This window comes from Protopterus annectens, chromosome 8.part0 (genome assembly GCF_019279795.1).
Source record: "Protopterus annectens isolate FY-2018-M chromosome 8.part0, PAN1.0, whole genome shotgun sequence".
In the NCBI taxonomy this organism is placed as follows: domain Eukaryota; kingdom Metazoa; phylum Chordata; order Ceratodontiformes; family Protopteridae; genus Protopterus; species Protopterus annectens.
This window is the reverse complement of record NC_056741.1, coordinates 649,829,383-650,406,098: the sequence shown is the minus strand read 5'-3', so window position 1 is coordinate 650,406,098 and position 576,716 is coordinate 649,829,383.

The window sequence follows — 576,716 nt, the reverse complement described above, 5'->3', positions numbered from 1 at the left end:
GAAAAATTGGAATGGTTTGTGCTTAATAACTCTTGCCAAACTTGAATGTCAAGGTAATCTGCTAATAGCCTGCTGAGTAGCCAACTTGACAGGGGAGTACACACAGCTACTTGCTTTGGTAGGCTCAAAAGTAATGACTTCCTCTGACATACCCAAAAAGGATCACTCTTTCTGTATTAGGGCTCCAGAATGAAAGCAGATTGACTGATATCACTTACATGTGTAGCTTTACCTGTGGCCTGGCCCTCCTTAGCCCAGTTATTGATCAATGGGTGATTTACCACAATGCAAGCACACATGCAAAAAGTGACATGACAGCCTTTTACATGCATCACTGTTGAAGGCCCAACATGCCTTAACTCTGCCCTTGACCTCCTCTGTGCTTGACACAACTGAGATCCTGAGCTTGTCAATCATCACCTCCAGTCAGGTGTCATATGCTTCTTGTCCCATCTCAAAGTCCAACCTACTGCTTCCAATTTCCTGAACTTATGAGCATACCATAGCCATAATATCCTACTCCTAAACCATTGGGCTTCCTGATGGTGAGAAAGTAGGTAAGCAATTGCAGAGTCTGTTGTGGTCCTTTTCCTGTATAACACTAGGAAATCAATCCTCCTACCCAGTTGTCCCAGCTACGAATGTGAACCTTCCCCAGCTGTTTCTTGTCTATGGCCAAAGTAGATGCAAGATCCCTGAACCCTGCCCCATCTGCATCCATGATACTTTGAATATCTTCACTGTCAGCTAACATAAAAATGGCAATAAATTTGCCTGTAATCATTTTTTTCCTTAATTGTTGTGAGGATATGAGCTATAACAGCTGCCCCTGAAATCACAGAAATTATGTTAAGCCCAGAACTCAGACCAGAAATGACATTAATGTGCTAGTTCAGTGGAGCAACTGAGCAAAGGACAAAGAAGCAGGTGCCCCTTTCAATAGCGAATCTGACACCCCGCCTTGAGGAAGACATTTGCTGAGGAGAACTCAAACCCTTCTTAATAATCAAGTCAAGCAGTTTGGATCTACTTCGATCTGACAATGAGTCAAAAAAACTTTCAAAACACTATTCTGCAGACTGACCTGGGACTGTGAACTCAGCCACATACTGGATCTGAGTGACCTTACCTGCACACTGTGCTGGTTGCTTAATAAGGTTAGCCATTCCAAATGATTCCCATTGCACCAGGTCACCCTTAATTATTTATTTATTTATTTGACATTTGTTTACCAGAAAAATATGAATGGGTATGTGCCCATTTTCAGTAGAGAGCCAGGGAGAAAATCTCCAGAAGCACATTAGCAAAATTACAAATTTACACTGATTACAGAGACTTTCACCACAACAAAAAGTACAACATATGGGCACATGAAAAATAAACAATAAACAGCAAAGTTAGATTACAAATGTATATTGATTATAGCAGTTATTGCCTCTAAAAAAACAGTACAGTACAGTAAACTCTCAGTTAACCGGAACTCACAAGCAACCAGAAAAAAAAAATCAAAGAAATACAGTACAATTTTCATGTGTTGCACTTTCTGTCCCCCCTGCAAAAATATACCTTACGTTTTTAGAGTTTTAAAAAGGAAAATAGGAATAAATTCCCACTCTCCCCAACCTAACAACAAGTCAAACCAAACAAATAGTATAGGGTACAGTATTAGCCAGTCCTATTTTTAATTGTAAATCTCAAGCAACCAGAAACTACAGTTATCCGGCATCTACCAGTCCCCATGGATGCTGGTTAACTGAGAGTTTACTGTATATATGGATACATGAAAAAATAAACAATAAAGTTATAACACACTATATACAAATGTGTTGAAACATTTTTTTCAGTACATATAGCCAAGATTTCTTGAAAGAGAAAGGGGAGAGTAAGAAAGGAAAAATGCAGGAATACTTTGAAGATGACGTTTACTGATGTAAAGGCTAGCAAGAAAAAGGGAAAGCACGAGGGGTAGTAGGAAAGGTCCAGAGTAATTACTAGAATATAAGTTCAAAAATAAGAAAAAATAATAAGCCAGAGGGGAAGTTAGAAGATCAACAGTAAGTTCAAGATATACAATGAGAAATGGGGGCTAAGTTGGCATGGAGCACTGGCAGATCCATTTGTTGTACAGATGCTCTTTTAGTTGAGATATGAAGGAACAGTAGTGAAGTATTAGTCTGATTGAGTCTGGAATACTATTCCAAGTTTTTGCAACACAGTGTGAATACATACTAACTCCACTTGATCTTTGAGGTTTGTAAATAGGTAGTAAATGCTTGTGAGAAGAATGTAAGTTGCAAGACGGAATATATTGCTGAAATAATGTTGAGGCTGTTTGTGAGATTGAGGAGATGTACAGTATTTTGTGTAAGATTAGTTGATTAAAAGTCAGCAGGTGGGGTAGTTTGAGCAAATTTAAGGTTTTGAGAGGAGAACAGTTGTGAGAACTGAGATGGTGACCTGTAGCAAATTTAGCTATTTTATTACTTTACTTTTAGGGAAGAGTGAAGATTTGTTAGAATAGGGGAGGCATATAAAAGGGATGGTAAGAGATGAGTGGAGGCAAAATCCACTTTTGTGGAGTTGATGATGATTTTTTTTAACTCTATACAGCATGCCTAATTTTTGATTGGTCTTTTTTATGTTATGGTATGTTATGATATGCAGGTCAAACTTAGGATTGTTGTCTGTTGTTACACCTAACAACTTAGTATGTGAAACATTGTAGTATTGTTAAGAAAAGTAACTGTAAAGTTAGCGTAATCAAGGGAGAGTTGTTTGGGTAAGAATAGCAGGAGTTTGGTTTTATTGGGATTTAACTGGAGATGGATGTTGGTGAGCCAGGACTCAATGGAATTGAATACATCCTGAGCTGTGTTTTGAAGATGGGTAAGGTTGTTAGAGGAGCAGATTAAAATACAGTCATTGTCATAATGAATAAGGGTTGCTTGTTTAGAGATGGTATGAAGATGATTAATAAAAATGTTTAACAGGAGTGAACCCAGAATTGAGCCTTGAGGTACACCAGTGCTAACTGTTAGATAGCAAGAGAAACTGATTAATATCTGTCAGAGAGATAACTGGTGAACCACTGTAAGGTAGTTTCTGTTAATCGAAGTAGGGATAGCTGGGACAAGAGTTTGGGGTGTGAGACAGTGTTGAAAGCTTTTGATAGATCAAAAAATAGAGATGAGACCATGTTACCGGAATCCCAAGCTTTATTTACTGTGTCAGTGAAGGAGAGAAAAGCAGTGGTAGTACTGTGTGCAGGTCTGAATACGTGTTATGTAGGGGAAAAATTATTGTCAAGTAGATTGAAGAAATTGTTTGTGGATACATTTCTCAAGAATTTTGGATAAAGCAGAAAGGATGACAATAGGCCCATAGTTGGATATGTCTGTGGAGGTGTCATCTTTGTGAAGAGGAAGGATAAAGAACTTTTTCCATAAGGTGGGGACATAGGCTTCCCTGACAGATCTGTTAATAAGTATGGAAACTACTGGGTATGCTACAGAGTCAGCTGCCATTCTTAGGTACTCATTAGGAAGATTGTCAGCAGAAGGGGAGCAAGATTTGAGTTTGCTTATCAGGGAAATAATAAAGAAAGTGGGTACTGGTTTTATGAAGAAAATGGATATGCAGCTAGTTGGAGGCTGAGATAAATCAGAAGGTGATGTTAGGAAGTGTTGGGAAGTTGTTGGTAGTGGAAGCTATGCTACTGATGAAATAAGTGTTACAGTGAGATGCTATATCAGAAGAAGTACTGTTGCTGGAGAGTTTAGGGGCAGAATTATTTCCAGGATGTAAAATTTTTTGATTGCTTGCCAGAAAATTATACATCCTGGACCTTTCTGGCCCCTGCACTGGGAGATCTTTATTGCTGAACCTACTTGGAGCACCTCCATTTGTATGCCATCTGATCTTGACCTCTTGCCTTGTCTAGGCTTGGGATTGCTTTGCTGTTGTTGAGTTTCACCTGCAAAATCTTCAAAAAAAGGGCTTTTGCCTGGGATGCAATAGCTTCCAATCTTGCTGTCAGCTCCTCCACTGCTAACATGAGCAAAATCTAAGCAAAAGAAAAAAAAAAAAAAATATATATATATATATATATATATATATATATATATATATATATATATATATATACTGTTGTTGTTGTTACTATTATTATTATTCACCAAACTTGTGTTCTTACTGAGTGTGCTTCTCACCAAACTTGTGTTCTGACTGAGTGTGCTTCTCAAACAATCTGGAAATATAGAGCTGATAAGTATGTTTTTTGGCACTTTTTAACTGTTCAGAGTTCTCCACTGTCTTAATTTTTGCTTGACTGAATTATTTATATATTTGCTGGCATTGTTTTCTGATACTCTAAGTGCCTCCATCTTGATTTTGTCCTAATTTACTGCCTTCTGCACTTGTTTTAATCATTTATTAATTTAATTGCATTTATTTAAACTGTATTTGCTTTAATATTGCTACACACTCAAGTATGCTAGCTTGCATTGCATTTGAATTGTTTTGCTGCTGTTTTAACTGCTTTTCTGTAAAGTTCTAAGCTTGTTTCCTGCCTTTCCTGTAACTAGTCTAGTTCAGATACATATTTGCTGTATCTAGGACTGTTTGTAATCTTCTGAGCCCCCCACAAAGCCTTTCTGTGTTGGAGGGAAGCCTTCTAGCTTGTCAGTGGGAGTGCTAAGCACTAGGTAGCCTATCTACCACAAAATGAATGGTTTCTGGCCCAGAACTTGTAGTTTATTGGCCTTTTGGGCAGGTTTTCCATCCCTTTCAAGTTTCTGGTTTAAAAGCCTACATTTGCGCTTGTTTCCCGCCTTTCCTGTAACTAGTCTAGTCCAGACACAGATTTGCTGTATCCAGGACTGTTTGTAATCTTCTGAGCCCCCCAAGCCTTTCTGTGTTGGAGGGAAGCCTTCTAGCTTATCAGTGAGAGTGGTTAGCACTAGATATCCTATCCACCACAACAGGAGTGGTTTCTGGCCCAGAAATTGTAGTTTATTGGCCGTTTGGGCAGTTTTTCCATCCCTTTCAACTTTCTGGTTTAAAAGCCCACATTTGCATTTGTTTCCATGCTTTCCTGTAACTAGTCTAGTCCAGATGCAGATTTGCTATATCCAGGACTGTTTGTAAGCTTCTGAGCCCCCAAGCCTTTTTGTTTTGTAGGGAAGTCTTCTAGCTTATCAGTGGGAGTGGTAAGCACTAGGTAGCCTATCTACCGCAACAGGAGTGGTTTCTGGCCCAGAAATTGTAGTTTATTGGCCGTTTGGGCAGTTTTTCCATCCCTTTCAACTTTCTGGTTTAAAAGCCTGCATTTGTGTGGGTCTGCACTTGTTTAAGCTCCACACTGCGGTGCCGAGCTGAGGCAAACTATTACTGGTGCCAGAAAGTCTGCTCTTCAGTTTTTCCCTTAGATCTTGCTAGTTCTTTCTCTCTTGCACTTCAAATAGCCCAATCACTTTGCACTTCAACAGTTTTTTGCAGCAATTATTGTAGCACACTTAAGTGCCATCAGCACTAGTTGTTCTTCATGGAAATAGCTCCAGTACGTGGTAGTTATGACCACCCCACCTGGTATGATTAAAGGGCAGTTCCCTGTGCTTTCTTCTATTAACTGGTGCACTTGGGCATTCTGAGGCAGTGCAGCAACTGCCTCATGTACACAGAAATCCCGCTCCTCTTATCTCCCAACACTCAGACTTGTGAGAGATGCACTTATATCACCAAATTGGAAGCTATGCACTCTCCAGCCTAGACCGGACTAGCTGATCAACAGGAGAAGGTCAACACCTGCACCACACCACATGGAACACATAGCCTTCCAGAACACCCACTATCACAGCTCTCACATAAAAACACAAACCACACACCCACATTCGCAGTGGCTCTCAATAGAAATTTACTCAAACAGCAGAGACTTCCAAGATGAAATGCACTTGACCACCACAACACAGCACAAATCACAGGACACATAGCTCACCTCCACAGTGTGCCCCTTAACCTAAGCCCCTAAGGCTAAACACCTTGCCCAATACACTAATCATAGGTGACTCAATAGTGAGACACACAGATGTCCCACTCACTAGGTTGAATAAGAAGAAGGTAACAGTCAGCTATCAGGTGCCAGAATCCGACACATATCACATGCACTCAGGTCACTCCACAATAAGTACGACTCTGTCATTGTCCAATAGGGTGTGAATGGCCTGAGATCACCTCCCTGGACTACATGAAAACAGACATGGTGGAGCTCTCAGATTATATGGCCCAGGCAGATATGACACTAGCCCTGAGCGGTATCCTACCATCACCCAGAATTATACCGCAGTACAAACAAAAAATGATTGACTTCAACAATTGGCTAAGTTTCTGGTGTAATTCTAAGGGGATCCAGTATTTGTCTGCTTGGGATGACAAGATTGGCAGTCCTTGATGCTTTGCCAGAGATGGCCTGCATCTGTCACTCCTGGGTTTCCAGATACTGGCTAAGGCTCTTGCCACCCCTATAGTGCCTTTTTAGGTGGTGTTCCAAAGACCAAATTACCACTGTAACAACTATAAATAAATGCAATCTGAGGGATATGCTGCTCAACTCTAGAAGTCTAAATCTCAAGATGCATTTGCTCGAAGCACTCCTCAAAATGGAGAACATCGACATTTGTGCTGTATCAAAGACCTGGTTTAAAGCAGCAGAAAGCACCCTGTGGTACAAGGTTATAACTCATTCCACACCTTTCGGCCCTGAAACATGGACCAAAGCTCCAAAGTCGGTGGTGTCTCCATATTCATAAAGAATATGCACACCTCCAGGCTAGTAGCCCAGCATAACGCATCTGAGATACTTTAGGTACAACTAACATTGGGTAAGATGGCGATCCAGGTCATAACCTGATACAGGTCCCCAACCATGTCCCCAGACTCTCACTCCACGTTCCTAAGCACCCTGGAATCTATCAAGGTCCAACCCAATGCTCTCTTACTAGGAGACTTCAACTACCTCTCCATCAACTGGGAAAACTACTCAACCACCAATAGACTGACCCAAGGCTTCGTGGAATTCATCAATTCCAATGCCCTGGACCAGCTGATTCTGACCCCCAAAAGAGGAAGCAACATCACTGACCTGGGTATTACTACCATGGGCGACCATTGCTCTATATCGATAGTCAATCTCTCCGTGGTCAGATCTGACCATAAACTAATCACCATGGAAATCCACATCTCACCCCCCCCCCCCCACAAAGGTAACCACCTTGAAAAACTTCTCCAAAGCTGACTTTGGACTCCTAAAAACAGAGTTGGCTAACTTCACGACACCCATGCCAATGGAAAATAGCTGCATGACTGCCGAATCATACACCAATGCACTGTACGAACGTGTACACAAATGCATGAAACTAGCCATACCCAACAGAACCAAGACACTCTCCTCCAAAAAAAGGAAGACAATCTAGTGGTTCCCTGCCATTAATAAACTCTACAACAGGAGGAAGAAACTGTTGCAGAAAAAGGTGAAGCCTCAAGACTGGAAAAACTCCCTTACTAGCCTCAACAAAAAGTTGAGACCCCTCATCAAATCCTATAGTACTGGCTATGAAGGGAGAATTTCGGCAGACACTAAAAACAATCACAAAGCCTTTTATAGCTATATCAAGAACTTCCATGGCAATATTCAGATTTTCTCTGAGATACTGCACAATGGTACCTCCTATACTCAGCCAACAGATACTGCCAACATACTGGCCGACAGATTCAGTGCCAACTTTACCCCTCTCTCAACCCCTAAAAGACCAATCACAATACCAGACGAATTCCAGGCACACAGCCTTACTGCAGCACAGGTTGAAACTGCATTGCCCAAGGCCAAGAATACAGCTTCCATGGGACCCAATAATATCCCCGGCTGTGTTCTACATGAACTACAAAGCAAACTGGCACCACATCTGTGTGCCCTGTTCAGTCACAACTTCACCTCAGGCTTTGTTCCTACTGAATGGCACACTGCTACAGTCATCCTTCTTCATAAAGGGGGAGTAACTACATACCCTGGGAATTATTGCCCCATTAGCCTGATGAGTCTGATATGTAAAGCTATGGAGCGCATCATCATGGACCTGATTAACAAAAATATAGGAAATCTCCAAATTCTAGATCCCATGCAATTTGGCTTTGTGAAAGGGAGATCATGCCTGCTCAACCTGGTTGACTTCTTTGAGTCCTCATAAGGACTGTGGATGAAGGTAAAGCAGTCCATACAGCCTACCTTGTTCTGACCAAGGCCTTTGATACCATTCCTCACTCAGGAATTATTGATAAACTCACCAAACTAGGCATCAACCCCTATATCACTAGGTGGGTTGCAAACTGGCTCACCGATAGAACACACAGTGTGAAAGTAGCGGACTCCAAGTCAGACTGCCGACCAGTCAAGAGTGGAGTCTCACAGAGATCGGTCCTGGGTCCTCTTCTGTTTGGCATCTACTTCTCAGATGTCCATGCCAACAAAAAGGGACTCTGGCTGACCAAGTTTGCAGATGACTGCAAGCTGGGAATCATTATTAACTCCCCAAATGATGCAGACATCCTAAAGAAAAGCCTCACTGAGACCAACGAATGGCGTCAAAACCATGGCCTTAAGCTTAATGCCAAAAAATGCGTTGGCATCCCCTTTGGTAAAAACTCAGTTCCCACTAATTACCACATTGATGGGATTCCACTGAACACTGAAGGTGTTATAAGAAATCTGGGGATGCAGGTTGATAGCAACCTCTCCTTCGACACATTGCCACTGTTGTCAGAAATTCCTTCTATGTAGCACATCTCATTACCAAGGAATTTGCATCCAGGAAAAAAGAGGTCATCATCTCTCTTTCTACTCTTCCCTCATTAGACCAATCATCGAGTATAATGCCCCATTTGGCATGTACCTCACTAGACACCTGCAACAGCTGGAGAGGCCACAAAAGTACCTCACAAAGAGGATCATAGATATTAAACACGTACTACATGGACAGACTCAAAAGACTCCAGCTATTCTCTGTCTCATATTGCCTACTTAGAGGTGATCTCTGCTTGACTAACAAAGCCATGTCTGACCCGGCTCTGTTAGAAATGCTATATCTAAAGAAATCCCAAACCCTCCGCACCACAAGCTCCAGAGACCTCAACCTTATTACCACAATCAACAGAATGTGCTGGAGGGACAGGTTCTCCACCCAGAGACTGCCCATGCTCTAGAATATACTTCCCATACATGCCATGCAGAGCACGCCTCTGACCCTCTTCAAGAGAAATCTTGATGAGTGGATGGGTAATAGAAAGTTCACCCAAGGGATCACTCCAGTGGCCCTACTTGATAGAGGCACTGGGAACTAACATCGGGCAGCATGATGCCAGGGCACTTCTATTGGCTAGGCTTGTAAAGGCTTTAGGGCCATTACCCTAGTACACACCTATGAACCTATAACTTAAATAGCCTACAACTACCCCTTACTGAAATCCTAGCACACAGGAAGCAGCACAATTAAAGAGACTGGGAACATTGTTAACTGTTGAAAGCCATGAAGGGTTAACAGCATAACATAGCTTAAACTGAGGAAAAACAAGTGGTGAGGTCGGAACCCTTGACCTGCTGAAGCTCAACACTGTAGTAAAATCTCAAGACCAGCCACAACTGAAGTACTTATTATTAAGGAAATACCTGTGTTAAAGTCATAAATAAATAACATTAAGAATTTACCTTATATGCCTTTAGTCAGGAACAACACTTCAGGATGTGCACACAGAGATTTTATTTTTAACAGCGCTGGGAGTCACTCTTCACAGCTCTTGATGAAGCATTCTCCCTTTACATACAAAAAACATAATTTTACACATTTTCTTATCAAACTGCTCTTTCAATTTCATCATGTTATAATGACTGTGTCCTATAGAAAACTTTGCAAATGTCCTCATCCCTTGTGATTTTCACCTCAGACTTCACGTGAACACCTTCCTATACATGATTCACCTCCTTCCAAGGGGTCTTGTTTCTGACCTTGGATCTCTCAAACCTGCCCTAGCAACAACGCACTCCTAGCCTGGAGGAGTCAGGCTAACAAATTCCTTTTTGTAATAACTACATGCTTCACTTCATGCAACACGTACTATTCTCTCTTATTACATACTAAAAAATGCAGTTTGAAATGAACAGTAATACTGTGGCTTATTAAGCTGTATTTTTCCCAACCTTGCAGACACATTTTAGTTGCTTTTTTTAACAATCATATTATAGCATCATTAATAAACTGAAATTAATATACACTTTTAATAGGCTGGTCTTGTCCCATAACAGTTTCCTCCCTCTGACACTATCAGTGTCATACCATACATATGATTATATTTTTATTTTTCTTAACTTGATAAAACACGCCTCAGCATCATAATATTCTTCATTAATTTCTGTCAAAATAGAACTGTCATTGATTTGTGCATGCAGTGGCATTTCATGTACAGGTGAGATTAAGCATCTTGTAATCACTGCCTTTAGAATAGAAAATACAAAAATGATCAGAAATATAATAAAAAGTACAATGACAATACCCTGTTTATGCTAGTTCCCAAGTTACCAAAAAATACTGCCCAACCATTCAACAAATGTCCCGGTTTTGGATGTGCTGTCCAACTCTTTGGCCCTTTGTTTCATGAAATTTGCCAGTTTTTCTTGTTCATCATGATAGTCACTAATATACGAACAGCAATAACTCCCTATGAGGGCACATGACCCCCCCCCTTTTTGCAGCAAGCATTATATCAAGTGCCATTTGATTCTGTAACACCACAATTCACATTTCAGTCATTTCTCAGTGTGCCATCCTGATGTGATGTGAAGTTTCATTGGCCACCTCCTGTAGAATTTGAGCAAGCATAGTGATTTCAAGCATTGTCCTTTGCACTCCATACCCAGGATTAAAGACTTAAAATACTTGCTCTGCCCAGTGGATTGCTCGCTTATTTTTCAGTCTACCTGCTGGTGGGTTTTTGAAATGTTGAATAGCAGGAGTAATATAGCCTACAAAGCAACATCCAGAACAGTTTGTAGGCAGCCAGGGGTAGGCACGATTACCACAGATGTAGTAACAGTCATTTATCATGCCCATGCCATGCCCCCAGTCATAGCTTTTTAAGTGCAAAGAGTCTAACACACTTTCATGCCTGGTGTCATTACACTTGCTTTTTTTTTACTGGTACAGTCCCATTTCTGGCATAACGTGTCTTCATAATGTGTGGTTGCAAGTTGAAGAGACACAACCTTTGAAAACTCAGTTACATTACGCCAGGTTAAGCTAATGTCATTAATCAGATATGGTCCTTTTTAAGTGACACCTATGATACAGGGATAGGAATCATATGAATCTCTGCCTTAGAATAATGAGGTATATGCAAACATATTCAGCAGTTTGTTTTGTTTAGATTTTTGGCATATTGCCGAAGGACCAGCAAGAAACTGTTTTTTCTCGACTAGTTTATAGAAGGGAACAGCAGCAGAAACAAAGCAAAAGTACCTGTTGTCACTGAATTCATTATGGACTGCTACTGAAGCTGATCTTCTCACTGGGCAGATGATTTATCTGTCACACCTCAATCTCCCACTGTTGGCTGTGATGATTCATCTGGGGTCCCCACATGACAGGTCTTCCTGGAATGAGATGAATGGATCCATGTTGGTAGTCCTGCACAGCGAACTGCATTCAAAGTCAATAGCAGAACCTGAAAAGGCCCTTTCCACCTCGGACTGAGGCAGTTTTTCCTCTGGAAATTTTTTTATGTAGACCCAATCAGCTGGTTGTAGTTAATGACAGGGTTGGTCAGGAGGCTTTGGTAATGCTGCTTTTACTGTTTGATGATACTGCTGCAAAATTTTGAGGAGTCTTCTACAATAACAAATCAGAGCATTATCTGACAAAGTTAAATCAGCATTTTCCACTGGAGGGGTAGCTGGAAGGGCCTTTGCATTAATATCTCATATAGACTCAATTTCCTGGTGGCATTCAGTGAGGCCCTCATCCTCATTAATGCTAAGGGAAGGGTTTCTGGTCACTTTAAGTTGGTTTCAGCACAGATCTTCAAAATGTTATTTTTAAGGGTCCTGTTTACCCTTTCCACTAATCCATATGACTGGGGATGGTTGGGACAGTGAAGACTCAACTTAGTATTAAAAGCTTTACATAACTCTTTAAACAGATTATTATTAAAATAAGTTCCCTGGTCACTGTTAACACTGCTGCGTATACCAAATCTCGGTATATAATTAGATAATTTTTTTTTTAATAACTGTGACTGCATCAGCTTTGCGACATGGGTAAGCTTCCACCCATGCTGAGAACACATACACTGTCACCAAAATAAATTGTAAATTATTAGTCTTAGACATCTGGATGAAATCCAGCTATATATTAACAAAAGGTCCCCAGGGTGAAGGTAAACATGCAGATTTGCTGTTGGCATGTTTGCTTATGTTATATTCCAAACAAATACTACAATTTTGTAAATACTGAAGTAACAAAGAGGAGACAGGAGGGGCATACCAACTTTGGGTAATTTAATTAAATAAAGCTGTCTTACCTGTATGGGCCGGTAGATGATATGCCCTTACTAGGTAAGGTAGCAAACAGGCAGGCACCAACAGTCGGCCCTCTGGATGTCGCTATATGCCATCAGAGTATTTTCTACATCCATCCTTGAGCCACTTCAGAACTTCTCCCTGTGATGCTTCAACTTGAAAGGCTGACAACTTTGCAAAATCAAACACATTATTACTGTTGTAGTTTGTTGCTGTCAACATGCAAAGATGTTTACAATTTACTACTGCTTATTTAGCAGCTTGGTCTGCTAAGTTGTTACCTTTTGTAACAACATTTAACCCCCTTTGATGTGCACAACATTTGATTACAGACAGCTTTTTAGGTAACAAAAGTGCATCAACAATGATTTTATGTACCCTGAATTTTTTATTTGATTTCCTGAAGAGGTCAAAAACCCTCTCTTTCTCCAAAGTTGCCCAAAATCATGTACCACTCCAAAAGCATATCAGCTGTCTGCAAAAATATTGGCCACTTTGTCTTTGGCTAACTCACAGGCTTTTTGAAAAGCCACTAGCTCATTTATTTGAGCAGAGAGAGCACCCTCTAATCTTTGTTGCAACAATATTATTTCCTCGGTGCAGACTGCTATTCCTGACATCAACTTTTCTGTTTGATCTCTTCCACAGGAGCCATCCAAAAACAGATGCATGTCATCATTGGGTATAGGAGTGTTCTTTAAGTCCTCCATAGGAGAAAGCAAATAGTTAGTTACACACACACAATCATGCTCTTCGCCATCCTCAGCAGTAGGCAACAGAGATGCAGGATTTAGAACAAGACAGCGGATCAGAGAAATATATCAGAAAGAAGTGTAAATTCATATCTAGTTAGACATGCAGTCAAGAAGGGATTAGTTTCATTTTAAGTAATAAAGATGATTCAGAGTGAGGGATAACTACTGTAAGATCCTACTCTGAGATATTAAATGACCAAGATAACGTACCTGAGGGATAACTACAGCTGTAAGTTTTTTTGTTGACATTTTGTGTCCTTTTTCTGCAAGGATAGTCAGAAGATGCAAGGTATTCTGTTAACATTGCTGAAAGGAATTTGGTGCTATCAGTAAACCATTTACATATTGTACTAAGACAAACCCACCCGGAAATGTCACATCCTCCAAATCTTTTGTAGAATTTGAGAAAATGAAGGAGATTCAGTATATCCTTGTGGCAACCGTGTCCAGGTATATTGCTGTCCCTGATATGTGAAAGCAAATAGAAACTGACTGTCAGGGTGAATAGTTATAGAACAAGAATGCTGAACACAAATCTATCACAGAAAAGTAACTAGCTGCAGGTGGTATGCAACTCAGTATTGTTGATGGATTTGGAACAACAGGAAAAGTAGGTAGTACTGTATTATTTACAGCCCTTAAGTCTTGGACAAATTTATAAGTATCCTTTTCTGGCTTTTTCACTGGAAAAATAGGAGTATTACAAGGGCTTTTATTTGGTATTATTATTCCTTGCTGTATTAGAGACTGAATTACAGGTTTGATTTCTTGTTGCGCTTTTGATTTCAGTGGATACTGTGGAATTTTATGGAGGGGTTTTGATAGATTCAATTTTATTTTTACAGGTTTTGCAGATTTTAATATACCTACTTTATTAGCATGTTTAACCCAGTTAGCAGGTACCTGCTGTTGCAGTTTTTAGTTGTCTATATGCCTTCAAATAGCTTTTCTTAGCTTTTGCTAAGAATTGTAATACTTTCCCCATTATTCTGCTGGAATATCTAGATACACCCCTTCTGGTGTACAGTAAATGGTACAACCTAGCTTACATATATTTTTTTTTCTAGTAGATTTACTGGTGCAGTAGTACTTAAAGGAACAAATGTTTTCCTTCAATTGGACCTAAAGAAATGGTTATAGGTTTTAAAACAGGATATGTAACAGTAGCATTTGTTACACCAACTGCCTTTACTTTGTTTTTTTACTGGTATTTAACTGTCTGAAGTAACTTTTAAAACAGACCTAGTGTTGCCAGTTTTACCAAGAATAGAATTGACTTTGCATTTATTTTTACTTTAACATCCGATCTTTGTTTTTTTTTTTTTTTTTTTTGGTGGCAGCAAAGGGATTAAGATTTATTTTTGTCTGTACAAAGTTTACAAACCCTGCACAAAGGCAGCTGCAGTAGCTGGTTTAGCTTGTTCATTTGGGTCTGTTATTTCTAAATGTTTAGCAAACACTGCTTTAAGATGACTCAAATAATCTGCAAGGGCTTTCTCTTTATTTCCTTATATGCCTGACACCCTTCTGTAATTTAACAATGCTAACCTTTATCTATTAGTGCATTTCCTGGGGGAGTGAAATTTATTTTAGCCTTTTTAAGTAAATGTGTTCTTATTTCATTTGAAGCAACTTTCTGAAGCAGCTGGTTTAAATCTGTCAAAGTAGGGTTGTAATAGTTTTTTCAAACTCCTTAAACCTTCATGGATGTTTTTTTTTTCTCTTCTTTCAGTTAGACAATATTTAGACATAGTATGCAAATCAGCATTAGCCCCCCCCCCCATTTTTTTAAAGGTGCCAAAAAATCTTTTGCAGAGGCAATAGCCTCTTGTCCTACCCTATCATGTGAGCACTTGTGATGAGCCACAGGACTGTCAACCACTAGTGCTTCTGTTGGAAAGGTAGAAGCTTGTTGAGAATGAGAGGAAGAAGAAAGAAAAAACACAAAACTTTTTTTTTAACTGCAGATGCCTGTTCTAGGGATGAGAGTTGAACAGGAGAACTAAGTTCAGATGTAACAGTACCATGCTGACCTTATGTTTAAAAATGCAGAGGTCTGAGAAACAGCAGAATCTTGTACAGGGGCCACACATACCAGTGCGTATTGGGATGGGGTGCAGTAGCTACTGTAGGATTATCATCCTCTTTAAAAGTCTCTGCTTTTTGGTCAACCTCAGTTTGTTCCAAACCTGCTAAGACAGGATAAAGGGATCCCTTTTTACTGGTCTGTACTGCCTTTTTAACCTCTTTTACATCTTGAAACAATTTCTTAACATCCTGCAACCCTCTTAATGCTGACTCCTTTTCCCTTTTGAGTGCTTCACTGTACCAGGAATAAAATGCTGTCATTTGTTCCCCACTTACTTTGCTTTTTTTTTTTTCAAAATACCTTTCATTGTCAGCAATTTAGTCTTATCATAAGTTCCATTTAATGGAAATACCCCACCAGCACAATTCTTAGTAAGCTAAAGCCAGTCATGCAAAAATATACAACTTTCCTTCCCATAGTTAAAATACACAAAATATGCAGGGGTTTCCATTTCAGGGATCTGATCTTTTTTGCTTATCTTTGCTCCCATTTTTCTTTTATAAATCAGCAATAATAAAAATGTTAGGCTTACCTTACAGCTCCTGGATCCTGTCAATTCCGAACACAGAAAATAACTGTAGTACTTCACACACCATACAGGGAGGGAAGGGTAGGAAGTCTGTCACCATGCAGCAACAGAGGAGAGGTTTTGATCAGCCTTTTCCCACAGCAAAGCCTTGCTTTCATCCCTGTGCAAGCTCAAAAGTTACAGCTCCAGCATTGCAGTCAAGATAACGGGGCAGATAGGTACTGTGTCCAGAACTGACCACTCTTTTGGACCTTCTGAGGGTATTTTACGCAATCACACTGTTAGGTCCTAGCATGCTTTTGGGCTCATAGATTTATTTTAACAACGCATACCTCTACGTCCTATCATGCGGTATGCTCATGAATTTGTTTTAACAGTATATAGTCTACGTCCCAATCATGCTATGGGCGCATGAACTTGTTTTAACTTTACAGTCTACGTCCCAATCATGTGGTTGGCTCATGACTTTGTTTTAACTTTACAGTCTACGCCCCAATCATGCGGTGGACTCATGACCTTGTTTTAACTTTATTTTTAACTTTTTTTTCTTTCTTTCATACATTCATACATTGACAGAATAAAAACATATGTCATGCTTCTTACCTTTCGATCCTGAGGGTACCGCCCTCAACACAATGCACCTCCTTGTGTTGATTTGTCCTTTACTGTATGTGCACATACATTTACTAAACTCATTTGCTGTGGGGGTCCTCCCACTATTACTTGTATACCTTACAAACAACTCAGTCAAACAAAAACACAGTCAAGCACTTATACTACCGCCACAGTCATGCACTTATGTTTTTGCTAAAATTGTCTAAAAAAAGAAAGAAAAAACCCACAAACCAACCCTTTCCCCTCACAAAACAATTTTCCTGCCAAGGCTAGTATGTTTGCACACCCTGAATAGCTGCACATCTGAGTCTCTGACTATTCCATACAAAGCATTGTGGAATTCACAGAAAATCTGTGATAGGCCCTATTCCAGAACTGCCCTGCAGCAATACCAAAGTTCAGATCTGAGTCACGGCACCAAACTGTTAATAACCATAAATAAACAACATTAAGAATTTACCTTATATGCCTTTAGTCAGGAACAACACTTCAGGATGAGCACACAGAAATTTAATTTTTAACAGCGAATCAGTCTTCACAGCTCTTGATGAAGCATTTTCCCTTTACAGGGAGACAGTCTTCACAGCGCTTGATAAAGCATTTTCCCTTTACATACAAAAACTGTAATTTTATTCATTTTCGTATCAAACTGCACATCCAATTTCATCACATTATAATGACTATGTCCTACAGAAAACTTTGCAAATGTCCCCATCCCTCGTGATTTTCGCCTCAGACTTCACATGAACACCTTCCTACACATGATTCACCTGCTTCCAAGGGGTCATATTTCTGGCCTTGGATGTTTCAAACCTACCCTAGCAACAATGCTTTCCTAGCCTGGAGAAGTCAGGCTAACAAATTCCTTTTTGTAATAACTACATGCCTCACTTCATGCAACACGTACTATTCTCTCTTATTACATACTAAAAGAATGCAGTTTGAAATGAACAGTAATACTGTGGCTTATGAAGCTGTATTTTTCCCAGCCCTGCAGACAAATTTTATTTGCTTTTTTTAACAATCATATTATAGCATCCTTAATAAACTGAAATTAATATACATTTTAATAAGCTGGTCTTGTCCCATAACACCTGATTAAGAGATAAATGGGAGAGGTGACTAAGGATGAGTGAGAAGCTAAATAAAAGCTGCCATATTGCTCCATCACATCTTCTTCTGACTTTCTTTTTTTTCTTCAGTCCTTGCAGAATCCTGTTCTGCTTGTGGGAATACATTCTCATCTATAATAATTAAGATGTTATTAAATATGTATAAATGTCATTTAACATGTACAATTAAGCCACTTCCATTGATGAATACTTTTCAAATGTCCCTGATTTGGCCCAATCTTTTCTTCTGTCTCTCTTAATCCATCATAAAACTGAAAATGTGAAGAAAAATGGTGGATTACTTTTAATAAATAATGACAATTACAGTTATAGACTTGTTTTATTTCAGAAAATGCATGTTAATTAACATTATATCATTCTACCTACTTCTCAGAGCAATAAAACTAATATTTTAAAAAGTGTCTCTGATTCTCCTAGATTACCTCTGGATCTGTACCGGATTCTGAAGGCAAGAGGTTGAGAGCTATGCATAAATGTGAGAGCCTCTTACAACCGGGGAATACATAAGATACGTTTCTTTTTACTTTTTTCCTTCATTTTTCTTCATTTTTATATCTGTCTATCTATCTATCTATCTATCTATCTATGTATTTACTGTTTCTGAGTGAGTAATGTATTGAAAGCATTGAGATGTATGAGCCAACTTGAGAAGAAAGGAATTTTGTGCAAGTAAAATGTGAGGGCATAACTGAATGGGAGGAATGTAGACTATGAGCAACAAATCTGATGAGAAATTCATCAGGCAGGATACCACAGAGACCTATGCTCTAAAGCTGACTGGGAAGGGAGCAGGAGGCATGCACTGAGGCAACAAATGAAAGAACATAATCCACATCTGACTCTGCAAAGGAACAATAACTGAAAATTGACAGCAAATGTGGGGATAACTATGAAGTGTGACATGTCCCTCAAGTGTGACCAATAAAATCTGTGGCACTGCCCGAGGAAGTAGAATACTGTCAATTTGGACCATTCCCTTTTTTTTTTTTTTTGCACAAGGAAATACCTGACAATACAGCACAAACCTTCACTGACTGAAATAATATCAACAATGAAAAAAATCATAATTAAGAAACTGCAGTGAGAAAACAGAAACTAAATGAAAGGACAGTGTGTTAAATAATCCAATCACCAAACCTGATCTGACAAATGTTGCAATGAAATCTGAGACCCTCTTGATCCCAGTCAAGAAAACTACTGCAACACCAAACCTTCTGGGTGTAACATGTTAGTAACTACTTAAGTGGCAATGAGGAAATTATTCACATATACATTAAGACTGCATTTCTACTAGAATTAGCACTGGAAAACATATCTGTGTCCATTTCAAACAATTTGAAGTATACACATGAGCTGTGAATGACAGACGAAACCTTACAGGTAAATATCTGTGAAGTAAAGATCTTAATCAGTATGCCAAACCAGTATCAAAAGTCCTATTTGTTAACCAGGTAGGACCTGGTCACACACTCCCTTTTCAGGGGTGACCCAGGAGCATTGCCTAGTTAAATAACTTGCTTAAGGTCACACAAGGCAATGACTGTTGAGAGAATCAAACCTTGTACCACAGGAATGAGAGCTCACAACCTTAACCCTCAGCACCAACTGCCAGAAGGAACAAATGCCTAACACTGTTTTTAAAATTTGCAAAACAAACATTATCATCGATCAGTTCAGCTGTGACAAGAAGAACTGAGAATAACTGTCAAATCTTAACCAACCAGCCTAGCACATTTACCCCTTGCAATAATTTAACTCATCTTTCTTTCCCCTATAATTTTACAGGGAAACAATATCCTCTTACCTAAAGGTTACTGGGTGAGCAGCTGATCAGTGATTAATAAATACCACAAAGAAGTGGCACACCCCCTTATCCCACATGACCCCAGAGACAAATTTCTCCATGAGACAAGGATATGTATCTTAGACAGTATACATTTAGTTCAAAAACTACTTCAGTAGAATAGTTTTTGTGAACAGTCAAAATAAAAAACATTCTCCTTTCAAAATTATATAAACAAAGTAGTTCCTCCAGGATCAGTCCTTCAACTGCTTATCTTCTTGGTACTTATTTTTATTTTATCTGTATTTGTTAACTGGAGGAGAACACTGTTCTCTATAGGCCTTTTTTTCAGATTCATCCCAGGAGCACTGTCTGGTTAAGTAATTTGTTCAGAGTGACACAGTTAGGCAATGTAGATTGAGGGAATCAAACCCTGGATCACTGGACCTCCATTTATTGGAAACCTAGCTAACAGTCTGATGACCATAAATGTAACCCTATTCAACAATAAGGCAGTCACTGAAGTTATTTCCTCTGGAAACTTTCCAGGATGAGTACTGAAATACACTGATATATAACCTAGGTATGCAAGAAATAATTAACAGCTCTAACAAACTAAAATGCATACTATTTGACATACCCCAAAGGCCTAAAAAGTACAGTTTTGTACCTACCATAAATGTAGATGTTCGAGTGTATTCACTGCTGCAGTCATTACACTTGGGTTATTCTGCCATCAGGCAGTCCTGCAGTCGGCCAGAGTTCCAAAGTCTTGGTCCGGCGTTAGTTGCTGTCGCTTCTTCCCTGACGTCAGTGCGCCAGGGGGTATATAAGATGCAGCCAACGCCATTTTCTTCAGTTTTTCTTGAACCAGATGTCAGGTGCCCCCAAATAGGTAGGCAATACATATTGCTAATAAAACATACATAAAAGGCAAAACCAAAACCTTCAGTTACCAGCAAATACACCATATAGGTAGTATAGGGTAGAAAGGTATAGAAAAGTCCTAGCTAAGAAAGAGGGAATGGAGGGAGGGTAACCTGGACTGCAGCAGTGAATACACTCGAACATCTACATTTATGGTAGGTACAAAACTGTACTATGTTCATCGTGTTTCACTGCTGCAGTCATTACACTTGGGTTGAATCCCAAAGCTGAGGTAGGGTGGCTGGTTCTATATAGGATTTGGGGTAGCTATGAGGCCCTGCAGCACTGCAGTGGCAAAGCCAGCTCTGGATTTAGAATAAAGAGGCAAGTGATAATGTTTGGTAAAGGTGTGCACTGAACTCCAAGTTGCAGCCTCCAGGATATCTTTGGTAGGTACTCCTCTAAGGTAGGCCGCTGAAGTGGCTGTTTCCCTGGTGGAATGTGGCCTAATGTTGCTAGGTACAGTTTTCCCATGCTGTGTGTAGCAGAAACAGAAACAGTGTCCTATCCACTTAGAAATGGTTTGCTTTGAAATAACCTTTCCCTGTGATCCTGCAGCATATGCTACGAACAATTGCTCAGTTTTCCTGAAAGCTTTTGTTTTGTCCAAGTAGAAACGTAGCTGTCTGTGTATGTCCAATGAATGCAGAAGTCTCTCCCCTTTATTCTGGGGATTTGGATAAAAGGTTGGCAAGTGAATAGTTTGGTTAAGAGCCACACTGGAGACCACCTTTGGCATAAATGAAGGGTTTGTTCTTAAAGAAACCCTGTCTTGGTGAAAAATGATGAATGGCTCCACTGCCATTAGTGCCTGTAACTCTGAGACTCTTTGTGCTGAGGTTATTGCCAGAAGTAGAGCAGTTTTCCATGACACATATTTTAATTCTGCTGAATTGGCTGGCTCAAAAGGAGGTAAAGTTAGTTTTTCCAAGACAAAATTGAGGTCCCAAGTTGGTGTTGGTGCTCTCCAGGGCGGTCTAATGTTTTTAGCCCCTCTGAGGTATTGTTTTAGCAATGGATGAGAGATAATAGGAGGATCTGTGTTGTAATGAGCCGAGATGGCAGAGGCATGGATCTTAATGGATGAAAAGGATAGGCCTATGTCCAGCATCTCAGTTAAGTATTGTAATAACTAAGGAATATTTGGGACAAGAGGGTCAAAGCTTTGAGCCTGGTTCCAGGCACAGAATCTCTTCCACTTTTCTGAATAGGATTTCCTGGTGCTAAGCCTCCTGGCCACCAAAATGACATCCATAACAGCTTTATAGAGAGGTGTTGCCTGCTTGACTAAGGAATCTGCCATGCAGCTAGGTTTAAGGTTTTGAGCTGGCTGTGCAGGATCTGATTGTTTTGTTGAGTCAGAAGATGCAGAATTTGAGGTAAAATCCATGGTGGGCCTTGAGCTAAGTTCTTTAAGATTGGGTACCAGTGCTGGCGTGGCCAGTCTGGGGCAATCAGGATCATTGTTGGCTTCTCTTGTCTGGCTTTTAGGAGTACCTTTGAAAGGAGAGGCAGTGGTGGGAAGACATAAACTTTTATGCTTTTCCAGCTGAAAGAGAGAGCATCCACTTTCCATGCTTGTGTGTGGTAAGTCCTTGTGCAGAATTTCTGTAGCTGGCAATTTGTTGGGGAGGCAAAAAGATTTATGTCTGGGCTCCCCCATTTTTGTGTTATCATGCTGAATACTTGTGGATTTAATTTACACTCGTGAGGATCCATGATGTTTCTGCTTAAGTCGTCTGCCAGAGTAGTTTTCTTTCCTGGCAGGAATTGTGCTTGCAGATGAACTTGATAGGTTAGAGCTGTGTTCCACAAGGTCATAGTTTGCCTGCAGAGGGGATAAGAATGAGTGCCCCCCCTGCTTGTTTATGTACCACATAACTGTGGTGTTGTCTGTTTTTAGTAATAGTTTTCCTGGATGCAGAAGGTCCTTGAAAGCTGTTAGGGCATTTTGTACTGCTAGCATCTCTTTTTGATTGATGTGAAGATGCATTTGGTCTGTGGCCCACTTGCCCTGAATACATTTTCCTGCCATGTGTGCTCCCCAGGCGTAATCCGAAGCATCTGTTGTTAGTGTTTGCCTGGCAGTGGGTAGAGTGAACGGCTGTCCCTTGTTGAGGTGACATCCCTGTGCCCACCATTGAAACTCCTGTTGTAGGCAGGGAATAAGTGGTATTACTGCTTCCAAACTGTGACAGTGTTGAGTCCAAACACTTTTTAGGTACCATTGTAATTTCCTCATATGCAGTCTGGTATATGGTATTAGTAGTATGCAGGATGCCATGAACCCCAAGGCCTGCAGAATTTTTCTTGCAGGGAGTTGGGTTTTTGTTGCCATCAATTGAAAGTACTGAGTCAGTTGTCTTTGCTTGTCTGGCGTGAGATAAGCCATCTGGGCTGTTGTATTTAAGCTGGCACCCAGGAATACTATCTCTCGTGAGGGCACTAGTTTTGACTTCTTTTCGTTTACTGTGTACCCTAGGCAAATTAGCAATCTTTTTACAAACGCCACATGCTTTAGAAGAATATCCTTGCTCTCTACTTGAATAAGGCAGTCGTCCAAGTAGGGATATATTTGAATTCCTTTTTGTCTGCAAAATGCAATTACTGGTGCCAGGCATTTTGTGAAGACCCTGGGTGCAGTAGATAAGCCAAAGGGCAGTGCAGAGAATCGGTAATGCATTGAACCAGCTATGAATCTGAGGTATCTTCTGCAATTTTGTCTGATAGGGACATGCAGGTATGCCTCTTTGAGGTCCAAAGTAACAAGCCAAGCCTTCTTGCCCAGCATGGGAAGAAGCAGCAGAAGAGTCAACATTTTGAATTTTGGAACATCCAGGTAAGTATTTAGAGTAGAAAGGTCCAATATGGGTCTCCAGGCTTTGTCCTTTCTGGGGACCAGGAAAAGTCTTGAGTAAAATCCTTGTCCTTATTCCTGTTGTGGCACTTTTTGAATAGCTCTCATGTCCATGAGGGCTGTAATTTGGTTTTGTGCCTCTGCCCATTGATTTGGTGGCAGGTCTGGCATTTCTTTTAGCCTTGGTAGAGTGTGAAAGTGGAACCTGTAACCTTGAGACACAATATTCAGAACCCATTTGTCTTGGGTGATTATATGCCAATTTTGTGAAAAAAGTGCTACTTTTCCCCCTAAGGGAGCTTCCAAAAGGTAAGTGCTTGGCATTTGAAGGGGGAAGTCATTGAGACTGTTTCCTATGAGGTTGTGACTTGTCTTCCCCTCCTTTTGGGGTTGAAGCACCCCACTGTTGTGGTCTGTAAGAGCCTTGGGGCTGAGATCTGCCTCTTGGGCGTCTGTATCTGCCTCTTTGCGGTCTGTCTGACACTGGAAAGGACCAATTTTTGGAAGGCCAATTTCTGCTAAATCGAGGTGGCTGTGCCTGTAAGAAATCCTTCACTGTTTGCATAGATTTTGCCTTATCCTCCATTTTCTTTAATACCTCTTCTGCCTTAACACCAAATAAAATATCCTGCTGTAAAGGAGCATCCAATAATTTTGCCTTAACATGATCAGGTAAACTTTGTTCTTTTAACCAAGCATGCCTTCATATCACAGATCCTGTAACTGCTGCTCTACAAGAAGCCTCTGATGAATCAAAACCACATTGCAGAGTATGTTTTCCCACTTGTTCAGCTGCATGCAATAAATCCTGCATTTCCTTATTGTCAGGATGTTCTGAACTTGTAAGCATTTTCTGTTTTAACAGAGACATTAAATATTTTTGGTATTTAAGCATGTGAAACTGGCAATTTAAGGCCCTCACTGCTAAAGTTGCAGAAGTGTAAACTTTCTTCCCCCATCTGTCTAATGCTCTAGAATCCCTGTCAGAGGGAACTGGATTTTTAGCTGTGGAAGCCTTTACCCCTTTGGGACCCTGGGAAATAGTTTCTGGGTCAGCAACAGGGTTTTTATAAAGAAATTTGTGAGAGTCAGGGACTCTGTAGTACCTGTCTGGCTTGACTGGAGCAGGGGGCAAAGAATCAGGATTTAAACTGGATTCAGAGAACACATCATCCACAATATCTAACACTGGCGGAATAGCAAGGGGCCTGTGCTGAGGCAATAAAATAAAGTCTCTGAGTCTTTTCTTGGATTCTGAGTAATCCTGGCCCTCCCACTGGAAATGCTCCCTCATGGTATGTAAAGTTTCCCCAAAAGAGAAATCCTCAGGAGGAGAGGCTGAAGGAATTGATTCTTCAGCATCAGAGTCATCATAGGGGGGTAAAGAGTATCCCTGGTTTGAAGAGGATTCAGAAGAAATGGAAACCTGGTCAGAGGAATCATAGTCTATATCCTGCCTAGGCCTTTTATCTGGAGGGGGATGGGAACCCCTGATCAGAGTAATTAAGTCTTCGGCCATTTTAAGCATCTGTTTTTTAGGCAAGGAGGCCTGTCCAGGTGAATGCTGTACTTATTTCTTTGTCTTTAATGGAGTTTTAGACTTGGCTGTAGATTTAATGGTAAGTTGTGAAGGTCTGAAAGCACCCTCAGAAGCCGATGCCTGCTCAGCGGCTCTGGACCCATCTGAGGGGTTAGTTTCCGTAGGCCCAATACCTTGAGTTTCCAGAGGCCTAGACATCTCCACATGGGAGTCGGAGGCAGCCTGTGGCTCTGAGGTAGCGGGTGTCAGGGGCTGCGAAAGCGCCTCACTGAGAACCGATGAACCGGCGACTGGCCTAGAAGAGGCTTCATTGTCAGTTTTGGGCCTCGGATGCCTGTCCTTGTCTTTGCATTTTTTGTGTATTCCAGTCATCGGTTGTTCCGACGGCATGGTATAATTGAACCTTCGGCCAAAATAATGGTGAGCAAAGTCAAACCGACATTTTATAGTGCGTTTGTTAAATCTAGCACAAAACCGACAACTAGTGACGTCGTGGTCTGGGCCTAGGCATGGAATACAGTAAGAATGAAAATCCTTATGAGGTATTTGCTTCCCACAAGAAATACAATTATTAACTTTTACTGACATCGGTCTGAGGCAAGAAAATGTTTCCCCAATGGGGTACTTAGCTTTATTGAAGACTTTGGTTCTGAAATTTGAATTGAAAATCTCAGGAGTCAGCCGACTGGCACTTGCGAACTGCTTTTGCTTCGAGCATCACGCGGCAAGAAAGACTGAAGAAAATGGCATCAGCTGCATCTTATATACCCCTGGCGCACTAAAGTCAGGGAAGAAGCGACAGCAACCGACGCTGGACCAAGAATTTGGAACTCTGGCCGACTGCGGGACCGCCTGACGGCAGGATAACCCAAGTGTAATGACTGCAGCAGTGAAACACGATGAACATCTGCATGAAATCAATTATCAAAAACATGCAAAACACACAGATTCAGCAGTTCCATTATAAATCCATACTTGTAGATTGCACACACTATTTTCCTGCTTAGATGATCAATACAGTAATCAGTGACACTTAGGAACTGAAAATAATTTATAAATATGTCATGTTTCTCCCCAAAAAAGGATCAATATGGCATAGCTAATAACATAGTTGTAGCACAAAGCAATTACTCCAACATTATTTGTAATGAATCCACCCTTAAACATCAAGAAACTGTAGCTTTCTTTCTTTCACTGAATTAAGGCAACACCGGTGTATCTCTCTTGAGAAGGCTCACTGGTTGCCAGTCAGCCTTAGAGTAATATAGCCACTCTGTCCCCTGTCCATAAGCTGCTTTTGCTGCAACACTGGATAGGATTTAAACATATATTCACTACATTTCCCATTGGATTACTCAACAAGCCATTACTACACTTTAGAAAATGGGTGGGTCACACATATAATGCCCAACTACAGAACAGACATTTTCCAACAGGGTATTAATGGACAAGGACAGCTCAGTATTAAGTCCACAGCTTCAAGCATATAGCACCTTTTTGTATACTTCCAGTTAACATTCACAACTCTTTATGATGTCCAGACCTTACTTTGGTCTGATTTCTTTAACTATGTGATTTACCATCTTATAATAGTCAGGATTAGAAGGAGCAAGAGGATAATAATAAAATGACACAAAGACTATTAATCTAGAAAGTCCCACGGTAAAAGAGCTTGGATTATTTTATGCCTTTTAAGTTGATTTTTAAGAAACTGTTCTGGGACTCAAGAATGTGTAGGCTGTAAGAGGTGCAACATTCCACATTACATACATGTTAATGAGTTAAGCTGCTGTGAAACCCAGACAAAATAAAAACAAAAAAAGCTCCTGCCATGTTGTTTATGCTTGCTAAACAAGCATAAACAAAGTACATCTGAGTAAGCTGCATATAGTCATAACAATAGATGTTTGAATTTCTCACAGCTGCAGTAACCTTTAGGCTACATGTGTTGTTTCCCTGTCCAGGGAACAGCAGCCACCTTCACAAAGCTCTGCACTGCTCATCACATTCACACACACCTTCACTCTGACTACTAACTGGCTAGCTCCAAGGAGGAAAACCCACAGCCAGTGAAGATTTCTTCAAGACCTTCTTGCCCACAGAGAGAAAGAGAGAGATAGAGACAGAGAGAATAGTCCTATCAATTAATCAATCTAACAATCTAAATAATAACAAAGAAACATATAAAGCAGAAACATAAATCATCTTACTTCATATCCCAATTACAACTATACACAAGAGTAGGGAAATGGAGGGTGGGTGCAGCTTCTGCACAAGTGAGGAATTCAAACATCTACTGTTATGTGGGAAAGTGCAACTTCCACAGCTGCGGTATGGTCAGCACTTCCACTGCTACAGTAGCATTTAGGCTATATGGTTGATTACGACAGTCTATCCAACCTGGAAGGAGGAAGGATAGGGATCCAGGAGCCCCTGGAGAATTGTCCCAGTAAAGTTTGCCCTGGACCTAGAAAAAGAATCCAGTTTGTAATGCTGTGTAAAAGTATGTACGGGGATCATGTAGCTGCCTCTATAATGCTTCTAGAGTACACCTTTTTCCAGTATTCTATTGAAAGAGACGACACTAGTAGAATGTGCATTTATATTGCCTGGAATGGATTTGCCGTGGTGGTAATAACAAAAAGCAATAGCTGAGGACAACCACATGGAAAATGAGAAGTTATGTACCTACCATAACGTTCCATGTTAGATGTCTTCTTCTCGCCTTCTTTCTTGCTGGATGGGTTCGGAGCTGACCCTCGGCTCCGACTCGGCCTACCGGCTCGAGGCTACCCTATATCCCACAATGCTAGGCGCTAACTACCCAGATCTCGTTTGATAGCTGAAACCATAGCAGTTCTGATCTCCAAAATAAGGAGAAGAGGAAACCTCACTCGTAAGTAACCTAGACCTATAGCTACTAATAAGGATAGCCAAAGGGGGTTAATACTGAGGCAGGAAGAAGATCCCCAAGGATCCTTAGGTCTGTCCAGGCTAGGGGGATGGAGGGTGGGACGCAGGAAAGAAGGTGAGAAGAAGACAACTAACATGGAATGAAGTACATAACTTCTCAATGTTAAGTTGTCAATCTCGCCTTCATTCTTGCTGGATGGGACCGCGTCCCTAGCACCTTCATCCTGGGTGGCTCATCGGAACAGACTCTTGAGAACGGTGGAACCAAAATTAGCCCGGCTTCAGGAGGCCATGTCTAATTTGTAATGAGAGATAAAGGTATGAGGAGAGGCCCATGTGGCTGCCGCACAAATGGAATCTATTGGTAATCTAGCCTGAAAAGCTATTGACGTGGCTAATGCTCTAGTTGAGTGAGCCCTGGGCCTTGACGGCAGCTTTTGGCGTTTGAGGTCATAGATGAAAGTAATCACAGAGGCCAGCCATCTAGAAAGGGTTACTTTGGAAACTGAAAGGCCTTTCTTCCCTGCCGCATAAGATAGGAAGAGCTGTTCAGATTTCCTAGCTTGCTTGGTTCTATCCAGATAGTAACGGAGCTGACGATGAACGTCCAGAAAATGCAGCTTTTGTTCCGCTCTGTTGGAGTAATTGGGGAAGAAAACTGGGAGATCAATAGTCTGGTTTAGGTTTGCCTCAGAAGAAACCTTGGGTAAAATGGACGGGTTAGTCCTGAGGGACACTCTGTCTTTATGGAAAACTAGATAAGGTGGACGAATGCAAAGGGCATGAAGTTCTGATACTCTTCACGCAGATGTTATGGCGACTAGAAAAAGAGTCTTCCAAGAGAGCAATTTCAAGGAGCAGGAAGCCGCAGGTTCAAAGGGGGGAAGAATCAAGGAAGTTAGAACCAAATTTAAGTCCCACTGAGGTGGGGGGTCTCTGATTGGGGGCTTAAGCAAAAAGATACCTTTAAGAAAGGTTTTACAAAGCTTATGGGACATGATGCTGGAGTCCGAAAAGCCTACATGAAAGTTTGAAATAGCCGCTAGCTGTACTCTGATGGTGGAGGAAGAAGACCCTGAGTGAAAAAGTTTGGCTAGAAAGTCTAGGACTGATTGGATAGGGGCAGTAAAAGGATCCATATTTCTAGCTCCTGCCCAGAAGGAAAAACGCTTCCACTTGCTGGCATAAATCCTTCTGGTAGATGACTTTAGGGAAGCTATAAGTATGTCAAGCACAGAATGGGAAATAAGGGGAAGCCTGGCTAGGGTTGGAATTGGAGCAACCAAGCTGTGAGGTTGAGAGATTGGAGGGAGTGGTGCAGCTGTCCCGACTGATGGGTCAAGAGATCTGGCTTTGGGTCCAGATGCCAGGGCTGCCCCAAGAGGTAACGATGCAGGAACGGAAACCATATCTGTCGAGGCCAGTAAGGAGCAATGAGGATCATGGTGGCTCTCACGGCGGTAGCTTTCTGAATCAATTGAGTGATTAATGGAAAGGGGGGAAAGGCATACAGAAGTCCCAGGGGCCAATCGTGGACTAGACCGTCTCTGGGGGGGTGGCTGGGAAGAGGGAAGAGAGTGAAGAAGTCGTGGCACTTGCTGTTTTGAGGTGTTGCAAAAAGATCGCAGCAAGGTCGACCCCATTTCTGAAAAATTTCTTCCACTACTGCTTGTTTGAGAGACCACTCGTGTGGCATGAGAATGGCTCTGCCTAACCTGTCTGCTATGATGTTGGACTTCCCGGGGATGTGCGTTGCTATCAGAAACCGCTGAGAGGAGATCACCCACTGCCATAGTCTGAGTGCCTCTCGACATAAGGGATAGGACTTGGTTCCGCCCTGCTTGTTGATGTACCATACTACGGACATATTGTCTGTCTGAACTGCAATAGTCCCGATGGGAAGAGAGTCCTGAAGGGCTTGCAACGCTAAAAGTACTGCTCTCATCTCCAAGACATTTATGTGCAGGTGGCACTCGAAAAGTTGCCATGTGCCCTGGACCGTCCTGTCCTGAAAATGCTCCCCCACCCACCCGATCAGGGAGGCATCCATTGTCACCGTGGCGACCGGGGGAGAAGGTACAAATGGTCTGCCCTGAAGGACTTGAGGGGAGACCATCCACCAAGAAAGGTGTTTCTTGCAAGACAGGGTTATTAAAATGTTGTGTGACATTGGAAGATGTTGAAAGGACCACTGGGAAAAAAGCATCCACTGAAGGATGCGCATATGAAAGCGAGCTAGGGGAAGTAGAGTAATGGCTGCCGCCATGAGACCTAATACCTTCAGGACAAACCTGGCCTGGATTTTGTTGTTCTGAAGAAGGATGTGAACATGCCTGCGAATATCTAGAACTCTTTGATCGGTTAGTTTTGCAGAGAGCCGAACTGTGTCCAATGTGGCACCTATGAAGGTAATAGACTGACAAGGCGACAAGGCAGACTTTTCGAAATTTATGGAGATACCTAGCCCTTTGCAAGTATGAATGGTGTAATCTCTGGAGAGGAGAAGCTGACACCTGGTGGTGGCAGTGAGAAGCCAGTCGTCTAGGTATGGAAACACCTGGAATCCTTGATGCTTCAGATGAGCCATAACCACTGCCATGCATTTGGTGAACACTCGGGGGGCTGTAGTGAGACCAAAGGGCAGGGCTCTGAACTGATAGTGACTGGCTCCCAGCCGGAAGCGGAGAAACCTCCTGGAGCGCCTGTGCATCTTGATGTGGTAGTATGCATCCTGAATATCTACTGAGCACATCCAATCGTCCTGACCCAGAAAGGGTAGAATGGACTGTAGCGTGACCATCCGGAACTTCGTTCTTCTTACAGGCTTGTTTAGTCTGCTGAGATCCAATATTGGTCTCCAGTCCCCTGTCTTTTTTGGTACCAAAAAGAACTTGGAGTAGATTCCGGATCCTTGTTGGTCTGCTGGGACTGGCTGGATGGCTCTTTTTGTTAGCAGTTCTGATATTTCTAGTACTGCTTGTTCCCTTAGACTGGGTGGAACGTCTGGGAGGGGTCCTTTTGGCTGAGTTGGGGTGTGGATAAAAGGGATTTTGTAACCCTCGGATATAATCGACTGTACCCATTTGTCTTGGGTGAGTGAAAGCCAGGCTTCTGGGTACAGTGATAACCTTCCCCCGACTGCCTCCGAAGGCGGACAGTCAGGCAGCTTCTCAGGGATGCTGGAAGGGTTTGTCAGAAAGAGACTCTCTGCTACCCTGATTTTGCGGACCTCCTCTGCCCCTAGGGCGGCGTCTATTATTGTTCCCCCCCTGCCTCTAGAGGGGAACTGACCTCTTGCGTCAGGCGCGACTTCTTGTGGTTTGCGGAACCACATTTTCCCACCCTTCTGACCCTTAGGGTATGGTCTAGACGGGGTGGAAAAACGGACTCCCATGGCAGAGAGAGTCTTGCCTTCTTGCTCGTATCAGGTCAAAGTATCCTTCACCTGAGGTCCAAACAAAGCTGAACCGTCAAAGGGGGAATTAGTGAAGGATGCCTTAAAGGGGTCTGCAAAGTTACAAAGCCGCATCCAGGTGTAACGCCGTAAGGCCACGCCTGTGCCTGCAGCCCTACTCGCCCCATCAGCTGCATAGGAAATAAGCCGCATGGAGGAGTTGACAATGGAATTCAGGGTTGCCAGCTGGGAGTTTATTTTGTCCTGAGACCCCGCAGCTGTTGGATCCTGTAAGACCTCACCCACTTCTTTGAGCATGTCTCTTTGAAGGCGGGTGAAGTGGCACAGATAATTCAGTGACCGCATGACAAAGGTCACTGAAGAAAACATTCACTTGCCGTACCTATCCATAGTCCTAGACTCCTTGTTAGGGGGATGGACAGGTACTGAAGGATCAGCCAGTTCCTTCTTAGTGGCTGCAGCCACCACCATGGCATCAACCGGGACACCCTTGGCTAAAAACTGTTTGTCCGAAGGGGCTGTTATGAATTTTGAAGGCCTCTGTGGGGTAGGTTCCATCGTATCAGGGGCCATCCATGCCTTTCACGCCACCACTTGCATGAGGGGGTCAAAGGGCGGAGACACCCAGGAGGTGGAAGGGCGAGAGCCAAACGCCTCTAGGTAAACCGACTCATCCTCGGAAGGATTAAGGGTAGACCAGTTCCCACTCTGCTTCAGGATCTCAAGGATATCTGAAAAGGAGACATCCTCAGAGGGGGACCGTGGGGACCCTTCCGACTCATCCAAGTTGGTATCCGATGTAATGGACTCAGTGGAGTCCACATGCTTCCTCTTACATTTCCTCTTCCGAGGGGGTTCCCCTGATGGATCAGGGGAAACCTCGGAAGAGGAGGATATTCCCAATGGGGAAACCTGAGGCGTTGGATCTCTATGGTCAGGAATGAGAGGGTGGGTAGAGACCGCAGCAGGCACTACAAAGGGAGGAGCTGAGGGAGCAGACCATGGAGCAGACACAGGGGCCAGCATGCTCCTCATGACTTCGAAGGTGCCCCTATCAGGCAGGGTAGAAGGTCCCCGCTCCAAAGAGATAAGGACCCCTCCCGGCACCAAGAGGGACGGCTCCGAAGCCGATGTCGGGGCCGAACTTACCAGCGCCGAAGCTCCGAGAGGGAGAACGGGGTCGGACAAGGGTCTGATGCCACTCGCCCCCTCGGAGCTGATGAGGAAGTCCATGCACCCGGATCCCTCCAAGGATGGGACCATGGAAGAGACTGGAGCCGAAAGGTGAGGTATCAGCTCCGACGTGTCGACGGCCACGGCTCCCACAAGCTCTGGCTCTGAACTCAGAGGAAGAGTCGGAGGAGGAATCGAAGATGGGGTGGGAATAGCCACTGTCTGTTGAGAAGGGCTATGGAGCATCTGGGCTAGTGCCTGAGACTTAAGAAGTCTACTAACCACCCTCTCGAGGTCATGGTCCGAGAGCCTGGAAGGCCTGGAGGAATGGGTTTGATGGCTCCACTCTGAGAGTAAGGGAGACCTCGGAGCCGAGTGAACAGATTCCAAGGACAGAGACCTGAACCGTTTATGGCTGGCAGATGGTGCCGTCACCACTATCGGTGCCGACTGAGTCCTAGAATCATTGGGTCCGGCTCGAGCCGATGTAGAAGATTGAGTTTGAGAAACGTCGACTCCAGCCGGAGCCAATGAGGAAGACTGTGTCTTGGAAACATCGGCTCCAGCCGGAGCCGATGTAGCAGCAGTCAGAGCACCACCAGTCGAAGGCTCTGAACACAGAGCCAACGGCTTAGATGGCTCTGAAGGCTTCCCCGACGATTACTTGGTCGGGGAACCTTCAGGCTTTAATAAGCCCCTCAAAATTAACTTATTTCTGCGTTCCTGCAGGACTCTTGGACTGAACGCATGCCAGACAGAACAAGAGTCCTGCAGGTGCAGGGGGCCCAGGCAATAAACACAAGAAGTGTGACCGTCTGTCAGCGACATTTTCTGACAGCACGAGTCACACTTCTTGAAGCCTGAGACCCTGGTGTCTTTAGACATCCTAAAAAGTACAAAAAAAATACACACACACACAGACACCCTTTAACACAAGCTAAGTCAGTCACACAACAATTTAAACTGACAATTTAAAGAAGGGGAATAGGCCCAAAGGCCTAACTTTCTAACCAAAGAAGGGGTTAGGATTAAGGGATTAAAAGGGACTGGAAGGGAGATTAGCTATGAAGGGAAGCTAATGGGATGGTCGCTAACAAAAATCTAACTGAAAGTCTGACTAAAAGGGTGAAATTCAAGAATTATAAATTCTAACCTGCAGAGCCGGTAAAAAAGCACCTCGCAGCTGTAAGCGGCAAACGAGATCTGGGTAGTTAGCGCCTAGCATTGTGGGATATAGGGTAGCCTCGAGCCAGTATAAATAGCTCTCGAGCTTTAGTATAGGCCGAGTCCGAGCCGAGGGTCAGCTCCGAACCCATCCAGCAAGAATGAAGGCGAGATTGACAACTTAACATTGTCTGTTTACTCACAGGATGTCTTTTTTTTACCCCTGAAAAAAAAAATAGCTAAACAGCTTTTCTAAAGGTGCCTATGCACCTCTGGAGTATGCAGAATCCTTTCTCCCTGTATTTTAGGTTCAGGGCAGAAAATTAGGAAACTGATGGCTTGATTCAAAGTAAACTCTGAAACCACTCTGGGCATAAAAGAGGGGTTTGTTCTTAATGTGATCCTATCTCTGTGGTTTATGAGGTAAGGTTCAGCCACTGTGAGAGCTTGCAATTCCAATACTCTTTTTGCAGATGTCAAAGCAATGATGAGTACAATTTTCCATGTCAGAAAACTTAAATCAGCCTGATGAGCAAGTTCAAAAGGTGACATAGTCAACTCTTCTAGACAAAGTTGAGATCCCAAGGAAGAGCAATTTGTTTACAAGAAGGTCTCAGATGTAAAATTCCTTTCAGAAACTGTTTTACCATAAAAAGAGAAGAAAGAGGAGGATCCATGTATAGACATGAGATTGCTGCAAGATTAATCTTTAAAGAGGAATAAGAGAGGCCAGAGGAACTCACACTTCCTGATAGGCCCTTGGTTATCAGTTAGGCACCAACTAGAAAATTGCTTCCACCTACCAATGTGGATTATCTAGTACCAGGTTTCCTTACATCCTTCAGTACCTCTTGCACGTCTTCAAGAAATAAGTACCTAAATGGTATTAGAATTTAATCATCCAGGCAGTAAGGTGAAGTTGATTGAGACTGGGGTTTATCTAACTTCCCCTATCTTGTATTAGTAGATCCAGTCCTTGGCCAATTCCACAGAAAGGAGGACCAATGCTGCCAGTGCCAAACGTGAGTGTATATATATATATATATATATATATATATATATATATATATATATATATATATATATATATATATATATATATATATATATATATATATATATATATATATTTTTTTTTTTGGGGGGGGGGTATTCTTATTCTTTAGAAATATCCTGGATATCAGTGGAAAACATGAAAATTCATAACGGAACATTCCCATCTGTTTTTCCAGGCTTGCTCGCAAGGAGCCCTGGTGGTGTAGAATTTGTTTAGTTGTCTGTTTTTAAAGAAGGTGAACATAATTCTATTTGAGGTGTTTTCCACAAACTGATCAGTTCCTGGAAGATCTCTTCATTTAATTGCCATTCATGAGAGACTGTCCTGGTCCTGCTCAGCTTGTCAGCCTCTGTCCTTTACTGTAACAGAATGTAAGATGCTTGGGGGGGTTAAGGAATGCTGTAGAACCATCTCCAAAGCCATCACAGCCAACTTGCAGGAGGGGCATGATTTTGTAACTCCCTGCTTCTTTATATACCCCCATGACTGTAGTATTGCCTGTAATCACTTGTAAAGGTCCTGGTGACCATAGGTAATGGAAATATTTCAAGACATGGATGACAGCCAATATCTCATTTATACTAATATGATTTGACCTGTCTGAATGACTCCACAGCCCTTCTCCTTTACTCTTGTGGAAAATGCTCCCCAAGCAAAATATAGAACATCTGTGGTGAGAGATTGGCTTGTGTTCTGAGGAGAAAAAGGGATACCTGGGTTCAGCTGAATCTGTCATCTCCCACAATGCAATTCCTTTTTTTTTTTTTTTAGAAAGTTCAAAACTGGAATTTGATGTGTCAGAAAATATAAATGCTGGGTCCAAGTGTTTTTTGATAGCATTATGCCTTTCTTATGTATAACATGGCTTGAGGAATCATAAGAATCACAGAAACCATAAACCCTATGATCCTGAGAAATTGTCTTACAGATGTATGAAACTGAATGGAGAAGCTCAAGAAAGTTTCCAGTTAAAAATGCACCTTCTATTGTGTCAGAAAGGCCTTTTGAGTCAAGGAGGATTTTGTAACATTTGTCTGAAAGCCCAGACTGGTCAGAAGAAACGTAACCCATGTTAATGACTCTTGACAGCTGGAGAAAGATAAGTAAGTTGTTTAAATAAGGAAATATGTGAATGACATTCAGCCTGCGATGAACTATGACTAGTGATAGGCATTTTGTAAACACCTTTGGAGTTGCAGATAATCTGCCCCAGGTACAGAGAACCTCAGAATTTCCCTGAAATCTGTGGCTATGGGAATGTGATAAATAAGTCTAATGTTACCCAGTTACACATGTGAGAAATAAGTTATAACATGTTCTGTATGGTCAACATTTTGAATTTCAGTGTTTTCACATGCAAGCTTAGAAATGAAAGATCTAGTACTGGTATCAAATAGGCCTCTTTCTTTGGTACCAGAAACATTCTGGAGAAGAAGCATTTGCCCCTTTGATTAACAGGCACTGTTAATATCACTCCTTGGGTATGTAAAGACTAAAGAATCTGTGGAAAATATATTGTTTGGTTCAGAGGGTGAGAAGAAATTTCCCTGAAAGGAGGTTTTGTATCCAGTGTAATCTGTAACCCTCCTGCTTCATTTTCAACACCCAAGAGTCTGACACAATCTTTTGCCAAAGGGAGATGTTGAGGACCAGTTTCTGAGACAGGTTTCTGGAGATAATGGCTGGAGAAGAGTGGGGAGGAGAGTGTTGGCATTGTCATTCTGTACTATTGGTATGTCCTTTTTCTTGAAAGGAACCCTGTTTGTGATTATTTCCCTCTGGACATTTCTTCTTCTTATCTCCATGTATTCCAGGACATAACTGGTTTTGCTTATCTGGCTTTTCAGTGAAAGGTTTTGTATTTGGGGACATGGAAAATTTTAGATACTTCCTGAATCGATTTCCCTCTTTCATCAAATTGTTTGAGAGCCAAACAATGCCTTCTTGTCTAAAGTAGAATCCAAGATTTTCAGACTTAACCTCATCAGCAAACTTTTAGTTACATACCTCAGCATATCTTCTCAACACTGCAGCAGTACCAATGGCCTTTGCACAGTATCTGCACAATTATACACATTCTCTCTTCAAATCATGTTTGGATACCTAGGACAAGATAAAAACAGTTTGCATCAGAAAAAGAGCTAAATTATTTAGGAAGCAGAGTAGCTAATTCCTTCAGACTGTCCATTTAGCAAACCATAAGGTTCAGCATGTTTGCCTGATAATTAAGAATTCTGAAAGTTAAAATGGAAGAAGAAAACATTCTCTTACCCTGCCTTCCATGTAGAGCCATATTATGGTCAAATTGGACCCTAGCTATTACTTGTCCTTCTCTCCCCAAGTACCATAAACACTGTTCAAAAATGTCAGCGTGCATACTATTTTATTATTTACTTTTACAATGATTACAGGGATTTGGATTTACTTCAAAAACTTTTATTTCAAATTTTATAGCACAAACAATGATGGCCATTTGCTAAACAAAACAGTCACACACTTGAAACAGACTTAGCATGAGCAACAGTAAACTTCTCTTTCCTTGAAACTTACTTAAATTAAAATGCACTGAAACTCACATTCATTGAAGGGGTATCTGGCCAGTGGTAGATTGTGTATGTTGGGCCCCAGGCTGTTTTAGACCCATGCCCCCTACATACATATTTAGGACCATGCATAAATGAATGTGCTCTTTGATTCACCATCATAACACAGCAACATTTGTGAGACTGTGTTTTAAATTTCTGGTCTTGAACATATTTCCAGTAAGCAGTGAAACAAAATGCATGAACCAATAATGACAAAGGTATCCATTTCATAACATTTTGACCATAAAAGACCACTCAGACTACTGTCATTATAATCCACCAGTATCCATACTGAACAGGTAGAGACACTTTATCGACTGTGTTCACGTCAAGGGTATAGCCAGGCGTACTCTTTGTACTCTACAGAGTACATTTTTTTCTTGTATCACTTAGAAACATTGCAGTCTTTTCAGGCTATTTTAAGTCTGTAAGTATCTAAAGTAATGCCTCTAACAAAAGCTACATCATTTGCTTAAAGAGAGGATTGCTAAACTAAAAATAATATATTTAGTACTTTTACAGGGAACTGCTGAAAATGACGTGTACATTCATAAACTGCTGGAAGCAATATTTTGAAAGATGTGTCAAGTTTTTCAAATATCATGTGGGTTGAGGGGACAGTATAAAATTTGTGAGTACAAAATGGAATTTTCTGGCTACACCCCTGGTACATATCACAATATTCCAAACAGCTGTATGCAAATGCACACTAGTCCTGCAAAGACATACTGATTTTTTTAACTTTACCAGCTTAGCAGGGTCAGTCATTTTTAACATCCCCCAAACCAGGCAATTATAGTGACATTGCTGACTGTATCCTTCTCAGATGTCTATGTCAAAATGTATAACAATTATAAAGACCAAAGTCGCATATTTCAGATTTGTATCAAATACCACAATAGCCAAAGTATTCCAGATTAAGTGGGGCTAACCGGTCAAAAAAAAAATAAGATAATCAACACATGCTTGCACACTAGTCCTGCAAAACCAGATTAAAGACTGTTTAAAAATTACCAGATGAATAGAAGAGCATAAAGTACTTTCATCCACAGAGAGACTTCAACCCCACCCCCGACAGCAGATATAGTTACTCTGATGACTGTCTATACCTATTATTGTTAAGAAAATAGTCACATGTATTTTATTGTTAGCTTTGGATAAACACATGAATTTGTACAAAGATCACTAGCATCATATCATAAGATCCAGCCATGTGTAGCAGTTTAAATAGGTGAGTACTTATGGGAGCATAAGAAATATTAACCACCTGACAATGCATGCCATGTCAATACGCACAATCTCTGCAGAAGTAAAAGTCACCTGAATAATTCCACATTAAAGAGACTATTACAAATGCAGAGGTCGATGCTGGCAAACAACGTTGCATTTCAGTGCTTCATTTACAAATGCAGTACCTGCCGCCCTTGAAGAATGAATTGTCTATGTTACATTAAAGAAATGGTGTGCTGATGATAACATTTCCTGAACTAGATAATCTATGCAATAGGTAATTGCTTGCAAACAATGACAACAGTTTATAGTTACTAGGCATGCTGTCCAAGACACCATTAAGGAGCCTAGCCCAAATTCCCAATTGCTTCAAGCACCTTCTGACTTGCTCAATGTCACACAGTAGGCAAATGAGTATGGAAAGATTTGAACTTTGTGCCTTTGCTTTCCTCCAACACTGCTTAGCATTATCAGGGCCTTCCATGAAGGCATGAAGGAGACTGTCATGTACAATGGATCCACATCTGAACCTTCTGGGATTCTTAGAGGAGAAAAGCAAGGGTGTGTACTGGCTCCTACATTTTTTGGTATCTTCTTTTCAGTTCTGTTAAAATTAGCTTCTGGAACTGCTACAGAGGGTATCTTTCTCTGAACAAGAATGGATGGCAACCTCTTCAAACTGTCGAGCCTTAGACCGAAGACCAGGGTGCTTAGGAACCATCTAAGGGAATTCCTGTTCACTGATGATGCAGCTATTGTGGCTCATACTCAGCAAGAACTTCAGTCACTCATGACTCATTTTGCGGATCCATGTTTGGACTTTGGCCTCATGATCAGCTTAAAGGAGACCCAGGTGAAGGGCCACAATGTAGGCAGTGAGCCATCAACCATGGTGAGTGACTATGAGCTGGAGTTTGTCCATGAGTTCATGTACCGAGACTCTACAATCTCTGATAACTTGTTGTTTGACAACGATTTCAACAAGCACATTGGAAAAACCGCCACAATGTTTTCCAGGCTGACAAAGAGAGTATAAGCTAATAATAACCTCACTGTGCATACTAAGTTGCAGATTAACACAACCTATGTTTTCAGTGCAATACTGTATGCCAGTGAAACATGGACTCTGTTCTCAAAACAGGAGCAGTGGCTCAATGTATTCCATATCCGCTGCCTTAGGTGCATACTTGGTATCTCATGGCAGGACAAGATCCCCAATAGCACAAGTACTTGAGAGGACGGGCACCACCTCCATGTTCACCTTCCTGAAACAGACACATATGCATCGGTTTGGTCATGCCTCATGCAAGAAGGATGGCAAAATACCAAAAGACCTTATTTTTGGAGAGCTGAAGTCTGGAAAGAGGCCAAAAGGGCAAACCAAACTGGTCTAAAAGGACATATGTAAGCATGATCTCAGTGCTCTCTCCATCAGCATGAACAACTGGTATTCTCTCGCCTCAGACAAGATTGCCTGGAAACAGGAAGTGAAGGAAGCTCTCACTATATATGAAACCATCTTGACAAGGAGAGCAAAGGATAACAGAGCCGTCAGAAAGATCCATGCCCATGATACCAGACTGACATCAACAGCCTACTGCTGCCCATTCCTGGACTGGACTACACAGCCACAGAAGACACTGCTCAAATCAGTCCAACAGAGGTGCAAAGACATGATTCTTTGGGATCAAAGGATGCCTACTACTTACCTTTGCCATTAAAAGCAGCGTGTTCAGAAGTTAAAGCTTCAGTCCTCTGCACTATTTACCAGAGTAATAGTTTTTAACTAAATGCAGAAATCCTCTACAATCCAATCTTTGCAGCCAGGACTGTATCACAGTAATACACAACAATGACTACATAATGGATGCTGAAGATCAGATGGTTCTGATTATCATTCCAAACAATGCAGACTATATGACCTGACAAATTTCAACCTTTTTGCAGTTAATGAAGGCTGTAAAGAAGGTATTACAAAATATATTATAAAATGCAATATGTTTAGATTACTAAAATATGACATTCAGACAATTACTAAAATGCAATCTGGGCTTATTAATGAATTTTATTTATTTATTTATTTATTTATCTATCTATCTATTGACATTTGATTACTGGAAAAGTAAGACTGCGTAGATGCCCATTTTTAGTAGACAGAGAAAAGTCTCAAAGTATAACAAAAACATTTTAAAAACAATAATACCTTCAAAAATAATACAAAACATCTACAGTTTAAGTAATTATACCAAATTAGACACAATATGAAAACATTGGTTAAGAATATGTACAACATATATGACAATGATTTAATATGTATACAAATTTTAGCCAGTTTATAGATAAATTAAAGGTAAGTTATTATAATACAAACAGGAATTGGAACGTGAAGTGTGAAAAAACAGGGTTGCGGCATATTTAGAAAAAAAGTCAGGGGAAAGGAACTGATGAAAGTAAGGAAGTGAGTGAACAAGGGAGAGTAAGGGGGTATAATGTATGAAAAGGTACTTGTTCACATTTAGGGATATAGTTTATCCTGGGACTGAGCAAGAACAGAGCCAGATTTTGGATACAAATGGTTTTAAAGGACCGCATGGAGGGTACTGATCTGATGGATATAAGTGAGGAGTTCCAGGCCTTAGCAACATGGTATGAGTACAGACTATGCCCAGCAGATTTGATTGGTTTGTGGGCAGAGAGGAGTTTTTGGTCACTGGATCATAATGATCAGCTGGGAACATAAGTTGTGTAGAATAGTATTTAGTGTTGGACAAGCAGATGGATGCTGGCTGGTTGTGTATATAATGTAAATGCTGAAACAGCTTTTGTTAAACCATCCACAAGTTATGCAAAAATCAGAACTATTGCAGCATACAATATACTATTTTTGGGGGGGGTGGGGGCTTAAATGCTTATAAGACAACTACATCTCATTGTTGACCTCCCTGTGTCTTCTCTGTCATCAAGAATAGCTATCTCCACTTACATCACTCAATAAAGTTCTGACCTGCTTGAATGTCTAATAATGGTCTATTGCTACAGTATATACCTCCAGAGTCTGCACAGCCAGACTGTGGACAAATGAAGCCCTACGTAGGGTAATGAATCAAGTCCAGTAGCCATCACATACAGTTCTAGCTCACTTAGCAAATAACAGCATAAAAACAGCCTTAGACTGATATAATTCATTTAACAGTACATAAATAAAAAAACGAAAACTCCATAAACAACATATCGGTTTTGAAGTAACCACACCTTCTTCAGTTGACATGATATAATTAAAAATGTGACCATCTTAAATAGACTCAAGTATAAACATTTTTAAAGGAGCACAACATCAAAAATATTAAAGTACACATTAACGTTCATTTAAACCAGAGTTAAATAATGCTCCCAGTTTAAAATTGAGGGCATAATTTATCCCTGGTTTAAATGAACATTAATGGTTAATGAAGATTTGGTGCTTAACAAAGAGAACATTGCCTTGTTTTATCATCGTGGAGGGACAATGTCTCTGTCAGATACAGGTACTGTTTTAAAATGTTTCAAATTCACATTTGCTGATTTGTGCACATATTTTGGAGGATTCATGCGTAATTTGTGTTTTCTAAAGAATCAAGCCCCCATCAGCCATAGCAATATTCCAGTACTTACCTGTCTCTTCCCAGTTACCATAAATCTTGCTCAAACTTGTCAGTGTGCATACTATTTTCTTGGTTACTTTACGATTATCACAGAAATTTGGATCTCATTTAAAACTTTAATTTCAAATTTTATACAGAAAACAGTGACCTTCTGTAAACAAAACTAAACACTCTCACATTGAAAATGGACTTAGCATGAGAAACAATAAACATATCCTCCCTTGTAGGTCACATTTAGTGAAAAAGCATCTGGCAACTCATTAAACTACAAAAGACGTGCTGGAATTTACATTCATATATCATACAGGGAAGTACTATTTAGTGTCTATGTGAAGGATGAAAGAATTCAAAAAGACAAATGTGTAACACATTTACTAACAGCCTGGGATCGCCCATAGGACACAAGTGTCCCTTTTCAGGAGCAGTCTAGAACTATTGTCTGGTGAAGTAACTTGGTAGAGTCACACAGAAGACAAATGAAGGCTAAGGGAATCAGTACATTTACTATAGGAAGAATCTCTTTAACAGCTTATTGCCTTACCCATCTGCATTAAGTGCTAGACAAACTGTTGTAGCTCAAACACAGAGCAGTTCAATTAAAAATATAGTCATAGTTAAAATATTAACATTAAACTCGTAGACTTTATGCTATCCTGTTTATTCACAACCAAATAATAAAACTTGCTGTCAATATTCAACAGAACAAGAAAACCAAGGTTCATATCCAAAGAACATGGCACTCTTGTTTGCTACACACAACTACCTTCCTTTACACCATAAATACTCTGGTTGATAGGTAGTTACTAGGCTTTTAGCTGAGGAGATCATTGAGGAGCCTAGCCCAAATTTCCAGTTGCCCCAAAACACTGTCTGGTTAAGTGACTTGCAAAAGAATAGGGCATACATCTGAGGCAAAATCAGAGATATTCTTCAAAACTGGAAGCAGATAACAGCAGACAATTCTAAATCACTTAATTTAACAGAACTACAGGTTTTGCATCTACATGTAAATTGTGAACCAAATAAACTACAAAACTCTAATAATTGACTGTAATCCTCAATGATTAACCAAAGGAAAAGTTAATGAGGTCTGGTATTTGTTGCTGCCTGTGGTAGCTAATGTACAGGGTTTAACTCTGACCAGTCACTTAAATAGACAGTGCACTTCTAACTGGGGCATTGCTCACACACACACACACACACACACACACACACACACACACACACACACACACACACACACACACACACACACACACACACACACACTCTTTGAAGAGCAAAAAAAGGTCCACTCCTTATACTGGCAACAAAAGCCAGATACATGACCCCTCCCTCCCATCATGCCCAGCAAAAAAAAAAAAAAAAACATCCACAATCTGGTGGCTGGTGCTCTTGAAATGCAGGATCCAATTAGCCATATCTCTTAACCTCTTAGTGCATGAAATCCAGACAAAGCCTAAAATAGAGACATATTTTAAAATACTACTCTAATAAACTTAGAAAGTTACTGCAATAACAAGACTTTTGTTAGTATGCATTTTCTGAAGGATATGAAATCTGTAACTCAAATGTATGTCATTATTTAGTGATTTCAATCCTCAATGATTTGCCACAAAATCATACATTTTATGAGGAACAGAATAAAGGCAAACATCTGGGCAGGAGAGGTATGCATGTCCCTCCTCAGTTGAGGGACAATGAAAAAAAGTCTGCGATTGGTACCTGGAGCTCTTGAAATGCATGAGCCAATCAGATAATGTTTATGCACCCTGCCCCTGCCACTCCTTCCTCAGCTGAAAAAGAAAAAAAACCAAAAAAACAAAACAAAACTGTTTTATGTTAAACTGTAGCAAAAAAAATTTAATTGCACATTTAAGCTACGAAAGAGATCCCAGCTGCATCTTTTGTGAATCACACAGAAATTAGAACAGGTCAATTAAAATGAATTATCATTGAACTGTGGGTGCAGCTAGGAACTAAACAAAAAAGTTATGTACTACACCATAACGTTACATCTGTGCTGTCCATTTTCATTCTTCCTCAACAATTGGGGTATGGATCCAATCCTCAGATCTAACTCAGCTGCTTATTCCAGACTGTAGATCACTTGAACTCTCGAATTCCTCCCTTTACCCATAATGCCCCAGCAACCTAACATACATCAGATCTAGTTTGCTGCCCACAGATATATAGAGCAGTGGAAATTAATAAAATAACAGAAGCTGGAGCTCAGACAATGAACAGAAGTTGCTCCAAAACTCTGTGATCTCCCAGGAATTAAACAAGGAGGGGCTAGGTAGGTGGGAAGTTGATGAAGAATGAAAATAACTTTATTATCTGATGTTGTAATTTTTTTCATTCCTCAACAATTGGGACACAGTCCCCAGCTACCTAAATCCAGGGAGGGGTCTAAGGAAGGATATTGTAGAGCACAGCTGAGACAAAGGTTGCTCTTTTCCTAGAGACCAGATCATACAAGCAATAAAGGTATGAGGAAAAGCCCAAGTTGCAGCTGCACAAACATCATATGAGGAAGTTCTAGATGAAAAGGCAGAGGAAGTCACCACAGACCTCATGGAATGGGCTCTTGGTGGCTTTGGTAAAGGCAAATCCACTTTTTCATAAACAAAGGTAATACAATCAGTCAACCATTTGGCCAGAGTCACTTTAGATACTGGTTTGCCTAGTTTTGAATCAGAAAAGAAAATAAATTATTTTTCAGATTTTCTCAAATCTTTGGTTCTATGAAGATAGAAATTTAACTGTCTGTGGACATCCCAGTCTTCTTTGCTTGAAAGGTTAAGAAAAAAGACTGTAGATTGATGACCTGATTAATATTAGATTCTGATACCACCTTTGGTAAAAAGGAAGGATTGGTCTTTAAAGAAACCGTATCCTTGTGAAAAATTAAATAAGGAGGTTTACAGGGCAGTGCTTGAAGCTCAGACACTCTTCTGGCAAAAGTGATAACAACTAGAAAAAGAGTTCTTCAGGTCATACATTTCAGATCCGACCTAGCTAATGGTTCAAAGGGGGTTCAGTCAAGGTCTGAAGAACAATATTTAGATCCCATGGAGGGGTAGGATCTTTTAAAGGAGATCTAAGTAAGTAGGTTTCTCTGAGAAAGGTTTCACAAAGCTTGGAGGAAGCTAAAGTAGAATTATTTAATCCTATATGAAAGTTGGAATGGCTGCTAATTGTACTCTGATAGCTGAGGATATGACACCTTCATCGGAAATTGTAGCTAAATCACCAAGAACCCTTGATATTAGTGCTGAAAAGGGGTTTAAATTCTTTTTATGGGCCCAAAAAAACAAACCTTTTCCATTTATTTTTATAAATTTTCCTAGTGGAAGCTTTATGGGAAGATAGTGAGATATGACAGACAGCGGAAGACAGGGCTGTCTAGCAATCAACTGGAGAAACCATGCAGTCAACTTGAGGTCTGAAATGTCCAGATGAGTCATGCTTGTCAGGTGAGACAGGAGGTCTGGAGTTGGATCCAGAATCCATGGAGGATGTAGAAGATGAAGCCAAATGAAGGGAAACCAGATCTGGTGAAACCAATAAGGGACAATGAGGATAACTGTGCTCTTCAATTGAGATGCTTTCTGGAGAAATTTCAGAATGAGGGGTAATGGGGGGAGCATAAAGAAGACCAGAGGTTCAAATATGAAGTAGAGCATCACTTGGTGACTCCCCCATTGAAGGGATCAGGGCAAAGAACCTGCTGCACTTGTTGTTGAGGGGAAGTGTGAAAAGGTCGCTGCATGGTTGACCCCACGGATGCACAATCATCTCTGCCACATTGATATGACAGAACATGCATGAGGCATCAGAATGGACCTGCTTAACTTGTCTGCAATCATGTTGAACTTCCCCAGGATGTACACTGCTATCAGGAAGTGATAGGAGAAGATCACCCATTGCCATACTCTCACAGCTTCTAGACAAACAGGGTAAGATCTGGTTCCCCCTTGCTTGTTCATGTACCAGACCACCGACATATTGTCCATCTGAATCATGGTAGTCCTGGACAAGAGAGTGTCTTGAAAGGCCTGCAATACTAGGAGGACAGCTCTCATTTCCGGGACACTGATATGCATGTGGTGCTCTTCAGGGGACCGGGTGCCTTGGACTGTCCTTCCCAAGAATTTCCCCCCCACCCGATATGACAGTGGTCTGTGGTCACTGTGGCCTTGGGTTGAGGTAGAACAAAGGGATATCCTTCTTCTATTTGATTGGAATGAATCCACCAGAGAAGGTAATTCTTGCAAGCTTGAGTTATCTTGACTGGCCTGGATAATAGCTATTGGAGAATAGATCACTGAGTTGCAAGTGTCCAATGGGGGATTCTCATATGGAACCTGGCTAATGTTACAAGAATGACTGCTGCTGGCTTGGAGTATCAAACGCACTGGAAGAGAACAATTCTGAATAATCTTTTGAGATGGAATTGAATGGTTTGAATAAGAGATAGAGGAAGAGAAGCTATCTGGCTGTATTGAAATGAGCACCAATGAATTCCAAAGTTTGAGTTGGACTGAGTTGAGGTTTGCTGTAATTGTCAGATACTCCCAAGATGACATCACAGCTGGAGTAAGTAGTCCTTTGCTTGAATTAGTCGATGCCTGGTTGGAGCGGTCAGAAGACAGTCGTCCATGTATGGAAACACACAAAATTCCAGCAGTCTCAAATGAGCTGCTATGACTACCATACACTTGGTGAGCACCTTGGGGGCTGTGGTGAGACCAAAGAGCAGTGGTTTGAATTGGTAATGACTGGCTCCCAGATGAAAGCATAGATATCATCTGGATCACCTGTTCATTTTGATATGACAGTACACATCCAGAAGATCTATCCAGCAAATCCATTCATCCTTGTGCAGAAATAGCAGAATGGACTGAACATTGCCCATCTGGAACTTTGTATACTGAACCGATTTATTTAGTTTGCTGAGATCCAAAATCGGTCTCATGTCCCCTGTCTTTTTTGGCACTAACAAGAATCTTAAATAAGTTCTGGACTCTCTCTGGTCGGGGGACCTTTTGGATGACTCTTTTCTTTCTAGCAGCTTTTTATTTCTAGTGCTGCTGCTTTCCTCTGACTGAGTGGAACATTTAGGATTTTCTTTGAAACTGGCAGAGGGGGTAGGAAAATGGTGTTACATAACCTCTGGATATTATCTTCCGCATCCATGAATCTTTTGTGATTTCTAGCCAGGCTCTCTGGTACAGGGATAGATGACCCCTGACTGCCTCCAGATATGGACAGTTAGGCCTCCATTCAGGAGTGCTTGTACCACCTCTGCCACAGGAGTGGTGTCTTCCACTTGAATTACTCCCCTCTGCCCCTGGGGAACTCCCTCCATATGTATCTTGAAAAGGACCCTGGGATTTTTTGACCATATTTTTCTACCACCTTGTTGGGTTCTATTGAAAAGGACTGTAGAAGAGTAGAAAAGGATATGCCCACAGCAGACAGGGTTTTCCCTTCCTGTTCACACCTACAGAGTGCGCCTTTCACTTTGGGCGAAACAATGAGGTTGAGTCAAAGGGTGCATTGACATAAGAAGATTTGAAGGGTTCAGCAAAATCACAGAAGAACATCCAGGCATGTCTCCAAATGGAAATGCCTGAACCTGCCGCCCGTGAGGTACCTTCAGCAGCATGAGAGATAAGCCTCATGGACAAATTAGAAACAGACTGAAGGGTAGCCAACTGTGAGTAAATGGTTTATTAAGCTCCTTGATCAAATCACTCTGAAGCCTTCTGAAATGTGTCAAATAATTCAGTGACCTAAGTGCGAAGGTCCCTTGAAGCATAGACACACTTCCCAAATCTGTCCAATTCCCTAGACTCCTTGTTAGGGGGATGAACATAGGACTGTCCTGCCCTGATAATGCCCCCCCACCCTATCAGTGAGGCATCTGTGGTCACTGTGGCAACCGGAGGGGGCTTAATGAATGGTCTGCCCTGAGAGACTAGTGGGGAGACCATCCACCAGGAAAGGTGTCTTTTGCATGTATCTGTTATCATGATCATGTGAGACATGGGCAGTTATTGAAAAGATCACTGTTTGAACAGAAGCCACTGAAGAATTCTCATGTTAAAGCGGGCCAGAGGGACTAAAGGAATTGCCGCTGCCATGGAACCCAGAGTTTGAAGAACCAGCCTTGCAGACATACTCCTTGTGTCTAGGTCTGCTCCTATATAGGTAATAGATTGACAGGTAAACAAGGCAGATTTTTTGAAGTTTATTGTAATGCCTAACTGGGAACAAAATGTGATTGTGTAGTCCCTGACTTGTAGAAAGTGATGCCTGGTAGTAGCAGTAAGGAGCCTGTCATCTAGATATGGAAACACCTGGAATCCTCGACGTCTCAGGTGAGCCGTGACCACTGCCATACATTTGGTGAACACCCTGGGGGCTGTGGTGAGACCAAAGGGCAGAGCTCTGAGCTGGTAATGACTGGCTCCCAGCCAGAAGCGAAGGAATCTCCTGGAGTGCCTGTCCATTTTGATGTGGTAGTACGCATCCTGAAAATCTATGGAGCACATCCAATTGTCCTGACCCAGAAAGGGTAGAATGGACTGTAGCGTGACCATCCAAAACTTTGTTCTTTGAACAGACTTGTTTAGTCTGCTGAGATCCAGAATCCGTCTCCAGTCCCCTGTCTTTTTTGGCACCAAAAAGAACCATGAGTAAGTTCTGGATCCATGTTGGTCTGCCGGGACTTCCTGGATGACTCTTTTTTCCAGCAGTCTTGAAACTTCTGTGACTGCTTGGTCCCTCAGACTGGGTGGAACAACTGGAAGGGATTTGCTTGATGGTAAGAGGGGTTGACAGAAGGGGATTTTGTAACCTCCGGATATCATTGACTGTACCCATTTGTCTTGCGTAATATTTTGCCAGGCTTTTGGGTACAGTGAAAGTCTTCCCCCGACTGCCTCCAGAAGCGGGCAGCCAGGCAAACCTTCAGGGATGCTGGAAGGGCTTCTCAGAGAAGGATTCTCTGCTGCCCTGATTCTGCGGACCCCCTCTGCCACGAGGGCGGCGTCTGTTGTTGTTGTTTCCTCCTCTGCCCCTGGAGGAAAAATCACTACATGTGTCAGGTGAGGCTCCCTGGGATTTTCAAAACCACATTTTACCACTCTTCTGACCCTTGGGGTATGGTCTGGAAGGAGTGCAAAAATGGACTCCCACGGCAGAGAGAGTCATCCCTTCTTGTTCACACCTAGTGAGAGTGTCTTTCACCTGTGGTCCAAAGAGAAAGGAACCATCAAAGGGGATGTTGGTGAATGACACTCTAAAAGGTTCTGCAAAATTACACAGCTGCATCCATGCATGTCTCCTAAGGGCCACGCCTGTACCTGCGGCTCTGCTCGCACCATCGGCTGCATAGGAAATGAGCCTCATGGAGGAGTTGACTACAGAATTAAGGGTCACCAGCTGAGAAGCCACTTTAGCTTGAGCCCCTTCAGCTGATGGATCCTGAAGGGTATCTCCGAACTCTTTAAGGAGATCCCTCTGAAGCCAGGTAAAATGGCATAAGTAATTCAGTGACCTCATAGAAAAGGTCGTTGAAGCAAACATTCGCTTCCCATATCTATCCATAGTCCTGGACTCCTTGTTAGGAGGATGGACAGATGCAGAAGTTTCCGCTAACTCTTTCTTAGTGGCTGCTGCTACCACCATGGCATCCACAGGAACACCTTTAGTAAGGAACTGCTTATCCACAGGAGCAGTGATAAACTTGCCGGGTCTCCTCGGGGTTGGTTCCACTGTATCTGGAGCTGACCAAGCCTTTTGAGCCACCACTGACATGAGTGGATCGAAAGGCGGAGAAACCCAGGAGGTGTAAGGTCGGGAACTGAAGGCATCCAGGAATACAGACTCATCCTCGGTAGAGGCTAGGGGAGTCCAGTTCCCCCTCTGCTTAAGCATTTCTAGGATGTTTGAGATGGAAACATCTTCAGAGGAGGATCTCGGGGACCCTTCCGATTCATCTAAGTCTGTATCAGAAGTGACAGACTCAGGGGAGTCAATGTGCTTCCTCTTGCACTTCTTCTTCCGAGGGGTTTCCTCTGAAAAATCAGGGGAGGCTGCGGAAGAAGAGGAAGCACCCAATGGGGTGCCCTGGAGCACCGGTTCCCCATGCTTGGGGTCTGGAGGAGGAGCAGTGGTTAACATAGGCACTAGAGGGGATGGAGCCGATGGGGTCGAATGTGGAGCTGACTCAGTGGCCAGAACACTCCTCATGACATCGAAGGCATCCCTGCCACGATGCAGAGAAGGCTCCGGTTCTGAGGGAATCGGAATCCTTCTCCGCACTGAGGGAGACGACTCCGAGGCCGATGTAGAAGCTGAGCTCACCTGCGCTGAAGCTCCGAGAGGGAGAACGGGGTCGGACAAGGGTCTGATGTCACTCACCCCCTCTGAGCCAACGAGGGAGCCTCGGCACCCAGATCCCTCGACGGATGGCACCATCAAGGGAATCGGAGCCGACGTCAGAACCGAAGGAGGGATAGTTATCAGAACCGATGGTTCCACGACTCAAACCCCAATGAACTCTGGCTCCAAGCTCAATGGAGTCAGAGGAGGAATATCGATAGCAGTGGATGGAGCCAACACCTATTGAGGAAGGCTGGACAACATCTTGCCAAGTGACTGCGACTTCAGTAACCTACTGACCACTCTCTCCACGTCGTGATCTGAGAGCCTAGAGGACCGAGAGGAGTGGGAGGATCTACGACTGCGCTCAATTTGCAGCATGGGAGACCGAGGAGCCGAATGTATAGATTCTAATGAAGGGGACCTCAGCCTCTTGTGGCTCCATGATGGCTCCGAGGACACTGATGGAGCCGACGGGGAGATAGTCTCCTCAGTTCCAGCCGGAACTGAAGTAGTCGGTAAAGTTTGAACCAATGACGGCTCCGAGCTTGGAGCTATTTGGTCAGTTTTGGGGATTTCAGAGGCTGAGCCTTGGCCGGTGAATCCTGGGGCTTGAGAAGACCCCTCAGAATAAGTTTATTCTTATGCTCCTGAAGAACTCTTGGACTGAATGCATGGCATATAGAACAAGAGTCCTGCAGGTGCACTGCGCCTAAGCAATAGATGCAAGAAGTGTGACCATCTGTCAGAGACATTTTTTGACAGCATGAGTCACACTTCTTGAATCCAGACACTTTGGATTCTTTAGACATACCCTACAAAATAACCGCAAGACACTACACAGAATTTTTGGCCAAAAGGCCGAACGGTGATAACAGAATACCACAACACTAATAACAAAAGTAAAAAAAAAAAACACACAGTAAACTACAGCTAAAGATGTTTAACTAGGAAGCCTCTAACTTAAACAGCTACCTAACAATAAGAAAGAAAGGACTAAACTAACTGTAACCTACAGGAAGGGATAGGAGGGTGGGGGAGGGGGGAACTCTCTAACTAAAACGAGTTCTAAGGGAAGGACTACCAATAGACTAAACTAACACAAAGTTATAGAAGTTAAATAAGAAACTTATATGAGCCTAAGCCAGTAAGACCCCTGACTGCCTCCAGATATGGACAGTTGGGCCTCCATTCAGGAGTGCTTGTACCACCTCTGCCACAGGGGTGGTGTCTTCCACTTGAATTACTCCCCTCTGCCCCTGGGGAACTCCCTCCATATGTATCTTGAAAAGGACCCTGGGATTTTTTGACCATATTTTTCTACCACCTTGTTGGGTTCTATTAAAAAGGACTGTAGAAGAGTAGAAAAGGACATGCCCACAGCAGACAGGGTTTTCCTTTCCTGTTCACACTTAGGGAGTGCGCCTTTCACTTTGGGCGAAACAATGAGGTTGAGTCAAAGGCTGCATTGACATAAGAAGATTTGAAGGGTTCAGCAAAATCAAAGAAGAACATCCAGGCATGTCTCCTAATGGAAATGCCTGAACCTGCCGCCCGTGAGGTACCTTCAGCAGCATGAGAGATAAGCCTCATGGACAAATTAGAAACAGACTGAAGGGTAGCCAACTGTGAGTAAATGGTTTATTAAGCTCCTTGATCAAATCACTCTGAAGCCTTGTGAAATGTGTCAAATAACTCAGTGACCTAAGAGCGAAGGTCCCTTGAAGCATAGACACACTTCCCAAATCTGTCCAATTCCCTAGACTCCTTGTTAGGGGGATGAACAGAGGAATTCTGTTCTGCAAGTTTTTTTCTATTGGCTGCCGCTACAGCCATGGCATTAAGTACTCCTTTACTCCAGTGTGGTTGAGCTTTAGGTGGTGCAAGGATACTGTCTGGTCTGTTGGGGATAGGCTCAGCAGTGTGTGTTTCCTTCTACACCGATCATGAGACTAAATCTACAAGCTCATCAGTGGGTGGAGTCACCCATGTGGTACACTGGCCAGACCCATAGGTCTCCAGAAACACTGATTCCTCTTGGGAAGAGTTATCGGGGGACAAAATGCTTATTTGTTTGGGGATCTCTAAGATGTCTCCAAATAAGACATTATAAGGTGGTGATCTGGGGGACCCTTCCCCTCATCAAAATCAGTGTCCTCAGTGACAGACTCTTCTGTAGAGTCCAAGTGCCTCCTTCTGCACTTTCTCTTCTGAGGGACCTCCTTGTAGGATGCTCCAGGGAGGTACTGGAAGAGATAACAATACCCTGTTGGGTGGCCTGGTGACTGGTTCGGGCAGACTGTCCTTGTGAAATGGATGCAAAACCGAATGAGACAGGGAAGTGGACAGAATTGTCTGAATTCCAGGTAGAGAGAATACTCTCTCCACTATGTTGAATACTTGTTAAACAATCTGAATTACAGAGGTACATAAGTATATTTTTCGCACTTTAATTGTTCAGTGTCTCTTATCAGCACTGCACTGGCTGTATTTATTTTGCTTATCAGTACTGCATTGTTTTGTATTTATTTGTGTAACAGGTCTACACTAGTTTACAGCATTGTTTTTATTTATTTGTTTGACTGAATTATTTACTTTTTTGTGTCTCCATTAATATAACTGCTGATCAGTGGTATTTTTGTATAGTTTGTGGCTTTTCCTGTTGCCCACCCTACTGGGAGTTTGTGGTGTACTTAGTCCAGCAAGCTAAAACTGGTCAAACAGCTTCTGTGTTATCTCTTTGTCTCTGGGTGTGACCTTGGAAGGGTCTTTTATCTGTTGGTATAAAAAATATTACATTTGAGTTGAATCACTGCTTATCTTGCTGAGCTCCATTTGTTGCTTTTGCTGATGCCCGCCCCTACTGTAAATTTGATAATGGGCACTCCCAGTCCTATCTCATTAGCTCATTCTACCCACTACAGAGATCACTTGGGAAGGTCAACCCCCTCAATTCCTTAACTTTGAATTTTCTTCTGTCCTCCTCTCTCCCTTTCCACTTTACTAAAAAAAAAAAAAAAAAAAACCTCTATCACTTCTTTTTCTGTATTTGTGTTTCCTCCTCCTGCTCCATTACTTCATCTTGCTTTTTCTGCTACTTGCTGTGGCTTGTTCTCCAAAGTGTTCAGTTGCATCCTTTATGTTGCATTTGTTACTGCTTGTTTATAGCCTGTTTAAATTGTAGGTGTTATTTTAAGCCACTTAGTTTTGGTTTAAGCACTTGGGCTTTAAGCTAACCCCTTAGCTCTCCCTGGCCTTTTCTCTCAGATTCTGAGAAATATGGATGGACAATTTCCTACAGTTTCTCCTGCCAGTCTGGTTGATATGGGCATCCTGAGGCAGTGTCGCAACTGCCTTATGTACACAGATAGCCACCTACTACTACCACCTAGGAACATAATTTGCAAGAGATGCAATTACATTAGGAACCTAGAGTCCAAGCTCTCTCTCTCTCTCTCTCAGAAGCCAGCATTTCTGGCACTGAGTAGGCTGTCAACACAAACACCACCCACACCTACACAACACACACCCAACAAAGGAAGGAGAATTGGGGGGTTGGGAACTGAGGAGTGATTCTGTATTGGCAGTGACTAACATTGAGCAGCTTCCCTGCCCCCGGAGGTGGTTACTGACTTAGGACGTGCTGGAGGACATCACCCATGCTGTACTACAAATCTTTGTGGGATGTGTCAGTGCATAAAGGCAGAGCACCTCGCTGGCCTTGTTCAAGAAATCTTATGGATGAGATCTAGATAGCCCTAGATTACCTTAGTGTCACTGCACTGCTTCGACAGGCAAAATACCATGGGTATAGTCCATACTACAAAGCAGATAGCCTAGTATGAACCTATGAACCTATGAACCTATGAACATATGTGGAGGTCCTCAACAAATAAACAAAGGAGACCTCCGAGGCAAAACCTCCAAGGAAAATACACACGTAATCTCCAAAGCCCACCACGCCACATACCACTTATAGTTCACACACCTCTGTCTCACAACCACTATGGCTTAACCATAAATCCAACATATTAGTCATAGATGATTCCATTGTGAGACACACAGATATGCCTCTCACCAGGCTGGATAAGGAGAAAGTCATGGTTAGTTGTCTGTCAGGGGCCAGAATCCGCCATATCACACATGCACTCAAGTCTTTCAATAACAGGTACTGTTATGACTCTGTTATAGTCCATGCTGGTGTGAATGATTTGAGATGTACCTCCCTGGAATATATGAAGAGAGACATGATTAAACTCACTGAATATGTGTCCCAGGCAGGTATGTCCCTAGCCTTAAGCAGCATTCTACTGTCACCCCGAATGATGCCTGAATACAAACAGAAAATTAGTGACTTTGACAATTGGCTTAGTTTCTGGTGTCATTCCAGGGGGATCCAGTGCCTGACAGCCTGGGAAGATATGATCGACAGACCACAATGCTTTGCCAGAGATGACCTGCATCTGTCTCACCTGGGCTTCAGGATTCTGGCAAAGGCTCTCGCCTCCCCTATAGTGCCATTTTTAGGAAAAGTGATGAGGTTAAAACTACCAACATAAAAATTTCAACAACGCACAAATTAAAGGTCATGCTTCTAAATGCTAGGAGTCTAAACACGAAACTGCACTCATTGCAAGCATTCCTAACCCTGTAAAATACAGACATCTGTGTTTTCACAGAAACCTGGTTCAAAGCTGTGGAGAGCTTCCCAGCCTTACCTGGTTACTCATCCTATCATACATTCAGACCCCAAACTGTGGGTAGTAAAGCCAAAGGAGGTGGAGTTTCAATATATATTAAAGACATACACACCTCCAGGCTGGTAAAACAGTATGACACACAGGAGACACTGCAGGTGCAGTTAACTATTGACAAGACCCCTATACAAATAACAGCTAGCTACTGGCCCCCAAATCTGACCTAAGATGCCCAAACTGCCTATCTAGACCTCTTCAAATCTATCAAGATTCAATCCTTTAGCCTGATCCTGGGTGACTTTAACTACACAAACATATACTGGAAGAACTACTCTTGCCAGAACACAAATACCCAGAGATTCCTCGATTTTGTAAATGCAAATGCTTTGGAACAGCTAGTCGATACCCCCACAAGAAGTGATAATATCTTGGACTCAGTATTAACCAACATCATTAGCCACTGCAGCATCCCTTGTAAGATCCGACCATAAAGCGGTCACGTTTGAAGTCACCATCTCCCCCGACGCCCCTCTAGCTAGGGTCAATCAAAAAAACTTCTCCAAAGCTGATTACAGCCTCCTGAGGAATGGTATAAACCGCTTCACAGCCCCTTCCCCCTCTCTAGGAACTGGCACCAGTATCCAAAACGATACCAAATTACTATATGAACATTTTTATAGATGCATGGAATCAGGAATACCTGACAGAACTAAATCATCCTCTGCAAGGAAGAATAAACCTGTTTGGTGGACATCTGCAATAAATAAACTCTATAACAGAAGAAAAAAACTGCTGACCAGGACCAAGAAGGAGCAGGTGCCCAACTGGAAGCAATCTCTCCTTAGCCTAAACAAGCAAATAAGAGCACTCGTGAAATCCTCCACCGCAAACTTCGAGTCCAAATTGGCCACATCTACTAGAGACAATCATAAGGCCTTCTTCACATATGTCCATAATCTCAAAGGTAGCACCCAAATCTGTTCAGAACTGATGGTCAAGGACAACACATATACAACTGCCGTAGATATAGCAAACTTGATGGCTAAGAGATTCAACAAAAATTTCGCCCCTCTGCCCCCCATCAGTAAATCAGGGCATTCCCAGTACCTTCCCCCTTCCTCTAACATCTAGGGATCAGGTCATCACTGATGTCTCAAAGGCAAAAAAATACAGCCTCCATGGGACCCGATAACATCCCAGGCTACATCTTACATGACCTCAGGCAGGAACTTGCAGCACCATTAGGCATCCTATTCAATCAAAGCCTGAGTATCGGTTTTGTCATAGGTGAGTGGAGGACAGCCACTGTCAATCCTTTACACAAAGGTGGAGCGTCCACTGATCTGGGAAATTATAGACCCATAAGCCTAACTAGCCTGATCTGCAAGGCCATGGAATGGATTATCATGGACCTCATAAACAAGGACATTGGCAACCTCCAAACACTCGATCCCACACAGTTTGGTTTTGTCAAGGGGAGGTCATGTATGTTAAATCTGATCAACTTTTTTGAGACAGTCATCAAAGCCATGGATGAGGGGAAGACAGTGCACAATGCCTACCTTGACCTGGCCGAAGCCTTTGACACTATTCCCCACTCGGGCATAACAGATAAACTCTCTCAACTAGGCATCAATCCATATATTACCAGATGGGTAGCCAACTGGCTCACTGATAGAACCCACCTAGTCAAAATATGGGAAGCTACCTCAAGCAGTAGACCCATATCGAGTGGCATACTCCAGGGTTTGGTCTTGGGGCCTCTGTTATTTGGCATATACTTTTCTGAGGTACAGGCTAAAACCAGTGGGCTATGGCTGACCAAGTTTCCAGATGACTGCAAGTTGGGAGCTGTCATCAATTCCCCTAGTGACGTGGACATCCTCCAAGAGGGTCTCACCCAAACAAATGACTGGTGCCAGAAACATGGCCTCAAGCTAAATATAAAAAAAATTATGTCCCCACAAATTAGCACATTAATAATGTTCTAAGCATGCAGTCAGTCGTGAGGGATTTGGGCACCATGATTGATAGCAGCCTGACATTTGACCACCATGTTGCTTCCATTGTACAGAAAGCTTTCTACATGACCCACCTCATATAAGTAAGGGTATCTCAGTCAGGGACAAGGAGGTCATAACATCCCTGTATTCATCCCTTATAAGGCCCATTATTGAGTAAAATGCCCCATTTGGTATATACCTCACAAAGCACATGCAGCAGTTGGAGAGACCACAGGGGTTCCTCACCAGGAGAATCCAGGGCCTCAAAAATCTACCATACACAGATAGGCTAAAAGCCCTATGCATCTACTCTGTTTCATACAGACTACCCAGAGGTGACCTCTGTCTGGCATACAAGGCAATCTCGGACCCCGCCTTGATGGGACTGCTGCATATCCACAAGTCAAGCTCCACTCGAGTAACCCACAGACGTGTCCTCAACCTAGTCTGTGACATCAATAGGACTTGATGGCGGGACAGATTTATGCCCCAGAGACTCCCCATTCTATGGAAAAAACTCCCTATCCATGTCAAGCGGAGTACCTCTTTACCCCTTTTTAAGCGAAATCTGGATAACTGGATGGGAAATAGAAAATACATCCCTGGGATTCCACCCGTGTCCCTGCTGGACAGGGGCATCGGGTGCTGATTTGTCTATGCATGGGATAAACTCTTGGCTAGGCTTATAAGGGCCTTAGGGCCAATAGCCTAGTAACTTCCTATGATCCTATGAAAATGGAGTTCCTGAGCAAAGCAGAAACCGATGCATCTGACAAAGCAGGCTTGCAGATCACCGGCTCCCAGTGTCCCACAGGCAAACCACATGAGGAGGGAGTCAGAACCAAGCTATCTAATACAGATGCTCTTAGGGAATGTCATGGCTCCAATAACTTCAGAGTCAAATCCAACATCTCACAGTCAGCGCTTCACCTCTGAGAGGGCTGGAGAGCTCAGAGAAACCATCGGAGTCAAAGAAGCCAATATCATTGGATCCGAGGAAGCTGAATCCAAGGCTTTTAAATCTGACAGCTCCGAAACTGAAGTTCAGATTGGAGAAGGAGCTATAATAGGTAGTGTGGTTCTATGGAGGGTCTCTGAACCCAATGGTGTCAGAGCCAAAACAACTCCCATTTGAATTTGCATCCTGAGGAGCTTCCTCATCATGATATCCACATCTGTCTTGGATAGGGTCCTGGAAGACTGAAGATAGAAAACAGTAGAAGAAGGTCTCAAATGACGTCTTGGAGACTGACTGTTCAAGAAAAGATGAAGGGAGCCTGGATGTGATCAGCTTCAAGATTAAAGGTGAAGAATGGATCCATGGGGATCCAATACAACTGGATCTAATTTCTGTACAAGTTTAGTCGGAGGCTCTGAAGATGGAGCTAAAGTTGATGTTGAAGCAGAAGGAAGATCTGAAGATCTCTTATGAGACTCTTTGGCAAGAGAGGTGCCCTCCTTATCTTGTCTCTTGGGGGTTTCAGCCCCAGAAGCCGTAAAGGAATGCTTACAGTGAAGTAAGCCCCTAGGAATCAATTTGTTCTTCCTGTCTATAAGGGCATAGGAGTTGAACTTCTTGCATATGTCACACTCGATGTCTAGGTCTTTAGGGCTTAGACAATATATGCAGTCTGTGTGGGCATCTGAATTTGGGATTTTATGCCTACATGCCATGCATTTCTTAGAGCCAGATGGCTTATCAGACCTGTTGAACTGGAAGAGCCCAATGGAAATCAGAAAAGAAAATAGAAAATTGCTTTTTTTTTTAAACTAAAGAAAAGAAAGAATTACCAGCAATGATAAAATAAGTAGTACTATAACAGTATTAGAAGCAGAACAGGGATAAGACTATCAGCAATGGTATTAATAGTACTCAAAAGTACAAGAAAAAAAATATATACAGGGCTAAAGTAAGGAAAGAGTAGTACTTGATAATAGTATGGATAGTAAAAGAAAAAAATTGACAAGTTTAAACTTACGGACCAATAAGAACTGTTAGAAAGTTATACCCAAAGCTCAAGAGCTCACAATCTATGTCTGAATGCAATGGCGGCAAACAAGATCTGAGGTATCTTAGGTGGCTGAGGCATTGTGGGTAAAGGGAGGAGTTCAAGTGTTATGGAAGAAGCAGCCGAGTCGGTTCCAAGGATCGGATCCGAACCCCAAGTCTTGAGGAATCAATGAAAATTACATCAGATCTGTTTAAGGGGTAAAATAAAACATTTGAAGGCTTTACTATAAAAGCTTACTCAGACTCTACCATAAACTGCTGTGAGGGAAAGGTTAGCTTGTTTTTCTTCTTTGTACTCTGTATTGCTTATTGCCTTCTACTGTTTTGCATATTGTGGTTTATTTTCTTTACACTGTGTTCTACTCGTATTCTGTTTTTAATTGCATACTTAAACTAGGAAACAGACCACAGCTGTGACTCTTTTGAATCACACAGAAATTAAAATTTCCCCCACCCTCCCATCCTGGTGCCGTTGTGTTTTTAAACTCAACTGTCTAGCTGCCTGCCCCTTATGTTAATTTGACAACACATTTCTTTCACTCTCCTCTTCAACTGGATATTGTGAGTAAGCACAAAATTATCCTTTTGTGAAATCACTCCCCTTCAGCTATTTAAATCCTATTGTATTCCATCGAGTCAGAATACAATGTGCCTACCCTCTTCAAATCTGTTTTGCTCTTTTAAAATTAGTGACTTTCCACTTAGATTGTTAAAGCTTAAGTTACCCCCTCTTTCATATCTAGCTGCCTAGTGCACAGTGTAACTCTTAGGATATTAACCCATTTTTTCCATCTTATCATTAAAATCTGCAACATGTAGTCCAAGACAACTAAATATTAGAGAGCCCATATTCTGCCTCTCAGTAGTCATCTTTGGTTTAATGCTTCTCTGTTTGCTCCTGGAGAGAAAAGGAGCATAGGGATGTTATGTCCTGGAGACAGTTAAACACCAGAAAGCCTGATAACTGTTTCACAGGTGCCAGCTTGGAATTTGTACATATATTTTGTTCCTGGTAAGATAAGGAGCAGAGTATAATGATTCCTACATGTTTCTGATAGGGCAATGAGGGTCTGTGTTGGACCTTCCTGACTGGTCTGGTTGCTATTCAAGGCATCTGCCGGGAAAAGACTTGCATCATCTGGGACAACACTTAATTACCAAAGAGCCTGTGGCCCGCTTCTCATATTGGGACTAGTGCTACTGTTTTGCTTCTGGTAAGAGAAAAGCAAAGAAGCACTGTATCCCAGACGCAAAGCTGTGGTGAGACAATAGCTACTAGTAACGAGCCAGTAGCCAATTAGGTGAATCATCCTGTTTTCATCATTCTTTCTCTTCAGTAAGTATTGCTTAATTAGCTGCTATCTAGCCTAACTTCAGAATATCTTCCTAAATACTTCATCCACGAATCATCAGGGTCTACTTATTAGTTTCCCCTCAAGTGTTTGGCAGTACCCTGCATAGATGCGTATAGCTTATGTTGACATTTTTCCTGTACAAGCATCCTTGAAATTTCATCAATACATAATTGCACACAGGGCGACTAACTAGTCTGCAGTGACAAGCGCTGCCCCAAGAGTTGTAAACCAGATACTCACAACATAACTTTATATTCTCACTGCAGCTATCTAATCAATAAAAAAATGGCCTGTTGCCATGGATATGACCTTTCCCACTATCTCCATTACCAACTTGGCGGATATGGGCTTCCTGAGGCAATGAAGAAATTACCTCATGTTTACTGACAACCAGCTAATTCTCAAAAGAAATGGATATGGTATCTGAGAGATATATTTACAGCAATATCACTGGATGCAAAGCTCTCTCATAAAAGCACTCCTAATGTCAATCATATTATCAGTAGTACACACACTGAACCCATCACACACAGTTCAAACCAGACACATAGGCCCATATGTGCTGAGGCATTTAAATGTAACCTTCCCAAACCCAAAGACCTCCAAGATGAAATACACATAACAAACACTGTCAGCAGCCCTGAATGCTTTCTTTCAAAATGACATCCACATCAACACACATAGCCACATTCTATTCCTAAGCCCATAAGACAAGCCACCATACAATCCAAAATTCTCGTTGGAGACTCCATTGCGGGACACACAGATGTCCCTCTCATCAGGCTGAGTAAGGAGAAAGTCACAGTCACTTGTTTATCAGGTCCAGGATCCACCACATTATGCATATACTCAGGTCATTCAATGACAAGTACCAGTATGAATCAGCCATAGTCCATGTGGGTGTAAATGACCTAAGCTGTATCCTCCTAGCCTATATGAAGAGAGACGTCATGGAGTTCTTGGAACGTGTTCCAGGTTGCTTTCAAATATGAATGGGTGTGCCTTCTTTAAAGGTTGGGCATCGGGCTGGCACCTCAGCATGTAAAAATCCACTGCCAATCATAAGCAGACCGGAGTCCCACTGTGGCGACCCCCTAACTGTGAAAAGCTGAAAGACATTAGTTTATTGTCTTCCTACATAGTGCCTTTTTAGGAAATGCAAAACAGAAAGTACTTCTGACATAGCAAATCAAAACCAAGAAAATCTAAAGGTGTTACTGCTCAATGCTAGGCATCTAAACAAAAAAACTCCACTCCCTACAAGCTCTACTCACCCTAGAGAATGTTGATATATGTATGGTCTCTAAGACATGGTTTCAAGCCGCAGACAGCTATAATGTCTTCCACACTTTTAGATTAGCTACTACACAGACAGGGACTAAAAGTAGAGGCATCTCAATTTACATCAAAAATAAATATACCTCAAGGCTGGTCAAACAGGACAATGGAGTTAAGCTTCTCCAAGTTCAAATCACCATAGCCAAAATCCCATGCCACATCCTTGCAAGCTACAGGTCCCCCTCTGTGACCCAGGAAACCCATAGCGTACAGTTGTGAACACCATAAATGTAGATGTTTGAGTGTATTCACTGTTGCAGTCATCACACTTGGGTTATCTGCCTGCAGGTAGCCCTCAGCTGGCCTGAATACCAGAGTCTTTGGATTTCTGCGTCAGATGCTGTCACTTCTTCGATGATGTCAGGTCGTTGGGGGTATAAAACATGCAGCTGACGCCATTACGTCAGTTTTTCTTGCCCCAGATGTCAGGTGCCCCCAAAATAGGAAGCAATTATATGGTATGGAACATCTCCCATCAAAAAGCAAATACACATGATATAATATGTGCCAAACACGGAGGAAAGGTAAAAGTCAAGAGAAGTCAGGGGGCTGGAGGGAAGGTAACCAGGACTGCAACAGTGAATACACTCGAACATCTACATTTATGGTAAGTGTACACAACTGTACTATATTCTTCGTGTTTCACTGTTGCAGTCATCACATTTGGGTTGATTCCCAAAGCTAAGGAAGGGTGGAGGTAGTTAAAGAGCATTAGGGCTAGCAATAAGGCCCTGTAAGTCTGCTGTGGCAAATCCCTCTCTGGATTTAGAAAAGATAGGCAGGTGGTAATGCTTGGTGAAAGTATGTACAGAACTCCAGGTTGCAGCTTCCAGGATGTCCCTGGTAGAGACTCCTCTGAGAAATGTTCTTATCCCGTGGGGTAGGTTTTCCATGGTGTTTGTAGCAGAAATGAATGCAATGTGCTTTCCATTTGGAAATGGTTTGCTTTGAAATGGCCTTCCCCTTTGCTCCTGCAGCAAAGCTAACTAGCAGCTGGTCAGATTTTCTGAGAGGCTTAGTTCTGCCCAAATAAAATCTAAGCTGTCTGTGTATGTCCAGAGAATGCAGTATCCATTCCCCTTTATTCTGAGGATTAGGGAAAAAAGTAGGCAAATAAATGGAATGGTCTAGAGCCACACTAGACACCACCTTGGGCATAAAGGATGGATTAGTCCTGAGGGAAACGCTGTCCGCATGGAAGATAATGGAGGGTTCCACTGCCATGAGGGCCTGCAGTTCAGACACTCTTCTTGCTGAAGCGATGGCTAGAAGTAAAGCTGTTTTCCAAGAAAGGAATTTCAACTCTGCTGTAGCAGCTGGTTCAAGGGGGGAAGAGTGAGTCTTTCCAATACAAAGTTAAGGTCCCAGGCTGGAGTGGGAGCTCTCCTGGGGGCTTTTAAATTTTTGGCCCCTCTAAGGAATTATTTTAGCAGGGGATGAGAGAAGAGGGGTGGCTCAGTATTATAATGTGCTGATATGGCAGAGGCATGAATCTTAATTGAAGAGAAACATAGGCCCTTGTGAAGCATTTCTGTTAAATAATCTAGAATATGAGGTAAGCTGGGCACCATTGTGCCCATCCCCTGAGCCTGGCTCCAGGAACAGTATCTTTTCCAGTTTTCTGACTAGGATTTTCTAGTACTAGGCCTTCTTGACTCAAGAATGACATCCAGCACCTGCTTACTGAGGGTTGCTGGAGGTGAGGTCAGGGAATTAGCCAGGCTGCCAGGTTCAGGGTTTGAAGCTGAGGGTGCAGAATCTAGCCCACCTGCTGGGACAGCAGGGAAGGGGTCTGAGGCAGGTGCCAAGGTTGTAGCACTGTCAAACTGTGCAAGAGGGGGTACCAGTGCTGGCGTGGCCAGTCTGGTGCAATTAGTATTGTCCTTGGCTTGTCCTGTTGATCTTTAGTAGAGCCTTCGAGAGGAGAGGCAGAGGGGGAAAGGCATAAACTGAGAGGGTTTCCCAGGTAAAGGACAGGGCATCCACTTTCCAAGCTTGACTGTGGGGAGATCTGGTGCAGAATTTGTTCAGCTGGTAGTTCTGAGGGGAGGCAAACATGTCTACCTCTGGTGTCCACCATTTGTTCCTCAAGAGCTTGAAAATTTTGGGTTCTAGTTTCCATTCGTGTGGGTCCATGAGATTTCTGCTTAAGTCATCTGCCAGTGAATTTAGTTTGCCTGGCAGGAATTGAGCTTGTAGGTTCACTTGGTAGCTCAAGGCTGTGTTCCACAGAGCCATGGCTAGTCTGCAGAGTGGGTAGGAATGGGTTCCCCCCTGGTTGTTTATGTACCACATAACTGTGGTGTTGTTTGTCTTTACCAATAGTTGTCCTGGAAGAATAAGGTCTCTGAAGGCTGTCAGAGCATTCTGTACAGCTAACATTTATTTTTGATTGATATGCAGGTGCATCTGATTTGGGTTCCATTTGGCCTGAATGCAATACCCTGCCATGTGAGCCCCCCATGCATAGTCTGATGAGTCTGTTGTTAGGGTTTGGGCAGCAGGGGATAGAGTGAAAGGGAGTCCCTTGTTGTGGTAGCATGCCTCTGCCCACCAAAGGAACTCTGCCCTTAGACAAGGAATAATAGAAATCATTGTTTCCAGGTCCTAAGAATGTTGACAACATAGACTTTTTAGATACCACTTAAGTTTCCTCATATGCAGTCTTGCATATGGAATTAACAGAATGCAAGAGGCCATGAACCCCAGGGCTTGCAGGATTTTCCTTGCAGATAGCTGGGTTTTTGTAGCCAGTAGTTTGAAGTAGGTTCTCAAATGAACTTGTTTCTCTGGAGTGAAGAATGCCATCTGGGAAGTTGTGTTCAAGCTTGCTCCCAGGAATACAATCTGTTGGCAGGGTAATAGCTGTGATTTCGTCTTGTTGATGGTGTACCCCAGTGAAGTTAGAAGTCTCTTTACAAATGCCAGGTGCTGTAATAGCAAGTACTCGCTCTCTGCCTGAATCAGGCAATCGTCCAAGTATGGGTAAATCTGAATATTTCTCTGCCTGCAAAATGCAATGGCAGGATCTAGGCACTTTGTGAATACCCTGGGTGCAGTAGATAAGCCAAAGGGAAGTGCAGAGAACTGATAGTGCATGGAGCCTGCCCTGAAGCGTAGGAATTTTCTGCAGGATTCCCTTATTGGGATGTACAGATAAGCTTCTTTTAAGTCTAGAGTTGCCGGCCAGGCACCTTGGCTAGCATAGGAAGACACTGCTGAAGAGTTAGCATTCTGAAGTTTGGGTTGGGAGGGTGGCCTAATGGTTAAGGTGTTTGCCTTACAGTTTTGAGTCTCACAAGGGATAATTGGCTAGGCTTAAAATGACTCGCAAGGGCAGTTAGCCTAGTACTAACCTATGAAAATGAATTTGGAACCACCAGAAAGGTGTTGAGAATAGAAAGGTCCAGGATAGGATGCCAGGAGTTTTCTTTTCTGGGAACCAGGAACAGTCTTGAATAAAAACCTTGTCTCCTTTGTTCTGATGGGACAGGTTGAATAGCCATGATACTGAGGAGAGAGAGGACTTGTTTTTGGGCCTCTGCCCACTGGCTTGGGGGGTGGTCTGGCCATCCACTTGGGGTTGGGAGTGAGTGGAAGTGGAATTTGTATCCTAGGGAAACTATGTTTAAAACTCATTTGTCTTGGGTAATGAGTTCCCAGTTTTTGCATGCAGGGCGAGCTTTCCTCCTAAGGGAGTAAGTAGATGAGCAAGGCTTGGTAGAGTTAAGGATAAGTCATTGTGCCATTTTTCCATAAGGGGCAGCTTACTACTCCCTGCTTTGGAAGTGGGGACCCCCCACTGCTTAGATCTTTGCATGAAGTCTTGGTGGTCTGCTGCTCCTGGGTTTGGACTGAGAAGGCCTGGAAGGGACTGGAAAGGACCAGTTCTTTGAAGGCCAATGCCTACTGAATCTAGGTGGCTGTACTTGTAAGAAATCTTTAACAGTTTGCATAGATTTAGCTTTTTCCTCCATCCTTTTGAGGACTACTTCTGCTTTGTTGCCAAAAAGGTGCTCTAGGTGCAAGGGTGTATCCAGTAATTTAGCTTTAACATAATCTGGCAAGTTTTGTTCCTTAAGCCAAGCATGCCTTCTAAGTACAGACCCAGTGACAGCAGCCCTGCAAGATGCTTCTAAAGTATCAAAACCACATTGCAAAGTATGTTTACCTACTTGGTCAGCAGAATGCATTAACTCTTGTAAATCTTTATGTTCAGCACAGTCAAGAATCAACATCATTTTCTGTTTAATTAATCCCATAATATGCCGCTGATACTTTAACATATGAAACTAGCAATTTAAAGCCATAATGGCCAAAGTAGCAGAAGTATACACCTCTTTACCCCATCTGTCTAAAGCTCTAGAATTCCTATCAGAAGGGGTAGGATTTTTGGCAGTAGTAGCCTTAATGCCTTTTGGTCCTTGGGAAATGGTCTCTGGATCCGCAGTAGGATTCTTAAAAAGGAATTTGTGAGAGTCAGGTACTCTGTAGTACCTGTCAGGTTTCCTGGGAGCTGGAGGCAAAGTGTCTGGGGTAAGGCTGGATTCCAAGAAAACATCATCTACAATCTCCAGAACAGGAGGGATAGCTAGACGCCTGTGTTGAGGCAGGTTTAAAAATTCCCTAAGTCTCTTTTTGGACTGAGAATATTCCTGGCTTTCCCAGCAGAAATGGTCCCTAAGGGTATGCAAGGTTTCACCAAAAGAAAAATCTTCTGGAGGGGAAGCAGAGGGAATGGAATCCTCTGGATCAGAATCCTCATAAGTAGGTAAGGGTAAATCCTGGTAGTCAGAAGGAACAGAGATATCAGATTCTTGATCAAAAGAATCAAAAAGAAAATCAGTTCTAGGTCTCTTAGAGGGGGAAGGATGGCTTCCCCTAATTAAGGTAATAAAGTCTTCAGCCATTCTAATCATTTGTTTTTGAGGCATATGGGCCTGAGAATGCGCTTTGGTCGTCGGTTTTCTAGGCTTAGTGCGAGATTTAGGCCTGAGGAATTTGGTATTCTTACCTTGAAACGAAGTTGTTGGTTTGATATGAAAATCGGTAGGCCTGAATACACCCTCAGAAGCCAATGCCTGCACAGCGGCTCCAGACCCATCCAAGGTAGACATCCGCAGGTTCTATAGTCGAAGAAGCATCTCGCGGCATACCGGACTCCAAATGGGTCTCAGTAGAGGTCTGCGAATCTGTAGCAGCATGTATCAGGGGCTGCAAAAGTGCCTCAGTGAGTACCGGTGGACTGGCAATTAGCTTATCGGAAGCATCATCAGCAGTTTTGGACCTACGTGGTCTGTCTCTGTCTTTATCCTTACGCTTTTTCAGAAGATAAGTAGTCGGATGGCTTAACTAAGCCATTTCGGAGTACAAAGATCGAGAATGAAAGTATTTAGTTACAAAAATAGACATGTCCCTGTTGTTCTATTCTTTGTTGTTATTCCTAATGAATGTAAAGGTTTTGTGAATTGCTTTGTGCTATCACAGTGTGGGGATCTGGTGCTGGTAAAGCTCTCACTGGCAGGTTCTGTAAGATATGATTCATCAAACATATTTTATGAAACTGCACATAGCTGAAAACTTTATGAGACAGACTGGGAGAGACAATCCCTTGACGTTCAGGTAGAAGACCCATTTCTGTTGCTAACAACAAACTCCAATTCTGCTCCAATCAAAAATTTTCAGGGAGAGTTTTTTTCAGCCATCAGCTGATTAGGTGAAACTGATGTAGTGTATTGTTTTTCATAGAACAACCCACTGACCATTCATGATGCTTCTACAGAGACAAAGGAAATAAAGTTTATATGAGAAAAACGTTACGCTCTCCAGTTCAGTAACTTAAGGAAATGCAAACACTCACTGATTCACACAGGAATTTTACAGATACTCTCATGCTAAGAAAGGCACTGACAGCTATTATTTGTGTGTAGAGTACCTTCCTCATCCTGAGAAAGGTACTGTACACTCAAATGATAGCTGACAGTAAAGTCCTACCTACCCCTGTAGTCTGCAGCAGACTCTGTTTTGTGTGGCTATTACTATTTTATGTATATTTTATTGTACATATTGTTTATTCTTAATGTTGCTTTTATTTTAAGTTAATTGACTACAGTGATCTTACGGTAAACAGGCTAAGGATGACAAGCATTCAAGATGCATAAGAAAATGGCAAACCTATTCTATAATATAACAAAAGTAAGAGCACTGACAGTACCACAGCTGGGAAATTTATTACAAAAATAATGAAAAAATCAAAACAGAGTAACAAAGAATAAATCCTTACAAAACAGTGGTAAGCGCTTTCAGGGATCTACCCCTTCATCAGACAACAGTTAAAAATCCCATAATTCATTAAATACTGGAGGTTAGTCACATGACGTTTCAAATTTTCAGTTATACCCAATAAGGACATGACAATTAGTGCATCAGTACATATTAACACAGTTATGCAAATAAAAAGACCATACACTGAAGGAATTATAGGTAAGATAAATGAGAAATGTATATAACCTTGTATGGTGTATAGCTATATATAATAAGAACCTGATGAGTCTAGTGACAACACTATAAATAAATAAATAAATATATATATATATATATATATATATATATATATATATATATATATATATATATATACAATACTAGTGCATTCAGCTTATATAGATACATTAAAAATGTTTATATAAAATATATATATATATATATATATATATATATATATATATATATATATATATATGTATAGAAAGAGCTAATCAGACAATCTAAAATTCAATGTAAAAAATATATATAGAAAATGTAACATATTAAAAATCTAAAAATTCAAGAGAATCAATGTTTCAAAGGTCGAGCTTTTAAAAAAGGTTTAAGTGACATCATTTGATTCAACCCTGGGGCTTGTCTGCATTAAATCTAATAATCCATCAATGCTCAGCAGCTTCTATGTCATTAGATAAATTACCCCATCTTAATTTCTCAGACAATATTTGTAAAACCAGAAATTTAAAAATATGAGATTGTCTGATTATTTATTTTTATATATATATTAGCATTTTATATAAAAATGTTAATGTATCTATATAAGCTGGATGCACTAGTATTGTATTTATATATATATATATATATATATATATATATATATATATATATATAGTGTTGTCGCTAGAATGATCAGGTTTTTATTATATATAGCTATACACCATACAAGGTTATATACATTTCTCATTTATCTAAGCTATAATTCCTTCAGTGTATGGTCTTTATATTTGCATAACTGTGCTAATATGTACTGATGCACTAATTGTCATGTCGTTATTGGGTACAACTTAACATTTGAGACATCATGTTTCTAACCTCCAGTATTTAATGAATTATGGGATTTTTAACTGTTGTCTGATGAAGGGGTAGATCCCTGAAAGCACTTACCACTGTTTTGTAAGGATTTATTCTTTGTTACTTTGTTTTGATTTTTTCTTTATTTTTGTAATAAATTTCCCAGTTGTGGTACTGTCAGTGCTCTTACTTTTGTTGCTTTTCACTTTTCACTGACAGTTTTGTGCTTAGAGAGAGGATTTTTACTTTTACTTCTATTCTATAATATAGTCCAGAATCATCCAAACTTCAAAACTTCCACTTGCTTATTCTGTTTATTTGTAGACTAGATTCAGTCTAGCAGTGCTTGTTTGCTGACTGTGGTAATTACAATGCATGAAGAAAAATAATATATTAGAACAGTAAGTGTCATACTCATGTTTTACTGCAACAAATGACTCTGACATGACACACACTAACTGGATATAACACTACTGAACACCAAGCGTATTAGAAGTAGGAAAACATAAAGTAAGGAAGGCAATCTGAGGTGAATGTTGGTTTATGTGGTTTATGTATGCAAATTAAGGTACACAGGATGAGATATGGGCACATCTTAAAGTGAAATAACCAAAATAATGAACTTATATAACGCCAAATCAGTCACCTTTTTTATCCTCTGTTCAATGAGCCACACAAATCTAAAGTGCATCATAAAAGCATTTTTTTCAGATTTATGGTATTGTACTTTGGAATGAGATCACTTTAATGTACACCAATGACTTTCTGAATGTTATTCTTGTTCATTACTGAAGTCATTTTTGCTTGACTTTTCTTAGGTTATTTGACTTTCAGTGGCTCTTTATTTTGGTTATGATGTATAAAACAGAATGTATAAAACAGTATGTCTATTTTAGCACTATTTAAACTTGTTTGTGAAGAGTCTTCTGACAACATATAAGAAGACTTTTTGTGAATGTCATCTGGCTTTATATTTACTTGTCAATACTTTGTTTTAATTAACATTAGTTTCTTTTTCTCTCAGACTGATTGCTTTCCCTAGCTTAGTACTGCATTTATAAGAGGTGATATCCTAAATGGAGTGGACTGCCTAGACAATAAATGCTCTTTAAAAAACACTGGCTTAATAATGGGGAAGTCTGATGCAGTATTCCTCTTACTAATGGTTTCTTTACCCTACACCAGGATAGGATATGGGCTCTTGCAGAAATCTGGAACTGCTGCTGCCATGAAACATTCAAGTCACTTACGTCCCCTATTTCACTCCTGTTGATAACCTGACTTTAAATATTCCATTAACTCTACAAGTAAACACTCTTTGACCCTGGTGTCTTAACCTGTACTAAACAGGTGACTCCTCCCTTTACTTATAGAATTTGCTGTGATATTTTGGACAGCCTCCCATGGACTATAATTTATTGAGCTGACTGCTTTAAGTATTACTATTCAGAGGATGAGACATATACTTCAGAGAAATGAGGTATTACAGACCTCTTTTGACAAAAAATAAACAGGATCAGAATAGTGATATGTTAGGTTTAATAGAAGCCATCTAGTAATGGGAAAATTATGTCTCAATCAAAGAACATAAGGAAACTACAAAGTGAATGCAAACATGGCTATTTACAGCTGCATAATGCATTCTGTTCATTATGTATACTACTCTGCCTGTCTACCATGATTCATAGACAAGGATGACAGTAATGACATGAGGTGCGTGATAATGTCTTTAAACTGCAAGCCGATACAAATAGGACACCAAATACTATGAGCCCCAATGTCAACATTAAATTACTATACAGTATGAGAGGGTAGTTGGGAATAGCTACAAAGGGAGGAATGACTTGTCTGACATACTTTACTCAGTAACATGTCCATGTTGTTCTATTCTTTGTTGTTATGCCTAATGAATGTAAAAGTTTTGTGAATTGCTGTGTGCTATCACAGTGTGGGGATCTGGTGCTGGTAAAGCTCTCACTGCCAGGAGTTTGGCAGCATCACTGTGAGACAGTATTGGCAAGAATAGTGTATCTGTGCACAAGCTTTGCTTGCACCATAGGAAATTCCATTACTGGTACAGTTTTTCTACCATACAAATGAAATTGTTTTATCATGTATCCTGACATTGCTGCATAGCTCTGTATGCTAAGTATTAGTTTGACAAGGAAGGGGGATCAGTGTAGTCAGATTTACTACATCAACTATAGCTATATATCTCAGGAGGTATAACATATGTAATTGGGACCAACCTATGCGCAGCTGTTTTAGAGTTTCTTAATCATTCACAGTCCTGGGGAGGGGTTATATAACTTGCATGTATGCTCTGTGCACTGTGCACCATACAGCACTGTGGCAATACAGTATAATACTTCATACAATCTCTTATCCCACTCTATGTTTATTTATAAAACAAAGAAACCTGTGGTACATCATACCACAGTACACCAGCCATCCTCCATGCATAGCTCTCAACCTCTGACCTCCAAAATCAGGGACAAATCCAGAAATAACCAGCGACAATCAGTGACACTAAATATTAGTGTTATTGCCTTGAAAAGCTAAAAGTAAGTGGATGTGGATTAACATTCATTTTCTAAAGTAAAATAAGTCTCTAGCTATAGTAATTGTCATTATTTAAGTGTGATCCGCCATCTTTTCTTCCAAAATTGCCAGCTTTAGGAGGGATTAGGAGACATGGAGCAAAATTTTGAGACAAAATCTGGGATATTTCTGAAAATTAGGGACAACTAAGAGGATGGGGCACTATGTTCACGAATACTGCACAGAATGTGTAAATGTTAAAGAGTGACTAACAGAACGTACAGGAGAAACACCACATAGGAGCTAAGAAGGCAGTGTGCTGAGTATAATGAATGGTGAAAATGTATGAAAACATATGTACTTGTACTTGATACATATTTATTCTGTATCACCTTAGTCAATGTGCACCATTCAATGTCTGGCATCCTCCCTGAGAGAGGTCACTGTTTCAGACTCTTGTATGTCATAAACATTAGATGGGAGCCAACTTAAAGTGTGTAACACCAACTATTCATTCTTTCTTCAACTACCTGCTTAATTCAATTCATGCCGAAGGAAGAAAAGCTAATCTCAGATGGGGCACTAGCCCATCAGAGAATGTCACCCCCATATACATACACACTGACATGTTTTGGTTTGGTTTGGTTTGAAGGATCACCCATTTATCTACAGCTTATCTTTGGAATGTTTGGGATGTGGAAGGAAACTGAAGCACAGAGGAAAAACTCTTGTGGATTTAGATAAGATATGCAGACGCTGTACAGAAGGCACTCCAGTTGACAGATGAACTTAAGATTCATATGCAGTAAGATGAAAATATAAATCATGGACAATTCTGCCAACTGGGAACTCAATAAAAAAAAAGTTGCAACTCTATGTACACTTGTGTCAAGTAGGTAAGAGATAAGTACTGGGAGATAACTTGGCAGAAGAGACCTACAATTTGTAGACTGAAGACTTACTTGAAGATCTAAGACCAATCCCATGGAAAGAGAAAATCTCAGGTGTTACATGCAAGCATACTAAGACCAACAATCATACTCCTACTTGGATACTCAAATCACACTATCAAAATAAGATGCTGAAGTTACACCTTGAACTCCCAAATCAAAAAGCTAGTACTGGCAAAAGATAAGCCTGCTTACGGATCAGTGATTGGGATGATTTCACAATGGAGACTGGTTTCCCCTCAATCTGTCTAAAATAGAGGCATTGTGAAAATTCTGGTGCACATCACGGCTCTCAGGGTGATCACTCCTGAAGGGATGTCTTAAAAAGGATCACTAACTAAATCCCCCCAACATTATTCAGCATGTCAGTGGGGGTTTCAGTTTGTGAACCAGTGGGAATGATCTCTGAATATGCATAATCCAAAAGTGGGGGCTAACAATTACATTTTTCAAGTAATATGACATAAAGTAAACACAATTTAATTTTCTCAATGCGATATCACCCATGGTGTCTTCTGTCAAAACAATGTTCCTTTCCATTGTGTTCATACAACAGAAAGCAAGATTATGCCTTTTTATTTAAAAAATGATCATTAACATTTTCAGGAATGTAACTGATAAAAAACATTAACAGCTATTTACATCTAAATACAAAAACACACCCTTAAATACACATTTCAATTAGATGAACAATTAATTAATTAAAAACTTAAAATTATACTACACAATATATTACAATAAGTCAATTTTAAGACAATAATAGTTCATTGTGTTTATCAATGTGTAATTTCCTATACTTTAAAAAGCACTTTACATTAATGGTTTCATTAAGACCTGGTGGTTGGTCTGCTTTTAATTTTATCTGCCACAAGGTCTCTCTTTGTTCAAGATAATTTTTGAAATCACCAGCCCTTAAATCCTGTGTACAAGCTTCCAAAATTGTGAAAACAAATTTCTTAAAGTTTGTGCAGACAATAGAATGTTTGAATAATGCACTTTTGAGGTCTTTAATTAAATGCTCTTTAATTAACTGTCATGCCCACATAAAATGCGGACAGACATAGAGCAATATATACAACACCAGAGGCATTACAAGTAAAATATCCTGGAACCTCCATTATTCTATCTGTAGTAGTGATAGAAATAAATGAACCTGTAGAGATGTACCTACATATTTTGCAATTGTGACAGCAAAACATTCCTTTTTTCACAGTATTAGTTTTACTAGTTGACACCTTGTTATATTCAAGCATTTTCTTTATATTATAATTATTTCGATAAACAAAATTTGGTTTATTACCAACCACCTTATAGATGTCACTGTATTACTCTCCAGTTTTTTTCCATAACTGACTTAATGTTATTAATATTGGTGTTCATTCCCAAAGAACAAATTAATCCTGGATCTATAGGACTACATTTTTCTTTCTGATTTATCTTGGGATTGTTTAAGATGGCCGGATAGTATGTCTCATGTTTATCAAATATCTCATTACCACTGTCAATTACCAACTTTTCATCATATCCTCTGTTAACAAAGAGAGATGCAATAAAAATAAATTCTTGTATTAAATCTTCACTTCTACTGGTCATTCGACAGGCTCTAATATATTGGCCCCTTGGAATGTTTTTAATAATATGCTTTGGATGATTACTCTGGTAATGTAAGTAGCTATTTGTGAAAGTCTGTTTCCGAAAGATTTTACTATGGAACCTCTTGTTAGCGTCATCCCACCACAAACAAATATCCAAAAAATTAATTTTTGAACCAATGTCACCTTTAGTGAATTTTAAAAAATGACATAATAAATTGACATCCTTAAAGAATTCATTTACTGTATCATTATTTCCCTCTATAATAAAAATTAAATCATCTATAAACCTTGAATAAAAAATAATTTTAAATTTACTGTTTAATGCTAACAAATGTTCAACCTCCCACCATGCCATTACCATATTAAGCCCATGGCTACCCCTCTAATCTGTTGGAAATAATGATTTTTAAATAAAAAATAATTGTTTTCTAATATTATTTCCATGAGGTTACATATAGTTGAAATTTTATTATTAGAAAAAACAGTGTTATTAGTTAGAAAACATCGTATAGCTTCTACCCCATCATCATGGGGTATACAGGTATACAATGACACTACATCTAACGTAAAAATAATGTGTCTTGGGATTGAAAATTCCCTTTTCTTGAAACTCTCGTAGTTTTTCTAAGAAATGCCAAGAGTCCTTAACATAAGACTTACATTTAGTTAATAAAGGCCCCAAACAAGCATCCAAAACTAATGAAATTCCTTCAGTGATGGAATGAGGGGCAGATACTATGGGACGAAATGGAGGAACACTAAGTTGTTTGTGTGTCTTAGGTATTCCAAACAACACCCCTATTTTGGGGTATTCAACTGTACAGAAATCGTATAGTTCAGTACTCATGTCACCTGACATCAATGCTTCATAGAGATGGGAATTAATGAAACGATATGACCTTTGTATGTCTACCATAGTAACTTCCTTATATTCATTTTCATTTCCTAATATTTTTAACATATTAGTTTCATAGACTTCCTGTTCCATTATTACAATATTGGAGCCTTTATCACTTTTCATGTATCTGTAATGCTCGGTTGAACCCCTAAGGTTCTCTAATGCTGTCCTTTCAGCTTTTGTAAGGTTGTCAACAAAATAGTTCTTAGTGTTGAACACCTTATTGATGTCAGCTATACACATTTCTTCAAACACTTTTATCGTGTTGTGTAATTTTGGAGTGTAACTCGAAGGTTTGAAAAAAACACTTTCAGTAGGCCTTAAACCATGCATAACATATGTTAAATTGATTTTTCTAGTGAATTTTTTTATATCAACTACTGTCCTACTATAACTTCCCCTATTACAAGGTACAAAATTCAAACCATATTTTAGCACATTGATTTCAATTTCACTGAAAGTATGTCCAGATAAATTAATAACATTAAAACAATCATTGCATTTATGCGAGTTTGACCCCAAAAAAGTTTTACTGCGTGTTAATACAGTACTCTTGTTGATGTTACTGTTACTATGACTGTTAATAGATGTTTTTCTGTTTTGTACCCCCTCCTTATTAGTCCCCTTAGGTTTTAAAATACCGTTGTTTTCCCTCCTTTTGTTCTGAACATTTTCTTCACTACTACAACCAGCTAGTTCATCCTCTACAATTATGTCAGTTGCTTCATTTTCAAAAACAGCATTATTTCTATGACTATCTTGTGTTAAACATTCAGTATATACATTTACTTCTATTGTAGTTTCCTTTGTCCAAAGAAAACATTGTCGCTTTTTATACTTATTTTCACTTCCATTGGAACCTCTATTAATAGCAAAGTTATCATATCTGTTTTTATGGTCTAATTTATTAGTTACTTCAAGGGAATGCTGTTGCACTTCAAAAAAAAAAAAAAATGTCCGGTAGATTTCTTCACTACTGTTACTACTCAGCCGTTTTTCAAATTCAGTAATTTCATTTTTCAGAAGCTCCATTTTGTGTTTGTTATTTTCAATTAGCAGCTTTAAGAAATTTAAACCAGCTTCATTGAAAAAAGCTACTAGAGTATTAAACATTGTACTACCCAAACTAACTCCGTTTGGGCATTTAAAGAACCTTAAACCTTTCGGTACTTTCTGTTTTCACAATTTTGGAAGCTTGTACACAGGATTTAAGGGCTGGTGATTTCAAAAATTATCTTGAACAAAGAGAGACCTTGTGGCAGATAAAATTAAAAGCAGACCAACCACCAGGTCTTAATGAAACCATTAATGTAAAGTGCTTTTTAAAGTATAGGAAATTACACATTGATAAACACAATGAACTATTATTGTCTTCTTTTTAAAATTGACTTATTGTAATATATATTTTGGTTGTAGTATAATTTTAAGTTTTTAATTAATTAATTGTTCATCTAATTGAAATGTGTATTTAAGGGTGTGTTCTTTTTGTATCAAGTATTCTGTGAAACGGTAATTAAAGATTCTGTACGCTATTTTTTGGAGTATTTGGAGTTCATTGCTGGAAGCCACTGTTTCTGCTATTGTTCATTTATTTGTTTTGTTTGGCTATTGTACTTTTAGCTATTTACATCTATTCATATAAGTGTTCAAAAGAATTTTCAAAATTTTCAAAATTAATGCAAAAGTAAGACTAATTACAGTATTTATATGGTTAAATCCCATTTAGTTTTGTCAATATTATTTTTTTTAATCAGGATTGTAGTATTTTAAGGTTTCTGTCTAGTCTCATGACAGCTATTTTTTGCCCTTTCATCTTGTATGCTTTAATGATTCTTTTCATTTAACTTAATTCTGTCAATCTCAAAGTTAATTTGTGTGTACAGTTGTGTTGTATTTCAGTGTTCAGCTGTACTCGCTTTAAACACATGTGAAAGCTACAACCTGTTTAGTTACAGTCTATTATTCTTGCCCCATTTCTTATCCACAATATTTAGCATAAAAACTACCAACAAACGTGTTTTATTCTAAAACGTCATTCTCTTTGTGCTGCATACCAATTCCCAAATCTATTTTAAGTTAATATTATCAATAGCATGTGTACATTTTCTGCCTTAGGAGAATTATTCTTCCTCAACTTTGTATATATGTTCTTCTTTCCTTTAAACATTCTTTAAGGGATTAAAACTCACATATGTAATAATCGAATATGATCCTAAATGTGTCTGCATTCTTGTAGGGAATAAAATAACTCCCATACTTTTTTACTAAACTGTAGCAATCACAGTTTAGCAATACTAAAACATATAGGTGTTGCTCTCCCCATTTGTTGAATTCAATAGAAACCCCATCTCATTACTTGTATTTATTTATTTATTTGCTTTTTACAGACCATGTGTACATATTTTCACATAGACAACAAAAATAAAACAATTGAAAGTAGACCTCATCTTATTTTTGTGTTCACACATTCTTAATAAAATTACATTTTCTTTTTTACGGACTTGCATCTAAATGCTAATTTTAAACAGTCCACAAATAACTGGAACTGAAGCCTGAACACCTGCCACTATCCTGGATCTATTAGTGCAACCAAGTAGGACATACTGACTTCATTGCTGGGGCAAGACTTCATTTTTTAACTGGTTAATTGCTAAACAACTGCAAGTAATTAGATATCTACTGAAACCACTGGCCAAATTAACAGATGGCAGAAAACGAACTACTTTACAATTGTTTAGTAATCTGTATTCCCTCTCTTCCTTTAACACCTTCTGAAAATAAATAAATAAATAAACAGGGACTTCTGTCCTTTCATAAAAAACAAATATTAATGTGAACCGCATAAGCCCCTCATTAGAATGTGACAACTGATAGTCAAACTTTAGGTATGAGATTAATTTTCATATGCAAGACCAGAAAAAAGCAATTCCTTTTATAATGAACAACAGATTGTAACAAGAGAGATGGACTGTGTAACATTATTTGCACATAAATCTTAATTGCTTATTTTGAGAATAAAATCCACTTGCAGACCTAGCATACAATGTTGATAAACACCTTTTCCTTTCCTTATATCTCCATGATATCTGGAATCCTTGTCTCATTCTATCCACCAATTATCACTTTTCGCTAATGCAATTACTTCTATCTCTGTTACCATCAGCTTATATAAGATCTGATTACTTGTTTTTTTTTAAATATGTTGTCAGTTATGTGTACAGCATCATCTAACTTTCTTTGTATCTTTATAATTTAAGATCTAGTTCTTTTACTTTCTTTTTCTCATTTTTATATTTCCTTCTTCAGCCATTATGTTCTTTTATCACTCTTTTAGCATCACAAGTAAAAGCTGAGTTTAGAAAGTTCCTAATATTCTCTTTTACAGTTTGAAAAAATTCTGAATCATTTTTTCCTAATTTTTTATTTGAAATGAGACCACTCCAATATATGTTATCTGATTAGTTATAGTTTACCACTAACTTCTAAAATAGCTCTAACCTTCATTGCAATATCAAAGAATGGGCCTTTCATACCAACTTTATTAAACAGTATGTATTAACTTTAATGAACAATATGTATAATCTACTAACCTAAGCGGTGATATTTTTTGTAAATGTAAAGTGTTTGATGTCGCTATTCCACTCCCTCCATAGACATAACCATTAATCTTTGTTATCTCTTCTTTGTGCACTTCCACATGTTTTTATGGCATTCTTGTTTACCAAACTGATTACATGACTTGGATTTATGGTATGAAAATGTTCCTAAATAAAACAACGACTCCTTTCTTACACCATCTAACTATACTATTTCATCTTATAGAAAATTATTTTTTCACCAACTTATCTTTATTCTGTTTTTCAAAGTTTTGCCTTTTATGATAAAACAACTTGGACATGTTCTCTCTTAAGCATTTTCCCATTTTAATGGGATTTGAAATGTCTCATAAGTTCAAAGAAATAAAACAATTCTGTTCATATTATTTCTTCAACTGCCTAATAGATTTTTCACTAGTGTCCCCTACAACAGGAAATGACCATGCCACTGTGAGCTAAAATATTTTTCTTGCCAGAAAGCCTACACTCCCCCCTCACCTGTGGTCCAGTTGGCCTAGGAAGTTATTTTAATTTCCCTTAACAAACATTTAGAACATTCAAAACTAGTATAGTTTAATACATTTAACCATGAAAGGTAAAACTATATGAACACAATCTTTTATACCTACAAAATAACATAGTTCACCATTTGTTAAATGTATAAAATTAATACTCTGCACAGAATATGGAATATTTCTTATCAGCAAATTACTGCAGTCAACATATCATTATAATATTATAAGATTTATAAAATGCAATAAAAACTCTTTATAGTGTTTCATAGTGACAATACTAAACTGCATCAACAATACTGTTTATATATTCAGTATTATAAGCAATAAATAAAAATTATAAAAGCTAAGAAAGGATAATTTACTAAATAATATAAAAAATGAATTTAATGCTGATATTCACGATTTACTAACTGTATGTGATTAAAACTTTGAACAGAATAATGAATACCACTTATCAGTGAAAGGCTGCGGTAGATATTTATATATTATAAGATGTATAAATGTGCAATAGATAACAGTATTAAACTGCACCTGTAATACTGTTTAACATTCCATATTATAAACAAGTAATGTATCATGAAAATCTTATCATAAAATAAATTAAAATAGTCAAGTAATGTTAACTTGATACATATTATAAGAAATACCCGCTCTTTCTCATTAAATAAAGATTTCTGTTTAAAATACATTGCAAAATGAACCCTAACTGCTTATCACAAACCATACTTTAAAAAGATAATAACACAGAGCTAAGAGTCTGACATGTTTTATAACAATAATAAACTTAAAACATTAAAATTCTTAAAATAAAGTAAGTTAATGTAATCATGGCCTGGATTCCAAAAGCTATTTGCAGATAGCGTAGCACGCCAAAGGAAGACTTCAGCACACAAGCTCCAGACGCGATTTCAGAGCACACAGTGAAAGCAGTCCAGGATAATTATGGATTCCGCACAGGATTGTCAGATTCCAAAGGACATTATGCATGCTCAACACAACTTAAATGTGACAAACTGCAATGCTGACTCTGTATTCGAAATCCTTGGCCTACACTATACTGCATCACAAGGAATGGAAGCTATTACTATGGAATATGACAGAATCCATATTAATAATGTCAAAAATACAAAATAAAAAAAATGCTACCTGCAGGGAATGAACTGCAACAGGCTACATTACTACAAGCCATGGAGGAGGATGTAGCTATGCATCCTAGATGGCAGCGAGCTACAGTAATAGAAAGGCTACAACTAAACCAACTGTCATATCAACAAATAATTGACAGGTACCACCTAGGCAGACAGCTGGTGAAGGCCACTGCAAGGCAGCCCCATCCATCTTGTCCCAAAGTGGGTCACAGCCTTGGTGTACTTGTATCTGGGTCATTCCAAAGACAAATGGGGAATGTTCTAAGAGTGTCACAGACATCTGCCAGCCGTATCCTGTCAAAATACCTGGCAGCAATGTACAACAGGGTTGATGACTGTATAAACTTTCCATCTACTCCCAAGGAGCAGAGAACTGTTATGCACCGGCGTGTAACCTTGCAAACTTCTCACATGTACGCGGGGCAATAGAATGTACTCACAGCCCTATCAAGACCCCAGGTCATCCAGAAGCAGATAGATACATTAACAGAACGGGTTGTCAATCCCTGAACTGCCAACTGACAATGGTAAGCATACATACTCATACTGACATACCTGTGTATGGCAGACAATAAGGGACACACATCTGTGCAACACATTCCTATCTGTCCACTATAAAAAGATAAGACGTAGAAAAACAAGCAAAGTACCTGGATAAATCTGGTGTAGAGCACAACAGTAGTAGATAAAATCCAGAAATCACAGCAAAACACTAGAACACACAGCCACAGCCTAAAAATATTTAATTGGAAGTAGTAAAACAGTAGTAAGCGCTTTCACAATAAAATTGCAGCAATTTGATTGTGAAAGGGCGTACTACTGTTTTACTACTTCCGATTAAATATTTTTAGCTTGTGGCTGTGTGTTCTAGTGTTTTGCATTATAAAAACATGCAAACAGACAAACAGAAAGACAACTCGGGACATAATGCAGAACTGCAGTTAATATCACAATCAAAATATATCACTGTAATGTATAAATGAAATAATATGATAAATGGAGTCAGCTATGGTTAGTAAAACTGTCAGTCTCCCATGAAATCAGGAATATAGCCAGATGACATTGTCAGTGTTATGCACAGCAGACATCATTGACACAGGGTGAGACTAACACTACCACACAGAGTGGTTCAACTGTTAGTGTTACTCTAATGTAGTCTAGGGCGCCTGATGGGGTGATGCGAGAATGTGAAGATACACTGTAGTAAAGAGCATGACTGTGACTTGACTGTCTGGTTGTGACTGGTGGGCCCATATCAGATGGGCCAGCAGTGGAAGTGTGTGCACACTGGAGCACAGACACTGATGTCTGAGGGGCAAGATTTGCTTTGCTGAGAGGGGGCTTGCCTCTCCCATGTGCCAAATGGCTAAGCACAGTCAGGGCACAAAGAACCCTGACTGTATTACAGCACTGCTATAGTACTTGTAATGGCCAGGGATTCTATGGACCAGGCCACAAATAACATAATTTCATTCTGTGCAGCCAATGATGCCATTACCTCACCATGTCTCTGCTCCTGTCTCTCATGCAGCACACCCAACTGGTAAGCAACATGATCTGTGGCACGAGCAAGTGCACAGATGACAGATCCATGACATTATTGGGACAGTTCATTTGCCTGTAGATGCAGGCCAACACACACTGACACATGCCCATGCACACCAGCTGCATGTCTTTATCTACTGTGATGGGCAGTAATAATGTGCTGTGGGGAACTGTCAACATCAGCAGCAGTCTCAACATGGGTCTGTTGTTCACAGGCCTCATCCTGTTCACCATCCAATGTCTCTTCATTGTCAGAATGGCTGGAGAAGCTTTCCTCCACATCTGAGGCTACAGCCACATCCACATGACTGTCACCATCTGGGCTGGACATGGTGAGGTAATGGCATCACTGGCTGCACAGAATGAAATTCTGTAGGATAAAGGCAATTAATGAGCTAAAAGAAGAGACAGACAACACAGATCAGAACAGCATGCTTACATCACATACTGTATATCATGAAAGACATATGACACATATACCTCACTGCAATGTTACAGATAGTAAAGACTTAGCATGAGGTCTTGACTGTCGGTCATGGAATCTACATAACAGGGAGCTAGAAATTATGTTACATATCCAATATACCAGACATATGTGAGAAATACAAACATAACACACACTAGATAAGTCCTCATGGGAAGAGTCGCTGGAGGGGAGGGATAATCTTCAAATGTTGTAGGGAAACACAGTCAGCATTCTTAATCACATCATTGCCAGCACGAACCATTCCAACAGTGTTAAAATACAGTAGGTATTACATAGACACACCACTTGTTGATGATGCAGTCTGTCTTACTAATGGGTAGAAGGACACAGTATTAATGCAGGACAGCAACAGGAATAACAGCAATGACGTGTTTGAAAGATAGGTAATAGCATACTACTGACAGACTCCCAATGCTGTGAGTTCATGTATTGTACTGTATATTCTGCAGTGGTAAAGTAAAGAGAAAGACAATACAGTCCTGTATGCAGGCCATGGCATGATGACATACAGGGCACAGTAATAAAGCCTGTTAATACTTACGTGATGTACAGGGCACCTGTTGGCCAGATGTCCCCGTGTAGAAAAACAATGACATTAATATCATGTAACAGAGGTCTGATGCACATTGCTGCAACCTCTGAAACTGTTGTGGTAATATACCTGGTCTGTCTGTACTTGCATCTGCATGTCTTGCACCCTCAGCAGATGTACCTGTAGTGTACAATGTTAGGAAAATATCAATATGACAGTACACAGCAGTACCATGACATGAGACTGAGGCAGGAACAGGTAGTGCTAATTCTGGGCCTCAGATCTAATTGAAAATAAAAGTATGAGGATTTGGCCAATACATAGCTGTACATATATTATCCATAGAGATTCTGGACTGGAAATACAGCAAATGAAGTCGCAGATCTGGCTGAATAATCATTTTGTGATTTTGGCAAGGAAAGATAGTCCTTTGCTACAGATAAATGAAATGCAATCTGTCAAACTATCTGGCTAGGAACATGTTTATAATATATTTGCCAACTTGTTCAGTTTAAAGGAAAAGACCGGTTGAACAAACTTCCTAACATGTTTTATATAGTGTAGTTCAGAATATAACTGTCTATGAGCAACTAGTTTGTTTGTGTCTTTCGGCTTTTCCCGGTTAGGGGTCGCCACAGCGGAACTCCGGTCCGCTAATGATTGGTAGTGGATTTTTACGTACCGGGTTATCAGCCCTGATGCACAACCTTCAACGAAGGTACACCCCATTCACGTATGCCTCCACACAGAAGACGCTCTAGCTCAGAATCGAACGGGACAACGTAGTAAACTCAACATATAATTATCCTTATTTATAAACTCATGCACCATCTTAGGAAGGAGAGAAGGGTTTGTATTCAACTTGATACTACCCCACTTTTTATCTAGATGCAGGTTTACAGGGAAATATTTCAAGGTGTATAGTATGAAATTTAATTTGCATGGTGCAATGGGATATGTATAGTAAGATTGTCAGCAGATGATACCTGCTAAAAATAATTTTCACAGCATTGTGAACATTTGGGAAGAATCCTCTAATCCTGCATAAACTTAGAGATAACTGTGAGTTTGAGAGTTACAGTTTGAAAAACTGGCTCTGTGCTGAAATAATCTTCCTCACTGTTTCCCCACATCTTCTTCTGTGCGGCTTCTGAAAAAAAAACAAAAAAAAAAAAAAATAAGTGGAATATATTGATGGAGATCCATGTATTTCTAGAAAGGGGAAGATACTTTGGAGGGGACTGGATCAACTGACAGATCTAGCCTGGCTAGCATCAGATCCGACAAAGTCAGTTCAGATAATTCTGTCTTTCTCGGATCCAAAGAGGTAGCCAGATCATGTAACTCAGTCTTCTTTATATTCAACATTGAGATCAGATTTTTATGAGATGTCCTTATGAAGAATCCAAAGTCAAGGAAGGAGAATATAGCTTAGGAGATGAGGTATTAGAAAATTTAACTTTTAAAATTAACTTATTCAAAAATTTGATGAACTAGTACCCTCATAAAAGGGGTCAACAAAAATTCAAGAATTGAATGAGTTGGAGGTGGAGAGGAATTTATCTAATCCTGGTCTACCCCAAAAAGCAACCTTCATCATTCACTTCTGAAGAGTTTCCTAGTGAAGAATCAACAGAAAGATAAAATATGAGAAGAACTGACGAACAGGAGAAACCAGATTGTCAGTTTTAGATTAGAAGTATCCAGGAGACCCATGTCCGAAGGTCTGGATCTAGAATCCAAGAAGGTTATTTAAACTAAGGCCAGAGTAAAGGAAAATATATTTGCAATGATCAGTAGGGTGTAATAAGAATGAGTTTGTCCACTGACTAAAAAGGGGAAACAGTTTGACGAGGATATTAGGATTCAAAGAGGATTACCCTATTGCTCTACTTAGCTGATTGCTAAATGACATTTGAAATCAACGGAGACCTATGAAAGCATATAGAAGACTGGGGAAGGTAAAAAATAGAGCTGAATTTGTCAGTCAGTAGGTTGCTCTATCTTCTGGCTCAGTATAGGTGGTTGCCTTTACAATGAGCTGCTAATGTGTTTAGTTTTGAAGAGGAGGAGTTTCAGTTATTTATCTGGTGGGGGCATCAGTGTGAAGTGGTTACTGATCTTGTTGTACTAATGAGATGCAAGAATGGTCATAGCCAAGTTAGTGTTTTCGATCAATCATTTCCATTACATAATTGTAGGGATACAACCTGTGAGGTAGTAAAAAGGAACCTGCTCTGTTAATTTGCTATGACAGGAATTTGTGATACCACTAGAAGGCAGACATCAGAAGTCATCTACTGTAATGTACTCCCTTAGGGTTCTTGATACCCAAGATAAGTTTGGTTCCCTCTAGTTTGTTGATGTACCGAGCTACTGATGCGTCGTGGATTTAGGTTGTGGAAGGCTAAGGGGTCTACCTCATAAAATTATTTATAATCGCATCTGTGACAAAGGGAGATACTGCTAGCACACCTATATGGAATTTTATAAATAATTATATGTCATTTGGGAATATCAACATGATTCATATAAAGCACTTTTGTTACAAATGTATTAGAACTGTATGTCAGGTGTATATGAAACTGCTGGTACAGAAGTGTGTTGAAAAGGTTTTTGCAAAGTGCTTAAAATGTAACCACAGCATGCCCTACTGGAACAGAACAAAAATGTACCTGCACTACTGTAATTGTTTGAATGTATATATTTTAACAGGGGAAACTGGAATACAGAAGGTTAACTTGCAAAACTTCAGGAAAATTGCTGAAATTAAATTACTTTTTTTTATTACTTTTAGTTTCAGTGCAGCAGGAGACATAATGTCTGTACTAGAGAGGTTTTCTGTATTGTCTTGGAAATGTTTTATTGGTTTATGACTTCCAGGATCTGAGGAAAGGCCCTTGTGTATGTATTTCCACAGCTGGATGCTAAATACTGCTCACTTTCAGCAGTGGGGATCCTACATGGGATAGAATCAGATGACAGGAAATTATGTCATTCTGCAAGCTATCCCAGCAGTAATATTGAGATATTAATTTAAGAACTCTCTGAGAGAGACAGCATTCTGTATTTTGTCTTTGACTTGACACCATTAAGATCCACTCACCACATCTGCCTTGCCGCTCTAATTATGTAAGTGTACTAGGGTATAGTAAATCTCTTAGATATTATCTAATCAGAAATATAGCAAAGCTTAACTTAGATATTTTTCTTTATTTGAAACTGTCCTGAAATGTTGTTTTAAATATTTCCTGTGATTTTGAACTCTGCTGTCACTGTAAATATATACTGAATATGTTCTAGTTCTTTTAATATTTACTATTAAATATATTTAAATATTTCATTGTGGCTGATCTGTGTAGAGACATATTTAGGTTTTTGAGAGTACTTGCATATTTATTTGGTGACACTGTGTAGGCCACTCCTAAAAGCCTTGCTCTTGGTCAAACTACCATTTGTATTGACAGTAACACTACATATTAAGATTGGGCACCCTTTGTTAAGGGCCTTAAAGTAGTTGATAAAGAGTTGGTTGGTGGCAGTAATAACCACCTTATAGTCTGGGCAGAAGGGGGCACAGCTAGTAAACCTGTGCCAGCCTTTCCCAGGTGTGTGTGTGTGTGTGTGTGTGTGTGTGTGTGTGTGTGTGTGTGTGTGTGTGTGTGTGTGTGTGTGTGTGAGTGCCTGTGTGTATAAATCAAACCTCAAAGTGTGTGTGTGTGTGTCAGCTACTTGGGCAGGGACACGAAGCACTGGTTGGACAGAGAGATTGTTGGAGGTCTTGGCTTGGCCACTCAGCTAAGATCTCATCTCTATAGCGGTGCCAGTGGAGACTCCTATTGGGGACCTGGAGAAAGAAGGAGAAACTAGCCCCGGACTGACTGTGGTCTCTGTGTGCTCTTAAAGGAAATTGCACTTGATGCAAAGAGCTGCATCTCGAAATACTGTGGGTGTACCTGTCATCCTCCCACTGTACATCCCCCACTGGTGCCAGTGGTGAGGATTGAGGCTCCTTAATTACTGTTGCCAGTGGTGGGGCATCACAGCATCCACCAGGGAATAAACTGTGTACATACTTGGGTTATTCTAATAAATCTTAAAAAGGGTGAGGAAGGACTAAGTGTGGGGTGAAGATATGGAAATAGTGTGATGAACTGACTTTTACAACACTATGAGATCCATAGTGGTCTCCTGTCCTTATTACAAATGGTCTGGTGAGACCTTTTCAGTGAATTCCTTTCTTAGCATCCATTGTAATTTTCAGTGTTGCCTCTTCCAATTAATCTGGTAGAACAACAAAGATTTTTCTTAGAGAAGGAGGAGTTAGGAAAAAAAGAAAGGGAATTATACAACCTGTGATAACAACTCTCTGAACTTCACAGACTTTTCTAATATAGCTTGCAGGAAAGTTAGATTGAAAAAAAAAACTACTGATGGTAGGACCTTAGCAGGGGTCAATAGCAGACAGAGATCTAGACAGCTTCAAACTGAACCTCCCTGCAGTGCTGTAAATGTGTCAGATAATTCAGCAATCTGAAATGAAACACTGTTGAAATATAAACAAACCTCACAAAACATTCCTCCATTCCACACTGGGCACCAGAAGGACAGCCAGTGGAACTCTGTTCTGTTAGTTGTCCTTCAATTTTTTTTCCTTTGAAACCACTCATATTATGCACCTTTCCTGTCTACCAGTGTCCATTTGCATCCTAGTCCTGTGCAGTGTTGATTATCCCATCCTTATCCATCCAAAGGAATTGAGTGAGAGAAAAGGGGGAGTGAAGTTCTTAAAACATAACTTACTGTGCGACTGAAGTGCATCGGATCCAAAATTTTAGGATCCGAGAAAGGTGACCAGGATAGGGGACAAATCACATCATGATCCAAGCTGTCAAATGGGAAGGGAAAATCCACGGATCCAAAGAAAGCCTCAGTAAGTTTCAGATCTGAAGTAGTCAAATTCAAAACATATATATCTATATCTATATATTTATATATATATATATATATATATATATATATATATTTATTTATTTATATATATATTTATATTGTCCTTGTCAACTCTACTCGATGGATCCAAAGATCAAAGTGTAACTGTAAAAAATCTTTGAACCAGCACCAGTCAAATTCAGATTCAAGGGCAAGCTGGGATCCAATCCAAAGTGACCAAAAGAAAAACTGTAGACATCACCCAAAGTAAAGACTTCATTAGTCAAGGTCAAAGGTCCTGGATCTGATGGAGGAACAACAGCCAAATCTCTCAGATCGAACAACAGCCATTTCTGCCTAACCTAAGGGGAAGTCTGCACACAACAGTGTATTGCATTATAGGTTGAGGTGATTCAGTAAGTGTAGGATCAAAAGGCTGTCCCAAATCTCAGGATCCAAAGCTATAGGATCTAAAGTCTTACCAGCACCTCTCAAGTCTACCCACGAGAAAAGATGGACAAATTCTGAAAAACGGATACTTCCAAAAAAATTCTCTTTTATAGGCTTCTCAGTCCTCTCCTCAATATATCTCTCAGTCTCTTATCACTAGAAATCTGGACAAAGCGTAAAATAATGGGGGGACAAAGGCCCAAAAATAGGGACATATTTTAAATAATGTTCTTATAAATTTAGAAAGTTGCTAAAATAACAAGATTTGTGTTAGCATGCATTTTCTGAAGGAGATGAAGTCTGAAACACAAACAATATGTCATTATCTGGTGACTTCAGTCCTCTGTGATTTCCCAGAAAAATACAGATTTTATGAGCAACAGACCAATATTTGAGGCAAAAAAATGGGCATTCTGTGAAAATCTGTACAGTCGAGAGGTATGGAACCAGTTATACCCATTTGTCAGATCTAAAGACTTAGGATCTAACCAAAAGTAACAGGCATGCATGACAGGCATGGATTCAACAAAAACCTGCAATGGATCTGAAGAGGGTCAGGCTAATGCAGACCTTGGTCCTGACACTGTAGCTCTCCATCTGTTAGCATAAGAAACTGACCTTTTTTAAAATATTACAGAACTAGAAGAAGAGAAAATAACAAGCTTTTGCCTTTCATCAGTTCAGTCTTTAATGATGTGTCAGTCCTTACAAATGTAGACAGTTAACAGAATAGCACATTTTGACTAGGATGAACCCTCCGAAGGATAGGAAGTCTGAAAATCAAATGTCTGCTACCACTTTCTGACTTCAGTCCTCAATGATCTGCCAGTGGTTTGCCAGAAACCACAAATCTGAGTCACACTACACAATATATATATATATATATATATATATATATATATATATATATATATATATATATATTTTTTTTTTTTTAAGAACAGACACTTTGCAAGAATCTTGACAGCAGGGAGGCATGATCCAACAAAGAGATCCGAAAGCTTAGATTCACCAGGACAGATCTAAAAGATGAACCAAGACAAGAGTACACTGGATCCCACAAAGCATCCATCAGATCCAAAGCTCAAGTCTCCCAGAGAAAGAAAGAAGAACCTGACAACCCTTTGCATTTTCTTCTTCTCTCTTTATTTTTTAATTTTTTTTAAATATTGCTCCTGCAATGCCAGAATTAGACAGAGCAACGGGACTGCTCAACATACATTTTAAAAAGGATTTGAAATCTGAATCTCAAGCGTAAGTTATTGTATGTTATCTTCAATCATCTGGTCACCCGACTGATTGCCAGATAAGGAACAGATTAAAATAATAAAAAACAAAATCTGGATAGTTAATAGGTATGACTAGAAGAGGGTCAGATTGCAACAACCTTGGATCGGACACCTCTATGGCTGAGCACGGGTCCATATGACTACATCGACAAGTCATAACATCGACATGCAGTACACCGACACGAAATCACCGACAGATTAAATAACCGAAATCCCACTTCACTGACATTCAGAAGTTCGACAACCCGACAGCGGAAAGACCGACTAGGGTAATGTGTGATCGCGATCCGGTAAGTGTGCGACAGTGACGGAGGTAGGAGTGGTCAGGTAAGTGAGTTAGGGTTAGGGTGCAGGTAGGTGAAGTGTGCGTTAGTGTCGGAGCTTGGGCTTGGGGTGGGTAAGTGAGTTAGGGTTAGGGTGCAGGTAGGTGAAGTGTGCGTTAGTGTCGGAGCTTGGGCTAGGGGTGGGTAAGTGAGTTAGGGTTAGGGTGCAGGTAGGTGAAGTGTGCGATAGTGTCGGAGCTTGGGCTAGGGGTGGGTAAGTGAGTTAGGGTTAGGGTGCAGGTAGGTGAAGTGTGCGATAGTGTCGGACCTTAGGGTTAGGGTTTGGGTCAGGGCTAGTGTGCATGCTATGTAGTGTAGTGTGTTGAAGTAGACCTGGTTTAGTACGTGTAGGAGTTTTGTGCAGTGGTTAGGGGCATTTACTTAGTGACTGCTTCGTTGTCGAACTTGTGAATGTCGGTGAAGTGGGATTTCGGTTATTTAATCTGTCGGTGATTTTGTGTCGGAGTACTGAATGTCGATGTTATGACTTGTCGATGTAGTGATATGGACCCCTGAGCACAGATTAATGTAAAAAATTAATCATTCTCTCTATCTCTTCCTTAGTCAAAACACCAAAAATTTAGACCTTTTGAAGGATCTTAGTATTTGGGGGACTTAAGCCCCAGTGATACTTCATACCAAAGAGTTAATACAATGTATTTCAAGTTTCTGCGTGTTAGAGTGTGGAGGGTGAGTCTGCCACAGAAACAGCAGCTTACTGGAGAAACTTAGTAACTAGGGGTACAGCGGGAAGGAGTAGGTATTTTAAAAAGGATAATTCTACGGAAGGAATAAGTTAAATTTCCATTGACTGCATTAAGAAGATTAAGATAATTTAAAGAAACATGTTCTTAGAATTAACAGCTACAAGGGAGGGAAAGAGATAAGAATATATTTCTGTCAAAGAGAAGACAAGGAAAATTATAAAGGAAACACTTATCTCCCACTGTGAAGCTCGAGAGCTGATGACAGCCACATCTACATACTACAGCAGCAAATGAGATCTGAGGGATACTAGGGTGGTGCACTATGGGTAAGGAAGGAGCTCAAGAGTTTATTAGAGGTCATAAGCTAGTGTAATGGCCAAGTGAGATCTGAGAATCGGATCCACACCCATAGGTTGAAGATGAATGAAAACTGACAATGTCAGATTATACGTGTATAATGAGCTGATATTCTCCAAAACTGTAACGCTAGCAGGTGCTAAATTACCTTTTTAGCTACCTATGACTTAGGCATAACTGAAAGCAAAAGCAGCTATGTGCAAACATCTTTTAAGTACCATTTGCGCCATACATAATTAATGAGGTTCACTAAGATTCAAGGTTTTGGAATCCCTTTTGTGCATGTTCTTGTAAGTTCTCAAAATTTGGTGCATTAACAAGTAGTAACACGAAGGTGTTCCACGCAAGTCCCCAATAGGTATCCTTAAATGGTACCATGTACAGCATGTACCATTATCTTCTAATGATCTGATAAAATTTCATAAGTGCCACTTTTAAATATTAATTTTGATACATTTACAGATCAGAACATTGCTACCTGCAAACTCAGTGGTACCTCAGTGAGCAATTTTCAGATTTGAGTATTATTCCACAGGACTATTGACATTATTGAGATGGCTACTTCCAGGAGGCTTTGACTTGCCCAAGTGCCCAACTGTACCATGCAGGAGACCACCAAGATACTGACTGTTTACTCTGGAATGCAGCATCGCATAAAAACCAGACCATGGAACATTGCGACAGTTGACATTTGGGACTAGATTAGAAGGCAGCATTGATGACATACAGGGATCTACCAGACTAAAGTGCAGGCTTAACACCACTAAGGTGACCTGCAGAGGAGCTTCATTGGAGGGTTAACAAATGCATCAACAGCTGGTGGATGCCTACAGTAAGTATCACAATCCTATGTATACCCGAGCATTACTACAAAATTTAGAGATATACCTGCATCCCAAACATATCAGATACATGTCTTTTATAACCATTAAGTAGATGTTATGGCAAATAGCTCAGATGGCTAATTAATAAGACATACTGACTGTTCTCCATATAAATATGTTTAATTTTCCTCTAGGTTTTATTTACTTAATAATGTTAATAACATTGTACATATATATCTGTCTTCCAACATATAACGACATCAGTTCACATGTCCAATATACTCATGTATCACTGATGCCCTTAGCACCTAGGACACTACTAATTATGCATTTTGTAGTTATCTGTAATGTTACGACATTATCTCCTAGTCTACTTATACATGTGTATTTTCAATCCATTCCTCTTAACAAACTGGACATTCTTATTACAGTGTCATTTGTTTAAGCCAAGAGAAATGCCTCTCTGACTGCCTGCGCATTTCTTTTCATTTGTAAAATGTGATGATAGCTGTTATTTGTATAGATCATGATGGCCAATAACAGTTACGTGTCTGATGTTTCTGTATTCTTCTGTTAACTGCAGGAATATGGATACGCACATGCTCAGTAACTGTTTAAGAAGAAAGCTGTGCTGGCTGGTAGCTCAGCCTGTAAAGAAACAGGCCAGCATTCATATATGTCGGCATGATGTGGGTTCAACTTCACATACAAGAAACATATCATTATATAGTCTTATTGTTGTGTCTTTCACACATTGTCATAGATTCTGCTCTACATACCTGTGTATTGAAAGTAATAGTCATTTTGTGCAAGTTTATAAATAACTCCATTATTTGCCAAATTTCTATGAATATCTTCGTAATCCATTATTCTGTGAACAGCTCCTCTTTAGGTACAGTGTTATGCATAAAGCTTGGAAATGTTATATTTCTGCCAAATTTATTTTTATTTTATTTATTTTACATTTGTTGACCGGGATAGTCCGACTGGATGCATGTCCATTTTCAGCGGAGGCCCGGGGAGAAAAGCTCCAAGGGTAAGCAGATACAGCATTACATAATACCAGCATCACATATTACAAACAGACTATTTACAGAGATTACATAAGTAAGCAAGATAAACAAGTTCCACAGGTTAGAGTTAATCTTGAGAGTAAGTCGGGATTAAATTAAATTACATAGTAAGATGGTTAATAGATTTTTACACATTCTAGAGAGACTGTTAGCCAGGCTTGATACAGTGACATAGCCAGTTAAGTCACAAATGTTGTTTGAGTCTAGTTTTAAATTGACCTAAGGTGGAAAGTAAGGTAATATTAGCTGGAAGAAAGTTCCAGGATCTATTTACAGAGTTTGCAGAGAGAGAGTCACCGGCTGTGTTATTAATTTTGCTAGTCTGAATTAGTAGTTTGTTAGACAATCAAAGCGGTCTAGAATTGTTATAGGGGCTGATAATATTTTTAAGTGCAGGAGTATTGTCCGGATTATAGAGGATTTTATAGGTCATAATCAGTTGGTTATACTGGATTAGGCTGGGTAGTTCAAGCCACCCAAACTGGTTTAGATTGATGCAATGATGAGTCCTAAATGGCAGCCCAGTGGCAAACCTGGCAATGTGGTTGTAGCAAATTGAGAGTTTAAGGACAGTCTTGTTTAAATTCGAGTAGAGGGGATGCATACAGAAGGGTTGAAAGAAGGTGAGAGTGAGCTATGGCAATTTTATCTGGAGGGGTTAAGAAGGCTTTTATTCTGTAAAGTGACCCTAGTTTTTTATTGATGGTTTTGATAGTTTGGTTAACGTGTAGGTTGAATTTTAGATTATTATGTATGATGACACCTAATAGTTTTGTAGAGGGGTCAGGAGAGATTATTGTGCCATCATTTGAATTTATGGTAAAGGTAAAAGTGGTAGACCTCCGTGTTGGTGAAAATAACAGCATTTTAGTTTTTTTGGGATTTAGGATCAGACGACGTTCAGAAAGCCAGTTTTCTATTGTATTAAAGGTGGTCTGGGTAGCTGACCATAACTCTATTGGAGATGTGGCCGAGCAAATCAGAGTAGAGTCATCAGCATATTGGATACAGCTGACTTTTGGGATGACAGTATAAAGGTTGTTAATGAAGATGGAGAACAGCAAGGGCCCTAGTATAGAGCCTTGTGGTACTCCAAGGGTGTTAGGTAGAAGGTTAGAGAGTTTGTTCTGCCAGAGGGCAGCCTGCTGTCGACCATTCAGGTAGGATTAAAACCATTGAAGGGCTCCATAATCTAGACAGAATGTTTGCAGGGTGTGGATTAAAAGTTGGTGATCAACCATATCGAATGCCTTGGAAAAATCCAAGAAGACGGCTGAGGATATATAATTATTGTTGCGATTATGGTTTATGGTGTTGGTAAAGGCTAGGAGGGCTGAAGTAGTGCTGTGATGAGGACGGAAGCCATGCTGAGTGTCTGCCATAAGGTGATTCTGGATTAGGTGGTGCATGAGTTGTCTATGAATACATTTTTCCATAATCTTTGCAAGTGGAGAGAGTATAGCTATTGGCCTATAATTGGAGAATTCGGGAGTATTGCAGTTTACAAGGTTTCCTAAGGTGTCCTAAAGCTATAAGGTAAGTATTATAGTTCTTAATGTAAGAGTCAGTTTACTTAAGTTACAGGGGAAGGAGGCAAACACTCAAGTAGAAAAAGAGCCCTATGGCTGAACAAAATGGTAACCTGCTTTATTACACAGCACTGTAAGTGAAAGCTTAACAAATGCTTTTTGTGTGCAACCTACTCTGCTTAAATGCTGAGAGAAACTGACTGCAGTCCTGTAGACTCTGTTTTGTAGGGAACTGTAGAGTTCAACTAGTAAAAGAGAAAAGCAGAGATTCTAGTGTAAGCATGAAGGCAACAACAGGCAGTTATTTTATAATAATACATTCAGAAAGGTTTGATGGTGGGGGGGGTAAAGTAGCATACTTCAGAATGAACTAATATTTATAGCTAAGAAACCTAAGCAAGAGAGCAATGCAGTAAATAAACGCTTGCCAGATTTTAAAGATATACCAGAAAAACTAAGGGCAGGATTCACGAAGGCTTGCACGGAGTCTAAGAGTAGTGTAAGACTCCATGCAGCCTTCGCGATCCAGGAACAGCCCTAAAGTCCGTGTAAGAGACCAGCTAAAACGTCTCTTACATGGAGTGGGCGTGGATATGCTAATCACCTCACTTGCAGCCCAAAGGCATGCAAATGAGGTAGATTAGCGATCCACGAAGCCCAAAGCAGCCCGTGTAAAAGCCGTTTTAGCTGCAGAAATGTACTCAGTTGACAACTGAGTACGTTTCTGCAAAAACCACAATGGAGCCATGTCAGCTCCAAATAAATGGTGCATATGTGTCAGGCAGCATGCCAATGGCCAAATATGTGGCCATTGGCAAGGTACCCCGATGCAAATATGAAAAATAAATATATATTTTTTTCGGTGATGGTTAAACGCAGCGCAGCCCCGCGCAAATGGGCTGCGCTGTATAAAACATAAAAATGAAGGTTATAAACCCACAAATGTGGGTTTTATGCAATACATGGATTTACAATGCAGGGACCAGCAGACCAAAAACAACATGACCACCGTTTAGTGGTTGCTAAGGGGGGAAGCTGAGTCTAAGACATGTAACTAAGCATTAGTAGGCAATCTGATGTAAATGAGTGTTAGGATACTGAATTCCACTGTCACATAGCAAATGAGCACATTCTGAGTAGTGTAAGAGATACATAAGGGGGAGGAATAGAGTAGAAGATAGGTGACATCACAGGGGGGAATGGTAGAAAGAAATGCAGTTCATTGGAGGTCAGTGTTACATGACAGATGTCAGACACATATCATGGAAAGAGAAGTGTCACAACATAAGCATGGGAAAGTCAAGAAATGGAAGGTGTACACTGTTGCTTACACCAAAGTTTCTTGCTGGGCGTGCATGCGCACGTGTGCGCGCCATGAAGCGCGAGTAGGGCAGTGTGCGCACGTGTAAGGCAGACTGAGCATGTGGGAGCCTGTTGGCAGACTTGTAACACTGTTTGCACTGGTGTGCGTGCGTTTTAACCCGAATAAGTAGATTCTGAACCGTGTAAGCATGTGTGCGCGCGTGTAAGCCACTGTGAGCGTGTTTCTGCTGGTATGCACATTGCTCCCCCCTGAGGAAACAGAGAGGAAAAAGGAAGCAACAGAATTAGTAGGAAGCTAGCAGGGAATACTGCTGGAGCTAGCAGGTGAAAACAATTAGAAGCAGGCAATTACACAGGCAGAATAGTAGCTCAGCCAAGCACTTAAAACTCTGCAAACAGCAGTACAGGATGTTTCTCTCAAGAGACAGTGCAAGACAGGAGTAAGCTATTAGAAGTGAAAACTGAAAAAGCTGAACTCAGAGCAGAAATGCTAGGGGCTGCCATAGCTGTCATAAGGAGACATAGGCTACTTGCTGAGGGTGGTGACAATGCAGATGGTGCCAGACAACCCACAGTGAGGAGACGAAGAAGAGTGTACAGGCCCAGGGTCACCTACCACGGGTTACATGAGCTGGAGATAGTAGAGCGCTACAGAGTGGACAGAGACCTCCTGCAGCAAATTGTCGAGCTGTGCAGGCCACGCCTCACACACAGAACCAACAGAGGGGAACCCATCCCAGTGGAAACCAAGGTATGTGTTGGCATAAGAATACTAGCAACAGGTACCTTCCAGAGACCAACTGGTGATATGATGGGGATATCACAGGCATCAGCCTCCAGGGTACTGCACCAGTTCCTGGATGCCATGTCAGCACATGTCGGTGATCATGTTTATTTCCCCAATGCCCGTGAGGTATTGGCCAGCAATATGCATCTCTTCCAGCAAATAGCAGAATACCCTGAGGTAGTGGGTGCAATAGACTGCACGCACATACGCATCAAAGCACCAGCCGGTGAGTGGGGTAGGGCCTACATTAACCGCAAGGGCTTCCCCTCCATCAACTGCCAGGTCGTGTGTGATGCCCAGGGCATAATAATGAATGTGTGTGCTGGCTGCCCTGGGAGCTACCATGATTCCCATATCTGGCATTTGACGCAGCTGTACCAGACATTTGCCAATGGGGACATCCCACATGGACACCTATTGGGGGATGCAGGTTATGCACTGGAGCCATGGCTGATGACACCCATCAGAAACGCACACACACCTGAACAAGAACGCCATAATGAGGCACATGCACAAACACGTAATGTAATAGAGCATGTGTTTGGGCTGCTCAAGTCACGGTTCTGGTATCTGGACACATCTGGTGGAGCCTTGCAGTACTCACCAACTACATGTACCCAAATTGTCATGGTATGTGCTCTGCTACATAATATGATCTTGCGAAAACAGCTGCAGCAGGACCAGCATAGGGCCGGGCCAAACAGCCCCCCACCATTGCCAAGGCCATCACAGGCAGAGCGTGACTTGGAGGAGGAACAACCTGAGCCTGCCCCAGTAGGCAGAAGGAGGCGTGCCCAGTATGCCCTGGCCTTGGCAAAGAGGCAACGCATAGCACATACACTGGCTCAGTAGGAACCCTGGGAATGATACCCCTCTCTGACTCACTCATATAATAACAGGGATGCTTAAAATGACATAACCTGCTCTCAAACATGTACAGGGAGTGTAGTATGTGCATCCGACAGAGGCAGCCCTGCAGCACCACCTGAGGCATGAATGCCATGTGTTAAGCAATGTAACACCATGTAATATATGCACACTTGATGACCCTGACTAACATCCTACCCTCACCAAGCATGATGCCACAATATGACGATGAGATGATCAATTGCAATAATTGGCTGAAGTATTGCAGTTAGTCAAAGGGGATCCAATGTGTGCCAGCCTGGGATGACATGCTGAGCATGACATGCTGCTCCACCTGCTAGGGGTGGCGTGCACCTATCAGTCCAGGCCTTATGGATACTGGTAAAGGCTGTTGTTACCCACAGCATGCCCTGAATAGGTAAGGCTCAAAACACAAACCCACCTCCATAGGTATCACAAGGGATAAGAACCTAGATGTAATGCTACCCAATGCCAGAAGTCTAAACAGCAAGATGCATGCAGTCTAAACTCCCCCAGTATGGAGAATGTTGATATCTGTCCTGTAACAGAAAACTGGGTCAAGGCTCACAACAGCACCCTAACACTACCAGGTTACACCTCATACTGTGCTGTACAGCCTCAAAACATGGAACAAGCTACAAAAGGAGGGTGACTAGCAATAATTGTCAAGGATAACCACACCACCATGTTGGTACCACAACAAGAAGCAGCATGGACTAGCCATGGTCAAGTAACAGTGGCTAAAACTGCCTCCCAGTTTATAGCCTGCTACAGACTACCATCCTAACACCAGGAACTGCACCTGGCCTATGTTGGAATACATGAATATATCAAGCCCTCCAAACCACATTATATTGGGTGACTGAAAATACCCAGACATAGACTGGGAGCATTATACTAGCTCCAACACTGTAGGACAAAAGTTCCTAGAATCCATAAACCAAAATGCCCAGGAACAACGTACCACTCCCACAAGAGGGGTAAGCATACTGGATGTGATAATCAGCAACATGGGTACTGGATGGCAAGATGAGAAGTGCATCCCTCACTGGTAAGACCAGACCATAGAGTAATCACACTGGATATACACATCCTGACCACAGTCCCTGGCCAGAAAACCACAGTGAAAACATGTAAAGCAAAAGTTGCACTCCTCCAAACTGATGTGGAATCCATTAAAGGCCCTGTGCAGGTGCAAAATATGGGCCACACCTCAGAACCTGTTATACAGGCATTCCATGAACACTGCCAGGAATGCTTGGATTATGCAATCCCAAATAAAACCAAGACACAATGCCATACACACAGGCATCTGGCATGGTGGACTCCAGGCATTACCAAACCATGCAAGAGAATGAGGAAGCTACTACATGATAGAGCAAACATAAAAAGGGAAGTAATCACTGATCAGTAGTATGGCAATAAAATATGTCCACAAATACAATCCACTAAGGCCAGCTACAACAAGTTGAATCTGTGAATCTTGAGGCAATGTTACACCTGCCCCAAGTACACAGACAACCCTCAACTCGCCCCAAGAAATACAAATATATGTGAGAGATGCAACCATTTATCCAAACCGGAGGCTGAGCTCCCTCAACTCAGTACTGTCAAAACTAGTCAGGAGGAGAAGGTAACCACACACACCACAAACCCAGTCCCACATAGACCTATCACAACTGCAAACCAAAGACATAAACACAGAAAAACATTCCCGGAGGCCCTAATTACAAACACACCACACCAACAGAGGCCTCCAAAGCAGACACCCAAGCAACCACAACCTCCAAACATAGCACATGCAACACATAGTACACAAAGCTGGTGTGCCAAACAGTCACAGGCCAGAAGGAGAAACAACATGCCTGATACAGTTGTAATAGGTGACTCCATAGTCAGACACACTGCTGTCCCACTCACCAGACTGAACAAGGGAAAGGGTACAGTAAGCTGCCTGTAGGCTGCTACAATACCCCACATAACACAAGTACGCAGGTCACCCCAAAGCAAGTAGAAATATGATGCAGTCATTGTCCATGCTGGCGTGAATGACCTGAGATATACCTCCCCGGACTACATGAAAAGAGACATAGATGAGCTCTCCGATTATGTAGTCCAGGCCGGTATGACACTGACCATTTGCAGCATCCTACCCTCACCAAGAATGATGCCACAGTGCAAACACAGAATGATCAGCTTTAACAAGTGGCACAATTACTGGTGTCATTTCAAGGGGATCCAATGTCTGTCTGCTTGGGATGTCATGCTTGACAAGCCACGCTGCTGTTCCAGGGATGGCTTGCACCTGTTACCCCTGGGCATCTGGATATTGGATAAAGCTTTTGCCACCTCCATAGAGCCTTTCGTAGGCAAGGCTGAAAAGACTAACCCACCACCCTAGAAAACATAAGTGGAAAGAAACATAAGGGTAATGCTGACCAATGCCAGACGTGTAAACCTCAATATGCATGCTCGAGGCCCTCCCAGTATGGAGAACATCGATGTCCGTGCAGTGACAGAAACCTGCTGCAAGCCTCCTGACAGCACACCAGCACTACCAGGTTATACCTCATATCATGCATTATGGCCCCAAAACCTGGACCAAAACATAAAAGGAGGGGGAGTATCCATATTCAGCACAGACACCCATACGTCCAGGTAACTGACAATGCACAAAGCATTGGAGACCACCCATGTGCAACTAACCGTAGGCAAAACTGCTGTACAGTCTGTAGCATGCTACAGACCACACTCTCACACACAGGAACCCCACCCAGCCATCCTGAAGACACTGGACAGTATGAATGTCCCACCAAATACCAAACAAGGTACTCACAAATTACCACATAGGTGGTAAACCATTATGTATGGAAGGAGTAATCAGGGACCTAGGGACACAAGTGGACAGTAACCTGTTATGTGACACTCACATTGCCAATGTGGCTAGGAAGACTGTCTATATTGGACACCGTATCATGAAATGATTCACATCTACGTCAACAGAGGTCATTCTGCCCCTATACTGTTCTCTTATCAGACCCATAATCTAGTACAATGCCTCATTTGGGATGTACCTTACCTGACACCTGCAGCAGTTAGAAAGACCTCAAAGGTACCTCACCAAGAGGATAAAGGGTCTCAAATATATGTCATATGCTGCCTGGCTGTAGACACCCCAGCTGAATGCAGTCACATATTGCCTACACAGAGGCGTTGTATGCCTGTTGTACAAGGCCATGTCCAACACAGGAGTAATGGACATGCTCCACCCCAGAAAACCCAAAGCCATCGGAGCTATGAGAGTGAGAGATGTCAACCTCAAAACGTAATGAAATAGGATGTGCTGGAGGGACACATACATAACCCAGAGGCTCCCTACACCCTGGAACAGAATCCCACTCCATGTTAGGCAGAGCCCCTCACCGAAACTCTTCAACAAGAATCTTGCCAAGTGGATGGATGATCGTAGATGTACACTGGGGGTCTTCACTGTGTCACGTCCAGACAGAGGCACAGTAAAGTAAATCATAAATGGCCATAATATTCACATAGCAAGGGGTGGCAAAAGCCACACACACTCTGGCTAGGCTTATAAATGCCCTAGGGTGGATAGCCTAGTATGAACCTATGAACCTATGAAGATACAAATTGTACAGGACACTAAGCATAATCACAAGGCTTTCTTAGCTGATGGTAGGAACCTTGTTGGGAATTCACAGATAAGCTCTGAATCACTCAAATATTACAAACAACATACCAAACACACACACATATTGCCAACATCCAACCTGACAGGTGCAGTGCAAACCCCCCCCCAGAATGCAAAATATCTATCCCAGCAGACTGCTGGCCCCCTGACATTGCAGATGCTGAGGTAACAGCCAGCATCTACAAAGCAAAACACACAGCAGCAATGGTATGAGTGTCCTGGACTGAGTCCAACGTGGACTCCAAGAAGAATGGAATGCCAAATCACACTACTGCTCAATGTCAGCCTTACCACAGGATATGTACCCAAAGAGAAGTGTACAACAACAGTGGTCCTTCTCAACAAAGGTGTTGCCTGAATGGATACTGCAAACTACCACCCCAGAATCCTGACAAGCTTGGTCTGCACAGCTATGGAAAGAATCAGCATGTACCGCAGACATAAAGATATTGGGGACCTACTGACACTGGACCCTACCCAGTGTGGCTTTCTTAAGTGCAGATCCTGCCCCTTAAACATGTTTGACTCATTTGAAACAGTCATTAAGGTCATTGATGAGGGCAATGTGGTCCACACAGCGTAGCTGGACCTTGCAAAGGCTTCCATACAATACCCCAAGTGTTCATTATAGATAGGCTCACCAGCTTAAATATAAACCCCTATGTCAGTAGAGGGGTTGCAAACCAGACCAAGGGCAGAACTGACATGGTCAGACATGCTGCAGCCATGTCAGACTACAAACCAGATATAACTGGCATCCCACAAGGCTTGGTCCTGGGACCTCCCTCGTTTGGTATATATGTCCCATAGATACAGGCCAACATGGAAGGACTGTGTCTGAACATGTTTGCAGAGGACTACAAACTGGCCACCATATCTGACCCTCCAGCTGACACAAGCATCCCACAAAAGGGCCACATAGAAACAGACAACTGGTGCCATAGCCATGTTAGCAAGCTAATTGCAGAAAAGTGTATAGTCAACCCCTGTGGATATACAGTAAGTGCCCACCAATTACCACATAGGTGTTAACCCATTAAGTACTTAACATGTAATGAGAGACCTGGGGACACAAGTTGATAGATATCCTGCATTGGACAAGCATGTGGCTGTAGTGGTTACAGAAACATACCATATACCCACCTAATCATGAAGGTTGTCAGATCTAGATAAGGAAAGGTCATTGTGGCTTTGCAGTCATCCTTCATCAGCGTTACAATTCACTACAATAGCCCCTGTGGGATGTACCTCAGCAGACACCTCCATCAACTGTAAAGTCCCCAAAAGTACCTCACCAGGAGTATCAAAGAGCTTGAACAGATGCCATGTGTTGCCTGATTAAACAAACTGCAGCTCCACACACTGCCATACTGCCCACCCAGAGGCAAGCTGTGCCTGATGTATAAAGCCATGTCCAAGCTGGAATCAATGAACATGCTGCACCTTGTACAATCTGAATGGCAGTGAGCTATGCACATGAGAGACCTGAACCCAAGCACTGACATACATAGGACAAGCTGTACTGAATGATCCATAACACAGAAGCCACCCCCACTCATGAGTAAACTCCCAGTACAAGTTAGCCAGAGAGTCACTCATCAACTCTCCTCAAGAGGAATCTTGATGAGTGGATGGGAGACGGTAGGTTTACCCTGGGTATCACTGTTATGTCACGGGTAGACGGTGGCACAGTATACTAACCATGACATATGTCATGGCAAACTCCACTTACAATGTGTGTCGAAGGACAAACACACTCTCCGACTAGCATTAGAAATGGCTTAGGGCACATCGCTAGTGTTTGCCAATGTACACCTATGTTGTGGAATACACTACCAATGTTGGACAAGCCTGGTTTAAGTAGTTCATATCTGAACATAATGCAACATGGTCAGATGTGCACAACTGGCCCCTAACCAGGTTGTTGTGCTCACTATGAAAATGTAAAGCAGTGATAGGACTAAAGCCCAGGATACTGTCCACCACAGTGAAAGTACTGAACCAGTACACTATACGGTACTACAGTGTTAGGTCAGTATGAAAGGATGTTGACAACTGTATGCAAAGTATCCCATGCAAACCCTGCAGGCACAGTATAATCCCTGTTGTGTTCAGACACAAAGCAGTTGGACAGTAACTACACAACATGACACACAACACACAACCATAAACGTGAGATATTGTTGAAGTTCACACTCATCCACAAATGTGGTGGGCTGCAGAGTTCAACATATGGAAAGCTCACACTGGGCATGCTCGCACACTTTGATAAATGAGACATATGTCAGACAACATGCCATGGAAAGCCTGAACTGGGCATGCTCACACACTTAGGCCAAATCTCAGTTTAGCAGTTGGCCACACATATCTGGTATTTATGCGTGTCATTCCATGAACCAACCACATTACAGCAATCTGCCCAGTGCACACAGTTAAATGACTAAAGAGACATACGTGATATAGTGAATCCTATTCAAACATCTTCCACAGATACACAAGTTGTTCATAGAAACAGGGAATGCTATGGCAATAAAGACCTGCAAACAGTCTATCAGCAACAAATATTGTGCATCTGACAATTAAACATATGGGTGTAGAGGTCAACACTAGGCTGTTTGCCATAGGGAATGACAGCTTAGCCAGAGTGTGCTTGGTGTCTGCCTCCCCAGTACAGTAGGCTACTGTGCCACTGTAAAGTAGGTCACATAAGGCACCGTGTGAGGCTAGTGTGCTGTGCCTCTGTCAAGCAGGGACACAGTGGAGATCCCAGGGGTTGAATTTGCTAAGCCACATCCATGTTGTTGGTGTGTGATGGAAGAGGGTTGCTGAGGACCTCTAACAGTAAGTGGACGTCAATAACAGACTGAGAGGAGCCTTATCTGCATTGTCTGGACAATTTCACTGTCAACACTTTGTCGTGATGATTATGAGGGATTGAAGTGTCATGCCAGTACTGTTCAGAGATGTCCTCCCTCTGTGGGCTACTGCTCTGCAATGTATTAGCTCACTCTGTCTGTTGGACAGCTCATATATGGCTGGTGTACACCTGACAGGTGTCCTGTTGTGGAGCAGTCATGGGTATATTTGGGATAGCATGATCAATGCAAACCTTCCACATGCTCATAGAATGCAATTGTCAAGGATTATGCAGAGTGGCCTGTATACTCCCCCAGCATGGGTCCTTTGAAGTCTTCCACCCCACTCTTCACAAGTGTAAAGTCTGCTTTTGATAAATACACTTTGTTTGCAGTGCCAACCCTGCCTGGGGGTGGGGATGGGATATGGATGTCCAGGGAAAGGTGGGTATGGTCAGATATCAACAATGGTGGTCTACCTCTGGTGTGGAACAGTGAGTACCCATGTTGCAGATGGTCAGGTGCAATATGTATTCCCCCTTGTGGCTGTGGTGAGTGGTTCTGCCATAGCACATGGACTCACAAATTGTAGTGGCTGTAGGGTAATGTTGTAGAGGCCTGAGTAGTTTCCACACACAATATACCTGTACCTGACGTTAACAACTGGAATGGTGTATGTGAACAGCTGCATATCTTGGCACTGTTCCCAGGGAAGCAAAGTGTGTGTCCTGGATGTGGGAGGGGTGGTCCGAACTGGTTGTGTTCTGTGTTACAGGTCCTGTGGTCACGAAGCATGGTATAGAACATAACCTGCCAGTGCGATGTGCATATCTGACCCTGAAGTAGGTGGCTGCAAATGCATATATACGCTATCCCCCACCTGACAGGTAGTACTAGATGTACATACCTCTGTAGAAATAATGATGTCAGCACCCTATAAATACTGCAGGTGTAGAGCAGATGCCCAATAATTCGGATAGTGCGCTCTGCTAATGCGTCTCTCTCAAGTGTCATAATATAGTTAGGTAGGGGTTTGAATCCTGCAAATGCTCAGTGTGTGTGTGGGTGAGCGGGGTTGGTGTGTGTGCAAGTCTGTGTGAGGGAAATGTCCCTTTTGGCAACTGGGAAAACACACTACAGGATGCACATTCCCCTTTCTTAACACTGATGATGTCAGCACCCTATAAGTACAGCAGGAGAAGGGAAACCTCCCAGTAATGCGAATAGCGTGCTCTGCTAATGCGTCCATCTCGAGTGTCATAACATAGTTAGGTAGGGGTTTGAATCCTGCAAATGCTCAGTGTGTGTGGAGGGGGGTTAGTGTGTGTGCAATCCTGTGTGAAAGAAATGTCCCTTTTGGCAACTAGGAGAACACACTACAGGATGCACATTCCTCTTTCTAAACACTGATGATGTCAGCACCCTATAAGTACAGCAGGAGAAGGGAAACCTCCAAGTAATGTGAATAGCACGCTCTGCTAATGCATCCATGGGGGGGGGTGGAAGTAGGGTGTGTGCAATTACATGGGGGGTGGAAGTAGGGTGTGTGCAATTACATGTGTGAAAGAACTGACCCTTTTGCCAACCAGTACAACACACCAGCTGCTGCATATTCCAATATCTACACAGAGATGACATCAGCACCCTATAAGTACAGCGGAAGGCAAATCTCCCAGTCATGCAAATAGCACGCTCTGGTACTGCATCTCTCACTACTGTCATAGCACAGTTAGTTATGGCTTTGAATTCCACACATGCCACATGTGTTTCTGTCACACAGAATGCCCATGTGTGTGGGTTGTTGTTCACAATAATGCAAGACATTGATTAAACCAGTAATGGCAATGGACACAGATGATGTATGTGTGTGCCAAATACACATATGTACCTGTGACCTTCAATAGTTCCCATGTCTGACACCTGCCACATGTGAATACATGGTATTTGCACTGGATAACATTATGACTGTGGTCTTCTGTGCGGGTGCTGCATGTGGTATGTGTATATACAGTGTGAGATGTATATGGTATCATCCTAGCAGCGAGGGATACACATCTGGTTTGGGGCATATAGTCTACATGTTGTTGATGAACAGGTGCTGCATGTTTTCACCTGTTGTGGGAGTGGTAACAAGTTGTTCCATAGCAATGCAGTGACTACATGCTAGAAACCTTTCAGCTAGGATGTTGTAGCTACAGTAATTCATCAGCATTCAGTAATACATCAGCATTCCTGGTGAGGGTATGATGCCAACCAAGGTCAGGGTCATACCAGCCTGTGTCACATGCTCAGAGAGCCCTTCCATGTTCCCTATCATGTAGTCCAGGGAGGTACATCACAGGTCAGCCATAGTGGCATGGACAATGACTGAGTCATATGTGTCCATGCCTCTGACTGACCTGTATGCTTGTGTTATGTGGTGGACCATAGTGCCCCACGGGCATATCACTGTGACCTTCACCTTGTCCAGCCTGGTGAGCGGGACCTCACTGTACCGGACAATAAAAGTACCTAACCTAACTGTAGCAGGTGTGTTGTCTAGCCGTACAGGCTGTGACTGTTTGGCACACAGGATTTGTGTGCTATGTGTTGCACGTGCTGTGTTCTGGCTTAACGTATGCCTGTGTGCCAGCTGCAGAGGTGTCTGCTGCTCAGGCAGGATGCTATTCTGAGGCTCCACGAATGGCCCAGTGTGTTCACGTGTTTGGATTGCTGTCAGTGTAGGTCTACATCAGACTGGTATTGTAGTCACTGTAGTATTTCATGCCACCTGACAGGTTATGCCAGTACTGGGTTCAGAGTGCTTAGTCCCCAGTTTGGCTATGTGGTTGCATCTCATACATGTGTTGTACGTCCATGTGTAGGGGAGAGGGTTGACTGTGTACATGTGGCAGCTGTGACATTGCCACATGACCCACATATTCCACAACTGTACCATAGAGGTGACTGACAAGCAACCTTTGCACATGCTACCATAGTATTGTGATTGCCATGGTGATTAACAGCACATAGGGCCAATGGTAACAAGGTTCATAGGGTCATACTAGACTATCTGCCCTAGGGCATTTATAAGCCTAGCCAGAATGTGTTTGGCTTTCGCCACCCATTTTAAATTTATTTTGCTATGCCCTTTTTCGAGGTTAGTATACTGTGCCTCTGTCTAACAGTGACACAGAAGTGATACCCGGGGTAAACCTACGATCTCCCATCCACTCATCAAGATTCCTCTTGAAGAGAGTCAATGAGGGACTCTGCCTAACCTGGACTGGGATTTTATTCCAGAGTGAAGGGAGCCTCTGGGTTATGAATCTGTCCCTCCAGCATGTCCTATTTATTTCAGTGCTGAGGTTCAAGTCTCTCGAGCGTAGCTCGATGGGATTTGGATTTTCTGAGGTGCAGCATGTCCATTAATTCTGGGTTGGACATGGCTTTATATGTCAGGCACAGATCGCCTCTGAACAGGCGGTATGCCACTGAGTAGAGCTGGAGTTTCTTTAACCGGGCAGCATATGGCATCTGTTTGAGCCCTTTGATCCTCTTGGTGAGGTACTTTTGGGGTCTTTCCAGTTGCTGCAGGTGTCTGGTAAGGTACATTCCAAAGGGGCATTGTACTCAATTATGGGCCTGATGAGGGATGAGTAAAGAGGCACGATGACCTCCCCTGATCTAGATGTGAATCCCTTCATGATTAAGTGGGCTATATAAAATGTTTTTCTAACCACTTTGGCCACATGGTTGTCAAATGAGAGATTGCTATCAACTTGGGTCCCCAGGTCCCTAATTACTTCTTCTGTACTTAATGGATTACCACCTATGTGGTAATTTGTGGACACTTTGTTTTTGCCAAAGGGGATGACTATACACTTTTTGGCATTTAGCTTGAGGCCATGGCTCTGGCACCAGTTGTCTGTTTCTATGAGGCCCTTTTGGAGGATGCTTGTGTCAGCTGCAGAGTCAATTATGGCGGCCAGTTTGCAGTCATCTGCGAACTTGGTCAGCCACAGTCCTTCCGTGTTGGCCTGTACCTCCGAGAAATATATACAGAACAAGAGAGGTCCCAGGACTGAGCCTTGTGGGACACCACTTGTAACTGGTTTGGAGTCTGACATGGCTCCAGCAATTCTAACCATGTGGGTTCTGTCCTTGAGCCAGTTTGCAATCCATCTAGTGACATAGGGGTTTATATTTAAGCTGGTGAGCTTATCTATAATGCCAGTGGGGTATTGTATCAAAGGCTTTTGCGAGGTCCAGGTAGGCTGTGTGGACCACCTTCCCTCGTCAATGGCCTTGGTGACTGTTTCAAAGAAATCAACCAGGTTTAAGAGGCAGGATCTGCCCTTAACAAAGCCGAACTGGGTAGGATCCAGTGTCTTTAGGTCCCCAATATCTTTATTTATGAGGTCCATGATGATCCTTTCCATAGCTTTGCAGACCAAGCTAGTCAGGCTTATGGGGCGATAGTTTCCAGGATCCGTTGAGGCACCACCTTTATGGAGAGGGACCACTGTTGCTGTACGCCACTCTTTGGGCACATATCCTGTAGTAAGCCTGAGATTGAACAGTAGTTTTATGTTTGGGTTTAGCTCTTCTTGGAGTTCATGTAGGACACAGCCCGGGACACTGTCTGGTCCCATTGATGCTGAGTTTTTTGCTTTGGAGAGGGCGGCTCTTACCTGAGCATCTGAGATGTCAGGGGGGCAGCTCTCTGCTGGGATAGATATTTGCCCTTTTGGTGTGGAGGGGGGGAGAAGTTTGCGCTGAACCTGTCAGCTAGGATGTTGGCAATGTCTGTGGGTTCGGTGTTTTTTTTGTCATTTTGGACTAATTCTGAGCATATCTGGGAATTACCACCCAGGTTCCTAACATAACTAAAGAAAGCCTTGTGATTATCCTTAGTGTCCTGTGCAATTTTCTCTCGAAGCTGGCCTTAGACAATTTTATGAGTGCCCGTAGTTTTTTGCTAATACTGATCAGTGATGCCTTCCCTTTTTGGGATTTTGCTCTATCATTTATTAGCTTCCTCCTTCTATTGTATAGTTTGTTTATGGCTGGGGTCCACCAGACAGGATGTCTGCCTTTGGAGGATTGGGTCTTGGTTTTATTTGGGATCGCATGATCCATGCATTCCTGAAGGTGTTCATAGAATGTGTTTATAGAGGATTCTGCGGTCTGGGCCGTATTTTCCACAGGCCCGGGGGCTTTGAAGGATTCCACCTCGGTTTTGAGGAGTGTGAAATTTGCTTTAGAGAAGTTTTTCACTGTGGTTTTCTGGGCAGGGGGTGGGGTCGGGATGTGAATATCCAGTGAGATTAGTTTATGGTCTGATCTTACTAGTGAGGGATACACTTCTGGTCTGGAGCATAGAGTCCCCATGTTGGTGATGATCAGGTCCAGTATGTTTTCCCCTCTTGTGGGAGTGGTAACAAGTTGTTCCATAGCATTTGAGTTTATAAATTCTAGGAACCTTTGGGCTAGGGTTTTGGAGCTACAGTAATGCTCCCAGTCTATGTTTGGGTAGTTGAAGTCGCCCAATATAATGGTGTTTGGAGAGACCTTCATATTTTCCAGTGTTCTCAGGAAGGCCGAGTGGGGTTCCTGGGTTTGGGAAGGTGGTCTGTAGCAGGCTATAAACTGGAAGGCAGTTTTACCCACTGTTAGTTGCACATGGATAGTCTCTGATGCTTCGTGCTTTGCCACCAACCTGGAGGTGTGGGTATCTTTGATGAATATCGATACTCCCCCTCCTTTTGTGGTTCAGTCCAAGTTTTGGGGCCGAAAAGCATGGTATGAGGTATAACCTGGTAGTGCTAGGGTGCTCTCGGTAGCCCTGAACCAGGTTTCTGTTACTGCACAGATATCGATGTTCTCCATGCTAAGGAGATTTTGAGTGCGTGCATCTTGAGGTTTAGACTTCTGGCATTGAGTAGCATTACTCTTAGTTTCTTATCCCTTGTGATACCTATGGAGGTGGGTTTGTCCTTTGAGCCTTGCCTAAAAAAGGTACTATGGGGGTAGCAAGAGCCTTTGCCAATATCCAAAAGCCCAGGGGTGACAGGTGCAAGCCGTCCCTAGCGAAGCAGGTGGTTCAACAGAAGGTGAGTATGTGAGGGTGTAGTGCCTGTGATTAGTTAGCACTGGCATATATGACTGCTCATGTGGACAAATGCCAGGTAAGTCATATGCAATGTGTCACAGGCAACGTACATGTAAACAGGACAAACAGTGACGTTCTGTCAAGTGAGACATGGACATACATATAGTAAGCTATGCAGATGTCACTAGGAGTCCACAGAAGCTCTGTAACTCTGCATTGCAGGTGGGATCAGTGTTCCAGGGTAACTGCAAGCAAACATGCATGCAAACAAAGCTACAGTAAGCAGGGCTGCATATAGTCAGTTGTACAACAAACAAGCTGTACCACTTCCAGTAGGTAACAGTGCAAATATGCAGGCACTATACACATGTACATGGAAATACACAGGTCAGATGGCTAGGGTCCAGTCTCAGCACACACAAGTGTACAGACCATGTACCATCAGGATGTACAATAACTGGATGGAAACCCAGGTGCTCATACCTGCAGTAATACACATGTCAAATAACAGACACTGAGCCTTCACTCAGTGGTTCCATACTTAGTAGGATGTATGCTACCTGGCCTGCCACCACAGTATCCCTGACATGTATGGGGACTCTCCCTCCTGTGACAGTTAGTTTTGTGTGTTGGGGCTGTCTAGCATGTTATGAGATGTGAGCTTGCAGTGCTAGGGTGCTCCTGTGTGTCCTGTACCAGTCGTGTAGTACTGCACACATATCAACATCCTCAAACATCCGCATTGCAGAGTCCAGTGTGGGCAACATGCCACTTGCAGTTTACATGTCCATCATTGCGTATCAATACTTTCATTACCTTATCCCCTGTGCTACCTATGTATGTAGCCTTCTGTTGACATCCTTACCACCAGTCTGCCAACATGTGCAGATTATACACTATGGTACTTACCATGGGTGTAGACAACAGTACATGACAATCATACCCTTACTGCATCAGGCATGCTGGGATATACCCACAATTATATCAGCACACAGTACTGTTAACAACATGATACTATTACTACACGTCTATGTAGTCACCCTGTGCATCAGCAACATGTTAACCTGTACCTGCTCTGATGTTACAGATTGCAGGAGGTGGCACAGTTTCATCATATGCACAGGGTGTGAACTTGGTATGCCTGAGTCAGCCACCGATACCACCAATTGACATGTATGTGTATGTGTGTTGGTGAGGGACAGCAGTACAAGGTGGGGCAATGTTGATGCAGTGTGTGCGTGTATGTGGTAGCCCTAGGTGTTGTCGATTCGCATGTGTGTATGGATGCACACAGTTCCACCTCATGGCTGCCATATACTGGTGTTTGTGGACAGCCACAGACTGTACCTGCCAGGTCATACAGATCAGTGTCTGTGGCCACGGACACGGTACCTGTGCCTTGCAGGGGTGCTATGGACCATATCCGGTACCAACCCAAACTGGGTACTGTCATCAGAAGCAGGTGTTCATTGACTGGACACAGATCCCTGTCGGGCCTGTCCAGAGCCACGTGCACGTGGTCTCCTGGGGTGGTCTGATGACAGCTGCTGCTGTTGCTGGCATACGTCCACGTCAACGCCTCAACCATCCACCATCGCCCTGGCTCATGGACATGTAGTTGTGGAACCGGTCTAATATGTCCCCACAACGTCTGTCTATGACATCGGTGAAATTACGGATGACAGCCGCAATGTCACGCATACTGTCAGTCATGGCTGTGCGACATGCTGTCAGCTCCCTCAGACCCTGTCTGGTGTACCGTTCCATACGTGACTGTGCCTGCATGACAGCCCGAAACATAGCTGAGGTTGTAAGACCTCTGTGGGCATGTCTGACAGCGGCAGTACGCCCAGGGATACTCCCACAAGAACCCCTGGACATTTGTCTGTGTGGTACCATCTCATGGCCATGCCCATGGCTGCTGTGTGGGGAAGCATGTGCCACAGATACCACATTACCTTGGTCAATGCCCACTGTATCCTGTCCATCACCTAGGGACATTGGTGACAAAGGGTGTATTGGCAGGATAACTGTGCGCATTGATGGGGTTGACAGCTGTGTACTGTCAATTGGCTGACCAATGACAGACCCTGGCATACCTTCCTGCGCTATTACACAGATGTCATCATTATCAGTACCCATGGCACCTGATTCAGGTTCCCTGCTGCATGACACCAGAGCAGCACCAGAACCTGTGGGAGGGAAACAGGAAACACAGTTTACAATGTCTACACAATATTACCAGTGATGCACACATGCACACATGCACAGGTCCACATATCCACACATGCACAGGTGCACACGTGCACACATGCACACAGTTGCACACTTGCACACTACTCAGTATACGTACGTGAAGAGATATCGCTACTGATCCCAAAGTATCCTACCAGCAAAAAGTTCTGACCAAACGTGAAGATAAATAGACTGTAGGATACACCACGAGAACTTCAGCTACGAACATATCACGAAATCTCCAGCTGTAGAACAAATATTGCTTTTATTCCAATAACATACACAAAAATAAAAAAGTAAAAGAGATGAGCGCTTTCGCGTGCACTATGCACAATATTGCTTCATGAATGCAAAGAGATGCGCATAGTGCACTATGCACTTCATCACTGTATGTGTATGTTATTGGAATAAAAGCAATATTTGTTCTACAACTGGAGATTTCGTGATATGTTCGTAGCTGAAGTTCTCGTGGTGTATCCTACAGTCTATTTATCTTCACACTACTCAGTATGCGAGATATCAACACACAGACACACCTGCATGCATACACAGAGCACTACTCAGTGAGCCTAATATTACTATTACTATCAAGACTATTAAAGGTATTGTTAATACACACTCACCAGCATGGATAGGCTGCATTGCTGTTACACCGGAGGGACCTGCAGAAGTGAGGAAATTGATGTCAGTGGGCACAACTGTGCCATTGTTACTGAGTATGATACAGGTCAGTAGTACAACAGTCGCCTTTCACAGGTCAGCTGCTGATATTGAGAATATCACACTTGCACATTAAATACTATGATGACAGCTACAAACCAAGGACACACCTCACACATGCATTAACTACCAGTGTACACAACAGTCAACTATACATATGGCATATTACCTGCACGCTCGTAGTCTTGCTGCTGCGTGGCTCCAGCCTCCATCATAATGCATGTCTGCTGCTGTTGTTGTTGTTGTTGGCGGGCTGGAGCCACAACACTTATGAGTAGTCCCTCCAGTCTGGTGAGTGGGGGATGTGTAGCCACCCCACCACCTGTGGCAACCTGTTGCCTGTGGATATCCGACGCACGCTGACGGACATTTCTGATTAAATCACTGCAGTGATGTCGTACCTGCTCATATGTCCTATTATGCATGCCTATGTCATTTACCCGACGGACCAGGTCTTGCCACAGTGCAGCCCTCTCCTGCTGATTCTGGCTGGTGCGGGAAAAGTGTATTGCATAATCCCGCACCAGGCTCTGGTGTATCTCTTCATCCTCAGCTGCAGAGTAAGCTGGATCGTGCTGGTGAGCCATGGTCCTGAAAAAGGAAATAACATGATATCAGCAAGATATGTCAGCAGAATTTGGCACACATACTACACATGCTACTCAACTGTTGTGATACAACACATCTCACATATATAGCATCTGTCTGTCTATTGGTGGATACACATGTAAATGGCCAGGTATCAGTGCTCAGCCAACAACTGTGCAACAGTACATGGCACACTCCATACGACATACTACCAAACCCCAGCAGTCAGAACACTGATTCAGGTCCAAAGCACCTCATCACTCTGGGAGTTTGTATCGAGGTACTGTATGGGGTACATCATCAACTACTGTGAGCTGACCACAAACTAATTGCCCTGGATATACATATCCCACCTCCTCCACCAGCACAAATGACTACAGTGAATAACATTTCAAATGCAAACTTTACACTTTGTAACAGTGACATGGTATCCTTTCAGCCCACTGGGCCAGTGGAAGACACAACCCACAATGCTGACCCCTTCAAAATTATTTCTATGGACATCTCCGAGAATGCATGGATCATGCAATCCCATATAAGACCAAGACACTCTCCACAAAGGGACAGCATCCTGTCTGGTGGACCCCAGCCATAGACAGATTGTATAACAAAAGATGGAAGCTACTGCAAGACAGAGCATAATTCCATAAAGGGAAGACATGTCTGATCAGCACTAGTAAGGAGCTATTTTCTCTCATACAAACATCCATGGGCAACTTTGAGAGGGAAATCAACAGGGACACTACAGATAACCACAAGGCCTTCTTCAGTTATGTTAGCAACCTGGTCAGAAACCCTCCAATATGCTCATAGTTAGTACACAACAACGAATAATTCACTGAACCCACAGATATTGGCAACATTGTGGCAGACAGGTTCAGTGCAGGTTTCCCCCCTCCCTCTCCCCGATAATAAGACATACTTATCCCAGCTGACTGTAACCTCCCTGTCATCACAGATGTCCAGGTGAGAGCTGTCCTCAGAAAAGCAGAATACACAACATGAATGGGACCTGATGGTATCCCTGGTTGCATGCTACATGAACTCCAAGAGGAGCTAAACACATATATAGAAGTGCTATGTAACACTAGCCTGACTACAGGATATGTACCTGTACACTGGCGCACAGCAGCAGTGGTTCCACTCCACGAAGGAGGCACCTCTACATACCAATACAATACAATACAACACAATACATTACAATACAATACAATACAATATGCTATTGCCCCTGGGACTACAGCAGCATACTGTTCTGCTACCCTGACCATTGTGACACATGTGATGTGATGGTACCTGCTGCTATCAAACAGTTACACAGGGTGACTCATATGGCATATTACCTATCTGACTAACATTCAGCAGGGGTATGTGTGACATGTACTCATGGGGAGTCTTGCTTCTTAACGCTGTGTGGTTTATTGCAGGGTATGTCTTATCTGTGGGTAGGAACCTGTACCTCCACCATGTGCTCTCTATTGCAGTGTCACAGACGACACACAGCAGTCATTTAGGTTATGGATGGTGTGAGGTGTTACTATGGTTGTTGGACATCTGTCATGGGTGTGACTTAAGTATGTAAATCCAGGAGTGGTGACCTCTATGTGGGTAGTATGTGTGTACTCTGTGGTGTTGTCAGTCACTGTGCATTGGTAATGTGTTTGAGTGCATTGTCACAGTGTTGTACATGTCACTGTGTCCTTCTCCATATCTGTAGCTGTCATGTGAGGTACATACCATGGCAGCCATTGTGTGGTGTGGAGGGGTACACTGACCTACATGTCCATAGCTGACACACCTTGTCTGCTGACACATACCATGTGCAGGTATTCCAGGAATAGTGTGCCACTGTGAATATCATTGGGGGGACTATTGTACACATTTATGACCCTGTTCACCCGTGACACATGCAGTGGTGGGCAGCCAATCACATATCTGGTGGTTACTGGTGTAGGTGATTTGAAATGGGGTATGGTACTCCAGTTTTGACACTGGTGTTCACTCCATGCCTTTGTCACCAGGCACCTGTTGCAATACATCTGTACACATGTGCCTCACTCAGAATATATATACATCTCTCTCTCTCTCTATATATATATATATATATATGTATATAGATATATCTATATGTATATATATATATATATATATATATATATATATATATATATATATATATGTCTATGTCTGTATACATATACACATATATATATTCATGCACATATATTGCTATAGATATGGAGGGGTGTGTGACAGAGAGGGGTGAGAGTGACAGAGGGGTGGGACAGGGGAGTGTGAGATCGTCATATACAGTCATACCTGTAGATAGTCAGATCTGTCTGTCTATGTATATGTATCTTCATATATCTATATCTGTATGTATGTATTACATATATATGTTTGTACATATTCTATCTATCTACATCTGTCTATGTATTCCTACATCTTTCTCTATGTATGTATATATATATATATATATATATATATATATATATATATATATATATATATATATATATATATATATACATACATACATATATTGACATACATATGTATCCATATGATAGCTAGGTATATCAACGTGTTTGTTTACAAAACTGTATACACACACTAACATACTGCTACACATACATAACTGTGAACCCTACTTTGTACATTGCACTACAACCTACATTCAACCTACATTGATATGTGCACATAGATGCTCTCACATACATATGTATGTACAGCCTTCACTGATAGTTGCTGTATGTCCCCTGCCCTTTGCACATCTTCATATACATATGGATACAGACCAATGACACATATGGAGGGTTCACAGTATGTTGACTTTTATAGTATTACTTTACATTACCTGTGTTTGTCACAGCTGCTTGTGTTGCCATCTGGTTTCGTGTCCTGCTGCTCCACTTGCCAGTTGTCAGCTTTCAAGTGGTTGTTGCTGACCGGTTTTGTTTGTGTATGTTTAATTTTTTTTTTCTCTCTGTCTCTCTCTCCCTACCTCCACAGGGTGCAATGAAAGTATTGCATGTGTAGACTGGGAGTACAGCATGCTTTTGTAGGTATCTGCATATGTCCATGTGATGGCCTCTTCACCAATTGTTAGCCAGCATTTGCTAATTGCATGCAGCCAGTTGTGTACTGATTGCAGTTCTCACTGTGATTTCAGGACAGTTCTATAAAAAGGTATGTGAGATAGGCGTAGCCCTTTCAGATTTTAAGAGCAGGGACCCTGCTGGTATGCTGTGGACACTGTTCTGTGAGTGTAAAGGTAAGTATCTCTCTCATATTTCCGGCTGTGTTGTAGATTAACATTTCTCCATTCATTTCTCCAGGTTCCTGTACTAAGTGTGTATGTACACTGACACCTAAGACTACTACTACTGTTAATGTGGGTGTGTGTGCTTTCCTGTGGGACATGTGGTGTAACTGGTGTATAGCAGTGGCTCTTGCACTTTGTTGCTATGGCTTCAGTATTTGCCCTTTACATTCACTACTTGTATGCCTGCTAGGTGTCTTGACTGTAGTGTGTTGCTGTGGCTTTCCTATTTTCCATTTACATTCACACCTTGGAATGCTTGCTATATCTGCTAGGGTGTTACTGCATGCAGTGTGGTCTGGCCATGGTGTGGGCCTTGACATCTATTAGGGTATTTGAGTATGCTGCTGAGCAGGCCCCAGAGACTCTCAGGTGCATCTTTTATCTGCCTCATGGAATGGTACATATCATTGGGGTACACCCATTAAATTGTCTGGTATTCTGCAGTTGTGACTGTGGGATAGCATGAGCATATGTATTACTACACTATTTCTGCCGTGCAAGTGGTGCATACTTTCAGTACTTCATAGTTACCATTGCATGTGTTGTAACACCTTTCTGCCTACTGTTTGTACATTTCACAGGGAGTCTGTGGGGCATCCCTGTAACTCAGTCACTGTTGCTATGTCTAGGCTCTTAACTATTCAAATATGGCAGTGTCAGACCTCTCAAGTGTACAGATATTTGCAGGTTGTCCACATTTCTGCCTCATATTTTGGTCAATATCTCATGAACAGCTCTTTCTGGCAAATCACTCTGGGCTCAAGTCAGACTATAGTGACAAACATTTAAGTTTCAGACTTCATACCCTTCCAAACATCCAACAAAATGCAGAACCTGTTACTCTCTGAACTAAGTTTGTTGTAGCATTATTTGGAATGTGTCCCTGTTTTTGGCCCTTTGCTCCACATATTTTATTACTTGGTCTGGATGTGTTCCTGTAAGAGGTTGTGGGGTATGGGCAGTGATTATCCTGCTGTGAGTATGTGTGTGGCTTGCAAGGTGCTACAGTGACATTATTACCTACTAGCTACCAACTAGCATGGCTGTTTCTGTTCCCACACTACTATTATAGAAATCCACTAGATTTGACAGTAAATATACATGACATGCTTTGTGTACTACACATCCTATATTCCCTTTACATTCATTCCTACTATTACATGATATATTTATTGTAGCACAATGTTCTTATAGAACAGTCATGGCTTAGTGGTAAGTCATGCAGACTACTGTTTCCAAGGTCCTGGGTTCGGGACTGACAGTGGGATTTTATTTTGCTTTTGAGCAGACTACAGGACCTGTCATTCAGAGTGACTAAGGCACTTTTAAGCAGTTGTAACCGGGTTAAAGCTGGTTTGCGCGGAGCTCCCGCATGAGCACTGGCGTTCAGCTCCGCGCACACCCGCTTACAACCGCTTAAAAGTGCTTATTCTTGCGCACACCCGCGCTATTTTCTTTGAAAGAAATGAAAATGGGGAGACAGGAAAGTGGTGAAAAATGGGTCACAAAGAGGGTAAGACAGTAGGGAAACAAGCTTGGGTTTTGCAGGAGGGATGTAGGTAAGGCCCATAGCTGTCCATTTCTTCATCAGCAACAGCTGTGCATATGTTTGTAATTTGGTGTGACATTTGAAACCTTCCACCCCTGAGAGAGGTGTGAGGACAACAATAATACTTGTTGTACAGCCAATTGTAATTGACAGTTTCCATGTCCAGCAGACATGTGTGCGAAATGGGCAGCTATGTATGGGGTGTAATTTTTTTGTGGGTACAGAGTGCCATTTTTTTTTCAGGTGAGAGTGGTATGTCAGGTAAAGGAAGTCGGTATAGCTGGGGAGGTAGGTTGGGTAGGTCAACAGACAAGACAAATAAGACACATACAGGGGCGGTGTATGACACGTGTGTGGGGGTTACACAATTGACGGGGACGGATGTTTGGATATCTAGAGCCCATGAGCCCACAGATGGCAACAGTGGAACTGATATCCCCACTCATGGGCAGTTGCCACTGTGCCTTCACTGCCCAGAAAGGGGCTGTGCTGGGGGATGTGTAGGCCAGGCAGCAGGCACGCCCATTAGTTGTGCCACCTGTGCCTCAAGCTGGCGTAGGGGCCCAAGAACAGCTTCCTGGATCTCCCTATGCACCACAGTCCGGATGCTACGGAGGGTGAGTGGTTGTTCTCCTCCAGCCACACTTGCAGAGGGGGGACGAGCCCCATCCCCTGCAGCGCTTCCACCCGCAGGTGGCACAGGGCCACCGGAGGAGGGTCCGAACTGGGCACTACTGCCAGGTGCACTCGCCAGCTGAGGTGGGAGAGGTGGGTCTGCTGGAACCCACCTTCCCTGTCATCCTATGTTTTGCATTATGTCATGACAGTTTGGGTTAGTAACATACAATACCATTCACAATTAGTTGTAACAGCATGCATTAGTATTCCCATTAACCAAACACCCAGATATTCAAACCACTGAACAGCAAGCATAAGACATGCATAATTTGAACAGCAATACACAGTCCAACAACATGCAGGGTTGATTGATGGCAACAGGCCATCAGGTTTGGATGTATGAACAGGGCAGATGCATCAACATACATGCAAATATGTATGACCCAATAGGACAAATGTCCAGGGGTGTTAATTGTGATTGCACATACCAATTTCACGTGGAATGGATTATATGTGGTTATAGGGTAGGGTGAAGAAAATGTAATTAACACCTTGAAATACCAATACATATGCTCTACATTTCTAATAGCTGCAGATATATACACACTACAGTTCTACCTACAGTTTCCTATGTGATAACTACTTCAAGTTGGTGATAGGAATGTTACTGCTACATCAATATAAATTTTCATTTTTATTCATATACATTCATATCTGGCTCTGTTCGGCTACATCATCCTGCTACATTTGCTTTATATAGCTATAGACAACTGTGGATGTTTGGTATTTCAGACAACCATACTATCTGCATATTGCAGACTGAGAGCAACATATCCAGATTTTGGGATACACATTCCAGCTGCATGAACATTTTGAACACATTTCGCAGTTTGGTTCTGCTTGTCACATTCATTTCATTCTGTACTGACTGCAGTATACTTTATTCAGGAGTTATTACTATTTTATTGGTGGATTCATAACTCTTTCTCACACTCTCTCACTTGTTTTATTTTTACAATTCAGGATGGTACTTACTTCTAGGCTTTATTGACATGTTTTACCTGTAGTTATTACAATCCTTTCCAACAGTCTCACTTCTGTCATGTTTCTGTATTTCAACAGGGATATATTTCACACATGTTTTACTCAGCTTCTGCAGCTGTACTTTTTAGCCTGGTGCAGGTTTTGTACTATTATATTACAGGTGGGACATCTTTATTTCAGACTTTTTCATTTCTCTGTTTGGATTACAGACTGCATCACACTTTTGTAATCAAGCAATACTTGCAAACCCTCTTACACTGTTACTTGCATATTTTATTACTTAGTGACTACACTGCACTCTTTTGCTAACTGTCATACTTTTATATTTATTTACAGTTACAGGGAGAGGATTACTGACCTGCCTGGTGGCGCAACCGCACCAGCCTATCGCCATAGGCTCTACGGTTTGCAGAATGGACACCTGCAGCTGTAATATAAATAAAGTAATATTGGAATACACATCTCCATAATATCAGCTAGGTTCATTTCTTACATAAATAATTAGATGTAACTTACTCAGTAGTGGGGCGTTGGGCATTTGCCGGGCCTCCTGGATCCAACGGTTCAGTTGGTCCTGCTTCCGTCTCTTCAGGTCCGCATGGTGGTGACGGACCTGCTCACCAGTCCTTGGTATCCCTGTGGCACTGGTAAGATCATGACCCAACTGGTCCCACGCCTCAGCCCTATATGCTCCCCACAGGACCTGGCCCTGCATGAGTTGGGCCTCATGATTGTGGACAAGGAGCCAAAACATATATTTTGACTCCTCAACGCCCCACCTCTGTGCTCGAAAGCAACTACCCTCACCTACACCTGACATTCTGGCTGCAAGTTGGTTCTACAATCGGTTATGCTGTGTATTCCCGCCTATGGGGCTTATATATGCTGTTTTTCCTGCACTTATCTGTGATTGGCCATTTTGGAATTGTATCAGCTTCACAAAACCTGCTTTGTCATGCTCCTCTTTCTATTCATTCCTATATATTTGCTATTACTGCATTTCTAAGTACAGCTGTCATGGCTTAGTGGTTCAGTACCTTGACTGTGGTGCATGGTATCCTGGGTTCGAACCTGGCCACTGCTTTTTATATTTTATGACTGTCTACACAGGCTAGGAGGTGTGTCTGTGTAAAGGCAGTTTTGTTACAGCTTGCTCAACGTTGCCCGTCGGTTAGCTTGTTGGCGCGGTGCGCAGCTCCGCGCAAATGGGTTACGCTGGTTTATGCTTCATTTGGCTGTCAGCACGCATATTACACTCAGCTCAGCTAGGGGCACACAGTTTCAGCGTGTTAAACCACTGCTCACCTACGGGCACTCATTTTGCACCTGTTGAACCACTGTTCACCTATGGGCACTCATTTTGCACCTGGTAAACCACTGCTCACCTTTGGGCACTCATTTTACACCTGTTAAACCACTGCTCACCTACGGGCAGATGCACTCAACTTGTTAAACTGTAGCTCAGCTATAGGCACATCTGGCATTTTTTATTATTTTGTTATCTCACATTTCTTCAAAATAAATGGCCCATTTCATTACATTTTACATAAAATATAATTTTATATGTGTAAATATATGTCAGGGACTTGTTTCGTGCTTATTTCACTAAAAATAAAAATTGATGTTGTGGGGGCTCGAACCATGACTGCCTGCTCTTCAGCTGACGTCTCATCCGCTACGCTATTGCTTTTTGGCTTACTTTGCATATTTAGTTCTTATATGCTTTTCCACTGACTGCTAACTGTGGCTTAGCTACGGGCGCCAGCGCGCAAATGAGCGCACTCACGGGCAAACATCTTTACAATTTAAAAAAAATATAACATGTTCATTTATATATTTTATGTTCATAGTCTGTGGGGGCATGTGTTGTGTTGTGTTTATTCACATTTCCATGGACTCTGTCGTGGGGGTTTACTTTCGGGACTTTTACTCTTCTGGGGGTGTGTCCGTTTGCAGGGCTCGGCCTATGGACACACCCCCTACTGTCTTCCATGGACCGTGTAAGCCTTAGGTGTGATTCAGCATGCCCTCATGCATATGCATGACATGCTGACGTCACACCGTTTAACTGCAGCCTCAGTGTAAGCCTTGTAACTCTTACACAGAGGCTTTGTGAATCCTGCCCTAAATCAATTGTTCACAATTGTACAACTGGAAAATTGCCAGTAAAAGCACTTCAGGTATAGCTAGCCCAAGTTATTCAAGTCATAAAAGCACTTCTTCAATGTGTGTGTGCAATTTAAACATTAAAAACACATGCAGCAAGTAGGAGCTCTGATTATACACTTTCTCTAGGTACAGTTTCAGTTTAAACACAAATATTACCACAGAAATTCAGTAAAGTCACTAGCTACTTATACAGCCTTTGCAATAAAATAGGGCAGTCTGTGCAGAATCAAAATTTAGCAGCAGGTCATTCAGTTCAAATTAAAATTTTGTGGAACATGCTAAGATTTGCAAAAATGCTATCAGGTGTAATTTTGTCATTCATTATTTAATGCACTTCAGCAACCACTTCATCCTTATCTCTGGAGGAAGCCATATGGTAAGACATACAATTGAAATGCAGAACAGGGAGATACAGTGATGTATACATATGATTTCTGATGTGTACTTTGCCAAGGAATATCTTTACATGCAGTTCCCCCCCCATACATTACTGTGTTCCTGGTGTACAGCACCTTGTATTTCTTTGTTAAGAGAAGCTATGTGATACATCACACTGCCCCACTGTGTCAGGGATGAAGGTTTTCACTTGCTGTTACTGGTCGTGACCACTGTGCTGACATGAATTCATTCTTGCAAATTATTTGCCTAAATGCCCAGAACATTGTCATCATTGTAAATCTTAAGCTGTGATCCATATTAGTAAGCCATCCCTGTACATTCATAATCCCAAGTATTTTCATTGAATTCATAACACACACTCTTTTAGGCAAGTAGGTGTCAGGGTTAGAGTGTGGTTACAGCTTAAAGATGCAGGTTTGAATCTCAAGACCTCAACTCTGTTCAAAGATATAAAGGAGTATGTGCATGTGTGTTTGTAACACTGCAGTAATGTATATCTCTTTTATTTGAGGACTACATTATTCATAGTTGCTCTTTTCTTTCTGCAGGTGATGAGGCCAGAACCAGTAATTATGACATGTGCATCGAGTAGATGCACAGTCTGGAGGAGCAGCAGAATGGGAGAGGTATGTTGCTTATTTTGTCTGTTTGTTAAATAAACTTTATGTGATCTTTGTTACAGGCCCATATGTTTAACATTACATTGTATATTGCTTATAATGCAGGAATACCCATTATACCTCAGTAAGGTAAGTGCAACAACAATCATACTATTCTTATTGAAAAGCAAATATGTTTAAATATCATTTAGCAGCAAGCCATGCTCTCTGAAAATAGTTTCTGAAATGTAAGCTACAACCTAAATGACAGTCGGGTATGTGTAACTGTCACAGGGATTTTGAGAAGGGTGTTTACATACAATTCAACAGTGTTTTGCCTGCTGTTTATAATGCAGGTGTTGGCACACGTGTATGTGGTTGTGTTTCCCAGTAACTGATCTGTTGCACACAGTCTGCTGTATCAGTGTTCACACTGTCATTGGCAGATTGTGTGGCATGCCCTTCATTTCAACATTTATATTGCATCTGCCTACAACACCTTGATGGTTTTGTTAAAACATACCTGAATTCAGTTTTGGGGTATACTTGTGCACATAGCCATTTCTTTGCACCACTTCATAATCATCAAGCATCATTAGGATGTTTGCATTTTGCAGGGTAGTAATTGATAATAAATGTAGGTAGGTCATGCATACAGTTCCAAACAGACAATACTGTTTGTACAACATATACTAGATTCTCATGTATCACAGGCTGTGTTTCATTGAACATTATTACTATTTGGTATATATGCTGCCTGGCTCAGCTATTTGTTATATGGCTTGCATATTTTCCATGTTACTGTTATCTCACCTTGTCTCCATTTTAACATTGTTAATTGTTGACTGTCCTCATTTTGTTTTCATTTTAACAATGTAACTTTGTAGTTGTTCACATGACTCAATACATGCACAGACTACAATTTACATTCACTCACACACATAACTGCTAAGGGAACACATGCAAGGAAAAAAGAATGGAAATGCTGATATCCTGTCAGACAGTCGGCTGGACAGTTTGCTGAGGCATAAATCATTATTAAACAGTCTAGGTCCCAATACTAATGTTATGCTGTCATTTACAAGCTTTTCTTTTGTCAAATTACAGGTATGGAAATGTTGCATGAGGCAGTGTCAGGGCATGCGTCCATTCAAATTTCAGGATATATTACATGTGTTTGCTTTGTATATGCTTGTCATGCTTAATGCTAGCCAATAAACAACTGTTCAGGTTATGTCATGATTTCCACTGGTAAGATGTGCTATGCATGCCATTGCATGGCCTTGATTAAGCTTCTCACATTGTGTAATAGACAGTGTCCCTGACATGTACATAAGTAAAGATAATGTGACATAGGGAAGGGGTTGTGTGGAAGAGGAGCCATTCGATAGGACCAAACCTGTTGATTATAATTGTGTTACTTGCTAATGCTTGTGCCATTTCATCTTGAACTGTGTTTAAATGAGACCTTCAATGTCTGCTAATACACTTTCATTCTCATATTCTTATATGCAGAATTCACACTTGGACAGGATGTTAATTAATGTATCTTTGATTGCAAATGTGTACATCAGTTTCAGTTTAATGTGCTATGATCTACATCAGAATGTGCAGCCTGATAGATATTTACTTTTCATTGTTATGGTTTTGATTACTAACATACATCACATATGGTGGTACAGTGGACTATGGTCATAATGCATTTTAATGTTTCATGAGGACTGTTTCCTATCTGTTTATTGTGCCACAGTGGGTATGTTATGCAGACAGGCAGTGTCAAGTATGCTTATCTAATTTCTGTCCTGTGATGTGATTCATCTTGACAGAGTATGGGACCCATAGACGATCACCAATCAGATGCAGATGATGAGTGCATGCCAGACCTTTGCCGGAGGCTTAAGAAGATGATAATGACCACGATGAGTATGACAATGAGGAAGCTGGACCAGCATGCACCATCATCCCTGCTGCACCTGGAGGAAATGATGCCAGAGGCAACAGAGACAATTATCAGGAGCAGATCCAGGAGGTAGTGACCAATGTGTTTCAAACACAGATAGGGACATGATGCACTCTTGTGCATGCATAACATTTATTTGCCATGCTTAAGTGTTACATGGGAAAACATATAATGCAGATATCGCCGTGCATCATTTAGTTATGTTGTAGCATGTGCAAGATACGCATTAACACATTACACTTTCCTTCCACATTCAGTTGTCCATGCATTGTGGTAGTTAACATACAGCTACCGCTGCAACAATTACCCTGTAAATGTGTTTTGCAGGCAACATATGTGGTTCAGAGTCCAGCACTACCACAGTGGTATGATTACGATTTGTGTATTGCCATATCATGTATGTAGGGTGGCGCAGTGGTGTAGTGGTTAGAGTTGTCACCTCACAGCAAGAAGTTCTCCGGTTCAACTCTTGGCTGGAGTGCCTTCTGTGCAGAGTCTGCATGTCCTCCCTGCATTTGCGTGGGTTTCCTCTCACATTCCAAAGACATGCAGTAGGTGGACTGGACGCTCTAAATTGGCCCTAGGTGTGAGCGTGTGCATGCGAATGTGTGTGGTGCACCCTCCAATGAGGGTTGGGCCTTGGGCCTGCAACCTGAGGCCATAAAACCAATAACTGCTACAGAAACAATCAGTGCTGAAAGGTGTTCATTGCCCAATGTGCCACATGGTGCATAAATGGGAAAGAGAGAGATCATGTATGTACACAGAAGGACATGTCATTGTCCATGTGTTTGGGATGACAGCTCTCATACTGTCCCACTGACATATGTTGTGTGGCATGTGCTGGCAATGCTGGTGCCATGTTGGGTCATATAACAGTGCTTCATACACATGGGTAGTCCTCTTCTGACTGCAGAGAGCACTAATTTAACACTCAAGTACAGATCATGGAAATTATACTTTATTCATTGACAGTGCAGTATGTCATGTTTGGTTTAAGTAATATTTCTAAAACAAACAGGATATAGGGAAAAAGCTTTATTCCGCACCGCCCCCTGGCACTGGCCTTCAAAAACTGACACAACACTAAACTAGGCACCACATATACTAGTGCATAGAGTCATTACAAAATTATCAGATTATAATTAATTAAAATACTTAAGTAAGAGAAAATCAGTAACAGGACATGAAATAAGTGAACCAAGTGATTTTTGCTAACATAACTAATTAAATGCTATGATTATAAAATATTTTAAATTTATATTAAATTAAAACCTCGAGGTTTAAAGTATTATAAACAAATATAAATCTAAATCTAATTATAATAAACTTCTTAAAAAAACTCCCTCCTGCCTGAAACCTTTGCCTTTAGTTAAGGCACAGAGAAAAAAATGATTCAACAATAATGCATCATATGTATAAATAGGATCAAATCAATTGTTATCTGTTCTATATATATCACCATCACCAATATGTATCTAATATGTTTTACTTTAAGACTAGTCTAGATCCTGGCCAATATAATACTGAAATAGGGGCAATCCTAATATATAAACAACAGCACCAACACAACAACAATTTCAGCAATTAAAAAATTATTCCCCACCCCATTGATTCATTGATTGATTTAAATTTTTTAAACATATTTTACATTTTATTTTTTGAAACATTCCAGAAACATTCCAGGTTCTTGAACTGGATCAGATATAGACATAATGCTCAGGTTTGAGTATTTCTTTCAGATTTCTTTTACAGATTAAAAAAAACACAAACCAAAAAGAAACAAACCCAAATTAATCATGCCCAAATTCTTCATATTTACAATAACTTAACATAGAAACTTAACAATATTACACAGAATCTGAAAAAATAAAAAAAAACTTGTGACAAAAACATCCTATTGTCTAGATGATGATGAATTATTTACCTTTTTTCTATTTCTATTTCTATTTTCTATCATAACCCTTAATTTCTGATCAAACTTTTTGATTCTTTTTTTTGAAGCTTCTTCTGAATAACCTCTATCAATAATCTCTTACAGACAACATCAAATTCCAAACTTAAACCATTGTTGATGAAATGTTCAAAAAGTGGTTTAAAACCCCCATGGGGAGTGACTCTATCAAGTGCATGGGATGTATATTTCCACAGACATTCGTTAGTCACATAAGATCACATCTTTTGCTAATAGTTGTACACACTAACTGATGTATGTACATGTTTCTGCACACAGTCCAATCCATACTGAAACAATGTTGTACCTTTGACATGTGAGCCTTCACTGGCATATCGTTGATGTGTTGTAATATGCTCACAGGGCCATCCTCTGCTCAGTAAGGAGCCGGGTCTGTGACATATAACTGCAGTTGTTTATTTCACATTGACATGGCAGTATATGAGTATCAGATAGAAAGTTTTAGCTTGCTTACCTATGCCTGTTAATGTTACAAGATTGCACATTACTGTGTATGTGTGATTTATACAGCCCATTTTTACTGACATCAGTAATGCAGTCTACCCACGTGACATACATTTGCCATTTGCTTTAATGTATTTTGAGCTGGCTTCAAAAACACTATGTGTGGTGTACCCATGCATTTGCAATGTGCAACCTTACCTTGTTGACCTGCTTTATTGTTGTCTCCCTTGATGAGGGCCCAAGTTGTCCAACTACATTCCACCTTAGTAGTTATGTACTATATTTTGTAGCTATGTTCGCCTTCATTATTATTCTCCATTGTCATGTACTACTTTGTTTACAAACTCAACATCTGCCAACCCTATGGCCAGTATACAGATGCAGGACATATGCACACAAATTGCTGGCTGCTGATTAAAATACACCCTTGTTCTTGTTATACTTGTGTATTAATCATTGTACATTGTTGAAATTCATGTGCACAACCTATTTATTTTGAGCTGTAGTGTTAGATTTGTGAACATATTCTTACATGTCATTGGTGTATGCGTGTATACCGACATTGCTTTCATGCATGTTTCATTTAGGCAACTGACAGCTATACATATACGCCTACATGTGTGTGTGTTGCCTTTGACATGGCATATGCGTGTGTCATATATGCAGTCAGTTTGTTTGGGTTGTGTATGTAGCAGCCAGATTGCTGCTTTGTAGCAAGTACAGCTGTTTGTTTGTCACATACATGGCTGGAGGTTCTGTTCTGTCCTCTGGTAGAATTATCTAGCATTCCTAGATCTGCATTTACTCATCTATGATGTTGCATGGCTTACACTTGCACTGCTGACAGATTCCTTGGATGTGGGTTTATTTACCCAATGTATACTGTGATCCTTATTTATATCCTACAACACATATCTATCATTGGTCATACACATACAGGTATGACTGACACATAATTTGCAACATGTCATAGCGTATTGGCAGATATGTTTTTCTGCATTTCACAATGGCTGATATGCATTCCTATGTTTCTCAACTTTCCATTGTCTGTGAGTACATTATGCTGTCTGTGTAACTTATCTGTCCTTACTGTTTTTTCCCCAAAGTTTGTCTGCCATGTATTGTGATATTTGTTCTATGTGTATATCTGCGATGATGGTCTTCTCCTCCTCTTCTTTCCCTATCATTACCTTTCCATTAAAAAAAAAAAAAAAGAATGGGGCCTAGTCCAACCAAAAATGTTAAAAAAAAAAAACACTGCCCATGCCCCTCTGACTTACCCTCAGATTTTTTTCCCCAATATACCTCTTGTGTGCCCCTTTTTCACCCATACCACATGCCTGCTTTTCTGTCTCTCAATTCCCTTGGGTGTATGAGTAGCCTGTGTTCAACATACTTGTCCCATACCCATTATTAGTAGCTGTGGTGATATTCCCGTGATTGCCCTTCGCCTTCATTAATTTTTGTATTAGAAAATTTATGGATTCTGTTGGAATCTGTAAGTGATAGCTAGCATATTTTCATAATAATGGACTTACAGTGATATTCTGTAGCTGTCTGTAAGCTTACTAACAGTTTCAGTTACAGATATGACTGTCAGGCTGCTCAGATAGTAAAATACTTTCCATAACTTTGTTAATGTACATCATGCTTTGACAGTTGTTTTTCATTACTTAAGTATTACCTGTGAGTGATATACAGTGTGCCATTAATACTGAGATATTTCTTTGTGCGTTGAGATATTCTACGTTCACTAAGGCATAGTTACATATTAGAGGCTTATCCACAACTTTTCCACTGATATCAGCATAATGTGTGGATTCCGTGAACTTTATGGAATCCAGCCACAGCTTTATAAGTTTCTCAGTATCCAAGTAAAGTATGTGATATCATAGTTATGTGATACAAACTTTTACTTACAGTTTTACATGGTTGTAATTAATAATAGTTGCCATCATGAGATCTGGCTCAAAGGATCTACAATTCTCCTTAGAAAATGTCTTGAAATACTACTGGATTTAAAATATTAATAATCATTTTGTGAAAACACTGGCATCTCTGATAACTAAATGAGTGAGAAAATGAAAAGAGACTCTACAGCAGCTTTACGAGTAATCTTAACTCATTACATCAGAAAGATGCCCCAGGTGCATCTGCAATTAATTCCTACTGATGCCTCTAGACATCAAATATTGCTTGCTCATATTTGCATCAGTAATTCCAAAACCATGCTATGTACAAGGTTTTAAAATATTTAATCTTAAAGCTTATACAATGGTAAACTCAACTGCATTAATACTTGAACTCTGTCTAGTGCAGTTAAATAGATAACTGTTGTTTTTATGATATCAATGTATATAGATATAACTTTCACATTTTTCTAAATATTTCAACAACCATGTAACACAAACAGAACTCCTTAGACCCACATGAAAACTCTCAGCTAGATGAATAAAATACTGCTGACAGTATGTGTGTAACTTGAGCGCTTGTTGACATATTGCAAGCTATTTACAAATATTACAAATGTAATAGTTACTCCCCTGGATTCATTATACTTCTGTGCAGGACTAGCCCACCTCATCTGGCTGTGGCACCGGGCAACAGCACGTCTGCGGCCCATGCTGGGACCTCCTCGTACGCTGGTCCTGCACCCCTGGGGAGTGGGCATGGACAGGACACTGTCACCCGTCGCCAGGTCCGGGGCGTGGTGCGCAGCGAGCTCCACAGGGAGTTTGGAGATCTGCTACACCAGCTTGAGGGCCACATGTTGCAACTAGAGGGGTCGGCCTGGCCCTCCTACTCAGCCCCCAGCACAGCCACCTTCGGGGCTGTGAAGGTGCAGTGGTGACTGCCCATGGGTGGGGACCTCAGTCCCACTGTATCCACTAGGGGGCTCATGGGCATCCGATTTCCAAACACCCCTCCTCATCAAAGTGTTTACCCCCCAAATGTCATATAATGCCCCTGTATGCTGTTTTGTCTGTTATTCTACCCAACCTACCTCCTCAAATACACCTACTATCCCTGCTCAACATCCCACTCTCACCTGAAAAGAACAAGGGCAATCTGTTTCCAAAAAATATCTCGCCCCATACACTGCTGTCCATTTCACACGTGTCAACTAGACACATGTAATCTGGTCTAATTGGCTTTACAACATATTATTGTTGTCCTCACCCCTCTCTCAGGGGTTTGAGTGTCCAAATCTATCTCCAAATTCAGTGTATATGCACAGCTGTTGCTGTAGAAGAAATGGGCAGCTAAGGACCTTCCCTACACCCGTCCTGCACATCCCTAGCTATTTTCAGTACTGTCTTTCCTTCTTTGTGTCACTTTTTCACCACTTTCCTATCAACCCTTTTTCATTTCTTTTAAAGAAATTAGCAAGGGGTTAAGCGGGAGTAAGCACTTTTAAGCAGCAGTAAGCAGGTTTAACCTTGTTTGCACAGAGGTAAGCAATGCCTATACAGGTTAAGCAACTGAAAAGTTAATCAGTATAAGAAACTGTATACAGAAGTTAGCAGTGCTTACCTGCATGCAAATCTGTAAACCCACTTAGAATTGCTTAAAAGTGCCTTAATCACTCGGTATCCAATGACACTTGTTCTGCCCAGCAACAATATAAACAGCCTCTGCAAGTCTCAAACCCAGGACCCTGCACACTATAGTCAAAGTGATTTACCACTAAGCCATGTCAAAAATATGTAATCTTGATGTTTTCACAAACATATCATCCAGCACACTCATTCAACTGTACAGGAAATGTATTTATACATGTAGATGTATGTGTGTGTGTGTGTATATATTTATATATCTATATATATATATATATACATATATATATATATATATATATATATATATATATACACATATGCATACATCTATAGATATACGTCTACATATATGTATGTGTATATGTATATATATATATATATATATATATATATATGTATATATATATATATATATATATATATATATATATATATACACACACACACACACACACACATCTATATATATATATATATATATATATATATATATATATATATATATATATATACACATATATAGGTATATATAGATATATATATCTATAGATATAAATGAGAACATAAGAAATACATATATGACCAAAGGCACCGTTAATGGGGGTGAGGGGGCCCAAGCTAAATACGTCCTGTAGGTATTCATATCACCCCCTCCCTCATAGCAAAACAGATCTGCCCTGCAATACAGTACCAACTGTTGCACGTCCCATACCCAGGACCCGACACAACATGGGCACAAGACGTTAACAGTAATCCACGCCAACTGTATGATGTCAGGATGATATCAATAACATATCACACAGTACACTCTGGCTACTATAGGGAATGTACAATGTGGAAGCAATAAACATTCCAAAGATACATACACACACACACACACACACATACATATATGCAGAAATGTATATATATATATATATATATATATATATATATATATATATATATATATATATATATATATATATATATATATATGTAACTACACATACACACACAGATATATATATAAAGGAAGATACATATCTAGAGGGTGCACAGCATACTGAGCAGCCAGTATTCCTACAGTTGCCACCTTATCAAATGGACAGTGTATGAGTCACCCATACAAAAGACAATTGTTGCCTGAAACATATCCCCACACAGAAGTCAAAGGATATGACACCACACACAGGTTTGCATATTTCATAGTTTCATAGTACAGTACTAGGCTATATGCCTGGGGCATCTGTAAGCCTAGCCATAGTGATGTGGCTTTTGCCACCCCATGAAATGGTACAAAAATGTACAGAATAAATCTAGAATACTGTGCCTCTGTCTAGTAGTGACACAATGAAGGTCCCCTTATATAACAGAATCAGTTTACTGTGCCCCTGTCTAGCAGTGACACAGCTGTGACCCCTGGGGTAAACTTATGATCTCCCATCCACTCATCAAGATTTCTCTTGAAGAGAGTCAGTGAGGGGCTCTGCCTAATACGAACTGGGATCCTGTTCCAAAGCATGGGAAGCCTCTGGGTTATGAATCTATCCCTCCAGCATGTCTTATTCATACTTGTGCCGAGGTTTAAGTCTTTAGCTCTCGTGGTCCTGATGGATTTGGATTTTTTGAGGTGGAGCATGTCCATCAGATCCTGATTGGACATGGCCTTGTACGTCAGGCAGAGATCACCTCTGAGCAGCCGGTATGCTACTGAATAGAGCTGAAGTTTCTTTAGCCTGGCAGAATAAGACATATGTAGGAGACCCTTGATCCTTTTGGTGAGGTACTTTTGTGGTCTCTCCAGCCGTTGCAAATGCCGGGTGAGGTACATACCAAATGGGGCACTGTACTCAATCATGGGTCTGATGAGGGAGGAATATAGGGGTACAATGACATCCTTGGATCTGGATGTAAATCCCTTCATGATGAGGTGTGTGAGGTAGAATGTTTTTCTAACCACTTTGGCAACGTGGGTGTCAAATGAGAGGTTGCTATCTACTTGGGTCCCTAGGTCTCTGATTACTTTTTCCGTACTCAGTGGGTTGCTGTCTATGTGATAATTTGTGGGTACTTTGTTTTTTCCAAAAGGGATGACTATACATTTTTTGGCATTTAGTTTAAGGCCGTGACTACGGCACCAGATGTCCGTTTCAGTGAGGCCTTTTTGTAGGATGTGTGTGTCTGCTGGTGTATCAACTATGGCGCCTAGTTTGCAGTCATCTGCGAACTTTGTCAGCCACAGCCCTCCCATGTTTGCTTTAACATCTGAGAAATAAATGCCGAACAAGAGGGGTCCCAGGACAGATCCCTGTGGGACACCACTTGTGACTGGCTTTGAGTCTGACATTGCTCCAGCGATTTTAACTTTATGGGTTCTGTCCTTTAGCCAGTTTGCAACCCATCTAGTGACATAAGGGTTTACTTTTAAGATGTTTAGCTTATCTATGATGCCTGAGTGGGGTATTGTGTCGAAGGCCTTACCCAAGTCCAGGTATGCTGTGTGGACTGCTTTGCCCTCATCAATGGCTCTAGTGACTGTTTCAGAAAAGTCAACCAGGTTTAAAAGGCAGGATCTGCCCTTTACAAAGCCGAACTTGGTGGGGTCAAGTGTCTGTAGGTCCCCTATGTCTCTGTTTATGATTTCCATAATGATTCTTTCCATAGCTTTGCAGACCAGGCTAGTTAAGCTTATGGGGCGGTAGTTTCCAGGGTCTGTAGAGGCACCCCCCTTGTGGAGTGGGACCACTGTTGCTGTACGCCAGTGTTCAGGTACATATCCCGAAGTAAGGCTAAGGTTAAATAGCATTTTTATGTGTGGGTTTAGCTCCTCTTGGAGTTCACGTAACACGCACCCCGGGATACCGTCAGGTCCCACTGATGCTGTGTTTTTTGCTTTGTTTAGGGCGGTTCTCACTTGGACATCTGAGATGACAGGGAGATTACATTCAGCTGGGATAAGTATTTGTTCTTTTGGGGGTGAAGGAGGCGAGAAATTTGCACTGAACCTGTCAGCCAGAATGTTAGCAATATCTGTGGGTTCAGTGTATTTTTTGTTGTTGTGAACCAACTCTGTGCATATCTGAGGGTTTCCGCCCAGGTTTCTAACATAGCTGAAGAAGGCTTTGTGGTTATCTTTAGTGTCCTTAGCGATTTTCTCTCAAAGTTTGCCTTGGATGTTTTTATGAGAGAACGTAGTTTTCTGCTAATGTTGATCAGAGACGTCTTCCCTTCATGGGATTTCGCTCTGACGTGCAGTAGCTTCCTTCTTTTGTTATACAATTTGTTTATGGCTGAGGTCCACCAGACAGGACGCTTACATTTGGTGGAGAGGGACTTGGATTTGTTTGGGATTGCATGATCCATGCATTCTTGGAGATGTCCATAGAAAGCATTTGTGAAGGATTCAGCATTGTGGGATGTGGTATCCACTGGCACAGTGGGCTTAAAGGATACCATCTCAGTCTTAAGAAGAGTGAAGTCTGCTTTTGAGAAGTTTTTCACTGTGGTCTTTTGTGCTTGGGGTGGAGGTGGGATATGTATATCCAGGGTGATTAGTTTGTGGTCAGATCTCACTAGTGAGGGGTATACTTCCAGTGTGGAGCATTTTGTCCCCATGTTTGTGATGATCAGGTCTAGTATATTATCTCCCCTAGTGGGAGAGGTGACTAGTTGTTCCAGTGCATTTGAATTTATGAATTCCAGGAACCTTTGGGCTAGGGTATTAGGGCTAGAATAATGTACCCAATCTATGTTTGGGTAGTTGAAGTCTCCCAGTATGATGGTATTTAGTGATACATTCATATCCTCCAATGTCTTCAGGAAGGCTGAGTGGGGTTCTTGAGATTGGGAGGGTGGTCTGTAACATGCTACCAGTTGTATAGCAGTTTTGCCTATAGTTAGTTGCACCTGTATGATCTCTGATGCTTCATGTGTTGCTGCTAACCTGGAGGTGTGGGTGTCCTTTATGAATATGGACACTCCCCTCCTTTGTGGTTCGGCCCAGGTTTTGGGGCGAAAAGCATGATACGAGGTATAGCCTGGTAGCGCTGGGGTGCTCTCAGGAGCCTTGAACCAGGTTTCAGTTACTGCACAGACGTCAATGTTCTCCATGCTGAGGAGTGCATCAAGTGCCTGCATCTTGAGATTTAGACTTCTGGTGTTGAGCAGCATTACCCTTAGTTTTTTTCCATTTTTGTTTTCTAAGGAGGTGGGTTTGTCTTTTGAGCCTTGCCTAAAAAGGCACTATGGGGGTGGCAAGAGCCTTAGCCAATATCCGGAAGCCCAGTGGTGACATGTGTAAGCCATCCCTTGCGAAGCAGTGTGGCTTGTCCAACATATCATCCCAGGCGGACAGACATTGGATCCCCTTTGAATGACACCAGTACTTGAGTCAATTGTTAAAGCTGATCATCTTGTCTTTGTATTGTGGTATCATTCTTGGTGAGGGCAAGATGCTGCTCAGGGTCAGGGTCATACCAGCCTGGGCTACATAATCGGAGAGCTCCTCTATGTCTCTTTTCATGTAGTCCAGGGAGGTACGTCTCAGGTCATTCACACCAGCATGGACAATGACGGAGTCATATTTGTACTTGCTTTGCATACATAGGAAAGTTTTATTTGTGTACTATCACAGTTGTATATGCCATGTCATATAGCTGTTTAGACTTCGAAATGCATAAAAACAGATTAATGCAACTCTCAAGCAGATCATTTAATACAGAAATCTGAAAGCATAACATATGTTGCTGTCCAGGCCAAGGCCTTCAAGTAGTACAACAGTAAAGACAGACTGGGCCAAAGGATAACAATCAGTCAACAGTAAATAATGTAGATGTATAGTCCAGCAGCATCTATCTACACTCTGTATGCAATCCCTAGGGGGAAAAGACTTACACTGACACAATGGGATATATCTGTTACATAACAATGCATAACTGAAACCATCCCAATCACACTGATAAACAGAACAGTCTGTATGGCAGTAAGCAGTAGACCAGCAATTTTCCCAAGGTGAAATGTATGGTAATGTACATCCATATACCTTAAGGCAGCTTACTACTGATATATCTCACATGTTGTAACAGCCTAGGTTATTTATGGTCCATACCCCCCACAGACTGACTTACAGGGGCATATAACACTTCTACATACACTGACCTCTGGACTGCAGAAGGGCACACATGTTTTGTGCAGATGAAGCCCACACACACATACATATATATATATATATATATATATATATATATATATATATATATATATATATATATATATATATATATATATATATATATATATATATATATATATATATATATATATATATATATATATGGACCCACCCCACAATATGTGTGGGGGCCACAACAGCACTAGAATGAGGGCAGGAACGGCAGCATGACATAATCACAGGCCACTAAATAAACGCCCCTTAATGAATGTCATACGGACAAAGCCTAGTATGTAAGTGGAGGATAGAGGCCAGAACACAGGCCCATATGTGAAATAGTGTTGTCATACACTGAGCAAGTTGCTGGTGTTACAGGATAGTCTGCAACATACCCTTAGTCAGGAATATGAAGTCAAGAAACACAAATGGATGTAGCCATGTACTGATAGCACTCAACACACACACTGCCAGTGATATATCTGACACAAGACCTGTGTAATGGACAGACAAAACATAAAAGGCACACCTCTGGCCATCATGTAGATAGGCCCACAGTTGACAGCTATGCAGACAGACAGCATTCCATGTTAAACTAGCATGTACACACAAACCCTGTAACACTGGTGCTATAAAATGCATATAACTACACTACTCGCACTCTGTCTGTAGTTCTGGATCCTTATACAAATATGTAGCTGGCCTGAGTCTGCAAGTCCTCTTGTAAGAGGTATTGCTACCTGCTGTTTGTAACACTGTTGCCCACACACAGGAAGGATGTCCACCATACAGGAAAGGTAAAGGGACCACGCCCACATGATGTAGGGATTTATAGTAGTGGGTTGCCATGACAGTGGTAATTGGAACTTCTTCACAGCATGCTGCATGCAGGTAGCAAGTGGAGGACACTGATTGGTGCAGAGGCCATCACCTGATCATGTGCATCACCTACATAATCCATGCTGCAATCTATTCAAAGCAGCCAATCCATTTACTGGAGAGAGAGAGACAGAGTGAAAGAAACTAAGAAAGACAGAAAGCAAGCTAAAGGCAAAGGAAAAAAAAAATAACAAAACAAAACCTTACAAGCAAACTATCCAGAAGAGACATAATTCCCACAACAGGTATGTGAATTATATATGCATGTACTTGACGGTAGTACTTGGTCCATAATAATGGGATAGATGATGTGGAATGATTTATATGTGCCATCAGGTGTTGTTGTAATGATGTTCAGCTGAACAACTGCTATGGACAATAGAGTCTGTCCCTATGGGTAGTGGGCCATACCCATCAAAAGTGCAGAGCAGCACTGACTGACAAGATGTAAGCCATCATAGTGTGTGTTGTGTAATGGAAAACATGTATATTACTGTGGCCAATATCTGGTAGTGGAAGTAATGTTATAATGATGGACATGTGGGTTCCAGAGCCAAACACTTGCAGGACACTCAAGTTACAATGTAATGAGCATGCTGAAATGCCATAGGTGTGTAATAGGCTTACCTGCGATCTGTCTCTATATATACCCCCCTAATGTTAGGCTGTGGCCATATGTGGCACCTGTCTGTGTTGTAGCAAGGCAGAATGGTGCAGCTGTGTAGGAAGGAGAGTTAGAGATTGCGGACCTGATGTCTGAATGTACCCTATATATATATATATATATATATATATATATATATATATATATATATGTATATATATATATATATATATATATATATATATATATAGAAAAAAATATATATATATATAAATATATGTATGTATATATATATATATATATATATATATATATATATATATATATATATATATGTATATATATATATATATATATATATATATGTGTGTGTGTGTGTGTGTGTATATATATATATATATATATATATATATATATATATATATATATATATATATATAAAATATATGTGTGTGTGTGTGTGTGTGTGTGTATATATATATATATATATATATATATATATATATATATATATATATAAATATATATATATATATATTTATGTATGTATGTCTACAGATATACAGACACCTATATGTGTACATGGATTCACTAGACAATCTTGAAATAATGAAATGTCGAATTTCAGTATTTCGAGAATGATTAGTGGAAAACCCACACACTCGAAAACCCAAAACCACGAATAGCACAATCGCGACCATTTACACACACAAACCAGCACATAAGCACACACATACACCTACCTAACTACACTAAAACAAACATAACAACACACACAAACACAACATAACACACAAACACACCTCCCCTACTTATATAGTCTAACACTGAGGTCGCACTAAAAACACAAACACACAAAAAACACCACTACACACACTAAAATCCCTACCCAATACCCTTACACAAATACCACTTACCTAAAACCCCAGATAAATCCACAAACCGCACCACACATCATGAACGTGACACCACAATAGCGGATTCAACATTTCCGCATTCGACATAGTGCAGTTTCACGTAACTGCACTTTCCACTATTCAGTCTCGACATACTGAAATTCAAAATTTCAGTATGTCGAGACTGTCTAGTGAATCTGCGCACACACACACACACACACACACATAAATAAATAAATATATATATATATATATAAACACATATGTACAACATATCTACACACATATATATATATATATGTCTACATACAGAGAAACACACACATACGTGTAAAAATACATGTCCCCTATATCTGCATCAAAGTGCTGCATGCTATGTGTGAGGGAACATCACACATATCAAAACACATATATATATATACAGCAGTAAATGTGTGCAACATGAATGGTTATGTCACATGTGAACCCTTTATTGGACCACATTGCCCTTGTCTGTGAAGATGGGAATGGGAATTTGGGGAAGAATAGCAGGTATATTTGTGGTGGTGGGTTGGGTTGGTAGATAGAGAGGACAGCCTACAGGGGTGGTATATGACACATGTGGTGGGTAAACACCTTGGATGGTGGGTGTCATTTGCGATGTGGAAGCCCCATCAGCCCCCATATGGAAACAACGGGAACAAGGCCCCACCCATTGCCAGGCCACAACAGCAGCTTCATGGCCCTGAAGGTGGCTGGGCTGGAGGCTGAGCAGGAGGAGCATGTGGACCCTGTGATTGTGTACTGAGGGTCTCAGGGTGCTGTAGCACATCCCCCAAGTCTCTGTGGAGCTCCCTATGCAACAGACCCTGGACCTGCCCTTGGGTGATAGGATTATGTCTGTGTGTGCCCCCCAGGGGGACACCATCCCCTGAGGTGGTTCCACCTGAAGGGAGTGCAGGACAAGTAGATGAGCAGGCCCCAGGGTGGGTCCCACATGTAATGTGGCCTGGTAACATGGCCAGATGAGGTGAGAGAGGTGGTTCTGTTGGCAACTGTTCCCTAAACATGCTATTGTGTCACTGTTATAGAACATATGTGGGTAGTAATAGTCCACACAATTCTGGATCATGTCCAACAGCATGCATAGATATCCACAAAAACACATAACAACAGATGTGCAGCAATCACACATCAAACAGACCACATGCATATATGGAACCATAGTGGCCCTTACAATGGCATGCAGGTGACACTGGCTGTAACAGGCCAGCAATGATAAGTGTCCCCACAGGGAACATGGCTACAAACACATAGCACAAAGAGTGGCAAAATACAATGTATGCTGTAGCCATACCTACTGAGTTGTGTGAACAGTTTGTTGTCGCAGATATGGTGGGGGAGACAGAGATGTGTATTAAGAACTATAGTAACCTTGCTGTATGAGTTGCTCAGACCTGTTTCCATCTTTATGTCTTTCAGGCAAGATTTCACACTGCAGATTTCCTGTCTATTCAGCGGATGAAAATGAGTCATCATCAACCACCTGGTACAGCACTACCAGGTGTTGTTTGGCAGGACAGCCGATGAGCAGCAGAAGTGGACTGCCCTGTGGAACAATCTAGTTCACAGGGTCAATGATGTTGGCCTGCACAACCGCAATTATGGGCAGGTCCGGCATCATTGCTGTGACCTGCTTTGCAATGCCCGTCGGCGTGCTGCTGCTGTCTGGGGGTATCACCTCGCAATGGGGGGGAGGTCATGCCATCCATCCCCTGACACGTGTTAAGGAGCTTCTCGCCAGCCTCATGGCAACTGACCACCCACACACACAACTGGCGGAGACCATAGTGGAGGTGGGTGCTACCCACACACTGGCAGAAGAGCATGCAGGTTAGGCCACAGGGCACATCAGTAGACTAAAGTTGCATATCCATCTGTACAGGTAGATCATGCATATGTGAGATGATATACACATAGTCTGTTGCTGCGGAGTAGTAATAAACAGATGTGAATAAGCTGTAGTACTGTGGACTTATACTGTTGATGTACTGTAATACTGCATCCACCCTGTACCAATGCCACAGCTGTGGCTACTGACATCACATCTCTCACACACTTATTTAGGTCCCTCTGGTATACCACCAAGGCAGCAGCCTGTAGCTGGTGAGTATAGTTTATGTTCATGCTTGCCAATACACTGGCCATGTAATTGCTATGGTATATTCCATGCACACATCTAACACACCTACCCATAATGCATGCCATACATGTTCATGTATTGTTGCTGTTAACTGCACTGCATCACAGTGGTTACCATGATTGTGTATTTGAAGGGTATGTCAGACACCTGCAATATAACTAACATCCTGTCACTGCAAAATGTATCCACAGGGATGAACATAATGGTGGGACAAATGGCCTACAGTAGGGACATATGTGAAACATCACCCTTATACAGTGCTACAACAGTGTATATACCAGTATTACAATGGCAACTGTTACAGATCTACACTATGGCATATCATAACACTGCGGTCCACAACCCTTAAAACTTGCAATGTGGTCCTAACATGAGCAATGAGTGTGTAATACGGAATCATAGGTTAGGGCAGCAAATATGGGGAATACATACCTTCACAAGCACTGGAAGCATATGTGTGCACACACTCCAGATAAAATATAGTGGAAGCAGCTGTTGAGGTACTGACTGCATGCATTTGTCATGGAAATGCACCTTTCAGGAAGTACACATCCCCAATGTCACACCACGTATTGGTCTGCTGTCCAAGACATTTGGCCATCAAATGTACACACTTATCTGCAACAGTGGCACCCATGGCTTGCACACATCTTACATGACATGTCGTGGGCCCCATACCCAACAGTTAGCACCCATGAGCTGGATATGTAGCCATACCTCACCATTTCATATACCATGGCAAACAGTGCAGTCATTTATGTGGTAAGGATGTATGGGACTGGAATGATGTAGGAAATAAACAGATGGCCATCGAATACAGATGATGTCACATGTAGCAAACTGGTCATGCGGGCTGCCTAGTAACATGCCATAACACTGAGGGGGATGCAGGAATGTCTAGCAAGTACTGGCTGTGCAGTACCCGTGTCAGCAATTGCCTGGACTCTGCAAGCATGTGGCCTATGGGTTAGGGTAATCAGATGTGACAGCTGTACCACAGGAAACATCAGCCAGGCCTCTCTATAGGTAGTGTATGCATAACAGAAGAGGTCCGCAAAAGTCATGCATTGTAATGTGTACTGGTGTACCATGACCACGTTGGAAACCTACAGAGAGTAACATGTAAGATACATGTGCTGCACAACCAAAGCCTCACCCCACCTCAGGCCCTCCATCCCCAGCTGTACTGTGCCAGTGCCAGTGTACACCTGTATGTTTGCCATTCATTAGCTGGGACCAGACTGTTACTTGTGGTGTTCAGTGTTTGGGACACTGCAAACTGACACACATGTGTAGGGCATAGTTGTCAAACATCTGCAAAAAGAATGAAGGTGGGGAGGGGGTGTCATCATGACACACCAGTGCACTGCAGCAGGGATCCTAAGGACGCTACAAATGGCTGTATCTGCACACAGTCAAGTTCAGGAACTGTGGCAGACGTAACCCCCACTCCACAACAATAGTGCAGTGTGTGAACTCCAAGGGATGTGCACTGCACATGAGTTGACCTTGCAATCATGCAGCGTTGGGGGACATGTGTAGGGCAGACTGACCATATACTGGCAAATGCAGATGGCCCATGCTAATATACCCCTGCCAGGAATAGTGACTGCTGTAGTACACATAACAGTAGGTGCAACAAACCATCATGATAAGGGTGTGCACACATATGCACCTACGAAGTGTATGCATCGCGGTCAGCATCAGCACAACTAACACATTTGTTAGACACTGCATTTGAATGTACAGGGCGTATATCACATATCAGGCTCATGTAATGTTAACATATGCAGTGATGTGGTCCCACTGCATATGAAGGAAGAGGGTGTCATATCAATAAGGATATGTACACTCTCCATAGCCATGGTAAGATTTGACGGTTGTCAGTGAAATAGTATTGTTTTGGTCATACATGCACCGCTGATGTTGAGATCTGTAAATCAGACATCAGGCATTCACAAATGACATCAGTCCATATATCATCCCAGGTATGTGTCGGACAAACACATAGGGCTGTGAGCATTAGAGCAGACATAACTGACACAGTAATACACATTCAACAATGGTGTGTACACCTGTGAGATATGGTGCACAGTACATGGCAGGGTGCAGAACAGATGCACAGCAATACTGTTCACATGAGTGCAGTGTTTTCTAGTGGAAGGGGCATCACCTACTAAGTCAGCCCATGCATTAAACACATGTACACTGTTGCTATCATGGATTGACTATAGCTGCACTGCATGCTGTTGAGTGCCATATGTTATGCATGTTGACAGATGGGTAATGGGAGGTGTGTACTATCTTTGTGCAACCTCACATGTAGGTGTGTGTGTGTGTGGGGGGGGTTATTTTGTCTGTAAGTGCAATCTGGTGGAGTGGAGATGGGTTGATGCATGTAGGATGTGCGTGTGTTTGTGTGGGTGTCCATGTATGCACATGTGCGATTGTGGGGTTGTTCATACGTCAGTACTTCCCTTTGGAATTGTGCAGTACATGGACATGGACTGACACATGAGACACCAGGAATACTTGTCTGATATGCAATCTCAGGACAGCTGATAGTATAATAAGGTCTGTAGCATGGAACGTGCATTGGGAGGGAAATTAGACACCAGGTATACTGTTAAACTTGCAATCAGCACGGTGAATGACTACCCACGTATGCAGCACTACAGATGCATTGCGGAATTACTATACAACACCAGTGAGTGTATCCATATATTACTGCTGTCCACATAAGTTGATTGAGCAGATCTTGCATCTACTGAGCAATAGTTACATATGACACTCCAGTGCGTGACATTATTGAGTAAACGTAGTAGCCGCTAATATATGGAGGCATTGTTCACGATGTCCGGACATACACAGGGTGAACTCTGGATGACAGCAGTGAAGCCTTGTAAAACCTACTCCAATCAAGTCAAAGAGGTAATGGAGTAACAGGTCATGTGTTGTGCTCACTTGTCCAGGCATTTAGAAGAATGATACATTAATGAGTGTTATTAATGAGTGTATGTTACCAAGTGTGATGCATGACAGGGAACTTACATGACTAAACTTGGGACTATCTGTAAACTCAGGGACAGGTAGGTATTATGGTGGAATTTCAGGGTGTGTGTGTGTGTGTGTGTCTATGTGTGTACTGTTATGCAATGCCATACAGGTCTTAAAGTGCATTTCTTGTTTTCCCCTCACAGGTGGCAAGGTCGGTCAGGGTCCCTCCTGCAGGCAGTCTGATGTTAGTGTCCATACAGACATCAAAAATGATGACAGGTCTGTTGAGGCTCAGGCAGGGTTGTCAGAGGCCAAAACTGTGCCATCGTTTGACATCCCGTTATCCACCCCAACCCTGCACACAGTCACAGTGCCTATAGATACCCCATCACCAGTAGCCATAGCAGAGGGACAGTTGGTGTGGTGAACAGGACAGTGTGGTATCTATGCCTGCTGTGTCTGGACACAGCAGGCATAGCCAGATGTCCGGCAGGGCACCACATAGCCAGATGTACCAGGGTGCTCGTGGGAGGGCCGCTGGTCATCATTCCCCTGGCAGAAGTGCCAAAACTGATACCACCAGATGCATGTTTCAGACTGTCATGGGGGCGCAGGCACGTATGGAACTGTAAACCAGACAGGGTCTGAGGCTGCAGAAGGCTGCTTTCTCATCTGTAAGTGACAACATCCATGAACTTGCAGGTTCTCTCTGTGATTATACCGAGGTCATGGATAGATGGTTGGGTGAGATGGTGGGCCTCATCGACTGTGGATTGTCCATGCTAGAACATGTGGTGGGAGTGGGGTGACGGCCGCATGAATGTAGGCCAGCAATAACAACATCTGGTGGTCAATGTGGACATGCAAGGACATCAATCCACTCCCGTAGTGGCAGTACCAGCTCCAGCACTGCAGGAAGCAGGCCACGTGCACACGGCCCTGGCCAGTCTCAGGAGGGACATGGTTCCAGCAGACATATGTCTTCATCAGGGGAGAGTAGCACATCGAAGCCTGTACCTGGACGTGCCCAAGTAACCCCTGACAGGCACAGTCTACATGTCCATGGCTGGAGACGGTGAACTGCACACCCTGCCAGGTATGGTCTGCAGCTGTCCAAGAAACACCTGTATAGGACAGCCACATGGCAGAACTGTGTGAATGCATACCCACACAATATACAAACACACCTAGGGCAACCACATACCTACACACACACCACATCATCACACCCGTATCAGCAAATTACATGCCTCACCCACACACACGGTGTCAAACGTTTGGCCCACCCTAGGTCTCTGGCAAACCAACAACACACCCTGTACATATGATACCCGTGCCACATCCCTGTCATCCATAACATTGATTATGTGACTGTACTACAGTGTACCAAAGTACTGCTGTGTAACATGTTGTCAGCAGTAATGTTTAATGCTTACATGTCAGGTAGTGTAGCTGTCCAGCCATGATGCATTATAGCTGTTAGTAACACTGAGTGATTGTGGTCTCCATAATGTTATCCATTTGTGTTGTAGGTGTACATGTGTCAGCAGGGGGATGGTCTGCTGTCACATCTCACAAGGGGTATGGCACTGTGGTGATACCATGGCTGTGTCATATCCTGGGTACAGATGAACACGTCACAGGTCTGTATAACAGTTACTGCCTGTGCCACATGGACAGGTTACCCCCTGGGACATGTATAATCAGCAACCTGAAGTAGATCCCTCCACATACATGCACACTCGCACTTGGCAACACTGAGAGTAGACCCCCTACCTAGGTATGTAGTGCTACTGATGTGTGTGGCTTTAACTGCACACACCACACAGGGTTTAGGATGAGGTGCATTCCAGGTTACATGTTACATGCAGAACAATCCCAGGAATGTACAGTATGGTAATGGGGAATGTAATGGTTGTATATGGACAATACATAGTGTGATATACTATCATAGACACATTAACAGACACATAACAGGCAGACACGCATCCAAGGGATCTGGGAATATCAGTGCTAACTAACTTGTCAGTGTGTCCAGTGTGTTACAGGTAGGCTGCACACAGCACATGCATAACTGGGCTGGATTGTGTTATCAGTTACCTGTATGGTTGATGGTGACAGTGATCACCATACAGTGGTACATGGGACATGTACCGGGGGTACCATGGTGTAATGACAGTGTACACAGCACCAACACCCCACTGTGGATATTGTACACACTGGAACCCATGATGACACTCTGACATACCCACCATCACACATTGACCAGGAATGCAATACAACCCATTGCCCATCCCAACAGTGGTACTACAAGGATATGCATCTAATGCACATGCCAGAGGCATAGTAGAGTGATGCATTGTCATGTCTCTCCTATGGGCAGCAACATCACTATCCATAACACTTTGTGGCAATGAATATTGTAATAGGTGTATGTGGCCTCAGAATGCTGCACCCTATAGATATACACACATGCACACACTTGCAGAACTCAGTGGGTATCCCATGCCTATCAACCCATTTGTACAACAGTGTTGTGCTGGTACTGCAAGGCTCAGGTAGCCTTTGGGGAGAGAAGTGTAACAGGGTACATGTAATGTCCGGTACAGCAGCAGCCAAATCTAACTATGCCAATGGGTGTTGCGGTGGGTGTGAAGGCCCTCATAGTATTCCCAACTACAGGTGTACTAACACTTAAGACACTGATATCCTCAGTAATGCACATGTACACATTTGTCAGTACTGGGATGCATTATTGCAGGTGGTCATAGGTGTGTATCTGGCTATTGTCCATGGAGAGATGGGAAGTGTAGGGGATGTGTGTACAGTGGTATCATGCCACTTATCATGTGCCAGCAGGCAATCTACAGACACCACTGTGGTGACCCTCAGGGTGAGAGTGACATAAATCAGCCAGTCCTCTGGGTGCCTCCTGCAAATGGCCAGTGAGGTGATCCAGTTGACATGTACGCAACATGCATTACAAAACATGGTTAGTGTCTGTGTTGGAGACCTGTACCCAAGCATGTTCTGTTGACTGTGGTAGTGTAGTGTAGTGCAGGTACCCATGGCATGTGGTGCGTACAGGGTGTTGTGTCCTATCTGTGCCAGTTATAACACAGCTGGGCAGACATGTCAGTGTCAGTCAAGCATAGGTTGCCTGTACGTATCCAAGCTAGATTCCTGCCATCTGCACATCTGTACAGGGACTGACAGACATCAGCTTGCCAATTAGCTATGCAGTAGGATGAATGTGTCGACAGATAGATATCTGACACCAATATGTATGCCATTACTACATGTTGGCAGCCCTCACTGACATGTGCTATACAGATGGTAGTCTGCAGTTAATTTCCACATGTCAGAAGCCTGTTGCCAGTACTACAATTAGCAATCTACTCTTGCTTGAGAAAGGACTGTCGAAAGTAGTAATGGCATGATACACTACATGCCAGTGTGACGGCATATAACCTGGGATACTACCCTTGTATGTAACACATTCACATGGATAAGAGTGTTGTACATGTCTTATATACTCAAGTGTCCCAGGCAGGAGACTCACACCCCTTGCTACTGTAATGACAGCACATAGATGCATGTTATGTACATAGCATTACATACACTTATTACAGTTGTCATTACCCTGCTATGTTATCAGACTGGGACATGACCCCTGGTTACCAGGGCTGAGCCATGCTTAGCAGGTTTTGGCTATGCTGAAATATTACAGCTAAGCAGATTTGCGCACTGGTAAGCGAAGCCTACATGGTGTAAGCACCCGTACATTTGACCATACCTTAGCACCACTTAACTTCACGCAAACCCAAGCAAATGCACTTAAAGCTGCTCAAAACTACCTTAATCACTCTGTATCCAACAGCCCTTGTTCTGCCCAGCAACAAAATAAACAGCCCCTGCACGTCTTGAACCCAGGACCCTGTACACTATAGTCACAACAGTTCACCACTACGCCATGACAGCTGTGAAGACAGTTGTTTTTCCAATATATATATATATATATATATATATATATATATATATGTCAGTACACATATTGAATAGTATTGCACAATTGGTGTGACTTCTACAATTGTGTAGTACTTGTTAGTGATATTACTGTTGCATCACATATGTTCTTATATCTAAATATACACATATCAGATACATACGGTGTGATACATCTTGGCAGGTATATACAACAGTAATGTTTACACATGACAAGGATATGAATATATACATATGTAGCTATATGTCTACATGTACATCCACATATATATATATATATATATATATATATATATATATATGTATGTATACACATCTGTATAGTGCATCATATATATGGCCATTTATAGATCTCTCTGTATATGTATATATATATATATATATATATATATATATATATATATATATATATTTGTATGTGTATGTATGTTTGTGTGTGTATGTACATCATATATGTACAGATATATCTATTTTTGTCAATATATATGTAGATATCTATAACTATATGTGCCTATAGATCTATACAGATATATCTATTTCTGTCGATATATATGTAGATACCTATAACTATATGTGCATATGTATCTATACAGATATATCTATTTATGTCGATATATATGTAGATACCTATAACTATACGTGCATATATATCTATATATCTGTATATGTGTAGACATATAAAAATGTGTATATGTATATATATATATGTGTGTGTGTGTGTGTTTGTACATGTATATGTATATATATATATATATATATATATATATATACATATATATATATATATATATATATATATATATATATATATATATATATATATATATATATATCCTTATATGTATGTAGATATGTATATGTCTATATATCTATATAGATATATGGATATATACATATCTATATACATATATGTTTACCATATGTCCAGAACATGGATTGAAGTCCTACCTCAGCACCAATAGTCTCAACCTCTTAGTGCAAGGGGATGTAATGTATGTACTGCAGGTATATATGTAGACTGTTGCTAATGTAACAGGGGTTGTCTTAACAGACATGTTGTGTGTGGGAGGTCACATCTGCTATTGACATGTATGCCATCGGTTACTGACAGTCATCTTAAGGATATCATAGTACAGTACCACTGATAACACAGTAATGATCCTGTGGACTACAGCAGAGATATGACTAATATATGTGGACAGTCTGGCACTCTCTGGTCAGTCCAGAGGTATACACAGATCCCGTTCGTGTGATACATGTGGACCAAGCCTGACAATGTGGATGTTAACAGCCACGTACATGGGTATATCACGTAAATGCTGGACTACATATGCCCACACAGTTTATGCATTCACACACTCCTGTCTGTCCTGACACATAACTGGTGGTGCAGAGGTCACATGGCCACATACTACCCAGTAGTTAATGGCATACATCTGTACAGAATCCCACTGCTTTTCAGAAATACACAACACTTATGGTGGCTCGGCAGCAGTACGTCTTGCAAATATCTGGACATAACATCACACTGGGTAATTACACTAAGCTACTAGGCATGTAACAAAGCACTGTGCAAACTACAGGCAGACTGCCACAACACTGGCCTACATTTTGTATGGGGGAATACACATGTACCTGCAAATATAGCAGGCTCTACAGGCATGTCACAACACAGAGTACTAAACACCACAACCAATGTGAACACAGCCACATATGGTACAGAAGCTTAGTATTACACTGTATGGACTGTCTGATCAACACCATCCTCATATGTGCCACTCACACACTAACCGTGCATATACTGGGTCACAACACAGTGTGGTCCAATGCCTGTCTGTGGTATGGGACATGTGTGTGTTTGGACCTATAAACGTGTGCTGATGGGGTACCATAAACTGGAGCAGAATGTAACATCAGATAGAACAGGACCAAGCACAATGACATCTACCATAGTCTGTACACAAGCCAAGGTACGTATTCACAATACACATCCTGTCAACAATCACCATAAGTACGCAGACCCCAAAACTGTACACACAACCACAGAATGCCCAGGTTATGTCCTCAGAAACAACCCCTACTATACATAACATGTCTAGCAGTCTGATAGCTGACTGGCCTGGCATCAGGTATGATGTCAATAAATAATGGTGTACAGAACATATGCACCTCTTACTGCATGACATATGCAAAAAGGTTCTCATTTCCACACAGCAGCTAGCAGGTACGGCTGATGTAAATGGCCAAACAAACACATATGATGAGTAACAAAAAGGCCAGCACCACAAGGACACAAGTAGTTTACCACAGTTTATTCCATCACAATTCGAATTCAGACCGGTTTCGGCATCTAGCCTTCATCAGTGATAGCAAATAAAATTAACCAAATGCTTTAAATACTCTCAGTACCAAAACATTTCCTGTGACATCACTTCCCCACATAACTAAATACAATAAAATATTTAATACATTATTTTAGTTTTACATTACATTTTATCATTGAGACCTGGTGCAAAGAGCCTCCCCAATTTTATAATCAATTTTCTTTCCTTTTAATTCAAAATATAGTGCCACCCCGTTTTAAATTGTCTATTTCCCATAACTTTATCAATCACTATAAATGTAAAATTTGCAGAACTATGAAGCTGGCAGTGTCTATAAGGTGCGTTTGTAATTTTTTAATTACGTATGTCATTGAAATGCTCTGACATCCGATATTGTAATGGCCTGGAGGTCTGCCCCACATAGAAAGCAGAGCAGGTACAACTAGCCATATACACCACCCAATCTGACCCACAATTGGCATAAAAATACATGTCAAAAATTTGGCTCGTATTTATTGGTTCTTATCCTTGTGGACCCTGTAGTTTTTGCAAACATATGTACAAGACCAAACAGTTCACCAGCAAAAATACGGGCCATTCCAGGTAGACTGTACTCTAGTACAGGCTTTTGTGTTATATACCTACAGCTAGCAAACTGTTTCTGCAGGATATCTGTACATCGGTTGACAATATGGGGTCAAAAAGCCCACAGGATAGTGGGTTACTGTAGGTAATTTTGTCTATGCTGCTTCTGCTACATGGTTCTGGTGTTAGCAGAGATATTCAGACATATGTACTGTTACACACTGTGATGTTTTATTTCATCAAGTACTGTCAAGTATACATAATTGCTTACAGTGATGTCATGGGGAACATAGGGTGAATGCAGCTTTGTCCAGTATTGTGGTCATCAGCATACATATTTTTGCGCAATCATGCCATTCTGGAGGGGAAGCTGCAGACACTTGCTGCTGGATCTGTGTAAATGGTTCAGCACCTTGGTACAGTGGTGGCAGAGGCTACCATGCTTGTACATCTATCAACGTGACAATATGGCCATATCCTGCTGTGGCCATACCTCACAGCTGTACAGATTCACACAGGTTACCCAGAGGCAAGGGTCATAATTCTGGACATTACTCCTTCAACATGTGGTTTATGAGCAGGTTTGTAGCCACGCATTCTTGTGTTTGCAGCCAGGGATAGTATGTGCACATGGCTGAGTTTCAGACTCCACACACTCCATGCTGCCCATGCTCCCACCCCCCCATTATTCTATACTCTTCCATACATTATGCAAACATTATCTGATATGTTCAGTACAGTTATCACCTCATCCCACCAGTAATTTGGTGTTGGTCCACAGTTCATGCAGTAGGACATGGCGGACATGGTACTGTCATTTGTCCACATGGCCTTGCATTTGGGTTCTGTGGACTGTGCTATGTTATTTGGGAGTCCATGACATAACATACATTGGCAGTACAGGTGAGACACAGGCCTTTGGCAGAGGACTGTAAGCCATTTGGTAGTAATGTAGGCCAGCTTTAGCAGGCAGCTGAATTCTGTCACTCCTACAGTCTCAAACTGCAATACACTATACTCCCCTGGGGTGACAGGGTAGGTGTGCAAGGTGTTCATGGCAATACTTTCTGTCAGTATTGATCCAGTGGTGTGGATGCTGACAGGGTGCTGCTTACAGCAAGGGACACACCTGCATGGGACATCTGCTCTACATGCTGCATTCTTTCGCTATTGCCATACACAGGTGGAGGTCATATTGTACTCATTCCCAACAGCAGGGATAAGACCGGAGAGGTACCTGTGGGTGGTGGTGGGGTGAGCTGGGTGCATGTGTGCTATGGACACTACTTGCATCTGATTCACAGATACGCATGGGGCATTCCACCTATGCTGGCTTGTACAGGGACATCAGCTGTTTCTCAATACTTCTTTCCTATGACCTTTGTGGTCTGCCAGTGTTTGGCCAGACGGCATTGGTATTCCCTTCTACAAGCCCAAATAATGTGCTGCAAACCTGTAAGTACAATTCAAAGGGTGTGTCCATTTGACAGTTACATATTATATACTGTCTGTCTGGGGTACTTTCCCCTGTGTACTGCTTGCATATCTGGGCCGACATTTATGCCATGTCCATCTTTCAGATGGTGACTCATATAACTTCCAAACATTTACTATGGCTTACTGCTGGAATGTGTTTTGCTGGGAAGCATTGTGTTTGACACTGCAGTTGTGAGAACATGGCCCTGTCATCGGCAGTACTGGGCAATGGCCACCAGGACAAACCTCACCGTGCATACATACTGACCAGTTTCACACAATATACAACACACACACACCAACCTAACACACACAGACCTGCACATTGCACACATGCTACAATCTATCCTGCTACCTTCGCCAGCTCAGGTAATCTGTGCTACACTGTTATTATACCTACACATACATGTTACTAAATTTCTACATAGGATGGGGGGGCACACATAACTGTTGCTACATTTCTACATAGCATTGGTGGGGGGGGGCACACCTGACTTTTACTACATGTCTACATAGGATTGGGGGGGGCACACCTGACTATTACTACATGTCTACATAGGATTGGGGGGCACACCTGGCTGTTACTACAGTTCTACATAGGAATGGGGGAGCACACCTGACTGTTACTAAAGTTCTAAATAGGACTGGGGGGGCACACCTGACTGTTACTACATTTCTACATAGGATTGGGGAGGGGCACCTGACTGTTACTACATGTCTACATAGGATTGTGGGGGGGGGCACAACTGACACTTGTATACATTTGCTATGACTGTACTTGTATTTCAGGTACTCCATTTCATTCTGTATTCTAACCTATCATGCTGACCACAGGCATATCAGTGTACTACAGGTCTTAGGTTTAATTGACCTACATTTCAGTTTCTGACTTCTTACCCTTCAGAACTAACATCCCACTGCCTGACCTGGTGTAGTATGTCTGTGTAGGTCTGGGGGGGGTGTTCCCCATAGCCATCAATCAGAGGCCTTAGCACAGCCTTTGTTTGTGTTTGTCTACACCTGTCCTGCTGGCTGAGACTGTTGTTGGGTATGTGAGCCTCCCTGACTGGCATGTGTGTGTCCTATGGACACATATGTGGCCCAGCACATTTCCTGCACTGAGTTTTGTCACCTTGTCTAGTACTGGCTACTATGGTGACACCAGTATTTGTTACAGATCTCATGCTGCCACTATAGGTGTCTACTATCTGCTGGCATCCCATTCAACCACCCGATTCCCTTGCATGCTCACATCCATACCATAGATACAAGTAACAACACATACTACTCCATTCGGCAACTGGTAGGGAGAGTGACTTACCTTGTGGCTGTGCCAGTATTGAGGATGGTGCTGGAGGGCTGACTATGTCAGATGCACATAGTACACTCCCAATACATGGTTAAGCACAGGTAGTGTCATGTTTGGCATCCATTTTACTGTATGTGCGAGTCAGAGAGAGGTGTCATTCCCTGGGTCTCTACCATGTCAGTGTATGTGCTATGCGTTGCCTCTTTGCCAAGGCCTGGGCATGCCTCCTTCTGCCTACTGGGGCAGGCTCAGGTTGTTCCTCCTCCGAGTCACTTTGTGCCTGTGCAGGCCTTGGCAATGGTGGGGGGTTATGTAGCCCTGCCCATGCTGTTCCTGTGGCACTGTTTCCACAGGATCATATTGTGTAGCATGGCACATACGATGACAATTTGGGTACATGTAGCTGATGAGTACTGCAAGGCTCCACCGGATGTGTCCAGGCAGCAGAACTGAGCACAAGAGGAGAAAACATACTTGATCTCATCATCACGAACATGGGAGCACAATGTTCAATGCCGGAAGCATACCCCTCACTGGTGAGATCTGATCACAAACTAATCTCGCTGGAGGTCCTCATCCCGCCCCCACCCGAAATGAAAAAGACCACAGTAAAGAACTTCTCGAAAGCCGACTTCACACTTCTAAAGACTAGTGTGGTCTCCTTTAAGGCCCCTGAGCCGGCGGTTAACATTACTCAAACCGCTGAATCACTTACAAATGCCTTCTACCAGCACCTGCAGGGCTGCATGGATCAGGTAATCCCAAGCAAAACAAAGACTCTTTGTACCAAAGGCAAGCGTCCAGTCTGGTGGACCCCAGCCATAAACAAACTCTACAACAAAAGGAGAAAGCTACTACAAGATAGAGCAAAATCCTTAAAAGGTAAGACACCGCTGATCACTATAAGTAAAAAGCTAAGAGCTCTCATAAAATCATCCAAAGCTAATTTTGAGAAAAAATAGCTAAGGACTCTAAAGACAACCATAAGGCATTCTTTAGCTATGTCAGAAACCTAGGAGGAAACTCCCAGATATGCTCAGAATTAGTTCAAAATGATGTGAAGATTACTGATCCTACAGACATTGCCAACGTACTGGCTGAAAGGTTCAGTGCAAACTTCTCCCCTAAAGGAGAGAGATATCTATACCAAATGATTGTAGCCCCCAAACATCTCTAAGCCCAGGTGAGAATTGCTCTCTCCAAGGCAAAGAACACAGCATCCATGGGACCTGATGGTGACCCGGCTGTGTGCTCCATGAACTCAACGAGGAATTAAACCCACAGTTAGGACAGCTGTTTAATCTTAGTCTCACCTCCGGATACATTACCCAGGAGTGGCGCAGCGACTGTGGTCCCACTCCACAAAGGCGGTGCCTCCACTGACCCTGGAAATTACCGTCCCATTAGCTTGACAAGCCTTATCTGCAAAGCCATGGAGAGGATCATAATGGATCTCATAAATAAAGACATAGGGAACTTGCAGACTTTGGATCCAACCCAGTTTGGCTTTGTCAAAGGCAGATCATGCCTTCTAAACTTGGTTGACTTTTTCGAAACAGTCACCAAGGCCATTGACGAGGGAAAGGCAGTCCATACAGCCTACCTAGACCTGGCAAAGGCTTTTGATACAATACCTCACTCGGGTATCATTGAAAAACTCATCAACTTAAATGTAAACCCATACATTACAAGATGGGTTGCAAACTGGCTGAGTGACAGAACCCACAGGGTCAGAGTTGCTGGCGCCATGTCAGACTCAAAGCCTGTCACAAGTGGTGTCCCACAGGGCTCATTCCTGGGTCCACTCTTGTTTGGCATCTACTTTTCTGAAGTACAAGCAAACACAGGAGGGTTATGGCTGACAAAGTTTGCAGATGACTGCAAACTGGGCGTAGTTGAAAACACATCCGACACAGATATCCTTCAGAAGGGTCTCACAGAAACGGATAACTGGTGCCAGAGCCATGGCCTAAAGTTAAATGCCAAGAAATGCATAGTCATACCCTTCGGGAAAAATAAGGTTACCCCTAGCTACCATATAGGTGGCAATCCCCTGAACACAGAAGAAGTTATTAGGGACCTGGGAACCCAGGTTGACAGTAGCCTTTCATCCGACACTCATATTGCTAAAGTAGTTAGGAAGACCTTCTACATTGCCCACCTTATCATGAAGGGATTCACATCTAGATCAAGGGAAGTCATAGTCTCCTATACTCATCACTCATCAGACCAATGATCGAGTACAATGCCCCATTCGGAATGTATCTGACCCGACACTTGCAGCAGCTGGAGAGGCCACAAAAGTTCCTCACCAAAAGGATAAAGGGTCTCAAAAATCTGTCTTATGCTGCCCGACTGAAAGAACTCCAGTTATATTCAATTGCTTACCGCTTGCTCAGAGGTGACCTATGCCTGACATACAAGGCCATGTCAAACCCAGATTTGATGAACATGCTTCATCTCAAAAATCTAGATCCCTCAGAGCCACAAGGGGAGACTTAAACCTCGACACGGTTATTAATAGGACGTGCTGGAGGGATAGATTCATCACCCAAAGACTCCCTATGCTGTGGAACAAAATCCTGGTTTATGTGAGGCAGAGCACCTCGCTGGCCTTGTTCAAGAGGAATCTTGACCAATGGATGGGAGATCGCAGATACACCCCAGGGGTTACCTCAGTGTCACTGCTCGACAGAGGCACAGCAAAATAATGGGCATAGTTTCTCCAAACTAAAGGGGTGGCGTAAGCCACAAAACTATGGGCTAGGCTTATAAATGCCCTCGGGCAGATAGCCTAGTATGAACCTATGAACCTATGAACTGTGACTTCAGCATCCCAAACACAAGCTCTATTATGATTCCGGTCTGTGGGTGTGCCTCACTATGGAGTTCTTTTTCGGGTGTGTGTGCATTTCTGATGGGTGTCATCAGCCACGGCTCCAGTGCGTAACCAGCATCCCCCACTAGGTGACCGTAAGGGATATCCCCATTGGCAAATCTCTGATACAGCTGTGTCAGAATCCAGATGAGGGAGTCGTGATAGCTTCCAGGGCAGCCAGCACAAACATTCATTATAATGCCCTGGGCATCGCAGATGACCTGCCAGTTGATGGAGGAGAAGCCCTTGCAGTTGATGTAGACCCTACTCCGCTCACCAGGTGGTGCTTTGATGTGTATGTGCATGCAGTCTACAGCACCCACTACCTCAGGGTATTCTGCTATTTGGTGGAAGAGATGCATATTGCTGGCCAACTCCTCATGGGAGTTGGGAAATATATGTGCTTACCGGCATGTGCTGACATGGCATCCAGGAACTGGTGGAGTATCCTGGATGCTGATGCCTGTGAGATCCCCATGATATCCCCAGCTGGCCTTTGGAAGGTACCTCTGGCTAGTATTCTTAGGCCTACACATACCTTGGTATCCACTGGGATGGGTTCCCCTCTGTTAGTTCTGTGTGTGAGTTGTGGCCGACACAGCCAAACAATTTGCTGTAGGAGGTTCCTGTCCACCCTATAGCGCTCCACTATCTTCAGCTCATTTAGCCCCTGGTAGGTTACCCTGGGTCTGTACACTCTTCTCCTCACTGTGGATTGGTCGACAGCATTCTGATCCTCACCACCCTCAGCCTCTTCCACATGTTGATGTATGATAGCTGTTGCAGCCCCTATAATTTTGTTGCTTTTGTTTGTTAAAATTTCCCCGCTTGTGTACACCGGTGGTGTAGAGTTTGTGGGAAAAAACAGAGGGAAAGGTGTTTGCATAGTTTATAGTGGTATGCTGGGCTGCTGCCTGTGTAATTGGCTGATTCTGATACATTTCACCTGCCAGCTATGCTAGCTCTCCTAGATTACCTTCCTACTGTAGTTTTCCCTTCCCACTGCCTTCCTGTTTAAGCCCGGGGGCGCACCGTGCAAACACAGTGCTCAGATGTGCACAGAGCTGCTATTTCCTAGTTTACTTTTTTTTCCCTTTAAAACACAGTGGACAGTGCGCACATCTGTTTAGGCAATGTAAAGAGTGCTAGGCAGTCTCAGACACATCCCCTTGCTTAGCTCTGCTAAGCTAAGGGCAAACCTGAGCCACAGGGCTCCAATAAGCTGTCCGTGCAGGAATAATGCAGGAGCGCTCATGCACGTCCCTGGAGCTTATTCCTGGATTGCACACTGGCCATATTGCCTCCAGCAACTCCTGCACTATTCCTGCATGCTGTGCAGAGCTTGCTGAATCCGGGGACTGTGTTTGCTGTGACTTATAAAATTTGGTTTAAGACCTAGAACCTAAAGAATATGATCACTAAAAACATAGTTGCTGCTGAAGAGTTCGGCATTTACACGTCTTTCATAACACCTATGGTTCCAGATATATGTGCATTTGTTTGAAATGTGATGGCATAATTTCATTCTGTCAAAATGCTTAGGCTGCACTCATTGGAAGTTACAGTGCAAACTTCCTGAGCTCCATTGGAGTGAATGAGTTAAAGCCATTTATATATAAAGCATTATTTTCAGCATAAGCATCCTTAAGTTTATTTAGCTAATAATTAGATAATCAATACTTTATATGAACATTTAAAACAAACTAAAAATAAATTATATACTCATCATAACGTTTCATCTGTGTTGTCCATTTTCATTCTTCCTCAACTGATGGGTTCATATCTGATCTCTCAAATACTGACTCGGCCATTGATAAAGCTTGTGGCAACCAAAAACTCTCGAGCTTCTCCCTTACCCATAATGCACCAACCCCAAGTACCTCAGATCTTGTTTGCTGACTTTAGTAGAAAATAAATATTTGGAGTCAAATAGGCTGAAGACTACATCTAGAGCTCAGTATAAAGGACAGTCATGTCCTGTAACTACTCATTCTTCCACAAGTTTACACAAGATAGGGGTTGTGGGTTGCGAGTTGAGGAAGAATGAAAATGGACAACACAGACAGAATGTTATGGTGAGTACATAACTTCTTCATCTGATGTTGTCAATTTTCATTCTATCCTTAACTGATGGGACACAGTCCCCAGCTACCTAAATTCCAGGGTGGATTCAAGAAACGATATTCCTGATCACCACTGAACGAAATGATGCTCTGGAGACCAGATCCAATTTGTAATGAGTAATAAAGATATGGTGAGTAGCCCAAGTTGTTGCTGCACATAATCATCCATGGACATTCTGGACTGAAATACTGAAGAGGTGGCAATGAATATAGTTGAATGAGCCCATAATGGTTTTGGTACAGTAATGCCCAATTTGTTATAAACAAATTAAATACAATCAGTTAGCCACTTAGATAATGTAACTTTGGCAACTGGTTTTCCCAATTTTACTTTTGTGAATGAAATAAGAAGTTATGTACCTACCATAACATTCCATGTTAGTTGTCTTCTTCTCGCCTTCTTTCTTGCTGGGTGGGTTCGGAGACGATCCTCGGCTCCGACTCGGCCATCTTCAAAAGCTCAAGAGCTACTTACTGGCTTGAGGCCCCCTATATCCCATGATGCCTGGCGCTAGATACCCAGATCTCATTTGGTAAGTCTAACTGCAGACATAATAATAATAATAACAATACAGGAATCCTGTACTAGATTGCATAAGTCCTACTGAAGAGACTACTAGTCAGAAGGAATAGCCAGAGAAGACTCAGCCAGTGAGAAAACCATAAGGAACTCTTCTTGTTCTACTAGGATAGGGGGATGGAGGGTGGGACGCAAGAAAAAAGGCGAGAAGAAGACAACTAACATGGAACGTTATGGTAGGTACATAACTTCTTAATGTTAAGTTGTCTATCTCGCCTTCATTCTTGCTGGTTGGGACAGCGTCCCTAGCACCTCAAACCTGGGTGGCTCATCGGAACAGACTCTTCAGAACAGTGGAACCAAAATCAGCTCTGCTCCTGGAGGCCACATACAGCTTATAATGTGAAATAAAGGTATGAGGATTGGCCCATGTAGCTGCCGCACAAATAGTTTCCATTGGCAATCTTGCCTGAAAAGCCACTGATGTAGCTAGAGCTCTAGTGGAGTGGCCTTTCGGTTTAGCAGGAAGCTCTTTATTCCTTAGCTGATATATAAATGTAATGATAGATGTCAACCACCTAGATAAGGTTACTTTCCACACAGGTAGACCTTGTTTACCCTCAGCATAGGACAGGAACAGCTGGTCTGATTTTCTTATTTGCTTAGTTCTATGCAAGTAAAAGCGTAACTGTCTATGAACATCCAACTGATGCAATTTGTATTCCGCCTTGTTGGAATAATTTGGAAAAAACACAGGCAGATCAATAGATTGATTCAAATTATTGTCAGAAGAAACCTTTGGAAGGAAGGAAGGATTAGTTCTGAGAGACACTCTGTCATTGTGGAAAACTAGATAAGGAGGGCGAACACAAAGAGCCTGAAGCTCAGAAACTCTTCTGGCTGAAGTAATTGCAACCAGAAAAAGGGTTTTCCAAGAAAGAAACTTCAAGGAACAAGAAGCTGCCGGTTCAAAGGGAGGCAGTATCAGGGAAGCTAAAATCAAATTTGGATCCCACGGAGGTGGGGGGTCTCTCACTGGGGGCCTGAGTAAAGTAGTCCCTTTGAGAAAAGCTTTACAAAGCTTATGGGACATAATACTAGTATCCGATAGACCTGTATGAAAATTTGAAATTGCAGCTAACTGAATTCTAATTGTGCCAGAAGATCCAGCACGAAAAAGTTCTGCTAAAAAATCCAAAATATGGTGCACAGGGGCTGAAAAGGGATCTATATTCCTAGCCTCTGCCCAGAAAGAGAAACATTTCCACTTACAAGCATAAGTCTTTCTAGTGGTAGACTTGTGCGATGATAAGATGATTTCACGCACTAAGTGGGAGATGTTCGGAAGCCTGGCTAAGGTCGGAAGTGGAGCAACCAAGCAGTGAGCTGGAGAGATTGAAGGGATTGGTGCAGCCCGCCCGATTGATGGATCAGGAGGTCTGGAACTGGGTCCAGGGCTGCTCCAGAAGGTAATGATGCAGGAACGGGAACCAAATTTGTCCAGGCCAGTAAAGGGCAATGAGGATCATCTTGCATCCCAATGTGGCAGCTTTCTGTATCAATTTGGGAATCAGGGGGAACGGAGGGAATGCATAAAGAAGTCCCTGAGGCCAATCATGAACTAGAGCGTCTCTGGGGGAGTGTCCGGGAAGAGGGAGGAGAGAGAAGTAATTGTTGCACTTGCTGTTGAAGGGGGTGGCAAAAAGATCGCAGCAAGGCTGACCCCATTTGCGGAAGATTTGGTTCGCCACTGTCTGATTGAGAGACCACTCGTGAGGCATTAGAATTGCTCTGCTCAGCCTGTCCGCTATAATGTTGGACTTCCCAGGGATGTGCACTGCTATCAGAAACCGTTGGGAAGAGATCGCCCACTGCCAGAGTCTGAGTGCTTTGCGACATAGGGGGTAGGACCTGGTTCCGCCCTGCTTATTGATGTACCACACTACCGACATATTGTCTGTCTGAATTGCAATGGTCCCAGTAGGAAGAGAGTTGTGAAGAGCTTGCAACGCCAAAAGCACAGCCCTCATCTCCAAGACATTGATATGCAGATGGTACTCGTGAGACTGCCAGGTGCCTTGGACTGTTCTGCCCTGAAAATGCCCCCCCCCCCACACCCGATCAGGGAGGCATCCATGGTCACTGTAGCCACTGGAAGAGGAAGAGCAAACGGTCTGCCCTGGGGTACTGATGGGGAAACCATCCACCAAGCAAGTTGGTTTTTGCATGTCTGTGTGATCATTATTTTGTGAGACATTGGAAGTTGCTGGAAAGACCATTGGGTGAACAGCATCCACTGAAGAATCCTCATATGAAAACGAGCGAGGGGGACTAGTATGATAGCCGCTGCCATGAGACCCAATGTCTTTAGGACGAATCTGGCCTGAATTTTTTTGCATCCTAATAAGACCTGGACATGTCGGTGAATGTCTAGCACTCTGTCTAATGGAAGTCTCGCTGACATGTCCTTTGTATTTAAGTTTGCGCCTATAAAGGTAATAGATTGACAAGGCGACAATGCAGACTTTTCAAAATTTATTGTGATGCCTAGTTTGGAGCAAGCTTGGATGGTGTAGTCTCTGGCTCACAGCAGGTGATGCCTGGTGGTTGCAGTAAGGAGCCAGTCTAAATATGGAAACACCTGGAATCCTTGCCGTCTCAGGTGAGTGGTAACTACTGCCAAACATTTGGTGAACAGCCTGGGGGCTGTGGTGAGACCAAAGGGCAGAGCTCCGAACGGATAATGACTGGCTCCCAGCCGGAAGCGGAGGAATCTTCTGGAGCGTCTGTCTATTTTGATATGGTAGAACGCGTCCTGAAGATCTATGGAGCACATCCAATTGTCCTGACCCAGAAAGGGTAAAATGGACTGTAGCGTGACCATCCGGAACTTCGTTCTTTGAACAGACCTGTTTAGTCTGCTGAGATCCAGAATGGGTCTCCAGTCCCCTGTCTTTTTTGGTATCAAAAAGTACCTAGAGTAAATTCTGGATCCTTGCTGGTCTGCCGGGACTGGCTGGATGGCTCTTTTTCTTAGCAGTTTTGAAATTTCTTGAACTGCTTGACCCCTTAGATTGGGTGGAACATCTGGAAAGGATTTGTTGGGAACGTAGGGAGTGCGAAAGAAAGGGATTTTGTAGCCTTTGGATATGATAGACAGTACCCATTTGTCTTGTGTTATACATTGCCAGGCTTTTGGGTACAGCGATAATCTTCCCCCGACTGCCTCCGAAGGTGGACAGCCGGGCAGCACCTCAGGGATGCTGGAAGGGCTTGTCAGAGAAAGATTCTCTTTGGCTCTGATTTTGTGGACCCCCTCTGCCCCGAGGGCAGCGTCTATTGTTGTTCCCTCCTCTGCCCCTGGAGGAGAACTCTCCACGTGTGTCAGGCACGGCTCCCTGGGGTTTCCGGAACCACATCTTCCCACTCTTCTGACCCTTGGGATATGGTCTTGAAGGAGTGGAAAAACGGACTCCCACAGCAGAGAGAGTCTTGCCTTCCTGCTCACACCTGGTAAGGGTATCCTTCACCTGTGGTCCAAAAAGAGCAGAACCATCAAAGGGGGTGTTTGTGAAAGATGCCCTGAAGGGTTCCGCAAAGTTACATAACCGCATCCAGGCATGCCTCCTCAAGGCCACGCCTGTACCTGTGGCCCTACTCGCACCATCGGCTGCATAAGAGATGAGCCGCATGGAGGAGTTTACTACCGAATTAAGAGTCGCCAGCTGGGAGGCAACCTTAGCCTGGACCCCCGCAGCTGATGGGTCTTGAAGGGTATCTCCTAGCTCTTTAATGAGATCCCTTTGAAGGCGGGTAAAGTGGCACAAGTAGTTCGGTGACCTCATGGAGAAGGTCGCTGATGCAAACATCCGCTTCCCATATCTGTCCATCGTCCTAGATTCCTTATTAGGGGGATGGACCGACGAAGAAGTTTCAGCCAACTCCTTTTTTGTGGCTGCTGCTACCACCATGGCATCAACGTGAACACCCTTAGTCAGGAATTGCTTGTCTTGTGGTGCAGTAATAAATTTTGTGGGTCTTCGGGGGGTTGGTTCCACTGTGTCTGGGGCTGACCACGCCTTCCGAGCCACCACAGATATCAGTGGATCGAAAGGCGGAGACACCCAGGAGGTGGAGGGTAGGGAACCAAATGCGTCCAGGAATACCGACTCATCCTCAGAAGGGTTAAGGGTAGTCCAGTTCCCCCTCTGTCTAAGTATCTCAAGGATGTCTGAGAAAGAGACATCCTCAGAGGGGGATCTTGGGGACCCTTCCGAATCCTCCAAGTCGGTATCTGAAGTGACAGACTCAGGGGAGTCAACATGCTTCCTCTTGCATTTCCTCTTTCGAGGGGGCTCCTCTGAATGATCAGGAGAGGCCTCGGAAGAGGAAGATACATCCAATGGGGTGCCCTGGAGCGCTTGTTCCCCACGCTTGGGATCTGGAGGAGGGGCAGAGGCAGACGCAGGCACCATGGGGGGAGGAGCCGATGAGGCTGATCGTGGGGCTGACTCAGAGGCCAGCACACTCCTCATGACATCGAAGGCGCCCCTTCCCGATACCGGAGAAGGCTCTGGCTCCAAAGAGACCGGGATCCTTCCCGGCACTGAGAGAGACAGCTCCGAGGCCGATGTAGGAGCTGAACTCACCTGCGCCGAAGCTCCGAGAGGGAGAATGGGGTCGGACAAGGGTCCGATGCCACTCGCCCCCTCGGAGCCGATGAGGGAGTCCCGGCTCCCAGATCCCTCCAAGGACGGCACCATGGATGAGATCGGAGCCAACGACAGAACTGAAAGGGTAGGTATCGGCGCCGACGGTTCCATGATCCGAGCCCCAACAAGCTCCGGCTCCGAACTCGAGGGATGAGTCAAAGGAGGAACTACTGCAGAGACAGGCGGAGCCGAACCCTGATGAGGGGGGCTGGATAACATTTTAGCCAGGGCCTGCGATTTTAGGAGCCTGCTCACCACTCTCTCCAAATCATGGTCAGATAGTCTGGAAGACCGAGAAGAGTGGGATCTGTGACTTCGTTCCGACTGTAACAGAGGCGACCCCGGAGCCGAGTGCATCGACTCTAGGGATGGAGACCTAGAGCATTTTTGACTCCCTGACGGTTCCGACACCAGAGTCGGGGCCAAGTGGGAGATAGGTACTTCGGTTCCAGTCGGAACCGAAGTTGACTGAGAGATAGGTACTTCGGTTCCATTCGGAGCCGAAGTTGAAGCAGACGCCACACCCGACGACGGCTCCAAACTGGGAACCGGCGGCTTCGTTGGCTTAGAAGGTTTCACTGACTGAACCTTAGCCGGTGACCCTTCAGGTTTGAGCAAACCCCTAAGGATTAGCTTATTTCTGTGCTCCTGCCGGACTCTTGGACTAAAGGCGTGACACACCGAACAAGAGTCCTGCAGGTGTAGGGTGCCCAAACAGTAGACACAAGAAGTGTGACCATCTGTCAGTGACATCTTCTGACCGCATGAATCACACTTCTTGAATCCAGATACTTTCGTATCTTTGGACATACCTGTAAACGGAAAAAAAACAATTTACAGAGAACAAGTAACAAAAGGGAAATAGGTAACTAGTAAAAATACACACACTCAACACAAGTTACCACACCCTAACAGCACACACACTCTACTAAGAAAATGTAATTAGACCTACTGATCTACCACAATTTCTAACAAATAAACTATTACATAAAAAATTAATACAAGGATTAGCCTCTAACTAAAAACGGACACCTTTAAGAATAGAAATGGGGGAGGGGAAACTCTCTAACAAGAAAACGAGTTTTCAAGGGAAGGAGACTAAATACAAGTGCCTCGAGCCAGTAAGTAGCTCTCGAGCTTTTGAAGATGGCCGAGTCGGAGCCGAGGATCGGCTCCAAACCTAACCAGCAAGAATGAAGGCAAGACAGACAACTTAACATCAAATTGGTCAGTTTTTCTGACGCCTTTTGTTCTACGTAGGTAAAAACGTAATTGTCTGTGAACATCCAATAAATGCAACGAGTTCGGCTTTGTTGGCAAATTTAGGAAAGAATGCTAGTAAATTAATGGACTGATTGATATTAAATTCTGACACCACCTTAGGAAGAAAGGTTGCATTAGTCTGTAGAGGACAAGGCTTGAATCTCAGAAAGTCATCTGGCAGAGGTAATAACTACCAGGAAAAACTTCCAAGAAAAGTATTTAAGGTCACATGTAGCAGCTGTTTCAAAGGGTGGGGGCTGAGTAAGAGCCTGCAGTACCAGAATTAGGTCCCATGGGGAGTAGGATCATTAAAAAGGAGTCTCAGCAGAAGAGTGCCTTTAAGAAGGCTTTGCTCAATTTATGACATGTGATAGAAGAACCATCAAAACCAATGTGAAAATTTGATATCGCTGCTAACTAAATTTTAACGGTAGACCCACTAGCTCCTTATTTAAAAAAAAATGTCAAAAATTCAAGGATGATATGTATCGGGGCTTAAAAAGGTTCAGTATTGGTTTGATGATCCCAGTAAACAAACCTCTTCCATTTATTGGAACACAGTTTTCTGGTAAATGGCTTATGGGAAGATAAAAGTATCTGACGGACAGGTGAGAAGAGAAAAGGTTGTCCGACTATTAATGGGACTGGAGAAGCTAGGCAGTCAGCCTGAGGCTGGGTATGTCTGGATGAATCATGCTTGTTGGGTGAGACAGGAGATCTGGAGCCAGAGCCAGAATTCAAGGTTGGTGAAGCAAGTGAAGCCAAAGGTAGGGAACCAAATCTGTTGAGGCCAGAAGGGTGCAATGAGGATGACTCTGCTCTTCAGCATAGCATCTTTCTATAGGAATTTTGGAATTAGTGGAATGGGTGGATAAGCATAGAGTAGTCTGGGGGGGGGGGGTAATGGTGAAGTAGAGCATCCCTCTGGGATTCCCCCGGCAGAGGAATTAGGGCAAAGTAGTTGCTGCATTTGTTGTTTAGGGGGGAATCAAAAAGATCACAGCAAGGCTGGTCCCACTGATGGAAAATCAATTCTGTGACGTTACTGTTGAGGGACCATTCGTGAGGCAGAAGAATGTACCTGCTCAATTTGTCTATCATACTGGATTTCCCCGAATGTGTGTTGTTATGAGAAAGAGGTTGGATGAGATTGCCCATTGCCACATTCTGAGAGCTTCTTGACATAAGGGGTAGGATCCTGTCCCTCCTTGTTTGCTGATGTACCAAACTACTGACATACTGCCCATTTGAATTGCAACTGTCCCCAAGGGGAAAGCATCCTAGAAGGCCTGCAATGCTAACAGCACTGCTCTCATCTCCAGAACATTGATGTGCAAGCTGGCCTCTTCAGGGAACTAAGTGCCTTAGACTGTTTTTCTCAGAAATGCCCCCACCCAAGCTGGGTAGCATCTGTGGTCACTATGGCCTTGGGCTGAGGAGGAATAAATGGACAGTCTTATAGAACCTAAGCTGATCAAATCCACCAGAGACCTCTTGCAGGGCTGAGTGATTCGTATCTGATAAGACATGTATTGGTAAAGTATTGACTACTGTGTGGCTAGCATCCACTGAAGTATTCTCATTGTAACATCTGGCCAAAGGTACTAACGTTATTGCCACTGCCACTGATCCCAGAGCTTGAAGAATAAGGCGGGCTGAAATCTTGCTATTGCAGATTTTCTTTCTGACCTGTGATATTATGGTCTAAACTCCTGAAGTGGGGTAGTGAAGCTATGATTGACTTTGTATTGAGAGCTGTTCCTACGAATTCTAGAATTCCAGTTGGTTCTAGCTGGGACTTTTCATAGTTTATGGTTATCCCCAGAAAACAGCAAGTCTGGAAAACCTGGTCTCTTGCACTTATCAATTAGATATGGAAAAATCTGGAATCCTTGCAGTCTCAAGTGAGCTGCCACTACTGCAATGCACTTGGCAAACACCATGGGGTGTGTGGTGAGAACAAAGGGCAGAAATCTGATTTGGTAGTGACTGGATCCCAGCCGAAAGCATAAATAACTTCTGGATCATCTGCTCATCTTTATATGATAGCCCACATCCTGAATGGCCCAGAAATGGGAGAATGGACTAAACAATGACCATCTGTAACTTGGTTCATCAAACTGACTTGTTTAAGATGCTGAGATCCAAAATTGGTCTCCAGTCCCCTGTTTTCTTTGGCGCTAAAAAGAATCTCGAGTAAGTTCCAGATTCTCTCTGGTCTGGTGGGACCTCTTATGATTCTTTTTTCTAGTAGCTTTTGAATTTGAATTGCTGCTTGTTCCCTCTGACTGGGTAGACCATCAGGGATTTTTCTTGAGTTTGGAGGAGGAAAGGAAAGGAGAATTATATAACCTCTGTAAATAATCCTCTGCACCCAAGTATCTTTTGCTAAGTCTAGTCAGGCTCTCTTGTGCAGAGATAAACATCCCCCAACTGCCTCCTGAGGTGGACAATCGGGCCTTCTTTCAGGAGCACTGATAGGGTCTGTCAAAGAAGGATTCTCTGGTCCCCTAGTTTTGCGGCCCACCTTTACTGCATGGACATTGTCCATTAGAGTTTCCTCCTCTGCCTCTGGGGAAATCTCCATGTTTGTCCTGGAACAGACCCTGAGAGTTCTTGAACCACATCTTTTGACCGCCTCATTGATTCCTGGAAAAGTATCTTTGAGGGAAAAACATCCCCCAACTACCACCTGAGGTGAGCAATCGGGCCTTCTTTCAGGAGTGCTGATAGGGACTGTCAAAGCAGTATTCTCTGGACCCCTAGATTTGCAGCCCACCTCTACTGCATGTACATTATCCATTAGAGTTTCCTCCTCTGCCTCTGGTGAAATCTCCATGTTTGTCCTGGAACAGACCCTGAGAGTTCTTGAACGACATCTTTTGACCGCCTCATTGATTCCTGGAAAAGTATCTTTGTGGGATCAAAAAACATACACCCAATGCAGACATGGGGCTTTCCATCCTTTTCACACCTGGACAGTGTGTCCTTTACCTTGGGGCCAAAGAAAGATGTGCCGTCAAAGGGAGCACTGATGAAAGAAGACTTGAAGGGCTCCACAAAATCATATATGTGCATCCAGGCATGCCTCCTACTGGAAATGTCTGAACCCACTGTCCTTGAGGTCCTTTTGGCTACAAGTGGAACCAATCACATGGAAAAACTGGGAATGGATTGCAGGGCAGCCAACTAAGAAACCACAGATGATTGAACTTCATCAGAAATGGCTCATAAGAGGGTATTTGACAACTCTTTAATCAAATCCCTCTGAAGTCTTGTAAAATGTGACAAATAATTCAGTGATCTTAAAGTGAAGCTCGTGGAAGCATAGACACACTTCCCAAATCTGTACATCGCCCAAGACTCCCTGTTGGGGGAATGGACAGTGGAACTCTCTTCAGCAATTTCCTTTCTGGTGGCTGCAGCTACAGCCATGCCATCAAGAGGCACCCCTTTCTCCCAAAATTGCTTGCCTACAGGTGGTGCCATAATCTTATCTGGTCTCTGTGGTATATGCTCAATGGTGTCAAGTTCCTTCCATGCCCAGCAAGAGATCAACTCAATGAGCTCAACAGTGGGAGGAGTCAGCCAGGATGTAGACAGGCCAGAACGGAAGGCCTCCAGGAATACTGACACCTCAGATGAAGGGTTGCTGGGTGTCCAGCCACCTCTCTGCTTAAGGACTTCTAGGATGTCTCCAAATGAGACATCTTCAGGAGGTGACTGTGGGGACCCTTCACCTTTATCGAAATCTGTATCTTCTGTGACAGACTCCTCTGGTGAGTCCAGATGCTTCCACTTTCATGTCTTCTTCTTAGGGACCTCCTCCATGGGATGTTCTGGAGAGGAATCAGAAGACATCAAGACGCCCTGTGGGGAAGCCTGGAGTCTTGGTACTTGCTGTCCCTGTGGAAATGCTTGGTGAGGCTGTGAATGCTGAGATGTCAGGGCTAAAGATTTAGGATCTGAGGGTTTTGGATCCACCCATTCTGCTGAGGCAGAGAAAACTCATTTCACACCTTCAAAGGTAGATCGCCCTGGAGAAAGGGAAGACCTCAGATCTGAAAAGGCAAGCTTTTGGATCACAGCTCTCACTCTCTCCAAGGGCAAAATCCCCAAGGTGGAAGCTGTTGCCAAGCTATCCAATGCCAAGGCTCAGAGGCGCAGAGACAGCTCCAAAACAACAGGAGTCATCTGCAACACCTCAGATCTGACAGGGAAGCTTTGGCTTTGACAGTTCTCCGGATCCAACGGGAGTGAAGCACTCAGAGTAAGCTTCAGATCTGAGGATAATGTAATCTTCAGTTCTGAGTCAGACGGGTTCAGACGGCTAGGATCCAGGGACTCTGAGACCACTGAAGGAGTCAGAGGAGGAATTTGTAGTGGGGGTGTAGCAGTGGAACATACCTCCTGACCCAGAGTGATAGGAGCAGAAGGGACCGCCATCTGACCCTGAGCCAAGAGAATTTTTCTCACCACTCTTTCCACATCTTCTTCTGTAAGACCCCTGGAAGAAAGAGCACACAAGAGTGAGGGGAACCTGAGTCTATCCACAAAAGGGGAAGGTACCCTAGAGGGTACTGGATACACTGAAGGTGAATATCTGGTCCTTGGCATTAAAATAAAAGCAGATGGACTAGCTACCACTGAATCTGATGAGAATTGTCCTGGATCCAAGGTAGTGAGATCAGTCAATTTTAGTTTCTTTGGATTCAAGGACATCAGATCAGACCATTTTGGCTTTTTTAGACCCGAGGGTGAAGTCGGATATTTTTTTAACGTAAGTCTACAAGACTCCAAAGCCGAAGATGAAGAGGAAGGCTTTGGAGACCCTGATTTTGGCTGTTTTGACTTTAATATGGGATATTCTTCTCCAGATATATGTAGCTTCCCTGAACGAAGAGGGCAAGAGTCCTTTTAGGATCAACTTATTTTTGTGCTTGACCTGAGCCCTGGGGTTGAATCCATGGCATATTGAGCAGTCCTCCTACAAATGAAGATGCCCTAAGCAATATACACACACAATGTGTGGGCATCCGATAACGGTGGCTTATGCTCACACTTTATACACTTTTTAAAGCACACAGGCCCTTTTTCGGCCATATTTCACATAATAACAGATTGAAGGGAAGAAAAAAATTCTACTATTAAAAGATTTAAACTTTTTTGGGGAAGAAAGGCAAGGAGAAAGAACAAAAAGAAGAAGAAGAATTACTACCAATATTGGCAGATAAGACCTACCGTTAAAGTAGGAAAAGGTAAGTAACAGGCCAGAGGAAAAATACTAACTATAATATTTAGGAAATACATAAAATAACATAAAGGTAAGGGAAAAAGTAATCGCTAATAAAACTGGTAACTGGCAGACCACGTCTTTCACTGAAAGGGGCAAACGAGATCTGAGGTACTTTGGGTTGGTGCATTACAGGTAAGGGAGAAGCTGGAAAGTTTTTGGTTACCATAAGCTTTAGCAACAGCAAAGTTGGATCCAAGGGATTGGATCCAAACCCATCCACTGATAACAGAATGAAAACTGACATCATCATATTATTAAAGCTCATAGGTTCATAGTTTAGTACTAGGCTAACTGCCCCTGCAAGCCATTTTAAGCCTAGTCAGTTACCCTTGTGAGACTCAAACCCTGCACCTTGTGTTTGTAAGGCAAACACCTTATCCATTAAGCCACCCTCCCAACTATTAAATAGACAGGCACACAATTTTCTTAAAAGAGCAAAGTCATAAAAATAAACTTATCTAGAGTAATAATTTTGTGAAAAAATAAATCGCACATACAAATGGGTGTAACTAAAGAAATTATTCTTTTGATCTGGGACACTGGATCTCAATTGGCCTGGCATAATAAGGTCTTCTTAAGTTTAATTCTGGTAGCTGCCAAAAAACAATTACTGGAAAATGGAACTCAAAGTATAAACCAACTGTATGTGAAGTGTTAAATATTGTAACAGAAATAAAAGAACTGAAAGTGGGATCTTTAGAAGAGTAGGAGCAAATTACATTAAAATAAATCAAAACTGTGGACAATGCATACAGAATAATGTTCTAGAAAAGGAGTGAGGTTTAAGGGAAGGACAGAACTGAGCAATGTACACAACATCGGAGTGATGATAGCTATACAAAAGATCATATGTGATGTAATGCAAATGGGAACAAGTTAATGATTGTTTTTCTTTTACATAAATGTATGTTTGCCTATTTCTTAGGTTGTTGTTGTGTCTTTCAGCTTATCCCGGTTAGGGATCGCCACAGCGGAACTCCGGTCCGCTAATATTTGGTAGTTGATTTTTACATGCCGAGTTGCCAGCCCTGATGCACAACCTTCAACGAAGGCACACCCATTCACGCATGCCTCCACACAGAAGACACGCTAGCTGAGAATTGAATGCGACAACATCTTGCTTTCTTAGGTGATGATTTAATAAAGGTGTTAAAGAAATCACACATACATACATATTTTAGTCATGTACAAAGTGAAAACATCTTATGTTTTTATACAAAAATAAAATATGCTAACTAAATTCTGAGTATTTATACCCTCTTTTCTGTTTTACCTATCTGTTCTTTTTTTATTTCCTCATAAGTAGTCCTGAGTTATGACAAGCCATCTGATGTCAAATAATACTCACTAAAATCTATGGAGTTTTCACAAAAACAATCATACTACTACCCAGGGATTCAGCAAACTTCTGTGCAGGAATAGCTTATTTCTGCATGGAAAGGACCGTTCCCGTACAGCATGGCAACGCGCCCTGCATATTCATGAAGGCACACTGCCATGCTGTTAAACGGACACAGATCTGTGTACGAGTGCAGGGAGTGTGTCTGAGAGCAGAGCTCTCACAATACACATGCCCTCTGCACACCTGAATTGCCATTTGCCAATATAAAACAAGCGAGAATGCTCGTAACAGACCTCTCAACTGTCCCTGATCTAGATTCAGATTTTAGGTCTGTCCCTCTTAATCCCTCTTAGAACTAGTGACTGCTAAAGAAAAGGTGGTGAATTGCCCTTAATAAATAATTATAGTAATTCAGAGTTTCAGACGTGTTACGTCAGAAAATCTATATTAATCCACATTCTCTTATTCTGCAAATGTTTCAAGTTAATAGTACCAATATTTTAAAAATGTCCCTGATTGTCCATGATTATTTGAGGATTTGTCCCTGATTCTGTTGAGATTTGTCTCTGACTGGTTGAGAGGTATGGCTTGTAATACCCCCAGCCCATCAGGGTAAGAAATCTTGTCAAAGCCATAAGGGACAATTGTCCCTATAAAGGCAGAAGCTGAAAGAATAAGAGATGTAGCATAAGCACATAGCGCACACCTCCCAACCCGTCAGAGTAAGGAATGTGGAGAAAGCCATATAGACAATAGTCCCACAAAGCAGAATGTTGATAGAATAACAGGTTCAGCATTAGCAGGAATATTCTGAAGGGTACAAATAATAAAACACAACATTTTTTTTTAATAAATGCAATAAAGTTTAAGCGTAGTTGCGCGGGTGTGCCTGTTGCTTAGCTATGCTTAATCCAGCTTAAACACACAAGAAGTTAAATAGCAAGAGACATTCAACATAAGTAGTACTGCAATAGTCTAGTGGTTAGCGTGTACACTTTGCAAGCAGCCATTCTGGATTCAATCCCCACTCTAACCAGTTTGCATTTTACATGTGAAAGCAGTACATAAACATTTGTTTTTATAATTAGCTACTACATAACATATTTGTTAACCAGAGTACTGTAGTAGGTCCAGATGTGAGGTGTCAGTTTAGTAAAGTTGTGAAACCTCCATATAAACACAAGTGCCCCATACAGTAAAGTCACACATGAATAATGTAATGAAAGCACATTGGGGGATTTTAGGGACAGTAAACAAATTTATAATATGTAATGAATGATGAATCAATCCCATACAGGAAATAAGTCTATAAAATAGAAAATAAGGAATGCTAAACATTGCACAGCTCTGCTTACCAGGTATAAACATTGTGTAAATATGACTGCTAAGCAATGAGTAGCCCCGCTAAGTGGATTTGCCCATTGGTAAGCAGCGCTGAACCTGACCCCTTAAGCACTGCCAACCTTAGCTAAGCAGGTTTGCCTGTAGCTTAGCTTAGCTCAGCATATTCAAAACCGTCCAATCACAGCAAAGGGTGGGAAATCAGCCAAATTTAAACCCTGCAGGCGGGAATACAGCTCATAAATGGTTGCAGCTTCCCAATGTAGGCAGTATGGCAGGTGTTGGCGAGGGCATGCACTTCCGGGCGCAGTGCTGGGGCATACAGGAGTCCAAGATCATGGTAGGACTCCTGGTAAAAAAACAGGACGAGAGACTGCTGCAGGGCCAGTACCAGTGTTCTCAATATAAAGCGGAAGCCTGACACCGTCTTTCCCGTGATCTCACCAGTGCCACTGGTATCCCTCGGACTGGTGAGCAGGTCCGGAACTACTATGGCAACTTGAAGCAGAGGAAGAGGGCTCTCTTGGATGAGTGGGTCCACGAAGAAAGGCAGAGGGGTGATGTCCCAGCAGTGTGCAAGTATTCATACCAATAACTGTTTACTAAAGTCTAGCCTGTGTATGTGATGGATAGGTATGCCTAAATATTTCTCTATTTCCTTTACAGCTGCAGCTGAGTGGGCTGTGAATCAGGAAGCCCATGCCAGTAGGTAGCAAAGGCTGTGTTGCGAGGCTGGTAAATAACAGTCCTGCTTGTAGTAGTCATAGCAAATACATATAAAGTGGTAGAAAGTCACCTGGCAGTATAAAAACTATGTATGGGTTGTACTGAATAAACCAGACAATATGACGGTAATAGTCCCATATAGGTGATATTTAAATAAAACCGTAATGGTCTGGCAATAAAGTTCTAAATCCTGAACTGTTTGTGTTTACTTTGGTATTGTATGGCATTTAGTGTTGCATTCTCTGAATAGTTATGTTGTGTTAACCACTGTTACCCACACCGTGCTATATAAAAAATATGTCTAAGAATTTCTCTATAAGACTGTTGTAAGTATAAGGTCAAATTGTACAACCTAGAGAGACTTAGAAAGAAAACACTGAAGGAATAGACAGCAATTTCTAAATAGCTCACTGTGATGAAACTCATATTGTTGTATTTTTAGCACATACAGCCATGGTTTGAATCCTGGGAGAGGTAGTAAGCTGTATGCATAATTTATCATACCTCTCAACTGTACAGATTTTCGCAGAATGTCCAGATAACTGGCTCATACTTTTGGCCTGTTCCTCTGTCTCCCTGGCAAATCACTGGGATGATCTACACTAAATAATGACATACATTTGATTTTCGACTTCAAATCCTTCAGAAAATGTATATTAAAACAAATCCTGTTACCCTAGCAACTCTCTAAGTTTATAAGAGCAATATTCAAAATATGTCCCTATTTTTACCCCCATGTTGTCAAGTTTTGTCCAGAGTGTGTGCATTAAGAGATTTAGAGGTATGTGCATAATATTAACTAGGAATCTGGGAATATGTGTAGAAACAGTCAGGTAGTGTAACAAAAATTACCTCCACAGGTCTACCAGGTAAGAGAAGTAGAATTTAGCTATAAGACAAGTGAAGTATACACTGTGTACAAACATACCACTGCCCAAACCAAGGCCATAGGGTATTGTAATAATACCTGTAGAGCAATGATTAGAGCAATGATCATTAAAGTTGTGAATACTGCAAGGATATATAAGTTGTTAACTGACATCTGTCTCTTCCCCCCACCATATCTGCAACAATAATCTAAACACACAAATCAATGGGTATGCTTACACCAAACCTACTGTTAGGACATATGTCCCATTGTTCAACAAGTATTGAAATGTGTTTCTATTAATGTTCCATGTTGAAATACTATCATGGGTGGCCTGTTGCTATCAATGTAACCTGCATGCTGTTGCAATGGCCACTGTGGTTTCATATATGCATATGTTCTGTTCACTTGCAACTGTTCCAAATCTGGTGTTTTGGGTTAATGGGAATATCTATGCATGCAGTTATAACTAATCCTGAATGTGTTGACTATTACTAACTCACATATGTTCTAAAACTGTAACACCATAGCACGTTTGGGAAGGTCGGTCCCAGCGGACCCACCTCTCCCACCTCATCTGGCTGTGGCACCGGGCCCCAGCATGTCTGGGACCCACCCCGGGACCACCTCGTTCGCTGGTCCTGCACCACCTTCAGGTGAACCACCTCAGCGGATGGGGTTCGTCCCCCCTGGGAGCGGGCACGGACAGGATACTGTTACCCGAAGTCAAGTCCGGGGATTGGTGTATAGCGAGCTCCGAAGGAAGTTTCGAGATCTGCTATGCCAGCTTGAGGGCCGTGTGGCGCAATTAGAGCGTGAGCCTGCCCCTCCTGCTCAGCCTCCAGCACAGCCACCTTCAGGGTTGTGAAGGTGCAGTCTTGACTGCCCATGGGTGGGGACCTCAGTACCACTGTTTCCATTTGGGGGCTCATGGGCTTCCGATTTTCAAACACCCCTCCCCGTCCAAGGTGTTTACCTCCCACATGTGTCATATACCACCCCTGTATGCTATCTTGTCTGTCTTCCTACCCAACCTACCTCCCCAAATATACCTACTATCCTTTCCCAACATCCCACTCTCGCCTTAAAAAAAAATAAAGGGCAATCTGTTCCCAAAAAAAATTTTGCCCCATACATATTTATCCATTTCACACACGTGTCCACTGGACACATGTAATCTGGTCTAACTGGCTTCACAACACATTATTGTTTTCCTCATCCCTCTCTCAGGGGTTTGAGTGTCCAAATCTCAAATTCAGTATATATGCACAGCTGTTGCTGTAGAAGAAATGGACAGCTATGGACCTTCCTACACCAGTCCTGCACATGCCTAGCTACTGTCCCTATTGTCTTTCCCTCTGTGTGCCCCCTTTTTCACCACTTTCCTATCACCCCTTTTTTCTTTTCTTTTAAAGAAATTAGCACGGGGGTAAGTGGGAGTAAGCTCTTTTAAGCAGAAGTAAGATTAAGCCTGTTTGCATGGCACTAAGCAATGCCTACACAGATTAAGCACTTTTAAGGCTTACTGTATGTAAACATATTTAACTGAAAGTTGGCGTTGCTTACCACCATGCAAACCCGCACAAGCATGCTTACAACTGCTTAAAAGTGCCTTAATCACTCTGTATCCAACAGCCCTTGTTCTGCCCAGCAACAAAATAATCAGCCCTGCCCAGTCTTGAACCCAAGACCCCGTACACCATAGTCAGAGCAATGTACCACTACTCCATCAGAGATGTACTACTAAATGTTTTTTTTTATATATCATTCAATACAGGTATAGAATACTATGGAACAAACACTGTGGAACCAGCTTGTTTATGATATATATAAATATACACAAGTATAGATGTGTATGGTGATAGATACATATGAAAAGTGTATACATCAGAAATATGCAGCTGTACATACAAAATTACACATATAGAATATGTACATACATATCATAAAATAATACAATGTGTAGATATCAAGCAAGAAATATACTGATAAATGAATAGTCATATATTGAAAAAATATATAAATATATGTACAAGGATAAATATATATTAACATAATATATACATATATATAAATATATATCTAAATACATATACAGACATATCTATATATACATATACATACATATATATACACACACACACACACACACACAAACATAAACACACACATGTAATACATGTATGTGTATATATATATATATATATATATATATATATATATATATATATATATATATATATATATATATATATATATATACATCTGTGCATAACATGTACTGCAGTTATACCCAGCACCATACCTCACCACCCCTAAGTGCAAGAGATCTGGGCAAAGGCTGCAAAATGGGGAGGGCAATGGATCAACACTAGGGACAGAATGTACATCCTGCAGGTATAAATGTAGAATGTTGCTACAGGAATAGGGTGAGTGTCAGCATACATGTTCAGAAGGATGTCAGTTATGAAACAGTAATGTATGTCATCATATACTGACAGACATCCCCACATGATCACAGTGATTTACCACAGGAAGGAATGAAATGATATTCTTCAACAGACCAGAAATATGTGCAATAAAAGTGGACAGTCTGGAACAATCTGGCTGGTGACAGGTATGCTCAGAACAGCTTAGTGTAAGAAAGCATAACCAAGCCTGACAAGGGGAGGGGGGAGCCATGAAAATGTGGACATATCTGACATACTGGTGTAGATGAGCTGACACACATGATGCAGTAACACACTCCTGTCTGTTCCAAAACGTATTGAGTGGAATAGCACAAGTCCAAAACCCAGTGACTTCCCAGGAGTTAGTCATGTAACTCTTCACATCCCTCCACTGATGTGTCCGACATACACAATGTGTATGTGCACCAGGCAACACTACATATCTTCCAAATATCTGGACATAACATCACATTAGGGAAAATGCACAGAGCTGCTCGCCATGCCACCAAGCAATATCCAAACTACAGGCAGACTGACACAACAAAAAAAAGCAATCTTGTTATGGGGGAATACACACACAGATATACCAGGCACTCCAGAGATGTAACAACACTGAGAAACAGGCACCAGTGTGAAAGTGCATACAGTATAAGGAGTGTATGAACCAAACTGTCAGCATGTTTGACACTCACACACTACCCCTACATACAATGGCCCAATACACAATGTAGTATGATGCCTGACCCTGTTATGGGGCATGTCACAGTCTTACCCTACAAAAATGTAACACTTGATAGAGCACCAGAAATTGGATCTGCATGCAAAGGCAAATAGAAAAGGAAACATAACACGTACATCTACCCCCCCCCCAAGAAATAACATATTCACAATACACTGCTACACAAGCCTGACAGTCTGTCAACAATAGCCAGAAATACAAAGACCTCCCAACTGTACAGACTCCCAAAGAATGTCCAGGCCTTGTCATCATATATAAGGCCTCTTACACATAAAATGTCTGGCAGTCTGATACCTAACTGGGATGATATTACAAATTACGTCACTAAGTAATGATATACCCATATCTCTATGCCTCTGACTGCATGATATATGGACACAGTTTGACATACTCATGGACAGAGGCCTAAACACAGGTCCAGGATGGAGATATTGCTGTTATAAACTGAGAAAGTAGCTGGTGTAACAGGGTTTATTGTAACATATCTGTTCTGAGCAATATGAAGTCAGAAACAAACATGGATGTTACCATTTACTGACTGCTATCCTACAGAACGTGCTACTGACCTTCCAAATTCAATAAAAGTTTAACACACTGTTAACAGTACAAACTCTGGGCAGTCTGAGCTATGTCAACCACATCATACTCTCAAGACTGCAAATCATGCAGAGCAGCCATATCCACACAAACCCTGTCAAACCAGCAGTACTTCAATTGTATAACAACAATACTCACAGTCTGTCCCTGTGTCCCGAACAATTGTCCCTGGTGAGTTGGGCTGTCTTCACAGTCTCTGTCATACATTGTTAGTAGAACAATCCTCTGTGATGCTGTGTGTAACACACATGCATGAAAACTACCTCACAAGCAAATAAAGGGCCAACGCCTACATGAGGTTTTACAGTTATAGGACTGTGTTTCCAAGCTATTGGCTACAGGAATAATACCACAGCTGTTACACATAGAATTAGCAAGTGTGGAACTTCAATTCGTGCACAGGCCATCAGCTGATCCTGGCCAGTACCTACAAAGTGCAAGTTGCTGCCTCTGCAAAACAGATGTACAATCTACATCCCAGAGAAAGACAGACAGACAAGAAAAAAAAAAAAAAAAAAAGAAGAAAACCCAAAACCCATCATACATCAAGGAAAAGAAAAACAGGTATGTCAAACAAGTATGCATGTAATGGACTGCAGTAGGGGGTTTGTAATAATGGGAAATAGGAAATTTAATATACATGTCCCAACAAGACTTGCTGTATGGACATATTGCTGAGCAGAACCTATGGTCATAGCATCACTGCTCGTCTGTAGTGACATTGAATATGGCTCAGGCCCCGGATGTCACACACATATCCAGATATGAATTGTGAATACAACTATGTTATGCATATTTGTCTCAAAAATGTCATGGAGCTATACAGGGTATTTTCATAGTGGAATAATGTCACAGCTGTGTGTGTGTGTTGGACTGCATGTGATATACTGAGTTCATACCATTCAACTGTCCATTGTAATGCACACTGACCATATTTGTGCCTCATATTTGTAGTCATTTACTCAAAGACTTGTGTCATGTCTTGCAAATAATTGGCAACCTGCAAACAATGACATTACAACATCTCCCTCCCTTTTATTTGGCCATTGCTGTTTGGGGTCCCCACAGCAGATCATCTCCACCTATGGCATCCAGTCCTCTGCATTTTGCTCTCACACACATTACACCTGCATGTCTGCCATCACCATATGCATACACCTTTTGCGGGCTGACTGCTGTCCCTGTAACCTGACAGCCTCATCTGTTGCAAGATATACTCAGCATACTCCCTCAGCACATGCCCAAACCAAGCATGCCACTGTCTGGCATTGTCCCCAAGCCATCCAACCTGGGTTGACCCACTAACACACATGTCCCTAATCCTATCCACCCTGTCACATATAGTGCAAATGTGAACATCCCACACTCTGCTGTGTTCAGCCCAGAATCCTGCCCATCAGACCAATGATTGAGTACAATGCTCCATTCGGAATGTATCTGACCCGACACTTGCAGCAGCTGGAGAGGCCACAAAAGTTCCTCACCAAAAGGATAAAGGGTCTCAAACATCTGTCCTATGCTGCCCGACTGAAAGAACTCCAGCTCTATTCAGTCGCTTACCGCTTGCTCAGAGGTGACCTTTGCCTAACATACAAGGCCATGTCAAACCCAGATTTGATGAATATGCTTCACCTCAAAAATCTAGATCCGTCAGAGCCACAAGGCGGGAGACTTAAACCTCGACACGGCTATTAATAGGACATGCTGGAGGGATAGATTCATCACCCAAAGACTCCCTATGCTGTGGAACAAAATCCCGGTATATGTGAGGCAGAGCACCTCGCTGGCCTTGTTCAAGAGAAATCTTGACCAATGGATGGGAGATCGCAGATATACCCCAGGGATTACCTCAGTGTCACTGCTCGACAGAGGCACAGCAAAATAATGGGTATAGTTCCCCATACTAAAGGGGTGGCGTAAGCCACAAAACTATGGGCTAGGCTTGTAAATGCCCTCGGGCACATAGCCTAGTATGAACCTATGAACCTATGAACCATCTCTACAGTCTCACTGTCTGCAACCAATATAATGTAGCCAGTCACACCACCCTCCTGTAGACTTTACATATCACACTTAATGGTACTTGTCTGTTGAAAATAACTCCTGACTCCCCTCCCCACCACACACAACCTGCCTGTACTCTCTTGTACACCTCTCCCCCACACTGCCCATGACTCTGAACTGGTGTTCCCAAGTAGTTAGACCTATCCACCTTCCAAGCTGTATGTCCTGGATTGTCACCATTCCTCTATCCCCCACCCCATTCACACACATGTATTCTTACTTAGTCCTGTTGACCATCATTTCTCCCCACTCTACAACATAACCCCACCTCCCCAGGGTCTCCCCAACCTGTCCCCTAATCTCACTACAGACCACAATGTCATCTTCAACCTGCACAATCAACAGGGGCCCCTGTCTGATCATGTCTGTCAACCTGTCCCTCACCACTGCAAATGTAAAAGGAGACACAGCTGACCCCTGATGTGCTCCCACCTTAAATACACCTGTCATGTCAAAACCAGAAATCACTGCTGTCACACTGGCCTCCAACATATCCTGTAGGTGTCTGACAGACTACTCTGGCACCCCTGACTTCCACATACCATAGCACAACTACTCTCCAGGCAGCATGTCATATGCTCTCTGTAGGTGCACATAGACACAATGCAGCTGCATCTCAGCCTCAGTACAGAGCTCCATCAACACTTGTGGATCAACATTTGCATCTGCACCACTCTTACCTGGCATGAAACCATATTGCAAGTCATCAATCATCACCATGTTCTCACCCAAGCTGCTAGCACCCTTTACCATTACCTCATCCTGTGACTGATCAATGTTATCCCTCACTTCTTAATACAGCTCTGTAGACCACCCTTGTTCAGATAAGCAGTACCCACACATATTTGCCAACATCTCACACATCCTTCCACTTTCCAAGATTACAGTAAACAATCCAGTTAAAAATAACACTGTCATGTCCCAGGAAAACCTCCAGGCATCCACAGGTATGTCACCTGGAACAACAGCCTTTCCACAGTTAAACCCCCTCATAGCTATACTTACATTCTCCTTGGTAATCTGCTGCACCTCCTGATTAACCATACCCACCTCAGTCAACCTTCCCTCTCTCCCACATTTTCCTCATGGAACAGGCCGTAAAAAGTGATGTTTCCATATGTTCCAAACACACTCCTAGCTTGTATGTTTCACCCATATTCCTTTATCACCCTTTTGTGCTGCACATCCTTCCTAGCTATGTGCCTCTATCTAGCCAATAGCTAGAGGCCCTATACACCATCTGTGCTGTCCAACATTACATACAACCCCAGACTCCACACCTGTATGTCAGACTCCACATCCACAGCCATGTCTAACACTCTCTTTGCCATGCACCCCATCTCTTTATATTCATGTCTACTCTACATTTCTCTGTCAATCCTACGTCTCCTTTGCCAACACCTTTCTCTGCATACTCCCCTGTACTTCTTCATTCTACCACCATGTGTGTAGGAGCAGTCACCATCTGGACAGCATGTCAACCCATGTCTGATTAAGCATGGTAGGTCACAGGTGCATTAATGTAAGTACAAATTGGACAGATCCCCTGAGGGCAATTGGAAGGCCATCCCCACATATGTCTGTGGTCTCACAGGCAACTATTCAACCCACCCTGTAATTGAGGTCAGCCACAGCACATACACACACACACCATAGCTAAAGATGACCTGCTTCGGACATGTTTAGGACAAACATCACCTTCCTGGCTCAACATCAGTACAGAAGGATATGCACACCACATGCACCCCTACCCTCACCATTAATCAGATGCAAACTGCCTACTTACACATAATGCTATGCATGTCCATACAATGCTGCTAGGTACTGGAGTATTATTTAATGCAATGTTGTGGCTACTGATACTCATTACTACTGAGCTGTCTCAGTAATGAACTATGGACATTGTCTGATGTCCTGTAATGTGTTTATGTCTTTCAGGTGTGATGCAGAGGCTTCCAGCCTATGATGTCCAGGAGACAGCAGTCATAACTGAGGCCAACCTGGAACACTACCGCATCCATTTCAGCTGGGGTCACCAACAGCAGCGGGAGAGGACAGCCCTCTGGGAAGACTATACACAGAGAGTGATTACCTTGAGGAACCATGGCCGCATGTACAAACAGGTCAGGCACAGAGCAACTGACCTGATTCGGCGTGCAATGCAATGGGCTGCTGCCGTGGTGAGGGACCATTCTGCTACTGGTGGGGGGCCAGAGAGGCCCCACTTACAGCAATGGAGAAGTTCCTTGCCAACCTTGAGGTGGTCCACAGAGAACAACCACTACAAGATGTAGCTGTGATGGAGGTGGGTGCCACCCAGGAAACCAGTGAGGAGTGTCCAGGTAAGGCAAAAGTCTACATCAGTGTACTGAGGTTACATTTCAACTGTGTAGTAAGTCTTTAGATGCAGATGTTATTGCAAAACAGAGCATTGGTTGGGGTTTAGTAATGCACACATGTGCCCATTTCAAGTGAAGAATAGCAAATAGTGTAATATCATAGTGTAGACTATACCTGTGCACACATGTAGCATTGCTCCTTGACCAATGGCTATTGTGAAGCTGCTGACAATACCTCTCCCTCACATTATCTAGGTACCTCTCATCAACAGGAGGCACAGCAGCCTGAGGCTGGTAAGTATGAGATCTTCCTGTTGTGGCTTACCAGTACCTGAGGCATTTTAAGGTCATGCATGTGGACATGCACTAAACTGTTACAGTCAGCAAATTGCATGTATCTGCAAGATCACCTGTCATGGGGTTCACTGCATATCACAGGGGCATATTTGCATGAGATGTCACATATCAGTAGCATAACTCACAAATCTGTTATTACAGGATATCTGGATAATGATTGCCAAAATGTGGGGACACAGTGCCAATAGTAGGGACATGTTGTATACAGTTGTATACAGTACTGTGAGATAGTGCATTTAAAAGGTGTACACACATGTCACAATGCCAGGTATGTGTGAGATATGACGATGTGAGCACACTACACAAGACCAAAGCCATGCAACCTGTCATGTGACCTATAATATGTACAATGCAAATGTGGAACATACAACTCTGTTTGGGAAACATGTATGTGGAGTGTAAACAGTCCAAGATGCTAGTTGCATATGTGTGGACAGGAGGAAGCTTATACTGAGGTATATCAGCATGTGATACAACCACAGCAGTTGATCAGATTGGGTACACACCTGCCATCAATCATGGACTCCTGGAGTACCTGCATATAACAGTCAGCTCACATACCAGGATTATCCCAACACAGACAGTACAGTTGTGTACCTACCATAAATGTAGATGTTCGAGGGTATTCACTGTTGCAGTCATTACTCTTGGGTTATCCTGCTGGCAGGCTACCCGCAGTCGGCCTGAATTCCAAAGTCCTGGTCCGGCATCGGTTGCTGTCACCTCTTCCCTGACGTCAGTGTGCCAGAGGTATAAAAGATGCAGCCGACGCCATTTTCTTCAGTTTTTCTTGCCCCAGATGTCAGGTGCCCCCATATGGGTAGGCTAAATAGATTATGCAAAAAAAACATGCATGCACTAAAGTAAACATTTCCTTCATCTACAAGCAAATACACCACATAGGTTGTATAGAATAGTGAAGTACAGATAAGACCCAGCAAATGAAAGGGGGATGGTGGGAGGGTAACCCGGACTGCAACAGTGAATACACTCGAACATCTACATTTATGGTAGGTACAATACTGTACTATGTTCATCGTGTTTCACTGTTGCAGTCATTACTCTTGGGTTGAATCCCAAAGCTGAGGATGGGTGGCTGGGCTAAAAAGGATTAGGAGAGGCTATTAGGCCCTGCAGAACTGCAGTGGCAAGGCCTGCTCTGGATTTAGAGTAGAGAGGTAAGTGGTAGTGCTTTGTAAAAGTGTGCACTAAACTCCAAGTTGCAGCCTCTAAGATGTCTTTGGTTGGTACTCCTCTGAGGAAGGCTGCTGCTCTGGTAGAATGTGGCCTAATGCCCTTTTGCCATGCTGTGAGTAGCAGAAACGAATGCAATGGCCTATCCATTTTGAAATAGTCTGTTTTGAGATAGCCTTTCCTTGTGATCCTGCAACATATGCCACTAAAAGTTGCTCAGTTTTTCTGAAAGCTTTAGTTCTGTCCAAGTAGAAGCGTAGCTGTCTGTGTATGTCCAAAGAATGCAGAAGTCTCTCCCCCTTGTTCTGTGGGTTTGGATAAAAGGTAGGCAAGTGAATGGTTTGGTTAAGGGCCACACTGGACATCACCTTAGGCATAAATGTAGGGTTCGTCCTCAGAGAAACCCTGTCTGGATGGAAAATGATAAAAGGTTCCACAGCCACGAGTGCCTGTAACTCCGAGACTCGTCTTGCAGAGGTTATTGCTACGAGCAGAGCTGTTTTCCAGGATAAGAATTTTATATCAGATGTTGAGGCTGGCTCAAAAGGAGGCAGTGTGAGTTTTTCCAAGACATAACTTAGGTCCCATGCAGGTATTGGTGCTCTCCTTGGAGGTCTTATGTTTTTGGCCCCTCTGAGGTACAGCCTTATTAAAGGATGAGAAAAGATAAGTGGTTCCATATTGTAATGGGCTGAAATGGCAGAGGCATGAATCTTAATTGATGAAAAGGATAGGCCTTTGTCCAGCATCTCAGTTAAGTATTGTAAAATCTGAGGAATATTTGGTACAAACGTGTCAATTCCTTGTTCCTGGTTCCAGTCACAGAATCTCTTCCATTTTTCTGCATAAGATTTTCTGGTACTGGGCCTCCTGACCTCCAAGATAACATCCATTACAGCTTTGGAGAGAGGAGTGTTCTGAATGGCTACATTATCCGCCATGCTGCCAGATTTAAGGTCCTGAGTTGGCTGTGCAGGATCTGATTGCTTTGTTGGGTCAGTAAGTGAGACGTTTGAGGCAATGTCCAGGCTGGACCTTGAGACAGGGTTCTTTAGGATTGGGTACCAGTGCTGGCGTGGCCAGTCTGGGGCAATCAGTATCATTTTTGGCTTCTCTTGTCTGACCTTTAGGAGCACCTTGGGGAGGAGAGGCAGTGGAGGAAAGGAATACTGTTAGGTTTTTCCAGCTGAAGGATAGGGCATCCACTTTCCATGCTTGCTTGTGATAAATCCTTGTGCAGAATCTCTGTAGTTGGCAGTTGTGAGGGGAGGCAAATAGATCTATGTCTGGGCATCCCCATTTCCTTGTTATCATGCTGAAGACTTGTGGATCCAATTTCCACTCGTGGGGATCCATGAGGTTTCTGCTTAGTTCGTCTGCCAGAGTATTTATTTTTCCTGGCAGGAATTGTGCTTGTAAGTGAACCTGATAAGTCAATGCTGTGTCCCACAAAGTCATGGCTTGTCTGCAGAGGGGGTAGGAATGTGTGCCTCCCTGCTTGTTTATGTACTACATGACTGTAGTATTGTCCATCTTTATCAGTAACTGTCCTGGATGAAACAGATCCTTGAAAGCTGTCAGGGCATTCTGAACAGCTAGCATCTCTTTTTGATTGATATGAAGATGCATATGGCTTGTGGGCCATGTGCCCTGAATACATTTTCTGCCATGTGGGCCCCCCAGGCATAATCTGATGCATCCGTTGTTAGTGTCTGCCTGGCTGTGGGTAAAGTGAATGGCTGTCCCTTGTTGTGGTGACAGGCCTGTGCCCACCATCGAAACTCCTGTTGCAGGCAGGGAATGAGGGTAATTAATGTTTCTAGGCTGTGGCAATGTTGAGTCCAAACACTTTTTAGATACCATTGTAGTTTCCTCATATGCAGTCTGGTATATGGAATTAGCAGAATGCAGGATGCCATGAAGCCCAAAGCCTACAGAATTTTTCTTGCAGATAACTGAGTCTTTGTTGCCAACATTTTGAAGTAAGAAGTCAGTTGCCTTTGTTTGTCTGGCATGAGATAAGCCATCTGGGCAGTTGTATTTAAGCTTGCACCCAGGAATATTATCTCTTGAGAGGGTACTAGTTTTGATTTCTTTTCATTTACTGTGTAGCCTAGGCAAATAAGTAATATTTTTACAAATGCCAAATGCTTTAGTAGAATGTCTTTGTTCTCTGCTTGAATAAGGCAGTCGTCCAAGTAAGGATATATGTGAATTCCTCTTTGTCTGATAAATGCAATTACTGGTGCCAGGCATTTTGTGAAGACCCTGGGCAGTGCAGAGAATTGGTAGTGCATTCAGCCAGCTATGAATCTGAGGTATCTTCTGCAAGACTGTCTGATTGGGACATGCAGCTTGCCTCTTTTAGGTCCAAAGTTATGAGCCAAGCCCTCTTGCCCAGCATGGGCAATAGCTGCTGCAGAGTCAACATTTTGAATTTTGGTACGTCCAGAAATGTGTTTAGAATAGACAGGTCCAGTATTGGTCTCCAGGCTTTGTCCTTTCTGGGCACCAAGAAAAGTCTCGAGTAAAATCCTTGTCCCTGCTCTTGTAGTACTTGCTGAATGGCCCTCATGTCCATGGGGGATGAAACTTGATTTTGTGCTTCTGCCCATTGATTGTGTGTCAGGTCTGGCATACCTTTTGCTCTTGGCAGGGTGTGAAAGTGGAACCTGTAGCCCTAAGACACTGTGTTCAAGACCCATTTTTCCTGGGTAATCGTGTCAGTTTGGTGAAAAAAGTGCAAGTTTTCCCCCTAAAGGGGCTGCCAAAAGATAAGAGCTTGGTTCTGGTAGAGGAAAGTCATTGGGACTGTTTTCTGTATGGCTGTGATTTGTCTTCTCCACTTTTGGAGGTAAAAGCACCCCATTATTTAGGCCTGTATGAGCCTTGGGGCTGGGATCTGCCTCTGGGGCATCTGTATCTGCCTCTTTGTGGCCTGTCTGACACAGGAAAGGACCAATTTTTTGTAGGCCAGTTCCTACTAAATCTGGGTGGCTGTACCTGTAAGAAATCCTTAACTGTTTGCATGGATTTCGCTTTATTCTCCATTTTCTTCAACACCTCTTCTGCCTTAACACCAAACAAAATATCATGCTGTAATAGAGCATCCAATAATTTTGCTTTAACATGATCAGGCAGATTCTGTTCCTTTAATCAAGCATGCCTTCTAATGACAGAACCCGTAACAGCGGCCCTGCAAGAGGCCTCCAGTGAATCAAAACCACATTGCAAAGAATGCTTTCCCACTTGTTCAGCTGCATGCAATAAATCCTGCATTTCCTTATTATCAGAACATTCAGAATTTGTCAACATTTTCTGTTTAAGCAGCGACATTAAGTATTGCTGATATTTAAGAATATGAAACTGACAATTTAAAGCCCTTACAGCTAAGGTAGCAGAAGTGTAAACTTTTTTCCCCCATCTGGCCAGAGCTCTGGAATCCCTATCAGAGGGGACAGGGTTTTTTGCAGTGGAAGCCTTGACCCCTTTGGGACCCTGAGATATAGTTTCTGGGTCAGCAGCAGGGTTTTTATATAGAAATTTGTGAGAATCTGGAACCCTGTAGTATCTGTCTGGTTTAACAGGTGCAGGGGGTAAAGAGTCGGGGGACAGGCCGGACTCAGAAAAAACATCATCTACAATGTCTAGAACAGGTGGAATAGCAAGAGGTCTGTGCTGAGGTAGTAAAACAAAGTCTCTGAGCCTTTTCTTAGATTCTGAGTAATCTTGGCTCTCCCAGTGAAAATGCTCCCTCATGGTATGCAGGGTTTCCCCAAAAGAATAATCCTCAGGAGGAGAGGCTGAAGGAATAGATTCTTCAGCATCAGAATCCTCATAGGGAGGAAAAGAGTATCCCTGTTCAGAAGAGGAGTCAGAGGAAATTGAAACCTGATCAGAAGAGTCATATTCTGTCTCTTGCCTAGGCCTCTTATCAGGAGGGGGATGGGAACCCCTGATCAAAGTAATTAGGTCTTCGGACATTTTAAGCATCTGTTTCTTAGGCATGGAAGTCTGTCCAGGAGAATGCTGTACTTGTTTCTTTGTCTTTAGAGCTGTTTTAGTCTTTGTCTTTGAAGCTGAGGTTGGCTTGACAAATAATTGTGTAGGTCTGAAAACACCCTTAAAAGCCCTCCGAGAGTCCAATACCTTGAGTATCCAGAGGCCTAGTCGGCTCCGCATGGGAGTAGGAAGCGGCCTGTGGCTCTGAGGTAGCGGGTGTCAGGGGCTGTGAAAGTGCCTCACTGAGAACCGGCGAACCAGCGACTGGCCTAGCGGGGGCCTCGTCGTCGGTTTTGGACCTCGGATGCCTGTCCTTTTCCTTGCGCTTTTTATAAACTCCGGTTGTCGGCTGTTCCGACGGCATTATATAATTAAACCTTCAGCCAAAGTAATGAAAGGCAAAATCGTACAGACGCTTAATAGTGCGTTGATTAAATCTAACAAAAAAACGACAGCTAGCAATGTCGTGATCAGGGCCTAGGCAAGGAATACAGTAAGAATGAAAATCCTTATGAGGTATTTGCTTTCCACAATAAATAGAATTGTTAACTTTTTCTGACATCGGTCTGGAGCAAGAAAAAAAGGTTTCCCCAATGGGGTACTTAGCTTTAATGAAGACTTCGGATCTGAATTTCGAATTCGAAAATCTCAGGAGTCGGCCGACTGGTACTTGCGAACTGCTTTTGCTTCGGGCACCGCGTGGCAAGAAAGACTGAAGAAAATGGCTTCAGCTGCATCTTTTATACCCCTGGCGCACTGAGGTCAGGGAAGAGGTGACAGCAACTGATGCCGGACCAGGACTTTGGAATTCATTCCAACTGCGGGTAGCCTGCCAGCAGGATAACCCAAGAGTAATGACTGCAACAGTGAAACACGATGAACATCCACAGTTGCCTGCTACAGCAAATGCCATGCTTTGCATACAGCCTAACATGCTGCAAAGGAATTGAATGCCATGGACACATACACACAGCATTGCATATGCCATGGAACACAGTGCAGATAGTCATCAAAAGGTGTACAAGAGATGGTGCAACAGTAAAAGTTTGAAGAAGTGGACATCCCTACACATATGTTGGGAAACCCATCCCAGAAATGTCCAAGGAGGCTGCCCGGAGCCATAAAGCAACAGTGAAGGGGTATCAGACATCTCTGGCAAGTACTGGGTCTGTACTACATGTGACAGCAGTCTTCCATGGACTCCACATGTCCTGGGTATAGGGTGTGTTTTGACAATGGCATCTCTTCCTCACAACACACAACTGCCAGTTCTGGGTAATATGTGGACAACAATACACCAATTTTTCAAAACACATATGTGGAAATGTGTGAAGGTGTTATGAAACCAGGGTTGAACTCTCTGTGTACAGTTTGGTCATGTTTGGCACAGTAACAGCATTGTACAACAGCAGAACAGCACTACCCACACAGTGAAGCAGGATGATGGCACTGTCCTGCTTTGGGTTTGCTGTCCACCAGCTTGAACAAGGGCTGTAGCCATTTTAGACTGTATTATGACCACTTTCAAACACCAGTTCCTTGTGGCTATGATCTGTCTGGTGTCTGTCACATAGCTGTGGATGGGGAGGTATCCCAACATTGCACACATCAATGGCCCACACCCTACATCCAAATGAACAAAAGGATGGATTCACAAGAACACAATCAACAGTCTGGTGTAGCCAAGCCAGAGGCCACATCTACATAGGTAGCACAGTCTGTGTGTTGACCTGACAAGTGCTGTGCACAGGGGATGGCCTGCAATCGGACAGATTTGGAGTTGTTTGTCAAGGGAGAGTTTGCGAAAATTGTCATGTAGTAGATAGTATGGGAATTCTAAAAGTATACCTGTACTGATCTCAATACTCCTTTCATCAATAAAACATCTGCAGCTTAGGCTTTGAATAAAGCAGATGCAAGGACTTTGGCAACAACCATCCAGCAAGGTAGAGTGACTACAAGATGCCTACAACTTCCTACCAATGGAAAACAATTGGGGGAATACTTATTGCAAACATCATTACTATAAGAAATTCAAATACAGGACTGTACAGAGTACAAGTATTCAAAGCAGTCCCTTCAACTAAATGTTTTTATTTCTAAAAACAAAATAAATCCAGTTCCAAATCCTCCTTCTTAAAAAAAGAGATTGACTCCAGATCATTTCTTTTATAGGTTTTATTGAGATAAGCACTTTTGTCCATGTAGATTTAGATCCATTTCTTACATCTAAACATTCTGTGATCATGATCCTACTATAAATACTGTTACAGAGGGGAAGTAGTACACTGTAGAACAATCCAGTCCCACCTGCTTGGCCTGTCATCTTCTTAGAATGAAGACATCGGACAGACCCATACTTATTTGCATGAAGGCCTTTCCCCAGCTTGGTATGTAGCCATCTGATAGGATGTTAGACCCATCCTATTTGCATGAGGATGCTCACAAGTAGTGCTTGGTAGGCCCATGTGTCCAACCCTTGGAAATCTTATGTGTTGTTAAACTTTGTGATTGACCAATCATCCATTATCTTAAAGTCTGTCCTTTTTATAAATTCATAAGCAGTCAATTTTAAACTCACAATCAATCAATTTTACATGGCTGGCTATCAGACTCAGTTTTATAAAATGGTTTATAGACATTTTTTCGTGGTCAACAAACATCACTATATTGCTTTAACAAATCATTTGCCATTTGGCCCTATAATCAGATACTAGTTTCTGGTTATTGCATCTTGATTATCACTATCATTTCAGTTTACTGATATTAAGACCTACACACTAAATAAAACTTTTAAACTGCCAGAACAACAATACAACAACCTTCCTTATCATTTAACAGAGCCTGTTGGTGAGTTCTGTAAAACCAAATAGCACCTTTCACTTGCTTGTCATAAGCTTTCTCAGATCTCGAGTTAACCTCCCCCATGGAAATGATGATTGGTCTAACATCCTATTAAATGCATTCATTCTGAAATGGTGAAAGGGCAAGCAGGTGGAACTTCGCTGTCCTACATTGTATTATGCCTCCTCTGTAATAGTATTTATAGTAGCATCACAGTCATAGAAAGTTTATATGTAACAGCTGGATCTGAAGAAGTCTACAAGGATGAAAGCACTCATCCCAATAAAACCTATAAAAGGAATGATCTGGAATCAGTTTCTTTTTTTTAAAGGAGGATTTGGAACTGGATTTGTTTTTAGAAATAAAATTATTTAGTTAAAGGGATTGTTCTGAATACTTGGACTGTCAACAGTCTTGGATGGAATTTCAATTTGTCCTGCTGCAAACTCCATGTATACAACCAGACTGGATCAAAAATACTGGTTTCCCCACCCCTACTATAAGACAAACATTTGATTGCCAATGTGATTAAAATATGAAGTTATTATTTGTGGTTGCTGCAATGGGAGGAAGTTACAATGTCCTTGATGTTCAGGGATCTCAAGAGTTAATCATAGAAAAGTCCAGAGGTTTGGAGGTGGAAGTCCCTGTACAATGAGTGTGGGGGTGACTGTGGCTTAAAAAAAATATTTAGTGTTACCATGCAAATCCTTTTTTCTCCCAGTGACCCCCCTTATTCCAAGGGATTTGCCCAAATGGCTCCTTTACTTGCAACCTATAAGATAATTTGTTCCAACAGTAGGTGATAGCTAGTGGGCTGAGAACCCTCCAGCTAATCTGCTGTCCATCTAGGACAGTCCTATCAGCACATTCATTCCCTGGAAGGTGAAATTCAGGTAATTGGCAGCAGATCAGCCCACCAGTCCTGTGGACTACCCTAACTTCAATCACTCTGGGCAACTTGCAGGCCATAAAAAGTTATGTACTTATTATAATGTTCCACCTGTGTTGTCCATTTTCATTCTTCCTCAACTGTTGGGTTTGGATCCGATCCTCAGATCTGACTCGGACGTTACTTTAGTTCATGGCCACCAAAAATCTCTCAAGCTCCTCCCTTACTCATAATGCACTAACCCTTAACATACCCCAGATCTTGTTTTCTGTTTTACCTAAAGTAGGACATACTAATATATATTTCCTAGAGAAGAAACTATATCTGGAGGTCAACATGAGGGACAGTGGTGTCCTTATATGCTCTTTTTCTTCCAGAAATCATCTGTGAAAAAGGTTGGGAGTAGGTGGGTGGGAAGTTGTGGAAGAATGAAAATAGACAGCACAGATGGAATGTTATGATAAGTACATAACTTTTTTTATTTAATATTGTCAATTTCCATTCAATCCTCAGCTGTTGGGAGAGAGTCCCCTGCTACCTAAATTCCCAGGTGGACTTTAAGGAAGAATATTCCTCTGCACAGCTGAGACAAAGGCTGCTTTTCCCCTCGAGACCAGATCCAGTCTGTAATGAGAAATAAAGGTACGAGGATTGGCCCAAGTTGTAGCCGCACATATGTCATCCATGGAAGCTTTAGAGCGAAACACTGAAGAAGCTGCCATGGACCTAGTTGAATGGGCTCTTAAACATCTTGGTAAGGATGGGCCCAATTTGTTGTAGATAAATGATATGCAGTCCATTAGCCATCTGGCTAAAGTTACTTTTAATCTGCAAACAAAACAAATAATTGAACTCTCTTCCTAAATTCTTTGGTTCTGTGTAAGTAAAAACTTAATTGACTATGGATATCCATTAAATGCAATATATATTCACTTTTGTTTGTAAATTTAGAAAAGAAGACTGACAGATTAATAAACTGGTTAGTACTGGATTCTAATACCACCTTACAAAGGAAATAAGGGTTGGTACATAAAGATACTCTTATCTTTATGAAAAATCAAGTAGGGAGGTTTAGAGGACAAAGCTTGAAGTTCTGAAATTCTTCTAGTGGAGGTAATGGCCACTAGAAAGACAGTTTTCCAAGTCAAGAATTTAACATCACATTTTGCTGCTGGTTCAAAGGGGGATTGAGTTAAGGCCTGCAGTACCAGATTTAAATCCCATGGTATAGTAGGATTTTTATAGGGAGGTCTCAGTAGGAGAGTCCCTCTCAAAAAAGCCTTACAAAGTTTAGATGAAGCCAAAGAAGAATTGTCAAATTCATTATGAAAGCTGGAAACTGCAGATAACTGTTGAGCTACCACCCTCACTAAAAATCACTGCAAAAAACTCAAGAACACTTTGTATGGGAGCTGAGAAGGGGATTAATGAACTGTCCTAACAAAAAAAAAAAAAAAAAGAAGTTATGTCTTACCATAACGCTCCATCTGTGTTGTCGATCTTCACTAATCCTTGAAAGTGAGCTCATTTCCAAGCCTTGGGACCGAGTCAGCCATTTACTTAAGCTCACGCCTTCCAAACTCTCCAGCCAGGCACTACCCATAATGCTCCTCTCAAAATTACCTCAGATCGAGTTTGCCCAATAAGGTGACAGACAGAGAAGCAGGAATTATAGTCAAAACATTAGACATAATAATCGGAGACTCGGAGACAGATATGTTTATATATGAAGTTAGCTATGGAAACAAATTCGGTCTACTAAGAGTCTCAGGTTGGGGGAAAAAGGGTGGGAATGTCAAGGATTAGTGAAGATCGAGAACACAGGTGGTACATTATGGTAAGGTATAGCTTCTTTATCTGATGTTGTCAATCTTCACTCAGTCCTTGACAGTGAGACAGAGTCCCCCACTACTTTAATCTTGGGAGGTCTCATGGAAGAATACTCCTAAGGACCATCTAGCAGAATGATGCTCGTCCCCTCTAAACTTGATTCAGTTTGTAATGAGTGATAAAGGTATGAGGAGAAGGCCAAGTGAATGCTGCACAAATATCATCCAAAGATGCTCTGGCATGAAAAATGGCAGAAGTTGCCACTGCTCTTGTTGAATGAGATTTAAATGGGTGTAGAAGTTGGAGCTCTTTAGAATGACAGATGAAAGTAATACACCCCTGGATTCTCGAACGGAGATTTTCCATGCAGGAACAGTGCAACATCTCCTGCATGGAAAATGGCCGCCTCATGATCCAGGTACATGCCGTTTTCACGTGCAAGAACGGCCCTACACTGTTCCTGCAAGGAAAGCCATGTGGGATGCAAATGAGCTCATTTGCGGGTGAAAACCATGCAAATGAACCCGATTAGCGATCCAGCAAAGCGGCATGTTCTGTGTTGGAACAGTGTAGCTTGCAGAAATGTATTCAGTTACTAACTGAATACATTTCTGCAAGCTATACAATGAAGCCATGTCAGCGCTCCAGAAAGCATGTATTAATTAGGTTTTGCATGCCAATGGCCATTGGCATACAAAACCACTCAAAAATAATAAAATATAAACTTGAATTTATCACTTCAACTTTAAAAAAAAAAAAAACACACACTGGAGCCAGAATACGTTTAGCGCTTTCGTCCCATTTATTACAGAACTTCTTCAGAACTGAAGAAGTTCTGTAATAAATGGGACAAAAGTGCTAAACTTATTCTGGCTCCAGTGTGTGTTTTTTGTTTTAAAACTTTAATTTATGTTGGCTGAACTCGGCCATTGAAGGCAGGGGGATGTGGTACGCTAGTGGGAGGGGGGAGAAGTAGAAATGGGGGTGGGGGGACTGCAGTAGAACTACTTTCTGTATTTTACCATTACAGTTAATGGCATGCAGAAAGTAAACATAGGCAGGGAACAGTGGTTGCTAAGGGGGAAGGCTCGGGAATAGTGCAGTAACTAGGGCTTAAGGCAGTGGGGTATGCTAATGAGGGGACTTATACTGAATCACAAGTTGAACAGGAAAATATCTTAAGTGTCAGACTGCACCTAACCATGTAGGTGCTCTAACACCATCGTGTAGGCAGGAGGAGCAAGGAACATGAAAAGGGGGTGTGTCATGCTTCCTGGAAGCACATTAGAGCCCTGTTGGCCGGTGTCTGCTTAGCTAAGCACATCTAGGAGAGGAGTTGTGTCTGAGGCTGGGTACTCAAAACTCCATGAACTAAAGAGAGTGTGCACGTGCAGGGGAGGGACATATCTTGTTGTTTGCACTACCAACAGGCTGAAAGAGGAAGGGTAGAAGGAAAGGCAAAGGAAGTAGCAGAACAAGGGAAATTCTGTACAAATCAGCAATATGGGAATCTGCAACCCACAACTAGCCAATGAAAGCACTCAAATAATACAGCTGACAGGTGGCTGCACAGCTGAAGATGGGAGGACATGTACAATAGAATTAAAGGGCAACAGCACAAAATAAAGGTGAACTGATGTAGAAATCACTACTATGGGTGTCTTGCAACTCAGAATGGGCCCCAGCTGGCAGGTAGCTGCAGAGCTGTAAATGGGAGGGGATGCAAGAAAAAGTTAATTACAAAAGGGCAACAGCAGAATAATGGCAATCATCCACAAATCACCAGTAATCTTTCTAACAATCACAGTGGCTAAACCCAAGGCATGGGCAAGTAAGCTGGCAGCTGGAATGAATCAGAAACAGCCAATCTGACAGGCAGCAGTAGCATCACACCACTATAATGTATGGAAACACCCTTCAGTCTGCGTTTCCCAAAAACTCTGCAACTTTGGAGTAAACCTGGGAATTTAAACCGATAAAATGCTAGGGGCTGCCATTGCTCGAATACATCACTATGTGCTGGAGGCTGATGGTGGTGAGGAGGATAATGCTGCCAACTGCCACAGACTCAGGAGGAGGAGACGAGTGTTCAGACCCAGGGTGACCTACTGGGGCTACATGACCTGGAGATTGTACAGCGTTACAGGGTGGACAGGGTCATACTTCAGCAAACTGTGGAGCTGTGTCAGCCTCGCCTCACATCCAGAAGAAACAGAGGGGAACCCATCCCAGTGGATACTAAGGTATGTGAATACTTAAAAATACTAGCTACAGGTACTTTCCAAAGACCTACTGGGGATATCATGGGGGTGTCACAGGCATCTGCATCCAGAGTACTCCATCAGTTCCTGGATGCCATGCTACCACATGTCCATGAAAACATCTACTTCCCAAACACCCGTGAGGAATTGACCAGCAAATATGCATCTCTTCCACCGTGCAGCTGAATACCCGCTGGTACTGGGTGCCATAGACTGCATGCACATCCACATCAAAGCACCACCCGGTGAGCGGGGTAGGGTCTACATCAACTGCAAGGGCTTCCCCTCCATCAACTGCCAGGTTGTGTGCGGTGCCCAGGGCATTATCATGCAAGTGTGTGCTGGCAGCCCTGGAAGCTATTACGACTCCCACATCTGGCATTCCTCACATCTGTATCAGGGGTTTGCCAGGGAGACATCCCAATTGACCGTCTAGTGGGGGATGCTGGCTACGCATTGGAGCAGTGGCTGATGACACCCATCAGAAATGCACACACCCCCAAACAAGAATGCACACGCACAAATCAGGATCATTGTAGAGCATGTGTTTGGGATGCTCAAGTCATGGTTCTGATAGGTTTTTTTTCCTTAATAAATAAAATCATCACTTAAAAAATGCATTTTGTGTTTACTTGGGTTATCTTTGTCTAATATTTAAATTTGTTTGATGATCTGAAACATTTAAGTGTGACAAACATGCAAAAAAATAAGAAATCAGGATTTTTCATTGCACTGTATATGGGACAGCATGAAATCCATAACAAATACTGTTGTCCCCAAAGTAGGCAGCAGTACTCAAGGTGACAACTCCCACTGCAGTACATGTGGTGGCTCGACTAACTGTGGGTGTCTACAGATCACACACATGGATGTCAATGAGCGTTCCCATACCCACCCCCCCCGCCTCACCCAGCAGGACAAGTGTAGATGACTGGAAAGAAAGGTCAGGCAAAGCTCCACAAATGCTGGCAATGGTGAATAGCCCCCCTACAGACCTACACATACATACTACAACAGGTCGGGCAGTTGCAGTATAGTTCTGAAGAGTAAGAAGTCTGAAACTGAAATGTATGCCATTACAATCTAACTTGTGTACTTTACTGATATGCCTCCATTCTGCAAGATAGGGCACAATACAATACTAAATGGAAGCAAACAGAGTATAACTGAAATATCAATGCAGTCAGTGCAAATGTGTAAAGTTGTCAGGTGTGCCCCCCCAACTCCATGTATAAATGGCAGTAGCATGTAAGTTTGTAGTATCAGTGGAGCACAGATTGCCTGAGCTGTCCCAATCAACATGATAATTGGTGTATGTCCACTATATGCACGGGGTAAGTATGCCAATTTTTTGTGAGTGTTTAATATTGTCTGGAACTGGACAGCATGTAGGCCTGGATGTTGTGTCTCAGTGGTCTAGGTACAGTACTGTGGTTGACAGGGCCATGTTCCAACAACTACAGTGCCATCCAATCTGCTTCTCAGCTACACCTAGCTGTACACATTCACTGTCTAGATATCAATATGTGTCACTGTCAGAAAGCTGGACAGGCTATGAACAGGGGTCCATACACAGAAACAGTACACAGGTGGAAGTACTCTACGCAGTGCCTAGAAAGTAACTCTGAACTGCACACACCTTTGGAATTAAATATAGAGGTTAGCATCACTTTAGTTGTCCCTCTAATATGGAATACTGGTTGTCTGCCCAATCACTGGCAGCCCACAAAAGCCACAGTTATAAAGTAATGACACACTGCTGATGTCCACATACAAGGCAGGAGAAGGAGAAGGTCTCAGTTATAGCTGTGAGTCAGGTTCCATAAGCTTCCATATCAAACATGCATTTAGTCCACCCCCCCCCCCCCAAACAGCCACAGGTATTTCACCAGTCATATCCTTGCTGTTGAGAATGATTACAGAATCATCACACTTCTTTTATTGAATACACACAGGATGCAGCATGCTGAAATGGTGTCCCGTGCAGGTGTGTCCCTAGCCATAAGCAGCACCCTGCACACATCCAGATTGATGCATCACTATGAACTAGAAGGATTGTCAGGAACACCTCACCCACTTGCCCATATCACCCCAGGGGAATCCACTGGCTTGCAGCCTGGTAACATATGCATGACAAAATGCATGGGTCAGGGGGCTGGAAAGAGGCACATATCACACATAATGGTGTTACAAATTGAGACAGTAGCTGCTGTTACATGTATTGTAACATCACATCCCTGAGGGAAATGATGTGTGGAACACCAATGGATGACAACACATACTGACTACAATCCTCACATTATCCTACCAACCCCACAAAAACACGTGTTGGTCGAGGAACAGACCAAGCATAATAGGCAAACATCTAGCCAGTCTGTGGACAACATGCCAGCTGAGAGCTATGTCAGAGGCATATCATTGTCAAATGTCAAGTCACCCAGTAAATGCACGTCCAGGCAAATCCTGTCAATGTAGCAACCCCCTATGTGTATAACAACGGTAATGACATACAAGCTGTACCAGACTCTGGAGCTTTGTCCCCCATGTTGCTGAGCTGTCTCCACATGTCCTGACCTGTGAAGTATTTCCACCTACTGTCTGTGAAGCTGTAGACCCCACACCTCCGTAATGTCCCCCGCACAGGCCAGGTAAATGGGCAAGGCCCAAATGAAGGGCATCCCATATGGTGGAACTAGCAGCTATGTCCAGGCCCACAACACAATACTATGTGGGCACCTACATAGCTGCATGGCCTCAGCAATATCCAACAGGATAACATCAACCCCATCAAGGTAGGGTGAATGCTTGTAGTGGACAGCAGCAATACACAAACCACAGACTCGGTCCCTAGATTGGCTGTACAGGCCAAATCAGGAGCACGCATCAACCTGGCATCAAGTCAGACTTTGTCTGATCAAGCATATAAGGTCACAAGTAGAGTACTGTACGGCTAATTATGAGTACAAATTGGACACATCCACCAAGGCCAATCACAAGGCCGTCTTCACATGTCTGCAATCTCTGAGGCCACATACCAGCCCACCCTGTAATGGTGGCCAATCAGGCCACATATACACACAACATAGCTGTAGGCAACCCACTGCAGATAGGTTTAGGGCAAACATCACCCCCTGGCTCAGCAGCACTATAGTTGGATATGAACAGCACCCACACCCCTCCCCACATAACCAGTGAGCAGGTACGTATTGTCTACTGAAAGGCAACAAATGTATGTATCCATGTCACCTGATAACATCCCTGTCTGCATCCTACATGAACTCAGGCATGTGTACCCAGCAACATTACACACCGTAGTCACATCAAGGCTTGGCACCATCCACACTACATCCACATGGAAGATGGCCAATGTCATTCCTCGACACAGACATGAATGCGGAATACAGGAGTAGGAAATTAAGTTGGACTCATTGGAGGGAATATGACACCTCAGGGCCAGCAGTGCAATGCAAGCAGTTACAGCACTGATACGTTACAGGGGTATGGTGTGGTTGTGAGTGGTGGCTACTGGTATTCAATGTAGATGTGCAGGTTCTGTTCATATGATTGCCAAATGTATGAGGTCCTGTGATGTGTCTCCCTTGTAATGTCTCCCAGGTGCAATGTTGCATCAGCAAAGGTCAATATTCTCAGCGGCTGAGAGAAATATAATCATAGAAGCCATACTACACAACCATGCCATAATGTTTGGGAGTAGCCAGCAACATCTGCAGGAGAGGACTGGCCTGTGGGACAACCTTGTCCACAGGGTAAACGATGTTGGCCTGCATGCATGTACATACGAGCAAGTCTGGTATCGTGAAAGTGACCTCATACGCCATGCCTGGCAAAGGGCTGCTGCAGTGGCCAGGGACTGCACAGCCACAGGCATGGGCTTGGCCTTGCAGCCCCACTGGCACCCACTGGGTAGCTCCACTGTACCTTGGGGTACCCATCTCAGTACAACATTAGAGTACAGACCCCCCACATACTGGAGGTGGTTGGCACCCAGACAATGGATGAGGCATGTGCAGGTAAGGCCCCAGTGTAGATTACTACACTAGTATAGCAGACATACTTGTAATTGTAGAGTATCTATGTACATGTGTCAGGTCAGATTGCAGTTGTGGATGGGGTTTTCTAATGCACAGGTGTGCACATCTATGGTGAAGGACAGCAACTTGTGTAGTATTGGGAGTTGTACTGTACATGTGCACACATGCTGCATCCATCCTATACCAATGCCACTTGTGGGTCTGCTGACCATACTCCCCTCACACAACTACCTAGATCCCTCCTGTCTGCATGTGGGACGGCAGCCTGCAACTGGTGAGTATGCAGTTGTACTCTTGTGGTTTGTCAATACTCCAGGCATGTGAAGGCCATGCAGTGTACCATTCACACAACTGTCACTCATAGCCATATTGCTTTATGTGCATTTTTACCTCTGTTGGGGTCAACTGCATTGCATCACAGTGGTCACCACAGGGGCCTGTCTGATGAGAATGTATTATCCCTGTAGCATAACACACGGCCTGTCAGTGCAATGCTTCTGGACAGAGAGCAACACAATGGCTGGACAAACAGCCCAAGGTAGGGGCATATGTGAAACATTACTGTCATATAGTGGATATAAACAGTGTACACACCTCAGTTAAGATGGCAGGTGTTTGTGATGTCTATACAAATTGGGACCACAATATGTCAGTACTCATATTTTACAAACTGTAATGTGACCTATGACATGAACAATTCCCTGTAGAAACAATCAATCTGTTGGCTCCCAAATATGGAGTATACAAACCCCACAATATGCTGGATGCATATGTGTGCACACCCTTCAAATAATGTTATTGCAGCAGCTTGTGATTTACTGACAGCATACAGTCTGCTTGGGTACACACCAGCCATCAAGTAAATGCACTATGACTAACAACAAATAACAGTCTGCTGTCCAAGTGGGATAACCATGACATATGCTCAGTTGCCTGCAACAGCCATGGCTTGAAGACAGTGTACAAAGCAGCAAAGGGATATCATATTTGAAAGTTGTCAGTCAAGAGTAGGGTTCAACAACATTACCACAGTAGTGCAAACACCATGGAACACAGTGGAGACAGTTGTCAAAAGGTGGAGTGAATATGGGACAATAATGTTGTTGACAAGAACCTGATGTCTCTCCAAAAATGATGACAACACATGTCAAGACCTGGCCAAGGAGATTGCAGGGGGACATACAGCAACACCGAGGGAGTTGCAGGACCCCCTTGCTAGTACTGGTGTTCTGTACTACCTGTGAGAACACTCTACCATATGCTGCATACATCTGGTCTATGGGGTAGGGTCAGAAGATGGAAGCATTCCCACACACCAAAAATAGCCAGGGGTGGATACAAATTGCAATGCAGCACAGCATGTCTCCCAAAGGCAGGTGTGAAAATGTGTTATACTGTAATGAGACTAGGGATCGACCTCACAGCCACAGTACCAACAGGTATGTGTGGTACACAAGCAACACCTCTCATAACCTGAACACCAACATCCCCATGATGAATCACACTGGTGGCAGTGACCTGCTGTGGGGCTGCTGTTCCACAGACAGAATAGGGCCTGTAGTCACAGTGATGGGAATTCTGAACATTTCCCAATAACACCCACTTCTGCGCAGAATCCATCAGGCATCTGCAAGAACATTGAGGATGAGGAGGTGTGTCAGCCTTCAACATGACAAACAACTGCAACATACATCCAGCGCTACCTACGAATGGCTCCACCTGAACACAAACATGGGTATGGATTGACCCATGCAGACCCTAGACCTACACCAGATAGAAAACCCCAGTGTGACCTGATGAGGGCTGTGCACATGAGCTGCCCTTGCATTCTGGCAGAGTTGGGTGACCTTTGCATGGAGGAGTGTCCAAATAATGCCAAGTCAGGATGTACCATGCTGACAGACACCTTCATAAGAAGAATGAATGCTGTAAGCCACTTACAAGGTGCTTCAACAACTTATCATTTTAAGAGTGTGCACACGTATGCAATCAACATACTGTACATATTGCAGTCATCATGTTTTACAAATATCACTTGTGTTTGTTTATCGATTGGATTGCACAAGTCATACGCCACATGGAAGGTGGGTAACATATGTGAATGCATTATTGTGGTCTTATCCTCTATATTACAAGAACATGGCATGTTAACAGGGTTGTGTATACTTATCATATCCACTGTAAGCTTACAAGGCTGGTGGTGTAACAGGGATTGTGTGACCATACAGTCACTGCTCATTTGCAGATCTGACACTCAAATGTATGTCATTAATCAGTGATGTCACTCCTCAGATCATCCCATGTATGTCACAGAGAAACTCAGGGTTTATGAGAAATAGAGCAGACATATGAGCCAGACCGCTACACATCCTGTGAGGATATGTACAGTTGTGAGGTATGTTCTGTAGTACTTGCCACTGTGCTATACAGGTGGACAGCAATCATGTGTACATGGCTGCAGTCCGTGCTGGTGAACGACCATCACATACTAACATTAATCACATATCCCAGAGCTCTATATTGTCAGTTACATGTTGTACAACTGGCTGCAATGCATGATGTTGACAGCCGTGTGTCATACGTCACCATGTGGGCAATGCGTGGTCTGTGTAACAGATTTGTGCCACCTCACCTGTAAGTGTGTGTGTGTGTGTGTGTGTGTGTGTGTGTGTGTGTGTGTACATATATACCAGACAAGATCAAAGTGCAGGTATTAAGGTACATATGTTATCTTCCTCTTGCAGGTGGTGATGGGGTCTGAGTTCCCTCCATTTTGAAACAATGTCAATATCTCTGCAGACCCTGCCAATGATAGGAATACTGAAGTACAGGTGAAGTTGTCATGGGCTGAATCTGTGCCATTAGTTAGAATACCACTCTTGTGCACACCATCACTGCACACAGTGACAATACCCACCCATACCCTGTCACCAGTGGCCACAGATGATGGACAGTTAGCAGGTGGTGGCATTGAACAGGCTAGTGTGGTGACTATGGCAGGTGTGAGTGTAAATATTGGCCATAGCCAGAGTGCAGGCAAGGTCCCACACAGGCGGATGGACAGGGGTACTTGCAGGAGGAAAGCTGCTCGATGAGCCACTGTTGCAAGTGCCACAGAAGGAGTCCTCAGATGTATGTTCCAGGCTGTCATAGATGCACAGGCACATAGTGAACGCCACAACACACAAATACTCTGGGTGGTGGATGCAACTCTGCCTGATGTACGTGGTGACATACATGACCTTGTTGGGTCCATACATCAAAATACTGAGGTGTGCATCCAACCTCAAACTAATCACCTTGGGAATCCACACCCCCCCCTTGCAAAGGTAACCACCATGACAAACACCTCCAAAGCTAACCTTGGGCTCCTTAAAACAGAGGTGGCTAAGTTCATGGCACCCATGCAAATGGAGAATAGTTGCATGACCACCAGATAATACACCAATGCCCTGTATGGACACATACACATATGCATGGATCTCACCATGACCAATAGAACCAAGACTGTCCTCCAAAACAGGAAGCCAATGTGGTGGTCCCCTGCCATACACAAACTTGACAATGGAACAAATAAACTGATGCGGAAAAAGGTGAAGTCCCAAGACTGGAAAAACTCCCTTATCGGCCTCAACAACAAGTTGAGATCACTCATCAAATCCTCTAAAGCTAGTTATGAAAACAGAATTGCAGTGGATAGGAAAGACAAACACAAGGCCTTCAATAGTTATGTGTATAATCTCCACACCAATACCCAGAAGTGATCTGAGCTACTGCACAATGGTACTTCCTATACCGAGCCAACTGATATTGCCAATATACTGTCCGACAGATTCAGTGCCAACCTGACCACTATTCCCCCCTCAAAGGACAAATCACAATGCCAGTATATTGCCAGGCAGCCAGTATTACTGCTGCACAGGTTAAATCAACACTGTCCAAGGCCAAGAATACAGTTTCTATGGGACCTGACAATATCCCTGGCTGTGTTGTACATGAACTACAGATCAATCACAGCCTCACCTCAGGCTTTGTCCCTACCAAATGGCACACTTTTACACTCATCCTTCTCCATAAGGCAGGAGCGACTACAGACCCCGGGAACTATTGGCCCATTAGCCTGACGAGTCTGATATGAAAAGCTATGGAACGCATCATCATGGACCTAATAAACAAGGATATAGGGAATCTCCAAACTCTGGATCCTACACAATTTGGTTTTGTGAAGGATAGATTATACCTGCTCAACTTGGTCAACTTCTTTGAGTCAGTCACCAGAGCTGTGGATGAAGGCAGGGTGGTTTATACAGCCTACCTTGACTTGGCCAAGGCCTTTAATACCATTCCACATTCAGGAATCAGAAAAACCTACTAAGCTAGGCATCAACCCCTGTATCACTAGGTGGGTTGCAAACTGGCTCACAGAACCCACAGTGTGAAAGTAACTGACTCCAACTCAGACTGCTGACCAGTCACTAGTGGAGTCCCACAAGGTACGGTCCTGGGTCCTCTCCTGTTTGGTATCTACTTCTCTGAAGTCCAGGCCAACACAAAGGGACTGTGACTGACAAAGTTCGCAGATGATTGCAAGTTGGGAGCTATTATTAACTCCCCAAGTGATGTTAACATCCTACAGAAAGGCCACAATTAGACCAGCAACTGGTGTCAGAACCATGGCCTTAAGCTCAATACCAAAAAAATGTGTCGTCATCCCCTTCGGGAAAAAAACAGTTCCCTTGAATTACCACATCGATTGTAGTCCACTGTACACAGAAAGCGTTATAAGAGATTTTGAAACACAGGTTGACAGCAACTTCTCTTTTGACCACCACATTGCCACTATGGTCAGAAAGTCCTTCTGTGTGGCACATCTCATTACTAAGGGTTTTGCATCCAGGAAGAAAGAGGTCATTGTCTTCCTCTTTTTCCGTCATTAGGCCAATCATTGAATACAATGCCCCATTTGGCATGCACCTCACTAGACACCTGCAACAACTGGAGAGGCTGCAAAAGTACCTCACAAAGAGGATCCCAGGCCTTGAACACTTGTCCTATATGGACAGACTCAAAATACTCCAACTACTCTCTGTCTCATATCGCCTACTTAGAGGTGAGCTCTGCTTGACTTACAAAGTCATGTGTGACCCAGCTCTGTTAGAAATGCTACATCTAAAGAAATCCCAATCGCTCCGCACCACATACTCCAGACACCTCAACCTCAGTTCCACAATCAACAGAACATGCTGTAGGGACAGGTTCATAACTCAAAGGCTGCCCCTGCTATGGAATAGACTTAGCATACATGTCAAGCAGAGCACCTCACTGGCCCTCTTCAAGAGAAATCATGATTAATGGTTGGGAAATAGAAAATTCACCCCGGGATCACTCAAGTGGCTCTACTCGACAGAGGCACTAGGAACTGTGGTCGGGTGGCATGATGCCAGGGTAATCCTATGGGCTAGGCTTGTAAAGGCTCCAGGGTCATTAGCCTAGTACACACCTATGAACATATATATATATATATATATATATATATATATATATATATATATATCAAAACACTGAATCCCAAAAAGACAAACTTCAACATATTAAATAAATTTTTAATGCAAGAGGGAAGCTGCCCTGCTCCCCTCATGTCGGGTGCTGCGGACCCCACACCCCCTGCTAAATATATGTAACACCATTAACTGGGAAAACTACTCGTGTACCAACTCCTTAGCTCAACGCTTTCTGGAATTCATAAACTCCAATGCCCTAGATAAACTTATCCACACCCCCACCAGGGGCAACAATATCCTAGACCTAGTCATCACCAACATGTGTGACCGGTGTTCCACACCTGAAGTCAACTCCTCGTTGGTCCGATCCGACCATAAGCTTATCACCCTTGATATCCACATCCCATCCCCACCCCCCCATTAAGGAAACCACAGTAAAAAATGTCTCCAAAGACAACTTCATGCTTCTTAAGACAGAAGTGGTGAACTTCATGACATCCATTCAGAGTGACAATACAATTACAACTGCTGAATTCTACACAAATGCACTCTATAAGCACTTACATGAGTGCATGGATCGTGCTATCCCAAACAGAACCAAGACGCTATCCTCCAAAAAAAGGAAGCCAATCTGGTGGTCCCCTGCCATAAACAAACTGTACAACAGAAGGAAGAAACTGTTGCAAAATAGAGTAAAATCCCATGAGTGGAGGAGCTCCCTGGTCAGCCTCAGTAAAAGCTGAAATCCCTTATAAGATCCTCCAAAGATAGCTAAGAAAACAAAATCACCACTAAATCCAAGGACAACCACAAAGCATTCTATAGCTATGTCAAGAATCTAGATGGCAACACCCAGATCTGCTCTGAGTTACAGCACAAAGGCACGAAAATTACAGAACCAACTGATAATGCCAACATCCTGGCAGATAGGTTCAGTGCTACCTTTAACCCCCTCTCACCCCCTAAAGGGCCCATATCTATACAGGAAGAATGCAGAATCCCTGTAATCACAACTACGCAGGTAAAAGCTGCACTCTCTAAAGCCAAAAACACAGCATCCCAGGCTGCGTTTTACACAAACTTCAGAACGAAATGGCTCCCCTCTTAAGCACCATGTTCAATAATAGCCTTGCATCAGGCTTTGTGCCCACTGAATGGTGCACAGCAACAGTTATCCCACTCCACAAAGGGGGAGCCACCACTGATCCCGGGAACTATCGACCTATTAGCCTGACAAGCCTGTTCTGCAAGGCCATGGAACGTATCATCATGGAACTCATAAACAAAGACATTGGTAACCTCCAAACTCTGGATCCCACCCAGTTCGGGTTTGTGAAAGGCAGATCATGCCTCCTGAACCTGATCGACTTCTTTGAGGCAGTCAACAAAGCCTTAGATGAGGGTAAGGTGGTTCACACAGCCTATCTTGACCTCGCCAAGGCTTTCGGCACCATCCCCCATTCTGGAATTATAGCTAAACTCACTACTGCGAGAGATGCAGCTATTTAGCCAAACTGGAGGCTGAGCTCTCTCAACTCAGGACTGGCAAGACCAGACAGGAGGAGAAGGCAACTACACACACCACAAAACCAGCCTCACATAATGCTACCACTCCACTGAATCAAACACATAAACACACAAAGACATACTCGGAGGCTCTGAGTAAAAATTTACCTAAACAGCAGAGGCCTCCAAAGCAGACACCCAAACAACTGCTACCTCAAGACACCCCACAAGCAACACATAAACCACAAAAGCAGTGTGCAAAGCAGTCACAGCCCTTAAGGCCAAATACAACACCAAACATACTTGTCATAGGTGACTCCATAGTCAGACACACTGACGTCCCACTCACCAGGCTGAACAAGGAGAGGGTCACAGTAAGCTGCCTATCGGGCTAGAATCCGCCACATAACACAAGCACTCGGGTCACTCCATGGCAAGTACAAATATGACACAGTCATTGTCCATGCTGGTGTGAACGACCTGAGGTGTACCTCCTGGACTACATGAAAAGAGACATAGAGGAGCTCTCTGATTATGTAGCCCAGGCAGGTATGACCCTAACCCTGAGCAGTATCCTTCCTTCACCAAGAATGATGCCACAATATAGAGACAAGATGATCAGCTTTAACAATTGGCTTAATGTCTGGTGTCATTCAAAGGGGATCCAGTGTCTGTCTGCCTGGGATGACATGCTTGACAAGCCACGCTGCTTCACAAGGGACGGCTTGCACCTGTCACCCCTGGGATTCCGGATATTGGCTAAGGCTCTTGCCACCCCCATAGTGCCTTTTTTAGGCAAGGCTCAAATTCTAAACCTACCACCCTAGAAAACAAAAATGGGAAGAAACTGAGGGTAATGCTGCTCAATGCCAGAAGTCTAAATCTCAAAATGCACGCACTCGAGGCCCTTCTCAGTATGGAGAACATCGATGTCTGTGCTGTAACTGAAACCTGGTACAAGGCTCCTGAGAGCACCCCGGCACTATTAGGTTTTACCTCATATCATGCGTTCCGGCCCCAAAAACCGACCACACCACAAAAGGAGGGGTGTATCCATATTCATAAAGGATACCCACACCTCCAGGTTGGTGGCAACGCAAGCTCGAAACCATCCAGGTACAACTAACCATAGGCAAAACTGCTCTACAAATTGTAGCATGCTACAGGCCACCCTCTCAAACTCAGGAACCCCACACAGCCTTCCTGAAGACACTGGAGGGTATAAATGTATCTCCAAACACCATCATATTGGGTGACTTCAACTACCGAATATAGACTGGGAACATTACTCAAGCCCTAACTTTCTAGCCCAACGGTTCCTGGAGTTCATAAATTCAAATGCCATGGAACAGCTAGTCACTGTTCCCACGAGAGGAGAAAATATACTAGATCTCATTGTCACAAACATGGGGACAAAATGCTCCACACCAGAAGTATATCCCTCATTGGTGAGATCTGATCATAAACTAATCTCACTGGAAATCCACATCCCGCCCCCACCCCAAACAAAAGACCATAGTGAAGAACTTCTCTAAAGCAAACTTCACACTACTCAAGACTGGTGTGGTATCCTTCAAGGCCCCTGAGCCAGTGGAAACCACAACCCAAGCTGCGGAAGCCCTTACAAATGCCTTCTATGAACACTTCCAGGACTGCATGGATCAGGCAATCCCAAATAAAACCAAGACTCTTTCCACAAAGGGCAAACGTCCAGTCTGGTGGACCCCAGCCATTAACAAACTTTACAATAAGAGGAGAAAGCTATTACATGATAGAACAAAATCCATAAAAGGGAAGTCACCCCTGATCATTATTAGTAAAAAAAACGAGCACTCATAAAATCAACTAAGGCCAATTTTGAGAGAAGAATTGCCATGGATTCAAAGGACAATCATAAGGCCTTTTTCAGCTATGTTAGGAACCTGGGTGGAAACTCCCAGATATGCTCAGAATTAGTCCAAAATGATACAAAAATCACTGAACCCACAGACATTGCCAACATACTGGCAGACAGGTTCAGTGCAAACTTCGCCCCCCCTCTCCCCCCTAAAGGAGAGATAACTATCCCAGCCGAGTGTAGCCTCCCGAACATCTCAAATGCGCAGGTGAAAGCTGCTCTCTCTAAAGCTAAAAACACAGCATCAATGGGACCGGATGGTGTCCCCGGCTGTGTGCTACACGAGCTAAATGAGGAATTAAACCCGCACATAAGGCAGCTGTTTAATCTCAGCCTTACCACAGGATACGTGCCCAAGGAGTGGCGACGGCAACTGTTGTCCCACTCCACAAAGGCGCCTCTACGGACCCTGGTAATTACCGCCCATAAGCTTAACAAGTCTAGTCTGCAAAGCTATGGAGAGGATCATAATGGAGCTCATAAACAAAGATAGAGGGACTTGCAGACATTGGACCCGACCCAGTTTAGCTTTGTCAAGGGAAGATCATGCCTTTTGAACTTGGTCGACTTCTTGAAACAGTCACCAAGGCCATTGATGAGGAAAGGCAGTCCATACAGCCTACCTTGACCTTGCAAAGGCTTTCAACACAATACCCCACTCGGGTATTGTAGAAAAACTTACCAGCTTAAATGTAAACCCATATGTCACAAGATGGGTTGCAAACTGGCTTAAGGACAGAACCCACAGGGTTAGAGTTGCTGGCGCTGTGTCAGACTCCAAGCCAGTCACAAGTGGTGTCCCACAGGGCTCGGTCCTTGGCCCCTATTGTTTGGCATCTACTTCTCAGAAGTACAGGCCAACATAGGAGGACTTTGGCTGACAAAGTTTGCAGACGACTGCAAACTGGGCCATAGTGGAAAGTGCATCAGACACGGATATCCTTCAGAAGGGACTCACGGAAACAGATAGCTGGTGCCAGAGCCATGGCCTGAAGTTAAACGCCAAAAATGTATAGTCATACCCTTCGGAAAAACAAGGTAACCCCAAGCTACCATATAGGTGGCAATCCACTAAGCACAGAAGAGGTTATCAGGGACCTGGGGACCCAGGTTGACAGTGGCCTTTCTTTTGACACTCACATTGCTAAAGTGGTTAGAAAGACCTTCTACATTGCCCACCTGATCATGAAGGGATTCACATCCAGATCTAGTGAGTTTATTGTTCCCCTGTACTCTTCACTTATCAGACCAATGATCGAGTACAATGCCCCATTCGGGATGTATCTCACCCGACATCTGCAGCAATTGGAGAGACCCCAAAAGTTCCTCACCAAAAGGATAAAGGGACTCCAAAATCTGTCATATGCTGCCAGATTGAAGAAACTCCAGCTCTATTCAGTCGCATACCGACTGCTCAGAGGTGACATGTGCCTGACATACTAGGCCATGTCCAACCCGGAATTAATGGACATGCTCCACCTCAAAAATCCAAATCCACCAAAACCACTAGAGCAAGCGACTTAAACCTTAGCACGGATATAAATAGGACGTGCTGGAGGGATAGATTTATCACTCAGAGACTCCCTATGCTGTGGAATAAAATCCCGGTCCATGTGAGGCAGAGCACCTCGCTGACTCTGTTCAAGAGAAATCTAGACCTGTGGATGGGAGATCGTAGGTTTACCCCAGGAATCATCTCTGTGTCACTGCTGGACAGAGGCACAACAAACTAATGGGCACAGTATTTTTTCATATAAGGGGTGGAGTAAGCCACAAAAATTTGGGCTAGACTTATAAATGCCTTAGGGCAGATAGCCTAGTATAAACCTATGAACCTATGAACCTATAAACTAGGTATAAATCTCTACATCACAAAATGGGTTGCCAACTGGCTCACTGACAGAACCCACACTGTAAAAGTTGCAGACTCCAAATCTGACCTCAAAGCAGTGACAAGTGGAGTACCACAGGGTTCCGTCCTGGGATCTCTCCTGTTTGGTATCTACTTCTCTGAAGTACAGGCTAACAGAGAAGGCCACTGACTAACGAAGTTCGCAGATGACTGCAAACTAGGAGCCATAGTCAAGTCCCCAAATGATGTGGACATCCTACAGAAGGGCCTCACTGAGACAGATGCCTGGTGTCAGAGCCATGGCATCCAGCTCAATGCCAAAAAGTGCAGTGTCATCCCCTTTGGTAAAAACTCTGTACCCATGAACTACCACATAGGCAGCAATCTACTTAACACCGAATGCGTGATAAGAGACCTTGGGACCCAGGTGGACAATAGTCTCTCCTTTGATAGTAACATTGCTACAGTAGTCAGGAAGTCCTTCTACGTGGCACACCTCATCATAAAAGGGTTCTCATCCAGGAAAAAAGAGGTCATTGTTCCCCTCTACTCAGCACTCAATAGACCCGTTATAGAGTACAACGCCCCTTTTGGAATGTACCTCACAAGACATCTGCAGCAACTGGAAAGGCCAAAGAAGTACCTCACAAAGAGGATTACTGGCCTCACAAATGCCCTACACTGACCGAACTCCAGCTTTACTCTGTAGCATATCGCCTACTCCGAGGTGATCTCTGCCTAACATATAAAGCTATGTCAAACCCAGAGCTGTTGGACATGCTACACCTAAAGAAATCCCAATCCCTCCCAGCTACACACTCTAGGGACCTAAACCTTGTCACCACAATAAACAGGACATGCTGGATGGATAGATTCCTGTCCCAGAGACTTCCTATACTCTGGAACAAGCTACCTATCTATGTCAAGCAAAGTTGTTCATTAGCACTCTTCAAGAAAAATCTTGATGAGTGGATGGGAAATACGAAATACACCCCGGGTATGACTCCTGTGTCTCTGCTCGACAGTGGCACAGGAAAATAACTTTCTTGGGTGGCGTAAGCTATGGAACCTTGCTCGCTAGGCTTACGTAGGCCCTTGGGCCAATAGCCTAGTACCTACCTATGAACCAACTCCAAGATCGCACAACTTTGGAGAAGGGGCAAATTCCATCATTCAATATTTTGACTTTTCAGTCTTTTTGGGATTCAGTCCTTTGATTTTCAGTCATTTGATAGTAAACCTATATGTGTGTGTATATATATATATATATATATATATATATATATATATATATATATATATATATATATATATATATATATATATATATATATATATATATTTACACACATATATATACATATATATATACACACATATACATATACATATATATATATATATATACATATATATATATATATACATATATATATATATATATACATATATATATATATATATATATATATATATATATATATATATATATATATATATATATATACACATATATATATATATATATATATATATATATATCTACATATATATATACATATATATATATATATATATATATATATATATATATACATATATACATATATATACATATATATACATATATATACATATACATATATATATATATATATATATATATATGTATACCGCCCACACACCCCCATTAAGGAAACCACCGTAAAGAACTTCTCCAAAGACAACTTCATGCTTCTTAAGACAGACGTGGCTAACTTCATGTTACCCATGCAGATGGAAAATAGAAGTACGGCTGCTGAATATTACACCAATGCACTTTATGAATACATATACAAGTGCATGGATCATGCCATCCCAACTAGAACCAATATGTTCTCCTCCTAATAAAGGAAACCAATCTGGTGGTCCCCTGTCATAAAGAAAAGTACAGTTTTGTACCTACCATAAATGTAGATGTTCGAGGATCCCCATTGCTGCAGTCCTTACTATTGGGTAGTCCGCTGTCCAGTCGGCCCGAATACCAGAGTATATGGCTGACGTCGGTCAGGGCGCATTAGACTGACGTCAGTACGTCAGGGTACTAATGCGCATGACCGACGTCATCTCCTCAGTCTTTTCTTGCCCCAGATGTCAGAAGACCCTAAAAAGACAAGGCCCAAAATACCTGCACCAAAAATATGTACAATATATACAAGAATATATACAAAAATATCAGCATGTAACCTCACCTACACAACCACCCCTAAACACAGAGGGAAGGAGGGAGGTAAATTGGACTGCAGCAATGGGGATCCTCGAACATCTACATTTATGGTAGGTACAAAACTGTACTATGTTCCCCCATTGCTGCAGTCCTTACTATTGGGTAGAATCCCAAAGCAGAGGTAAGGGAGGCTGGCAAATCATAAAGAAGCAGGAGCTGACAACATGCCTTGCAAAACAGCTGTGGCAAAACCAGCCCTAGACTTAGAGTAGATAGGAAGGTGATAATGCTTAGAGAAAGTATGCACTGAACTCCAAGTAGCTGCTTCCAAATTATCCTTAGTTGCCACCCCCCTGAGAAATGCTGTTGAAGTGGCAGTAGCCCTAGTGGAATGAGGCCTAATCCCAGCTGGAATCTCCTTGCCATGATGGGAATAACAAAATGCAATGCAAAAGCCAATCCACCTAGAAATAGTTTGTTTTGACACAGGCTTGCCCTGAACTCAAAGCAAAAGAAACAAACAACTGCTGAGACTGCCTAAAATCCTTAGTCCTGCTTAAATAATAACGCAATTGCCTGTGTACATCTAAAGTGTGCAAAATCTTTTCCCCTTTATTTTGGGGTCTGCATAAAAAGTAGGCAAATGAATAGTTTGGTTTAAAGCCACACTAGAAACCACCTTAGGCATAAAGGAAGGATTAGTACGTAATGATACCCTATCCTTATGGAAAATCAAAAGGGCTCTACTGCCATAAGGGCCTGCAACTCAGACACCCTTCTTGCAGAAGTAATAGCCAACAGAAAAGCAGTCTTCCATGACAAGTATTTCAATTCAGCAGTAGCCGCAGGCTCAAAAGGTTGTAGAGTAAGTTTTTCCAACACAAAATTGAGATCCCAAGCAGGAGTAGGAGCTCTACGTGGGGTCTTATATTCTTTGCCCCTCTAAGAAACTGCTTGAACAAAGGATGCGAAAACAATGGTGGGTCACAATCATAGTGAGCTGAAATTGCTGCAGCATGAATCTTAATGGAAGAGAAGGACAAACCTTTGTCCAATAACTCAGTAAGATATTGAAGAGCCACACTCAAATTAGGCTCAGAAATCTCCAAATTCTTTGCTGTACTCCAAAATAAAAATCTCTTCCATTTTTCTGCGTACACTTTCCTTGTACTAGGTCTTCTAGCTTCCATAATCACATTTAAAACTTGTTGAGGAAGTTGAGACCTGCTGTGTTTCAACACAGAATATGCCAGGCTGTTAGATGAAGAGAGTGAAGCTTGACATTGAGCAGATGACCGTCCTTCTGAGATAACAGATGAGGAATCAGAGGTAAAGGCCATGGAGGCTTCTTTACCAGACTCCGTAGTAGTGGGTACCAGTGTTGCCGAGGCCAATCTGGAGCTATCAAAATCATCCTTGGCCTGTCTTGTCTGACCTTTAATAGTACCTTTGGAAGAAGAGGCAGAGGTGGAAAGGCATACACATGAAGATTTTTCCAACTGAAAGACAGAGCATCCACTTTCCAAGCTGTGTGATGAAACCCCTTTGTGCAATACTTTGGCAGCTGGTGGTTTAGTGGAGAAGCGAACAGATCTATGTCTGGAGTTCCCCATGACACTGTCAATTTCTGAAATACATGAAGATCCAGTTTCCACTCGTGGGGATCCATGATTTGTCTGCTTAACACATCTGCTAAGGAGTTCTGTGCTCCGCAGAAACCTTGCCTGAAGAGTTAGTTGCAAGCTTAGCAGTCTCCCATAAAATCATTGCTTGCCTGCATAGAGGATAAGAATGTGTTCCCCCTTGCTTGTTGATGTACCACATGACAGTTGTGTTGTCTGTTAGAATCAACACCTGCCCTGGAAGAAATAACTCCTTGAAAGCCATTAATGCAAACTGGACTGCTAACATCTCCTTCATGTTGATATGTAGATGCTGTAGTCTGGCAGGCCACTTGTCTTGTATCCACTTTCCATTTAGATGAGCTCCCCAAGCAATGTCCGAGGCATCTGTCGTTAAAATCTGACTCGCCTGTGGCGGGTCACAGAGAGTCCTTGTTTAGGTGACATTCCTGAGCCCACCACAAAAATTCTTTTTGAAGGCAAGGTATTATTTGAATGACAGTGTCCAAATCCTGGCAGTGCTGTGTCCATACATTTTGAGATACCATTGTAGCTTCCTCATATGCAGTTTGGCATTGGGAAGCACCAGAATACAAGATGCCATGAACCCTAATGCTTGAAGGACTGTCCTTGCAGTCAGCACGGACTGATGAGATAGTTGATGGAAGTAAAGTGATAGACTCTTTTGTTTGTCCGTGGTTAAACAGGCCATCTGGGCTGCTGTATTCAGTCTCACACCCAGAAAGCACATGTCTTGAGAGGGTACTAGACTGGACTTTATTTCGTTCACAGAATACCCTAGGCATCTTAGCACTGCTATAACATATTCCAGATGCTGTAGAAGGTCTTCCTTTCTTGAGCCAGAATCAGGCAGTCGTCCAAGTAAGGATAGATTTGAATTCCTTGTAGCCTGAAGTAAGCTATCACTGGAGCCAGAACCTTTGTGAATACTCTGGGCGCAGTAGATAAGCCAAAGGGCAATGCAGAGAACTGATAATGAGAATTTCCAGCTCGAAACCGCAGATACTTCCTGCAACTTAGCCTTATAGGCACATGAAGGTAAGCTTCCTTGAGATCTAAAGTTACCATCCAGTGATCTTTGCCCAGCAGAGGTAAAAGCTGTTGTAACGTCAACATCTTGAACTTGGGAATGTCCAGATAAGTGTTGGAGAGATAAATCCAAAATTGGTCTCCACGTGTTCCCCTTTGGTACTAGGAACAGGCGAGAATAAAATCCTAGGCCCCTTTCTGATACAGGAACTGGCTGAATGGCCCCCATCTGGAGTAACTGAGAAATTTGCTTGTGAGCCTCTTTTCTTTGTGGAGGAGGAACGTCTGGCATGCCTTTGAAAGGAGGCATTGTATGGAAATAAAACCTGTAACCGTGGTGAATGATATCCAACACCCATCTGTCTTGAGTAATTAAATCCCAATTTTCTTTGAAAAGAGACAGTCTTCCGCCCAAAGGAGCTACCAGACGAGAATCCACTGGCAGCTGAAAAGGCAGGTCATTGGGTCTGTTTACGAAAGGACTGACCCCTGCCCTCACCAGAAGTTTGAGCAGGTGAACTCCCTGTTCTAGGCCTAAAAGAACCTTGAGCTCTGCCCCTACCACGTCTAGACCTACCCCTAGACTGGGAATCATAAGCAGGATATGTCCACCCCTTAGCAGGCCAATTTCTACTAAACTTCGGTGGCTGCACCTGCAAAAAATCTTTAACAGTTTGCATAGACTTAGCTTTGTCCTCCATTTTCTTTAAAACTGCTTCCACAGGCGAACCAAACAACACATCAGACTGTAAAGGAGCATCCAAAATCCTTGTCTTAACATGCTCGGCTAAATTCTGATCCCTCAACCAGGCATGCCTGCGAAGAACAGAACTAGTGGCAGCCACCCTCGAGGAGGCCTGTACAGCATCAAAACCACATTGCAAAGAATGCTTACCCACTTGTTCAGACACATGAACCAAATCCAGCAACTCTTTACACTCAATACCTTCCGCCAAAGCATCCACCTTAGATTTCAATTGTGAAAGGAGATAATTTTGATATTTTAGCATGTGAAACTGACAATTCAACGCTCTCATGGCTAGAGTGGAAGAAGTATACACTTTCTTTCCCCACCTATCCAAAGCCCTTGCCTCTTTATCAGTGGGAACAGGATTTTTAACCACAGAGGCCTTAACACCCTTAGGCCCCTGAGAAACAGTTTCTGGGTCCGCCCTAGGACTCTTAAACAAATACTTATGAGCTTCAGGCACCCTATAGTACCTATCGGGTTTAACAGGAGCAGGAGGCAAAGAATCAGGGTTCAGGGAAGCCTCTGCAAAAACATCTTCCACCACATTCAACACAGGAGGTATAGCTAAGGGCCTATGCTGGGGTAAAAACAAGAATTCCCTAAGCCTTTTCCTGGAATCAGAGTAATCCTGGCCTTCCCATTTAAAGTGCTCCCTCATGGAATGCAGAGTCTCTGAAAATGAGAAATCCTCAGGAGGAGAAGCTGTAGGAGTGGAATCATCCACATCAGAATCAGAATAAGGAGGATACTCCTGCAAATCTTCCACAGAAGACTCAGAAGCCTCTGAACACTGTTCAAAACTATCAAACTCCGGTTCCACCCTGGGCCTCTTATCAGGAGGGGGCATAGAACCTCTAATCATAGTAATCAAATCTTCTGCCATTTTAAGCATATGTTTCTTAGGTACAGAACCCGAAATGCTAGGAGAAGCCCCTGAAGCTGAACTTGGCCTACCTCTCAAAGAAGTTTTGGCAACAGAAGGAGAGGCTCTAACTACCTTGGGAAGAGAGGGAAGAACAGTTACCTGCGAAGCCCCTCAGCCTGGCCTACCTCCTGAGAAGGCACATCCTGTAACAGTAAAGTTTCTGCCTGAGACTCCATAGAAACTCCTGGCAAAACCTCTGGCTCCACTGAGCCTTCTAAAGAACCGGCGTCCGGGACTGCGGTTCATCAACCCTAGGCTTCTGTTTTGTCCTTGCGCTTCTTGACGAAGCGGCGCCGAGCATCCGACGGCATTTTATAATTGCAACGCTTCCCAAACACTAACCTGGCACAGTCTAACCTCCTCTTAATAGTGCGTTTGTTAAACCTAGCACAAGAGCGGCAACCAACAACGTCGTGCTCAGGCCCTAAACAAGGTATACACAAGGTATGGTAATCCCTATGAGGTATCTGTTTCCCACAAGAAATACAGTTATTCACTTTTTCTGACATCCGGTTAAATACTGAGGCAAGAAAAAACCAAAATGCTCCCCAACGGGGTACTTAGCCAACTCTGATTCGGTCTGAAACTCCGGTTTCGGAAATATTTCAGAACGCCAACCTGCACTCGCAAAACTGCTTCTGCATCGGACCATGCGGCAAAAAAGACTGAGGAGATGACGTCGGTCATGCGCATTAGTACCCTGACGTACTGACGTCAGTCTAATGCGCCCTGACCGACGTCAGCCATATACTCTGGTATTCGGGCCGACTGGACAGCGGACTACCCAATAGTAAGGACTGCAGCAATGGGGAACGAAGAACATCTGTACAACAGAAGGAAGAAACTGTTGCAAAAAAGGAGTAAACTCCCATGATTGTAACAACTCCATTATCAGCCTCAGTAAGAAGCTGAGATCCCTAATAAAATCAATCAAAGCCAGTTACAAAAATCAAAATTGTAACAGATTCTAAAGACAAATCACAAAGCATTCTATAGCTATGTCAATAAGCTCAATGGCAGCAGTCAGATCTGCTCTGAGTTACAGCACAATGGCAGAAAATATACAGAACCAACTGATATTGCCAACATCCTGGCAGATAGGTTCAGTGCTAACTTTACCCCCCTCTCACCTACTAAAGGGCCCATCTCAATGATGGACGAATGTTAAGCCCCTGTAATCACAGCCGCACACGTAAAAACCACACACTCCAAAGCAAAGAATACAGCATCCATGGGACCAGACAACATCCCAGGCTGTGTTCAGCACAAACTACAGATCAAACTGGCACCCCACCTAAGTACCATGTTCAATCATACCCTCACTTCAGGCTTTGTGCCTACTGAATGGCACATAGTGACGGTTATCCCACTCCACAAGGGGGGAGCCACCACAGACACTGGGAACCACTGCCCCATCAGCCTGAGAAACCTGATATGCAAGGCCATGGAACATATCATCATGGAAGTTATAAACAATGACATAGATAACCTCCAAACTGTGGACCTCACCCAGTTTGGGTTTGTGAAGGTGCATCATGTCACCTAAACATGATTGACTTCTTTGAAGCAGTCATCAGAGCCAAGGACAAGGCCAAGGTGGTTCACATAGCCTTCCTAGACCTTGCCAAAGCCTTCAACAGCATCCCCCACTCTGGAATTACAGATAAACTCACTAAACTAGGCATAAATACTTATGTCATACCTATGTCATGAGATGGGTTGCCAACTGGCTTACAGACAGAACCCACACTGCGAAAGTGGCAGACTCCAAATCTGGCTCCAGACCAGTAACAAGTGGAGTATAACAGGGTTCAGTCCTTGGTCCTCTCCTGTTTGGCATCTACTTTTCTGAAGTTCAGGCTAACACAGTGGGTCTACGGCAAACAAAGTTCGCAGATGAATGCAAACCGGGAGCCATTATTGAATCCCGTAAAGATGTGGACAGTCTACAAAAGGGCCTCACTGATGCAGATGCCTGGTGTCAAAGCCATGGTCTCAAACTCAATGCCAAATAATGAATTGTCATCCCCTTTGGGTAAAACACTGTGCCCATGAACTACTACATAGCTACTAGTACACTTAACACTAAAAGTGTGATAAGAGACCTAGGTACACAGGTGGATAATAATCTCCTCTTTGATAACCACATTGCCACAGTACTCAGGAAATCTTTCTGTGTGGCACATCACAACAGGTGTCTCATCCAGAAAAAAGGTGATCATTGTTCCTGTCTACTCATCCTTCATTAGACCTATTATACAGTACAACGGCCTGTTTGGTATATACCTCACAAGACATCTACAACAACTGGAAAGTCTGCAGAATCACCTCATAAAGAGGATCACCAGCCTCAAACAGAAGCCCTATGCAAACTGTCTAAAAATACACCAGCTTTAATACACTGCATATCACCTACTCAGAGCCGATCTCTGCCTAACAATCAAAGCCATGTCAAACCCAGAGTTGTTGAACATGCTACATGTAAAGAAATCCCAGTCCCACCAAAACACATGCTCCAGGGAGCTAAACCTTGTCACCACAATAGACAGAACATGCTGGAGGTTCATAGGCTAATACTAGGCTATCTGCCCTAGGGCATTTATAAGCCTAGGCCAGAGTGTGTTTGGCTTTCGCCACCCTTTTAGATTAGTTGACTGTGCCTCTATATAGTAGGTCACAGAAGGTAGCCCTTATAAGGTTAGTTTACTATACCTCTGTCAAGCAGGAACACAGATGAGATCCCAGGGGTAAACTTACGATCTCCCATCCACTCGTCAAGATTTCTCTTGAAGAGGGTCAGTGAGGGGCTCTGCCTAACATGCATTGGGATTTTGTTCCAGAGTGAGGGGAGCCTCTGGGGTATGAATCTGTCCCACCAGCATGTCCTATTTCTGTGCTCAAGTCCCTGGAGCATGTAGTTCTAAGGGATTTGGATTTCCTGAGGTGAAGCATGTCCATTAATTCCAGGTTAGACATGGCTTTATACGTCAGACACAGATCGCCTCTCAGTAGGCGGTACACAACTGAGTAGAGCTGGAGTTTCTTTAGCCGAACTGCATAGGGCACCTGTTTGAGTCCCTTGATCCTCTTGGTGAGGTACTTTTGGGGTCTTTCCAGTTGCTGCAGGTGTCGGGTAAGGTACATCCCAAACTGGGCATTGTATTCAATTATGGGCCTGATAAGTGATGAGTAGAGGGGCACAATGACCTCTCTTGATCTAGATGTGAACCCTTTTGTGATAAGGTGGGCTATATAGAAGGTCTTTCTAACCACTTTGGCAACGTGACTGTCAAAGGAGAGATTGCTATCGACTTGGGTCCCCAAGTCCTAATTACTTCTTCCGTACTTAATGGATTACCACCTATGCGGTAATTTGTAGGCACTTTGTTTTTCCCAAAGGGGATGACTATGCACTTTTTGGCATTTAGCTTTAGGCCATGGTTCTGGCACCAGTTATCCGTCTCTGTGAGACCCTTTAGGAGGATGCCTGTGTCAGCCGGAGAGTCGATTACGGCACCCAGTTTGCAGTCATCTGCAAACTTGGTAAGCCATAGTCCACCCGTGTTAGCCTGTACCTCCGAGAAATATATACCGAGCAAGAGCGGTCCCAGGACTGAGCCTTGTGGGATGCCACTTGTAACTGGTTTAGAGTCTGATATGGCACCTGCTATTCTGACCATGTGGGTTCTATCCCTGAGCCAGCTTGCAACCCATCTTGTGACATAGGGGTTGATATTTAAGCTGGTGAGCTTATTTTATGATGCCCGAGTGGGGTATTGTGTCGAAGGCTTTTGCAAGGTCCAGGTAGGCTGTGTGGACTACCTTCCCTTCATCTATGGCCTTGGTAACTGTTTCAAAGAAGTCGACCAGGTTCAAGAGGCAAGATCTGCTCTTAACAAAGCCAAATTGGGTAGGATCCAGTGTCTGGAGGTTCCCAATGTCTTTGTTTATTATTTCCGTGATGATACGCTCCATAGCTTTGCAGACCAGGCTAGTCAGGCTTATAGGGTGATAGTTTCCGGGGTCTGTTGTGGCACCACCTTTGTGGAGCGGGACCACTGTTGCTGTACGCCATTCCTTGGGTACATATCCTGTAGTAAGGCTGAGATTAAACAGTGACTTTATATGAGGGTTTAGTTCTTCTTGGAGCTCATGTAAGATGCAGCCCGGGACACCGTCTGGTCCCATTGATGCTGTGCTTTTTGCTTTGGAGAGGGCAGCTCTCACCTGTGCATCTGTGATCTCAGAAAGGCTACACTCTGTTGGGATAGGCATTTGCTCTTTTGGGGGGGAAGGGGGGGAGAAGTTTGCATTGAACCTTTCTGCCAGGATGTTGGCAATGTCTGTGGGTTCAGTGTATTTTTTGTCATTTTGCACTAACTCAGAGCATATCTGGGAGTTTCCTCCCAGGTTCCTGACATAACTAAAGAAGGCCTTGTGATTATCTTTAGTGTCTTCTGCAATTTTTCTTTCGAAGCTGGCCTTAGATGATTTTATGAGGGATCGTAGTTTCTTGCTAATACTGATCAGAGAAGCCCTCCCTTTTTGGGATTTTCCTCTATCATGTAGTAGCTTTCTCCTTCTGTTGTATAGCTTATTTATGGCCGGGGTCCACCAGACAGGTCTCCTGCCTTTGGAGGAGTGAGTCTTGGTTTTATTTGGGAAAGCATGCTCCATGCATTCTTGTAGGTGTCCATAGAATGCTTTTGTAAAGGATTCTGCGTTTTGGGCCATATTTTTCACTGGCCCGGGGGCTTTGAAGGATTCCACCTCGGTTTTGAGAAGTGTGAAGCTTGCTTTTGAGAAGTTCTTCACTGTGGTTTCCTTGGCTGGGGGTGGGGACAGAATATGGATGTCCAGTGAGATTAGTTTATGGTCTGATCTTACCAATGAGGGGTATACCTCTGGTGTGGAACATAGAGACCCCATGTTGGTGATGACCAGATCCAATATGTTTTCCCCTCTTGTGGGAGTGGTGACCAGTTGTTCCATAGCATTTGAGTTTATAAATTCTAGGAACTGTTGGGCGAGGGTGTTTGAGCTTGAGTAGTTTTCCCAATCAATGTTTAGGTAGTTGAAGTCACCCAATATAATAGTGTTTGGAGAAACCTTCAAATTCTCCAGTGTTCTCAGGAAAGCCGAGTGAGGTTCCTGTGTTTGGGAGGGTGGTCTGTAGCAGGCTACAAACTGAAAGGCAGTTTTGCCCACTGTTAGTTGCACATGGATGGTCTCCGATGCTTCGTGCAGTGCCACTAACCTGGAGGTGTGAGTATCTTTGATAAATATGGATACTCCCCCTCCTTTTGTGGTTCGGTCCGAGTTTTGGGGCAGAAAAGCATGGTATGAAGTATAACCTGTTAGTGCTGGGGTGCTCTCGGGAGCCTTGAACCAGGTTTCTGTTACTGCACAGATATCGATATTCTCCATACTGAGGACAGTTTCGAGTGCATGCATCTTGAGGTTTAGACTTCTGGCGCTGAGCAGCATTACCCTTAGTTTTTTTTTTCTTTGTGTTGTCTATGGAGGTGGGTTTGTCTTTTAAGCCTTGCCTAAAAAAGGCACTATGGGGAGGCAAGAGCCTTTGCCAGTATTCGAAAACTCAGGGGTGACAGGTGCAAGCCGTCCCTAGCAAAGCAACTTGGCTTGTCGAGCATGTCATCCCAGACTGACTGACACTGGATCCCCTTTGAATGACACCAATACTTTAGCCAATTGTTAAAATTGATCATTTTGTCTTTATACTGTGGCATCATTCTTGTTGAGGGCAAGATGCTACTCAAGGTCAGGGTCATACCGGCCTGGGCTACATGATCAGAGGGCTCCTCTATGTCTCTTTTCATGTAGTCCAGGGAGGTACATCTCAGGTCATTCACACCAGCATAGACAGTGATGGAGTCATATTTGTACTTGCTTTGTAGTGACCTGAGTGCTTGTGTTATGTGGCGGATCCTGGCACCCGACAGGCAGCTTACAGTGACCTTCTCCTTGTTCAGTCTGGTGATTGGGACGTCAGTGTGTCTGACAATAGAGTCACCTATTACAAGTGTATTAGGTGTGTTGTTTAGTCTTAAGGGCTGTGACTGTGTGGCACACTGACTTTGTGAGATATGTGCTACGTGGGTATTTTTTCGTGGTAGGGGTTGCTTGGATGTCTGCTTTGTAGGTCTCTGCTGCTTAGGCAGATTTTTATTTAGAGCCTCCGAGTATGTTTTTGTGTGTTTATGTGTTTGGTTTGCTGATGCGATAGGTCTATGTGAGACTGGATTTGTGGTGTGTGTGGTTACCTTCTCCTCCTGACTGGCTGTGCCAGTACTGGGTTGAGAGAGCTCAGGCTCCAGTTTGGCTATATAGTTGCATCTCTCACATATATTTGAGCTTGTTGGGAGGAGGAGAGGGTGGTCTGTTTACATAAGGCAGTTGTAACATTGCCTCAAGATTCCCAGATTCACCAGCTGGACTGGACAGTAAACAAGAAACTGACCTTTGGACATGCCTGAATAATATAGGGAACTACTTATTGACTGATCAGAAAGAACCAATAGGGAGCAAGTACTTAAAAGGAGTATAAGAGGGTGTAGTGCTTAAGTTTATTAGTGTTTACCTATGAGATTACTTATAAGAGCAAGTGCAGGGCTTTAGAATGAAAATAGAGTGCTTATTTTGAGATTTAGAGCAGTTCTAAGGGAAAAAGTGAAGAGCAGACTTTGTGGAGCCGGGGATAGTTTAAACCTGTTTAAGCAGCGCTGCCCAACGCTGCTCTGTGCGCAAGACCGCACAAAAAGAGAGTTGCAGGGTTTTAAGAGAGAGATCAAGGAGTTTGGAATGGACCCAAAATGGCCAATAAAACTACAGTTTCTAGGCAGTAACCACACCTACAGGGACAGGCAGGCTGCTCAGTGTTAACCACTGCCACTGGTGAAGACAGAGACTTCCCTTTAGCCCAAGCAAGTACTGGCCTCCAAGAAACTTACAAACAGTTCAGAACAGCAACTCTGCAACTGAACTTTCTTTTAAATTATAGAAAGTGGGAAAATAGCACGATTTTTTTGTTTTTTGTTTTTGTTTAAGGATAGCAGAGTCACACAAGTAGCAAACTAGTCAGAACAGTGCAATAAAAGACCCCAACACGTGTGTGCTAGGTCAGAGGCAGGTAAAATGCAATTTTAAGAAAAAACGATTTTAAATTAAGTGCAACACAAAAAATGCAATAAACAGGCTCTAGGTATGTTCTAAATACTGTTTCTAACACAGATATTAACTTTTGCAATCAAGAAAATGCAGAAAAGTAGGCGGCAATGTATTTTTTCTAAGAAATAAATCACAAGAAAATACTTAAAATCTCAAAAGTGGCTCCTTTCTTCTCTCAGCGTTTTCTCCTCTTGGTAGGTGCTTCAGCAACAACTATCTAGCCTGAAAAGACACCAAAACCATGTGGCTGCAGGGTTTTAAGAGAGAGAGATCAAGGAGTTTGGAACTGACCCAAAATGGCCAATAAAACTACAGTTTCTAGGCAGTAACCACTCCTACAGGGACAGGCAGGCTGCTCGATGTTAACCACTGCCACTGGAGAACACAGAGACTTCCCTTTAGCCAAAGCAAGCATTGGCCTCCAAGAAACTTACAAACAGTTCAGAACAGCAACTCTGTAACTGAACTTTCTTTTAAATTATAGAAAGTGGGAAAATAGCAAGATTTTTTTGTTTTTTGTTTTTGTTTAAGGATAGCAGAGATACACAAGTAGCAAACTAGTCAGAACAGTGCAATAAATGACCCCAACACGTGTGTGCTAGGTCCGAGTCAGGTAAAATGCAATTTTAAGAAAAAACGATTTTAAATTAAGTGCAACACAAAAAATGCAATAAACAGGCTCTAGGTATGTTCTAAATACTGTTTCTAACACATATATCAACTTTTGCAATCAAGAAAACGCCGAAAAGTAGGCAGCAATGCAGTTTTTCTAAGAAATAAATCAGAGAAGAAAATACTTAAAATCTCAAAAGTGGCTCCTTTCTTCTCTCAGCGTTTTCTCCTTTTGGTAGGAGGTAGATTACTGTCCATAACACTTACCATACTCTGGCTCAAACTACCCATTTATGTGAAATAGAGCTCCTCATTAGCCCTCTTTAAGATAAATATTGACATTTGGATGGTAAATAGGTAATCCACCCCGTGATTCACTTCTGTGTATCTGCTCAAGAGGGGCACATGAAATTATTTGTATTGGGTGGCGAAAGCCAGGGAATCTTGTTGGCTAGGTTTATATAGGCCCTAGGGCCAATAGCCTAGTATCTACCTATGAACCTATGCACCTATATGTGTGTGTATATATATATATATATATATATATATATATATATATATATATATATATATGATTTACTATCAAAAGGATGAAAATCACGTCCGCGAACGGTGATTTCCGCGACAAATAATGTTGACTCATGAATATGAAGTAGGTTGTATGATCGATGCTGCAACATCGACAAATTCTGTCAACCTTAAGGCGGAACTCTCCCATTGACATCCATGCTGTAACTCCGTGCCCTGTGTACGTCCTTCTAAATGGGCGTACAAATGAATGTTGACATTCCAACAGTTGCTCCTACCATGGTCGAGGAGGTGGCTGTCTAGCATGTTACTGTCGACCTTTTGATGGTAAACCTATATATATAGATATATATATATATATATATATATATATATATATATATGGTTCTACCTCACTTCAACGACACGCCGGAACATCGACAGGGAAATCGCGAGCCCCAGAAGATCGACAGCGCAGAAGACCGACAAGCAGAAGACCGACCCGACGGATGACAGCACCGACGCCGAGGATGCCGACATGGGAAAAGGCTGTGTAAGTATGCGGTAGTGACGGACGTTAGGGTGCGAGTAAGGTAAGTGTGGATAGGGGTGGGTTAAGTGAGTTAGGGTTAGGGAGCGGGTCAGGTAAGTGTGCGGTAGTGATTGTGTTTGGGTTAGGGGCGGGATAAGTGAGTTAGGGTTAGGGAGCGGGTCAGGTAAGTGTGCGGTAGTGATTGTGTTTGGGTTAGGGACGGATAAGTGAGTTAGGGTTAGGGAGCGGTCAGGTAAGTGTGCGTAGTGATTGTGTTTGGGTTAGGCGGATAAGTGAGTTAGGGTTAGGAGCGGGTCAGGTAAGTGTGCGGTAGTGACGGACCTTAGGGTTAGGGTTTGGGTTAGGGTTGTAGGTAGTTGTGTATGTGAGGTTTAGTGTGGGTTTGTATGGATTTTGGTGTGCTTGTGTTGTGTATGTGTTTTTTGGACGGGGAATGTGTTTTGGTTGTTGATTGTGGCGTGTGAAGTGTATGAGGTTTCGTGTTTGTGTACCGTTGGTTATTTCGTTGTCGGGCATGTGGGATTTCGTGTTTTTGTACTGTCGGTTATGTGGTTTCGGTGATTGCGTTGTCGGTGTTGTGGTGTTTCGTTTATGTGAGGTAGAACCATATATATATATATCTGTGTAGTTATATAACATGCAGTGCAGACATACCTCAGAATCATAGACATCAACCTCTTAGTGCAAGAATAATGAACAAAGACTGTACAAAAGGTGGGAAACGAGCCACATATATGGACATAATCAGAATATTCCTGTCATAGCAAAACAGTTGTACAGCAACAGGGACTGTATCTGCAGAACTGTCTGAATGATATGAGGATGGGAATTGACATGTATGTCAGTCTTCACTGACATAAATCCTTGCATTATAACAGTGTTACCCAGAGAAATACAAATAAACTGTGGAACACAACCAAAGTATGGGCCAAACACCTGGACAGTCTTCAGACAGCCTGGTAGTGGAGAGGTATGCTCACAATCCTTTAGTACAATGAATCTGGAACAAGACAAAGTAAGGGGATAAAGGCATGACAATAGAGACATAGTCAATGATGTGAGTAGATCATCTGAGAAGGTTGTTGTAGTAACACTGTTTTTGCCAACATATATTGACAGAAATATCACCTTAGTGCATTTTATGGTTAATGTCCGGAAGCCAAAAGAAAGAACCACCTTAACAGATACAAGCATACATAATCAGAGGGTTCTGCTACTGTGCTGTGAAGATTCTATACATAACTATTGAAAGCCTTGTGGTTCTCTTCACTATCTGCTGCAATCATGTTTTCATAGCAGCTACCTTTACAGGATTTGATGAGAGATCTCCACCTTTGGTTGAGGCTAATCAGGGAGTATTTCCAGTCTTGGGACTTCACCTTATTCTGCATCAATTTCCTCCTTCTGTTGTAGAGTTTGTTTATGGCAGGTGACCACCAGACTGGCTTCCTTTTTTCTGAGGAGAGCTCAGAATAATCCTCAGATTACATTTGATTGTAGCTGTTAAAGTGGTAGTGTGTTCTTTGGAACACTGCCTAAAAAAGCCACTATAGGGGTAGCAAGAGCCTTGGCCAGTATCTGGAAGCCCAGGGGTGACAGATGCAGGCCATCTCTGGCAAAGGATCATGGTCTGTCAAACATGTCATACCAGGTACACAGATAGTGGATCCCCTTAAAATGATACCAGAAATGTAGGTAATTATTGAAATCAGTCATTTTCAGCTTATAGTGTGGTATCATTCTGGGTGATGGTAGGATGCTGCTCAAGGCTTGGGTCATACCTGTCTGGGCTACATATTCGGAGAGCTCCTGCAATGTTTGCTCCATACAGTCCAGGGAGGTACGCCTCATGTCATTCACACCCACATGTACAACGACAGAGTCATATATGTACCTGTTGTTGAGGGACCTCAGTGTGTGTGTTATGTGGCAGATCCTGGAGCCTGACAGGCGGCTGACTGTCACATTCTCCTTTTTCAACCTAGTGAGTGGGACATCACTGTTCCTCACTATCAAGTCAACTATGCCTAGTGTTTTGGCCATGCTGTTTTGCCTTAGGCGCTTTGAATGACTGGCACATTGTTTAGGAGACATATGTGTCTTGTGATTAGTGTTGTGTGGTGGTGGTGGAGTGCACGTCTGCCTTGGAGGTCTCTGCTGTTTGTGCAGCTTTTTATTGACAGCCTCCAAAAAGGTGGTGTGTGGTTTGTGTTTTTATATGAAGGCAGTGCTGGTGTGTGTTCTGGAGGGCTAGGTGTTCCATGTAGTGTGGTGCAAGTATTGACCGCCTCCTCTTAACCAACTATTCTAGTCTTGGCTGGAGAGTGTGTGGCTTCCAATTTAGATATACAAGTGGGTCTCTTGCAAGTCTGCGTGTAGAGAGGTAAGATGTGAGGGTTGTTGGTGTACATGAGGCAGTTGCTACATTGCCTCAGGATGTCCAAGTTCAACAGGTTAATAGGTGAAAGCACAGGGAACTGACCTGTAGAAATGCCTGGAGGGGTGGCCATTAATAATAATTACTGGAGCTGTTTCCTCGTAGAACACTTGGTGCTGTTAGCACTTTTGTGTGCTAAAATACTTGCTACAAGACATCTGGTAAAGTGCTAAAGTAATAAGCTACTGAAAGTGCAGAAGAGGCAAGAACTAGCATATCTAAGTGACAAACTGAGGAGCAGACTTGGGCAACACTCAGAAGCTAACATACAGTCCTGGATACAGCAAATCTGTATCTGGACTAGACTAATTACAGGAAAGGTGACTAATTAGTACTATTTTAATAGTCAAATGTCTGGTATATTATTTTTGTCTCCATGGTAGTATAGCTGGTGTACAATGGATGTGTGAGTGCATATCACATGTCCCATACAGTATACTCACACCCCCTTGCTACTGTAATGACAGCACATATAGGCATGTTATGTAAAGGAAGTAATATAAACCTGGCCTGCAACAAAATATACAGCCCTTGCAGATCTTCAACCCAGAAACTTGTACATAATAGTTGAAGCATACAACCACTAAGCCATCTGAGCTGTACTATTTTATGATGTTTTCAACCATAGCATGCAGTGCAATTGGTTTATCATAGGGAAGGAAGACTGGAATCAGTAATGATTTAGTTGTAAATAACTTGCAGCACTGTCAGAGCCAAGAGCACCTTAGTACAATTCTGGAACACGCCAGATGAAGTTGGGGGACCAGTCTATGGACATACAAACACATTGGTAATGATACAAAGGGACCCATGCCACTGACATCTGCCACCCCCACCCCCCCCCACCCCCAGACAGTACAACTAATAAGTATACTGCTACAAATTCAGGATAGATCATACACAATGGCCAGCCATACACTGACCTCTTAGCAATATAACTAAAATGACTGAAGATAGTAAAACAACAGACAACCAGCCATCAATACACACAAATGTTTTAATGTGTTTTGCCGTCAAGTATTACAAAACATATTTGCCTTAAATACAGGAAGCAATTGACACGTAATTACGTATGTTCTTAAAAACCTCCATTTACACTCCTCAGTTAATCCCCTAAAGGATACAGTATCAAACGATACAATGTAAATTGATTCTTCATATAATAATGGTTCTAAGTGTTTGATCAAACTGAGAAACAGACTTTTTCCAGTAAAGTACAATGTAACCCACTACAGTCCCCATGGTGAAATATAGTAAAAGTAACAGCTATAGAACGTTTGTCCATGTAATAACTAATATCTCTCACATGTTCTGATGACAGACTGACTCTAAGGCATGTCCTACTATTCTGCAGACCCACCTCTTGCATGCTGTCCAGCCTTTGCACTCATATGTATGGCACCTACCTCACTTAATGTGTCTTATTCTACAACATCACTGGGATGATAGCAGGAATGTCAGCACTAAGTACTGATAAACCATAACTATCAACCTTCTACTGCATGACAACTGGACAAAGCCTGTCATATAAGTGGAGGACAGAGATCCAAATACAGGTCCATATTTGAAATATTGCTGTTAGACACTGAGAAAGTTGCTGGTGTTACAGGGTTGGTTGCAACATCTCTGTTCTGAGGGATATGAAGTCAGAAACACAAATGGATGTTGCCATTTACTGGCAGCAATGACCAGAGTATGCCACTGATTTGCCAAGGACAACACCTGTCTGGGTAACACACCAAACATAACAGGCAAATCTCTGGCCATTATGTGGATAAGCCTACAGTTCAGAGCTATGCAGACACATAACTTTGTCAGACTGAAATCCATGCAGAAGTAGCATGTACACACAAAGCCCGTAAAACTAGCAGTATTCACACCATAAGTCTGTAACCTTCTCCACAATTTAGTTGGCCTGTCTTCACAAGTCTTGTTGTAAGAGTTATTCCCACCTGCTGTGTGTAACACTCAGTAGCCATACACCTCCAGGATGTGTTTTCTCACAGTCAAAGCAAAGGGACAATGCCCACATTAAGTACTCAATTATAGGAGTGTGTTGCCATGATATTGGCTATTGGAAGAACTGCCCAGCTGCTCTGCATGCAATTAGCGAGTGGGGAACACCAATTGGTGCACAGGCCATCACCTGGTCAAGAGCATTACCTACAAAGGGCATGCAGACACCTATTCTAAACATCTGTCTACCAGTACTCCACACTGATAAAACAAAAAGACATGGAGCAACCTTTTGATACAACCCAGTGCAGTGTGAAATAATAAAAAGGTATGTGAAACAAGTAAGCATATAAGTGAATGTAGTATGTGTTTTCTAATAATGGGAAATAGGATTTTGAAAGATTTATGTCTGAGCAAGACTTGTAGTGATATCCTGCTAAATAGTACCTATGGCCATAGCATCTGCCTCTCTCTGCTGTGACATAGAACACAGCTCAGAGCCCTAACTCACCCCAGGAAAGGACAGCTCACATATGACAAACACTGGAGTGTCAAGTCAAACACTACTGACTGTGCCACTGCTAGGCCAGCTACAGGGATATTGTACATATCCATATGCTACCTGTGAGTATGAGTATGATACACGTTTGTCGTGTAAATCTAAGAGAACTATATATTGTGTATACACCTTCCATAGCCAGAGAACAGGCAAGATTCCACACATGTGGATGTACAGGGGTGATCATAGGTGGACTGCTGCCCATCATGCCCATGTCACAAGTGCCACAGCAGTTGTCACCAGAAGCATGTTTTGGACTGTCATGAAGGCACAGACACGTGTCAAATCTAACACTGGACATATTCTCAGGGTCACAAATGCAACTCTTCATGCTATGTGTGACATCCTTGATCTTGGAGATGCCCACCGTTATTATGCTGAGGTCATGAGGTCATAGACGTTTGGGTGAAATGGTGGCAGTCTTCGACTGTGGGATGTTTGCCACAGCATGTGGCAGGAGTTAGGCATCAGCCACATGGACGTAGGGCAGCACATGTGCTGGGAGTACAATGGTGTAAAACTGTAAACCATGACCACATTTGTCACTCAAGCTCACACACTTGGCATGACTGAGATTAGAACCACTATCCACATACGTCTTGCTATTAAAGTGCTCTGCATTTGTTGCATACGCCACCATTTATTGCACACGCCACGGAGAAAGTAGAGTGAAGTGTGCTCCACAGTTCCTCTAAGGTGAACAACATCCATTGGCCTTGCACAGTATGGCAATGGGAGATGTCCTGGATGAGAATGGCCAGGAAATACTATCAGCTATAGAAATATACACAATGACCAACACAGATACAGCCATACACACATTTGCCACACCTGCGGTTAGCAGCCCTGCCTATCTCGTCATTCAGTCCATACTGTTACAGAGTTTTGGCACACAGCACATGCCTTATTGGACTGAAGAGTGTCATCAGTTACCTGTATGGTCAATGGTGCCAGCCATCCTCATGCAGTAGACCTTGGGACATGTACTGGGGGTACCATGGTGTAAAAATATTAAACCCAGCACCCCACCCACATTAGATATAGTACTCATTCATCCCTATGATAATGCTATGACAAACCCACAATCACACATTTACCAGGAATGAGATTCAAACCATTGCCTGCCTATCTAATTATTGCAATTACACTGATATGCATTTATAGCACATGCCATAGAGCTAGTAGGGTGAAGACTGTTTTATGGCTCTCCTAAGGTGAGCAACATCACCATCCCTTGTAATGTATGACAATGTGCAGTTTATTTGGAGAATGGGGCCTCAGAATACTGTCTCGTACAAATATGGAAACTCACACACACTTGCAAACACATACACACACACACACATATACTCACATTTGCCAGGACTCAGAGGGTAAACCACACCTCTACTCATTGGTAGAACAGTGTTATGCTGGTACTGCAAGCTCAAGGTAGCCCATAGGGTGAAGAGTGTCACAAGGTACCTTTACAGTGCAGTACAGCAGCAGCAGCCCTTTCTAAGTATAGCAATGGGGAGGGGGTGTAGTGGGTGAGAAGGTCCTCAAAGTATTTTCAACTACAAGTTTACAAACTCACAAACACCGTTATATTCAGTAATGCACACAGACACATTTGTCAGTACTGAGGTCCATTGGTGCAAGTGTCCCTGGGTGTGTACCAGGCTGTCCATGGAGATATGAGAAGAGTAGGGCATGTGAGTTCACTGGTATCATGGCACCTGATATTTGTCAGCATGCCATCTATCAACCACTGCCACTTGAGTGATCCCCAGGGTGACAGTTATATTCACCATGCACTCATCTGAATTTCTCTTGAAGAGGGCCAGTGAGGTGCTTTGATTGAAATGTATGCAACATATATCACATAACATGGCCACTGTCTGGGTTATGGACCTGTCCCCAAGCATGTTCTGTTGAATGTGGTAATGGGGTTGAGGTATCCATGGCATGTGGTGCATAAAGACTGGGGTTTCCTAGCTGTGGCATTTGTAACACAGCTGGGCAGACATGGCATTGTCAGTCAAGCAGGGATTGCCTGTAAGTAGCCAAGATGTGACCAGGAACACTTGGAGGTTTTGGCCTCTATCCATATCAGACAGTTGTTTCATGCCTAGGGTCGTACATGTCAGGTACACTTGCAGCCTACCCAGTTGTTGAAGGTGTCTACTGAGTTACATGGCAAATGGGCCATTGGACCTGCTGATTGGCCTAATGAGCAGGGAGTAGAGGGAGACATTGACCTCTTCATTCCTGGATGACACACCCTTAGTTATGCAATGTGCCACATGGAAGGACTTTCTCTCTACAGTGGCAATGTGGTGGTCAGAAGAGAGGTTGCTGTCAAGCTGTGTTCACAGACCTCCTATAAGGACATCTGTCTCCATTAGACTACCACCGATGTGGTCATTTGTGAACAACACATTGATTCAACAGGGGATTGGGACACATTATTTGACACTGAGACTAAAGCCAGTGTTCTGACAACAGTTGGAGGTGTCAGTGGTGACTTTATGCAGGATGTTAACATAATCTGGGGATGTAAACATAGCCCCCAATTAGCAATTGTCTGCAAACATTGTTAACCACAGTTCATTCCCGTTGGGCTGGATATCAGAGCCCACAGGACAATAACCTGTAGTACTCCACACATGACTGTTTGGCAGTCTGACATGGAGTCCACTGCTTTCACACTGTGAGTTCCATCTGTGAGTGGGTTTGCAGACCACTTAGTGACATAGGGATTAATGAATAGATGAGTGTGTTTGCCTATGATTCCTGAGTGTGGAATTATATCACAGGACTACAAGGACCACATATCTTGTTTTGGACTCCATATTGTTCTATAGTAATATCACATGACAAACAGATTATAGGACTGAAGAGCGTCCACAGCTACCACAAAAGTGGGCCCTGTACAGTGGACATTTGGTAGTTTGCTGGGTGGACCACACAAAAGTTTAGCAACCCCCCCCCAATGGATATGGATCACAATGTTAACAACACAACCACAGAGAGAGATACACACACAGACTTGACAGGAATGAGATTCAAACCCCCCTAACTAGTTTACTAGGGTCTATATTATAAGCACGAAGGTGTACTTACCCAAATACGTAAACATCGACATGTCTTCCTCGAACCGCGAAAACATCAATCGTTCTGAAGTGCGAAATCTGAAACGTCGAATCGTCATGGTTGGCCCTTCTGTGGTATAGCTCCATAAGGTAAGTGTGCGATAGTTACGGACCTTAGGCTTAGGGTGCGGGTTAAGGTTAGTGCATAGATGGTAATGTATGTGAGATTTAGTGCAGGGTTAGAAGTAGGGTTTTGTTAAGTGTATGTGTGTGGATTATGTAGTTTGTTTGGGTATAGCTTCTTAAGGTAAGTGTACGATAGTTTCAGACCTTAGGGTTAGGGTGCAGGTTAAGGTAAGTGCATAGATGGTGGTATATGCAAGATTGAGTGTAGGGTTAAAAGTAGGGTTTAGTTTAGGGTTAGAAGTTGGGTTTTGGTTAGTGTATGTATGTGGTTTATTTAGTTTGTTTGGGTAGGTAGTATGTAGCGGGCGGTGGGGTGGGACAACTATGATGGTTCGAGTTTTTGAATTTTGCGGTTTAGGGCGTTCGGTGTATTCGCAGTTCGTGGAATATGTATTGGTGTTTCTGTATTCGGTTAATAGGGCTTTCGTGCTTATAATATAGATGCGTTTACTGCACTATAGTATTATGCATTTATCAGATGCGCCCCGAAACTTACATAGTTGAGAGCTGTCCAAAGGTATCTTTAAAGGTGAGTGGCATCAGCAGCAGTGATAAAGGAGAAGAAAGGGAAGTGTAGTAAGTGCCAGTGGCCTCAAAATCATGTCTCTACAACTATAGACACTCTCACACAAACACACTTTTATATTTGCCAGGACCAAGATTAGAATTCCTACCTAACTAGTTTACTGCACTATAGTATTACGCATTTATCAGACGCACCACAAAGCTTACATATTTGAGAATTGTCCAAAGGCATCTTTTAGGTGACTGACATCAGCAGCAGTGATAAAGGAGGAGAAAGGGAAGTGCAGTAAGTGCCAATGGCCTCAAAAGCATGTCTCTGTAACTACTGACACTCTCACACAAACACACTTTTATATTTGCCAGGACCAAGATTAGAACTCCTACCTAACTAGTTTACTGCACTATAGTATTATGCATTCATCAGACGCACCACAAAGCGTACGTATTTGAGAACTGTCCAAAGGTATCTTTAAAGGTGAGTGACATCATGATGTATTGATAAAGGAGGGGAAAGAAGTTTAGTAAGTGCCAATGGCCTCAAAATCATGTTTCTACGACTACAGACACTCTTACACAAACAAACACACTTTTATATTTGCCAGGACCAAGATTAGAACTCCTACCTTGCTAGTTTACTGCACTATAGTATTGCACATTTATCAGACACACCATGAAGCTTACATACTTGAGAGCTGTCCAAAGGTATCTTTAAAGGTGAGTGACATCAGCAGCAGTGATAAAGGAGGGCAATGTGAAATGGAGTGAGTGGGAATGTCCTCAAAATCATTCACCTACAAACACACACACACACACCTTTACATTTGACAGGACTGTGATTAGGATTACTACATAAGTAGTTATTGGTACTCTACTTTTACACAGTTATCACAAGCACAACAGCGCCTATAGGGCTGAGGGTTAACAAAAGGTATTTATACAGTGACTGACTGCAGCACATGTTCTGATATTGGGTAATGGGATGTGTACTGGGTGGGGATGGAGTAAAACAGCAATTCCTTCACACGCACACACAATTGCCAGGACAGAGATTCAAAACCCTATCTATCTACTTATTTGCTTTAGTAAGTTATGCATTTAACACACACTATTGAGCTTACAGATCTGAGGCTTGTCCAAAGGTACATCTAAGGTGACATACATCAGCAGATACTGTAGATTGGACTATGGGATGTGTACTGGGTGGGAAAGGTTTCATAGTGGTACTGTCTGTCTCACTGTGTCTCTCTTCCCCATGTGTATGTGTGTGTATGTTGGAATTAATGTAGTATGTTAGCCTTAGATATGTGTGCGTATCACACAAAACAGGTGGAGATTTACCACATATCTGGTACCTACAGCTGGCTGCGGGTTTTCCTGTCCAATGTGTGTGTGTGTGTGTTTGTGTGTGTATGTGTGTGTGAAGACCAGTTTATATTTTGGTGTGTGTGCACTGACATCTGCAGATCACAGGTCCACTGTGGTGTCAGACATGGGCTTTATTTCTCTAAGTGTAGGAGCATGCCCAGTATGACCTTCTATATTGCTTGTGGGAATCCATTCCAGGGAGAGTTGTACTCCAGTCCAGGGTTGTGTGTGCTATAGCTACATCTAACAGGCTATTTTTGCAGGATATCTGTAGATAGGTTGCCAATATGGAGACACAATTGGTCCAAACATGGGGGGATACTGTGTGTAACTACGTTTCCTATTACTGTCTGTATTGCTTGTGTAACATGTTCTGTTTTAGCATAGATTTTTGGACACATGTACAGTTTTACAGTGCAATGTATTGTGTCATCAACTACTGACAGATATTGTTTGCTCACAGTTGTTTACCAGGGAAATGCAAGAGCAATGCATCAGAGACCAATATTGTGAGGCAAAGACTAGACATTGTGGCACAATCCTGCCATTGTGGTGGGGTGGCTACAGTCAGTTGAGTGATGGGTCTGTGTAAATGGTCCAGCACCTTAGTGCTATGCTGTCTGGGGATCCCCTTCTTGTGCATTTCTCAACTTAAATGAATGGCTATATCCTGTTGTGGGCATACCTCTCAGCTGTACAGATTTGGCCAGGTTATCCAAAGGCAGGACTCATATATTTAGTCAATTTCCCTTCACATTGTGGTTTACAAGCAGGTTTGTGGTTATACATTCATGGGTTTGTAGTCAGGGAGAGGTATGAGCAGACATTTGAGTTTCAGACTTCACACACTCCATGATATCCATGCTTTTATGCCCCCCTCTGTAATTCTATCCTCTTTCCAACAGTATGGGAGCAATATTTCAGAAATATTTCTATAGTTTGACCTTTATCAGAGCAGTATTTATGTCTTGGTCCACAACTTTTGCTCTAGGACATGGAGAGGCATGCTACTGGCATTTGTCAGCATGACCTTGCATTTGTTTCTGCTTAATGTGTTATGTTGTTAGGACCCTATGACATTCCATATGATGGCACTATGGGTGAGCCACGGGCATTTGTCAGAAGCCTGTAGGCCACATGAGAGTGATGCAGGCCACTGCATATGCCATGCATTGTCCAGATGTCCTGCACTACGAGGTGTAGAGGTATGGTATTTCATTAATTACCAAATGCACACCAGTTAGCATGACAATGACCTGGCAGACTCCTGGCCATGGTATGCAAGTGGTGGCCAGGGTTATGCGTTCACACCCCGGTAATTCTTTGGAAATCTGTACATATGACAGTATGTCTGTCTGGCCACTGTGAATAGACTGCAAAGGTTGTGTAGCAGTGTTGTGTGTTTATGTTTTTTAGGCTGGGTAGGGAGAGTAGAGCTGTGAGTGCCTTACATCCTTTACCTATCTGACTCTGCATGCTTATGGGGCAGTACATGTAGGGGTAATGCATGAGTGGCAAACAGTATGTGGTTGCTCTCATAATATTATACTGTTGTGTTCAGTTTGCTTACTTGTATGTTGCTGTCATTGTGGTGCACGTTTGGGGGTATGCACTTTCACACCAGTGTCTGTGTTCTACTAGTATTACATCCCTGTACTGCCTGTTATATTTGTTACTGCATGTGTACAGCCCCAGAGCTGGACCTGGGTAGTGTTATGTCAGTCTGATTGTAGTCTGGACATTGATCTGTAGCTCAGTGTAGTTTCCCTACTGTTGTGTTATGTCCACATATTCATAGGATGTCCAGTTGTGTGGCCAATATCTTTGGTCTGGTCCCCATAACTTATGTATGCATGACACATCAATGGGATGATGTGGGGACTGAGGTCAGTAACTAATGAGAAACAATTGAGTCCTGGAATTGTGATATTTCAGTTGATATATGTTAGGTCATACACTGTTACTACATGAACGTTCTCAGCTTATCTATTGACGTATTTTCTACATGTCCCTATTTTCATGCCTTTGACCCTCCAATTTGTCACGTTTGGTCCACATTCATTGCATTAAGGGGCTCTGAGCATACCTCTCCACAGCCAGATTTTCCACTAAATGTCCATTTGTTTGGACCATACTTTTGTTCAGTTCCACAATTTATTTCTATTTGTCTCGTAAATCACAGTGATGATCCAAAGATTTATGTCAGTAAATACATGACATAACATTTCAATTCCCATCATCATATCCTTCAGTGACTGTCTGCTGAAACACACATTGTTGCTGTCACATGTCTTCATTTGTAACAACGATTTTCTAACTATGTCCGTGTATGTGGCCCATTCCCCCCTTTACAGTCTTTGTACAGGTTCCTTGCACTAACAGGTTGGGAGGGATGGTAGAGATATAACTGCACTGCATGTTATATACATACATATATATATATATATATATATATATATATATATATATATATATATATATATATACTTCCTTCCGTTATATTTAATATATGTATAACTATATTACGACTGTATGTTTACTATATATGTTTCATCTGACACACACACACACACATATATATATATATATATATATATATATGTGTGTGTGTGTGTGTGTGCACATGTCTATATACAATGTACAAAGGGTTCCACAACACTTTCCCCCTAATGTTGTACGCCTCTATTACATATGTTTGAAAAGGCATCATTAATTCCTACAGCTTAGCTGGTGTACTGGTACATTCTTCTGATTAAAATGTTTGGGGTCATAGGTTCAACACTTGGGACCGCTGTGTTTTTGATTAATGTTAAATGGCCTGAATGCAGGATATGTTCATTAAAGCACTATAACATCTCACAGGTCAGATGGTATAGTGGTATTTTGGTATGATTGTCGAGGACAGTGTCCTGGGTTTGAGACTTGGCAGGGCTGACTATTTTGCTGCTGGGCAGAACAAGGTCTGATGGATACAAATGGATTAAGGCACATTTCTGCATATCATATGTACAATGTTATATTTAAGCAATAACCCACAGCTGGGTGTGGGCAATACTGGATTTACCCACAGTTGGTGTGGTTTGGTCACAAGGGCAATGCCCTCATGACCATACAATGCCAACCGTGGGTAGGTCTAGCATTGCCCACACCCAGACATGGGTTATTCATATTATATAATGACATTATTTAAGAAAAACAATACGTACCTTTCTCAAAAATGTCATTGTATCATACCTCCATGCTGCCCTTCCACAGTTTTCCAGTATCCTGGGCCATTTCTGATGTACTGCACATGTGGAAGGGACATGTTCCCACACTTACGCAGTACATCAGTGCTGTGCAGAGGTCGCAACGGAGATAGGGGATCTCATTTGCTTTTTTACATATCTCGGTATGTTATACAATTTGATAAACTCGTATAACATAGTGAGATATATTAAAAAGGCAACGGAGATCTTCCTTTCTCTGTTTACAAGAGGATCTCCATTGCAATTTTTTATGACATCTTGCTATGTTATATGATTTCTTCAAATTGTAACACATAGCGAGATATATTTTTAAATACAATGGAGATCTTCATCTCCCCATTGCTATCTCTGCAGACTGGAAATACAAACAGGTGGTATACAAATGGAAATAGTCCAAGCATCCAGACCTTTTTCCATTTGCATACTCGTGGATTTACAACGGGCACCCTGTTTGGGCTGACCAATTAGCGTACTCATTTTTGAATGTTAATCGCCAGTCATTGTATAATATAATATAAATATTTACATACACATCCATGACATCTCCCTATGTGATTTCATTACATTATATTCCTGAGTATACTGTATGGGGCATGTGTGTTTATATGGGGGTTTCACATCTTTGCTACACTGACATTTCACTTATGGAACTGCTACTCTACCCTGGTTGGCAAAAACCAATTGCTACATAGTTTACATTACTGAGTGGAGGAGGGGTATTGACTACAACTCTGATCTGAGATATATAACAATAAATATCCTTTTTTTTGGCTTATTTATACTGGTTATTTCTTCTAGCAATTCATATATAGCACTTTTTACTGCCTGCTGCATACTTTTTACTGTATTTTATCACTCTTAACTAATCTGCACGATTAAACTAAAATTGTCTGCCTTACAGGGCCTGAGAATTAAGTTTTTTACTGTCACACTGTTTGTAAAGCTTTATAGCTAGTTTCACTGTGCTCCTTTATCTGTTTAAAAACTTTCATTTTGTGGCTCACTGCTGTGATAAACATTTCTGTAGTGTTTACTGTCTAAAAGAGTGCAGGCTACTAGCTTTAGTATTGTCCCAGTTCAGATTTGCTGCCTCTGGGCCTATTTGTTTTTGCAGTGATTGTTCTGAGCACATGACTAGGCCATCTTGAATTAGCAGAAGCCTTTCTTTACCTTTGTGGTAGGACTGTGTTGATTGGCTGCTGGCTAGTGGGGATTGGGTGGTCTAGGGCTTGGAGTAAGCACTCATTGGTTCTTTCAAGCTCTGTTTTTTAAAAGTTGTCTAAGGTTGTATCTTCTGGTGTTTAAGCCCCAACTTTGAGAGGATTTCTGTCTATACACGCTGAGTCGAGTGGAGGAGGGACATTGACTACAACTCTGAGATATATAAGAATTTGTCAGGTTTGGTCCACATTCATTGCATTAAGGGGCTCTGAGCATACCTCTCCACAGCCAGATTTTCCAGTAAATGTACATTTGTTTGGACCATACTTTTGTTCAGTTCCACAATTTATTTCTATTTGTCTCGTAAATCACGGTGATGATCCAAGGATTTATGTCAGTAAATACATGACATATCATTTCAGTTCCCATCATCATATCCTTCAGTGACTGTCTGCTGAAACACACATTGTTGCTGTCACATGTCTTCATTTGTAACAACGATTTTCTAACTATGTCCGTGTATGTGGCCCATTCCCCCCTTTACAGTCTTTGTACAGATTCCTTGCACTAACAGGTTGGGAGGGATGGTAGAGATATAACTGCACTGCATGTTATATACATACATATATATATATATATATATATATATATATATATATATATATATATATATATATATATATATATATATATATATATATATATATATATATATATATATATATATATATATACTTCCTTCTGTTATATTTAATATATGTATATCTATATTACGACTGTATGTTTACTATATATGTTTCATCTAACACACACACACACACACATATATATATATATATATATATATATATATGTGTGTGTGTGTGTGTGTGTGTGCACATGTCTATATACAATGTACAAAGGGTTCCACAACACTTTCCCCCTAATGTTGTACGCCTCTATTGCATATGTTTGAAAAGGCATCATTAATTCCTACAGCTTAGCTGGTGTACTGGTACATTCTTCTGATTAAAATGTTTCGGGTCATAGGTTCAACACTTGGGACTGCTGTGTTTTTGATTAATGTCAAATGGCCTGAATGCAGGATATGTTAATTAAAGCACTATAACATCTCACAGGTCAGATGGTATAGTGGTATTTTGGTGTGATTGTCGAGGACAGTGTCCTGGGTTTGAGACTTGGCAGGGCTGACTATTTTGCTGCTGGGCAGAACAAGGTCTGATGGATACAAATGGATTAAGGCACATTTCTGCATATCATATGTACAATGTTATATTTAAGCAATAACCCACAGCTGGGTGTGGGCAATACTGGATTTACCCACAGTTGGTGTGGTTTGGTCACAAGGGCAATGCCCTCATGACCATACAATGCCAACTGTGGGTAGGTCTAGCATTGCCCACACCCAGACATGGGTTATTCATATTATATAATGACATTATTTAAGAAAAACAATACGTACCTTTCTCAGAAATGTCATTGTATCATACCTCCATGCTGCCCTTCCACAGTTTTCCAGTATCCTGGGCCATTTCTGATGTACTGCACATGTGGAAGGGACATGTTCCCACACTTACGCAGTACATTAGTGCTGTGCAGAGGTCGCAACGAAGATAGGGGGATCTCATTTGCTTTTTTACATATCTCGGTATGTTATACAATTTGATAAACTCATATAACATAGTGAGATATATTAAAAAGGCAACGGAGATCTTCCTTTCTCTGTTTACAAGAGGATCTCCATTGCAATTTTTTATGACATCTTGCTATGTTATATGATTTCTTCAACTTGTAACACATAGCGAGATATATTTATAAATACAACGGAGATCTTCATCTCCCCATTGCTTTCTCTGCAGACTGGAAATACAAACAGGTGGTATACAAATGGAAATAGTCCAAGCATCCAGACCTTTTTCCATTTGCATACTCTTGGATTTACAATGGGCACCCTGTTTGGGCTGACCAGTTAGCATACTCATTTTTGAATGTTAATCGCCAGTCATTGTATAATATAATATAAATATTTACATACACATCCATGACATCTCCCTATGTGATTTCATTACATTGTATTCCTGACTATACTGTATGGGGCATGTGTGTTTATATGGGGGTTTCACATCTTTGCTACACTGACATCTCACTTATGGAACTGCTACTCTACCCTGGTTGGCAAAAAACAATTGCTACATAGTTTACATTACCGAATGGAGGAGGGGTATTGACTACAACTCTGATCTGAGATATATAACAATAAATATCATTTTTTTTTGGCTTATTTATACTGGTTATTTCTTCTAGCAATTCATATATAGCACTTTTTACTGCCTGCTGCATACTTTTTACTGTATTTTATCGCTCTTAACTAATGTGCACGATTAAACTAAAATTGTCTGCCTTACAGGGCCTGAGAATTAAGTTTTTTACTGTCACACTGTTTGTAAAGCTTTATAGCTAGTTTCACTGTGCTCCTTTATCTGTTTAAAAACTTTCATTTTGTGGCTCACTGCTGTGATAAACATTTCTGTAGTGTTTACTGTCTAAAAGAGTGTAGGCTACTAGCTTTAGTATTGTCCCAGTTCAGATTTGCTGCCTCTGGGCCTATTTGTTTTTGCAGTGATTGTTCTGAGCACATGACTAGGCCATCTTGAATTAGCAGAAGCCTTTCTTTACCTTTGTGGTAGGACAGTGTTGATTGGCTGCTGGCTAGTGGGGATTGGGTGGTCTAGGGCTTGGAGTAAGCACTCATTGGTTCTTTCAAGCTCTGTTTTTTAAAAGTTGTCTAAGGTTGTATCTTCTGGTGTTTAAGCCGCAACTTTGAGAGGATTTCTGTCTATACACACTGAGTCGAGTGGAGGAGGGACATTGACTACAACTCTGAGATATATAAGAATAAGTATTTGTTTTTGGCTTATTTACACTGGTTATTGCTTCTAGCAATTCATATATAGCACTTTTTACTGTATTTTACTGCTATTAACTAACTTGGTGGCTTTGCAGTTGCCCGCCCCTACTGTAAATTTGATCTGGGACAATCCGCCCAGTCTAGTGTCATTAGCTCATTCTACCTAATACAGACAGAACATCTGAGAAGGCCAACCCACTTAGTTTCTTTCCTTCTGTTCCTCCTTTCTCCTTTTCTAACAAAAAAAATTTCCTGAATCTCCTTGTGTTTTGACTGTGCTTCTCAAACATTTTGGAAATATAGAGTATATTTTGGTGCATTTATTAAAACTGTATTTGCCTTAATATTGCTACAACTCAAGTGCTCTAGTTTGCACTGCATCTGAATTGTTTTAGTGTGTTTTAGCTGCTTTTCTGTATATATAGACTAACTACTTATTCTACTTTATTACTGCCTCTTAAATCGTTTTTCAGTTGTGCACTTGCCTTCTTTCATTCAAAAAGTTTTAAATTGCTAATTTTGTAGAGTTTTAATTGTATTTACTGTTTAGGACTATACACTCAAGTGCGTTAGCTTTTACTGTGTTAATTTACTGTATTATTGCATTGTTTAGCCTGTTTTAACCCAAAAAAATACTATCTTGTTTGGTCATTTCCCACCTTCCCTAGCTAGCATAATCCAGATCCCAGGCTTTGCTGGTTTCAGGACTTTATTTTCTGTGTTCAGAGCTATCCAGACCTTGCTGTGGTAGAGAGAAGTCCTACTGCTTACCAGTTGGAGTGGTGAGCATTGTACTGCCTAACACTACAGCAGTGGTTTCCAGCTCTGAAATTGTAATTTTATTAGCCATTTTGGGCTAATTTCTATCCCTTTCAACTTTCTGGCTTAAAAACACATGTGTTTGCGCATTTTTCGCATTGTGCAGCACCCCGGGGCTACGGTTAAAGCATTCCAGGTGCTAGAAAGTCTGCTCTTCAAAATTTCCCTTAGAACTAGCTGGTTTCTACGTAGTAGCACTAAAATCTGAACCCCTGTGACTAGCACTTGCTCTAGAACCTGCTGGAAAGCACTAGGAAGCCTTAAATTGATACAAGCACTTAACTCTCCTTGTTAATAAGGAGAAATTAATTGTAGGCACTAAACAGCCTATAATTGCAAAGTACCTTGCAAAGGTAAGGGAAATCAGCTCTTGTACTTTACAAAACAACAAAAAAAAGAACCTAAACAGGCATGTCCAAGGGTCAACTTCCGGTGATTTCTCCTGTCCACCTGGTGAATCTGGGCATACTGGGGCAATGCAGCAACTGCCTCATGTACACAGACAACCTTCTCCTCCTACCACCCAACACTGCAACCTGTGAGAGATGCACTTACATAGCCAAACTGGAAGCAAAGCTATCTCCAGCCAAGATTGTGCTAGACAGTCCAGAGAAGAAGGTTAACACCTGCACTACACCTCAAGCAACACATAGCCCTTCAAAACCCACGCCATCAACACACACACATAGCAACACTAAACCCACATATGCGGAGGCCCATAACATTAACCTGCCCAAGCAACAAGGACCTCCGAAGCTGAAATGCAAACAAACACCAGTCACAACCAAAGTGACACATAGCTCATAACACCAGTGTGCCACCCAACAACAGCCCCTAAGGCAAGACAACATACCCAACACTTTAGTCATAGATGACTCTATAGTCAGGCACACTGATGTCCCACTCACCAGGCTGAGCAAGGAGAAAATTACAGTTAGCTGCCTGTCGGGTGCCAGGATCCACCACATAATGCATGCACTCAAGTCACTCCACAACAAGTACAAATACGACTCTGTCATTGTCCATGTCAGAGTGAATGACTTGAGACGAACCTCCCTGGACTACATGAAAAGAGACATGTAAGAGGTCTCGAATCATGTGGCCCAGGCAGGTATGACCTTAGCCCTGAGTAGCATCCTGCCTTCGCCCAGAATGATACCACAGTATAAGGACAAAATGATTGACTTCAATTGGCTAAGCTTCTGTTGTCATTCAAAGGGGATCCAGTATCTGTCTGCCTGGGATGACATGATCGACAAACCATGATGCTTTGCCAGAGATGGTCTGCACCTGTCATCCCTGGGATTCAGGTTACTGGCTAAAGCTCTTGCCACCCCTATAGTGCCTTTTTAGGCAAGGTTCAAAGGACAAAACCACCACCGTAACAGATACAAGCATGCAAAATCTGAAGGTAATGCTACTTAATGCTAGAAATGGAGAACATCAATATCTGTGCAGTAACTGAGACCTGGTTCAAGACTCCAGAGAACACTCCTGCAATACCAGGCTACAACTCCTAACACACTTTTTGGCCACCAAACCAAGACCGAAACACTAAAGGTGGAGAATTGTCTATATTCACCAAGGATATTCACACCTCCAGGCTAGTTGCCTAACACAATGCATCTGAAATTCTCCAGGTGCAACTAACACTAGGTAAGACAGCAATCCAGATTGTAGCTTGCTACAGATCCCCCACCATGCCACAAGATTCTCACTACACCTTTCTAAACATACTGGAAAATATTAAGATACAACCAAACACCCTAATACTGGGTGATTTACAACTACCCTGCCATTAACTGGCAAAACTACTCGGGTACCAACACCTTTTCCCAACGGTTCTTGGAATACATAAATTCCAACACCCTGAATCAACTAATCCATAGTCCCACAAGGGGCTCCAATATCCTAGACCTGGTCATTACCAACATGGGAGATAGATGCTCCACACCAGTGGTCACCCCCTCGTTGAAGACCATAGATGAAGATTCTTCGTCTGTGGTCTTCAGTTCATCTTTTCTTTTTGGTTCGTGCAGTCAGCCCCTCATTGGTCAGGTCTGACCATAAGCAAATCACCTTTGACATCCTTGACATCCACATCCCACACCCTCCCCCCAGTAAGGAAATCTCTGTAAAAAACTTTTCCAAAGCCAACTTCATGCTACTTAAGTCAGAAGTGACAAACTTCTTGGCACCCATGCAGACGGGAGTTGAAAGTTTGACTGCTAAATGCTACACTAAGGCACTGTACGAGCACATCCATGAATGAATTGTGCCATCCCAAATAGAACCAAGATGCTCTCCTCCAAAAAAATAGGAAGCCAATCTGTTGGTCCCCTGCCATAAACAAACTATACAACAGAAGGAACTTATAAACAATGACATTGGCAACCTTCAAACATTGGACCCCACCCAGTTTGGGTTCATGAAGGGCCGATCTTGTCTTCTGAACCTGACTGACTTCTTTGAATCAGTCTCCAGAGCTGTGGACGAGGGTAAGGTGGTCCACACAGCCTATCTGGACCTCGCCAAGGCCGTTGACACCACCCCCCACTCTGGAATCATAGTTAAGCTGGGCATAAATCCCTACTTCACTCGATGGGTTGCCAACTGGCTTACTGACAGAACCCAGACTGTAAAAGTAGCTGACTCCAAATCCACCTCCAGACGAGTGGCAAGTGGAGTACCTCAGGGTTCAGTCCTGGGACCGCTCTTCTTTAGCATCTGCTTCTCTGAAGTACAGGCCAAAACTAAGGGATTCTGGCTAACAAAGTTCGCAGATGACTGCAAATTGGGAGCCATTATAGAATCCACAAATTATGTGGATATTCTACAAAAGGGCCTTACAGAAACAGATGTTTGGTGCCAGAGCCATGGGCTCAAGCTTAATGCCAAGAAATGTACAGTTACCCCTTTGGGGAAAAAACATGTACCCATGAATTACCGCATAGGTGGCAGTACACTAAACACAGAAAGTGTGATGAGAGACTTAGGGACACAGGTGGGACAGTGGTCTCATCTTCGATAACCACATTGTCACAACAGTCAGGAAATCCTTTTATGTGGCACACCTCATCACTAAGGGTTTTTCATCCAGAAAAAAGGAGGTCATTGTCCCACTGTACTCATCCCTCATTAGACCCATTATAGAGTACAACGTCCCATTTGGTATGTACCTCACAAGACATCTGCAACAGCTGGAAAGGCCGCAGAAATACCTCACTAAAAGAATCACAGGCCTAAAGCCGATGCCCTATGCTGACCATCTAAAAAAACTCCAGCTACACTCTCTAGCATATTGTCTACTCAGAGGCAATCTCTGCTTAACATACAAGGCCATGTCAAACCCTGAGCTGTTGGACATGCTACACTTAAAGAAATCCCAATCCCTCAGAGCCACACTCTCCAGGGATCTAAACCTTGTCATCACAATGAACAAAATATGCTGGAGGAATAGGTTCCTGACCCAGAGACTCCCATATTCTACAACAGACTGCCCATACATGTCAAGCAAAGTGCCTCCTTGGTCCTCTTCAAAAGGAACCCTGACAATTGGATGGGAGATAGGAAATATACCCCAGGGATCACGCCAGTTGCCCTGCTAGACAGGGATCCAGGGAAGTAAATAGTGTGGGAAGAAATATCTGAGGAATTGTTTGGCTAGGCTTGTATAGGCCCTAGGGCCGACAGCCTAGTACCAACCTATGAAGTTTAACACTGCTTTCACATGATAAAATAAATTGGCTGTTTTGGGATTCAAGCCCTGAACACATGCATATAAAGCTGTTACTCTAACCACTACACTATCAAGGATTGGACATTTTCCTTTATCTATTTTCATTTAACTCCTATGGGATGTTTAAGCTGTAATGTACACACCCACTTAGCTACACTTCCCTTAGGGCATTATAAACAGCAATATATTATTATTATTTTCTGTAGGTCATGAGGATGTGTATTGTGGTGTTATGACAACTACTTGGGACTGTGTTTGTGACATATTGCAATGATTGGGCTTTCAAAGTTCTGTGCATGTTTCATGCTGATGCATGATATGTTCAGTATGTGCTTTATTTCTTTTGTGGGGCTGGGGTTGTGCTTGTGTACAATTTGGGGATATATCCCCTATTATGTGTGCATTTGCACACATTACCTGCTTCTACAGACTGAAGAAGTGCCATATGGTGCTTTAGCAATACAGGGGGTGTGTCACAGAGGCTGTGACACACCCCCTGTATTGCTTTCCTACTGCTGTTTTTCTTTCAGTATCCGCGGACACTGAAATGCTTTTATTTTACATTTCAGTGTCCACGAACACTGAAATACTGGCATAATATTATAGCTAAGCTCTTAATATTATGCCAGTATGGCTTCGGAAGTGCCATATGGCACTTTCTGAGTGCAGGGGGCATATTTAGTGTCCGTGCACTACACGGACACACCCCCTGCACACGCACACAGAACCATGTCCATTTTAGAGCATGGCAGCGCACCTTCATACATATGCATGGCACGCTGCCGTGCTGCATGGGAACGGTCCTTTCCGTGCAGGAATAAGCTATTCCTGTATGGAGGTTTGCTGAATTCTGCAGACAGTCTCTAAACCATTTAGCCAAGGTAACCATTGAAACTGGATTACCTAAGGAGAGAGAGGAAAATGTGACAAATAATTGGTCAGATTTCCTAAAAGCCTTTATTCTGTGAAGATAAAAATGTAATTGTCTGTGGACGTCTAGTAAGTGAAGGGAGTACCCTTTATTGGAAAAATTAGGGAAGAAGACTGGCAATTGAAGAGTCTGATTAATGTTAGATTCCGATACAACCTTTGGTAAAAAAGCTGGATTGGTCCGAAGGGCAACCCTCTCCTTGTTAAATATTAAGTAGGGAGGTTTGCAGGACAAGGCCTGAAGCTCAAACACTCTTCTGGCAGATGTGATAGCCACCAAAAATAAAGTTTTCCCAAGACAAATACTTTAGATCACAAGTTGCTGATGGTTCAAAAGGAGTCATAGTAAGGTCCTGAAGGACTAAAGTTAGATCCCAAGGAGGAATGGGCTCTTTAAATGGAGGTTTTAACATTAGGAGTCCCTTTAAAAATGTTTTGCAAAGTTTGTGAGACATTAGAGATGAGCCATCCAGTCCCATATGAAAGTTCGAAATTGCTGCTAGGTGACCTTTAATTGTTGATGCAGGAGAACCAGATTGGTAAAGGATAACTAAGAAATCCCAAACCTTATGAATAAGAGACGTATAAGGGTTTAGTCCATTGCTGAGGGCCCAGTTAGCAAATGTTTTTCATTTACTTTGATACAGTTTCCTAGTTGAAGGTTTGTGATGAGCCACAATGATTTGTCAGACAGGGCAAGAAAGGGAAGGATGCCTGGCAATCATGGGAACTGGAGAAGCCAGCAGTGAGCTTGAGATGTTGGAGATTCAGATGAACCATACTCACCAGATGAGACAGCAGACCTGGAGCTGGGTCCAGACACCATAGCTTCCGAAGAAGATGAGGCCAAAGGAAGGGAAGGGGGCAATGAGGATTACTGAATTTTCCATCCTCTTGGCTTTCTTTAGAAATTGTGATATCAGGGGAGTTGAGGGAAAGGAATAAAGAAGACCAGTGGGCCAATCCTAAAGAAGAGTGTCCCTAGGTGTCTCCTCCTGAGGGGGTATTAGGGCAAAATACCTTCTGCACTTGCTGTTCAGAGAAGAGGCAAAGAGATTGCAGCAAGGTTGGCCCCAGTGATGGAAAATCTTGTTTGCCAATACAGGATTGACAGACCACTCATGAGGCATGAGAATAGGTCTGCTCAGCTTGTCTGCTATCACGTTAGAGTTCTTTGGGATATGCATTGCTGTGAGAAAGCAGTTGGAAGAAATCGCCCATTGCCAAACTCAGAGGGCTTCCTGACACAATGGATAAGATTTGGTTCCCCCTTGTTTATTGATATACCAGACTACCGACATATTGTCCGTTTGAATAGCTACTGTCCCTAGAGGAAGAACGGCTTGAAATGCTTGCAATGCTAATAGCATTGCCCTCATATCTAGAACATTGATGTGCATGTTGGCCTCCAGTTGGGACCACGTGTTTTGGACAGTCTTTCCCAGATAATGTTCCCCCACCCTATCTGGCTAGCACCCGTGGTCATTATGACTTGGGGCTGGGGAAGTATGAATGGTCGACCCAAGAGAATCTGATCAGAGTGGAACCAGCACATGAGATCCTGTTTGCAGTGATTGGTAATCAAGATCAAATGAGACATTGGTAGGTGCATCACAGACCATTGGGAAGCAAGTAATCATTGCAAGATTTGCATGTGATATCTTGCTAAAGGAACAAGAGTGATTGACGCTGCCATGCAGCCTAATATCTGTAGGGCTAGTCTTGCTGGAACCCTATTGTTATGTAAAATTCGTCTGACTTGGGATCTGATACATTGTAGTCTTTCTGGAGGGAGTGAAGCAATTCCTGAAGACGTGTTTAAATGGGCTCTGATGAATTCTAAATGTTGAGAGGGCTGTAAGTTTGACTTTTCGAAGTTTATTGTTATGCCTCGAGATGTGCAGAGGTATAGAGTGTACTTTCTTGTCCATCCTAACTGACGCCTGGTGGTAGCCATAAGGAGCCAGTCATCGAGGTAAGGAAAAACTCAAAATTCTTGCAGCCTGAGATGAGCTGACACCACTGCCATACATTTGGTGAACACTCTGGGGGCTATGGTGAGTCCAAAAGGCAATGCTCTGAATTGGAAATGACTGGCTCCTAGCTGGAAGCGCAGAAAACTTCTGGATTTCTTGTCCATCTTTATATGATAATAAGCATCCTGGAGGTCTACAGAGCATATCCAATTGCCTTTTTCCAAGAATGGAGTATTGACTGTACCGAGACCATCCGGAATCTGGTTTGCTGAACTGCCTTGTTGAACTAGCTGAGATCCAAGATAGGTCTCCAGACCCCTGTTTTTTGGGGCACTAAAAAGAACCTTGTTTAAACCCGGATCCTGTTTGGTCTGGTGGGAAATATTGGATGACTCTTTTGTTTATCAGTCTTTGAATTTTTAAGACTGCTACTTCCCTGTGACTGGGTGGTATGTCCGGGGGCTTTTTCTAGGATGGTGGGAGAAATGATAGTGGAACTTTCTAACTTCTGGATATTACTCCCTGTACCCATTTATCCGTAGTTAATATTTGCCAAGCAGATTGGTGCAGAGAAAGCCGTCCACCGACTGCCTCCAGAGGAGGGCAATCAGGTCCCCGTTCATAGGTGCTGGTAGGAAGTACAGGAAAAAGATTCTCTGGAAGCCTGGTTTTGCAGTCCATTTCTGTCTCTGGGGCGGCGTCTTCCATTTCTTCCCCCCTCTGCCCTGGGGAAAGTCTTTGCTGCATGAATCATGGAAAGGCCCTTTGGATTTTTTAAACCATAGTGTCCCACTTCCCTGGTTCCTACAGTAAGGCCTCTGAGGAGTGGAGAAGTGTACATCTATGGCAGAAAGGGTCTTGCCATCCCTTTCACATCTGGCTAAAGTGTCTCTAACATTGGGACAAAAATGGTAAATCTGTCAAATGGAGTATTGACGAATGATGTTTTAAATGGCTCTGCAAAGTCACACAAGCACATCCAGGAGTGCCTTCTAACAGCTATGCCTGAACCCACTGCTGTAGATGTCCCTTCAGCTGCGTGAGCAATCAGCCTCATGGACGAGTTATAAATTGCATCAATGGTTGCTAGCTGAGGGGTAACTTTGTCCCGTACCCCTTCAGCCACTGCTCCTGACAGGGTATTAGACAGCTCCTTGATCAGATCTCTCTGTAATCTCATAAAGTGCTCTACATAATTCAAGGACCTGACAGCGAATGTCGTTGAAGTATAAACTCGCTTCCCAAATCTATCCAAAGTTGTAGACTCCTTGTTAGGAGGATGGATAGTTGGACTTTCCTCAGCAACTTCTCTTCATGGCTGCCATTTTCACCATGGCGTCAATGGGTATTCCTTTAGACCAGTGTGGTTCATCCTTAGGGGCTGATAAGATGCGATCAGGCCTCTTGGGGATCGGCTTGATGGAGTCAGGTATCTTGCACGCCCACTAAGCAATCAATTTAATGAGATCATCAGCAGGTGGAGAGATCCAAGAAGTAAAGGGCTGGGCATGGAAAGCCTCCAGGTATACAGACTCCTCTGAGGAAAGTTGGATGGAGGACCAGCCACTCCCTCTGTTTCAGGATTTCTAGGATGTCCCTGAAGGAAACATTGTCAGGGAGTTACCTGGGGAACCTTCCCAGTCATCAAAATCAGTATCTTCGGTGAAAGACTCCACCAGGGAGTCTAAGTGCTTCCTCTTGCACTTTTTTTTCGCAGAAACTTCCTCGTGGGGGGATGATCCGGGGAAGTGTCGAAGAGGAAACTACCAAAGTGGGTCTATCCTGGGGCTTTTCTGCCCTCTGTCCTGGGAATGAGAAGGATGGCAGCTCAGGTTGAGGGGATGTAGACAGTTGTCCTGACAAGGATGGCAAAGACCTGAGTCCCCAATGGACAAAGGTTTCTTCGTGATTCGGAAGGCCAGCCCCCCCCCCCCATAGAGGGATGGAAGCCCAGAACCTAAATAAACTCCTTCAGAACTGGGGTCACACCCTGCACCGAGGAGGCGACCTCTGAAACAGAAGGCTGGGTCGATGCTACAAAGGCCAAAGTACTGAGGGACATGGATGGCTTTGAAGCCAAGGAAACCGATCCATGCACCTTGGACCCGGCCAGACAGCATTGACCCTGGAAGGCCCCTGGTACAGAAAACTCGGAGGAGTTCAAGGCAGCTCTCGGAACCAGAGAAGAGGATGCTACTGGAACCAAGACAGAGGACGCCGGGAGTGTCGGAACTGAGGGCTCCAAAGACTCAAGAGGAATTGGAGGAGGAGGAATGGGAGGTGTCATAGATTGGCTGGTTCCGATGCCAGAGTGGATAGGAACTGAGGACAATCCCCTCGCCATCAGAAGCTGATCCACCATTCTCAAAATATCGGCTTCTGAGAGACTCTTAGTAGATCAAATCAAGGCAGTCAAAGGAGACTTAGGGGGGTCTCACTTTGAGGAAGGGGCTTGGTGGCCTGTCTTTAAATTGGTCAAAATTTGGCAAATATTTCATCCTTGGGAGCAAAGGCAGCTTTGACTGTTTCGGCACTGAGGATTCTGTGGGTACCGAAGTCGTCGATGTCGGCTCTGATAAAGTTGTAGGTGCCGAGTCAAATAAACCTTCTGATATCCGAAGAACTCTTCGGCACTGAGGTCAGTCTGGAGACCTTCTTGAATAGTTAAGAGGTACTTGGAAGTGAAGAAGGTCTTTTCTTACTAGTGGAAGAAGAAGAGGATGAAGATGTGCTAGCTTCAGTCCTAGATTCAGAAATGGCCTCTTCAGAATCATATTTGAGAAGTCCCTTTAAAATTAGTTTGTTCTTACGCTCAGTAAGAGAGTGGGTGGAGAACCCATGATAGATTGAACAATTCTCCTGTAGATGGACTTTACCCAAACAATAAACGCATAAGGTATGCCCATCAGAATTGGGCATTTTGCCCTGGCACTTCCGACACCTTTTAATCCAGAGGTGCCTTTAGAAGATTTGACAGGTGAAACCTGTTTTTCATCCATAACAGAAAAATTCTCTCTCACACACACGCACACACACACACACACACACACACACACACACACACACACACATACACATACACACAGTTAAGTAAGGGGAATAGCTTGGATTTTTTTTTCTTTTTTAAACAACTAAGAGGAGATATAAAAGAAATTAATACCAACAATGGTAAGTAAGGAATACCTAAAAAGGTAAGAAATGTACCAGCAAGGAGAATGGAAACAAAACACACTCACGCAAAAGCTAAATAACAGGAGCGGGTAGACAGTAATAAAGTGGAAGAAGCAAGTTAAATAGAAATATACAAGATTAAGAGTTTTTAATAAAGATAAAACTTACTTAGAAAGCCAAGGCTTGAGAGAAGGATAAATGCATCTGACACACAAAGCAGCAAACGAGATCTGAGATCATTTTGAGAGGAGCATTACGGATAGTGCCTGGCTCAAGAGTTTGAAAGGTGCGAGCTGAAGTAAATGGACGAGTTGGTTCCGAGGCTCGAAACTGAGCCCACTGTGAATGGTTGAATGACTGACATCATCAGATCAAAACTTTTCCATTTACTTCTGTCAAGTTTTCTTGTAGAAGCCTTATATGAAGATAAAAGTTTATATTGGACAGGGGAACAGAGCATCAGTTGTATGGCTATTAAAAAAACTGGAGAACTCATGCTTTTAGCTTGAAATTTGAGATATCCAGATGAATTATGCTTGTTGGGTGAGACAGAAAGTCTGGAATTGGATCCACAATCAAGGTGGGTAAAGAAAATGAGGCCAAAGGAAGGGGAATCAAATCTGTCAAGGCCAGTAAGGTGCAATGAGGACTTTGCTCTTCAGCTGGGCAGCTTTCTGCAGAACTTTTGGAATTAAGCGAGTTGTTGGGTAAGCATAGAGGAGAGTGGGGGGGGGGCAGTCAAGGAGCAGAGCATCCCTTGATGATTCCACCAGTGGGGGGATCAGGACAAAGCTGCTGCACTTGTTGTTTAGGGGAGAAGCAAAAAGATCTCAGCAACACTGGCCCCACTGACAGAAAATCATTTATGTCACTTTCATGTTGACAGACCACTTGTGAAGTAGTAGAATGGACCTGCTCAATTTGTCTACTATCACACTGGACTTCCCAGGAATGTGCATTGCTATCAGAAAGTGGTTGGAAGAGATTGCCCACTGCCATGCTCTGAAGGCTTCCCGACACAAGGGATAATAGTTGGTTCATCCTTGTTTATTTATGTACCAGACTACTGACATGTCTGTCTGTCTGTATCGCAACTGTCCTGAAAGGGAGAGAGTCTTGAAAGGCTTGCAACACTAAGAGCACTGCACTCATTTCCAGTACAGACCAAGTGCCTTGGACTGTCTTCCTCAGAAAATGCCCTCCCCCAGTCTGGGAAGCATCTGTGGTCACTACAGCCTTGTGTGAGGGAAAATGAAAGGGTGGCCTTGTATAACTTGATCTGATCAAATCCACCACCAAACGTATCTATTGCACGCCTGAGTGATTCTTATCTGGGCTGACATGCATTGATAAAGAATTGACCATTGTGTTGCTAACATCCACTGAAGAATTCTCATATGAAATCTTGCTAGAGGAAGTAGAATTATGGCTGCTGACATTAACCCTAAAGCTTGAAGAATCAAATGGGCTGAAATTGTGGTACTGTGAATTGTTTTTCTGACCTGGAATCTGATAGTTTGCACTCTGGAGAGAGGAAGAAAAGCTCTCAATGAAATTGTGTTGAAAAACGCTCCTATGAATTGAAATGTTTGAGATGGTTGTAACTGAGACTTGCTGTAATTTATGGTTATCCCCAGATGGGAGCAAGTATGGAGTACCTAATCTAGTCCTCTTATTAGTAGATGCTTAGTCAAGATGATAATGAGCCAGTCATCTAAGTATGGAAACACTTGGAATCCCTGCAGTCTGAAGGGAGCTGCTACTACTGCCATGCATTTGGTGAACACCTGGGGGGCTGTGGTGAGGCCAAAGTACAGTGCCCTGAACTGGTAGTGACTGTTTCCCAGCTGGAAACGTACATACCTTCTGGATTGTCTGTTCATTTTTATATAATATGTATCCTGAAGGTCTCTACAGCATATCCAGTCATCCTTGCCTAAAAAAGGCAGAATGGACTGAACCATGACTATCCGAAACATTGTGTGTCAAACTGCTTTGTTCAATTCTCTGAGATCCAAAATTGATTCTAGTTCCCTGTTTTCCGTAGCACTATAAAGATTGTTAAGTTCCAGATTCTATCTGGTCTGTTGGGACCTATTGGATGACTGTTTTTGTAGTAGCTTTTGTATCTTCAGTGCTGCTCCTTTCCTCTGACTGGGTGGAATATCAGAAATTTTACCTACAGGTGGAGGTGGTAGGAAAAAGGGAATTGTATAACCTTTGGAAATAATCCTCTGCACCAATGTATTTTTTGTTATATCTGGTCAGACCCTCTGGTGCAGGGATAAATGACCCACAACTGCCTCCAGAGGTAGACAATTGAGCCACCTTTCAGGAGTGTTGGTATGATCTATCAGAGAAATAATCTCTAGACCCCTGGTTCTGTGGGCATCCTCCACCACATGGGCATCATTGTCCATTTGAGTTTCCCCCTCTGCCCCTGGGAAAACTATCTCCACGTGGATATTGGAAAGGACCCTGGGATTTCTTAAACCACATTTTTGATCTCCTCATTAATTCCTAGAGAAGGATCTTCGAGGAGTCGAAAAACATATGACCACTGCAGAGTGGGTCTTTCTACCTTTTTCACTCCTGGAGAGTGTGTTTTTAACTTTAGGGCCAAACAACGAACTGCTGTCAAAGGCTGTACTGACGAACGAGGACTTGAAGGGCTCCACAGAAATCACACAAGCGCATCTAGGTATACCTCCTAATAGAAATGCCTGAACCCGCTATCCTTAAGGCACCTTCAGCTGCATGCGAGATAAGCCTCATAGATGAATTAGAAACAGATTATAGGGTAGCTAACTGAGAGGCCACAGAAGTCTGAGTCTTGGCAGTATTGGTCCCAGAAAAGGATTTTGACAGTTCGTTTATCAAATCCCTTAGTAGTCTTGTAAAGTGTGCCAGGTAGTTCATCAGCCTAAGGACAAAAGTCATTGAAACATACACACACTTCCCAAATCTGTCCAATGCCCTAGACTCCGTGTTAGAGGGATGGACAGAGGAACTCTGCTCAGCAAGTTCCTTCTTTGTGGCCACCACCATAACCATAGCATCTACAGCCACTCCCTTGTTCCAGTATTCCCTACCTACAGATGGAGCCAGTATCTGATTTGGTCTTTTGGGGATTGTCTTAACCGAGTCAGTCTCCTTCCATGCCCACCTACAGATCAAGTCAATGAGCTCATTGGTGGGTGGAGTAACCCAGGAAGTAGATGGGCCAGCTCCAAAGGCTTCCATAGGTTCATAGGTTGATACTAGGCTATCTGTCCTAGGACATTTATAAGCCTAGCCAGAGTGTGTTTGGCTTTCGCCACCCTTTTAGATTAGTTGACTGTGCCTCTGTATAGTAGGTCACAGAAGGTAGCCCTTTTAAGGTTAGTTTACTGTATCTCTGTCAAGCAGGGACACAGAAGAGATCCCAGGGGTAAACTTACGATCTCCCATCCACTCGTCAAGATTTCTCTTGAAGAAGGACAGTGAGGGGCTCTGCCTAACATGGATTGGGATTTTGTTCCAGAGTGAGGGGAGCCTCTGGGATATGAATCTGTCCCTCCAGCATGTCCTATTTATTTCTGTGCTAAGGTTCAAGTCCCTGGAGCGTGTAGCTCTAAGGGATTTGGATTTCCTGAGGTGAAGCGTGTCCATTAATTCTGGTAGGAATACTGATTTCTGGGGGAAGGGTTATCAGAGGACCAACCACCACTCTGCTTAAGGATGTCAAGAATGTCTCCAGATGAGATGTCTTCAGGTGGTGATCATGGGGATGCTTCTCAATCATCGAAATCAGTATCCTCAGTGACTGACTCTTGAGGGGAGCCCAAGTGTCTCCTCTTGCACCTCCTCTTCCTAGGGACTTCCTCAGTGGGATGCCCCGGTGAAATATCAGACAAAATTGTAAAACCCTGCTCGGTAGCCTGAAGACTTTGAGCAGGCTTGTCTCTGGGGAGTAGGATGATGTGGCTCAAGGCACAGAGATATTTGGGATCCAGAGGGTATATCTGAGGGGGTAGGATCCATCCATCCTGCCACAGCAGAGAACAATCTGTTCACTAGGGCATTGCAGGAAGAAGGAAGCCTATACAGCTGAGAAGCCAGGCTTCTGGCCCATTGGTTCCCTCTTACCCGAAGGCAATCTACCTGAGGTAGAAGTCAGAGCCAAGCTGTCCAATGCTGAGGCTCCAAGGGGCAGAGATGGCTCCAAAAACTTTGGAGTCAACTGGAATGCCTTGGATCCGAAAGGGGCGCTTTGGCTCTGAGAGTCATCCAGCTCTGAAGACATCTTAGCTGGTGCACTCAGAGATAGCTTGCGAAGATAATATCTTCGGATCTGAACTAGACAGACCTGGAAGGCTCAAATCCAGGAACTCTGAAATGATCGGTCAGATCAGAGAAAGAGCTGAAATCGATGGAGTAGTAGAAGGATGGGCTTCCGGGCCCAAAGGGGTAAGAGGCAGGAGAACCCCATCTGTACTTGCACCAAGAGGAATCCCCTCATCATTCTGTTCACACAAACTTTGTTCAAACTTCCGAAAGAAAAAGAGGAAGCTAGGGATGGGAACTTAAGAGTGCCGTTGTTCCAAAAAGGGAGAAGGTACACTGGATGGTACAAGATCCACACTTGGTGAATATCTGTTTCTGGGTAAGAGTCTCAGATCCAAAGTGCTTGTATCCGAGGAGCCGCAGCAGCCTTCAGATCCAATTTATGCATCTTTTTTGATGCCTCCGATGAAGATGGAATCGAGGATCCAGAAGGTGTAGGAGACTTAATGGAAGTATGATTTTGGTTTGGGAATTGAGCCTCACCAATAGATTCTGAGAATGAAGTAGGAAATAACCCCTTCAAAATATGGTTATTTTTTCTGTCCGCAATAGCACATGTATTAAAGTTGTTGCAAATGGCACAATGAACTTGAAGGTGGTCCTGGCCCAAACAATACACACAAAGTGTGAGCGTTGGACAAAGGCAACTTGTGCCCACTTGTGCCCACACTTTTGGCACTTCTTAAAACCCAAAAGACCTTTTTCTGACATTCTTATACACAACAGCAACAAATTAAATAAAAAGAAAGAACGTGACCTTTTTTATAAGGAAGAAAATATACAGTAGGAGAGAGATAAACAATGGTATCAAGAAATGCACAAAAAGTGTAAAAAGAAGAAAAACAGAAAATGAACATTACCAACTATGGTATTAAAGAACTACACATAGTGTAATGAAAAGGGGGGATAAACTATTAGTAAGTTTTGGAAAAGATAATATTAGAACACTTATATTTTTGAATAATCGCTCGACAGCTCAAGATGACCATGTCTAATTGCGAAAGCGGAAAACAAAATCTGGGGTATGTTAGGAGTTGGTGTATTGTGGGTAAGGGAAGAGCTCAAGAGTTTTTTGGTGGCCACAAGCTAAAGTAATGGCTGAGTCAGATCTGAGGATCAGATCCAAACCCAAAAGGTGAAGACAGAATGAAAACTGACATCAGATTTGCTGTTACTATGAGAATGTTATGCTGCTCTGCAGCATACTACCTTTGATGCAACATGGGCCTGCTAGACTCCTTCTGCATGTGACCATCCATCTATCAGTAGGGAACACTGATAAAGGAAACTAAACCAACTTCCCTGCTCCTTGGATGGGCAAGTCATCATCAGCTGCTCATTCCCAACCTCTCTGCTTGGCCCCGACCACACATGTACCACTAATCAAATAAGGACCAGCTGGGTCTGAGTCAGGGCTTCACCCACTATTCCATGGGACTGGACTATTGCAAACCCCATTCTGTTACAGTCAAAAATTAATTTCTCCACAGTGCTTCTCTTCAATAAACAAGATCAATAGCCAAGTGTTTTTTCTTAAACCTTCAAAAGAAATTCCTGCCTTGAAAAGGCACAATAGAGTAGATCTCTTAATTTACACTGAGGCCTACAGCTGAAGAACAAAATGTGTCTACATGGTTAGTACCATTATTTTTGCTTGTTTAGTTTATGCTAAAGAAAGAATGGGAGAAGCTTTCCTTATTTTTATTACACAAAATTTCAAGTCAGTAGTGAAACAGGACATGTAGATCTGTGTAATGTTTGCCTGCAAAACAGGAAAATCATCTATTATACAAGTTATGTACGGCACAGAAACTTTTAAAGATGCATCGACTCCCACAGTACGTGCCTTTTTTGGAGGGAGAGTTGGCATGATAACAAAGTAGCACAAACAAAAACACAAAAGATACAGAACTATCAGCAATTAAACAAATAATAGAAAAAAGTCAATTTTACTTTTATGTTTAAAGTTTCATTCACTAGGCAAAGAAAGGTACCCAAAAGAAGCAAAATTAAGGGAGCAGGCCACTAAAATAAAAGGTCATGCAGAATATTACCATAATTTTCAAACTACCACACCTCAGTGATTATAAGTAAACACACATATCTTGATTAGAGTTATAATAAAAGTTATACTAATGTTATCGCAAATTGGCTATCAGCTGGATGGCATTATGGCTTTTGCATTGGCTCTGTCCTTTCATGGCTTTAACAGTTTGTCTCTCAAACAAGTCTCATCGAACCCATTATATACATATAAGTAAACAATGGTGAAGACTGCCACAGATGGAGTGACATTGCTTGTTAATGAATGCATGTCTCATCTGTGATCTATACAGAATTCACAATCATAGCACTGTTTATTACTTTGTAATTTAACACCTGACAATATAAAGCTACGAGCTTATATGTTTGCTTTTGCTGGGTCACTGGGCATAACTAACTAAAGCAACTGATCTGGCAGCTGTGGGTCTGCTTCAGCAAACTGGCCCAGCAGACATTTATTTAGATATCTGAGAACTTTCAACCCAGACAATTGTGAAGTTTCTTTTTCTTAAAAAGCTGAGGACAAAGCAGTTTATCTGCCATGACTTGACATTTATCTACTCTATATTGACAGAAAAAGAAACAAAATAAAAATGCAATCACTGAAGTACATTATTAGACATAGATACCAGATACACATCTCATTTTTATTTATATCACTTATATATGATTTAGCCATCTTATGTAAAATGAGCCTACTGCACTGCTGTTGACTGCTATAGGGCAATCACTTTGGCATGGACATACTTATACTCCAATAATGAATAGGGATATGGAGACAAGGACAGGAACAAGGGCACTGATGTCATCCTGCAATAAATGTGCCAGCTTCGTCACAGCTGACTACTTCATAATCCTCAGAATATAAAAGACCTTCCTTTTCTGTCCTGGAAAAAACAGCATGATGTTAAACCCGTAAATGCAAAAGCAACAAATGAGAAAAAAAAAAACACTAAAATATGTAGTCCATTTTAAATGAGTTTAGAGTTATACATCTGCATTAAATTAAGAAATACACATATTACTCATATCACATTATCATACAATGGCAGTATGCCCTTTCTAGTGAGTATTTTGCAGAATTTTGCATGAGCTAGCTGCCATATAATTGACTTTGGATGGCATCAAAATCTGCATTCTCAATGCTTCGTAGGCAGCACTGAGTTGATACATGCCTAAAGTAAGAACAAAGTACACATTTTAATGAAAAAGCTATCAATAAACAGGAAAAAGCTAATTTTTAAATCTGAAATATCTTCAGTGCATCTTATATCACCTCAAGGCAATGTGCAAAAGAAGGTGAAGAATGAATAAACAATTATATCTTACATGACAAAATCTAAACCATTGTTTAAGCTGCTTATACCACTAGCCCAACTACACTGAAAACCTATGAAGTCCTGTGACATGTCAAGTTGACACTTCTTTTCTATATCACGCCAAGTCCATCCATCCGTCCATACCCCAACAGTGTGAGCACATATTAATCAATTTTACTTTAAAATGCATTTATATAATTTTTACTTTTGTGAAAAAATACTATTACATCAGTGGCAATAAGGGAGCACACTGTTCCCATTTTTTTTCTTTTGATGATTTTTTTAGTATAAAATCAAGTTTATTAACACAAACATCAAATACTGTTAAACATAGCAGAACCCAAACTCAGTTTACATCATATTCAACATATGACATTTACCCTTTAAATTACAGTGATATACTCTTCAGGTTTTTTAATAAAAAACATTAGTAATTTATTAATGTTCTCCTTTATACTTACTTTCAGTTTCTGCAATCATTTAAGTTGGAAGTATATAGAATAAAGAAAAAAATAAATAAAAAAGATGAACATAGTCCTCAATCTCATAGTAACCATTAGTCTCAAACAAAACTGAAACATGATAAGCTAAAACATATCTGAACTCCCACCCATGGTTATATCCTACAGCTATATGCAGAAGGACACTTTAATCATCAGAAATATCAGGATAACTTTAAAACCACCATTAGGAATAGATAGTCTAAATATGAGTTCTTCTCCTGGCATGCTCCTGTGAATTAATGTTTATGGTCATGTATCACTGTGACTTAAGGAGCATCTTGATTACTCAAAGGCAGGTGCAGGGTACTGTGAACTGATGAGCATCTTGGTTACTCAAAGGCAGGTGCAGGGCTATATTGACACTTTTAAGACCCTAAAAGAGCACCCCCAGTTTACATTTACTGGGGATCCCAGGGTCACACTTTTGAGCTTTGGTTGTCTTCATCCTGTTGATTTTGCTCTCTCTCTCTCTGTATCCTAAGTTTTCACACAATCTGTATACGTTCTATCCTAATGTCCCCAAGCCATTTCTTTTAGGTTTGCTTAAACCATCTTTGTAAATAAGTTGTCTCTTTCTGCCAGTCCATTTTGCCCTTCTCCTTTCCATTCACTCTCTGTTTTATTTTTTAATTGTTTCCACCATCCCCATGCCTTTGCTTACCATCTCTTCTTTATTTCTGTTAGTGTTCACCAGCTTTGTCCATATTTCTGCTCTGCCCCTTTTCCTTTTTTTGAACTATATGCAAATATACAATTTTAACTTCCTGATTTGATCTTCCTTTGTAAACTGGCTGTCCTCTCTACCCCTCTTACTGTCATAACTATAGCAGTCTACATAAGAGCAGGGTTTCTTCTGCAGACTAACAGTTCCTTAGTATGGCAGCTATCTTTCCTTTCTACTTATGTGCACTGGGTCTTTTTCACGCATCTGACTTCAGTCTTGTTTTCCTCATTATTTTATCTACTCCTGTTACACCTCTATCCTCAGGTTTTGACCTTTATTCCTTCTTACTTGATACATCAGCCCGTGAACAGGAATATCCCTTCTCACATCTGTGCCTATCTCCTCCCAGTGCAGCTTCAATGACGTGATCAACAGAATCAGTTGATTGTACAAATATATTGAATAAAGTTATGCTCCTGATCAATGTTCCCTAGCTTTTTGAGTTTAAGTAAAGTTGGCTGTCTCACATTTGAGTGCTCCCATACTAAACATCATTGGCTGTATGTCACCGGTTGAACTTTATATTAGGTAATTCCTCCACTTTTGCCATTTCTGTGCTCTTTCTTAGTATCTTCTATTGCTTAGCTGAACTTGTTTTAAGTACTTTAGAACATCATTACACTTGCACCAGTACCTCTCTTATCCTTTTGTGGCTGCAATCAATACAACCAGGTTAGTCACAGACCATAATAAGGAAAATAACAGTCCTGTTCTCAGCCCTTTAGTGTCATATATTGGGATAGAATTATGCGGCTTGTCTGCATATTAATGTGCCAAATAGCCTCAACAATATATGGCATAATTCCTCAATTTTTACAAATCAAACCATAACAGCACAAACATTCTTACAGAGTCCATTTATATGTCCATCATAAATCAGGGCTCAAAGGTGCTCAGCTTCTCAATTACCTTTTGTTATTCCCCCAGCTTACAGTAACATTCCTTATTACACTCTTCATCTAATGGCTTTCTTCAACTTGCAGTCTTAATCACTTCAGCTTTTTCTCTTATCAGTTGCTGCTTATGGAACAGGAAAGGAGTTTCTCTTTGATTCATCCTCTGCTGTTATGTGCTCTCTCTCTCTCCCCTCCATCCTCTCCTAGTCCCCACTGCCTTTCATTATCTGCTGTTGCTACTGCAATATTATTTGCTGTCTTTTGCAATACTGCAAGTGCCTCTTTGGGATTGATGAATGTTTCGGTAGCCCCCAGCAAATATAACCTTAGGACAGCTGAATATAGCAATCTCCATTGGAGGTCTTTCCATTTGCAGATCTTTATAAATGGAGCAAAATCTTCTCCCTGCTCCTCTTTCTGGTTTCTGAAGAGAAGTTCTGCTTTATGTATATCCTTGATGTGCCAGCCAGTAATTTTGTACTAGACTTCCAGGCTGGCTGAAGTATCTGCTCTCTTAGGTCAAAAGACTGCAGTCTAATGACCACCAGCCCAGGATTTCTTGTGGTATTAGCACTGGGGTGCCATGCTGTTCTATGTGCTCTTTCAACTTTCAAATCCTTGACTGGGATTTCTGCTCACCTTTGAAGAATCTCCTTTATTGTTCTGATACAGTCCAAGCACTCCAACTTTTCTGGCTGACCCACTAACTTTACATTTTTTCTCTGGGATCTATCTTCCAGGTCAATCATTTTCATCTTTAGGCAGTCTAATCTAGCTTCCCTTGCTTCATCAGACTTTAAGCTTCATGTTTTGTTGTATTAGGTCTGAATAACTGTTGAGTGTTCACTCAGCACTTGAGTCACTTCCTCCATTCTCTTTTTATAACTTAGGAATCTCTCCTTAAGCATTTGTTTCATGTCTTTTATTTCAAGCCACATTGTATTCCATGTGACTGCTTGGCTGGCTTTTATTCTACTTTTGTATTCTGGTGCACTACCCTTGTTTTACAACTTTTCTGTAGTCTAACCCCTTGGCCCAGAAGTTTTGTACACTGATGTTGTTAATTATCTCTACCAAGCTTCATGGTTGCAAAGCTCAGCAGGGCTAATGTCACTTAGTGGATTGCCATACCACCATTTCCCTTTTTATACAATGTGCTTAATCTTACATGTCAATGCTATTCATTTGTCTTGATGACACACAATTTCAGTATTTCCTTAGAACTGTCAACTGCTTCATCTCATTTCCTCCTGTATCCCCAAGTCCCCAAAGGCACAGATTTCTTGTTCTAAGAACACTCATCCATCTACCTACTACTTAACTAAGTAAACTACTCAAAACTTCAACAAGGCTTCTTTATTCCTCCCACAGGGTGGGCATCAGAGTGAGAGAGAGAGAGTGGGAGGGAGTCTCCTAGATCTGCTAGCTAAAATTAATTTATCTGGACTAATCCTTTGTAGTTTTTCTTGTTGGTCTTGTCACCCTCTTGGTCACAGGTGGAATACCAGACCTGACTCAAGCTTTATGGATTACCTCTGTTTTCAAATCTCCAAAGATAGGATGATCTCTTTTAGGGCATGAGGCGGTGTGGTCATTTGCAAATAGTTTTCTGAGATAATGGAATACAGCTCAGATCATTCTCCGGAAATCTAAATCAGCAGTGATCCAGAGACCAGAATATCCAGAGGGATCCTTTCTCCATTTTTTTTGAGTGATCTGAAAGAAACATCCTAATATGATGTCCTATGACACTACTTGGGAGTAGATTTAGGTATCATTATTCTATCTTAATCCTACTTCTACAAGTTGAACAACTGTGACAGACACCTGCATCCCCCTCCTATAGCTCACAGGATGTTCCGTTGTCTAGAACACGACATTTTATAGCCAGTCTTCTAGCTCTATAACTAAAAACTTTCATATTAAGTGAGAAATCATGCTGAGATTCACAGACAAGTTGTGTAGAATATAGTGCAAAACTGTGCACTAAGTAAGGCTGCCACCCTCTGCTGTGGCCAAAACTGGACCAAGGCAACACTCCTCACACCCCCCCACAAAATCCTGCTCATCTCCACCCCTCTCCTGTCCACTTTCTGGCCATTTCATGACATTATTGTTACATCAGAAGGAGCAGAATGTCTTTTCCTCATTAGCAATGCTTTTCTTTCTCTTTCTTTTTTTTTAATAAAAAGCATAGTAGATCTGCCAATACCAGAGTATGAACAGTGTTTTCTGAACTACTGGACAATCAGTTTGATTTCTGGATAGCCCGAAAAAAATGGAGAAGTGGCAACCCTAACACTTAGTGGCCATCAACAGCACAGTGGCAATTCACAGAAAGATGTTGTGCAGATGTGTAGTCAGAGGTGCAGCACCTCATGTCATGTATGTAAAGAAATGCATACTGACTTGAAAATAAAGGTCCGTACCCAAATGAGGCACATATAACATGCAGCTAAATGCAAAGATAACAATGTTGGGATTTGCAGTTTTTCAGAGGAACTTGCTCACAATGCAGCACAACTTTACAAAAAGGCAGTGGCAATTCATAGAAAGATACTGTGCAAGCACACAGACAGAGGTGGAGCACATCATATCATGCATGCAAATGACAGTGTAGTGACATGCAAATAACAGTGTGACCAAAATGAGGCAGACGCATTATTCCTCTGAATGCAACCAAAACAATTTCAGTATTTCCAGTCACTTTTGTAGCAAGTTCCTCACCACACTGCATGACCTTACCAACAGCCAAAGAATGTAAATATCTGTGCTGCAGACAGCAATAATGATTAGTATCACAAGACTTGTTCAGATGCATCTTATTACACTAATCACTGCCAATTCCTGGCCTACGGCATGACATGACAGATGGCAGCAATGAAGGCACTATATACAGTGGGTTGCAGAGCACTAGTGAACTGATCAGGAAACAATTGACTGCTTCTGTGATGATTTGGAGGGACAGTGTAAGGATCCAGGTAGAAATGAGCTACCAACAAGCAGAATGAAGTGAAATATGTGGCCTACCTGTCCCTATGGTCACAAAGGTATGCTTAACAGTCAGTGCCTAAAAATGGAACTCTCTCCCCACTTGCATACAAAACATATCATCCAAAGCCTCCTTTAAATAGGCATGCAAAGTTGGCAGTGCCATGATTGCTCCCCAGGCTAGTGAAAGTGGATGAGGTACACATACTAAACCTAAAGTACTTGATAATAGTTTTCACTCTTACTCACAAACACTGGCTAATGTACAATGTATGTACTGCACCTGTGTACTATGTATGTATTCTACCTATGTTCCAAATTTCAGCTTAACACCACAAATCCATTGTTTGTCTTTTCGGCTTTTCCCGGTTAGGGGTCGCCACAGCGGAATTCCGGTCCGCTAATGATTGGCAGTAGCTTTTATGGTGCCGAGTTGCCAGCCCGATGCCCAACCTTCAGCGAAGGCATGCCCATTCACGCATGTCTTTCGGAGGCCACTCGACTGCGGGGAGGATATGCAGACTCCAAACAGAAGGCACTCCAGCCGAGAATCGAACAGGAGAACCTCTTGCTGTGAGGCAACAACGCTACCGCTGTACCACCACGGCTTCCTCACCACAAATCTATTAATTATCTTTATTTTTAAATTAATATTTTTGTTTTTCCCTCCACTGTAACTGTTGATGTGCTGCATACAGCAAAAACATGCCTACTGTAATTTGTGTGTATACTGATCATGTCTAAATATCTAGATGTATCTGTAGTTTTTCTATGTGGAGCTTTTCTCCCCGGGCCACTGCTGAAAAAGGGCCTTTTCAGCTCAGTCAGACACCCCCGGTTAACAAATGTAAAATAAATAAAATAAAATTCCAACTACATAGACATTTTAGAGACCAACATTGGGTATAACCCAATGTTGGTCTCTAAAATGTAAAATAAATAAAATGAACTTCCAACTACATAGACGTTTTAGAGACCAACATTGGGTATATCAAAGGTATTAGTCACATTAATATTTAACCAGCTATTTGACACTATGTTTCTACTTGTGGAAGAGCATATCTCATTTTACATGACAGCAGAGGAGACAGCCATCACTTTGTGGGGCACCTATGGTATCGCATGCCTCCCTAAAAAACAGAGTAACACAGATTGCATGCATGTGGCAATAAAAGCCCCACCCTATCCACAGTCACAGCAGTATGTCATCATGCAAGGTTATTGGTTCCATGAACTGCCAAGCAATATGCAATACACACAGTATTATCACCAGTACACCAACACAGTACTCATGTACTTTCCATGAGTCATTTGCATGGACACATACAAATTACATCATCATCTCCAGCAAGGTGAATTTCACTGGGCCACCCAGATGTTAAGTACAACCACTTTGGGCAGTACATGTCTAGAGTTACATACAGTGTGCACATAAGCTATATCATCCCTGAATATATGCCTGTTGGGTGTTATAAGCAATGCTAGATAACCCCTTCAGCCCTTGCCAAATTACACCCACTCATAATCTGGAAAGCAGTGCTGAACTGCAGTACAACATAGCACATGCAGAGACCAGTAACATCACTGAATGAGTATTCAGGGTGTTGATGGAACATTTACACTGCTTATATATGTCTTGTGGGGTACTGCAGTACTCCTCCCACCACAGCGTGCAAGCAAGCCATAGCCTATTCTATGCTACATTAAAAGTTACTGTGGAAAGAAGCACGAAAGCCCTGGGTATGTTTTAAGTAGGACTAGGCACACACCTTATAGGCATAAAGACCTAGCAGCATAATCTGTAGAGGACACTGAACCAGCACAGGAGGAAATGCATAGTGGGCAGCATCCCTCCACCCACTTGGCAACAGGCACAATATATGGCAGCATAGGACAGTCAGTAATACCTTGTTCACAGCTATGGATCATAATGAACAACAGTGGCACTGCAGTTTCACAGAAAACAAATATAATGCATGCAGAGCTAATAACAGGAAATGCTGATGTGCAAGGACAGATCATGTTGTGAATTAGAAATCACCACATATAGTATAATGGATGGAAGGCATACGGGATCACAGTTAATATCACATGTACAGGTGCCAAGGGACACAATGACACATGGTTGTCCTCGCAAACTTTGTGAGGAGATCATACCTCAGAAAGTACAGACAAGGATCTCATGTTATACAAACATACTGTGCCAGGGATCCGGCACTGCAGTGGCAAGGATAGTGTGTTACTAATTGACCATGACTTGCTGGTAACTCTTTTGGCAGTAACTGACTGGATTCAGGTCCTCACATGGCAGTGAGACTGAGATGCAGTATGCTGGCAAGGTATCCTGTGTTATTTTGATTGGATAATTTGCCTGGTTTCTGTTTCTCTGCCTTTAATAGCCAGTGTTTCAAACCAGGTTGTACTTGTTTGCTCAAGCTGTTCAAAGCTGCAGTGAGATGGGCCTTCTGCCATTTGCTCTGCTGTGATACTGGAAAAAGATAACTGCTTATTTTCAACCATTTTCTGCACTTCTGTTTTACTGCATATGTGTTTAATCTGAGCAACTGTTTTCAGTCTCCTTTTTGTTGTCTGTTAGAGCTGAATATATGTTACTGTTTGTGACCTATGGAGCTTGTAGTGAAATCTTTTGTCTAGAGAGGCCTAGCTGTTTCTTTGTGGGAGAGGGAATCAGTGTGGTTTGATCTAGCTAGAAGCATTCCTGCAACACTCTGTTATTTTGATTGGCTAATATGCCTGGTTTCTGTTTCTCTGCCTTTAATAGCCAGTGTTTTAAACCAGTTTGTACTTGTTTGCTCATGCTGTTCAAAGCTGCAGTGAGATCGGCCTTCTGCCATTTGCTCAGCTGTGATATTGGAAGAAGATAAGTGCTTAATTTCAACCGTTTTCTGCACTTCTGTTTTACTGCATATCTCTTTAATCTGTACAACTGTTTTTATCCCACCCACCTAGCTGCTGCTGTGGTCTTAAAGCTTAGTGTATTTGAGTTCTCCGCCTCTAGTATAAAGTTGATACTGGACACTTCCCCCAGTCACATTACATCAGCTCATTCTACTGTTTATAGTGAAAACTTTGTAAAGGCCCACCCCTTTAGCTTCTCAACCTTGAATTATTTTATTATCTTCTGTCTCCTCACTTTCTACTAAAAAAAACAAAAAAACAAAACTGTACCTCTTCCTACATCATTTTGCTGCTTGTGCTTAGGAGTTTAACTGTATTTAGTTTGCCGTATTTATTACTGCTTGTTGTAGCCTCATTAAACTAATGACAGTATTCTACTACATTGTTGTTTTATTTGTGCTGTCTGTTACTGTTTTGATTGTGAGCTACTGTTTTAAAGCATTCTACTGATTAACTATATTTCATTGCCATCTACTACAATTCATTACTGTTTAACTGCATTTTGTTGCTGTTTAACTGTATTTTTTCATACTGTGAGTTCTGTTCTTTTGATTATAAGTGATTAATCTATGCTTCATTGTGAGTTTTTTTTACTGTGTTCTTAACCTTAACATTGAGTAGCATGGTCTAGATACAGGTCTGCTGCATCCAGAGCTTCAGCTGCATGGTTTTTAACCCTTTTTGAGGTATTCCAGCTACAAATTTCCCTTAGTAGCCCTTGTGTTATCATCTAGTAGTACTACCCTTGGACCTTCCTCCCTTTACCCTCTTAGTTCTTTCACTTTCTGACAAATATGGATGGACAATTTCCTACACCTTCTCCTGCCAGTCTGGTTGATATGGGCATCCTGAGACAGTGTACCAACTGCCTTATATACACGGACAACCCTCTACTACTACCACCTAGGAACACAATTTATGAGAGATGCAATTACATCAAGCACATAGTATCATTGCTCTCTCCCCCACAAACCAGTATATCTGGCACTGAGAAGGCTGGCAACACGAACACCACACCTCAAACACCACCCACACATACACAACACCCCCACATATGCGGACATCCTCAACAAAAGCATACCCAAACAAACAAGACCTCTGAGGCACAAACGCACACAAACTCCATGGCCCACCACACATAGTCCACACACCTGTGTCTCACAGCCACTAAGGCCTAAACTTAAACCCAACATATTAGTCATAGGAGACTCCATCTGAGACACACAGATGTGCTCCTCACCGGGCTGGATAAGGAGAAAGTCATGGTTAGTTGTTTGTCAGGTGCTAGAATCCATCATATCACCAATGCACTGTAGTCTCTCAACAGGTACTGTTATGACTCTGTCACAGGTCATAGGTAGGTTCTAGGCTATCGGCCCAAGGGCCTACGTAAGCCTAGCCAGCAAGGTTCCATAGCTTACGCCACCCAAGAAAGTTATTTTCCTGTGTCACTGTCCAGCAGAGAGACAGAAGTGAACCCCAGGGTGTATTTCCTATTTCCCATCCACTCACCAAGATTTTTCTTGAAGAGTGCTAATGAAGAACTTTGCTTGACATAGATGGGTAGCTTGTTCCAGAGTATAGGAAGTCTCTGGGACAGGAATCTATCCCTCCAGCATGTCTTGTTTATTGTGGTGACAAGGTTTAGGTCCCTAGAGCGTGTAGCTCGGAGGGATTGGGATTTCTTTAGGTGTAGCATGTCCAACAGCTCTGGGTTTGACATAGCTTTATATGTTAGGCAGAGATCACCTCGGAGTAGGCGATATGCTACAGAGTAAAGCTGAAGGTTTTTGAGGCGGTCAGTGTAGTGCATTTATTTGAGGCCAGTAATCCTCTTTGTGAGGTACTTCTGTGGCCTTTCCAGCTGCTGCAGATGTCTTGTGAGGCACATTCCAAAAAGAAATAGTCCCTGTTGGAGTGAATGACTTGAGACGTACCTCCCTGGACTATATGAAGAGAGACATGATCGAGCTCGCTGAGTATGTGTCCCAGGCAGATATGTTCCTAGCCTTAAGCAGCACTCTACTTTCACCCAGAATGATGCCTCAATATAAACAGAAATGATTGACTTTAACAATTGGGTTAGTTTCTGGTGTCATTCCAAGGGGATCCAGTACCTGACAGCCTGGGATGACATGACTGACAAACCACGATGCTTTGCCAGAGATGGCCTGCATCTGTCTCCCTTAGGCTTCAGGCAAAGGCTACTGTCTTCCCCATAGTGCCCTTTTTAGGCAATGCCATGAGGTCAAAACTACCAACATGAAAATTTCATCAAAACATAAATTAAAGATCATGCTACTTAACGCTAGGAGTCTAAACATGAAACTGCACTCACTGCAAGCATTTTTAACCCTGGAAGAAGCTGACATTTGTGCAGTCCCAGAAACCTAGTTCAAAGCTGCGGAGAGCACCCCAGCTATACCAGGTTACTCATCCTATCATTCATTCAGACCCCAAACTGTGGGCAGCAAAACAAAAGGAGGTGGAGTTGCAATATATATAAAAGACATACACACCTCTTGGCTGATCAAACAGTATGATGCACAGGAAACACTCCAGGTGCAGTTAACAATTGGTAAGACCCCTATTCAAATCATAGCTAGCTATAGGCCTTCAACTCTGATTCAAAATGCCCACTCCACCTATCTGGACCTCTTCGAATCCATCAAGATTCAACCCTTTACCCGGTTCCTGGGCAACTTTAGCAACCCAACCACAGACTGGAAGAAACAGTCATGCCAAAACACAAATGCCCAGAGATTCCTTGATTTCATCAATGCAAATGCCTTGGACCAGTTGGTTGACAACCCCAAAAGAGGTGAAAATATCTTGGACTTGGTATTAACCAACATAAGTAACCACTGCAGCATCCCTACAGTATCGTCATCCCTGGTAAGATCCGACCACAAAGCAGTCACTCCTCCCACAGCTACAATCAAACAAGAAAATTTCTCCAAAACTGATTACAACCTCCTGAGGGAAGGTATAAACATCTTTACAGCCCCCCTCCCCCTCCAAAGGAACTGGCGCATATGCCCAAACCTACACTAAAGTACTATATGAACATTTTTATAGCTGCATGGAATCAGGAATACCAGACAGGATGCAATAATCCTTCTTAAGGAAGAGGAAACCTGTCTGGTGGACATCTACACTAAATAAACTCTATAATAAAAGGAAAAAAAAATGCTGTCCAGGACCAAGAAAGAGCAGGTGCCTAATTGGAAGCAATCTCTCCTTAGCTTGAACAAGCAAGTAAGAGCACTAGTGAAATCCTCCAAAGCAACCTTCGAGTCCAAACTGGCCACATCTACTAAACACAATCATGAGGCCTTCTTCACATATGTCTGCAATCTCAAGGGAAGCACTCAGAACTGGTGGCCAAGGACACTACATACACAAATGCTTTAGATACAGCCAACCTGCTGGCAGACAGGGTCAGTGAAAACTTCATTCATCTGTTCCCCCATCAGTAAAACAGGATATCCCCAGTACCTGCCCCCCTCCCCTTATCTCTAAGGAGCAAGTCATCAGTGCCCTCTCAAAGGCAAAAAATACAGCCTTCATGGGACCCGATAACATCCCAGGCTGCATCCTACATGAACTCAGGCAGGAACTTGCAGCACCATTAGGCACCCTATTCAACCAAAGCCTGAGTACCAGCTTCGTCCCAGCTGAGTGGAGGACAGCTACTATCATCACTTTGCACAAAGGTGTAGCGTCCACCAATCCAGGAAATTACAGACCCATCAGCCTAACTAGCCTGATCTGCAAGGCCATGGAGCAGATTATCATGAACCTCATTAACAAGGACATTGGCAACTTTCAGACACTTGATCCTACACAGTTTGGTTTTGTCAAGGGGAGGTCATGCCTGTTAAATTTGGTAGACTTCTTTGAGATAGTCACCAATGCCGTAGACGAGGGGAAGACGGTGCACACCACCTACCCTGACCTGGCCAAAGCCTTCAATACTATTCCCCAATCAGGTATAATAGATAAACTCTCTCAACTAGGCATCAAACCATATGTTCTCTATATACATCAAACCAACACGAAATCTCCAAAAAGAAACATAAAATCCACGATCAGGTACACCACTGCAGGCCAAAGCAAATTCTTTTAGTAACACGTTCTGGTACCTCGGCCTCTTGCCTTCTGCTGGAACATTTTTACAACACAAATTTGTCCCTATATATACCCTCTTCCAATTATTTAATTAATCAATTATGAAATAAAGCACTACATGAGTCAGTACTTTAAGTAAACATTTTCAGACTTTCAGGCTATTGCACTTCCCTTATAAACCAAATGGTATCAAGTATTTAAACAATAAATGTAAATACATTTTTTAAATACATTTCTTAAAACAATTTTAAATATATCATTATATTACTGTATATCTTATTAAATATATTCAATATTATGTGACTTTACTATCTAGATGTCAAAAATATCTTCCCATATTATAAAGTGATATTACCTCTAACTTCTCTATTACAATTTTAATTACAATACTAAGTAAAAAATATAATTGATATCCCAAAATATACAATTATTGCACATTCATAAGTAATCCTAACAACTTTATAACAGATTGTATTTGCACTTTTAAACAAATTACAATAACTTTAATAGTTGTCATTTTTTTCTATCATACATTTTATATAGTTTTTAAATACATCCAAAAAGTATTACAAAAAACTGTTTTCATACATAATATTAAGTGCCAACTACGTCTTAACCTCCCTGCTTCAGATACTTAAATGATTTTCCAAACTCATTCCATTGGGATACAAAGTATGGAAACGAATGATCATTCTGCTCTCTACTCTGTTTAATTGTTTCTTAAAGGTTCCCCTGTTATTGACTGGTCGTGCTAGAATACTAAAAAATAGACTGCTGTCTGAACCTTGACGCTTGGATACAAAATGCATAGTTACAGGACTTTCTAACTTCTGCTAAATGTTTCAGAATTTGGACTTTGGCCTTCCTGGTAGTTTGGCCAACATATCAGGAAATGGGATGGCAGTCACAACCTATAATATAGATCACACCACAGCTGTTGCAATTGTAAAATTCATTGGCCCTATACAATTTTCCATTGATTCTACAACCATGCAAATTTTTTACCCGATTACATACTAAACAATTTCCACAACTATGAGTACCTACTGTTCTACCCATTGTGCCCTGACATGTAGGCTTCAAACATTTCTTATTCAACAGTTCTTTAAAGATTATTATACCTACCATAAGAAAACACAATATGTTTGAGAAACAGGTAACCAATGGTATGATCTTCACTAACAATTTCCCATGCCTAACTATCCTTTCCAAAATAGAGGAGAATTCAGAATATCTAGTAACGAAAAATAATCTTTATTCTTCATGTTTCCTATACATGATTTTTCCTTCATTACGACTCCTAGCAACCCTAGTATGATCCTCCCCTTCACCCATACGTTTGTTCCTTGCCTTTTGTAATATTCTGCCATCATAACCTCTGTTTCTTAATGTATTATACACCTCATTTAGACACATTTCCTTTAAACTAACTTCAGAGGTGTTCATAAAAATCCTTTTAAATTCTCCATATGGCAATGACTCAATAAGGTGGGGGGATGCATACTAGTGGCGTGTAGAAAATTGTTAACAGCTGTGGGTTTCCCATATGGTCTGTGCTGTATCCTCTTTTTACTATCTACATAAAAAATTACATCCAAAAATGAAATACTGAATCTATCTGTGCCCCAAGTAAATTCAATCCATGTGGATTATTATTCAGAACTTCCATAAATTCCTTAAATTCTGATTCACTACTTTTACAAATAAATAACAAATCATCTATGTATCTTCTGTAGTAAATTACATTTTTTACAAAATAATCTTCCAGCACAATAAACTGATTTTCAAAATCCCCCATGCAGATAATGGCATAAGATGGGGCAATCCTGATCGTAGATTTTATGTTTCTTTTTGATCAAACCATATGTTACCAGATGCGTAGCAAAACTGGCTCACTGACAGAAACCACCTAGTCAAAATAGTGGAAGCCAGCTCCAGTAGTAGACCCGTAACAAGTGGTGTTCCCCAGGGATTGGTCTTGGGGCCTCTGCTGTTTGGGATATACTTCTCGGAGGTGTAGGCCAAATCTAGTGGGCTACGGCTGACCAAGTTTGCAGATGACTGCAGGCTGGGTGCTGCCATCAATTCCCCTAGTGATGTGGACATCCTCTAAGAGGGTCTCACCCGAACAAATGACTGGTGCCAGAAACATGGCTTCAAACTGAATGCCAAAAAATGCATCATCATCCCTTTTGCGGAGAGTGACTTTCCCACAAATTATCACATTGATAATACAGTACTAAGCACACAATCAATTCTGAGGGACTTGGGCACCCAGGTTGATAGCAAACTGACTTTTGACCATCATATTGCCTCCGTTGTACGGAAAGCTTTCTACATGTTCTATCTCATTAGTAAGGGTATCTCATCCAGGGACAAGATGGTCATAATATCTCTGTAGTCTTCCCTTATAAGACCCATTATTGACTACAATGCCCCTTTTGGCATGTACCTCACAAAGCACATGCAGCAGCTGGAGAGACCACAGAGGTTCCTCATCCAGAGAATCCAGGGCCTCAAACATCTACTCTACATAGGTAGGCTAAAGGTCCTGTCTCTCTACTCAGTCTCCTACAGACTCCTCAGAGGTGACCTCTGTCTGGTATACAAAGCAATCTCAGACCCCACCCTGATGGGACTGCTGCATATCCACAAGTCAAGCTCCACTCGAGTAACCCACACTTGCGACCTCAACCTGGTCTGTGACATCAGTAGGACTTGTTGGCAGGAAAGATTTGTGTCCCAGAGACTCCCCCTTTTGTGGAATAGACTACCTTCCTACATAAAGCAGAGTACCTCATTAAACCTTTTTAAACACAACCTAGATAACTGGTTGGGGAACAGAAAATATATCCCTGGGATTCCACCTGTGTCCCTTCTGGACAGTGGCGTAGGGTGCTGACTTGTTGGAACTTGTGCTAAATTCTTGGCTAGGCTTGTAAGGGCCTCAGGACCAATAGCCTAGTAACTTCTTATGATCCTATGCAGTCATCTTACACTCTGTATGTACATTACTGCTATAAGGACATTTGCTATATGTCAAATTAACTTGTAACACCTAAATAAGATGTGATAATTAGACCATTGTGGCACTAACACACACACACACACACACACACACACACACACACACACACACACACACACACACACACACACACACACCTCTGGAGATTATTGTACCCATTTCCACATTCAGGGGCAGCAGAAACTCTTCCATGACCAGTAATGTGGTAGTATCTGGTGAGCCCTCCCCTGTGGCTGACATCTCAGCCACTGTCATACCATCACCTTGGTACAACTAATCATATCAATGTCATAGCTTTGACATTGCCTCAGTGTGCAATTACACCAACCCATGGTACTGCTGTCACCGGCCAGTGATTGCCACATCTGTTGATACAGAGGCTGGTCAACATCCCCATTGTCCATAGGTCTTATTGCTTCCAGTAGGATTTCATTCTAGGCAGGGTTGATGTCACTCAGCATATGTGTACTACCATGTCTTGTTGACATAACACCTGTGGAAAGAGGAGAAGATAACTATATACTGCACAGATGATAATGGTTTAGATGCCAGCTAATGAAATACAAATAAGAAACAATGCAGCAGCATATTGGTTGTAACAGGTTGGGTACAGATGCTGGTGGTGCACTTGGTGTGCAGAGGCACAGACACACTCTGCAGGGCCTAGCCACTCTGTTAAGTACTAGATGCAAGTATAGGAAATGCATAGACCCCATGTTATCTGTCAATCCAAAGGTCATACAAAAAGTATGCAGAAGAAGTGAACATATGTCCCGTGATGTACAGCCCCTTAAGACAAACATAGCAGACAGGTTTTTAATTTAACTAATTGAGGGATAAACAGTCAGACCTGAACATAGTAGGACACATACTGCACAGGAGAAATAAGTTGAAACAGCTTTAGTTTTATAAGGACACCTTTAAGAAGGTAGGATAATACATTTTACCACATAACTAATGCTATATTTGTACTAAATAGACTATCAGTCAGCAGATTTATTGCTAATCATATTTTAGGTAGCATTCAAAATGGTATCACAGACACAGACACACAAACTTCACAATTTTCTAGCTAGATGAGTAGCATGTAGAGAAATGTGTTCATGCTCTACATATGTCTCTGAAACACTAAATTAAACTGACACACCAATGAACCAAAGAGAGCAGCTTGCATCACGCATAAACACATGTGGACACATGCTGCTAATCTGAGTTTTGTGTGAACATCACTGTCAAAGGAAAAAACTTCAAAGACCAATACACGTAAGGTTCAGTTAAGGCACTTTTAATTTACTTGCGCAAGGAGACAAAAACATGCAAATACAAGGATTTGTCTAACTACTAACTGGAAGTATGTTCATTCTTATACTGTTTTACAAGACATGGCCTTCTATGCTGACGTAATTAAACACAACTTTTAGCATTGTTCTACAGCAAATATTGCTCAGATTTTCTGCTGACATGACTAGATTTGTGAGAAACTTTTGAGAAAAACAACCTGGCCTTGGTAACCATTAATCCGTTTACAAGCCTCTATTGTACAGTGTTACTTTTCAAGGTACTCTTCTAATTCAGATACAAGCAAATGCTGATTGCAGTTCATATTTTCAAACAGGCTTTGTCCTAATTATCTGTAACTTCTACAGCTGTGTATTATCTCACAGCACAGCGGAACTTCTTGTCTAAGTTTCATACAAGTAGTATTGTTCTATTCATTATTTTCCTAACGCAAGCAGAAATCACCTGCTTATCAGTAAATTTCCAAGGCACAAGCAAGATTTTAGCTAACAATACAAGGTCAGAAAGCAACTGCAGTTTATACAGATTTATGCAGTATGAAATAGAATAAATGTGTTAACCCTTTTCAAGCTCTAAATGCACTAAGCATATTGCTAAAACACACATTAATACACAATTTTCTAACATTTCCCCCTATTAATACTTTTATTCTACTTTCAAAATAAGCATAAACAGTTTGTTTTCTTTTCCTAACCTCTTCCACTCAGGATTTGCAGTCAACAGAGTCATTCAGTTTAAACTTATGAAAGCATTTTCAGTCTTTTAACAGTTCTTCAAACTCAGTACTTTGATATAAGGTTTCAGAAACTGAAATGTCTATAAGGTCTTTAATCAGTCTTTTCATGCAGGGGATACCACAACAAACACATACTCCCAGTAGGAGCATACCTACACAAATGGCAATCAGGATGTTCATTAGGATGGTACCCCACCCCCCAAACCATTTCTGGTAAAAGTCCGTCAGTGGGTTTGGGCCTGGTTTGGTCATGGCCGACACTTGCTGAATTACCTTAAGATGATTGTCTATCTTGTGTTTATGGTCAGGAATATATGAACAGCATTCTTCTTGGATTAAAGTGCAAGTACCACCTCTCGCCGCTAGGGTGAAGTCGAGAGCCATGCAGTTTTGGAGAACTACAGTTCTCATAGCATTCAGTTCATCAGTCACCAATTCGAGAGCGGAAAAAGTTGCATTACTCATTACTTTGAGAAGTTTCGACAGTTTTCTCAGCTCCCAGATCGATTTCACTGCTCCATATGCTGGTAATATGCCTGCCCACGATATAACGCTATCACTCAAGTCCATATGTGTCAGTCCTTTACCTAGAGAGTGATGGTCTTTCCAACGCGCATCGATTTGTCCCACTGGACTTACAGGTTTCTTGACGACTTCTCGGACATTTCGAATTTTTCCATGAGGCAAAACTGCAGTGTGTCATATGGCCGGAACCAGGTAACCCAAAAAACAACTGCCGGACCAATTCTCAGGTAACCATTTGTATGTCTTTCTGCCACACACAAAATAACAGTCCTCTACTTTAGTAGTAACTTTGCTATGAATATACACTCGCCCTGCATGAAACATTTTTCTATCAATTGTAGACAGCTGTTTATAAAGAACAGAATTATGTTTTACTTCATCAAGTGTTTTGTGCATCAATCCAAGAAATGAATCATAGTTTGTATTACAATAAAGATCTACATTGTTACCTTTAGTGTAACATTTATAAGGAACAGTCACATTGCAATTGCTCCAACCCACCTGAACAGTATCATTTTTATAAAAACACACAGTTCCCTTTTGTGGAACAGACAAGTGCAATGCTATTTTATCTTGTGATGTAATGGTTGAGGTATCATAAATCAAGTTCTCCCAGGTCTCATTGACCCCTAGGGGGATTGTAGTCTCTAATAACCCCTGTATGCTGTCGGCAAAGCTGTACAAATTCTGCAATTTGAAACATTGAAAGTCTCAGCATACACATATTTAATTGCCTGGTAAGTGTTACAGTTTGGATGGCAATTTATGAGTAACGCTTCACATTTATTCAGTTCAGTCTGTGTGGCTGGGAAAAGAAAAGGCCACAACAAAAAGATTATTGTCACTAGTACAGTTAACAGGATGATTATGCAATACTTCTGAGGAAAGGGTTGTTCTGCATTCCTGTTTCTTCTGGACTCTATCATTTTTGCTCTTGGCATTTAACAAGATTTTTGTCCAGTTTAAAGTTTTTAACTAATTTACAGTGCGTCAGGTGGATCCAGGAGGCACGCTCCGCGATTTTGACTGCAGTGGGTGTTGACAAAAGCACTTGGTATGGACTTTCCCACTTTGGAGATGCCCAGTTCTTCTTCTTAACTATCTTCAGCCAGATCCACGCTCCAGGGGGCACTGCCACGTCTGACGGTCTGGTTCGTTCTTTATCTGAAACAGAATTTAACTGCAACAAATGTTTAGAATTTAACAAATTTCGCATGTACTCAGCTAGTGTACTGTCAGCTTCCTGGTCTGCGGGCATGAGAGATTTCCACTGAGGTACATAATAAGCCCTTCCAAAGAGTTTTTTGAAGGGAGTCAAGCCTTTTGCATTTGGAACAGTTCTCATGCTCAACAGTGCCAGGGGCAGACAGTACACCCAATTTCTCTGTGTTTCCGTTATTAATTTTCTTAGCTTACTTTTTAAAATCCCATTATGCCTCTCTACTAGCCCTGCAGATTGAGGGTGATACGCACAATGATTTTTTAGAGAAATACCAAAATGTCTAGTTTACTGTTGTATGGTCTGATTTACGAAGTGTGTGCCGTTATCACTGTAGATCCTTTCCGGAATGCCAAATCTAGGGATGATTTCTTTAACAAGAACTTTGGCCACAGTCGTAGCATCTGGATTTTTAGTCGGAAAGGCTTCCACCCATCTGGAAAACATATCTACAATGACAAGACAATACTTCTTATTTTCACATTTATTCAACTCTATGAAATCCATACAGATAGTATGAAACGGATACGGTGGTGTAGGGAAACTCCTTTGCTTGGGCTTTAACGCCCTTTGTGCATGATGTTTATTACAAACGTGGCATAACGAACAAAATTTTTTAGAATAGTTTGTAAATCCATACGTCGTGAACACTTGATTCACCAGCTGTACCATCCCCCCTGTTGAGACATGGCACTGCCCATGGCTCAACAAAGCTGCATATCTAAACAAATTAGATGGCAATATTGTTTTTTTTTCTTTAGAGATGTACAGCCCCTTTTCAAGAATTGTTCCTCGTTTTACCCATCTTTGTTTTTCAACTTGCGATTAAGTGTCTGCATTGTCTTTAACATTTCTAAGTCTAAAATCTCAGAGGGTTGTAATTCCTCATTCAAAAGAAATGCTTCTGAAGCTGCCTGCTTTGCAGCTGTATTAGCCCTCGCATTACCTTTTGAAATCCTATCCTGTTGTTTGGTATGAGCTGTGCATTTACAAATAGCTACTTTCTGAGGTAACTGAATAGATTCTAAAAGATCTAAAATAAACTGTGCATGATTAATTGATTTGCCAGTAGATGTTATCATTCCTCGATTTTTCCACTGTTGTGCAAAAACATGTACAGTAGAAAAAACATACTGGCTGTCAGTAAAAATGTTCACACATTTACCCTTTGCTAAGGTACATGCCCGTGTCAAGGCAATCAATTCTGCTGCCTGTGCAGATAAATTGTGTGGTAAAGATTTTGCTTCTATAATGTCAGTATCAGAAACTACTGCATATCCTACTAGGTTCTGTCCTGCAGGACCCCTTTTGCACGAGCCATCCACGTAGTATGTCACCTCTGCATTATCCAAGGGAACATCCGTAAGATCTTTTCTAGGCAGTGTCTTTTGCTCAATCACCTGCAGGCAGCTGTGTGGTGTGCCATCTGCAGGGGTTGGGAGCAAGGTAGAAGGGTTCAAAGTCATACATCGTTCAACTGTCATATGAGGCTGGCTCAACAGTATAGTCATACAGGAAAGATGCCTAGCAGGGAAAAGATATGCTACCTTCTCTTGCAGTAAAATAATTGCGACTGCATGAGTCACTCTCAATGTGAGAGGGTGGAACAACACTACTGAGGCCGAAGCCTGTACTGCCATTGCAGCTGCAACTACTGCTTGTACACAGTGAGGTAAAGACCGTGCCACTGGGTCCAGTTGCGATGAATAATAAGCAATAGGGCGTTGCTTGTCCCCATGCTGCTGTGTTAATACTGATGTCATATAACCTTGCTTACAATCTACAGTTTGGAAAAAAATGTTTATGATAGTTTGGTAATCCCAAAACTAACGAGGACGCTATTAACTGTTTCAGTTTTCAGAAATCAGATTCTGCTTCTGGTGTCCATTGTAACAAATCCTGTGCTGCCATAGGCTTTTTATAAATAAGGTTAGTCAGCAATGCAGATTCCAAGGCATAGTTTGGAATCCAACTCCGACAAAAATTAGTCGTACCCAGGAAGGACATCATTTCCTTCTTGGTTATGAGTTTTGGTGCTTGCAAAATCGCTATTTTTCTGTCCTCATCTAATGTCCTACCCTCCTTGGATATTACATAAACTAGGTATTTAACTTGTTTTTTCCAAAGCTACAGTTTATTTTTGTTTACTTTATGTCCTTCAGTGGCTAAAAATTGTAATAGCGCTATGGTATCTTCTTTACAATCTTGCTGGGTGGGGGCCGCCAGCAGGATATCATCAATATAAAGCAAAATCTGGCTACCTTGGTGGGGTAAATCCCAAGTTACTCGCCATTTCTTGTGAGAAGATCGTTGGACTTTCACAATACCCCTGTGGTAGTCGCATATATGTATATCTTTTCCCCTGAAATGTGAATGCAAACCAATGCTGACTGTCAGGGTGTATCTGTATCGAAAAGAACGCATTGCTGATATCTACCACAGAAAAATATTTCTGTTGAGGTTTTAAATCATTCAACAGGGTGTGTGGGTCTGGCACCGTAGGTGCCCTTGGTAATACTGCGTCATTTACAGCTTGTAAATCTTGGACCATACGCCATTCTCCATTTGCTTTCTTAACAGGAAATAAGGGTGTGTTACATGGTGAATCAGGAGATTCCACCAGCACCCCTTCCTTAAGTAAAGCTGCTATAATATGTTTAATTCCTACCTCTGCATCTTTTCTTAAGGGACACTGTCTTTTTTGTGGTCTAAATGCTGACTTTGGCGTTATAGTAACTGGTCCTGCTGTACGAATAAGTCCTACATCTGATTTTCCTGTTGACCGGAGAGTTTCTGGTATATTCTGTAAGGCATTCTCTTCCTCCTTAAATAGGAGTGCTAATCAGCTGTCTTTGCTAGACTGCAAGTGTACAGCTGGGTGGGTCTGAGTTATCTAATTCAACTTCTGCATTTGTATTCCCTGTTCTGATAGTTCTAACTCTGTTTCTCCCATCTCGTGACTTTTTCTCCCAAGTCTACCCATTTTACATTCTTGTCCTTAGTTAAGCTAACATGTGGTAATCGATCAGATTTATAGAGTGCAAAGAACTCCTGGGGTAATGAACAACTGGCTACACTGTTCCCTTCTGTGTCCCAGTACAGATTACATAATATCAATCTGTTTGCACAATTTCCAAACAATTTTTGCTCATATTCCTTATCAGGTCCTGGTGTGTTACAATAATACAGAGTACAGTGCAACAAATGCTGTTTATCAATGTCAAGGGAGGGGAACTTGCTGATGGCTACATTCTTCAATTCTTCGGTCTCTGCCCCTGGACCAGTCGTAACCAAGTCCTGGCTGTACCAATACAACATTTTACCCTCCGTTTGCACTGCAAAGGTATCAATTTGTCGCTGTGCTTCCATACCCTGCATAGTCAGAACTACTGCTATACCAAATAGCTGCATAAGGTCTCTGCCCAAAAGGTTTACTGGGCATTTTGCAGAAACAACAATTTTTCTTTTCTGGGTCAATCCTGAAACAGGATCAGTTATCACAATATTATGGGAGAGGGGCTCCCGATACAGCTGTCCATTAGCTGCTTTCACTAATATGTAATCAGGTGACTCTGAGTTGTCTGGTAGTTTGGAGGGATGTATCAGGGTCTGTGATGCCCGTGAGTCACACAAGAATCTGACTTCCCTCCCTTCTACCAGGAGTGTAACTTCTGGTTTTGTGTCCGCTAAATAGAGCTCTAAGCTCAATAGAACCAAATCCAATATTTCATTTTCTTTACTATCCGTGACTTCTTGCACTTCCTCTATTTCTTCTGTCACATTCTCTACTCCCTCTATTACATTCTCATTTGTCCTTTCTCTGCTATCCCCTCGTAGTGATTCCTGACTACCATATAGTCAGTCCTCACCCTCCTTATCTTCCGTGGTTGCTTTCTTGTTTTTCTTGCAATCCCTTGCCAAGTGTCCTTTCTTACCACATTTAAAACATTCACCCCTTTTCTTTCGCCCTTCAAAGTCCTCTGATCGCTGATCAGATTGTTTGTTTCCCTGGGCATTTCTCTTGCCCTTTTTCCCGGACTGTACTACATAAACTTCTGCTCCATCTTCAGCAGAAAATACTTGGGCTTTCTTTTTCTTTTTGCTATTAAAATGCCATTCGGCATGCCTAGCGTATTCAAGTAATGACTGTAATCTGCTTGTACGATGACCTACCGTGTGCTTTGTAATAAAGCTGCTTATGGGTGCAATACTGCCTTTTAAAAATGCATTCTTTAACTGCTGCTCATATGGGGAATCATGTGTCTGATCTTCAGGAACCTGCATTCCACAGTGGTTATTAAAACATTCAAATAGTCTGGCATAATATCTGTCAATAGCTTCACCTTCCTGTTGGATGCATTGATTAATGCAAGTCCAGTCTGCCCTAGGCTTCCATTTCTCAGAGATTTGGTCTGTAAGACCTTTCACTCTGTTGTCTAATTCTGCGCTACTATGTGGGAGGGGCCTGAGCAGAGCGTCACGGGGATTCCAGTCGCCACTAATCATGTGCCAATCTGGTCCCACAATTTGTCTATCTACTTTTTCTATCTCTTCTCCATTTAAATTATAACTCTGCCTCATTCCTTGCAAATCTTCTAAGAACTTTCTAAAATTAACTTTTGGATGGGGAATTCCCTCAGTGGCTTTCCGGATGTCTTCCGGAGTCTAAGGTCTATATACTAGAATAGTTGGGTCCTGAGCTTCTTGCCCTGCCTGAGGATTAGGTAGTTCTATAAGTGGGCATATTTCTTCTTCACTCATAAATGGTGAATTTCTACCCATTTGATATAACTCAATGTCTCCTTTTGAGTTTCCTGCTCGTGTTCGACGGGATCTACGGTTTTGCTTTTGTAGTGTCTCCACTTACAGTGACAGCAGGATATCGCAGGGGTGGACTAACTTGTTCACTTGCCTCATATTCTGGTAAGGGAGGCGGAGGGGCTGATGCTATTACTAAGTTATTGTCCTCCTTGTCTAAAAACATTGCTTTTGAATTATTATTCTTTTGTTCCCTTCGGTTTACTTCCTCAATCCACCTGTGTGCTTGAGGAATTCCTAATTGACGTTGCTTTTTTACTCGACCTTTAGAATCGGTTTTAAGCTGTCTGACAAGTTTGACAAGCGAGGATTTTTCTAATTTACCATCAAATTCATACATATTAACCCATTGTGAGTAGTATTTAATATTATCAGCACGCTGTGACTGCATGTATTTCGCGTCTTCGGTTAACGGCGGATTTTGGGACCTTTTTGTACAATTATTACCCATTTTATTCTACCCTTTTAATCGTTACGTAACACCTTATTTTTAACGTGGTACCACGGATGTTTTTATAGTCTCTTCAGAATGACTGCCTACCTGCTCTGTTTCCCTGATCTATGACAAGACAGTAATCTTTCTGTCCCTCACTTATAAATAAAGTCTTAACAGAACAAATACAAATCTAGTCCCTGATCTAAAACAGAAAAAGAAGGTGGATTCACCTTACCTGAGCCTTCGAGATTGATCACCTGGTTGGAGTAAACCCGTCCTTCAGTCGCAGATCAGAAAGTGTCTGGTCTCTTTTGTACGACAATTCAGTCGGAGGGCTTTTCAAATAAGAAGAACCGATGTGGTTTCTTCCCTGTACGGTTTCAAGCCACCTGGCCTGTCTGATCTGAGGTGAAGTGAGGGTTTCCGGTGCGAAGGACCAATCTGTCAAAGGAAAAAACTTCAAAGACCAATACATGTAAGGTTCAGTTAAGGCACTTTTAATTTACTTGCCGCAAGGAGACAAAAACATGCAAATACAAGGATTTGTCTAACTACTAACAGGAAGTATGTTCATTCTTATACTGTTTTACAAGACATGGCCTTCTAAGCTGACGTAATTAAACACAACTTTTAGCATTGTTCTACAGCAGATGTTGCTCAGATTTTCTGCTGACATGACTAGATTTGTGAGAAACTTTTGAGAAAAACAACCTGGCCTTGGTGACCATTAATCGGTTTACAAGCCTCTATTGTACAGTGTTACTTTTCAAGGTACTCTTCTAATTCAGATACAAGCAAATGCTGATTGCAGTTCATATTTTCAAACAGGCTTTGTCCTAATTATCTGTAACTTCTACAGCTGTGTATTATCTCACAGCACAGCGGAACTTCTTGTCTAAGTTTCATACAAGTAGTATTGTTCTATTCATTATTTTCCTAACGCAAGCATAAATCACCTGCTTCTCAGTAAATTTCCAAGGCACAAGCAAGATTTTAGCTAACAATACAAGGTCAGAAAGCAACTGCAGTTTGTACAGATTTATGCAGTATGAAATAGAATAAATGTGTTAACCCTTTTCAAGCTCTAAATGCACTAAGCAATACACCATTAATACATATTTTTCTAACAATCACACAAGTGTGCACTGACAGGCTGAGCTAATCAAAATTCAAAAATCATACTGTCTATACGATTCATTAACTGCCACTTTATATACTTGTGTGGCAATGGCTACTTGTGCTAGTTCCTAGGAGGGAACACCTGTCTGTTACATGACACAGTCAATGATTAGGTTCTGTATCCATCACAGCTAATTTAGGGAGTAGCAGCCTTATGATGGGTCATTCCAAAATGTTAATGTCTCACATCACAGGATCAAGGGCATGACCAGGACAGCAGAATAGTGCAGGCATCAGTACATTGAGCTGCAATGTTTCCACTTGTAAGGCAGCAAATTTTGACTGGTGTCTTTTCGTGTGTGTGTGGGGGGGGGGGTACACTCACACACACACACATATACATATCTATATATATATATATATATATATATATATATATATATATATATATATATACACACACATATATCTATATTTACACAAACACATTTTGAGTGGAAGTTGTTGGTAGTGTCCTGTAAAGATGTGCTCCTTATACTTACACTTTGACGTATAACACTGCTATTTATGGGTACTGTGAGGGGCTACTATATGTGGATTCAGTGGTGGTAGGAAGTAATGCAATGTCTTGTGCAGATGTTTCCTGCTACTTGCATGCCTGTTTGTGATATGTCTGATATGTATGGTGGGGTCATACATGCGGTTTACATTTTGTGGTGGTGACAGACGTGTATCTTCGCTGTCTTCAGATTTCTAGTTAACATCACTGTGTAGGTCTGTAGACTTCTGGAAAGAGGCACACACCTGGATGGTTACTGGGCAGCATGATAAGGATGTAGGAGTAGGAGAGTGAGAGGTATATATTATTGCTTCCACTTATTTCACATATGACTGTTCACTGAATTGACCAATTTATCATCCTAGCATAGACAGAAAGGAAGATAACTATGGCTGCTACTTTAGAAGTCTGTCCAAACTAGCAACAAGGTAAGGTAAGTGCTGCTGAAATATACTGTCCTTTGGTATATACCTGTTGCGCTTCCTAGATTAATACACTAACAGAATTTTATCTTCACTCTGCAGGAGTAGAAGAGGCGCTAAAGCACACATTTCAACCAAAACCTCCTCCTCCTCCTGACACTGTAGCTAAGGGAAGGTGGTGAAGATGGGTCAGACTCGATGGAGGAAGTAGTGACTTCTTTCCAGTAGGCAGCCCAGCTCCATTTCCTGTACTGGCCCAGATGCAGCTACTGCACGTGGTGGAGTCAGTGGTTGAGATGAAGCAGTCTGCTTAGAATGGCAACAATGAATGCTTCCAACAATTACCTGATTCACTCATCAGGCTACTCCAAACTAGTGGGCCAACAGAGGAGTGACATGCCCATATCAACTGCCACAGTGATCTGTCTGTTGGTGATGGGTCACTGTGGCTCTTTCTGATTCAGGCAGCTACCCACGCACTGCCCATATCCAATCCTACTTCTGTGTGGTTCCTTTTCTGTTGTACGTAGACCCATATCTTCTGTATTATCCACACCTCCCTGTTACCATTTGTCTGCCCTCTGCATGACGCTGCCCATCCTGTGTCTTCCCATAACAGTGTGTGTGTGCGTGCACGCTCATGCGTGCACATATCCACCCATTTGTCTGTCCTGTCATATTTTATGTGTTTGCTCTTGCACACTCACCTATCCCTTTTTTCCTTCCTCTTTTTTCTTTCTCCTTTCATTCTCTTCTCCAGCTCAGTATAAGAAAAAGGGGTTTCTATCCCCACAAAAGGATAAAGATGGCACAATATTTAAGGCCTTTGCCTCCTGTGCACAATGTACAAAGTTCGATCTTGACCTCCACTAATTCCTGTAAGGAATTTGCATGCTCTCCCTGTGTCTCTGTGAGGTTCATCCCACCTCCTAAAACATGCTGAGTGTTTTTACCTCAAACTTACACAAGAATGGAGTTGTGGGCAGGACAGACTCTAGACAGTGCCTGTCAGAGGAAAACTTGTACAGACAACTGCTTTGAACATCAACTGTGGAGCACAGTATCCTATAAATAGCAGAGCATGGATCACAGACTACATAGCATGTCAGGACTACCCACTTAGTGTAAAAAGTAGCTTAAAGTGATTTTGTCGCATTCAGTAATGCCACGAAAAAATAGGCATGGCTATTAGTCAGTGATATGTGGGATGAAGACTCAGCTTACTCTGACATACATCAGGCACACATGCTAACAGTGTGAGGGGCCTATGAGTCCCTAGTGGCCAGTTTGTCTGACCCCCCGGGTCAATAACCTACTGGCTGTCCAGTGTCGAGCTGCCCAGCTTGGGTTACCTGGGATAGTTCTGTTGAGTGAAACTTTGACGTAAAAACAATCAACCTGCCAAACATGAACTAAGGATTGCTACATTCAGTATAGGTTTACTGACAGGACACAGCTTAGAAGAGGCTGGACATCATCTGTATCCAGAAGACAGGATGGAAGAGCAATGCAGCAAAGTCACGTGGCTTGGGATCCACAGTCTACTAATCAAACTGAGAACAGACTAGAAATGGCGTGGAAAATTGTGGTGAGAGAGAATCTTCAGAAAAATGAGGGATATTATCACAATTAGCAATCCGATTCAATTGTAAGGATAGGGCTCTACTCATAATCTCAGTCTGTGTCCAATGGCAGGGTTGTGATAACAAGAAAAATAATACATTCAGGCAGCAGTTGCAGGACCTAGCAGATAAAGCAGAACAGCATGAGTTGGTTTTGATAATGGGGGACCTGAATCCACATATTGGAGCAGACATAACATGATCTGCAGGGCTGCTCTATGAATCCCAGTCTCAGTTTGTCTCTGTTCCTACTTATCTGATTAGCAACTGTTAAACTAGCAACTTCCATTCTGCTGTTTTTCACAAACATTGCATTATGCATACTTGATGTCTCACATTACTTGTGAATCATTTCCTCGCCACCATCTCCAGACTGTTTACCTGGTTTTATGGCATATCCTATTCTAATAAATGTTATTTTCCAAAAGGTTTTCTGTACCCCGTAGTTACCTAAATGTTGATTTAATATTCTGTCTTTCATTATTTCACGGCATATGTACTGAGCTGTTTTTATTATTTTTGGATGTAGAACTTAAACCACACTGACTTGAACTCTTCTGAAATATGTGTGCTCCAGAACCCAGGTAATAAACACTCTAGGAAGCCCACATAAGATCCCATTTATATATTTCCTTAACAGTGCTGACTTATTCATGTACTTATTTATTAATACATTTGTTTGATGACAATCATGTTTTTCTAATTACTACAGATTTGTGTTTATTTATTTTTACTTGTATGTTAAACAGGCAATGTGCTGGTTTATAAGGGACCTATTTTAGATACCCCAGGTACAATGCATAAGCGTAACACTTTCATAGACATAATGGAAATAATAGGTTTGCAATACATAGCTCAAATATTATCACAGGCAATTGGATTTCTGAAAATAAGATTTAAGATACACCCCAAGAAGTACCATTGTGAATTACAACATAGATAGAGATTTATAATATAAAGCGGTCTATATTATATATTCAAACTTTCTAAACTTCGAATCCCATATGTTCGACAACATATGATTGAAGTTTAAAAGTTCGAATATATAATAAAACAAAAAAAAACTTACCTTAATGGTGCAGGCAGGGTGGCAAGCCCCCACACCCACCCTACTTAAATATACCAGCTCCGAGATCGCACTTCAGTGCAGAAAAGGGAAATTCTCCCATTCTCCACCGAACTGTGCCATTACGTTTAACCTTCGAACGCTTGAAATTTCGATCATATGGTGTCGACCATATGCCATTCGAAATTTCAAGTGTTCGTGGATCTAATAGGAACCCTATAAAGCTATAAATGCTTCATTATATACAATGAGATAAATATAATGTAAAAGACATGTAGCAGTGATTAGAATTACACACGTGATTAGAATTAGGTCAGGATCACCTGATGAAATACTCTGTCCTTGTAGTGGCTTAAAGTTGAGAAGTAGTAGTAGTGTGTCTGGAGTAACATAGGGGGACACAGAAAGTACTGTTGAACAGCAGCAGGTTTTCAAAGGTCTATGTGGTTCAGTTAGGAAACAGCAGGTGGTTAAGAAGCCTCAGATAAAATTAGGAGTTGCTTCCAGAATTCTTGTATTCAGAACTACACATGAAAGATGGGGACAAAGCAAGATTGTGGGGCCTAGAATCGTGACTAGATGACTGCTGCAGTGTAGTTTATGAAAAATTCAGAGCACAGTGCCCTCAACTGATTGTGATTAGAAATTGCACTGACTCTTATTGAGACACTTAAAATAGGAAGTGCATGAAAATGTGTAACTCAAACATCTTCACAGATTGTTTTCTTTCTTATTGTAGGCCAGTTTGTATATATTGTACATAGTTTGTTATAAAAATGTATTCATTCAGATAAATGTAATTATTAATATTGTTATATTTGGAAAATAAAAGCAATTTGAGAAAAAAAAAAGAAATTGCACTGACTGGAAAACAGTGACAGTCCGGTCAGCTTGCTAGAAAGGGAAGAGATTCCATTTTATCAGATTAAATGACAGCTCAAATAGATTTGGATAGTCTTTATCAGATAACCACTTATTTTTTTAATAACTGAGCAGTAGTGGTCTTTATGTGGTGATAATGTGATAAATCTGCAAATCTTATATTATTTTTTGCAATGTGTTGCAACTCTTTAGGGAAGATGCAATGAGTGAAAACTATATTCTAATTCTACAGGTATTCATAGATTCAAAGTTTGCAAACTAGAGTAAGTCCATGGAGCATAATCATCCTTATAGAACTTACCTTCATAAGGTACCCCCTGCCTCAAATAGGGCAAAACAAGTCAGGCTCAGGATGGATTTATATGTGCTCATTCAATTATCAATGTTTACCTTAAAGCAATGGGGGTATCACCCTGCTTTACATGAAATAGATTATTCCAGAGATGAGGGACGTACTGAGTATATGTACAACACCTTTCCCTACAGCACTTCTTTCTTCAGCAAAAATGAAGCAAGACAGTTTGCAGACCCAGAATACTATTGACCTAATTCTGAATGAGGTTTGTCTGATACAATAATCAAAGGGTAGTGACTGATCAAGCCACAGCCAGAGGTATATGAAATGCAGTGTTGTTTCTATCCTAATGCCTGAGGGATCACTGATGAACCACCCTGCATTGCCAGGAATGTGTGATGATGATCATTTATTTCATTTTTTGAAGTTTAATAGAAAACTATTATATGCAACCAGTTTGACAGTGTGTGGAAGTCCTTGGTATAAATACTTTTGATGGAAATGTCAGTGGTTACAGCTGTATATTGTTTTCAAAGTTTTTTGGAAAAAAGTGAAGAATGTAATTTGGGATGTTGCTTGTTCAACAGTTTGGTTAGTTGTTTAATTTTAGAGTGGCTTTGGAGTGTAGTGACAATACATGAACAGAAAGAGTTAACATTGGCAGAACATTATTAAGGCTGATTTATAGTATCTAAAACTAAGGGAGCTAGTATTAGCAAGACCAACGGCCACTGTTTAAATGTGATCAATAACCAAGATGTTTGAAGATGTGCTATTGAAACATAGAAAGGCAAGTTTATCTGAAAAAAAGGACATCAAGGCTAACAGCAGCATCATCCGTTGCAGTAGTTTCCAAGTTATTACTCTGAAATGGATACTGAAAAGGTCACGTAACGGGAAAACGATCCTTCACAAACACTGCCTAAGTGAAGAATTGTGAACATTTAGACATAAGTGTGCTTAGTCTTTTGCATATTATATGATGAGACAGCATTAAGACCTTTCATGCCATCAAGATATTTTACAATGTCAGAGAAAGGACATCCTTTCTTAGCACTACTAAAACAACTGTTGTGTCACATTTTTATATATATCTCTGAATTTGTTCTACAGTCTTTCTCCCCAGAGTTGCACTGGTAGAAGATCCCTTTACTATGTCAGACAAAAGGCTATCTCAAATTGTGTCGAACCAGTTGAGCCACACATCATATATGATAAAACAAAAATATTTACTGCCCATCTCACTTAATTATTTAATTTTGATGGCAAAAATAGCATTACATCATACCTCCCTCAGCAGGCTGCTATGGATTAACTTCTAAGCAAGTGTCAGAACAGATATTTTTCCTTTGCCTATGCATACTTAAGAGCTCTAAAAATTCTTTGCCTTTATATTTTATTTAAATTTAGATGAATGATGAATTGATTGCAAACTTTTTTTACATATTTTCTCACTTTTCATAACTTGCTTGCTGATAAAATAATGTTGTAAAATTGTGCATTTGTTTCCTTTCCCTTCATTCCAAAGCAAAATGCTTGATTTAGCTTGGTCCACTAAATAATAAATTTGTTTTTTAAATGGTGCATTTGTTTCTCCTCCCTCGGCTTGCTTTCTTTTTGTTCTACACAGAAGCAAAATGTTTGATTTGGTCTGGTTCACTAAAGAATGTTACTAAGCATATAGAAGGTGAGAATGAATTCCAGAGGATCACTACCTCTGCATAACAAAACAAGTTGGTGTACAATAAAGCAGTAACTAACTGAAACAAATGAGGCACCTGCACCCAAAATATTGATTTGAGCTTTTTTTTTCTCTAGAACAACTAAAGGTTGTGCAAAAATAGAGTATTAAGGCAAAACGTCAATCACTGTGAACAGCTTCATCACAATCATACAAGGAATCAAACTGGACATGCATACACAAATGCAATATTCGCAATGAAAGTCTTCCAAGACAGACAGGCAGACAGACACAAAGATATATAAAGTAAAATCTTTAAATGCAACATAAATAACACAAGGCTTGTCAAAAAAAACTGCATGTAATCACTTTGCAGGGCCAACTGAATTATAAAATATAGCTGAGCCTATGCTATTTTGTACTGGCAGAACCACTTTACTGCACATTTTTCAAATAAAACTTAATAGCAAGGAATAGTTGAGTTCTGCAGCAGGCAACATTAACTAAAAAAGAAGTTATGTACTCACCATAACGTTCCATGTGTGTTGTCCATCTTGCCTTTATTCTGTACTGGTTGCATTCAGAACCGATCATTGGTTCCGACTTGGCGTATACAAAAGCTCGAGGACTTCCACCAGCCCATGGCTGTAACCCTATCCCATCATGCTTAGGGAAGTCTACCTAGATCTTGTTTGCAGATATTACGCCTACTATCAAAAAATATTTACATGTCTAAAAGACCAATGAAGAAAGGTCTGAGAACATTATATGCCAATCACAACCACCCAGTCCTCTAGTAGTGAAAGGCTGGGTGGAGGAAGGTGGGACGTAAGAATGAAGGCAAGACGGACAACACACATGGAATGTTATGGTGAGTACATAACTTCCTTATGTGATGTTGTCCTATCTTGCCTTCATTCTGTACTGGCTGGGACAGCGTCACTAGCTCCATCTTTCTTGGGTGCTTAAGGGAGAATATTCTTCAGAACAGTGGACCCAAAGGAGGCCCTATTCCTGGAGGCCAAATCCACTTTGTAATGAGTGATAAAGGTATAAGGCCTTACCCATGTTGCTGTAGCACAAATGGTATCAACTGGTAGTCTCACTTGAAAGGCAGATGAGGTTGCTATAGCCCTTGTAGAATGACCTTTTACTTTTACGGGAAGTTCTCTGTTTTGAGATTTGTAAATAAAGGTAATACAATCTGAAAGCCATTTTGAAAGTGTGACTTTTGACACGGGAGCACTCTTCTTGTTGTTTGAAAATTATATAAATAACTGGTCAAATTTTCTGTAGTCCTTTGTTCTATGGAGTTAGAAGTGTAATTGCTATGTAGATCTAGATGGTGTAGCTTATACTCTGCCCTGTTGCCATAGTTGGGGAAAAAACTGGTAAGTCTATGGATTGATTCAAATTAGATTCTGAGCATACTTTGGGTAGGAAGGATTTGTGGAAAAGCATGTAGGGGGCCTTATTGTCAATGCTTGTAGTTCTGATACCTTTCTAGCAGAAGTGATGGCTACCAAAAAGACTGTTGTCCACGTTAAAAATTTCAGGTCACAGGATGATCTAGGTTCAAAGGGGCAAATAATCAAACTGGACAAGACAAAGTTTAGGTCCCATGGCACTGAAGGATCTTTGATGGGTGGCCTGAGTAAAATAGTACACCTCAGCAAAGCTTTGTAAAGTCTGTTGGACATTACCTTTAGTCTCCATTATCCTATATGGAAGTTGGATATAGCTGCTAGCTGAACTAGAATAGTAGCTGCAGCTGTGCCTTCATTAAAAAGCTTTGCCAACAATTCTAATATAGAGGGTATAAAGGCAGTGAAAGGGTCAATGGGATTACTGATGGCCCAAAGGGAAAATCTCTTCCATTTGCTTGTGTATAACTTCCTGGCTGAAGCCTTATGAGACGAAATCAAGATATGTTTCACCAAAGGCGAAATGTCAGGAAGCCTGGCTGTGTGTGGAACTGGAGCAGCCAAGCTGTCAACTTGAGGGTTTGAACCAATGGGTGGAGAATCCCTGACGAATGAGTCAAGAGGTCTGGAACTGGGTCCAGAATCCACGGCTCCTCCTGGAGATGAGGCCAAAGAAAGGGAAACCATATTTGATGAGGCCAAAGAAAGGGAAACCATATTTCATGAGGCCAGTATGGGGCAACTAGTATTAAACTCGTTCCCAACAAGCTGGCTTTCTGAAGGACTTTGGGAATCAATGGAAAAGGAAGAAAGTGTAGAGGAGACCCGGGAGCAAATCATGTACAAGTGCATCCCTTGGTGACTCCCCCGGAGGGGGGATCAGGGCAAAGTAGCTGCTGCACTTGGCATTCATGGACATAGAAAAGAGATCACAGCAAGGCTAGCCCCACTTGCGGAAAATCTTTTCTACTACTGGACCACTCGTGAGGCATCAGAATCGTTCTGCTGAGTTTGTCTGCTATCACGCTGGATTTCCCTGGGATGTGTGTTGTCAGAAAACATTGGGAAGAGATTGCCCACTGCCATACTCTTTGGGCCTCTCAACAGAGGGAGTAAGACTTGGTTAGTCCATGTCTATGTACCACACAACTGACATGTTGTCTGTCTGTATTGCAATCGTTCCTATCAAAGAGAGTCTTGGAATGCTTGCAAGGCTAGAAGCACCGCCCTCATCTCTAGGACGCCGATAAGTAAGTGGGCCTCATGATCCCCCCAAGTGGCCTGGACTGTCCATCCCAGATAATGCTCCCCCCACCCTATCTGGGAAGCATCAGTGGTCACTGTTGCTAAAGTTTGTGGAAGAACAAAAGGTTGGCCTAGAGTCACCTGAGTGGAATGAAGCCACCAATGAAGGTCTTTCTTGCAAGATTCTGTAATTATAATTTGGTGAGACATGGATAGCTCATGCATGGACCACTTAGTGAACAGCAGTCACTGCAAAATTCTCAAGTGTAGGCGCGCCAATGGTATCAAGGTTATTGCTGCTGCCATGGTACCCAAAACTTTCAGGATAGTTCTTGCTTGCACTTTTTTCTTGGAAAGTAGATTTTGGACTTGATGTTGTAGAACTTGAACTCTTTTGGGGGGAATCTTGGCCAACATTTGTTTTGTACTGAGATCTGCTCCTATAAAAACGATATGCTTAGATGGCAACAAGGCAGATTTTTTTGTAATTTATTGTGATCCCTAGGTGATGGCAAAGCTGTATGGTGGTGTCTCTTGCTCTTGTTAGTAGATACCAAAAAAAGGAGGATGCAGAACAAACCAGTAAGCAGAAACAAAGCACCCTGAACCACTGCTAGGTAGGCACACAAATTTATTAAGCCGAACAGTTCACTCGAAAAAATAACGCTGAATCAAATCACCATACGTTTTCGTCCACAACTTCATCAGATTACACTAATACATTCAGTTAACTGCTTTTATATACTCATCCAACTTTTAAAACAGCCAGTAAAAACAATCATTGTACATAGAAATGCATTGAGTTACTGCCCTCTACTGACAAGGAGGATTATTACACATTAATGTCACAATTTTGCTGATCTCATTTTTAATACAGGGCAAGTGAGATCATGTCATTTAAACCAGGGAATTTACTGGCCTCCAACACCACTTGCCAGTATAATTCCCTGTATTCAACTAAAGTCTCCCACATACCGCCCTGGGGTCCTTTGGCACAACCTCTAATATAAAAACTGAAATTCAGCTTCAGGACAAGTTTTGTGTGTTTGTACAGAGAATTTGTTTCACATTTTATACGAATATCATAGGTGTGCTCATAAATTCTCTGCTTAACCTTTCTTTCACTCTTGCCAATGTAAAAGCATTACATTTTTACATAACCCAACATAAATAATCCCTTTGTGTTGCAATTTGCAAAAGTTTTAAAGTTAAAATTTTGTTATTTCTGGCAGGTAAAGTAATGGTATCCCCAGTAATCAAATAAGAACAATAATTACAAGCACCACATTTAAATACACCAGCTTTTTGTTTGTACCTGCTAACCTTGAATTCCCTTTGCTACCTCTTTCAAAAATATCCTTCAGGGTGTTCCCTTTCCTATAAATATGTTTTATTTCACCCTGGAAAATGTGATTTAAGTCAGAAACTTTAGAAAAGTTAATCCACTCTTTGTCAAAAATTCTTTTGATCACACCAGCTTGTCCATCATATGTGGTAATGATACCTGATATGAATTCATTATTTAACCCATCTACTTTCTTGTTTGTGACTTGTTGAGTTGCAACATCTTCAATTTTACCCAATACAGGGGCAAACCTTCCCTTCCTCCCATCACTGACTTCTTTGGAAACTCTATCAATGAGCTCTTCCGGGTAGCCTCTATTCAGGAACATGTTTCTCAGGTTTTACATTCGTTACCATAACATGCATCGTCAGAAGTCATTCTACACAAGCACAAATTGCCCTTTTATAACACTCCTTTTCTGGTGTGGGGGGTGCGAACTTGAGTAGTGCAGATAAGAATTAGAAAAGGTCTCTTTTCTATAAATTCTAGACTCAAAGCCATACTCAGTTTTAGATATGTTAACATCAAGGTATTTCAATTCATCAGTAGTGAATTTGTGAGTGAATTTTAAAAATTCTGTGGTACCATTTAGGTATTCCACAAAGCTACCAAATTCATCTTGAGTGCCTGCCCATAAGAAACACAAGTCGTCAGAAATCTACCATACAACTTCCATAAACTACTATATTCTGAATTCAGTACAAACTTATTCTCCCAGAAGGACATTATAGTGTTAGCATAAGTGGGAGCACAGTGTGCCCCATCGCCACACCTTTAGTTTGTCGAAAATACTGCCCTGAAAGAATATAAAATTATTCTTTAGGACAATCTCCATTAATAACAAAACAGTTCTGAACTCATTGTGCCCTAGTAGTTTGGATTCAAGTAGCATTTCTTGAACCATTCAAGGCCTACATCATGGGGTATACTTGTAAATAAGTCAATCACATCCAAGGTACCAAAACCTTTTGTTTCATTTGCAAGTGATTCATTTAGTTTTCCTAAGAAATGCCATGAATCTTTTAAAATAACATTGTTGTCACAAACAAGCTTTTTTATCTTCTGGTCAATATACTTGGCCAAAGGTGCAGTGACCGAACCTTGGCTGACACTATCACTCTCAAAGGTGGGTCACTTTCATCTTTATGCACCTTTGGTATCCCAAATATGGAGGGTATTCTCGGTTTGTCTACATGCAAATATTTAAAAGTACTCATGTCAATAACTCCATCCATTAATAAGTCATTTAAAATAACATAAATTCGCTTGTAGGCAATATTAATTTCATTCAAGGATATTCTGGTGTATTTGGTATTATCATTTAATATGTCAAACATTTTGCTCTCATAATTAATGGCATCCATAAGCACAAGGGCCCCGCCCTTATCGGGCTTCATAATTCTTATATTCTTGTTCTCACTTAATGATTTCAAAGTTTTCAACTCTGGGTCTGTTAAATTAGACTGCACTTTGTGACAACTCAGAATTTTCCTAAGCTCGTGTTCCAAGCTCAATTCAAAGTTTCTTAGCTGAGGGTGTGTTGGGGATTAAAGGTGCTCTTACGTCAATTCTACATTGTTCATGTTGACACCATTTCCTTTAAAATATAATTCTAAGTTTTTCTTCCTAATAAATAATTTAATATCAATTAAAAGTTTAAAAATATTTGTTTTCTCTCTAGGTATAAAACCAAAACCTTTTGTCAATAGTTCAAAATGACTACTGTTAATTGCTACATCTGTGTAATTGAAAATATTAAAATCATTATAACTGTATTTAAAACCACAGTTTGTAATTATTCCCAGACTGGTCGTCTCCTTTCCTGAGCTCCCCAGTTTCTGGTTTTGTAGTTTTGAATTGTAAGTAACAGGTTCCCTGTGTATAAGTCTCTCAGACCGCCTTAAAGGTGGAAATGCAGCATCATAATCATTCTCTAAAGGCAATTCATTGTCAGAAATGTCATTGTTAGGTTCTCTGTAGTGATTAATGTCATAATTTCTAACATTTCTCACCCAATTCTTAGGCTTGGTATTGTTTCTTTGTTTTGTATTCATTTAAATCTCTCTCAATCTTGTTTAATTTTCTGTTTTAACCTCCAAACATTTACTTTCTAAATTATTTAATAGTTTATGATATTTGCTTCTCTCTTGGTCCACTGTAAATAGTAAATCGTGAGTAATGTCCTTGTTTATACATTCTACAGTTTCTTGCAACTTCTTTATTTCTACCTCATTGTTTTTAATGATAGCCCTCATTATATCAAAACCACAATTATCAAAAGCCTCTATTAGTTCAAAATAAAACTCTGTACCTTCCATTAACCTTGTTAGGGTATTTGCATACCCTAAGCCCTTTGGGCACAATTTTCTGTTCTAAACAATACTTTAAATAAGTGTTATCCATTTCTAACATTTTACATTTGTATAAAAAATAGTCCAGGTCATCAAGCTTTTGAGAAAAAGTTCCTTGTAGTTTATCATTAGTGTTGTTTTTGCTAGCAAAATCATAAACAACATTGAATAAGTCACTGAAATGTCTTTTTGTACCTGTAGAGTTTAAACTACCACCAGGGCCAAAACGAACTCCTTCACCCATTTTTCTAACATTGTTAGGCTGCTCAGATTGTCCGTGGTCGGTTTCTTCAAGCAAAATCCGAGGGAAACCATCCAGACTGCTGGATCCTGCTCCATTTCGTCTTTCTACATCTCTGGAATCATTTTCCTCACCAACAGCCCGTCTCTCTCGCGCCTCAACACTCCGATGCACTTCCTGGTTTCCTGGTTCCAATATCATAAACTATTAAATAATTTAGAAAGTAAATGTTTGGAGGTTAAAAACAGAAAATTAAACAAGATTGAGAGAGATTTAAATGAATACAAAACAAAGAAACAATACCCGAAGCCTAAGAATTGGGTGAGAAATGTTAGAAATTATGACATTAATCACTACAGAGAACCTAACAATGACATTTCTGACAATGAATTGCCTTTAGAGAATGATTATGATGCTGCATTTCCACCTTTAAGGCGGTCTGAGAGACTTATACACAGGGAACCTGTTACTTACAATTCAAAAAACTACAAAACCAGAAACTGGGGAGCTCAGGAAAGGAGACGACCAGTCTGGGAATAATTACAAACTGTGGTTTTAAATACAGTTATAATGATTTTAATATTTTCAATTACACAGATGTAGCAATTAACAGTAGTCATTTTGAACTATTGACAAAAGGTTTTGGTTTTATACCTAGAGAGAAAACAAATATTTTTAAACTTTTAATTGATATTAAATTATTTATTAGGAAGAAAAACTTAGAATTATATTTTAAAGGAAATGGTGTCAACATGAACAATGTAGAATTGCGACGTAAGAGCACCTTTAATCCCCAACACACCCTCAGCTAAGAAACTTTGAATTGAGCTTGGAACACGAGCTTAGGAAAATTCTGAGTTGTCACAAAGTGCAGTCTAATTTAACAGACCCAGAGTTGAAAACTTTGAAATCATTAAGTGAGAACAAGAATATAAGAATTATGAAGCCCGATAAGGGCGGGGTTGTGCTTATGGATGCCATTAATTATGAGAGCAAAATGTTTGACATATTAAATGATAATACCAAATACACCAGAATATCCTTGAATGAAATTAATATTGCCTACAAGCGAATTTATGTTATTTTAAATGACTTATTAATGGATGGAGTTATTGACATGAGTACTTTTAAATATTTGCATGTAGACAAACCGAGAATACCCTCCATATTTGGGATACCAAAGGTGCATAAAGATGAAAGTGACCCACCTTTGAGAGTGATAGTGTCAGAAGGTTCGGTCACTGCACCTTTGGCCAAGTATATTGACCAGAAGATAAAAAAGCTTGTTTGTGACAACAATGTTATTTTAAAAGATTCATGGCATTTCTTAGGAAAACTAAATGAATCACTTGCAAATGAAACAAAAGGTTTTGGTACCTTGGATGTGATTGACTTATTTACAAGTATACCCCATGATGTAGGCCTTGAATGGTTCGAAGAAATGCTACTTGAATCCAAACTACTAGGGCACAATGAGTTCAGAACTGTTTTGTTATTAATGGAGATTGTCCTAAAGAATAATTTTATATTCTTTCAGGGGATTTTCGACAAACTAAAGGTGTGGCGATGGGCACACACTGTGCTCCCACTTATGCTAACACTATAATGTCCTTCTGGGAGAATAAGTTTGTACTGAATTCAGAATATAGTAGTTTATGGAAGTTGTATGGTAGATTTCTGGACGACTTGTGTTTCTTATGGGCAGGCACTCAAGATGAATTTGGTAGCTTTGTGGAATACCTAAATGGTACCACAGAATTTTTAAAATTCACTCACAAATTCACTACTGATGAATTGAAATACCTTGATGTTAACATATCTAAAACTGAGTATGGCTTTGAGTCTAGAATTTATAGAAAAGAGACCTTTTCTAATTCTTATCTGCACTACTCAAGTTCGCACCACACCAGAAAAGGAGTGTTATAAAAGGGCAATTTGTGCTTGTGTAGAATGACTTCTGACGATGCATGTTATGGTAACGAATGTAAAACCTGAGAAACATGTTCCTGAATAGAGGCTACCCGAAGAGCTCATTGATAGAGTTTCCAAAGAAGTCAGTGATGGGAGGAAGGGAAGGTTTGCCCTGTATTGGGTAAAATTGAAGATGTTGCAACTCAACAAGTCACAAACAAGAAAGTAGATGGGTTAAATAATGAATTGTATCAGGTATCATTACCACATATGATGGACAAGCTGGTGTGATCAAAAGAATTTTTGACAAAGAGTGGATTAACTTTTCTAAAGTTTCTGACTTAAATCACATTTTCCAGGGTGAAATAAAACATATTTATAGGAAAGGGAACACCCTGAAGGATATTTTTGAAAGAGGTAGCAAAGGGAATTCAAGGTTAGCAGGTACAAACAAAAAAGCTGGTGTATTTAAATGTGGTGCTTGTAATTATTGTTCTTATTTGATTACTGGGGATACCATTACTTTACCTGCCAGAAATAACAAAATTTTAACTTTAAAAACTTTTGCAAATTGCAACACAAAAGGGATTATTTATGTTGGGTTATGTAAAAAATGTAATGCTTTTTACATTGGCAAGAGTGAAAGAAAGGTTAAGCAGAGAATTTATGAGCACACCTATGATATTCGTATAAAATGTGAAACAAATTCTCTGTACAAACACACAAAAACTTGTCCTGAAGCTGAATTTCAGTTTTTTATATTAGAGGTTGTGCCAAAGGACCCCAGGGCGGTATGTGGGAGACTTTAGTTGAATACAGGGAATTATACTGGCAAGTGGTGTTGGAGGCCAGTAAATTCCTGGTTTAAATGACATGATCTCACTTGCCCCTGTATTAAAATGAGATCAGCAAAATTGTGACATTAATGTGTAATAATCCTCCTTGTCAGTAGAGGGCAGTAACTCAATGCATTTCTATGTACAATGATTGTTTTTACTGGCTGTTTTTTAAAAGTTGGATGAGTATATAAAAGCAGTTAACTGAATGTATTAGTGTAATCTGATGAAGTTGTGGAAAAAAAGTATGGTGATTTGATTCAGCGTTATTTTTTCGAGTGAACTGTTCGGCTTAATAAATTTGTGTGCCTACCTAGCAGTGGTTCAGGGTGCTTTGTTCTTGTTAGTAGATGCTTGGTGGTGGCAGTTAGAAGCCAGTCGTCCAGGTACAGAAACACAGTGAATCCTAGGTACCTCAAGTGAGCCGTGACTACTGCCATGCATTTGGTGAACACTTTGGGGACTGTAGTGAGACCAAAGGGCAGGGCTTGAACTGGTAGTGACTGGCTCCCAGCTGTGTGGTAGAATGCATCCTGGAGGTCTGTCGAGCACATCTAATCGTCTTTTCCCAAGAAGGGAAGTATGGACTGCAGTGTCACCATCTGGAACTCTGACTTTTTTTATGGACTTATTTAGTTTGCCAACATCCAAAATGGGTCTCCAGTCCCCTGTGTTTTTGGAACTAAAAAGAACCTTGAGTAAGTTCTGTATCCAATTTGGTCTGCGGGGACTGTTTGGATGACTCTGTTGTCTAGCAATTTTTGTATTTCTAGAGTTGCCTGATCCCTTTGAATGGGTGGAACATCTGGGATGGTTTTTGTTTTTGGGGCAGGAAAGGAAAAGGGAATGAAGTAGCCTCTGGATACGATCATCTGTACCCATTTGACTTTTGTAATTTCTAGCCAGGCCTTTGGGCACAAAAATAAGTGACCCCCGAATGCCTCCAGAGATGGACTGATGGGCCTCCTTTCAGGAACGCTGAGAGGGCTTATCAAGGAAGGATTCCCTGTTGCCCTGGTTCTGCGGACCCCCTCTACCTCATGGTCGGCATCTTCCATTGGTATTTCCCCCTCTGCCCCTGGGGGATGATCACCACATGTGTTCTGAAAAGTTCTCTGGGATTTTCAAAACCACATTTTTCTCCTCTTCTGACCTTTGGGGTAAGGTCTGGTAGGTAGGGAGAAACGGACTCCAATGGCAGAGAGAGTCCTTTCTTCCTCTTCTTCACACCTGGTTAGTGTGTCTTTAACTTTAGACCCAAACAAGGACAAGCCATCGAAAGGGGCATTAATAAAGGAAGGTTTAAAGGGTTCCTCAAAATCACACAAGTGCATCCAGGAATGTCTCTTTAAAGAAATTCCTGTACCCGCTGTCCTACTCGCTCCATCAGCTGCATAAGAAATGAGCCTAATGGAAGAGTTGACCACTGAATTTAAGGTGGAGAGCTGAGAGGAAACCTTGTCCAAAACCCATGCAGCTACAAAACCTTGGAGGGTATAGTTTAGCTATTTCAGGAGATCTCTCTGAAGCCTAGTAAAATGAGTCATGTAATTCAGTGATCTAAGAGCAAAAGTTGCTGAAGAAAAGGTGCACTTTCTATATCTGTCCACCGTACGAGACTCTGTTTGGCAGATGGACAGACGAGGATGTCTCTGAAGGTTCTTTCTTGGTGGCTGCCGCCACCACCATAGCATTTACTAGGACACCCTTGCTAATTAAGTCCTTGCCTGAAGGTGATAAATGTATTTGGCCTCCTAGGAACAGGTTCCACCAAGTCTGGAGACTCCCACACCTTTCGACTAACTACATTCATGAGCAGGTTGAAGGGCAGAGACACCCAAGATGTGTAAGGGTGAGACCCGTAAGTCTCCAGCTATACAGACTCCTCCTCAGAAGAGCTGATGAGCTTCCAGCCACCTCTCTGTTTAAGTATTTCTAGGATGTCTGCAAAAGAGACATCCTCAGAGGGTGACCGTGGGGACCCTTCCAACTCATTGAGGTCTGTAGCCAAGGCGTTGGACTCCTCTTGGGAGTCTAAATGCTTCCTCTTGCATAATCTCTTTCAAGGGACCTCTTCGTAAGGGTATTCTGGAGAGGTTTCGGAAGAGAGTTTCACCCAATGGGGCTTCTTGAGGCTTTGGGTCTCCACTTCTGTGTGGATGTGATGGTCCTGAGACAGACACTGGCGCCTTTGGAAGAAGAATGCCTGAACCTGAGAGTGGAGCTGTCCGTGGTGACAGTACTCTCCTCATGAGCTTGAAGGCCCCCCTGGCCCTGATCCAAGGAGGCTCCTGCCTCAGAAAAACCAGAAGGCATCCCTGGAGCCAAGGGGGGGGGAGGACTCCAAGGACGATGTAGGAGCCGAGATCACCTGCATCGAGGCCCCAAGGGGCAAGTTCAGATCAGACAGCTGTCCGACCTGACTCTCCTTACTGGACCCAACCAGACAACGTCGGCTCCTAGACCCCTCAAGTTCAGATGGAACTAAGGAAGTCGGAGTAGTAGCCAGGCCCAAAGATTCTGGCGCAGGTCTCAGTACTGGCGGTCCCACTACAATTGGATCCAGGCACTCCGGCTCTGAGGTCCCAGATCGGGTCGGAGGAGGAATCGATGAAGGGGTGGTAGTCTTTTGTCATCTCCAAATCCCTCTGGTTTGGAGTTGGCAGTAGTTTGGCCAGCACCGGTGTCCGTTAAAGTCTCCTCACCACACGATCCACATTATCGTTGGAGAGGCTCTTGGAGGATCAAGAGGAGGAGATGGGAGATTTCACAGGTTGAAGCAATGGAGATCTGAAAGTTGGGGAGACCGGCTCCAGAACTGGGGAACAGCTCCGAATGTGGAACATCGGCTTTGAAACCACAGCAAGAGCCAAGGAGGAAGGTTTTTTATGCCTGAAAGCCTTCAGGTCCGAGGATGACTCTTTTACCAATTTTTTTGTCAGCTCCGAATGAGCAGTAGAGATAGATGATCTCTTTCCCGTCTTCTCTGACCTGGAAGATGGGGATTTTGGTGTTTTTGATGAACTCTGACCTTCTTCAATAGCCTTGGGGGTCTTTAATAGTCCTCTTAAACTTAGCTTGTTCTTTTTCTCAAGCAAAACTCTGTGAATGAAAGCATGGCAAAAGACACTTGAAGTTGGACTGCACCTAGACAATATACACAACTTGTATAGCCATCAGTCAATGACATTTTTTGGTTACATTTGTCACATTTCTTAAACACAGAGGGTTTTGATTCTTTTGGATCCTTGGACATTATGTATCAGCAGCAATAACAACAACAACAATCAACTACTAAATATACAGTACTAGAAATTATTATTTTTTTTTAGATTCAACAACAAACAACAATACCAATTTCACTAGGAACAAAGGGGGCAGTTCTCTAAGTTAAACGAACCTGACTTAAATAGGAAAAAATATATGGAGGGAAAAGGGAGGGCCCTCAAAGTTAAATGGGGCAATCTTAGCCCTCTAACTTAAACAGGATTACCAGGGCAAAGAACGGTACAGTTAAACCAAAATTGAAAACCTTTTTTAGGCAAGGTTCAAACAACAAACTCACCACTGTAGCATGTATAAGCAAGCAAAATCTTGAGGGTAATGCTACTCAATGCTAGAAGTCAAAACCTCAAAATGCATCACTCTAGGTAGTCCTTAAAATGGAGAACATCAACATCTGTGCAGTGACAGAGACCTGGTTCAAGGCTCCACAGAGCACCCCTGCATTACTAGGCTATAACTCATACCACACCTTTCGGACATCTAACCTGGACTGAAACACTAAAGGAGGAGGCATGTCCATATTCATTAAGGATATCCACACCTCCAGGCTATTTGCTCAACATAATGCATCCAAAATTATCCAAAAGCAACTAACACTGGGCAAGACTGCAATCCAGGTTGTAGCTTGTTACAGATCCTCCGCCATGCCCCAGGATGTCCACTCCACGTTTCTTAATATACTGGGTAATATTAAGGTACAGCCCAATACCCTAATAATGGGCGATTTCAACTACCCCACCATCAACTGGGAATACTACTCATGTACTAACTCATCTGCTCAACACTTTCTGGAATTCATAAATTCCAGTGCCCTGGATCAGCTTGTCCATACCCCCACCAGGGGCAGCAATATCCTGGACCTGGTCATTACCAATATAGGCAACCGATGTTCCACGCCAGAGGTCAACTCCTCGCTGGTCAGATCCGACCACAAGCTAATCACCCTAGACATCAATTTCCCACCCCCACTCACCATTAAGGAAACCACTGTAAAACACTTCTCCAAAGCCAACTTCATGCTTCTTAAGACAGAAGTGGCAAGCTTCACGACACCCATACAGACGGAAAATAGAGGTACGACTGCTGAGTCGTATACAAATGCACTGTATAAGCACATACACGAGTGCATGGATCGTGCCATCCCCAACAGAACCAAGACGTTATCCTCCAAAAAAAGGAAGCCAATCTGGTGGACCCCTGCCATAAACAAACCCTATAACAGAAGGAAGAGGCTGTTGCAAAAAAAGAGTATAATCCTCCTGATTGCAAGAACTCCCTGGTCAGCCTCAGTAAGATGCTGAGATCCCTAATAAAATCCTCCAAAGCTAGTTACGAAAATAAAATCACAACTGATTTTAAAGACAACTACAAAGCATTCTACAGCGATGTCAAGAATCTCAATGGCGACATTCAGATCTGCTCTGAGCTACAGCACAATGGCACTGGATATACAGAACCAACTGATATTGCCAACATCCTGGAAGATAGGTTCAGTGCAAACTTCACCCCCCACCCCCCAAAGGGCCCAGCACTATACCGGAAGAATGCTTGTAATCATGGCTGCACAAGTAAAGACCACACTCTCCAAAGCCAAGAACACAGCATCCATGGGACCTGACAACATCCCAGGCTGCGTTCTGCATGAAATGAACTGGCACCCCACCTAAGTACCATGTTCAATCATAGCCTCACTTCAGGCTTTGTGCCTACTGAATGGCACACTGTGACAGTTATCCCACTCCACAAAGGGGGGGGGGTGCCACCACGGACCCCGGGAACTGCTGCCCCATTAGCCTGACGAGCCTGGTCTGCAAGGCCATGGAACGTATCATCTTGGAGCTTATAAACAAGGACATAGGTAACCTCCAAATTCGGACGCCACTCAGTTTGGGTTTGTAAAAGGTAGGTCATGTCTCCTAAACCTGACTGACTTCTTTGAAGCAGTCACCAGAGCCGTGGACGACGGTAAGGTGGTGCACACAGCCGTGGATGAGGGTAAGGTGGTGCACACAGCCTATCTCGACCTATCCAAAACTTTCGACACCATCCCCCACTCTGGAATTTTAGATAAACTCACTAGACTTGGCATAAATCCCTATGTCACAAGATAGGTGCCCAACTGACTCACTGAGAGAACCCACACTGTGAAAGTAGCAGACTCCAAATCCAACTTCAGACCAGTGACAAGTGGAGTACCACAGGGCTCAGTCCTGGGTCCTCTCATGTTTGGCATCTACTTCTCAGAAGTCCAGGCTAATACAGCAGGTCTTTGGCTAACGAAGTTCACAGATGACTGCAAACTAGATGCCATAACAGAATCGCCTAATGATGTGGACATTCTACAAAGGGGTCTCACTGAGACTGATGCTTGGTTTCAAAGTCATGGCCTCAAGCTCAATGCCAAGAAGTGCACTGTCATCCCCTTTGGGAAAAACACTGTACCCATGAACTACCACATAGGCAGTAGCCTACTAAATACTGAAAGTGTGATAATTAGCCTTGGGACACAGGTGGACAGTAGTCTCTCCTTTGATAATCATATCGCCACACTAGTCAGGAAATCTTTCTACGTGGCACACCTCATCACAAAGAGGTTCACCTCTAGAAAAAAAGAGGTCATTATTCCTCTCTACTCATCCCTCATCAGACCCTTTATAGACTACAATGCCCCGTTTGGCATGTACATTGCAAGGCATCTACAACAACTAGAAAGGCCACAGAAATACCTCACTAAGAGGATTACCGGCCTCAAACAGATACCATATGCAGACAGTCTAAAAAAACTCCAGCTCTACTCCGTCGCTTATCGCCTACTCAGAGGCGACCTCTGCCTAACATGCAAAGCCATGTCAAACCCAGATCTGCTGGACATGCTACACTTAAAAAAAACCCAATCCCTCTGAGCCACATGCTCCAGGGACCTAATCCTTGCCACCACAATAAACAGAACATGCCGGAGGGATAAATTCCAGTCCCAGAGACTTCCCATGCTCTGGAACAGACTACCCATTCATGTCAAGCAAAGCTCCTCATGGGCCCTCTTTAAGAAAAATCTCGACAATTAGATGGGAAATAGGAAATTCACCCCGCGGATCACTTCTTTGGCTCTGCTATACAGGGGGCACAGGAAAATAACTTTCTTTGGTGGCGAAAGCCAGGGAACTTTTTTGGCTAAGCTTATATAGGCCCCAGGGCCGATAGGTTCTATTTCCAAACTCTCTAACTTAAACGAACTTGGATAATTATTTGTAAGAATAGCTGCAATAGGAAGGTAGAAAAAAAGGCCTAGAGGAAAAAAAACAACAGCCAAAGGTTATAGCAAACAACTAAGCAAACACTCTAATTAAGCTCAAAATAACCTACAAACACTCTAGGGAAAACTTTGCAACAGTTATGAGTACAATTTTAACAAAAAGTGATGAAAAAAGATTTCCACTTAGCCAGAGCCTGAATGGGAGCACCCGATCGTATTTAGTGGCAAACGAGATCTGGGTAGTCTTACCTACGCATGATGGGATAGGGTTACAGCCATGAGCCTGTGGAAGTCCTCGAGCTTTTGAACAGGCCGAGTCGGAACTGATGATCAGTTCTGAACCCAACCAGTACAGAATGAAAGCGAGTTAGGACAACATCACATCTGCTTTTATGAAACGTGTCTCTGCTGCTTCAGAATACAATAATGCACAATAAGGAATGAAATAGGAAAAAAAACATGTTTGAGTTGCTAGGATAATTAGAGTTTATTTTTCAACTTTTGGCCACACACAAGAAATGAGGAATAGAAAAGGGAAAACAAAACAAACCTGTTTGCCAAATGGGGTACACTCCCCAGAATCTTGCCAAATGGGATACAATCCCCAGAATCTTGGCACAAGGTTATGCCATGGAAAATAAACTATCTGATTTTCCATCTAGATCACAGCATAGAGTAATCCTCAGAGGCAATGTACTGAATCACCGAATAATCACCAGGGGAAAAATGTGGAGTCTCAAAAGTTGTGCTAATGTGAAGAATTGATCTAGGGCAATGTGAGAAATTACGATCAGTGAACAATTCTCCAGACACAAGTAGATTATTTTTTCATGGAGAGGCTATGAATGCATGACATGGTCTTCTAAGAAGGTTACAGTGCTATTTTCTTATTTCTGTGGGAAAAGCAAGGTAAAATGCCAGAATCCGGACTATCTGATACAAAAAAAAAAAAAAAGCATGTTCAGCATATCAGCTGATATGTGAGAAAGCATCTTTTCATAGGTTCATAGGTTGGTACTAGGCTATCGGCCCTAGGGCCTATACAACCTAGCCATAACAATTCCCTGGCTATTTCTTCCCACAATATTTACTTCCCTGGACCCCTGTCTAGCAATGCGACTGACGTGATCCCCGGGGTGAATTTCCTATCTCCCATCCGGTCATCAAGGTTCCTTACGAAGAGGGCCAAAGAGACGCTCTGCTCGACATGTATGGGCAGTCTATTCTAGAGTCTGGGGAGTCTTTGGGTCAGGAATCTATCCCTCCAGCATGTTTTGTTCATTGTGATGACAAGGTTTAGATCCCTGGAGCGTGTGGCTCTGAGGGATTGGGATTTCTTTAAGTGTAGCATGTCCAACAGCTCTGGGTTTGACATGGCCTTGTATGTTAAGTACAGATCGCCTCTGAGTAGATGATATGTGACAGAGTACAGCTGGAATTTTTTTAGATGGTCAGCATAGGGCATCTGCTTTAGGCCTGTGATTCTTTTAGTGAGGTATTTTCTGCGGCCTTTCCAGTTGTTACAGATGTCTTGAGAGATGCATACCAAACGGGGCATTGTATTCTATAATGGGTCTAATGAGGGATGAGTACAGTAGGACAATGACCTCCTTTTTTCTGGATAAAAAGCCCTTAGTGATGAGGTGTGCCACATAGGATTTCCTGACTGTCCTGACTGTTATAGCGATGTGGTTATCAAAGGTGAGACCACTGTCCACCTGTGTCCCTAAGTCTCTTATCACATTTTCGGTGTTTAGTGTACTGCCACCTATGTGGTAATTCACGGGTACATGTTTGTTTCCCAAAGGGGATAACTATACATTTCTTGGCATTGAGTTTGAGCCCATGGCTCTGGCACCAAGCATCTGTTTCTCATTTGGGGATTCAATAATGGCTCCCAGTTTGCAGTCAACTGTGAACTTTGTTAGCCAGAGTCCCTTAGTGTTGGCCTGTACTTCAGAGAAGTAGATGCCAAACATTGGCAGTCCCAGGAATGCACCCTGAGGCACTCCAGTTGTCACTTGTCTGCAGATGGATTTGGAGTCAGCTACTTTTACAGTGTGGATTCTGTCAGTAAGCCAGTTGGCAACCCATTGAGTGACGTAGGGATTAATGCCCTGCTTAGTAAATTTATCTATGATTACAGAGTGGGGAATGGTGTTGAAGGCCTTGGTGAGGTCCCGATAGGCTGTGTGGACCGCCTTACCTTGTCCACAGCTCTGGAGACTGATTCGAAGAAGTCAGTCAGGTTCAGGAGACAAGATCAGCCCTTCACAATCCCAAACTGGGTGGGATCCAGTGTTTGAAGGTTGCCAATGTCTTTGTTTATAGATTCCATGATAATATGTTCCATGGCCTTGCAGATCAGGCTTGTCAGACTGATGGGGCGGTAGTTCCCAGGATCCAAGGTGGATTCCCCCTTGTGGAGTGAGATACCTGTAGCTGTGCGTTACTCAGTGGACACGAAGCCTGAGGTGAGGCTATGACCAAAAATGACACTTAGGTGAGGTGCCAGTTCATTCTGTAGATCATGTAGTACACAGCCCGGGATGTTGTCTGGTCCCATGGATCCTGTATTCTTAGCTTTGGAGATTGCGGTTTTTACCTGTGTGGTCGTTATTACAGGAATTTGGCAATCTTTCGGTACTGAGATGGGCCCTTTAGGGGGTGAGAGGGGGGTGAAGTTAGCACTGAATCGATCTGCCAGGATATTGGCAATATCCTTGGGATCAGTATATTTAATGCCATTCTGTTGTAGCTCAGAGCAGATCTGAGCATTGCCATTTAGATTCTTGACATAGCTATAGAATGCCTTGTGGTTGTCTTTGGAATCTTTGACAATTTTATTTTCATAACTAGCTTTGGAGGATTTTATGAGGGATCTCAGGTTCTTACTGAGGCTGGTAAGGGAGTTCTTTTCATCCTGGCATTTTCCTCTTTTCTGGAACAGTTTCTTCCTTTTGTTGTAAAGTTTGTTTATGGCAGCGGATCACCAGATTGGCTTCCTTTTTTTGGAGGAGAGCGTCTTGGTTCTATTTGGGAGTGCACAATTCATGCATGAGTGGATGTGCTCATAACGTGCCTTAGCGTAGGATTCAGCAGTCGAACTTTCAGTTCCCGTCTGCACAGGTGTTATGAAGTTTGTCACTTCTGACTTGAGTAGCATGAAGTTGGCTTCGGAGAAGTTTTTTACAGAGGTTTTCTTACTAGGGTGGGGGTGGGAGAAGGGATGTGGATGTCAAGGGTGATTAGCTTATGGTCAGACCTGACCAACAAGGTCTGACATTACTGAATGGTGGGTAACTGTTCATATTTCCTCTTGTTTTATACCTCTGCTTGGTATAGTTCTGAAATTTCTCCAGCTCCCATGTCCAGGAGTATGCATACCTTCTGTCAGTTTATGTCAAACATTCAAAATCCTGGTTACAAGGGCACATTCAGGGAATGTACTCAACAGTTCAACTCTAAGCACTGAGTGAACTCAACTTCAAAATATATTAAAAAAGAATATAAAATTATATATTTTGATGATTTTAATAAAAAATGATCTACAAATGGGATGTGGAGATGTCAACCAAATGTGGAGGAGGATGGAGTATTACAAGTACCCAATGCAGAGGTCCTCTGAAGTCAGAAGCAATAGATATATACTCACCATATAAGCTACCTGTGAGAAGGCCCTCTGCAGTGGGAGAAATTTGGGTAGAATTCTAAAAAGTGAAAATTAAAATTACATCCACGCAAGAAGATGAAGCCAAAGGAAGGTCAAAAGGCAAAGACTCAGATGGACAAGCCCTGAAACACGGAGAAGACAAAGACAACCTGACACCTAGAATCATGATCCATGAAAAAGTGGTGGATAAAAGTGCAAACATTTAGTCAAGTGGCCACTACACAAATGGCTGCAGATGAGACATTACTGAAATAGGCACTATAAGCAGCAACATATCTGGTGTATGATGGCCTTTGATAGCAGCATTACCTCAGCAACTTTCTTCTTATCAGGCAAACAGGAAACAAGTGGCCTAGGGTGTGGCCAAGGACACAGGATAGCAGCAGATTTCTTCAGCTCCACCAATTTCATTACACTGACAGGAATTAATTACTTAAAAAATTAATTTTGAAGTAATTTTCTTTCTAAATATGTTTGTTTTATATAGTTCTTGAACTATATCTAAAAAAGAAAGGAAATTTTAACAATATTCCTGTCAGAAATCACTTTGGAAATTTTCCTGTCAGTTTATCAGTCTGAAATGAGTTCCAGTAAGACAAATTCTCAAGACTCCAGCATCAAGAAAGAACTTCAGTCTCTGATAACTATAATCCAGCAACTTACTGCTAAGATGGATAAAATGGATACTAAAATAGATACCTTCACAGAAAAAAACTACAAAACAAATAGACTTGTTACATATAGACCTGCAACAACAGAAGATCCAGATGACAGGCATAGAAGAAGCTGTGAATGACATGGAAAATAGAATCCAAGAAGAGGAAATCAACATTGAGTTTCTGCTGAAACAAAATACACATTTACAAACAAAGCTGGATGACCTGGAAAATAGATCTAGGCACAATAACATTAGAATTTTTGGACTGGCAGAAAATATTGAAGGTAACAATATTACTTCTTTTTTAACAACATGGCTCCCTAAAACTTTAGACTTACCAGAAGCATTCTCTTTTGGTATCGAAAGAGCACATAGATCTATAGCTAATACTAACTCTAACAAAAACTATCCTAGATCAGTTATAGTTAGATTTCTATCATCTTTTGATAAAGAGATGGTTCTTAAATCTGCTTGGGCTAAAGCTCCTGTTAAGATTAATGAGACAACTGTGCGTTTTGACAATGACTATTCTTCCTTGGTAATAGCAAAAAGAAAAGTTTTACTGCCACTAATAAGGGAGCTTAAAAAAGCACAGTTTAAAACATACCTTCTGTTTCCTGTCAAGCTAAAAATCTTCCTTCCTGATGGTCCTAAAATTTCTGATGACTTAGACTCTGCTTTACTGTTTATCAAAAAAAATAAGATTTTGGATAAAATAGAGGAAATGGAATGGGCTAGTCCTTCGTTAAAGAGACTGGCAACTGAAACTTCGTGGAAGACTTCAGAGAGGAAGAAGAGACTAAAAAACAAATGATTTGTTCTATGTTTTTTTTTTCTTTTTCTCTCATCATTTTACTTCATTATTAATCTTTTTAAATATAGTTCCTGCATTTCCAGAAAGCCACAGATATTCTGAAAAAGATTTAATCAAAGTTATTCTTTGTGTGCAAAGAAATGTTTTGTTTCATAACCAGTCAAAATATCTGAGGAACTAATAACAAGCTATTATTCAATTTGTTTCTCTTTCTGAAAAAGAGAAGTAAGGTCAGTAATTTGATACATTTTTTTCTTTTTTTTCTCCTTTTCTTCTTTTCTTTGTTTAAACAATGACATTCTATTTAGATTATGTAGTGGGTAAAGGGTGGGGGAGGGCAGGGAGAAAAGAGTAATGCAAATAAGTTAAATGGAATAATAACATATTTATTCCTTGTAAAAAGTTTATATGTTCTTCAAATGCTATTCCTAACTATACTTTCTTGATTATACTGCTTATGCTTGTTTGTAAATAATCTGTCATGCTTTAACTAATAATAATTAGAACTAAATAATAGTAAATAATATGTTTTATTTTTAACTCTATTAATATAAACAGTAAGTAATGTTCCATTGTATATACTTCTTATAGCTTTCTCTTACATTTTTTTATTTCTGCTTTACACTCTTTTATTTTCTACTCTCTTTTTCTTTTCTTTATTCTTTCTTTTTTTTTTTTTCATATTAATATATAGAAATGCTTTTGATCATATAGACACAGTAAATAATAAGATTTGCATAAAAATTGAGTTGGGACAAAATATTGAGTTTTATTACTTATTAATAACTTTGGGCTTAATTTCACTTACATAGAGGCTGTAATAACCTGTAAAATACATCGCGAAGGTTTTGTCATGTTTAGATGCATTTACACTGCTAAATGAATGTGTGTCACTAGTTTTTAACAAGTTTCCCACCAAAATGTTAAGGGAGACAATCTGGGATGTGGGCTACCTCATGAACAGTGTCCTTGAGTTGTTTCAAAAGCTTCAACTCTCAGAATTCTCACAGAGAAGCTGAAAGCAGTCAATGTGACCTTTGACCCAGATATCACACTGACACACTGCAGATTCAGGAAGAACACTCTACCAGGAAGTAGAACTGATGCAAATGCGACTATGTGAAGGAAAATGAACTCTTTAACATCTAAATGTGAGTTATTTTATATAATTACTTAAATATCTATGTTATAATTCATAAAGTATGTCAGTTATAATGATTTTAAATGATACAGTTTCTTGTAGTAAGTAAATGTCTTATTTTAGAAGGCATAGAAAAAAAAACATTTATTCAAGTGTTTTTGAAAATCTACTTGACTGCAGCATACTAATCTGTGTTATAAACTTATGTTCCAAACATATACATTACTATAACTCATTTAATTCATCTGATTGACAAGCATAAATAACTTTATAACTCTATTCTGGAAGAAATTGTCATGTGATATATTTTAAAGCAGTAGTATAGACATACAAAATACAGATGGCTTTTTTTTTTTACAATAATGCAAGTGTTTCTGAGAATTTGCATAACTATGCAGTATGATTTATAACAATTTCTATAAATATAATATTTTATTCTATTGACAATAATGAGTATGAGTAAAATGCTCATATACAAGCAATTCAAGGGTTTTTTTTGGAAGCTGTTGACTGCATTTACATGACAGAAAATAGATGCATCTTAATATATGTAATGTCTGAACCATATTAGCCAAAGTTTTTGATTTAAATGAATGTTAGAACTTATTTTTACATACTTTGAATAAATTAATATGTAAACATGCCTTTTTTTTTCCTCTCTCCCTCTTTCACGTCTTTTATTTCTCTCTCTCCTCTTGGTTCCTAATATCAAGATTATTTGAATGCTATTTGAATACAAGTGTATTATATTACATAGATGTATATAGTAGTATGAATAGTATTTAAAAAAAAAGTTTATTTTAGTTTATATGATGCTGTTTTATCAAATGTGTAGTCTTGTCTTGCTAGATAATTGAATTGAAAGCTGTTAATTTAAGTTAAATATAACCAGTATTAAATTGATAAGGTGGTAGCTGAGGTACTGCTGCTTAGGGTAGGGGGTTAACTTGAGTGGTAAATACTACTCTAAGTTGGAGTTTTTAACTCCAGGCTGGATGCAAGGTTTAATCCTTACATTATTTTCACTTGTTCATTGTTATATGTATATAGTTTTGACATCCACAATATATTTTGTACACTCATTGTCACTACAAACAAAATTGAATCCTATACAAAATCCCATAAGAGATTCAATAAATATAGCTATATTTAAAGGTACACCTAAAGGAGGAGATGTAACATTACTTATGTTGTTATTTGTTATTTTGATCATAAGACTCAAGTTTTAAAAATGCCAAATGACATCTTTAAAAGGAATTTCTTTAAACATTAATGGATTGAATAATCCGTGTAAAAGGGCAAGCCTAATAAGATACATTAATTTACATAAGGCCAACTTAGTCTTCCTGCAAGAAACCCATCTCTTGAAAAAAGATATTGATAAACTAGCCACAAACAAATATACAGTATTGGTTAGTTCAGAGCACACTCAGAAAAAAAGAGGAGTGACTATTTTATGGAATAAAAGTATACCCATTCCTAAAACCATTAAGTCTTATCAGGATGACAAAGGAATGTTTTGTATGGTTACAATACAAATTAATGGGAAGACTTACGCTTTAATTAATGTATATTGGATACCTGGAATTGGTATTAATACAGTGAAACATCATCTTGATAAGATCATATCATTCTCTATAGGAGATATTATTTTAGCTGGTGACTTTAATTGTATACTACATGAAAGTTATACTACCACTATAGGAAAAAGAAGAATTACATCTAATGCAAAACATTTAAATGATTTTGCTAATTCTTATCATTTGAATGATATTAATAATCAGATAGATTCAAAATCATTACCATACACCTTTTTTTCTAACAGATACAAAACTTATTCAAAAATAGATAGGGTCTTTATTTCTAACCAGATGGTAACACATTTAATTAATTCCAAAATCATTTCATGTCCTATATCTGATCATAATTCAATTGTTTTTGAATTCATGATAAAAAATACTCATAATGTTCAGATCAAAAGGATACCAGCATACTCAACTCAACTAAAAGACTATAAAGAATATATACTTTCAGAAGTAAAACACTTTTTAGACATAAATAATACTCCTGAAGTCTCCATTGTCTATGTTTGGGATGCCTTAAAATCATATCTATATGGAGAAAGTATCAGATGGTATAATAATAAAAGGAAATATTGGGATAAGGAATTGTTAGATATTCAAAGTAAATTAGACTCTTATAAACATAATAATAAAGAAAATATTATGGACAAGAAAGTTATTGAAGAAATAAACAAACTAAATGAGAAATACAAAGAAATTTTAACTCATAAAGTTAAAATAACTTTAGAGAAATACAAGTTTTTGTCTTATTCAATAAGCCCCAAATACTTACATAGACTTAAAAATAAAACAAAAAGGTTGAATAAACAAAACCATATCAAAGAAATCTTTTCTCTAAGGAAAAAGAAGAATGTTTCTAGTATACCAGAAATACTAGATGAATTTAGAAATCACTTTCACAAAATTAACCATAATAACATTAACATGGAACCTAAAGATAAAATAAAGGAGTTTATAACCACAAACATGAATAAAAAGCTTAATAAACAACATATTAAACTATTGGACAAAAGTATTTCATATACAGAGGTTATTACACAAATAAATACGCTTAAATCAAACAAAGCACCAGGTAATGATGGTATTATACCAGAGATATATAAAATCCTTTCTAAAAGTACATATTCATTAATATATAAGGTTTTTATTTTGGCCCAAACTGAGTTAATAACCCCCCCCCCATCTTGGCAATATACATTTATTTCGCCAATTTTAAAACCTAATAAAGATCCAACTAGATGTACTTCATATCGGCCCATCTCATTACTTAATGTTGATTATAAAATGTTTATGAGTATTTTTGCTGATAGATTGAAGACAATCATCCCGGCATTATAGATATAGATCAGACAGGCTTCATTGTAAATAGAAATACTTTTGATAATATAAGAAGAACTTTAACATTAATTGATTTTGCAAATAGGAAAAAGAAAGATTTAACACTTATTAGTCTTGATATAAGTTCAGCATTTGATTCAGTAAGTTGGGACTATCTGTTTACCTTACTGAAGTGCACAAACTTCTCAGATGCATTTGTAAATCTAATTGAGCATTTATACAAAGGAACATTGGCTTATATTAAGGTAGGAACATATGTTTCACATAAAATACCCATTTTTAAAGGTACAAAACAAGGATGTCCACTTTCTCCACTATTATTCACATTAGTAATGGAGCCTTGGGCTAATTTGATCAGAAACAGTACTGACATAGAGGGTTTTGAAACAGATGAAAATACAACATCCAAAATTCAACTTTTTGCAGATGATGTTCTAATTACATCAGCAGGATCTAATTCTTCTATGCAGTCTCTGTTTGATAAAATGATGAATTTTAAAAGTATTTCTGGTTTAATATTCAATGAAGAAAAAAATAAAATACTACCTATATATATACACGAAAAAATATTCTCATTAGTGATTTTACTAAATATGTACCCAATTCAGGTCAGATAACTTATTTAGGTATAATACTATCTAAAGATATTAAATCTATTATATATAATAATTATAATACCTGTTTTCTTAATATACAAAAATTTTTTAATACCTGGAATAATATGTTTTTTACTATGGAGGAGAGACTTACAATTACTAAAATGATAATATTCCCCCAAATTTTATACTTAATACAATCAATAATACTTCCACCTACAAAAATAATTATCAAGAAACTGAATACACTAATGTTAAATTTCCTATGGGCACCTAATAGACCTAGGATTGCATTAAAGAAACATACTAATAGCTGGTCTCAAGGGGGTATTTCTATTCCAGACTTTAATTTATATACTATCTCTTCTATTGTAAAAGTTATTACTTTATTAATAGATCAGTCATATGTCGCAAACTGGAAAGATTATTGGGAGCTAATTAGTATGCACTTCATGAAAATCTCCTTAACACATAAAAATATGATTGTAAATAACTCCATGTTATGGTTACTAAAGGAATTTTGTACTTCACCTATTACACCTAAACATATGGTTTGTTACCCATTAAATATTATTATTAGCTATTGTAACTTTATACTCATGCACCCTAAGTATAGGGAATGGAATTTTATTATATTCCCTATAATGTATACTCAGGGTATGCTTTTGTCATCTACTTCTGAAGGAACTCATTTAGCTATAGATAATGATCTAAAGTACTGGTATCAGTTGATATCTGATAATAAAGTTAAAAATCTAGATTTCTTAAAACAAGAATTTGATCTAAGAGAAACTTGCTGGTTAGAGGTTCAGACCTTTAGACAACATCTCATTAATAAAATAGATCTAATGTCTATAACAGTTAAAGAATCTATTCCAACACTGATTGATTACTTGATATTAAATTTACAACATAAAGTTTCTGATAAAGGTAAACTTTCATACATACATAAAATTATCAGACAAGAAACTTTTTACAGTGTAGATACATACTGGAATTATTTCACTTCTATTAATGGGGACCCACCAAATCAACAAGATAAACAATATATATTGGAATCTGCCTATAGAACTACGTCTTCCATTGTCTGGAGACTTTATACATGGAAATTTTTACATAGATCTTTTTATACACCTTTGATGATGAATAAAATAAATAAAGATAATCTATGTAAGAGATGTAATGTAGAAATTAATGCTGACTGGGCTCATATGTTTTATGACTGTATAAAATTGCAAGAATACTGGAAGTCAATTAATGAATTTTTGCAGGCTCTTTTTACAGATAATTTCATTATTTCTAAATCTCTTATATTATTCAACACACCTAAACCTCAAAGTGTTATAAAGGTTAAGCTTCCCTTGTTATGGTCTATTCTAGCAGTGGCTAGGAAAATAATAACCAGAAATTGGATTTCAGATACACCTCCTTCGTTCAATGAATTTAAAAATGTTATGAATATAGTGTGCCATATGGAAATAAACACAATTAGGTCAAGAACAACTAGAAAAACATCTTATAATATTGTATGGGATAATTTACAAAATTTGTTAAAAAAATCCTAATTCCAATAGCATGGTATTTTAGTTTAATTAATTGATCTGATTGTAGTGGATGTCTTTGTAAATACTTTAGTTGTTTTGTTGAATGTTATAATCATATCTATTTTTAATTACTTGTATAAAATTGTTATGATATTTCTCTTGTATGTTAAAACAATAAACCTGTTTTGAAGAAGGAAACAAGTGGCCTACCTCCATGAACTAATGCACACTTTTTGATGAAAATCTAGACCTAGCAGTGCACATCTAAGATACAAAGGGAGCTCTCTTCCCTTGATCCTGCTTCATAAAGAAAACAGGGAGGCAAAATGACTGGTTTAAGTACAGTTCTAATATGACATTAAAAAATAGCCTTGTATTTTCCAAATTAGCCTGATCCTTGGGAAATTATACAGGATTCCCTACATATATGGCTTGCACCTCAAAGATGATTACTACAAACAAAATTATTTTTCAAGAAATAAACTTCAAAGGCACTTGGATGAAGAGGGAATGGATAAGTCTCTCACCATGAGGTTCAAGTCCCAAGAAGAAGAAGGACTCATCAGTGTTAGAAAAGAGATGAAAGAAAATCTTTAAGGAACTGTTCAACTGTATTGTGCTAGACCATGGTTCTGATATGCAGAGATACCAAAAGTGTGCATCTTATAGAATACCCAGATCCAAGTCACACATGAGTATACAATATTTAGTTAGTTAATTAGCTAATTAGTTAGTTAATTTGTATGCTTGCTTGATTGTATTTATTCACCAGAAAAGTATTAGTGGAGACCAGGAGAGAAAAGCTCCACACAGAAAAGGCAAATGTTTTTTTACAAAAAATATGGGAATTTCCAGTTGAACAAAAAGGAATATTATGATACAATTATCCAATAGCCAACACTAAAAAAGACAACAATACAAATAAATAAAGAAATCCAATACAACCAATTTCCATGTGTGCATTATTTACAAGGTAATTCTACAGGATGTTTTGTAGGCCAGACACAGGTCATCTCTTAGCAGTCTGAATGATACCATGTGCAGTCACAGGGTTTGAGTCAGTCCATGCAGAACATGTTGCATCCTTTAAGTAAGGTATATCTGTGGGCGTTCAAGTTGTTGCATATGTCTGGACAGATGTATGCCAAAATAGGCATTATATTCAATGATTAGCCCAATGAGGGCTGACTAAAGGTGAACTATGACATTCCTATATCTAGATACAATCCCTTTGTTTATAAGTTCTGCAATACAGGACTTTCTTCCAACAACAGACACATGTTGATCAAAGGTCAGGTCACTGTCAAGGTTAAGTTCCCTAATCCTGAACAACTGGGTCAACTCTTAAGGGCGTATTATACAGCAGTATGACTTCACGAAAAGGCAGAAGTTTGCACTTTAAAGATTACTTACAATCAGGCAAACAGTAATATGGAGATGATACAGGTAATTTGAATGAGGGGAGGCTACTTTTAACTACGTGAGGTTAAGGTAAATGGGCATTTCAGATGACATGTGATATCTGATAACTAAGCAGCCATGAGATCTTTTGCAAAGGTTAGGTACACCTTTAGCTACTTTGCTACAGTGCTGTTCATGTTTAGCTAACTGGGGCAGTTTGTAAATTGGTTAAATGAGAGAAACATAGAAAAGTCAAAACAGTAGGTAAATAGTCTGATCTTGTTCTGTTAGATATGGTTTTATTTTGTATGAAAGTCCTAAATTTAGTTGAGGTTTCCTGATAGCTTGTTGGATATGGAGGTCAAATTTTAAGTATCATCAATAATCATTCAAAGTAATTCAATACTAAGAACTAATTATATGCTGTTGCCATTTGAAGATTTTACAGTGAAGTTATTTATTCATTGGAGTTAGACTCTGCAGTGAATATCAGTAACAGTCTATTTTTATTAGTTAAGAGTGCTGAGTGTTGGAGCAAAGTTTCTACATATGCAAATGACAGCAGATGAGGACAGAGATGGAGAAAGCAGGTCATTATTAAGAAGACATACAAGTTTTATTTATTTATTTTACATTTGTTAACCGGGGGTGTCTGACTGAGCTGAAAAGGCCCTTTTTCAGCAGAGGCCTGGGGAGAAAAGCTCAACAAAGAAAAATTACAGAAACATTTAGTTATTTAGACATGATCAGTATACACAAATTACAGGAGACATGTTTTTACAGTGGTATGCGGCACATAAAAAATAAAGGTAATTAATAGATTTGTGGTGTACAGCTGAAATTTGGAACATAGGTAGAATACATACATAGTACACAGGTACAGTACATACATTGTAGATTAGCCAGTGTTTGTAAGACTGAAAACTATTATCAAGTGCTCTAGATTTTGTATGTATGTGTTATCCGCTTTCACTAGCCTGGGGAGCAATCATGGCACTGCCAACTTTCCTTGAGATGTTGCCTGATGAGGTCTTTACAGGAGGCTTTGGATGATGTGTTTTGAATGCTTGTAGGGACAGAGTTCCATTTTTTAGCCACTGAACTACTATATAGTGCATCTCCAAAGCTATTGTAGCTGTTGGTGACTTCTAGTAGTAGTTTGCTTGATGATCTAAGAGGCCTTTTGGCTGAGTGATGTTGTACTAGGTTTTTGAGGGCAGGACACTTATTGGGGAGGTAATAGATAGAATGACAGAGGCAGAGCTGATTGTAGGTTAGGAGGTTGGGCAGTTCAAGCCAGTGGAGCTGTCTCACAGCAGTACAGTGATGAGTTCTATATGAGCAATTTGCAGCAACGCGGGCAATTCTGTTATAGCAGGCTTCCATTTTGCTTAGTTCAGTTTTGTTGAGATTAGTCAGAATGGGAGATGCATAGAGTAGAGTGGACAGAAGTTGGGAACAAGCAATGGCTGATCTTGTGTTGTTGGTAAGAAATGGATTGATACGGTAGAGCAACCCCAGTTTGGCATGTACTTTTTTAATAGTTAAGTTGAGATGACTATCAAATTTTAGGTGGGAGTCTATGGTTATTCCCAATAGCTTAGCCTGTGCCACTGGAGCAATTGGAGTAGCATTAGTGGAGTAGATAGTGAATTGACTGTTAGTGTTTTTGTTAGAATTGGCCATAATCATAAGCTGAGTTTTCTTTGGACTGAGGATAAGTTGGGCTTTGGTAAGGTAGTTTTCAAAGTCAGAGAATGCTAGTTGAGTTGCTTGCATGAGGGTGGGAATGTTTTGTGTAGCACAGATTAAGGTAGTGTCATCTGCATACTGAATTATAGATGCATGCTGAGTGGAGGTATGGAGGTCATTTGTGAAGACTGTGAATAGTAGTGGTCCTAAGATAGAACCCTGTGGGACTCCTATAGTTATGGGCAGTTGAGCAGAGAGAGAATTTTCCCAATTCACAGCTTGGTACCTGTCAGATAAGCAGCTTTGGAACCAGGTAAGAGTGGAATTTGATAGATGATATTGGTTTAGTTTGTTTAGCAGGATTTGGTGTGAGACTGTCAAATGCTTTGGACATATCCAAAAAAAGAGTTGACACTTGTAGGCCTTCATTTTTGAGATGATTTACTGTGTCTGTGAAGCAGAGGAGGGCTGTAGTGGTACTATGGGCAGGTCTGAAACCATGCTGAGTAGGTGACAGGATGTTGCTGTCTAGGAGATAGTTTGTTGAGAGTGAATGAATTTCTGTAGGATCTTTGATGATGGAGCAAAAATTTCAACTACTCTATATTTGGACCAGTTCGGGGGGTTACCTTCTTTGTGCGATGGAATAATATGTGTGTTTACATATAGTGGGGACTACCTTACAGACCTGTTTATTAAGATGGATACAGGAGACTGCAATGCACCAACAGCAATTTTAATGCAAGTGTAGAAGATTTTAGTGTGTGAAAATATTTTCTGATGGCTGAGGTGGACACAAGTTTAACTGAGAAAATAACAGGCATGCTGTTTATTTTGGATGAGGAAGGAGGGTGGGGTACTGCTGTTTTTGATCTGTGAAATTGCAGTATTTGTGAATTGAGTGTTACAGCTGCATACAACATTTGTATCAGTTTCTAAAAATAACAGGTTTGGTTGGGATGTTTTTCTGGATTTAGCAGTTTATTTATGGCAGACTAAAATTATTAGAATTTTGGGTTGAAGTTGTTGAGAGTTATAAACTGTAGCTTTTCTTATCTAAGTTAATATGTGTTTTAGTAAGATTATGCAAATGACAGTTGCTTACGGCAAAAGTGTTTTGTTTGATTGCTAAGCTTTCCATGCATTACCTTTTTTGTTTTATAAGTTTAATTTGAAGTTAATGGGTTGTTACCTGCGGACCAGTTGTCTAAGGTTTGATTCCCTCACATCTGAGCAAGGCACTTAACCAGAGATCACTCTTAGGCTGAATACGAAAAAGGTCCATGGAGATCAGTACTCTACCACAGTAAACAAACACAAATAAAGTTTTGGTCAGTGGGCAGAAACACACACCTAGTAAGAGGAAGGTTTTCTAACATGGCTTTGAAGAAACAGTCTATTGTCAACGGATAGGAAATACTTCTTGAAATTTAAGGAAATCTGGAGATACCACATCAGTATATTTGCTGTTGTGTTGTGGTGATGCTACTCATTTTGAATTGAAGCTAGCATCAGAAGAAAAACTATGGGAAAAGGGTAATGTACTGTTTGTTAATGTGCAAAAAAAGAAGTTATGTACTCACCATAACATTCCATGTTTGTTGTCCATGATCTCACCTTCATTCTTGCTAGTTGGGTTCGGAACCAAGCATCGGTTCCGACTTGGCCGCATACTAAATCTCAAGACCTTTCATTGGCTTGAGGGTACAACCTATCCCAACATGCCTAGCGACTGTTACCAAGATTTCATATGAGAGAACTAATCAGTAGACTATGCCAACCAATACAATAACTGTAACAGATGTTCTTGCCCATAATTTGAAAGGCATGAAGGGAATAAGGCAATTTACAGCCAATTTCAGCAATTTCCTCTTGATCCTCCAGGAAGGGGGAAGGAGGGGTGGGATGCAAGAATGAAGGTGAGATTATGGACAACAAACATGGAACGTTATTGTGAGTACATAACTTCTTTATGTTATGCTGTCCTATCTCACCTTCATTCTTGCTGGTTGGGACAGCGTCCCCAGCACATTCCTTCTCGGGTGGCTCAAGGGAATAAACTCTTCAGAACAGTGGAACCAAAGGATGCCCTGTTCGGGAGGCCACATCTACTTTGCAATGAGTGATAAAGGTACGAGGGTTAACCCATGTAGCTGCAGCACAAACTGAATCCAAAGGGAGTCTGGTTTGAAAGGCAGTGGAAGTGGATATAGCTCTAGTTGAATGCCCTCTAATTTTCCCCGGCAGCTGTTCATTCTGAGAGTTATAGACATAAGTGATGGGATGTGTAAGCCATTTTGATAAGGTGACTTTTGAAACTGAAGTACCTTTTCTATTTTCTGAAAATGAAAGAAACGGTCAGAATTTCTAAATTCCCTGGTCCTCTGTAAGTATAAGCATAACTGTCTATGTACACCCAACTGGTGAAGCTTGTATTCTGCCTTGCTGGCATGATTAGGAAAAAATATGGGTAACTCAATAGACTGATTTAAATTGGCCTCAGAACAAACTTTTGGCAGAAAGGAAGGCTTTGTTCAGAGGGAAACTCTGTCTTTGTGGAAAATCAGATAGAGAGGACGGGCAGACAGAGCTTGCAGCTCTGAAACCCTCCTAGCGGAAGTAAAAAGAAGTTATGTTCTTACCATAACGTTCCATGTGAATTGTTCATCTCGCCTTTGTTCTTACGCATCGGTTCGGAGCCGATCCTCGGCTCCGAGATGGCCACTTCTACAGCTCTGCATGTTGAGAAAGCTCGAGGCACAGTCCTATCCCACAATCCCCTAGTGCTAATCCTCAGATCTAGTTTGCTAACACCAGAATATAACAATGTGCCCCAGGCACTAGCAGTAATTTAAAGATAAGGGGCAGCAATGCCCAAAAAATACCTAGGTAATGAGAAGAGTACCCTGACAACAGAAGCAGCCAGAGACTAACAGAAGGTGTTGAAGACAAGCTGAACTGAAATTAATTTACTTCATTTGATCTTCAACCTGTGGGACAGAGTTCCCAACTACTAAACTCCTGGGTGGCCCTCATGGAAGGATATTCCGGAGCACCACAGAGCCAAAGGATGCTCTCCTTCTAGATGTCAAATCCAATTTATAATGAGAGATAAACGTATGGGATGAGGACCAAGTAGCTACAGAGCAAATGTCATCCAAAGACACCCTAGACCAGAAAGCTGCAAATGTAGCCATGGACCTAGTGGAATGAGGTTTAACCTGACCTGGAGGAGACATGCCTTTGTCCTTATAGACCTGCAGGATGCATGAAGAAATCCATCCAGCTATCGTGACCTTGGAAATAGGTTTGCCCAAAAAGGGTCTATAGAACAAAACAAACAATTGATCAGATTTACAAACATTTATTTCCTGTGTAAATAGAATCGTAACTGTCTATGAACATCCAACATGTGTAGTTTGTATTCCATCCTGTTGGAAAAATTGGGAAAGAACACAGGCAAATTTACAGTCTGATTGATACTGACTGGTGATACCACCTTAGTAAGAAAAGATGGACTGGTTCGAAGGGAAACTCTATCTTTATGAAAAATCATGTATGGGAATTTTATGGACAAGGCCTGTAATTCTGAAACCCTTCTAGCAGAGATAATAGAGACCAGAAAATCTGTTTTCCACAATAGAAATGTTAGATCAGCAGTAGCGGTAGGCTCAAAGGGCAGGGCGGCCAGAGCTTGGAGAACCATAGTAAGGTCCCATGGGGGGACAGGATCTTTGACTGGGGGACGTAATAAAAAAGTGCCTTTAATAAAGGCTTTACACAGTCTACTAGATGCCAAGGATGCAGAATTCTCGCCCACATGAAAATGAGAAATGGCAGCCAACTGAACTTTGACAGTAGAAGATGTCAGCTAGAAAATCAAGAATGGCAGAAACAGGTACATTTATGACAGACTGACAGGTCTTGTAACACTATAAATCATATTTAGACCCTAAACACATAAGCACTGAGCATAATCATTAAGAGCAATTTGTCTACCACAAACAGTTATTAATTTATGGGATAAGGCAAACCCTTACTACCCAATGGTTGAGCACAACATTTTGTTTAAGTTTATGGGAAAACTAACATAAATAAACAATGAGTAACTAATATGGAGCAAATGTCTCTTGTGTACAACTGAACGACAAGCAGTAATTCAGACAACTGAAGAAAACACATGCCAGTGCTGGTTTTATATGGGAGTCTCATCAGTGGTGGTTGATGATTTTAAAAGCAAGGAGGGCTGGAGAAAGCAAGTGAATGGTGGGACTAATTGGAGTGGCATGGGACACTATTACGACAGATCAATGATCATCATCTCTGATCAAATAACAGATGGTGTCAGTCCCTTTCATCCACAGACTGCTTCAGTATACACACATTGCGGCAACTTTATGAACTATAAATTCCTCAGCTGTAGGTATCTGCACTCAACAAGGCTAGTCTTAGGTGAAAAGCCCTAGACAGACCATTCTCTGCCCTCCCATTGTACACTGTTCACCAGTGCTCCTCCCTTGCCCTTCCATTATGGCCCTACACTATCCAGACAATTATTTTTTCACACTTTACTTTAATTTCCAGCTTTTTTCCCCCCCATCCTGTTTATGTGCCCTAATTGTCTAAAACTTCACTGTAATAAATGTCCCCAGAAAATATAGGATTCTAGACTCTAGATTTTTTTGCACCTTTTGATGGAATTACAGTCTAAACAAAAGTAAGGAAAGTTTTTCTTTCAGGGAAAAATAAGTTGTGCCTAAAGCTTAACGTTCAAACTTAACAAAATAGAATTTCCCAATAAACTGAGATGACAAATACTTGCAAAGGTATGGAAATCCTAAATGTGAAAAGTGCCTTCCTACCCTCCAAATCATATAGCCACCTTTGCGTACCCTTTTGATGATAAGATTGGAATTAAAGTAAAAAAGGCCATAGATGTACATTGTACATCCTGGGGTGGAAGCCACAGCATCCGGATAAATTCCACACAGAGAAAGGGAGTACTCACAAACTTCACACAGAAGGAATCACAGCCAAAAAAAAGAAGTTATGTATGTTCCATGTTTGTAGTCCATCTCGCCTACATTCTTGCTGGATGGGTTCAGAGCCGATACTAAAGCTCAAGAGCTTTTACGGGATCGAGGTTAACCACTACCCCATGGTGCCTCACAGCAATTCCCCAGATCTTGTTTGCAAGAAAGCAATAAGTACCTAACAGATATGAAATTATCAGAAACTGTATACATACACACAAAAAAATATGTAATATTATCCATGCCAGGTGGACAACTACAACCAGGTCAGACAGCGCCAGTATAGTCCACCAGATCCTCCAGAAACAGGAAGGGAGTAGGAGGGAGGGATGCAAGAATGTAGGCGAGATGGACTACAAACATGGAACGTTTCGGTAAGTACATAACTTCTTTATGTTATGTAGTCCTATCTCGGCATAATTCTTGCTGGATGGAACAGCGTCCCTAGCACCTTTATCCCTGGTGGCTCAAGAGAAGAGACTCTTCAGCACAGTGGACCCAAAGGATGACCTGTCCTGGGAGGCCAAATCCAGTTTGTAATGAGTGACAACAGTATGTGGTCTTGCCCAAGTAGCTGGGAACCTAGATCTAAAGGCACATGAAGCAGATGCTGCCTTAGTAGAATGGCCTTTTACTCTGTTGGGTAATTGTTTGCCAGCAGTTTGATAAGCAAAGGAAATGCAATCTGAGAGCCATTTTGAAAGTGTAACCTTAGAAACAGGCAAGCCCTTATTTTTGTCAGAAAAGGACACAAATAATTGATCTGATTTTCTGAATTCTTTTGCCCTGTGTAATTAAAACCTGAGAATTCTGTGAACATTTAATTGGTGCAGTCTGTACTCAGATTTATTAGAATGGTTTGGGAAAAACACTGGTAGCTCTACAGTAGTGTTGAGATTATGCTCTGAGCATACCTTGGGAAGAAAGGAAGGGTTTGTCCTGAGTGAGACTATCCTTGTGGAAAATGATGTAAGGAGGTTGAATAGTAAGGGCTTGTAGTTCTGAGACTCTCCTAGCAGAGGTTATGGCTACTAAGAATAGTGTTTTCCAAGATAACAATTTCAGATCTGATTAAGAAGACAAAGGGTGCAGACATTAATGATGTGTGAACTAAATTTAAGTCCCAGGGTTCTGATGGCTGTTTGATCAGAGGCCTGAGAAGGAGAACTCCCTTCAAAAAAGGTTTTGCACAAAGACTGTGACATGATGGGATTTCCCATGAAGCCAAAATGGAAATCAGAAATGGCAGCTAACTGACTGTAGCGGCTGCAGCTCCTTCATGAAAAATTGACGTAAGGAAGGATAAAATAGACTCTATAGGAGCTGTATAGGGAGCTAGGCCTTGGTTTATAGCCCAAATAGAGAACCTTTTCCATTTGCTGGAGTATAACTTCCAAGTGGAAGGCTTATGGGATGACATCTGAATGTGTTTGACTTGAAGGGGAGAGGGAGATGCACCTGGCTATTCATGGAACTGGGGCAGCTATGCTGTCAATTTGAGGGTGTGGATGGAGGGTGTGAATGGTGGGGTGGAACTACCCTGATTGATGAATCAGGAGGTCTGGAGATGGTTCCAGAATCCATGGTTCCTCCAAAAGATAGGGCCACAGGAAGGGAAACCATACTTGTCGAGGCCAATAAGGAGCAATGAGGATCAGGGTACTCCTCAACTGTTTTGATGAGAGGAAAGGGTGGGAAGGCATAAAGAAGTCCCAGGGGACAATCGTGGACTACAGCATCCCTGGGTGACATCCCCAGGTGGGGAATTAGGACAAAGTAGCTGCTGTATTTGGTGTTCAGGTGTGTGGTGAATAGGTCGCAGCAAGGCTGGCCCTATCTGTGAAAGATCTCTTTCGCAACTTCTGCATTCAGAGACCACTAGTGAGGCATCAGAATTGCTCGGCTGAGTTTGTCTGCTATCACACTGAATTGCCCCGAAATGTGCATTGCTACCAGAAAACGTTGAGTGTCTATCGCCCATTTCCAAACTCTTAAGGCCTCTCGGCAAAGCGGGTAAGATTTGGTTCCCCCTTGCATGTTTATGTACCACATGACAAACATGTTGACGGAACTGGATTGCAACTGTCCCGGTGGGAAGAGAGCTGGGAAGTGCTTGCAATGCATATAGCACTGCTCTCATTTCCAGAACACTGATGTGCAAGTGTTTCTCGTGGTTCTGCCAAGTACCTTGGACTGTCATTCCCAGATAATGCCTCACCCACCCTATCTGGGAAGCGTCCGTGGTCAAAACTGCTTTCTCTTGGGGAGGAACAAGTGGACAACCTAAGAGAAGTTGTTCTGTATGCAACCACCATGTCAGATCCTTCTTGCAGGTGTTTGTTATGAAAATCTGATGAGACAATGGAAGGTCTTGCATTGACCATTGGGCAAATAGCAGCCACTGAAGTATTCTCATGTGTAGACAGGTTAGAGGAACTAATAGGATGGAGGAAGCCATAGTCCCTAGCACTTGAAAGACTACCCTGGCCTGAACTTTATGACTGTTTAGCAAGGATCAGACTAGATTCCGTAGAGACTCTACTCTTTCTGGTGTTAGTCTTGCTGACATGGTGGTTGTGTCTATTTCTGAGCCTAAGAATACAATGTGCTGCGAAGGAGATAAGGCTGATTTTTTTAGGTTGACAGTGATGCCCAAACTGGCGCACAAGGATAGAGTCTCATCCCTGGTTCTGATGAGTTGATGCTTGGTGGTAGCAGTGAGGAGCCAGCCGTCTAGCTACAGAAACACCTGGAATCTTTGACGTCTCAGGTGAGCCATTACCACTGTCATGCATTTGGTGAACACTCTGGGGGCTGTAGCGAGACCAAATGGCAGTGTTCGGAAATGAAAATGACTGGCTCCCAGCCGGAAGCGTAAATGTCTCCTGGAGTGCCTGTCCATTTTGATGTGGTAGTACGCGTCCTGAAGACCTACTGAGCACATCCAATTGTCTTTTCCGATAAAGGGGAATATCGACTGCAGAGTGATCATTGGGAACTTCAATTTCTTTATGGACTTGTTGAGTCTGCTGAGATCTAGAACTGATCTCCAGTTCCCTGTCTGTTTTGGAACTAAAAAGAATTGAGAGTAAGTTCTGGATCCTATTTGCTCTGTGGGGACTTCTTGGATGACTCTTTTTTGCAGCAACGAGATAACCTCTGATGTTGCATGGTCTAGTTTGCTGGGGGGTCAGAAACAAAGGGAATCAGATAACCTCTGGATATTATGGTGTGTACCCAACAATCTTGAGAAATGTTTAGCCAGGTGCTTGGGTACAGCGATAGACGACCCCCGACTGCCTCCAGAGACGGACAGTCGGGCAATGCCTCGGGACGATGGAAAGGACGATCACAGAAGGTTTCTCTATCTCCCTGATGTTGCAGACCTCCTCTGCCGTGAGAGCGGCGTCTTCCATTATATCCTCCCCCTCTGCCTCTAGGGGAGGGTTGACCTTGTGCCTGAGGGAAACCTTTTTTGGGATTTACGGAACCACATTTTCCCTCCTGTACTACCCTTGGGATAGGGTCTAGATGGGAGGAAGAAACGGACTCCAACTGCAGATGAGGTTTTCCCTTCCTTCTCGCACCTGGTCAAAGTCTCTTTTACCTGGGGTCCAAAAAGAGATGAACCATCAAAGGGGACATTACTGAAGGAAGACTTAAAGGATTCCGTGAAATACAAAGATGCATCCAAGAACGTCTTCTTTGGGATATTCCTGCTGTGGCTGCCCTACTCGCTCGATCTGTTGCATACGATAGCCTCATGGAGGAGTTAGCTATCGACATAAGGGTGGAGAGCTGCACAGAAACCTTATCCATGGAACCCTGGAGGGTATCTCACAACTCCTTCAAGAGATCCCTCTGAAGACAAGTAAAACGTGTAAGGTAATTCAGCGAGCTTAGAGTAAATGCCACTGAAGAGAAGGTATGCTTCCCATACCTATCCATTGTCCTAGACTCCTTGTTAGGAGGATGGATATTAGAAGATGTTTTGGATAACTCCTTCTTGGTGGCCACTGCTACCACCATAGCATCAACGGGAACTCCTTTGGTAAGAAAAGCCTTATCTTCAGGTGCTGTCATGAATTTATTTGGCCTCCTCGGGACAGGCTCCACTAAGTCTGGGGAGGCCCAGGCTTTCCGCGATATGACCCCTAAGAGTTGGTCATAAGGCGGTGTCACCCAGCAGGTGGAAGGTCAGGAACCAAAGGCCTCAAGATACACTGATTCGTCCTCAGTATGGTTAGAGGTCTTCCAGTCACCCCTCTGTCTAAGGATTTCTAGGATGTCAGAAAAGGAGACATCCTCAGAGCGGGACCTAGGGAACCCTTCTGATTCTTCCAAATCAGTGTCAGATGTCACAGATTCAGGTGAGTCAAAATGCTTCCTCTTACACAGCCTCTTCCAAGGGAGCTCTCCAGTGGGATAATCTGGGGAGGTCTCGGAAGAGGGGGCACCTCCAATAGGGGCTGCTTGGGTCTCTGGTTCCCTATGCTGTGGGGGTGGCAGGGGAGAAGAGGTTGCTGCCTGCTGCTGGTGGGACACAGGTTCCAAAGGTATGGCTTTTGCAGAGGATAAAGCCTTCTCTATTGCCTCAAAAGCCCTTCCCCCTGCTCCGAAGAAGACTTCTGCTCAGAGGAGATGGATGGTTGGCTCCTAGCCAGGGGGAAAGGCTCCGAAGCTGATGTGGGAGCAGAGCTGAGTTGAGCCGAGGCACCGAGAGGGAGGGCCAGTTCCAAAGAAAACCCAGGATGACTGTCCCCCTCGGAGTCGACTCGAGAGCATCGGCTCTCAGATCCCTCAGCTCCAGACTGAGCCACCGAGGACAGAGTAATCAGTTCTGAGGAAGCAGGGAGTATCCCCAGAACCGACGGATCCAAGACTGAAGAACCTGAAGTGATTGGCTCCGAGAGCAAAGCAGTCGGAGGAGGAGCAATGGTTTGTAAAAGGGTCAGCTCCAAAGCCTTTGGGTCTGAAGGGGCCAATTTCATTGCCAGAGCTGGATCTGAAAGCAACCTCTTCACCACCCGCTCAATGTTCTCATCTGACAGTGTCCTGGTGGATCTGGTGGAGACAGGAGATCTCCTCCTCTCCAAAATAGGAGATCTCAAGGTAGGTGACACAGGGTCAATATCAGGTAATTGTCTCGGCACCAAGGAGACCGATGGTACCGATGTGGAAGAAGCTGAATCAGAGATGAAGATTTACATTTCGAAGTCTTAGGAGCTGCCTGACCAAGTTCCAGCTGTTCCTGGAAGGAACTGGTCATAAGACCCCTATCAATTAGCTTGTGTTTTCTCTCATTCAAGACCCTGGTACTAAACGCATGGCAAAATGTACAGGGCTCTTGCAAATGAGCTTCACCTAAACAGTACATGCAACTGGTGTGACTGTTAAAGACATCTTTTGTGAGCATCTATCACATTTTTTAAACCCCGAAGGGCGATGGTCCTTATGTTCTCTATCCTTTTCTTTAGGCATTCTGACAGAAAAACTATAGTCTAGCTAGAGAAGGCAACAACAATAACTAACTACAAAGAGAACAATAAAGATAGTGAGAGATAGAAAAAGATTTTATTGTACATTATAAACTTTTTTTTTTTTTTTTATATAATACACACACTCAGGGTGGAAAGGCCCTCTAACTTAAACAGGCAACCGCGGTCCTCTAACTTAAACGGGCCAAACAATCTTAAGGGGAAAAACAAGGGTCAAAACTCTCAGAACAGTCACACAAAAAAATAACAGTAATAAAGAAGAAGAAAAGTTGAGAAAAGGACAAGATTTAGTAAATAAATCTATTACTTAGCCAACGAGCCAGTAAGGAGACAACCTCGAAGCTTTCACAGCAAAAGAGATCTGGGGAATTGCCGTGAGGCACCATGATATAGGGGTTAGCCTTGAGCCAGTAAAAGCTCTCGAGCTTTAGTATCGGCTGAGTCAGAGCTGAATATTGGCTCCGAACCCATACAACAAGAATTACGGCGAAATAGGACTACATAACATCTAAAAACACAGAACAAAGCCCTGTGAAATGGCAATGCTATTTGCTATGTCATTGTGCCAATGATTAGTTGCTATTATATACATCCTGTCTAGACCAGCAGAGACAGTCACTTATAGTACAAAAATGAAGTTATGTACTCATCATAACATTCCATCTGTGTCTTCCCATTTTCATTCTTCCACAACTGATGGGTTCAGATCTACCCCCTCAGATCTGACTCGGCTGTTGCTAAAGCTTGTGGCAACCAAAAACTCTTGAGCTTCTCCCTTACCCATAATACCCCAACCCCAACTACCTCAGATCTCGTTTGCTTTTGATTTTTGATTTTATTAGAAAGGAAATATTTGCAGTCAAACAGGAAGAAGCCTATATCTGGACCTCAATATAAAGGACAGTGATGTCTTCTAACCACTCATTCTTCCAGAGGTTTTCAAAGGATGGGGGTTGGTGGGTGTGGAGTTGAGGAAGAATGAAAATGGACAACACAGATGGAACATTATGATGAGTATATAACTTCTTTACCTGATGTCGTCAATTTTCATTCTATCCTTAACTGATGGGACAGAGTCCCCAGCTACCTAAGATCCCGGGTGGACTCAAGGAAATATATTCCGGAGCACAATAAAACCAAATGATGCTGTAGCTCTGGAGACCAGATCCAATTTGTAATGAGTAACAAATGTATAGGGAGTAGCCCAAGTTGCTGCTGCACTTATAACATCCATGGATATTCTAGACTGAAATGCTGAAGAAGCTGCCATGGATCTAGTGGTAAGAGTCCGTAACGGTTTTGGTAAGGTAATGCCCAATTTGTTAAAAATTAAATGAAATACAGTCAGCCACCTGGCTAAAGTTAAGTTACTTTGGCAACTGGCTTTCCCAATTTCACTTCTGCAAATGAGACAAACAGTTGGTCAGTTTTTCTGATGTCTTCTGCTCTGTGTAGGTAAAAACATAATTGTCTATGAACATCCAATAAATGTAACATGTATTCACCATTGTTAGCAAATTTAGGAAAGAATACTGGCAAATTAATGGACTGACTGATATTAGATTCTGATACCACCTTAGGAAGAAAGGATGCATTCATTTGTAATGTAACTCTATCCTTGTGAAAAATCAAGTATGGAGGTTTTGAGGACAAGGCTTGAATCTCAGAAATTCACCTAGCAGAAGTAATGGCTATCAGGAAAAATTGTCTTACAAAAGTATTTAAGGTCACAGGTAGCTGCTGGTTCAAAGGGGGAATGAGTAAGAGCTTGCAGTACCAGATTCAGATCCCATGGGGGAGAAGGGTCTTTAAAAGGAGGTCTTAGAAGAAGAGTGCCTCGCACAAAGGATTTGCAGAGCTTATGAGAAGCGACAAAGGAGCCCTCAAATTCAATGTGAAAATTCGGTATTGCTGCTAACTGAACATTAACTGTAGAGGAACTAGGTAATTCTTTAAAAAGTAGGGCCAAACATTCAAGGATGTTATGTATGGGAGCTGAAAAAGGATCAACATTATTTTGATGAGCCCAGTAAACAAATCTCTTCCTTGTGCTGGAGTAGAGTGTTTATGGGAAGATAAAAGTGTATGTTGACAGATGAAGACAACATGGGTTGTTCGACTATTAATGGAATTGGAGAACCCAGGCCATCACAGCCTGAGGTTTAATTTGTCTGGATGGAACATACCTCTCATGTGAGACACGAGGTCCAGAGTCTGATCCAGAACCCAAGGTTGGTGAAGTAAATGAAGCCAAAGGAAGGGGAACCAAATCTGTTAAGGCCAGTAAGGGGCAGAGGATGACTTTGCTCTTCAACGTGGCAACCTTCTGTAGGAATTTCGGAATTAGGGGAATTGGTGGGTAAGACTGGGTGGCCAATTATGAATAACAGCATCCCTCAGTGATTCCCCCTGTGGGGGGATTAGGGCAAAATAGCTGCTGCAGTTGTTTAGGGGAGAAGCAAAAATATCACAGCAAGGCTGGTCCCACTTACGTTCTTGTTGAGGGATCATTCATGAAGTGAAAGAATGTACATGCTCAGTTTATCTGCTATCACGTTTGACTTCCCCAGAATGTGCATTGCTATAAGAAAGCAGCTGGATAAGATCACCTATTGCCACATTCTGAGCACTTGTTGAGACAAAAGGATATTATCTGGTTCCTCCTTCTTTGTTGATGTACCAAACTGGTGACATACCGTCTGTTTGAACTACAATAGTCCCCCAAAGGGAGAGCATTCGAAGGGCCTGTAATGCTAAAAGCACTGCTCTTATCTCTAGGAGATTGATATGCAAGTTGGCCACTTCTAGGGACCAAGTACCTTGGACTCTTTTCCCTGGAAAATGCCCCTCTCCACCCCAACTGGGAAGCATCTGTGGTCACTATGGCCTTGGGCTGAGAGGGAATGAAAGGATGGCCTTGTAGAACATGGTCTGATTGAATCCACCACCTGAGATTCCTCTTGCATGGGTAAGTGATTTGTATTGGAATAGATATGGGTTGGTAAAATATCGACCATTGTGTTGCTAGAATCCACTGTAAAATATGGCTAAAGGTACTAGTGTTATTGCTGCTGACACTGATCCTAGAGCTTGAAAGACTAAGCGGGCTGATATCTTGGTACTGCAGATTATTTTTCCTGACTTGTGATCTTACAGTCTGAACCCTTGACAGAGGCAGTGAGGCTATCATTGACTTTGTGTTGAACAGTGCTCCTATAAATTCCAAATTTCGAGTTGGTTCCAGTTGAGACTTTACATAGATTATAGTTATCTTGCCCTTATTAAATGATGCCTGGTTGGGGTGGTAATGAGCTAATTGTCTAGGTATGAAATACCCGGAATGTTTGCGGTCTCAAGTGAGCTGCTACTACTGCCATACATTTGGTGAATACCCTGGGGGCTGTGGTGAAACCAAAGGACAGAACTCTGAATTGGTAATGACTGGCTCCCAGCCAGAAGTGTAAAAACCTTCTGGATTGCCTGTTCATCTTTATGAGATACTACACATCCTGAAGGTCTATTGAGCACATCCAGTCGTCCTTGTCCAGAAAAGGGAGAATGTACTAAACCATGACTATTCAGAACTTGATGCATTGAACTGATTTGTATAGGATGCTGAAATCCAAAATAGGTCTTTAGTCACCTATTTTCCTTGGCACTAAAAGAATATTGAGCAAGATCCAGATTCTAACTGGTCTGGTGGGAACTCTTGGATGACTTTTTTCTAACAGCTTTTGTACCTGAATTGCTGCTTTGACCAGGTGGAACATCGGGGATTGTTTTTTTAAATTGGAGGAGGAAGAGAAAAAAGAAGTTATGGCTTACCATAACGTTCCATCTGTGTTGTTCATCTTCTTTCATTCATCACTGATGGGTTCGGTTCTGAGCCCTCAGAACTGAGTCAGTACCAAGCTCACACAGCCAAAACACTCTTTGAGCTAAGTCTCTACCCAGAATGCCCTTCTCCCTGTTACCTCAGATCGAGTCTGCTATAGAAAGAGAAGTAAAGCCGAGGCCACTTCTGCACAAATGCCCTAGGCGCACCACTTAGACCCAAAGCATCTCCCAGGAGCCTTTGAAGGGGGAAGGAGGGTGGGAGGTGATGAATGAAAGAAGATGAACAACATGGTAAGACATAACTTCTACATCTAATGTTGTTCATCTTCTTTCCATTCATCACTGATAGGACAGAATCCCAAGCTACCTTGAGGTCCATGGGCGACCCTTATGGAAGAACATTCCTGAGTACCACAGAGCTGAAGGCAGCTCTCCCTATGAAGACCAAGTCCAATTTGTGATGATTGATAAAGGTATGAGGCTTAGCCCAAGTAGCTGCTGCACAGATATCATCCATGGGAGCCCTGGAATGGAAAGCTGCAGATGTTGCCATAGATCTAGTGGAGTGAGCTTTAACTTTTGGCATAGGTTCATTACTGGGGGAATAGATGAAATGTATGCAATCCCTTAGCCATTTTGACAATGTAACCTTGGAAACAGCCTCTCCTGTTTTGGGTCCAGAAAAGGAGATGAAAAGCTGTTCCGATGAATGGATAGGTTTGGTCCTGTCTAGGTAAAATCTCAGCAGTCTATGTATGTCTAAAGAGTGAAGGCAGTACTCTCCTCTATTGGCAAAATTAAAAAAAAAACACTGGTAAATCAATGGTCTGGTTAATGGAGAACTGAGAAACAACTTTGGGAAGGAAGGAAGGATTCGTCCCAAGTGATGCTCTGTCTTTATGAAATACCAGATAAGGCCTCTTGGTAAACAATGCCTGCTGCTCCGAGACTCTTCTGGCAGACATGATGGCTACCAAGAACAACGATTTCCAAGACAAAAACTTTAGGTCATACTTCATCCAGGTTCAAAATGATTTTGAGTCAAAGATTGAAGGACTAGAGTGAGGTTCCATGGTTCCATGGGCTGTCTAACAGGAGGCCTGATATGAGAGGTCCCCTTGAGGAAGGCTTTGCAAAGGTGTAAGGAAATAAGAGGGGTGACATCTATACCATTGTGGAAATTGGAAATTCCCACTAGATGTACTCGTACTGTAGAGGCAGAGGCTCCATTATCAAAAAAACTTAGGCAAGTATTGAAGCACTGCAGTTACTGGAGCCGAATACGGGTCTAGCGTGTTATCCTTCGACCAGATGGAGGATCTTTTCCATTTATCCTGATATAGTCTTCTGGTGGATGGTTTATGAGATGCCAGAATGACGTCTAAAACAGACGAGGAGAGATTAGCTTGCCTGGTGACTAGTGGAAGTGAAGAAACCAAGCTGTCAACTTGAGGCTGGACAGATTTGGGTGATTCAACCCTTGGGGGTGAGTGATCAGATCTGGTAGAGGGTCCAGAATCCATGGCAGGTATATTAGGTGAGGCCAATGGAAGGGGAACCAAACTTGTCGAGGCCAGAACGGGCTACGAGAATCACCTTGGATTTTAACCGAAGAGCTTTATTTAGAAATTGGGGAATCAGGGGGATGGGAGGATAAGCGTAAGGAAGTCCCGTGAGCCAATTTTGGATTAGAGCATCTCTCAGTGACTCCCCCTCCATGGGAAGTAGGGCGAAATAGTTGCTGCACCTGTTGTTCGATGGGGAGGTGAAAAGATCACAGCAAGGATGGCCCCAGTGGCTGAAGATTTCTGTCGCCACCTAGGGGTTGAGAGACTACTCGTGAGGCATGAGGATGCATCTGCTCAGCTTGTCCGCAATCACGTTGGAGCTCGCCGGGATATGTGTTGCTATCAGAAAGCAGTTGGAAGCTATCGCCCACTGCCAAATTCTCATGGCTTCTTGACATGGGGGTAGGACTTGGTTCCTCCTTGCTTGTTGATATACCAAACCACTGACATATTGTCTGACTGAACTGCAATTGTCCCGGAAAGGAGAGACAAATGAAAGGCCTGCAATGCTAACAGCACAGCTCTCGCTTCCAGAAAACTGATATGCAGGTGGGCCTCTGAGGTGGACCATGTGCCTTGGACAGTCTTTCCCTAGAAATAGCCCCCCTACCCAATTAGGGAAGCATCCATGGTCACAATGGCTGTGGGCTGAGGGGATTGAAATGGGCGACTCCAAAGTTCTACGTCTGGTCTCATCAACCAAAGGATGTCTTGCTTGCAGGAGTTGGTTATACAAATCTGGTAACCGAGGGGGTGATAGTTTGGGAACCATTGACAAAGGAGGAGCCACTGCAGCATCCGCATATGTAGCTTTGCTAGAGGCACTATTGGTATTGAAGCTGCCAGAGAGTCTAGGGCCTGAAGAACTTCCCTTGCTGAGACTTTTGTTTGAGAGAGAGTATCACACGGAGCTGAAGCCTCAATCGGTAGAGTCTGTGAAATGGGAGTGATACTAGTCAGGACTGAGTATTGAACATTGCTCCACTGAACTCTATTTGTTGTGTAGGAGTAAGGTTTGATTTCTCCCAATGTATCGTTATTCCCAACAATTTTGCCAGAGAGAGAGTATAATGTATTGCTGTTACAAGAAGATGCTTGGTGGGGGCGGTGAGGAGCCAGTCATCCAGATATGGAAACACCCAGAATCCTTTTAGTCTCAAGTGAGCTATGACCACTGCCATGCATTTTGTCAACACTCTGGGGGCTGTAGAGATCGAACGGCAGGGCATGAAATTGGTAATGACTGGTTCCTAGCTGGAAGCGAAGCAGACTCCTGGAGCGTTTGTCCATCTTGATGTGGTAATACACACTCTGGAGATCTATTCAGCACATCCAGTCGCCTTCTCTTAAAAAGGGAAGAATGGACTGAACTGTGAACATCCAGAATTTGGTTTGGGCGACAGACCTGTTTAAGCTGCTGAGATCCAAAATGGGTCTTCGGTCCTATGTCTTTTTTTGGCACCAAAAAGAATCTTGAGTAAAATCCGGATCCACGCTGGTCTGGTGGGACTGGTTGGATGACTCTTTTTTTGAGACAGCTTTATAATCTCTGAAGCTGCTTCTTCCCTTTGACTGGGTGGAACGTCGGGAAGTTTTCTTGGAAGGTTTTGTTGACAAGAAAGGGGAATGGTGTAACCTCTGGTAATGATGCTCTGCACCCAATGATCAGAGGTGATAGACTGCCAGGTAGCTTCGTGCAGAGAGAAATGACCCCCGACTGCTTCCAGAGGTAAGCAATCGGGCTGCTCTTCAGGAGCACTGGTAAGGCTGTCCAGAAAAGGAATCTCTGGAGCCTTGGTTACAAGGATCCCCTCTGCCTCTAAAGGGACATCTTCCAGAATTGCTACCCCCTCTGCCCTGGGGGTATCATCACCACATACGGCACAAAAAGGACCCTGAGATTTTTTGTGCCACATTTTTCCACTCCTCTGACTCCTGGAGAAGGTATGGTGAAGGCTGAAAAACAGTAGGCCTATGGCAGACAGGGTCTTTCAATTTTGCTCGCACCTGGCTAGCATGTCCTTTACTTTGTAACCAAAAAGGGACAAAGCTTTGATGGGAGCATTCAGAAAGGAAGACTTAAATGATCTGCCAGGTCACAAATGCTCATCCAGGCATGACTCCCCATGACAATGCCCGAACCCGCTGCTCTAGCCGCCCCTTCAGTTGCATGTGACAGAAACCTCATGGACAAGTCGGATACTGATTCCAGGGTTACAAGCTGCGAGGCTACTTTGTCCCGGACCTCATCAGACAACTGTCCTGCGAGCATTCCAGACAGTTCGGAGATAAAGTCCCTCTGGAGCCTCGTGAAATGTGCCAAATAATTCAGGGACCATATAGCAAAGGTCCCTGATACTAAAACATGCTTCCCAAGTCTGTCCACTGCCCAGGACTCCCTGTTGGGTAGATGGAGAGTGGGACTTTCCTCAGCCAAGTCCTTTTTCATGGCTGCCACCACCACCATAGCATTGATTGGTAATCCTTTGGATCAATGGGGGTTCTCCTCGGGAGGGGAAAGAATTTTGTCTGGTCTTCGAGGGATAGCCTCAATACAATCAGGGTCCTTCCAAGCACAATGCAAAACGAGCTGGACAAGCTCGTGGGCAGGTGGGGTCACTCACAAGGTAGAAGGCCGGGCGTGGAAAGCCTGCAGGTACATGGACTTCTCAGATGAAGGGTTGGAGGGCTTCCAGTCACCTCTCTGCTTTAACATTTCCAGGATGTCTCCGAAGGAGACATCATCAGGAGGTGACCTCGGGGACACTTCACTATCATCGTAGTCCATTGTCTTCAGTTAAGGACTCTTTGGGTGAGTCCATGTGCTTCCTCTTGCATATCCTCTTCCGAGGGGGCTCTTCAATGGGAGTCTCTGAGGAGGACTTGGAAGACCAGGTACCCTGAACAGGGGTGTCCTGTGGCTTCCCTGCCCAGTGTCCCGGGGGGTGGTCTGTGACAGCTACAGCTAAGGGGGTGAAAACTGGGGTTCCTACATCACAGGAGTGCTATCAGAAGTAAAAGCCCACTCCATCGCGCGGAAGGCAGGTCCACCCGATGAGTGATGGGAGCCCGGGACCGGCATCACACCCCACTCCGACGAACCCGCCCCCATGGGTGAAGCCCCAAGCAGGATCGGTGCGGACATGGCTATCAACACCGAGGAGAAAGACGGCTCTGTACCCCGAGCCAAAGCACGGGTCCCCCGATCCCCAGATTGAGGGGATGACCGGTTCAGTGGGAAGCGAAGACCAAATGGGCAAACTCTGAGCCAGAGTGAGATGCACTGTAGGCACTGAGGTGATGGATTCCAACACGGATGTTGGAGCAGAAGGCTTTGGAACAGAGATGGTCAAAGGAGGAGTGTAAGATGGAGTCTGTGGAGAAGGCAACCCAAGTCTTGCAGGTGGATGGGTTTTAGGTTCATAGGTTCGTACTAGGCTATTTGCCCTAGGGCATTTATAAGCCTAGCCAGAGTGTGTGTGGCTTTCACCACCCCTTAGGATGAGAATACTATGCCCTTTTAGGGTTTAGTTTACTGTGCCTCTGTCTAGTAGTGACACAGAGATGACCCCCGGGGTAAACCTACGATCTCCCATCCACTCGTCAAGATTTCTCTTGAATAGAGTTAGTGAGGGGCTCTGCCTAACATGGATTGGGATTCTGTTCCAGAGTGTAGGGAGCCTCTGGGTTATGAATCTGTCCCTCCAGCACATCCTATTTATTTCTGTGTTGAGGTTTAAGTCTCTTGCTCTCGTGGCTCTGATGGATTTGGATTTTCTGAGGTGGAGCATGTCCATTAATTCCGGATTGGACATGGCCTTGTACGTCAGGCACAGATCACCTCTGAGTAGGCGGTATGTGACTGAATAGAGCTTTAGAAAGTGTGGGGATCCCCCTGGCTAACAACAGCTGGCCCACAAGACGCACCACGTCGTGTTCCGACACGCTCCTGGTGGATCTAGTGGATACTCCGGATGGGGAGTCAAGGAGTTGAATGAAAGAGATATACGCTTGGCCCAGAGACGGATCTACGCAAGGGGAGTATCAGGTCCATGGTGCAAGGTCTGCTGGCACCTAAGTTTCTAGTTTCGAGACTGGAAGTAAAGGAGTCAAATCCAGTGAAGTCAGTGCTCAGTGCCGAAGAGGCACTCTGAGCCAAAACGGTTGGTTCCAAAATGGAAACTAACAAAGCAGTCGAGGATGTGCCCTGAGCTGAAGTGGCCACAGGTGCTGAAGTCAAAATAGCCATAGTAAGGTCTATGATCAGTGCTGGAGGCAAGGACTGGTGCCGAAACTGGTGCCGGTATTGAAGGTTTCGAGATGCTCGGAGCTGAGGAAGACAGGGCTGTAGAGGCAGACGTATGCTCTGAAGACAACTTTGGCATCTTTGATTTCCCAGGCTTGCCCTGATCACCCAATGGTGAGGAGGGAACCGAGTGGGATCTCTTTTTGTCTTTAGTAGGAGGGGTTGAGACCTCCATCGCAGAAATGGCCTCTGAGAAGGGAGACTTGAGTAACCCTTTCAGAATTAGTTTATTTTTGCGTTCATTGAGAGTGCATTGGTTGAAACTCTGACAAATATCACACGGAGGCTGCACCGAAAGGTGGGGCACTCCTAAACAGTAAACACATTCATCATGAGAATCACTATTAGGTAACTTGCCATTACATGAAGCACAATGCTTAAAACTGAAGTACCCTTCTTATCCGACATCTTGATAGAAAGACACCACAGACCAACCGTATAATCCAACTAGAACAAAGTCAAACACTGTTCAAAAAGTCACAAATATAGTAATACAGTAATATGTACAGAGAAAAAGGTAACACCTTACTAAAAACTAAAGGTAACAGGTTAAACAGGAAAGACAATACCAGCTATGGTATTGAAGAAATACCACAAGGGTAAGGGAGGAAAGGCCGTAGCAACAATGGTACTTGAAAGATTACCAACGGTAACAACAGGTAGAGTAGAAAGGAAAAAAACAAGGTTAGACAGAAGAAAAAAAACACTAGAAATACTACTCATTCAATAAAATATGAAGATATCAAAAAATTTCCATGCAAATATCAAATAAAGTTCCACTTAGCTGAGAGCTCGGCTGAAACACAGCTTTATGGGTATGTGGCAAACGTGTTCTGAGGTAACAGGATGAAGGGCATTCTGGGTAGAGAGCTCGAGAGTTTTTTGGCTGGCACAAGCTTGGTAAAAAGGCTGACTCGGTTCCGAGGGCTCGGAACCGAACCCATCAGTAAAGAATGCAAAGAAGATTAACAACATCAGACAGGGTATTATATAACCTCTGGAAATTACCCTCTGCACCCAAGTATCTGTTGCTATTTCTAGCCAGGCTCTTTGGTGCAGGGACAGTCAACCCCCAGTTCCCTCCAGATGAGGGCAATCGGGCCCCCTTTCAGGGACACTGGAGGAGTCCATCAGAAAAAGAATCTCTGGAACCCTGGTTTTGTAGGCCACCTCTGCCACAGGGGAAGCGTCTACCATTAGAGTTCACCCCTCTACCCCAGGGGGAGCTTCCTCCATGTGTCCTGGAAAGGTCTCTGGGATTTCTTGAACCACATCTTTTGACCACCTCGTTGACTCCTAGAAAAGGATCTCTGAGGGGGGGGGGGTCAAAAAATGTACACTCATGGCAAACAGGGTCTTTCCATCCTTCTCAGATCTGGATAATGTGTCCTTCACTTTGAGGCCAAACAAAGACATGCCTTCAAAAGGAGCAGTGATGAAGACTTGAAGGGCTCCGCAAAATCACATAAGTACACTGAAACATGCCTCCTCATAGAAATGCCTGAACCTGCTGCTTTTGGCATTCATTTGGCTATATGTGAAATGAGCCTCTTGGAAGAACTGGAAATAGATTGCAGGATAGCTAACTGAGAAGTCATGGATGACTGTACTTCTTCAGAAATGGATCCTGAGAGGTATTTGAGACCTCCTTAATCAAATCCCTCTGTTACCTTGTGAAATGCGCTAAATAATTCAGTGACCTTAAGGCAAACCTGTCCATCACATGCTACTCCCTGTTGGGGGATGAACAGTGGAACTCTCCTTGACAAGTTCCTTGGCACTGATGGGTACCCACTTTTCCCAAAAAGCTGGCGCCATAATTTTGTCTGGTCTCCAAGGTATAGGTTCAATACTGTCAGCATCCTTCTATACCCATCGAAAGATCAACTCAATGAGCTTGTTGGTGGGCAGAGTCACCCAGGAGGTAGACAGGCTAGTATCAACAGCCTTCAGGAATACAGACTCCTCAGATGAAGGGTTGCTGGACATCCAGCCACCTCTCTGCCTCAGGATTTCAAGGATGTCTCCAAATGAGACATCTTCAGGAGGTAACAGTGGGGACCCTTCACCTTCATTGAAGTCCATTATCTTCTGTGATAGACTCCTCTGGAGAGTCCAGGTGCTTACTCTTACACATCTTCTTCTTAGGGACCTCCTCAGTAAGATGCTCTTGGGAGGTAGCACAAAAAGTCTGGATACCCTGATGGGAAGTCTCTTGGGTTTCTGTACTGGCTGTCCCTGAAGAAAGGAGGGACAAATCTCTGAGCACAGAGACATCAAGGCTGCAGACTGAAGACCCGAGGGGGCTATGAACTATCTGTGTTGCTAGGGCAGGCAATGCTCTCTCCATAGCCTGAAAGACAGACCTCCTCAGAGATGGAGAGGACCTTGGATCCAAAAAGGCAAGCTTTTGGACCACTGTCCATCCCTGCTCTGAAGACAATCCCCTGACACAGATGCTGGAGCCAAGCTACCCATTGCAGACGGTCTGAGGTGCAGAGATGGCTCAGCAAACTTTGCAGTCGACTCTGACACCTTGGATCTGACAGGAAAGATCCAAGTGCTTTCCAGATCCGACTTAACCAAAGACCTCAGAGCGAACTTTAGATCTGAGGATAAAGTTATCCTCAGATCCAAGTTAAATACAGCTGGACAGCTTGGATCCGAGGACTCTGAGACTGTGGAAGGAGTCAGAGGAGGAAATGGTAAAGGAAGTGTGACAGAAGAATGGACCTCGTGACCCAAAGGGGTAGGAGCCGGAAAGGCACCCATCAGACTCTGCACCAACAGAATCCTTCTCATCACTCTTTCCACATCTTCTTCTGTTAAGCTTCTGGAAGAGCAAGTGAAAATTGCAGAGGGGGACCTGGGTCTCTCTAAAAAGGGTGAGGGAAAACTGGATGGAACTGGGTCCACAGAATGGGAGTATCTGGTCCTTGGCAGGTAAAAAGAAGTTAAGTCTTACCATAACGTTCCATCTGTATTGTTGATCCTCGTTCAGTCATTATGTATGGGTATCGGTTCCGACCTCGGAACCGAGACGGCCATTTTCCAAGCTCGCGTCAGCTTCAAACTCTCGAGCTAAACTCTTGCCCACAATCCCCCTCTCCCTGTTACCTCAGATTGAGTTTGCAAGTCAAAAGAAGGTAGAGGCTACCTCTGGACAAATAACCTAAGAGAAACGAATGGTGAGATCCACTAGAAACCACAGGAGGGGGAAGGAGGGAGGGTCATAATGACTGATCGAGGATCAACAATACAGATGGAACGTTATGGTAAGACATAACTTCTTTATCTGATATTATTAATCCTCGTTCATTCCTCATGTATGGGACAGAGTCCCCAGCTACCTCTATTCCTGGGAGGCTCTCATGGAAGGACATTCCTGAGCACCATAGAACCGAAAGATGCTCTTCCCCTGGAGGCCAAATCCAATTTGTAATGATTGATGAAGGTATGAGGCATAGCCCAAGTTGCAGCTGCACAGATGTCATGTAAAGAAGCTCTGGCATGGAAGGCAGCAGAAGTTGCCACTGACCTTGTTGAATGACATTTCATGGTAGTAGGCAACGAGATATTACGTTGTGTATAAATGAAGGTCACACATTCCTTCAACCATCTAGCTAATGTGACCTTAGCAACAGCAGATTTGCAGAAAAGAGGAAAATCCCAGGATGCAAAAAAACTTCCTTACCAGCCTCAGTAAGAAACTGAGATCCCTCATAAAATCCTCCAAAGCTAGTTACGAAAATAAAATTGCCAAAGATTCCAAAGACAACCACAAGGCATTCTATAACTATGTCAAGAATCTAAATGGCAATACTCATATTATCTGCTTTGAGCTAAAACAGAATGGCATTAAATATACTGATCTCAAGGATATTGCCAATATCCTGGCAGACTGATTCAGTGCCAACTTCACCCCCCTCTCACCCCCTAAATGGCCCATCTCAATACCGGAAGATTGCCAAATTCTGGTAATAATGGCCACACAGGTAAAAAAACATACTCTCCAAAGCTAAGAATACAGCATCCATGGGACCAGATGACATCCCGGGCTGTGTACTACATGAACTACAATATGAACTGGCACCTCACCTAAGTGTCATCTTTAATCATAGCCTCACCTCAGTTTTCATGCCCACTGAGTGGCGCAGAGCTACAGTTATCCCACTCCACAAGGGGGGATCCACCTTGGATCCCAGAAACTCCCATCCCATCAGTCTGACAAGCCTTATCTGCAAGGCCATGGAGCGTATTATCATGGAACTTATAAACAAAGACATTGGCAGCCTTCAAACACTGAACCCCACCCAGTTTGGGTTTGTGAAGGGCAGATCTTGTCTCCTGAACCTGACTGACTTCTTCAAATCAGTCTCCAAAGCCATGGACAAGGGTAAGGTGGTCCACACAGCCTATCTAGACCTTGCCAAGGCCTTTGACACCATCCCCCACTCTGGAATCATAGATAAACTTACTAAGCTGGACATTAATCCCTACATCACCCAATGGGTTGCTAAGTGGCTTACTGATAGAACCCACACTGTAAAAGTAGCCGACTCCAAATCCAGCTCCAGACAAGTGACAAGTGGAGTACCTCAGGGTTCAGTCCTGGGGCCGCTCTTGTTTGGCATCTACTTCTCTGAAGTACAGGCCAACACTAAGGGACTCTGGATAACAAAGTTCACAGATGACTGCAAACTGGGAGCCATTATTGAATCCCCAAATGATGTGGATACTTTACAAAAGGGCCTTACAGAAACAGATGCTTGGTGCCAGAGCCATGGGCTCAAGCTCAATGCCAAAAAATGTATGAATGTATTCCCTTTGGGAAAAACATGTATCCATGAATTACCATATAGGTGGCAGTACACTAAATACTGAAAGTGTGATAACAGACTTAGGGACACAGGTGGTCAGTGATCTCACCTTTGATAACCACATTGTCACAACAGTCAGGAAATCCTTCTATGTGGCACACCTCATCACTATGGGCTTTTCATCCTGAAAAAAGGAGGTTATTGTCCCACTGTACTCATCCCTTATTAGACCCATTATAGAATACAATGCCCCATTTGGTATGTACCTCTCAAGACATCCGCAACAACTGGAAAGGCCGCATAAATACCTCACTAAAAGAATCACAGGCCTAAAGCAAATGCCCTACGCTGACCGCCTTAAAAAACTCCAGCTATACTCTGTCTCATATCGTCTATTCAGAGGCGATCTCTGCTTAACAAACAAGGCCATGTCAAACCCAGAGCTGTTGGACAGGCTACACTTAAATCCAGGGATCTAAACCTTGTCATCACAATAAACAAAACATGCTGGAGGGATAGGTTCCTGACCCAGAGACTCCCCAGACTCTGGAATAGATTGCCCATACATGTCAAGCAGAGTGTCTCTTTGGCCCTCTTCAAAAGGAACCTTGACGATTGGATGGGAGAAAGGAAATTTGCCCCGGGGATCATGTCAGTCGCCCTGCTAGACAGGGGTCCAGGGAAGTAAATAGTGTGGGAAGAAATAGCCAGGGAATTGTTATGGCTAGGCCCTAGGGCTGATTGCCTAGTACCAACCTATGAACCAATGAACCAGATCCTAATCTAGGTCCAGAAAAGGCCAAAAATAACTGGTCAGATTTACGAAAGGTCCTAGTCCTGTTTAAGTAAAAACGGATTTGCCTGTGGATATCTAGGGTATGTAGGCAATACTCTACTCTGTTCGAATGATTGGGAAAGAAAACTGGCAATTCAATGGTTTGATTAATGGACATTTCAGAGATCACTTTTGGCAGAAAGGATGGATAAGTTCTCAGAGACACTCTATCTCTATGAAAAATCAAGTATGGACTCTTGATACATAAAGCTTGAAGCTCAGAAATACGTCTGGCAAAAGTAATGGCGACCAAAAAAGTACAGTTGTGTACACTTACCATAAATGTAGATGTTCAAGTGTATTCACTGTTGCAGTCATTACATTTGGGTAATCTGCTGGCAGGTTGCCCTCAGTCGGCCTGAATTCCAAAGTCTTGGGTCCTGCGTTGGTTGCTGCCTCCTCTTCCATGATGTCAGGTCGTCAGGGCTATAAAACAAGCACCCGACGCCATTTTCTTTAGTTTTTCTTGCCCCAGATGTCAGGTGACCTCCAAAAGGTAGCAAAAATATATATATACATGCATCAATATAAACTTTACCTTCATCTACAAGCAAATACACCACATAGGTTGCAGAAGATAGAGAAAGAAAGATAAACTCCAGAATCAAAGGGGGATGGCAGGTGGGTAACCTGGACTGCAACAGTGAATACACTCGAACATCTACATTTATGGTAAGTGTACACGACTGTACTATGTTCTTCATGTTTCACTGTTGCAGTCATTACATTTGGGTAGAATCCCAAAGCTATGGTTGGGAGGTTGGAGCTAAACAGCATTAGGTGTGGCTATAAGGTCCTGCAGAACTGCAGTGGCAAAGCCTGCCCTGGGCTTAGAGTAGAGAGGCAAATGATAATGCTTTGTAGCATCCTCTAGAATGTCTTTGGTTGGTAGTCCTCTGAGAAAGGCTGCTGAAGTAGCTGCAGCTCTGGTGGAATGAAACCGAATGTCCTAGGGCACAGGTTTACTATGGTGTAAGTAGCAGAAACTAATGCAGGGGCTTATCCACTTTGAAATAGTCTGCTTTGAAATAGCCTTTCCTTCTTATCCTGCAGCATATGTCACTAGTAATTGCTCTGTTTTTCTTAGAGCTTTAGTCCTGCTCAAGTAGAATCTTAGCTGTCTGTGTCCAAGGAATGCAGAATTCTCTCCCCCTTGTTCTGCGGATTTGGATAAAAGGTTGGCAGATGAATAGCTTGGTTAAGAGCCACACTGGAAACCACCTTAAGCAATAATGTTGGATTTGTCCTCAGAGACACCCTGTCTAGGTAAAATATGATAAAAGGCTCCACAGCCATGAGGGCCTGTAGCTCTGAGACTCTTCTTGCTGAAGTAATTGCTAGTAGCAGAGCTGTTTTCCATGATAAGAATTTTATATCAGCAGTAGCAGCTGGTTCAAATGGAGACAGGGTGAGCTTTTCTAACACGTAACTGAGGTCCCATGCAGGTATTGGTGATCTTCTAGGAGGCCTTATATTTTTGGCTCCTCTAAGATACTGTACTGTAATGAGCCGAAATGGCAGAGGCATGGATTTTAATTGATGAGAAAGATAGGCCTTTGTCAAGCATCTCAGTCAAGTATTGTAATATCTGAGGAATATTTGGTTCTGCTGTATCAGTTCCTTGTGCTTGATTCCAAGCACATAATCTCTTCCATTTATCAGAATAAGATTTTCTAGTACTAGGCCTTCTGGCTTCCAAAATGACATCCATCACAGCTTTACTGAGAGGTGTTGTTTGTATAACTACATGATCAGCCATTCTGCCAAGTTCAGTGTCTGGGGTTGATTGTGCAGGATCTGATTGTTTTGCTGGGACAGTAGTTGAGGTATTTGAGGTAAGGTCCAAGCTGGGTATTGAGACAAGTTCCTTAGGATTGGGAACCAGTATTGGCAGGGCCAGTCCGGGGCAATTAGTATCATCTTTGGTTTCTCTTGTCTGACTTTTAGGAGGACCTTGGGAAGAAGCGGCAGTGGAGGAAAGGTGTAAACTGATAGATTTTTCCAACTGCAGGATAAGTCCTTGTGCAGAATCTTTTCAATTGATAATTTTGTGGTGAGGCAAATAGATCTATGTCTGGGCTCCCCCATTTCTTTGTTATCATGCTGAAGACTTGTGGATCTAGTTTCCACTCGTGAGGGTCCATAAGGTTTCTGCTTAAATCGTCTGCCAGAGCATTTTGCTTTCCTGGCAGTAATTGAGCTTGAAGATGTATTTAGTAAGTCAAAGCTGTGTCCCACAGTGCCATGGTTAATCTGCAAAGAGGGTATGAGTGTGTGCCCCCCTCCCCGCTTGTTTATATACCACATGACCGTGGTGTTGTCCATCTTTATCAGAAGTTGTTCTGGATGAAGTAAGTCCTTGAAAGCTGTCAGGGCATTTTGTACAGCTAGCATCTCTTTCTGGTTGATATGTAGATGCATATGTTTTGAGGTCCATATGCCCTGAATGCATCTTCCCACCATGTGGGCCCCCCAGGCATAATCTGATGCATCTGTTGTTAAGGTTTGGCTGGCAGGTGGTAGAGTGAAGGCCCGTCCCATGTTTTGGTGACATGCCTTTGCCTACCATAGAAACTCCTGTTGTAGGCAGGGAATGAGACGAATCATTGTTTTCAGACTGTGACAATGTTGACTCCATAAACTTTTTAGGTACCATTGAAGTTTCCTCATATGCAGTCTTGCATATGGAATCAGTAGGATGCAGGATGCCATGAAGCCCAAAGCCTGCAGAATATGTCTTGCAGATAACTGGGTTTTTGTTGCCATCAGTTTGAAGTAAGTAGTCAGTTGCCTTTGCTTGTCTGGGGTGAGGTAAGCCATCTGTGCAGCTGGATTCAAGCTTGTACCCAAGCTTGTACCCAGGAATGTTATCTTTTGTGAGGGTACCAGTTGTGATTTCTTTTCGTTTATTGTGTACCCTAGGCATGTTAGAAGCCTTTTCACAAATGCCAGGTGTTGATGAAGAATGTCCTTGTTCTCTGCTTGAATGAGACAGTCGTCCAAGTAAGGGTATATTTGAATACTTCTTTGTCTGCAAAATGCAATTACTGGTGCCAGGCACTTTGTAGACCCTGGGTGCAGTAGATAAGCCAAAAGGCAGTGCAAAGAATTGGTAATGCATTAAGCCAGCCTTGAACCTGAGGTATCTTCTGCACGATTGTCTTATTGGGACATGCAGGTATGCCTCTTTTAGGTCTAATGTCACTAGCCAAGCATTCTTGCCCAGCTTGGGCAGAAGCTGCTGCAAAGTCAGCATTTTGAATTTTGGAATGTCCAGGTATGTGTTCAAAATTGATAAATCCAGTATCGACCGCCAGGCCTTGTCCTTTCTGGGTACCAAGAACAGTCTTGAGTACAAACCTTGTCCTTTTTCCTGTTCTGGTACTGGCTAAATGGCCCCCGTATCCATGAGGGACGTAACCTGTTTCTGTGCCTCTGCCCATTGATTTTTTTGGCAGATCTGGCCAACCGTTTGCCATTGACAGAGTATGGAAATGGAATTTGTATCCCTGTGATACTATGTTTAGCACCCACTTGTCCTGGGTTATTAACTGCCAATTTTGAGCAAAAAGTGCTTATTTTCCCCCCTAAGGGTGCTGCCAAAAGATAAGTGCTTGGTGAAGGCAGAGGGAAGTCATTGGGACTGTTTTCTGTAGGTTTGCGCTTTATCTCCTCCAGATTTGGAGGTAGAAGCGCCCCATTGCTTTGACCTGTATGAATCTTGTGCCTGGTATCTGGAACCCTTAGGGCATCTGGATTTGCCCCTTTGAGCTCTGTCTGACACAGGAAAGGACCAATTTTTTGTAGGCCAGTGTCTACTGAATCTTGGTGGCTGCACTTGTAAGAAGTCTTTTACAGTTTGCATAGACTTAGCTTTGTCTTCCATTTTCTTTAAAACCTCTTCTGCCTTAATACCAGAGTATCATGCTGTAAAGGTGCATCTAGTAATTTAGCTTTAACATTTTTTTTATTTTTTTTTTTTATTTTACATTTGTTGACCGGGCTAGTCTGGCTGGATACATGTCCATTTTCAGCAGAGGCCCGAGGAGAAAAGCTCCACTATATACTAGAAGGTAACATAAAAGTAGTACACCGGGATACAAAATTATAAGCATGATAAGAAAATTAGTCTAATGAAGTATAGTAATGATACTAAAGCAAAATGACAATAGCTATAATTAGCAAACTTAAATGAAATTATAATTAGCAAACTTAATAAAGCTATAGTTATAACATAGAGATGATTTATAATTGCAAATTCTTCGCTGTAGTAGGAATAGTACAGCCATAAAAGAAAGAAAGTGGTAAATTACATAAGAGTCTTTAGGTATTTGCAGTAATAACAATTGTTATAATGGTTTTGTGCCAGGGCAATATATTAAGAGGCAGATTAGCATAGCTGGGAGCAACGTGTAAATTTGGGGGGATAACAGGTTGCAGAGGTAAAGTAGTATCCAAGTGGATAGTAGATAGTTGCAGAAGAGTGGAAGTATTAGTGATAGGGACAAGCATAGAGGTAAACGGAGAGAAATGAGAAGTGGGTTGGATGCTCAGGTCAGTCAGGGTTTGAGCAGGGGCATAGCCAGTGAGACATAAAATAGTTCCTCAGTTGTTTCCTGAAAAGTTGGGAAGAGCCTAGAGAGGTCAGTTCTATGGGAAGTTTATTCCAGTATGAGCCAATGGCGTTTGTAAACAAGGAGTCACCAGCTTTGTTGTGTGATTTGAGAGTGGCAACAAGTAGTTTGTTGGCTGAACGAAGGGAGGTAAGATTTCTGTAAGGGATAATAAGGTTATTTAGTGTGGGTGTATTAGAAGGGTAGTTGAGGATTTTATAGGTGATGACTAATTGATGTAGGAGAATAAGATTTTGGAGTTCGAGCCAGTCAAGCTTTTTGAGGTTAACACAATGATGGGTGTGAAATGGGGAGCCTGTGGCAAACCTGGCAATGCTATGATAGGCTGTGGCAAGTTTCTGAAGGTTAGATTTTGAAAGGTTTATAAAGGAAGGGGAGGCATACAATAGTGTGGAGATGAGATGAGTTTGGGCTAGAGACACCCTTGTAGATGCTGTTAGAAAGGGCTTAAGTCTATAAAGAGCACCAATCTTTTTATTAACAGCTTTGATGGTAAGGTCAATGTGGTAATCAAAGTTTAGTTGATTATCTATTGTGACGCCTAGTAGTTTAGTGGAACAGTCAGGTGTAATGATGGTACCATTGTCAGACATAATTTTGTTTCTTTAGCCAGGCATGCCTCCTAATCACAGATCCAGTAACTGCAGCCCTGCAGGAGGCCTCTAAAGAATCAAAACCACATTGCAAAGTATGCTTTCCAACCTGTTCAGCTGCATGCAATAATTCCTGCAATTCTTTATTCTCTGCACATTCAGAAATCAACATCATTTTCTGTTTCAGCAGTCCCATAACATGTTGTTGATACTTGGGCATATGAAACTGGCAGTAGGCCCTAATTGCCAAGGCTGCAGATGTATAAACCTTTTTTCCCCATCTATCCAGTGCCCTTGAGTCTCTTGTCAGAGGGGGTAGGATTTTTTGCTGTTGAGGTCTCAACTCCCTTTGAACCCTGTGAAATAGTTTTATGATCAGCAGCAGGGTTTCTAAATAAATATTTGTGCGAATCAGGGACCCTGTAATATCTGTCAGGCTTGCTGGGAGCCGGAGGTAAGGAGTCAGGGGTCAAGCTTGACTCTGAAAACACATCATCCACAATGTCTAAAACAGGGGGTATGGCTAAAGGCCTGTGCTGAGGGAGAAGAAGGAAATCCCTGAGCCTCTTTTTTGATTCTGAGAAATCTTGACTCTCCCAGTGAAAATGCTCCCTCAAAGTATGCAAGGTTTCTCCAAATGAATAATCCTCTGGAGGTGATGCAGATGGTATAGACTCCTCTGCATCAGAATCCTCATAGAGAGGAATAGATAATTCCTGATCAGAAGATGAATCAGAAGAAATAGAAACCTGATCTGAAGATTCATAATCAGTGTCTTGCCTAGGCCTCTTATCTGGAGGGGGATGGCAACCTCTGATCAAGGTAATAAGGTCTTCAGCCATTTTGATCATCTGTTTTTTAGGCATAGAGGCCTGTGCACGTGGCTCATGCGTCAGTTTTTTAGTTTTAGAAGTTGCTTCTGTCTTTGGTTTTGCAGCTGTCATCGGTTTGATATAAAAATGTTGAGGCCTGAATACACCATCAGAAGCCGGTGCCTGCTCAGTGGTTCCGGACCCATCCGAGGGAGATACATCCGTGGGTCCAATACTTTGAATATCTCGCGGCATGCCGGATTCCACATGGGTGTCGGTAGGGGCCTGCGACTCGAAAGTAGCGGGTATCGGGCTGCGAAAGCGCCTCACTAAGTACCGGTGAACCGGCGACTGGCTTAGGAGAAGCTTTGTTGTCGGTTTTGGACCTCGACTGTCTCTCTCTGTCCTTTTCTTTGCATTTTTTATGACTCCGGTAGTCAGATTGCTATCCGACGACATTTCTGGGCAGTTAAATCTGTTTCCAAAATACTTTGAGGCAAAATTATACCGATGCTTAATAGTGCATTGGTTAAATCTAGCACAAAACCGACAGCCAAGCATGTTGTGATCAGGGCCTAGGCAAGGAATACAATATAAATGGAAATCCTTATGAGGTATTTGCTTCCCACTAGTAATACAATTATTAACTTTTTCTGACATTGGTATGGAGCAAGAAAAAAGTTTCCCCAATGGGGTACTTAGCTTTAGTGAAGACTTTGGCTCTGAAACTCAAACTTGAATATTTCAGGAGTCGGCCGACCGGCACTTGCGAAATGCTTCTGCTTCGGGCACTGCGCAGCAAGAAAGACAAATAAAATGGCATCGGCTGTTTGTTTTATACCCCTGACGACCTGACGTCATGGAAGAGGAGACAGCAACCGACACAGGACCCAAGACTTTGGAATTCAGGCTGACTGTGGGCAACTGCCAGAAGATTACCCAAATGTAATGACTGCAACAGTGAAACACGAAGAACATCAAGGTTTTCCATGACAAATGCCTCAGGTCGCAAGAAGAGGCTGGTTCGAAGGGTGGCATTGTCAGAGCTTGTAGAACTAAGGATAAGTCCCATGGTTGAATAGGTTCTCTAAAAGGTGGTTTCAGATGATTCACACCTTTTATGAAGGTCTTGCACAATTTGTGGGACATAAGAGAGGAATCTTGGACACCCTCATGAAAATTAGAAATTGCAGCCAAATGAACTCTAACAGTAGAGGCCGATAGACCCGATTGGAAAAGGTCGGCCAGATAGTCTAGTATTATCGACACTGGTGCTGAGAAGGGATCTACTTGTTTATCTTTCAGCCAACAGGTAAATCTTTTCCACTTACTCAGATAAGTAATTCTAGTGGAAGACTTATGAGATGCAATGAGAATGTCACGTACTGGTAAAGGAAGATCATTCTGCCTGGCGATCAAGGGAATTGGAGTAGCCAGGCTGTGAGCTTTAGGCTGTTCAAGTTGGGATGAATCAGGTTCTGTGGATGTGAGATCAACTCCGGGGTTGGATGGAGAATCCATGGTCGATCTAGTAGGTGAGGCCAAAGGAAGGGGAACCAAATCTGTCGAGGCCAATATTGTGCTATGAGGATCACCCTGCTCTTCAACTGATGGGCTTTCTTCAGAAACTGGGGAATGAGGGGAAAGGGTGGGAATGTGTAAAGAAGACCCGAGGGCCAATAGTGGACTAGAGCATTCCTGGGTGACTGTCCCGGAGGGGGAATCAGGGCAAAGTAGTTGCTGCATTTGTAGTTGGTCGGGGATGCAAAGAGGTCGCAGCAAGGACAGCCCCAGCGGTGGAAGATCTCCGCCGCTATCAAGGGATTCAGGGACCACTCATGAGGTTGAAGAATGCACCTGCTGAGTCTGTCTGCTATCATGTTGGAACTCCCGGGAATGTGCGTTGCTAGAAGAAACGGTTGGTAGCCATCGCCCATTGCCATATCCTCATGGCCTCTCGACAAAGGAGTTAGGATTTGGTTCCACCTTGCTTGTTGATGTACCAGGTCAACGCCATGTTGTCTGATTGAATCACAATTGTCCAGATGGCAGCAGGGGATGGAATGCTTGCAACGCTAGAAGCACCGCCCTCAGCTCTAGAACATTTATATGCAGCTGGGCCTCCAGTTCGGACCAAGCGCCTTGGACTGTCTGTCCCTGACATAGCCCCCCCACCCCATCAAGGAGGTGTCCGTGGTCACTGTGGCCTTGGGTTGCTGGGGGGAGAAGGGGCAAACCCATTGTGAAAGATTGTGTGTCATCTACCAATTTAAATCCTGTTTGCACCTGTGGGTTACACGAATCATGGCTGAAAGAGGATGCTGAAAGGGATACCACTGGGTGAGCAGTAGCCATTGTAGAAACCTCATGTGAAACCTGGCCAGGGGGACAATGGTGATGCTGCCATGGAACCCAACAGCTGTAGAACTGAGTGAGCCATGGATTTCTCCCTTGAAAGGATTGGAATCAGTTGTTTTATCCTTAAAATTCTGTGCTCTGGAATGGCAGCTCTGCAGTTCTTTGTGTCCAAGATAACCCCTATGTATTCTGTCGACTGAAATGGAGTGAGGTTGGATTTTTGCCAGTTTATGGTTATGCCTAGCTTTTGTGCAGCAAGGAGAGAGTATGCCAGGGCTTCTTCCAGTAGATGTCTGGTGGGGGTGGAAATGAGCCAGTCATCTAGGTATGGAAACACCTGGAATCCTTGAAGTCGCAAGTGAGCTGTGACAACTGCCATGCACTTTGTGAACACTCTGGGGGCTGTAGAGAGTCTGAAGGGCAGTACTCTGAACTGGTAGTGACTGGCTCCCGCGTGGAAGCACAGAAATCTTCTTGATGGCTTGTCCACCTTTATGTGGTAGTACGCATCTTGAAGATCTATCGAGCACATCCAATCGTCTTTTTCCAAAAGCGGGAGGACAGACTGTATTGTGACCATCCGGAATTTTTGTACTCTCACAAACCTGTTCAATGCACTGAGATCCAAAATTGGTCTCCAGTCCCCGGTTTTCTTTGGCACCAAAAATAGTCTTGAGTAGAATCTGGATCCTATCTGGTCTGGAGGGACTATTTGGATGACTCTCTTTCTTAGTAGCTTTTCTATCTGTAGTGCTGCTTCTTCCCTTTGACTGGGTGGAACATAGGGAAGACTTTTTGACGGGATGGGACAAAGATCGAAGGGGATATGATAACCTCTGGTTGTAATCCTTTGTACCCAAGAATCTGTGGTGATGGTTAGCCAGGCAGAAGGATACAAGGCGAAACGACCCCCAACCACCTCCAGAGGAAAGGAAATGGGCCGCTCTTCAGCAGCGCTGGTAGGGTTGGCCAGGGAAAGAATCCCTGGAACCCTGGTTATGTGGACTCCCTCTGCCCCGAAAAGAACGTTTTCCCTGTGAGTTTCCCCCTCTGCCTCTAGGGGAAAACTCAGCCTGTGTGTCACGGAAAGGACCCTGAGATTTGTTGAACCATATCTTCCCACTCTTTTGGTTTTGGGAGAAAGCACGTTGAGGGGAAGAATAATGGACACCTACGGCAGAAAGGGTCTTACCGTCCTGTTCACATCTGGACAGCGTGCTTTTAACTTTGGGTCCAAACAATGAAGAGGCCTCAATGGGAGCATTAAGAAAGGAAGCCTTAAAGGGTTCTGCGAAATTGCACAAGCGCATCCAGGCGTGTCGTCTAAAGACCGCAGCTGAACCCGCTTGCTCTAGCTGCTCCTTCTGATGCTTGAGATATCAGTCACATAGAGGAGTTAGATATTGACTCAATGGTGGCCAGCTGAGAGGCCACTTTGTCACGGACCTCATCAGACATGACACCAGCCAAGGTTTCAGAGAGCTCAGAAATCAGATCTCTTTGAAGCCTGGAAAAGTGTGCCATATAATTCAGGGACCTGATAGTAAAGGTCGCTGATGCAAAGGTGCGCTTCCCTATCTTGTCCAGGGCCTGTGACTCTTTGTTAGGCGGATGGACAGTCTGGCTTTCTTCTTCTGCCAGATCCTTTTTTGTTGCAGCCACCACCAAAGCATCCACAGGAAGACCTTTTGACCAATGTGGATCCGTAGCAGGAGGGGACAAAATCTTATCTGGCCTCTGGGGAATAGCTTCAACTGTGTCAGGAGCATTCCAAGCACGCTGCACGATAAGCTGGACAAGTTCATCGGCAGGTGGAGTAACCCAGGAGGTAGGGGGCCAGGCGCAAAAAGCCTGCAGAAACACAGATTCCTCAGAAATCGGATTTGAGGACTGCCAGTCACCTCTCTGTTTCTCAATTTTGAGGATATCACCAAAGGATAGCTCAGAGGGTGACCGAGGGGATCCTTCCCCCTCATCAAAATCTGTGTCTTCAGTGAGGGACTCCTCTGTGAAGTCCATGTGCTTCCTCTTACATGAACTTTTCCGGCAGACTTCCTCAGCAGGAGAAGCTGGGGAAGACAGCGGAAAAGGGGTTTCATGTGGGAATATGTTCTGAGGCCCTTGCACCCAGTGTCCGCTCGATGCGACTTGTGAAACCAGTGTACCAGAGGAGGGCAGAGGGATAGACAGTCCAGTATCGCCAGCAGCAGCGAAAGCCTTCTCCATCAGTTGGAAGGCTGGTCCACCTGAAGAGGAGTGAATGTCAAGGACAGGGGTCACCCCTCCACTAATTGGCTCAGCCTGCCGACCCGGAGTCCCCAGGTGGCTGTGGAGCAGCAAACTATGCGTGTCAGAACTGACATCCTGGGTTGTAGCAAAACTTTCCTGCCACGAAGGCAACTGCGGTTCCTTAGTGAGATCCATAAAGGGAACTGCAGAACGGGAAGACTGTGCTATATCCATGGACTTCAAAGGCAATGAAGGAGGAGAATAAGAAGGGATCTTTGGAGATGGGTGATCACCTCCAAAGGAAGGATAGTTCCTGGGGTGTGGGATACCTCTGGTCAAGTGCACCTGATCCACAAGACGCAACACACTGTGTTCAGAAAGGCTTCTAGTGGACCTCACGGAGACTGAGGGAGAAACAGGCCTGTCCACAGAAGAGGCAAACTTGGTGCCCATCTCACCAGTCTGTACCAAGAACAAAGGTGCCGAGAGAGACTGGACTACAGGTGTCTGCACCGAAGCAGTCATCGGTGCCGAGGTCACGGTCTGCACCGACACAGGAATCGGTGCCAAAGAAGTTGTCGGCACCGAACCAGGAATCGAAAAAACTGGAGTCAACAATAAAGGCGTCGGTTCCGAGTAAGATGTCGGAACCGACGTGGTCAAGGTCTGCGCTGACTGAGTGGTCGGTGTCGATACAGTGGTAATAGTCTGAACCGAGGAGCCCCTCAGTGCCAAAATAGTGAAGGCTGCAGGAGAAGACAGAGCCGAGATCAGTAATGGAGCAGAAGGCCTCGGTGCCGAAGGTCTAGGCACCGAAAGCACTGGGGCTGAGTGAGCTCCGGGGCAAAAATTTTAGCCTTTTTAGGTTTGGTTGGTGGGAGTCCCCAGCCGGGGACGAAGGCAAAGATTTAGCCTTGGTAGGAACACCTAAGAATTTCTTATGGGCTCTAGGAGGGGTTGAGGCCTCTGACCCAGAAATAGCCTCTGAAAAGGAAGATTTAAGAAGTCCCTTCAGCAACAGCTTGTTTTTTCTTTCCAGCAAAGTTCTATTTGAAAAATTTTCACAGATAGTACAGGGCGGGTCAACAGATAAGTGGGATGCCCCCAAACAATAAACGCACAAAGAGTGTGCATCAGGTGTAGGTAGTTTGTGTCCACAATCAGAACACCGTTTAAACCCCGGACTACCTTTCTTTTCTGTCATGATAGTAAATATAGAAAATGGTACCAGCAATGGTACAAAAGAATACCCGGAGGTTTTAAAAAAGGAAAGATTACCAACGATGGTAAGGGGAGAAATACCTCGCGGTAAAAAAGTAGAGAAGAGAGAAGAAAACCTCAAGAAATTATGGTCGCTAGATGCGATAGGGTAAGAGACAACGAAATAGAAACTTTTCTGACAGAAAAGCAATAAAAATGACTATTATACAACAAATAACTGTACTTAGCTCAAGAGAAGCAGCTTGACACGACTGAATGGCAATGCGGCAAATGAAATCTGAGGTAACAGGGAGAGGGGATTGTGGGTAAGAGTTTAGCTCGAGAGTTTGAAGCTGACGCGAGCTTGGAAAATGGCCGGCTCGGTTCCGAGGTCGGAACCGATACCCATACGTAAGGAATGAACGAGGATTAACAATATCAGATGTAATCTTCAAAAGGTTGGTTGACTTTTTCAGTGGATCCGAAAAAGTCAGATCCAATAATTCTTTCTTCTGCTTTGGATCTGATGTTGGGGTCAGATCCAATAAATCTCTTTTAATCTGCTTCGGATCGGAGGTTGAGATCTGATCCGTTAATTTAGACTTTTTACTATTAGGATCCGATGGGGAGGTCAGATCGGCTTGAGGTTTTCTTTTCAACTCCTCCCATGCTTTGCAGGAAAAAGTAGAAGGACTCAGAGAAGGAGATTTAGATTTCTAAGAATTTTAGATGACATAGCTCTAGCTTAAGCCTCCAAAAGAGGAAGGAAGCAACCCTTTCAAAATCAATTTATTTTTTTCTTTCAACCAGGGCTCTTGGATTAAACCCATAACTAAAAGTGCAGTCTTCTCGTAAATTAAGAGTTCCAAGGCAGTATACACAAAGTATGGGCATCAGATAATTGGATTTTGTGCCTATACTTGAGACATGTTTTGAACCCAAACAGGCCTTTCTCTTTCTCTGCCATAGTCGTAACAAAAGACAAAAGTTAGCAGGAAACAACTAGAACTGACAAAGATAGCAGACAGAAATACATATAAATTTTTCTGAGATACAGAGATTACCAGCAACGGTAATAGAGAAACTACACTAAAAGTGTAGAAAAAGAGAAATAATATTAACAATGGTATTCAAAGGTACAGTGTGTACAGAAGGAAGAAAAAGGACAAAGATATTTTAACCAGTAAAAAAGGTACTAAGCTAAAGTGATAAGGTAAGGTAAGGGATTAAATAAACCTAAGAAATTAGATTTGTTAAGAAAGGAAATAAATTCACAAGCTTAAAACACTTATCTGCTTGAGAGTAATGGTCACTACCTCTTTCGTGTAAAGTGACAAACAAGATCTGAGGTACATGGGGTTGGTGCGTTATGGGTAAGGGAGAAGCTTGAGAGTTTTTAGTTGCCATGATCTTTAGCAACAGCTGACTCGGATCTGAGGGGTCAGATCCAAACTTAACAGTTGAGGATAGAATGAAAATTGACAACATCAGATAGCTGATGTTTGTGATGGAAAAGTGAAATAAAATTATGGCCAACTTGCTACTTTTAGATACACTGCAATCCCCCACCCCACCCCGCCACACACACATATGCACAATTATTTTCATCATCGACAACTGCCAAACCCATCAATTACAGCAAATTTATTGACTGTGCACATCAGATCTCTGAGTAAAAAAAAAAAAGAGCCACAGCAAAATATTCCAGTTAGCACACTAGATCAGCAAAACTGAAATGATGAGTATTTAACATGACCAAATGACAGCACGGTTAGTCAATGGTATTCACCAGTAGCCTCCATAACCAACAATTAAATACAAACTGATTGATGGTGTAGATCTCAGCTACAAGACCATCATAAAATTAAAATAATAAATTAACACAATAATTTATTTTAACCCAACTATGCACAAAGCACCATCAATTACAGACCCTTGTATGACTGTAACTGCATACCCCATTGATTTCATCGTGATAAAATGAATAAATACACAAATAAATGGCCACACAGGACTGCATCTTCTCAACTCACTGCTGTCAGAATACAGTGCACAGTCTACTCTGCAGCAATCTTCCTCTGCAGTGTCTCGACATACCTCTCAACCTCTTATCAAAATAATGATTCAGAAAAATAAAGAATTATGAGTGACAAAAAAATCTAAATCAGAGGCATAAATTTACCTGGGAGTTTCTAGTACAACAGGCATTAGCATGGCATTTTGTAAAGGCTATTATGTTTGAAACTCAAATGACTGTCATGAGCTAATGACAGCAGCGTCACATATTTGCATGAAAAAACAAAAACTTTACAAGGACCAAATATCATTTCAAATCAGTGCCATTGTATGAATACAAGCACATTTCAGAAAATATATGTCCCCACAAGGACATGCATCCATCCAAATACGTAAAGCATGCCTGCGCACGCGCACACATGTACTTACTCACTTAAAATGCTTACCTTCCAAGAAAAAATTAACTGACACCTGAAGCATTAAGACTGAAGACAAACCTTTCTCCAGTGCTGGTACTTCCGCATAATCTATTAATTCATTTACTTTCACTCTTAGGCTGCCTCTGTTTGAGCCATCACCTGAAGCAGCCTGACCCGATTAGAAATGGCTCCTTGCTGCTTCATTCAGTAGTCCAATTAGGCATGTTTTTGTAAGATTTCTGCCTCCTGCAGATGGCAGAATGTACTGTAATAGGGCATGACTGTCTTATTCCCAGTATTGTATAGACAGAGTCTGGATTCAATAAACCCTACAAGGCTCACCAAAACCATGTTTGCATCACAGTGCACTGTGTACACAAAGCCATGCCGATTTGTACTCAGTAAAGAACTCTACACTTTTTGTTTAGAGCCATACAAACCAGGTAAATATTGTGGCATGCTAATTAGTGCATAATCAGCTAAATTATATACTACTTAACCAATCCAAGATGGTGGAGCGATTCAGTAAGCTGTAAAGCAATTGTGTATATGTCCTGTAACCATTCGCCCTGTACTCCAAAACCTACTGGAATACAGCCACATAAACTACACTGGAAAGAAAGAATGTTAAGGGCTACAAATGCTCCTGTTCATGTGTATGTGCAACAAGCTCATGCATATGCTGCTGCTGCTGACAGACCTTGGTCAAGGAGAAGAAGGGTATTTAGACCAGTATTAACTTTACATGGTTTGCATGAAGTGGAAAAAGTACAGAGGTACAGGGTAAATAGAGACACACTCCTGGAACTCTGCAACTTGTGTCATCCTCACCTAAGACTAGGGATCAAAGCACTTAGAATTTTAGCTACAAGAACCTTCCATACTCCCAATTATAACTGTAAAAGAGAATGTATTGTGAGGTATGTATCATAACTACAAATTCAATAAAGTCATGAAAGTCTATCCATTTCCAGTATACTGTCAGACATTAGCACCACATTACAGGTGAGAATGCATTTGCCAGGACCTTTTAATGTCACACACATACAGGCCTAATTGAAGTACAGCATCAGTCAGTCACTCTATCTTTAATGACCATGGTTAACAAACACTTCTTCTGTGGTAATGAGGAGTAATTAACCCTATGGAATTTTATGCATTCTCTTTTACATAGAAAAGAATCCCACCTTGTACAAATTACTACTAACAGTGTGCAAGTCCTAACAAAATATATGACAAGTCATCCCATTGATCCCTCCAAAGTCAAGGCTTAAAAGACAAGCCATTGAGCATTTCAGTGTTTACCACTGGATAATGTGTGACCAGGTATAGCATCACACATGTCAAAGATCACTGCCAAGCTTCACATTATCATTGCTGTTTCAAAAGCTCCCTTCCTCTTTGTTTGGAAATTACTCTCTTTGCTTACCATTGTGCAAATGCTGTTGGCATGTTTATGCACTGGTCAAAATGAGAGATCACAATCTGGCACCAAACCATTGCTACTGTTGTTGGAGGACTTCTGCAGACATGGCAGGTGATGGGGATGATGGTACCAAATTCAGGTTACAGAGATGGGGTGTGGAAGAGTCCAAAATCTTTGCTGCAATTCTCATCAAGCACTACAGCTGAAGGCTGTTGCAAGGGAACTATACTGGGTCTCAGTACAAGGCTGAGGCTTGGAATGGCCTTGCCAAGGCTGTCTCCAGTGCGACTGACACACCACACACTGGGGAACAGTGTAGGCACCACTACAGTGACCTTAAGAGGTGCAAGAAGGCACAACTAGACCAGTGGCTGGATGAATTTAGAACTGTGAACACCTCCCAGTTGTGTTAATATACAGATCAAGTAACTTGAAATGAAATGGAATGGTGCAGGTAGCCAAGACTGGTATGTGTAATGCTTTCCTGTCTCTTCCTTCATTCTCGGTTTTACAGCTGCAGAGGAAATTGTGGCAAACAGGGAGGTGCAGGGTATGTCTGCAGCACAACTAATCCTGATTATAGTAATTACTGTGATTCTATAGATCAGTAGCAACTTCAGCATGTATACCTTAACTGTAACAGCAGGCATGTACATGTAGATGTTGGTGATTGTATCAGGCAAGTGTAGTAGTGTATTCAGATTATGTGGGCTCAATACCCATAACTAACTTACAGATTCAGATTCAAATTCAACAAATGTAGCAATATTGTCTTTAATGCTATGTTGTCAACTTACTCTGTAGTATCTTTGAAAGCATCTACGGAAAATGTGCATATGTGCATATTTCAAGGATTACTAGTAGCAATTCACATTCATTTTCATGAGTGTGAAGCTCTATAGCTAGGATAATAATAAATGGTTCTTTACTGTAATAAAGAATACATGTGGCATATCATGGTTCTAGTCATCTCTTTTCTTTTTTGTCTAACCCCACCCCTTATCTCTCCTTTTGGGGGGGGGGGGTGTTATCTGAAATCACACAATTCTGATGTCATACCTTTCTGCAAACAAAACAAATGCATTTCAACATAGGGAGGTGGGCCAACTGCTGCGGCTTGACCTAACAACCCTCCACCGGCTGCCGAACCAACAACCAACACCTTTGAGATGCAACCTGGCAGCACTGCCTTCACAACTTCTGCCTTACATGGTCCATCCTCACCAGGTAAGCGTCCCTTCTGGCTGACAAATTCAGTGAAAACTTCACTCCCCTGTCCCTGCCACTTATACCCCAAAGCATCCAGAACACCTGTCTCCCACCTAGTATCTCTGAGAAGCAGCTCTTAAACACCCTCTCCAAGGCCAAAAACACAGCCTGTATGGGACCAAACAACATCCCGGGCTGTGTTCTACATGGATTAAAACAGGAATTAGCATCACCATTGGGCACGCTTTTCAATTACAGCCTAACTACTGGTTTCATCCCAGCAGAATGGAAAACAGCTACCAACATTCCTTTGCACCAAAAGGGTGATGCAAGGACCCTGGGAACTATAGACCCATTAGCCTGACCAGCCTTAAATGCAAGGTCATGGAACAAATCATCATGGGCCTTATTAACAAAGATCTAGGAAATCTCCAAACACTTGACCCCACCCAGTTTGGCTTTGCCAAGGGGAGATCATGCCTGTTAAACTTGGTGGACTTCTTCGAGACAGTCACCAAAGCCCTAGATGAGGGCAAATCAGTGAATACGGCCTACTTAGACTTAGCCAAGGCTTTTGACACAATTCCCACTCAGGCATCATTGATAAACTCACCCAGCTGAGTATTAACCCATATATTGTCAGGTGGGTTGCAAACTGGCTCACTAATAAACAGAACTCATATGGCCAAAAGAGGGGACTCCACCTCCTCCAGCAGACCCGTAACCAGTGGTGCACCACAGGTATCAGTTCTGGGACTCAACTCTCTGACGTACGGGCTAAAACTAAAGGAATGTGGCTGCCAAAGTTTGCTGATGACTGCAAACTGGAAGCAATCATTGAAACCCCTAGCGATGTCAACATCCTTAAGGAAGGTTTTAGACTAATGACTGGTGTCAAAGTAATGGTCTTAAACAATACAAAAAATGCATTATCCTCCCCTTCTACAAGGGTGATGTTCCTGCAAACTACCACATCAATAGCAATACCCTAAACACACAGTCAGTGGTTAGAGATCTGGGCACACAGGTCAACAGAAACTTTATTTATATTGCTCATCTCATAAGTAATGGCATTTCCTCCAGAAAAAAAAGAGGTTATAACCCCCCTGTACTCTTCCCTCATTAGCCAATAATACAGTACAACACTACCTTTGCTATGTCCTTTCCAAACACCTGTAGCAACTGGAGAGACCACAAATGTTTCTTACAAAGAAAATTCAGGGTCTGAGATGTTTCTTATGCGGACAGACTGAAATCATTGTCACTTTACTCATGCAGAATGCTCAGAGGCAATCTGTGTCGTGCATATAGAGCAATCACTGACCCACCTTTAATGGAAATGCTGCACATTCACATGTCAAACGGCACACAGGTCACTCACTCAAAGGACATTAATATGTGACATCAACAGTACTTGCTGGAGAGACACATTTGTCTCACAGAGGTTGTCCTGCCTTTGGGGCAAGCTTCCTATTCATGTTAAACAAAGCCCCCTGTTGGACCTATTTAAGCATAATTTGGATGACTGGATGGGTAACCAGAAAGTCACCCTGGAGGTTCCACCTGTATCCCTCTTGGACAGGAGCAATAGGTGCTGATTTATTTGTCTACTTGAACCAGACACCCTTGTGAACAACGGTTGAAACTGGATAGGCTTATAAGGGCATTGAGGCCATTAGCCTTGTAACCTCCAATGATCCTATGGTGGTGCAGTGTTACCCTCCAGGAGTACTGGTTGAGGCAGTGATTATGTCAGCTGCCAGGGATGGTGTGAGATCTGATAGAGAGTAGCCTTGGTGCCCGCATCAGCCAAGTGGAGAAGGTGCTCCTAAAAATTGAAAAAAGTCTCCCATTTCAAGCAGTCTCACAGGCAACTGAGGAAGAAGACAAAGATGACAGTTTTGAGGGTGAGGACTAGATTTTCACTGTTCCCATCCTTGACAAGCATGTATCTCCACTGTGCCCTACCTATCACCAATCACGGTGTTCCCAACTTTTTTTGTGTCCATCACCATACCTGTGCCTGTCTTGTTTGTCTGAACCTGCCTCCTCACCTACTGTATCTGCCTGACCCTCACATTCCCACGTCCCTTCCCCAACATTCCTCTCTTTTTGAAATGTATAAAAACAAATGTGCCCCATATGTAGCTCTCCACTTTGCATATGTGTCTTCTTGACACACCTGATTTGATTCAACTGGTTATAACATCACTGTATTGATGTGACCCATCCATATTGTGGTGACAGTCCACATTCCAAATTCTACCTGTGTACATTACTGTGGTGAACAAGTGGATATCTATGGTTCCCTCCCAGTCCCCTCCTGCAAATGCCTGTATTGATTCCCCTTCTGTTCCCTCTGCCTGCCTCCCCATTTCACCATTTTCCTATCAACCCCATTTTCACACATTTTAATCTGGTCAAAAAATAGAACACACAAAACACATGGTCAGAAATGTCCCATAAAGAAGCCTTCACTTTTCATCCTCTGATTGTTCAGAGTTTGGTATCACACACCAATGCCGTGCAGCTGTTCACGTCCTATGGCAAAACTTGGTGAGCTTTTGCCATTGGCCACAGTAGTCCAGTTATCTCTGTGGAATACTGCTTAAACTCACTGCTCATCAAGAAAGTTCATAGACTGCTGGATGTAACAAAGTACAACTTCCTCTGTGAAGTGTTGACATAAATCACTTTACTGAAGACTGATTTTGCCCATAGCATCAGGGGTTCAATTCCAGAATCATCGCACATCATGTCTTTGTGTAATGTTATATGTCTATGATATGTTTAATCACGCACATCCTAACATTTGCCACAGTTATAAGTTTTCGTGGAAGGATGTTGAATACTGGCCAGAAAAAGAGTATTTGAAGTGACATCCATCCCCACAACTATGAGATAGTTATCCAAATTTGTTATGCTTGTCATAAGCCTGTTTTCCCTCTCCTAACCCTTCTTTTCCCCTGTATCAATCACTTTATGCTACAGAGCATAGTGGGTTAATAATGACAATGCACCAAAAACTTGCCCATGAATGTTCCATTACACCAAGCATTGTTAAGTGTACGTCCCTCTCTCCTTGTATTCACCCCTTAATTCCCACCCCTCTTTATGTGTATGTATCCATTAGGCCAATGGATATAAAGGTAATCTCATGGTTTCTGCACAATGGCATGACTCTGCTGATGGATAATGACAACATGTTTCCTTGATTCAATAGGTCACCAGTGCTCCTGTTGTGTACAAGGTTTCAAAATCTGCTGTAGGATTCCCTTTGTGTCATGTTCAAGTGATGATCAGATGTATAAAAAAGAAGTTATGTACTTACTATAACATTCCATCTGTGTTCTCTATTTTCATTCTTCCTCAACTGATGGTTTCAGATCCAATCCCTTGGATCCAACTTGGTCATTGCTAAAGCTCGTGGCAACCAAAAAACTCTCAAGCTTCTCTCTTACTCATAATGCACTAATCCTAAATTAACTACGATCTTGTTTGCTGATCTTTGCCTGAAAAGAAATATTTACTATACACAGATAAAAGGAGGTGAAAAATTGCATACAGTCAATATATAAAAAGACTACACCTGGAGGTCAGTACATACAGGACAATGATGTCCCTTAAAAAAACAAGAAGTTATGTATTCACCATAACGTTCGATGTATGTAGTCCATCTCACCTCACATTCTTACTCACGGGTTCGGAGCCGAATATCGGCTCCGACTCAGCCAATTTTTTATTTACTAGCTTGAAGTCTCCCATTGGCTGGGCTAAGCAGGTATCCCATGCTGCACTGCTCCATATCCCCAGATCTAGTTTGCTGCAAAATTAGAAGTTATGTACCTACCATAATGTTCCATGTTAGTTGTCTTCTCTCGCCTTCTTTCTTGCTGGATGGGTTCGGAGCCGATCCTCGGCTCCGACTCGGCACTTGCTAAGCTCGAGAGCTAATTTTACCAGCTCGAGGCAACCCTATATCCCATGATGCAAGGCAGAGACTACCCAGATCTCGTTTGGTAACTAAAGAAATAGTAATATTTTCTTCCAACTGAAGAGAAGGAAGAAAAGTAACAATACTAAATAACATCATAATCCTCTAGAAAGGATCAACCTAATCTAGTGACACTAGAAGCTGAACAGCTAGAAAAGGGAATAACCTCTTAATAGAAGAGGCATAATCTTCCCGGTCTGACCAGGCTAGGGGGATGGAGGGCGGGACGCAAGAAAGAAGGCAAGAGAAGACAACTAACATGGAACGTTATGGTAGGTACATAACTTCTAAATGTTAAGTTGTCAATCTCGCCTTCATTCTTGCTGGATGGGACAGCGTCCCTAGCACCTCTATCCTGGGTGGCTCAATGGAACAGACTCTTGAGAACGGTGGAACCAAAATTCGCTCTGTCTCTGGAGGCCAAGTCTAATTTGTAATGTGAAACAAAGGTATGAGGAGAGGCCCATGTGGCTGCTGCACAAATAGTGTCTATTGGAAGTCTAGCTTGAAAAGCTGTAGATGTAGCTAGAGCTCTGGTAGAATGGGCTTTTGGCTTAGAAATCAACTCTTTGCCTCTGAGCTGATAAATGTAAGTGATCACAGAAGACAGCCATCTAGATAAAGTTACCTTGGAAACTGGAAGGCCTTTCCTGTTCTCTGCATAGGATAGAAACAGTTGATCAGATTTCCTAAAAAGTTTAGTTTTGTCCAGATAATATCTGAGCTGGCGGTGAACATCAAGACAATGTAACTTTTGTTCCACTCTATCAGAATAATTCGGGAAAAACACTGGAAGATCAATGGATTGATTTAGGTTCGTCTTCGATGCCACTTTTGGTAAGAAAGACGGATTAGTCCTTAGAGATACTCTATCTTTGTGGAATATTAAATAGGGAGGACGAATGCAGAGAGCATGAAGCTCAGATACTCTCCTGGCAGAAGTAATAGCGACTAGAAAAAGTGTCTTCCAAGAAAGAAATTTCAAAGAACAGGCAGCTGCAGGTTCGAAAGGGGGAAGAATCAAGGATGTTAAAATTAAATTTAGATCCCACTGTGGTGGGGGGTCTCTAATCGGAGTTTTAAGTAAAAAGATACCTCGAAGGAATGCTTGCAAAGTTTATGTGACATAATGTTGTGGTCCAAAAGGCCTATATGAAAATTTGAAATGGCTGCCAGTTGAACTTTCACTGTGGAAGAAGAGGATCCTGAATGAAAAATCTCAGCTAGGAAGTCCAATACCGAATGAATTGGCGCAGTATAGGGGTCTATGTTCCTAGCTTTTGCCCAGAAAGAGAAACATCGCCATTTACTAGTGTAAATCTTTCTGGTAGAAGATTTTAGGGAAGCTACTATGATATCCCGGACAGGATTAGAAATCATAGGAAGCCTGGCTAAGGATGGAAGTGGAGCAACCAAGCAGTGAGGTTGAGAGATGGTATGGATTGGTGCAGTTGACCCGAATGGTGGGTCAGAAGATCTGGAACTGGGTCCAGATGCCATGGCTGTACCAAGAGATAATGATGTAGGAACGGAAACCATATCTGTCGAGGCCAATAAGGGGCAATGAGAATCAACTTGGCTCTCAAAGCAGTTGCTTTCTGAATTAGCTGAGGTATCAGCGGAAAAGGGGGAAAAGCATAAAGAAGTCCCCGGGGCCAATCTTGGGTTAGAGCGTCTCTGGGGGGATGGCCTGGAAGGGGGAAGAGAGAGAAGAAGTCTGGGCATTTGCTGTTTTGAGGTGTAGTGAAAAGGTCGCAGCAAGGAAGGCCCCACTTCTGAAAAATCTCTTCCGTCACTGATTGTTTGAGAGACCACTCGTGAGGCATGAGAATAGCTCTGCTCAATCTGTCCGCTATGATGTTGGATTTCCCGGGGATATGCGTTGCTATCAGAAACCGCTGAGATGAGATTGCCCATTGCCAAAGTCTGAGAGCCTCTCGACGACAGTGGATAGGACTTGGTTCCGCCCTGTTTGTTGATATACCACACTACGGACATATTGTTCGTTTGGATTGCAATAGTTCCCAGGGGAAGAGAGTCGTTGAGGGCTTGCAATGTTAAAAGCACCGCTCTCATCTCCAGGACATTTATGTGCAGATGGTATTCGAAAGGTTGCCAAGTGCCATGGACCATTCTGCCCTGATAATGCCCCCCCACCCGATCAGGGAGGCGTCCAATGTAACAGTGGCAACCGGGGCAAGAGGAACAAAAGGTCTGCCCTGATGGACTTGAGGGGACGATATCCACCAGGTCAGATGCCTTTTGCAAGTTGGAGTTACTATGATCTCGTGACGCATGGGAAGTTGTTGAAAAGACCATTGGGCGAATAGCATCCATTGTAGAAGACGCATGTAAAAGCGGGCAAGGGGAAGAAGTGTTATGGCGGCCGCCATAAGACCCAATACCTTCAGAGCAAATCTGGCCTGAATTTTGTTGCTGAGAAGAATCACCTGGACATGTCTTTGAATGTCCAAGATCCTTTGGTCTGTTAACTTTGCTGAAAGTTGTACGGTGTCCAATTTTGCGCCTATAAAAGTAATAGATTGACAAGGCGACAAGGCAGACTTTTCGAAATTTATAGAAATTCCTAGCCCTCTGCAAATGTGAATGGTGTAATCTCTGGCTTGGAGAAGTTGATGCCTGGTGGTGGCAGTGAGGAGCCAGTCGTCTAGATATGGAAACACCTGGAATCTTTGACGCCTCAGGTGAGCCGTAACCACTGCCATACATTTGGTGAACACTCTGGGGGCTGTAGTGAGTCCAAAGGGCAGGGCTCTGAATTGGAAGTGACTGGTCCCCAGCCGAAAGCGGAGAAATCTTCTGGAGCGTCTGTGAATTTTTATGTGATAGTACGCATCCTGAAGATCTACCGAGCACATCCAATTGTCCTTGCCCAGAAAGGGTAGAATGGACTGAAGAGTGACCATCCGGAATTTTGATTTCTTTACAAACTTGTTTAGTTTGCTCAGATCTAGTATTGGTCTCCAGTCCCCTGTCTTTTTTGGAACTAAAAAGAACCCTGAGTAGATTCCAGATCCTATTTGGTCCGCTGGGACTGGCTGGATGGCTCTTTTTACTAGCAGTTTTGATATTTCTAGTACTGCTAGTTCCCTTAGACCGGGTGGAACGTCTGGAAGGGTTCCCTTTTGCTGAATTGGGGTTTGAATAAAGGGAATTTTGTAACCCTCGGATATAATCGACTGTACCCATTTGTCTTGAGAAAGGGAAAGCCAGGCTATTGGGTACAGCGATAATTTTCCCCGACTGCCTCGAAGGCGGACAATCGGGCAACATCTCAGGGATGCTGGAAGGGTTTGTCAGAAAGAGGCGCTCTGCTACCCTGATTCTGCGGACCCCCTCTGCCCCTAAGGCGGCATCTATTGTTGTTACCCCCTCTGCCTCTGGGGGTAAACTGACTTCGTGCGTCAGGCGTGACTCCTTGAGATTTGCGGAACCACATTTTCCCTCCCTTCTGTCCTTTGGGGTAAGGTCTTGAAGGGGTGGAGAAATGGACTCCTACGGCAGAAAGAGTCTTGCCATCTTGTTCGCATCTAGTCAAAGTGTCTTTCACTTGAGGCCCGAACAAGGTCGAACCATCAAAAGGGGAGTTTGTGAAGGACGCCTTGAAGGGGTCTGCAAAATTACAAAGCCGCATCCAGGACTGACGCCTTAAAGCCACTCCTGTGCCTGCGGCCCTATTCGCTCCATCGGCTGCATAAGAAATGAGCCGCATGGAGGAGTTAACAATGGAGTTAAGGATTCCTAGCTGTGAGTTAATCTTATCCTGAGACCCAGCAGCTGACGGATCCTGTAAAACTTCTCCCAACTCTTTAAGAACATCTCTTTGAAGGCAGGTGAAGTGGCACAAGTAGTTTAGCGATCTCATGGCAAAAGTCGCTGAAGAAAAAATCCGCTTGCCATACCTGTCCATAGTCCTAGAATCCTTGTTAGGAGGATGGACAGGTACTGAAGGATCAGCTAGTTCCTTCTTGGTGGCAGCAGCCACCACCATGGCATCAACTGGGACACCCTTTGTTAAAAATTGTCTATCTGGTGGGGCCGTAATGAATTTTGAAGGCCTCCTAGGGATAGGTTCCACCAAATCCGGAGCCATCCACACCTTCCGAGCCACTACCTCCATAAGAGGGTCGAAAGGCGGAGACACCCAGGAGGTGGAGGATCGAGATCCGAACGCCTCCAGGTATACTGACTCGTCCTCGGAAGGATTAAGGGAGGGCCAGTTCCCCCTCTGCTTAAGGAGTTCAAGGATGTCTGAGAATGAGACATCCTCAGAGGAGGACCTTGGGGATCCCTCCGACTCATCCAGGTCAGTATCAGATGTAGTAGACTCAGGGGGGTCTAGATGTTTCCTCGTACATGTCCTCTTACGCGGGGGTTCACCTGATGGATCAGGAGAAGCCTCGGAAGAGGAAGATATTCCCAATGGGGAAACCTGAGGCGTTGGATCTCTGGGTCCGGGAGCAAGAGAGTGGGAAGAGACGTCAGCAGGCACTGTAGTGGGAGGAGCTGATGGAACTGTCCGTTGACTAAGCCCAGGGGCTAGTACACTCCTCATCACCTCGAAGGCTCCCCGTCAGAGAGACCAGAAAGTTCGCTCGAAGAGATAGGAACCCCAGGCCTCACCGAGAGGGAAGGCTCCGAGGCAGATGTCGGGCCGAGCTCACCTGCCAAGCTCCGAGAGGGAGAACGGGGTCGGACAAGGGTCCGATGCCACCGCCTCGGAGCCGACGAGAGAGACCAGACGCCCGGATCCCTCCAATGAAGGCCTCAAGGAGGAAATCGGAGCAGAGGACGACGGAGCCGAAAGGGGTGGTATCGGCTCCGAAGCTACAACGGTGACGGTTCCGAGGAGCTCCGGCTCCGAGCTCTGTAAGAGAGTCGAAGGAGGAATGTTTGGTGGATGTGAAACAGCTACCGTCTGTTGAGACGGGCTATGGAGTATTTGGGCCAATGCCTGAGACTTTAATAGTCTACTCACCACTCTCTCGAGGTCGTGATCAGACAGCCTGGACGACCGAGAAGAACGGCTCCGATGGCTCCGCTCCGAGAGCAGGGGTGATCTCGGAGCCGAACGTATCGACTCTAATGAAGGGGATCGAGATCTCTTTTTAGAGATCGATGGAGCCAACGGAGCCGAGGATACGTCGGCTCCAGCCAGAGCCGACACTGAATGTCTAGATTGGGCAGTATCGGCGCCGGATGGAGCCGATACTGTGACTGCTAAGGTGGAAGGATCGGCTCCGGCCGGAGCCGATCTCGACCCTGGTGAAGGTAAACCAGAAGCCGACGGCTTGGAACTTTCAGCCGAAGGCTTAATAGGTTTCGAGGGCTTCCCCGGTGCCGACTTATTCGGGGAGCTCTCGGGCTTTAATAAGCCCCTTAAAATCAACTTATTTCTTCGCTCCTGCAGGACTCTTGGGCTGAAGGCATGACAGATAGCACAAGAGTCCTGCAGGTGCAGAGGTCCCAGGCAATAAACACAAGAAGTGTGACCGTCTGTCAGAGACATCTTCTGACAGCACGAGTCACACTTCTTGAAGCCTGAGACCTTAGTGTCCTTCGACATAATTGTGTCGAGGAAACACAATACACTAACACACACACACACACAAAAACACCCAATCCAACAATTTAAACTAAACAGGGATAACACACAGTCATACACAAACAATCCCAGACAGGAAAAAATTTAGGAAGGGGGAGGCCTAAGGCCTAAGCTAGGGAAAAGGGATAAATAACTCGAAAAAAAGGGAACACTAACGGGAATAGGGTTAAAGTAAGCATTAAGGTTAACAAAAAACAACTATAGATATGAAAATTTAAAGGGGGGTAGACGAAAGTCTTATATTTAGTCACTTACCTGGAGCTGGTAAAAAAAGGCACCTCGTTAGCGAAGCGGCAAACGAGATCTGGGTAGTCTCCGCCTTGCATCATGGGATATAGGGTTGCCTCAAGCTGGTAAAATTAGCTCTCGAGCTTAGCAAGTGCCGAGTCGGAGCCGAGGATCGGCTCCGAACCCATCCAGCAAGAATGAAGGCGAGACTGACAACTTAACATCCAACAATCGCACCTCATGCATAACAACAACCCAATAAGGTACAACACTAACAAGGAGAATAAGAAAACATAAACTACCACTGAAGGGTACTCTAGAACCAATTACAACCTCCAAATCCTCCAGGAAGGGGGCAGGTGAGAGGATACGTAATAATGTGAGGCAAGATGGACTACATACATCGAACGTTATGGTGAGTACATGACTTCTTGATGTTATGTAGTCCAATCTCGCCTACATTCTTACTCACGGGACAGCGTCCCCAGCACCTTCTATCCTAGAAGCTATGTCCAGTTTGTAATGAGTAATAAAGGTGTGCAGAGAAGCCCAGCACAAATATCATCCAAAGATAGTCTGGCATGGTATGCCATAGACGCAGAAACAGCCCTAGTAGAGTAAGCCTTAACGGGGAACGGTAGATTCTTTCCAGCTGAAGAATAAATAAAGGAAGTACAACTGGAAATCCATCTGGAAATGGTAACCTTGGAAATAGGGGATCCCGCTCTATTTTCTGAAAAGGAAACAAACAATTGGTCAGATTTTCGTAGGTGTTTGGTCCTGTGTAGGTAGAATCGTAGTTGTCTGTGCACATCCAGTTGATGGAACCTAAACTCTGCCTTGTTCGAGAATTGAGGGAAGAACACTGGCAGCTCAATAGACTGATTGAGACTAACAGAAGATGTTACTTTGGGGAGAAAGGACGGATTGGGTCTGAGAGAAACTCTGTCCTTATGAAAAATTAAATACGGGGGTTTGATGGAGAGAGCTTGGATCTCTGACACCCATCTGGTTGATGTGATGGCTATTAGGAAAGCTGTCTTCCATGACAAAAACTTTAAATCACAGGTAGCAGCAGGCTCGAAAGGTGGGGAAGTAAGGGTTTGCAAAACAAAGTTTAGATCCCAGGGCATGATAGGTTCGGACACAGGAGGCTGGAGTAATAAGGTGCCCTTTAGAAAGGCCTTACAGAGTTTATGTGCCATAAGGGAAGGCTCATAGGAGGTATGAAAGTTTGAAATAGCCGCCAGCTGGACTTTAATGGTAGCGGACACGGAACCCTGCTGAAAGAGCATGGACAAGAAATCTAAAACAGCAGCAATTGGGGCTGTGTAAGGGTCAATTCCTTGGGCATGAGCCCAAATAGAGAATGTCTTCCATTTGCTGGAATAAATCTTCCTAGTCAAAGACTTATGAGAAGAGGATAAAATGTGCACCACCTCAGGTAAAAACAATGAAGTCTGACTAACGACGGAAGTGGAGTAACCAGGCTGTCAACCTGAGGGTCCGCAGGGAGGGATGGAACTGTCCTGACATGTATGTCAGTAGGTCTGGTACTGGGTCCAGAATCCAAGGACTATCCACAGCGAATGGATGGAGAAAGGAAAACCAGACCTGGCGAGGCCAGTGTGGGGCAATTAGAATCATCTTGCTTCCCAAGGATATGGCCTTCTGAATCACTCTTGGTAACAGGGGAAATGGAGGGAAAGCATAGAGCAGACCGGAGGGCCAATCGTGGGCTACAGCATCCCTGGGTGACTCCCCCTGTGGAGGGATCAGGTTGAAGTAGTTGCTGCATTTGGCATTGAGGGGATTGGCAAAAAGATTGCAGCAAGGCTGACCCCACCTGCTGAAAATCTGTTCCGCAATGAGACGGTTCAGAGACCACTCGTAAGGCATCAGAATAGCTCTGCTCAGCCTGTCTGCTATCACATTGGCCTTCCCCGGAATGTGCGTTGCCACTAGAAAACGTTGGGAAGACACTGCCCACTGCCACACTCGCATGGCCTCTCTGCACGGGGGGTAAGATCTGGTTCCTCCTTGTTTGTTTAGATACCACACAACGGACATGTTGTCTGAGTGTATTGCAATCGTCCCCAGAGGAAGAGAGCTCTGAAGTGCCCGCAAAGCTAGTAACACCACTCTCATCTCCAAGACACTGATGTGCAGATGTACCTCATGATCATGCCACGTGCCTTGGACCGTCCTGCCAAGATAATGCCCCCTCCACCCCATCTGGGAGGCGTCCGTGGTCACCGTGGCGACAGGTGACAGAGGAACAAACAGTTTTCCCTGGTCCAGATTGGTGGAGCACAGCCACCAATGGAGATCCTGTTTGCATCGGTCTGTGAGTAGGATCTGGTGGGAAAGGGGGAGTTTTTGGAGAGACCACTCCTCGACCCCTCGAGGTCGGATTCAGAAGTGAGAGACTCGTCCTGGGAGTCTATGTGCTTCCTCTTGCATGACTTAGGGGGCTCTTCAGGCACAGACTATGAGGGGCCCTCAGAAAGTTGGGGACCGCTCATGGGGGTATCCCCAGACCTTTGGGCTCTGCCATCTACGGATAGGGGGATGTCAGAGGCTCTAGCCTGGGTGGAAGGGGACGGAATGACCGATCCGGGTGATGTAACTGACGATCTGGCCAGTGCGCTCCGCATGGCCTCGAAGGTGGATCCCCCCGAATCCGAGGACCGACCGGCATCCGAGGTCATGACCGGGGTCGGGGTACCCTGAGCTGATGCGCCGAGAGGGAGGCTCGGAACCGACAGGTGTCCTGAAGTATCCCCCTCGGGCCCGACTGAGGAAACCAGAGTGCCAAACCCTGTGGATGGAGCCGACGTCAGCACCGAAACCCTTGAGGGGTATCAGAGCCGGCGCAAGAACATCACTCGGAGCAGAGCACTCCAGCTCCGAAGTCAAGGAAGTGCTCGGAGGAGGAACCGACACAAGCATCGGGACAGGCTCCGGAGTCGACTGGGTCAGAGCCGAGAATAATTTTGCCAACACCAGCGACTGCAGGAGCCTCTGTACCACCCTATCAACATCCAAATCAGAAAGCCTAGAGGATTTGGAGGACAAGGACGGAGACTGGGAGAGAACCATGCCTAACACTGGGCGACCGGCTCCGAATGGGTTCCAATAAAATAGGAGCCAACGCCGATTCCAGTACTACAGATACCTCCTGCGGCCCTGAGGACAGAGGAGCCGAGGAGGTAGAGTCCAGTTTAGAGATTTTCTCCGGAGGCTCCGAAGATACAGATGGAGCCGGAGATCTTTTCTTCACCTTCGAAGCTTTAGACTTGGACTGAGAACTAGAAGTCGAGTCTAAAGACTCCTCAAATGAAGGTTTTAGAAGTCCCTTCAAGATTAGTTTATTTTTTCTCTCCTGGAGCACCCTCGGACTGAAGGCGTGACAGAAGCTACAAGACTCTTGCAAATGAATTGCTCCTAGGCAATAAACACATACAGAGTGCCCATCTGTAATGGACATCTTGTAATTACACTTTGAACATTTTTTAAAACCGGAAGGTTTATGTTCCTTCTGATCCTTAGACATATTGCACAAGAATAACACAGAATGCAACTTAGCCTGAAGAAAACAGCAAAGGCGGGAAAAACTACTAACCACAGTACACACAAAGGGAACCAAGAACCTCTGAATAAAACGGTTCTTACAATTCACAACACACTAACCACAAGGGAAAACACTAAGAACAGGCTTAGACCAATAAGCAAGAACAAACCCAAGGGAACGGAACTTTACACAGGAAGGAGGACTAGGTCCTCTAAGTCAAACGGGTCTAGCCCACCAGAACAGTCAGGGATACCAACTACACAAATATAAACACACTGCAGACACGCAAGAAGAAGAAATCACTACTAAAATAGCTTTTGTGGTTAAACAACTAGTAATTTCTCGAGAGAAGCTGAAAAAGAAGGTACTTAGCCACAGCCAAGCGAGACCACGTCCTAGCTCCACAAGCGGCAAATGAGGTTTGGGGATATGGAGCGGTGCAGCATGGGATACCTGCTTAGCCCAGCCAATGGGAGACTTCGAGCTAGTAAATAAAAAGTTGGCCGAGTCGGAGCCGATATTCGGCTCCCAACTCATGAGTAAGAATGTAGGCGAGACTGGACTACATAACATCTACTTTTTTCCAAAAGTTTGCAAAGGATGGGAGTTGGTGGGTGGGGAGTTGATGAAGAATGAAAAGGGACAACACAGATGGAACGTTATGGTAAGTATACAACTTCTTTATCTGATGTTAGTTTTCATTCTATCCTCAACTGATGGAACAGAATCTTCAGCTACTTAAAACCCTGGGTGGACTCAAGGAAGGATGTTCCTGAGCACAGATGAACCAAATGATGCTCTACCCCTGGAGAACAGATCCAATTTGTAATGAGTATCAAATGTATGAGGAGTAGACCAAATAGCTGCTGTGCATATGTAGCCCATGGACGTCCTTGAAAGAAAAACTGAAGACATTGGCATGGATCTAGTTGAATGTGCTGGACCTGGTTGTGTAAGGTTACAACCACCTTTTTTATAAATAAATGAGATACAATCAGTTAGCCATCTATCTAAAGTTACACTGGCAACTGGTTTTCCCAATTTCAAGTCTGCTTGTCTTACATTATTTGTTCTATGCAGGTAAAAACATAACTGTCTGTGAAAATCCAGTAAATGTAACGTATTTGCCTTTGTTAGTAAATCTGGGGAAGAAAACTGGAAAATTAATGGACTGATTGCTACTGGATTCTGACACTACCTTGAGGAAAAAGGATGCACTGGTTCATAATGTTAACTCTATACTTGTGAAAAATCAAGTATGGAGGTTTAGAAAACAATATTTGAATTTCTGAAATTCATCTACCAGATGTAATGGCTACTATAAAAAACATTTTCCAATCCAAGTAAGATATTTAAGGTCATACTTAGCTGCTGGTTCAAAGGGGGAATGTACACGTGTCTGTGGTACCAGACTGAGCTCCCATAGGACAGTAGGGTCTTTAACAGGAGGTCTTAAAAGTAGGAGCCTCACAAGAAAGCTCTGCACAACTTATGAGAGGCTACTGAGCAACCCTCAAACCTTATGTGAAAGTTTGATGGCGGTGCTACCTGAACTTAACAGTTGAGGAACTAGCTCCTTCTTTAAAAAGTAGGGCCAAAAATTCAAGGATGTTATGAATCGCAGCTGAAAAAGATTCAACATGATTTTGATGTGCCCAATACACACATCTTTTCCATTTGTTGTAATTGAGTTTACGTGTTGAAGGCTTATGTGAAGATAAAAGTACAAGTCAGACCGGGAAAACAGCATAGGTTGTCTGGCTATTAATGGAACTGGAGTAGCCAGGCCATCAGCCTGAAAGTTAATATGTCTGGATGGATCATGCCTGTCTGTTGAGACAGGAGGTCTGGAGTCTGATCCAGAACCTAAGGTTGGTGAAGTAAGTGAGGCCAAAGGAAGGGGAACAAAATCTGTCGAGGCCAGTATGGTGTAATGAGGATGACTTTGCTCTTCAACATGCCAGCTTTCTGTAGGAATTTTGAAATTAGTACAATTGGTGGATAGGCATAAAGTAGACTAGGGGACCAATCATGAAGTAGAGCATCACTCAGTGATTCCCCCTGTGGGGGGAATAGGACAAAGTAGCTGCTGCATTTGTTGTTTAGGGGAGAAGCAAAAAGATCACAGTAAGGCTGGTCCCACTGACAAAAAATAATTTCTGTCACATTCTTGTTGACAGACCACTCATGAGAAGACTTCACCTACTCAGCTTGTCTGCTAACACACTGGACTTCCCCAGAATGTGCATTGCTATGAGAAAGCAGATGGATGAGATTGCCCATTGCCACACTGAGTGCTTTCTGACACAAGGGATAAGATCTCGTCCCTCGTTTGTTGAAGTACCAAACTACTGATATATTGCCCATCTGAATTGCAATCAGCCCCAAAGGGAGAGCATATTGAAGGGTCTGCAACACTAAAAGCACCACTCTCATGTCTAGGACACTTGATATGCAAATTGGAGAGCCTTGAACGGTTTTCCCCAAAAAGTGCACCTCACCCCAAGTGGGAAGTGTCTGTAGTCACCATGGCTTTGGGCTGAGGAACAAATGGACAGCCTTGTCGAACCTGATGTGATTGAATCAATCACCTGAGATCATTCTTGCATATGTGAGTGATTAGTATTGGAGTTGACATGGATTGGTAAAGTATCGATCACTGTCTTGCTAGCATCCACTTCAGAATTCTCATGTAATATCTGGTTAAAGATACTAGTGTCATTGCTACTGAAACTGACCCTAGAACTTGAAGTACCAAGCGGGCTGAAATCTTGGTACTGCAGATTATTTTTCTGACCTGTGATCTCACAGTTTGTACCCTTGAGGGAGGCAGTGAAGCTCTCATTGACTTTGTGTTGAAAAGTGCTCTTATGAATTCCAAATTCTGAGTTGGTTTCAGTTGAGACTTGTAGTTTATGGTTACACCAGATGAGAACACTTCTGGAGAACCTGATATCTTGCCCTTATTAAACGATGCCTGGTTAGGGAGCTAATGAGCAAGTCATCTAGATATGGAAGCACCAGGAATCCTTACTGTCTAAAGTGAGCTGCTACCACTGCCATACATTTAGTGAGCAACCTGGGGGCTATGGTGAGATCAAAGGGCAGAACTCTGAATTGGTAATGACTGGCTCCCAGCCAGAAGTGCAAGTACCTTCTAGATCATTTGTTCATCTTTATGTGATAGTACACATTCTAAAGGTATATCAAGCACATCCAGTCATCCTTGCCCAAAAAGGAAGAACTGAACCATGACCATACAAACGTTGGTGTGTGGAACTGACTTGTTTTAGTGGCTAAGATCCAAATTTGGTCTTTAGCCCCATCTTCTTTGGCATTAAAAAGAACCTTGAGTAAAGTCTGGATTCTATCTGGTCTGGTGGGACCTCTTGAATGACTTTTTTTCTAGTAGCATTTGTATTTGAACCACTGCTCATTCCCTCCGACTGGGTGAACATTGGAGATCTTTCTTGAGTTTGGAGGAGGAAGTGAAAAGGGTATTATATAACCTCTGGAAATAATCCTCTGCACCCATTTCTTTTGTTTTGTCTAGCCAGGCTCTCTGGCACAGACCTAATCAACCCCTGCTTGCCACCAGAGGTGGACAATCAGGCCTCCTTTCAGGAGTGTTGGTAAGGTCCGACAAAGAAAGAATCTCTGGAACCCTGGTTTTGCGGGCCTCCTCTACCATGGGGCAGTAGCAACCATTGGAGTTCCCTCCTCTACCCCTGGGAGGACTTCCTCCACGTGTGTCCTGGAAAGGACCCTGGGATTTCTTGAACCATATCTTCCAACCATCCCACTGAATCCTAGAAAAGGATCTTTGAGTGGTTGAAAAAAGTATGCCCATGACATACAGGCACTTTCCATCTCTCTCACGCTTTGATAATGTGGCCTTCATTTTGGGGTCTGTGATGATAGAAGGTACTGCCACCTATGCCTGGAGAAGCAGGGCAGTGAATGTGTAACATATGCCAGCACAACTAGCTGGAATTTGGAAAAGAAATATGTTATCTGAATATCAAACTAATCTGTACAGATGATTGTGTTGAAAATGTATTTATAAAGTTGCTTGTGTTAAAAATGTATCAGTGTGCCCTACTGGAAAGAAAAGAAATGTACATGCATTAGTGTAACTGTTTAAATGTATATATTGTAACAGGGGATACTGGAAGACAAGAGGTTAAGCTCAGTCCCCACTAACTTTGGAAAATAGCTGAAAGTAAATTAGGCCATAAAGATTGTATCTTACAGTTCTGATTCCAGCCAGAAACAAAATGTCTGTGAGAAGCCTGGCTTAGTAGGTCTGTAGGAGGGGTAGAGGTTTGCAATTGTTTTATGATCTCCAGAAGCTGCAGTAGATCTGAGCAAAGCTGTGTGTGTGTGTGTGTGTGTGTGTGTGTGTGTGTGTGTGTGTGTATTGTAACACATAGGTGCTAAAATTCCAGCAGCTTCTAATGTTGGTGATAGTCTGGGAAACAGAGTCAGATGACCAGATGTGATGTCATTCTGTAAGCTATCCCAGACATAATATTTAGATATCATATTGAGAAGTCTCTCAGTCAGACTGGGCCCTCTGTTTTGGAAACCTCACATAGAAAGGTCCTTCTTGTCTTGCTCTAGTAAGTGACCAGGGAATAATATTCTTTAGATTAGTCAGGAAAATATAGTGAGTTAATAGTTTACTGTTATTCTGCAGCTGTATGAATCTATTCATCTGTGTTGTTTTAATATTTCCTGTGGTTGAAACTCTGGTATTTACTGTAAATACATATTTAGTATTTTATATTCTTTTATTAATTATTATTAAATATATTTAAACGTCTCATTGTGGCTGGTCCTTTTAGAAAAATATTTTAACTTTTAAGAGTATTTGCATGCATTTTTTTTGGTGATAACTCTGGCCACTCCTAAAAGTCTGGCTGTTTGGTCAACATTACTACTTATAGTAATATTAATTTCACTCAGTTTAATTGGATACCCTTTTAAGAGCATTATAGTAACTCATTGGTGGCACTGAATCTACCTTATAGTCTGGGCAAAGTTGGTAGAGCAGGTAAACTGTGCCACCCTTTCTCAGGTGTGTGTGAAAATTAAATCTCAAAGAGGGTGTGTGTCATCTACTTGGAGCAGGGACACAAAGCACTGGTTTCACAGAGAGGGTGTGGAGGACTTGACTTGGACACTCAGCTGAAGACCTAACCCTAAAGCTGTTCCAGTGGAGAGTCTTATTGAGGACCTGGAGTGACACAGAGACACCCAGACCCTGAGCTGAGTGTGTTCCCTGTGTGCTCTTAAGGGAAACTGTGCTTGATGCACAGAGGTATGTATCTGGAAACACTGAGAGTATCCATTTGTATTCCAAGTGAACATCCCTCTCCAGTGTCATTGGTGAGGATTCAGACTCTATTACTGGCCCAAAGTGGGGATGTCACAGGGCCAAAGAAGTGCTGTCAAAAGGAGCACTGAAGAACGAAGACTTGAAGGCCTCAGCAAAATCACATAAGCACATCCAGGCATGTCTCCTGATGGAAATGCCCTTGAGCTTCCTTTGGCTATAAGCAGGGTATTTTAGAGTTCTTTAATCAAATCCCTCTGTTATCTTGTAAAATATGCCAAATAATTCAGCGACCTTAAGGTGAAACATACACATACTTTCCAAACCTGTCCATCACCCTAGACTCCCTGTTAGGGGAATGAACAGTGGAAAAGTTCTCAGCAAGACACTTTTTGGTAGCTGCCACCATGAGCATGGCATCAACAGTCACCTCTTTACCCTAAAACTGCTTATCCAAAGGTGGTGTCATAATCTAGTCCATTCTCTTAGGTATGAGTTCGACTGTGTCGGGTTACTTCCATGCCTGCTGATAGACTAACTCAATAAGCTCATAACCCAGGAGGTAGAAGGGCCAGTACAGAAAGCCTCCACGAACACAGACTCTTCAGATGAAGGGTAGCTGGGTGTCCAGCCACCTCTCTGTTTTAGGATGTCAAGGATGTCTCCAAATAAGACATCTTCAGGAGGTGACCCTGGCAACCCTTTACTTTCATCAACGCCCGTATCTTCTGTGATCGATTCCTCTGGGGAGTCCAAGTGCTTCCTCTTACACTTCTTCATAGGGGCCTCCACAGTTGGATGCTCTGGGGATGTGGCGGAAGAAATCAAGATACCCTGTTGGCATGCCTAGGGGTCTCAGACTGGATGTCCCTGTAGTATAGAGTGATGAGGCTCTAAGCACAGAGACATTAAGGTAGAAGGCTGAAGATTCAAGGGGGATTGGATCCATCTGTTTGCCGATGGCAGACAAAACCCTCTTCACAGCCTTGAAAGCAGACCACCCTGGAGAAAGAGAAGACCTCAGATCTGAAAAGACAAGCTTTTGGACAACTGTCCTCCCCCCTCTGAAAAAGCAATCTCCCCAAGGTGAAAGCTGGAGACAAGCTATCCAGTGCCAAAGCTCTGAGGCACAAAGATCGCTCCAATAACTTCAGAGTCAACTCCAACACCTTAGATCCAACAGGGAAGTTTCAGCTACTAGAGTTTTCTGGATCCAACTGAACTGGAGCACTCAGAGTAAGCTTCAAATCTGAAGATGCTGCTATATTAGAAATAGAAAAACTACCACTAAATACTAACAATACTATTTAAGAGGTACGCACTGTACAGTAATCTAAAAATGGGAAAGAAATACAACAGTAATTTGAAAAGTTTAACTGTACAATTAGATAAGGGATAGAAAAAAGACTAAGAGAAAGAAAAATAGATAGTGAAAATTACAATGATAACATTTATCTGACAAATGCTCGAGCTCTATCATCAACCTTGTCTTTCACGTAAAGCAGCAGAGATCAAAGGTAACTTGGGGTTGATGCATCATGGGTAAGGGAGAAGCTCGAGAGTTTTTGGTTGCCATGAGCTTTAGCAACAGCTGATTCTGATCCAAGGGACTGGATCTGAACCCATCAATTAGGAACAGAATGAAAACTTGACATCAGGTTGTACATTTGTATCTTGTCAAGGCTTATAACTCAGCAGCAGAGGATGCTTTTAAGGACTGTTTTCAGAGGTCTACTTCCTATGTATCTGTTGCGTATCCATCTGTATACCCCTTTTCCGACAAAATCTAATAAATCTGCCTATCAAGTAAACTTTAAGGTGGGCCACAACTAATATAACTGTCAAAAATCAGTTCCCCCATGGCACCATTATATTTCAGCTGTTCTGCATCTTCTTCAAACAGATGTATATGGATGTATTAATTATCATCACTCTATTTCCTTTATCTGGATGTATTAATTATCATCACTGTATTTCCCCTATCCTTATCTCATACAATTCACACTACAGAGCAGGACATATTCTGATTGAGAAGACACCTCATACCAACACACCATTAGGACAGTCATGAATCAATAAATAGAAATGTATTGAGGAAAGTGTTACTGATAAAACGTGGGGAAGACACATACTTTAGTGCAGTCATTGATAGTCATATTTGCAGTCCTGATTATATTTACTTGGGTAATGACATCCTGACACCATTTGTAATAAAAAAAAAAAAAAAAGATGACCATCTGGATTTGAACACTGGCTCACCTGTGTACTGACTAGGAGCTCATTGCTCTTAAACCCTGTGTCACAGAGAAAGCAGGTGGTGTATTTTCCACACTCAGCACACTGCAGAGTGCTGACAGCCTCTCATTGCTGCTGAACCTGTTTGCCCAAAGAAATGTGTAGTAAATTAAAATTTTCACTGTTTTCCTTAAGCAGAGAACCATGTTTGCTTGGTACTTAACATTGCTCAAACAGAGAAGGCAAGGCCAACAGTTATTTCTGTCATAAAACTTTGGCCCCAACATTTCAAAGATAGACTACAGCATGCACATCATACTAGCTGCCCCCAATTTCTCCCATAACATATCTTACAAGCTTGACACATGAAACATTCACAACAAACAGATGTATTTTGCAGTTATCCCCAATCAGGTCAGTTACTGTATGTCCCTATTTGCACAGTTTGGCAATGAGCACTAATGGACACTGCTGCTTCAGAAGTCTAAGTTAAATTCCTGAAATTCGAGTCACACATGCACCAATACTTTACTATCATCCGCATAATTCAGCTTCTCGGCAATGCGCTTGGCAAAAAGGGGTATAGCATGTCTAATTCTGGTTATTGGGCTACAATCCTCCAGTACATGGAAATGTATTCATAAACACAAGAGAAGAGCAGTCACAAGTGTGCCTGACTGAACACATACTTTCTGATATTCATGTGTGCCCTCCAGCAATGCACTTGCAAATTATATATCAGTACTAGGGCCACTGTCAAACAAACAGACTCCAGAATTACATAGCCTAACTGCATTGTTACATTTGGTATAGGTTTATAATGAAAGTGGACATTGGTCATGCATGATCATATCCCACTGATATTGTCAGTGCCTTGTATTAATGTGGACATACCTTTGTTTCTATATGAAGATACATAACTGCATTACTGCACTACTGGTGTTTCTCCAAGTGTGTGTGTGTCCATGTGTCTCATCTACAGTTACACTTCTGTCTCACTTCCACAATATGTATTCCTGACAGCTTATTTGTCCTAGGTTGCCAGGATGTATTTAAGTACTTTTGCAAATTGTGCTCACACAGTCATATCATAAATTTTGCCTTTCCGCCCAAGTCTTAGTATATATTAACAGCCTCTATAAATTGTACTCTGTCACCGTTATAGTCAGACTTCTGCAGTGGTGCAAGTGTTAAGTACTGTGTTCTATAACGTGGGTAACTAAAGAGGTAGGGGTTCTAATCTTACAGCAGCCAACTTGTGTGTGTGTAATCAGATGAGTATAACTGCAGGTCCTGCTGCACTCACTCAAGTAGTATTCAGGTGATACATTTACACTGCTACATAACTCCAGGGTAAGTTCAAACAGCCCTCCCGCCATCCTCTTTTCCGCAAACAATAATGATGTCATCCTCTATAAAGTGCACTCTGGCAGTATTTAAGTCAGACTTTTGCAGTGGCACTAGCATTAAGTACTGTGTTATCTAGCTTGTGTAACTACAAAGGTAGGGGTTTTAATCTCACAGCAATCAATGTGCGTGTGTGTGTATGTGTAAACTCATGTCAGTATAATCTTACCTACTGCTGTGTTCCTTCAATTAGTCTAGAGACAATTTTACACCAGAATGTGAGCTATGTCAGACACTCCTCCCAACATTTTCTTCCCAGCATACAATGATGGTCTCATCCTCTATAAAGTGCACTCTGACAGTGTTAAAGTTGGACTTCTGCAGTGGTGCTAGCATTAAATACTCTTTTCTCTAGCTTGTGTAATTAAATAGGTAGAGAGGTTCTAATCTCTCAGCAGTCAACTTTTGTGGGTGTGCAAACACCAATAAACGTCCACAAACTCTAGAAATTGTAAAACACCACAGCTCCGAAACTGGATCTAAAACCACATGCAGTTTAATGTTACAAAGTTGCTCCCACACACATTGGAATCTTGTTTCTGTTAGGTTATCTTGTATATTGGAACCGGATAGTGTGCTTTCAACTGCTCAAGACATTTCTATTTTTATTTTCACTTGCTTGGGAATGTGATTTTGTCTCGGGTACTGGCGTACCCTTTATGGTTATTTCAGCAACTTTGTAACATTAAACTGCGTGTGGTTTTAGATCCAGTTTCGGAGCTGTGGTGTTTTACAATTTCTAGAACTTTTGTGGGTGTGTCTGTGCAGAAACATGTCAGCATATGCCTACTTACTGCCATCTTCCTTCAAAAGACAATTTTACACTGGGATGCAAGTCCAAAGCTATGTCAGACACTCCACCCAACATCATCATCATCTATAAAGTGCACTCTGAAAGTGTTTAAGCCTGACTTCTGCAGTGCGCTAGTCTTATGTTGTAGGGAATCCTGCTTGTATACTTAGGTATGGTATTTGAGTCTGCCCTCAGTCAACTGGTGCGTGTTTGTGGGTTGGCGGTATATTATGGTCATTGTATAATGTCTTGAATCTGTTCTCATTTGACTCCCACTCAGAAGAATATTTTACATAGCCCTCTGAATCCAACATCCCCTTTTTCCCCTCTGTCAACATACATTCTTTCTGCAGAACACTAAGGATGTCATCATCTTAAAGATACATACAAACATTGTGAAGAAGAGTCTCTGCATGACCCTGTACAAGTCATCTCCAGGCAAGTGGATTTTTGATTGCTAATTCACTCATGAGGTGGTGCCCATATGCACATACCACTACTATCTTCCCTCATGTAGAGATAGTGATTTGAGATAAAAAGAAGTTATGTACTCACCATAACATTCCATCCGAGTAGTTGTACTTCATTTGTCTTTAACCTGTGGATTACAGATCCGTATCAGATCCATCACGGCCATATTTCCAGCATCTGATCTGAGCTCCAAGGTCCTCCCCTTACTCATAATGTCCCCTGTCTCCTTCCTCCCTTCAGATCGAGTTTGCTGCCAAAAAAATCACACATTCCAGACCTAATAATTCCTTGCCACAACTGGTAACCCGACAATCCTAAGCACAAGTATGACTAAGGACAGTCCAGATGTAACCATCTCCATATATGGTCAGTATCACAGTGACAAGGTAGGGAGAAGGAGGGAGGGATGGTTGAAGACAAATGAAGTGCAACTACTCGGATGGAACATTATGGTGAGTACATAACTTCTTTATCTGAAGTAGTTGACTTCATTTGGTCTTCAACCTGTGGGACAGAGTCCCAGCTACCAAACACCTGGGTGGCCCTCATGGAAGGATATTCTGAAGCACCACAGAGCCAAAGGATGCCCTGTTCCTGGACACAATATCCAATTTATAATGTGAAATGAAGGTATGAGATGAGGACCACATAGCTGCAGAACAGATATCATCCAGCGAAAACCTGAACCAGAAAGAAGCTCAAGAGGCCATAGACCTAGTCAAATGTGTCTTTACCTGCCCTGAAGGGGAAATTCCCTTAACAGAGTAGGCTCAAATAATGCACTGTGAAATCCAACGAGCAACTGTTACTTTGGAAATTGGTTTACCTAAGAAAGATTTGGAATAAGAAACAAATAACTGATTTATGAAAGGTTGTTGTCCTGTGTAAGTAAAATCTCAAATGTCTATGCACATCCAGCAGATGTAATTTGTATTCCCTTTTGTTTAGAAAATTAGGGAAAAAAACTGGAAGACTGACTGACCGATATTCACTTCTGATGCTATTTTAGGAAGAAAGGATGGGTTGGGTACGTGAGGACATCCTGTCTTTGTGAAAGATCATATAAGGAACCTTCATGGATAAGGCCTGAAGTTCCGACACCCACTTGGCAGAAGTAATGGTGACCAAAAACAGAGTCTTCCAAGACAATAATTGTAAATCTACAGAAGCTGCGGGTTCCAAACCGGGGAAACTAAAGCCTGATGTACCAAAGTGAGGTCCCACAGGGGTGTAGGATCCTTCACTGGGGGTCTAAAAAGAAAAATACCTTTAAGGAAGGTCTTACAAAGTTTAGAAGCCAAGGATGACATGTTTTCCCTACATGAAAGATTGGAACTAGCTGCCAATTGGACTTTGACTGAGGAGAAACTGGCACCCTGCTGAAAAATTACCCCAAGAACTATAAAACTGCAGAAACAGGGGGCAGTAAAAGGGTCTAATGCATGCTGCAAAGCCCATATGGAAAAGCATTTCCACTTACTACGATAAACCTTTCTAGTGGAAGACATGTGAGCCACCACCAGAATAGTCTTAACTGGGTACGATAAACCTGGAGTCCTAACAATCATGGGAACTGGAGCAGCCAAGCAGTGAGCTTCAGACTGGGTGAAGAATCCCTGAGGGATGGGAAATAAGATCCAGAACTGGATCCAACATCCATGGTGGAATTACTATGTGAGACCATAGGGAGGGAAACCAAACTTGGCGAGGACAGAACGGGGCAATGAGGATCACAGTGCTCCCCAGCCTGCGAGCTTTCTGAAGAAACTTCGAAATGAGGGGTAGTGGGGGATAAGAATACAGAAGACCGGGAGGCCAAGCATGGACCAGTATCTCTCTGGGGGCTTCCCCCTGAGGGAGGTTCAGAGTGAAGAACTCGCTGCATTTCTCACTGGAAGAAGATGCGAAAAGATCTCAGTAAGGACAACCCCATTTTAGAAAGATCTGTTCTGCCACTGAAGGATTCAGAGACCAGTCGTAAGGCATCGGAATAGACCTCCTGAGCCTGTCTGTGAGAATGTTGGACCGCCCTGGGATGTGCATTGCCACTAGAAAACAGCTGGTAGAGATCACCCATTCCCACACTCTCATGGCTTCGCAACACAAGGAATAAGATCTGGTTCCCCCTGTTTGTTGATGTACCAGTCTACCAACATATTGTCTGTCTGAATCACAATTGTCACTAGAGGAGATAGGCATGAAGGGTCTGCAACGCAAGAAGAACCGCCTTAATCTCTAGAACACTGATATGCAAGCTGGTATCGGTTGGGGACCATGTGCCTTGGACCATCCTTCCCGAGCAATCCCCCCCTCCCCCAGCTGGGAGGTGTCCTGTGGTCACCATGGTTTTGGGAAAGGACGGAATAAAAGGGCATCCCCTGATTAGATCAGGGGACTGAATCTACCACCAAGAGTCCCTGCATACTCGGGAGAGTCGAATTGGATATGACAATGGTAGATTCAACAGGGACCACTGAACAGCATGCATCCACTGGGGAATCCACATGTGAAGGCGTGCTAAGGGTAATAGATTGATTGTGGCTGCCATAGTCCCCAACACCATTAGTACTGTTTCTGCTGTAGGAACATGGGCTTGAAGAACGTATAGAACATGCAGTTTGAGACCATATACCCTGTCTGGAGTGAGGAAAACTTTCATTTGGATCGTGTCCAACCAAGCCCCACTGAAGTCTAAGATCTGAACCGGGGTCAGTGATGACTTGTTGAGACTGACGGTGATGCCCAGTCTTTAGGCTAGCAAGAGGAAACGGTCCCTGGCTTGGCAAAGTAGATGCTTAGAAGGGGCAGCAGAAAAGCCAATCATCCAGGTAAGGGAAGACCGGAATACCCTGAAACCTCAGATGACCTAATACTACTGCCATAACCTTGGTGAACACCCTGGGGGCTGTGGTGAGAACAAAGAGAAGGGCTCTGAACTGATAATGATTGTCTCCTAGCTGGAAGCGGATAAACCTCTAGGAGTGCCTGTCCATCTTGATATGATAGTACACGTCCTGGAGGTCGATTGAGCACATCCAATCATTTGTCTGCAGAAAGGGCAGAATGGATTGAAGAGTGACCATCCAAAATTTCGCCTTGGCTACGTACAGGTTCAAGGTGGAAAGATCCAGAATGGGTCTTAAGTCCCCTGTTTTCTTTGGCACTAAAAAGAACCTGGAATAAATGCCTGATCCGGACTGGTCTTGGGGGACAGGCTGGATGACTTGTTTTCCTAGCAGCTTTTCTATTTCTATAGCTGCTTCCTCCCTTTGCATGGGTGGAACATCCGGGAGGTGCTTCAGTGGTCGTGGTGGTATGGATAATGGAATGAAATATCCTCTGGATATAATCTGCAACATCCAACAAACTGTTGATACAGACTCCCATGCCACTAGGTGAAGCGATAGTCAACTCCAACTGCCTCCAGAGATGAGCAGTCGGGCAGTCCTTCAGGGCTGCTGTCCGGGTTTGTCCGAGAAAGGTTCTCAGGACCCAAAATTTTTTGGACCCCCTCTGCCCTTAGGGCGGCATCTATCATAACCCCCTCTATCTCTGGGGAAAAGTGAGTCCTGAGTGTTCCAGGAAAATGCCTGAGACTTCGGAACTACATCTTCTTTGTCCCTCGCTTATTCCCTGAAAAGGATATTTGAGGAAAGGAGAAGCAGATCCCGATGGCAGACATTGTCTTCCCGCCCTTCTCACTCTGGAGCAATGTCTCTTTGATTGACTTCCCATAAAGGGAAGGAACGTCATAAGAGGCATTTGTAAAGGATGCCTTGAAGGGTTCCAAGAATTGACAAACCCGGAGCCAGGCGTGCTGCCTAATGATAATGCCAGTAACAGCCACCTTGGCGGCTCCCTCGATGGTATGGGAGAGAAGGTGCGTGGATGTATTTTCCACAGACTTGAGAGTGGCCATCTGAGCGGAGAATGTCTTTTTATCCCTGACCAACATGGACTTTGGGGTCGACTCAGCGATCTCCTTGACCAAGTCTCGCTGCAGTCGAATGACATGTGCCATGTAGTTCAGAGCTCTTACAGAGAAGGTCGCTGAAGCATATACCCGCTTCCCAAAATGGTCCATCGCCCTTAACTCTCGGTCAGGAGGATGAACCGTCGAGCTCTACTGCACAAGCTCTTTCTTGCTGGTGGCTGCCACAACCATAAGCCCTGTCTGAAGGGGGACTAAGCACTTTATCCAGGTGCTTAGTGATAGGCTCCATGGTGTCCGGTTCTTTCCATGCCCGAGATGTTATGAGATCCACTAAAGGATCATGGGAGGAGACACCCAAGAAGTAGATGGGCCTGTGCCGAATGCCTCCATGTACACTGATTCATCTGAGGTCGGTTTTTGGGCAGACCACCCTCCCCTCCTGGTGGGGAGTTCCATGATGTCTCCAAAGGAGACATTTTTGAGGGGTGACAGTGGGGAACCTTCCCTTCCTCCAAATCAGTGACTTTGGTAAGGGACTCTGGGTGGGGAGTCCAGGTGCCTCTTCTTACATGTTCATTTGCAAGGAACCTCCTCAGTGGGACTTTTTAGGGAGGACTCGCAAACCTCCTGCTGCTCCCTCGGGGGAGCTTCCTGAGGCAAAATGGGCGCAGGCTGTCCCTGAGATGAGAAGATGGTCGGGACTGCACCCAAAGCAGAGGGAGTTGGGACGAAGTCAGAGGATGAGATGGTCAAGGGTCTCAATGACACCGACCGAACTCTCACCACTACTTCAAAGGCTGAAGGGGGACGGACCTCCTCAGAAATACTGGCTGGAACTGTTCCCCTATAACCCAACAGGGGAGTCAGAGCCAAGATTCCAGGACCTGAGATACCAAGGGAAGTACTGCGCTCCGAAAGGCTTGGAGCCAACAGCAATCCCTGAGATCCGACCCTGAGACTATGGCTCCAAGAGCTCGGATCTGACACGTTTGAGGCAATGGCCGGCGTCAAGGTAGTAGGTACCATCGGCACCCAGGTTCTCTAAGACCACAGGTCAGATCGGAGATGGAGTTATCTGCATAAAAAAGGACTGTGAGCTCCCCACTCGAGAGGGAGAGGCTGCTGGCAAGACCCCCAACTGGATTTGGGTGCGGATAAATCTCCACATCATCTTGTCCATCTCTGCTTCACTGAGGCTCTGGGTTGAGCGGGAGGACAATGCCACAGAGACTGGTTGAGAATGCTGGTGAGGGGGAGACCTAACTGGTGACTTGGCCCAGGATTCCTCCAGCTCAGGGGAGAACCTTGGGGTTGAAGCTGGGGCGATCCGGGCCTAGTTGGAGTCCCAACATTGGCTGAAGGGCCAGCCCTGGCCAAGTGGTCTGGAGACTGCTTCCACGGTTTGTCTCTCAATCTTCTCCCCTTCCCCGGACCTCTTGGTGGGAATTTGAATCCCAGAGGCCGGGGAAGAGGAAGAAGACGCAGCTGATGTCCCTGAAGAGGGGGGCACAGGAGATACTGTCCCCGGGGAGGAAAGTAGTCCTTTTAAGATCAATTTGCCCCTCCTGTCCTTCAGTGCTCTGGGATTGAACCCAGGACAGATAGGACAGGAGGTCTGAAGGTGCACAGCGCCCAGGCACACTACCCACAGTGTGTGGCCATCTGCTAGGGAAAGCTTATAGCTACTCTCTGTGCACTTCCTGAATCCTACTTTAGGGGCTTCAGAAATCCCTAAATAGGTCAGGCACACTCCCACATGCACACAAAAGGAGATAGGCTGAAAAGAAAAAGAGAGGGATGAAGTTTTTTTTAACCGATGACTGTCGGAGGGAGGGAGAGGATAGAAGCAAGAGGGAGAAACTTTAAGAAAGGTAGAAAAAAGGGTCAAAAAGATAAAAAAAAAAACAGCACTTACACTACCCATTATATGCCTAGAGCTTGGACTACGCTGCTTGCTTTTCCAGAGGTAAACAAGATCTGAAGGGAGGAAAGAGACAGGGGGCATTATGGGCAAGGGAAGGAGCTTGGAGCTCACATCAGATGCTGGAAATGCGGCCATGATGGATCAGATACTGATCCGTAACCCACAGGTTGAAGACCAAATGAAGTCAACTACTTCAGATTAATGGTTAGCCTTGTCTGGGCTCTTGGTCATTAGCCTAGTAATATCCTATGAACATTGTACATGTTGATGCTGTCACCCACGTGTGCTATGTTAAGGTGTGGATGTACTATAGTTCTACAACAGTGTATTCCAAAGTGGGATTTGAGCTACTGTATTGATGTCCACTGCTGCCATTTGGTTACATGTTCCTTCCATAACAGTTGTAGTAATATGCCTCCTGAGGACAAGGGATATAGGACAATGCTATGCATATACTGTTGCTTTACTACGGCATGTGTTCTGATAGTGGAGTACATGCACATTCTACACAATTCTCATTCAACCATCACAGTGACAGCTGTAGTATGGCACAGGTGTGCATGTCTATACCTAACATACGGAAATGTTATCGGACATACAGCAATATTACATCATAGTGATTACATTGGCACATAGTCCTGGGTTCATCAACATGTCATAATGCTGTCACACACACATATGATACTTTGAGATTCATTTGCAATCTTGGCAAATTTATTGTATGCATTATTGTGCTGCTCTTCACAAATGTTACACAGGTGCTCCCTAGCAGCACTTTGTGACTATCAACATTTATGTCATTAACTGTGCTGAATGAACTGCATCCACCTCAGCTGTAATGTGTCCATATATGTCAGGGCCCTCACCCACACATTTCCACTGATAAACATATAGGCATATGATGTACAACTGATGTAATGAAGTGAAATAGGTAGTGCTGTAGAACTGTGTAAACAATTCCATTGAGTTGCATGTGATTCATACCCAAGGTTTTATTTGGAGGTGATGTACAGTTTGAAACCAAACTGCAGCATAGGTACAGATATAGTGCGATTGTACTGTATCAGGGTTGTACCACATCACATCAGTATTACCACTTGATAGTTTGCATGAATACATCTATCTTCAACCCATTTTAGCAACATGGGGTCAGGGTGTCACTTCAACAGTAGCAATCATCTAGAGCCAAGGTTTTCACTGCTGGGTGGCTAGCCCTGCTGTGGTAGTTCATCCGTACCACACACTCGGCCCTATGACCAATTTAGAGTGTCCAATCCACCTACTGCATGTCTTTGGAATGTGGAAGGAAAACAGAGCATCTGGAGGAAACCTACGCGAACTCAGGGAGGACATGCAGACTCTGCACAGAAGGCACCCCAGCCAAGAATCCAACCAGAGATCCTCTTGCTATGAGGCAACGTTAACCACTGCACCACCATAGCATGAACACATACGGATGTACATTAGGATTTCATGGCATTATATTATTTTCACTGGCAATGTCAGGGTGACAGTGATCATGTGGCACATGTGTTGAGGTTTGACATGTACTTATAGCATGAGCTCGATGTATTGTTTGGTATGTGTACAATATTAAAGTCATTGACACAACTTTGCACTGCTATAATTTCTGAGCACATGGGCATAGTTAATGTATTACCATCAGCCTCACATACTGCTGTACCATTCATTATTACGGATCACTTCTTAATTCACACATCAGTTGCAGATGCTTCAGACAATATCCATTGCTATTACATGTCACAGATGCATGCAATAACCAGCTGTGCAGGGAATCCACTCATAACAGTGTGGTGTTTGTATGTGTTGCTATCTGTATGTCCATACCTATGTCAGGCAGGGATGCTTTATTCAAGTGCATCACACTTAGCAGAGTGAACTTCCATACCGGCTAGGCCATACAGAACTATTCACTAGGATGCATACCCATTAGGATATAACAGTAGAGACTTCCCTTCAAGGTGTTCTACTATATGCATGTGTTCTGCATCTTTCTGTGCTCCAACCAGTAAACACAGAGCTTATTGACAACACTGGTGGTATGGGTTTGCTTTGGGGGGGGGTTGTGGCTTGTGTGTCATGCAAACCTCTCAACTTACCCCGACTGCCCCTGATTTCAACTCAAGGTTTAACACTGTCCCTCTTAACATCTCCAAAAAGTGTTCACTTTTGCGGAAGGGATGTTGATTTCCTCTTAAAAATATTGACAATCATTACAGTTGCACTTGTCTGTTACTGCAGAACATGTATAACAAGTTATAATCATATATTCTGGCAGTGCTGTAGGTTAATGGTCCTAACATTTTAAAAGTGTCCATGATTGTACTGGTTTCTTTCTACATTTGTCCAAAATGTTGATATGTGCCCCTGACTGGCTGAGAGCTATGGTGACATGCAAGTCCTTCTACAGATCTTAAGAGTATGCATATACTCCTTATTGTATATACCATCCTTGCTAAGTGTCCTCTTCAGTGAGCATATCAGTGATGTTTACAGCACAACAATTCACTGATATGTAATTCTGTGTGCCCACCCCACATATGCGATCATGTGTGTTTATGTCATAATATATTTGTCCAGGAGGTGTAAACAGCAGTATGTACTGTGCTATCTACATATGTACATAGTGCTATGCTACTGTCTTGGAAGTGTACATACATTGACAAATAACCTATCATGGGGACGTTTCCATATACACAATGCCCTCCTGCTCTTCAGTCATGCCTATCATTCATGTCTGTGCACATTTTCATCACCACACTTTGCATTCCCAGTGTACATTTCCTTGTAATTGCCCCTGCCATTTACCCTCCAATTCCATTATTTCATTCTGCAAGTAATTATTTAGTGTACAGTGCACTATGTACACTTTTCTTCACTGTGTTGCTACTACTGGTATTGCAGTATTTTCAACTTTGGTAGACATTGTGGACATGTGATCTCGCAGAGCAGTGGCCACGTGATCTTGCAGAGCAGGTTTGCCTGTAGGCAAACTTGAATAGTTCTTCTTTCTCTGCTCATGCTGCTCTACATGATTTTGTGGCTAGCAACACAGCTACTGGCCACAAAACTGTGCTTACATTCGTTTAAGTGTGATGGGCAGTATAAATATGCATTTAGAGCTGCTACTCGTCGCATTAAGACGTAAACTCTATTTAGGCTTCGTGCAAAGCCTACACAGAGTTTACTGAATCCCAGGATAGTGTCAAGCTGTTTTCAAAATTGTTTTTTTTTTCTTTCTTTCTTAGGGCATCTCTGAAAGTTTATGAACTCTGAAGATGGGCAGATATCTGATAACACTAGCATTACCGGTAACTGTAAAATTTAATTTTATAAAAGAAAAAAAAGTAAAAATAAAAGTACAGTTTCTTTGCTTTCTTTTTTTTTAACTAGGGGATGCAGCCCAGCAGCCAGTACCATGAGCCTCCTCCAAGTCTCACATCACCTTATGACTGTGTCTTTACAGGAAAGAACAGCTTTGGAAAGCTGGCCACACCAACCCAACTTTGAAAGTGGATAAATTCTAGCATTATGATTTATTTCAAAATGGCCATTCCTGAAGATATTGATATCCTGGATGTGCTCGCTGAGTGGATGCTTCCTTCTTCCTTCAAAAAAAAAAAAAAAAAAAAAATAATATATATATATATATATATATATATATTTATATATATATATATAAAGAATAGAACCTTTGCCTCTCTTTTGCTAAAGGACAAAGAGTCTCTGCAGCCCACTGTGAATACAATTTTGGCCTGGAGGCTCAAAGGGACTGTATGATTTCCTAGTGGAGTTGTTTCAGTGGAGGAACTACTAGTTTAATATGTGGTCACCAAAGGCAACTTTTAGAACCCCAAAAATCTGAAGTTAATCGTTTGTCAAGCTGGGAGAAATGCAAAAAAACTGGCTTCCAAATGACAGTCTATAAAGTTGCAAGGAAGGTGGTTGTAACATTGACAATGAATGTTCATCGACATGTGATGCAAAATGTTGTTCATGTTTGCAGGCTAGTAAGTTATTGTGGAAACAGTTTTGTTACTTAATGGACCAAGCAGACCTTACCCCTCCAATATGGACAGGCAGAGTATGGAGACATGTTAACTTCTTAAGCCACCAGCTATGGGAAGGCAGCTTCATAAGCTTGAACAGATTTAAGGCAGAGGCGACTGGGTTTGGATTCTTTTTGTTCTGAGCAGCATATTGTTACGTAGCCTTAGCAGTCTACAGGACAATTCCAATGGTTGGTACTTGCTCAACTTATCTAAATTTCTAATGCCAATGACCTGGTTCTCAGAACCCTACATAAAAAGACATCACTGTTGGAAAGGGGTACCCAAAATTGTTCTCCATAGCTCATCTTTAACATAGAACTACAAAATAACAATCCTTACAAAAGCCTGGAGTTTAGCTACTTTCTTTGGCTGGAGTTGTAAATTTGCTCTGAATGGCTTATAAAAGGCTCTGAGAGAAATGTGTACGATGGTCATTCAGGAATAAAATACAAGCACTTCTACTACAGAAAGTGTGAAAGATGTCTGTGACCCCACAGCGCTACTATTATATCGCAGTGGGATAGGAAAACATCACCTCCTTCCTTATGTCTACAATGACTAATCCAGAGGGGACTTGAAATGGATTTTGGAAAGGAGACAAGAAAGTACTAAACAACATTACATTAATATATCAAGACCTACGTCAGCCATTTGTTTAAAAACATATTAAAATCTTATAAGAAGCACCTAGAATTAGCTGCGGTAGCATTGTCGCCTCACAGTAAGATGCTGTCCGGTTCGATTCTCAGCTAGAGCGTCTTCTGCGTGGAGACATGCATGAATGGGCGCACCTTCGTTGAAGGTTGTGCATCAGAGCTGGTAACTCGGCACGTAAAAATGAACTACCAATCATTAGCAGACCGGAGTTCCGCTGTGGCGACCCCTAACTGGGAAAAGCCGAAAGACACAAACAATTAAAATAGCTCAGAAAACAATAATACAATGAAAAAAACACATTTTTTTTAGTTCTAGTGTGGAAATTTCCTTTATTCATCTGGACACAATTGTATACCTTGGCAATGATTACTTTAGTGAAGTTACCCGAAAAATAATGGCGTTCTTGTCTTTGCTTCATCCGATAAAACAGAAGTGCTCAAGATATTCCTTACATCATCCTAGGAACCAGTTAGTATTCATAACAGATAGAAATTTCACAACAATCTGTCTGGAGGAAGCTTGTGCTGTTTGCCACCAGAAACATCTTCTCTGTTTTGTTGAGATACTGCGTTGGAAATAAACAAAGAATATCCAGGAACTTCAGTACAAAATATGAATGACTGGACTGTGGTCTGAAGACTTTCCTCAGTAATGGGGGATGCCCCTCTTCTACAGGATGGCTAGTACACAGAAGATCATCTTTATGGTTTGATCTATGTTGTAGGTAAGTTGCAACTTTTGTCATTATTTTATTACCATAGGCCTGTCTAGAGAGTTACTGACTGCCAGTTGGACCAAAGGACATCTCAGGGCATCAGCCATTATGGACTGGCCTGGCTTGAGCAATGCTTGATAATTTGGACTTCATGTTTAGTTTATCTCAGGAGATTCCCTAGCTGTCCACTGGGCTGAGAGGTTAATTGCTTCAAAGTGACTGTTAGATAGCTGCACATATTTGCTGTTTGTTCTGCTGTCCATTAATGTTCATGGGGGACTCTATATATGTGAAATTAACTTGGGTGTCTAACAAATATGTGACTGGGTTAACTGAGATGGTATTGGTCACAAAGCTAGACAGAGATATTTTTAACACCAGTTAAAGGGGTCTGGCTCTCTCTCAGTGTCATGGGTGACTATAAACCAGCTTTAAATAGGCTACTGTGTTGTTGGTGGCTATAGCTAGTCTGGTTATATAATGGTTAACTAGTTTTAATGAGCGAGACTTGTTGAGTAGGGTATGTCATTCTCTCTTCATCTGTTAGTACAACCACAGACTTGCACTAAGATGGCTTTATTTCAACATGGAAATCAGGAGACATGATACTTCACTGTAGTGTTGGCAGGCAATTGCTGTTTTGGTCCTAAGCTTTGAGGATAGCATAGTGCACCTTTTGGTGACTGTATATACTGGAATGGGATGGACTGAGAGTGCTCCGTCATCACAGGATGGCCTGTAGACCTACCTGGATTTTGCAGTGTTACAGTTGTCCTAGTGGGTAATCTTGCTGTAGGTTCATCTCTTAGGGCTTGGACAGTGATGCAACTATTGATTGGTTACTGCTCCACATCTTTTTCCTATTTTTTGCCAATATGGCTAAAATATAAACTGGCATGAATGAAGATAACATTGCATCCTCAGGTATTACACTAACTGTTGACTTGAATGATTCCTTTTCACTGGATTATGGCTCTCCAATAGGGACACACATGCCTCGATTATTTGAGCACTGATTCAACCCTGGGTGGAGAACATAATGGCTTGAGGCAGCTATTCAAGTGATATCCAGTTTCCCACCATCATTATTTATAGCAGCAAATATTCATATTTTTTCATTATGGATCTCTTTGTTGTAGTCATCCTCAAGGAAGATGATTTATTGCTTCTATATCAACTTACATAGAAGTGCAGCTCCTAATGAGAACTTTTAATCCTTTCTGGTTAGCTATACCCAACTGCATCATATGTACTGCAAACCACACCATATCTGTTATGTGCATGGGAGGGCTGTGTTATGTACTGCAGTAAGTGCATTCATATATCATGCATTTTTATGTCCCATGACATCTCCATGGCACCTGTGTCAGCTGTAGTATGACATGATGACTGGCTTTAAGCAACCTGACTTCATGTATCTTTCATCCACTTATTATTGACCAAATGCCCTGAATCCTAATGCAGGAATCCTAGCAGGCAGGATAGTACAGCTGCCTAAGCCTGGATTGTTGAATGATGGTACTTACTTCTAGATGACATGAAGCACAGGCTAAATTTGAGATTATGTGCCTGCGACTAGTTGTGTATGAAAATTTAATCTCTATTAACAGTGCTAAAAAAAAACAAAGAAACAAAAAAAAACAAGATGTCTTTCCTTACCCTCAGCTGAGATGCCTGTACATGCAAATCTTGACTTCTGGAACTCACTATTATATGGAAGGGAAATGTTCTGAGTGTGTCCTCTTGCAGTGCCATGCAACAATGACAGATCATTGTAGATTACCATGCACGTTTTGGTATATGCTAATAGAGTATGGACATCAAAAGCTCTCACCATCAGTAGTAAGAAAGACACAGATCTACTATTGTTAGAACAAGTCAGTGCAACCACTTTCCCTACTCTACTCCCTTCTTCATGGTGGGCATTGCACTTTTCCATTCATACTTTCCAAAGATTGATAAGGGTTTTTCCAGAGCGCATGGATCAATGTTTTTTCAACCTTTTTGGAAGAAGTACAGGGATACCTGGAGGATTTTGTGTATTGGATACTGCTCTTTTCACTCTAACTTACTTGGGAACCCAGAAGAGATACAGCAGGATCCACACAAAGTAGTGAAAATAATATATAGCCATCCTTCAAACAGTTTCACACCTGGTACCAGAGAAAGTAACAGCAAACCACGCTGCAAAAAATAAAATCCACTTATTTTTATTTTGATTACTTGGGAACCCAATGGCTGATGGCATTCCTCATTCAAAAACTTATTATTCTGTGGTAATCTTGTGGTCATTAAATTGTTGCTAAAATGCATCATCAGGAAATGGAAAAAGCGTGGAACCCCTATTTTGGAGGGCTAGAAGCTCATGATTACTACACATTACAGACAGGTGAATATATTTCTACTGTCAAAAACAAAGGATGATTAACACATACATTATACTGCGGTGGTGGTGTTGCGGTAGCGTTGTCGCCTCACAGTTAGACGCTGCCCGTTCGATTCTCAGAGCGTCTTCTGTGTGGCGACATGCTTGAATGGGCGTTCCTTCATTGAAGGTTGTGCGTTAGGCCCAGCAAGCCAGCACGTAAAACTCTACTGCCAATCATTATAGGTTCATAGGCTAGTACTAGGCTAACTGCCCTTGCGAGCCATTGTAACCCTAGCCAATTATCCCTTGTGAGACTCAAACCCTGCACCTTGTGTTTGTAAGGCAAACACCTTAACCATTAGGCCACCCTCCCAACCCAAATCGAATACCCCTGTCAGTCTCGAACCCCAGACCTTGGACTCACTAGTCCGCATGAAGTACCACTAAGCCACAGCACATATAGCGGACCGGAGTTCCACTGTGGCGACCCCTAACCGGGAAAAGCCGAAAGACACAGACATTAACACATACATTATGAATATTAGATACTGTGGTGAACTAAAATTAGCTACAATGTATTTATTATTATGGCAATTTTACTCAAGGTGTACAAAATGGACCTCTGAAATACACTAGACTGTAGCTCATTGTCCCTCTTACATTCCATGTTTCTTTTTCATATACCTTACTAGCTTACTTCTTGTTTATTACAGTAAGTTTTTATAAAGGAACAAACCATGTACATGACTCTTCTGTCATCAACAGTGTTTATTTTTTGATTAAAATAGCTTGATTGGTACCTTTCTACTAGTATTGTTATTGTTTTATTATAATAGCTTGACCAGTACCCTTCTACTAGCATTGTTATACAGGAAAGCAGATGCATTAATTCACCCGACTCCACCTAAACAATCACAGGTAAGTAGGAGATGAACTGTTAAGGTCTAAGTCTAAGATAAAGCTGCATTCATTACTATGGGCAGGCTTTCTTTCACTGGATTAGTCAGATAACTCAGTACACCTGTACTGAGTCAGAAGTTAATAAAGTAAAAGTCTTGAGGCATTTGATATGGTCAGTTGCCTCCCTGGGTCACTCCATAAATCAAATAATTGGAAGGACTAAATGGTAAAGTATAGTAGTTTGTTCAAAACAGTACTCAAGAGTATGGAAGACTGAAGGTATCATGTACTGACCGGCAACGGAGTAAGTGGAATGTGCAGCTGAATGTGATTATTCTGGTAATGATATGAGCTACAAGGCAGAGTAGAATGGATAGCCTGCATACTGAACATTGAACAGATATTCAAGGAAACTGACATGGTTAAACATTACAGAGGTGACAAACAGTTTAGAAGTGATAAGAACTGAATTGTGGAACTTAACCAGGTTACAACATACTTGAAACATTTTAAAGGGGATTAAATGGAGATGTAGAATTATTGCACTAACAAAAAGCCTCCGTGGGACCAGTAAAATGTCAAATATTCAAGAATGAGGATAATGTAGTGGAGACAATAAAACAAGGTGAGCATCTGGGATAACGAATGACTGGAATGGAGCTAATTCAAGGAAGCAAAATATGAGACTGGTATTTTAGCAGATAAAGAAAGGATAGATTAGTAGACTATGTGAAACTGAACATGAAGGAATGAATGAGATGGGGACTATATCGGTGAAATATTGCCAGTACTGGGGAGTCGGATGTTCAGTATGCACAGTCTAGGCCTGTAACAACTCAGTTTCTAACATGCTCTAAAAGGTACAAGTACTTTTAGCAACTGTGGTAGCCTGGAAAATGTTATCATGGGCTGAGTGACCTACATATGCTCACCATGACTATTTCAATGTGACTAAAACATTGCTCTATGCTGAAGCAATAAAATGATGCAAATAGAGAAAGTTAAAATTACAAACTGACATAAAAGTGTTTTGATATTTGAAAAATTCCAATAATTTAATCACAGATATAAACTACCACTGAGACTAACACAGCTATAATTTCAGCACAAGGATACAGGGACTGTTAGACTGAGAGATAATGATACTGCTGGAAACACAGAAAATGAAGGGAAATGAAATGTGAATTTGAAAACCAAAGACAAGTGTTTATGTCAGCAAATCTTGGAAAAAATGTCAAGAGACACAATGGCTGTAGTTGAATTGTGTGACTTACAGAAAAAAAGAAGTTATGTACTCACCATAACGTTTCATGTTTGTTGTCCATCTCGCCGTTCGTTCTTACAATGATGGGTTCGGAGCCGATTCTCAAACCTGGCTCGTGGCAAGAGGGTATCCGCAATGCAGTGGTGCAATTCCCCAGATCTGGTTTGCTGTTACTACTGAATGATATGTAGACTATATACATATATACAATATATATATATATATATATATATATATATATATATACAAATATATACTACACCTAACAGAAGGAGAAACAAACTGAAACAAAGAACTCCTGAAGGTAATAAAAACATCCACCAGGTCCACAAGAAGTCTTTGGTAGGGGGAAGGAGGGAGGGTTCGTAAGAATGAATGGCGAGATGGACAACAAACACAGAATGTTATGGAGATTACATAACTTCTTTATGTTATGTTGTCCTATCTCGCTTTCATTCTTGCAATGATGGGACAGTGTCCCTAGCATGTTTACCCTGGGTGGCTCACGGGAGTACACCTTTAAGCACCGTGGAACCAAAGGAGGCCCTGTCCCTGGAGGCCAAATCCACTTTGTAATGTGTGATGAAAGTATGTGGACTGGTCCAAGTAGCTGTTGCACAGATATTATCCATGGGAATTCTGGCTTGAAAGGCAGATGATGTTGCCATTGCTCTAGCTGAATGAGCTTTCACTTTGAAAGGTAAATCTCTGTGATTTGAGGTATAAATGAATGTAATACAATTTGAAAGCCAATTGGAAAGAGTAGTTTTAGAAACTGAGCTACATTTTTTTGCATCAGAGAAGGATACGAACAGTTGGTCAGATTTTCTAAAGTCTTTGGGTCCTATGCAAATAGGATCTGAGTTGTCTATGCACGTCTAGCTGATGTAATTTGTACTCTGCCTTGTTGCTATGATTAGGAAAGAACACTGTAAGCTCTACAGATTGATTTATGTTGCTTGGAGAAGAGACTTTGGGTAGGAAAGAAGGATTAGTTCACAAGGATACCCTATCCTTATGAAAAATCAAACATGGCGGTTTAATAGAAAGAGCTTGCAACTCTGGCATTCTTCTAGCAGAAGTTATAGCCACTAGAAACAAGGTCTTCCAGGAAAAGAACTTGAGGTCTGAAGATGATGAGGGCTCAAAAGGTGGTAACTTGAGATGAGACGGAACAAAATTTAAATTCCAAGGAGAAAGGGGTTCCTTAAAGGGAGGTCTTAAGAGGCACCTTTTAAGAAGGCACTACACAGCCTGTGTGACATTAAGATGGAGCTAGAATCACCAATGTGGAAATCTGATATTGCAGCGAGTTGAACCTTGATGGTTGCTGCAGCTGAACCTTGCTGGAAGAGTTCCGCCAAAAATTCCAAAATAGAATGGATAGGTGCAGAAAAAGGATCAAAGTTCCTTTTTTGAGCCCAAAAGGAAAACCTTTTCCATTTACTAAAATACAGTTTTTAGTGGAAGCTTTATGAGAGGACATTAACTCATTCCATCCAGTAAGAGTTCTTTTGAGTGTGTACCTTTAATTCCCAGTGGGTGTGGCTTCAACCTTCAAAAAATTAAGTTATCGCCTTACAGTTCTAACAAATACTAATTGACAGAAGTCATATATCAGTACAATTCTGTTTGCCATCATGTATGCTTCAAGATAAAATATTCTGACACCTTGTATATAGCATTTTTTTTAATTATTAATGCAAATATGAACAGGCAAAATCTGACGCCTAGAGGCACAGTAGGAGGTAACTGCGGAAACACCTGGAGATGACACTAGGCTGTAATGAGTTAAGATATGTTTGACTGCAGGAGTGAAATTGTGAAGCCTGACTAAATTGGGAAGTGGAGCAGCCAAGCTGTCAATTTTAGGGTGTGGAGAGAAGGATGAAGCTCCCCTGACATATGAGTCAGCAGATCTGGCACTGGGTTCAGAGTCCAAGGCTTCTCCTGAAGATAAGGCCAAAGGAAGGGGAACCAAACTTGGCAAGGCCAGTAAGGAGCAATGAGAATTATCCTGCTTCCCGAGTACTGTGCTTTCTGAATGACTCTGGGTATGAGAGGGAATGGAGGAAAAGCATACAGAAGTCCCGAGGACCAATCGTGAGCAAGTGCGTCTCTCGGTGTCTCCCCCAGAGAGGGCATTAAGGTAAAAGTAGTTGCTGCACTTGGCATTCATGGGAGTGGCAAAGAGATCACAGCAAGGCTGACCCCATGTTCGGAAAATCATTTCCGCTACATTTGATTGAGAGACCACTCGGGAGGCATTAAGATTGCTCTGCTCAGCTTGTCCACTAGCACGTTGGACTTCCCCAGAATGTGCGTTGCTATTAGAAAGCGCTGGGAAGAAATTGCCCATTGCCAAACTAAGGGCTTCTCCACAAAGGGGGTAAGATCTTGTTTCCCCCCTGCTTGTTTATGTACCAAACCACAGACATATTGTCTGACTGCATCACAATTGTCCCTTGACTGAGAGAGTCATGAAGTGCTTGCAATGCACGAAGCACTGCTCTCATCTCTAGGATATTTATATGCAAGTGAGCCTCATGTTCTTGCCATGTACCTTGGACTGTTTTTTCCAGACATTGCCCCCCCCACCCTATCTGGGAAACGTCCGTGGTCACTGTAGCTATGGATTGATGTGGAACAAATGGTCTCCCTATGGTCACATGAGTGGAGTGCATCCATCAACTTAAGTCTTTCTTGCATGATTCCGTTAGTCTTATCAGGTGAGACATCGGAAGCTCTTGAATTGACCATTGGGAGAACAACAGCCATTGAAGGATCCTCATGTGCATTCTGGCAAGAAGGACCAGTGTAATCATGGAAGCCATTGTTCCTATCTTTGCTTTCACTGTGGTCTTGGGAAGGAGTTGAAGTATCTGTTGTCTGAGTGCTACAACTCTTTCTGTTGGAAGACGTGCTACCATAGAGGAGGTGTCTAGATCTGCGCCTATAAATGTAATATGCTGACAAGGCAACAAGGCAGATTTTTGAAAATTGACTAATACCCAGCTGATTGCAAATGTTCAAAGTTAGATTCCTGGCTTGTTGGAGTAGATGCTTGGTGGTGGCAGATAGGAGCCAGTCGTCTAGATAGGGAAACACTCGGACTCCTAGACGCCTCAGGTGAGCCGTGACTACTGCCATGCATTTGGTGAACACTCTGGGGGCTGTAGTGAGACCAAAGGGCAGAGCTCGGAACTGGTAATGACTGGCTCCCAGCCGGAAGCGTAAGTACCTTCTTGATGCCCTGTCCATTTTTATGTGGTAGTAAGCATCTTGAAGGTATATAGAGCACATCCAGTTGTCTTTCCCTAAAAAAAGAAGTATAGACTGCAGTGTCACCATTCGGAACTTTGACTTCTTGACAGATTCATTTAATTTGCTTAGGTCTAATATGGGCCACCAGTCCCCTGTTCTTTTTGGCACCAAAAAGAATCTTGAGTAAGTTCCAAATCCTATTTGGTCTGCGGGGACTTCTTGGATGACTCTTTTGTGCAACAACTTTTGAATCTCTATGGTTGCTTGCTCCCTTAGATTGGGTGGAATATCTGGGATTGTTCTGGTCTGTGGAACAGGATTGGAAAATGGGATGGAGTATCCTCTGGATATTATTTTTAGTACCCATTTGTCTCTTGTGATAGTTTACCAAGCTTCTGGGTACATGGATAAATGTTCCCAGACTGCCTCCAGAGTATAGCAGTCGGGCCTCCTTTCAGGAGCGCTGATAAGGGCATCCACGAAAGGAATCACGGTCACCCTGGTTTTGCAGGCCCCCTCTACCTCTGGGGTGGCATCTACCATTATTGCCTCCCCCTCTGCCCCTGGGGAAGGAATCACCCCGTGCATCCTGGAAAACTCTCTGGGATATTTTGAACCACATTTTTCCACTCTTCTGGCCCTAGGTTTTGAAGGTACAGAAAGACGTACTCCAATGGCAGACAGAGTTTTCCCTTCCTGCTCACACTAGGTTAGAGTGTCTTATACTTTGGGTCCAAAGAGTGATGAACCATCAAAAGGGGCATTAGTAAAAGTAGACTTAAAGGCCTCTACAAAATTGCACAAGCGCATTGAGGACTGTCTCCTAAGGAAAACTCCAGAACCCACTGCCCTGCTAGCTCCAGTTGGATATGAGCCTCATGGAGGAGCTGACAATGGAATTTAAGGTAGACTGCTGGTTGGAGACCTTCTCATTCACCCCCACAGCTAATGAACCTTGTAGAGTATCTCCTAGCTCTTTCAGGAGATCTGTTTGTAGCCTTGTAAAGTGGGATAGGTAGTTCAGCAATCGCAGTGAGAATGTCTCTGACAAAAAGACATGCTTCCCATATCTGTCCATCATTCGAGAGTCTTTATTCAGAGGATAAACAGATAAGGAAGTCCCTGCAATTTCCTTCTTGGTGGCTGCTGCCACCACCATAGCATCTACGGGTAACCCCTTGGTTAGAAAATCCTTTCCCAAAGGAGCTGACAAGAATTTGTTTGGCCTCCGAGGGACTGGCTCCATAGTGTCAGGTGACACCCATGCCTTTTGACTAACCAGGTCCATTAGCTCATCGAAAGGCAGAGACACCCAGGAGGCAGAAGAGTGAGATCCAAAAGGCTTCAGGTACACTGACTCCTCATCAGAAGAGGTGGTGGTCTGCCAGCCGCCTCTCTGCTTCAGGATCTCTAGAATATCTGCAAATGAGATATCATCAGAGGACGACCGTGGGGACCCTTCCGACTCATCAAGGTCAGTGTCTGAAGTGATGGACTCACCTGGGGACTCTACAAGTTTCCTCTTGCAATTTCTCTTCTGAGGTGGCTCTTCAGAAAGATATTCTGGGGAGGCCTCGGAAAAGAAGGGTTCGCCCATTGGGGGATCCTGAGGCTCTGGATCTCTGCTGTCCTGTGGAATGGGTGGTGCCGAGACAGTAGCTGGTGCCTTAGGGGGACAAGTACTAGTATCCTTCTGTGGTGCTGAATGGGAAGACGACACACTCCTCATCAGCTCAAAGGCAGATCCCGCTCGCTCCAAAGACTCCCTCGGCTCCGTGGAGACAGAGGAAAGCACCGGAACCAATGAGATTGGGCCGAAGGCTGATGCGGGAGCCGAGCTAACCCAGGCCAATGCCCCGAGGGGTAGACTCGGCACCGAAGATCGGTGCAGAGAATCTCCTTGGGGCCAAACTGGAAATCCTTGCTCCCAGACTCCCCAGACAGCACCGAGAGAGTCGGAGCAGATGTCGGCTCTGTGAACACCGAAGGGGGTCGCGGAACTGACAGATCCACAAGCGGTACCAAGCACTCTGGCTCCGAAAGACCAGCTTGGCTTGGAGGAGGAACAACAGTGGGTATAATTGGTACAGTAGGCTCCGAGACCAAATGGGTGGGAGCCGAGAATAATTTAGTCAGCGCCGGTGACTTCAGGAGTCTGCGCACCACCCGTTCCACATCATCGTCTGATAAGCTCCTGCTGGACCTGGAAGACAGGAATGGAGAGCAAGACCTGTGCAGAATTGGAGATCTCAATGTCGGAGAAACCGGTGAAATATCCATGAACCGGCTCCGAGTAGAGGTATCTTGCGGCTCTGAGGACTTTGGAGCCAAAGTACCAGGCTTGTCAACTGATATGACCTCCAATGGCTCCAAGGACTGTGGAGCCCAGGAGGTAGTGGCCTTGGAAATTTTTTGTAGTTTGACTAGAGGCTCCGACTGAGCCAGTGTTGCAGGTGAATGTCTTTCTTGAGACTTTTCCTTTTTAGAGGAAGGAGAGGAAGGAGAAGAAGAAGAGGAAGAACTATGGATAGCTTCCTCAAAAGTTGGCTTTAAGAGCCCTTTCAGAATCAATTTGTTTCTCCTTTCTTGAAGTTCTCTAGCACTGAAGGATTGACAAAAAGTGCAATCTTCTTGTAGGTGAAAAGCACTAAGGCAATAAATGCATATAACATGTCCATCAGTGATGGACATTTTTTTTGTGAGCACTTCTGGCATTTTTTAAAGCCCAAAGGTTTATGTTCACTCTTTTTTGGGTCTTCGGACATAGTTAAGGTAAGACCGCAAAAGCAACAAGAAAAGTTTTGCTATTGAACAGCTAAAGCTACACTGAAGATTAACTACGGGAAACACAAGGAAAAAGACAACCAGGGAGAAAAAAATAGGGCCTCTAACTTAAATGGTCCTATTTTCTAGACAAGACAATTAACTACAAGCCCTCTAACTTAAACGTGCAAATAGCTCTCTAACTTAAACGAGCTACTGAAAAACGTAACAGGCAGAAACAACGACTACAAGGGATACCAGTAGGCCTACAAGGCGACGACAAAAGCCATGCCAAAGGGGATAAAACTAACACTAACAGTAATGCAATAAAATACGCAACGAACTAAATATAATTAGAAGATAAGCTATCCATTATCAAATATAACAGTTTAGAGGAGAAATAAGAGAAAATTTGTCACAACTTAGCTACAGCCAAGATGAGTGCATCCAACATCGTAAAGCGTCAAACGAGATCTGGGGAATTGCACCACTGCATTGTGGGATACTTTCTTGCCACGAGCCAGGTTTGAGACTTTCAGCTATGTATTCAGCCGAGTCGGGGCCATGAATCGACTCCGAACCCATCATTGTAAGAATGAAGGCGAGACAGAACAACATAACATCATGTATTTTGAATAAAATGTTCCGGTTTGCCAATAGACTCACCCATTAAACTACTGGAAAAGGCAACATTTAGCCTAAGTGCTTTATAAATTATTATTTTTCTTACTTATAGACAGAACTGGCATCAATGGTAATACTTTTAAAAAAGCACCAGTACTATTCAGAAATTATCTCTAAAGAGACTGTTTAGATACTACACAATATGGTAAAGTATTAGCAATATCAGGTCACTATACAATATGGTAAAGTATTAACTATATCAGATTGATAATGCCAAGATGATCGAGTCATTTCCTGGGCTAAGAATAACATGACATTTTGAAATTACAAAATCTATAATGCTTGGTATGTTCCAAATATTGGGATAACACTGAGTTTGTTTAAAATTATAGAATGAGATGTAGTATTAATTACTCAAGTTGCTTAATATGGGATGGAACTCAAAATAGCACTGTATTGACTACACCTCTGAGCAACTTTTCAGACTAGGTAATGCAAAACATGGGAAAGTATTAACCAAACTGAAATGAAAAAATAAGGAAAGTGTTTATGTAATACAAATATCAGTTCTTCACCAGCTTGGAGGTACAGAAGGTTAACACCCTAACTACATTCTAGGTAATTCAAGCTTAAGCAGTGGCTCATGTTTCTGATGGAGATGACTGAGGTTGATCATACTTGTTCAGGTGAGAAGGGACCATGGTAGCATTGGCAAGCCATTCATACAGCCCTTGCAGAGGCTAGAACTTGGAACAATCATTGGGTTTGTTATGAGAAAAATACAAAGAAGCAAGGCTGCCCTACAGCCCAGGTCAGAAACATCCTCCGCTGGCCAATCCACATGGTTCATCCCACCCCCCAAGATTAAGCCAGCAAAAGGGGACAGGGCCTACTGAAAAAGCCTTAGTGTGCACTCCAATAAATATGATGCTGTGACTTCAAGATCTGTGCTATCTGTCATAACTTGTGTTCTGCTTTCCCTTCCCAGCTGATGGCATCTGCTTGGATAACAGACATTTCACACCATCACTATTCCCCTTCCTTTCACCAGGGCGGCCCCATCCTGGGATATCATTGTTAAGGGGGTCAGGAGCAATGGCAGCAAGACTGAGCTGCTAATTGTCAGATTAGGGCAGTGCACAAACAGAACCCATAAAACAAAAATAAACCAATAAATAAATGTAAATTCTAACATTTTTTTCTACTTCATTCATGATGACTTTCTGTATGAAATGAATCAACATTTGACTGAAATTATTGAGTTTGTTCACAAATTATAAAACATAGTTAAGTATTTAGTATATTTAATTATTAATATAGATGCAGACAGAATTGGTATAACCTAGACCATATAATGGAGTAATTTCTAGACTAAGTTGAATAGAATATAGTAAAATATTAACTACATGGAATGGCAAAAAACATTTCGGCAAATAGGAAATATTGAACTATATAATATAAATGTAAGCTCTTGCTTCCTCCTTTCATGAAGACTGTGGCTATGAAAGGACACTGATTGGAATTACTGAGTTTTCTTAGAAATTACAAAACATGGCAAGGTATTAACCATTTATAGCTGTTAACAGAAGTTCAAACAGAAGTATTATAATACTGATCATATGCTAGCTTTGTAAAAGTCAGGTCTTGCCTAATGAATCTGGTGGACTTCTTTGTGAAGGTCACCAAAACAATGGATGAGGGCAAAACAGTGCAGACTGCCATCCCTAATCTAGCTATGGCATTTGATACAATACTCCACTTGGGCATTGTAAATAAACTCATGGAATTAGGCATAAATCCCCATGTAACTCACTGGATAACCAGCTGACTCACAGACAGGTCCCACAAAGATACGGTTGGAGACAGACCACCTCCACAAGGAAAATGGTCACCAGTGGAGTCCTCTAGGGCTCTATGCTGGGTCCTCTCCTCTTTGGCATCTATTTTTCAGAAGTCAAGTGTAATGTCAAAAGCCTATGGCCTACCAAGTTTGCAGAGGATTGCAAGCTAGGAGAAATCATAGAAACCTCCAAGATACTAACATTGTACAGGAAGATCTAACAGAGACAAATGACTAGTGCAAAAGCCATGGCTTAAATCTCAATGTCAAGAAATGCATAACAGTACCTTTTGGGAAGTTGGCCACCCAGGGAAACTAACTCATTGATAAAACACCCCTAAATGTAGACACAGTAGTCAGGAATTTGGGAACTCATGCAGACAGTAACCTGGCTTTTGATCAACATGTGTGGGTGAGGTAATAAAAAAATCATTCTATGTCACTCAGCTTATAAGTAATGACACAGCATGAGATCCAGGGAAGTCACTGTGCCACTGTACTCAACCCTCATCAGACTCATCACTGAGAATAATGCTGTCTTTGGTATGTATCTGACCAGACACATGTAACACCTGGAACATCCACAGAGGTCTCTCACAAAAAGAATATCTGATGTAAACGAAATGTCCTGTGCAGAACACCTCAACCTCTATATCTATACCCCATTTCCTACAGACTGCTAACAGATGATTTATGCCTGGAATACAAGCCATCTTTGGATCATGCTCTGATGGACCTTTTGCATATCTGCAAAATTAACAGCATGACAACTACTAAATTTAAGGATTTAAACTTTACTTGTGACTTAAATAGGACATGCTGGAGGGTGAGGTATGTATCTCAGAGAATCCCCATTCTTTGTAGTAGGCTTCCCATCCATGTGAAGCAGTACCCTTCTGTAACACTATTCAAATGCAACCTGGACTAGTGGATGAGGAATCAGAAATTCACCCCTGGTCTGACAACTATCTATGATGGACAGAAGCAGCCATTAAATCATGCCCTAACTAATATAACCCTTTAAAATAACCTCTAAGGCACAGTAACTTGTGAGATACATTTGGTTTGCATGACTAGGCTTATAAAGGCCCAAGTGGTTGTTAGCCTACTACACACCTATGAACCTATGACTCTGTAGATCAGTGCCTAGACTGGGTAAATAGTACAGTGAAGTATTAACAAATGGAGATGACAAAACTGAAAAATGAGTGTAATATAAATGCACTCCTTTTGTTCCACTCTTTAATGAAGACTGTGTACATTAAAATGATATCTGACTGGAATTATAGAGAAATGCAAAATGTGATATAAATGGCACATGAACTTGTCAGCTGTTTAAGTATAAATCATAAACTTGTTACTGTATCTATTTATAGCCATATTACAGAAAACAGAGAAGGACGAAGTACAAGACTATACACTTATTGTAGTCATGTGTTGCTTGTTACGTGGAGAGGCTGATGCTAAGGTGACTAACAGCAATTTAATGAAGTTGAGTATAAACAAAGGTAAAAGGATAATAAACCTATTAGTTATGAAATGAAGGCTCAGTGTTAGTGAACTCTGAGTAAGTGTAGGCTGAATTAAATAGCAAAATATGTGACACGATTAAAAGATAAATTATGAGTTACTTCAACTGTGACCAAATCTGAGGGATGAAAGCTGGCTATAGGCAAACCTAATGGGAAGCAGTGTAAAGATGATTAGTTCATGATGTTAAATTGAGTATATGTCCTAAGACTTGTGGAAGTGGAAGTAAAAGAATGGCTGCCTCAACCAGAAGAATTTGTCATTATGTGTATGATGGTTGATTATGAATGCATTCACTTCCCTGGTCTGACAACTATCTATGATGGACAGAAGCAGCCATTAAATCGCTGCCCTAACTAACATAACCCTTAAAATAAATCCCTTAAGGCAATAAGTAACTTGTGAGATAAGCATTTTGGTTTCCGCATGGCTAGGCTTATAAAGGCCCGTGGTTGTCAGCCTACTACACACCTATGAACCTATGACTCTGTGGTAGGATCAGTGCTCTTAGGACTGGGTAAATAGTACAGTGAAGTATTAACAAATGGAGATGACAAACTGAAAAATGAGTAATATAAATGCACTCTTTTGTTCCACTCTTTAATGAAGACTGTGTGTATTACTAAAAATGATATCTGACTGGAATTATAGAGAAATGCAAAAATGTGGGGATATAAATGGCACATGAACTTGTCAGCTGTTTAAGTATAAATCATAAACTTGTTACTGTATCTATTTATAGCCATATTGGCTGGTGAAAACAGAGAAGGATGAAGTACAAGACTATACACTTATTGTAGTCATGTGTTGTTTGGTACTGGAGAGGTTGATGCTATGGGTGATCAACAGAAATTTTAATGAAGCTGAGTATAAATCATCAAAGGTAAAGATACTAAAACCCACAAGCCATGAAATGAAGGCTCCAGTGTTAGTGAACTCTGAGTAAGTGTAGGCTGAATTAAATAGCAAAAATATGTGACACTCCATTAAAAAGATAAATTATGAGTTACTTCAACTGTGACCAAATCTGAGGGATGAAAGCTGGCTATAGGCAAACCTAATGGGAAGCAGTGTAAAGATGATTAGTTCATGATGTTAAATTGAGTATATGTCCTAAGACTTGTGTAAGTGGAAGTAAAAGACTGGCTGCCTCAACCAGAAGAATTTGTCATTATGTGTATGATGGTTGATTATGAATGCATTCACTTGTATGTCAGATGCATAAACTTACAACAGTTTTGCTTTACTTCACTAGACAGGATGGCCAAAACGAAAGTGTAAGAAATATTAGACACAAAATACAAATAATAATTGCTCAAAGCCGTGGACTGACAAGGACTAGCAAAGTTGATCGAATAAGAAATATGTCTGAAGCAATGAGACATGTTAAATAATGAAAAAAAAATTTATCAGAACAAAAAAAAAACAGCCATAGGATTTAAAAAAAATCCTTAAAACCAAAAATCATTTTATCACAAAAATTAACAACCACACCAACACCACCCCCCCAAAAAAAAAAAAAAAAATATAAGGGAAAAAAAAAAAAAAAAAATAAAAAAAATTTTTTTTTAAAAATTTTAAAAAATAATTTAAAAACAAAAAAAGGGAAAATTTTAAAATTTTTAAAAATATATAAAAAAAATAAAAATAAAAAATAAAAAATAAAAAATATAAAAAATAAAAAATAAAAAAAAATAAAAATAAAAAATAAATAATAAAAAAAAAATAAAAAAAATAAATATTAAAACATAATAAAAAACAATTAAAAATAAAAATATATACATATAAAATATAATTTATATAATTATAAAAATAACACAAAAAAAAAAAATAAAAAAAAAAAAAAAAAAAAAAATTTTAAAAAAAAAAAAAAAAAAAAATAAAAAAAAATAATTAAAGTAAAAAAATAATTTTTTAAAAAAATAAAATTTAAAATTTAAAATTAAAAATATATAAAAGGGGGAAATAAAAAAAGGGTTTAAGGTTAAATGGAAAAAATAGGAACGAAAAAGAAAAAAAAAATAAAGGACCAAAAATTTAAAAGGGAACCCAAGGGGGAGAAAACCTTTAATACTAACAAAAAATTTTTCCCCTTAAATCTATCCATTACATACAAATTTTTGGATAGCGGCAACAGGAAACCCAGAGCTCAAGCTCCTTCCCTTCCCACAATCCCCTGCTGACCTATAACCCTCAGATCAAGTTTGCTGAAGAAAAAGCAGCACCATCTGCCCAGGAAACTGAACAAACCCCAAAGAAAAATATCATTCCAGCTCTGCCAGATCCCCAGAAGGAAGGGGAAAAAGGGGGGGAATGTGATGAATAATAACACTGGATAGCACAGATTCAAAGTTATGGTAGGTACATAATTCTTTATCTAATGCTATTCATGTCATTATTCATCATAGACAGGTCAGAGTCCCCAGCTACTATGAACCCTGGGTGGCCTCAAGGCAGGATATGGCAGACCACAGAGGAACCAAAGGAAGCCCTGTTCCTTGACACTAAGTCCAACTTATAGTGCAAAACAAGTGGCAGCAGCACAAATGTCATCCAAGGAAAGTTTACCCAAGAAGGCTGAAGATGTAGCCGCAGACCTCGTAGAGTGGGCTTTAACTGGTCTGGATAGTTCCATATGCCTGCTATCATAAACGTAGGAAATAAAACTATCAATCCATCTGGAAACAGAAACTGCCACACCTTTTCTGGCCTGAGAAAAGGCGACAAAAAGCTGGTCCAATTTCGGAAATTCCTCAGCTCTCAAGATAAAAATGTAGTTGCCTATGGACATCTATGCAATGTAAAGTATATTTCCCTTTACTAGAATAATTAGAGTAGAAAACTGGTAGCTGTTTAGATTGGTTGAGATTAGCTTCCAAAGCCACCTTTGGAACAAACAAAGGATTTGTCCTGAGGGATATCCTATCCTTGTGGAAGACCATAAAAGGAGGCTTAATGATGACAGCCTGCAACTCAGAAACTCTCTTGGCAGAAGTAATGGCCACCAAGAATGCTATCTACAAAGACAGAACACTTAAGATCACAAAATGCAGCCGGTTCAAAAGGCTTTTGTGTCAAAGACTGCAACACCAGCATTAAATCCCATGGTGGGGAAGGATCTTTGATAGGAGGTCCAAAAAGAAAGACCCCTTTGAGAAATGATTTGCATAGTTTAGAAGAAAAGGTAGGACCCTTGTTCAAATGGAAACTAGAGATGGCCGCCGACTGGAGCTTAATCGTGGAGAAACTAGCAGCTTCCAGAAATACAGAAGCCAAAGACAGCAAAATATTAGGAATCAGGGCCGAAAAGGGATCCAAATTAAATTGTCTGGTCCAAACAGAAAACCTTTTCCATTTACTGGAATACACCTTCTTCATAGATGGCTTCTGAGATGCCAAGATAATACTTCACACCAGAGAAGGGAGCCTGGATTGCAAAAGGATCACTGGAACTGAAGGAACCAAGTGGTTACACAAAGAGTCTGGAGGTTGAGAAGTGGAAGCCCCCAGGGGTGGGAAATAAGATCTGGAATGGGATCCAATATTTAGTAAGGATATTTCCGATGAGACCGAAGAAGGGAGAACTAAGCCTGACGAGGCCAAAAGGGGGCAATGAGGATGAGAGGGGTCTTCAGGCAGAGAGCTTTCTACAAGACCTTGGGAATCAGAGGAATAGGGGGTAAGCATAGAGGAGTCCCGACAGCCAATCATGAACCAGAGCATCCCTGGTGACTCTCCTGTTGGGGGATCAGGGCAAAGTAGTTGCTGCATTTGTGACTGACTGGGGAGGCAAAGAGAATGTAGCATAGTCGACCCCAACGGTCGAATATCTGACGTGCCACTGATGGATTCAGGAACTACTCATGGGGACTCAAGATAGACCTGCTGAGTTTGCTGGCCAGCACATTGGAACTGCCGAGAATGTGAGTTGCAAGAAGAAAGTGCCTGGAAGACATTGCTCATTCCCACACTCTCATGGTCTCTCTGCACAGGGGATAAGACCATGTTCCCCCCTGCTTGTTGATGTACCAGACAAATGCCATGTTATCCATTTGAATTGCTATAGTCCCAAGAGGGAGGCACTCCTGAAAGGCCTGCAACATTAGAAGGACTGCTCTCATCTCCAGGACGTTTATGTGCAATTTGGTCTCTGTGGGGGACTACATGCTGTGAACCATCCTGCCCTGAAAATGCCCCCTCCACCCCAACAGGGAGGGGTCCGTGGTCACTGTGGCATTGGGCAGGGGAAGACAAAAGGGTCTGCCTAGAGTTAGGTCCTGAGACTGAAGCCACCAAGCAAGGTAATTTCTGCACACAGGTGTCATCCTGACGGACATGGGATGAACCTGAGTGGACCACTGAACTGCATGGGTCAACTGCAGAACTCATGTTACACCTGGTGAGGGGCACTAACTGTATGACAGCTGATACAGAACCTAGTGCTTGAAGAATTAGATAGGCTGCTGGGACCTCTAGATGCTCTAGAACCATCAAGCGAGAGACCTGATCCAGAATAAGTTGAACTTTTGAGTAGGGGAAGTGCTGCAGTTTCCAACATCATGTCCAGATGAGCCCCGATAAACTCTAGGTTTTGGCACAGAGAAAGATTGGATTTGGACAGGATAACCGTGATGCCAAGATCCTGAAAGAGGTTGAGGGTATACCTGGTAGCCATTGACAGCTGATGTCCCGTGGGGGCTGTGAGGAGCCAATCGTCCACGTATGGAAAGACCTGGAAGTCTTGCAGTGTGAGATGAGTTGCCATCATTACCATACATTTAGAAAACACCCGGGTAGCTGTGGTGAGTCCAAAGGGTAGGGCTCTGAACTGGTAGTGATTTGCCCCTGACCAAAAGTGCAGGTGTCTCCTGGAGTACCTGTCGACCCTGATATGATTGTACGTGCCCTTGAGATCCACTGAGCACATCCAATCATTCTTGGGCAAGAGAGGCAGAATGGAATGAACAGTGACCATCCAGAACTTGGACTTCTAGAATGACAGATTAAATTCGCTGAGGTACAAAATTGGACACATGTGCCTGGTCTATTTTGACACCAAAATGAAGCAAGAGTACGTTCCGGACCCTCGTTGTCCTGTTGGGACCTCTTGGATGGCTCTTTTTAAAAGAAATTCTTGAACCTTGAGAAGGGCCAACTCACTCTGGCAGAGTGGAATGTCCAGGAGAGATTTTGAAACCAGAGGGCCGAAAAAAGGGAATGAAGTAACCCCTGGAAATAATCTCCAACACCCACTGACCTGAGGAGATATTTTTCCAGGCTAGTGGGTGAAGGGAGAATCATCCCCCAACTGCCTACAGGCAGGACACTCAGGCAGGACTTCAGGATCACTGAAAAAGCTTCACAAGAAGGGTTCCTGGAAGTCCTGAGGGTGGTGTCTTACCATTGAATCCTTTACCCAGGCTTGTGGAAGAGGATTCTTATGGAGCATCCTGGAAGGAGGACAGAGTCCTGTGAAACCAAAGTTTCTTACTACCTCACTGAAGTTTTAGAAAAAGATTGTTGGGGAGTAGAAAACTTGATTCCCACCACGTACAGAGTCTTACCATCCTACTCGCTGTGGGTCAACGTTCCCTTGACGGAAGGTCCGAACAAGGTCAAACTGTCAAAGGGAGAGTTAGTAAAAGATGCCTTGAAGGGTTCCACAAACCTGCAAAGGCAAAGCCAGGTGTGCCGTCTAATGGCAGTACCTATGCCAGCTGCTCGAGAGGTGGCCTTTGCTTCGTTGGAGAGCAACCTCATCAAAGGCATTAGCCAGGGAAGTCAGAGTGGACAACTTAGGAGAGACCAGCTTAAGACTCTTCGGAGCCAGCAACTCTGTAAGGGAAGTGGTGAGTTCCAACACCAAATCCCTCTGATGAAGGGTGAAATGTGCCATGTAGTTGGTTTCTCTAAGCCTGAATGTAGCTGAGGCAAACATGCACTTTCCAAAGCGGTCAAACTGCCCGAGACTCTCTACTTGGGGGATGAACCGAGGAGCCCTGTTCTACTACCTCCTTCTTAGTAGCAGCAGCCACCACAATGGCATCAACAGGGATGCCCTTACTCCAAAAAGCTTCATCTCTGGGGGGGTGGGGGGAACCGAGGAACTTGTCTGCCTTTTTGGGTACCGGTTCCACTGTGCCCAGCTTCTTCCAAGCCCTGCCACTGATGAGATCCACAAACTCGTAAGCATGGGGGACACCCATGTAGAAGAATGGGCCCGTCCCAAAGGCCTTCAGAAACAAGTATTCCTCTGAAGATGGGGTTAGGAAGACCAACCGCCTCTTTGCTTGAGAATTTCGAGGATGTCCCCAAAGGACACTTCCTCAGACGGAAGCCTGGGGGACCAGTCTCCCTCCTCGAAATCCGTTGTCTTCGGTGAGGGACTCTCTAGGAGCTCCAGGTGCTCCTCTTACAAGTTCTGTTCTGAGGGGTTTTCTCCACGGTGGGCTCTGGGGAGGACTTGGAAGAGACAGGAACCCCAAGTGGGGCAGTGTCTGTCTGAAGGCACTCATGGGACGGCTGACTCTGGAAGGATAAGACCTCACCACCTAATGCCTACAGGGGCTGGGGAGGACCTAGAGATGAAGGAGAGGTGACTGCCAAGCTGGAGAAGGTCCTCTCTACCACTGAAGGCCGGCAGACTGGAAGAGGATCCCCACTCCTTCCCGTGGCCACAGCTGCCTGGGAAGTCAGAAGAGACCCCGACGCAGCACTGAAGCCCCCAGATGATATCGGCCCCAAGCTATCCAGCACCAATGCCCAAGCCCGAATCCACCACAGGGAGTCAACACTGACCTCACTGGGCCAAGGCATAGCATGTTCCTAGGGCAGCAGAACAGAGTCCACCAGGGACCATGATGGTGTCCAAAAAGGAGGAATACAGGACACCATCGGCCTCTCGCAAGGAATGTTCTGATCCTGGTGTTTCAAACCCAGATGGGATGGAAAAGGACAGTGAAGTCCCATGGATGGAGAATGTCCCCTAGGCATCTGAGCTGGGAATGGCAACAAGCCCAACTCAATTTGGGCCTTGAGGAAACTCCTATCATCCTATCCATATTTGTGGGTAACAAACTTCTGGAGGACCAGTAAGAGGCAGAAGAATGTCTGGACATAGCTGGAGATCCTGCCAATTCCCTATGATCCCAAGATGGGGACCAACTCCGATGCATTGGATCTAATGTCTTAGATCTGGAAGAGGAACTGTTAATGACTATTGGATCTGACAGCACAGTCAGAGCCAAAGCTCTGGTAGCATCCGAATTCTTAGTCATTGCACCGGATGGATCCATCACACAGGTCAGATCATAAGAAGGCATGCGCCAAGTTGGATCCAAAGGACTCAAAGGTGCCAAACCCTCAGATCCGAGAGACTGATCGGAGGCTCTCGGAGCGGAAGAGGCCAGATCTGAAGCCATAAAGGCTGGACTCTGATCCAGGGATCTGTGATCTGAGAGCCTAGGCTTTTTGGAGACTGAAGGAGACCCCTTGGAGGAAGGGGGAGGTCTCTGCTTAAGGTCCTGAGAAGCCTTAGAGGGAGAGTCCGAAGCCAGTGGACATCTGTAAACTAACCCTTTTAAGAGTAACTTGCTTCTGTGCTCCATGAGAGCCCTGGGGTTGAATGCAGCACAAATGTCACATTCAACCTCCAGGTGAGGCTCTCCTAAGTAATAAACACACTCTTTGTGCAAATCAGAATGATGCATCTTCCGACCACACTAGGAGCATCTCTTAAAGCCAAACACACATGCACACTGAAACAGAGGAAAGCACCACACACAACCCAACTGTATCGAACAAGGGGTCAGATAGAGGACTAAAACATTAAAAAAAAATACTTTTCCTTTTTTTTTCATATTAGGTCACTAACTATGGGGGGGAGACTATAGGGGGTGGGTGGGAACCCCACAGATAGAAACTAACTAAAAAAGGATAGGGTGGGGAGGTAACAGAAAAAGATCCATTACTGCTACACTAAACTACTTCAAAAGGACTAAAAGTAACCAAAAAAGGCAAAGAACAACCCCAAAAGAAGTCACTTATCTGATAGTTCAGCTAGTGTGTCTAGAATCACGTCCTCAGAGTTTCCACGGCAAACGAGATCAGAGGGTTACAGGTCAGCACGGGATTGTGGGAAGAGGAGGAGCTTGAGCTCTGGCTCTGTCCCTCAGTTGCCAGCTCGGATCCGAGGTCGGATCCATGACCCATCCGTGATGAATAAGGACATGGATAGCATCAGATCAAGAAATTTATGAATTGTATAAGAAACGTAACATACAACCATTTTATAATCTTAGTCAAAAGCAATAAACAGCTATAAGATCATTTATAAACAATAAATACAATGTGATTAAATGTGCTGATAACGGTGGAGGTGTTGTAGTACTAAATATGAGGTTTTATGAACAAGCAATGCCTGACTTGTTGAACACTAAAGATTATGCTGTGATAGCACAAGGGTTTCACAGAACATCGTACAAAGAATATACAACATGCTTTTAGCAAATAAGATTGATGCAGATTTGTTAAACTACTTAGTAACAACAGCATCTAAGATACCCTTCATCTATGGTGTCCCCAAGTTACATAAATCTTTTCCTGTTCCACCAATGAGATCTATAGTCTCTGTAAGAGGTTGAGTGACTGGTTCTGAGAGAACAGCAACTACCATCAAGGATACTAATTATTTTTATTCCAATTTTTTGATTGGTCAGAGGGAAAAATGTCAAGTGATGATAGATTTGCCACTCTTGATGTTGATTCGCTGATCAGTGATACCTGACCCAATCAGAATTAAATCCGTGAGACAATACTTGACTGAATTTTCTGCTTATACTTTGGGACATATTGACCTATTATGTGAATTACTTTCTTTAGTGCTTAAAAATAATATCTTCTTGTTCCAAACATATACCAACATGTGAGAGGTGTGGGGATGGGTACTCCAGTCCCTAACACCTACATTAATATAGGAATGTACATCTGGGAAAGGAAGTATATTTCTTTGAGACAGTTACTCAAGCTATAGATAAGGGAAAGGAGGTACACACGGCTTACCTTGACCTTGCTAAAGCATTTGACACCATTCCCCATTCAGGTATTATTGATAAGCTCACCAGCCTGGACATAAACCCTTACGTCACAAGATGGATCGCAAACTGGCTCTCAGACAGATCCCAAAAAGTAAGAGTAGCGGGATCTATGTTTGAATCCAGACCAGTAGTGAGAGGTTTAGGGCGTAGTAGCTGCTGCATTTGTTGTTTAAGGGAGATGCAAAGAGGTTGCAGCAAGGCTGGCCCCTTTGCAGAAAGTCTCCTATGCTACTGAATGGTTGAGGGATCACTTATGAGGCATGAGAATGGGTCTGTTCAGCTTGTCCGCTATCATGTTGGACTTTCCTGGAATGTGCTTTGCTATAAGAAAGTGGTTGGATGAAATCGCACACTGCCAAACTCTGAGTGCTTCTCAACACAGAGGGTATGATCTGGTTCCACCTTGCTTGTTTATGTACCAGACAACAACGTGTTGTCTGATTGAAATGTCACTGTTCCTGGAGAAAGAGCAGTCTGGAATGCATGCAGCGCTTAGAAGCACTGCTCTCATCTCCAGGATGTTTATGTGCAGATTGGCCTTGCATGCAGACCAGGTGCCTTGGACTGTCTTCCCTAGATAATACCCCCCACCTACCGGGAAAGCATCTGTGGTCACAGTGGCTTGTAGCTGGGGAAGAACAAGGGGTTGAGCTAGCGTCAGTTGTGCTGACTGAATCCACCATGCGAGGGTCTTTTTGCATGTGTCTGTTATGAGAATTTGGTGAGAATTCTGCTGGTGAATGACTGACCACTGGGCAGCTAGAAGCCATTTAAGTATTCACATGTGAAATCTTGCTAATGGGGCTAGCAGTATGGCTGAAGCCACTGATCCTAATGCCCGTAGAATATTACTTATTATTTATTTCCAGTTGGATGACCGGGGAGGTCCACTGGGCTTGGGGAGCCCATTTTCAGTGGAGGCCTGGGGAGAAAAGCTCCACAATACATAGTATAGTTAAAGTATAGCAAAGTATAGTAAAAACAGTTACAAAATACAAATACATTTAGAGTTGGAGACATATATTGTACAATGGTTACACAGCATATAAATCTTGCGGATGTCAGTAATATGTTCATTTCAAAGAGAAGAGAGAAATGTGAAAAAAACTATTTACAATACATACAATGATAGCAGTATCTTTGGATTAGCAAACATTCAGAGTGATCCAAGGTACTTAGAAATTCAAGATGGAGTGAAGTAAAAGTAGGCTAGATGGTGAGAATGCAGCTGCATTTCCAATTAGAGGAGAGGTAATAATGGAGCTCAGATTTAAAGTTATCAGTGTTTTCTGAAGTCCTTAGTGAAGGGGTAGAGAATTTCATTTTTTGGCTAAGGAAAATGACAGGAGAAGTTGTCCAGCAGGACGCTTAGGTTTGTGGACAGTGATTAGGTTTTGGTGTTCAGAACTGAGAGCTGTATATGGGGTGCATGGTGGTAGGATGCTGGTCAGTGCAAGGCATTTAGTGGGTTTGAATATTAGCCTGTGGGCTGTAGTTAGGTGGAGGTAGTCTACATAGCTGGGGAGTTCTAGCCAGTTTAACAAATGGAGGGTAGTACAATGATGGGAGGTGTGTTTGGCTTTGGTGGCAAATTTGGAAATTTTATTATAACAGTTTTCAAGTTTGGAAGAGATAGAGGAAGAAAGGTTGGTTAGTAAAGGAACGCCATACATTAGTGAGGGAAGTAGACAGATTGTGGCGAGAGTTTGTCTAGTAGACGGAGAGAGAATTGGTTGTTTCTGTATAGCATGCCACGTTTCTGATGTTTTTATTTTTTTTATGTTTTGCTGTATGTGGGTATTGAATTTTAGGTGTTCATATATAGTTACTCGAAGTAATTTAGCAAAGGGAACAAACTCTATGGGAGAGTTGCTATGGCTGATAATTTGGAAGGAGTTTTTATCAAGAGGGAAGGATTTTGAGGGAGAGAATAGCAATATTTTGGATTTGTTAGCATTTAGAGAAAGGTGGTTTTGAAGCATCCAGTTCTCATTGGTAGAGAAGGCAGTTTATTTGTCTTTGTTTGGCGCTCAGGGAGGTTATAGGCAGAGCAGACTAAAGTTGAGATGTCTGCATATTGTATGATTTTGGTGTTAGGTATGCCAGAGTGGAAATCATTGACAAAGATGTTAAACAGCATTGGACCGAGGATGGATCCCTGGGGTACACCAGTGGGGGTAGGTAGGAAAGGTGAGGTGCCTTTTCTCCATTTCACAGCCTGAGTTCTATTGGACAGGTAACTTGAGAACCAGGATAGGGTATTCTGAGAGAGATTAAGGTTAGAAAGGTGGCTCAGGAGATTGGTGTGGGAGACAGTGTTGAACGCCTTAGAGAGATCTAATAGAACTGGTGATACTATTTCTCCAGAATCACGGGCTTGGTTGACTGTATCTAAGAAAGAAAGAAGAGCTGCTGTTGTGCTATGGCTACATTCGGAAACTGTGTTGGGTTGGAGTGATAAGTTGGTTTCGGGTTAGGAAAGGCGGATGCATTTTTCCAGAATCTTTGAGAATGGGGAGAGGATAACTATGGGGTGGAAGATTGAGATATTATTGTTTTTGCCTCCTTTGTGGAGAGGTAGAATAAAGGCTGCAAGCCACAGTTTGGGGACACAGGATTCCTGCATGGATCTATTAATCAGGATGCTAATGGGGAGGGCGATTCCATTTGCAGCAGTCTTGAGAAAGAAAGATGGGATATTGTCAGGGGCATTGGAGCAAGGTTTTAGTTTGGAGAGTAGTTTTTTTTATGTAGGAGGTAGAGATGGGTTTAAGCTCAAATATGGGAGGAGGGTTAGGGATAGTGGGTTGGGTGGAGGCCACAGTAGAGGGATTGAGTTGAGGGGAAGGACTGTTGTTTGGGCAGGTCTTGGTTAGCTCTGCTACTGAGTTGGTAAAGAAGTTGAATAGAGAGGCTATTTCTGCATCGGATTTGCTGGTGTCAGGGCACGGACTGTTTTTGGTGCCTGGGTTGAGAAGTGAGTTAACTGAGTTCCAGAACTGTCCTGGGTTTTTGGAGTGGTTGGACTGGAGTTTAATATAGTAGGATTTTTTGTCGTTGATGATTTGTTTTTTAGCAAAGTTACGAAATTGTTTATATTTAAGAAGGGTTTCATGGAGTTTGTTGTGGTGGTAAAGTTTCCAGGATTTGTCTCTTTGTTGCATAAGTCTTTTGGTATCTTTAGTTAGCCATGGGGTGGTATTGGTTTTTATTCTTTTTGTTCTTGGTGGAGCTAGGGAGTTAAGAGCATTTAGGAAGGTAGAGTTAAAAACATTCTATGGCATTGGCTAGAGGGAGAGTTTTTAGAGTATTCCAGTTTGTTTGAGAGAGTCAGAGAAAGATGTGGGGTCAAAGTTACTAAAGTTACATGTGTGAATGTATTGGTATAGGTGAGGTGGGGAGTAGGTTGTTCAGTGGAAGAAAGCTGGCAGGTGGTCACTAATGGAGTTTGGAATGGTGCCAGAGTTTGAGATTTTATTTGGATGGGTGACTAGGATCCAGTCAAGAGTGGAACCTGGGGAATTAGTTTTGTTGGATCTAGTAATGGGGTTGGTTACCTGGGTAAAGTTGAATAGATTGATAGATAGGGTGGGATTAGAGTTATTAATTTTGTTCCAATCTATGTTTACATCACCTAGTATGTAGGTCTCAAACTTAACATTAGCTGAGGCCCATAGGAGGATTTTTTCAAGGGTTGTGGTATTGTTTCCAGGTGGGATGTAAAGGGCCATGATACAAATACTTTTATGGTTATTCATTTTAGTAATCCTATTACTAGTTCTGCATTACTGAACTGAGGAATGGGATTTGGGAAAGGAATAATGGAGAGTAAGTTAGAGTAGATTAAGGCTACACCTCCTCCTTTCCTGTTTAAGCGATCATATCTGAGGGCTTGAAACCCTGTGGATATGACTTCAGAGTCAGAGATGTGGGGGTTTAAGCCATGTCTCAGAGATGGCAACAATATCAGGTAGGTTGTGGTTTAGCCAGGCATGAAAGTGGGATGTTTTATTTTTGAGACTCTGGACAATGATTGTAAATAGTTTAAGGTTTTTATGGTTGGTCATATAGCTTGTGACTGGGGTTGAGAGGATGTATTAGGTCCAGGGTTGGGGTGTATATCCCCTGCTAGACATAGGATGTTAAAGAAAGATAATAGTAGGAGGGTTGGTTTGCTTTTTAAGTGTCCTGGACAGTGCAATATTGGTTTAGGCAGTGGTGGCTCATGGCATTGGACTGCAAGACTGCAGCCCCCAGCTGTGTGAAGAAAAAACATTTATTTTGTATATAAAAATATTTATAAATTAAACTGGCTAACTAGTGCTGTAAACGAGTCCGATTGACTCCCAAAGTCCCGGAACTTGAACCGCGCATGCTCGTTCCTCGTTTTTTTTTTTTTTAGTTTCTGTAAATCTGGACTGTCTCAGACTGCTGTAAAGGCAGTCCAAATTATGGAAAGTACTGCATCAGTGTGATGCCCAGAAGTCTGTACGGTTAACTGCGCAGTGAAGTGGAAGGGGGTCGGACTGCCACGTCGGCAGTCACGTACGTTACATGAATGTCAGGATGGCTACTGATTGGTTCTCGCTCTCTTTCTGAAAAAGACAGCGAGAAACAAATCAGTAGTAGCAGGCACTGCAGGTACTTTTGGTTACTTGCTAACGGCTTGTGCTAAGATTGCAAACAGCTTTTTATGGGCTTGCTAATATCTACAGAAAGGAAAGATTTCTGAATCCTCCAGACTTAGCTAATTCATTTGTTGTTCGTGACGGAAACGGACAGTCTCAGTCACTCATCATTTGATTTTTTAAACTTGAGGATGAGGTAAGTCAAAGCTGTGATGTCTAAAACAGATTTTTCAGTCTGTATGGATGGAAATGGGTTACACATGTATAAGTGCTTAATGTTGTATTTCTTACCTCACATTGTAAATTAATGGGAGATATATACTTAACATTTGACAAGTTGCTCAGATAATTTATAAAGCAAAAAAAAAAAACATCCTAGACTTTAGCAAATGCGTTTAGCCATAATGATTGTGAGAAACAGTATTCCCTTTGTTGTTTTCTTAGCTGGATACTTATAAAATGCCCATATTAAATATTATTGTGGGAGCCTGTTAGTTATTCTAGCACTCTTTCAGAGATCACCTTGGAGAAGGCGATATGCTACGGAGTAAAGCTGGAGTTCGGTCAGTGTAGGGCACTTGTGAGGCCAGTAATCCGCTTTGTGAGGTACTTCTGTAGCCTTTCCAGCTGCTGCAGATGTCTTGTGAGGTACATTCCAAAAGGGGTGTTGTACTCTATAATGGGTCTAATGAGTGTCGAGTAGAGGGGAACAATGACCTCTTTTTTCCTGGATGAGAACCCTTTTATGATGAGGTGTGCTACGTAGAAGGACTTCCTGACTACTGTGGCGATGTGACTATCAAAGGAGAGACTACTGTCCACCTGGGTCCCAATGTCTCATCACACATTCGGTGTTAAGTAGATTGCTGCCGATGTGGTAGTTCATGGGTACAGAGTTTTTACCAAAGGGGATGACACTGCAGTTTTTGGCATTGAGCTTGATGGCTCTGACACCAAGCATCTGTCTCAGTGAGGCCCTTCTGTAGGATGTCCACATTATTTGGGGACTTGACTATGGCTCCTAGTTTGCAGTCATCTGTGAACTTCATTAGCCAGAGGCCTTCTGTGTTAACCTGTACTTCAGAGAAGTAGATACCAAACAGGAGAGGTCCCAGGAGTGAACCATGTGGTACTCCACTTGTCACTGGTTTAAGATCAGATTTGGAATCTGCAGCTTTTACAGTGTGGGTTCTGTCAGTGAACCAGTTGGCAACCCATCTTGTGACATAGGGATTTATACCTAGTTTAGTGAGTTTAGCTATAATTCTAGAATGGGGGATGGTGTTGAAAGCCTTGGCGAGGTCAAGATAGGCTGTGTGAACCACCTTACCCTCATCTCGGCTTTGGTGACTGCCTCAAAGAAGTCGATCAGGTTCAGGAGGCATGATCTGCCTTTCACAAACCCGAACTGGGTGGGATCCAGAGTTTGGAGGTGACCAATGTCTTTGTTTATGAGTTCCATGATGATAAGTTCCATGGCCTTGCAGATCAGGCTCGTCAGGCTAATAGGGCGATAGGTCCCGGGATCAGTGGTGGCTCCTCCTTTTTGGAGTAGGACAACTGTTGCTGTGCACCATTCAGTGGGCACAAAGCCTGATGCGAGGATTTTATTGAACATGGTGCTTAAGTGGGAAGCCAGCTCGTTCTGAAGTTCGTGTAAAACGCAGCCTGGGATGCTGTCCGGTCCCATGGATGCTGTGTTTTTGGCTTTAGAGGGTGCAGCTTTTACCTGCGTAGTTGTGATTACATGGACTTTGCTTTCTTCCTGTATAGATATGGGCCCTTTAGGGGGTGGGGGGGTAAGGATAACACTGAACCTATCTGCTAGGATGTTGGCAATATCAGTTGGTTATGTAATTTTCTTGCCGTTGTGCTGTAACTCAGAGCAGATCTAGATGTTGCCATTAAGATTCTTGACATAGCTATAGAATTCTTTGTGGCTGTCCTTAGAATTAGTGGCAATTTTGTTTTCATAGCTAGCTTTGGAGGATCTTATAAGGGATCTCAACTTATTACTGAGGCTGACCAGAGAGCTCCTCTACTCATGGGATTTGACTCTCTTTTGCAACAGTTTCTTCCTTCTGTTGTACAGTTTGTTTATGGCAGGGGACCACCAGATTGGCTTCCTTTTTTTGGAGGATAGCGTCTTGGTTCTGTTTGGGATAGCATGATCCATGCACTTATGTAAGTGCTTACAGAGTGCATTTGTGTAGGATTCAGCAGATGTAACTGTATTGTCCATCTGCATGGGTGTCATGAAGTTCACCACTTCTGTCTTAAGAAGCATGAAGTTGGCTTTGGAGAAATTTTTTACCGTGGTTTGCTTAACAGGGGGTGGGGGCAGGATGTGGATATCAAGGGTGATTAGCTTATGGTCGGATCGGACCAATGAGGAGTTGACTTCAGGTGTGGAACACCGGTCGCTCATGTTGGTAATGACTAGGTCAAGGATATTGTCGCCCCTGGTGGAGGTGTGGATAAGTTGATCTAGGGTATTGGAGTTTATGAATTCCAGAAAGCATTGAGCTAAGGAGTTGGTACACGAGTAGTTTTCCCAGTTAATGGTGGGGTAGTTGAAGTTGCCCATCATTAGGGTGTTTGGTTGAACTCTAATATTTTCCAGTACATCAAGAAAAGAGGAGTGGGAATCCTGGGGCATAGTGGGGGATCTGTAGCAAGTTACAATTTGGACTGCAGTTTTGCCCAGAGTTAGTTGCACTTGGATAACCTCAGATGCAAGCAACTAGCCTGGAGTTGTGGATATCCTTAATGAATATGGACACACCTCCGCCTTTGGTGTTTCGGTCCAGGTTACACGGCCGAAAAGTGTGGTATGGGTTATAGCCTGGTAGTGCAGGGGTGCTCTCTGGAGCCTTGAACCAGGTCTCAGTCACTGCACAGATATCGATGTTCTCCATTTTAAGGAGTGCCTTGAGTGAGTGCATTTTGAGGTTTAGACTTCTAGCATTGAGTAGCATTATCCTCAGTTTTTTGCTTGCCTGTTCCTGTTAAAGTGGTGAATGTGTCACTTGAACCTTGCCTAAAAAGGCACTATAGGGGCAGCAAGAGCCTTAGTCATTATCCAGAATCCCAAGGGTGACAGGTGCAGGCCATCTATGACAAAGCTTCGTGGTCTGTCGACCATATCATCCCAAGCAGACAGATACTGGATCTCCTTAGAATGACACCAGAAGCTTATCCAATTGTTGAAGTCAATCATTTTGTCCTTGTACTGTGGTATCATTCTGAGCAATGGCTGAATGCTACTCAGGGCTAGGGTCATACCTGCCTGGGCTACAAGATTGGAGAGCTCATCCATGTCTCTTTTCATGTAGTCCAGGGAGGTATATCTCAGCTCATTGACATCAACATGGACAATGACAGAGTCATATTTGTACTTGTGGAGTGACCTGAGTGCATGGGTTATGTGGCGGATCCTGGCACCTGACAGGCAGCTGACAGTAACCTTCTCCTTGTTTAGCCTGGTGAGGGGGACATCAGTGTGCCTGACTATAGAGTCACCTATGACTAGTGCGTTGGGTACGCTGTTTTGCCTTATTGGCTGTGGTTGAGTGGCACACTGAGTCTGTGGCCTATGTGTCATTTGGGTTGTGTTGGGGGATGGAGGTTGCTTGCGTTTCTGCTTTGGAGGTCTCTGTTGCTTAGACAGATTATTATTGAAAGCGTCCGCGAATGTTTTTGTGTTACTATGTGTGGATTTTGGTGGTGTAGATTTAGTGAGACTATGTGATGAGTGTGGTGTGGTGCAAATGTTTACCTTCTCCTCTTGACTGTCAAGTTCAGTCTTGGCTGGAGAGAGCTTTACCTCCAGTTTGGCTAGATAAGTGCATCTCTCACAGGTTGTAGTGTTGGGTGGTAGGAGGAGAGGGTTGTCTGTGTACATGAGGCAATTTCTACATTGCCTCAAGATGCCCAGATTCATCAGATATACAGGAGAGAAGAGCAAGTGAGAAAAGTAAGCAGAAAAACTGTTTTCCTCTAGGTAATGAGATAGCTTGAGTGCTATAGTAATTAGCAGCTTATTTAGTGCTTACAAGTTTTGAACAAGTGCTGAGCACGAATAAGCAAATTTAAGTGCTAAAACTAAGAATATGTATCTGCACTAGACGAGATACGAGACAGACACAAGTGCAAATGCAGGTGTTCAAATCAGAAAGTTGAGAGAGATGGAAAAGATTGCCCAAACGGCCAATTAACTACAATTTCTGGGCCAGAACCACTCCATATGTGGTAGACAGGTTACCTAGTGCTTACCACTCCCACTGATAAGCTAGAAGGCTTCACTCCAACACAGAAAGGCTTGGGGGGCTCAGAAGCTTACATACAGTCCTGGACACAGCATATCTGTATCTGGAACACTAGTTACAGGAAAGGTAGGAAACAGGCTTACAGTATTGTTTTTCCAAGGAATATAATTTAATACAGTCAGGAAGGTGTATCAAAGAACACATGTATGTTTCGTGTGCAAGGGGCCTATAATTTGAAAACAGCCCAAAGTTAATCTTTATCTGCCACTGGCCAGATGTATTTTTTTGAATGTGGGTTTCAATGCTGTTTTAATGAATGTGAGTTTCAAGGGCAGAGAAGTTTTAATGCTAAGTTTATTTTCATTGTGAGACTGCATTGTTTTGTTTAGCAGATGTCTATTAGTGTTTGTACTGTAAAATGTAACATACAACTTTTAAATTAAATCCAAATCATTGTAGAAGTAAAACAGTATGCATACTACAGTGTTTATGGTAAATGGGGTGAAATAGCCAAGTATTGGGACACTGGAATGGCTGCAGGGGGGAGGCCCCATTCAACCATGATCTTGTGAGGGAGGGGAAGGGTGGCTAACTCAAAGACAGCCCCAGCTGAACTATACCTCTTCACTGTCTAGATTTTCGCAGAATTAATAGATTTTTGCTTCTTATTTTTGGTTTGTTCCTCATAAAATTTGTGGTTTTCTCACAAATCATTTAGGAATGAAGTCACTAAATAATGACAGACATTGAGCTTCAGACTTCATACCATTCAAAAAAATGCATGCTAAAGCTAGACCTGTTATTCTGTCAACTGTCTAAGTTTATACAAGAGCAATTTTTAGTACTGTCTGTATGTTCCCCTAATATATTTGGCCTTGTCCAGATTTCCTGCATTATGAGGTTGAGAGGTACGCGCAAATAAGTCTCTTTATAGAATTAGGTATATCCAAACCTCTCAACTGTCCCGGACTTTGGCTCAAAATGTTGCTCTCCCCCTAATAATCCCTTCGCAAAATGGCAATTTTGGATGAAAATGTGGTGGGTTTACTAAATAACTGTAATGATCAGAGTTATAGATTACTTTTATTTCAGAAATGCACATAGATTCTCTTATTTTGTCAACTGCTCAACTTAACAGTACTAATACTAAAAAGTGTCCCTTCTTTAACAGGTTCCCAGCTTTATTGTATGGCTATTTGATATTTTTGCATCACATTTTTGGTTTATTTTTCATAAAATTGTGGTTTTCTGGCAAATTAATGGCAAATCATTAATGATTGAAAATAATGACAGGCATTTGATTTTCAGATTTCATACCCTTCAGAAAATTCATAATAATGCAAGACCTACTATTCTATTATGTTTCTAAGTTTATAATTGCAATATTTAAAAACTGTCCTTATTTTTGGGCCTTTGCCCCACTTCTATTTATGAATTTGTCCAGATTTCTTGCTCTGAGGATGGGAGGTATGACAAATGTGTCAGGACCATTACTGTCAGCTAGAGACATTTCAAATTGTGACAAACGTGTTGCACCCCACTCCCCCATGTAGTAACTCTGGATGTGTCTAAGCAAGGCAAGGAGCAGTTATGCAGTGTAACTGTGCAGAGTATCCCCCATCCAAGGTAGACACAAGTACTACAGTGACTTTTCATCTGTCCTTGATTTTGCAGAATGTTCTGGTTTTCTGTCATATTTTTATACTGTTGCTTTATGCTTCTTATTATTCAGAAAATGCATGGTGTTGCAGTCCCTGTTGCTCTATGATTAAGTAGCAATGCTTTCATGACCATCAGGTAAGCTTCTCTGAGGTTGTAAGATGCAAGTAATCTTTAATAAACATATTGTTAAACAGTTACCAACACTGAAAGCCTTTTTGTTGTTGTCATGCAGAGAATATTTACATAACTAGATAACATATAAGCCTTAAGTATTGAAATACATATGACGGTATTTGCAATAAAGGACAGGATTACGGCATTTTCAGAAGCTCATTACATTTGTTGAAGACTTGCAGTAATCTTTGCAGGCTTTACCCATAAACTAAACAGAATACCAATCTATCATGTGTGGTCCATAACCTGTGCAGTAATCCTTTAAGCAATTATCTTGAGCTTGTTTCTTGTTTGCTGTTCACTTTTTACTTTGATCACATTTTCCCCATGAAACAAGTAAATAGTTGTTGTCAGGCAGCAGGTCACTTTTGGATAACAAAACATTTTTGCAAGTGGGGGTATCACAGAGATTGCTACTTTCAGCATGTTACTTGGTACTTTTGTAAATCTGAATATAAATTATAATTAGAACTGCAGTGCAAGGAGAAGTGGTTTGAGTTGAGTGCTGCTTGTTGTTTTATAACTGATTTTGACTGACATTCCAGTAATGTATTTAAAAAGTAATTTATTTTTTCAAGCCTCACAACCTTTTTGTTTCCATCTAGATATTAAGTAAGCTGTCATGTAGCCAATGCATTGAAATGTTTTTTTTCTTCTACACTTCATTTTGTCTTGATTGGACTCTCATAGTGACGGTTTGGAACCCAGGGCAGCATATTTAATTAAAGTCCCAGTATTTGTGGTTTTTGAGCATAGCCTTGCCCCTTTCTAGTTGGTCACACCCCTTCCTGTTGGTTTACCCATTCAACTGTCTCCTGCAGGCCCCCTTTGAAGTCACCAGCCGCCACTGGGTTTAGGTGTATGATGTTTTATAGAGGATGGTATAATTTTTACGTTGAAGTAATGGAGTGGGTTGGGCTAGACTAAACAGGAGGAAATAGTATGAAAGTGTGTCTTTGTGGGGTAAGGATGGTGGTTGGGACTGAGGGTGTTGGAGAGAAAGGAGGGGGGAGTTGGCTGTTGGAGTAGGAGGTAGCATGGTGTAATGGGATTAGAAACAGTAAGAGGCTAAAGGGGATGTGGAGAGTTTGGTGAAGTAAAGAGTGCATAGTAACAGGGTGTATGTATGATATGTTAAGTTGTACAGGATTTATAAAAGTGTGGTTGAGTCTGGTAGTAGGAAGGAGATTAGATGTGAGTACAGACTTTAAAGGGTTGGGTGGGAGTGAATGTACTTGAAGAGTGTAGATGAGGGGGGAGGGGATAAAGTAAGGCAGAGAGTGGTTGGATGGAAAGAAGAAGGGGTAGGGAACAGTGGTCAGAATAAAAGTAGACATAGTGGGAGCAGGTGAGATCTAGGGGCACTGTAGGGGAGCAGAGTGAGTCCAAAGGGCGAACGGAGTGGTTCAACACCAAGCAATAAGAGAATGGAAGAAAAACTATCAGTTGAAGGAGGAGTACAGGTAAGTAGTGGGGAGGAGGGGAGGATAATACAGATTGCAGAGATTTAGACTAAGACAGTATGCAGAAAGAAAAAGAAGTTATGTACTTACCATAACATTCCATGTTTGTAGTCCAGCTCGCCCTTCATTCTTACATATGGGTTCGGAGCCGATTCCCGGCTCCAACTCGGCCAATTACAAACATCAAAGTTTCTTAGTTGGCTCATGGCAAGGTAGTTATCTCATAGTGCACTAGTAAGAATCCCCAGATCTTGTTTGCTGCTGACTATAAGAGTGATAGAAAAGGTTATCTGCAAGAAACAACAAATATGAAAGGTCTCCACCTTACCAAAGGCAAAACTATCCTGTCTCCAGATACTCTGAGGATGGGGGTAGGTGGGTGGGTTCATAAGAATGAAGGGCGAGATGGACTACAAACATGGAACATTATGGTAAGTACATAACTTCTTTATGTTCTGTAGTCCTATCTCGCCTTCATGTTTACATATGGGACAGCATCCCTAGCACCTTTTTCTCGAGTGGCTCACGGGAATATGCTCCTAAGAACTATGGAACCAAAGGACGCTCTACCCCTTGAGGTCAAACCCAATTTGTAATGAGTAATAAAGGTATGAGGGGTAGCCCAAGTTGCTGCTGCACAAATACTGTCAATTGGAACTCTGGCTTGAAAGGCAGCAGATGTGGATAGGGATCTTGTGGAATGAGTCTTAATTTTAGACTGAAGGTTCTTTCCATTGGAAGAGTAAAGGTGATACAGTTGGAAATCCAATTAGATAGAGTTACTTTAGAGACTGGCAGACCTAACCTTGTTTCAGAAAAGGATACGAACAATTGGTCTGATTTTCTAATTTCCTTAGTTCTATGTAGGTTGAACCGTAACTGCCTGTGAACATCAAGTTGATGAAATTTATATTCTGAACTGTTTGAATGATTAAGAAAAAATACAGGCAGTTTGATAGTTTGGTTTAAATTAGCCTGAGTGCAAACTTTAGGGATGAAGGAAGGGTTTCTACAAAGGGAAACTGTCCATATGAAAAACCAAGTAAGGAGGTTTGACTGACAGTGCTTGCAACTCTGACACCCTTCTAGCGGATGTAATAGCTACTAGAAAAACAGTCTTCCAAGACAGAAACTTCAGTTCACACGAATGTGCGGGTTCAAAAGGCGGGGAAATAAGTTTGGACAGAACAAGATTTAGATCCCAAGGAGATACAGGTTCCTGAAAAGGAGGTCTCAACAAGGTAGTGCCTTTAAGGAAGGTGTTACATAATCTGTGAGCCATCAGATTAGGCTCATGTTGTCCCAAATAAAAATTTGATATCGCTGCCAGTTGAACTTTAATTGTAGCAGCAGCTGATCCCTGATGGAAAAGTTTGGTTAGGAAATCTAACACCAAGGGGATGGATGCTGTGTAAGGATCTACATTTTTCTCTTTTGCCCACATAGAAAATCTTCTCCATTTGCTAGCGTACAACTTCCTTGTGGAAGGTTTGTGGGAGGACGTAAGGATATGGGTCACTGCAGGTGAAAAATCATGAAGCCTGACTACGGATGGAAGTGGAGCAGCCACACTGTCGAGTTGAGGGTGTGGAGGCAGGGGTGAAGGGAGCCTGACATGTGTGCCAAGAGGTCTGGAACTGGGTCCAGAGTCCACGGATCGTCTAAGAGATGAGGTCTGAGAAAGGGGAAGCAAATCTGATGAGGCCAGTAAGGAGTGATCAGAATCATTTTGCTTCCCAAGGACTTTGCTTTCTGGATCACTTTTGATATGAGCAGAAATGGGGGAAAAGCATAAAGAAGTCCCGGAGGCCAATTATGAACAAGTGTGTCTCTCGGTGACTCGCCCAGAGGGGGAATAAGGGGGAAGTAGCTGCTGCATTTGGCGTTGATTGGACTGGCAAAAAAAGGATTGCAGCAAGGCTGTCCCCATTTGTGGAAAATCTGTTCTGCTACTTTCTGATTCAGAGACCACTCGTGCGGCATCAAGATTGCCCTGCTGAGCTTGTCGGCTATCACACTGGTTGTCCCTGGGATATGCATTGCTACTAGAAAGTGCTGGGAAGATATCGCCCACTGCCAAACACGAAGAGCATCCTGACAAAGGAGGCAAGATCTGGTTCCTCCTTGCTTATTTAGATACCATACCACTGACATATTGCTTGACTGGATTGCTATCGTCCCTACAGGAAGAAAGTCGTGAAGTGCTTGCAACACTATAAGCACCGCTCTCATCTCTAGGACACTGACATGCAAGTGAGCCTCGTGATCTTGCCATGTGCCTTGGACAGTCCTGCCTAGATAATGCCCCCCTCATCTGGGAGGCATCCGTGGTCACAATAGCAATGGGTTGGCGAGGAAGGAAGGGTATTCCTGTCGTTAGTTGATCGGGCTGAATCCACCAACGAAGGTCCTTTTTGGAAGATTCCATTATGAGAATATGATGAGACAGAGGCAGTTGTTGAAGAGACCACTGGGGAAAAAAGAAGCCATTGAAGAATTTGCATATGCAATCTGGCTAGCGGAACTAGATTTATGGTAGAAGCCATGGTCCCTAAAAGTTTCAGTACTGTCTTGGCCTTGACTTTCAGATGAGGAAGTAAGCAGTATATCTGTTGTCTGAGATTTTGAATTCTGTCTGCAGGAAGACGAGCCATCATGGTGACTGTGTCTATTTCTGCGCCTATAAAAGTCACAAATTGAGAGGGTGACAAGGCAGACTTTTCTCAATTTATCATAATTCCTAGCTACAGAGCTGGATGGTTGAATCTCTGGCTTGTAGGAGTAAGTTCCTGGTGGTGGCGGCCAGGAGCCAGTCATCCAGGTATGGAAACACTTGGAATCCACAACATCTCAAGTGAGCTGTCACTACCACCATGCATTTGGTGAACACCCTGGGGGCTGTGGTGAGACCAAAGGGCAGAGCAAGAAATTGGTAATGACTGGCTCCCAGCCGGAAGTGTAGATGACTCCTCAATGCTCTGTCCATTTTGATGTGGTAGTACACATCTTGGAGATCTATGGAGCACATCCAATTGTCTTTCCCTAATAGAGGGAGTATAGACTGCAGGGTTACCATTCGGAACTTGGACTTCTTTACTGATTCGTTTAGTTTGCTGAGGTCCACAATGGGCCTCCAGTCCCCTATTGTTTTGGCACTAAAGAATCTGGAGTAAGTTCCGAATCCTATCTGGTCTGAGGGGACGGTTTGGATGACTCTCTTTGAAAGCAACTTTTGAAGTTCTATGGTTGCTTGATCCCTGTGATTGGGTGGAACATCTGGGATCTTCTTGGGGATGTGGGGTGGAAGAAAGAAGGGTATGGAGTATCCTCTGGTGATTATTCTTTGCACCCACTTGTCTTGGGTGATGTTGAGCCAGGCTTCTGGATACAAAGATAAGTGACCCCCAACTGGCTCCGACCCCCGAATGGCTTTAGAGAAGCACAGCTGTGTCCCACATCAGGAGCACTGATAGGGACGGCCACAAAAAGAATCACGGCCACCTTGGTTTTGCGGACCCCTCCTGCCTTGAAGGCTACCATTAGCTCCTCCTCCCCTGCCTCTAAAGGAGGAATCACCCTGTGCGTCCAGGAAAAATCTCTGGGATTTCTTGAACCACATTTCTCCGCCTCTCTGACCCTTGGGGTATGGTCTAGAAGGGACGGTAAAATGTACTACCATGGCAGAGAGAGTTTTCCTTTCCTGTTCGCACCTGGTGAGAGTATCTTTTACCTTTGGTCCAAACAAAGAGGAACTGTCGAAGGGGGCATTGGTAAAAGTAGATTTGAAGGGCTCTGAAAAATTACATAAGCGCATCCAGGAGTGTCTCCTAAGGGAAACCCCAGAACCCGCTGCCCTACTCGCTTCATCTGCTGCATAGGAGATCAGCCTCATGGAAGAGTTAACAATGGAGTTTATGGTGGATAACTGGGCAGTAACTTTCTCAGGGACTCCTTCAGTTGATGTACCTTGGAGAGTATCTCCTAGTTCCTTTAGGGGATCTCTTTGAAGCCTAGTAAAATGTGTGAGGTAATTCAGCGATCTGAGAGTAAAAGTCGCTGAAGAGAAGATATGCTTCCCGTATCTATCCATCGTTCGAGACTCCTTGTTCAGTGGATGGACAGATGAAGTCTCCGCTAGTTCCTTCTTTGTGGTTGCTGCCACCACCATGGTATCGGCAGGCACACCTTTGGTCAAGAATTCTTTCTCTTTGGGGGCTGAGAGCAATTTGTTGGGTCTTCTGGGGACAGATTCCACAGCATCAGGAGTTTCCCACACCTTTTGACTAACTAGGTCCAGGAGCTCATCAAAAGGTGGAGGACAACCAAGAGGCTGAAGGTTGAGACCCGAAAGCCTTCAGGTACACTGACTCCTCATCAGAAGGGGTGACAGTGGGCCAACTGCCTCTCTGCTTTAGGATCTCTAAGATATTTACAAAGGAGATATCATCAGAGGATGACCTAGGGGACCCTTCTGACTCGAGGTCAGTGTCCGAGGTGATGGACTCATCTGGGGAGTCTACATGCTTGCTCTTGCATGTCCTCTTCTGAGGGGGCTCCTCAGAAGGGTATTCTGGGGAGGTCTCGGAAGACTGGGGGCCATCCAATGGGGGCTCCTGAGACTGCGGGTCTCTGCGGTCGAGAAAGAGAGTTGGTGCTGAGACAGAGGTCGGTGCTTGAGGGAGAAGAGTATCGGTACGCTTATGTGGAGCTGATGACCGAGACATGCTCCTCATCATCTCGAATGCAAATCTCTTGCAGATCTCTCTGGCTCCGAGGACAGCCCCGGTTCCAAAGAAGCGGAGGTAGCCCTTGGCTTCAAAGCAATCAGCTCTGAGATGGATGTAGGGTCCGAGCTCAACCTAGCCGATGCACCGAGAGGTAGACTCAGCACTGAAGAGGTTCGGGTCCAAGCATCCCTGTCGGGGCTGACTGGTGAGCTTCAGCACCTAGATACCAAGGATGGCGCCGAAGTTGTCAGAGCGGAACTTGGCTCTGAGACAGCCACAAGGGGTGCTGGAACTGAGGGTTCCACAACAAGTGTCACTGAAATCTCCGGCTCCGAAGGATCAACATGTCTCAGAGGAGGAACAGCAACAGGGAGAACGGCCTTAGATGGCTCTGGAACTGACTGGGTCGGAGCCAGCAACAATTTTGGTAAAACAGACGACTTCAAAAGTTTAAGCACTACTCTCTCTCTACATCCTCTTCTGAAAGGCTATTGGAGGATCTGGATGACAGGGTAGGCAACCCAGCTCTCTATAAAATGGGAGATCGTAAAGCTGGGGAGACTGGCAATAGCTCTCTAGACCGGCTCCGATGCAATTTCTCAGTAGTTGACTCCGAAAGACTTGGAGCCGACACTGCAGCATCACCATCAATAACCTTGACTGGTTCAGAGGACAGTGGAGCCGAAGAGGTAGAAGGCTTATCCAATTTTAAAGTTTTCTGAGGAGGTCCAGACAAAAGTCTCTTTGCCGACTTGACCTTCTCTTTCTTTGAGGAGTGAGACTTGGAGGATGAAGAAGAGCTGGCTAAATCCTCCTCGAAGGAAGGCTTAATGAGACCTTTCAGTGTTAATTTGTTCTTCCTTTCTTAGAGAACTCTGGAGCTGAAGGAGTGACAGAAAAAGCAAGTTTCCTGTCGGTGAATGGCTCAGAGGCATTAAACGCAATTACTATGCCCATCAGTAATTGACATTTTTTTGGAGCACTTAAGGCATTTTTAAAACCCGAAGGTTTATGATCTTTGGACTCCTTTGACATGTCTTAGGACAAAAGGAAGTTCTATAAAGATAGAAGATAGGACAAGATCCTCGCCCTTTAAGAAAAAACTACACACCAAACACAACCGAGGACTAGGTCCTCTAACTTAAATGGGCCTAGCCCCGCTAAGATAACACACACAGACGAACAAACAGAGGACTAGGTCCTCTAATTTAAACGGGCCTAGCCCTGTTGAGGAAAAAACACCAGAAGAGTTAAATAGAGGACAAGGTCCTCTAACCTAAACGGACCTAGCTGCGGGAAACAGGAAAGAAGCTAAGTCAGGAAATACCACAAATGGTAAATTTTAAAAGCAGACAAAAGCTAGCCAATAATAGTAAACGACACTGCACACAATATACTATAGTACTGAAAACTAGAAAAACAAGGTCCTAACACAAATGCGGACCTATGCTAATAGGAAACTATGTAAAAAACTAGCACACAGAAAAGGATACCACTCGGAGAACAAAAAAAAACAGGCCTAGAATGGCCAACAAGTTCTCAGCAATAACTATGGAAACTTAGCAAAACACACTACTATTTACTACCTATGAAAAACTATTACTAAAACTATGCTATCTTATAAGCAGAAATATTGATAAGACTATAATAATAATGAAAAATATGCAACTTAGCCACGGCCAATCAAGAAGCACATCTGAACTCGTAGACGTGGCAAACGAGATCTGGGGATTGTTACTAGTGCACTATGGGGTATCTAACTTGCCACGAGCCAACTAAGAGACTTTGAGCTTTGTAAATGGCCGAGTAGAAGCCGAGGATCTGCTCCAAACCCATATGTAAGAATGAAGGCAAAATAGGACTACAGAACATTGGTGGTGCTGCCATAGCATTGTCGCCTCACAGTAAGACGCTGTCCGGTTCGATTCTCAGCTAGAGCATCTTCTGCGTGGAGACATGCGTGAATGGGCGTACCTTCATTGAAGGTTGTGCGTCAGGGCTGGTAACTAGGCACATAAAAATCAACTACCAATCATTAGCGGACCGGAGTTTCGCTGTGGCAACCCCTAACCGGGAAAAGCCGAAAGACACAAGGATCCAGAGAGCACCCCAGCACTACTAGGCTATACCTCATATCATGCTTTTCAGCCCCAAAACCCGGACCGAACCACAAAAGGAGGGGGAGTTTCCATATTTATCAAGGATATCCACACCTCCAGGTTAGTGGCATTGCACAAAGTATCGGAGACCATCCATGTGCAACTAACAGTGGGCAAGACTGCTTTTCAGTTTATAGCATCCTACAGACCACCCTCTCAAAGTCAGGAATCCCATTCAGCTTTCCTGAAAACATTGGAGAACATGAAGATCTCTCCAAACACCATTATATTGGGCGACTTCAACTACCCAAACATTGACTGGAAGCACTACTCAAGCCCCAGAACCTTAGCCCAAAGATTCCTGGAAATTATAAACTCAAATGCTATGGAACAACTAGTCACCACTCCCACAAGAGGGGACAATATACTAGACCTGATCATTACCAACATGGGGACTCTATGCTCCACACCAGAAGTATATCCCTCATTGGTAAGATCAGACCATAAATTAATTTCACTGGATGTCCACATCCCGACCCCACCCCCAGCCCAGAAAACCATGGTGAAAAACTTCTCAAAAGCGAACTTCTCACTTCTCAAAACCGAAGTGGAATCCTTCAAGGCCCCAGGGCCAGTGGAAACTACAGCCCAAACTGCAGAATCCTATATAAATGCATTCTACGGACATCTCCAGGAATGCATGGATCATGCTATCCCAAACAAAACCAAGACCCAATCATCCAAAGGCAGGCGTCCAGTCTGGTGGACCCCTGCCATAAATAAACTGTACAACAGAAGGAGGAAGCTACTACATGATAGAGCAAAATCCCTAATAGGGAAGGCATCTCTGATCAGTACTAGCAAAAATTACGATCCTCATAAAATCCTCCAAGGCCAGCTTCGAGAGAAAAATTGCACAGGACACCAAAGACAATCATAAGACTTTTTTCAGTTATGTTAGAAACCTGGGATGCAACTCCCAGACTTGTTCTGAGTTGATTCTAAACGACAAAAATACACTGAACCCACAGACATCGCCAATATCCTGGCAGACAGGTTCAGTGCAAACTTCTCCACCCTCCCCCAAAAGAGGAAGTACCTGTCTCGCCAGAGGGCTGCCTCCCAAACAGCTCAGATGCTCAGGTGAAGGCTGCCCTAGCCAAAGCAAAAACACTGCTTCCATGGGACCAGATGGCGTCCCAGGTTGCGTCCTACATGAACTACAAGAGGAACTAATCCTCAAATAAAACAGCTATACAATCTCAGCCTCACTACAGGATATGTGCCCACAGAATGGCGTGACAGCAACAGTGGTCCCACTCCACAAAGGTGGAGCCTCACGGACCCTGGAAACTATTGCCCCATAAGCCTGACTAGCTTAGTCTGCAAGGCTATGGAGAGGATCATCATGGAGCTCATAAACAAAGACATTGGGGACCTACAGACACTAGATCCTACCCAGTTCGGCTTTGTCAAGGGCAGATCCTGCCTTTTGAACCTGGTTGACTTCTTTGAAACAGTCACCAAAGCCATAGATGAAGGGAAGGTAGTCCACACAGCCTATCTGGACCTTGCAAAGGCATTTGACACAATACCCCACTCGGGCATCATAAATAAGCTATCCAGCTTAAATATAAACCCCTATGTCACAAGATGGGTCGCAAACTGGCTCAAAGACAGAACCCACAGAGTGAGAGTTGCTGGAGCCATGTCAGACTCGAAACCGTACACAAGTGGCAACATACAGGGTTCTGTCCTGGGACCACTCTTGTTCGGTATATACTTTTCCGAGGTACAGGCAATGTGGGAGGACTATGGCTCACCAAGTTCGCAGATGACTGCAAACTGGGCACCATAATCAACTCTCCAGCTGACACAAACATCCTTCAAAAAGGTCTCACAGAGACAGATAACTGGTGCCAGCGCCATGGTTTAAAGCTAAATGCCAAAAAATGTATAGTCATACCCTTTGGCAAAAACAATGTGCCCACAAATTACCACATAGGCAGAAACCCATTAAGTACAGAGAATGTTATTACGGACCTGGGGACCCAAGTTGATAGCAATCTCTCCTTTGAAAACCACATTGCCAAAGTGGTTAGAAAGACCTTCTACATAGCCCACCTCATCACAAAGGGTTTCACATCTAGATCAAGAGAGGTAATCGTGCCCCTTCATTCATCCCTCATCAGGCCCATCATAGAATACAATGCCCCTTTTGGGATGTACCTTACCTGACACCTGCAGCAATTAGAAATACCCCAAAAGTATCTCACCAAGAGGATCAAGGGTCTCAAACAGATGCCATATACTGCTCAGTTAAAAAAACTCCAGCTCTACTCAGTTGCATACCGCCTACTTCGAGGCGATCTATGCCTGACATACAAAGCTATGTCAAATCCAGAATTAATGGACATGCTCCACCTCAGTAAATCTAAATCCCTTAGAGCCACACGCTCGAGGGACTTGAACCTCAGCACAGAAATAAATAGAACTTGCTGGAGGCACAGGTTCATAACCGAGAGGCTCCCTTCACTCTGGAATAGAATTCCAGTTCATGTGAGGCAGAGCACCTCACTGAATCTCTTCAAGAAGAATCTCGATAAGTGGATGGGGGATCGTAGGTTTGTCCCAGGGATTACTCCCGTGTCACTATTAGACAGAGGCACAGTAAACTAAACCTTAAAAAGGGCACAGTATACTCAAATCAAGGGGTGGCGTAAGCCATACAGAATCGGGCTAGGCTTATAATTGCCCCAGGGCAGATAGCCTAGTATGAACCTATGAACCTATAGGACTACAGAACATAATAGGTTTACAAATGGATTAAGTTAGAAACGGAGATATGAGTGGAAGGTATGACAAGCAGCTACCTTCTTGTTTTGGAGTAGTCTGCAAGTCTGTCGAGGAGGGGGGAAGTTTCACAATCATCTGAGTAGTGTCTAGTAGTGCCTAGTTCTGAACAGATTTGAAGAACAGAGTCTCTTGCAGGGATAAGTGGATGCCTGGTCAGGGCAGATATGAGACAGTCATCTAAAATAAGAGGGAAACACCCAGAATCCTTGCCGTCTCAGGTGAGCCACCACCACTGCCATGCATTTGGTGAACACTCCAGGGGTGGTAGTGAGAACAATGGAGAGTGCTCTGAACTGGTAATGACTGGCTTCCAGACAGAAGTGTAAGTATCTTCTGGAATGCCTGTCCATTTTTATATGGTAGTACGCATCCTAAAGATCTAAATCAAGCACATCCAATGGTCCCGCTCACTGAACCATGACCATTCGGAACTTGCAATGTCGAACTGACTTGTTTAATCTGCTGAGATCCAGAACTGATCTCCAGTCCCGTTTTCTTTGGAATTAAAAAAAATCTTAAGTTCCGAATAGTCTCTGGGGACCTCTTGGATGACTTTTTTCCAGCAGTTTTATTTTAATTTGAATGACTGCTTGATCCCTTTGACTGGATAAAATGGCTGGGATTTTTTTTTTTGCTGGGGGGATCGTTGAGAGAAGGGAATTTGGTAACCCCTGGATATTATCCTCTGCACCCAAATATCAGAGGTTATCTTTTGCCAGGTTCTCCAGTGCAGGGATAGTCGACCCCCAATTGCCTCCAGAGGTGGACAATTGGGCCTCCTTTCAGGAGAGCTAAAAGGGTTTCCCAAAGATTCTCAGGACCCTTGTTTCTGCAGGTCTCCTCTGTCTCGAAGGCAGCATCTTCAATTATTGTTCCCCCTTCTGCCTCTGGAAGAAAACTCTCCACGCATGTCCTGGTAAGACCCCTGACACTTTTTGAAACACATTTCCCCCATCTCTCTGGTCTTTAAGGTAAGGTCTCGGAGGAGCAGAAAAACATATGCCCATGGCAGAAAGGGTCTTACATTCTTTTTCATACCTGGATAGCATATCTTTTACTTTGGGACAAAAAAAAGGGAGGTGCCATCAAACAAAGTGTTGAGAAACGAAGCCTTAAAAGGCTCCGCAAAATCTGAGAAGCGCATACAGGCATGCCTCCTCATAGAAATGCCGGAACCCACCACCCTAATTGTTCCTTCTCTTGCATGTGATCAGCCTCATGAAAGAGAAAAAGGAGCCACAAAGCTTCATAGAAAATGAAGTCTACATCACATGGAACCATCCATTACCAACAGTTCAAAAGATAGATGCTAGAAAACTGGATATAGTGGTCCACAAAAAGAAGACAAGAGGAGCACTGATCATTGAAATTGCCACACCCAGTGACTACAGTGCCTTGCATACAGAGAGACACAAAGTCATAAAATATCAGAATCTGCAAGCAGAAATGAGAGCAATGTGGAAGAAAGGTACCCAGACAGTTCCAATAGTAGTGGGAGCAACGGGTCTTATAAAAAAAATTTACAATCATATTTAGATACATTACCTTTACATGTAACTCCATACGAACTGCAGGAGGAATCATTACTGGACGCATTGTGGGTGCTGCGAAGAGCACTACTGGCTGACATCAAGGCATGACTGGCTGACATCAAAGATTAAAACAATACTAATTTCATGAACTTTAATCATACTTTGACCTAGAAATGGGGTCCATTCCCATCATGGTATTAGAAACCCAAACGACTTAGAGAAATTAAATAAGAGTTATCTACAGAGTGCAGAGTTGCTAACTGGGAAGCCACTTTTTGTCTTGCTCCCTCAGCTACTGCTCCTTGAAGGGTGTCTGACAGTTCCATGATCAGATCCCTTTAAAATCGGGTGAAGTGAGACAGGTAGCTCAGCGATTGCAAGGCAAAGGTTGCTGATGAAAACACTCGCTTCCCCACATCTATCCACTGTCCTACAATCCTTATTAGGAGGATGAATAGTGGAACTCTCTCTGAAAGTTCCTTCTTGGTCACTGCTGCCAAGACCATGTCATCTACTGCAACTCCTTTTGTACAAAAGGCCTTTGCCAGTTGGAGCAGTAACAATTTTGTTTGGTCTCCATGAAATAGGTTAGATGGAATCTGGGTTCTCCCATGGCTGCCAAGGGATCAACTCTATGAGCTCATCGGTGGGCGGAGTCACCCAGAAGGTAGTTGGTCAGGAACCAAAGGCTGCCAGGTACACTGACTCCTCAAAGTGAGGGATTACTGGACTGCCAGCCAGTTCTTTGTTTCAGAATCTTCAGAATCTCCCCAAAGGAAACATCCTCAGGAGGTGACCATGGCAACCCTTTTCCCTCATCGAGGTAGGTGTCTTCAGTGGCAGACTCCTCCATGGAGTCCAAATACTTCTTCCTGCAAAGTCTCTTCCAAGGGATGTCCTCAATGGGGTATTCTAGGGAGGTATCAGAAGAGGCAGGGTTACCCCCAATGGACATCCTGATGCCTAAGGTCCCGCTGTCCCAGTGAAACGTCCTGGTCAGAAGAAGTGTGCAGGAAATCTTGATGGGATTGAGAATCTGAGGGAACAGAGGACTTTTTAGATGTGGTGGCAGCTACAGCCCTCTTCAAAGTCCCAAAGGCTGACCATTCCTGACTGGAGGAGGACTTCTGCTCCGATAAGCCACACTTGCGGGTAAGTGTCTCCTCCAGCCCAGAAGACAGCTTGCCCATAGTAGAAGCCAGAGCCAAGCTCACCTGCGCAGTAGCCCTGAGGTGCATTGACTGCTCTGACAGTCTGGGAGTCTAACGCACTCATGAAATGCAAGGTTCACTACAGCCTCGGGAGCTCTCTGGCTCCAAAAAGGCCAAAGAGCTCTATGCAAAAGTCTGATTCAAAGAAAGAGACATCTTCGGATCCGAGGTGAAAGGCACTGGGTGTATTGGATCTGATGGCTATGAAACTTGCTCCGAAGTCAGAGGAGGAGTAAGTAGGGAAGGAGATGGCTTGGATAGACCTGGAACAGTGTGTGTTGAGGCCAAGGGGAACTTACTAATGCCTTGTACCCAACAAGTTCTGTACCATACGTTCAATGTCTTCTTCAGTAAGGCTCCTGATTGAATGGGAAGAGGACTCTGATGGGGATTTAGGTCTAGTTAAGAATGGGGACTGTACCCTCAACAGAACTGGGTCGAGGGTCAAGGAGTACCAGTGCTTGGGAGTCTCATGATCAGCTTGAATGGACTTTTGGCAGGATTCGACATCAACGGATCCAATCTATCCTTACTGGATAGAGCTGGAGCTGAAGACACCAGATCCAACCTGGAAGTGTTCGACACCAAAGGCTCTTGGGTTTAGATGTCTTGGTTTTCAGCTCCGAAGAATCTGTCGGAGCCGAGGAAGGCCTCCTCTTTCCTTCATCACTGCTTTTTTTTAGGATTTGTGCTGACTACCAGAAATTGCCTCTTCGAAAGCTAAAGGTAGCATTCCCCTCAAAATGAGCTTTTTTTTTCCTTTCAACCAAAGATCTGTGGTTGAAGGAATGACAGATGGTGCAATCTTCTTGTAGATGAAGAGGCCCTAAACAGTAAACTCACAAGGAGTGCGAGTCACTACAGGGAATTTTATGGCCGCACTTTGTACATTTTTTAAAGCCTGCTGTTTTTTCCTGTTTCTCCGCCATGAAGCCAACAAAAAAGGGAACAGAGAACAAGAAGGCACACACACACACACACACACACACACACACACACACACACACACACACACACACACACACACACACACACACACACAGAAAGGGGAATTTTTTTATATATATAAACAGAGGGGGGAGAAAAACTACTAACAGTAGTAGTTAAGAATACCTCTAAAGGTAAAGGGGAGGGGAGTAATCAATTAAAACAAGGTTACTAGTGGGAGAGAGAGAAAGAGAGAATTAAAAAAACGGTTACGGCAGAAAAAAAGGGTTTCAGAGCAAAGGGGAGATTAGAAAGGACTAAGTATTCAAAGAATGACAAGAAATAAGTAGAGAAAAAAATATTACACTAATGTAACCTGACAATCCAAGAGCAAGATGGTCAGGCCACATCTTCGCAAAGCGACAAACAAGATCTAAGATAACAGAGAGATGCTTTGTGGGAAAGGGGAGGTATCCAAGAGCTTTTTTTGGTTGCCAAGGGTTTAGTAATGGCAGAGTTGGATATGATGGATTGGATCCAAACCCCATATATGAGGACAAGATGAAAATTTGACAATATCACATCAAATCTTTTCTATTTGCTGGAGTATAGTTTCCTCGTGAAAGGTTTATGGGAAGACATCAAAATATGAAGGACAGGGGAAGAGAGCATTGGTTGTCTGGCTATCAGTGGAATTGGAGAAGCCAGGCAGCCAGCCTGAGGTTTGCAAATTCTTGGTGCATCATGTCTGTTGGGTGAGACAGATGGTGTGGAGTTGGATCCAAAAACCAAGGTGGGTGAATCAGGTGAGGCTAAAAAAAGGGAAACCAAATCTGTCAAAGGCAGCATGGAACAATTAGGATGACTTTGCTCTTCAACCTGGAAGCTTTCTGAAGGAATTTGGGAATTAAAGGAATGGGGGGATACATATACAGAAGACCGGGGGGGCAATCATGAAGTAGATCATCCCTTGGAGATTCCCCCTCTAGGGAGATTAGGACAAAGCAGCTATTTTACTTACTGTTTAGGGGGGGAAGCGAACAGATCACAGCAAGGCTGGCCCCACTCATGGAAGATCTTGTCCACAATTTTCTTGATGAGGGACCATTTGTGGGAAGAAGAATGCACCTGCTCAATTTGTCTGCTATCACACTGGATTTTCCCAGAAAGTGCATTGATAAATCACCCACTGCCACACTCAGAGCTTCTTGACACAATGAATAGGATTTGGTTGCTACCTGTTTGCTGACGTACCAGACAACTGACATGTTGTTTGACTGTACTGCAATTGTCCCCAAAGGGAGAGCACTCTGAAATGCCTGCAACAATAAGAGCACTGCTCTCATCTCTAGGACGTTTATATGCAATTTGGCCTCCTCAGGGGACCAGGTGCCTTGGACTGTCTTCCCCATATAATGCCTCCCACCCTAGCTGGGAAGTGTCCATGGTCACCTTGGGCTGAGGGGGAATGAACAGATAACCTTGTAGAACCTGGTATGAATGAATCCAGCATTTTAGATCTCTTTTGCAAATGTGGGCAATTCTTATCTTCTATGACATAGGTTGATAAAGAATCAATCACTGACCAGCTGAATTCTCATATAAAACCTGGCTAGTGGTACCAATGCTGCTGCTGCTGCCATCGATCCTAGAGCCTAAAGGACCAGTAAGGTCGAAATTGAGGTGATGCAGATTATCTTTTTGACTTGAAGCCTTAAAGTCTGTACCGTCAGTAATGGAAGGGAAGCAGTGGTTGTCCTTCTACTGAGAATTCCTCCTATAAACTCTAAACTCAGAGTCAGTTCCAGATGAGAGATATGTCACAGTTTATGGTTATTCCCAGATGAGAGCAAGTCTGGAGAACCTGGTATCTTGTATATACCTGTTGATGCCTGGTCGGAGCAGTAATGAGCCAGTCATCTAGATATGAAAACACTCAGAATCCTTGCAGTCTCAGGTGAGCTGCTACTACTGCCATATACTTGGTGAACACCTTAGGGGCTTGTGCTGCACCCAAAGGGCAGTACTCCCAACGGATAATGACTGGCTCCCAGCCAGAAGAGTAAATACCTCCTGGACCATCAGTTCATCTTTATGTGATAGTATGCATCCCGAAGGTCTATTGAGCACATCCAGTCGTCCTTGCCCAGAAATGGGAGAATGGACTGAACAGTGACCATCCAAAACCTGGTTCTTTGAATTGACTTTTTTAATTCATTGTGATCCAGAATTGGTCTCCAGTCCTCTGTTTTGTTTGGCACTAAAAAGAACCTCAAGTAATTTTTGGATTCTATCTGGTCTGGTGGGACCACTTGGATGACTCTTTTGTATTTGAATTGCTGCTTTTTCCTTCTGACTGGGTGAAACACTAGGGAATTTTCTTGAAAGTGAAGGTGGATGGGAAAAGGTATTATCTATTCTCTGGAAATAATCCTCTGCACCCAAGTATATTTAGTTATATCTAGCCAGGCTCTCTGGTGCAGGGATAACTGTTCTATAACTGCCTCCACAAGTGGACAATCGGGCCTCCTTTCAGGAGTGCTGGTATTGTTTGTCAGAAAAGGAATCTCTGAAAAATTTCTGAAACAGGTCAATGGTCCATTATTAGAAGGTTGGGCAACAGGGAAGCAAGCTAATTTTACAGGCAGAGAAACAAGGAGATAATAGGCAATTACATTAACTGTATGATATGTAAAATTCAAGACAGTAGAACAGTAGGATCAAAAACAGATCAGAAATAAACAGTATTAGCAACTAGTAGACCGAGCCAATCCCAAAGAAAGATTATTCAAAGAAAATGTGTTTGTGTTTTGTATTAAATAACTTATCTGTGTATTGCTCGCACTGAATACTCTGTATTTGCCATGGTGTGTTGAGACATAAGTACACACAGCCCTCTCCTCCCCGAAAAAACAACACAATATTATTTAACATTATCAGCAAGAATATTCTAAGAAAAAAATGTTTAATAGCAAAAACTGCAATCAGTACAATGCAGCAAAATTGTTCTAAGAGGGAAACAATGCAACAGAAAAGAAAAGCAAATTAGTCTAATAGCAGACAAGCCGACAAAAATATAATCCAAGATTTAAGCAGTGTAAGTGCAAAGATGACTCTAGGTGCAAACAGTCAAACAGTAAAAGGCAAAGACTCTTGACAGCAGACAAAGCAAAAGGAAATAGAAGAAAAGAGAATTGAAAGTTAAAGTTATGTGCTTATCATAACAACAGATCCTTGTCTCATTTTTGTCTGGTTCAATATTGGGTTGTCGAATCCAACTAGATCTGACCTCAGCACCTTTTACCAGAGTACTAAATCTGAGAGCGCGGACTCATCTCCTACCCACAATTCCCTCTTTTTAACTGATTTACCTCAGATTAAGTTTTCTGACTACACAATTTTATATATCAAATATTATGGAATGGAAAAAAGGATCCAAAAGTGTTCCATACTTGGGAAAGATGGTGTGGAACAAACCGATAGGGCCTTAGCTGAAGTCTATCTGAGCCCCAGGAGATGTAAAATGGCAATTTGAAAGGGGGAAGGAAGGAGAGATGTTGAACTGGATGAAAATGAGACAACATGGATAAAGAAGTTATGTCTTACCATAACGTTCCATCTGTATTGTTGATCCTCGGTCAGTCATTACGCATGGGTGTCGATTCCGAGCTCGGAACCGAGCTGGCCATTTTCCAAGCTCACGTCAGCTTCAAACTCTCGAGCTAAACTCTTACCCACAATCCCCTTCTACCTGTTACCTCAGATTGAGTTTGCAAGTTAAAGAAGGTAGAGGCTACCTTTGGTCAAATAACCTAAGAGAACTGGATGGTGAGATCCAATAGAAACCACAGGAGGGGAAAGGAGGGAGGGTCGTAATGACTGAACGAGGATCAACAATACAGATGGAACGTTATGGTAAGACATAACTTCTTTATCTGATATTGTTAATCTTCGTTCATTCCTTACGCATGGGACAGAGTCCCCAGCTACCTCTATTCCTGGGAGGCTCTCATGGAAGGACATTCCTGAGCACCATAGAACCGAACGATGCTCTTCCCCTGGAGGCCAAATCCAATTTGTAATGATTGATGAAGGTATGAGGTGTAGCCCAAGTTGCAGCTGTGCAGATGTCATGTAAAGAAGCTCTGGCATGGAAGGCAGCAGAAGTTGCCACCGACCTTGTTGAATAAGCTTTCATGGGAGTAGGCAACAAGATATTACGTTGTGTGTAAATAAAGGTCACACAGTCCTTCAACCATCTAGCTAATGTGACCTTAGCAACAGCCAATCCTAATCTAGATCCAGAAATAACTGGTCAGATTTACGAAAGGGTTTAGTCCTGTTTACGTAAAAATGGATTTACCTGTGTATATCAAGGGAATGTAGGCAATACTCTCCTCTGTTTGAATGGTTGGGAAAGAAAACTGGCAATTCAATGGCTTGATTAATGGCCACTTCAGAGATTACTTTAGGCAGAAATGACGGATTACTTCTCAGAGTCACTCTTATCTGTATGAAAAATCAAGTATGGAGTCTTGATACATAAAGCTTGAAGTTCAGAAATACGTCTGGCAGAAGTAATAGTGACCAAAAACAAGGTTTTCCATGACAAATACTTGAGGTCGCAAGAAGAGGCTGGTTTTAAAAGGTGCCACTGTCAGAGCTTGTAGAACTAATGATAAATCCCATGGTTGAATAGGTTCTCTAAAAGGTGGCTTCAGATGATTCACACCTTTTATGAAGGTCTTGCACAATTTATGGGATATAAGAGAGGAATCTTGGACACCCTCATGAAAATTAGAAATTGCAGCCAAATGAACTCTAATGGTGGAGGCCAACAGACCCGATTGAAACAGGTCGGCCAGATAGTCTAGTATTATCAACACTGGTGCTGAAAAGGGGTCTACTTGTTTATCTTTCAGCCAACAGGTAAATCTTTTCCACTTGCTCAGATAAGTAATTCTAGTGGAAGACTTATGAGAAGCAATGAGAATATCACGTACTGGTAAAGAAAGATCATTCTGCCTGGCAATAAAGGGAATTGGAGTAGCCAAGCCATTAGCTTCAGGCTGTTCAGGTTGACGTGAATCAGGTTCTGTGGTTGTGAGATCAACTCAGGGATTGGATGGAGAATCCATGGTCGATCTAGTAGGTGAGGCCAAAAGAATGGGAACCAAATCTGTCGTGGTAAATATGGTGCTATGAGGATTACCTTGCTCTTCAACCATCAGGCTTTCTTCAGAAACTGGGGAATGAGAAGAAAGGGCGGAAATGTGTAGAGAAGACTCAAGGGCCAATCGTGGACTACAGTGTCCCTGGGTGACTGTCCCGGAGGAGGAATCAGGGTGAAGTAGTTGCTGCATTTGTAGTTGGTCGGGAATGCAGAGAGATTGCAGCAAGGATGGATCTCCGCCGCTATCAAGGGATTCAGGGACCACTCATGAGGTTGCAGAATGCACCTGCTGAGTCTGTCTGCTATCACGTTGGAACTCCCGGGTATGTGCGTTGCTAGTAGAAAACAGTTGGTAGCCATCGCCCATTGCCATATCCTCATGGCCTCTCGACAAAGGAGATAAGACTTGGTCCCACCTTGCTTGTTGATGTACCAGACCACCGCCGTGTTGTCTGATTGAATCACAATTGTCCCAGATGGCAGCAAGGGGATTGAATGCTTGTAACGCCAGAAGCACCGCCCTCAGCTCTAGAATATTTATATGCAGATGGGCTTCCAGTTCGGACCAAGTGCCTTGGACTGTCTGTCCCTGACATGGCCCCCCCATCCCATCAGGGAGGCGTCCGTGGTCACTGTGGCCTTGGGTTGCTGGGGGGAAAAGGGGCGAGACCATTGTGAGAGATTGTGTGTCATAAACAGAAAACCAAGAACAAGTAAAAGGCACCAATAAAGCAAAGCAGATCCACAACCTGGAAGCTGGCTCTGGAAGCCCAGAATAAAAAGTTGATGAAATGCTGATATTCCTTCTTCCGCAAGGCAGAAAATGAAAGGCTGCAACTTACATAAAACTTTCTTGCTTTAATAACAAACAATCTCCTCAAGCGCTTTCGCTCAGCCTGGTGCTGAGCTTTTTTAAGATACAATAAAATCAAACTGGTTGTTCTTTATAGACATAGTCAAAGCTTGACCAATAATTCAATTAGTAAAAGAGAAGTTCTAATTAACCCTTCAAATTACTTGCTGGTACAAAGCCTGCTTGCAGGCAGACCATTACTAAGCACAACTCACTGCAATGTCCAACAAAGTACATGCATAAACTTAATAATCAATTGTTGGTGTACTTAAAGGTTGCCATAAAAATATGCAGTGTTAAAAAAATGCAATATTAAAACTGTGCAATGTTAAAACAATATTCAAAAAACAATATTATACACATGCTAGTATGTTAAAAATATTAAAACGTGCTGTTTATTCAGCAAGATTTTATTTCTATATGTGAAACCCTGAAAACACTGGAAAACCAAAAATTCATAATTTAGCCTTTCTTAACCTCAGGACGCTGCTAATGCTGCAAGTGTCATTGAGCCCTGGTCGCCTTCCTGCATCTAGTCTTAGCTGCCATAATAACTCTTTATATTCTAAAAGAGACCCCCAGTCCCCCCCCCCTTTCATCCAACCTTAGCTGTTCTAAAATAATGAATTTAATTTCCATGTTGGGACAAAAAAGGGAATGTCTATAAAAAGCATTAGTTTCCTTTTTCATAATTATATCATACTGATGCTCATAAATACGTCTTTTGAGGTTCTTTCAGTCTTTCCTATGTAGAAACTTTTACATCTAGTACATAAACCTAAATAAACAATAAATTTGGCATTGCAATTATAATGGCCCCTTGGTTGATATAGGAATTTTCTTGATGGTAAATATAACCTATGTCCATTGAATATAGCCGGGCATTGCTTGCACATTCCACATTTGTATGTGCCTTCTTTTTTATTATCACTACTTGCCATTGGTTTGTTCTGATTCATCACTAGCATTTCTTTTAAATTGGTACCCCTACGTCTAATAAATCTAGGAAACTCTGGAATCATATTACCCAACCTGTCGTCCAGTCTTAGGATCGGCCAGTATTTCTTTACACTGTTTTCCACAACCTCATAATCAATACTAAAAGTATGGATGTATCCTTTTTGTTCCTTATTCTGCAGGCTACTGCACACTTGGCATATTGATGTGCCCGTAGTGTCTAGGAGAGGTGGATATTTTGTTTCCCTGCATTTAATAATTTCTGTCACTAGCTCTTCAACAAGAAGGCTTGGATACCCTCTTTCAAAGAATCTTTCTTTTAGGAACCTAATTTCCTCCATAAACACCTGCTTTGTGTTGCACATTCTGGAGGCACGGATAAATTGCCCCTTGACTATGCCTCTTTTTTGGTATTCAGGGTGGTTACTTTTAAAATGCAAAAAAGCATTTGAATAGGTGGGCTTCCTAAACACACTTGATATGAACCTATTGTTAACTTTATCTTTAACCAAGTGCACATCCAAGTAATTCAAGCTGTGAAAACTCAATGAGTGTGTGAAGGTTAGAAAAGAAGTAGTGCTGTTGATATAATGAAAAAATTCTTCCATATTTGCCCTAGTACCACTCCATACAAGGCAAATGTCATCAAGAAATCTGACATAGTGCTTGATGTACTGTGCCCACTCTGTGCCAAAAATATATGTGTTTTCCCATTTATGCAACACTACGTTTGCATAAACTGTGGCACAGGCCGCCCCCATTGCAACACCTGATTTTTGCCTGTAGAAATGACTGTTGAAACAAATGAAATTATTTTCCAGGATTAGTTCCATTAACTCCACCAACAAGTTTGTGGTGTTAGAAGTAAGTTTCGCTTCTTTAACTAAAACATCACTAAACCATTTCAGTCCTGTAGAATGAGGTATACTGGGGAACAGTTGAACAATGTCTATAGTTACCAGCAATAGGTCTGGATGGTATGCTAGGGATTGCAGACCCCTAAGAAAATCCCAAGAATCCCTGCAGATATATTTCAAAGAAGCAGCAAATTGCTTCAAAGTGTGGTCTATAAATTTCCCAATCGGTTCTGTTATACCTCCTTGCCCAGATACTATAGGTCTGAAGTCTAGGGGGTCAAGACCTTTGTGTGTTTTCGGGATGCCAAATATTACAGGAATTCTTGGCTTGGCAACAATTAAAAAATTATGCAATTTTTCATTAAAAACCCCTTGCAAAAGATGGTCATATAAAATGAAAGAAATTCTTGAGTATGCCATGTGTAACTCATTCCTGGACACCTGTTCATACTGCTCCGGGTCCTACAACATCCATTCAATGTACTGAATATAGTCTGAATTATACATCAGAACTAAACCCCCCCTTATCTGTTTTCATAGCCCTACAGTTATTGCTTTTGAGAGCCTTGATTAAATTCATCTCATTCCTACTGATATTATGGGGGTCATTTCTTTGCTTATTATTGTTAATCATCCTGATGTCTTTTTCCATCATTTCTTCAAATATTTTGACTGTTGGGTCCATAGGTGGGTTAAATGTACTCCTACGTGAAAGCTCCATACTTACAGGAAGTTCCCCTTTAAAATAAAGCATTAGGTTCAGCTGCCTACTAAACATTTTTAAATCTATCAACTCCTGTTCCATCCTGTTAGAAAATGCTGGCACAAAGTGCAGTCCCTTGGTAAATAAATCAAAATGTTCTGTTCCCAAACTAATGCTGGTATAATTGTAAATCGAAAAATTGTTTTCTGTTACCACTGTGACCTTATTTGAAACATTCAAGCTGGCCACAGCATTAGTCGTGTGTGAATAGCTCGAAATAGCCTGCATGTCCTGGTCTACTTGTTCCCCCACCCTGAAAAATCTGCCCCTGTTTTGGGGAAAGTGAAAATCCTGGTGTGAGGAACCTCTATCCTTCTCTGCAAACCTTTGGTTGTATCTTGGTGTCTCATGTGGCATTTCTGTTCTGTAACCTCTATTAAAATTTCCTGTGCATCACTATTAATATTGTTGTACTGCTTAGCTTTAAATGGCAGTGGGTAGGCCACCCTTCATTGTATTTCCTTAAGTCCCTCTCTAATTTGTGTATTTTACGGTTAAGAATTCTCAAACAGTGTTGGACAACCTCCTTAAAAATATTATCATAACTTCGCTTAACAGAAACAAATCTTTCATTGTTAATTAAACTGTTATTCAAAGCCTTTAAATCATTTAATAAGACTTCTGCTTTTGTTTCATATTCTTCCACCATAACTTCTAACATTTCTATACCAGCACGATTAAATACACCACACAATTTCTTGTAGTAATTAGAGTCCTTTTGCACATTGTTGGGAAATTTGAAACACCTCAGTCCCTTTGGTATTCTTCCCACATTGACACACTCCTTAAGATAGTCAATTTCCAATTGGTTTGCTTTAAAAGTATAAAGCTTGTCACGAAGAATGCTAAAATCTTTTTCAATGCCAGCATTAATGTCAGAGTTACTATTTAAATTAGTATTGAAATTGACAGTACCTTCACGAAACCAAAATTGCTGACCAGCCCACGCTCCAAAATCAAAACGCTTCTCCTGCATTTCTGATTCATTAGGCAGGACATTGTTGCCCTTACTGCTATCATTACTGTTTCGTTTTGAACCTGCCTGCTGGATACAGGTTCCCAGACAAGCACCACTGTCAGTTTGTTCATTACATTCATTGTGAGCAGAAGTACGCCTTCTCTTTTGCTCTAAACCCTGCTGCTGGTTACCTGGAAAAACTGCAGGTCTCTCAACACCACTATTGTTGAGCATACTCGTCAACTGGGTTAGCATATCCAGCACTTGATTAAACTCCGCCCTTGTGACCGGTGCACTGTCATCTCGTGGTTTAAGTAACTGAGGAGTGTCAGAGAAAGTACTCTGTGGTCCTTCTTCCGCCATGGATCCGAAACAGTTCACAAACAGAAAACCAAGAACAAGTAAAAGGCACCAATAAAGCAAAGCAGATCCACAACCTGGAAGCTGGCTCTGGAAGCCCAGAATAAAAAGTTGATGAAATGCTGATATTCCTTGTTCCAAGGCAGAATGAAAGGCTGCTTACATAAAACTTCCTTGCTTTAATAACAAACAACAATCTCCTCAAGCGCTTTCACTCAGCCTGGTGCTGAGCTTTTTCAAGATACAATAAAATCAAACTGGTTGTTTTTTATATACATAGTCAAAGCTTGACCAATAATTCAATTAGTAAAGAGAAGTTCTAATTAACCCTTCAAATTACTTGCTGGTACCAAGCCTGCTTGCAGGCAGACCATTAAGCACAACTCACTGCAATGTCAACAAAGTACATGCATAAACTTAATAATCAATTGTTGGTGTACTTACAGGTTGCCATAAAAATATGCAGTGTTAAAAAAATGCAATATTAAAACTGTGCAATGTTAAAACAATATTCAAAAAACAATATTATACACATGCTAGTATGTTAAAATTAAAATGTGCTGTTTATTCAGCAAGATTTTATTTCTATATGTGAAACCCAGAAAACACTGGAAAACCAAAAATTCATAATTTAGCCTTTCTTAACCTCAGGATGCTGCTAATGCTGCAAGCGTCATTGAGCCCTGGTCGCCTTCCTGCATCTAGTCTTAGCTGCCATAATAACTCTTTATATAAAGAGACCCCAGTCCCCCTATCATCAACCTTAGCTGTTCTAAAATAATGAATTTAATTTCCATGTTGGGACAAAAGAATGTCTATAAAAAGCATTAGTTTCCTTTTTCATAATTATATCATACTGATGCTCATAAATACGTCTTCTGAGGGTCTTTCAGTCTTTCCTATGTAGAAACTTTTACATCTAGTACATAAACCTAAATAAACAATAAATTTGGCATTGCAATTATAATGGCCTTGTTGATATAGAATTTTCTTGATGGTAAATATAACCTATGTCCATTGAATATAGCCGGGCATTGCTTGCACATTCCACATTTGTATGTGCCTTCTTTTTTATTATCACTACTTGCCATTGGTTTGTTCTGATTCATCACTAGCATTTCTTTTAAATTGGTACCCCTAAGAAATACTGGCCAATCCTAAGACTGGACGACAGGTTGGGTAATATGATTCCAGAGTTTCCTAGATTTATTAGACGTAGGGGTACCAATTTAAAAGAAATGCTAGTGATGAATTAGAACAAACCAATGGCAAGTAGTGATAATAAAAAAGAAGGCACATACAAATGTGGAATGTGCAAGCAATGCCCGGCTATATTCAATGGACATAGGTTATATTTACCATCAAGAAAATTCCTATATCAACCAAGGGGCCATTATAATTGCAATGCCAAATGTATTGTTTATTTAGGTTTATGTACTAGATGTAAAAGTTTCTACATAGGAAAGACTGAAAGACCCTCAGAAGACGTATTTATGAGCATCAGTATGATATAATTAAGAAAAAGGAAACTAATGCTTTTATAGACATTCCTTTTTGTCCCAACATGGAAATTAAATTCATTATTTTAGAACAGCTAAGGTTGGATGAAAGGGGACTGGGGTCTCTTTAGAGTATAAAGAGTTATTATGGCAGCTAAGACTAGATGCAGGAAGGCTTAGGCTCAATGACGCTTGCAGCATTAGCAGCCTGAGGTTAAGAAAGGCTAAGTTATGAATTTTTGGTTTTCCAGTGTTTTCAGGGTTTCACATATAGAAATAAAATCTTGCTGAATAAACAGCACATTTTAATATTTTTAACATACTAGCATGTGTATAATATTGTTTTTTGAATATTGTTTTAACATTGCACAGTTTTAATATTGCATTTTTTTAACACTGCATATTTTTATGGCAACCTGTAAGTACACCAACAATTGATTATTAAGTTTATGCATGTACTTTGTTGGACATTGCAGTGAGTTGTGCTTAGTAATGGTCTGCCTGCAAGCAGGCTTGGTACCAGCAAGTAATTTGAAGGGTTAATTAGAACTTCTCTTTTACTAATTGAATTATTGGTCAAGCTTTGACTATGTATATAAAAAACAACCAGTTTGATTTTATTGTATCTTGAAAAAGCTCAGCACCAGGCTGAGCAAGCTTGAGGAGATTGTTGTTTGTTATTAAAGCAAGAAAGTTTTATGTAAGTTGCAGCCTTTCATTTTCTGCCTTGCGGAAGAAGGAATATTAGCATTTCATCAACTTTTTATTCTGGGCTTCCAGAGCCAGCTTCCAGGTTGTAGATCTGCTTTGCTAGATTGTGTGTCATCCACCACTTTAAATCCTGTTTGCTCCTGTGGGTTACTTGAATCATGGCTGAAACAGGATGCTGAAAAGGATACCATTGGATGAGCAGTAGCCATTGTAGAAGCCTCATGTAAAACCTGGCCAGGGGAACAATGGTGGTAGAAGCTGCCATGGAACTCAACAGCTGTAGAACTGAGTGAGCTGTGGATTTTTCCTTTGAAAGGATTGGAATTAGTTGTCGCTTTATCCTTAAAATTCTGTGCTCTGGAATAGCAGATCTGCAGTTTTTATGTGTCCAAGATAACCCCTACGAATTTGGTCGACTGAGATTGGGTGAGATTGGATTTCTGCCAGGTTATGGTTATGCCTAGCCTTTGAGCAGCGAGGAGAGAGTATGCCAGGGCTTTTTCCAGTAGATGTCTGGTGGGGGTGGAAATGAGCCAGTCGTCTAGGTATGGAAACACCTGGAATCCTTGAAGTCGCAAGTGAGCTGTGACAATTGACATGCACTTTGTGAACACTCTGGGGGCTGTAGAGAGTCCGAAGGGCAGTACTCTGAACTGACAGTGACTGGCTCCCACACGGAAGCGCAGAAATCTTCTTGATGGCCTGTCCACCTTTATGTGGTAGTATGCATCTTGAAGATCTATAGAGCACATCCAATCATCTTTTCCCAAAAGCGGGTGGATAGACTGTATAGTGACCATCCAGAATTTTTGTACTCTCACAAACTTGTTCAGTACACTGAGATCCAAAATTGGCCTCAAGTCCCAGGTTTCCTTTGGCACCAAAAATAGTCATGAGTAGAATCCGGATCCTATCTGGTCTGGAGGGACTATTTGGATGACTCTCTTTCTTAGCAGCTTTTCTATCTCTAGTGCTGCTTCTTCCCTATGACTGGGTGGAACGTCGGGAAGATTTTTTGAAGGGACGGGACAAAGATCGAAGGGGATATGATAACCTCTGGTTATGATCGTTTGTACCCAAGAATCGGTGGTGATGGTTAGCCAGGCAGATGGGTACAAGGAGAAATGTCCCCCAACCAACTCCAGAGGAAAGGAGTTGGGCCGCTCTTCAGGAGCGCTGGTAGGATTGACCAGAGAAAGAATCCCTGGATCCCTGGTTACGTGGTCCCCCTCTGCCCCAAAAGGAGCGTCTTCCCTGTGAGTTTCCCCCTCTGTCTCTGGAGGAGAACTCGGCCTGTGTGTCATGGAAAGGACACTGAGATTTCTTGAACCATATCTTCCCACTCTTTTGGTTTCGGGAAAAAGCACGTTGAGGGGAAGAATAACGGACACCTATGGCAGGAAAGCGTCTTACCGTCTTTTTCACATCTAGCCAGTGTGCTTTTAACTTTGGGCCCAAACAACGAGGAGGGCTCAATGGGGACATTAAGAAAGGAAAACTTAAAAGGTTCCGCGAAGTTGCACAAGCATATCCAGGCGTGTCAGCTCAAGACCGCAGCTGAACCTGCCACTCTAGCTGCTCCTTCTGATGCATGAGCTATCAATCGCATAGAGGAGTTAAATATAGACTCAATGGTGGCCAGCTGAGAGGCCACTTTGTCACGAACCTCATCAGACACTGCACCAGCCAAGGTTTCAGAGAGCTCAGAAACCAGATCCCTTTGAAGCCTGGTAAAATGTGCCATATAATTCAGGGACCTGATGGCAAAGGTCGCTAAAGCAAAAGTGCGCTTCCCTATTCTGTTCAGGGCCCGGGACTCTCTGCTAAGCTGATGGGCAGTCTGTTTTTTTCTTCTGCCAGACCCTTTTTTGTTGCGGCCGCCAACATCAAAGCATCTGCAGGAAGATCTTTGGACCAATGGGGATCTGAAGCAGGAGGGGACAAGATCATATCTGGCCTCCGGGGAATAGCTTCAACAGTATCAGGTGCCCTCCAAGCACGCTGCACGATGAACTTGACAAGTTCATTGGCAGGTGGAGTAACCCAGGAGGTAGGGGGCCGGGCGAGATAGGCTTGCAGGAACACAGATTCCTCAGGGGTCGGATTAGAGGGCTGTCAGTCACCTCTCTGTTTCAGGATTTCAAGGATATCACCAAAGGATACCTCAGAGTGTGACCGAGAGGATCCTTCCCCCTCATCGAAATCTGTGTATTCGGTGAGGGACTCCTCTGTGGAGTCCATGTGCTTCCTCTTACACAAACTTTTCTGGTGGACCTCCTCAGTGGTAGAAGCTGGGGAAGACAACGGAAAAGGGGATTCCTGAGGGAATATATCCTGAGGCCCTTGCACCCGGTGTCTGCTAGGTGCGACTTGTGAAACCAGTGTACCAGAGGAGGGCGGAGGTATAGACAGTCTGGTATTGCCAGCAGCAGCGAAAGCCTTCTCCATCAGTTGGAAGGCTGGTCCACCCAGCGAGGAGTGTATGTCTAGGACAGGGGGCACTCCTCCCCTAAATGGCTCAGCCTGTTGACTCAGAGTCCCTGGATGGCCATGGAGCAGCAAGCTATGTGTGTCACAGCTGACATCCTGGGTCATAGCAAAACTTTCCTGCCACGAAGGCAACTGCGGTTCCTTAGTGAGATCCATAAAGAGAACCGCAGAAGGGGAAGACTGTATTATATCCATGGACTTCAAAGGCAATGAAGGAGGAGAATAAGAAGGTGTCTTTGGAGATGGGTGATCACCTTCCAAGGAAAGATAGTTCCTGGGGGGTGGAATACCTCTGGCCAAGAATGCCTGGTCCACAAGACGCAACACATCGTGTTCAGAAAGACTTCTAGTGGACCTCACAGAGACTGAGGGAGAAACAGGCCTATCCACAAAAGAGGCAGACTCGGTGCCCATCTCATCTGACCGCACCGAGGGCAACAGTACCGAGAAAGATTGAGCTACTGTAATCTGCACCAAAAAAGTCATTGATGCCGATGTCATTGTCTGCACCGACACAGGGATCGGTGCCGAAGTGGTTGTTGGTGCCGAAGCTGGAACCGACAAAACTGGAGTCAACACTAAAGGCCTCGGTTCCGAGGAAGATCTCAGAGCAGACGCGGTCAAGGTCTGCGCCGACTGAACGGTTGGTGCCGATAAAGTGGTAATGGTCTGAACCAAGGAGCCCCTTGGTGCTGATATGTAGGTGGCTGCAGGAGAGGATGGAGCCGAAATCACTAATGGAGCAGAAGGCCTCGGTGCTGAAGGTCTGGGTACCGAAAGCACTGGGGCTGACCAATAGCTCCGGAGCCGAAATTTTTTAGATTTTGGTTGGTGAGAGTCCCCAGCCGGGGATGAAGGCAAAGATTTAGCCTTAGCAGAAACATCCATTTTCTTATGGGCTTTAGGAGGGGTTGAGACCTCTGACCCAAAAATAGCCTCTGAAAAGGGAGATTTTAGAAGTCCCTTCAGTATCAGCTTATTTTTCCTTTCTAACAAAGTTCTATTAGAAAAGTTCTCACAAATAGTACAAGGTGGTTCATCAGATAAATGGGAAGCTTCCAAACAATAAACACATAAAGACTTGTGCATCAGAAGTAGGCAGTTTGTGTCCACAATCAGAACACCACTTAAACCCCGGACTACCCTTTTTATCTGCCATATTAACAAATAGAAAAGTACCAACAATGGTACAAGAGAGTACCCGAAGGTATGAAAGAGAAAGGGAAAGGGATTACCAATGATGGTAAGGAGAAAATTACCTCGCAGTAAAAAGGGTAAGTAAATGACAGAAAAAACCTGAGGAAATTATGAATGCTAGATGCGATAGGGCAAGAGACAATAAAAGATCAACTTTTCTGACAGAAAAGTAATTTGTAAAGCAATTACATTTGACTGTACTTAGCTCAAGAGAAGTAGCTTGACACGACCGGATGGCAACGTGGCAAACGAAATCTGAGGTAACAGGGAGAGGGGAATTGTGGCTAAGAGTTTAGCTTGACAGTTTAAAGCTGACGCGAGCTTGGAAAATGGCCGGCTTGGTTCCGAGCTTGGAACCGATACCCATGCACAAGGAATGAATGAGGATTAACAATATCAGATCTAACGTTATAAGTACATAACTTTCATTTCCGATTTCTATTTTCACCTGATTCAATGTTTGGGACAGATTCCCAAGCTGCATAAAAAGGGCCTGAGTTGACTCAAAATGGACATTCTTGACAATGTCACTGCTCTGGACTGCACATCCAATTTATAATGGGAGACAAAGGTGTGAACTCTTGACCAAGTTGCTGCTACACAGATGTCACTTGAGAGGAACTTTTTCTTGCAAATGCTGTTGAGGTGGCCATTGCTCTGGTGGACCGAACCTTAGGCTTGGAATGCAAAGTGAACAAAGGAAATTCAAATCTGCCAATCTCTTAAAAAAGTTTTATTTTGGAAAAAGAGACAAATAGCTGATCAGATGTCCTGATTTCTCTGGTACAATGCAAGTAAAATCTGAGCTGTCTGTGGACATCTAATGTATGAAGGATGTGTTCATTTTTGGTAGAAAAGTTTGGAAAAAATACAGGTAAGCCAATGTGGTGATTTAAATTTTTCAGATGCCACCTTTGAGAGAAAAAAAGATTTGTTCTTAGTGAAACTCTATCCTTGTGGAATATGAGAAAGGGCAGCTTGTAAGACAGTGCCTACAGCTCTGAAACTCATCTAGCACAACTGATGGCAATAAAAAAATGGTCTTCCATAAAAGGAACTTAAATTGGCTAAGGCTACTAGCTCAAAATGTTTTTGAGTCAATGACTGAATCAACAATGTGACATCCCATGGGGGAACTGGATCTCGAACAGAAGGTCTCAACAAGAAAGTTCCTTTGAGGAAAGCTTTAGCCATTCTAAATGAAACAATAGATGAATCATTATGTCCCGTATGAAAATTTGAAATGACAGCCATGTGAACTTAACCCTGCCAAAAAAATTCCGACAGAAATGCCAGTATCAATGGAAGCAGAGCTGAGAAAAGGTCCAAACCCTTTGAGGATACCCAAACAGAAATATTTTTTCCATTTGCTCTTGTAAGTCATTTTTGTCAAGTCCTTTCGAGAAGAAGATATTATATGGACTACTGGATAGGAAAGCCTGACATCTCTGACTATCATTAAAATTTGAGACACTATGCAGTTAATTTTAGGGTATGAAGGTCTAATATAAGCATCCTGGATGGCTGACTCAGTCGATCTGGGGGAGAGGGGTCCCTATTATTTTAGCGAACACAATGAATTGTGAATGCTGTTTAGTTGATCATTACGCAAAATGGCAAAATACCGAAAGCACGGAACAGTGATTTTTTTTCCTAGGGAAAAAAATAAATAAATAACTGGGCCGTTTTCAGGACTTTGCCATTTCCTCCACTGTGGTGCAATCTTGAAGTTGGTATATTTAAGTAGGGAGGTGTGGGGAGCACAGGACCCCATATCAGGGATGCTGAGGGCAAGCCCCCCACTTTATTTTGTGTTTTGATTTTTTTTTTTTTTAAACCGATCAGCGATTTTTTTCCCCTAGGGGGGATGGGGAGAATCACTGATCCATGTGTTTGACATTTTGGGTTTTCGGGGATTGTTAATACACGGTGGTGCAGCGGTAGCATTGTTGCCTCACAGCAAGAGGTTCTCGCGTTCGATTCTCGGCTGGAGTGCGGGGAGTGCCTTCTGTGTGGAGTCTGCATGTCCTCCCCGCGGTTGGATGGGCATTCGAAAGACATGTGTAAATGGGCGTGCCTTCACTGAAGGTTGGACGTTGAGCTGGCACCTCGGCGTTTGTGAAAATCTACTGCCAATCATCAGCAGACTGAAGTTCCGCTGTGGGGACCCCTAACCGGGAAAAGCCGAAAGACAAACAACAACAACAAGTTGGTCGATTATATAGCATTCGCAATTCAGTGCGTTCGCTTATATAATACAGACCCAGTCTAGGATGGGATCCAGCATCCTTGGTCACAGTAAGTGAGGCCATGGGGAACCATACCTGCCAGGGCCAGAATAGGGCAATGATGATTACCTTAGACTTGCACCTTGTGGCTTTCTGAATGAATTTTGTTAGGAGAGGTATCAGTGGAAAGGCATATAGGAGACTTTGGGGCCAAATGTGGACTAGAGCATCTCTTCCTGACTGTCCCTGTGAAGGGATGAGGGCAAAATAACTGATGCATTTGTTGTTTCGGTAGGAGCCAAAGAGGTCACAGCAAGGCTGGCCCCAGTGGCAGAAGATCTCTGTTGTCAATGTTTGAGAGACCACTTGTGAGAAAATAAGATATGCCTGCTCAACCTGCCTGCTAGTAAATTTGACATCTAAGGAATGTGCATTGCCATTAGAACATGATGGTAAGACATTGTCCATTGCCAGACTTGCATAGCCTTCCAGCACAGAAGATATGACTGTGTTCCACCTTGTTTGGTGATGTACCATACAAGTGACATTGTTTGTCTAGATAGAAATCAGACCTTTGGGTTTGAAGTCCTGAAAAGCCTGCAGTGCTGGAAGGACTGCTCTCATCTCCAGGACGCTGATGTGAAGTCTGGCCTCCACTGATTTCCCTTTAAAATGCACCCCCCACCTTAGAAGGAAAGTATCAGTAGTTAATGTGGCCTGGGGCACAGTTGAGCAGGAAGGTCTGCCCTCTACTACTGATGGAGAAGTTATCCACCAACTTACATGGTTTCTGCATACTTGATTAAGAAAGATTCTGGTATGTAGGAGGTGAATGCTCTGTAACTGTTGGACAGACAGTGGCCACTGTACTACTCTCACGTGGTATCTTGCTAATGGGACTAATATAATGGCAGAAGCTCTATTAACAGAAGGAGACTATGTCTTGCTTGTGGTTGGGGATGCCGAATCACTTAAAAGGCTATGAGTCTTAATGACTGGACCCTTGTAATGGGGAATTTGTCAATTTGTTGGACTGTGTCTATCTGACATCTTATAAATTCTATTTGCTGCATGGGTGGCAGTTTCCTCTTTATTTGGTTCACTGTTATTCCCAATTGGACTGTAAGACAGAAAGAAAGTCTGGTGTTGCAATAGTAGACACTTAAAAGTAGCGGTTAAGAACCAGTCGTCTAGGTATGGGGAGACTTGGGTCCCCTGCAGTCATAGATGAGCTGCTACCAGTAACAATCTTGGTGAATACCCAAGGTACTGTGATAAGACTGAATAGCAGTGCTCTGAATTGACAGCGATTGGCTCCCAGCTGGAAACTGAGGAATCTCCTGTACTGCCTTCAAATTTTGATGTGGTAGTTGGCATCCTGGAGATCTACAGAGAACATTTAACATTCCTCAACAGAGGCAGAATAGACTGTACCATGACCATCTGAAACATTCTCTGTTTGAAATATTAATTGAGGTGGTGGAAATCCAACATTGGCCTGAGGTCCCCCACCTTCTTCGGAACTAAAAAGAACCTAGAATAGACTCTGGATTCTAACTGGTCTCATGGGGCTAGCTGGATGACTCTTTTGTTTAGTAACTTTAAAACGTCTGTTGCTGCAGACTCCAACTGATCAGGTGGCATATCAGGAATCATTTTTTTCTTTGGGGAAGACAAAAAGGGTACAGTATATCCTCTGGTGATAATCCTTAGCAGCCACGAATTGGACATTATAGTTTGCCAGGCTAGAGGGTTGTAATGTTAACAGTCCCCCAGCTGCCTCTAGAGTGCAGCAGTTGGGCAACCGTTCAGGAATGCTAGTAACATTTCTCAGTGAAGGGGCCACAGAAACCTTGATTCTGTGGTCCACTTCTGCCTCTCAGGCAACATCTGTTTACATTTCCTCCACCTCTGCATTGGGGAGGTCTATCTCCAGGAATGTTGTGTTGAAAATTTTAAGTTATGTACTCACAATAACCAGGCATCTGTTGTCCTTTTTCATTCTTCCTTAATGTATGGGTTATGGATCTGATCCTCAGATTTGACTCTAATGCATTCTACAGACTTCAGATCCAAATCTTGAGCTCTTTCCTCTACCCATAACGGCCTAATCCATCCCAAATACCTCAGATTGAGTTTTCTGCCATAAAGATTTTAGTGCATAATAGAAGAGGAGAATAGAACATTAGAGCAGGGCCAAGAAATGCAGGTTTCAAAAACAAAAAATCTATCAGGTCACTCCAGAAGATGACAAGAAGGGGGTAGGAGGGAGTGGAGTTGAAGAATGAAAATGGACAACATAGATGCCTAGTTATGGTAATACATAGCATCAAAATCTGATACTGTCCTTTTCATTCTTCCTCAGCATATGGGAAAGAGTCCCAAGTTATCTAAATCTTGGGTGGCTCTCATGGAAGGATATTCCGTAGAACTGCTGAACCAAAGGCAGCTCTGCTTCTGGAAATTAAGTCTAATTTGTAATGAGTAATAAATGTAGGAGTATTAGACCATGTGGCTGCTGCACAAATATAATCAATAGAAGTTCTAGACCAGAAGGCAGATGAGGTGGCTATGGATCTAGCTGAATGGGCCTTAGGTAGTTTTGGTAAGGGGAGGCCTTGCTGAGAATAAATCCAGGAAATGCAAGTAGTTAACCATTTGGCCAATGTGACTTTAGACACTGAAGAATCCAGCCTACTCTGTGGAAAAGAGACAAACAGCTGGTCTGTTTTTCTGAATTCTTTTGTTCTGTGCAAGTACAAATGCAATTGTCTATGCACATCCAGAAGATGCAGCATGTATTCTCCTTTGTTTGAAAAATTTGGAAAGAAGACTGGCAAGTGAATGGTCTGATTTATATTTGAGGAAGGAAGGATTGGTTCATAAGGTAACCCTGCCTTTATGGTAACAGTGTATGGGGCTTTTGATGAAAGAGCCTGGAGTTCAGAAATCCTTTTAACAAAAGTAATAGCAACTAAAAAGGCTGTTTTCCAAGACAGGAATTTTAGGTCAGTTTTTTGCTTAAGGTTCAAAGGGTTGCTAAGTTAAGTCTTGAAATAATACTGTTAATTCCCAGGGATGCGACAGATGTTTCACTGGGGGTCTAAGCAGGAAGGTACCCTTCAGAAAGGCCTTACATAATTCGGAAGCAACCAGACAAGAAGAATGGTCTCCTGATTGAAAGCTTGATATTTCTGCCAAAGTGTACTTTGACTGTGGAAAAACTAGAGAAGCTAAAAACCCCAATGCAGAAGAAATAGGAGCAGTAAAGGGATCAGTGTCATTTTCAATGCCCAAATTGAAAATATTTTGCATTTGCTCTTGTAAATCTTCTTAATGGATTATTTCTGTGATGAAAAAATAATATGAATGGGGAAGAGAGTTTGGGCTGTCTAGCTATAGACAGAATTGGAAAAAACATGTGGTTAACTTGAGGTTTGGAATATTGGGATGTTTCATCTCCAAGGAATGTAACAGGAGGTCTGAAGTGGGGTCCAGTATCCAAGGAGAATAAAGAAAATTAGACCAAAAAAAGAGGAACCAGACTTGGTGAGGCCAGAAGGAGGCAATGAGGATAGTTGAGCTCTTCAACCAGCTGACTTTCTGTAAGAATTTTGGAATTAGGGGTACTGGGGGATAAGAGTAAAGGAGACCCAAGGGCCAGATGTGGACTACAGCATCTCTTGGTGACTCCCCCTGGGGGGGGGGCAGGGTACAGTATCTGCTGTATTTGTTGTTGTTTTGGGAAGAGGCAAAGAGGTCCCAGCAAGGTTGGTTCCAAAAAAAAAATAAATAAAAAATGTCCTCGCCATCGATTGACTGATTGAGAGACCACTTGTGAGGCATCAGAATGGACCTGCTGAGTTTGCCACTAGTACGACGGATTTCCCTGGAATGTGCATTGCCACTAGAAAACTGTTGGGAGACTGCCCATTGCTGCACTCTCATAGCTTCTTAACAGAGGAGGTAAGATAGAATTCCTCCTTGTTTGTTGACATACCAGACCACAGGCATGTTGTCGGTTTGAATTGCAATGGTCCCTAGAGGGAGAACATTTTGAAAAGCCTGCAATGCCAGAAGGACCACTCTCATCTACAGAACATTAATATGTGAACTGGTCTCTTGGGGAGATCACATGCCTTGGACTGTCCTTCCCAAAAAAATGCCCCCCCATACGGGAAGTAACCATGGTTACTGTGGCTACAGGAGGAGACAAAGGGTGGACATATGAGAGTCTCTTTCAACTGAATCCATCACTGAAGATGGTCTCTACATACTTGAGCGAGTCTGACTGGGTAAGAAAGGCTGTCACAGAATAGCTAGAGTCCACTGTACAACATGCATACAGTAATGTGCTAAAGGGACTAGTACTATAGATTCTGCCATGGACCAAGTCTGCAGAACTAACCTGGCAGGAGAAGCAGGATGAGAAATGACTTGCTGAACCTGGGACAGGAGTGTGGTCACACGATGTGAGGATAGACAGGCAGTCTTACATAGTATTCAGATGAACACCAGTGAACTCCAGGCACTGAACCAGTAGTAGCTTTGATTTGGGCATGTTGACTGTAATGCCTAATGACTGGCAAATTTGGAGCAAATAGTCCCAAGTGTGTTCTAGGAGATGCTTGGTTGGAGCAGTGAGGAAGTACAGAAACACCCAGAATTCTTGCAGTCTCAAGTGAGTTACTAACACTGCCATACATCTGGTAAACACTTTGAGGGCTGTAGTGAGTCCAAAGGGCAGGGCTCTGAACTGATTGTGACTGGTTCCTTAGCCAAAAGTGCAAGTGTCTTCTGGATCGTCTGTCTATTTCAATGTGATAGTACACATCACGAAGAACGCCTGAGCACATTCAATCATTCTTGTGTAAATGAGGTAGGATGGACTCAACTGTGAGCATTCAGAACTTTGATGATTTCACATATTGGTTCAGTCTGCTTAGATCCAAAATTTGTCTCAGGTCCCTTGTCTTTTTTTTTGGCACTAAAAAGAACCTCGAGAAAGTCCTGAATCCTCTTTGGCCTGGTGCGACCTCCTGGATAACTCTCGTCGAACGGCTTCAGAAATTCCTGAACTACAGCTTTTCTCCGACTAGGTGGAACCTCGGGAAGCTTGTTTCTTTTTTTGGGGGGGGGGGGGCATTTGGAAAAATGGTATAAAGTAATCTCTGGATATTATTTTTAGAACCCAAGAAATGTTTGTTACACCAGTCCAGGTGTTTGGGTGCAAGGACAAATGTCCCCCAACTGCCTCCAGAGGCAGGCAATTCAGCATAACTTCTGGAGCACTGACAGAGTCGATCCAAAAAGGAATCTTGGAATCCCTGATTTTGTGGACCTCCCCTGTCACGAGGCCAGCATCTTCTATTCAAACTCCCTCCTCTGCCACTGAAGGCGTTATCTTCACATGAATCTTAGAAAAATCCCTGGGATTTGCGGAACCACATTTTCTTGCCCCCTCTTTGATTCACTGAAAAGGATAGTTGAGGAGTAGAAAACTGAATCCCTACCACAGATACGGTCTTTCTTATTTGTTCACTGTGGGAAAGTGTTTCTTTCACAGAGCAGTCAAACAAGGAAGTTCCATAAAAGGCAGCACTGATGAAAGAAGAGTTAAAGGGTTCCGTAAAGTCACATAGCTGCATCCAGGCATGTCTCCTTACAGCAATGCCCCAACCTGTGGCCTGTAAGTTACCTTCCACAGAGTGTGAAATTAGCCTCATGGACATATTTAATAAGAGAAAAAAATGGCCAGCTGTGAGGATGATGTCCTACATTTTCTAGAGACATGGACTCAGACAGACTTTCAGAGTTCCTTAGTCAAATCCCTCTGTAGTCTAGTAAAGTGTGCCAAATAGTTCGGTGACATCAATGCAAATGTCGCTGATGCAAATATGCACTTTCTAAACCTGTCCAATTCTCTAGACTCTCTGCTGGGGGTGGGGGGTAGACAGAGAAGCTCTGTGCCGCAAGTTCCTTCTTGATGGCTGCTGCCAACACCACTGCATCGACACGGAGATCTTTGCTCCAATGTGGTCCATCTTTTGGAGGGATTAAAATTCTGTCTGGACGATGAGGGACAGGTCCAAAAGAGTCTGGTTCCTTGCATGCCTGGCAAGAGACTAAGTCAATAAGCTTATCAGCTGGGGCAGTCACCCAAGATGTAGATGGACCAGAACCAAACGCTTCTAAGAATATTGACTCCACAGGAGATGCGTTATCTGACAACCAACCACCTTTTTGCTTGATGATTTCCAAAATGTCTCCAAAGGATATGTCATCAGGTGGTGATCTGGGAGACCCTTTCCCTTCGTTGATGTCAGCATCTTCAGTGAGGGATTCCATAGGGGAATCTATTTGCCTCCTTTGGCATGTTCTTTTTCAGTGAACCTCTTCAGTGGGATGTTCTGGAGAGGTGACTGAAGACAGGGGTAGTTCCTCTATTGGACCTGTCTGGATGCTACTTGGTACTGGCTGTTCCTGCGGAGTAGGTCCGATGGGGTCAGAGCTCAAAACCAAAGGTGGATATAGGGTGTAGGATCTGAGGAAATATGAGAGATCGGACCTCTTGAGCGAGTGAAAACCCTTTCCATAACCTCGAAGGCCAACGGAGCCAGGGAAGCTGTGGCTGGCCGCACTGCAGCCAGGATATCAGAAGCAGGCAAGCCACATCTCTGACTGGATCCATGTCTGGAGGAGAAAAGACAGACCCTAGCTATCTAATGCCAAGGCTATAAGGGACAAGGAAGGCTCTGTTAGCATCAGAGTCAATCCCGGCTCCAGGATTGATCCTGATCTGAGGGAACAGGAGCAGAACTGATCAGAGATTCGGTTGGGGTCAAAGATGTGACCGTCTTTGGCTTCGACACAAGTACTTTCAGAACTCTCAGATCCTGGGGCTCTGAAAATGAAGAACAAATTGGAGAAGGAGCTACAGTAGTATGTGAGGTAGACAGAAGGCTTGTAGATCTGATGGGAGATGGAGCCAGAATAACCCCCATCTGGATTTGAGCTCTGAGGAACTTCATCACCTTATCCACTTTCTCTTCAGAGAGACTCCAGGAGGACCTGATGAACGAGGTGGTAGACTAAGGTCTAGAGTGCTTCCTCAAGAGTTTGCATAAGAAAGGAGTGGATCTGAGGAGATATCAGATCTGTAACAAACTCAGAAGAACGATTTCTTGGAGTAAGGTCAGATCTGTGCATTGCACTGGAGAGGTTGAGTAGATGATTATCAGATCCGAAGTCTTAGGATCCGTTGAATTTTTCTTTGGATCTGAAATCCGATCTGAAGTCAGACGTATTTTCTATGGAGGATCTGAGGATAAGGAATTCTTCAGAGACTTTGTTAGGGATCTTTTTCTGTGCTCCGAAGGAGCCTTTGAAAATATGGTGGGGGTTGAGCCCCTGAAGAAGGACTACGATGAAGGTGGAAGTAACCCCTTATGGACTAACCTGTTATGCCTGTACGCTATAGCCCTGGAGTTAAATCCTGCATAGATGGTGTGACAATAGGAGGTACTGCCAGCCATGTTAGGCAAAGTAGGGCAGTGGATGTATGACTTGTCCAGTGCAGCTAGCTGGAATTTTGTAAACGATTATATGTTATTAGTAAATCAAGCAGATTTGTACAGATGCTTGTGCTGAAATGTACTTGTGAGGTTTGCTTGTGCTGAATGTATCAACAGTGCACACTGCTAAAATGAAGAGAAATGTACATGTATGGTAACTGAATTAAATATATGTTTTAATACAGGACACTAGTACAGGAAAGCTTAACCAGCTGGCTTGTTTTAAGAAAAATAAGGGAAATGTAAATGAGTTGTTAAATCATTAAAAAGGCACCCCACACTGCAGAATGGGACCTCAAAGGTAGGTCTGGGAGCAGCCATTATCTGTTAGCTTTTGTAAAGAAGAGGGGAAGTGTTGTAAATGTTTCTGGCTCCTAGGCACTGCCTTAAAAGCTCTAAATGTGTATTGTAGCAGTCTGCTAAAGTCCTGTCTCAAACTTCAAAAGGAGATATTGCGGGAACCTAGAGTTAGGTGACCAGATGAGGTCATTCTGCAAGTCATCTTGGATATTTTACAGGGATTAATCTCAAAGTGTGGAATATTCTGTTTGGGAAGCCTAACTAGAAAGAACCTCGCCCACAGCATCTTGCTTTGCGTAGTAACTAACTTAACTAGGGAACAGTAACATTTTCCTGGACTCAGTCAGGAATATAGTGAAGCTTAGTTTAGATATTGTTTTTCTTTATTTTTCTGAGTCTGTCCATCAATGTTCTTTTCAATATTTCCTGTGATCTGAACTCTGTGGTTTACTGTGAATATATATTCAGTAATTTCATGTAATTTTATTTATTATTAAATATATTTAAAACTTTTATTTTGGCTAATCTTTGTAGAAAGTACTTAACCTATGACAGCACTTATATCTATCCGGTAACACTGTGTGGGCCAGTCCAGAAGGCCTAGCCATCTTGGTGAACTACTACCATTTGTATTAGTATCAATATTACACAATATAATTTGGCACCCTTTGTTAAGAGCCTTAGAGTAGCTGATTGCGAAGTGCATGGTGGCAGTGAGAACTACCTTATACTCTGGGCAGAAGGGGGCACAGCAGGTACATCTCTGACAGCCTTTCTCAGGTATGTGCGTGTCTGTGTGTGTGCATGAAAAATAAAATCTCTCAGTGTGTGTGTGTGTGTGTGTGTGTGTGTGTGTGTGTGTGTGCGCGCGTGTGTGTGTGTGTGTGTGTGTGTGTGTGTGTGTGTGTGTGTCAGCTACTTGGGGCAGGGACACGAAGCACTGGGCTCATAGAGAGGGTGTGGGAGGACTTGGCTTGGACACTCGGCTGAGGACCCAACCCTACAGCTGTACCAGTGGGGAGTCTTACTGAGGATTTGGAGACAGATATAGAGACATCCAGACTGGGGGCTGAGCTTGCTCCCTGTGTGCTCGTAAGGGAAACTGTACTTGATGCAGAGAGGTCTGCATCTTGAAATACTGAGTGTATTCATTTGTAGTTCAAGTATACGTCCTTCTCCAGTGTCAATGGTGAGGATTCAGCCTCCTTGACTACTGACCCAGAGTGGGGACAACACATACTGGTAGCAGTGGTGGGCAACACAGATGGTACAGTTCGTACCCACGTGTGCTGCTCCTAAACAAAAAGCACACTCCCTGTGGGCATCTGAGCTGGGAATTTTGTGTACACAGGAAGTGCATTTCTTAAAACCTGTTGGGTTTTCAGCCATAATAAACATTAAGTAAATACAGAAAAGAATTGAAGAAATTTTTTTTCTTCTCTTAATTGAACAAAAAAAAGGAAAGGATTAGCTAAAAACTACCAAAAATGGTAGAAAATACCCTGCTAAAAAGGGTAAGAAAAATAGAAGAGAAGGAAAGGGTACTAACAATGGTTCTTATAAGATTTACTTATTTTAAAGTAAAAACTGAGCTGATGGAGAAACCCTGAAAAAAGACTAGAGGGAGGAAAACATTTTAATATAAAAGATAATTAGGAAAAAATGCAATTATGACTAAAAAGCTATGTAAAAACACCTATCAAATACTGCGAGAATGGATCCATGTCCGTGTGCGATGGCAGGAAACGAGATCTGAGGTACTGGGGATGGACTATTATGTTATGGATACAGGAATGAGCTCAAGAATTGGATCCGAAATCTGTAGAATTCGACCAAGTTGGGAGAGTTCAGGATAAAGGAAAAAGACAAAATCAGATCTCTATGATTTTTTTAACTTCATTTTCTTAACTGTCTGATTCCTGAAAAATGATCTTTGTAGAGTGGAAAAATGGATTCCTATGGCAGACAAGGTCTTACCATCTTGCTTGATCATGACAAGCACTGCTTTCACCTTAGGTCCAAAACAGAGTGGAACCATCGAAGGGGGTATTTATAAAGAACGCCTTGAAATGTTCTATGAAATCAAATAGCCACATCCAGGCATGGAGACACATGGTAATGCCTGTATCAGTTGCTCTTGATGTGCCATCTGCTGCATTCAATAGTAGTCATATGGCAATACTGGAAGTAGATTGCAGAGTAGACATTTGGGGGGTTCACCATTTTTTGGATGTCCAATGGTAAGTTACCCAAATGAGACTTGGAAACCTTTTTGATCAACTCATAAGTTCATAGGTAGGTACTAGGCTATCGGCCCTAGGGCCTATACAAGCCTAGCCAAAAACATACCCTCATTTCCTTTTGGAAATGAGTCAAATGTGCAAGGTAATTCAGCACTCAAAGTGCAAAGTTTCCTGCAGCATAAGTCTGGTTCCCTTGTTTGTCCAACGCCCTGGACTCTTAACAGGATGGACAAAAGAACTTTCTTCAGATAGTTCTTGCTTTGTGGCTGCTGCTACCACCATGGCATTTAATGGAGGGCCTTTGGGCCAATGTTTCCTGTCCTTTTGGGCTATTAGAATTCTATTTTTTTAGGAATGAGCTTTACCATACCACATTCCTTCCAATAAGATCTATTAAGGCTTCAGGAGGCGGGACCACCGAGAATGCTGATGGGCCGGACTCAAAAGGTTCAAGAAACATGGATTCATCAGAAGAAAGAGCTTTGGTGGACTGTCCCTCCCCTCTGCTTCATTAATTCTAGTATGTTCCCAAAGGTGACATCCTCCAGGAGACATTGGGGATCCTTCTCCTTCATCTAAGTCCACATCTTCAGTGATGAACTCAAGTGAGGAGTCTATGTGCTTCAGTTTGCACATCCTCTTTTGCAGAAGTCTCAGGAACTCTAATGTAGACACACTGGAATCAGATGGGGAGCTCGAACGTTGAGCTACCTCAAAGCTAGTTGGGACTGTCCACTCCTGTCAACTTGAATTAGAAGAATGAGGCATAGGATCCATTGGGAGTAAAGATGGATACAAACTTGGTGTATGTGCCAGTCTTCTTGGAGCAGCCAAGACCCTTTCTACAGCCTTGAAAGACAACTCTGCTATTGGAGCTGAGGAAAACTGACTTGGGGAGTGTCCTGACTCCAACAGAGGTTGGTTCTGAGGAGGACCTTGGAGCCAAGCTGGCCAGTACCAAAGCACTGAGGAGAAGGAACAGCTCTGTAAACTTCTAAGTCAAATCCACTGTTGGGGCTCCTACCTCAATGCTTCTGCTCTGGGAATCATCTCGACCCATAAGCATTAGAGTCGAGAGAGTACAGGAAGAAGTCAAAGCCAAAGTCTCCAGGACTACTGGATCTGACAAATGTGCATAGGAAGGGTTTGTACCCATGAGACCGGCTCAGAAAAGGGAATTGACGTTGGGATGGGGTCAACAGACCCATTTTTGGACCTCCTCTGGGGAGGATGATGCGAGGACCCCCAGCTAAATCTGTGTCCTCAAGAATTTTCTCATCATCTGGTCCACATCCATCTCTGCAAGACTTCTGGTGGAACATCCAGACCTCGATAATGAAGCTACAGATGCAAGGCTTGAAGGTAACTTGAGCTGAAAGTCCTGGAGTATATAACCCAGGGCTTATCAGCCCTGGGAGAAAGAAGCTTTAGGTGATGGGAGTATAGATCCTGGTTGCAGACAGATCCAACTGCCTCAAAGACTTAGGTGCTGGACCTGGAAGACTGCATGGATCCGGAGAATTGTTCCTAGACTTCTCTGTCTTTTTTCTCTTCTTGCTTCTTTCCATCAGCTGATTTCTCTCATGCTTATTCTTAGGTCTGTCTTTTTCCTTCTCCTTTCTCTTCCCATTAGTGGGAGATGCAAAAGACTCTCAATTTCAGATGACATCGTGGTAGACCATGTCGGGGGGGGGGGGGGGCAAGACTAATTATTAATTGTTCTTTCCTGCCTTGGTGGGCTCTGGACCTGAAGGCAGCACAGATATTACAATTATCATGAATGTGAGAAGCACCCAAATAACAGACACAAAGGGAGTAGGGGTCTTCAGGAGGGATTTTGTGTTCAAAAGTTGAACATTTTTTAAAACCAGTAGGTTTCTCAGGCATCAGAAAGACACACAAAAGAATATATCACACTGAATAACAGCAAAAAAAAAGTACTTATTCTAAGTATAGAAACTATACATATCTAAGACTCTGTCATTCTCTCTCTCTACATATATATAAAACTGTATAAAAACTATCCATTGAAGCAGAAAAACAATGTTATTATAGCAAGCTAAATATAAAGAAAATTTGCTTTCACTTATGAATACTTGGAGCTCTCAGAGAACATGTCTGGTTGAACAGGTGGCAAATGAGATCGAAGGTAAATCAGTTAGAAGGAGGGAACTGTGGGTAAAGAGGAACCTCTTGGATCCAGGACTCTAGTACAAGGCACCGATGTTGGATCCAGTTAGATCCAACAACAAACATCGAATCGGACAAAAATAGACATCAGATCCATACATTACAGTAGGCGTCCTCCAGGGTAAAGCGCGAGTTTATATATTAAAAGAGGACAAGCTAGTAGACTGCTTATGCTTCCATGCTGCATAAAATTCAGCTGATGAGAGTCAAAGTGTAAAAAGGACTTGACTGTAGTTTTTCCTTTTCTTTTTTTTACTCCTTGCTGTTTTGCTGGGATTGCCAGCAATTAGCACCTCAGAGAATGGAGCGCTGAGGTACACTACTGTCCTCCATTTAAAAGCAACAAGGTTCCTACCAAAAATCAGTAGAACATAAACAAAATATGGACCACATCCCAAACTGCAGGAACAAGGTGGTAATTGCTCCTCTCAGTCAAAACAGCAATGACAGCTCAAATACAAATTGAGGCAAGTAGGTCCCTGAGCTCACTCGAAGTATTATTAGCAAAACAAAGGTGGAAAAAAGGAGAGACAGTGGTATTTTCCCTTCTTTCTCCTCTCCTTGCTTTTGCACAGTAATGCACAATGTTCAGCAGCTCAGCAGAACAGAGCAACAAGCCATGCTACCATTCTCTTTTTAAATCAAAAAGTTCCCAGCAAAACAGGAATTCATCAATCAGTAGAACAAAGGAATGGCATATAGCAGAAAAGGCAGGGACATGATGACAATTCCTCCTCTTCTCACAAGGAACAGTCAGCAACAATACACATTTCAGGAAAGCATGTTCCAGAGCTTACTTCACATGTTATCATCAGATTTCAGGTGAGAAAAAAATTACATTTTTGTTTGTTGCACTTACCATAACACTAAATATTTGAATTCCTCAGTGCTGCAGTAACCTATAGCTAATATCTTGCCCAGGATATAATGGTTGGCCAGTATTCAAAATTCACTGTGCCCCTTCTACCCATGCACCCAAACTGCTGTATCTCATGATCCACTAGGAGAAAATGGCAGCCTGAATGCCAATTACTTCAGGACTTTCTTATCCTCCAAAAGGGACAGAGCCTACTCATCCTGAAATAAAAAAATTAAAAAAAAAAAAGTTTGGAACGCACAGCTTTTTATCTCAAAAAAGTTAACTATACACAGAAAATGGGAGCTGGAAGGAGGGTGCAGCTACTGCAGCAGTGAGGAATTTGAATGTCTACTGTTATGATATGTGTAACTTACATAACAGCACTATGTTTCTCATTCTCAGTGCTGTAGTAATCTATATCTATTTGGATAGATTACCATAGCTTAGCCATCCTGGGAGGAGGAAATATTAGGATCTAGGACTCCTGAAGTGTGGTCCTATCAAAGCCTGTCCTGGACTTGGAGAAAGAATCAGTTTACAATGTTATGTTAACTCATCTACTCTAACTGAGCTCAAGAGGTTTGCACTTTAACTTCCAATGGGCAGAGCCGAAGCCTTTTTGACAGAATCACATTATCTCCTCACATTTCAAACAAACACTCATATTTCTTTAACTATTGGGGTTAATGAAAGAAGTATAAACATCAAACTCTTCAGCATATTGTGGTAGTATTCTTTAGGTTTAGGTCTTAAAAAAAATTTTTATAAGTCACCGTAAACACAGTAACTATTACGTTTGTAATATTTTGTAAACAACTTACAGTATCTCAGCAACCACTCAAGTTACACACATGCTGTTAGCAGCATTTTATTCATCTAACAGAGTGCTTTCAAAAGAGGCTAAGGAGTTCTGGCTGTATTACTTGGTTGTTGAGATATTTAAAAAAAATGACATTTATATCTATATAAATTAATATAATTAAAGCAACAGTTAATATATAATTACCTGCACTAGACAGCGATCAAACATTAATACAGCTTAATTTGCTACTGTGTAAGTTTTAAGATATAATATTTTAAAACCTTGCACATAACAAGCTTTTGGAATTACTGATGCAAATATGAACAAGCAGTATTTGACGTCTAGAGGTGTCAGCAGGAGTTAACTGCAGAAGCACCTGGAGGCGTCACTCGGATGTAATGAGTATAAACAGAGGACCACTTAGCTGCCTTTAAAATGCTTCTAGAATGCCATCAAAGAAGACAAGGCTCTAAAAGAATACACTTTGAGTCAGACTAGCATAGCCTTGCCATGGTGGGAATAACAAAGAAACAGCAAGGGACAACCATCTTGAATGTCTGTTTTGACATAGGCTGTTCTTTCTTTGTCTCATCACAGGAGGCTGTTCTTTCTTTGTCTCATCACAGGAGATAAACAGTTGTCCAGCTTTCCTAAAGGACTTTGTTCTGAGAAGATAATACCAGAGTTGTCTGTGGTTGTCCAGAATATGAAGAGTTCCTTCTGCCTGATTTTTAGGTTCTGGAGAATAAGCAGAGACATTGATGGCTTGATGCAATGTAACCTCTGAAACAACTTTTGATATGAACAAGGGATTTGTTCTTACAGTAACACTTTCTCTATGGAACACCAAATAGGGTTCACCTACCCTGACAGCTTGTAACTTAAGCACTCTTCTTGTAGACATTAGAGCAAAAGGTAACACAGTCTTCCAAGTTATTAAATGTAAATCAAGCAGATGAGTTGGTTCAAAGGAAAACAAAGTTAACTTTTTCAACACAAAGTAAAGATGACAAGTAGATGCCACCTGTTTCCTAAGCAATTGCATGAAAACCCCCATTCAAGAACTGCTGATGGGGAAGAAAAGGGAGAATCCATGGGCAGAAATGCTGAAACGGCTGACAGATGAACCTTGATAAGGGAATAAGACAGGCCAGAGGATAGTAACTCAAACAACTATTAAAGAACCGGTGGTACATAACCCCTGACTAGGCCCAGATTATTAGTGTGGCACTAACTAGAAATTCTTTTTCACTTACTAATATAGGATTTCTTAGTATCAAGTTTTCTTGTCTCCTAAGTGCACACTGCACATCTTCATAAAGGTGTCTAAAAGGTATCTCAGTTGAATCATCCAGGCAGTCAGTTGCAGTTGCCTGAGATTAGGGTGTATCACACTCCTCATCGAGTGTGAGTAGATCCAATTTATGAAGAAGATTGTGGTAACTGCCCTTGGCCAATTCCATAAGAAGGCAGAACCACTGTTGGCTGGGTCAGAAGGGAGTCAGCACAATGACCTTTGAAGAGTCCTTCTGAATCTTCGGAATTACCATGGATATCAGTAGAAAGGGTGGAAATGCATAAAGGAACATTCTCAACCAAGGAAATTTAAAAAAAACATAAGTTTTGCAGGCCTGCCTGCAAGGAGTTCTGGTGCAGAATTTGTTTAGTCTGTTTTGAGGGGAGGTGAAGAGATGTATTTGAGGTGTTCCCCACAACTGGACCAGTTCATGGAAGACACTATCATTCAACTTCCATTTTGAGGGTCTGTACTGGTCCTGCTCAGCTTGTCTGCCACTACATTTTGCTTTGATGGAATATAGAAAGAACAGAGGGTTAAACAATGCTTCAGAGTGACCTCCCAAACTACAAAAGTCAGCCTACACAGAGTATAAGACTTGGTGCCACCTGTTGGTTTATATGCCTCATCCCTGTGGTGTTGTCTGTAATCAACTGCTGAAGTCCCTAAGACCACTGATGATGAAGACATGCTATAGTATGGGTCACAGCTATTATCTCTGACATTTATGTGCTTTGGTCTACCTGCTGTCTGTTTTGTTTCAAAGACCCTGCATTTTTACTCTCACTGAAACTGCTCACAAGCAAAATCTGTTTTTCACAGATTGAGCTGGGGTTGGAAGAAAGAATGGGAGACCTGGATTCAAAGCAATCTGTTGCCGCCACCACAGCAATTCTCTCATCACAAAACCCAATTCAGATCTGAAATTCCAGAGGTGAGAATGTTGGGTCCATATAAGAGCCACTGGATTTTTCTGATGTGCAACTTGGCAAGAGGAATCAATAGAATCATGGACATCATACCCTAAGAATCCTGAGATACTTTCTGGCTGTGTCTGAGATTGATTTGAGAAACTCGGGAAGATTTCCACATACAAGTACACTCTCTCCAAGGTTAAACATTGCTTTGTCAGGGAAGAATCTAAAAGGCATCCTAGAAACACCATCCTGTGAGAAAGAATTAAGGAGGATTTTTGCCTGTTGATCTAAAAGCCCCTGTTGAGAAGGAGAATTGAAATCCATGAAAAGGTCTCCAGACATGTGGAAAAAGACTCCACAAAATAAGTTACCTAAATATGGAATTACAGAATGAGCATTACTAGAGCTAGGTTTCTGAAAGCAAGCTTGCAGCTGTAGATAATCCAAAGGGTAATGCAGAGAACTGATAATGTGACCCAGACAAAGAAAATCTCAGGAAACCATGGAACTCTGTTGTAAAAGCAATGTGAAGATAATTTTAAAGCTGCCATGAAACACAGAAGAGGAATGAGAGGTAACAGACTTCTTAAAGTCAACGTCTTGAACTCTGGTACTTTCTCAAACAAGCTGAGAAAGGATAGGTTGGGTACTGGTCTCCAAGAAGGATCATTCTTTGGCATCAGAAACATTCTGGAGTATAATCCTTCTCACCTTTCATTTTGAGGTACTGGTTTTATAACCCCCCCTTCCCAAGGAAAGCAGATGACAAAGAACCTGAGGAAAAAAAATGTCTGGTTAGCAGGATGAGGGAGGGTTCCCAGAAAAGAATGTATGTCTATCAGTGCCATTTGTAACCCTCATGAACTACTCCCACATCCCACATTTCTGAAACAATCTGTTGCCAAACAGGAAGACTGAGAAACAATTTCTGGAAAAAATTTGCAGGGGATGTGGGAGGGGACAGGATGGGTGAGAAAAGGTAGATGACTGTCCCTTTTTATGAAAGGATCCCTGCTTTTTGTTGGGCCTTTCTTGTCATTTCTTTTTAGATCCCTATTTGCTGGATGCTTGCTAGGATCTCTTGCTTTGCTTTTTGGAAAACAAAAACAACAAAAAAGGGGTTTGGGAATATTTTTAAAAAAGAAGGGTTTAAAATCTTGCCAACTCCTTGATCTAGTGGCCTATTTAATCAATATATTTGAGCACCTAAGTAGTAGAAGGACCCTTTTCTAAAGAAGAATTCAAAATCTCAGATTTTACTTCAGAAATGTCTGATTATGTACCCAGGCAAAACGTCTCATCACCGGACACAAAGTAAACACAATCATACATATTCTTTAAAGAGTGTTTAGACGCTTGAAAAAGATTAACAATGCAGGACTTAGAAATTATCTACTTTTTGATGATAATGTGGCAGAAAAGTTCCTCAAACTGTCCACACAAGTTAATAAGTACTTCAATATATGAGCCTGGTAATTTAGGATTACTAAAGTTAGAGTTGAAAAAGTAAAAAGTTCTCTTACCAAACCTTTCAAAGGCTTCACCGTCCTTGTCCAAAGGTGAAGAATTAGCACTGACCAGAACCTTAACAGCTGGAGAAGAAATACACAAAGCTGCTGGGGCAGACCTGAGGAGAGAAACTTCATAAAGTTTATCTGCCTTTTTAGGGACTGAGGAATGATTATCAGGATTATTACACATAAAATCAATATCATCCTCCAAAGTTTGCATACTAGGAGTAGGTGCAGTTTGGAACAGTCACTAGTAATACATTACAGTATCTCATTAAAGAGAGGGGAATCATTCATATGTCCCCTGAAAAATACATTATTAATCCTGGACATAGTCTCAAAAAAATGTCAATTAAAAGTCTGCTTATTTGAGACTTCGATGAAAAGGTGTTTGACGAAGAGGGGTTCGACAAACTGAGCTTCAATTAAGTGATAAAGACCCATCTGCCATACTGCCTAAAAGAGAATTTCTGTTCACCCATATTTATAACTATAAGCCATTGCAGACTTAAGGGACAGCTCATTAAGTATTTACCTGCAGGAATTCTAATTAGTTATGCCTACAGAAAGGTGAAATCAGCTTTAAAAACTTTGTAAATGAAACTAAGTCAGGCTAAGCTGTACAGCTCAAGCACATTCAACCTTTTGTTATGTAACAGTTAAGTATTTTGGTTTACCTGATGTAACATTGCTGAATTACTTCAGCCCTTGCATTTTTTTAATCAACTGTTTACTTACATGTGTGAAGGCTGCCAGCCCAGCTAGATAGAATTTTGTAAATAATTCTATGTAATTTGTGAATAGTAATATGATCTGCATGCTTGCTTGTCTTAGAAATGTAAGAAAACTGTATGTTCTGTACTAAGCTTCAAGATTGTAACCACGGTGCACCCTGCTGGAAAAAGAGCAGAAATGTGCATAAACTACATGCCTATGCAAATGTATGTGTTGATGGTAAAGACTGGAATATAAAGAGTTAACTTGCAAACTCTTAAGAAAATAAGTGGAACTCGTTTATGACTCATCTCTGTTTCAGCTCAAAGCAGACACAATGTCTAGAGTTGTAGGGTTTCCTATTGTCTGGAAACAGAGGTAATTACAGGTTTTCAAGGTAATTGTTTTACTACTTCCAGTTTCAGGCAAGCTTCTAGAAGATAAGTGTCAACTTCTAAGAGATGAGTATTTTTCACAGAGACATGTTACATTCTGTTGGTATCTACTTAGCCTGAGAACAAGAAGCAGGTGCCAAATAGTGATGTCATCTAGCTAACCCAGCAGTAATGTGTATTATTAATTTAAGACCTATCTCAGAGAGAAAATCAGTGCATTTTGTATTTTGTTCTGGACCTGTAAACATCTCTTCAGCACTTCTCATCTATATCTGCCTGGCTCTGTAAGTAAGACATTTACAGCATAGCATCTCTTAGAGATAGATAGGAATATAGCAAGAGAGTAGTCTAGATGTTTTCTGTATTTATGTGAGACTGTTCTGCAATGTTGTTTTAAAATATTTCCTGCAATTCTGAACTCTATTGTCACTGTGTTGAGTTAATGAGTATTGTCTTGTGCTTTTATTATTTATTAATAAATGTATTTAAACCTTTTAACTGTGGCTAGTTTTGTATAGAGATATTTAAGCTCAGAGTACTTGCATATGTATTTGGCAATACTGTACAAGTCACTCCAATAGCCTTGCTGTTTGTCACACTTACCATTTGGATAATGGTAATATTGCACAGTAGAACTGGTCACCCTTTGGGAAGGGCCTTAAGTAGCTGATAAGTAAGTAGTGGTTGGTGGCAGTGATTACTACCTTTTAGTCTGGACAGAAGAGGGCATAGCTAGGGAACCTGTGCCAGCCTTCCCCAGGAGTGTCTTGTGTGCTTGTATATAAATCAAATCTCAAAGTGTGTGTGTGTATCAGCTACTACTTGGACAGGGGCACGAAGCACTGGTTGGACAGAGAGGGTGCTGGAGGTTTTGGCTTGGCCACTCGGCTGAGATCTTAACACTATAACTGTGCCAGTGGGGAGTCTTATTGGGGATCTAGACAGAGAGAGAGAGAGAGAGAGAACCAGCCCCAGACTGACTGTGATCTGTGTGTGCTCTTAAGGGAAATTGTATTTTACTGTGTGTACTTATCCTCTCAATGTGTATGTCCCTCACTGGTGTTAGTGGTGAGGATTGAGGCTCCTTGATTACTGGGTCAGTGCATGTGCATCACAACACGTATTCCTTCTCACAACATTTTTAAGATTTTTCTGCAAGCTATTCTTTATTCTGACTTTGAAAAAAAAGATAATTAGCTAAATTTTGAACCTGAGCCACTCTTAGCTTACTTGGCTGTAGAAATGAATAAGAATGAAAACAATGTCTCAGATTCTACATGCAGTGGTACTGAATTCAGAGTGCTCAGAAAACGGAGGATACTTGTAGCCTCATATGTAGATCCACTTTGAGGAAATCTTTGAAGAATTAGCTGCCAACTGAGGGACAGAAGCTCTACATGCTGACACTGTAGAGACAGGCACCTTGACTGAAGAGTAGGACAGATTATCTTCAGTGAGATGACCAAAATAATCAACACTCTTGCAAATTAGAAATGTGTCCATTCCTTGTGATGTTGTCTAAATCACAAACCTAAGTTTCTTCAGTGAATGGTATTCTTTTGGTATTAAAATGCACAACATGAATGCTTACAAGTGCAACAAGCAACTTACACAAACTGCCCAAAGTGGAAAAAATCACTTTGTAATCCAGGCATTTTTCACAAAGAACATTCATGACTATCACACTCCTGCTGAATATGCAGGTTCCCATCTTTATCAAGGGTTAAGCTACTCAAGTTAATTAATTTTCAAAATTATGTACATGAATCACTGAAGTCAACTCAAAGTTCAAAGCTGGAACTAGATCCATCAGACTCAAAAGTCCACCTGAAATCAAACTTGAAAACTCATTCCATGCACTCCATTATTTATCTACATTTTTTTTTCAAAATGAAAAAAAAAAAGTCACTTCCAAAAGAAGCCGAATGTGCATCCTTAGGCACTGTTACATAAATTCATAAATAGAATTCAAGCTTCAACAGTTTCCTTTATTAAATATTTTTTCCAGGTTGAAGCATGTTGGATACATTATGCTGTCAAATCTATTTATTCTAAATATTTTGTTTGTCAGTCTTAAAATGACTTTATCTGTGAGATACTGATTTATCATAATGGGATCTACTCAGCCCATACAAAATTGTAACACAAGGGAGTAAAGTTAGCCATCTACTTATTAATGGTCAAGATGCTTTTTCCTTTACAAATGACCCAAACAGGACATTATTAGACATTCTGACAACTAAGTGTAAAATTTATGTTATATGCAAGCATCCACAATAAAAAATATTTTTCCTTAACTACCTTGTAGAAAAAAAGTAGATAGACTGGTTTACAGAAATAATCAGAGACTACCTTAAGCAAGAAAGTGAACGGTCCTCCTCATTGAAATCATCCCTTCTGAAGTTTGAATAAGGTGACATATACATCAAGATTCCCTATACATAAATCCTTTACAGGTTTCTTAGGTATTTACTAGGCTAACAACCACAAGGGTCTTTTTAAGCATAGCCATGCATCCCAAATCTCTGACAAGTTCTGATACCCCTGATAAGTATAAGCATAACCTGGTAGATGAGCCATTTACAGGTTACCTGTGTCCATTACAGACATAGGTGCAAGACCAGGGATGACAATACTCCCTAATGATTATGGGATAGACGCTGTGTGTGAATTTCTATGTAAAAACTCTAGAATGAGTGGAACAGGAATAGAAACCATCTGTAGTATGATAGAGATGACATTAATGAATGTCTTTTTGTTTAATGGTCGCCCATATTTACAAGTTTCAGGTGTAGCCATGGGGACTCTCATGGCTAACACCTATGCAAATATTGTTTTAAATCAATGGGAAGAGGAATATGTCTATGGTGTAAAGAATTCATATAAGCATAATGTTCTTTTTTACCAGCGTTTTGTGGATGACTGTTTTTTAATTTGGGGTGGTGATGTGAATAGTCTCTCTGATTTTGTTCAATATTTAAACAGTAGTACAACATTCTTAAGTTTAAAATGATTATTCTGAACAAATAAGTTATCTGGATGTATTGTTATATAAAAAAGGAGAAAAACTTGAAACTACTGTATATAGAAAGGAAGTGCAAGTTAATAGATACACTCATGCTATGAGTATGCATTATGTATTCCGAGGCATAATAAAGAGTCAATTGTTAAGAATAAGTAGACTAAATACAGATATAATGAAATGTAAAGAACATATGGAAATATTACCACAAGAGCTTAAGGATAGGGGATATGATGATGTCCTGATATACAATATTAGCATGAGATATTGGAACAGAGAAAAATAATATGTTCAGTGATATTATACATATGAATATGGGAAGTAATGAAAATGTACATCATCTTAGGTGTGTCACCATGCACAGTAATATAACAAAAGACATAAAGAAAATAATATGAAAGAGCTGGCGGATTCTAACATCAGTGCCAGAACTAATACCCATTCCAGGAGACGAACCAAAGTTTGCACATAGGAATTGTTTAAGTCTGAAAAGGGAACTATGTTATAAAGACTTTAGATTAAACAGCAAAGAAACAAAAACATCAAATAGAAATGGTACAATACCATGCCATAATTGCAGCTGTTGTAAAGACATATGTAATAATATGGAGTTTAAGCATCCTGTAAGTAAAGAAATATATAGGATAGAATGTTATGCAACTTGTAATATAGAACTGATTGTTTATTTGGCTACCTACATACAATGTGAAAGCTTTTACGTTGGAAAATGTTCAAGGTGTCTAAAAGATCGCATAACTGAACATAAATCAGAGGTAAGAAGAATGGTTATAACCAATGCATTAGCCAAAAATTATAAGGATAGGGGGTCAACACATGTATTCAAATTTAAAGTACTACAGGTACTATATAGTGATATGAGGGGTGAGGATATTAACAATAAGATTGAAACAAAAGAATATAAATGGATAACCATGTTAGAAGCAGATAGGCATCCGGGACTTGACTTAATAACTTAGTAAGTATAAAACCTATATTGGTAGCTAAACAAAAGCAATATAAATAATAGGCTTATACATACACAAAAAACTATATACGGAAGTGTTAATATATTTCTTATGAAAGATATATTTTTAGATATATAATACACTATAATACTGTAGATCAATAATCAATGTTGCACTGATTTTATGTTAAACTGAAAATGATTTTTATTGGATGGTTATGTCATGTGTTTTACCGAATTGACTATTTAAAGTGCGTTTAAAATGGATCAAGTATACTGATGAAGGGTGTTACCCAAAAGCTTGATCTTGTCTTTTGTGAATAAATCAAATATCTGAGCATTTTTCAACTGTTTTGTCTTTATCTGAATGAATTTCCGGTTTCCCATCCAACTGTCCAAGTTGTACTTGATTGGGTTGGGGAGGAACTCTGCTTCACATGGATGGGAAGCCTGTTCCATAGACGCAATAGTCTCTGGGATACATACCTATCTCTCCAGCAGGTCCTGTTTATATCACAAGCAAGGTTTAAGTCTTTGGAAAGTACAGTTATGTGTACACTTACCATAAATGTATATGTTCGAGTGTATTCACTGTTGCAGTCCTCACATATTGGTTATCCGGTTCCCAGTAGCCCTCAGTTGGCCCGAATACCAGAGTCCTTGGTATATGACGTCGGCTGCCACCGGTTGTAAAACGGATGTCAGTACGTCAGGTATAAAGGGAGGCAGCCAACACCATTTCCTCAGTTTTTCTTGCCTTAACTGTCAGGAGCCCCCAAAAGAAGGCTAACCCAGGAATGGTAGCACCCTGGACACGTCATACAAAAAGTAAAAATCTATAGTCTGTACCTTAGGAAAAAAGGGGGAATGGAGGGTGGGAAACCAGGACTGCAACATTAAATACACTCGAACATTTACATTTATGGTAAGTGTACACAACTGTACTATGTTCTTCATGTTTCACTGTTGCAGTCCTCACATATGGGTTGATTCCTAAAGCCCAGTAAGAAGACAAAGGGGGGAGGAGGACGCCCTGAAAAACTGCAGAGGCAAAACCATCCCTGGATTTAGAGAACAAAGGTAGACTGTAATGCTTTGTGAAAGTATGGACAGAAGACCAAGTAGCTGCTTCTAGAATGTCCTTAGTAGGCGCACCTCTCAGAAAGGCTACAGAGGTAGAGGCTGCTCTAGTAGAATGGGTCCTAATACCCTGAGGGGGACCTTCCCATACTGCATGTAACAAAAGTGAATACAATGAGCAATCCATTTGGAGATGGTTTGTTTTGAAATAGCTTTACTCTGAGCCCCAGGAGCAAAACTAACCAATAACTGGTCAGATGTTCGAAAGGATTTAGTCCTAAGTAAAATCTTAGCTGTCTATGCACATCAAGAGAGTACAGAATCCTTTCCCCTTTATTTTGGGGATTGTTGAAAAATGTAGACAGGTGAATAGACTGGTTAAGGGTTAAACTGGAAACCACCTTAGGCATAAAGGAGGGATTGGTTCTCACAGAAACCCGATCTAAGTGAAAAATAACGAAAGGTTCTATTGTCATTAAGGCTTGCAGGCTCAGATACCCTTCTAGCTGAAGTAATAGCTAAAAGGAAAGCAGTCTTCCAGGATAGAAACTTCAAATCTGCAGAGGCAGCTGGTTCAAAGGGAGGCAGAAGTTTTTTAGGACAAAATTAAGATCCCAAGCATGAGTGGCAGCTCTTCTGGGAGGTCTAAGATTACTAGCTCCCAACTGCTTCATCAAGGGATGAGAAAGAAATGGGTTGCTCAAAAGAACAATGAGCCGAAATTGCTGAAGCGTGAATTTTGATTGAAGAAAAGGAAAGTCCACAATTAAGCAATCCTGCTAGGTAGTCAAGAATGAGTGAAAGAGAAGGATGAGAAGGGTCTTCTCCACCATTAAGCAATCCTGCTAGGTAGTCAAGAATGAGTGAAAGAGAAGGATGAGAAGGGTCTTCTCCTTTAGCTAGCATGCAAGAGCAAAGTCTCTTCCATTTATCTGCATAGGATTTTCTCGTGCTAGGCCTCCTGAAGAACTTCAACCACCTGTTGGGAAAGATTTAAAGTATTAGCCAGGCAGTTAAATGCAGAGTTTAAAGATGAAGATGAAGGAACTTCCCCCCCTCCCTGAACCAACAGATCTGGTACCAGGGGAAGATGCCAAGGCTGAGCCTGGGAAAGGCTGCGAAGGAGGGGATACCAATGCTGCCTGGGCCATTCTGGAGCTATCAGAGCAGCCTTTGGTTTTTCGTCCCTTATCTTTAGAAGCACTCTGGGAAGAGGCAGAGGAGGGAATGCATAAACTGAGAGATGTGTCCATGGGAAGGACAACGCATCCACCCTCCAAGCTTTGCTGTGAAACGCCCTGGTGCAGAAGGTTGGAAGATGATTGGTGTGAGAAGAGAAAAGATCCACTTGTGGGGTGCCCCAATGATGAGTGATGCGATAGAAAATGTCCCCGTTCAGTTGCCACTCGTGAGGATCCAGAACATGTCTGCTCAAATGATACGACAAGGAGTTTAGCCTCCCTGGAAGATACAGGGCTATTAGATGTAAGCCCATGGACGCTGCTATGGGTCATGGTCTCATGCTTTGTCTGCACAAGGGGTAAGAGTGAGCCCCCCTTGCTTGTTGATGTACCACATAACTGTGATATTGTCTGTCCTGATCAGCAGTCACAGGGTAGAGTAGGTCCTTAAAAAACAGCAAGGCCTGCTGCACTGCCATAATTTCTTTTAAGTTTATGTGGAGATGAATCTGCTGTGTGCTCCAAGTCCCCTGTATACCCCTGCCCCCCAGATGAGCCCCCCATGCACCATCTGAGATTTCTGTGGTGAGAGTCTGGCTGGCAAGCAGTGGGAAGAAAGACCCTTGTTCTGAGAACAGGCTGTCGCCCACCAGAGGAACTCCATTTGTAGACAGGGAATCAGGGGAAGAATCAAGTCTAAGTTCTGTCTGTGTGTGTTGACACCAAAGATTCTTGAGGTACCATTGAAGTTTTCTCATATGCAGCCTTGCATATGGGATCATCAAAATACATGAAGCCATGAACCCCAGTGCTTGCAGGAATTCCCTTGCAAAGAGCTGGGTCATGCTTGCCAAGTTCATGAAGTAAGCGAAATGATCTTCTTGCTTCTGCTGAGGGAGGAATACCATCTGGATGGCTGTATTCGGACTCGCTCCCAGGAAAACAATCTCCCTTGAAGAAACCAACTTTGACTTCTTTTCATTGAGAGTGTAACCCAAAGAGGTGAGAATGTTCTTCATGAAATCCAAATCCTTTTCTAGTTGTTGGAGAGTTTGCTTGAATGAGACAATCATCCAGGTAAGGATAAATCTGAATTTTTCTCTGCCTGCAAAAAGCAATGTCTGGAGCCAGATACTTCGTAAAAACACTTGGAACAGTAGATAAGCCAAAGGGCAATGCAGAGAATTGAAAGTGCTGCTCCCCAGCCCTGAAGCGAAGGAACTGCCTGCAACTTTCCCTTATTGGGATGTGCAGATAAGCCTCCTTGAGATCCAAAGTTACCAGCCATGAATCCTTGCCCAGCATTGGTAGCAACTGTTAAAGGGTGAGCATCTTGAATTTGGGAATCACCAGAAAAGTGTTTAGAATGGACAGATCCAGAATAGGGCGCCAGGTGCCCCCTTTCTTGGGTACCTGAAAAAAACCTAGGCCTGCCCGATTTGCAGGAACCGGCTCTATAGCCCCCATAGTCAGTAGAAAAGAAATTTGAGTTTCTACCTCTGCCCTGAGAGTTCTGGGTATGTCTGGATATCCTTGTAAAACAGGGAAGGTGTGAAAATAAAACTTGTAACCATGGTGTACTATATTGAGAACCCATTTGTCATCTGTGATGGTAGACCATACCTCTGTGAACCTGGCTAACCTTCCCCCCAAAGGAAACCCAGGGTCCACAGAGGTAGGCACAAGAAGGCTGGAGTCACTGAGAATGTTTGCTTTGGGAAGCTGGCTTAGAACTCCCTGATTTAGCAGAAGAAGAATGCCACTGTTTAGCCTTTTGAGTAGCAGAAACCTGCCCTCTGGAAGATCTGAAACCCCTAGGCCTAGAGTGACCATGTTTGCCAGGATCAGGGAAAGACCAATTCTTGGAAGGATAATGCCTACTACACCAAGGAGGCTGAACCTGAAGGAAATATTTTACAGCTTGCATAGATTTTGCCTTATCCTCCAACTTATTTAGTACCTCCTCAGCATTATTACCAAAAAGATAGTCCTTGTGCAAAGGAACATCCAGCAATTTAGATTTAACTGTTCAGAAAGAGGCTGCTCCCTAAGCCAAGCATGCCTTCTAATTACAGAACCAGTGGCTGCTGCTCTGCAGGAAGGCTCCAAAGTGTCAAAACCACAATGAAGTGAATGTTGATACTTAAACACGTGAAAAAGACAATTCACGGATCTAATGGCAAGAGTTGCAGATTTATATACCTTTTTACCCCACATGTCCAAGGCCCTAGATTCCTTATCAAAAAGCACAGGGTTTTTAGCAATAGTAGCCTTAACACCCTTGGGGACTTGAGAAATAATTTCTGGATCAGCAGTAGGGTTTTTAAAAAGGAATTGATGAGATTCAGGAACCCTGTAATACCTATCTGGTTTTCTGGGGGCAGGAGGGACAGAAGTAGGAATTAAAGAATTTTCCATGAAAACATCATCCACAACTTCCAAAACTGGAGGTATAGCCAGAGGCTTATGCTGTGGCAAATCTAAAAATTCCCTGATTATTTTCTTAGACTGTGGAAAATCTTGACATTCCCATTTAACATGCTCCCTAAGAGTATTCAAAGTATCTCCAAAGGAAAAATCTTCTGGATGGGAGGCAGAAGGGATACAGTCCTCAGCATTAGAATCCTCAAAGCCAGAAAAAAGTTGAGAATTTCCTTCTTCACCAGCAGAAATACTGGATATTTCAGAATCTGAGACAGACAAAACATCAGGAGATAATTCCCTAGCCATCTTTGAAGGGGGGGGGGGGTGAGAGCCCCTAATCAGGGAAAGAAGATCACCAGCATCTTTACCAACTGGGACTGAGGTACAGGAGGGTAGGCCAAAGCCTGCTTGTGAGTAGGTTTGCGGCTGGAAGGTTTACTAGCAATCCGGAGGGACTTGGGAGGCCTAGCAACTGCAGAAGTCTGAATTAAGGTAGTCAGTCTGGTTCTAGTCTCATGTCAAAAAGAAGAGGTGTCAAAAGCCGGTGCCTGCAAAGCGGTTCCGGACCCATCTGAGGTGGCAAAGGCGGAGGGTCTGAAGACGAAATAGCCTGTGGCATGGAGGACTCCGTAAAGGTCTCGGCAGAGGCTTGTGGCTAAAAATCTGCGGACTGCAAGGGCTGCAAAAGTGCCTCAATGACTACCGCTGTGCTGACGACCAATTTTACTGGTGCGTCATCAGTAGATTTAACCCTAGGCCTGTCGCAGTCCTTGTCTTTGCGTTTCCTAGGTATATCCGAAGTCAGGAGACCAGAAGACGCCATACCGACGGACTTAAGCAAGACTCCGAAATGCTTATACAAAATCTTAACTCTATGGCACATGGTATGCGGGTTAAAGGAAGCACAGAGATTGCTGTTCGGGACATCGTGCTCAAGGCCCAAACAAGTTATACAATAGGAATGGAAATCACGGTGCGGAATCTGTTTTCCACCGGCAAGACAGTTATTAACTTTATCTGACATTTGTTAGGCAAGAAAAGAGGCTCCCCAACGGGGTACTTATCTGAAGGCGTCTTCAACTTGGTAGTCGGAAAGCGAAATGAAGGTAAACGGCCGACCGGCACTAGTGTGAATTGCATCTGCTTCGAGCTCCACAGCAAAAAAGACTGAGGAAATGGCGTCGGCTGCCTCCCTTTATACCTAACGTACTGACATCACTTTTACAACCGGCGGCAACCGACCTCATATACCAAGGACTCTCTGGCCGACTGAGGGCTACTGGGAACTGGATAACCCATATGTGAGGACTGCAACAGTGAAACACAAAGAACATCAGATAATTCTAGCACGGTTTGTTTTCTAGATATGCAGGAGGTCCATCAGAGTGGGGTCTGACAATGCCCTGTATGTCAAGCAGAGATCTCCCCTTAAAAGTCTGTAGGAGACAGAATACTGGGATAGGGCCTTGAAACGGTCTGCATAGGACATTTTACTTACGCCCTGTATTCTTTTAGTGAGGAACCTCTGTGGACATTCCAATTGTTGGATATGCCTGTTTAAGTACATACGAAAGGGGGTACTGTACTCAATGATAGGTCTGATGAATGCCGAATACAGTGGAACAATGACTTCCTTGGATTTAAATGCCATACCTTTGTATATAAGTTGTGCAACACAGAATGATTTCCTCAACACTGTAGACACACAAAGGCTAGATTCTGTGTGTGTCCCTAAGTCCCAGACTACTGGGTCAACTCTAAGCTGTGTGTTGTTAATACGACAGTTACCAGAGATGGATGACTTCCCAAAGGATACTATTATGCATTTCTTGGAATTTAGTTTTAGTCCATGGCTCTGACACCAGTTGTTTGTCTGTGTCAGCCCCTCCTGGAGAACATTTGTGTCAGTGTGAGATTCAATGACAGCTCCTAATTTGCAATCATCTGCAAATTTAGTCAGCCAGAGACCAATGACGTTGGCCTTTACTTCTGTGAAGTAAATGCCAAAAAGGAGCGGTCTAAGGACTGATCCCTGAGCAATACCACTTATGAATGGCCTCTTTGTAGAGGTGGACTCTCCAGTTCTAACTTCCTGGGTCCTGTCTGTGAGCCAGTTAGCTATCTACCAGGTGACATATGGGTTTGTACCTAACCTCTTGAGTTTGTCGACAATGCCTGAGTGGGGTACTGTGTCAAATGCCTTGGCCAGGTCAAGGTAGGCAGTGTGAATGATTTTGCCCTCATCCATTGCTTTGGTGACCTTCTCAAAGTCCACCAGGTTGAATAGGCACGATCTGCCCTTGACAAAATCAAACTGGGTTGGGTCCAGTGTCTGGAGGTTTACTATATCTCTACTGATCATCTCCATGATAATTCTTTCCATAGCTTTACATATAAGACTAGTAAGACTTATGGGTCTTTAGTTTCCAGGGTCTGTATACTTTAATGTATAAAAAGAAGAAAGGCTGTTCAAAAGTATGTTTAAGTTAATGTGCTTTACAGAAAGGGCGAACTGTACATCAGCACCCTGACTGGAGAACGAACATTGTCTAACAGGGTATTAATATAAAAGTAATGCCCGCTGAAAAACAAGTACGCCGCTTCACAGTAGCATATCAAGCTGTTCTGGAGCTCAGACTGAAAAAAACTAATGGACACCATTATTTTACCCTCGCTAAGCAGTGCTTCTGCTGTTTAATGAGTATAAAATATAAAAAAAAAAAATTAAAAGAAAAAGCAGTGTATGTGTATGCGTTTATGTCCAAGTGTATGTGAGTGAAAGCAAGATAAATCGAGACATTATTTTACACTTGCTAAGCAGCACTTCTGCTGTTTAACGAGGATAAAATAAATGAAACTGAAAAGTGTGTGTGTGTGTGTGTGTATATATGTGTTTCTGTCTGCATGTGAGTGAATTTGTGCATGAAAGCAGAACAGACTCGTGTGTGTGTGTGTGTGTGTGTGTGTGTGTGTGTGTGTGTGTGTGTGTGTGTGTGTGTGTGAGTGAGAGACAAAGTGAAAAGTGAAAGCAATCACTGGCAGCAACAGCATCAGTTAAGAAGTTTGTGTACCTCTTGAACATATCTCTCAGTGCAAGAAATCTGGACAGAGCCACAAAACGAGGGACAAACGACCAAAAATAACAACAAATTTTAAATATTGTTCTTATAATAAGACTGCATTATCTGAAGGATATGAAGCAAACTCAAATCTATCCATCCGTCCATCCTCAACCCCTTTTTCCCCATTTTGCACATGGGGTCGTGGTGTCAGTTCCACAGTGACAATCATTTTGAGTCACGTTTTACACCATCAGGTGGTTAGCCCTGCCATCGTAATTCCATTCGTACAACTCACTCATGCACACACTCACACCTACAGCCAGTTTAGAGTGTCCAGTCCACCTACTGCATATCTTTGGAATGTGGGACGAAACCAGAACACCCAGAGGAAACACATGTGACAACAGGGAGGACATGCAGACTCCGAACAGAAGGCACCCCAACCAAGAATCGAACTGGAAATCCTCTTGCTAAGGTGACAACGCTAACCGCTGTACCACCGCAATGCCTTTTATTATTTAATTACCTCAGTCCCCAGTGATTTGCCAGAAAACTACACATTTTATGAGAATGGGACCAAACATAGTAGCCAAAAGTCTGGACATTCTGCAAAAATCTCGACAGTTAAAAGGTATGCTCTGTTGACTGTGGGCTTAGAATATTTGGATACACCTAAAATAAATGGGGCACAAAGGCTCAAAATAGGAACACATCTTACTTGATTATTAGGATTTGTGTTGGCATACATTTTCTGAAACAGAGGTGTGCATGAAAGACTGAGTGAGGGTGGCAATAAATACGTTTTCATACCTCTGGACCTTTCAGTTGAAGAAATCTGGATAAAGCCTAAATTATAGAGAGAACAAAGGCTCAAAAATAGGAACAGATTTTAATTACTATTCTTATAAAACTACAAACTTGCTTAATTAAAAGGATTTATTTTGGTATGAATTTTCTGAAGAAAATAATAGTCTGAAACTCAAATGTATGCCATTATTTAGTATCGTTAATCTCTAATAACTGGCAACAAATCAAACATTTTAGGAGTAAGGGACCAAAAATAAAAAGTAAATGCCTGGATATTTTTAAGTGTAATATTCTGGATGTAAAATGCTTCCTCCAATACCAGTAACATCTACTACAGCAAGTTTGAAACATAAGGCAGAGGAACTATTTTACATCAAAAACATATATAAAAAAATACAGTACTTAAAAAAATAAATAAGTAAAGCAACAATTTTACAGACAACCCATTCTCTAAGTGCAATAATGCCCTCCAAGGTGTCTGTTAATGTGTAATTAACACCTGTGGCATCTGGCATCATAAAACCACTGGGCAGGTGTTAATTACACATTAACACACACCCTGTCGGGCATTATTACTTGCGTAATGTTGGGGTGAGGCGACGTGTAAAAGTGCACTGATTACAATATATGTAGAGCGGATATTTATCTTACTTCTGCATTGGTGAATGTCTGGATTAATGTCCCTGACAATCTAAAAGCATGGTGAATGTAATGAGAACAGGCAAATCTTTTGCATATGTGATTATATCATTTTTATTACTTCTGCAAATAAATGTTCTATTGTGAGTTGAGAAGTCTGCAGCTGACAACTGTACATCCTGTTCTTATGTGTTCATGGAGACAAGCTGACCACAGGTGCAGATAATTAATCCTGAGAGTCCTCAGCATTGTTTGCTGAGAGAAAGCTAAAATTAAATGGTGCAAGGACAAGCAACTCAGTAAAAATAAGAAGTTATGTACTCACCATAACGTTCCATCTGAGTAGGTGACTTCATTTGTCTGCAACCTTTGGGTCTTGGATCCGATCTCGGATCCGAGCCGGCAACTTATTTCATAGCTTCGAGATCCGAGCTCCTAGCTCCTCCCCTTACCCATAATCCCCTGCCAACCCTGACTGGCCACAGATCACGTTTGCCCGTATACAAAAAAGCCGAAGGCTAATACATCCCGAAGGATATCATAGAAGGACATACAGGAACAAGAAAATTCTGAGGGCCAGGGGGAAGGAGGGGGGGGGGGTGGTTGCAGACAAATGAAGTCACCTACTCAGATGGAACGTTATGGTGAGAACATAACTTCTTTATCTGAAGTAGGTACTTCATTTGTCAGCAACGTTTGGGACAGAGTCCCCAGCTACCTGAATCTTGGGTGGCCATCATGGAAGGATGTTCCGGAGCACTGCAGAGCCAAAGGACGCTCTCCCTCCAGAGATAATGTCCAGCTTATAATGGTTGATAAAGGTATGAGATGAGGCCCAAGTGGCCATGGAACAAATATCATCCAGTGGAACTCTAGACCTAAAGGCCGCAGAGGTAGATATAGAACGAGTAGAGTGCGCACGAATTCCCTGAGGTGCAGGCCTCCCAGAAGTTTTATAGGCCAAGAGAATACACTGTGAGATCAGTCGTGATAATGTGATCTTAGAGACAGATTTACCTAGGTTAAATTTGGAAAAAGAAATGAACCACTGGTCAGATTGCCTATGACCAGCAGTCCTGTGAATGTAGAAGCGCAGTTGTCTGTGCACATCTAAGGAATGGAGTTTGTATTCTCCCTTGTTCTGATACTTAGGGAAGAAAACTGGTAGGTTAATGGACTGATTGATATTAGCCTCTGAAGCCACCTTGGGAAGAAAAGAAGGATTGGTCTTGAGGTACACTCTATCCGGATGAAAGGCCAAGTACGGGGGTTTTACACAAAGGGCCTGAAATTCAGAAACTTTTTTCGCCGAAGTAATAGCAACTAGGAACACCGTTTTCCAAGAGAGGTACTTAAGATCGACCGAGGCAGCCGGTTCAAAAGGGGGAGCTGTCAAGGCCTGTAAAACTAGAGCCAAATCCCAAGGGGGTACAATTTCCCTGACAGGAGGTCTGAGCAAGAAAGTACCCTTGAGAAAGGTCTTACACAATTTTGCTGTAATCAAGGTGCCCGATTCATCCCCCACATGGTAATAAGAAATAGCTGCTAGCTGAACCTTGACCGTAGAGCAGCTAGCCCCCTGATGGAATAGACCTGTAAGGAACTCCAACACAGATGGTAACGGGGCTGTGAAGGGATCTAAATTATTATTCAATGCCCAGATGGAGAAGCGTTTCCACTTACTACGATAGACTTTCCTAGTGGAAGGTTTATGTGCTGCTACGAGAATGGCTTTAACTGGTGAAGAGATTCCGGGAGTCCTGACTAGGATTGGAACTGGAGTAGCCAAGCTGTCAGCTTGAGGTTGTCCAGATTCGGGATCGGGAGGTCTAGGGGATGAGATATTAGATCCGAGAGGGGATCTAGAATCCAAGACGGATTCACCAGATGAGACCACAGGTAAGGGAACCACGTTTAACGAAGCCAGAATGGGGCAATGAGGATCATCCTGCTCCCCAACCAACTAGCTTTTTGTATGAGTTTCAGCATCAGGGGCAGAGGAGGGTAGGCATAAAGTAGACCGGAGGGCCAAGCATGCACCAGGGCGTCTCCCGGGGATTCCCCGACGGGGGAAATTAGAGCAAAGTAGCTGTTGCATTTTGTATTCGAGGGAGAGGTGAAGAAATCGCAACAGGGTTGCCCCCACACGGCAAAAATCCACTTCGCTACCTGGGGATTGAGAGACCACTCGTAGGGGGAAAGGATGGTGCGGCTGAGTCTGTCCGCCCCGGAATGTGCATTGCAACAAGAAAGCGGTTGGTAGAAATCGCCCATTCCCACACTGTCACGGCCTCTCGACAAAGAGGATAGGACTTGGTTCCCCCCTGTTTGCTGATGTACCAGACCACTGACATGTTGTCCGTCTGTATCGCAATAGTCCCTACTGGAAGAAGGTTCTGTAGTGCTTGCAACGCCAATAGCACTGCCCTCATCTCCAGGACATTGATATGCAAGGAGGTCTCTGTGTTGTTCCACGTGCCTTGGACCGTCTTGCCTGCGCAATTCCCCCCCCACCCGAGGCGAGAGGTGTCCGTGGTCACCGTGGTGAGGGGAGGAGGTGTGGAGAAAGGACGTCCCATATGGAGATCTGGGGATTGGAGCCACCATAAGAGAGCCGTCCTGCACGCCTTGCTGATGGAAATAGGATGGTTCAGGGGGTAACATGTTGAAACGACCATTGGACGTGAAGGGTCCACTGCAGTACCCTCATGTTCAGACGAGCCAATGGCAAAAGAGTGATTGCTGCCGCCATGGAGCCTAGAGCCCTCAGGACCCATCCCGCCGGTGGAGCTGTTGATTGGAGGATGGCCCGCACATGCAGCCTCAGGTTCTGAAGATGTTCCGTGGTCAGAAATGCTAGAAGGTTTCTTGTATCCAATTTGGCCCCTATAAACTCTATCACCTGGGTAGGAGCAAGAGAGGATTTGTTCATGTTGATGGTGATGCCCAGCTGGGGAACCAGCCGGAGGAAGTAGTCCCTGGCTGAGCAAAGTAGATGCCTTGTCGGGGCGGTCAGGAGCCAGTCGTCCAGGTATGGAAAAACCTGCATTCCCTGGATTCTCAGGTGGGCCGCTATCACTGCTAATACTTTGGTAAACACCCTGGGGGCTGTGGTGAGACCAAAGGGAAGGACCCTGAACTGGTAGTGACTGGCTCCTAGCCGGAAGCAGAGAAACCTCCTGGATCGTCTGTCCATAAGAATGTGGTAGTACACATCCTTGAGGTCTATAGAGCACATCCAGTCGTTCTCCCGCAGTAGGGGGAGAATGGATTGAAGAGTGACCATCCGGAATTTTTCTTTGGTTACCGACAGATTCAGAAGGGAGAGGTCTAGGATTGGTCTTAAGTCCCCCATCTTTTTTGGCACCAGAAAGAACCTGGAGTAAAACCCTAATCTGAGCTGGTCTGGGGGGATGGGCTGGATGGCTCTTTTTTCTAGCAGTTGCTGGATCTCTGCAGCTGCTGCCTCCTTCTGATCGGGTGGTACATCGGGGAGGCTTTTGGTTCTGGGGACATGATATATGGGAATTTGGTAACCTCTGGATATGATACGAAGCACCCAGTGATCTGATGTGATGGACTCCCAAGTTGCCAGGTGCTTCGAGAAACGCCCCCCGACTGCCTCCAGAGTGGAGCAGTCGGGCAACCCCTCAGGTTTGCTGCGCGGGTCGGTCAGAGAAAGTTTCCCTGGACCCAAAATTCTTCGGGCCCCCTCTGCCTCAAGGGTGGCGTCCTCCTTGTCTTCCTCTGCCACGGAAGGACTGGTTGTCCGGAGCAGACTGGGAATGTTGCGATTTCCAGAACCACATCTTCTTCTGTCCCTTTTGGTTCTTGGAGAAGGACCTCTGGGGAGTAGAGAAGCGGACTCCGATGGCAGACAACATCTTCCCGTCCTTTTCGCTCTGGACTAAAGTGTCGCGAACGGTCTTGCTAAATAAGGCAGAACCATCAAAAGGGGCATTCGCAAATGATGCCTTAAAGGGTTCCGCGAAGTCACAATGTCGGAGCCAGGCCTGGCGCCTCATGACTAGGCCTGCTCCGCTGGCTCTAGCGGCTCCCTCTGTAGCATGGGACAACAACCGCATAGAGGTATTAGATATTGATCTTAGAGTGGCCATGCGAGTGGAGTACAATTGTTTGTCCTCCGTCGACATGGACTCCAGGGGGGAAGCAGGGTACTCTTTGATAAGGTCTCGCTGCATCCTAATAACGTGTTTCATATAGTTCAGAGACCTTACTGAGAAGGTCGCTGAACTAAAAACCTGCTTCCCCAGGCGATCCATCGAGCGGGACTCTTTGCTCGGTGGATGTACCGAGGAGCTCTCCTGAGCTAATTCCCTGTTGGTGGCTGCCGCCGTCAACATGGCATCTACGGGGGGACCCTTGCTCCAGTGGGATCTGTCTGCAGGGGGGCTCAGAATTCTATCGGGGCATTTGGGAACTGGATCCACAGTGTCCGGCTCCTTCCACGCCCAGGGGGTCGGCCAGAGGGGACACCCAAGAGGTAGACGGTCCTGCTTCGAATGCCTCCAGGAACACGGACTCGTCAGAGGAAGCCTTGGGGACAGACCACCCCCCCAATCCTGAGCATTTCCATGATGTCTCCAAAGGAGACATCTTTGGGGGGGGTGACCTTGGGAAGCCTTCCCCTTCATCCAAGTCCGTGTCTTCTGTTAAGGACTTGGGGGAGTCCACATGTCTCCTCTTACACTTCTGCTTATGAGGCACATTCTCGGGGGGGCTGTCCGAGGAGGTCTCACCAGCAACGACCTGTTCCAAGGGAACGACCTGAGACATCGAAGCAGGCTGTCCCTGAGGCCGGGTGATGGAAGCCTGACTCAGCCGAGAGGGAGTGCAGGGTGGAGCCGAAGCGAGCCCTCTCCACTGCATCGAAGGCAGAGGGGGAGTTGCTCTCTCTGGGATCCGAAAGTCAACTCCCACTCGGATCCGATGGAGGGAACGGAACCAGCGCCGAGACCATCGGATTCGAAGGACCCGTGTGCTCCGACCTGGACAGAGCCGAAGGCACACAGAATCCCACGGATCCGAAGCTCGGCCCACAGTTCCAAGAGCTCGGATCCGACAAGGAAGGACCCGGCAGACTCGAGGGCAGAGTCGGATCCGAAGTACCCAGTACTGTCGGTGCCGACCCACCCCTGGCTCCAACGCTGCCCGGCTCCATATGCTCCGAACCCGAAAGGCGGGTCGGAGAAGGAGCTATTGGGGCAAAAAAGGGTGTTGAGCTCCCCCCACAAAGGGGGGGCAGGCATGAGCACTCCCATCTGCAGCTGGGCCTGGATGAACCTCCGCATCATCCGGTCCAAGTCCGCATCCGAAAGGCTGTAGGTAGATCTCGACGAGGCCACCGAGGCAGACCGGGAGTGCCGCCTCGATGACCTCGACGGAGATCGGGTCTCCTCCTCCTCAGGTCCCGAAGAGAAGCACGGGGATCGGAGCCGAGGAGGAGGAGACCTGGAAGCCGTGGAGGGAGAAGCCCGCTTAGCTGGGGGGGCTGAAGCGGAGGCCTTGGCCCGCCGTTTGTGGTGCTTCTCCCTCCTTTTCACCCTCCTGGCCTCCCTCTCCTCTGGCGCTTTAGTGGGAATTTGAGTCCCGGCCGGGGGGAGGGAGGCAGGAGTGGCCGCCACCGAGGACTGGGGTGGTGCCACGGGAGTACCGGAGGCCGAAGCCAGATCCGGGGGCAAAAGTCCCACCAGGATCAGATTCGACCTACAGTCTTTCAGTGCCCTGGGGTTGAACGCCGCACAGATCGAACACCCAGAGGAGAGGTGTTCAACCCCAAGGCACTGAACACACTGAGTTTGGCCATCCGCCGGTGAAAGCTTATGGCCACACTCGGTGCACTTGGAGAAAATAGGCTTTGGTACCTCCAACATTATTTAAAAAAAAAAAAAAAAAAAAAACTAAGTTTAAATCTATGAATAACTACCTCACACAGACCAGGCCCCAACACACAACAGTCCACACACACACACTATGCACCAGCGAAAGAAGGGGAGGAATTACACTAAAAAATAAAAGTGTACTGACAAAAAGGGAACCTAACCACACGCAAACACTTAACTATGAATAAAATATGAAAATATATAGAGTATTGCAACAAAAAAGTAATCACTTATCTATAACGCGCCAGGAGCTCAGCAATCTAGAAGCTTACTCAAAAGCAGCAAACTAGATCTGGGGTCAGTCAGGGTTGGCAGGGGATTATGGGTAAGGGGAGGAGCTAGGAGCTTGGATCTCTAAGCTATGAAATAAGTTGCCGGCTCGGATCCGAGATCGGATCCAAGACCCAAAGGTTGCTGACAAATTAAGTACCTACTTCAGATTTAAAGTTTGAAATTACTGGAAGTGAATAAGAGGTAGTTTTCCTATCAATCTAAATAAGTCAATGCATTTACCTGACCAGCATATAATTTAGTTTAACTTAAAGACAGTCAATGCAATTATTTCTTAAGACTAAAAGTTAATGTTTACTCAAAGTATACAAGCTAATTTCACATTTAGGATATAGATAAGAAAAGAAGAGACAGTATTCAGTGTACATGAGAGCAAAGGCTGTGATATGTGCTTAAGCATGGACAACCTTAATTTTAAGTTAGGTAATGTATGTGGGTGCAGCTGTTGATTTAGGACAACTGTTACTATCAGGAGGGTTATTTTTTTATTATTTGAAAATGTACATAGTTTTGTGTGTTTGTTTTTAAGTTAAGTTATGGTGGTATAATAATTTTGTTTGAGGGGTTTCATAAAAGTATTGAAAATGTGACATAGGTTCAAATGGAGATGACAAAAATCGGATCAACGTGCCAATCTTTAATGTGTGCATGTAACACAAAAGGTGGGAACAGACATTTTAAAAAGCTGTCATGCAGAAAAGGTGGGAATAATAACTAGCCATGCTATCCATTATTATTTTGGAAAGTAAATAACATCACAGGTAAAGATAAAAATGTAAGAGTACTGACTTATATTATGAAATGTGGGGTGCAAATACCAATGTTACAGGAGACACATTTGGAAAGAAATAAACGTGAATTTTGTAAAAAAGGATTTCAGGATGAATATTCAGGAGAATATCAGGGACAAAGAAAAAGGGAAATTATATTAATTGCTACAGCAGCTCCAATAGATACAAAAAGGTGGCATAACAAGGGAAGAAGAGGCTACTGGCAAGGGGGTATTAGGCTGGCATGTATATGTATATTCCACTTAAAAATGCTATTATAAAACTTAAGAACATTTTGGGAGAAATAATCAGCTTTCAGCAAGTAATATCACTTATAGATGAGGATTGGAAATTTAATTTGCAACAGTGAGGGTGTATCTAGAGGATCCAGAAGGGAACCTATAACAAAAAAGGATAGATTTCTTAAGAAATTTATGAAAATATTTGGTATAAAAGATGTAAATTCAGTAGAAGGAACTTGGAGAGAATTTACATATTATTCTCTAATAATTTTAATTGGTATTACAATAACTGGGCTAGACTAGACAAAAATATACTTCACAGGAACATGTGCTTTTTATTGAATGTATGACATACATCCAAAAACTATTTCGGAATATGCCAATAAAAACTAAGATAAAAATGCAAAGTAATGAAGTACACAGGTATTTTCCCACCTACCTATTAAAGAGAGTAATTTAAGGAATGGGTAGTGGAAATTACTGTTGTTGGGGAAGACAGAAATTTTGTCAGAAGTTATAAAGTGGGATAAAATGAAAAGTGGAATTAAAAAATTGGGTAGAAATAAAAGAAAAAGAGATATATTTAGGAAGTAGGAAAAATATTTAGATGGGCTGACAAAGGTTAAAGTATTGCAGAATAAGGGGAAGCTTACAGAACAAGAGGCACAACTGCATAGTGCTACAGAGAAAAGATAATATGCATAAATTATAACGATTGCAGTTAAGCAACTTTTTTTAATAGTATCTCAACAGCACAATAACTTTTAGTGCAATTACTTAGGCAACAGAAAGAAGAAAGGGCTGTTGCCAAACTTAGGTAGTCTACAACAACATAAATAACCAGAGATCCTGTAGTGGTATTAGAGATATATTGGAAATGTTATGAATGTTTGTATAAAGCAGAGAATCTTGGAAATCAAGAACTAGCACAAATGAAACTATTTATGGAAGACTTGCTTATGCCAAGGTTAGAGGTAGAGCAGGTTTGACAATTAACAGTATAGATATGAGGAGATGACATAAAAATATTGATGTATAACCAATCTGCAGGTAAGTCTCCAGGAACAAACCATATTCTTGTGGAAGATCAGAAGCTTGGAGAGAAGAAAGTGATAAAGATCTAAAAGGTTTTGTTTAGCAGTATAACATAATTTTAAAAGAAGAGGAAGCATCAAATACCCAGAAGAAAGCTGTGGTGGCTGTAACACCGTCAGATGGTAAAGACCCAACAGACCCAGTTTCGTACAGAGACCTATTTCAATTTTAAATCATGACTATAAAGTGTTTATGTCTATAATAGTTGAAAAAAATGGAAAAGGTGTTGCCAAAATTGATGGATATTGACCACTATTTTTCTGGAGGGGAGGCAAACATTTGATATATTAATAGAACACTGATAATCAATTGGGAAGCAGAATGTAAGCAAATACTGCTGTTGTTGGTGGGTCTTGACTCAAAGAAAGCATTCAACAGAGTAAGCTGGGACTTTTATGAGTAGGGCAATGAAGCATTTGCATTCCCTGATACAATAATAAGGTTCACTAGGAGGATAAAAAGTGGGAGGGTTCCTCTCTGATAACTTGTGCTGAACAGAGGAAATAGGCAAAAGTGTCTTATTTCTCCTTTGTTATTCACTTAATATTTAGAGCCACTGGCAAAGAAAATAAGGGACTCAGAAATTCAAGGATATAACTGGCATGATAATCAAGAAAAGATGGCTTTATATGCAGACAATATTATTTTGTCTCTGATAAAACCAGAAAAGGACATCTCGGTGTTGTGCAACATTTTGAGAAAGTTTCAAGCCTTTTTAGGATATAAAATTAAGAAAAGTAAAAAAAAAGTTGTGTTCACCATAACATTCCATTTGTATAGTCCCATTTTCATCCTTCAACAATTGCATTCGGATCTGATCTGAATCGAACGTTACTTTCAGCTCGTGGCGATTAACAAATTCTCAAGCTCCTCCCTTACATACATCAGATCTTGTTTGCTGGCTTATAGCATAAAGGGAAATATTAGCAATATATCAACAGAAATCTGTATCTAGAGCTCAACATAAGGAACGATGGTTTCCTTATAAGGTCTCATTCCTCCAGTTGTCATCAGTTCAAAGGTAGGGGCTGTGGTGGGAGGGAAGCTGAGGAAGAATGAAAATGGACAACACAGATGGAACGTGATGGTGAGTACATAACTTCTTTATCTGATGTTGTCAATTTTCACTCATTCCTCATCAATTGGGACAGAGTGCCTAGCTAGCTGAAATCCCAGGAGGACTGTAAGGAAGTATATACCTCAGCAGAGTTGAGCAGAAGGCTGCTCTTCCCCTCAAGACCAGACCAAATTTGTAATGAGTAATAAAGGTATGAGAAGTAGCATAAGTAGCAGCAGCACATACTGTATACAGTCCATGGATGCTCTGGAAAGCAATACTGAAGATGCTGTCATGGACCTGGTTGAATGGGCTCTCAATGGTTTTAGTAATGAAATGCCTAATTTGTTACAGACAAAGAATATACAGTCTGTAAGCTACTTGGCTATGGTTACCTTTTGACTGGCTTGCCTAATTTTGAATCTGCAAATGAAACAAACAATTGGTCTGTTTTTCTAAAATGTTTTGTTCTATGCAAGTTTTGATTCCAACACCACCTTAAGAAGGAAGGTAGGATTGGTTCATAAAGCCACCTTATCCTTATGAAATACTAGGTAAGGTGGTTTAGAAGACAGTGCTTGAAGTTTTGGAAGTCTTGTAGCAGACGTGATGGCTACTAAAAATATAGTTTTCCAGGTCAGAAACTTTAAACTTGCATTTAGTCGCTGGTTTGAATGGTGAATGAATTAACGACTGTAATAACAAATCTAAATCCCATGGCAGAGTTGGATCTTTATAAGGGGGTCTCAAAAGAAAGGTTCCTCTCAAAAAGGCTTTACAAAGTTTAGAAGAAGCCAACAAGGAGTTTTCAATCTCAATGTGAAAATTAGAAATAGCAGCTAATTGTACTCTAACAGTTGAGGAACTGGCTCCTTCATTGAAAATTGTTGCTAAGAATTTAAGGATACTATGTACCAGTGCTGTAAGGGAGTCAATATTTTTCTGCTGCACCCAAAAAACAAATCTGTTACATTTACTTCTGTAAAGTTTCCTTGTAGAAACTTTACAGGAGGACAAAAGTATATGATGAACAGGGTATGAGAGCGTATGTTATCTGGCTATCAATGGAAGTGGAGAAACCATTCAGTCAGGCTTAGGTTTGAGATATCTGGGTGAATCATGCCTGTCAATTGAGACAGAAGGTTCAGAATTGGATCCAGACTCCCTGGAGGGAAAATCAGATGAGCCCTAAGGAAGGGGAACCAAATTTCTCGAGATTAGTAAGGGGCAATGAGGATGACTCTCCTGTTCAACTGGAATGCTTTCTGCAGAAATTTGGGGATTAACGGAATTGGGGGATAAGCATATAGGAGACGAGTGGGGTCAACTGTGCAGGAGTGTGTCTCTCGGTGACTCCCCCGGCAGGTGGATTAGGGCAAAGAACCTGCTGCACTTATTTGCATCTCCTCTAAACAACAAGTTGCAGCATGGCTTGCCCCACTGGTGAAAAATCATTTCCGCCTCATTCTTGTTGAGAGACCACTCATGAGGTAGTAGAATGGACCTGCTCAATTTGTCAGCTATCATGCTGAATTTCTCCATAATACGCATTGCTATCAGAAATCGCCCATTGCCAAAGTCTGAGAGGTTCTCGAAAATAAGGGGTAAGATCTGGTTCCTCCTTGTTTGCTGATGTACCAAACCACGGACATATTGTCTGTCTGAATCGCAACTGTCCCAGAAGGGAGAGAGTCTTGGAAGGCCTGCAATGCTAAGAACACTGTTCTCATTTCCAGGACACTGATATGCAAATTAACCCTTTTGATGACCATGTAACTTGGACTGTATTTCCCAGAAAGTATATATATATATATATATATATATATATATATATATATAGTCAGAGAAAGAGAGATACCAACAATGGTATCAAGAATACACACTGAATGTATAAAAGGAGAGAAGAAAAGTTCATCAACGATGGTAACAAGGAATACACAAAAGTGTAGGAAAGGGAGGAGTTAAAGCAGATACTACAATAATAAACATTATATTATAAAAAGAATGTATAGATATACAAAGGATGAATACAGTAAAATTCAACTTATCTTCTGAAATAATAATAAGCTTGAGAGGTCACAGCGACCACGTCCAAAGGTGAAAGCGGCAAATGAGATCTGAGGTATGTTAGGGGATACAGCATTATGGGTACGGAAGAGCTCGAGAGTTTGTTAGTGGCCATGAGCTAAAAATAACTGCCAAGTCAGAATGAGTAAAAATTGACAACATAAGACCAAAGGCAATATTTGTAAATGATGTACCCACACATGAAATGGTTCAGCAAAACCCATATTTATAGGAACATGATAAAATGAAGTATTTAGGAGTAAGGATTAAAAAGGCTTCTGTTATGGCAGTTAAGGATATGTGGGAAAAGAATTAAAAGATAATACAAAAACTGACAAAATGAAAGCTCTTGTTTATGGATACGGACAGTAAGATACAAACAGTGAAAATGTTTTCCTCCCTTTAGTTTTATACGTAGGTCAGGCATATGTTTGACCAACCAGAGGAGAAGTTGTGGACACTAATTAATAAAGAGTTAAAGGAATTTATCTGGGAGGAGAAAAGAGCAAGGGTCAAGCGAGATAAGCCGATACTTCTGACAGAACAAGGTGGTTTACAATTACCTGATTTGAAGAAATATTTTAAGATAAACAATTAATGTTTATATACACAACACAAGCAGAAAGCTATAATTCAAAGTGGATAGGGATGATGACGAAACAGGGAATCTCAAGAAATAAGGAGAGAGAGTGGGATTCTGGATGCAATTCCTTAAGCAGAATAACGACAGCCATAAGGAATTTATATTCATAATGCAGCAGAAAGTATTCCGAGAACTAAGCCAACTCAAGAATGGAAAAAGAAGAATTTATCAACAGGTATGACTGCAATTAGGGGTACAAAGAGTAGACAAGAAGGGGCTGGAATTTACTGGAGAAAACTGGAAAAGGAACCAAGGTATTGGGAGCAAATAACTAGAAAGGGAAATGAATGGGAAGACGCCAAGAAGACATCTGGTCTGCAGACTAGAGAATGCCTTCCCTACCAGGGAATGATATCAGAGTATAAGCAAAGAGAAAGGGATAGGGGGATCCTAAGTGAAATACCTGCTCTGGTAGAGTTTTAATTGTTGCTAGAACAGAAGCTGATGTTACAGAAAGGGATAAATAGTAAGGTATATAAAATAATACATTATTGCATGACAACTATAGGAATCAGAGAGGTTTAGAAAAGATTGGAAAGAGAGACTGAATCAGCAGTTTACAAGCACAATGGTAGGACATATGTGTTGTTCCCAAGTATGCAACAAAGTCTGGAATATTTAGCATTTTTGTCTGGAAGTGTTTGTATAGGCATTTTTCACGCCAAGCAGCTCCAAAGAGTTTTTCCTCAGACAGACGGCAAATGCTGGAGGTGTGAAAGTGAAGAAAAAGTTAACTGGGAACATATGTTTTGGGAGTGTAATGAGTTGATAAGACTTTTAAAATTCCCTGCAAAGTACTCTGTCAGAAATATTGGGTGAGCAAATGTGTGTAACTAAGGAAATAATTAATTCTGAGCTGAGACACAATATCTGAATTGCCTAGATATAGTAGGCCTTTTAAGTTTAATTCTGTGGGCTGTCAAAAATAATTACTAAAAAATGGAAATCAAAGTCTAAACCAACTGTATTTCAGGTGTTAAATATTGTAACAAAGATAAAAGAACTGGAAGTGGGATCTTTAGAAAATGGTTGGACCAAATTACATAGAAATAAATGGAAAGTACAGGAACAGTACATGCAGAATAATGTTCTGGAGGGGGAGTGACGTTTAAAGGAAGGCAGGAACTAAGCAATTTATGTAATGTTAGATAATAGCTGCATAAAAGAATGCATGCGATATATAATGTATGTAACTTTGAACAAATTCATATATTTTTTTCTTTTATGTACATTTATGTTTGTATATGTCTTGAGTGATAATCTAATAAGGTTGTAAAAAAAAATCTGCTGGGTACAACCAAAGCCTTACTTTCAAAGAGGTGTTATCCATCATGAAAGAAGCCAGGAAAACTACAAACAGAATATCTTGTGTCTAACTGGAAGATATTTTCTTAAAATATTTGATTTTGCACAGAAAATAACATCCAAAGTCCACAGTCGGTGAACCAGGTGAGGCCAAAGGTAAGGAAACCAGACTTGTCGATGCCAATAGGGTACACTTTGCTCCTTAACTGAAGTGCTTTCTTTAGAAATTGTGGAATCAAAGGGAAGGGAAGGGAAGGCATAAAACAGTCCCAGGGCCAATCGTGTACTAGAGCATCCCTCAGGGACTCCCCCCTGAGGGGGAATTAGGGCAAAGTAGCTGCTGCATTTGTGGCTGAAGGGGGAGGTGAATAGGTCGCAGCAAGGCTGGCCCCAGTGGTGGAAAATCTCCATCGCTACTTCTGGGTTGAGGGACCACTCGTGAGGCAGGAGAATGCATCTGCTCAGCTTATTCTCAATCACGCTGGAATTCCCGGGAATGTGCATTGTTATAAGAAAGCGGTTGGAAGCTATCGCCCACTGCCAAATTCTCATAGCTTCCCAACAAAAGTGGTAGGATTTGGTTCTCCCTTGTTTGTTGATATATCAGACGACCGACATGTTGTCCAACTGGATACAAAATGTCCCGGAAGGACAGACTGAAAGGCTTGCAAAGCCAGAAGCACTGCCTTCAGTTCTAGGACATGGATATGCAAATCGGCCTCTATGGGGGACCAAGTGCCTTGAACTGTCTGTCCCTGAAAATGCCCCCCACCCCATCAGGGATGCATCCATGGTCACTACGGGCTTGAGCTGAGGAGAAGGGAAGGGATGACTCCATAGTTCCATTTTTAGCTTCATCCACCAATTCAAGCTCAAGTCTTGTTTGCAACGGTTTGTAATGCGGATTGGATAGGACATGGGATGTGTCAACAGGGACCACTGTGCTGCTAGAAGCCACTGCAGTAATCTCATATGGAGTCTTGCTACATGGACTATAGCAATGGTTGCTGCTATAGACCCCCAATAGTTGCAGGATGGAACAAGCTGTAAACTTCTCCTGAGAGAGTATCACTCGGACTTGGAATCCTAGTCTTTTGAATCCTGTGCAGAGGGAGAGAGACCAGGCAAGACCTTGTGTCGAGTGGTGCTCCAATGAATTCTAGACATTGAGTGGGCTCTAATTTTGATTTGCCCCTGTTTATTGAGATCCCTAGGAGTCGTGCAAGTTTGCAAGGTGTACAGTAAGACCTGAAGCAGTAGATGTTTGGTGGGGGCGGTAAGGAGCCAATCATCTAGATATGGAAACACCCAGAATCCTTGCAGTCTGAAGTGAGCTGTTACTGCTGCTAATCATTTGGTGAACACTCTGGGGGTGTGAAGAGACCAAAGGGCAGCGCTCAAAATTGGTAACGATTGGCTCCCAGCCAGAAGTGGAGATTTCTTCTGGAGCGTTTGGTCATTTTTATGTTGTAGTACACATCCTGAAGATCTATCGAGCACATCCAGTCGTCTTTTTCCAGAAACGGAAGGATTGACTGAACCATGACCATCTGGAATTTGGTCTGTTTCACGAACTTGTTTAGGATGCTGAGGTCTAAGATCGGCCTCCAGTCCCTTGTCTTTTTTGGCAGTAAAAAGAATTGAGCAAAATCCGGATTCTATTTGGCCTGGTGGAACTGTCTGGATGACTCTTTTTTCAATCAGCTTTAAAACTTCTTGAGCTGCTGCTTCACTCTGACTGGGTGAAACGTCAGGGATTCTCCTTTGTGGCCTTGGGTAGAGATCAAAGGGGATATGGTAACCTCTAGACATTATCTTCTGCACCCAGGAATCTGTTATAGAAAGCCAGGCTGAATAGTGCAGACAGAATCTCCCCCCCGACTGCTTCCAGAAGAAAGCAATTGGGCCACTCTTCAGGGGTGCTGGTAGGGGTGCTGGTAGGGCTGTCCCAAGAAGGAATCTCTGGACCCCTGGTTACACGGACCCCCTCTGCCTCTGGAAGGGCATCTTCCTGATGAATTCCCCCCTCTGCCCGCATGTGTCATGGAAAGGCCCATGAGACTTATTGAACCACATCTTTCTGCTCCTCTGATTCCTAGAATCGGATCGTTGGGGGGGCAGAAAAACATATGCCCACAGCAGAAAGGGTCTTGCCATCCTTCTCACACCTGGCTAGTGTGTCCTTAACTTTTGGCCCAAAAGAGAAGAAGCATCAATGAGAGCGTTGACAAAGGAAGACTTGAAAGGGTCTGCAAAATAACAGAAGTGCATCTAGGCATGCCATCTCATAACGCCTGCACCCGCTGCTCTGCCCAGCCCTTTGGTTGTGTGTGCGATCAACTGCATGGACAAGTTAGAAATGAACTCCAGGGTAGCGAGCTATGAGGCAACTTTATCACGTACCTCATTAGACACTGCTTCTGCTAGCGATCCTGAGATTTCCGTGATGAGGTCTCTCTGGAGGCGGGTAGTGTGCCAGATAGACCATATGGCAAAGGTTGCTGAAGTGTAAACCCACTTTCCTAACCTGTCCATCGTCCGAGACTCCCTGTTTGGAGGATGGACAGCATGACTCTCCTCTGCAAGTTCCTTGCTTGTTGGTGCCAACACCACCATAGCATCTACTGCCAAGCCTTTGGACCAATGTGGATTATCCTCTGGGGGTGATACAATTTTGTCCCATCTCTGGGGGATTGGCTCAGTAGTGTCAGGGGCCTTCCAGGTGTGTTGCACAATGAGCTTAACCAGCTAATCTGCAGGGGAGGTCACCCAGGAAGTAGAGGGTCGAGCACGGAACAACTGCAAGAATACAGTTTCCTCAGAGGAAGGGTTGGTGGACTTCCAATCACCCCTCTATTTCAAGATCTCCAATATCTCTCCAAAGGAAAAAAGGGAAAAGGGAAAGGGGTCGCTGTGGGGACCCTTCCCCCCCATCATAATCTGTATCTTCCATAATGGACTCCTCAGGGGAGTCAATGTGCTTTCTCTTGCACAGTCTCTTGCAAGGGAGGCTCCTCAGGGGGGGTGTCTGAACAGAACTCCACAGAGAAGGTGCCCTGCGGTAGGGTATCTTGCTGCTCCTGTGCTTGATGTCCCAGTGTAGTGGACTGTGTCAACTGCGGATCAGGCATATAGATATGACGTGATGGAGCGGAAGGAGCTAGCTGTGAACCCAACCCACTGAGGCTAGTGCCCTCTCAATAACCTGAAAGGAAGGATCGCCTGAAGACGGATGGGAGCCCGGAACTGAGAAGGACAACCTTGGAACCGGGGTCACACCCCGCCCACCTTCAGGAGAGGAGCTGCGAGAGGACTCAGAGTCATCAGCGAAGCCAGAACCATAGTCAGTGCCAAAGAAAACCCTAGCTCCGTACTAAGGGTCATAGTGCTGAAAGACCAGCAACAGTCTCGAGGATGGATTGGCTCTGATTAAGTCGAAGTCCACAGGGTCAGATCTGGAAAAATGGTAAGGTCTACCAGTGGAACCGAGGAAGCTGGCGCTGGGATGGGATGGGCGTCAGTATGGGGGCTCCAATACCTGTGGAGAGGTTGAAGGAGGAACATAGGTAGGAGTCTGTGGAGAAAAACCCTTGGCTGCGGGTGGGAGGGAGGTCCTAAACATGTTTGGAAGCCTCTGGCCGCTAAGAGCTGATCCACAAGTCTCACTACATCAAACTCTGAAAGGCTCCTGGTGGAACGGGTTGACATCCCCAATGGAGACTCAGGTCGTTCTAGGACTGGACTGAGTTGTTGTCCAACAAGGAGATCGAGCGACGGGGAGTATTGGGTCCTGACCAGTGTCTCGACCTTCAGCACTGCCATCATGGGACCAGAAGTTGAAGGGAGGGAAGTGACCAGTTTGATGGGAGAGACTATTGTTGGTGCTGAGAGGGTTTGTGGCACTGAAGGAGGTGTTGGTACCATGGTAGTTGTAGTTATGGTCGGTCCCGTACACAACGATGGTACTGAGTATGGAGTTTTGGACTCCAGTGCCATAGTAGTAGTCAAAGTCATTTTCACAGATTTTTGTTTTGGTTCCATGTAAATCCGGAACTTAGTTGTTTTAAATTCATGAGATTGAGAAGAGGAAGGCAGAGAATGGCTCCTCTTCTTAGACTCTTTAGGAGGGGTTGAGACCTCCTCCTCAGATAAAGCCTCTGAGAAAGGAGTTCTTAGAAGACCATTTAGTATTAATTTATTCTTCCATTCTGCCAAACAGAGAGTTCGAGGTCCAGTATTTTCGATCTTTACAGCGTTTGCAATTTAGTGCTTTCATTCTTATAATACAGACCCATTCAAAACCGAGTAAACCAATGGTTCAGATTACAGACAAAAATATCTACTTTTGGAAGCCAAGCATTCAGGTAAACATGAGAAACTACCCATCCATTTGCCACTGAAAGGAATCTGATTTTTTTTTTTTTTTTGCTTAAAGTATCTCCCAAAGTGTTCATATGACCTGAAACACAAATGACCTGAAAAGACAAATGCATCTGAAGCATCGGTTCTTACCCAGTCAAAATAATCTGGACAACGATGTTGTCTAAACTGCACAATAGTGTGTAATCTGGATAATGATTTTCTCTAACCTGCACAATGGTGTTGACTGTAACTTTCTGAAAAACACCTGGCTTTAACCATTTTGAAAGGCTGAGACTGCCAACTGGACGACCATTTACAAACCATGACTGATGTGCTACTCCCTCTGGAATGGGAATCATAGGCACTGGACCTTTGCAGTTCTTGGAATCATCTCACCACATAAAGTCTAAAGTCTAGTCTGCTGTAAGTTCTTGGTCTATTGTAGACAGTGAAAAAGAAAAGTCTTGAACCTATGAAATAAGCAGAAACTGCCGATGAAATGTTTTCCACAGGATAAGTCATCTAATTCCATAGGTTTCTGATGTACCACTGGATTTTATGAGGATCCATTAGAACAGAGAGGGGTTTTGATAAATGTCCTTGCAGTAAAAAACTTTGCCTTGATTAACAGAAAAAGGAAGCATATCACAATGAATCTTGTCAAAAAGAACAAAGACTGGATCATTTTCACAAAATAGACAATAGTTAATTATCAATTAGGCAATGCAGAGTAGGTGATAACTGTAAAATACTACAGAATAAATACTACAGAATAAATGAATGAATGAATGAATGAATTAATTAATTAATTAGTAAATAAAAGCACATTTTAGCAGGACATTTAGCACTCTCAATATCTTCCATGTGGCAGTTTTGCCCTAACAAACTCTGTGATGCCCCACCACTGGATCAGTAATCAAGTAGCCTCAATCCTTATCACTGGCACCAGTGGAGAACGTGCACTGGGAGGTTAACAAGTACACAAACGGTATTTCCAAATGCAGCTCCTTGCATCAAATGCAATTTCCTAGGAGCACACAGAGACTACAGTCAGTCTGGGGCTGGTTCCTCTACCTTTCTCCAGATCCCCAAAAAGACCCCACTGCCTACAGAGTTGAGATCTCAGCTGAGTGACTAAGCCTAGACCTCCAGCACCCTATCTGTCCAACCAGTGCTTCGTGTCCCTACCCAAGTAGCTGACACACACACCTGAGAAAAGGCTGACACAGGTTTACTAGTTATGCCTCCTTCTGCCCAGACTATAAGGTAGTTATTACTGCCACCACTCACTCCTTATCAGCTACTTTAAGATCCTTAATGGTGTCCAATCTTAGTGTGTAACATTAACACAAATGGTAGTTTGACCAAGAACAAGGCTATTAGGAGTGGCCCACACAGTGTCACCAAATAAATATGCAAGTACTCTCACTACTTAAATATCTCTAAACAGACAAACCACAATGCAAAGGTTTAAACAGATTTAGTAAAAAAAGAACAAGGCAATACTGAATATATAGTCACAGTGACATCAGAGTTCAAAACCACAGGAAATATTTAAAACATAGCAGAACAGTCTCAAATAAATAAAGAAAAATACCTAGACCAAGCTTTACTACATTCCTGACAATCTAAGAGAATTACAGTAATCTAGGAACTTACTAATAGAACAAAGTAGATATGGTGAATGGATCTTCTAATTGTTGTCAGATCCAAGACAGAATACCAAATGCTCTGTCTCAACAAGAGACTTCTCAAATTAATATCTCAACTATTACAGCTGGGATAACTTGCAGAATGGCATCATTTCTTGTCATCTGACTGCTAATTCCCACTAGGCGGAACCAGTATTTAGCATCTACCTGTAAAAATATACAGACAAATGCTTCTGATCAGATCTCTAACAGATGCTGGAGTCATAAAACAATTGCATTCCTTCATGCTTTCAAGACTAGTAATGGCGGTGGCCGAGGATGAACACAGGATAGCAGCAGATTTCTTCAGCTCCACCAATTTCATTACATTGACAGGAATTAATTACTTAAAAAATTAATTCTTGAAGTAATTTTCTTTCTAAATATGTTTGTTTTATATAGTTCTTGAACTATATCTAAAAAAGAAAGGAAATCTTAATAATATTCCTGTCAGAAATTACTTTGGAAATTTTCCTGTCAGTTTATCAGTCTGAAATGAGTTCCAGTAAGACAAATTCTCAAGACTCCAGCATCAAGAAAGAACTTCAGTCTCTGATAATTATAGTCCAGCAACTTACTGCTAAGATGGATAAAATGGATACTAAAATAGACACTTTCACAGAAAAACTACAAAACAAATAGACTTGTTACATATGGACCTGCAACAACAGAAGATCCAGATGACAGGCATAGAAGAAGCTGTGAATGACATGGAAAATAGAATACAAGAAGAGGAAATCAACATTGAGTTTCTGCTGAAACAAAATACACATTTACAAACAAAGCTGGATGACCTGGAAAATAGATCTATGCAATAACATTAGGATTTTTGGACTGCCAGAAAATATTGAAGGTAACAATATTACTTCTTTTTAACAACATGGCTCCCTAAAACTTTAGATTTACCAGAAGCATTCTCTTTTGGTATCGAAAGAGCACATAGATCTATAGCTAATACTAACTCTAACAAAAACTATCCTAGATCAGTTATAGTTAGATTTCTATCATCTTTGATAAAGCGCTGGTTCTTAAATCTGCTTGGGCTAAAGCTCCTGTTAAGATTAATGAAACAACTGTGCGTTTTGACAATGACTATTCTTCCATGGTATTAGCTAAAAGAAAAGTTTTTCTGCCACTAATAAGGGAGCTTAATAAAGCACAGTTTAAAACATACCTTCTGTTTCCTGCCAAGCTTAAAATCTTCCTTCCTGATGGTCCTAAAATTTTCGATGACTTAGACTCTGCTTTACTGTTTAACAAAAAAATAAGATTTTGGAAAAAATAGAAGAAATGGAATGGGCTAGTCCTTCGTTAAAGAGACTGGCAACTGAAACTTCATGGAAGACTTCAGAGAAGAAGAAGAGACTAAAAACAAATGATTTGTACTATGTTTTTTTTCTCTCTCATTTTATTTTATTATTAATCTTTTAAATATAGTTCCTGCATTTCCAAGAAGCAACAAATATTTTGAAAAAATTTAATCAAAGTTATTCTCTGTGTGCAAAGAAATGTTTTGTTTCATAACTAGTCAAAATATCTGAGATTTAATGGCAAGCTGTGATTTAACTTGTTTCTCTTTCTGAAGAGGAAAAATAAGGTCAGTAATTTGATACTTTTTTTTCCTTTAAAAGTTTATATGTTCTTCAAATGCTATTCCTAATTATACTTTCTTGATTACACTGCTTATGCTTGTTTGTAAATAATCTGTCATGCTTTAACCAATAATAATTAGAACTAAATAATAGTAAATAATATGTTTTATTTTTAACTCTATTAATATAAACAGTAAGTAACATTCTATTGTATATACTTCTTATAGCTTTCTCTTACATTTTTTTATTTCTGCCTTATACTCTTTTACTTTCTACTCTCTTTTCTTTTCTTTATTAATATATAGAAATGCTTTTGATCATATAGACACAGTAAATAATAAGATTTGCATAGGAGTTGAGTTGGGACAAAAATGTTGAGTTTTGTTACTTATTAATAATTTTGGGCTTGATTTCACTTACATAGAGTCTGTAATAACCTGTAGAATGCATTGTGAAGGTTTTGTCATGTTTAGATGCATTTACACTGCTAAATGAATGTTTGTCACTAGTTTTTAATAAGTTTCCCGCCAAAATGTTAAGAGAGACAATCTGGGATGTGGGCTGTCTCATGCACAGTGTCCATGAGCTACTTCAAAAGCTTCAACTCTCAGAATTCTCACAGAGAAGCTGAAAGCAGCTGGTCTCACCTTTGACCTAGATATCACACTGACACATCACAGTTACAGGAATGACACTACCTAATTATACTTTCTTGATTACACTGCTTATTCTTGTTTGTAAATAATCTGTCATGCTTTAACTAATAATAATTAGAACGAAATAATAGTAAATAATATGTTTTATTTTTAACTCTATTAATATAAACAGTAAGTAATATTCTATTGTATATACTTCTTATAGCTTTCTCTTACATTTTTTTTATTTCTGCCTTACACCCTTTTACCTTCTACTCTCTTTTTCTTTTCTTTATTAATATATAGAAATACTTTTGATCATATAGACACAGTAAATAATAAGATTCGCATAGGAGTTGAGTTGGGACAAAAATGTTGAGTTTTGTTACTTATTAATAATTTTGGGCTTGATTTCACTTACATAGAGTCTGTAATAACCTGTAGAATGCATTGTGAAGGTTTTGTCATGTTTAGATGCATTTACACTGCTAAATGAATGTTTGTCACTAGTTTTTAATAAGTTTCCGCCATAAAATGTTAAGAGAGACAATCTGGGATGTGGGCTGTCTCATGCACAGTGTCTATGAGCTACTTCAAAAGCTACAACTCTCAGAACTCACACAGGCTGAAAGCAGCTGGTCTCACCTTTGACCTAGATATCACACTGACACATCACAGATACAGGAATAGCAGATTAATAATATGTGTTAAAAACCTATGTCCCAAACATATACATTACTATAACTCATTTAATTCATCTGATTGACAAGCATAAATAATTTTATAACTCTATACTGGAAGAAATTGTCATGTGATATATTTTAAAGCAGTAGTATAGCATGTTTGTAAAATCTGGTTACTAAAATGTGTTTGCTGTGCATTATTTTGTATAAAGCAGACAGATTTATTGAAGGGACAGCAATGTAAGATGGTGCTCAGTAAAGATACAACTCAGTGAGATCATATATATATATATATATATATATATATATATATATATGTATGTGTGTGTGTGTGTGTGTGTGTATGTGTGTGTGTGTATGTGTGTGTGTGTGTTTGTGTGTATGTGTGTGTGTGTGTGTGTGTGTTTGTGTGTGTTTGTGTGTGTATATGTGTATGTGTGTATGTAGTGTGTGTGTGTGTGTGCGTGTGTATGTGTGTGTGTATGCATGTGTATGTATGTATGTGTATATATATATATATATATATATATATATGTATGTGTATGTGTGTATATGTGTATGTATGTATATATATATATGTGTGTGTGTGTGTGTGTGTGTGTGTATGTAGATATGTATATAAATGTTTCTGAGAATCTGCTTAACTATGAAGTATGATTTATAACAATTTCTATGAATACAATATTTTATTCTATTGGCAATAATGAGTTTGAGTAAATGCTCATATACAAGCAATTCAAGGTTTTTTTTGGAAGCTGTTAACTGTATTTACATGACAGAAAATAGATGCATCCTAATATATGTAATGTCTGAATCATATTAGCCAAAGTTTTTGATTTAAATGAATGTTAGAACTTATTTTCTCTCCTCTTGATTTCTAACATCAAGATTATTTGAATGCTATTTGCATACAAGTGTTTTATATTACATGGATGTATATAGTAGTATGAACAGTTTTTTTAAAAAAAAAAGGTTTATTTTAGTTTATATGATGCTGTTTTACCAAATGTGTAGTCTTGTCTTGCTAGATAATTGAATTGAAAACTGTTAACTTCAGTTAAATATAACTAGTATTAAATTGATAAGGTGGTAGCTGACGATTGCTGCTTAGGGTAGGGGTTAACTTGAGTGGTAAATACTACTCTAAGTTGGAGTTTACAACTCCAGGCTGGATGCAAGGTTTAATACTTACATTATTTTCACTTGTTCATTGTTATTTGTATATAGTTTTGACATCCACAATATATTTTGTACATTCATTGTCACTACAAACAAAATTGAATCCTATACGAAATCCCATAAGAGATTCAATAAATACAGCTATATTTAAAGGTATACCTAAAGGAGGAGATGTAACATTACTTATCTTGTTATTTGTTATTTTGATCATAAGATTCTTAAGTTTTAAAAATGCCAAATGGCATCTTTAAAAGGAATTTCTTTAAACATTAATGGATTGAATAATCCATGTAAAAGGGCAAGCCTAATAAGATACATTAATTTACATAAGGCCAACTTAGTCTTCCTACAAGAAACCCATCTCTTGAAAAAGATATTGATAAACTAGCCACAAACAAATATACAGTATTGGTTAGTTCAGAGCACACTCAGAAAAAGAGGAGTGGCTATTTTATGGAATAAAAGTATGCCCATTCCTAAAACCATTAAGTCTTATCAGGATGACAAAGGAATGTTTTGTATGGTTACAATACAAATTAATGGGAAGACTTACACTTTAATTAATGTATATTGGATACCTGGAATTGGTATTAATACAGTGAAACATCATCTTGATAAGATCATATCATTCTCTATAGGAGATATTATTTTAGCTGGTGACTTTAATTGTATACTACATGAAAGTGATACTACCACTATAGGAAAGAGAAGAATTACATCTAATGCAAAACATTTAAAGGATTTTGCTAATTCTTATCATTTGAATGATATTAATAATCAGATAGATTCAAAATCATTACCATACACCTTTTTTCTAACAGATACAAAACTTATTCAAAAATAGATAGGGTCTTTATTTCTAACCAGATGGTAATAGATTTAATTAATTCCAAAATCATTTCATGTCCTATATCTGATCATAATTCAATTGTTTTTGAATTCATGATAAAAAATACTCATAATGTTCAGATCAAAAGGATACCAGCATACTTAACTCAACAAAAGACTATAAAGAATATATACTTTCAGAAGTAAAACATTTTTTAGACATAAATAACACTCCTGAAGTCTCCATTGTTTATGTTTGGGATGCCTTAAAATCATATCTATATGGACAAAGTATCAGATAGTATAATAATAAAAGGAAATCTTGGGATAAGGAATTGTTAGATATTCAAAGTAAATTAGACTCTTATAAACATAATAATAAAGAAAATATTATGGACAAGAAAGTTATTGAAGAAATAAACAAATTAAATGAGAAATACAAATAAATTTTAACTCATAAAGTTAAAATAACTTTAGAGAATACAAGTTTTGTCTTATTCAATAAGCCCCAAATACTTACATAGACTTAAAAATAAAACAAAAGGTTGAATAAACAAAACCATATCAAAGAAATCTTTTCTCTAAGGAAAAAGAAGAATGTTTCTAGTATACCAGAAATACTAGATGAATTTAGAAATCACTTTCACAAAATTAACCATAATAATATTAACATGGAACCTAAAGATAAAATAAAGGAGTTTATAACCACAAATATGAATAAAAAGCTTAATAAACAACAGATTAAACTATTGGACAAGAGTATTTCATATATAGAAGTTATTACACAAATAAATAAGCTTAAATCAAACAAAGCACCGGGTAATGATGGTATTATACCAGAGATATATAAAATCCTTTCTAAAAATACATATTCATTAATACATAAGGTTTTATTTTGGCCCAAACTGAGTTAATAACCCCCCCCCATCTTGGCAATATACATTTATTTCGCCAATTTTAAAACCTAATAAAGATCCAACTAGATGTTCTTCATATCGCCCATCTCATTACTTAATGTTGATTATAAAATGTTTATGAATATCTTTGCTGATAGATTGAAGACAATCATTCCGGCATTATAGATATAGATCAGACAGGCTTCATTGTAAATAGAAATACTTTTGATAATATAAGAAGAACTTTAACATTAATAGATTTTGCAAATAGGAAAAAGAAAGATTTAACACTTATTAGTCTTGATATAAGTTCAGCATTTGATTCAGTAAGTTGGGACTATCTGTTTACCTTAATGAAGTGCACAAACTTCTCGGATGCATTTGTAAATCTAATTGAACTTTTATACAAAGGAACGTTGGCTTATATTAAGGTAGGAACATATGTTTCACAAAAAATACCCATTCTTAAAGGTACAAAACAAGGATGTCCACTTTCTCCACTATTATTCACTTTAGTAATGGAGCCTTGGGCTAATTTGATCAGAAAAGTACAGTTTTGTACCTACCATAAATGTAGATGTCCGATAGGAATGCATCTGCAGTCCTTACAAATGGGTTGTCCTGTCGTCAGGCAGCCCTTCGGTCGGCCGGATTCCAAAGTCTGGGTCTGGCCTCGGCTGGTGTCGCACTTCACCCGACGTCATAGTTGCAGTTATTCGGGTATAAAGGCATCAGCCGACGCCATTTTCCTCAGTGTTTATTGCCCCAGATGCCAGGTGCCCTCTTGGAAGGCTAAATTTGGGTAAATGCCAATGATTCCAAATAGTAGAGAGAAAACACAAAAAATAAGCATGTATGTACATATATACAAACAAATACACCATAATAGATTCCCCCAGCTAGCTATAAGGAGGGCAAATACCCTAGGAGCACCACAGAGGGGAAGGCGGGTGGGTAATCCTGACTGCAGATGCATTCCTATCGGACATCTACATTTATGGTAGGTACAAAACTGTACTATTTCCTTCAAGGATGCATCTGCAGTCCTTACAAATGGGTAGAATACCATAGCCAAACTGGGGGAGGAGGAAAAATAAAGTTATGGTGTAGTTAGGATCCCTTGCAAAACAGCAGTGGCAAAACCTGCTCGGGATCTAGAGTATAAAGGCAAATTATAATGCTTGGCAAATGTATGCACGGAGCTCCAAGTAGCAGCCTCTAAAATGTCCTTGGTAGCTACTCCTCGTAAGAAGGCTGTAGTAGTGGCTGTAGCCCTTGTAGAGTGAGGCCTGATGTTCTCTGGAGTTTTCTTTCCATGGTAGGAGTAACAAAATCTAATGCAATTTCCTATCCACTTGGAGATTGTCTGTTTTGAAATTGCTTTTCCTTCCCTTCCTGTTGCATATGCTACCAGCAGCTGGTCAGTTTTTCTATTGCCCTTGGTCCTGTCCAGGTAGAAGCATAATTGTCTATGTACATCCAAGGTATGCAGCAGTCTTTCTCCCCTGTTCTGTGGATTGGGGAAGAATGTAGGTAGGTGGATAGCCTGATTTAAAGAAACTCTGGAGACCACCTTAGGCATAAAGGAAGGATTTGTTCTCATGGACACTCTATCTTGATGGAAGATCAGGAAGGGTTGTACTGCCATTAATGCCTGAAGTTCAGATACCCTTCTTGCTGAAGTGATTGCCAGCAGGAAAGCAGTCTTCCATGATAAGTATTGTAATTCTGCTGTTGCTGCTGGTTCGAAAGGAGGAAGTGTTAATTTTTCTAGCACAAAGTTCAAATCCCATGCTGGCAATGGTGGCTTCCTAGGAGGCTTTACATTTTTAATTCCTCTCAGAAACTGTCTGAGCAGAGGATGTGAGAAGACTGGAGGATCCAAGTCATATTCCGCTGAAATAGCTGATGCATGAATCTTGATGGAGGAATAGGACAGGCCTGTGTGGAGGAGCTCTGCCAAGTATTCCAGGATGTTGGCTATATTTACCAGAGACACATCTTCTCCTTTTGCAGTACTCCAAATGAGATATCTTTTCCATTTTGCTGAATAATTTTTTCTTGTTGAGGGTCTGCGAGCCTCAAGGATAATGTCTTTAACCCTTTGGGATAAATTTGGGTTAATTGGTCTTATGCAATGTTCCAGGCAGTCAGCTGCAGAGTTTTCAGGTTTGGATGCTGATTGTTGTAGTTGTTCTGTGTTAATAGCAAGGGAACCAGGGGTAGTGGCCATATTTGTTCCCGAGACATGCTCCTCAGTAATGGGTACCAATGTTGCCTTGGCCAGTCTGGAGCTATCAGAATGATCCTTGGACGGTCTTCTTTGATCTTCAATAGCACCTTGTGCATCAAAGGAAGTGGTGGGAATGCATATGCTGTCAGGTTTTTCCAACTGAAGGATAGGGAGTCCACCTTCCAAGCAAGTGGGTGGTACGTCCTTGTGCAGAATTTCTTTAGCTGGTGATTGCGTGGGGATGCAAATAAGTCTATTTCTGGAAGTCCCCATTTTCTTGTAATGGTTTTGAAGATGTCCGGATGCAGCATCCATTCGTGGGCATCCGTGGTAGTCCTGCTTAATATGTCTGCTAGAATGTTTTCTTTTCCTGGTACAAAAATTGCTTTTAACTGAATGTTGTAGCTCAGGGCCACATTCCAGAGGTCCAGTGCCATCCGGCAAAGAGGATACGAATGTGTGCCTCCCTGTTTGTTGATGTACCACATAACTGTGGTGTTGTCTGTTCTTATCATCAATTGACCTTGTTGGAGAAGTGGTCTGAATGCCTGAATTGCCAGTTTTACTGCCAGCATTTCCTTTAGATTTATGTGTAGGTGCAGCTGGTCTTGAGTCCATAAGCCTTGTATGCACTTGTCCAGCATGTGGGCCCCCCAACCGAGGTCTGAGGCGTCCGTAGTGTTGGTTTGGCTTGGTTGCGTACTGTGGAAGGGCAATCCTGTGTTTGATTGACAAGCCTGAGCCCACCATAGGAATTCTTGCTTCAGGCATGGAATAATTGGAATCTGGGTTTCTAAGCTGTGCTTGTGTTGAGACCATAAATTCCTTAGGTACCACTGTAGTTTTCTCATATGCAGTCTGGCATGAGGAACCAATATTATGCAGGATGCCATGAAGCCCAAGGCTTGCAGTACTTTTCTTGCTGTCAGATGGTTCTGCTTTGTTAATGCCAAGAAGTAGAGAGGTAGCTGTTCCTGTTTTTCTACTGTTAGGAATGCCATTTGCTTTGATGTGTCCAACTCTGCACCCAGAAAGGTTATTCTTTGGGATGGTATCAGCCTTGACTTTTTTATATTGACTGTGTATCCCAGAGCTTGTAGCAGGTAAATGACCCTTTGTAAGTCTTCTGCTAGCTTGTTTTTGTTGTCCGCTTGTATCAGGCAGTCGTCCAGGTAGGGGTAGATTTGGATTCCCTGAAGCCTGCAATGAGCAATTACTGATGCCAAGCATTTCGTGAACGCTCTGGGCACAGTAGATAAGCCAAAGGGCAATGCTGAGAATTGATAATGCTCTGATCCTACAAGAAATCTGAGGTATCTTCTGCAATTTGGTCGTATGGGGACGTGCAGGTATGCCTCCTTGAGATCTAGAGTTACCAGCCAAGACTCCTTGCCCAGCATGGGAAGAAGCTGCTGTAGAGTCAGCATTTTGAATTTTGGAACAATGAGGAATGTGTTTAAAGCGGACAGATCGAGAATAGGTCTCCATTTGCTTTCTTTTCTTGGTACCAGGAAGAGTCTGGAGTAAAATCCCTTTCCTTGCTCCATGGATGGTACCTTTTCCACAGCTCTCATCTTTAATAATTGGGATATTTGTTTTAGAGCTTCTGCCTTTTGATTTGGAGGTAGGTTTGGCATTCCTCTCTTCCCTGGTAGAGTATGGAAGTGAAACCTGTAGCCTTGGTCTATTGTCTGTAAAATCCACTTGTCTCTTGTGATGTAATGCCAGTTTGTTGAAAATAAGGCTAGCTTCCCGCCTAAAGGTGCTTCTAGTTGCTCCCTGGTAGGCGGTGCCAGAGCCAAGTCACTGTGTTTGTCCTGTAGTTCTGGTGGTGGCTGTGTCTGTGGCTGTACTTCGCTGGTTGTTGCTCTGCCACTGGCGTCCCCTGTAGGCACCCCTGGATTGGTTTCTGCCTCTTGAACGCCTATTCCTGCCCCTCTGAGCTCTGGATGAGTCTGGAAAGGACCAATTCTTGGAGGGCCAATTCCTGCTAAACCTTGGCGGTTGGACCTGTAAGAAATCTTTTACTGTTTGGACAGATTTTGCCTTTTCTTCCATCTTCTTCAGCACTTGTTGTGCAGGAGAGCCAAACAAATTGATGTTATCCATAGGTGCATCTAATAGTTTGGACTTGACATGGTCTGGTAAGGCCTGCTCTTTTAACCATGCATGCCTTCTGATAACTGTGCCAGTCATGGCTGATCTAAAGGAAGCCTCCAGTGCATCATAGCCGCATTTTAAGGAATGGTTACTGACTTGCTGAATGTTATGTACCATTTCCTGAACAGATCTTTTGTCTAATGATTCATCAGAGGACAGCTTTTTGGTTAACTGGTCTAGCATGAATTCTTGATACTGGATCATGTGGAATTGACAGTTCAAGGCCCTAGCTGAAAGAGTAGCAGAAGTGTAAACTTTTACCCCATCTCTAAGGATCTGGATTCCCTTTCTGAGGGAGGGGTTCTTAGCAGAAGTAGCTGCTACAGCCTTAGGTCCTTGGGAGATAGTCTCGGATCTGCAAAGGAGCCTTATACAAATGGTAATGTGTGTCCGGGACCCTGTAGTATCTATCGGGCTTAGCAGGCCGGAGGTAGAGAGTCAGGAGCAGTACAAGCATCATTAAATGCATCATCTACAACAGAAAGAACTGGAGGTATGGCTAAAGGCCTATGTTGTGGTAAATGCAGAAAGGTTCTAAGCCTTTTTCTGAGGTCTGAAAATCCTGGCCCTGCCACTGAAATTGTTCCCTCATAGCATGCAAGGTTTCCCCAAAGGAAAATTCCTCAGGCGGAGAGGCAGAAGGAATGGACTCTTCGGCATCAGAGTCTTCATAAGGGGAGAAAGGAGCCTCTGGAGGGTCCGAATCATCTGAATCATCAGAGGAATCATCTGTAGTAAGTGGCTGAGGGGGCTCTGCCCTAGGCCACTTCTCTGGAGGTGGCTGAGAGGCCCTGTCTGGTTGAGGTTGGGATCCCCGGATTAAAGAAATGAGATCCTCTGCTAAACTAAGCATTTGAGAACTAGAGCTGGGCCTGTGAGAGGGGGTCTTAGCAGGCACAGTCTTAGTAGCTTTAGTTGCTTTAGCCCTGGCAAAGGCCTTAATGGACATGGCTGCAGGTGGCCTAGCAGCTCCACGTGCAGGGGTTGAAATATCCAAGGGAATAGTGTCAGATAATTCCTGAGAAACTGCAACAGCAGGAGGGTTTTCTGAAGCCGATTCCACCAGGTTGGAAGAGGCCTCGGTAGAAGGTAAGTTCCGCTGAAGGAAGAACCGCTTGCTCGGTTTCAGCGAAACAGACACTCGCGTTGACTTAACCGCCGTGGACCGCGAGTGTCGGTCCTTTTCCTTGCGCTTTTTAGACATTTGCGTAGTCGGAGGATCCGACGGCATAATATAAGCAAAAACGGAGCTGAAAAACTCCTCAGCAAATTCAGACCGACGTCTAAGCGTCCGCCGGTTAAAAGAAGCACAGGATAGACAAGCTGCTACGTCGTGGTCTGAGCCTAAACAGGGTAAGCAGTAAAAGTGGAAATCTTTATGAGGTATTTGTTTCCCACAAGTTAAACAGTTATTCACTTTTTCTGACATCGGCTGAGGCAAGAAAGAGTCCCCAACGGGGTACTTAGCTTTTTAGAAGTCTTCGTAGTAGTATTCGGTAGTAGTAATCTCTGGATCTGACCGACCGGCACTTGCGAACAGCTTCTGCTTCGCGCACGCCGGCAAGAAAGACTGAGGAAAATGGCGTCGGCTGATGCCTTTATACCCGAATAACTGCAGCTATGACGTCGGGTGAAGTGCGACACCAGCCGAGGCCAGACCCAGACTTTGGAATCCGGCCGACCGAAGGGCTGCTTGACGACAGGACAACCCATTTGTAAGGACTGCAGATGCATCCTTGAAGGACATCAGTACTGACATAGAGGGTTTTGAAATAGATGAAAATACAACATCCAAAATTCAACTTTTTGCAGATGATGTTCTAATTACATCAGCAGGATCTAATTCTTCTATACAGTCTCTATTTGATAACATGATGAATTTTAAAAGTATTTCTGGTTTAATATTCAATGAAGAAAACTAAAATACTACCTATATATACACAAAAAAATATTCTCATTAGTGATTTTACTAAATATGTACCCAATTCAGGTCAGATAACTTATTTAGGTATAATACTATCTAAAGATATTAAATCTATTATATATAATAATTATAATACCTGTTTTCTTAATATACAAAATCTTTTTAATACCTGGAATAATATGTTTTTATTATGGAGGAGAGACTTACAATTATTAAAATGATAATATTCCCCAAGATTTTATACTTAATACAATCAATAATACTTCCACCTACAAAATAATTATCAAGAAACTGAACACACTAATGTTAAATTTCTTATGGGCACCTAATAGACCTAGGATTGCATTAAAGAAACATACTAATAGTTGGTCTCAAGGGGTATTTCTTTTCAGACTTTAATTTATATACTATCTCTTCTATTGTAAAAGTTATTACTTTATTAATAGATCAGTCATATGTCACAAAATGGAAAGATTATTGGGAGCTAATTAGTATACACTTCATGAAAATCTCCTTAACACATAAAAATATGATTGTAAATAACTCCATGTTATGGTTACTAAAGGAATTTTGTACTTCACCTATTACACCTAAACATATGGTTTGTTACCCATTAAATATTATTATTAGTTATCGTAACTTTATATTCATGCACCCTAAGTATAGGGAATGGAATTTTATTGTATTTCCTATAATGTATACTCACGGTATGCTTTTGTCATCTACTTCTGAAGGAACTCATTTAGCTATAGATAATGATCTAAAGTACTGGTATCAGTTGATATCTGATAAAGTTAAAAATCTAGATTTCTTAAAACAAGAATTTGATCTAAGAGAAACTTGCTGGTTAGAGGTTCAGACCTTTAGACAACATCTCATTAATAAAATAGATTTAATGTCTATAACTGTTAAAGAATCTATTCCAACACTGATTGATTACTTGATATTAAATTTACAACATAAAGTTTCTGATAAAGGTAAACTTTCATACATACATAAAGTTATCAGACAAGAAACTTTTTACAGTGTAGATTCATACTGGAATTATTTCACTTCTATTAATGGGGACCCACCAAATCAACAAGATAAACAATATATATTGGAATCTGCTTATAGAACTACGTCTTCTATTGTCTGGAGACTTTATAAATGGAAATTTTACATAGATCTTTTATACACCTTTGATGATGAATAAAATAAATAATAAAGATAATCTATGTAAGAGATGTAATGTAGAAATTAATGCTGACTGGGCTCATATGTTTTATGACTGTATAAAATTGAAAGAATACTGGAAGTCAATTAATGAATTTTTGCAGGCTCTTTTACAGATAATTTCATTATTTCTAAATCTCTTATATTATTCAACACACCTGTACCTCAAAGTGTTAAAAGGTTAAGCTTCCCTTGTTATGGTCTATTCTAGCAGTGGCTAGGAAAATAATAACTAGAAATTGGATTTCAGATACACTCTTTTCGTTCAATGAATTTAAAAATGTTATGAATATAGTGTGCCATATGGAAATAAACACAATTAGGACTAGAACAAACAGAAAAACATCTTATTTTATTGTATGGGATAATTTACAAAATTTGTTAAAAAAATTTTAATTTCAATAGCATGGTATTTTAGTTTAATTAATTGATTTGATTGTAGTGGATGTCTTTGTAAATACTTTAGTTGTTTTGTTGAATATTATAATAATACCTATTTTTAATTACTTGTATAACATTGTTATTATATTTCTCTTATATGTTAAAACAATAAACCTGTTTTGAAAAAAAAAAGACTAGTAATGGCTTCACCCTAAAGACAATACAGAAAGTTTCCCAGTACAGACATTGTCTCTTGCTGTATTGAAAACTGAAAGATACCATTTTTTATAGCCTAGCCATAAAGTAATTTAATTTCAGTTGTTTTTCTAAAATTTACTAGACTGAGGTTAACCTCCTGTCTCCCAGTTTCCACTGTTAAAATATATACATTTAAACAGTTACAATAGTGCATGTACATTTCTGTTCTTTTCCAGTAGGGCACACTGTGGTTACACTTCAAACAGCACTTTGCAAATACCTTTTGAACACACGTCAGTACAAGCAGTTTGACATACAGTTCTAATAAATTTGTAACACAAGCATCTTCTATAAATCATTTCGATATTCACCAATGACACAATTATTTACAAAATTCCAGATGGCTGGGCTGGCAGTATCTCCTTTTGTCACACCCTCTTTCTTAAATAACTCAAATACACAGTCAAACACATTCAGGGAAGAGGGTAGACTGTTCCCATGGCTGAGCAAGCTCTATCACAAAACAATGAAAGCCTATCTATCTTCAGACAACTAGGTGATCTCTGACTAGTTCACTAGTGACTTCTGAAGCAAACTAAAATCATGCTAGTTGCTTTATTTCAGATGGCACCAACAATCTTTTGTTCTATGAAGTAAAATATGCCTTTCACATTTTTGGAAATGCATCCAAACTCTGAAAGCAATGAAACTTCTCCAGAAAAAAAAAGAGATTCTGTCTGTATCGAAAATTGTCCAAATAAGGGTAAATGCTTGCTCATTTCAGATTAAAAGGGATCTACCCCAGTATCAGATCCTTGTGACATATGGTGGGAGCAGGAGAAAGACAAAATGGCAAGATGATGAGCAGCAACGGGATACTCTCCACCCCAAATCCTTATTCGGGTTTGCAGAATTTCAGAAGCAGGTGTGGCAGTGTCTGCATGTCTAAACAAACTATGGAAACATCACTGTTTCACAAAAGTTAGCAAAGTCTACAGAGTTGAAATACTGAACATTTTTGTATGTTTTATTAACAGATTTAGGTTTATGAGGTTTAGAATAGAGTTCTAAGAAATCTCTCTTTTAACAATCAATCAAATCAATAAACATTTTCCTTGCTCTGGAACATGAAAATACAATTGTGTAAATAAACTTACCATAACAGCAGATGTTTGAATAACAGCCTTAACTATACGGGTTATATTCTGCATAGGTAAGATATGGATAGCTTTCAAAGCTTGAAGACACCTTCCATGCACCCAAACTGTTATCAGCTCAAGCAGAGCCGAACAAAATCAGAAGTTTGGGTGCCAATCCTTTCAGAGCTTTCATGTCAACTGAAAGAGGGAGGCTAAAGCCATGCAAAAAGTCAATGCTATGCAATAAAAAATGAAAGTCCTCACCTTGACAAAAACAGTAAGAGGGATGGAAGAAGGAAAAGGCTATTGAACTATATCTGCATGTAATCACTGCTGCAGTAGCCTTAGCTACATTGGTAGACTACCATTGCTTATACTGACAGAAAGGATGAAGAATGGCAGTCGAGGTGCCCCTTGAAAATGGTCCTAACACCTGCTGCAGACCTGAAGACAGAACAAGTTTATAGTGCTTTGCAAAGGTACATACAGAGGACCAAGATGCTACTTTTAGAATACTTCTAAAATCTACCCATTTCCAAAAAGTCACAGGTGAAGCCAAAGTCCTGGCAGAGTGAAGCTTGACCCTGCCTGGAACTACCTTACTGTGAAGTGTATAACAAAAGGTAATAGCATGAGACAACCATTTGGAGATGGTCTGCTTTGACACAGGTTGCCCTTTTTTCTCGCCTTCATAAGACATAAATATCAGAGTTTAGTTCTGTCAAAATAATATCAAGTTGTCTGTGGACATCCAGATATGAAGAATTCTCTCTCCCGCATTTCTGATTTCTGTAAAAAAAGGACACAGATAGCTTCACTCAAAGTAAACTAGGATACCGCTTTATGCATAAAAGGAGGATTAGTTTTCGAGGAAACAATTTTTGTGCAAAACTAGATAAGGCTGACCCACCATAAGAGCTTCCAACTCAGATATTAATCTTGTAGGAGTCAGAGCAATCAGCAAAAATGTTTTTTATGTTAAGAATGTCATATCACCCTGATGAGCTGTTAAATGGAGCAAGAGTTCCTTTTTACAAAAGAAAGTCAGATCTCAAGGAGCAGGAGCCACCTTTTTTTTTTTAGGAGGCCTGGCATGTAATAACCCTTTCAAAAAATTACCATGCGATTTCTTAAAGAAGTAAGAAAGGCCAGATGATAGCTCACACAGTGTTTTAGAACTAGGGAAGTATTTGCCTTATAAAGATCCTGGTTCTAGTCCTAGCACCAACTAGAAAATCTTTTTCCATTGGCTAATATGTGATTTCCTAGTAGCAAGTTTCATTGACTCTTTTAATCACTGCCCCATATCCAAAGAAAATAGGTGCTCAAAAAGTATTACAACTATATCATCCGGAAGTAAGCTGAAATTGATTCAAGCTGGGATGTATACAACATCCCTGTCTTTTGTAAGCAGGACCAGTCTGTGAGAAAGCTTGTGGCAACTGCTCTTGGCCATTTCCAAAAGTAGAGGGAACCACTTCTGTCTGGGTCAGAAGGGAGTCAACACAATGATCTTTGAAAAGTCCTTATGAATGTTCAGAATGACCCTGGATAGCAGTGGAAAGGGTGGAAGAGCATACAGGAACATTCCTGTCCAAGGAAATGAAATGAAATGCATCTGCTTCCATGGCCTTTTTGTATGGAGTCCCAGAGCAGAATTTTCTCAGTTGTTTGCTCTGAATGGAGGCAAACAGAGCTATTTGAGGTAGTCTTCTCTGCTGGATCAGTTCCCCCAATTCAATTTCTATTTGTGAGGATCTGCCTGGTTCCTCTCAGTTTGTCTGCCACAAAATTCTAATCTGACAGGATGTAAGATGCCTATAGAGTGAGATTGGGCTAAAAAGCTTTATCTCTGGCTAGCATAGTTAGTCTGCTTAGAAGGTAAGATCTGACCCCCTCCATTGTGTACCACATCACTGTAGTATTATCTATAACCACTTGTAATGATCCTGGGGACCATATATGGTTGAAAGAGTACAGTACAGTTATTACTGCCAACACTTTTAAGTTTGAGTTTTGGTCTGTCTTTTTTGTTCCACAGACCTTGCATTTTTACCCTAGACAACACCACTCCCGAAGTAAAGTCTGAGGTCTCTGTAGTTACAGACTATGCTGGAGCTGGAAGGGAAAATGGGAGACCCGGATTTAGATAAAATTGGTCTCTCCACTAAAGAAGTTCCTTTTTACAAATCCCAACAAAGGAATCTGGAATGTCAAGGGATGGTGACACTGAACCTATACTGATTATAGGTAACACTGAACTTTTCTCATGTGTGGTCTGGCTAGAGAAATCATGAAAAACATGGATGCTATGAATCTTGGCATCCTGAGAAATTCCCTTGATGAGGCCTTGGACTAAGAGGAAAAATGCAGGAATAGATCTAGATATAATTTTTCTACTTTAAATGTTATTTCACATAAAAAGTTACATTTCTGTAATCAAAATATAATGTGGAATATTGTTTTCCCCAAAGGGAACTTTACCTGCTCAGTAGTGGAGAACTGTTAGTCAACTGTCAATCAGCAAAAGCCCACAAGAGTGCTCTTCTCTGACAGGAAAGCTCTGAATGGCTTAGCACACAAGCTGTTTTTCTGCAGATCAGCTTTGGTTATGTGTAAGGTGTCTAAGTTTTGGAAGATGGACGACTGTTATACACTATTTAGGATATAGCCTATATAGCTAAGGCTACTGCAGCATTGGTCAAATGCTGAACATCTAACTGAATTGCTTCCTTGTCTGTAACTGATCCATCAGTGAAACAGACACATGAAGTTATTTCCTAAGGTACTTGGAATATGACCTGGAACTAGTTTTGTAATAAACTGTGTGTGTGTTTCTTATCGATTCTTAACCTGTCTGAAGGAATTCGGACTCGGTTGTGGGAAAATCTGTCTTCTTGTTGACAGTATCTGGTGTAGCAAGCTATAAAGATGACATTACTGTCTAGCACTGTGAAGGACAGAATGTCTATTGCTGATCAGAAGACTGCTAATTCTGCTGTTGTATTCTTTTACATACCTACTGTACTCTTTGATATTGCCTCCTTTTGTCTCACTGTTGTCTTATCTTGGAATGTCAGTTTCAACTGTATTTAAGAATGATTACATTTCAAATGTCGATTGGCATTTTGCACATTTTCATTTTATTAATCCAGTTCCCGCAAAAATATCTGCATAGAGAAACCAATAAAAGTAGAGGATGTTATGCGATATTACAGTGTTCCTTAGAATTAACTAACAATGGCTGGCTGTGCAGCTAAGCATATGTTTTTAAAATTGATCCATATCTGAAAGGTGCCATTCAGAGCATCATGTCAGTATTTTATAATATGTGCACCAATTGTTTCCCCAACATCCATGAGCTTTATTAAGGTTATACTGGAAACACATACAAAGGTAGTGCTATATAATCACACCAGAGACCTAAACACACAGATGCATTCACATACTCACTGATACTGACTCGTGCATTTTCCTGTGTGTGCTGTGCTTACCTGTAGGAATTATGACTAAAGTGGGAATCTACAAAATATAAACTTCCTTTTTACAGTTTTAAAGTGTTAATAGTACAACCTCTGCTCTTGCTATGTATTCTCCATGTCAGTGGCACCAGCTGCTTTTGAAATTTACAGACATGAAATATGGACAATAGCAGTGTATCTTGCAGACATGCATGCTGTACAGAATACACAAAGGGTACGGTTTCATTTAGCATACATACTTACCAGCATACACCTGAATCTCATTTTGGAGAGATGTGATTATGTATCAGTGTCCATCCATGTATACTGCTGCATGAATAAAGTAGGTGTAATGGTTATGACAGCAAACTTGTATGTGTTTTTTGCATTGTGCCACCTGACACGTACTGCATCCTTCGAGTGCTGAAAAAATATTCTATGGTGGAGTACTCCACAAAACTGATAGTTAACTCTGATGTATTCCATTATATTTCAGTTCAGTTTTCTAAGGGGCCTTAATACAATTATAATGTTACTCGCCCTTTGCACTTCTGACTTTCTGACCTCATGAAGACACTTCTATTTACTGATGTCCTTCTATATAACATATACTATTTTTCCCTAAAAATTTTGAAGATCTAGCTTTATTGACAATGCCCCTTGTGAGTAATACCTATTTCAGTGCTTCTGCAATAACCCCTAATGGCATCTGGAGTACTTTCAGGCCAAGAATGTCCAAACAACTAAGCTGCAATTAATCTAGGCTGATACAGACATTGGAGATCATTCATCTGAAGTATGAAACGTATGTGTTTTATTTTCATTCTTTGCAGACTACATAAAATAATACTTGGCACTGTATACCCTAGCTAGAATCAATTTTATTTGTCGTGGTTTCTCATCTGCACATATGATGTTATACATTACAAAGCCATATTAATTCCAGACAGATTGAAATAAATCTTTTTGTATTACGATTCGTTACTGTACAGCGATAATGGGACTTATTTTCAGGAAAAGGCAATGTTCAGAACAACATTTTATAATTTTTACCTTAATCTTCAATGTCTACTATAATGACTGAACATTTTTTTTCAATAATTTTTATTTTTACATTAATAAATGTCACAGATAAAAAAACATCTTACAACATGACTATATATATATATATATATATATATATATATATATATATATATATATATATGTTATATATTGATGTCAATATCACAGGATAGAGGTCGTACAACATATCTATTTACACTATGTACAGATGCTTTCACTGTTAATTCCACAGTTATACAGACAGTATATACATTTGTAATATCTGAACTTGTATGTGTTCTTCGGTTCCATTAGAGTGTATTTCTAAGTTGCTGTGTGATGAATTGTGCTAATATGATATTAAAGGATTGTTCCCAAATTTCTCTGGATTTCATGTTTTTGTTTCTTTTATGTATTACTATTTTATGAGCTAAAAGGTATTGTATACTACTTGTTTAAAACCCTCCCAAAAGATATTTATCGTATCTAGCCATTTAAAAGCTATATACAGTTTCATTAGTAGGAAGACTGTTAAAAGTGTACTTGCTGCTTTTGTTGGTATGTTGGGTGGGAGAATGTGTAATAGAGTGAATTCCCAAGTTAATGTTGATGTTGATGTTTTGATAACCCATTTTTTGTAATTGTACCTTGAGAGAGTTCCAGAGTTTACAAACACATGTACAGCTCCAAAATACATGGATTAAGTCAGCTATCTGGTCCTTACAGTGTGGGCAGAAAGGTGATTTTGATGTGTTAAATTTGTGTAGGATTGCAGGTGTAAAATGAGCATTATTATTGATCATGAGCTGAGTGTATGCTAACTTTTTGAGGGGTATAATCTTCAGTGTTAGATTGATTGCCTGGCTTATTTGCTGATCATCTATGTATGGTCGTTAGAGAAGAGGAGGTCTTTCTGGCATTTGATTTCAGGTATTTGATTTTATTTATCATTTTATATGAATTAGTAATAGTTTTCTTTGTTGTGATAATAGTTTTCCAAAACCTGCTACAAGTTTCTATGTCACTACTGGTCATAGTAGCATTTTGGAGATAACTGGAACACAGTTCTTTGATTTGTCTTAGGATTATTATGTGTGATTTAGGGAGGTTTAAGTTGGTCCGCATTTCTTGTATTGAACAATTAAGGTAAGGATAAATATCTTGGACTGTTTTGTCTTTCAGTCTGGGAAAAGGGACTAAGTCCAGCACCTTATTGTTTATTTTTAAAAAGGGGTTGCAGTATTGTCATGGCTTGTCCAAGGTTCAAGAACTGAAAGAGTTTTTGCGCTAAGTTGATAGAATGTTTTAAGGGCTCTATAATGTTATAAGTTTGTATTTCTTTCTGCTTCAGGAATGGAAGTGCTTTTGGATTGAAACCTAGAGCTTTAATATATCTATAATAGATTGTAACCCAAAGAGGAGACCAAAGTTCCATTGATGGGTTATGTTCAGCTATTTGTTAGTATTAATGATAGAGTAGTACATTTTAAAATCTGGTAGATTTAGTCCTCCTTTACTTTTGGGGAGTGTTAATTTTGGACAGGAGATTCTGTTTTTTTTTTGGGTTCCCATATAAATTTTGCTAGGAAGGTATGAATTTGTTTGAAGAATTTATTATGCATTATTGTCTGTGATGTCATGAATATATACATTAGTCTAGGTAAAATGTTAATTTTGATTATTGATACTTTGGCCAAGAATGGTAGTTTTAGGTTGTTCCATCTTTTACAGTCTTGCATTATATTTTGCCATTTAAGGTTTACATTGTGTTGGTAGACGTCTTTGTTATTCTGGAAAAAGGCAATTCCCAGGTATTTAGTTTCCTCTTTTATTTTTGTGTTTAACAATGGTATTAATGAGATGAGTTTGGGTATTTTTAGGGGGAAAATATTAGTTTTATTGAGGTTTAGTTTGTAGTTAGACATAGTTGAGAAATGTTCAATTGCAGCTATTATTTTGTTTATATCTGAATTTGGTGTAGTGCAGCATATGTTCAGATCAACTGACTGAACATTTTTTAAATCCACCATTTTTTTCTTTATTGTCAAACTTCCTTATGTTTTGTAACTTAAATTAGTATCACTTTAACCCATTTTCACAAGCCAAAAGATGTTACTATGTGAACTGCTACAATTTTACAAGAATAAGTTTTCAAATGTGAACCATCAGAATTCTCTTTCCAAATGGCACTTCATAAGTTATTAATGCAGGATGAGAATTATACCACATTACAGATAAACAAGTCTAAACAGATAGAGATGCAACCCATGGAAGTCTCCTTCCAAATATTTAAACATTTTACAAAATATCTAGAATAAAATATGAACTGCAATGTCCAAACAATATTCCTGTACCAAAATACAAACATAGCAAACATCTGACCCTCAAACAACCGGTTACTTGCTTACAGCAAATTTTAACTGTGATCTAGATGCTGACAAAAATACCTACCATAATGTTCCATCTGTGTTGTCCATTTTCATTCTCCTTCAACTGATGGGTTTGGATCTAATCCTCGGATCGGACTTGGTCTTTACTAAAGCTCATGGTACTCAAAAACTTTCTAGCTTCTACCTTACCCATAATGCACTGACCCCAAGTCACCTCAGATCTTGTTTGTTTTTACCAGAAAATAAATGTTTAACATGCATAAATATAGGAGATGTAAACTTGCATGTTCTCAATACAGGAAGAAACTATATCCGGAGCTCAATGTCAAGGGCAATGATGTCCCTTTAACAGCTCATTCTTCAAGAGGTTTGTGAACGGAAAGGATGGGGCTGATGGGCAGGAAGTTTAGGAAGAATAAAAACGGGCAACACAGATGGAACATTATGGTAGGTACATAACCTCTTTACCTGATTATGTCAATTTTCATTCTATCCTCAACTGATGGGACAGGGTGCCCAGCTACCTATAATCTGAAGTGCACTCTAAGGAAGGATATTCTTGTGCATAGTTGAACCAAATGGTGCTCTACCTCTGGAGATCAGATACAATTTGTAATGAATAATAACAGTACGGGGAGTGGCCCAAGTTGCTGCTGTACATATGTCGTCCATGGATGCTCTGGAAAGAAAAACTGAAGAAGCTGCCAGGACCTAGTTGAATGAGTTTGTACCAGCTGTGGTAAGGTAATACCCAATTTGTTACAGACAAATGTAATACAATCAGTTAGCCATCTGGATGAAGTTACTTTTACTACTGGTATGCACAATTTCAACTCTGCAAAGGAAACAAATAACAAGTCTGTTTTTCTTATGACTCTTGTTCTATGCAGGTAGAAACATAACTGTCTATGAACATCCAATAAATGTAACCTATATTCGCCATTGTGTGCAAAATTAGGGAAGAATACTGACAAATGAATGGATTGATTAATATTAGATTCTGACAAAACCTTGGGAAGGAAGGAGGCATTAGTTCGTATTGTCACTCTATCCTTGTGAAAGATTATTAAGTAAGAAGGTTTTGAAGACAAGGCTTGAATCTCTGAAATTCGTCTAGCAAAGGTAATGGCTACTAGAAAAACACATTTCCAAGTAAGATACTTAAGGTCACATTTAGCTGCTGATTCAAAGGGGGAATGTATTACAGCTTGCATTACCAGACTGAGATCCCTCACTAAAAGCATCCTTAAACGGAGGTCTCAAAAATAGAATGCCTCTCAAGAAAGATCTGCACAATTTAATAGAGGCTACTGAAAAATGTTCAAACCCAGTGAGAACATTTGATATTACTGCTAACTGAACTTTAATGGAGAAGGAACTAGCTGCTTCTTTAAAAAGTAAGGCTAAAAACTCAAATATGTTATGTATCGGACCTGAAAATGGCTCAACATGATTTTGTTATGCCAAGTAAAAAAGTTATGTACTCACCATAGTGTTTCATGTTTGTTGTCCATCTCGCCTTCATTCTTACTGGCTGGGTTCAGAACAGATTCTCTGTTCTGATTCGGCTGCATACTAAAGCTCAAAGTCTTCCACTGGCTCCTGGCTGTATCCCTATCCCACGATGCTCTAGGGAAGCTCCCCAGATCTTGTTTGCTGATAACATTAGGAACCCAAGGTAACATCAATACCTATTATAAGACAACGAAGGAGGCCAGGGAAATACTTGCCAGAGAAAGAACCTCTTTGTCCTCGCTTGTCCTCCAACAGACATGGAACATTATGGTGAGTACATAACTTCATGTTATATTGTCCTATCGTGCCTTCATTCTTACTGGTTGGGACAGTGTCCCTAGCACCATATTTCTTGGGTGGCTTACGGGAGTATATTCTTCAGGACAGTGGATCCAAAGGAGGCCCTGTCCCTGGAGGCCACATCTACTTTGAAATGAGTGATAAAGGTATGAGGCATTGCCCAAGTCACAGCAGCACAAATGCTATCAAGTGGTAGTCTCACTCAAAGCCGAAGAGGTTGCCATGGCTCTTGCAGAATGGGCTTCGACTTTAAAGGGAAGAATCTTGTTATTGGATTCATACATAAAAGTGATACAATCTGAGAGCCATTTTGAAAAAGAGTGACCTTAGACATACGGGCACCTTTCTTTGCTTCTGAAAATGACACAAATAACTGATCAGATTTCCTGAAGTCCTTTGTTCTATGTAAGTAGAAGCATAATTGCCTATGAACAGCCAGTTGGTGAAGTTTATATTCTGCCTTGTTGCCGCGACTTGAAAAGAAAACTGGTAACTCTATGGAGAGACTTTGGTTAGATTCTGAACATACTTTTGGCAGGAAGGATGGGTTTTTTCGAAGGGATACTCTGTCATTATGAAAAAGCATATATGGTGGCTTGATCGATTAAGCTTGCAGCTCTGAAACTCTTCTGGCAGAAGTGATGGCAATCAGCATACTTGTCTTCCATGTTAAAAATTTTAGATCACATGTTGACACAGGTTCAAAGGGAGGCAGGACAAAGTTTAGGTCCCATGGTGGTACGGGTGTTCTTATGGGTGGCCCTAAGTTAGTACCCTTCAGGAAGGCTTTGCATAGTTTGTGGGACATCAAATTAGGGGTGAAATCACTTGCATGGAAATTAGACATTACTGTTAACTGTACATGAATGGTAGCTGCAGCCACACCATCATTAAATAGTTTTTCCAGAAATTCAAGGATAGAACTTATAGGAGCAGAGAAGGGATCAATGTGTCTTGTCAGAGCCCAGGAAGAAAACCTCTTCCATTTACTGATATATATAACTTTCTTGTTGAAGTTTTATGAGAGGAGATCAGGATATGCTTGACCGAAAGAGGGAGATTAGGAAACCTGGTTATATTTGGAATCAGAGCAGCCAAGCTGTCAATTTGAGGGCTGGAAGACAAGGGTGGAGAGTTCCGGATGTATGAGTCAGAAGGTCTGGAACTGGGTCCAGAACCCATGGCTCCTCCTGAAGATGAGGCCAAAGGAAGGAGAACCAAATCTGACGAGGCCACTATGGAGCAATGAGTATCAGCTTGTTTCCCAATGAGCTGGCTTTCTGGAGAACCTTGGGTACTAGAGGAAAGGGAGAGAAGGGATAAAGGAGTCCCGTGGGCCAATCGTGTACAAGTGTAACCCTTGGTGACTCCCCCAAAGAGGGGAATCAGGACAAAGAAGTTGCTGTATTTGGCAAAAAGATCGCAGCAAGGCTGGTCCCAGTTTCGGAAGATCCTCTTTGCTATTTCTTGTTTTAGGGCCCACTCATGAGGCATGAGAACCGTTCTGCTGAGTTTGTCTGCTATCACTTTGGATCTCCCATGGATGTGCATTGCTATCTGAAAGCGTTGGGAGCAGATCACCCACTGCCATACTCTGAGGGCCTCTCAACAAAGGGTGTAAGACCTGGTCCCTCCTTGTTTGTTTATGTACTACACAAGCGACATGTTTTCTGTCTGTATTGCAATTGTTCCCAGCGGAAGAGTCCTGGAGTGCCTGCAAAGTCAAAAGCACCGCTCTCATCTCTAGGACATTGATGTGCAAATGGGCCTCGTGATCCTGCCAAGTGCCTTGAACTGTTCTGCCCAGATAATGTCCCCCCACCCTATCTGGGAGGTGTCCATGGTCACTGTGGCTACAGGTTGTGGGGGAAGAAAGGGTTGACCTAATGTTACATGACTGGAGTGAAGCCACCAGCTAAGGTCCTTCTTGCAGGACTCTTAACAGAATTTGATGATCCATGGGTAGATCCTGTAAAGACCACTGGGTGAATAGTAGCCACTGAAGAATTTTCATGTGCATGTGTGCTAGTGGAATAAACATGATATGTTGTGATGGCAACAAGGCAGATTTCTAGTAATTTGCTGCGATTCTCAGGTGAGAGAATGGGGTCTCTTGATTCCAGCAGTAGATCCTTGGTGGTGGCAGTTAGGAGCCAGTCTATATACGGAAACAAACACTCGGAATCCTAGACATGTCAGGTGAGCCATGACTACTGCCATGCACTTGGTGAACACTCTGGGGGCTGTAGTGAGACCAAAGGGCAGAGCTCGAAACTGGTAGTGACTGGCTCCCAGCCAGAAGTGCAGATGACTCCTGGATGGCCTGTCCATCTTTATGTGGTAGTACGCATCCTGGAGATCTGCAGAGCACTTCCAATTGTCTTTTTCCAAAATGGGAATAATAGACTGCAGTGTTACCATCCAGAACTTGCTCTTTTTTACAGATTCGATTAACCTGCTGAGATCCAAAATTGGTCTTCAGTCCCCTGTTCTTTTTGGCACTAAAAAGAATCTTGAGTAAGTTCTGGACACTGTTTGATCTGCAGGGACCCTCTGGATGACTCTTTTGTCTAGCAACTTTTGAATTTCTAGAGTTGTTTGATCCCTTTGACTGGGTGGAAGGTCCGGGATTTTCTTTATATTTGGGACAGGAAAAAAAATGGTATGGAGTATCCCCTGGATATGATACTTTGTACCCACTTGTCTTTCGTTATTTCCAGCCAGGCTTTTAGGTACAAAGATAAATCGACCCCTGCCTGCCTCCAGAGATGGAGAGACGGGTCTCCTTTCATGAGCGCTAAAACAGCCTGCAACGGAAATAATCCTTGTTACCCAGGTTTTGTGGACCCCCTCTCCCCCTAGGGGAAGAGTCACCACGTGTGTCCTGAAAAACTCTCTGGGATTTATAGAACCACACCCTCCCCTGGCCTTTTGGATAAGGTCTAGAAGGTACGGAAAAATGGACTCCCATGGCAGGCAGAGTCTTTTCTTCCTATTCACTCCTGGTTAGTATCTCCTTAACTTTTGGCCTGAACAAGGACGAGCCATTGAATGGGGCATTAATAAAGGAAGATTTGAAAGGTTCCACAAAGTCGCATAAGCGCATCCAGGAATGTCTCCTTAGGAAAATTCCTGATCTCGCTGCTCTGCTCGCTCCATCTGCTGTATATGAAATGAGCCTCATGGAGGAGTTGACCACAGAATTTAAGGTGGAGAGTTGAGAGAAAACTTTGTCCAATACCCCTCCAGCTACTGTACCTTGGAGAGGATCTCCTAGCTCCTTTAGGAGATCTCTTTACAGCCTCGTAAAATGCGTCAGACAGTACAACGATCTGAGTGTAAATGTTGTTGAAGAGAACATGCACTTCCCGTACCTGTCCATCATATGAGACTCCTTGTTCGGTGGATGGACAGATTGGCTCCCAGCTGGAAGCAAAGGAATCTCCTGGAGCTTCTGCAAATTTTAATATGGTATTAAGCATCCTGGAGGTCTATCAAGCACATCCAGTCGCATTCTCGGAGATAAGGTAGAATGGACTGCAGGTTGACCATCCGGAATTTCTGCTTGGCTACAGCCACGTTCAGGGTTGACAGGTCCAATATGGGCCTGAGGTCCCCCGTCTTTTTTGGCACTAAAAAGAACCTGGAGTAAACGCCTAATCTGGACTGATCTGGGGGGACCTGTGCGATGGCTCGTTTGCGAAGCAGCTTTGAAATCTCTTGCGCTGCTGCCTCCCTTTGAGCTGGTGGAACATCTGGGAGGCACTTTGGTTGGACGGGATTGGTAACAATCGGGATGGAGTAGCCTCTGGATATTATTTGAAGCACGCAACGGTCCACAGTAATGGACTCCCAAGCCATTAGGTGCAATGATAATCTTCTCCCGACTGTATCCTGAGTAGGACAGTTGGGCAACCCCTCAGGGCTGTTGCGTGGGTCTGTCCGAGAAGGTCTCCTTAGACCCAAAATTCTTCAGCCCCCCTCTGCCTCTGGGGCAGCATCTGTCTTGTCCCCCTCTGCCTCTAGGGACGAATTGTCCTGAGAGTCCCGGGAAAACAGTGATTTTTTAGAACCACATCTTTTGCCCTCTCTGATTCCTAGAAAAAGATCTTTGAGGGCTAGAGAAGCGAACTCCGACGCCAAAGTCTTCCTGTCCTTCTCACTCTGGACCAGAGTGTCACAAACTGTCTTCCCGAACAGGGAAGAACCATCGAAGGGAGCATTTGTGAACGATGCCTTGAAGGGGTCCGCAAATTGACACAGTCTGAGTCAAGCATGTCACCTCATAGCTATGCCAGTTCCAGCCGCCCTAGCCGCTCCTTCCATGGCATGGGAAAGAAGACACATGGAAGTGTTCAATACTGATTTGAGAGTCGATATTTTCGCGGAGAATAATCGCTTGTCCTCCGGCGACTAAGATTCTGGGGGTGACACAGCAAATGTGACTAGATCTCGCTGAAGTCGTATGACGTATGCCAAATAATTCAGCACTCGAATGGAAAATGCTGCTGAAAAAAATACTCGCTTCCCAAACCGATCCACCACCCAAGACACCTTGTCCAGAGGGTGGACCGAGGAACTTTCCTGTGCCAGTTCCCGCTTGGTGGCAGCTGCAACCACCAACCACCATAGCATCCACCGGAGATCCCTTGTACCAGGCCTGTCTGTATGAGGGAGGAGAGAGGATCCTGTCCGGGCATTTTGGTATTGGCTCTATAGTGTCAGGCTCCTTCCATGCCCGTGTGGTAATAAGATCCACTAAGGGATCTGCAGGAGGGGACACCCAGGATGTAGATGGGCCCATGCCAAAGGCCTCCAGGAACACTGACTCATCCGTAGAGTGTTTTGAGGCTGACCAAACTCCCCTCTGGCAGAGGATCTCCATGATGTCTCCAAAGGAGACATCCTCGGCAGGTGACCTGGGGGAACCCTCTCCTTCATCTAAGTCAGTATCCTCTGTCAGGGAATCGGGTGAGTCCAGGTGCCTCCTTTTACATGTGTGCTTATGGAGATGCTCTTCAGTGGGACTCTCCAAAGTGGGCTTGTGAGTCACGGGGGGTTCCACTATGGGATCCACCTGGGGATCCTCTAGCACGGGCTGTCCCTGGTACAAGCTGAAGGGAGTCATAACCAAATCCACGGGAGCCTGAGTGGATTCCAAGGAAATAGGCTGGGGTCTCGATCCTTGGGAGAGAACCCTCTCCACCACATCGAACGCTAATGGAGAGCGCACCTCCTTAGCAACCAACAAGGAGGAAGCTCTCCCCGGCTCTGCCATAAGGATCAGGGCCGAGGCAGAAGTAGCCGGGGTTCTGAAGGAACTGCTCGGATCTGACAACATCAGAGCCAAAGACACCTCCATGCCCTGGTATCTGACTCCCCATCCTCGGCTCCGACAGTTGCTCGGATCCGAACAGGTCGGATCCGAGGAACTCAAGGTAATCGCCGGCGTCGAGGTTGGAGGAACCGTCGGCGCTGAACCCCCAGCTTTGAGGATCCTCGGATCCATAAACCCCAAAACTGCAGGCCGGATCGGGGAAGGAGAAATTGGATGAAAAAAGGGCATGGAGGTCCCCCCTCCGGAGAGAGAGGGGCCTGGCAAGACTCCCATTTGGATTTGGGTCCGAATGAACCTCCTCATCATCCTGTCCATATTCAAGTCTGACAGACTCCGAGTCGAGCGCGAGAAGGCGACCGACTCTGATCTGGCTGGTCGGTGTGATGGCCTCGATGAAGGCCTCGGGTCCGGGTCCAAGGGCTCCGTCGGCTCCAAGGAGAACCTCGGGGAGTGGAGCCGAGGAGATGTAATCCTATTCACTTTGGAAGGCAGGCTAGGGAAGGGCTCCCGCTGGAGACCGCTTGCAGGGCCTATCCCCTCTCTTTTTTGTCCTTCTTCTCCTTTCCTTTATTCCCCCCTTCAACAGGCCTAGTGGGAGTTTGAGTCCCAGCCTAGTGGGGGGGGGGAGTTTGAGCAGTTACTGGAAGAGCCAAGGCCAAGGTCGCTGTGTCTAAGGAAGAAACTGGCAGAAGGCACTTAGCTACCAGCTTTGCCTCCCTTCCTTTTAGGGCCCGGAGGTTGAACCCCACACACACACTACACTGTATTAAAAGATGGGGAACACCCAGGCAAATAACACACGAAGTGTGGCCATCAGCCGGTGAAAGCTTATGGCCACACACTGTGCATTTTTTAAAAGTATGTTTGGCTGCTCAGCCATACTATAAACCCACTCAGCCAAAGCTTAAACACTGCAACACACACACTAAAGTCGGGAAGGCCTGCTACAACTTTAACTTTTTTTTTTTTTTTTTACACAAAAAAACGACGAACAGCGAAGGGGAGGATAAGGTAAACTAACGACCACACACACTCACTAAAAGCACAAGAAAAACTATTCACTTAATACACCCAACTTCGAGCTAAAGAGATCAAGATGCTGATGCATGAAGCAGCAAACGAGATCTGAGAGAAGGTAGGAGATGTGAGGGATTATGGGTAAGGGGAGGAGCTTGGAGAAGATGCTTGAAAAGGTTTCCAGCTCGGATCCGATATGGATCTGAATACCCACAGGTTGCAGATAAATGAAGTTAACTACTTCAGATAGAAAGTTGGGTTGCCCTCTAACTCAAACACGCAGCGGCAGCCCTTTAACTTAAATGGGCTGATGCCCTTTTTATTCAAACAGTAGGGGAACAACTAGACACAATAGACATTCACAAGATACACTCTAAGTAAAATGGACAGAGGCAGCTCTCTAACTTAAACGGCTGATGCCTGTCTATTTACTCTAACACAGCAAAAGTAGCAACAATAGCCAGGATAGGGAAAGAGAAACACAAGGCTTAACAAATATATGATGGCCAGAAGCAACAATACAGCAATGAATTGTTCTAAGTACTACAAACAGTAATCGCTAACTATTTTAAACAATATAACAAGATAAATTGTGAGAAAAAATATACAGTAACGATAAAGAAAGTAATTAGGTTGGTCACTTAGCCAGAGCCAAGATGGAAGCCTGCGATCTGTTTAGCGACAAACAAGATCTGGTGAACTTCACTAGGGCATCATGGGATAGGGATACAGCCAGCCACAAGCCAGTGGAAGACCTTGAACTTTAGTATGCGGCCGAGTCGGAACAGAGAATCGGTTCCAAACCCAAACAATAAGAATGAAAGTGAGATACGACAACATAACATCAAATTTTTTCCATTTACTTGTATACATTTTCTCGTTAAAAGTTTATGGGAAGATAAAAGAATATGTCGAACATGAGAAGAGAGCATCGGTGGTCTGGCTATTAATGGAATTAGAGAAAGTTCTCAGCCTGAGATTTAAAATATTGAGATGGATCATGCCCGTCAGGTGAGACAGGAGGTCTAGAGTCAGTTCCAGGATCAAAGGTTGGCGAAGTAAGTGAGGCCAAAGGAAAGGAAAACAAATCTGTTGAGGTGCATGAGGTATGGTGCATGAGGATGAGTCTGACCTTCAACCTGACAGCTTTCTGTAGAAATTTTGGGATTAATGGGATTTTTGGGTAAGCATAAAGTAGACCAGGGGGGCAAGTTGTGAAGTAGAGCATCCCTCGGTGATTCTCCCTGTGGGGGAATTTGGGCAAAGTAGTTGCTGCATTTGTTGTTTAGGGGAGAATCAAGAAGAACTCAAAAAGGCTGGCCCCATCAATGAAAACTCATTTCTGTCATGTTCTTGTTGAAAGACCACTCACGAGGTAGAAGAATGCACCAGCTCAGTTTGTCTGCTATCACACTGGACTTCCCCGGAATATGCACTGCTATGAGAAAGCAGATGGATGGGATCACCCATTGCCACACTCTGAGCACTTCTCGATACTGGGGGGTATGATCTGGTCCCTCCTTGTTTGCTGATATACTAAACTACTGACATATTGTCCATTTGAACTGCAATCATCCCTGAAGGGAGAGAGAGTTTTGGAAGGCCCACAATATTAAAAGCACGGCTTTCATCTCTAGGACATTAATAAGAAAGTTGGCCTCTTTGGGGGGCCAAGTGCCTTGGACGGTTTTCCACAGAAAATGCCCCCCCACCTCAGCTGGAAAGCATCTATGGTCACTATGGTCTTGGGCTGAGGGGGAATGAATGGACGGACTTGTAGAACCTAATCTGACTGACTCCACCATATGAGATCTCTCTTGCATGTCTGAGTGATTCATATCAGAGTTGACATGGGTTGTCAAAGTATTGACCATTGTGTTGCTAGCATCCAGTGGAGAATCCTCATGTAAAATCTGGCTAAAGGTACTAGTGTTATCACCGATGACATTGCCCTAGAGCTTGAAGGACCAAGCGGGATGAAATCTTGGTGCTACAGATTATTTTTCTGACCTGTCATCTTACAGTTTGAACCCTTGAGGGAGGCAGTGAAGCTATCATTGACTTTATGTTGAAAACTGCTCCTATGAATTCCAAATTTTGAGTTGGTTCCGGTTGAAACTTGTTCTTATCTGGGAATAACCATAAACTATGACAAGTCTGAAGAACCTGATCTCTTGCCCATATCAATTGATGCTTGGTCAGGGCAGTAATGAGCCAGTCATCTAGATATGGAAACACCCAGAATCCCTACAATCTCAAGTGAGCTGCTACTACTGCCATACATTTGGCGAACACCCTAGGGGCTATGGTGAGACCAAATGGCAGGACTCTGAAGTGGTAATGACTGGCTCCCAGCTGGGAGCTTAAGTGCCTTCTGGATCGTCTGTTCATCTTTATGTAACAGTATGCATCCTGAAGGTCTATCAAGCACATCCAGCCGTCCTTGCCCAAAAAGGTGAGAATGGACTGAACCGTGACCATCCGAAACTTGGTGTGTCGAACTGGATTTGTTCAAATTGCTGAGATCCACAATTGGTCTCCAGTCCCCTGTTTTCTTTGGCATTAAAAAGAACCTTGAGTAAGTTCCGGATTCTATCTGGTCTGATCAGTCATCTTGGATGACTCTTTTTTTCTAGCAGCTTTTGTATTAAAATTGCTGCTACTTCCCTCTGACTGGGTGGAGCATTAGGGATTTTCCTTGAGACTGGAAATGGAAGGGAAAGGGTATTATATAGCATCTGGAAATAATCCTCCACACCCAACTATCTTTTGCTATGTCTAGCCAGACTCTCTGGTGTAAGGATAATTGACCCCGGATTGCCTCCAGAGGCAGGCAATTGGGCCTCCTTTCAGGAGCACTGGTAGGATCTGTCCAAGAAAGAATCTCTGGATCCCTGGTTTTGTAGTCCTCCTCTGCTGCAGGGGCTGCAGCAACCTTTGGAGTTCCCCCCTCTGCCCCTAGGGAAGTTCCTCCACGTGTCCTGGAAAGGACTCTGGGATTTCCCGAACCACATCTTTCAACCATCTTGTTGATTCCTTAAAAACAATATCTGGTCAAAAAATGTACGCCCAGTGCAGACAGTGTCTTTCCATCCTTCTCACATCTGGATAACGTGTCCTTCACTTTGTGGCCAAACAAAGACATGCCATCAAAAGGAGCACTGACGAATGAAGACTTGAAAGGCTCCTCAAAAATCAAATAAGTACATCCAGGCATGTCGAACTCGCTGACCTTGACATTGCTTTGGCTACATGCGAAATAAGCCTCATGAATTAATTCAAAATTGATTGCATGGCAGCCAACTGAGAAGTCACAGATGATTGGACCTCTGCAGAAATGGATCCTTAGAGGGTACTTCACAGTTCCTTAATCAAATCCCACTGTAACCTTGTAAAATGTGCCAAATAATTCAGCGACCTTAAGGCGAAGGTCGCTGAAGTATAGACACACTTCGCAAACCTGTCTATCGCCCTAGATTTCCTGTTAGGGAAATGAACAGTGGAACTCTCTTCAGTAACTTCCTTTTTTGGTGGCCGCCGGCATGACCATGGCATCAAAAGACACCCCTTTTGCCCAAAACTCCTTCCCCGAAGGTGGTGCCAGAATCTTGTCTGATCTCTTGAGTATGGGTTTAACTGTGTCAGGTTCCTTCCACGTCCGCTGAGAGATGAACTCAATAATCTAGTCGGCGGGCAGAGTAATCCAGGACGTAGATGGACCAGTACCAAAAGCCTCAAGGAAAACCGACTCTTTGGATGAAGGGTTGCTGGACATCTAACCATCTCTCTGTTTTAGGATCTTAAGGAGGTCTCCAAAAGAGACATTTTCATGAGGTGATCGTGGGGACCCTTCACCTTCATCAAAGTCCATATCCTCCATGACTGACTCATGTGGAGAGTCCAAGTGCTTCCTCTACACTGCTTCCTAGGGACCTTCTCAATGGGATGCTGCAGGGAGGTATTGGAAGAAATACCCTGCTGGAAAACCTTGGCGTCTCGGACTGGCTGTCCCAGTGGAAAAGAGTGATGAGGCTCCAAGTGCAGAGACATCAAGATAAAAGGTTGAAGATCTGAGGGTGTTGGATCCATCTGTTCTGCTGGGGCAGAAAACACCCTCTTCACAACCTTGAAAGGCTGATCGCTCTGGAGAGAGAGAAGACCATGGCTACAAAAAGACTAGCTTCTGGACTGCTGTCCTCTCCCACTCTGAAACCAATCTCCAGGAGGAGGAAGCCGAAGTCGAGCTATCCAGTGCTGAGGCTCCAAAGTGCATTGACAGCTCTGACAACTTTGGAGTCGACTTCAACACCTTGGACCCGACAGTCAAGCTTCGGCTCTGACAGCCCTCCAAATTTAACTGAACCTGAGCACTCAGAGTAAGCTTCAGGCCCAAAGTTATTGTTATCTTCAGATCCGAGCCAGATGGAGCCGGAAGGCATGGATCTAGGGACTCTGAAACGGATGAAGGAATCACAGGAGGAACTTGAAGTGGAGTTGTAGCCAAAGGACTGACCTCCTGACCCGAAGTGGTAAGAGCCAATAAGACACCCATCTGAATCTGCGCCAAGAGGATCTTCCACACAACTCTTTCCACATCTTCCTCCATCAAACTTCTGGAAGAACGAGTTGAAACAAGAGAGGGGAACTTGGATCAGTGACGCTTCAAAAAGGGTGAGGGCACCCTTGAAGGCACCGGAGCAATAGATAAGGAATATCTTGTCCTGGGAAGAGATATGGGGCTCAAGGCAGTCAGATCCAATAGCTTTTTTGTCAGATCCATCATTTTTTTTCTTCGGATCTGAGGATGAGGAAGTTTTGGATCTTACCAGATCCATCTTATGCCTTTTAGTCAGCTCGAAACCAGGGTGGATGAAGTGGCTGGTTTTGGAGGCCAAGGCTTCAAGTCTTTACTTTTAATTTTGGGGGACTGAGCCCCAGATAAAGTCTCTCCAAAAGCAGGTGGTAGTAGTCCTTTTAATATAAGTTTATTCTTTCTTTCTACTAAGACCCTATAGTTGAACAAATGGTAGATTGAACAATACTCTTTTAAGTGTAATGGACGAAGGCAGTAAATGCACACTGTGCATCAGACATAGGCAGTTTCTGCCCATACTCGACACATATTTTTAAACCCAGCAGGGCCTTTTTCTGACATTATACTACAACTAAAAGAAGAAAAATTTAAGTAAGAACAGTCTTTTTTTTGAAAGAAGAAAAAGGTAAGAAGAAAACTATCAGCAATGGTAATAAAAGACTACGCTGAGTGTAGACAGGAAAATAAATTACTAGCAATAGTAATTTAAGAAGTATACCGCATATGAAAGATAAATTTACATTAAAAGTAAAATTATCAACTATGGTAACAATAGAAATATGATGTCATAAAGGGGAAGGGATAAGAAAATACAAAAAATATTAGAAGATACAGGAGTTTAGAAGATAATAATTATTACTTATCTGAAAAAACTTGAGAGCTAGGTTAACCACGTCTTTTGAGGAAAGTGGCAAATGAGACCTAAAGTAACTTGGGTTGGTGTATTATGGGTAAGGGAGAAGCTCAACATTTTTTGGTTACCACAAGCTTTAGTAATGATGGAGTCGGATCCGAGGATCGGATCTGAATCCTTCAGTTGAGGATACAATGAAAATTGACAACAGATCAAGTATGTTCATACAGTAGAAAAAAATACGCAGTTTTATAATCAGAGTATATAAATAGCAGGAAGAAGCATAAGGCATTAGTGTTTTTCAAATACAGTTTTGTTCTCATATGGAAACGAGTTTCTAGTCACACATCTCTTTTGGAGATACTGTTACACTTTCTTGACATCTGGCTATATCGCCTACAATTATTAAAAGCGTTAAGTCTTCTTCTCCAGATTCTTCCAGTGTCAGCATACCACTGCACAGCTCAGTTGATTCTACTCTCATTTTTCCTAGCTCCCCTTTCAGTTCTAAAATAAGAATGAATAGTACTAACATGCTTTGTATGCTACATTGCTACAACTTTCACTTTATTGTCAAAATCAGGTTGAACTATTTAAACACCTTCTTTGTTTAGGCAACAGAATTAAACTGCAAAATGTTGAATAACTTCAAAATTTCATCAGATTTTTTTGACATTTCAGTGTCAAATTTACACTATCGGACCCTAAGCCAATTCGTTCCCCTTTCAGTTTAACAACAAAATACTGGTTTTATTTTCAGGATCAAGTTCATAGAAATGCTTACTTTCTCAGCACTTGAAACATTTTAATATCCTTGTTCATCCATAAATTATATTCTCACCATTTACCACCCCCACTACCACCCCACCCACCCCCATCCCCGCTTACCTTGTGCTCCCAAATCTCCATGGGTTTTTAGGTTAAATAAATCATCCAGTATCTGGATTCTGTAAGCTGCTAAAAATAGTGTCAAACAATGTCTCTCAATCATTTAAGTACAAAACTGACCACGGAATGTCTTTTAAACTCTAACTACTCTAAGTAAAAAAAAAAGGCATGAAAATATTGTTCATGCTACAGAGCACAGATACAAATATTTAACCCTGGTCATGGTACATGGGTTATATGTTCCATGGGCAAGCTCAAATTTTACCTCAGAATAGTCAACAGGAACAGAATACCTAGCCGGGTAACAGCTATATGAAAAAAGTAAGAAAGGATGTTTATTTATATAAGACCACACATTCTATACTACTGATAATAATTAGGAAGTAAACAGGGTAGAATAAAAGCAGGTTAATCCCAGAGACTTTTAAAAATAAAATATCTCAACAATTGTAGCGGATTTTCTACATTCAGGCAATTCAACAGTTCAAACATGCTTACACTGACAATGATTTAGTCTCTCAAAACGGGTAACATAGACCAGGTTATAAAATAAGGGAAACATGACTGTGTGCATATACTCACTATAACAAAATATGTTTGAATAATAGGATCACTGCTGCAGCATAATTCAGTATATGTGGTAAATCAGCTGCAGGCATATGTCTGTCTGGCAAGAAACAAATGGAAACTAAGTGAGAGGAAGACCATATCATAACACTGAACCTGTTATTCAAATATCTCCTGTTATGGTGAATATATTAGTACAGACACACTATGTTCATCACAACTATCACTGCTGCAGTACATGGGAAAATACTAAAACAGTTTGCTACTGAAAGGCTAACTTGACCCTGAATATGGAGAAAGTTAGATCATACCTTGGCACAGTACAGTGGGAAGATGTGCCCCACTTAGAAGCTGTCTCTCCAGTGTATAGCATTCACAGCAGGTATGAATGCTGGCCCAGGCCACCACCTCACAAATTCTCTGAGCTGGCACGTTTCCAAAGAAAGATGTAGTGATGTCTCTATAGAAATGTGCTCTTAACTGATCCAGTGGCATGTGATGATTCCAGCAAAAGGGGGTTACAGTTTGATGTCCATTTATATTGTTTACTTGGGCAACAGTTTGTGCCTTCCTGGCATAACAGGAAATAAAAAGTTGATGAGATTTTCTGAAATCCCTGGTTCTCTGTCTCACTGTAATAGCCTACCTGCCTGTATATTCATAATATGCAGAATTATTTCCCTTTCGTTTTGGGGGTTTAGGCAAAAAAAAAAAAAAATAGTAGCTTGAAGTTTTGGTTAAAATTTAGTGCTGATGTTTTCTTTGGTGTGAAGGGCCGAATGTCCATCATGTCCTTGAAGAAAGAAAAATGTGTAAGGTCTGCATTTTAAAGGCACTCTTTGCTGGTGTGATGGTTTCTAAAAAAGGTCTTCCAGGAAAGGAACTTCAAGAAAGCCAAGTTTACTGGCAAAAACTGAGGGATATTAGGTTTTACATAAACAAATTCATCTCACAGAGGGAAGTCTGGGAATCCTGAGAGGCCTAAGGTAAAATGACCCTTTCAGGAATAACTTTGCTGACTGAAAGGAGATGTGGCATCTGCAGACAGACAAGTTGAAACTGTAAATTATTACACTTGAACTTAGGCAAAATAACCTTTTATAGGAGCTCTGTCAAGTATCTTAGAAAGAATGCACCACAGGATGCTGCTTGATCAAGTTGTCTAGAGGTGGACTTAACAGTTAGCCTTTTCCATTTAGCTAGGTGAGAGTTCACAGTGTCAATTACCCATCCTTTTGTAATATGTACACCACTTCTTAGGAGGACTGATCCTTGAAGATGACTCAGGGGAACCATCCATGTACCCAGCCTGAGCTTCTTGAGGTTTAGATAAACCAGGGACTCATTTTCCTTAGTTAGAAGGATATAGAATGACAGAAGGGTCATAGAGTCTTCTGTACCAGTCAAGAGAATAACATCTGCCTTGGCTAGAGATACTGTTATTATAATGAGCCTCATCTTTTCTCTTCTTGCTTTCAGCATAATGTCTGGATGGAGGGGAACAGTAAGGATGGCAAACTGAGGCCCTGTTTCCCAGATGAATACTGTATTTACTGATCAGAGTCTGTTGCATGGGAACCTTGTGCATAATGCCTTTACTAAATATCTGCTCTGTGAAACAAACAAGTATAATTTCTCCAACGCCAACTTCATGCTTCTTAAGACAGGAGTGGTGAACTTCATGACACCCATGCAGATGGACAATAAAGTTACAACTGCTGAATCCTACACAAATGCACTCTATAAGCACTTGCACGAGTGCATGGATTGTGCTATCCCAAACAGAACCAAGACGCTATCCTCCAAAAAAAGGAAGCCAATCTGCTGGTCCCCTGCCATAAACAAACTGTACAACAGAAGGAAGAAACTGTTGCAAAAGAGAGTAAAATCCCATGAGTGGAGGAACTCCCTGGTCAGCCTCAGTAAGAAGCTGAGATCCCTTATAAGATCCTCCAAAGCTAGCTATGAAAAAAAATTGCCACTAATTCTAAGGACATCCACAAAGCACTCTATAGCTATTTCAAGAATCTCAATGGCAACACCCAGATCTGCTCTGAGTTACAGCACAACGGCATGAAAATTACAGAACCAACTGATATTGCCAACATCCTGGCAGATAGGTTCAGTGCTAACTTTACCACCCCCACCCCTAATGGGCCCATATCTATACAGGAAGAATGCAGAGTCCCTGTAATCACAACTACGCAGGTAAAAGCTGTACTCTCTAAAGCCAAAAACACAGCATCCATGGGACCAGACAACATCCCAGGCTGCATTTTACACAAACTTCAGAACAAACTGGCTCCCCACTTAAGCACCATGTTCAATAATAGCCTCGCATCAGGCTTTGTGCCCACTGAATGGCGCACAGCAACAGTTATCCCATGCCACAAAGGGGGAGCCACCACTGATCCCGGGAACTATGGACTTATTAGCCTGACGAGCCTCATCTGCAAGGTCATGGAACGTATCATCATGGGAACGTATCATCATGGAACTCATAAACAAAGACATCGGTAACCTCCAAACTCTGGATCCCACCCAGTTCGGGTTTGTGAAAGACAGATCATGCCTCCTGAACCTGATCGACTTCTTTGAGGCAGTCAACAAAGCCGTTGATGAGGGTAAGGTGGTTCACACAGCCTATCTTGACCACGCCAAGGCTTTTGACACCATCCCCCATTCTGGAATTATAGCTAAACTCACTAAACTAGGTATAAATCCTTACGTCACAAGATGGGTTGCCAACTGGCTCACTGACAGAGCCCACATTGTAAAAGTTGCAGACTCCAAATCTGACCTCAAAGCAGTGAGAAGTGGAGTACCACAGGGTTCCATCCTGGGACCTCTCCTGTTTGTTATCTACTTCTCTGAAGTACAGGCTAACACAGAAGGCCTCTGGCTAACGAAGTTCACAGATGACTGCAAACTAGGAGTCATAGTCAAGTCCCCAAATGATGTGGACATCCTACAGAAGGGCCTCGCTGAGACAGATGCCTGGTGTCAGAGCCATGGCCTCAAACTCATTGCCAAAAAGTGCAGTGTCATCCCCTTTGGTAAAAACTCTGTACCATGAACTACCACATAGGCAGCAATCTACTTAACACCGAATGTGTGATAAGAGACCTTGGGACCCAGGTGGACAGTAGTCTCTCCTTTGATAGTCACATCGCCACAGTAGTCAGGAAGTCCTTCTACGTGGCACACCTCATCATAAAAGAGTTCTCATCCAGGAAAAAAAGAGGTCATTGTTCCCCTCTACTCGATACTCATGAGACCCATTATAGAGTACAACGCCCCTTTTGGAATGTACCTCACAAGACATCTGCAGCAGCTGGAAAGGCCACAGAAGTACCTCACAAAGAGGATTAATGGCCTCAAACAAATGCCCTACACTGACCATCTCAAAAAACTCTGGCTTTACTCCGTAGCATATCGCCTACTCCAAGGTGATCTCTGCCTAACATATAAAGCTATGTCAAACCCAGAGCTGTTGGACATGCTACACCTAAAGAAATCCCAATCCCTCCGAGCTACATGCTCTAGGGACCTAAACCTTGTCAACACAATAAACAGGACATGCTGGAGGGATAGATTCCTGTCCCAGAGACTTCCTATACTCTTGAACAGGCTACCCATCTATGTCAAGCAAAGTTCTTCATTAGCACTCTTCAAGAAAAATCTTGATGAGTGGATGGGAAATAGGAAATACACCCCGGGAATCACTTCTGTGTCTCTGCTCGACAGTGGCACAGGAAAATAGCTTTCTTGGGTGGCGTAAGCCAGGGAACCTTGTTGGCTAGGCTTACGTAGGCCCTTGGGTCGATAGCCTAGTACTTACCTATGAACCTATGAATTTTTATGGGTGTTCCTAATTTCTGCATTACATTTATTTTGGAAGATATAATTGTTCAAATGTTCTTTAGGCAAGCCGCTTAAGGGCATACTCAGGTGGACTACTACGGCATTTCAACCACTGGCTTGGAGGTGCAAGCCTCATTTCCAGGCCAAGGTGCAAGCTGTTATGGCTGAAATGTATGATGAGAGTGTGGGCCTACTTGTTTGGTGATATATCCCAGTCACAGTGGTATTGGAAGTAAACATTTTGAATGGGCCCAGCTGAAGTACTGATTTGAAACTCTGGTGTGCACAACATATGACTATTACCTCTTTTTTACACTTGCATGATTGACACTGAGCTTGACAGACCATATTCCTTTCACCTTTAAGTCTCCTGTGAGTACCTGCCAGACAATCTGAGACATCTGTAGTTAGAGTAGTCTCATGAACCTTGATGGAGCTTGAACTAGTTTTGATTTACTATGCCAGCCACTTGAATTCCCTTTTAACTGCAGGATAATGGAAAACTGCTGTTACAAAGACTGACAATGTAGCTCTCACATTTCATTTTTGAAGCATCATTGGATTTTCTTCTTGTGGAGCCTCATGAGGAGGGGGGATTAGGATAGATGCTGAAAATTAACCCAAACCTCTCAGGTTTATAACAGATACCTTTTATGGGCAGTCCAAGCAAAGACCTGATTCAGGCATAGAGTTTTCTCATGTAGCAACAACACTTGTGTGGTCTGGTATTCAAAACTGTAAACAGCAGTACCTTGGTGGAAGATGGGGCCACGCTTATTTGAGGACTATGACTCTCATTCTAGCCACTCAAAGGGAGATGAACATACCAGCAGCCTCTCTGACAAGGCTTGTCACTGTAACTACCCTCTCCATGACTGTTCAACCTGCCACTCTACTCCTCTCTTTCACCTAACCCCCCCCATTCTTCCCCTTACATCTACCCTTTCGTTGCTCACTGACTTTTTACTACTCTTTTTCTCGTGAAACCTACAACCCACATTTATCTAAGATCTACCCAGCTTAACTTAATATCAACAGCATATTCCTTGAAGTAAATTCCTTGACTATATATTTGACCCTGAATTACAGTAATTTTGCTGCTTAGTTCTTTGATACAAGTTTGTATATAATCTCTGAGGTGTAATTAGGAGTTATGTACTTGCCATAACTTGGTATATGTATTGTCCATTTTTCATTCTTCTTCACTGATGGGTTACAGATCTGATCCTCGGATCTGACTCAGTCACATCTTCCAGACTTCAGATCCTAATCTTAAGCTCCTCCCTCTTCCCATAATGCACTACATTTCCTCTAACTCCTCAGATCGAGTTTGCTGTCCATGTCTATCGATTTACAGAAACAGGACAAATAAGAATAATGACTGAAACCTTAGAATGCAAAGTTTCCGTAATGTCCAATACCCTTCCAGAAAATATAAGGCTGGGGGATGGTTGGGGGGAAGGTGAGGAAGAATGAAAAATGGACAACACATATTCCAAGTTATGATAAGTACATAACTCCTAAATATGATGTTGTCCTTTTTCATTCTTCCTCACTGATGGGTAGAGTCCCCACCTACATAATTCTTGGGAGGCCCTAAAGGAAGGACATGCTGGAGCATTGTCAAACCAAGGAAGCTCTGCTCCTGGATACAATGTCCACTTGTAAAAAACATAAAAAAGAAATGAGTCTTAGATCAAATGACTGCAGCACAGATATCATCAATAGAAGTTCTGGAGGAAGATCAGATGAGGTATCCATAGATCTAGCAGGATGGCTCTAGGAAGGGGAGGCAATTCCAGACCATTTATAGTATAAATCAACAAGGTACAGTCAGTAATCTATTTGGCCAGGATAATTTTGGGAACCGCTATACCTAAATGGGTAAGAGAATGAGATACAAACAGCTGGATAGACTTTCTGTACTATTTTGCTCCGTGAAGCTAAGGAAAAAAGGAAAGATTGGTTCATACAGACACCGTATCTTAAGAGAAAAGATGTAAGGTGACTTAGAAGACAAGGCTAACTTAATTAGTTTTTTGGTCGACCCCTACAGAATAACACTGAGATTCCAAAGTTGAAAGGGGGTCTTTAAAGGGGGTTTGAGCAGAAAAATTAATTTCATAAAGGCTTTGTATAACCTGAAAATTGACAAAGAAAATGATACATTACCAGAAAGATGATTAGGTATAGCAGCTAAATGCGGTATTACTGTACAAAGGAATAATTCACCCTTTCCTAAAAGGAGGGGAAACAAAGAAAGGACAGCCACATAGTGCTGAAAAAGGGACCAATGATCTACTTTGAGGCCTCTATAGAAAAAAAAACTTTCACATTTAATCTTATATGCCTTCTGAGTGGATAATGTCACATACAGGGGAAGCAAGAATGGATCGTCATACTATCATTAAAGTGGAGAGCTATCTGGTAAACTAGACAGCGTGAAGGTTTGTATACTGGACGGGAGAGATAGAGAACCCGAATGGGGTAGAAAATCTATGGAGGATATTTTAGATGAAACCAGAGAAGAGGAAACGAACCATAGTAGATGGAGTCAGAAGGGGCAATGAGGATAACAAAGCTCTTCAGCCCTCCAGCTTTTGTAAAGACTTCAGAATCAACTGTAAAAAAAGGGGGAGGTATGCATATGGAGACAGGGGGGCAGCAATCATGAACCAGAGCAGTCCTCGGGGACTCCACTGGAGGGGGGGGATGAAAGAGAATACCTGATAGACTTGTTATTTAGCAGAGAAGGTGACAGGTTACAGCAAAGTTGGCCCCAATGGCTGAAATCAGATTTGGATGGTTTGTATGAGGGACCAGTTGTGAGGAACCACAATGGACCAGCTGAGTCTGTCTGGCAGATTGCTGGATATTGCCGGCATATGCATTGCAGTCAGAAAAAGGTCTGACAATATCACCCACTCCTAAATACTCATGACGTCTGTGCACAGAGGGTAAGAATGGATTCCTCCTGGTTAGTTGGTATGCCAGACTACTGACCTATTGTCAATATGCATTGCAAAAGTCCCTAGGGGAGAGCACCCTGAAAGGCTCACAACGTAGAAAAAGGTAAAGGGATTGCTCCCATCCCTACGACACAGAAATGTAACTTAGCTTCCGGGGAAGACCATGTGACCTGGTCTCACTTTCCCTTGAAATGCCCCCCACCCCACCCCAGTGGAAGGTGTCCATGGACATTGTGGCTATGGAGGAGAAAGACAAATGGCTAGACTAGAAGAGGGGTAGTCCGACTGGGTCCACCAGTGGATATGATGTTTGTGAATTTAGTGAGTTTTATAGGAACAGGCTGAGACTGAAAAGAAAGAACCACTGTACTGCCAAAGACCACTGAAGGATTTGCATAAAAACCCTTGTTAGGGAAACTAGTATTATGGCAGTTGATAAAGAACCAAGAGGATGTAAGGTCAGTATTGCCGGACGGGACATAAGTGACAGCAACTCCCTTATCTAATTCCTTAATGATGTGATGTGATGCGATGAGTGAGGAGCCAGTCATCTAAATGAACAGCTGTGATCCTTTGAGTTTCAGGTGAGCTGCAACCGGTGTCATGCATTAGGTAAACACCCTGGGAGCTGCAATGATTCCAAAAGGAAAAGCTCTGAACTGGCAGTGACTGATATCACTTTCTAGGCACATATGCTGATAGCCTTGGTGGAAACATACATGAATGGAATTTGAAAGGTTTTAATTCCAGTGGCATACTTGGTCTTATTCTTTAGCTGTAATAAGGGCAAATGAGCAAGTAATTCAGTGCTACCCTAAGGAGGGAAATGTCTTTGGGGAAAGCAATAGACAATGTTGTTTTAGGAGATTACTAGAAGCATCATAGCATTGAAGGGGTCTTCGTTCGTATAAAGGATGGGAGATGTCGAAGTATATGGAAAGGGGATATTTAATGAAGAATTGGAAATTTGTTATGAAGACATTGGGAAATCATCATAAAAAGCAAACCTGTGAAAGTTTTATGGACTAAAGAAGTGTGCAATTGGTAAACGACTCACAGCGGGAGTATATCTGGTGGGACTTGTGCAGCTCCCAAAAGGATAAAACATAGTCCTGAATGTGGGGAGGGGAAAAGGACATGTAGGGTTTTAGAATTTGTCTCCAGTACTGTGAAACAGGTTGCCAGCCAAATATTCAGTTGGGCTGCCAGTTTCAAATGAAGGCAAGGAAGGGAATGCTACCAGAAAGAGAAAATCCCTGGAGAGTCCCTCCCTTCAGCATGAGAAACCTAACTTAGAGGAGTGCATCCCCTGGAGTTGTGCCAGGGTGGATTGTCCCGAAGTCCATGGCGTAGGCTCACTGGTTCATAGAAGTTTAATAAGCTAATGATCACAAGGGACTTATAAAGCCTAACCAAGCATACCCAACCCCTTGCAAAGTCTGATATTCTTAACAAGTATAGCAATGGGTTTTAGGATGTGACGTTTGCAAACAGGGGCCTGAGAAATGAGCAGTTAATAGGCTACCTGTCTCAACTGGAAAGGTAAGTTCCAAACCAGGAGTGGATTTTTCTAGACATAATTAAAAAGGAGGCAGAGCATGAAAGTCAGCTCTCAAATGCTGTCCCCATAGCTTTGTGTACAGACTCTACTATCAAGCCATCCACCCCTTCCTGTGAAAGGAGAAAGGAAAGGCAACCACTTAACCTCTCAACTTTGTGACTGAAGATTAAAGTTAGTTATTTGTGCCTAAAAGGAAGATGAAGTAGCAGGAAACGTGCTGCTACCTATCTGAGCTAAATACCTTGATGTTTACTCAGGTTCAAGGTCAACAAATGTAAAGAAAACTCAATGAGCCTGAGGGGTGTCTTGGATCCAAAGGAAGCCTTCCATTAGACAATTGCTCCGGATCAGAGAAAAAAAGTATCCAGGGAAAAGACCCAGTAACTCCAGTCCATTGGCTACGCTTCAGATCCTAGAAACTCTGATCAGAGGACAGATTGACAGCTTAAAAGCTTCAGATCCGAAGGCTCCAGATCCAAAAAGGGCTAGCTCAGTCACCTCTGAGATAGGGTAGCCTAAACCAGTGTTATATATAAATAGCCGGGCTTGCTAAGCACAAACGGCAAGAGAAGCTTTGCCTGATTAAAGGCACCGTGCTGATGCTGCCCCTGCCCAGCATGGGGAAATCACTCATGGCTAGTAAGATTATATATTGTCTCATCTCAACCACTGAATTAATCAGCCTTATAAACCTAGTTACTCACTCATTCACATGATACCACCAAAGTTTGGTGAGTGAGTACACTCACTGCACAGACATCCACATTGAGCTACTCTCTACTCTGATGCCCAGCCTCTCACAGTAAAAAAAAAAAAAATCTCAGCCATTCGGATCAGGAGGCTTAGGATCCTTAGCACTCAGCATATAAGTGGCAAAGACATCCTGGGGCCGAATCTTAGGAACCGAGGAGGAACAATTAATCAAATTTGATCCAGAGAGAATAAGGCCTGAAACAGATCAGAGACCTATCAAGTTCTCCGAGGGTGTCTGTGCTCCATCGAATCCCAGTCTTAGGATCTGATAAAGATGGAAGGAACAAATGTCAGATTTGGTTGGTTCCTCACACCTTTCTAATGTAAGCAGACTTTTGTCACAGATTGTCAGATCTAAGGATCTAGGATCTGACTATAATCAAGCAAATGAAAAAAATGTTTTTGTTTTTTTATTTTTTCTTCAAGAGAAGGCTAGACACTGACAGATAAAGCAGGCTACTTCACTCTTTCCTTTGAAAAGCAAAGAGGGACTGATCGACAAAAAACAAATGGAGGGAAGAAATCCACGTTATACATCCAGACAGCAGGACGGCATCCAGAGGCCAAGGAACTGCAACAACTTAAAACAATAAGGGCAAAAAACAAAGTCTACCATTGGAGAACACAGAGGGAGGATAAAAGGATCAGATTCGTATCACCCAATATAAGGCAAGAAGGAAAAAAGAAATATACATAATTTATCACAGCTCAAAACTTAAGAACCCACCTTCTTACCACAATGGTGGTAAATGAGATCTGAGGAGTTAGAGGTAGTGTGGGGCATTGTGGGAAGAGGGAGGAGTTCGAAACTAGGATCTTAAGTCTGGAAAATGCAGTCGAGTCAGATCCGAGGATTGGCTCCATAACCCATCAGTGAGGAAGAATGAAAAAGGACAACATGATATATAATGTACTTCATTATTATGCAATTCATTTTTTTATATCATGCTACATATACTTTTTTATAACGCCTATGGTTCCAAAGATATGAACATTTGTTTGAAATGTGAGGACATAATTTGACTATGTCAAAAGGTTTAGGATCCTCCCACTGGAAGTTAAAGTGCAAACTTTATGAGCTACTTTGGCATGAATGAGTTTAGAGAAGAGATGCAATATTGAAAATAATAGGCAGTATGTGTCAGAGACTAGGGAGACCAAGTTACATGACTTGAAGCAGAGAATTTACAAGCAGCTTATGTTGTGTGGTGTTCTTTAAGTTGTACCCAAAAGGAGCAGTAGTTAGAGAGGTCTTCAAGATTTAAGGGAAGACCCCTCCAGAGCTTGGATCGAGGGGTAGAAAGCGAATGGTTAGAGCACTAAAGTCTGGTTTTAGGTGCTTGCAAGAGAGGCCCTGAGTGGTTATGAGATCTAAGGTTATATTATGTAGGCTGTCTAAGTAAGTTATAGGAAAGAGAAGGACAGAAGCTTTCCTTCAGGAGCCAGAAAGGTTGGGATCCAAGGAGCAGATAGGCTTGTTGCTGAACCAGCAGCTAGCTAGCTTTGGGTAGAGTAAGACAGTGGTGTTCATACTTTGTGGAAAGGGTAATGAAATGGCAGGTGGAGCTGGAGACTGTTTGTGTGGTTTGGAAGCAGAAGTTACAAGAGGTAGGCAGTACTCAAGCTGGTCCAGAAGAATCCTTTTGCCAATAGCATTTCTTGTTAAGCAGGAAATGAAAGACAAGATTTGGCTGGCCAAGAAAAGTAGAGAATTTATTTTTTTTTCTGGGTGTTTTCAAGATGATGGTGGAAGTTAAATGAAGAATCAATCCAAATTCCTAGGTATCTGAAGGTGTACCTGCTCAATGTCATTATTAAGGTGGTCAAGAATAAGAAGTGAGATGAGGTTCTTTTGCATTTTAGTAGAGGTTCCAAAGAGCATACTTTTAGTTTTTGATGAGTTAAGTAATACCTTTTGCTTTTGACCAATTAATAAGGAAGAAATATTTTTGCAGATCATGTTAAATTGAGTGGGTTTTGTGGTTGGAGCGGAAGAAACCATTTCATCTGCATATAGTAAAATTTGGAAGTTGGGGAAGGTCAAGCGTAAGCTTACTTTAAAAATGGAGAAAAGAAGAGAGGGTAGTATGGAGCCTTGAGGGACTCTAAGTAAAAGGAGTGGTGGCTGATGTACTGTTGTTAAAATTTACTGAAAAGTGTCAATTAAATGGTTAATTCTGGGACCTGGAAATACCGTCAGGGCTAATCTCAATGTCATTAAGGTGGTTAAATAAGATTGAGTGGTCAACCATGTCAAAGGCTCTGGTAAGGCCTGTTTATCGGACTCCAGTAAGAAGGCCTTTGTTCATAGCTAAATGGGTGTGATCATTGAAGATCCAAAGTGCAGTGGAAGTGCTGTGGTCGGTCCAGAAACCCCATTGCTTAGAACAGAGAAGGCAGTACTGACTTATGTAGTTTGAGAATCAACTATAGGCCAGTTTTTCTAAGATTTGCCCAAGGGTAGGAAGGATGGAGATTGGGGGGGGTAATTTTATTTATTTATTTATTTATTTAACATTTGTTGACCGGGAATGTCCGACTAGGTTCCGCAGAGCCTGTTTTCAGCGGAGGCCACTGGGTAGCTTGGGGTTAGACTTTTTTTTTTCGGGTAGAGGTACGATTTTTGCTTTTTTCAATATATTGGGCATACAGCTTTGAGTTAAGCAAAGGTTACAGATATGTAGCAGAGGGCTAACAATGTACTTCCTACTTTGGAATATGAACCAGGGGGAAAGGGGTCTGTCCATGCAGGTGATTCAAGTTTTTGGCTTTCAAGGAGAGGTATAATATCTTTGGTTAAGACCTTTTTAAATTACAAGAGGAGAGGAGAGTATTGGGGGAGTGAGGGACAACTTAAGTGAGGGAGTGAAGTATGTGAGGTGATGGCAGGGAAGGTGGGGAAGTGAGTATTAAAGTCTGAAAATGAGAGAAGAGCAGGAAGTGTGAGCATTTTAAGAAGATTAATGACCAGTTAACTGATTGACCTCTGCCCAAAATTGTTTAGAGGAGTAAAAAAAAGTCTGACTGATGTGTTCTCATATAATGGCTCTTATAAGGTCTAACTGCTTGTTTGCAAAGGTTTCTGAGGAGGGTGTAGTGTTGTCTGGTAGAAGAATTTTGGGTCAGACTTCTAGGCACACTATGCTTTGTGTCTGAGAAAAGGGGGGCTTTAAGTTTGTCAGCAATCCAGGTCTTTTTCTTGGGCTTGAACAGTCTTGTGACTATAGGAAAGAATGAGTCTTGTAGATTACACAGATGTACATTGAACAACTGGGCAAAAGTATTATAGTCTGAGAAGAAGAGTATAGGGGCCCACTTGAGAGTAGATAGATATGTTTTTACTTTGTTAATGTTTACTTGAGATTTATGGCAGAATGTAATGAGTTTTTAAGGGGACTTTTTGCAGTCAAGGTGGATGTTGAAGCTTATAGGACAACGATTACTTAGGTTGAGAGGGTGAATACAGATATTAGATATAAGTGAGTGGTTGTCTGTGATTATAAGATCAAGCAGTGAGTGATGTCATCTGGAAGTATTTGGTCTGATGGGTTCATAAACAAATTGTGTGAGATTACATACGCTGAAAAGTTCATGTATGCAGTTTTGTGAAGGACCAAGGAAAATGAAGTTAAAAGTTAACAAGAATAACAATTTTGCTCCAAACAGAGGAGGTTAATCCTCGAGTATTAAGCTCCTGTAATGAAGCAGGAGGAGGGAGATAAGAAACAGCTAGAAGATTTGGGGAACTAAATGGAGAGTAGATTTGTGTTAGAAATCAATTTAGAAGAGAATCTGAGGAGGCATTACTTTGAGCAAGAAGTTATTTGTTGATGTTTGACTTTAAGAGCCTTAATCCCTGCCTGGCATCAAGAAAGTAATCATAGCTGGGGAAGAAGTGGTATATGGAGAGATTTTGTGGCTTAAGCCAGGATTCTGTGATAACAATGATTTGGGGACTGTAGATAATAGAGTTTAGTTGGTCCATATTATTTTGAATGCTGTCTGCATTAATAAGGAAGCAGTGGACAAGGTGTTTGGGCCTGGATATGGCTCAATGTTACTACAAAAGAGTACGGAAGAGTATGGATGTGAACTTTATGAGGAATTTGGGAAGTTTTAAGGTGCATTTATTGGAACATGGATGTCAGTTGTACTCGCAGAATTGTGTATGTGAAGAATGGGATGAGGAGTCTATACAATAGCCAGGGCCGGTGCTAGCATTTTGGGTGCCCCCAGCAAGTTTCAAGTTGGGAGCCCTACTCAGGAGAATATAAAAAGTGACCACATTGCCATTACACCCCCTTCCCTGTCAAGCTCATCCAGCAACATTTTATGCTCACTATAGTGTTATTACATTCATTAAGAATTGGTGTGCCATGGTACACAAACTGATTGGCATTTAGTACCAATGTTACATTAAGCAAGCCCCGTACCACAGCAAGGTAGCCACTCTCAGAGGTGCATGCACACACTGACTGGCATTTAGTACCAATGCTACATTATGACAAACTCCTGCACTACAGCAAGGTAGCCACTCAGGAGGTGCATGCACACTGACTGCATATTCATCAATTGCCCAGAATTTTACAGAATGTCCAGATTTGACTCATTTTGGTCTGCTCCTCAAAATTTGTAGTTTTCTGGATTTTATTGCGGCAAAACAATGAGAGTTGAATTTCCTAAATAATTTGAGTTTGACTTCATATCCTTCAGAAAACGCATGGTAACACAAGATCTTTTATTCTAGCAAAAGTTTAGAAGAGCAATATTTAAAATTTGTCCCAATTTTTGGGGCTGTCCCCCATTACCTTTGGCTTTGTCCAGATTTTTTTGTGTCACAAGATTGAGAGCTATGACTACTGGCATTTAGTAGCAATGGTGTTACATTATGACAAGTCTCTATACTGCCTCAAGGTAGCCAGTCGCATAGAGGTATACAAAGACCACCACACTGACTCCCACATACAACACAGACACACAAGACAAACACAGCTACATACTTGCAAGGAAGCAAATTAACAGTGTAACAACTGCATACACTTTCTGCTGTACAATGTTAACAGTAAAATGCATTCACAGTATTGGCTATTTACAATATGCAGTAGAAGCATGCTAAATAGGGTAAATGTTACAACAAAATGTCATAAATAAATAATACTGAGAAAAGAATAACTGTTATAATATACCCAACCTACTAAATATATATTTAGATTTATATGTCTGTCAATGATGTCTGTGTGAAGAATAGTGCCAAAGACCTTAGCCAGGTCCAGGTATGTATGTACTGCATAACCGCTATCCACTGCTTTCATATGTTTTCAAAGAAATTGACAATGCTAAATGATGTTGAAGATGCAGGATCTATCTTTGAAAAAAACAAATTCATGAGGATCCTGAATTAAGAGATTTTCAAAACTGAGATTAATGAGATCCAAGATAATACATTGAATATATTTTCAGATGAGGCTATTGAGATTAATGGCTCTTCAGTTATCCGGGTCTGTGCTTGGGTCACCATTGTGTACTGATAATACAATGGCTGTTTTACAGACTTCACAGATGTAACCAGTGGACAGGCTCAGATTAAAATGGTTAACTAAGGGTTCAGATAGACCATATTTGGTGCAGAGGTCATCAATTAACCAAATAATGTTTGCTTTTGAAATGTTCTTAACATAGCAGTATTTGGAGGAGAAATGTCACCAGTCTTAAAGGAAAGTGTTACTGATTTATAGTCTGATTTAATAAGGGTGGATGAAACAGTAGTCATGTACTTACCATAACTTGGTATCTGTGTTGTCCAATTTCATTATGCATCACAAGTGGGTCTTTGGATCCATCCTCGGATCTAACTAGGCCATTTCTTCCAGACATATGATCAAAGCCTCAAACTCCCCTCTCTCTCCCATAATGCCTCACTCCTCTTCAAACCCTCAGATCGAGTTTGCTGCCCCTTCCTCAAGATGATTATTCCGAAGGTAGTAGAAATACAGGGAAAGAGACCTACTGGCATCCAAACTAGGTACCAGAGGCTTTCGAAATCCTCAAGATCACGCTCAGCTGTAGAAATGGAAGAGGGAAGGAGGGTGGGATGTATAATGAAACTGGATAACACAGATACCAAGTTATACTAAGTATATAACTACTAATCTGATGATGTCCATTTCATTATACATCACGAATGGGTCAGAGTCCCCAGCTACATGAACCCTGGGAGGACCTCAAGGAAGAATATGCCTGAGCACAGCTGAACTAAAGGATGCTCTGTTCCTGGAAATAATGTCCAACTTGTAGTGAGATACTTGGGCTGTGGACCAAGTAGCTGCAACACAGATTTCATCAATTGGAGTTCTAGCAGAAAAAGCTGAAGAGGTCGACATTGATCTGGTGGAGTGGGCTCTAACTGGACGGGGAAGTTGCCTGCCTTGCTGAGAATAAACTGTAGAAATATACTCCATAATCCATTTGGCTAATGTAATCTTAGAGACAGCCTGGCCCAACCTGTTTGGCAAAAAGGCAATGAACAACTGCTCGGATTTTCTGTGAGGTCTAGTTCTATGTAGGGAGAAATGTAACTGTCTGTAAACATCCAAGGAATGTAACATGTATTCATCTCTACTGAAATAATTAGGAAAAAAAATACGGCCAAGTGGATGGTCTGGTTAATGTTTGTCTCTGATGCGATCTTTGGTTTGAAAGAAGGATTCATTCTAAAAGAAACTCTATCCTTGAAGAAGGTTATGTACGGTGGTTGAGATGGCAGAGCTTGTAATTCTGATACTCTTCTAGCTGACGTAATAGCCACAAAAAAAGGCAGTCTTCCATGACAAATACTTTAACTCACAAGAATTAGCAGGTTCAAAGGATTTCTGTGTGAGACCTTGGAATACCAATGTAAAATCCCAAGGAGGAGATGGATTTTTGATCAGCAACCTAAGATGAAAAACCCCTTTTAGAAAGCCCCATTATAATTTGGAAGAGGAAACCCCAACTCCCTTCCCTATGTAAAAATTTGTGATAGCCACAAGTTGCACCTTTATGGTAGAAGAAAATAGATCCATCATGTAAAAGCAAGCTTAGCAACATAAGGACATCTAAACTAAAGCTGAAAAGTGGCCAATATTCCCTTGTGAGGCCCAGATGGAAAACCTCTTCCATTTGCTACAATATATTTTCTTGGTGGAGGGCTTTTGATGGGAAAGGATAATTTCACACACAGGGGAATGTAGCCTGGACTTTAGCAAAATCACTGAAGTGGAGAAACCAAGCGGTTAGTTTGAAGGATTGAAGATTGGGTATCTGTCGTTCCAACGGATGGGAAATCAGAGCCTGTCTGGGATCCAGTATCCATGGAGGATATTTGCTGTGAGACCGCAGGAAGGGGAACCATACCTGACAAGGCCAGTGAGGGGCAATGAGGATTAGATTAGTCTTCAACCTGCTGGCTTTCTGCAGAATTTTGGGTATCAGGGGAATTGGAGGGTAAGCATAAAGGAGACCCGGGGGCCAGTCATGGACTAAAGCATCCCTGGGTGACTACCCATGGAGGAGATCAGAGCGAAGTACTTGCTGACTTGTTTAGGGGAGACACAAATAGGTCATAGCAAGGTCATAGCAAGGATGGCTCCAATGGCTGAAAATCTCCTTCGCTATTGACTGGTTCAGGGACCACTCATGAGGACTTAATATAGATCTGTTTAAACTGTCTGCCAGAAAGTTAGATTCTCCCAGGACATGTGTTGCAATATGAAAGCAGTTTGAAGCGACTGCCCATTCCCAAACCCTCAAGGCCTCTGTGAAGAATGGGTAAGAACGGGTTCTCCCCTGCTTGTTGATGTACCATACCACTGATATATCGTCTGTCAAGACTGCAAATGTCCCCAGAGGAAGGCGGTCCTGAGAGGCTTGCAACATGAGAAGAACTGCCCTTATCTCCAGGACGTTTATGTGCAATTTGGTCTCTGTGGGAGACCGCATCCCTTGGGCAATCTTTCCCTGAAAATGCACCCCCACCACAACAGGGAGGCATTCGTAGTCAATGTCACTGAAGGGAGGGGTGAAGGGTTTGTCGAACTGAAAGTCATCTGTAATCATCCACCACTACAGGCAATGCCTGCAAATCATATGAAGAACCTGGCTAAGGGCACTAAAAGAATGGCGGCCAACATGGAACCTAAGGCCATGAGGACTAGGCAAGCTGGAGGAGATGGAGTGCCTAAGTAGGCATTGAACCTGCGGCCTCAGAGATGTTATTCTCTGTAGAGGTAAGGCTGCAACTTGAGTAACTATGTTCAATTGTATCCTGATGAATCTGATGTCTTGTACTTGGGCCATCTTGGATTTTGCCATGTTCACTGTGATCCCCAGGTGGCAGAACAGGTGCAACATCACCTGAATTGTCTGGAGTGGTTGAATCCTTGTGGGTGCTGTTAGGAGTCAATCATCCAGGTAGGGAAACACCTGGAATCCCTGCAGACAAAGGAGCTCTGCAACTACTGGCATGCATTTGGTGAACACCTGGGGGCCAGTGTGAGGTCAAAGGCCAGTGCTCTGAACCAGTAATGATCACCCTCCAGCCAGAAGTGCAGATATCTCCTGGAACATCTGTCTATTTTGATATGAAGTATGCGTCCTGGAGATCTAAAGAGCACATGTGCAGAAGAGGCAGAATGGACTGTATCATAACCATACAGAACTTCATCTTCTTGACAAATAGATTCAGACTGCTCAGATCCAGGATAGGTTGAAGGTCCCCAGTCTTCTCTGGCACAAAAATGAAGCAGGAATAAGTTCCACATCTTAGTTGTTCAGTTGGGACCCACTGGATGACTCTTTTGTCTAAGTTTTTGTACTTCTAGAAGGGCACTCTCCCTCTGACTGTGTGGCACACTGGGGAGACGCTGTTCAGTGCTGGAAGGAGGAAGACAAAAGGGAATATAGTTACCTCTGGAAATTGTGTTCAACACCCAGGCATCATTTGTTATGTCTGTCCAGGCTTCTGGTTCCAAGGATAGCCTGCCCCCGACTGCTTCCACAGTAGGACAGTCTAGCAGCACTTCAGCAGCACTGAAAGGGCTTGTCAGAGCAGGTTTCCCTGAAGACCTGGTTCTGTGGAACCCCTCTCCCTCTGGGGCCGCATCTACCATTGAATACTCTTTCTCTGCCTCTAGAAGAGGATTTGTCTTGCGAGTCAGGAAAGGGCCCTTAGGATTTATGGAACCACATCTTCTTCCCATTCCACTGGTTCCTGGAAAAGGTCCGTTGGGGGGAAGAAAACTCGATTCCTATGGCAGATAACATCTTGCCCTTCTTGCCCTCTTTTTCACTGTGGGTAAGAGTCTCCTTAATTGGCAGTCCAAACAACAAGGAATCATCAAAAGGGGCGTTAATGAACAACAACTTGAAGGGGACCACAAACCCACACAGTCTCATCTAGGCATGTCTCCCAAGGGCTATGCCTCAACGAGCTGTCAAGAGGTTCCCTTCACCATGTGGAAGATTAGCCTCATCAAGGAGTTAGCAATAGAAGTCATAGTGTTCAGCTGTGTGGAAACCTTTGTAAAGTTTTCCTCTGACAGCGACTGCATCAGAGAGGTGGAGATTTCCTTCACCAGGTCTCTCTGAAGGCAGGT